At 40.7% G+C, this 576,716-nt stretch overlaps 3 protein-coding genes across 11 annotated transcripts; 2 read left to right on the forward strand and 1 right to left on the reverse strand.

The window, feature by feature from the left end:
• The first annotated feature begins 68,134 nt into the window (after window positions 1–68,134).
• Window positions 68,135–357,057, forward strand: KIAA1217 (KIAA1217 ortholog). 4 transcript variants are annotated; one of them, XM_087825511.1, is made up of 21 exons: window positions 68,135–68,413; window positions 76,672–76,955; window positions 215,721–215,919; window positions 258,635–258,833; window positions 262,647–262,740; window positions 293,461–294,293; window positions 310,360–310,464; window positions 310,981–311,030; window positions 316,986–317,146; window positions 328,193–328,368; window positions 333,172–333,302; window positions 333,863–334,010; window positions 337,749–338,172; window positions 340,605–340,788; window positions 344,500–344,660; window positions 345,403–345,567; window positions 348,728–348,847; window positions 352,697–352,774; window positions 352,887–354,485; window positions 355,015–355,137; window positions 355,814–357,057. In XM_087825511.1, exons 1-21 carry the CDS (start codon window positions 68,344–68,346, stop codon window positions 356,306–356,308), a joined length of 5,799 nt encoding a protein of 1,932 aa, XP_087681637.1. In that variant the 5' UTR covers window positions 68,135–68,343; the 3' UTR covers window positions 356,309–357,057. The 4 variants fall into 4 exon arrangements, with proteins under 4 accessions (XP_087681637.1, XP_016080196.2, XP_087681640.1 ...); XM_016224710.2 differs by lacking the exon at window positions 310,360–310,464; XM_087825514.1 differs by lacking the exons at window positions 348,728–348,847; window positions 352,697–352,774; window positions 352,887–354,485.
• A 24,685-nt stretch (window positions 357,058–381,742) lies between these two features.
• On the reverse strand, window positions 381,743–504,104 carry ARHGAP21 (Rho GTPase activating protein 21). 6 transcript variants are annotated; one of them, XM_087825525.1, is made up of 26 exons: window positions 504,002–504,104; window positions 502,240–502,703; window positions 455,590–455,769; window positions 453,111–453,135; window positions 431,650–431,742; window positions 430,045–430,123; window positions 426,983–427,037; window positions 420,649–420,678; window positions 417,432–419,328; window positions 405,911–406,069; window positions 405,666–405,768; window positions 401,787–401,823; window positions 398,894–399,019; window positions 397,528–397,812; window positions 394,950–395,014; window positions 394,734–394,873; window positions 393,990–394,132; window positions 393,051–393,206; window positions 392,878–392,956; window positions 392,139–392,212; window positions 391,972–392,061; window positions 388,815–388,940; window positions 388,631–388,672; window positions 388,211–388,316; window positions 386,273–386,304; window positions 381,743–383,621 (listed from the first exon to the last, which is right to left on the reverse strand). In XM_087825525.1, the coding sequence occupies exons 2-26, from the start codon at window positions 502,315–502,317 to the stop codon at window positions 381,927–381,929; spliced, it is 5,895 nt and encodes a 1,964-aa protein (XP_087681651.1). In that variant the 5' UTR covers window positions 502,318–502,703; window positions 504,002–504,104; the 3' UTR covers window positions 381,743–381,926. The 6 variants fall into 6 exon arrangements, with proteins under 6 accessions (XP_087681651.1, XP_016080199.2, XP_016080198.2 ...); XM_016224713.2 differs by lacking the exon at window positions 504,002–504,104 and adding an exon at window positions 503,502–503,613; XM_016224712.2 differs by lacking the exon at window positions 504,002–504,104 and adding an exon at window positions 503,498–503,613.
• Window positions 503,734–505,363, forward strand: LOC148094380 (uncharacterized). The gene is given in 5 exon segments (XM_087825554.1): window positions 503,734–503,940; window positions 503,942–503,989; window positions 503,991–504,111; window positions 504,114–504,766; window positions 504,953–505,363. Coding segments are annotated over 4 exon segments (711 nt in total). The 3' UTR covers window positions 504,449–504,766; window positions 504,953–505,363.
• Window positions 505,364–576,716: the final 71,353 nt, after the last annotated feature.

Consider the following 576,716-nt stretch of genomic DNA (forward strand, 5'->3'; position numbering starts at 1 on the left):
TGTAAGTGGGCAGAGGTGGGAGCATAGAGGAGGTAAAAAAAAAAAAAAAAAAAAGGCCTTGGGAAACAGAAGGAACAATTTTTGGGTCAAAAATTGTCCCATTCAAAGTCTTGGGATTTCCATTGTTTTGAAGAATAATCCTGCTGCTTGATGCACAATACATAGGGGGAAGGTTTTTTGTTTCATTTTGTTTTGCTTTTTAAATATATCTTTATTGATTTCAGAGAGAGGAAAGAAGAGGGGGAGAGAGAGAGAGAAACATCAATGATGAGAGAGTCATTGATTGGCTGCCTCCTGCACGCCCCCGACTGGGGATCGAGTCTGCAGCCCAGGGCATGTGCCCTGACCGGGAATCAAACTGTGATCTCCTGGATCCTAGGTCGATGCTCAACCACTGAGCCAAGCCAGGCCAGGCTAGGGGGAAGGTTTTTGAAGGGAGAAAGGATGACTAAATGAAATGGAAAATCTTAAATTGAAATGAGTGGGGCTTCTGCCCTGATTATGTACTCAAGCCCTTCGGTGTTTAATGGGAAAGGTTGTTCCAAATCTCTGCTAAAGTGTGTTCTAGCTTGAAGGCTTGATTTGAGGGGGGACGTTTGTATTCTTCTGAGTTGTGGCTCTGGCACTGAGGCTCACGCCTCTGTGATCTGTGTTTAGGCTCTAGGGGCTTTTGTGACTTCGTGGCAGTCACTCTGAAAAATAGCAACTGGGAGATTGCTTTGAGGGGATGTTGAATCTTCAGGTATGCAATTTTGGCAAATGGGAAAACTTCAAATATCTCGATGAAAAATAAACTTTAGATGTATAGTGGACAAGAATGAAAATGCCTCTTTTTCCAGAACAAATGGGTAAACAAAAAGGAGGGTAGTTTGTTAGTGTTGATTTTGCTATAGCATTTAAATATCTGTGATGATTGGGTAAAGAGTTTATTAGCATTGTTCTTAACCCTCAGATTATTTGATTGGAGAGGGGCAGATAGTGACCCTGGAGTATTTCCACAGAATTCTGAGTCCAGTCACTGGAATGAACAGCTGTAGTCTAATTATTTCAGCCACTGTTCTTTAACAAATAACATATCTGGGGTTTATTGAACTTGTGTTGCCAAAAGACACAGATGATAAAAGCAAATTAAATCTGATCTCTACTTTTGATCATTAAGAAGGAGCCAAGATACATAGTACAAGCTTGCAGACCTGTTCTATTTATTTTTTTAATAAATTTTTTTAAAGCTTAGAACCAAGAAACCCATAACAATGATCTTAATATAAATAATGCTTAGATTCTTAGGCTATCCTTTGAGGGTCTATTTAATTCATAATATAGTTAGACCATGGAAACTTATCTCCACACACCACACAACCTAATTCTTAGAAAAGGAATTCTAATATTAGACACAAAATAGAAGGCATATATCTCTCCAACCAGGGAACTAGAGAAAATCCCCTTCACCCACTCACTGGATGATTCAGTGGGCAGACTACACATTTCCCAAAGGTATAAACAAAGCAGGAACAACAAAATCTTTGGTATGATCTGAATACTTGGGTCCCCCCAAAAAACCCACATGTTGAAAGCCTAACTCCCTAAGTGGTAATAATAGGAGGTGAGGCATTTGGATAGTAATTAGGTCATAAAGACAGAACCCTCGTGATTGAGATTAATGCCCTCATAAAATGGAGCCCAGAATGCTAGCCGATCCCTTCCATAATGTGAGGTTACAGCAAAAACTCAACAATCTACAACTGATAAGAGAGCCCTCACCAGGACCCAACTATGCAGTGCCCTGATCTTGTACTTACAGCTTCCAGAACTATGATAAATAAACTTCTGTTGTTTATAAGCCTCTCGGTCTCTGGTATTTTTGTTTAATCAGCCTGAGTAGACAAGCTTTCTAAAAAGTAATTTAATACAAAAATTTGATATAAAGGTTTGAGTTAGTATTACTTTTAGATTGAATCACTAGGGCCTCTGAAGGTTATAATCAAGCTTTCCATCCTGTCCTCCTATTTCTTCCTTCATCAATTCCGACAATGTTGGCTCCAGTTAAGGAATCTGAACTTGGTGGCTAGTTTCCTAAGGGGTTTCAACAAATAGTGAGGGCTGTAGCAGAGGTTAGTTTCATGACACAGAGTGGCAGGGTCTGAGGGTTTCCTTGCAGCTGTTCAGCTCCCTGGTATCTGTGGGAATTCCAACAGCAGTGGAGCCAGTGGGGCATCAGTAGCTCTCCATGAGCTTTCATGCTTTAGAAATTGAGTCCTGTCTTCCTGAATGTACTCCAGCAGAGTATGACCACCTCAGAAAGTAGGGGCTTATGAACTGCTTTGTTGTTTGTGTTTTACATTAATGATGATGATTCCATAATTGAAAAGGACTATCCTGTGGGAAGGCGAAATGATAGAGAGTAAGATTGGATGCAGGTGATCTTGAAAAGATTCAGGGAGCCCAGCCAGGCGTGGCTTAGCAGTTGAGTGTCAACCTAGGATCCAGGCAATCAGGGTTCGATTCCGGGTCAGGTTACATGCCCGGGTTGTGGGCTCGATCCCCAGTCAAGGACTTGCAGGTGGCAGCCGATCAATGACTCTCTCATCATTGATGTTTCTATCTCTCTCTCCCCCTCTCTTTTCCTCTCTCTGAAATCAATAAAGATATATTAAAAAAAAAAAAAAAAAAAGATTCAGGGAGCAGGAACCTGAGAGAAACTACATGAGTCTAAGGAAGGAGAAGTAATCTGTGTTCAAGATTTTGAATTTGCAGTAGCAAATCATAAATAACACATTTTAAAAAATGTGTAAAGGACCTGAACAAACATTACCCCAAAGAAGATATACAAATGCCAGCACATTATTAAAATGTGTTCAACATCACTAATCATTAGGGAAATGCAAATCTAAATCACAATGAGATATCATCCTTCAGCTTATTAGGATTATCATTAAAAAAAACAAGAGTTAACAAGTGTTGTTGAAAGAAAATGGAACTCTGTTGAGAAGAAAATGGAACTCTGATACACTGTAGAGAATGTAAAATTGATGCAGCCACTGTGGAAAACAGTTCCTCAAAAAATTAAAAATTGAACTACCAGATTCTGGTCAAGATGACAGTATTTGAATCCTCACACAACCACATCAAAATTGCAACTGAACTACAGAACAACCGTCATTCAGAACCACCTGAAATCTAACTGAACAGAAGTCCTATAACTAAGGATATAAAGAAGATTCCACATTGTGACTGGTGGGAGGGTTGGAGATGCAGAATGGGTTGGTCTCACTCCCACTTGTGGCAATTAAAAATCTGGAGGTCCCCCCTAAAGTGCAAGGGGTCCCAGACCCACACCAGGTTCCCAAGCCTCAGATTCCAGTGTCAGGAAGAGAAATCCCCAAAACTTATGGCTGTGAAAACTAGTGTAGTATGTGGCTGAGTGAGACCAAGGAGCACTCGAGATCCAGGCATTTCTCTTAAAGGGCCAGCACAGACTTACTCAAACTCACTACCACTGAACTCCAGCCCTGAGGCAGCAGCTTGAAAAGTACCAGGGACATACAAGAGGAAGTGAGTTGCCTGGCTGGGTGTAGCTCAGTGGTTGAGCATCGGCCTAGGAACCAGGAGGTCACAGTTTGATTCCCAGTCAGGGTACATGCCAAGGTTGTGGGCTCAGTCCCCAGTTGGGGGCATGCAGGTGGAAGCTGACCAGTGATGACTCTCTCATCACTGATGTTTCCATCTCTCCCTCTCTCTCTCACTCGCCCTTCCACTACTGAAATCAATAAAAAGTATATTTAAAAAAAGAAAAAAGAGGCACTGGGTTGTCTGGCATCAGGACAAGGGCTGGAGAGGCAGCTTTCTCCCAGACGGAAGTATTGACTAAAGCCATTGTTCCTTTACTGAGATTTCCCCTCCACAGAGCTGGGAGGAGGGTGCCAAATCTGAGTCTCCATCTCCCTAGCTAACAGTGTTTTCCCCACCCTGAAGATTCCCTGAGACCCTGACCCACCCAACCTGCAGACCCAACCAAGCTGTTTGCAGTGGCTTTTTCATACAAACTATCTGTCTTGAATCATGTGCAGACTTTCTTAAAATCTCTCAAAGGTTCACAAAGGACAAATAAGCAGCATCTGGCTTTTGCATGCCCAAAGTTCAGCTGACTCCAGATAGGACCACCACCTTCAAGGCTCTGTGATTTGCTCATGGCCATGGAGTCTGCACTGAGCACATGCTGCTGTGCAAGTCCAGGTGAAAAAGAGGAGTAACTAGTACTAGATCACAGCTCTAACCATCTTTCTGCCCCACCTGGAGGGCGGCCCATCCTAGGGGCAGCCCTGGTATTACCTCTTACTAAGTGGCCCCTCCTGGCACTAGCTGCAGCGGACCTTGGTTCAAGCATGGCCTCACCTGGGCACCTCCAAGACCAGCACAAGTAGCAGCCATCTTCAGATCGCTTTGTAGTTCATGCCAGGTGAACTACAAAGCAGCAGCTGATCTGGCAGGGTACAAGCAGCGGCTGATCTTTGCCTGCACCTCCTAAGAGGCCCAGAGCCAACACATCCAGTAGACACATCCAGATTGTGTGGAAGCACCATCCAACCACCTTCATGATTGACCCACTAAACAGGAGGATTCAGCAGGCACCAGAGTCTTGCTGAAGCAAGTCCTGCTCTACAGGGCCAGCCCCTGCACAGCAGATCCTCTGCTAAGGTCACTGCCAGTTCTCACAGCCTAGTGGCCTGGGGATCAATCTTTTTCATTAACAGCAATCAAGGCTCAACTACAAAAAGAGGTTGCACACAGTCCACCTATGGGGTTCCCGGAGCACCCCGCTCAGTTAACTGAGGAGGTTGCACTATGGGGTCCTACAGGAAACTTATTACACAAGGTCACTCTACCAAGATGGGGAAATGTAGCAGCTCTACCTAATGCACAGAACTGAACACAGGAGGCAGCCAAAACGAGGAGACAAAGAAACATGTCCCAAATGAAAGAACAGAACAAAACTCCAGGAAAAGAATTAAACAAAATGGAGTGAAGCAATCTCCCAGATGGAGAGTTCAAACACTGGTTATAAAGATGCTCAATGAACTTAGGAGAAATGTAGAGAAACTTAGTGAGAACTTCAACAAAAAAATAGGAAAGATAAAAATAGAGATAGAAAACATGAAAAACAAGCAGTCATAAGGGAATCAACAGTGGAGTAGATGAAGCAAAGGATCAAATCAGTGATCTGGAAGATAAGAAAGCAGAAAACGCCCAATCAGAATAGCAAAAAGAAAAAATAATCCAAAAAAAATGAGAATAGTATAAGAGCCTCTGGGACAACTTCAAGTGTACCAACATTTGCATCATAGGGGTACCTACAGGAGAAGAGAGAGAGCAAGGGATTGAAAATCTATTTGAAAAAATAATGACAGAAAACTCCCCAAACCTGGTGAAGTAAATAGACATACAAGTCCAGGAAGTACAGAGAGTCCCAAAAAAGATGAACCCAAGGAGGCCCACACCAAAACATATCATCATTAAAATGCCAAAGGGGAAAGACAGAGAGAATTTTAAAAGCAAGAGAAAAGCTGTTAGTTATCTACAAGGGAGCTCCCATAAGACAGTCAGTTGATTTCTCAACAGAAACTTTGCAGGCCAGAAGGGATTGGCAAGAAATATTCAAAATGATGAAAAGGAAGGACCTACAACCACTATTACTCTAAAAGCTATCAATCAGAGTCAAAGGACAGAGAAGAGATTCCCAGACAAGAAAAAACTAAAGGAGTTCAATACCACCAAACCAGTATTACAAGAAATGTTAGAGTCTTCTTTAATAATAAGGGAAAAAAGATAAAAATATGAATAATAAAATGGCAATAAATACACATCTATCAACAATTACCATACATGCAGACATATATATAGAGGCTGAATTGATAATATAACAAAACCCTTACATATACTGTCTGCAAGAAACTCAATTCAGAACCAAAGACACACACATAAACTGAAAGTAAAGGGATGAAAAAAGATATTTCATGAAAATGGAAACAAGCAAAAAAACAAACAAAAACAGGTGTAGTGATACTTATATGAGGCAAAACAGACTTTAAACAAGGCTATATTACAAGAAACATAAAAGGACCCAGCAATTCCACTTCTGAGAAACCAAAAACACTAAATCCAAAAGACATATACATTCACCTGTTTATTGCAGCATTATTTACAATAGCCAAGATATAGATATGGAAGTAATCTAAGTGTCCACCAGTAGTTGAATGGATAAAGAAGTGGTGCATATGTACAATGGAATATGACTCAGCCATAAAAAAGGATGAAATCTTGCCATCTAAAAAAACATGGACGGACCTACAGGGTATTGTGCTGAATGAAACAAATGCCATAGAGGAAAACAAATGCCATATGATTTTACTTATATGTAGAATCTAAAAAATAAATAAATAAATAAATAAATAATAAATAAATAAATAAATAAATAAGCAGAACAGAAACAGACTCGTAGATACAGAGAATTTTTTGACAGTTGACAGATGGGAGAGGTATTGAGGGATGGGTGAAAAAGGTAAAGGGATTAAGAAGTACAAATTGGTAGTTACAGAATAGCCACAGGGATGAAATGTACAGCATAGGGAATACTGTGAATAATATTATAATAACACTATGTATGGTGTCAAGTGGGTGCTAGGTTTATCAGGGTGATCACTTAGTAGGTTATATAATGTTTAATCACTGGGTTGTATACCTGAAACTAATATAATACTGTATGTAAACTGTAATTGAAAAATAAAATATGATTTAAAGTAATAATCAATTAATTAATTAATTAAAAAATAAAACAACTACCATATGATTTAGGATTCCCATTTCTAGGTGTTTAATCCAAAGGAACTAAAATCAGGATCTTGAAGAGCTATCTGCACTCCCATGCCCACTGCAGAGTTATTCACAACAGCCAAGATATGGAAACAAGTAATGAATGGGTAAAGAAAATTATATACATATATAATTGAATCTTAATCACCCTTAAAAAAGAAGGAAAAAACACTTCGAAAATTTGTATGGAACCAAAAAACACCCCGAATAGCCATGGGAATCCTGAGAAAGAAGAACAAAGTTGGAGGGATCACAATACCAAATGTCAAGTTACACAACAAAGCCACTGTAATCAAAACAGCCTGGTACTGGCACAAGAACAGACATATCGATCAGCGGAACAGAACAAAGAACCCAGAAATTGACCCATGCCATTATGGTCAATTAATATTTGATAAAGGAGGCAAGAACATACAATGGAGTAAAGATAGTCTCTTCAATAAATGGTGTTGGAAAAATTGGACAGATACATGCAAAAAAATGAAACTAGACCACCAACTTACACCATACACAAAAGTAAATTCAAAATGGATAAAAGACTTAAATGTAAGGCATGAAACCATAAAAATTCTAGAGGAAAACATAGGCAGTAAAATCTCAGACATCTCTCATAGCATTGTGTTTGCTGATACATTTCCTAGCGCAAGAGAAACTAAGGAGAAAATAAACAAATGGGACTGCATCAAAATAAAAAGCTTCTGTACAGCAAAAGAAAACATCAACAAAATGAAAAGGGAGCCCACTGTATGGAAGAACATATTTGCCAACAACACATTGGATAAAGGGTTAATATCCAAAATTTATAAGGAACTTATACAACTTAACAAAAGGAAGACAAACAATCCAGTTATAAAATGGACAATGGATCTGAACAGACACTTCTCCAAAGAGGACATACAAATGGCTAAGAGACATGAAAAAATGCTCAAGGTCGTTAATCATCAGAGAGATGCAAATTAAAACCACAATGAGGTATCACTTCACACCTGTCAGAATGGCTCCATCGACAAGTCAACAAACTACAAGTGCTGGCGAGGATGTGGAGAAAAGGACCCTAGTACACTGCTGGTGGGAATGCAGACTGGGGCAGCCAGTATGGAAAGAGTATGGAGGTTCCTCAAAAGATTAAAAATTGACCTGCCATTTGATGCCACTTCTAGGAATATATCCTAAGGAATCCCAAACACCACTTGCGAAGAACTTATGCACCTCTATGTTCATAGCAGCGCAATTTGCAATCGCTAAGATCTGGAAACAGCCCAAGTGCCCATCAGTAGATGAGTGGATAAAAAAAAACTGTGGCACATTTACACCATGGAGTACTATGCGGCTGTGAAGAGGAAGGACCTTTTGGCCTTTGGCACAGCATGGAGGGAACTAGAGAGTATTATGCTAAGTGAAATGAGCCAGTCGTAGAAGGACAAGTACCAAATGATCTCACTTATATGTGGAATGTAATAAACAAAATAAACCGATGAACAAAGTGGATCCAGAGGCATAGAAGTCTGGAACAAACTGAGGAATCTCAGAGGGAAGGTGGGGAGGGGGTTGTGGGTGGGGAGAGATTAATCAGGGAACTTGTACGTTTATGGGCATGGCTCATGGATGCGTACATTGGCGTGGTGAGGGCCTAGGGATGGGATGGATGTGGTGTGGGGGGATAAGTGGGGTTAAAAGGGGGACATCTGTATTGGTCTCAACAATAAAGATAATGAAACATTTTTTTAAAAAAAAAGAAATTCTGCCATTTGTGACAACATGAATTGACATGAAGATCATGGTGTTAAATGAAATAAGTCAGACACAGAAAGACAAATACTGCATGATCTCACTTATATGTGGAATCTAAAATAAGCAAACTTATAGAAACAGAAAATAATGATGGTTACCAGAGACTGGGGGGTGGAGTATGGGAATGAGTAGGTGATGGTCAAAGGATATGTATTAGTCACACTTCTTAGAGAAATAGAACCAAGAGTGTCCATAGAGCTATTCATAAGAGGAGGTTTATTATAGAAACTGGCTCATGTGATTATAGAGGCCAAGAAGTCCCTCAATCTGCCATCTGCAAGCTAGAGAACCTGGAAAGCCAGTAGTATAATTCAGTCTGAGTCTGAAGGCCTGAGACTTAGGAACACTTATGTTCAAGGACAGGAGAAGGTGGATGCCGCAGCTCAAGCAATGAATTTGCCCTTCCTCAGACTTTTTGTTCTATTTAGGCACTCGATGATTTGGATGATACCCTCTCACATTGGCAAGGTCAATCTTCTTTACTCAGCTTACTAATTCCAGAAATAATGTTTTCACAGCTATTTGGGCATCCTCCTTAGTCAGTGAAGTTAACACAAAAAATTAACCACAGGGTACAAAGTTTCAGTTATGCAGCATAAATAAGTTCTGGGAATCTATATAGCAAAGTGCTTATAGCTAACAATACTATATTCTATATATACTTACAATTGGCTTCTGTTAAGTGTTCCTATCACGCACTCCCCAAAAAAGTAATTATAAAAAAAGGGGTGGGAGAATGCCCAGCTGGTGTGTCTAAGTGGTTGAGCATCGACCTATGAACCAGGAGGTCACAGTTTGATTCCCTGTCAGGGCACATGATTGGGTTGCCAGCTCAATCCCCAGTAGGGATTGAGCCGATCCATGATTCTCTCTCATTATTGATGTTTCTCTCTCTCTCTCTCTCTCTCTTCCTCTCTCTGAAATCAATAAAAACATATTTTTTAAGAAAAGGGGGGTGGGAGAAAATTTTGGGAGGCAATGGATATGTTTATGGCCTTGATGGTAAGGACAATTTCACAGAAGTATACTTATCCCCAAACTCATTGAGTTGTATACATTAAATATGTACAGCTTTTTACATATCAATAACACCTCAATAAAATGGTTTATTGAGTTTGAACTAGAAATTGACCAGGAGCAAAAGTTTGATCTAGTTATTGAGAACCAAATTTAGATTTGGGGAGTGTTCAGAAACTAGGCTATCAAAGATTACAGTGATTGGGTTAGGAGGGGAAAAGTTACACAATTTATTTATGTTGAAGTTTTAAATTTTGTTTATAGTGAATATTCCTCCATTTCTCATGACTTGAGTCAGTATACCTGCCAAACAGGAAATTTCCACTTAGGACCAGGTAGATCCTGTGTGTCTACACCAACTCTCCTAGTCTACCTAAACAGTGCTGTCTAGTAGGAGTATAATGTGAGCCACATATATAATTTTAACTTTTCTAGTAGCCACATTAAAAAAAGTAACAAGAAACTGGTAAACTTAATTTTAATAATATATTTTATTTAACCTAACATAATCAAACTATTAGCTTAGCATGCAATCCCTATTTTAAAATGTTAATGAAAAATGTGATTAAAAATGTTAATGAGATATTTTTTGCCCTTTTCTTTTCAAAATCCAGTGTGTATTTTGCCCTTCCAGCACAGCTCAATTCAGGCATTAAACGTTCATCAGAAATACTTGATTCATACTTAGATCTCATAAAATTTACAATTGAAAATGTAGATTTACATATTCAAGTTGTTCCAAACATACTTAAAATTTTTCTGGTAAGTGAATTGAGTATCAGTTTTCAAATTTAAGTTTATAAATTAAGGGGCCCAGACTACGTGGTCTCTTTCTGATCTAGTAATCTGAGGATCTATATTTTGCTAAGTTATATGATTCAACATTCTTAGGCGTGGGCTTCATATGGGTAAGGCAGTGTTAAGGCATTGTCTTGATGTAGATAAGGTTTCCCGGTGTCTAGAAAAATAAGAACAGGAACAAATGAGACACAGAGAAGAGAAGAAGAAAGAATGAAAACTCTGCAAATGAGATGCTAAGATATATTATTAGAAAGAAAGATGAAAAAGAAAAATACTACTGAAGGCAGGAGGACAGAGAAGCTGTCAACCTTGAACTCTTGAGGAGAATTTGTCAAGGATAAATCAGTATGGCCTCTCATGGTATCATGTAACCAAGAACTGTTACTGAAAAGCACAGTTTTTCTTGTGGGTTTATTACCAAAAAAAAAAAAAAAAGGCTGAAAAAACATCTGATACTAAAAAATGGGTATACACACAGAAAGAGAAAAAGAATTTATTACTAATGTCAAAGACCAAAACTACAATAATTCCACTTCAGGGGAAAGGCATTAATCTATACCGTGCTGGAACGGTTTTTTTACACCATTAATAAGCAGAAGGACAAAGAGGAGACATAGCAGCAAGCAATGTACTGGTTGTCTCAGGTAGATTCCTTAGGGCTGGGAAGAGCAGAGAGAAGAGCAGTTTACCTTAGTTGAAGAAAGTTTAAAGTTAAATGGAGAAATGAGGAGGGAAGCGTCTCTGTAGCTGTATAGAAACGCTTTCTGGAGCAAGACAGCGTGCAGGATGCAGCTGGAGCGTGGGGGCCCTCTGGACAGCACAGCTCTAGTGACCTGGTTGTCTTGTCCCCTGCTCAGCAGCAGGCATTCATTTCTCCTAAGTCTGTGCTCCACCATTTTGGGGACTCAATTACCCTCTGTTTCTGCTTGTTTTACTGCTATAGTTCACTAACTACCCTCCCTGGGTGTCCCATATTCAGCATCACTGAGACCCAGGATTTGCATTGGCTCAGCCAGTCACCACTGAGATGGAGCCTGTGGACATAGCTGGCCTCCTCCTTTGCCAGCAGCGAGCCTTTGGATCAGGGGCTGACTTCTGATAAAAACAGCTCTGGCTAGGATCTCAGGATCACGTGTCACAGAGCATCTGACTCTTCATAAAGACGAGTTTCATCAGATGTGGGCTCTGGGCATGGCAGACATTCAACAGCTCATAACATCTCAAGGGACTTAGGTCAAGTTTGTAATCCAACTCCGTAATAATGAATGCCTACATTGGCTATCTGCATGATTAGATTAGACCTAAATCTACATAATCTGCCTAGAAAAGTGAGAAAACAAAGGATCCAGCAATAAATAACTAGAATTGAAATTATCAGGAAAAATTTATTAAATAAATGCTTTTATTTTTATTTATGCATATATTCAAATCTTAAAGTACTTTTTAACATTCAATGAGGGACTAAATTTTCAAAGTTTGCATTTTATTTTGTCAATCATTTAGGACACGTCAGTAATTCAGAAGCCTTTAGTTGATTGATATTAGGAAACTGAACAAATGAACGTTTATATAGCATCTCTTATAAAGCAAAAGGCAAAGGGAAATAATGGAGAAGATGCTAAGCAAAAATTAATGTAGAGAGAGCTCTGCTAAGAGCAAAGGGATGCACATTTTAAAATGTGTTTGCAAGTCTTACATCTCACACATCCATGGTTGGTTGCCAAGATGAGAGGGACAACTGTTATTGACTCAATTTTGTGACTTGTGTAAATTCACAAAGAGAAAGCAATGTACCATGTAACTGACCTTTTAAAGTAAGAAATTAAGAAATCTTGATGTATGGACCAGCAGCACAAAGCAGGATGTGTAATCACTATCCTTACTGAATAGATAGGAAGGAGATGATGCATTATTAAAAGATGTCTTTTTATAGGTCTGAGTTGAAATGGCAGGATTTGGAGTACAATGGCAGATCAAATATCTTTAGGACCATTTCCTACAGTCCTGATATTTTTAGGTGTTTTGTGCTTACTTCTTCCTTAGGTCCTCCTGGCCCTCCTTTTAATGTCCTCCAAGTTACTGGGTGTATCTGTTTTTCTCTTTTTGGCCCCACCTCTCTCCTTCCCTGCTCATGTCCTTTATAATTTATATATCCTGCTTCTTGAGTTTTCCAATCCTAGACAAAGAGCTATTTACAGCTGCCAAATGGTCACAATGGTTCCGTAAACAGGGAACTTACTTGAGTTAACAATTATCATCTAATTTGGGTTTTCATACAGATCAAAGGAGGCTTTGGAATTTGATTTCATATGAGGTTGGACATTTCAGAGGCTCTATTTTGGAGCTGCAGAGATAAAAGAATGCCAGCAAAGTCCCCCCACGTGACCAGCTCAGGCCCCAGGAGCCTACCTCTGCGTCTCCTATTTATTTTATCTCTGACCCACCTCCAGCAGTTACCCAAATAGATCCTAAATTGTTAGAAAATCGGATAACAATTTTAAACAATTTGGTCAAGGATAACTGTTATGTTCTTCTTTATCTACTTCACTGTGACTTTGAAGCTTTGCTCAAAAACTTGTCCAGGGGTTTATTATCTGAGATTAATCAGGGCTTAAGGACTGCACACAGCCACACACATGAGACCCCCACAAGAGCTATTCTGGCAATTAGTTGTTACAAAAGAATCACATAAACAAGACTTCAAGAAAGGCAAAGCCAGGAAATAAGTGTTTACTGAGTAACTAGCACGTGAATCCTGTTTTTGCTTTTTTTTTTGTCTGATAAAAAGAGACAAGCATCTACTTGTAGTAAGAATCAACTATTATGTTTTGCAATTATAACACCTGTCAGGAAACATACAATGATGAGGTAACATAAATGTTCCCCCTGCACGTAATTTTTATTTATTTTTTATTTTTTTGGCACCTCTAAAAGTATTTGGTAGTTTTTAAAAAAATTCAGAAGCTGCCCATTCTCATTTACAGGCTCTGTTTCTAAGTTATATGAGGTATATAGAGAAATAGTCTCTTTTTAGAACTTGTTATCTAGAAGATCCAGGCACTTCAACTTGATCTAAAGAGGAGTTAAGTCCTTAATTGGGCACAATCTGATCATTATCAAATATTTCTTAATTCCCTGGTTGAGATATCAAACAAGGGGAATGCAAATGCCCCAACCGTTGTCTGCTAAGCCTGATGGGAGGAGATTGGCCACAATCACTTAGGGAGCTTGTTAGAAAAAAAAAAAATGTCCCGGGAGATTCTGATTCTAATTCAAAAGATTAAGTGAGGCCCAGGACCTGCAGTTTTAATTATCCTTTCTCTGCAGTTCTGGAATGGTCTGAATGACAGCTTCTGCTGATTGATAAATGTGGAACATCTTGTTCTTTATTACCCATGTTTTCATTGTGGAGAGCAAACAAGCACTGTTGTTTCCTTCTGACAGTTTGCAAATTTAATATTCTTATTTTTGTAACTCAGTGGAATGAGGGGACAAAGAGTGGCTTGTCTCTATTTCCCTAAACACATTTTGTTCTGTAGGCAAAGAAAGACTCTTCATAGTGATCCACACTGCCAATTCTTTAGAGAGCCTCTCCTAACCTTGAGAGCACCACTTTGAGAATTCTTGGAAGGGTCCAGTTAATATAGCTGAGCTTTGGAGAGTAGGCTGTCCAACAGATGTCCTGTGTCTAAACATTGGTAAAATAAATAGTCATAATGTTGGAGATGACTATTGAGCAAAATCAATATCACTAGTCATAGGAAAACAGAACTTTCTACACCATGCCTGGATTCATTTTTCAATTATGTATTTTAGAAAATGCCAAGTAAAAGCTATTAAATTTAGTATATGTATCACCAAAACACTGGTTTTTAAAATATAAGCTTAAAATATTGTTTTAAATATAAATAGTCACTTTTGAGCATATAAGTCCAAAAGAGCTAAAGGTTTTCTTTTCCCCAGTTTTCTAAAAATAAGTTGCCTTTGAATAAAAACCATATATGGAATACTTATCCCTTAAAAGAGACTTTTTTTTCTTTTTTTGGTTTTAAATTACTAAAACTATTTTGCATTCTTAACTACAGTATTCATTACTATGAATAGATTTAAATTTTTTCTTGCACATATTTGAGCTGAGTTTTCTAGAACACTTGTGTAGAAATAAGTAGCAGAATTGCTATTTCTGATGCTAATCTTTTACATGTAAATAGAGATAGGCTTCTAAAGCTAAAAAGAAAGAAAGCTAAAGTTAAACTTAGTGTTTTTCCAATTTATTTCTATTGAACTGTACTGAGAAAAGTTGCATACTATTTTTTATCTGAATATATGTTTCCATTTCTATAAAATGTTCATTCCTGACCTCAGACCTTAATTTATTTCATGTGCCTTAAAATAATATGCAAACTGCAGTGAGTTTTTATTTTTGTTGACAAAAGATAAACCCATTGTGTGCTGAAGTGAGAACCTTGGGGTTTTGTATACACCCTGCTTACTGCCTGGCATTGTGTTTCCCCACACAGGCAGAGTTAAAGCCTCCCCAATTTTATAGATGTGGTGTTGAAAGATTCGATAGAAGTGACAGTCTATAAAAGATATAATATCAACAACAGTTTTTCCTCCTCAAGAACAATACTTTTTCCATGTAAGAATATGAAAGCAGCTTGTGTATAACAGATATTGGATTTTGTGTGTGTGAGTTTGAAGCGTCCAGAGGTAAGAAAAAAATTAGGGACAGATTTTCCTTTTACATACAACTGCAGGGTACTCTGTATTTTTCTAAAACACTCATAAACGCTTTTTAGAAGGCAGTAAGACCGTGTTCACCATGTGTCCCTACTTAAGCAAAGAGCCACCTTTGAGGCTTTCATATCTCCAGGGCCTGGTCTGATTCTACTTCCACTGGGGACTGTGGGTCAGACAAGGACAGATCTTTGGGGACAGAAGGGCTTGTCCTGGAGGTTCCACTGATTTTCAGTCCTACTTTCCCTCCCTCTCTTTCACTATCATTCATGCAATCTTTCAATTATCTGGATGGAACTCAGATCTGAGGGCTGTCACTTGCAATGAGCAGGAATCAACATACATTGTTCTAGGGGTGGGATAAGCTGGGGACTGTTTATACAATGAAACGACTAGGGATAGATCAGCATCAGGCATGGCTGCACCCAGGGACGCTGTCATCCAGAATCTCTTCCCCTCCCTCCATCTCTAGGCTCTTCGTGCCTTCCTGGTGGTTTTAGTCTCAATAACTGAATAATCTGATAGAGCAGATAGCCTAAAAAGGGCATGAAGTTCTCGATAATTGGGACTGGAGATTGTTATCCCTCCCAAAAGACACAGAGACAAGACTGGCCTAGGTGACAGCCTCACAAATTCTGGGTTCCAGTTCACACTTGAGATAGAAAAACAAGTTATCTAAAGAAGCCAGGAATAAGATGAACCAGAGAGTGAGGCTGGAGGACTGGAGAAGCTCAGGTCAGCCCTCCAGGTTCTGGGAACTAAGGCCAGGGGTCAGATGCCAGGTGTGCTTGGAGCTGAGCTGCAGGAAAGAAGGAGGGAGAGAAGGGAGGCACATCTGAGGCTGGACCTAGATACAGGAACGCCCCAGGTCTTGTGTCTGTTGTTTCCTTATGTTTTAGTTGTGGAGAGTGGGCGAAGAGGTTACTAAAGGCAGACACCACATATTTTACAATTTCACACTGATCTGCGCTACCCAGACTGAATTTTACATATTTAGCCTCATTGAATAAAAGCCTCCTGTTAAAGATAAGGAGACTGAAGCTTTTATAAGAGACTGAGAAAGTTGCCCAAGGTTACTTGCCCCAGGCAGGGCTAGAATCTGGCCAGCGGAGTGATTTTCCTGGAGTGCATTCATTGAACATCTAGTATATGCCTAGCATGCTTCAATGTTCTCCAACAGAAGATGGAAGAAGTACGGCCCGGCAATCCAAGGCCTTGTGATACCTGTCAACAGAGGTGCACGGTGCTTAGGGAGTGGTGCCGTCTGGATGTGACTGCTTCATGAGAACGTAAAGTCTCTCTGGAGAGAGAATGCTCTCTTATCTCAGGAAGGAATATGTCTCCTTTCCTCCCTGCTTGAATTCCTTCCTAAATTTTGCTCAGTATAGACTGAAGGTTCTTTGCTAGATGTGCTGCTAGCTTTTCATGTCTGTTTACCAGAGAATCATAGCTTTATAGTGCTACATAGACCCAAGGGAAGGATTTAAGCCAATTTCCTCTCCTTATAGGTTAGGGAACGTAGGGCCAGAGAGGACTGCTGGATTGATTACTGGAGGTCACACATGGGTTAGTGGCAGTGCTAAGACTTTAAACTAATTCCAAATCCTATGTTCTTTGCATATTAACACCAACCATTTAGATTTCATATTTAAATATCCTAATAGAAGTCCCTTGTTGTTAAAATAGTTAAGGTTTTATAGCTAGGTCAGATCTATCATTTTAGCTTAGAATAGCTTTCCTTCCTTCCTGTCTTCCTCCCTCTCTCTTTCTTCTTAGGGTCTACTGTCTCAGGAATGCTTTGGTTCTTGGATATGAACAATAAACTCTTTCTTACTCTCTCAATCTCTGGCTCTCTCAGCATTTAGTGTATCATGCAATGGGTGTATGATTTTCTTCTGATGTGGTTTTATATACTTTAAACCCTGTTTTGTCGAGTGTACATTTGCTATAAATGCCCAGATTGCAAATGGTAGCAAAGTGCTATAAAAGGAAAATGTTATTATTGCAGTAAATACCCACAGATAGAGAATGAACACCCATTCTCACCTCCATTTCATTTCCCTCTCATTTACTGGGTAAGTTTTTGGCCTTTTAAAAACCTTTCCATGCGAATCAGTATGTAAAGTATTTGCTGTACATGCCTAAACTGAAAGGTAATGAATTATAAAAAATTCTTACTTCGTGAAGTAACATTTTCTATCTTTTTAGGCATGAAGTACACAGAAATAGGCAGTGGCTTTAAGGGTAATGATGGTCTTTACAAAGGAGAGATTATGTTAGTCTTGTGAGACTTCCAAATACCCCTCACATCCAGGAAATCTCCTTCTGGACTAAATAAGGCAGAACATATTACGCCTTTTTCATCTATTGTCTAACACTTAAATAAACTTTACTGTCTTGTACTTCCTATTCCCTTAAAAAAAAGTAAACATTCTCTTGGTAAAGGAAGATTGTACTGCCTTGTTTTAAAAGCAATGCCAAATCTTTTAGTAAGAAGGCAAGACTCTAAGGTTGGAATTTTTTTCTTATTAAAAACAATCTGTTCCTAGAAATTGTGGAATGCTTGCAAGATTTTTTAATAATGAATAAATAAGTCTCAAATGACCAGAATAGTAAAGGAAAGACATTCACTCATTCTGGAGTTAAAAATAAACCTGAGAACAGTATGGTTTGAAAAAAATAAATCCCTGAATGTCTACAAGACTGACTTAAAACGGCGCCTGCTGGGTGCAAATCCAGTCTTCTTGGGTTTAGGGCCTTCTGTTGCAATCATGAACGGTTCCCCTTAGTCAGTTGGCTCATCACAGGCCCCTTTATTCTTTCCACCATGAAGTCTGGCTGTGGGGGTGTCTGGTTCACCCTGGGGTTGATTGACTACAGCTGGTCTTGGAAGCAAATGTCCCTTCATATAACATGAAGAATTGTAAATTCCTATACCCCAGGATTCCCCAACAGCTGAAACAGCAGCCGGGAAAGACTTAGTTTATGTTTTTGAGGGTAAGAGTACCACTTGTGGTTGTGTCTGTCTGGAGTCTTATTCTGTGTTTTCTAGAAACATTGAACTTTAAACATTGGAGGTAATAAAAATATATGCCCTGGTTACATGCTACTATACTTCTTTCAGAAGGAGATTGGGGCTTTACACATTTTTATTTTACCTTGGTTTAGAAATAAAGTAATATAAACAAACACACATAATTTATAGAGATGGGGAGACTGAGCCAGTAAGGTTATAATTGGCCAATTATAATCTAATCAAGACTGGGAGTTACATGAATTCCACTGACCTGTACATTGTTCTTGAACTTCTGTCCTCCCGTTGCTAGATCACTGCCTTTTCACTGAATGTTTTATTATCTGATTACAGTCATGGAAGGGTTGGGGCTTTGGAACTAGCTGATTGATGTTTCAGTGCTGGCCCAGTGATATAGAGCTCCCTACTCAAAGCCCTAGTTTGCTCTTTTTTTTTTTTTAAGGATAATTCCTACTCCTCTGGCTTACTGGGGAGATTAAATGAGATAATATACGGACAATTAGTGCTCTATGATGCCACTTATATGAGGCACTTAAAGTAGTCAAATTCTCAGAGACAGAAAATAGAATGGTGGTTACCAGGGTGCACAACGTGAATGTACTTAATGCTACTGAATTGCACACTTAAAAATGGTTAAGATGGTATTTTTCATGTTATGTGTATTTTCCAAAATAAAAATAAAAAAGCACTTTGCACATTGCCAGGCAACTTATGTTAACCTGCCACTTCTGCCTTCTTTCTTAGTCTTTATACCCTTGACAATGGGCTGACAGTCACTGGGATCTGATCAGGGGACATTTGGAACTCTGCGCGGGACTGTTTGGGTAAATCCACATAAGTAGTGAGGCTAGGTCCACTGCTCAGAAGCACAGAATCACAGATTGTCAGGCATACATGAGTTGAGAGAATATCTAAGTCCCACATTTCCATATTAAACATAAAAAAACTGAGGTCTGGAGAAATTGGGGTTTGGTCTAAAATGACACAGCAAATCTAGTGGTAGAGCTGGAGCCAAAACCCAAGGTCATGAACTCTTAGGTTTGCTTCCCCAAAAATCTGGGATCTGCAGACATCTCTGGGCATCATTTGGGCCACTTTGTAACCTCAAATGGCACTAAGGGTTTTCTATTTTCTGATTAGATAGCCTCAGAGACTGGGATATGAAACACTCCCTTGAGAGGCAGTTGTTTAACACAGCTTTATTGAGGTATAAATGACTTATAGTAACTGCATAGATTTAAATCGCACTATTTGAGGACATGTAGAATATTCAACTCTTTATACAGTTAAACTCATCAACCTTTGCGTAGTGATTTGTTCTCCCACTTTGAAGTTCAAAGTCTTTCTCTACCAGAGTTTATTAAACATTTACTTTATCTTCAAAAAAAATAAATTGTAAAATTTGATAAGCCTTGACATATGTGTGTGTGTGAAACCATCATCACTATCAAGATAATGACATTTCCATCATCCATCAAACTTTCCTTGTTCCCATTTTCAATGTCACTCTATATTCTACCTCATCACCAGGCAGCCACTGATCTGTGTTCGTTCTGTCACTATAAATTAGTTGGCATTTTGTAGAATAAATGGAATCATACATATTCCATTTTGTGTCCTTTTACCCAGCATAATTATTTTGAGATTCATCTGTGTTATTGCATATATCCATAGTTCATTACTTTTTATTCCTAATAGTCCATTGTTTGGACTATGTATATGGCACAATCTGTTTATCCATTTAGCTGTTGACATATATTTGGATTGTTTTCAGTTTGAGGCTATTAGAAATAACAATGATATGGACATTTATGTAAAGTCTTTGTATGGACATGTGTTTTCTGTATTAACCATGTGTTTCTGATGTGGCAAGTGGGTGATCCCGGGTCGGCTGCCCCTCCTCACAAGCACTCCTTTCATATGCAAACTAACCAGTTTAGAGCACGCACTCCACCCCCTCCCAACCACCTCTTTTATGTGCTCTGGGTCACACTATTCCTCTGACCCAATCAGACCAGGACCAGGCACGCCCTGGAGCCTGCTAGTCATTCAAACTCCAATTCTGCTTAGCCTATTTACCCTGACTCATCTCTCCCTTCTTATATATATAAACACACACACACACACACACACACACACACACACACACACATACACACAGTAAAGTCTCTTGCCCACATTTTCCCCTCAGTCCTTCTGCCTCTTGACTGCTGACCCTGGCGTTCCCTGTGTGGCACCCTTGCATGGCGTGCCAGGCCTCTTGCTTCTAGGGAACTGTAAGTAAAACTTCTTTCCTGGCAGTCATTTCTATGTCTATGTCTATGTCTAAATGTACTTGAATAACAGTATTCCAAGTACATTTTAATATACTTTCATTGCTCTTGAGTAAATCTAGTGGTGGAATGGCTGAATCACATGGTAGATATGTTTAACTCTTCAAGAAACTACCAAATTGTTGTCCAAAGTGTACCATTTTACAGTATCAGCAGCAGATGTGAGTTTCTGTAATTTCACTTCCTCACCAACACTTGGCCAGATCAGTCTTTTTAATTTTAGCCATTCTAAGAGCTATGTAACTCTTTGTGGTTTTAATTGATTACCCTTAATGAAAATTTATGTTGAATGTTTTTATTGGGTTGTTTGTTTTCTTATAGTTGAGTTTTAAGAGCCCTTTAAATACAAATCCTTTACCAGATATATGGTTTGCCAAGATTCCGCCTGGCCTCTGGCTTATCTTGTTGTTCTCCTAATAGAATTTTTTGAAGAGCAAAAATTTTAAATTTTGATGAAATCAATTTTGCCAGTTGGTTCTTTTATGGACCTTGTTTATGATGTCAGATCTAATAAATCTTTGCTAAGTTGTTCTGGCCATTCTAGGTCTTCTCCATTTGATATGCATTTAGAATTATTTTGTCAATTTCTACAAAAAAATAAACAATAAAAACTTTCTGGAATGTTGATCAGAATACATCAATTTAGGGAAAACTGACATCTTCACAATATTAAATCTTCCAACCCACCACGGTATATATCTCTCCACTCGCATAGTTCTTCTTTAACTTTTCTAAGCAGTATTTTATAGTTTTCAGTGTACATGTATTGCACACCTTTTGTGAAATTTATCCCTGAGTATTTCAGTTTTTTGATTCTATGTGAATGGTGTTCCTTTTTTAATTTTAATTTCCAACTGGACAAACTCTTGTTACGTCAAATTTGAATGCTCTGTTTCAATAGAGAAAAGTGAAACAATGGTTTTCCTATTCTATGTTGGACCCTATCTCTTTCAAGAAGTTTCTACAAATGGATTTTGCTCTCAGCCTTTCAAACTAAATGCCAGCAGTCCTACAATGAGGCTGAAAATGTAACCATGTTACCCAGAAGGAGCTAACTGTGCTGTCCTCTTTTACAAAAGCAGCTCAGCAAACTGAGTATATTAGAGACCCAATTTTCTAGGGCTTCTAAGAATCCTGTCAAGAATGTGTAATGGAGATGAATTACTTTTGCATTAAGAACTTCAACTTTTCCTCTTCCCTACTTTACTATGGCTAAGCTTGAAATACTAACCTGGTAGTCCCCAAAGTCCTTGAATTTAACAGTATTCATTATTAGGCCCCCACAAGTCTATAAATTCTTATTTGAAAATCCAACTCCTCTATTTGTAATTCTTAGGCATGCTTAACTTTTAGTTTCTTACCAGTAAGCTTTTCAAAAAGCAAACAACCTCACCTCTGACATCAAGACCTTATAAAGAGTAAGTGAGCAGCTCTATCATTTCAAAGAAATAACTGTCTTCAGGAGGTGTTTCATGGTCTAAATTTAGCTGGACCTTATCTCCTTCTCTTCCATAAAACTATTATTCTCTCAGAGCCCTGAGGAGACCCCTTCAGCATAAAATATTAAGAACAGAGAGCACTTAACACTCCTATGAGTATTTGCATTTCAAAAGACTATAACTCTAATGCAGAGACATATTTCGTAATGATAGATTTTAGGCATGTGGGAGGAAAGGACAGAGAGTGGCAAGAAAGTTTGCCAATATCCCCTCAGATCTCATTGTTAGTTGTAGCTTTTGGGAGTTCTAATCTAACCTTCACCTCTGGCATATATGAAGGCTGAGCTCTAACTCCTGAAAGGCATTACTAATACACAAAGAGTTTTCTGTCCCTATATCCCCAACTATGTAACAGTAAATCATGGATTTCTTTCCTTCCCTCCCTCCCTTCCTTCCATTTTCTCTCCTTTCTTCTCTCACAGGAAAGTTGAGAAGGTAGCATATGCTGTGCATGCAGTTACACTAAAGAAAGTTTCCATCCAGGTTGAGTTGGTATTATTATTATTATCATTACCATTATCTAGCTCCTGCCTTACCATGCCAGCCTCTCAGGCACTGGCATTATTTGGTGACATTTATTAAGCACCTACTATTTAAAGTCTCAATGTTCTTTCATTCGGGAGTTAATGTGGAGAACCAGGTAAGACCCCCACAGAGACAAGGGGAGCACAGACCCTAGTGCAGCTCTATTCATGCATGAGGACTAATAGTGAGAAGGAGATGAGTAATAAATCATACTAACCAGATAGCATCACTTTCGGAAAGCTTTATAAATCTAGTGAGCTCAAACTGAACTCTGAAGATGGAAGGAGACATAGTCTAGCAGAAAAACAAAGTTAGGATGACTCAGGAGCCCTTAAGACATAAGGCTTATCAGTATAAGAATATCCCATGCCCTAAATTGCAAATATTTTTAAAGTGTCCATATGCCTGAAACTGGTTAAGAAAATATGAAATCTGAGATCTCTGACATCTTCGACAAACTTTTCACCAAATCCAGGGCACTAAAAGAGTAGCCTCTGGAAATTTCCAGTTCTCCTAAAGCATTAACATAGCAGCAAAAGATTTTGCATGTTTAAAGAAAATTTACCTAAAGTCATGCTTTGTGTTCACTCTTCTCTGTGAACATCAGACTACTGCCATGCCTTCATTCCAGGTCTGCCAGCAGAAGTTGTCACGAGTTGCCCTTGAGGTGGTGATGTTGGCTTTTGGCAGGGCCAGCCTCCCACCTCTTTATCCTGTTGGCAGAGACTGAGCTGAGGCAGGTCCTTAAGCAGAGCAAGTGCCTTATCTGCCTCTCCCCTGTGTGAGAAGGAGCGGGAAGGTGGAGTTGTCACTGTGTCATACAGCCTATCATGTGGTACTAAGGGTGACTTAGAAGAATTAAAGCACTGTGCTTGTATCAGTTATCTATAGCTGCACAAAAGACTACCTCCAAAAATATTAGCCTAAATAGTAATTATTATCTCACAGTTTTTCTGTATTAAATCTGGGAGCCGTTTAGTGGGGTGGTTCAGGCTCACCGTTTCTTGTGAGGTTTGCAGTCAAGCTGTCTGCCGGGGCTGTAGTCACATGAGGCTGGAGGATCTCCTTCCAAGCTCATTCATGTGCTTGTTGGCAAGACTCAGTCTCTTGCTAGATGTTGGTTGAGCATCTCACTTCCTCACCATGTAGGCCTTTCAAAGGCTGCCTAAGCATCCTCACACCAAGGCAGCTGGTTTTACCCAGAGCAAATGACCCAAGAAAGAGAAACCAAGATGGCAGCCAAAGTCTTTTATAACTTAATCTTGGAAGTGACACACCATCACTTCTGCCATATTCAATTGGTCCTGTAGACCATCCCTGGTATAATGTAGAAGGTGACAACACAAGAGTGTGAATATCAGGAGGTGAAAATCATTGAGGGCCATCTCGGAGGCTGCATCCCACAACACCTCTAATCTGTGCTGAGAACACAGTTGGCCCTGGTCTTTGATATAATGTATGTCAGGTAACATGTCTTAGCTTAGAGGTCTTGCAATATAGTTGCAAGACTAGTGGACTGCGAGTAAAGAGGTTTGGACTCAAGTTCAATTTCACAGTTATAAATACCATGTGTTTTTGGAATGATGCTTAACCTTTTTGTCTATCTTTTATCTCATGTGCAAAATTAGAGGGTTGTCATTAATGGTCTCAAAGATATCTTTCAGCTCTAAAATTCCATGTCACTGAGAAATATGTCATTTTGGACATTAATGTGATGGGTTGATTTTGTTTAATAAAATGGCCGATTCCAATGAGATTTCTCTTACTTCAAAGCAATAAACCAAGTGGAGAAATGGTGCCCTTGAGCTTTCTTGGAACTTATTTCTTTCCTCTTCATAATCTATACTTAATTCTAGTAAGCCTCACAATAATGTAATTTTATTTGTATACTGCTCTAAGATGTAACACACATTTAGTATTCATATGGATGCATTCATAAACCCCATGGAGAAGGTACTGGGTATGTGAAGCTTCCAGCTCTTTTCTTCCTTTGCCTGGTGGCTGATGTTGACATGGGTGGCTGTTTGGCCACAGCTACAATACCCTTCAGATGAAGATACTCCCCGGCACATGACTCAAATGAATGAAAGTGCTCCTTCGTCTCTAAAATCTCTAAGTCTAAAGAGACAGCTGTAAAGTCTAACATATACAGGGTGGACCAGCAACAAAATGAACAGTGGAGCCCTTTATCTCATGTACTAGCCTGGAGCAAGAAGAGGACAGGTAGAAGCCTCTTGGGAGGTTTATCTCTGAGATGCGAATGAGAAAATGACCCATTCACTTACCTGGAATTCCTGGGGCATGCTAAAGAGGCTCCCACTCCAGGGTCTTCACATTGGCGCTTCCTGGGAATCGTTTAGTCCAGTTCAGTGATCTTCCCTTCAGATAATCCTTTTCCAGACATCAATCTTAAGTGGTGACCTTCCTCTGCAGTGGTTCCACACTGCATTTTACTCTCTCGGAGCGCTTCGCAGTATCTTAAATCATCTTGCTAGCATGCTTATTTAAGGTGTTCACTCCACTAAAATGTAAGCTCTTTGAGAGAGGTAACCCCTCTGTCCTGCTTGATGTCATATCTCCTGTGCCTACAGCAGGTTTCCTTGCAGAGTTAAATATTTCTTTAACAAGAAATATTTGTTAAAGGAATGAATGAGTTAGTTCAAAAAGACTTCTGGTTTGATAAAGGTAAGTTTCAAGAGATACTCAGATAGCAGTATAAAAAATATTAACTGGGCCTTTGCCTATTCCCTTGTAATTGGCAACTAAGGACTGACTCTAAGAACACAGACACTTCAGGCATCCCACAGAGAACCCCCAACAATGGGAGCAGACACCTATCCCAGGCCTTTGACGGGAACAGGCCCTGCTACCAGAGCCAACAACAGTGCCCCAGGAGCGGGAGAAGAGGTGAGAGTTATTTCCTGAAGTATTTGGAACCACTCCATGAATGAAGTGCTGGTTATAAAAGGGATTCCCTCTCTGGGGACAGGGGTGGTGCTCTCTCCTTCTTGAAGCCAAGGAAAGATTGCCTTGAAGAAAAGGGTTCTGGCAAGAGGGGAAGGCTATTCTTTCCCTCTGGATATCTACGTAGGTTGCAGGCCAACCAGTCAGCTCCTGTGCCTTGTTGACCTGAGGAAAGGAAATGGGAGAAAGACGGTGGAGCAAAGCAGAGAAACTAACTGGCCACGAAACCGACGGTACTTACGGTGTGTGGGGTGGCAAGGATGGATGAGATTTTTAGCTGGACCAAGGGCAGACTGGCACCATCCAAGTCTCTAAGAGGATGCATTTATGAAGGGGAGAAGAGGTGCTGCTGTTAATGGGAGATGTGGAGTGGGCCCCCATCTCCCACCTCTGGGAATTGTGTAGACTCTAGAAAACCAGCCAGAAACGTAAGTCAGGTACCCAAGGGCCAAATTTTGGATCTTGTCACAGAGTAGATGTTTAGAATTTACCATTGCTTGTCCAAGAAGCAAAAAAAAAAAAAACACCCAGAGAGGATTTCCTCAATCCCTTCTCACTGCCCCAAATCCACTAAGGAGCAAGATTTTTTTTCAGGGGGGTATGCCCTGAGCCAGATCATGTCATTTCCCCATCAGTGTTCATACAGAAGTGCACCAGGGATGGAAGGAGATGGAGATTTAAACTGGATACAAGGTTGGAGTTTTAAGTTGGCCTCGACTTTTTATTAAGGAAAAGTGACAGAAGCCTATAGACTTTAGCTGAGATGTTATGAAGGGTCAGGAAAAAAGGTATTTCACGTGGTTGAAAGCAAGAGCTGGAAAAATATAAATGAATTAAACCATTCTGTGTTTTCAACACTGAGTTCAAACTACCCAGTCACCCAGGTACAGCAGGAAAAGGCAATTTGTGGACTTTAGTAAGCGAGTTTCTCAGGAATCGGCTTTTTCTTTGGGTGAGCTATTACTGGTTTTTGTCAGAGGGTAAGGTGACAAGAGGATTTATAAAATCCATGATTCAAGACACATCCTTAGCACTGCAGACTCAGTTGCCCTTTCTTCTCCCATGTACTCTCTCCCTGGGAGAACACGGAAAACTAATTTTGTGAAAATCAGTTTCTTGTAGCTTCAAAGGGTTTTTTTAGACCTTTGGGCAAATCATTTTTAAAATTTCAAAGATACTTTTTACTAAAACCGAGTGGCTAGATTGAGAGAAAACCATCACCCTCATCCCCTCCTTTCTTGATAAATAAGTCACCAACAAAGCCTGTGAGACTATAGGGGTGGGGGGAGGGTGGGATGCAGCCCAAAGCTGGTTCTGGGGAAGACTGCCTGAGATCCACATTCAGCATGGCTTGATAGCCAGAGAAGAAAGCTTTATTGTAAAGGACTGATAGTTGAATAAGTTAAGACTTCAGTAGCTAACTTTGGGTTTTATGTAATCAATTTTGAAAAGGGAAATGTATTTCTTGAATGGTAAAAAAACAAACAGAGAACACTTAGTTTGAAGGAAAAAGAGATATCTAATGCCCGTAAACTGGTGAAACTGAGCTTTGCTTGGATCTCTCTAGCCTTTATTTTATGGTGGCCCTGCTCCCAAGAACCCCTTTCAGCTTCCAGATAAGAAGCACTGAATAACAGAGTAACACCTACCAGACATTAGAATGGGGGGGGGGGGTAGGTCCCTGCGCACAGGTGTTACTGTAGATGTGAAAAAATATAAAGCAAACAATGCCTGGTATGTGTTTTTTTTCAGAATTTTGTGGAATTCGAAAACCTTGTCATGGCATTTGTGAAGTCATATGTTGGTTAGCAGCCAAGACTCTAGGCGTCTTTCTCTTTCCCTCAGTTCTATGCCATCTACGCCAAGCCTGATCTGAGATGGAAAGGCCTGCTGACCGTGCCTGGCAGTCACAGGCAGGCAATCTTGTCAGGGCCCAGCCCAGGCCCTGTTGCTTCCCAGAGCCCGAGGCTTCTTCCATCTTTGTTCAACACTGACAGCTGTGAAGGGCTCACTGGCCTGTCATACATGATTCTATTGTTGACAAGTCCCTTTCCTCATTGAGCCTTCTTCCCCACTCACACAAATATTTTCTAGTCATAATTTAGAACAGCCATTTTCAACCGGTGCCCCACAAGAATTTTTAAAATATGCAATACCTGACTATTTAATCAGGGGCATGGACCTCTTTTTCCTTAGATTGTCAAATTTAAAAAAAAAAGAAAGAAAGAAATGACACCAGCCAACACAACAATAGCTGTCTGATGTGAATGAATCAAAATTATGCCATTTTGTGTGTCAGATCGGCAAAAATATATATTTTGGGTGTGCCACAGAATTTTAGTCATTGGTTTATGCATGCCAGGAGATGAAAAAGGTTGAAAATCACTGATTTAGACCAAGTGTAGGAATTAGGCCTTACCTCCTTTGACAGTTGCCATCTATTGTTAGGGGATGCTTGGTATTGTGCTGAGAAGGAGTCTGGCAGAATTCTGGCCAGGACTCAGTGGGAAGGAGGACTGTGATGGATGGCAAAGTCCTGGAGCAAGAGTGGTGACATGGTTACAAAGCCTTTGTCTTCCCAGATGTCGGCACTATCTCTTCCCTTAAAACCCTACCCCCTACCTTAGTTAATGGATGGATCGTTGGGATCCTAATTCTGGCAGATTCTTCACTCTCAGGCTGCTGCCGAAATTGAACCCATTGGGGTGTCTAGGGGCCTATGACACAGGGACCTAGGAATTGTAAGATTTGAATTATTATTAATAATAGTAATAGAAATGGTGCCCATCAATAATTAGATTTTGACTAGATGCTAGGTAATATGCAGATATAGGCACAGGTATATATAATTTCCAATCCTTAAAGCCTACTTATGAAGAAGGCATTATTTTTTCAGATGAGGAAATTGAGGCTGGAAGAAAGTGTGTAACTTGCCCAAGGACACACACGAGTAAGTCGATAAGCTGGGATTTAATCCTGAGTTTGTCTGACTAGAGCATGGCCTCCTTCCAAAGAAAACTTTTAAGCAGAAGCTGAAACACTGCAGGCCATTTCCTTTGTGCTGTGGAGACCTTTGCAGAGAGGAGGGATGGGGAGCATCCTCTCCCTATATGGAATCCCTGGATTTTCTTTTTTAAGAAAAACATGCAGACTGAATAGCTGGTTAGCAAAGAATGAGGTTGTTTTCTGTATGATAAAGTGACTCTGGAAGAAAGAGCAGACTGGCCCATATATCAGAGGATTTCCTGACATTCCCCTGCAGCAGCCGGAGGGGCTGCCCCTGTGTAGTGCACTCACTGAAGCCAGTCTGGGCTCTCCCGGGCCACCGTTGGACATTATCAATGTTCACATGTGTCAGCCTCAAAAGACACCCTGCATTCCAGTGCACCTGGCCCCTCAGTTCCTGGAGATAGAGTTTTTCTTCTTTTAAGCTGAGGAGAAAACCTCACAGTCTAAAGAGGACATTTGTCATCTGGATCATCACGCAGCAGCTCTGAAAGTGTGTTTAAGTCCATGGTACCCAGATGTGCTTGCCAGGCACACAATCCAGGGGCTGGAGGGGCTCCTTCTGGGGCATGTTCACGGGAGTCCAAGCACGGGTGGGGCCTGATGAACCAGGCAGGAAGGGTGGCTGTCTTAATGAGCTCTGTTCACGCTTCAGGAGCATGAGATGAGGCATCAGTTCTAAAAATCTTCTACACTTTGAATTTTTTGTGCTGTGCCCAGTATTATCTTTATTTATTTATCTTTAAATTGCCAAGGGCATTAAAACTCAAAACATTGGGTGGAAGGCTCTCAGTAAATGTGCTATTACTTCTCATCACACTTGGCAAAAAATTTACAAAACACTAATGGTTTATCCCATTTCCTGACCATGTTCTACCACTCTCTGCTTTATTCTCTGCTTCTGTCTCCTAGAGACTTACTTGGTGCTTTGCATATTTATTGAACATGTTTTGCCTTTTACCGGGAACATTTTTCCTCTAGGTAGCTGCATGGCTCTTTTAGGAACCTAGAGCATTAATGTTACCTCATCAGAGAGGCAGTCTGTAATCACCATCCCCCAGACTCCAAATAGCAAAACCATCATCCTTACCCTGCTTTGTTTTTCTTCACGGCACTAATCAGCCTTTGTTTACCTGTTCTGGGTTCACTGTGAGAAGGTCGGGCATCCTAAGTGGCCAGGACTCTTCCAAGCGAAAGGGTGCTTCTCTTAGGCGGTATACATTTCTCTTCTTGTTTCAGTTACCATACAGGGCACATCTTGCTTTGGGCAATTTATGGGAAATTAAGTATCCTACAGTCATAAAACAGTAAAAATCTAAAATCATTACATTACTATTTTGGAAGATAATTTACTAATATTCAAAAAGTTTAAGAGATTTTTTTCCCCCAGAAACAGGTTATATTTAATAGCAATTGTTGACTATATTATGCCAGTCCATTTCTCTGCTAGCCACGAAAAATGTACAGATCTCATCCTCATATAGGAACTATTGGGCCTGACTATCTAACATACCCATGCTTTATACAAAACCCCAAACAAATTCTATTTGCCAGTGCTAGTCTGTTTCTTTCCTAAATACAGCAGCATTAGAAGACTTTATTTCATGTTCAATATTTTGCACAATTTGCTGCTCTTTGCCTGGTGGCAAGTTGAAACTTCAGAACAGAGAAATAGAGTTACTCCTGAAAGCAAGCGAGGAAGGTGGGAATCCCGGGGGGGGGGCGGGCTTTTGTGTTAAATGAATGAATCTTTTTCAGGAATCTCTGTTCTTTGGTGTTTAAAAAGAACAGAGACACTCTACTACCTACCCCCAAGTCCATTGTGTGAAATTTGCTTCATTTGGGGATTCCATTATTTTCCTGGCTGTGAAATGGAGAGTCAGTGGCGTTTGCAGGAATGCACTGTCTGGAGCCAATCCCTGGGGGCTCTTCTTTGGCAACTTTCCTCATACTCCAGTGTGGGGAGGAGTACTTGGTCAATAAGTCCAAGTTCATCGCAGAGAAAGGACAAAGGCAGCAGTGAATGGATCTAATGGTCAAAAGACCCTCAACACTTTGGACTTTTTGTTCATATCTCTACCACCTACACTGCCTAGGTAACAAAAGATGGAAGTTGGCACCTTCCATTTCTATGCTGAATTGACTGGAGTTGTGTAATATAAAAGATGCCCTATAAACTTGAAGAAAAGCCTGCATGGGATGAAAGTTAGTATGGTGTGTAGCTGCAAGATAGCCTCCCTGGAACTACACATACTGTGAGTAAAGAGGCTCTTGTCTGGTGGGTGCTCTGGCTCTAACATCCCTTAAAGAAAACTCCAGAGGGAACTTGACTTTTTCAGGGTAGTATTCTGCTCAGTAATGATTTGTGTAAGAGCAGAAGTTACAATGTAGTTTTTTAAACACTTTTTTCTCTGAACTGCATCAGCAAAACTGAGCTTCACCAACCGATGCGGGATAGCTAAAAACTGAGATTGACAGGACTCATCTGCCAAGAACAAACAAAGCGCAAAGCACTGCATTCGCACAGACTTCACTTCATTCCATCAGAATTACCCTCGGCCAGATTAGGAACTGTTCAGATGTGAATGCTCAAAGTGGAAAGGTTTGTCATTGGCATCATCATTATTGTCACCCTCATCATCATCATTTAATAGTGAATTTATAAAACGAAAATATACATCCCCGATAAGAAAAATTCCAAGAAACATTTTCATTGAAAAGATCTCCTGAATAGAGAACATAGCATAACTGGAAGGGATTTCACTGGACTAGTGATTTACAAAGATCTCATGAAATGTTTTTTAAATAAATGATCTTATAAAAGCCTTAATAAAAATCATTTAACCTATTTAAAACAAAATATTGGTTTTTAAAAATAATAATGATGATTAACATCACAATCCAAATTACAGCATATAGCTAGGCATTATCAAAACCTTCCTGCAAGCCAAGACCTATGGGGAGCAATTTACATGCATTGTTTTAATTTAATCCTCATGACATCCTCTGAAGTTTGGTGCCATGATCCCCATTTTACCAAAGAGGAAACTGAGGCTTAGAAAGGGCAAATGACTTGACAAAGATCATAGAGTTGGTATGTGATGGAACCAGAATTTAAACCCAAAACTTGGTTAGTAATTGTACAAGTGTATAATTCGCCCAGGGAGATATAGAAAAAAATTGAATACATTTGAAATTCTGGATTTCAATTGAGATAGCAGCCATTTGAATGGGAGCTAAGGGTTTGCTGTAACTTTCCCTGAAGTGGTGAAAAAGGAGAAAAGTGTTAAAGGAAAAGCTGTCAAATAATTTGTCATTCCTAGAGGAACCAGTGTCCACCACTATGCCAAGAAGGTATTATCTTCACTTCCAAATTCAGGGACAGGGTGAATAGCCTGCTCCAGGATTCTGAAAGAAGACAGCTCAGTCAAAAATTTAAGAGGCACCCTGCCCAGTGTGGCTTGGTCGGAGCGTCTTCCATGCACTGAAAGGTTGCTGCTTCCATTCCGTCAGGACACATACCTAGGTTGTGGGTTCGATCCCCTGTGGGGTTTCATGTGGAAGGCAACCCATCAATGTTTTTCTCTCTCTTCTTTTTTCTCTCTCTAAAATCAGTAAAACATAACCTAGGGTGAGAATTAAGAAAAAAAAAAACAAAAAAACTTTTAAGAGGCATCTTGTGTGGTTCTTTTTTAAAATCCTCACCTGAGGATATGTTTATTGATTTTTTTAAAGAGAGGAAGGGAGAAAGAGAGAGAAACATCAATGGGTTGCCTCCCATACACGCCCTGACCGGGGATCAAGCCCACAACCTAAGTATGTGCCCTGACTGGGAATCGAGTCTGCCACGTTTTGGTGTACCAGATGACACTCCAGCCACCTGAACCACCCGGCCAGGGCTGTGTGGTTCTTAAGAGCACAAACCCTGGAGCCAAACTCTCAGAGTTCAGTTTCTGTGATCTTGGGAAAGTTAATAAGCCTCTCTGGACCTCTGTTTTCTCAGCTGTAGAATTGAGAAAATAACACCCATTTCATTGAGCCATGGTGAGAATTAAACAAGTCACTAGTTGTCCAGTGGTTGAAGCATACTTGTCACATAATAAGTACTTTATAAGTGTTGGCTATTACTAGTCCACATAGTAACCCTTTGTTTAAGACCCAACAGTTGACCAAAGAGGTCAGTGCTTTTCATGATTTCCTGTCTGTCCACAAGTTCAAACTCAGGCTGTCGTGCACATTTGTCTAAATGTGTTTAAGGTGTATTTATTCACTTCTGTTTTCTCCCTTTGACATGATGTTTTAGTCCTACTCTCACTTCGTTGCTCATTCTTAAATGAGCTGGGAATTTTTCCTTTGTTCTGCACCCAAAGAGTAAACTTCAATGAAGATAATTCAAAGGAGTATAATAATTAAAACTTACTAAGAACTTAGATAATATTGTAATAAGTACAGTATCTAAGACTTCAACTTCTAAAGGGATCAGTTTAATCCTCTATCTGAAGGATGATTCAACTTTGTCATGTTAAAATGTTTTATAGACACCCAAAGTGGAAACTGACTCTAAAAATGAAATTTTTCCTAGATAATTATAGAATTTAAAAAGCTTAAAATATTGCCTGGTCCATAGGAAATGGTTAAAAAATATCAACCGTATGATTAATATTAGTGTTAGTCTTAGCTTGAGTAACTCCAGTCTTCTGTTTCCCAAGCATGTAGCATAAAAGGTCCTATCACATTTTGTATTTCCAGCTATAAAACCTGAACTGCATCTATGTGCCATGATTTTACCAAGTTTCATATGTTCCTCAGGCATTTCTGAACATCCCACTGGGGCTTTCTTGCACCCTCAGGAACATATCCATTGGAACACCTGTCATATTCTCCTTATTGTGGCCACCATGACCTGAGCTTTAGTAACCCACCTTGGAAATGTCCCATCCCTGAGCCCAGTTGTTCTCTGCAAGGTCGCCATCAAGTCCACCACTACCATACCTCTTCAGAAAGGACTCAGAGCTCAGAAGATGCAGGACCTCACCGTAAATGGAAACAAATTTCTTGAACAGTCCATGGAAAAAAGAAGGGCAGTGTGGCATGGAGCATGTGGCGGTATTATTACTATTCTTGCTTTGATCCCACAAACACAGGCCTTCCAGGTCTGCCTAGCGCTGGCCTGTTGCCCTGTGACCTGGCCAGCTTGCCCCTCCACCCCTCATCACAGGGTGTGTTCCAGGCATCTCTACATCTCAAAGTCCACACCAAACCACCACCAGATCCTAAGGGAGAAGAGGGCACCCTCTATCCCCACACCACCACCTCCACCATAATAATGCATGTGCATGCACACCTACACACCCAGGACTAAAGCTATACCTGGAAACCCAACTCCCTATCACAGAAGAAAATTCTTACAGGAGATTGAAAAGAAAGAAATCTATTACTTTCTTTTTAAATAATTTTTTTTAATTTTCAATTACAACCTATGTACAATATTATATTAGTTTCAGGTGTACAACCCAGTAATTAGACATTTATATAACTTACAAACTGATCACCCTGATAAATCTGGTACCCATCTGACCCTATACATAGTTATTACAATATTATTGGCAATGCTGTACTTTACATCCCTACAACTATTCTGTAACTACCAATTTGTACTTCTTAATCCCTTCACCTTTTTGACCCACCACCCTAATACCCCTTCCATCTGGTAACCATCAAAATGTTCTCTGTATCTATCAGCCTGTTTCTGTTTTGCTTGTTTGTATATTTTGTTTTTTGGATTCCATATATAAGTCAAATCATATGGCATTTGTCTTTATCTGCCTTATACGATATTCATATTTCTGGATTTTTTTTTCTTTTTGTCTTCTGGTTGGATGTTTTTTGTTTCCTCATGTTCCAAATTGCTGATTTGATTCTCAGCGTCCTCTACTCTACTGTTGATTCCCTGTAAATTATTCTTCATTTCAGTTCCTATAGCCTTCATTTCAAATTGGTACTTTATGTTATCGATTTTCTCAGTTATTTCCCTAAGCATCTGCTTAAACATCCTTATAACCAAAATTCTGAACTCTCTATCTGTTAGCTTGCTTGGATCTATTTCATTTAGTTCCTCTCTAGAGATTTCTTCTGTTCTTTCCTTTGTGACATGTTTCTTTGCCTCCACATTTTGGCTGCTTCCAGGTGTTTGTTTCTATGTATTAGGTAGGGCTGCTGTGTCTCCTGGAATTTGTAGAGTGGCTTTGTGTAGTAGGTGTCCTGTAGGGTCCAGTGGCTCAGCCTCCCCAGTTATCTGAGCTGGGCCTTCTAGGTACTCCCCTGTGTGGGCTGTGTGCACTGTCCTGTTGTAGTTGAGCCTTGGTTGCTGTTAGCATCACTGGGAGGAACTGACCCCCAGGCCAATCGGCTGTGAGGACCAGCTGCAGCTACAGCCAAAGAGCTGCTGTGCTGGAGACACCCCTATGGAGCAGGATTTACTTCAGTGGAGCTTTGGTTCACCAAGTGTGCCCCTTGAGTGTGTCGCTCGTGGCTGTGGTAGGGTTGTAATCCAGCGTGTTGAGTCTGAGCACCAGGTGCACTGTCTCTGGGGCCTCCCGGGAGGTGCAAAGTCAGCCTCTGCCAGTGCCTTGCCCAGGGCCCCCCAGCATGAGCTACACAGCAAACCACAGTTGGCTGCTCCTTGTGCTGGACTTGGAGGTATCCAGGAGAGGCCAAGCTATGAGCCAATGCAGCTACCGCTAGTGCCAGGCCTGGGGCCGCTTATCAAGCCGTATGGGGCCCACTGCTGCTTGTTTGAGAGATTTTAGGAAAGTCCTAAGCATGAGGCTCGAGAGGCCACTTGCATAGAAAAGCCCCTGGAAATGGCCTGGATGAGCTGCAGGTGGGGAGGGGCGGGGCCTCCGGGAATCACGGGGCGGGGCCAAGGGCGTGAGTCAGGTGCTGGCGATTCAAACATGGCGCCTGCCTGCTGGCTGTGTGGGGAGGACTCGCCAAAGGAGCAACGGCCTCTGCCAGCTCTTCTGCCTGGGAGGAAGCTGCCCCTCTGCCTCTTGCCCGGATTCCAGGCAGGTTAGTTCCTCCCCGAGTGTCCCGGGTCCTTTCAGGCTGCTGCCCGGTGCTGGGCTCAGAGGGAGCGTCCGAGTGAGTCCGTGCCGGGCCCTTTGAGAGGAGCTGCTGGGGCTCCCGCAGCCTCCGCAACCCTCAGGGACAGTCCCCGCTGGTTTCATAGCCCGGAGTTGTGGGGACGTCTCTTCCCGGCCTGGAGCCCTGGGCCGGGGGCCTGCTGTGGGGCTGGGACCCCTCCCTCCTCTGGGAAAACTCTGCCACTGAGATTCCCTCCCGGGTTTCAACCTGGGCACCGGGTGTGGGCCCGCGGCCGCATCTCTGCGATTCAGCCCGATCCGCCCGCGTCTGCGCCCCTCCTACCGGTCTCGATGCTTCTTCAGCTCCCTGGTTTTGGGGCTTCTGTGCAGCCAGATCTCCGGAGGCTCTGAGGGATGGTGGTTCTGTATTTTAGTTGTAATTTTGATGTGGTTGCGGGAGGCGGCGGGTGCAGCTGTTACCTACGGCGCCATCTTGTTTTTTTCATCTACTTTATTGTTTATTTCCTGTAATATGTTCCTTGTTTCAGTTAGTGTATTCTTCATTTCTGACTGGTTCTTCTTTATGTTTTCTATCTCCATTTTTATGTTTCCTATCTCTTTGTTGAAATTCTCACTGAGATCATTGAGCATCCTTATAATCAGTGTTTTAAACTTTGCACCTGGTAGATTGTTTGTCTCCATTTTGTTTAATTCTTCTGGAGTTTTGTTCTGTTCTTTCATTTGTGACATGTTTCTTTGTCTCCTCATTTTTGATGTCTCCCTGTTTTTGTTTCTATGTATCAGATAGAGTTGCTATGTCTCCTGGTCTTGGTAGAGTGGCCTTATATAGTAAGTATCCTGTAGGATCCAGTGGAAAAGCCTCCCCAGTCATCTGAGCTGGGTGCACCAGGTTCACCCCCACACCAGGTGGACTGTGTACACCCTCCTGTTGTAGTTGAGCCTTGATTTCTGTCAATGGGAGGGATTTACCCCCAGGCCAATCAGCAGCGAGAACTGGCAGTGACCACAGTAGAAGATCTGCTGTACAGGGGCCTACCCCAATGAGCAAGACTCACTTCAACCGGGCTCTGGTACATGCTGAGTCCGCCCCTTTAGTGTTTCAGTGGTGGAGGTGGTTGGGTGGTGGTCCAGCATGGTCTGAAGCTGTCCACCAGGTGCACTAACTGGGTTTTCCAGGAGATGCTGGCCAAGTTTAGCTGCTGTTTGTGCCCTGCCCAGGGCCACCCAGCCTGAGCTACAAAGTGATCTTCAGATGGCTTCTACCTATGCCTAGATTGAAGGTGCCCTGATGAGGACAAGCTGTGAATCAAACTGGTTGCAGCTAGTGCCAGGATTGGGAACACGTAACAAGAGGTACGAGGTACATAAGGGCCAAATGCTGCTTGTTTGTGGTTTTTGAAACTCTGAGAGATTTTAGGAAAGTCTGCAACATGAGCGGAGACAGGCCATTTGTATGGAAAAGCCACTGGACATGTCTTGGTGAACCCACAAGTTGGGGAGTGGGGCAGGGTCTCAGGGAATCCCAGGGCAGGACAAACAGTGATAGCCTGGTTGATGGAGACTCAGATATGGTGTCTGCCTGCCCACTCTGTGTGGGGAGGGCTCAGCAAAGGAACAGTGGCCTCTGCCAACAATTCTTTCTGGGGAAAAACCCCCTCTAGTCCTCATAATGATGCCAGACAACTCAGTTCCTACCGTATGTCCCTGGCACCTTTCATCCTGCTACCCCAGCCCTGGAACTCAGAGGGAGTGAGTCTGAGTAAGTCCGTGTGTGGGCCCTTTAAGAGGAACGCCTGGGACTCAAGCTACCTTGGTCTCACGCAGCCACAATCCCCACTGGTTTTTACAGCCAGAAATTATGGGAACTTCTCTTTCCAGCCCTGGAACCCTGGCTTGGGGAACCTGGTGTGAAGCTGGGAACTTTTGCTCCTTAAAGAGGACCTCTACAGCCAAAATAACCTTCCAGATTTTTAACTGCCACACATGGGTGTGGGGCCAGCTCATTCTCTGTCTCTACTTCTCCTACCAGTCTTGATGTGGCTTCTTCTTTATATTCTTAGTTATAGGAATTCTGTTCAGCTAGATTTCAGGTGAATCTGAATGGTGATTGTTCTGTAGTTTAGTTGTAAGTTTGATGTGATTGTGAGAGCTTCCAAGTAGTGTTTATCTATATCATCATCTTGACCAGAGCCTTCTATTTCCTTCTTAAATAAACCACATTCTTCTAACAAGAGGATGTTCTTGTTTCTTGGCCCACAAAGAAACAATTTACATGAGAACATACTGTTTCGACATGGTACATCTGGGGTCTCAGCTCTGCTGAAATATTCATGTTACATAATCAGACCACTGAAAAGCTCAGTCTGAAATATCTGCATTCAGGCACTACTTTAGTACATTTTTGTCATTTTCCTGCTTACATTTAACTGATTAAAAAGCCCATTATCTGCCCTCTAAGTTAAATTCAATTCTCCACTCTAAGGATCTGTAAACTGCTTATAATTTTATTGATTAAATTAATTTTAAAGCTTAAGGTATGGTCTCAGGGAATTTCTTTAAAAAGGACAAACAAATATGTACCAATCCACAAGCACACATGCACATGTGGAATGAGTAAATTAGGGAAAGAATATTGATAATTTGACATGAAACCCTTTAAAAAAATCACTATAAACCTTTTAGCAAGGAGACAGATTGGCAGGCTTTCTAACAGTTTACATAGGAGGAGAAGGAAATGGTGACTTTGACAAGGAGGGAGCAGTGGAAGTGGGAGAAGGAGTCAAATCTGGGATATACTTTTAAGGTAGAATCAAAATATCTTACTATATAAATTGGATATGAGATGTTAGGAAGAGTGATTTTTATGTGGAATATATTTAGCCATAAACAAAAGGAAATCCTGCCATTTGCATCAATATGGATGGACCTTAAAGACATTATGCTAAGTGAAATAAATCAGAAAGACAAGTACTGCATGATCTCACTTATACGTGGAATCTAAAATATCTCAGCTCATATTAACAGAGAGGAGATGGGGGATGGGAGAAATGAGGGGTTGTTGGTCAAGGGTACAAACTCCAAGTTATAAGATGAATAAGTTCTTGGAAACCTAATGTACAGCTTGGTGACTGAAGTTAACCATACTGTGTCATATACTTGAAAGTTGTGAAGAGAAATCTTAAATGTTCTCACCACCAAAAACAACAACAAAATGCTAATCTTGTGAGGTAATGGATGTTAACTAACTTTATTGTGGTAATCATTTCACAATATATACATGTATCAAATCATCACATTGTATACCTTAAACTTACTCATTGCTATGTGTCAATTATATCTCAATAAAGCTGGAAAATGTTTTTTAAAAAGTAATTTTGGGCCTGGACAGGCTTGTGATGGGTGGCACCATGGACCGAGGCAGGCTCACCAGGGGAAGATCGGATTTGGAAGAGGCTGGGAGTGATAGATTAAGAGTTTTGTTTGGGGCATGTTAAGTTTGAGAAGTCTATTAGATAGCCAAGTGAAGGTGTTGAAGAGACAGATGTACAAGTTTGAGTCTCAAAGGAGAAGTAGAGGATTGAGCAAAGGAGACTGAGAAAGGCTACCCGTGAGGAGGAAGACCAGGAGAGATGGTAGCCCAGAAGCCAAGCACAGAAAGTGTTTCAGGAGGGTGGAGGTGATCAGTTTTCTCAAATGCTGTGAAAGCCCAAGTAAGACCAGGATGTGAAGGTGATTGTTGGCTCTGTCAAAGAGAGGTTGGTCATGCTGACCTCAGTGAGAGGGGCTTCAGGGAAGGGGGTACAGAGATGAAAAACTGAAGAAGAAAGATTGCTAAGAGACCTACAGGGTTTTCTTAGTGGAAGGCTCTGAGTATGAATCAGATTTGCGAATTCACACAGTCTTCCTTGTCTTTCCATATTCCTAATCGTATTTAATAGAGGTATAGCTTTTTGACATCTTGTAGAGGAGATACTTTTGTTGTTACTAAAGCACACAAAATATATAAGTTTTGGCCTGACTGGAGTGGCTTCGTGCACCCATCGAGCGTGGTTCAGTGCACCGAAAGGTTTCAGGTTTGATTCCTGGTCAAGGCACATACCTGGGTTGCAGGTTTGATCCCCAGTCAGGACACGTACAGAAGGCAACTGATCTGTTTGTCACATCGATGTCTCTCTCTCTCTCCTTCCCTTCCTCTCTCTAAGCACGTCCTCAGGTGAGGATTAAGTAAATAAATAATGAGCTCAAAACATTAGCTAGCTGGGCCTGTTTAAAGGGACCCAAATAAGATGGTCACCTATAATACAGTAGTCCCACTTATTCCAGGGAGATATGTTCCAAGACCCCCAGTGGATGCCTGAAACTACAGATACTATCGAACCCTATATATACGGGGGGGGGGGGGGGGGTTCTATACATACAAGCCTTTTCACTTAACAGAAGGTCTTTATAGCTTCACTTTGGCATATCCAATTGACAGTATCAGTATTCTTATGCTTTGGAGCCATTATTAAGTAAATAAGAGTTATTTGAACACAAACATTGCAATACCGAACAGTCGAACTCATCACCAAGACAACTACTGAGTGACTAATGGGTAGGAAGTGTCTACAGGGTGGAGATGGTGGGACAGCTCGAGATTTCATCACACTACTCAGAATGGCATGCAACTTAAAATTTATGAATTGTTTATTTCTGGAGCTTTCTTTTCTGGACTGTGGTAACTGAAACTGTGGAAAGCAAAGCCATGAATGAGGGTGAACTATTGTAATAGTCTTGGGAGATAAGGCTCACAGTTGCCTTATGGATCATCTCATAGGATGAAATTTGTGCTGTTTGGAACTGCTATGGGTTGTGTTAAGTACCTAAAAACAATATATTGAAGACATAACCTGATCCATGCCTGTGAATGCGACCTTGTCTGGATTAGGGTCTTTGTAGGTGTGATCAGGTTAACATGTGGTCATACTGGAACACTGTTGTCCTTATAATAAAAGTAAAATTCAGACACAGACACATACAGAGGGAAGATGGCCATGGAAAGGTGAGGCAGAGATTGGACTTATGTGCCACGTGCCAAGACAGGCGTGGGACAAGCAGAAGCTGGAAGAGGTAAGAAAGGATTTTCATGAAGAGGCTTTGGAGGGAGCCTGGCCCTGGCAACAACCTGGTTTCAGACTCCTAGCCCCAAAAGTGTGAACAAATAAATTTACCATTTTATAAGCCACCCAGTTTGTGGCACTTGATAAGGACAGTCTTAGAAAACTAACACAGGAACTACAGACATTGTGACATATGTAAATCTGTAATAAAGGCATTCTACTACTTTGATAAATATCTGAAGGATGACATTTTTAAAAAATTTCAACTCAGAAATAAAAGCAGAAAATCCATATCAATGCCTATATTTATTTTCCTCCAAGTAATTAGACCAATTTAAGGTGGTGGCGGAGGCTAGCTTCACTTGATTTCCAGTGAATAGTGTTGATGAGTCAGGACCATTACATCCCTCAGAAAATGATCTGTAAAAAGCAAAATCTGAGCGTTGTGTTTACTAAAGTGATGCCATATGTTGGTTGATTAACAAGTTGTCAGACTATTAGAAGTTCTTAGCTGATTGCAAGAAAGAGCATCTGTTTGCTGAATCTTTTATCTAATGTGTGTACAGATATCTCCAGGTTTGGCATTTTTCCTAAATATCAGATATAAATTCCTGCAGTATTTAGCCTTCAGAGAGTAACAGTGATGTACTGCTGGGGTTTAAGATGTTTATTCTCAGGAAAGCAAATGAAGTGAGGCCAAAGAGATGACGTATATACATAAGAGTATTATGTGTCATTCAGAAAATTTTTAACCATTATATCTTATATCATCTACTACAACTGATGTTTACTTGAATGTCACTTGCATAAGTAATTTAAGAAAAAAAAGATGAAATCTCCTTGGGAGCTATTTATTGCTTCACCTATTTATAGAGTTTAATAATGCCTTTTACTTATAAAGTGACTTACAGGTTACATATGCTTTCATATTGGGTTCTCGCACCCTGTAAAGACGGCAAGAAACTGCATCCCCATTTTACAGGTGAAGAATCTGTAGTTGAGTTGTAAATCCATCTGGCTTAGAAGTGGTGCATATAACACCCAGGCTTTTGAGCTCCATCCCTGCACTCTGTGCAGATTCTATACACAGCAGTTCAGGAGCTGGTTGTGGGTACTGTGATGGCATCTAGTGTGGATGACATTCTGGAGTTTTCCTTTATACCTTTTCACAACAGTCAGCCACCATATATTGGACTGTGCTGTTCTAATTTCCGCAAGTAGATTCTTTTGGGAAGGAAAAGCTTTTCCTCTGCTCTCTTAGGTTTAGTGTATGGGGGACTGCGAATTTAGCTGATAAAAAAACACACAAAATAAACAAAAAACCAGATTAACAGGAGAAAAGGAATACACATATTATTAATATTTTACGTGCATCGGAGTTCTCAGAATGGAAGTAAAGCTCAAAGAAGTGGTTAGACTCAGGGGCTTATATCCCATTTAACAAAGGCTTTCCTTTGTTTGGGCTTCAAGGGACAATAAATTGTGGGGAAATAAATAGGGAATAGATAAAAGGAACTCGTGAAAGGTAAGTGTTGTTTTAGTAAGGTGTGTTTATGCAGACTCGTTTTGGTGCTGACTCTGTCTCTGGTGATGAGTTGCTCTCCTCTCCCTTGTACAAGAGCAGGGGACACTTTCACCAAGGGAGGTGGATGCCTTGCTTTTAGGTAGAATGGGGGACAGCAGAGAGTCCTCCTGTGTCTGCTGTTTCTTAATTGCTTGCAGCTCAAAATGATCCTTATGCCAAAGTAGCATATTCTGAAGTGGCTTTTCCTGATCCCCTCCAGTTCCTTTCCGCCACTCATCAAAGCCGACACGAAATAAGCGAGGTGGGAAAAGGCACTGTTCTCATATCAACTGAGTTCAAAGTTAGACTTAGATTTCAGTTGTTCCATTTTGTTTGAAATTTCTCAGCACTCCTTATCTTAGAACTAAATGCTTCCGTGACATGACGTACATGTCTCCTTTTTCTTTAACCTCAATTTTTTGTCCTATATTTTTATAACATATATGAAGGCTACATTATGGGGAAGCCTTTTAGTGCTTCAGGAAAAAAGAGTATTTTCTTTTAAATATCCCAAGTTTTCACCCTTTATTTGAATTGCAAGTCCAGTGTTACTTTGGGGAGTTTTTCTTGTCATACCTTTGCATAATGTAGGGGAAGAAAACAAACTTTTACTCTACCCTTTTGTGTTCAGTGACAGGGGCTTGTGAATTAAAATGACAGAGGATTAGCAGAAGAAAAGCTTTATTTCGCATGCACACAAGGAACCTCACGTAAAAGAATTGAAAACTCCTGAAAGTGGTTAGGACTGGAAGCTTATGTGGCATTTTATCACAAGGTGATAGGACAAAGGAAAAGAGGTGCGGGCTTCTAGGGGGGATTAATTGTGGGAAGGTAAATATATGGGAGAAACTAATGGAAGATAAAGATTTAGCAAAGTTTATTATGCTGACTCAAGTCGGTGCCATATCCAGTGACAAGAGTCATCACCAATTCCTGGTATAAGCGAGGGGTGGAGGAAACCCTCACAAAAAGGACTTTATGCCCAGCTGTAGGCAGGAAGGGGGCAGGCAGAGAGCCCCTTCTACATCTATTTCTCAATTGCCTTCAGCTCAAATAATCCTTATGCCCAAGTGGCATGTTTTGAGGTAGCCTATTCTGATCCCCTTCATTAACTTCGAAGACCTCTACAGTCAGACCCTTCCCTTTATTTCTAATCATCTCCCCAACCACTCAATTTCTGAGCCTTCTTTTCAGCAAAGTGCTTCACTTCTTGCCCTCTGCCTCCTTTCCTCTGGACTCATGCCCCTACTTGTCTGTCTGTCTATAATACTATTTCCCTTCCTCTTCTTCTTTCTAACAGGACTCATCCTTCAGCACAAGCGTGCACTTATTTTCTTGTTTTAATGTCTCCTCACACCTGCAGCCACGTCAGGTGGCTTCTTCTAACCATTTTGGGCTAGCCTTTTGAGGAGCTAATTGGACAATCTACCATTTAGTCCTTCAGATTTTCAGTGGTGGTTTGAACAGTTACATAAATCTTCTATTGTTACTTAACTTTTCACATTTTGCTCCCTTTTGTCTCTTTAACCTCAATTCTGCTTATCTCCCTTGCTCTGTGTATCCTGGAGTACTGCCTTCCAAAGTGTGAGCCAAGGACAATCTGCGTCAAAATCCCCCACAGCTCTTGTTGAAAAGATGGATTCCTGGGGCTGATCATGGATCTGCTAAACTGGCTTCCTAAGTGATTCTTCTGCATAGTGAAGCTCATGAATGATTCATTTAGATGGCACCTATCATTCATCAGTGTATTCATTCAACAACTATTTTAGCACAAATCAGATGCTAGGCACCAGGGATACTGCAGTGGTTGAGGCGGATACGGTTTCTGCTATCCTGGAATTTCTAACTTAGTTTTGGAAATGACAAAGATGTAAAAGTATCATGTGGCTTAAGAAGAGATGTGAAGAGCTGTGGGAACATTCAAGAGGGGGACCTAATCTGACAGGGCAGGTGTTAGGGAATGCTTCCTTGACAATGGGCTGTTGTGACCTGGAGGGAAATAGGACTTGGCTAGGTGATGGGAGAGGGAAAGAGATGGATGGGCAGAGGAGTAGCAGGTATAAAGTTCTGAGGTGGGAAGAGCATGGCCTCTTCTTTGCAGTGACAGGGAGCATGACTTGAGCCCTCAGGCAGAGGGAGAGGGTGATAAGAGGGCAGCTAGAGAGTTGAGGAGTGGCCAGATCATGCAGGTCCATGAGGCCAAGCTAAAGAGCCAGGATTTATCCTAAGCTGGAAGTAGCGTGATCAGTGTTGTCTCCCAGATCATTTTGGCTCTGGAATGGATCATAAGTGTACCTGGAGAGACTAACGAGGAAGCTTTTGCAATTGTCCAAGAGAGAGGAGACTGGTTTTGTCCAGGACGGTGGTGGTAGGATGGGTTCGAATGGTACTTAGAAGATAGAGTAGGTGGGATTGAGTTACATTCATTGCATGCTGGGTGAGAGAAAGGGAAGCGTCAAGGCTGTCTTTCAGTTTTGTTTCGAGAACAGTCATTACAGCCAAGAAACACTGTGAGAAGACCAGGCTGGGAAGACAAAATTGCAAGTTCAGTCCCAGGTGCAGATTTGAAGTCCCTATGAAGCATTCCGGAGGAATCTGCCATGTGCTTTTTCATATTTCCTGTGAACGAGGTGGAATTTAAGTGGGCTTTGAGGGAATTGTGGAATTCAGATGAACACCAATAGAGATCCAGTTAGAAGACCAGAAATATGTTTGTTTATCTATCGATGGGGTTCCTTTGTGTCTTTTCTCTTGATATTTGATGATCTGCTGATTTCACAGTTCTTATCTTTACAGGCGACTCTTTTCTCCAAGCAGGTGATAATGGCTTTGTTTGTTTTAATTTTGTTTTGTTTAGGAAGTGGGTTGGGTCAATAGTGCTCTTTGCCTGTATTTGTTCCTGTGGCTGGGGGTGGGCAGGCTTAGTAGAAGTGTGTATGTTCTTTAAAGTTAATTTCTAAACACAGCCTGTGTTTTTCTTAATGTGCTATATTAACTAGTTATGAGTGAACACGGCTATACGAAAGATGTGAGAGACCTTCCATGAAGAAACAAAAACAAGACCCATTTGTTTTGTTCCAACATTGTAGTGCTGCTAGTGAAAATGTATGTCCAGTGAGAAATTTTAGGAGACTCTTTGCAAGTATGAGTTGGCCTTTGATGAACTAGCACTCCAGTCAACCAGTGGTTTACATTCGAAAGGGCTGTTCAAATATAGCCTAATTTCCAAGAAACAGCAGACAAAGGAAAGCTATGGGCTCTCATCCCCCTTCCTGATTTCCCTCCCCTCTTCTGTCCATCATCTGCTTCTCATTCATCCTCACAAAAGAGAGTAATGAATAAAGAAGCAATGGGTCTAATTGCTGTGTCTTCAAAATAATTACCCACAAATCATTATTCTCTTAGCTTTAAAAATTACATGAAAGGCCTTATAACTAAGCATGAATGATAAAAAGTAAAAATAGGCATTGGGTAGGTCCTACATCCCCTTAAGAGAAACCTCTCCCCAGATTCCTGAATAATGCTTAACTCGATTCTACTTAGTTATTCCTAGCATCAGGGAGCTCCCTCTCTATTTCAGGAATCAACCAATATAGCTACTAAATCCAATTAGAATATTGTTTCTATAATGAATCGAAATAAGAGGAGCCCACTCACTGACACTGGTTCTACACTTCACAGCAACACAGAATAAATCTATTCTACATGCCGGGCGACAGCCTTTTAAACACATTAAGACAACTGCCATGTCTCCTCAAGCCTTCTCCTCTGCAAACTATGTATCTCCAGTTCCCTCAAATACATTTCATCAGGCGCTGTTTCTATGTTCTTTGTCACCTTTATGAAAATGTGTCTCCTTTGGGCCCTCTCAAATGGCAGACACCTACTTCTGAGTGACACCTGCACTGACCAGGGCCACGTACAGCAAGACAGCTGCCTTTCAGTTATTCTTGTACTTATGTTTAATGACAAACACTTTCGTTTTAAACAGAAGACAAGGAGCAGAGAGTGAGGGACTTGTGGATGTGCATTGTTTTTAGAGCTCTGGGACTTTCCAAGGCAGGTGGAATATTTATGTTTGGTTTATACTGAATGGATTTTCATTTGTGGAACTTGAAATGTGCTGAATCCCGGTGGAATTACTAGGTAATAAATGGGAGGGGTTCCAAATCCCATCATAGTAAAATGGGAAGATACTTCCTTTTTTTATTCTTTATGTGGCAGTTGTACCTTAACCTGAGTTTAGGAACAGCTGTCGTAACAGATGTTCCTTTTAGATGGTATTGTTTGGTTTTTTTGTTGTTGTTTTTTTTTAGTATACTAGCAGTTCTTTTCATGAAGAGATGTTTATGAAAGCCCAGGTCTTTTTTCTAATGCAAATAACTTCCATTTGTACAGAACCTTCAGACTGTTACCCCTGCCCCCATACTGACTAAGCACCTTCCAAGGGCACAGTCCTCTACTCCAGTTTTTGGAGGGTTTAGCATGAAGCTGACACCCCTTCATCACCTCAACAAACTCAATGCACTGACTGCTGTCTAGGGCAGGCTTCCAGCAAACTGGGGAGGGGGGGGGTCCCTTGTCAAAAGAGTTGGACTAATGGAAACAGGAAAGTTGTCCCCATAACTGGGAGTATTAGACTCAAACCAGGAGCAGCACAAGATTTCCCATTTTCCTATTTATCTTCTTTACTAAGTTTTGAGCCCTAGCCTCACAGATAGTCATTAAAACAAGCAGTAAATCACAGACATGCTGGTGAATCCCTCTCTTGGTTGGTGCAAGGGCAAAGAACATATTATCTCAGAAAAACATTATTTCTTTTATTACCTATAGAATGTAGTACTGCAAAAATATGTGTAAAATATTTACAAAAATAGGTAATTCTGTTTGGAAAAAAGAGAAAAAGACGCAGTGCTGAAATGTTTTTCAAATCACTGACCTAAAAGCTTAACCTAAAATGAGAGGAGACCCTCAAATAGAAGTTCCTCTCCCAGTTTCTGTTCTCCATTTATCTCTGACCCAAAAGAGGAAAGTCTTTGCTAAAGAGTGAACTCTTGGGCCCAGCCGGGCTTGGCTCAGCAGTTGAGCATCGACCTAGGATCCAGGCGATCAGGGTTCGATTCCCGGTCAGGGCACATGCCCGGATTGTGGGCTAGCCGATCAGTGATCCTCATCATTGATGTTTCTATCTCTGTCTCTCCCTCTCCTCTCCTCTCAAATCAATAAATATATTTAAAAAAAAAAAAAAAAAAGAGTGAACCCTTGGGATCATTTACCTACGTGTCATTGTTGCAGAAGTTGTCACACTTTCACTGCGTACCCTGTAAAACCATAGGTAACATTCTAAAATTTGAGTAATAGTCATACTCCAAGAAGATATGTCACGTGTTAATGCTGTAGTAGAAGGGATTCCAGTTGAAGTCAGTTACGGAACCAGGACACAACTCAGTTCCACAGTTTGGCTGGAAAATCAGCAGGCACCTTGCAAGTCCTCTTCCTTTGTTGTGACTTATCTTATTATTCATAATTTATTATTCATAATTTATTTTAGTAAGTTGTTATCTTATTATTCATAATTTATTTTAGTAAGTTGCCTGTACACAGGAACCTGATTAAAAACATCAGAGTACTAATTCACACTGCTGTTACCTGATTTACCAGCTTTAAGGAATGCCTTTTAACCCTCCATTTGAAAAACTAGGAAATCAACATACTCTAACTTTTCTCTTTTCCTTTCTACTTCCAGTTGTGTTAGCAATATTGTTATTTGTTCTCTTAGTTTTTTGTACTAACTGGGTTCTATACTCAAGGCAGTCCTTTTACTCCAACTTTTCCAGTCCTCTCCTGGATTACTGGGGTTTAGTCTTCAATATTTCTTCAAATGATTTCACGAGAAGTATTTTCCTGACTTCTTAACACTGAATATCTTTTGCCTTTATACTTGAATGACAGCGCTGTGTGTAAAATTCTTGAGTCACACTTAGCATCTCTGAAGCCTTTGTACTATTACCTACTGCCTTCCAAAGTTGACTTTTTTCTTTTTATGATTTGACCTGTATCCATTTTTTCTTGGTTTGTATTTCAATCTGTAGATTCAAATCTTTTTACTTCAGAAAAGTTTCTTGAATTATCTTTGGATATAATTATACTTTTTTCTCCTACTTGGTCTACTCCAGAGATGCCTATTATTTAGAAGTTGGATCTCCTTTGTTTTCTTCAGCTTTAAGTTTTTATCTATTCACATTTCACTCTTTTTTCCCCAGTTCATTTTCAGCTTCCTCAAGTCTACACTCTGAGATTCAGCTTCCAGCATCATCTCTCCTCCTCTTTTTCTGTTCTAACGTTGCCTCAGTTCTTTATTTTTGTGGCTTTAACACTTTACTCACAACCTCGATTTGCCAACCCAGCCAGTATCTATAGGATCTGTTCATAAACAATTTCTGAAAACCTAATCCCATGTTCCACTGTTTTTCCTAGCCTGAGCTTCCTCCCTTGACAAACACTATGGATTCACTGAGCCCCTTTCTCTCTTTCTTTGTTCTTTTATATTTGCTCACATAACTTTTGTAGCTGATTGAGCTAACCATAATTAAGCTCCTCACAGTTTCTCCCTTTCCCCTACTTCCCAAGTCATCTATTTCCTTTCTCAGTGTGGAAGGTACAGCTTCTAGAAAATATCACTGTCTGTGTGTGCCTATCTCCCTTCACTAATTAATACATTCTGTACTTTTCGAATGTTTCCACCTAGTTATGAAGTAACCCCTGTCAGCAGAGAAAAGAGAACAAGTACTCTTGGGAATTCAAGTGTGGGACTGAGGTGGGTGACTTCAAGCAATTTTTTTGAAGCCCAGCATTTTATCTTAAAAATAAGGCTACATTTTTATTCAACTTCATAATATCGGTGTTTGTTTTAACAGTTAAAGTGTTTTAAATTATCTATTAAATTACTTAATTTCCCCACCCTACCTCCCCTCTTGAGAAAAATAGAAGCCTTGAAGCGATAAGCCGTAATAATAATGAGGTTTCAAGTACTTCCTAGCATGCCACTGGGGATTCTCATGGGTATAAATAACTCACATGTTAAACAGGGTCCCGAATTTGCATATCTGAGTCTCTGGCCTCTAGCATAGTAGCAGGTGCATATTTGGCATTCAGTAATTGTATGTGGAATTTACTGCAATTGAGGTTGTAAGATTTCTTTGCTACATTCAAAAGGCTGCTGCCTATTTTAGCTTATTTTTAATGCATTCCAACTAAAACGCAATTGTTTTTTGTACTGAAAGATGGAGGTGAGGCCTTAAAGCAGGGGTGGAGAACCTTTTTTCTGCCAAGGGCCATTTGGATATTTATAATATCATTTGCGGACCATACAAGATTATCAACTTAAAAATTAGCCTGCTATATTTGGTCAAACTTTTAATTAACTCACTCCTAATGTGATGGCTGGAACTGCTTCTCTTGGGTGAAGCCTTGGCAGGGCCAGACCAAATGATTTTGCAGGCCGCGTATGGACGTTCTCCACCTCTGCCCTAAAGAGTCGGCTGTAATGTGTGTTTATACTGTGATGTCTGGAGTCAGCTATTGAAACAGGTTTTCTGGTCATCCCTTCCAGCCTCAAGGAGACCAGACACTTATTCTGAGCTCCAACAAAGGAGTACAGCAGACTGGGAGCAGGGGCTCTGCAATTGAACTGCCTGGTTGCAAACCCTGGGATCACCCCTGTTGCCTGTGAGCCTGCAGGCTTATTTGAGCTGTGGTCTCATTTCCTCATCTGTAACATGGGGATGATAATTATACCTACCTCGGCAGGTTGTGGAGAGGAATAAATGATGCCGTCTATGAGAATGTTCGACATAAATCCTGAAACAAAGTACCCACCTATTAAATGACAGCTGTTCCTACTACTAAATGGTGGAATGAAAGGGTAAAGAGATCATAGGATGAGCCCAGATCATTTCAAATACTTTGAAAATGTGACCCAGACACTAGGGGGCAGCTCCAGACAATAATTCACTGCCTTGGTGTAAAATTCCATAATTCCTACAATGAATATAATTATTAAAAACCTTCCCCCCACCCCCACCCACACCCACACATGCACATATACTCTTACCCAGAGATAGTAAAATAGTTAGTGGAGGAAGATTTTGCCTATAGGCCTTGTATTGCAGCCACTTCCCATCCTTACTTCTAAAGCCTGAACTTCCCAAACAGCTTGGTGTGCATGGGTACTGAACCACCTACTCTAGGTAAAAAGCTAGCAGCATTGGATTCCCACAGAGCTTTAGAAGTTAGCTTTAGGGCCTTCCACAGCAAGGTTGACCAGAAGTTTCCTCTACCTCTCCCCTCCATGCATCCTGGGAGAGCCTGGCGCTATCTAGGGTTTCCAGACTTAGAACAAGCCTTTGAAGATGTCATGTTTAAGGGTAGGCAGGCTGCTGACTAGTTATTTTCTTAATATCATCCCATCTTTTGGCATCTACTCCAGGAAACACCAGCCAGAACTCTACAATTAGCTACCATATAAGTAGAACCCATAAGAAAGCAATGTATAATCTATATAAGTGAAGTGCTCTGAAGAGTTGATTTCATGGAGATGACAGGATAACAGGGATGTTGGTTTGCCATGCTGTCTTCTTAAAGAGTTATCAGGAAACCTTGCATCACAGAGTCTATTTTTTCATAGCACAGTTTTATTCTGTTTAATGTGATTTAAAGACTGGCATTTTTACCCAATTGATTTGGTCAGGAGTAAAAAACATTTAATGGGCAGAATAGGAGAGTTCTCCATTCAGGAGAGGTAGTTATGGTTTTGAAATTCCCGCAAAAGAAATCCAGATGAGGATCACAGACCCAGGCACTGAAGTAATATTGTGACCTTATTTCCAATGCCATCCCCACAGGTTAAGTGCCCAGGCTTCTAAGAGAAGCACATGAGACAGATGACATGGGGCTCTGCTAGGGTTCTCCAACCAGAGCTAAAAGTCACCCCCAGATGAGGATTAGCATTATCTCTAGTAGACTGGAAAAAAGCATAGGGCCCAATGAATTCACTCTGTGTTTGTGACCAGAAGTAGTATTAACAGTGGCTGGGGTAGTGTTTAGAGCAAGGCCTGAGGAAGCTTACACTGCCAATAGCTAAAAAGCTCTGGATTCACGTGGCCAAGACATGGAGACAACCAAAGTGTCCTTCGATAGAGGACTGGATAAAGAAGATGTGTTACATATATACTATGGAATACTACTCAGCCATAAGAAAAGACGAAATACTGCCATTTGTGACAGTATGGATGGACCTTGAAAATATTATGCTAAGCAAAGTAAGTCAGAAAAGCTAAGAACCATATGATTTCACTCATATTTGGGATATAAAACTGAAACTCATAAACACAGACAACAGTGTGTTGGTTGCCAGAGGGAAGGGGCAGGTATTAAAGGGTCAAGGGGTCCAAATATATGGTGATGGAAGATGATTTGACTTTGGGTGGTGAGCACACGATGCAATATACAGATCATGTATCATAGAAACGTACACTTGAAACCTATATGACCCTATTAACCCATGTCACTCCAATAAATTTAATAATAAAACAATTTAAATCCAAAAAATAAAAATAAAATCCCCTCAGGTAACTTTTTACTTGTCTCAGACAAATCTTGCAGCTCTGGTTTGAAAGGAATCCTGTGGGTTTATCTGGAGAGAATATTTGCCGTGAAGCAGTAGATGTCTGACAACACATTTTATGCCAGTGTCCAATTTAAATAGCTGCTTAGCAGTGTCCCTCATGGTCCAGATGCTGAGTCCTGTGCAGACAGGAGTAGGACTCACCACCTGTCTTGCTGAGTTATAAAGACAGCGCTAGAGACTTTATCTTCTCCACGGTCAGGTCGCATAATACTTACCTTCCTTTAGTGATAGGGGAGAATTCTCTAAACTGTTGCTATCTAACCTGAACCGAAACGATGGCTTACCTTGTCTCTCCTTGAGGAAATAAGTGAGCTGCTAGATGCGCTGATCCAGATAGCTTTATGTCAACAGTTGGTGAGAAAAAGGGTTTAAGTCCTAACATTTGAGGTGTTAGAGCAGATCTCAGCTCTCAACAAACACATTTGTATTGTCTTGGTGTTTTCTTCCAATTCAACATTTTCTTAACCAAAAGAATAGTCACATGCATGCACTTTGCTTGTTGAATTAAAGAGAATTTAAAATACCTTGGTTTAAAAAAATGTGAGAGGATTATACCACATAAGAAATTCTAGCAGAGGCAACATAGTCTGGAGGTACTTTCCATGCTCTACAGTCTGTGAGTTTGAATCCCAGCTCCTCCCCTCCCTAAGCGTGTGACTTTGTCCTGTTAATGAATGTCTTGTTTCTTCATTTGCAAAATAATAATGATAATAATGATGATAATGATGATAGCAGCACCTTCTTCCTAGGGTTGTAGTGAGAATTAAATATGAAAGCACGTGTAAAGAATTTAGAACAATGACTAACACATACTAGGCGGTGGTTTCTGGTTTCAGAAGGTTCCATATATAATATTATTTTTCCTACCCAAATTCTGAGCACATTAAGAGGTAAACAAAAGAGTAAGAAAGAAAGACACTAAAATAACAGCCTGTTTACTGATAAACCCAATGCTGAAATACTTAGGGTTAGGGCAACAGTGGGCTGCACCCCAGAATTAAGCTCACTTTCTCACCAATGCCAGACACCCATGGACCACTGCAGCCTCTCTCCCAAATGGGGTCCCAAAGAGGGAGAGAAGAGGGGGAATGGGAATTGCACTGGGCCTACCATTCCTCTCTTGGAAAGGGTAAGGGGTAGGGCAGAGGGTTGGGGAAAAATCTTCCTTCTGGAAAATCAAAGGAAGAAGTGCTTTCCTGACAAAGCGATTGCTCTTTGAGAGCAGTTATAATTAAACTGTGGGCACTTCATGCTTAACCCACATCATTACGTAGTTGACCTGGAGCACAGGAGGCCCTCCACAAATGCTTCTGAAGGAAGGAGTTCGATATATTTTGCTGTTTGTTTTCATTAAAAATCACCTCCAAGGAGACTATAACTTGCCAACCTTTCTATGACACTTGTCTGCCAATCTCGGCCTTTATTTTCACTCTCTACTCAACTCCCAACCCAGGTGTCCATAGAGCTCACATCCTTTGCACAGAAAAACTGTCCTGATTTTATACACCTGTTCATTCTCTCCAGGCATCTCATCCTTCCATGCTCCTCAGTGCCCTCTGCATTGTGGGCTTCACACCATTTTTCCAGACTTTGCAACATTCCTCAGACTTTGCAGAGGGCAGAAGGCGGCACTGGGTGTCTCAGGGAGACCAGAGCAGAAGTGGGGACTGATCAATGGGTCTCTCTGGATCACACCCTCTCCACTCTTCACAAAAGAGTGCTTCTACCCCAAAATGGGTGAATTTACTATTTAATTCAATTCAACAAACAATTAACAAAACTAGAGGCTAAGGAGAATGATGTGGGTCCTCCCCCTCACTCCTCCCTGCTGAGTCACCCTGGGTGGGCTGAAGACCTCTGGGCAGGCACTTCCCAGGAGCATTCTCTCCAGGTTGGGTGAGTGCTCCTTCCTCTTGCTCCTTCAGGCATCAGGAAAGTAAGAATCCTAGCCCCACTGCAGCCTCCACTGTGACATGTTCTGAACCCCGCCCACCCCTATGGGAACACTCAGCTCCCTTTATTAAACTCCCTTCAATTGTTAGTTCAGGGTGCCATCTCTTCTTACCCTGGGTCCTGCCTGAACATTAGGCAGATGGCCCAGAAGCATTTGTCCCTGTTTTTATTTGTTTATTTTTTTTTAATATTTATTGGTTTCAGAGAGAGGAAGGGAGAGGAGAGAGATAGAAACATCAATGATGAGAGAGTTGTCATTGATTGGCTGCCTCCAGGATCAAGCCTGCAACCTGGCCAGGTGCCCTGACCCGGAATGGAACTGCAATCTCCTGGATCCTAGGTCTATGCTCAACTGCTGGACCACGCCCGGCCGGGTGTCCCTGTTTAAACTGAAGCTCGAGTTGTCCTTGGATGAAGGCTCTGGGCCTGTGAGCTGCCCAGTCCAAGGCCCCTGGCACACAGGCCTTTATACAGGAGCCAGCCAGTGAATCTGCCCTCTGAAGGCCCTCTGGGTATTCACCATTGGAATGAGGGATAAAGGTTTTATTCTGGGGCATCCACCAACCAGAAAGCCAGTAAAACCAGAAGGGAGGGTGGAGTCAGGGAGTGGCAGAGCCAGTAAGGTGATGAGTGAAATGCTCCCAGGGAAGTAGGCACTTTAGAAAGTCTGATGGTAGCTTATCACCAAGTGAGTGTTCTCCTTCCTGGGTAGGTCAGGAGGAGTGCGGGAGGAGAGGGAGACGGTGATAAATGTGCCAGGAAGAGAACAATGGGAGATTGTTTTTTCAATAAAGAACTAGACCTTTGCTGGCTATTATTTTTAAATATATATGTGTTGTGTTTCTGCTAGGAGCTAGTCTGTGCTAACCATAGAGGACACAGAGGTAAGTAACAGGATCTAGTGCCCGCCCTCAGGGGCTGGAAATCTAGTGCAGTAGTTTCCAACCTTGTCTTCACTCTCCTATAATGACCCCTCCTCCCAGGTGCTCCAAATATGTCCCCTCCCTCTGGCCCCCACTGAGAATCATCCATCCCAATGAGTGTACACACTTACTAGCAGTGCTAAACAGGCCTGATAAATGCCACGCCACACAGGTCCACGGGGCCCCACAGGCCCTGAAGAGGAAGCAAGAGATAACATTCACCCAGGACCTTGAATAGAGAGTGTGATACGGGTGGAGAAGGGAATAGAGGAGGAGCAATCCAGATGGGGAGGTGACATGAGCAAAGGCAGAAAAGTGACTGTCACCTGAAAGACAAGTGTCTCCATGCCCCATGCAGGAGGGCTGCCAGACTTAGCAAATAAAAATAAATTTTCTTCCAAATTGGGGCAGACTTATATTAAAAAATTATTCATTGTTTATCTGAAACTCAAATTTTACTGGGCTTCCTTCATTTTACCTGCCTCTCCTACTTGCAGCACAGGGCCTCTGAGCACACTGGCTGCTCTAAGGAGCATGTCCAGCCTCACAGCTTCTTATGAAGGTCTGGTTAGCCAGTCTTGGGAAATTTTCCTGATTGTTTTCTGTTCTGATTTTTAAATGATTATTAGCTAAAAAGGAAAGTATTACCAAAAGTGGATATTTCAAATTGCTCCGGGGTGAAATTCTCCCATCATACCAAGATTGGGGCTATTAGTATATAAATGCCTACTCACGAGTTGTACACCAGAAACTAATATAATATTGGAAGTCAATTGTAATTTAATAAATTAATTGATTTAATTAAATCACATCCACACACAAAATAATAATGCTGAGGATGCTACATAGGAAGCATGGGAGTTTCCACCCTGGGAAGGGCCAGGCAGACATCCAGGAGCAGGCTTTTGACTCTCTTGCCCTCTAGTGGCTGAATGCCTGAACAAGGGTTTGAGTTCCTACTGGTTATAGTCTCTCATCCCCATGGAGTCCTCCACTGCTCTAACTCTGCAGTAAATGACATAATTAAGAAAGAGGTAGGAATGTTCAGGTACAGACAGATCATAAGCTCCAAAGCCAGTTTGAGAGGTGCTGGGATCCAAGGGAGAGAGGTAGGATGCTGTGCTTCTCTCTTGTAGCCTCCTGTTTCCTCCTGGGGGAGGCTTCAGACTCTGGGGATTGAATCTGTCCAAGGGTACCTTTCCTTTCATTCATTTATCCAACAGATATTTCTGGAGTGTCTACTAAGGGCCAGACACTGTGCTTAGCACTAGGCATAACATCTGACATATTTCACTATGATTTGGAGTTAAACCAAAACGTTTGCACAGAGTTCTAGAGATTGTACCCAAGGTGAACTGAATACACTGCTAGGCACAGGAATTTTAGAATTGTAAAAGGATCTACCTGAGTAACACATTTTTAGCTGAACTCTAATCTTTCTGCCACATCCTTTCTTTATAACTTATACATACAGCATCTTTTTGATCAATGGCCAGTAGACTTCTTGACAATCATTTCTAATTTGGCACACAGTAATCAATCAAATCGCATATAATACAAAACTAATGCTATGTGAAGTGCCTAGAGCTATTCCTAACTTTATGAAAAAAGAGGGTCTTGGCACAATGTTGACTCTTTTTCTTTGCCTGGAACATATGATGCTGAGTTACTGGCACTGAGGGAATGTACCAGCAGAATTCTATTAGAGCAATGAAGCTGTTCTGGAAATAGCCGGGTCTATTTGTGGTGGTTCTGAACAAACTAAATCAATGTAAAAACCTAGGTGGGATATGATATGTCACCTGAGTTTGTCCAGCTGTACAGGGTCATCTGCCCAATTTATGCTACCCCTCATTCAACTCATCTCTACACCATGCCAATTTTATTTCTTAATTTTTCTCAACTCTGTGTAGTCTTTTTTAAAAAACTTACTACCTCTTTAGTTTAGATTCTGACACCTTTGTTCCTGAACTATTGTAATAGGCAGTTTAGTGTAGTCCCCTTTCCTGCTTCTGCCAAATTCATTCTCCGCACAGATTTATCTAAAACACAAATATGATAATGTCACAGCTGCTTCTATCCTCTGCATGGCTCCACAATGCTTACAGGAAAAGGTCAAGCTTTCTGTAACTGAATGCATGGGACCGCCACCTGTCCAGCTGCATTCACCGTCAATCCATCATTCCGCATTCCGCACAACATGTCCCTGCTAGGGCCTTGCGGGCGCCCTGAATTGGTTTGTAGACCTGTTAAATGAGTATCTAAATATCTAAATCTACTTTTGTGCAGGTAGCCCTGAGGTGACGAAATCTCATTCTAGACATGTTATGAATCTGTGCTGACTGGGTTTTAGGAGTCCCATTAGCAGTGAGTAATGCGTTTATCAGATTGAAGAGGCTTCCTACCCTTTCACCCTCCACCCTCCCGCTGTGCAGGATTCTCTAGCTAATTCTCTTTGTGTGCCCAGGGTTGTGTTCCCTGGATTTTGATGTTAACATAGAGTAGAAATGCTTTGGTTACAAAGGTCTGTTCTTTTCTTTCCTTATTTTTTTTGGAAAGGTTACTAATGAGGTAGGGTGGGTATCCCCAGTCTTTCTAACTGCGGAGCAAGATCTTCCGCAGCAGATGCTTCCTACAGTGTCTAAAATTTCTGCGTGTTCTAATTTTCCAACCAGTCTTGCAAACCTAATACAACTGGGCATGCCTCATTCAAATCTATTCTTGCTATTTCTATTATGTTTAGATTACTGAGGTCACTGCATTTTATTTTCTTTCAGAGCACTGCAAGCATGGAAGAAAAGTGCCCAAATAAATTCCTTGTGAAGTAGAGAGGGAATAGTTACCCTGATGAACACTAAGGGATTTTGCTGCTCTGTACAACAATGTCATTTTCTATTTAGGCCCAGCAGCTTTAGTCACATGTCCAGGTTGCTCGGGATCGTGACTCCCTTGGGGACGATAAAGGTCGGTTTATCAAGTTATAACCAAGATTGATAGAACTATTGCATTCTACTTATTCACTTACCACACTTATATGCACTTCCAATGTGCCAGGCACTGTTCTCTTATCTTCACAACAACCCTATAAGATAGACGCTATTATTGTTTCCAGTTTATAAGTAGGAAACTAAAGTACCTTGCTGAAGTTTGCACAGCAGGCAAAAAGGTGGAGCAGAGACTCGGGCTGGGATGCAGAGCCTATGCTCTCTCCAGCTGACAGAAACGGTAGGAGCTCAAGGTGGCTGCTACCATGTGGTTCCCCTGCCTTGGAGCTCAGTCTGCTCTCCGCTCAGCCTCTGTGTAAAGGTGAGGCCTCAAAATCCACAATCTGTAGCCTTGTATGTGTAGTCAGCAGTCACACGAAGGAGGAAGACCAAGAGTAAAGCATAGCTCGCGCTCTACTCCCTCCCATTAGCACAGCTGGGGCAGCACGTGGAAGAGCCGCTCAGGGGAGGAAGAGGCCCCGGCACGTGTTACCTGGCCTTACTAGTGTGAGCCTGGATTGTCTGGAAAAGCTGTTGTAGGAGGGCTAGAATATCGTGTTATAGTTGAGAGAGGTTCAGAGTGTAGCCTGAAGTCTTCATTTTACAGATGAGAAACCCCAGGGCTCAGAGAGGTTAATAACCACTCGTCCCAGATCGCACAGCTCAAAAGTGAGCGTGTGGTTGCATCCGTGTAAACTGAGAACTTGAATAAAACAGCACTTTGTGAATTACTGTCTTCCCTCCTCTGTTCGGTTATCTTTGGATTTCTTGTTCACCAGGCCACATTTGTTGGTTTTTATTTTATTTTATTATTTTATTTTATTATGTTTTAATCTTCACCTGAGGATCTGTTTCACTGTTTGGGGGGAAAGAGAGAGAGAGGTGAGAGAGGAACATCAGTCAGTTGCCTTCCTTACATGCCCCAACTGGGGATCGAACCTGCAACCTTTCGGTGTACAGGAGGACGCTCCAACCAACTGAGCCACCCAGCCGGGCTGTTGTCTATTTTATTGGATAAACGTAGATACTAATGTGATCATCCACATAATTCCTGTAGGATGGTGACTCAAATTTGTGCGTAATGAGTGAGCTTTAACTTGCGAGAACATTTAAGCCAGGGTGGGAGGTGGCAGGCCCCTGCTCCTGTGAGCACAGACCGAGAAGAGGAAGGGCCAATGGGGGGAGCTTTCCCCGACTGCAGTAGCTTAGGCACAGCGCCTCACGGCCCTGCTGCTCACCTCCCTCACCCCCCTCCCCACCACCATTCAGTTTTGAGCCAACAGAGTCACTTTCCCAAAGCACAGGTCTTGGCCCACTCATTCCTTGTTGCTTACCAGATCCAATTTAAACTCATTTGAAATACCAGAATCCTCAAAATTGGCCCTTCTTTATTTTATCAACCCGCCAATCCTCATCACCACCATAACTTTTTAAAAATGTTTTTACTTTCTGCTGTTATTTCCCATCCCCGTCCTCCACTCCTACCCCACAGTCCCCACCACACACACCACACACACTCTCTCCAGGCACTGGCTATTGTGCTTGGGGTTCCCTGGGTTGAAATGCTCTTTGCCCAGTGAATCACCTGGTGAAACTCTATTCACTCTTTGAGAGCACATGTTACCTTCTCTCCCAAGCCTTTCTTGTTCTTGATAAATGCGCTGGCTCAATCTTCCTTGCTCTTTGTTTATAACTCCATTAGAACTCTTCTTTCTCTAAGTGAACATAGATAGTATCTACCTAATCCATCGTTTCATCAGTTTTTCATTAATCCCACCAAGCAAAAACATTCACTCAGCATCCTGGCATGTCAAGGGCTGTGATAGGAGCCTGGGATTCAAAGATGACTAAAGCTATTCTTGCTCATCGGAGAGCTCATAATCTAACGACAGGCCCGCATATAAGCAAAAAAGTACTGTGCTGGCGTGATACCTGTTCACACACCTATGGCTTGTCTTATCAATTCCAACATTAGGAGCATCCACCAATGGCAAATTAGTGCTCAATAATTTTCTGAACAAATGAAGGTGTGCATTAATGATGGGACAGGCGGATTAGTCATTTTTAGTTTAAGCCAGTATTCCAGACTGCAGCTTCTTATGAGGCAATTTTAAGAGTTACATGAACAAAACATTTAATTTTTAAAAAAGTTTTGTATTTACTATATTGTATGTAAGAAAACATATAATTATTTATCAAACCCATACTTTTTTGTTGTTGTTTTTTTGTTTTTTCTTGCTTGTTAACCCTTACTGGAGGATTTTTCCATTGATTTTTATTTTTATTTTTTATTATTTATTTATTTATTTGTTTAATATATCTTTATTGATTTCAGAGAGAGGAAAGGAGAGGGAGAGATAGAAACATCAATGATGAGAGAGTCATTGATCAGCTGCCCCCTGCATGCCCCTGACTGGGGATCGAGCCCGCAACCCGGGCATGTGCCCTGACCGGGAATTGAACCCCGATCTCCTGGATCCTATGTTGACGTTCAACTGCTGAGTGTCGCCTGGCTAGGCTCCATTGATTTTTAGAGAAAGTGGAAGGGGGGGAGGGAGGGAGGAAGAGAGAGAGAGAAAAAAAAAAGTCTGAGAGACACACACTGACTGGTTGCCTCCCTCAGGGGCTCCCACAGGAGCCCCACCAGGGTGGGGGAGTGAACCTACAACCCAAGCCCATGCCCTTGACAGGGAATCTAACCCACGACCCTTTGGTGTTGGGGCCGATGCTCTAACCAGTCAGGCACACCTGCCAGGGCATCAAACCCTTACTTTTGACAATATTATGGATATGAAGTCAATAGACCCACATAGGCTGAGTTGTTGTTTATATGAGGAAGTAGAGAGAAGAGGAAATGGCTTTCCCAGGCCTCCTGAGCAGCTGGACTTGGTTCTTTGACATATAGGAAAGAGCACTGGCTGCATGAGGATGACAGCAACTCTGGGACACCAGCAGGGATCTGTCCTCGTCCCTCATTCCGCTGTGCCACAGCCGCCTGCTTCTTCCTCGGCCTGCTGCTGCCCTCGCTCTCCCTGCCTCATGCATTTGCTTGCTGTCTCTGTGAGTATCAGCTTTTCCCTACCATACTGCCTGTGTTTGGAGTGACAAACTGAGCCCAGTTTTCCCAGGACTTTCCTGGTTTTAGCACCAAAATTTCTGCATCCTGGGAACACCCAAAGTCCTAAGCAAACGGATCTGTTGGTCACCCCTACTCGCATCATTTTCCCATACATCTCATTCAGATCCTGTGAGAAAGAAGAGGGAAGATCTGACTGGGTCTCTTAGCCTGTCCAGCCCAGAGCACCTGCGCTCTCCCTCCCACCTTCAAGCTGATCCCTGCAGACAGGACCAAGGTGAGGCTTGGGGTGGCACAGAGCAGCTTCTCCAGCACTTTCCTAAGAAGGGGCCTGTGAGCAGGGCAAATCTGGAAATATTACCAATTCCTCTCTGGTCCTCTGTCACTTTGTACACTGGCTTGTCACTGACCAAGGTCCTGGGGTTCTTATGCACACTGGATGGGGTGTATGTGGAATGGGGAATGTGTTTATGTGGGAAGCCGGTTGAAGCTATTCTTTAGCATGTCCCCCTTTTCACTTTTATGAATTCAGTCACGTACACAGATTACACTCCTAATATTGTGTTAGGGACACGTTGGCCCAACCTCTAATCAAACTTTATCTCATTCAACCTTGCCCGGTCAAGAAACTATTACCTTTGCAAAAGGGGGTAAAGAAAGATAGCGTAATTTGGGAAATGATGAGTGTTAAGATCTAGTAGCACGTGGACAAATACAAAATTCTATGTGGCTAAAAGTCAGAGAAGCTGAGCCATAGAAGAGTTGGTCAATGCCGGGGAGGGCGGGGTGTCTTCTTCTACCTGCCCAGCTTCAGCACCCACCCTCCCTCTTGGCTCCATCAGTAAAGATGTTTTTCCCATCTGCAAGGAACAGAAGTTCTCCCCTCCCCTTAAATTCTGTGGACTGGAGTCGGGAGAGAAAAATGAACTCACTGCAAAAATACTTAAGTTCAGAAGCACATGATTGGTTTTCAAGAACTGACGATAAAACTAGAGGGTGCGTGGATGTGATAGAGAAGCTGGAGAGCAGAGGTTCCAGGTGGGACGGTGCTGCTGTTACCCCCACACATGCAGAGCCTCCGCGCCCTTGGTGCCATCTGCCCCCATCCCCACCTAAGGAGCCCCAGCACCCTAAGAGCCCCCCACCCATGCACTCAGAACCTCCAGTGCCCAAGGAACCCCCAGCCCTTGCGGCGCCCACAGAGTACGCTCCCGGTGCGGGGTGACACGGCCTGCACGGCCCCTTCTGCTAGGCCCTGCTCACAGCCTCCTGCGGGTGAAAGGGGAGGCAGTGAGCTTCAAACGACCCTCCCATTCGCTGTTGTCTGTGTCCCCCTTAAAAATAAAGTAAGTACGAGGCTATTACTCACTAAGGCTAAGAACTGAAAAAAAAGTGAAAAAACAAACAAAAAAAAACCTAGATGAATTATTGAAACAAAGTCTATTTTAGAGTTTGTCAGAGAAGCGTATAGAGGCCATCAGTCCAGTTTCAAATGAGTTTCCCCTGCCCTGGTAGGGAAGGTGAGGAGCTCTGAGTTCTAGAGCTGGGGCTGGAGGTGAGCAAAGGCTCTGGAGGAAGCAATAACACCCCCTCACACACCTTCCACCCCTCCGGACCCCAGGAGGCATGACAAAGACCTCCCTTTCTGCTGGATCAAGGTCACCTCCAGGGCCCATTTCTCAGAGCACGCAGCTCCCACCCCTGTGCTGCACCAGCACCACCACATCCAGCCTTCATGCCTGCACCCTGGCTCACCTCCCAGGCTCTTCCCCTCACTGACCATGTCCAGGTTCCTCTCCAGCATCAGTGACGGCGAATCACAGCCTCCTCTCCTCAGGGAAGCCCTGCCCACCTGGGAGGTTCATGGCATTACAGAACCAGCGCACAGGCCAGCACACACCACACACAGCACACACCACGTCTCACTGAACAGAGAAGCGCTGATGCCTGAAGCCGCACAGCTTGTACAGCAATGCCCCCCAAATAGTACTAGACCCAATTCTGTGGTTGAGAAGAGAGGGATTTTAGAAAATAGGCATACCCTTTCCTTAACCTTCCCTGACTTTGTTCTGCATTTCAGCATAGCAAAGGGAATTAGAATAATTGAGGGGTCCCCTAGACAGTTGTGAGAAAAGAAGATAAAAGATCCTAAGTAGTCAACGAGTGTAACAGAGTGAAGGCTGATTGACTAGGAGATGGTAGAGATGGAAGCGTGACTCGAATTAACTCTCTAGACCTCAGTTTGCTCATCTGCAAAATGCGGGCAGGAAATTGGAAGATGTGAACCACATGGTCCCAATTTCATGGCTCTGCAATTTGTTCTCCTTGGTTCTTGGGGCCCCTGCACAGCTCCCTGCAGCTTTGAGGGAGGGCATGTGGAGAAGGGCATGGGCAGAATAAAAGGCCAGGGAAATCCCTTCTGGCAAGGCTTCATCAAATACTCTCTTCCAAGGGTTCAGCGAGGGTGCAAACAGGGTGCTCGTGTCTGTGGAAGTTCTCACATTTTCGTGCATTCTACTCTGGGCCTTTAGGAACTCTGTGAAACATGTCATGGTTTAGCTCGCTCTGAGATATATAAGTTGCAATTTTTACTTATATGTCACCCCCTGGCCCTGGCCGGTTTGGCTTAGTGTTTAGAGCTTCAGCCAGTGGACTGAAGGGTCCTGGGTTTAATTCCTGCCAAGGGCATGTACCTCAGTTGCAGGCTCCATCCTGGTCCTGGTAGCAAGCATGCAGGAGGCAACCATTTGATGTGTCTCTCTCACATTTGTGCCTCTCTCTCTCCCCCTGCCCCCCTTCACTCTCTCTGAAAAGCAATGGAAAAAATGTCCTCGGGTAAGGATTTTAAAAAAAAAATCGCCACCTGGAATCCAGACTTGGTCTGTGGTGACCAGGAAGCAGAGCTGAGCATGGATTTCTCCCTGACGTGCCGCACACACGGCAGCTCCAGCTCCAGTGTTTTGCAGGCGTGGTCTTTGCTCTCTAGCACCTTCTAACTTAAAGGAGATAAAAAGAAACCCAGATAAAAATGAACATCAATGGATTCTCTTGAAAAGAAAGCAGATATGCTTAAAGTATTAACACATTGGCTCTAAATGTAGTTCATATTTATAACTGCATGAGGAATTTGTATGGGGTGTGGGAAGAAAGTTCCAAGACTTCAGAATGGAGAGACTTGAGCGGTGGGGGCTCGGGTTCACCTCACTTCTCTTGGCTGGGCGGCTTTCCTTGGAGCAGCTGGGATTTTAAGGACTGCAAGTAAGAGCAGGAAGATTGGTTACCTTCTGGAGAGAACGCTCGAGATAGAAATGGTGGCTTGGTTCCCTCCTGGTCCCACAGAAAGGAAAATTCTGTTTTGATGGATGAATCATACAGAATATCATACTGTGGAATTTGTGTTTTCTGATATGAAATTGTTGGTGAGGCTTGTCATGCAGCTCTAATGAGGTTCACACCTTTAATTCATGCTTATATTCCTCGATGAGGTCTGCGTCGGGAAACTCAGACAGCACTGTTATGCTCATTTCACATTTGGAAACTTGAGGAGCGCCGGGGCTTATCTTGGACTACACATAGGTGGCCATCTGTGCTGGTCTGCCAGGAACAGCCATGGTTTCTGCATCTTCTTACTGTAATTATGAATAGTATCCCCGTTCTCTGTCACTAGTCCTTTGGTTTACATTTAAGTATAAGGTCACCCTAGCCAGCTGACACACTGCTGGCAGAACTAGGACTGAAGACACTCCAATTCAATCACCAGATCATCCATTTAAGCAAATGTTTTCCCAGTTGTCAAAAGTCTTTAATTAGTGACTTGCAGGGTGACATACAGCAGCGTGTCCCTTAGAAAGGAGACATGGAACACATCAGTCCTGAGGCCTCTGAGTGAAACATTTTGCTTTTGTTAGTTTTTTACTTTATTTTGCTTTGTTTTTATTTCACGATTATCAGTGCCTTTGGAAATCACATTTTATGACTTCGGCAAGCATTGATTATTTCTTTTGTGTCCTGATGGCAAGTCATTTTTAAGCTCTCTTGTCCTTAAGGATTTAAAATAAAAAAAGCTGATACATATCAGGGTAATTCCACATATGTTTGGTTCTAGCAATGATTTCTCTCTTGAAAAACATACAAAAATGAGGTCGACATGCTTTCCACAGCCCTGTAATTAAACTGACCTGCTGAGAAGTCATACGTAATAGTTTATGATTCTTGTGATTAAGGCCCATCATGACTGATGCCCCCTTAAGATTTGTTATCAAAACCAACAGGGACCCAGTCCTGTAATAGGTTAGCTCTGGCGGCAAAATCACCATCTTTCATCCCATCACTTGTCTTTCCTTTTAAATGACACTTTTTTGGTGTGTCAGTTCATTTTGAGTCATGAATTGCCAACATATGGAGCCATTAACCAAGAAATAGCCTTGCACATTCCCTGGGTAACAGAAATGGGGTTGAGAATTTAGCCCCCAGTATTGTTATTGTAGCTCTCTGTATAACTGGAGGAAAACAAAATTTCAAGTTCTTCCCTCTTCCCTTATGCCTCTCACAGCAAATTTCAAAAGATAGCAGTAGTCAGATTGTTTGTAATGGCATTTTTTAAACCCAGAAATTACATTAAACCAAAAAGCATGGTGTACTTCAAATAGTGTTTCTTCCAGAAAACATCTCCACAGTAACAGCAAGACAGTAGGATTTTTCATGAAGATCTGAGTGGACTGCAGAGTTCAGTTACTGTTTTCCAGAGACCCTTCTCAAAGAAACTGACATTCAGCAAAAAGTGTGCTTTGGGGAGAGATGTATGGTCAGTGTGTCAACGGCATTAATACAGAGCCTTCTGAAATTGTTTTCAGTTCCTGTACGCAAGGAGGAAGAACAAAGGGCTAGTAACTAGTCCAAAAGAAACTTTCCCCCATAGAATGGTCAGGAAGTTGAACTATTCAAGAGAACATGTTGTACTGTAATATATGTCTCGATTTCATGGTCCTTGATGATTTATGTCAGTTAGCTTCACTGGGAGTGCCTTTCTCTTTTGTGCATTCCACACAGAATTCGGCTTGGAGGAATGTCTACAGAGGAGGCAGCCTGCTTTGCCCCTGGGGGAGGAGAGGGTCCCAGCAGTTTGAACACATGGGCCACTGAGAGTGGCTTGGGCTGCCTAGAAACTAAACGGAGTTCAGAACTAATGGGATAGCTGACCCCATTATGCCCATATGGGGATCAGCAGGGCCCCTGAAGGGCTGCCTTCACACTTTCCAGACAGCCCCAAGAAGGTATAATGTGCTTCTAAAAATGGATTGAGCTGGTTAGGAACAGCCCTTCCCCTTGGGGTCAGGGCAGGGTGCTATCTGTTGTAGGTGCACTCTTATCGCTTTTATTCTGGAGGTTTTGTCTCTGTACTGTGTCAAGTGACAGGTAGCTGCTGCTAGGAGCAGGCTGTTCACACACCTAAGCAAATCGGGTTGGTGTTGAGCCCCAAGCCCAGGAACATCTGGTTTAGACTGACACTCTGGGGTTGCAACTTTCTCTCTCTCTCTCTCTCTCTCATCAGACCCCCATCCTTTCAGACATTAATAATTTGAAGACAAATAACAACAGCTATACAAGGATCAGAATAATCTGGACCTGGGGACCTGAACACAGATCCTGCCTGAACCCGAGGACATAGTAAGATTAAAACAAGTTTCATCTGGCGTTTGCCTGTGGGCCACCAGCACAGAAACTGTGAAAGATTAGTTCCTCTTTAAAGCAAAGATTACCTACTAATTTCATTGTAAAATCATGGAGACCTTGAGTTATCTGCCCTGTCAACCCAGCTGAATGTATGCATTCAAGCTGCCAGGCGTGGCTGTAACTTTCTGGAAAATTCACCGCATCTTAGCTTTCAAGGGAAGTCCTGTTAGCAGTTGGGGGGGGGGGGTGTCTCTTCTTCCCTTCCCAATGTGAGTTTAGCTCACTCCACTTTCCTTTTGGTCTATATCCTTTGCCCTTTAGGGGCTTCTGCATCTTTTTGTCCTAAATGGCCAAAATATGTCCCCCACAGTGCCAAACCCACAGGGACTCAAGGTCAGAATCTGGAGGATAGGTCAGCCATTGTTCTACAAGAATTCTTTATCTAAATTAATCTAAAACCTTGCCTGATTGGCCTGTAAACTGGGTCAAGGTATGATCAGCAGGCTAACCATTGTCCTCCTTTCTCCCTCAAATGAAGGGGCCCACTACACATTAAAATATCACACCCTTCCTACTAGTGGCTGTGCTCCTTTCAGATAGCTGAAATAGCAGAGCTGATGTTGCTTAGATTATTTTCCCATCTTTTTTGGTGAACATTGTGCTTATTTTCGCTATCTGGGAAATTTGCCAGTTTTTCAAGGACTGGGTAAAAAAAAAACAACACACCAAAAACCAAAATAAATATTTGTAGGTAGTTTAAAAGGAGAAAGTAAGTTGGCAGTACCTCTGCCCATCCAAAGTAAAGCATTTTAGTTGCCTTTCAGATATCAAAGTAATTAACTTGAGAGATTCAGAGGCTGATTTTACTAGTTTACTTTTCAGATCTGTGATTCATGGGTGTGTGTGTGTGTGTGTGTGTGTGTATGGGGTGTGTGTGTGTGTATGGGGTGTGTGTGTGTGTGTGTGTGTGTGTGTGTGTGTTGGGGAAAGGGGAGGCGTCAAAGTGCAGTCAAACGAGTACAGACTCTTTTTAAAGCCTAAATGATTGGAATGGACTGTGTCAAAGGTAAACAACCCCCGTGTATGTTCCTCAGGCTCCAGGTAGTGCCAGAAAGTGTTTACTCAACAACATCCAGCTTAGGCTCTTTCTTCCTAAAACATTCTTCAGGGATTTCACTGAAATCTGGTAGGTCCAGCAGCCGGCTGTTTCTGACTATGTGTACCAGCCCACTCGGGAGGCTGACTCAGTGTCCGAGATTAAAGAGCCCAGAAGGCTCACGCCGGTGATCCCGTGCGAAACGTTTCCCACCCCCTCCGGCTGCGAAGTCTCAGCAGTTTGGCGAAGTGGAAACACTCGGCCTGCGCCCGGGGAGGAAGGCCCGTCACCTGTTGGGGCGTCGGGAGCGCGCGGCGCGGCGCGGGGCGGCGCTCGCAGCACAGCCCCCCTCGCTCCGGGACCGTCCGGCGGCGGGAGCTCGGGCGCGGGACGCGGCGCGGAGACTCGGGGAGGCCCGGCGCTGGGATGCACTTTTCTCCAGCCAGAGAGACTTCGCACGGGAGTGGAGAATAGTTTGGGGTGGGGTTTCGCACCGTCTCCTCCTCCCCGCCCCCGACCCCCTTCCAGGCGCTTTCTGCGAGCTTCCAGAAGTGCGCTGGGAAGTTTAAAGAGCGGAGGGGCGCCGGCGCTGTAGGCAGGGACAATGGAAGAAAATGAAAGCCAGAAATGTGAGCCGTGCCTTCCTCACCCGGCGGACAGCAGACACACGCGGGGTAAGGAGCAGACTCATTCAAAGATGGAGTTACGGTTACGCGTGGCCCTCGCCGCCGGCTGCGTTGTATAACCTGAGACGCGGCGCAGGGCGAAGAAAAGGCGTATTTCTTGGGGGGGGGGGGGGGTGCGTTTTCGAAACTGAGTGCAGAGCTGTGATTTCTTGGGTTTGACTTTCTCTCGGGCAGGATTTTCCGAAGTGGCGTGGCGATGTCCCATTTGCAGCCCGGTCAGCAGTCGGTGGCTGTTGATTCTCTAGTCTGGGCAATGACAAATAGATCGCCCCAAGCAGCTTTTCACACTCAGGGCTCCAGCGCGGGAGAACGCGGTTGTTTCTATGGAGCTCGCCCTGGGATGGCAGCCTTTCCATTCATTGGCTGGGGGATTCCATGAGGCAAATGCACGGTGGATGCAAGTTTTGTAGTGTTTTCGAGTTAAATGGAGTTTGGGGATGTTTCATTTTACACATCAGAACAGCAGGGGAGCAATGTACATCTGCATGATCGATGGGACTCTGAATCTTCTGTGTGTTTTAATTCAAAAGTTGCGAGTTGTTAAAACAGTTTTGGTGGATTTTCTCTGGGCAGTTTCCCTTTAATTGTCTTTATAATAGACTTGTCTTTTCCGTAGGGAATTTCCAGAAGCTTATGTTGTTCCAAAGAAATTTCACAGAGGGGTTGGGTAGAGAAAGGACTTATCTGCTCTGCGGTGGCTGACGTCTCTGGTGCCAGAGCCTATCCTGTAGCATCGCCCAGGCAGCCTGTTTAAAGGACCCCTACCCACGGACCCCAGCTTCATCTGGGCCCAGTTAATAACTAAAAGACTTGCCTCTGGGGCTGCAGTGCCGTGCGTGGGAGTAGGGATTATGCACAGGGGAAAAGGTGTGTGCTTTTTTAAAAGACTGAAGGGAAGTAACAAATGACTCATCCACACTGAAAATGCAAAAATAAGCCAGACAAAAGAAATTGCAATTACAAGAGATAACCCCCATCCCCTCCCCCCAGCCCCCCAGTGAAATGCAGGAAACTTTAAGCTTAGTAAGCCCTGGAAAATCCCCGAGTCTTATATTCATCAGTCCAGGCGTCTGTTTGCACTTCCAAAGCAGAGCATTCTCCTTGAAGGCGCCTGGTCGGTGGGGTCCAGCAGGAGATAAGGCTCCCTCCTCTCCCTTCCCCCCCTTATTTGATAGGACAGAATCCTGTCAGGAATTCAGCTTCTGGGCCTTTGCTGAAACAAATGACTCGGAATCTAGACGGGCAATTAGAATGGCACCAATTTAAGAAATAACTTTCAAACAAGCACAGCAATTCAAAGATGCTTAAGAGACTGGAGATGGTCACGGTGAGAGGGCATGATCACTTGATTCGTTTATTCATTTGTTCAGTGAATATTGAACACTTGTTATGTAGTAGTCACTGTTTTAGTTAATGGGGATCTAGCAGCAAACAGACTAATAGTACTTGCCTTCACTGAATTTATATTCTGAGGGCTAAGTTTGGGCAGATGGGGGCGGTAGAGACAGATAATGAGACATAATGAGCAAATAAGTAAAATATATATAGCATCCTAGATGACAGGGTTGCTAGATTTTGCAAATAAAAATACATCATGCCCAGTTAAATTTTAATTTCAGGTAAATAATGAATATGTATATTTTTAACTGTAAGTATATTCCATACAAGATTTGGGACATACTTATGTTAAAAATTATTTATTATTTATCTGAAATTCAGATTTAACTGGGCACCCTGTATTTTATCTAGCAACCCTCTTAGGTGGAAATAAGTCTGGGGGGCGAAATAAGGCAGGGAATATAGGGAGTACGGTGGGGGGGGTAGGGAATGGAACTACACATAGGATTATTAAGGAGAGCCTCACTGGTGTGATATTTGAACAAACATCTGAAAAAGGTGAGTGAGGGAACAGCAAGGACACGTTCAAAGAATAGCAAGAACATGAAAGACAAATGGGGGGAAAGAGGGTCAGAGGTAATCCCAGGCCAGCGCGCAGGGACTGTGACAGTGTGGTAAGGACTTGGGCTTTTACTTAAAGGGAGGTGGGGAGCTGCTGGCAGGTCTAACTTGTCTTATAAAGGGTAATACCGAGTGCTGTACTGAGAGTCACCCAAGTGGGGGTGGGGGTAGGGCAGAGAGGCCCCTTGGGAGGCTTCTGGAGTAAAACAGCAAGAAACTGCACTAGCTTGGACCAGCAGGTAGTAGAGCATCAGCTGGTGACAAGAAAACAGAGTCTCGATGTATGTTGAAGGTAAAGCCAGAAGAATTTGCTCAGGGATTGGACGTGGGACATCAGAGAAACAGGAGTCAAAGACAACTTCAAAAATGTTTGTCCGCACAGTCGGACAAATGGAGTTGCCAATTACTTAAACCAGAAGGCATTTGAGGGGCATAGATGAGAAGGTGTTTATAGTTTGAAAGCCGGTGACGTGAAGAAAACCTTTTGGATCTGTTAGGATTGAGAAGTTTATCAGGGTGAGATGTTGATGACGATTTTGTACTCCTGGCTGGAATTGAGAGAGGACTGGGGACTGAGATATGCTAGGATGGGGTCTGTGTGCAGAAGGAAAGGTCTAGGAGATGCGTGCTGGAGCACGGCAGCAGTTATAGGTCAGGGAGATGGGAAGGGGTGGCTGGAGAGGTAGCGAAAGGGGCGTATGAATCCAGGTTAGATATTTAAGATCCCGTTGAGTTCTGGGTAACGATGATGCTGTAAAGGAGTGTGGCTTCATTTCCAGTTCTTTGGTCAGCACAAGGACCACACAAGGGAGGCCAAGCCACTGATGCCCACATCACCCATTACACCTTATCTCCATACCTGTCACTGCACTGTCTATTGCATTTGTTTATGTACTGTATATGTTCAACCAGTTACAATGTAGTATTCCAGGGCACAGAACATGCCTTCATCTTTCCATTCCCAGGACCTAATAGCATCTGACATGCAGAAGGCACTGGATAAATACTTGTGGAACAAAGGCTAATTATACCACCCTAGAGCTTTGAGTTTATCAATCTACTATAGATCAGGACCCCTTGGGTGATCATGTAACTTATTGTCTATACTGAGACACTTTTGAGAGTGAAAGGGAGCCCTATAAATAATTTCTCTGAGACAACAGTTGTGGCCCAGATCTGTTTTGGCAAACCCGGGGCATATGGGTGCCTCAAGAATAGCTCTAAGCAATGAGATTTCCATGGCTGAATAGGCAGGCTACTAGTTAAATGATAGGATGGAAATGTCACCAAGTGCATTGTGCAGAGCAGGCCCTCAATAATTATTGGTTGAATTTGAATCTAACTATATCATGTTCCCTTTGCAGGCTGTGGGCTTCTCAGAGTAGTCCTTGGGGGTTCTTTGGGAGGCATGTATCTGCCCACAGCAGCCTTGAGGTGTCTACTTTTGCTCTGGCCGGTAAGATCTTGAAACCCCAATGCTGGTGAAGTGCTGCCAGCCACCTGCTTGCCTCCCCCATCTCCTGATTGACAGTGTTGTAAGATATTTAGTATTCACTATAGTGTAACAAATTTATATATTGTACACCTTCAACTCAGACAATATTATATCAGTTACATCTCAATGAAGCTGACAAAAAAAATAGTATTGGCAGACCCATAGGGTGCAAGCCTGGGGAGTCCCATACATTCAGGTCTCCTCACCTCTAAAATGTCCCCATCAGTCTCTCTTCCTCCTCCTGTTTTATTCCTTATAGCACTTAGGTTGTGACATTTTTATTTCATATTATTTGTTATCTGCCTTCCCAATTATAATGTCGACTCCACTATAAAGGAAGGGAATTAAGTCTATCTTGATCACCCCTTCACTCTATTTTCTAATTCCTTTCAGTGTACAGAGCAGGCGCTCAGTAAATATTTTTGTGAATGAATGAATTCACTAATCAACTAACCAACAGTTGAGATAAAATGTTTTTCTGGGTGAGGAAAGGACTGTACCTGTTTCGCCTAAAATCTATGCCAAAAGCCCTCTTCCTCACTTACTTAATTTTAAAGGTTTTTTTTAGAGGAATATAATGGCCTGGTTTCAGTTGTACCTTCTTTGCCAATTTGTATATGGTGATCTTTATGACACTAACAAGGGAGCTAGAAAACTGGTGAGTCCTGTGGGCCCCCAACAGAATACATGATATATATTAGTTAGATAGGCTGATTGCTGTAACAACAGTCTTTGCAGTTTAATATAATCAAGGTTAATTTCTCAAACACAGTAGAATGTGAATGTTCCCAGCCGGGTGGATTTCTTGGACGGCCCACCTCCAGGCTGACTCTGGGACCCAGGCACCTTCTATCTAGTCACGATGACATTCCCCCAGGCCTAGGAGGCTCTCCCTGGAGCTTTTGTAGTCAACTGGCCAAAGAGGAAAGAGAAAGAACATGGAAGATAATTCAGGAGGTCCAGGGGCCAGGACTAAAGGTAGCCCACGGCACTTCTGCCCACATTGAATCAATTGGAATTGGTACAAGGCCCCGACTAGGTGAGGGAGACTGGAACATGCAGTTTTCCTATGTGTGCGCTGGGAGGATGTTATGATTTGAACACACAGACAGATAAAACACTGCCACGACAAGCCCGGATAGGTTGTACAGCCAGACAAAACAGCAGCTCCCCACGATGTTTCCTATGACAAGAGAGCCTCTAGAAACAATTTAAAAGGCTACATCTTAGAGACAGCTAACCAGGAGCCCCTATAAAGAAGTGAGGGACTCCTTTCCTAAGAGTCTGTGGCCTACCTAATCTTGACCCAGGAAAAAAAATCTCAGGGAAGCCGTCAATCCTGTTGCTGGCTCTCAGAAAGACAGCAGGCGTGTAATGCCTGAGTAATGTACAAGGCCCCAATTCCTTGTTGCAGGTCAGCTGAAACAACTGGAGTTGTTGCCAGGAAGCCAGCCTGGGCAGCTCCTAAGGTCGCCTGCCTGCTGGACAGCTTGCTGTGTGGATGACCCATCTTCCCTAATCCTCTGTTTGGTATCCACCCCATTCCTCACTTTCTACTCGTACCTTCTGGAATGTGTACATCCCAGCCAGAAAGCCCCGTGAAACTCAGAAGAGCGTCCCTCTAACACTCCTGACTTCACTCACGGTCCCCACTCCGCTCCAGGGAATGTAGGAGGGACTGTTGTCTGCCCAGAGCTCCTGCTGTGCTGTTTGCTCTGATGTGAGCTACTAGGCAGTTTCTCTGGGCTGTGCAGAGGCTGGGAGGGGCAGGAAGGGGAAACTGGAAGCCTTGTCTTCTTACTACAGCCTCCTTATTTGTTTCAGATGGATTCCCAGAATAGCAAACAACTAGACACACCCACATTTAAATGTTAGCACCAAAGCATTCTGGACAAGAAATAAAACTATTTCTGTTTGGATGGCTTGGATCATCTATTCATGTGGATAATGGGGAACTGGCAGGACTAGAGTCTTGACTCCATGGCTGTGGAATTGTGACAAAACGTCGTCTGCCTGCTCCCTCTCTTGTCTCTCTTGTTTGTTTCTATCCCTGTTCAGTTTTTCCCCCCAGTTGAAAGACCGCTTTCTCTCCAAATGACTGGGGTGGTAGAGTGACACTACTCCCTCAAGCATGGGGTTGGCAGCTTCCACCAGCTAAGCCTTGCTGAGGAAACGCTTTGTGTGGAAAGTGGTGTGGGGTTGCTGTGGGTGCTGGTGACTGTGGAGCAGGTCCTGGTGGTGGGATGGAGGCAGATGGGGCTGACCGAGAGCTGGATGGAAGCACAAGGCAGGAAAGGAGGGACCGGAGGAAGGAGTGGGCTTTGAAGGTGATTAGACATGGACTGTCTCTTAGCCATCGGTGCATGAACCGTCGATGCCATTTGCTGCTTTCCTCCAAATCACATTAAACCTTGTTTAGCAACTGGAGACATTTTAGAGGAATCTATAAGAAAGAGAAAATACGGAAAAGTAACGAAAGGTTGATGTGACCTTCCCAGTGCAAAGTGTTTGCAAAGAGTGGGGTTTAGAGAGTCAGTAAGTTGGGTCTGCTGAGAGGTGAGTGCTGGCAGAAGATTGACGCTGACTCCACACTGCCCCCTCCTCGCTCCTTTCCCGATTTATTTCAAAGGGGAAAGTGGAAAACCTTCTTCAGTCTCCAAGGGGCTGCTGTTCTGGCTCTCTCAGCCTCTTCTGAGGAGCCTTGGATGAAACAGAATAGTTCTTGTGAGTCTACATGACAAAGCAGGGTGGAAGGGGACTTTCTGCTCCTGTTGGTATTTCAGGCGCAAATATGGGTGCATGTGGATGCAATGCCCATGTAAAGAAATCACCTTCCTTGAGATTCAGTCCTGCTGTCCTGGATAATTTTAAAAAATATATTGTTTTAATGAAGTTAAAAGTAATCTTAAACTGCACTTAAAAGTTGACAGTGTTAGGTCAAACACACAACTTTAGGTAATAGAAAACTCATGTTCACACGCATACTCAAAGGATAAAGCTAAATCTTTCAGATTGCACACGCCTTTGCCAGCCTGAGATACGGCATTTTCTGGATCTAGATTCATTCCATAGTTTCTGTTACTTCTGTCTTATCAAAGAGGATACCACAAAAAAGGTAGCCATCATGTGAGTCCGTGTAATGAGCAGGTAAGCAAAGTCAATGAAATTACCGTTTATCTCCCAATGTCTTTTAAACCAATAGTTCCATCTTCTTCCCTTCTAAATTTACTGCTGAGACTAATGAAAAGTGGGAGAATGAACTAATTGGGCTGTTTTTTCCCCTCCCTTTTCTCGTCAGTGTCTGATGGAGATGCTGTAATTAGCAATGTAATGAGAAGTGAAGGGTAGCCAAGAATTATTCCCAGAACATGCATTTAGGGGTGGAAGACCGGAACGGGAAAGCCAGCCTGAGGTTAAAGTATTCTCTATGCCTGACCAAAGGCGGCCGTGCCTAGAGCTCCGTGCACAGGTGTTTCTAGGCAGCGAAGGAGGAAACGTGGTGGCATTGCCTTCAGAGGAGCTGGCGTGTACCTAAGTCCGGACACCTGTCGCTTTACCTCTCTGGCGTGGGGGTTTGGTTCCCTGTTTATCTGAGACTCACATCTAGACCTCTTAAATATTGGATCTCTTTTTCTACACATACCTTTTAAAGATAAGTAATTGGCAAAGAAGCTCGGATTGGAAATTTATTAAAAAATAATAATTTAGAGTAGATTTAAAGGCTTTAGAGCTAGAAGGCTCTTTGCATGTCTAATGCTAGTCCAGCATCCTCCTTTTGTAGATGAAGAGAGTGAGGCTGAGAGAGGTCAAATTCTCTGTTCCAGGCCTAGGATTAAAGGCAGGACTCCTGAGACCCAGCCCCGTGCTTTTTCCAGGGGATTCAGTGGACAAGGACATTTTCCTGCCACATCTGTAATATTGTTTAAGAATGGCTCCCGTGATAGAACCTGGCGAGTTCCTGAAGTGCCTCCGAATGGTCATTACTTTCTCTCCCTATTCTGGTTCTTAAAGGAGTAACTCTCTTTTCTCAGTTAACTGGAATATTCCAACCTGACACCCCATTTGCCAACTACCGAGAAGGAATGGAGAGGCCCCATGCAAGTCCTGCACTCAGAGCCTTGCCATTGGCTGCCTCCGGTCTAAGTAGAAATCCACTTGTCTCAGGCCAGGTTGAGGCCTTCGACATGTATTGTGTGTTTTAGATAAAAGTCCACTTCCAGTAAAATGTGTCCAGGCCTTTATTTTACATCCTCTCAGTTATCACCTATAATAATATTCTTATGCTTGCTTGGTTTATGCTAATAAGGGGAAATCGAACTTGCAAGTGGTTCACATGTCAGTTATTATAAGAGCTATTTTTGGTCTTGGAGATGAAACAAATGTTTCAGAAACCATCTTCAGATATAAAAATATAAAAATCCTGTTACCAGGATGATGGAATTAAAAATAAAGAAATAATCAGAATCACTGGAGTTCTTTTCTCCAATTACAGGTAAAGGTAAGGGCTAACCCAATTGCTTACAAACTCATCTGACCAAGTGTCTCGTTTTGAATAACCTCAGAGAAAGAGTCAGAAAGAGCAGAGTTTTTGCTGCAACATCTTTATTTCTAAAGTGTGATTTTTCATATTTCTCGATTGTTGACATTTTTGCTTCTTGACAAACACAAACACAAAATCTGCTAAGTTATATTCATACATTAACAGCTGCCACAAACCCTTTCATTGTTCTGTAAATGAGATTTCTAGTGTGAAATCATTAATTGTAAACTGTATTTTTTTTTTATCTTTCAGAACAAGGAAAAAGCAATCTGCATGTAACTTCGTTAGAAGATGCAGAATGTCGCAGAACCAAGGAACGCCTTTCTAATGGGAACAGTCGAGTTTCGGTTTCCAAGGCTTCCCGAAATATCCCAAGGAGACACACCCTAGGTGGGCCCCGAAGTTCCAAAGAAATACTGGGAATGCAAACATCTGAGATGGATAGGAAGAGAGAAGCTTTCCTGGAACATCTAAAGCAGAAATACCCCCATCATGCCACAGCAATCATGGGCCACCAGGAGAGGCTGAGAGACCAGGTATGAATGTGCTGCCACTTCACTCTGCAAAGCTCATTCTTTAATGAACACGAGGGGAAGCAAAGGGACCTTCGGTTTAAAAGGGGAAAAATAGTTAAGGGGACTGTGCCCATCACTGAGCTGTTCCAGATCTCAAGAAGAGAGATCCAGAGAGTGGGCAGTTCCCCCAAAAGAGGGTTCCCATGGTCAACCACAAGTACATCTGAAGTGCAGGCAATGAAGTGGTATGGGATCAACTACTGTGCACCCTGTTAGCACTGAGTGCTTGGCACAGTGAAGGAATAAATGTATAAATGCTTTTTCGGGGTAAAACAGAGCACGGAGGGAAAAACTTGTGATAAAATGCTTTTCCTTAAGAAGCTGACATTAGGGTTTTGTTTCTGTTCACTTTTTTTTCTTTGAAATCACAGATGATTTCCTTTTGCATGCTTGGCTTTCTGCTGTCTTCAGCTACCTGTTTTTTCAGGTTATCTTGACAGCCAGTCAGATATCACCCAACTGGGGCTCGGGTGTTTCTGTTTCTTTGCTGTGTGCAATTACTTTTTGGCCTACAGGAGATGGGAGACCTCCTCTGTGGACCTCACAGGCATGTTATCAGATTGACCTTTCAGGATGGGCAACATATAAAGGACCCAGAGCACTTAGTGATTTGGGTGGTCAGGGAGGAGAGCAGGCTGTTATTGATTTCCACACTCCAGGTAGAGAGGCACGAGCTGTGTTTTAAGTTGGCTGTCTTGCCAGTTAGTTACAAAAGTGATGTCTAAGTCACTCAGCTTTTGAGTATCCATGGAAGTGGAGATTATCATCAGCCTGAATAATTTAAACCTATGCTTTTCCTTCAACTTCATTTTTTCCCTTAAATTCAACCTTCTATTCTATGATATCTTTATCAGTGTGCCTAAAGCTGACATGTGCTTTGCAGACTGTGTGTTTGCTTTTTGTTCAAGTTGCCAAAAGGCAATTGACCTAGAGAGGAGAAAAGAAACAGGAGTCCTGCTTGATGTAGAGATGTGCAGATTACTTCTTTGGTAATTAAGGAAAGGAAGGCTATCTTTTCATTTCAAGCATACAGGCATACCTTGGAGCTATTGTGGGCTGGATTCCAGACCACTGTAATAAATCGAGTCATAATCTTTTTGTTGGTAGAAGGTCTTGTCTTCCATTTGTAAACAGCACATCTGTCAAGGGCAATAAAGTCAAGCATAGTAAAACGAGGTGTGCCTGTATATAGAAAATACCCCTGTTTTTTATATTTAAATTGTACTTATTTATTTTTTACTTTTTCCAGTTTTATTGAGATATAATTGACATATAACAAAAATACCCCAGTTTTCTATTGATGGTAGAGTCACTTTCCATTTAAGTAATGGAATCCGTACTTCTCCCTGTGTCATTTTTGTGTGAGGCACCGTATTTTATACAAAGCAGTTCTGATTGAGGAAACTCAAACTCAGAGTAGTTACGATGACATGATTTGCTCAGGAGAAGTTGGAATTTGAATCCAGATAAGTCTGAGCTCAGAATCCTTGTATATCCTACTATTCTGTAAGTTGAAGATCACTGATTATAGATAAGGTAGTATGGTCTGTACCTGGGATGTAAGGGTCATGGTGTGTGTGTGTGCATGCGCATGTGAGACTACGGGGGCAGGGGGCAGGGTGAAGGAGGCTAGAAAACTGATTATGTGTTGAGTAAGGAGGGAAAATATTTTTTAAACTTAAAATATATTAATTTTGCTGTGAAATACAGAAATTAGTCTGTAAAAATGGTGTGTTTTCCATGTCAAAAGATTTCAGTTATTATCATTACTGTTATTTTTTGTGATGTTATAATTACTGCTACTACTGTGATGATGGCGGTTTTAGTTAAAACAATTACATGGGAAGCCTAAATAGAACTAGAAGGTTGTAAAGGTCACATGGTGTCAGATGACAGGCTCAAGCTCTGCTCTCTTGTCAAATGCATCTCTGCCCTAAGTGTAGATGAGCCACGGCTGGTCAGCTGTACCTTTGCTGGTAATTCAGGATGAATTTTTGTGTATTCCAAGGTGACCATCCAAAAGGGGAAAGATTTTGATGCCTTGATCTATGTATACATTTTTTATTCCACTGCTTTGTTATAAATGAACCCTAATTGGCCTTGTAAACATCGGAGAGAAGCTGAAGCCTAGGAACAGCACTTTTTCTAATGCCTTTTCCATTCTTTTTCTCCTGCCACTCATTTCCTTCCTCTATTCTTTCCTCTTCTTCATGACACCCTTTGTTTCTCCCTGACCTCTGACAATGGGTTATTCCAGGTTTCCTTTGCGGGAAAATACACCAGCAGCCATCAGGAGGAATTCAAATAACACAAGTCTGATGCACTTCTCCAGATTCTACTAAATACCGTGTTCTCTTCTGGAGGCTGTTTTCTTGCGAGCCTCCCAGAGAAGTGGCCTTAGTGAGAAGAATGCCACTAGGGAAGATCAGGAATAAGACGTTGAAAGTGCTATACCTAGCACCTTACACAAAATATTTTTAAAAATTTTTATTGAATTCATCAGGGTGACATTGGTTAACAAAATTATATAGGTTTCAAGTGTACAATTCTATAATGCCTCATCTGTATATCGTATTGTGTGTTCACCACCCAAAGTCAAGTCTCTTTCCATCACCATTTATGCTCCCTTCACTCCCTTCTATCTCCCTCTGTTATTGGTGGGGTGACCTCTAAGTCCCCACTTATTGCCAGTGGAAGTGGAATTCTTGGGATGTCACAAAGAGAGGAATTTTTTGAGACTCGCGTAGGTGGATGAGTGATATTTATTTCCGTGGAATTAAACCCCTGGGTTTTCAAAGTCCCATAACCTTCCATCCTGCCATGGGAAAAATCCAATCTTGTCTTTAGCAGTGCTGGGATTAAAGCCACTGCCCAGAGTTTTGGCTCCATGTTAAACACAGTCCAGTCCAGCATCTGGCTAGCTTAGCTTGTGTTTCCCACTGCAGTCCATTACGTGTGGACTGGGCAAGTACAGGTCATGGAGCAAGAGAGTACAATGGACCAGGAGCCCAAGAGAGAGAGAATTCTTTGTCTCAGGGTTATAACAAGGAACTTAATCAATTAATCCTTCAGGATTTCACATGCTTGAAGTGGCTGCACCCTTCTAGCCAATCATCTTTTCCCCAAGTTAGACTGACAGGCAAGCACCTTCCCTATGTCACCTGACTTCACTGCTCATGGGCCCATCTTCTCCTTTGTTAGACCCCTTCTTCCAGTGATCTGCAGGGAATGGGCAGATGGTTCCTTAGGGAATGTGAAGTTGCAGCTTCCTGTGAAGCTGCCCAGATGACCATGCTTATAATGCTTGGTCTCCCCTTTGCTCTTTTCCTATTATTAATATTGATAATTAGCTAATTATGACAATAACACCCCACCCTCCTTTCTCATATTGTGGTCTGTGTCTCAGTTTTTTGCTTAATTCCTTTCACCTTTTTCACCCAGTATGAAATATTTTGATAGTAAGGGTATCTAGGTTCTAATTCCTTGGTATTATACATAAGGAGAATTAAAGCACACCTTATATTTCAGAATTTGAATTTAAACACTGGAAGATTCATGTTTGAAAACTTATATTTGAGTCTTTGAAATTAAATCAAGAATTTTCTGAGGTCTAAAGTATTGAAAAGCAAACGGGTTTCCTTCCACTATCTTAAAACAATGCAGATGACCATTATTGCAGCATAGTGCTTGTCTGCATAATAGTAGCTGTCATTATCACTGATTCCCCCAACATTCTTGTGCAGGACAATCGGACTGTGATGCTGTATCACCTGGCAGCTAAGGCTTTGGCTCTGGAGTCAGGCAGGACTGAGATGGAGTCCAGCCACCATTCATGTGCTAATTGTGTGATTTGGAGCTAATGACTTAATCTTCTCTGTCTCAGTTCCCTCATTTGCCAAAAGACAATAATAACTATATCGTTGAGTACTGAGGAAGAAAATATTGGATCCTCTTATTGTTACAATGACAGCTCTTAGCGTTACAATATTCTGGCTTATGGTGTCCAAAAGAAGAGTCTCAGAGGCTCTATTTTCAAATTAGTATTTAAATTCATTTTATTTTTTTATTAACATGTATTTAAATTACCTGAAGAAGTTATTTTTCCTACCAACAGAACAAAATTGTATTATATTTCTGAAACTGACTTGTATTTTTCCTTCATGAAAAGCTTAAAATTTGGATTTCTTTTACTTATCCTATATATATTTATTTGGCATTTACAATAATAAAGGCATTGTGAGGGATACAATGAGGCCTCTGCCTTCAAATCAATAAAATAAATGAGATATTCATGTATCCAGACTAATCTTTCAAGATCCAGCCCAAATGTCCCACCTTGTGAACTTTTCATAACATCTTGCAGTACCTGTACTGTGGCATATAATCATGCTTTCATTGTATGTTTTTTTATGTTTCTTTCTTCCATCTAGAATATGCTTTTAGAGCACAAAAACCTTGTCTTAATCATCTTTGTAAATGCAGCTTTTAAGGGAGTATACAACCTAAACTAGGCATGATCAGTTTTTGTTGAATGAATGACTGAATGAGCCAATACAATTAGATACACTCTTAATACAATTAGAGTGTGACAGATACCATTTGAGTGGTACAGATAGAGAAGGGTAGGGAGTCTAAGAATTGAGATTGGTTGCAGTTTGGGTGATCAGAGGAGACTGAGGTTAAGAAGCTAAGAAAGGCTAACTAATTTCCTCAAGTCAAGAAGCCAGGATTTGAACCAAGGTTAAAATTTCTAGTCTGCGGTCTTTCCTTTTGTTATTGACCTTGGTGTTTGCTCCCTCCACCTTACATTTTTCTAATGTTTTGGCAACAGATTACATATATCACAGTGGGTCAAGTAATAGAGACATGTCAATGTCATTTCTTTAAAAAGATAAATCTTACTCAGTTGCAGAGCACCTGAGATAACCATAGAAAATAGATTCCTGCACATATTTTACATTGAAAGTTACTTTTCTGAAATAGCTGTGAGTTCAGAAAGGTCTGTGGGTCAGCAGTCTCTCACAGTCATGGGCACTGTCTAACTGTACAATTTGGAAATGCTATTTATTTATCTATTTATCTATTTATTTAATTTTAATCTTCATCCAAGGATATGTTTTTACTGATTTTAGAGAGAGAAACATCGATGTGAGAGAGATTCATAGATCGTTTGCCTCCCATACTGGCCCTGACCAGCAATGGAACCCATAACCTAGTATGTGCCCTGACTGAGAATCAAACCTACAGCCTTCTTGGTGTACGGGGTGATGCTCCAACCAACTTAGCCACCCGACTAGGGAGAAAATGCTCTTCTTTTATTTCTTTACTAACAAAGAAACAGGTGTCCAGCTGGCCTCTCTCCTGCACGAACAAGATTCTCACTCCTAGACTCAGAAATCCTTCTGAAAATAATTTTTCAATCTTTATTCTCAGTTACACACAGAATTTCTATTTAACCAACTAGGTATATAGTACCTGCTTTGCAGTTATAATTAGTTTATGTGTATTCTTATATCTAATGTGGTCGAGTCTTCGAAGGAAAGATAATGTGTTTTAACTTAAAAGTCTGATCTCTCATTCAACACAAAAAGTAAGAAAGATACAAAGGAGAATTTTCCTTTAACATGAATATCACTAAAATAAGGAGATAAGACCATGAGCGACAAGATTATCTGAAATGGTGTCACTAGTGCCAGGAAGCCTCTGTTCCAGCTCCTTCCCTCAGGCCGGGTCCTGCTGCTGTCGGAGTGCCCGGGAGGCCACCCATTGTGTTTGCATGGAAATAGCACCAGAGCTCTTTTCTCTGTGCCTGGTTAGTTTGGCACCACTCACCATTGTCTACTGTAGTCTGTGGCATCTACTCAGAAGTGTAACTATGCTACCGAATGTGAAAATGAAAATCAGGAAACTATGTCAGTCTGCTTTTTCATAAACATCCCAAGTTCTAATTTATTCTACTCTGTTTAAACAACCTCTAAAGAACTTTATTCGTTGGTGAAGAGCTGTTCTATGGAGTTTGGAGCTGGAGGCTTTGGTCATAATCAACATTATTCATTCATTTGACTGACCTCTCCCTTTCAGAAGGTACATACTTGATTTTGTCAGAATCATGGAAAATGACAGTTAAAAACAGAACAAGAGAAGTCTTAGCTGTATTTGAGTCAGAAGGCCAGGTCTCAAGAAACAAACAGTACTTCAAGTTGGTAGAATACAGGCATTTTTACTTCTGTTCATCAAAACTCACTGAAAACAATTAAGGGTATTAATAATGGAAATAGAAAGGAAAAAAACTCCATCTTTAATAAAAGAAGGAAATGATCAGGACCCTTTGGGAGGCTAGGGAGTGTCTTGGTGGAGACCCCATATACACGGAATGTAGAAAGAAAAGTAGAGTTACAGGAGGAAAGTAAGCTACTAACAATATTATGATCGTGACCTCTTCTTCCCTAGAGGGAGCTTTATCGATGCAAAGCAAGGTTAATGGAAGAGAGGAGGAAGCATTACCAGATCACAGCACATCCAATCCTAGAATGCCTGTGATTTAAGAGTTTCACTGTGAGCCTCATAAACATTGAATACTACAAAATGAGGAGTGAGGGTGACATGGGTTTAGAACAAAGCAAGTAACATTTTTGTGGAAAGTTTAGTTGATGTCACAAACCAGAGAGGAGGGTGCCGGCTGCCTCAGCTGACTCCTCTCTTTTGCATGCTGGTTTTTAGTTGCTATTCATTCAAATGTGAGGTAGAATAAGAAAGGAGCCAATAGGAGACATATACCTTAACACTGATACATTAATCAGGATAGTCTTGATTATGCTGCATAACAAATAAACCCTGTGGATTGTGGTGCTTTTCTGTGTGTGTGTGTGTGTGTGTGTGTGTGTGTGTGTGTGTGTGTGTGTGTGTGTGTGTGTGTTTATGATACGAACACATTTTAGAGAAGCTGTCCCTGCAATGACTTAGTGATTCAGGCTACTTTCATTTTGTAATGATGCCAACTTAACACATGGATTACAAGTCACATGACAGAAAAAGAGAGAGAGCTAATGGGTTGTACACAAGCTCTCAAATATATTAGCCCAGAAGTGGCATGTGTCACTCTCCTTCATTGTGGTTCTTGCTTCTAGCGTCTGCTGGGATGTTTGGTTTATCCAGATTTTAGCTGTGGAATCTAGTTTAAGAAGGAGATGCCCCGTTTACTTATATCAACTCTCCCAAATATAAGTATTGGTTTCATCAGCTTTGTTGTATATTGCACTCTGTGCCTATCTGTACAAGAATATAATCACATTTATGTATAACATTTATATAATATAAAATTTAACATATATTTATATCTTTATGTAATGGCATCTTTATGACTCTTTTTGATGAGTTTAACTATATCACAGCAGAACTCCTACCACACTGGATTACTCCTCAAGCTGTAGATCTCAGTATCAGTTTATACCTTGGGGAATAAACATAGTCCCTCCTACATGTACGGAAAACTCCAGATTAATCAGGTGTTTGTCCATCACATTGCCTTTAACCTTAGTCAACTTATATATATTTGAAATTCACAAATATTCATCTATATTCATGGATATATGTATCTGTGAAGCCTAGAAGGTGAGACTAATAGAACAAAGATCCACTAGGAGCACAGACCATTCAGTTAGTGGAGGACTTTGGCCATGTGAAGGTCTGGGTAAAAGGCTATTGTGGTAGAAAGGGTAGGTTTTAAAAATGTATACGTGTTTTGTAAGTAACTGCATACATAAATTAAAAGTTTACAAATTATATTAAAGGAAATAGACTCAGTTAAGAATTTTCTCTTTAGAGCTACTAATTTATTCTAATCCAAAGGGGAAAATGATGGAAGAATAGCCATGTTTAGTATCAGAAACCATTTAGCTGCGTGAAGTAATGATCGAATACAGTTTTACAGACCAGTCTTTTGCCCAATCCTGAAGGGAAAAGGGAACTTCTTGGCAATTAAGAAATCTAATACAACGTATGCAAAACAAACAACAATAGGAAGAGGGAAAAAATACCCTGCTCAGAATACCATGTACACAGATAATGCTAGATAAATATTTAGCATTCCTTTAGCACTGTTTTCTCAGCTACTATTTATAGTGGTGAAAAAGAGGAGAAAAATACAAGAACATATTATTGGCATCAGCTAAAATTGTGGCACTATTGCTTTTTAGACATATTATTCTATTTTCCCAACAGCGCTGTGGGGTAGGCACTGTTATTGACTCTCCTTAACAAAATGGGAAACTGAGCACAGAGCATGTAGGTCTTGTCCTGTTATCTGGCTGTGGGGCCTCTGCTCTCAACCTACAGATTATACCATCTCTCTAATGCATGACAGAATCGAAAGACATTCTGAAATGCTAAGGAAACAGAAGGAACAGAATGGGGGACCAGTTGCCCATTGTCAGTCAGTATAGGATTTTGTGGTGATCCTAGAATGGCTGAAGTGCCAGCCTCTTAATTATACTGGCCTTCAATAATTCGGGGAAGAAAAGGAATTCGGCACTAAAGAAGCAGTGGCATAAATAGTGGTGAGTCCCTGAGACAGTGAAAGTTGAGAAAATATTACTCTTGCCAGAGCAACACCTCCATACAGAAGGACCATAGTGTCATAATAAAGTTACAAATTGTATTTAGAAACTTTACATTAGTGTAAATGTGAGTGTTTAATGAAATACTAAAGACCCCTGAATAAAGAACATGATAGGAATGAAAGAATCAGTAAAAAAAAATGTCTTGTCTTTGGAAATTCCAAATAATCTTGGCTATGTCTAAGGGCAATCAGAATGTCATCAGAAACAATAACCATCTAAACTTGGATATGATGAGAAACAATAGTAAAAAAAAATAAGCAGGAGGAGCAGTCTAATGCTTAACAGATGATGCTATTCAAGGGACCAGATGAAGGAGTTAGCTTGGAAATGTTTCCCAGAGGACCGATATTTTGAAATGCAACTTAAAGGGTGTTAGAAGTACATTTTAGAAGATTTGGAATATTACATAATAGGACATGTTGTGCTAGGGACTCAGCAATCAACAGGACTAAATTCAAGGGGTTGCAATTTTACTTGCAAAATTGACTTCAAGTTGACATTAATCATACAAGACAGAGAAAAAGAGAAGAATCCTAAATGGGGATCATTCATAACACATGGCTCTTGATCCATGTTTAATTGGGTGCCACCAACCACTGCGACAGCTTTCATTTTAATTAGCGTTGTGGAAGAGCAAGACAACACATTTTGAGAATGGTGCTATATTAAGAAGAGTTTTGCAAAAAAATCAAAATAAGATTCTCTTGGAAAACCTCCTAAGGAGTGCCTGGGTGTAGGTGGGAAAGTAAAGGGGAGTCAGGAACTGAAGTATAGCTACGCAGAGGCAGGAGACACCTGGAAAATAGTAATCAGCAAAACCTAGAGGAAATTGTCACCAAATGAGATGGAAATTTCCGTATTGAGGAATCCAAAAAAGACCAGTGTGATTTGATTCGGTCCAGCACATTGATGCAGAACTCATATTGCAAATGTCTAAATTGCCCTTCCTCTCCTCACTCATCAAGCTCACTTCTTTGCTATTCATCCTTTCTCCTGCAGGTGTTTTCTTGGACTGATTTAATCAAATGGTTATTTATCAGGGGTCTACACTATGAGCTCGGCATTGGGCAGGGTACAAAATACCCTGCCAAGGATACCTGTCTTGAGTGGAGAGAGTAGTAACTTTGGGGTTCGATATAAATGAGTCTATATATGCTAGGACACGCAGCTGTGTGATTATAGGCAAGTCAGTCCATTTCTCTGAGGCTTTTTCTTAACCGTAGAAATGAGACAGACAGTACTGTCTTTCTGAGGACTGGATGCAGTATGTCTCCGCTGTGATAGATGCTGAATGCGTGCTAAAACTCTTCTCGTCAAGGGGAAGACATTCTAATCGGAAAGTCAGATTCAGTACCTGTTAGGGCAGCATGAAACAGTGTACATTCTAAACTGGGATAATCTAGACCACAATCTTGTAAAAGTGTGTTCTGTGGAATCCTAGATCCCCAGACTGTTAATAGCTCTTTGGGAGAGTAGGGAGAAAGTTTCTACTTTGGAGACATTCTTGGTCAACCCAAGTTAAATGCATTTCTACATTAAAATACCTGACCAGGACAGGTCAGGTAGTTAAACATGCTCAAAGGCATTGTAAGTCTCAGGTGGAGACTGGGAGTAGGTGGATGAGGAATGAACTATGCAGTGTTTCCCCAAACCTATTTGAACAGAGAATATTGTTTTGGGGACTCTAGTGTTATGGGACACATTAGGCAATGGTGAGCAGGAAGGGAAGATTTCACACAGGAGATCCGAATTTGAATGGAATCTCTTTGAAAGATAGGAGACTTGTCCTAGTTATCTCTGCTTCCTCAGTGCCTGGTACATAATAGGCACTCAACAAATATCTACGACAAAGACATTGACAGGTTATGATTTGAATAAATAGTATGAAGGCATGGAAGCATTCAGGTGGAGAAGAGAGGACAGCAGAGACCACGATGAGACGAAACTGGAGGTGGCGCCCCTGTGAATGAACAGGTGGGCTGGTCTAAGAGAAGCAGAGTGTCGCCCGGCCGGGCGTGGCTCAGCGGTTGAGCGTCGACCTAGGATCCAGGCGATCGGGGTTCGATTCTCGGTCAGGGCACATGCCCGGGTTGCGGGCTCGATCAGTGACTCTCTCATCATTGATGTTTCTCTCTCTCTCCCTCTCCTTTCCTCTCCCTGAAATCAATAAAGATATATTATAAATAAATAAATAAAATAAAATAAAAAAAAAGAAAAAGAAGCAGAGTGTCATTTGGAGAAGTGGGAAGTCAGTGGGGTTGAGTAGAGGGAAGCCGTGTGGTGCTGGATCTTGAAAGCCAAGCGCAAAGCTCGGGCTGACGAACACAGTGCACCTTCGTAGCCTTGAGTCTGCAAGTGGAGTAAAGCGAAGTGTAAAGGTCAGCTTTTCAGTGCTAGGTAGGCGGGGCTCTGAAAGCTGGGGTGCTGGCCTGGGAACAACTGCAGTGTCCAGGACTCGGGGGTAAGGCCCAAGGGCTGGAGGAACGGAGCTCAGCTAGGAGTGAAGGATTTTCACATCAGATTTTCAGGAGAAAAATGGGAATCAACTAACTTGGTGACTGGCCACAGGACGATGAAGGTCCAAAGGGCTGCAGCACAAATAGCAGAAAAGGCAAGAACACCCAACCGGGTACCCCGGGACCTGGATTCTGGTTCTCACTCCGCTCCTACTTGTGCTAGGACCTTGAGCAAATCACCGGGCTCTGGGCCGTGTGTCCACATTGTGTGGATCTACTGAAGGACTAGAGGGCTGCTATTGAAGTAGCATTAGCCGTCGTTACGAGAGGAATGGGTGCAAAGGACACCACAGTGGTTAATGGAAGGTGCAAGGACTTTGCTTCGCGAGTGCTGACTGAGATTACAGCCGGGGTGGTCGTGGGTTCCACTCAGCACCGAGATGCTGGAGAGAGCAGGTTGCTGGTGTGGTGCTATGGATAGTGCTGTACATGAAAAACGAATGGGGTGTGTGAGCTGGAATTACTGGTGACTGATTTTATATTTTGGGTTCTTGGTCCTGTCTCTGTCCCTCTTTTCCCCTTCCTTTGTTCCTTCTTGCTTTCCTTTTGGTTTTTAAACCTTTCAACTGCACCAGAACAATCTCCTATACAAAAGTGTGAGGACCACTGCACTTCCAAGTCCAGCTTGTACATGTCCCATTTCCATGACTCTTTCTCCAGTTTCTTTCTTTCTGTTTTTTGTTTTTCTGTTAATCCTCACCTGAGAATATTTTTTCCATTTATTTTTATTTTTTTAGAGAGAGCGGAGGGAGGTGGGGAGGGAAGGAGGGAGTAGAAGAAAGAGAGAGAGAGAGAGAGAAGCATTGAGGTGAGAGATACACATCAATTGGTTGCCTCCTGCGTGAACCCTGACCAGGGTGGGAATGAACCTGCAACCGAGGTATGTGCTCTGACCAGGAATTGAACCCTCAACCCTTCAGTGCGTGGCCCAGCTCTCTAACCACTGAGCCACACCAGCCTGAGCATCTTCCTCCAGTTTCTTCTACAACATCTGTTTTACTTCTGTTTTTCTTGGTTTAAGTACCAAGCAGTTTAGTGCCCACCTAAGCTTCCAGAGAGCAAATTATTTTTTTGCGCTCTCTCAGGTTTATCTTTTTTATTAAGTTTTTCAGAGAATCAGTTTACCTTTATCTTTTTCAGATTATCGTTTGCTTTGATCTTAGTTAATTGCCTTTCTCTAGTTTTTAAAGTTATCTTTACTGTCTTTTATAATTTTTAAATGAGTAGTATGTTTATTTTTAATAATGAAGGCATTTAAGTTGGGCTGTGCCCTTCAGTTTTGTATGAAATATTTCCTGTTTCTTTGCTTTAAAGAAAGTTGAAATTTTCCTGCTTTGATTTTTCTTTTAGATTTCAGGGGTGCTCAGGAATATTTCATTTCCAAGCAGTTGAGATTATCATTATTTATTTATAATTTTGTTGGATTGTGATCAGAGTGAAGTTTGTATAATCCCTACTTTCCAATTTGTGTAAGGATTTGTTTAAAAGCTTTCCCTATGAATTGTCAAATACAAAATTGATGTTTGTAAGTTGCCATGAATATTCATAAGAATTATCTATTTTATATGTATTATATATACATATCAGGTTTGTTGTTTGTATCACTTCTTTCTTCTTAGTCCTGATTTTATTCTTCTAGTGCTATTCAGTTCTAAGCAAAGTATAATAAAGTCTATCACTATAATCATATTTTTACCCTGTTCTTGCATTCCTAAGAATTTTTGCTTTACGGTTTTTTTAGTTGCTTTGCTGTTTGTTGCAAACAATTTTATGGCTGATCATTCCTTCTTCGTAAATTATGTTTTTTACATTGCTAAATGGTCTCTTTATTTTATTTAATGTTTGCTAACTTTTAAAATATTAGTATTACCACTCTTGCTTTACTTTTTTAAAAATATATCTTTATTGATTTCAGAGAAAGAAAGGAGAGGGAGAGAGAGAGATAGAAACATCAATGATGAGAGAGTCATTGATCGAGCCCGCAACCCGGGCATGTGCCCTGACTGGGAATCGAACCCTGATCGCCTGGATCCCAGGTTGACGCTCAACCGCTGAGCCACGCCCGGCTGGGCTCTTGCTTTACTTTTGATTGCATTTGTCTGGTACATCTTACCCATCTATTTTCAACTTTTCTTTATTAATAATGGGTATGCTTTTATTAGAAACTTCCTATAACTTGGTTTTGCCCTTTTAGGCCAATCTATTTGTCTTTGTTTTTTAATGGGCGAATTCATCCATTGATATCTAATGTAATAACTGATGAATTTGATTATATTCCTTCATCTTAATTTGACAGCAAATATGTCTATTTTTCTTTATTAAACACAGTCATGCTCAGGAAATACTAAACAGTTACTTGAGTTTCAGTCTTGACAAGCTGTATTTGAAAGGACAGTAGGTCCTCCAAGTGAAAATGACTGCTAGAAAGTTGGATATAAAAGAGGACTGGAACCTAAGCCAAGAAACAAGACTGGACAAGTTACATTTTGGCATTATCTGTGCTCTTAGGGTTCTCCAGAGAAACAGAACCAATACGTTAGAGAGAGAGCAAGAGTGAGAATGAATGAGAGAGAGATTGATTTAGTTTAAGGAACTGGCTCACACAGTTGTAGGGACTGGGAAGTCTGAAACCTGCAAAGCAGACTGGCAGCCTAGAAATTCAGGCAGGAGTTGATGTTGCAGCCTTGAGTCCAAGATCTGCAGGCTGGAAACTTGGGCAGGGTTTGTATGTTACAGTCTTGAGGTAGAATTTTTTCTTTGAGAGCCCCTAAGGTTTTGCTCGTAAGGCCTTCGACTTATTGAACAAGGCTTACCAACACTGTGGAGGGTAATCTGCTTGACTTAGTATCAGCTGGTTTCAATATTAATCACATCTAACAAACACCTTCACACCGCATCCAAACTGGTGTTTGACACGTAAAATTAACCATTACCGCAGCACCATAGAAAAAGGTAAGGTGACTGGATGTGAAGGGATAATTTCTAAAAGGAACAACAGCTGCAAACAAAAACAGAGCCAAAGTTCAAGGACTTAGCATTAGGCAATTAATTACCACAGTTGGTTTCCATTACTTCACTCAGAAATCCAAGTGTCCCCATTCTTTTGGTGATTTTAAAGTGTGTTCTTGACATACAATATGTATACTGGTTTTTGTTCTTTTTAGTGTTTGTCAGTTTTTCTTTAGACCAGAATTTCAGGTTGCAGACATTTCTTGAGTGTCTGCCATTTCATTAGTGTCCTTTGCATCCTAGTGGTCTGTTTGTCTTGGGGTTGAGTGGTAATATATTAATCCTACCCTGTGCAGTCCTTACAGGCCTCCATACAGTTTAAAGCTAAACAAATACCACTGCTCTCCTGTTGCTGCTGTGCTGATAGACTATCCTGGTCTGAACTGTTCCAGACTCCGTCCCATCTGTTGACTTGGTATATCTGGGAGGATCTGCAGAAGGTCTCTGTTTACCCTTTGTAACCTAATATGTACTTTCAGGTTAGTTTACTAAATAAATCCTTCCAGCATGGCTTAGCTTAGTTAAGATTTTAGTAACTCCAGTGACATGCAGTTTTATTAAACTAGGAATCAACAGTGCCTCATGGTTAAGCACATGTGTTTTGGGTTGAATCTTGGGTCTGCCTGGGTTCAAATCAATACTCCAACACTTAGTAGCCATGTAAACTTACTCAAATTACCTAACCTCTCTGAGGCTCACTTTCTCCCTCTGTACCATGCGGGATATTAAATGTTCTTGAATCATACCACTGTAGTGAGGCTTAAATGAGATAAGGATTGGTTATTTTAATATAAAAGTATTGCTTTTTTTTCTACATGACAATTTCTAACTCATGTTTATTTAAGAAACAAAAATTCATGCCATAAATGGTTAACTCCAACCTCTTTCACCAATTATCTGTATTCTTATATTTTCATGGGCTTTTTCAATGAGCAGTTTTCTATGTCTGTTATAAACTAGGTTTGATGAAACAAATTCAAGAGAAAGAATCTTACTGACTATCCAAGTCAAACACAGATACCTCTGATGTTGCTAAATTTAGAAATAAAATACTCTACCTACACGGTTTCTTGCTCTCTGATTTGGTTACTGTGGTGCTCAGTTGCTGTCGGGGAAGTTGCAATGCTATTGAAACCAAGTCCTTCTTGATAATTTCTTTTAGGGACTTTAGGAAAAGCCATTACTGGACTGTTCATCTCTAAGCAAGTCTTGGCATTTCTGCCCAGCCCCCATATATGATGTCCTTCTTACTGAGATTGTTGTTGTCCAAACTTTCCCCACTCTAAATATTTCAAGATCCTCACACCACCATAACAGTGTCATAACTGGTTATAAATTATTCTGTAAGTCTTTACCTCTGCCTGCCTGCCATAAATGGGTTAATCAGGTTGCTGTCACATTTGAGTTATCTCCGTGACTATCTCCATTTGCCTGGCATTCAGATTTTTACTCTTACTCTCTTTTCCAAGCTTGAATTCAGCAAGTAAAAGCTAAGATATTGTAGTTTCCTAAGTAACCCAGAGAAAAGATCATCATAATTGATAACCACTCTGACTGCTGAATCAACTTTTGCAGGCTGCTCTCTCTAATGGAACTTTGAGGAATAACTGTATTTGAATAGTGCTCTGCCCTATTTTCAGATTTCAACAGAATAAAGCCTAGGTTTGGTTATAGCTTGTTTTTGTTTCTGGTTGTGTTTGTGTCCCACTGGGTAGAGCACAAGTGTGGGCTTCATCTGGATGTATTTTCATCTCACAGAGGCAGTAATTGAATCTCTGACAATAGTCTTGCCTCTGAGGAGTGTTTCAACTCAGGGCTGCTGTATTAAACCAGGCTAGTTCTTGGTTCCCTTTGAAGGTAATATCCCATCTGTTGACTGTGAACTGTGGCAATACAAAACTCCCAGAACAGTCAGAGGAGGGGATCTGAAGCACTTAAAATTTCTTCTATGGGAAGAGCCATTCTTTTTTTACCTAGGATTGCTCTCTCTGCACGCACCTGGGCAGGCTCGGCAAAGTGTGGACGTTTATCTTTGCTCTCAAACCTTTGAGGTTTGCAGCTGATCTGTGGCAAGTTCAAGCAGCTTCCAGGACTGCAATGTTGTAGCAGATTCTGCTGGAGGCTGCCTTCAAGTCCTTCCCAGCTCCCTGCTCTCTGGAGAACTTTCTGCTACAGCTTTTGACAGCCATTTGATAACTCATTATAAACTCCCATGGGTTTGGAGCAGATCCCATTCAAACCTTTCTGGTACTTCCAGGTGAGCAATCTTGGGCTTGGGCATGTCTGCAGTAAATTTGGAGGTGAGAGGAAGGAAGAAGGCTGAGCCCAGGGTCACCAAGAGGGATTGGGCACAAGTTGGGCAGAAATCTGTCCAAAGCTTTATGCAGACATCAGGGATTCTATCACATTTGGGATAGTGAAAAGTGAATGAATGAGTGAAGGACTGAATATCTTAGAGCCTAGTGACCATTCCCAAGAAAAGCCAACTACACTGTATTCGATGTTATTCTGGTAATGTATGCAAGCTAGGACAAACATACCAAAGATATATGTTAGGAAAGAGTTAAAAAATTCGCAACACCTTCTCCTACCTCTGCTAGCCTGAGGCCAAGGGAAAATGCACACACACACACACACACACACACACACACACACACACACACACACACACACACATTTCAGCAAGGAACCTGTTTTGCAAGTTTTACTGGTAAAAAGTAGGAAGGGGAGAGCAGAGTGGAAAGCCTTAGGAGTATTGATTGAAGGTTTTTTAAAACCTACATTTTCAACGTAACTTTATCCTTCAGAGAGAGGCACATGTGCCACTGTAGGTTTTTCTTCAGCCGATTAAGTGCATTGTTAGACAGGGAGGGGCAGATTAACGAATGCCTATAATTTGGATCATTGTTTTCTACAAAACAGCTCAGGCTTTGAAAATGAAGCCATCGTTCTTGGCTAAGTTTTTGCCGACAGCACAAATTATACTGTGCAGAGATCCAAAGCCCCTGAAAAGGTTTCATTAATGAACAATTTCAGACGATTGTTTAAGTCTTTGCCTGACAGGTAATGTTGGCATGTAGAAAAGTGGGGTTAGGGTTTCCATGGAGATTTATGATGTCATGCTTGAAAGAGCATGTCAAGACAGCCAATTTAACAAGTAGCTACTCAAAAAGTCCTATAGGCTAGAAGTAGGTTTTATGCAAATGACAAGAGTTTCACTGGGAAAAAACGGCGAAAGAAAACAGTAGAGAGACATGGAGGGGGGTTTACCTGACAGCTCGGAAGGATGACCCTGGAGTCCATTAGAGACGAAACTTCCAGAGAAGAATTAGCTTTTCTGCTTTAACTGCTGCCTCACCTGTGGAGCTCTGAGTACAGGTAAATATGCATTTTTTTTCTTCCGAGTTACTGCCTAAAATTGTTTGGAACACTGAGGTCTGTTTCTCTGCATTGTTCTCTTGGCAGGAAGAACTGAATCAATAAAGCACAGCTTTCCCACACAGAACGGTTGTGCTTCAGGGCTGTGTTTTTCAGGACTGTTTTTTTTTTTGTTTTTTTATTGAAAGTACCGAGATTTTTGAATAGAGCTGGAAAACAAGTGGCGCATTATGCATTATGCTGATTATGCCCTGTAAATAATGCTATATAGAAAGACATCTGAGGGAGATACTCTATGTATTTGTTGATTATTCTTAGATGGCTTTTTTTTTTTAAAAAACAACAACTCTGAACAGACCTGAATTGGGACTACATGTATTTCCGCATTTTCAAGTTCTAAAATGCTAAAGATAAAGCCCATGGAATATTATAAAAACAGTCAGGTTTATGACCGCTGCTCTTTTCTGGGGTGTGTCTGCATACTTTTCTCAGAGAGGCATTTTATACCAAAAGAAAATACCTTGTTTGAGACATCAGAGGTTTTAGACTTGGAAATAGTACTTATAAATTCTAAGAAGGCAGATACAGGTTTCAAGGGTGGGGGCAATGGCTGATAAAGGTAGTTTTGAAAGCGTTGCCGTAGAAAGGGAACCTCGCTTTGGTGGTGGTATGGGTTTTGTTTGCATCAGTTACTAGTAAGACTGAGTAAACAGTCTTGCCAGCGATATGGATGCGATAAAAATCACTCAAGGCAGCTGCACACCTGCGTCGTTCACTTAAAGGGGTTATTTTGGGGACATCAGTTCGTGATGCGAGTAGTTAAGCCCACCAAGCTTACAAAGAAATGAAAAGCATATTTGGTTCTTTTCACACACTGGGTAAGGCTTTAAAGCTCATGGTTAGGAAGCATTTAAAGAGACCTGTGAAATGGGAAGTTGGGCTTCTGAAACCAGAACTACTTAGGAGCAAATGGGCAGGCAGTCACCGATTTTTAAAACTTTCTAATATGTAAGACTGTGAACCCCCCAAAGTTTGTAGTCAGATAATGTGGATTAATTGATACTTGTATTAGATTGTTGTGTTGCCACAGTGATTGAAGAACAGTTAGTTGAGTGACAAAAGAACTGCCCCCCCTCACGTCAGAATGCCTGGGTTTTGAGTCCTGGCTTCACCACTTATTACCTGTGTAACTTTGGGAAAGTAAAATAATGTCCTTAAGCCTCGGTTTTCTCCTCAATAAAATAGGGGTGATGATAGTGGTGTTGTGAGGATGAAATGTTAAAATCTTTGTAGCATAAGTCTCAGCATTCATGCTCCACGTGTTAGACGTTGTTTTTATTTACTACTTGTGTCACTGGACTGTTTACGAAGTGTTTTCACAGCCTTTACTTTATCTTATCATTGCCAGAGCCCAGGAAAACTAGCAGAATCTTTTTATTCCCCCTTTACAGACAAAGAAACTGTGGCTCAGAGAGACACTGAAATATACAACACAGTACACGGCCCTTCTACATTTCTTGCTATTTTTTTCTCATTTTAAAGGTCTAGAAAAAAAAAAATCAATGTGTTACTGAAATAACTCCCAGCAGCAATGATTATTTCTATAAATTAATTAAAATGCAAAATGTTAAGTGTGTCAAAGGAGCTAGGAGAGTCATGGTTTTACATTAATTATGTCTGCGGCACTTTCTCTAGGTAGGCTATGGAAGTGGGATTAATTTACTTTTTGCTGGCACCTATTGATAAGAGCTCAAGTAACTTTACAGATGTACAATTTTAACTCTTACCTGCCTCTGGTGTTTCTTGGTTCTGCAAGAAGAGTCAGGTTTACCTGTTACAGGGATCCCGAGCAGGAAACCGAGTCACGAAGAGCCGTGGGAATCACCACAGGAAGCAAGGGGTTGGACACACTGCCTTTTTTCCTTTTATGTTCTAGACCTTGACACCTCCCCTTCTTGTCTATATCCTGGACCCTACCAGCCCGTAATTATAGTCTATGTCCATTGTATGTAAGAGACAAATATGTTTTTCATTGTGTTATTTTTAGCAGCAGTGTTTCTAGCCAGAGAAAAGCACTCTGTTAGTTCCAGGATTTTCCTGATGACTTTTTCAATTTTTCCAAGTTTTCTACATCAGACTGTATCATTCAGATTTCACACTCCTGGAAGAAGGCTTTTAGCAGGAGTATTGGATGGGCTCATTGAGTGGGATTCTGAAGGCGTCCTGATCTCCGAGCTGCTGAGGCTGAACTCGTTCTGTCCCGGACACTGTATGAATTAATGAAATGTGATATGAATGGCATCAGGCTGTGGTGGAGACTCCAGTTCCCAGCACTGGTTTGGGGCACTGGAAAACACTAATTATCTCAAGGGCAAAATCTGTGAGTCTGAAAGCAAATATTTATTTCATTCAAAGTTTCTATTCCAAATATGAACCACAAAGCAGCAAGTTTAAAGTAGGAAAGAGTCATAAAATCAAACAGCCGTAGGGTGCCAAAATTCCTGATAGGTTCAGAAATGCTAATGAATGTTCTTACACAGTTTTTTTTACCCACAGACCCTGTTTTAGAAGTTCATTAAAGCTTTTCATTATACTTAATTGTTGTATTGCTCAGAGATGATCTGTTGATTAATGAGTGGTGATTGCATTTGTGCCTATCGGAGGTCAGTGAAGGTCTGTTGTGTCAAAAGCTCTGGGCGCACAGTGACTCAAGGCCAGGTTTTCTGGATTCAAGTCCTGCCTCCATTACTTACTAGTAGCACAGATTTCCCATTGAAGAATATATGTAGGTCTATTCATATTCCAAATAAAATGTAGCATCGAAATTTAAAAGCCTTCAAGCAAAAAATTAGTGATCTCTAAATATTACATTTTTTTCTTTTAAAAATGTTGGAATTTCCATGGAAATTATTTTTTCAGAAAGAAAGGCACTAAAATCTCTTAGTCTCCTGGGCAGGCAATGCCGAGTTCCTCTGAGTGGGAGGGAAACTCTTTCTAGAAGTTGTTCACAATTCGGCTTTATCATTGTTATTCATCAAGTTAACATAATTGGAAACACTCCTGATTTGAAACTGAGGTGGAGTTGTTCACAAAAATCTATTAAAAAAAAAAGTCATCCTGGAAAATGGTGTCCCCAGGCCACCTTGCTCTTCTCTTCAGATGTGTGGCCTCTGAGGGGTGAGCAGGCGGAGTCGGAAGGGGCTTTCCTCCTCTAGCAATCAAGCGTGACATCACCTCCCCCAACCTATTTTTAACCAGGAAAAACCAGAATAGAGTGGAAGCTAACATTCCTCAGGTGCCAAGTTGAGGACTTGCTTTTGCTACAAACTGTGAAGCACCCTGACCCGACATGCCTGTAGGTCTGGTCATTTCGTACTTGAGGGCGGAATTTCCTCGGGAGTCATGCCAATATCGGTTACCTTTTCATAAACTTCCAGGCTTTGCTTTTAACTTGCAACCGTTCACGAGAGAAAATGTGGGGAAAAGGATTTTTGTTTTTTCTGGAGGGATATCAAGGTAGGCAGGATTCTGAGGTTGCTAAGTCTATCTCCTATAAAACTGAATTGACAAATTCTCCTTGATCCGTGATGACAGTTGTGACATCTGGGCAGCTGGAGGCCTTGGGACCTCTGGGCTGTGGTGGAAAGAGTGGAATACAGGACAGACTGTCAGGAAAGGACAAGGGAAGGACAAAGGATAGGGACAGGATGAGCTTTATCCTAATGGCAGGAGCTCTCTTGATTTTGCATCGGACAACAGACTTACAGGCAGCAGAAAGAATTCTGAACTGCTTGTTTGTATGACTGACAAGTGCAAAGGTAAAATATTACCCATTCGGAGAAGTTCTTCTGTAGAGATCTCACACACACAAAGGGGAGTCCCGCTGACTGTGTGACTGTCAGTCCAGTAAAAGCGGGTGACGCCGTTAGTGGCCTCTAACAGCCCTGGTTCTCGATGGTGATGTCACTTCCCACCCTGAGCGCCACTGCACGGCACTCTTCACTTCCGCTCCTGCCCACTGCTCATTAAGCAACAGAAAGGATAATGGTGTTTCCCATGAACGGTTTTTCTAGGTTAGTAAATGCAGATGATCACGTCGGCCCCCACAAACCTGATAGTGAGACTGTCCTCGGAACTGTGGGCGCCCCCTGCCTGGTTGCCCTGCTCTGTGCTCTGCTGGCATCTCACAAGAAGGAGCAAGCAAAGACCCATCTCAGAGATGTTGTCCTTGGTCTGTCCAGTGGCACTGTAATTGTAAGTTGTCCAGATGGGACTTTCTTTGGGCTTACTACTTGCCACCAAGAAACAAAGCAGGCTGCTGCCTCACACGTGATTGGAATGGCCTAGGAAACAGAGATTCAGATGGACCTTTGGGCATTTTCGGTCTTCGACACTAAGGATGTTTGTAAATACCCCCGAGAATGTCACATGGATGTCAGCACACGTGTTTGTAGCAGTCATTAGTAAGGTACACGTGTTCTGTTCAGGAGGGAAAACTTTTTTTAAATCATCTGTTTGAATTTTGCTCAAGGAAAGGTTGCATGGGCTCTGTCCATCTTTAACTGTAACTTCGAATCCTTTTTCCGTTTTAAGACTGCAGAAGAAAGCTCCAGTGAATTGCCTCATTAAGGATAATTTTCTTTCTCCTTTGTGGAGCGTGTGTGTTTGTAATGGCGAGAACAGCACAAACTGATTTAAAACTCTTCTCCTTTCAGAGCAATTATAATAGTGGCCCCATAATATATTAACTGGACCCCTTTTAATGGCTGCTTCAATTGCTTCTTTTTTCTCCCTGTTATGAACTCAACTGCAATGACCTTTGTAACTGAGCGTGCCAGCAAATCTGAAGGAGAGATTCCTAGATGTCAAATTACTAGTCTATTACTACTAGTTTACTAGGATTACTAGTGTTGAAAGGTAGTGCTGATTTTCTCTCAAAAAGACTTAGCAATTTATTCTGTCACTGTGAATGTTTGAGAGTGTATTATGGCACATTCAGGCGATACAGTTCACTGCAGTTATGACAGTGTATGGAATAGACCCTACGTGCAGGTATGGACACATAACTAAATTATATTAAATAAGCGATACAATGTAGATAGCAGTATAGATAGTATGATCCTTTTTATTTAAAAAAAAAAGCTGAATCCTATTTGTATGAAAAGCGCATCCATTATTTTCCATGTCCTCATCTGTACATTAAACATTTCTAGAATGATGCCTAATAAACGAGGGAGGGATTAATGAGCTAGTGAGGGCAAAAAGCATTTATTTTTTGTACTTCTGGACTTCCCCACTCCTTATATGTTTATCATATGTATAGAATACTTTAAAATTCAAAAACTAGTTGCAACAAAACAGTTGCCCTGGAATGTAATGTGTGTTCTTACAAGGGAGGCCAGCAGTTTCCAGGAAGGCTGCGAAAGTGACTTTCTTTATCTCACACACCAATCTGGCTCCGGAAGAAAGGGATTCTCTTTTCTTATCTATCTTTCCTGAAGCAGTCACTTCTGATGGCTTTGGCAGTCTCCTTTCCTGCTGTGGAATCTTCCTTAAACTAGTTTATTCCAGTAAGGATCCCGCTTTTCTAAATAAATGCTGTTGGGGGTTCTGAGTGTCAGGCATGTTTTGATCAAATATATTTAAGCTGCCTGAAGTTTTCAACAAAAGCAGTAAATTCACCTTCCCAGGTGGGTCATCTTCTTAGCTTTTGTATAAAACATTCACTTCAAGTTCAAGCTTATAACTAAACGTCATCCTTTGCGAAGTTATAGGGACCAGTTTTGGATAAAGGGCACTTAGGCTTTCATGTAAAGTCTATAATATATAACTCTGATTCTGTTTCCTAAATGAATAAAAAACTTTTTAATATACAGAATATTTCTATTTGAAAAGACTTTTTTCTACAAGACAAGTAATGAATGGAATCATAGGATGCCTTTTGAAAGAAAATACTTTCGTACTTCAGAATCACCGAAGAAAGCTTCAGACATTATTTTAAACTCCAACTACTTTTAAATTCATATGCACAGAATGCATTAAAACCACAAGTGTGGTAGATTTGATATATACATTTCTTTTGCACCAATCAGTACATATTTTTACTGTAATTAGACTTTTCTTCCTTTCTCCTTCTCAACAGCTACTTTTGAAACTTCACGTTTTCCCCACATACATTCTTTTTCTACTTCATAAAATATCTCAGTTCTGCAGTTAATTGCAAATATTTGCAAAAAGAAACAAATGTAAAGTAAATGCCTCTGAATGTGGTATTTTGTGAATAAACATATGCTTGACATTAGTTGGTAAACCTAAAAAATAATGAGGAATAACTATGCTTAGAGGAAAAAGGTAGAGTAGTGGCTGTGATGTATAAAAGAAGGAAAGCCATGATTTAAGCAATCCCACTCAAGAGAATATAATTACCAGAGTCTTGGGATGGTGGCAGGTCACTTTAAGTCTAACTGAAGTTTTTCGATATCGTTAGAAAAATGAACCAAGCTTCCTGTGTCATAGAGTAAATTCAATATTTTCTTCCTCAAATATTAAATATCACTAGCTTTTTAAGACATATACATCCAAATCTCCAATGCCTTAATGTATGACTACACAACACAATAAAAAAATTTCCCTGTATGCATTCAAACCACTGCAACAAGTACTAGACTGCCCACAAATATTATTACTTACTATATGCCGGAAACGTTCACACAAATTTCCTCATGTAGTCCTCTAATAAAACTGCACAAACAGATCCATATAAATAAGGAACCTAAGGCTCAGAAGTCTCTAGAGACTTGATTCTTTGGGCAACAAGGGAATTTGAAACCCAGTAATTCTGACGCAAGTCTGGAGCATTTTGGTGGGATCCCTGAGGTGTTCCCTTTGAAAACTTCTTCATTTTATGAAAGTGGATTTCCAAACAATTTAATTACTCAGGGAATGGTTTTCTTCTTGCCTCTGTAGCCTCCCACTCTTTTCTACAATGCCTACTGTTTTTGCCATTTCAATGTTACCCCAAAGGGTGGACTTGAAGAAACTGAGGAGGTTGGAACAGTGATTGGTTTTGCTACGTGTCGGCGGTACCTCTGAAGTCAAGCCTGGAACCGGCTGGTCAGGAATGTGCTTATTAAGCAACCCTCTTCCTGGCATTAGAGGAGGAAAGCTGCGCACCTCAGTCAAATTCCTTCCCCGAAGCCTGCACTCCGTGAGCAGACCTTTAGAATGCATCCCAGAGAAGGAATGCACGGCTGCTCACAGATCTGTGGTTCACAATCTCCGCTCACAAATGGTGTTGCTCACACGTTTTGCATAGTAACCCCTAAACACACTCACTGCCTTACTGCTGCGGCCAGTATTTGTTGCCAGTATTTTTATGTGTGGTTGTGAAAGTTCTCACTGTAATTGAAGGGACAGATTGGGCAACTTTCAAAGGTAAACTCTTTGTGCCAGAAAAGTAGAGATCAAAGTTACCAGGCCTGGGGCCTGGTTTTCCAGAAAGCCCTGCACAATTGCTTCTACAAATTTTGATAAGCCACCAAAACCTTGTAGAATTTAGAGTATTACATAAAAATCTAATTTTTTACGTTATGAGGGGGGAAATCAGATGATCAGGAAAAACTGGGCTCAAATTCCTTTGTTAAAACTTGTGTTAGAGCAGCTGCCCCATTAAAATGGGGAGTACAAGGTTCTCAGGTTCACCACAGACTCCCCCACCCCATCTCACACCTGTCTCTCTTACCTGCCTGACTCCTATCCTAGCTAGCCCTACTGTCTTTGATAGACTTGCTTCTGTGAAGTGCTGTGATGAGGTGGGAGGAATCCGGCCTTTGTTGTTGGACAGATACAATTTCAGGAACTCATTCTACCACTTACTCTTTGTGTGGCCTTGGGCAAGTCACTTGATCTAAGGGAGCTTCCATTTCTGCAGCCAGGTGGTTTACAGATGGATGAGAGTGTGAATGGTACCTAACCTGGTACCTGGCATGTAGCAGATGCTCCAAACATGGAAGGAACTATAGTGGGCCCTTGAACAGCACAGGGGTTAGAGGCACCAACCCCCTGTACACTAGAAAAGTCCATGTGTAACCTTTGACTTCCCCAAACTTAACTACTAATAACCTACTGTTGACTGGAGGCCTTATAGGTAACAGTTGATTAACACATATTTTATATGTTATATGTATTACATACTGTATTCTTACTAAAGTAAGCTAAAGAAAAGGATATGCTATTAAGGAAATCATAAAGAAGATAAAATACATTTACAATATTTATTGAAAAAAATTACATATAAGTGGACCCGCACAGTTCAAACCTGTGTTTTTCAAGGGTCAACTGTACAATGGAAACATTTCACAAAACATTTTGTGAGAAAGAATCAGCATCTACCAAGAAGAGTCTTAACCATTCATAGGTTGTTTAAGGTGGAAGGGACCTTACAGTTGCTACAGAAAACATTCTAGCTTTAGTAGGGGGAAGAACTCTAAAGCCAGGGGCGTTCACTAGTCCAAGATTACTCACTCCAGGACAAACTGGCCCAGAGCCTGTGATTTTCAAATAACCCACAAAAAGGCCTCAGAGTGTAGTTTGGAGAATTAAGTAGGTGAAAGTGCTTCTTGAATTATTAAAATTGAGAACAAGGTAATTTCTATGAGCATGAAGATGGATTTAGAAAGAAAGAACTATCATTCATTCATTTATTCAGTTTTTGATTTGGACAAGTCCAGCACATGGTGCTGGGAGTATAGCACTGGGCAAGACTGACAAGGTCATTGCCTTCAGAGAGCTTAGCATCTAATGTGGGAGGCAGAGGAGAAAACAGATACTCAGATGACTTCAGGATGAGGTAAGTGCCATGAAAGAGGATGACATGAGAGTGAGCCAGTCCCCTGATACACAGCCAGGTGAAGCATGGAAGTGCAGGACCCCAAGACAGGAAGGAGCTTGTCTGTTTAAGGACCCAGGTGACCTAGGAAAGGTGGCTGGTGGAGTAGTAAGCCACAATAAGGAGTTTGGATTTTTTTTTTTTAGTGTAGTGCAAAGGATTTTAGAAGAGTGATAGAATGTTTTTAGCTTTTGTTTAAACACTAATTTTATGCAGAAGCTTCTTTTGGATGGGGTGGGGGACTTTTAACTAAGCTGTCCTCTCTCTCCATCTCTGTGACTGTCCTCATAGGGCCTGTGACAGACCCCAAATGCAGGAAATTTACAGACTCCTGAGGATCTGTGACTTACCCACCCAGGGTCTCAAGCCTGTTATCCAGAAATACAATCCTGTTTCTTGTTATTAACCCAAAGGCTGAAAGCTGGTATTTCTTTCCTTACTTATTTGTTTCCCAGTTCTCAACACTACCATTAGGTCTCATGTATTCAGAGTGTCTACTCTCAGGTCACTGAAATGTTTACTTCCAACCACAATAAGAGGCATAAATTGACGCAATAATATCTGAAATGGGATACACGTGTCATTATCCCTGAATTGGGGTTTTCCCAATGATGTTATGAGAAATCTAACCTTTGCCTTTTCATCTGCTCTCAACTCAAAAAAGAAATCACTAATTTATATTTGAATCCAACTCACTTTTTTTTTCGTTTTGTGGTAATCCATTTGAGGTATGATATTATCAACAGTCGAATCGATCAGCTCCCACACACAGAGCCCAGTGGAAGCTCCTGGCTGCTCCTCACTCAGGCCAGGCCCTCAGATCGCACCCAGCTCAGGTTGGCTGAACACCGCAGTGTAGATCATGCAAGTCCCACTAGCACCTTTAATACTGGGTATTGTTCGGTTTGAGCTTATTTGTAAAAACTATGGAAAATTATGGAAATGCTAGAAAGGCCAGTAGATAGCAGTCCACCAGCCCATTTTACAGTTGAGGAAACTGAGACTCAGAGAACTGATATGGCTTGGGTCAACCTCATTGGTTGTGTTTGAGGGGCAGAGTGAGTCTGGGATCCAAGTTTCTAACCCCTAGTGACCCTTGCACACCAGCAGGTGTTCTTTGGCGATGGCCCTGATTCTGGTCGGGTGGGGTAAGAGGCATAGGTCATGCTGTCAGGAAATGGGAGCATGTCCTTTAAGGTGGCACTCAAGCATCTGGATGCCACAGCCTCTTTCTTTATTCAGTTGTTCTAGAACTTCCGGCCTAGTGGATTTTGAGGCAGATATGGCCACAGATGCAACATAAATGACTGCACTGCCTTTCTGAATGAAGCAATTTTACTAAACACGGATGTTGAGACTGTTGGCAATTTGGGCTTTGCCTCATGATTGTAGAGATGCAATAGATAAATTCTTGTAAGAACTAAGTAAAGATCTGCCTCTTTTAAATATGAAACTGCACGTGAATATTAATTGCCCAGATGTGTGCTGATGAACTTTAGATAGCCCGGTCCCACTCCGTTTGACTTGAATTTTCTTTAATGAGTGGTCTGTATGCTGAGGCCATTTGGCCAAGTGAGCTATATGGGAAAGAGGCCTATTCTTGCCCTTCTTTTTAGTGTCCACATCCGGATTTAGCTAAACCCCACCCTGGTTCATTTGCATAGCAATGAAAAACCGGTACTTTCTACCATGAATCACACTTCAAATCCTGGGCCTCTGTCTGACAGGGGTGTGCCAGGCCAGTTTGAGGAAGAATGGGCTCAGCTGGAGGCGAGCTGAGCCAGAGGGAGGCAGGTCCGGCAGCCTGTGGGTCAGGCGGGTGACGGCTGATGTCCGCTTGTGGATCTGCACATGGAGCTGTCTGCGCGTCCTCCTGTAGAGCGGCCAAGAAAGGAAGGTGGCTTCCTGAGTTTCTGCTGTCAGGGGCCCTGCAGTGCAGCAGACAAGAGCGAGGTACAGAAGTGGGGTGATCAGGGGGTTGCTGCCCCTCCTTGGGTCTCTCATCCGCTGTGCAATGCCTTCTTGACTACCTGGGCAGCTCACCTAGACTGAGCTGTTCCTGGCCGTTTATTGCCAAGTGAGAGCAGGAGAGGGCCCTGGGTCAAGTGGTTTCTTTTAAGTTAAATTGTGCTTCAGTGCTCACAGCAGTTAAACCTTGTTTAATGATAATTAAGTTGTTTGTTTGTTTTTTTAACTCTGAAAAATCTCTTTATTTTCTGTACAAAGACAGGAAGCATTTTTTAAAATCCTCACCGGAGAATATGTTTATTGATTTTAGAGAGAGAGGAAGGGAGGGAGGGAGATGGAAAGAGAAAGAAGCATCAGTGTGAGAGAGAAACATCAACTGGTTGGTTGCCTCCAGTGCGGGCCCCAACCAGGGTTGAACCTGCAGCCTTTTTGGTGCACTGGACAACGCTCCAACCAACTGAGCTGCCGGGCCGGGGCAGAAGCATTTTTCTGTGATTATACAGAATGTCTCCAGGTAAAGTGTAATATATCTTACCTGACTGTGAATTAAGCTGTTTGTAGGATTCTGATTTGCAAATGCCACAAAGATTAGAATCTGAGTGCTTCCAGTTAAGAACTTTCTCAGAAACAAACAAACAAAAAAACAAACAACAGCTGCTTTCCCTCCTTTGCGGGGTGGGGAAGCTCCCTCTCTCTTTGGTTCTGCCATAGCACTTTGTTTAAGAGTCTCTTAAAACATACTCGGCCGCTTCTGAACCAGTCCAGGTCACCTTTTCAAAGCAGGGAGGAGGTCTGGCATGTTCCAGCTTGTTCCTTCCTGACTTAATCCCACTCACAGCACTGCTGATCTGCCTCAGGAGCCCGCATGGCTTGGACTGTAGAAACCGCAGCTCTTCCCAGTGCCTGAGAAGTAGACCAGCTCTCTTCTCATGAGAACATTTTCAGATAGTGGAGGCCAAGGTTCATGAAAAGACAAGAGAAAAGCTTCAAAAATGAAAGGCCTCGATAGGGGGAATTCATTCGATGAGCTCTGTATCTGTGCCTGACTTCCCACTGCCAGAATTAAGATGTTCTGAAAAGAAACCTTAGGAAACATATCATAGTTACAAGTTTGATGTGGGGACAGAATGGGGCGGGGGGCGGGGGGGGTGAATTTTCCAGAAGGAACTGAAACAATGGTGCTTTATAAAGGCCTGAGATTTAAATTTTAATATAAATGATTGGCAGTATGAAGATTTGGATTGTGTGTGTGTTTTGTGTGTGTGTGTGTTTTGTTGTGTGTTTGAGCACTGGAACATCTCCGTTCATGCTGCTGCTGCTCTCAGCCAGAGCTTGGCCCTGTGAGCCTCCTTCAGACATCTTTGGGCTGAGGTGATACCAAGCTGGCAGCAGGACTAGGAGTTGAGGGATGGGAGTTGTGTCAGTGGAGAATAGCTACAGGCCATAGGTAAGAGAAAACAGATGCTAGTCCTTTATTTTATTGTTTTATTTTTTAATTTATTGATTTGAAAGAGAGAGAGGAAGGGAGAGAGGGAGCGAAACAAGTATATCGATTTGTTGTGCCACTTACTAATGCATTCATTGGTTGATTCTGGTATGTGCCCGAACCAGGGATCGAACCCCCAACCTTGTTGTATGGGGATGATGTTCTAACCAACTGAACTACTGGGCCAGGGATGATCGTCTTTTATATAGAGAAGAGGAGAGAGGCCCAGGGACCAAGGATTGTAGAATTTGGACTGGGCAGAGCAAAGGGGTTTGGGTACACGTAAATGTATTTAACCAAGATGGTCAGAAAAAGTGTTTTTCAAAGATGATATAAGTGGATGAGGTAACAGAATCATCCATAGTCACGGTATTGGTGGCAGGTTAAAGGAGGACAGGGTAATGACTTCTCCTTGGAGACTTTAGTTCTGCCACAATAGAGGATTTAAGAGCATTCCATTTTGGAGAGGCTCCTTCGGTTTCTGTTTTTCTAATAGCTTTTTGAAAGTTGGGTCAGTGAGGAAATGAAAAGGAAGCTCTCGTTTATTAGAAAAGTGGCTGGCAAGAAGCAACAAGCATGTTTTCAAGGGAAGATGGCCCTCACGGACGGGAGGGGCCTTGGAACCACACTCTGAATTCCCGGGAGCTGGTCAGGACGGGTTTGCGCAGATCCCCCAGACACAGGAGTGTAGCGCAGGCAGGATACAGGACCCTCTCCTTTCTCATTTTCTTCCTTTCCCTTCAAACCTGGATCAAACAGGGCCTCTGATTCTCTCACACAGTCCCAAGACCCTTGTCTCTTGAGTTCCCACCTACTATGTCTTCTCTGTTTTAATCTAACAAAACTAACTTAGATCAAAATCTAACAAGAGAATCAAAGAACATAGGAGCTGAGATATATATCTAATCACCCCCAAATGACAGATGAGGTCAGGGAGGCTGGAAAGGTTAGGTGACTTACGTTAGGCTTCCTGAGAATAGCCCCTTCCCCCACCTCTAGTTTACGACCTTTCTTGAGGAAGGGCAGATAACAGGAGCCCCAGGTGGCGTGGGCACATGCCCTGATGTCTCCTCTGTGCCCCAGCGTCCTGATTTCTGGTACACCCTGACCTGCTTCTGGTTCCGCTTCCTGACCCCTTGCTGTCCCTTCAGGGCACCCCACAAGGCAGCATAGAGAAGCTGAGTGGTGGTCCCGCCCGGGGAGCATGCTTCCCAGTGTTGGGGCATCACTCGGTTAAAAACTCAGATGGTGAGTTAGTAGTCCTTCCCTTATCCGAGGATTTGCTTTCTGTGGTTTCAATTACCACTATCAACCGCAGTGTGAAAATATTAAATGAAAAACAAGCAATTTATATGTTTGAAATTGTGCCCCGTTCTGAGTCAGTCCCATCCAGGACTGAATAGTCCCTTGGTCTAGTGTATCCACCTGTAGACACTCTCCACCCGTTAGTCACTCACTAGCTGTCCCTGTTATCAGATCAACTGCTGAGGTATCACCGTGCTTGTGTTCAGGTCACCCTTATTTTACTTAATAATGACCCCAAAACCATTTACATAACTTATTACATTATAGTGTTATAATTGTTTTATTATTAGTTATTGTTTTTTAATCTACTGCACCTAATTTATAAATTTATAACTTTATCGTAGGTGTGTAATACAGGAAAAAAACATAAGTATATACAGGGTTCAGTACTATCAGTGGTTTCAGGCACCCACAGATAAGAGGGACTTACTGGATTATCTATGACAAGTGCTGTTAGCCACACAAATTCTGCATGGGGAAAGAATTGTAGGTAAAAGGGAGAATATCATACAGGATTATTTATTGTGTTCTCCAAACTCCGAGTGTAGAAATACACATACATACATAGACATACAGTGGGGTAGGATATTTGAAACCCTGATTGGCTTTGAAAATCTGGGGCTACCAGTTGTACTCTGTGAAAGATGAACATGAAAAAACAAATTTGTGAAGGTCCAGGCTAAGAATGGGCGCCTGTGACTCGGGGTACAGTCTGTGGAAGTTAAGTATTAGGGGGACTAATACTAGGGCCACCACAGGGTGTGAACAGAGCTTAAGAGCAATTCCTGTCATCCAGGGGCTTATGCTTGAGCCAATAGATGCCTGTCAGCCCCGTGTCATCAGGACGATGATAGCTTTTTCCACCAGGCTATTTTCCTCTAAAGCCCAGGGCTCAGGGGCAGCTCTTCCAAGACAACTACTGTTTGATTCTAGCAGATGCACATGGGGGGAAGTTAAGCTCCTTTTCCCCTGTTCAACTGTGATGAGATTCTAACTAAAGTCAGAAATCAAGGGGCTGTGTTTGCAGGGGACTCTGGTAATTCTTAAAACAGAGTGATCTGTCTCTGTGTCTGTGTTGGTGAACATTTCTGCAAATAGGAAAAGAAGGGTGCATGTTTCTCACAAATTAAATGTTGGCAGTTACCCATAGTCTTTCCTCACTGAAAGCTGGAATTCCTTGGAATTACCCTAATAAGAACTTTGTTAAAATACTCGGTGCTGAAAATGGGCCCTAAGTGGGGGTCCCTCCTGGAAAGCCTTGGAGTCTGGAACTAAACTCTGTGTTTCCCCCACTCCCTCCTTCAGGGATCCCTGGAAGGTGGCAGACTCACAGGGTAGCTCAGTGATGGGCCCGTTGCTGGGGTCACTTGCAGGCTGATTTTGAATCTATTCTTTCTCAGTGCTTCCCACTCCCCTTGCCCTTTCTTTCTCAAAAGGAGAAAGAGAATGGAGGGTGTGAGAGGTAAAGCAAACAAACTTCTACTTCCTTCACTGCCCTCCAGGCCCAGCTCCCAACACACACACACACACACCCACCCACCCCTGGAGTTGAGATTCTCCCGTGAAACTGGATTCAGGAAGGCCAAACCATTCCATCTGTGTTTTGGCTCAGTTGCTCAAAAGATGTCAGGTGTCTGAATTTAGAATTTCCCCCATGGTTTTAAGGTTTGGTCTTGCAGATCTCTCTGCTGTAGGAAGATAGGGGCCTTTCTTGGGTGTGTTTTTCTCACCCTGTAAAGAAACAAAGGTTTAGGCCTCACTGTGAGGGCCTAAGTAGGAAAAAAAGAGCATTTAAATCAAAGTATTCTCATTGTCGAATCATAACCTGGATTTCTTGTGTGTGTGGCGCCAGCTGGAAAAACTGAAAAAGAGAGTCAGATCTCTTAGGAATTTAGGAAGAGCATGCAGAAACAAGTGGTTGTGCTTCAGGCCCCATTTTCATGCCTGCTCTTTAGAACGGCTCTCTAAAACTGCTTAGGGAAGCTTCGACTCGGCGAGACACCGTGAAAAACAAAATGAAGTATTTGTTAACCCGTGTTGTATTCATTAATGCCACGATCAACATTTGAATTGTGTAGTTGTTACACTATGAAAGGCACCAGAGTGTTTAAAAACACTCTTGTCTTGAGTCTCTTTGTGTTTGTACTTTAATAGCTGAACATGTCTAGCTTCCTGCAAATTCTGACGTGTTAATAACATCAGATATTGTTACTGATGTTTTTCTGATCTTCTGTGGACTTCTGCCTTATCACGTCCCACAATTATGTAAAGCCTAATTCCTATAATAAAACTAATATTTTATAAAGTAATAAATAAATAAATATTTTAAATATAAAATAGTCCACTAATAGCTTTATCTAGACTATAACCTTTTCTCTAGACTTGACAGAAATTTTTATAAAGAGAATGTTATATTATTTCCCTCCCTTACCTGTTAAGTGAACAGAGATGTCCATTCTTTTTGTAGTCTGCGAGACTATCATGAGGAAAGGTGAAGTAATAATCTAGTCACAGTATTGGAATTGGAGGGTCAAATTCCTCTTCATAAAGAGATCTAGTTACAGAGCAATATGACGTAAGTGATTAACATCAGTTCTAGGTAGTGGTCCTCAATTTCATGGAAACATGTATCAATACCTCTCTGCATTTGTACATGCCATCCCCTAAATGGCTGCTGCTATAAAAGTTAATCTTTTAAGCTGGTTGTATGGACTTTGGCACCTCCCTTCCAAATTGTCCTACAGAAGTGCATTGAATGTGCAGTTTAGCTGATCTACTGAGCTGTAATTTTTCTGATTTTTAAAAAAATGAGAAATTGATCTTGAGCCCTAATTCTGTATTTGGGACATAGTGAGCACTTCTCTCCCAGGCTATGACAGTGGTGAGTGGCTGACTGGGGGGATGGTATGTGAGAGGCAACCTGATCCCCTGTGCTGTGAGTAGAGAGAGGCTGTGTTATTAATGAGGGACTTCCTGGGGTACATGTATAACAGGGTTGGGAAGAAGAAACCTCTTCGGTGGTTGTCTCAAGGGGTTGAGGGGGAGGGGGAGGAGACTCTATATTTGAAGAGGGATGGGTGGAGTTGAAGAGCCAAGTGGGGTTACTGTGTAGAGATTGGGGATGGAGTAGTGTCAGCTTGGTTGCTTTAGTCGGATAGACCCTGCAGATAGACTTGGGGCTGTCGATGACTGGGAAGAGTTGCAGGGCCTGTTGCCATGTGTATTGCCTGGGAAGAACATTTGCCTGAGCTAAGCCATGGGAAAATCTAAATTTAGAGACCTGAGCTCTTTCCAGCCACTGAGCCCAGACACAGTAGACAGAATGGTTTGGCCTTTGAGAATTCAGTTTCTGACATACAAAGATCCAGTTTCACAGGAGAAAGGATCTCCTCAACTCTGTGTGTGTATATGGAATAAAAGTTGACATTAAAAGGATCATTTTAATGTATTGGATCCATATTTCAGCAGTTCATCCAATTTAGTTATCTCAGAGGATTATTAGAAGGGAAAGGGAGCAAATGGTGAAAGAATGGAAAGACAAAAGGAATTGGCGATGAATTTGTCTGGTGGTTTATGAAGGCTTGCTCTGAAGGGGATTCAGATATCATTTCACATGTCCATAGTGAGCCACACGGGAGGAAAGGCTTTAAGGCAAAATATTGCTGGATCAAATTGTGAGAGTCAATGTGATAAAACATTGGCTTATGTTACCAAGTGGAGTAGGTAGGTTACTGGCCATTTTAAAGGCTGAATGATTGATGATCTGTTTTAAATATTTGTGGGAGTTCCAATTTAAGGTGCTAGAGAAAGTGACAGTTCCTCCTGAGGTTTCCTTAAGAATAAAATCCCTTACTGAAGTACTGTTGAGTAACCTTAGTATCATGGATGACAGCCAAGGTCCACTCACATATAACATGCGCCCGATGGGAAAGCTCTTCTCTCTGTGTCTTGGCACCTCCTTGTGCTGAGGTCATCCCTTCCCGTCTTCTTGCTTCTCTGTCCCAGACATATATGATACATGAGTGTGTATGCATTCCAGGGCTTCACCCAGAGCCTGGCATGCTCAGTCAACCTCCCTCTTTCTCTCTCTCCTCCCTTTCTATATATAAATACACAAGAAGATTAGCATCTATTTATAAGTTTTCCAGTTGTACTTCTTTAATAACAATTCACTGCAACTCCTGTTTGTGGGCATCCGTGAGGGAGGTGTCTGGAAGAAGGTAGCTTAGAATTGAAGGTGTGCAAATGCTAGGGCATTTTTGGGGGGTGGGGGGAAAAGGGCTTAAAAATAAAGGCTTGGGTCCTTCCATTGCGCTTAGCTCTTGCAGAAAATGCTTGCCATGCCATGCTGTTGTGCTACCCAATGCCTGCCTCTGCAGGAGCATGTGAATGCTGTCTCTGAGGTCTTACAGAAGAGACTCTGGGTCTTTGAAAGCCCAACCTCGCTTTTCCCTTCTGCCACTTCTGCCACCACTGACTTGTCCTGACTCCCCAAAGGTGTTTTAACCTCTCAATACCAAGCAAAGAGAAATGAGCTGTCTCCCAAGTGTGTTTGGCAGACTAACCACTAAGCATTTAGTTTTTTAAGTTTGAGGAGCAGTTTCTTTGTTACTGACTAGCCTTACCCAAATGAGTGCAGTTATGTTTATATTTCATCTTGCAGGGAGCCTCTAAAATTTTTATTAGGAAAATAATTTTTTTGTGTCCATTGAATAGTAGGTTTGGGAGTATTTAAGCATTTGCAGGGAATTGTAGATTTAGTACTCGATACACTATCAATTATACACCCCAAATCCGTGTAATAAGCACAGGGTGATTTTGCGTTCTCTGTTCTCTGCTCTGAGGAGAGTGGACTAGGTAGAACATATATAATAAACGTCAAAATTGTTTTAGAGTGCTTGAAGTTCAGTCTTTCCTTGTTTCTGGTATGTTTCTGAGACATGGAGAGGGACAGGAAAAAGATGCCTTTTCCAAAGATCTAGTAAACACATACCCAAATGGTCGTTTGGGAAGATGGTGGGCAAGATGAAACAGAAGCAGACAGGTTCCAGCTTTATTGGGTTGATGCAGTTGTGTAAGGAGATGAAAGGTGAAGTCTGTGATAATGTGTTGAACTGGTCATACCAGCTCTAGAGTTTAAAAAGAGAAGAAAAGGAAAGCACACACACAAAGGGAGTTAGCTGCGCAGAACATTCCAGGAAATCATTGACCTGTGGATGATAACATGTTTCCTCCTTTTCCTTCAAAGTTTTGTTTCAGTGAATTGCTAGGGTAGGAACTGCATTATAAAACAATATGGGGAATTTGTAAAGAGCAGGCAACGGAACTGTCTGACACGGCATTTATTATCACCAAAGTTGTGTTGGTCTTGATAATGCGGACATTGGCCCTGGTCTTTATAATTTACCTGGATTTGAAGACTTTGTACCTGCATAAATAATGCTTAAATTGGTCTTATACATGGTTTCAAATCCACCAACATCTCGCTCAATCAAATAATCATCCTCTTGGTAATGCCAGCATGTATGTGTGTGGTCCTTTAGAAAATGATAAAGAAATTTTTTGTAACTGACAACTCTGTGGCCTTACTCCTCATATTAGTGCACATTCCTTCATCCCACAACAACATGCCTGTCCCATACTCAACCTTCCTCTTAGCTTCCTTTCTTAAGCCAGTGTTTTTATCCCAAAACAGTGTCTGAACAAACACTCTTCTTTCTTGAAGCAGCAGACAGTTGGAAGAATGGAGGGTGAAGAGACTCCCCCCTCCAGGCATAGGTTCTGCTCTCCATCTCAGCGCCTTTATCTGTCCTATCTTCATGGGAAAGTTTTCCTTTCCCTTTCTTTTCCTTTTCCCTCCATATTCACTAGATAAAGAGATTGGGTGTCTGTTTTTCTGGGCATTGTGCTAAGCAATGGACGGACCACAGTGACCAATGTGGACTAGGGTTTCCTCTTCTTGGGGGGGAGCGGGAAACATTAAATTATTACAAGGATGGTGAGTCTTAAGAGAAGACAAGGAGTGTTGTTAGTGGGGGAACTGACATTGCCTATGGGTGGGATGAAGAGTAAAGAGTAAATAAGTAAATAAGTAAAGCCAGCAAGGAAGTCAAAGAACTCTAGGATTTATCTTTAGAGGAGAGGAAGGAGAAAGAAGTACAATTCCAAAGGGAAAGGGGGAAAAGATGCTTTGCTTTATACAGGACATTGGAGTCCACATTATGTTCTACTCCACATCTGTGGATTTGTGAAGACGGATCATTTTTTATTGGTTGTCCAAATACTTCATCTTTTCTCTTTCTTTTGACAATTGTCCTGTCCCTGTGACCGGATGACAGGAATCAAAAGAAGTCTGCTTGTATACTGTTGTGACCATGTGACTAGCTGTATGGGAGGTGAGCAGTTTGGAGTAGAAATCTGTCAGTTTTAATGATGACGAGATTGAGTTATTTATAACTTTATGTTTGTCCGCTTCTCCATAAATACAATTAAAGAAGTCCTCATTAAGCATCCACTAAGAGCCAGGAATTCACATATCTGATGGGAACATCAAGATTAATAAAGACGAGGAGTGTTCCCAAGGATCTTCAGGCCAGTGGTGGAGACTCATATACATAGAATTGATGGAATAAAACTTCTTCAGGGAGTATGAGTGAGGCATTACAGGAACTCCAAAGAGGAGAGTTATTCCCATGTAAGGGAAACTGAAAGGACTGCAGAAAGAAGGGGATATCTGAACTGATTTTAAAAGAATGATAAACTGTTAATACAGCTAAATAGCTTTTTCCAAGAATCAAGTTATTTTTGTAGTTAATGCTTAATGCCTTAGGAAAAAATCACCACTTGAAGCAAACCTGTTTTCTTTACATCTAGGCATCGTACTTGGTATTGTTGGTCTAGAGACGACTGGATATTCTGCTCACACTGCTGCATGGTCTGCCTAACATTATGCGGTTAATGGAGGCTTGGAATTTGGGTGTGGGTTGAATTTTCATAGATCAAATCGCATTTACCATTATCTTACATTTAATTAAGAAAATGGTATGCTTTCTGATTACTCTGCAATTGGCAGTGGTAGCTCACCCTTTAGCTCTGTTTTCGTGCCCTAAAGCTCCCTTCTCCAGCAGTTAGTTAATCATCAGTGCACTTAGACTAACAGCAAGTTACTAGGGGAGATGCTGTTAAAAAAATGCTGTCAATGGACAGAAAAAGATTCTGGTGCAAATCACTGCTTCCTAGTTCATTTGGGTAGAAAGGTCAGATTTCTTACATTGGATTTTCATAAAACTGGGAAAACTAATAGTTCCCCATGTACAGTATGTCAGCAACCTGTTATACAGTATTTTAAATTACTCTTAACGTGATGTGTAAAACTGTGCTATACTTTCCCCCTGTCAATTAATTGACTGGCTAACCTCCTGCTAAGATTTGTCCATTTTAATCAGGATTGCTTTAAACATTCATCAAAAAGCATAAAGAAATGTCAACATTAAAAATTTTTAATAAAAATATAGAAAATTAAACTTTGGCAGAAACACGAAGGCTAATATTTGGATCTGAACACCTGGGTTGGTTTTCTCTCTGAGAAATACTGTTTTGGGACAAGAGGCCTTTGTCCCTTGTCCTATGCAACCCAGGAGCATAGACGAGGCTTGGTTATCTCAGGAAGTTCTGTGATGTGTTCAAACAATGCAGATATTTTTCAAGAGGCACTTTTAGAAGGATCAGAGTGCCAAACCATCTCCCACACACACCTAAAGACTGGGACTCCATACCATCTAAAACACTAAATAAATCTCAATTCTGTGTTCTAAGACAACATAAAGATTAAAAGACCACGAGAAGGCCTTTAATCTCTTCTCTCCGTCTCATCCCCTGCTGTAAGCCCATACATACTTCATTTTAATTACACAAATGAGTCTCCATAAGTAAAAACAGGTAAACTAATTTGTCAATTTTTTAACATATGCATTCAGAAAACCTACTTTATTATATAGCGGACTTTCAGCTTTAACAGACATCCTCTCATCCGAATTAGTGCTTTATGTGGAGGTTTTACTGTATTTACACAGGTAGGGAAGAGTCCCTCCCACCGCAGGAGAGAGCGGTGGATGGTGGAAACGGAACTCAAGTCAGATTGCTGAGTACTGGGTTTAGGTCTACCCGAGTCACTGGTCTGGTCTATGTCCCCAACAAAGGTGTTGGCAATGGACTTGATTTCCAAAAGAGATCAATTGATTTTCATCATCTTTCTTAGTAAATCTTCTAAGTTTTAAACAATTATACTGGACAAATACCCTAGGTTGTTTTTGACGTAAAGAGGAAGTTTGGTCACCAAACACTGTCTCATCTAGCTGTGACACTCAAGTCAATTCTACCCTCCGCTCACCCACTTACCAGGTTCTGATGACCCTCTTCTCCTTGTCATGTAGGCTGTTAGATAAAATACTTGCAAGCTATCCCTCCATCATCATAAAGGCAATTCATGTTCACACACGCCGCTGAAACAGCTCATTACATGAAGAATGGCATCTTTTGTTATTTTCAACTTTTTTTCCAGTTAGCAAGCATGAAAAATAAAGGTGATGAATTAAACTACTGCATTGTGAAGTGTAGCTTAGATTTCTTTCTTTTGATGATACTCAAGAGTAGTCTTGGCATGTGTCCCCTGTCCCAACTTCCATTTTAAAGCAATGTTTCTTTGAAGTGCAAAACACAGCATATAGTTCTCTATTCTGCTGAGAGGAAATGGGTCAGATTGCCAGATTTCTATGAGAATTATAGGGTTTTCAAATCATCGTGGAGAAAATTGTTGAGGTTCAGTGTCATCAGAAAAAGGATATTCTTAATTTGCCTGTAATTTTTAAAAAATTGGTACTTGGGTGCCACTTTCCAAGCACTTTTGCGTCTTTCTTTTCCAATTTGGCATCAAAATTATTTTTTTAATGATCTTTACTTTTAGTATTATTTTTTATTTTGATTGCCATAAAATATATTCTGAAGGGAAAAATATTAACACATTTTGGGGTAAGGAACTCAGTTAAATTGAGCTTTGTAATTACATCTCTCATAATGAACTTTAGTGGCCACAGATATTGGGGAAATCTCGCAATATAAACAACATGCTGAACTGTGGTTGAGATTTTAGATTATACGCGCTAATTTTGGTTCTAACAATAACCACTTCATTAGTTAATAGTTGCTTTTCACAGAAGGAATCGAAAATAGGAATAATGAAATTGTACACGCACAGGCGTTTTAACAGACTTTTCCTCTGTGCGTAGCTCATTCTTTTATATCCTTGGAACTTCCCCCCAACCTCTTCACATAAAAATTGTTTCATTCAAAAGTATGACCCAGCCTCGTGCAAGATAAAATAGCGATCGTTATCAGGTTCATGCAGAACTCACCTTCATTTTAGGCTGGTCACAAAAAGCACAGAGACCAAAGCCCTTGGGGATGGCCACAGGAGAGAGAAGTGTGGTGGGATGGGCCCTGGGCTGCAGAGGCAACCTGGCAATCCTGTACCCTCTACCTGGCAATGACATGAGAAGGTACCTCAGGCTTCCTTCCTTCTTTCCTCATGATCACCGTCCCACTCCTGTAACAGATGGCAGTGTGTTTAGGCAGTAAAATTAGATAAGGGAGAACTACCAGGAAAATCATTACTCACTGAGGGATGGCAGTGATGCTCCCCAGGGATCCAGGTTGGAGGCGGCAGCCCCAGACTAGGAGGCAGGACTCCTATTTCTTTCTTTTTTAATTTATTGATTTCAGAGGGAGATAGAGAGATAGAAACATCAATGATGAGTCGTCACTGATCAGCTGCCTCCCACACGCCCCCAGCCGAGGATCTAGCCTGCAACCGGGCCATGTGTCCTGACCGGGAGTAGAACCTCGATCTCCTGGATCATAGGTTGATGTTCAACCACTGAGCCATGCTGGCCAGGCTAGAATTCCTATTTCTAATTGATGTGTGACCCCCAGTCACTTACTTTTTTTGGCCTCAGTAATCTTATCTATTGAAAAAAGCATTCAGGTTCCATAGACGATTAAATGATATCTGAGCTTTCTTCTTTCACCTCTAAAATTCCTCTGAGTGACTCACTGAAAGATTTTGAATTCCTTTAGCCCCCCTCTAGGAAACCGTACTTTCACCAAGCCACTCCATCATTGTTGAGTATAGATAGAATCATGTGGTTGACTGTCAAATTCTAGTCAAAATGAATATACACCCACAAATCTAGCCACATTCCAGCCCAATTGAGATAGCTGGTAAAATAGTAACCAATTTATTTAATAATTGTCTTTGATTTTTTCTTTTTACTTATTTCTTCCACGGTAACCATTAACAGCCATCCTGGAATTTCAGCTGAGATCTGTTTCCATTCACTCTTCAATGATCCCTGTGAAATAAATCATGTTGAAGGATTTTTTTTTCCTCTTATGAATTATTTGCCTGGAGAAAGAATTCTTAACTTTCTTTTCCTTCTAAATGCATGTTAGAATAAAGTCTTCTTTGAAAAGTTTCAATGAAAAGAGCATACATGGGAATAGCTTTCACCCCAATTCATTCTCTGGTGTCCAGGCTCTGAGAATGAAGGCTCTGACTGCCGGAGGAATGCCAGGAGACTCCCACTGTGTAAAAGGGTGTACCCTTCTGCCTCTTAGACAGTTAAGCTGTTGATTATTCATGGAGATCAGCCTTTGGGAAGAGGAAATATTAAAAACTAGTTCATTTTCTATGAGTTCTTTTAGCTACACTAAATATATAAGCCAGAGAAGCTGGCATTTTCTATGTGAGAAGTCTCTTCACTTTGCCCAACTCAGGGGAGTAAGAGAATTATGTTTAGAGACTGATTAATTTCCTTATGGTTACTATCAAGAGATCAAACTCTTATTAACTTTTGCAAGTGTGAACAGGGAAGAACCCTTGAAAAATAATTACCAAATTAAGTATTACTCTTGCCTTCATTCCCCTTTCTCTAGAGACATTTTTAGAGAGTTCATGCTAGACGTGAACAGTCTTCTTTGAATCAAAATATGCCCTTGCAACTTTGATTTCAGTTAATTTTAAGTTCTCCCTTTTTAGAGTACTTGAGGCAAATAACATGGCAGAATCTCTCACATCCAGCTCACTCTCCCAACCCAATGAGGATCCCACATGAAGGCTCCTAGCCTTTCTCTGTACAGCTGCCCCACACCACATCCTTAATTAAGATCCAGATTATCTTGGAGAGGGACATGGGGCAGCCCTTTTCCTACCTTAATTCAAGAACATGAGTAATCCTGCCAAACATGCAAATGTTAGATCTGGAGCCCAACCAGAACAGATATTTAGTGTAGCAAATTTTTCAAGACAGCACCAATGAATTAGAAATACATACCTTAAACCAAAAAAACCTGAAATCTCATAAATAATAAGGTAATGGTTTGTGTCCTACATATTACCACAGTCATTCTAACAACACATATATATATTAATTGATTTTATACATATAGCTAGAAACTTTTGAGTTAGGAGAAGACTTATCTTCAGATTGGTCCAATATTATTGGATAATTTGGGGGAATGACGAATGTTTTCAAAGAATTGGAGGTAAGAAAATCCAACTATCGCTTACATTAAAAAATTTGGAAATAGACTTCATAAAGTGACACCCAAATGAGACAAAAGTAAATGGTTACAAAGATATTAACACTGTGTTAAGTGACTTTACTCAGTCTATATTAAGAGGATTTGTCTGTTTTTATTCAAGGCCACCTACTTGTTGAAATGTAGCTTTCTATAAAAAATAGGTCTTGGAGAGCAGTGGCAATGTGACCAAAACTGAATAACCACACCGCTCCCACGTTGTCGTAGTGACCTAGTATTTCATATTGCTTTAAGGACACCTGTGAAATTCTCATTTTCAGGAAGCCCATTTTGCAGGTAGTTAAGATGTGCAACCTTTTCAAAAATTTTTTATTGTTTATTTATTTTAAAAAATATATCTTTATTGATTTCAGAGAGAGGAAGGGAGAGGCAGAGAGAGAGATAGAAACATCAATGATGAGAGAGTCATTGATCAGTTGCCTAGCCCGCAACCTGGGCATGTGCCCTGACCTGGAATCGAACCTCGATCGCCTGGATCCTAGGTCGATGCTTAACTGTTGAGCCACGCCTGGCCAGGCTGCAACCTTTTTTTTAAAGGTGAAAATATACATTATGTTTTGGAGTTAATCATGATAATTATGACTAATTTTTATTTTATTTATTTATTTTTAAATATATCTTTATTGATTTCAGAGAAAGGAAAGAAGAGGGAGAGAGAGAGATAGAAACATCAATGATGAGAGAGTCATTGATCAGCTGCAGCCCGCAACCCAGGCATGTGCCCTGACCGGGAATCGAACCCCGACCGCCTGGATCCAGGTTGACGCTCAACCGCTGAGCCACGCCTGGCCGGGCATGACTAATTTTTAATGCAATATCACAATGTATAGAGGACCATGTGAATACCAGCTGGCTATGCTCTCCAATGCAAGCTGGTGATCAGAAATTGTCATAGTTCTGCAAAAAGTAAAAATGACAAACATACTACACTTCAGTATCCTTTGCTTTTTCTCCCCTCCATTTCCTGTTTCACATATTTATGACATGTTTGCTCTAGTTTGAAAACACAGACAATACCTGTTATTTACTGCAGTGATGTTCTGTAAAGTTGTTGCAAACACTGAATTAGTGAAGACCGAATTTCTTGATGAATCCTGAATTTCCTAGGTGAAACACGGGGTTAAGTGCCTGTAAGCCTCTGGTTACATTTTTGTCAACCAGTCAACACAAAGCCTTGTTTTATGTGTGTTTCTGTTAAAAACACCGTATATAATATATATTGTTGATTCTTAAGCATTGAGCTCATGGCTAACAGCTATAACTCATGCTTGAAGGAAGTTTATCTAAGACACATATTTTGTACGTAAAGCACATCACAGCCTTCTTGTGTTGAGGAACAGTGGACAGTCTTCAGCACACTTGGGGGCCATTTTAAATAGTGAAATCACACACACAAAGTAGAAAAAATGCAAAAAATGTGGCACTGAGTAGCCTGTTAAAGGACACTTTTTTACTATATGAGAGCTGAAACAAGAAGGCAGAGCATCACCTTGTCGGACTTCAGCTGAGTACATGCTCATCCACGAACTTGAATTGTTCGCTGCTCTGCATGTCAGTAAATAACTGCAAAAGTGCTGGGAATATTAATTAGGGTGTTGCAAATAAATGTTAGCAAGTAGGCAGAGTACAAATACAAAGTTTGTGAATAACGAGGATTGATTGTGTAATAATAATACAATAGTTTCTAGTGTTTTTTCCCTTTAAGCCTTTGCTTAAGATGCAGATGAGATCAATGCTACTGGCTTTGTTGATTTTTAGCATCAGTGTAATTTGGTTCTTGATAGAATTTTCCAAAGTAGAGTCTACTCGCCATTATAACATGGCAGGAATGACTGCAGCAGGAGGCCTGGCCATCAGCTCTATCTTCTTGGCTTCTTTGATATTTTTTTTGAATCTGTCCTTTCAGACTCAACCCTCTGGTGAACTTGGCAGTGTTGTCATGAATATTGTAGGGGAGGCAAGCTGCTGCTCGAGTCCTGCTCAGATTGTGGGGAAAAAGTTGAATTTAATTCATAAATTCAACAGCTTGAGTACCGTTGATCTTGCTCTTATTAAGTGAAACTGCGATTGAATTGGGCTACAAGGTCATTCATATAATTTTACATGTTATTCTAATAATAGTATGAATGGAATTAGATGCTATTTGCCAGTCATCTGTCTTATTGATGTCACTGAACAGAGAGCAGACCCACAGAGGGAATTATGTGGCATATCAGCTTTGATGCCCTTTGAAAAAGGAAGGTCTTTTCAGAAATATCAAAGACAAAAGGACTTACAGTTTCATCTAGTTCTGCCTGGTTAAGAGCACCCCTTACAATTCCTGAGGTAGCTACTAAAGCCTGTGGAAATCTGGGTTTGAATTTTTCAAAAACTTTTAAACCAAGTCAAATGCTTTAGCTCTTACAATCCCATCCCTAGTTTTAGAGATTGGAAATACTTGCTATGTTCAAACCGTGCCTTAACTCTCACCTGTTTAAAAGGGGGTGACTTTAAATACAGGCCGTGTCAGCTCTCAGCCTGGATTTGTTACTTCCAGAGAACAGCTTTCTCTGGATTGTTGACATAGGCCCTGGAGTGGCTCCCGCATGCAGGGGAGCCAGCTGGTCCAGAGCAGGTCTCCCTTCTAAAGGGAGCCTCACAGGCAGAGTAGGGAGGTACTGCGTGGCCTTTGGATAGGAAGACACTGCCTACTAGGGTTTTCCTGTGTTGCCCGAGGCAGACAAGAGCCGCAGGAGAGCAGCAGCACTTCCAGCTACCAGACACCTTGAGTTGAGTGTGCCCTGTACAAAGCGGTTTGTGCTGGCCTTTCTTTGAGATGCTTCTGGGTGGCAGCTGTGCGATTTTCCCCTTTGTCCTGTGGATGCATGGTCTTGGCAGCTCAAGGAAGCCGTCATGGGTGAGGTGCTTCAAGGTGTGGTGACGCTGGCTCCCAGGCTCTGTGTGATAACAGTGAGGGGAAAGGGGCCCTGATGAGTCACTGTGGGAAGGGCTTTAGGCACCAGGAGGGGAGCATTCAAGCACAGTGGGGTGCAAAGGGTCAGCCTAACCACAGGCTTTTGGAAAGTGTTCATTTTTGAAAGACTGTTGGGTAGAAGATGGATTAGAATGCTCTGTGAGGCCCTGACACATAGAACTCGGCATTGTGCACAGGCCACAGGGAGAGCAGTGTTTTCAGTGAGATAAACAGGAATTTTGAAGCTACACAGACCTAGTCTTCCATTCATTTAGGTGCTGTGTGACTTGGAGAAAGCTGTTTAATCCCACTGACCTTCATCTGTAAAATGTCCAAAAATAAAGCTGAGCTGGTGGAGTTGTGTGGAGAAGAGATAGTGCACTCAAAGTATCAGGCAGGGTGCCACCGTTCAGTGGGCATTAGGTAAGTGGCAGCTCCCTTATACTGAGCCATGTTCACCAGTTAGTGAATGTCCAGTGCCGACTCTGGTCTGGGTATTACGTTAGGCACTAGAGAGACAGAAGGAGTAAGAGAGACAGCAAGCAAGCAGGTAGCTAAAACAAACTGTGAGAAGTTCCATGATAAAAGAAGCTAGTGACTTGAGAATGCACTGAAGGGGCTACTCACTCACAGTTGTGGGGGTAGGAAGTTTCCACAAGGAAGAAATATCTACATTGAGCTGTGAAAGATGAGTTTGCCAGGCAAGCAGAGGGCGGGCTGGGCTTCCAGACACACGGGAGCATATGCAAAGGCACTGAGGAAAGAGAACATGGGTCTTTAGTGCACCTGGGTAGAGGTTAAGGCACCTGAGCTCAGGTGTAATGGGATGTGTCAGGTGTCAGGGCGTGGTTGGAAGGGGGCAGAGAAAGGATTGGCAGAGCCAGGAGACCATGCCGAAGAGTCTAGATTTTATGTTAAGGAAAATAGAGAACCATTGAAGGGATGTAGGCACAGGTTTGCTTTTAGAAGGGCCATCAGCTGCAAGGTGGAGATGGGTTGGGAGTCCCGAGGAGGCGGTTGTAATACAGCAGGCGGGGACGCTTGGTATTAGGCTTTGCAGCAGGCCCTGCGACATATGAATACAGGCTGATTCAGGGTAGAGGTGGCGGCAGGAAGGATGGAGAGAGCAGACAGATTTATCTCTGAGATGTAGGGCTTGAACTCTCCTAGCCATGTCCTGCCTGTATCTCTCACTTTGCATACAAAGTAGAACAAAAAGAGTTTCTATTCTGCAGGTAAATGCAGTCCTTCTTAATTGTATGAGTGGTCCCTTCACTAATGTGGCAGACAATTTAATTTAAACCTCTGGAGCTCTCCAGGTTCATAGATAAGGTGCAGGAATAGAAATTAGCACTTGGGGTACTTGGCATTTATGTTCACCTGCCTGTCTCGTGAAGATTTTCTGTCTGATTAGCAGTGAGCACAATTCTCTGTGTGCACGAAAGGAGACTTAGTGTTCGCTGGTGTCCAGTTTAGCAACATCTTTAAAAATGTGAGCTGCAGATCCTGGCCCAGGAAAGGCTACACAAAAACCATCGAGAATGCATACTGGGAAAACTGTGTTTGGTCTTCAAAAATCTTGCTCTTCTCTTATTATCTCTAAATTGCATTTCTGTTTGAGACATTTTATTTAAAGTAGTTTCTGCAGAGGAAATTGGCAGAGTTAATGATCTAGATCTTATGGAAAGCTAAGAATATAAAGTGAATGCCGTGTCCAATAGACACTTTAATTTCTTAGCAAGGTAACTCAGACTAGAAGGGCCTGTCCATACCCTGAGCCAGAACCCCCTACAGGGCTTCAAGTTACAGGTTGATGGCACCATAACATGTTGGGATTTCACATCTTTCTAATGTACAATGACTGTGTCGGTTATATAATTAGAGATTAATAAACAGGTTGGAGATGAGGTTGTACTATGTTCCTCATTTATGTTTGAGGTTCTGGTGCCTAGAAAAGCCATGGGAACTCTTTCTTTTTCAAAAATTAAATTTATTGCGGTAGCATTGGTTAAATAACTTTATACAGGTTTCAGGTGTACAACATTAAAATTTGATATCTGTATACTCTGAGTGTTCACCGCCAAGTCTAGTTTCCTTTGCAAACTCTTTCTTGAGTCTTAGGCAGCTTCATTCTCCCTCCTATGGAGTTTAGGTTGTTTCAGGCAGTTTCTTGGACTTTTCTACAAAATTTTATGCCCATACATTATAGATGGGAGCAATTCCCCAGTTAGTCTGTTTGGGCAATATACTGAAATGCAACTGGTTTTTCCCAAAGCCATCAGTCATCTTGCCCAGCGTCTGCCTGCCACATGGACGCAATGGTTTGCATTTTGACTCTCCCCACATTCTCCATACCTAAGGCGTGCCTTCTAGCGCTATATCCTTTCTATTGCGACCTGTCCTGCCCAACATAATATGCATTTCAGAGGGAATTAGTCTAAATTCCAAGATTCAGTTTTGTTAGGGTGGGCATCACTAGGTTTTGTGGAGTGGCATTAGTGCTAATTTTTAAGTTTTTCTTTATTCTGGATTAAAACATTGGAAAAACATAAGAAATACTCCCTCATAGTCGCCCCCAAGAAGTAATGCTTGTTCACATTTTGTTCATAATTTTCAGTATTATATCTATGCATAGGTATTTTTAGACAAAAGTGGGATCTTTTGGAATACTCTAATCTTTTAAAATTGTCCACATCTCATGAGTATGTTCTCAAGTCCTCAAAATAAGGAATATAAATTTTCAACTTCATTCATAGCTCTTAAAACTGAAAATTCATCCTACTTCAGTTCTCTGATTCCTTTGCTGCTGCTCAGCAAACCCCAAACTTAGAGACTGTCTTCAAGTTATAAATGTAAAATTACCTTGTCGTAATACCTTTAAGAATAATTATAATTCTTTTTTCTCACTTACGCCAGGGATGTCAGGTTAATATGTGATGGACAACTAGATTCCATTATTTATTTAATTCACTTGTAGAAAATCGCAGCTGGATATGCAGCATGTCATAACTGTCACAGTCTCTATTGGAAAGGATTAATTAATCATGTAATTTACAAAGTATCTTCCCCAACCAATGGAAAACTACACTACACAATCCCTACTTTCAGGATTACCACTGCAGGTGAATGAACTCGTTTTAGTCCCTCATATATGGCTTTGGCATAAAAGGAGCCAGTATTGCCCCTGACTCTATCACACACAGGTGGCGATTGGCTAATGTAAACCACCGATGCTGGCTCAAGCCATGAGGTATGTTCTAGAAAATCAGAATTGAACCCAAGCACAATAGTTTTGAGTCCACTAATTCCAACGGCCAGATACATTTTGTAAATAAATGGGGTGTGGTGCCACTAGCATGCTTTACAATGTCATGCTAGATAGAAATTTACCTCTGTCGTGTGGCCACCTCTCTTCATTTTTATATAAAGAAGTTGAAGATTTGAAGATTGCTGATGGTAAAGGTGTCACTAAGGAAGGGCTGAAGCTGTTGAATTTGCTGGAGGTGAGCTGAAATTAATGGGGCTGATTGGACATAAGACATGGTAGGAATAAAGACATATGCTTTCCCCTTCTGGTCCCTTAGATCTGAGGTTTGTAGATGTGCCAAAAAAGAAAAAAAGATTCACAGGATCCATCATATGCTTCTCTAGAACCAAGAGCATAGTAGCATCCTTGATTTCAAAGTCTTTAGCATGATAGAATGTGACTCAGCCATAACTGTCTTTAATACATCATTGGGAAATCTACAATATTACTGAAGTGGAGGTATTACCATTAGACCAGGGGATATTACTGATTAATGAGTATGTGCAAAATTTATCTAGAAAGTGAAGTCTCTGAAAAGGAAAGAAGGATTTTGGCAAACTAGCATATGAGAAAGATATTATAAACCAAAGATTTATGAGTTCTGCAAATTAAATATAAATTGCTATTAAAATATTTTATTACAATTAAAAAGACTAACTAAATTAGAACCTATCATTAAGAACCCAGAATTTATATAAAAACTTATAAAACTAAAATGTATTAAATCTCAAATAGAAAATGTCACCGATGAACTCCAGTTAAAGCTTTCTGCTTCTCTTTTGCAGTGCCAGAGGGGGGAAATACATGCTAAAATGTATTTTGCAGTGCCAGAGGGGAATACATGTTATTGTGGTAAAAAAGTGAAAATAACATTGCTAGTGGACAGAAAAAATAGTGAGAGGTATTGAGAGGATTCGGGTTCATCCTATCGTTGCAGCTCTGATGTTCTCAGGTGGTTCTCTGCCATCTGGTTCTCTAAGTTTAATGTTTGACTTTTTAAAAACTACTTTGAAAAGTTACGGTGTAGAGGGCTCAGTGAAGAGTCATCCTGTTGAAGAAATGACTTCCTGAGTGGAATGAACACATGGGCCACTACTGGTTTTCATATGATGGGCTGCTTGGGTTCCTGAGGGTGGATTATAGCCATGGATGTTCTTCTGATTATCACTGACCCTTTTCTAGAATGGAACATTGAAGTCTTTTCGATGAAACCATACCTGAAGTTAACATTTAAATACATCAAAAACAGTTCAGCAATTGCAGTTTCATGTGATTCATGCTAATGAATTCTAATAATAATAATGGGTTGCTTGTTTTCTTATTGTTTAATTTTAAGTTCCCTGTATGATTTTACTTATTTTTTACAGCCAAAATATTCTACATATTGTAAGAGACATTAACTTCATTTTAGAGAATTTTTTATTGATTCGGAATAAGGTTTACCCACCCTCCATTAATAAAGGTTAGAAGATTTATTAATTTAGCTTCAACAACTATGTAAATATATTTGCACACTTCAAATGGGCCAGCCAAGGACCCTACTTTTAGAAGTTTACATTTCAGGAATGAAGAGTCAGTCAATGGGAGGTGTTATTGTCGATTTAATTTGATGGGAAACTAGGCAGAAAGTTTCAAGGACATTATCCCCTTAATATCCACTTCACCCTTTGCTGATTCCAGCTTTAGCGACTTTAGAAATCTTCTGGAGGCTCTTTTGCATTCTCTGAAGGAATGTTAAAAATCTTAATTTTGGGTAATTTTGTTTTACTCAAGACTGAGTACTAAGATTCTCTTTTGCAGTTTCTCACCAAAGCGTTCTGTCCCCTCCAGGAAGAAAAGCATTGATGAAAAAATACCACCCATGTCCTCTTACTTCTACCCAGCACTAGTTGGAAGGGCCGCCTGAACAGCCCAGTTATTTCACTTTAAATCATAAGTAGGGGAATTACAATCATATTTGATTCAAATAATGCAGACTCCCCCAGTCCATGCCTGTGGATTAGGATTTATGGCATCTTGCCCTTTAATTTTCAGAAGCTTTTCTCGCTTGTTTTCAGTTAGGGTGCTTAGGTCAGGGAGAACTTCTGTGAGTCAAAATGACCACATACATATTTGAGAAGACTTAATTCAAGTTTGTAATTACAGGAAGTAATCACAAACTACTGTAGATGCAATTAAAGGCATTTTTCTTTAGGGGAAGCTTGTTTGTCCTTTATATCCCCCCCAACTCATTATAAAAATACTATTTTCTTTCACAGTTACAGCCTGAACTTTATAACTTCATGCTGTGAATATGGAAATGAATTTTGTCGAAATCAAAGAATAGTTAATAGGATTTTTAAGCCTGTTAGTAGAAGCAATTTAACATTTTTAAAGAAAATAGTTGCTTTGCTTACAATTTAACTGAACTAGATATCTGACCTCTGATATTTAAAAAGTCCCATACTCCTCTTTCTATGACCAAGGAATTGCTTAAATTGTATGTGTTGAGCATTGATGAAATAAAACCATAATTTGATTCTCCAAGCTGGTTAGAATTTTAATGTGTATCTCACTTAATAACATGAGAGGTTTTTTGTTTTATTTTTAAAGTTCACTCTGGCATTTGGTAGCCACAGAGAAGCACGTGGGTTTGGAAGGACATCTTAGGTCAATCCTAAAAGCCTGGAGAAGAACTGAGTTGGCAGAATATAATCCTGCCAGTTGAAATTCAGCCAGCCTTTGAAATTTATTCTCATCTGAAAAGTACTACAGGACATTTTCATAATGTGGTAAACATGCTTCTTGGGAGCCCACTCCCTAATGTTCCTCTAATTATTCATTTGCCAAGATCACTTGTTTACTTTAAAGATTGTGATAGGGCTTGGACTACATGTATTATAATCTCTTTTCTTTCTGTGTATTATTTTAATTTGAAAATGTCCAAGTATATTATATAGTGTTTTCTTATTTCACAGATTAGTAAACTGAGAGACATGATTCTGGTGGGTTTAAGCTCCTGGGTCTAGGTGTCCATTTAACTTTATCTTCCATTCACTGCAGTCCATACAAGGCTCCATACACTATAGAGCACTTTCTCTGAGTCCTAGTTCTGTTTGCCATTCATTCAATAAATGTATATTGGACAGCAACCACATGCCAGGTGATGCAACTGCAAGTGTGGACAGCGCTCAGCCCTCAGTCTAGTGGGAGATATGGCACAGGATTGCTCTCTATAGGATGTAGGTGCTGACCCAAGGGACAGAAAACATGCAATGGGACCTGAGGGGTGGGGCACCTAACCCTGGAGGGAGCAAGGAGATGAGAGACTCTCTGGATCAGGGAAGATTGCCCAGAGGAGCTGACCCTGAAACTGATTCTTGAAGAATGTGTCAGTTTGTCAGGCACAAAAAAGTCTGTTGGAAGCAGGGAGATTATGGTATGTCTAAGAAGTGGTCTGCAAAGAGTTTAATGAGCCTGCAGCACAGCATGTGTGCATGGGGGTAGGTGAAGGTTGAGCATGCTGGGAAGAGAGGAAGCTGGCAGGTTACTGAAGTACCTGGTATGTCGGGTTAAGAAGTCTGGACTTCATCCTATGGACTATGGGAAGCGCCTGAAAGATGAAAGGAGGTGACATGATCACAAGTCCAGTGAGGGGTTTGAGCTGTATCTTTTTATGAAGCTGCTTCTAGATGTCCTTCATGCTTATATAGCTGCCATGTGTTAGAGCCCTACTATGTGCCTAGGCACTCCCATGCACTTTTTCCTATACTCTTTACGCCTTTCTCTCCATTGTTTTTCTCTGCCTTATTCCATTCCAAGTCTATAAACATGAATGACTAAGTCCAATATTATAAATAAATAATAATACTAAGACATTAAATATATTGCCATCTCGGTTGTATTCAGCAACTGAGAGGCCATTCAAACTTGGAAAGAGCCATTTCAACTGAGGGACAAGGGCAGTGGGTCAGGAACCCATTGGGAGGTCAGAAAGGTTGAGGAAGAGGGGTGTGATACAGATGCTCTTTCTGGAAGCCTTATTGTGAAAGGAAAGAGTTAACCACAAAAGATTGTGAGAAGTGTGCAGTCCCTAAGGAAGCATGAGAAAAGAAAATCTGAAGGCATGGAGAGAGTTGGTGGGCATATTTGCTTTCCATAGGGACAAGAATGAGAGGAGGGATGGAAAGATCTTTTCTGCTGTTGAAGGAAAACTGGAGGCTGGGGCTGAATGTCGATGTGATTGTGGCAGTGTAGGAAGTTGGAGAAGGCTTGTGGCAGGTCTTTGATCTTCCAATGAAGATCTCCTACTGGTAATGGTAGAAGGAACTGGTGAGGAAGGAACCTGAGGGAAAAGACAAGGTTTAAGGAAGTATTTGTGTGGGAAGGAGATGGGAATATTGAGAAGGATTCTCCCCAAGACCTTGTGAGAGCCCAGCAGGGTTAGATTCCACGAGTAGGTAATGACACCAAGCAAGGAAAGCTGGGCGATTTTATTCAGCAATGCACAGAGCAGGTTGATGATGCTGGGACTGAATGGAGATTGGAGTTTGGTTGTGCGGGTGTGGGAGAGGATAAGTGGTTAAAAGAGTTGAAGGTTTTGAGAGAAGTGTGGGAAGTGATAGACAATGATATCCAATCTGTTTAGGAATAGATATGAAACAGTGAGGAGACTGAAAGAAGACAAGATGAGGTCAGAGTAGGGGATTGTGAGAACAGAAAGGCTGTGAGCAGAAGCAGGATAACAGAATTAGAGTTGAAGACTTCAGACATGGAGCTGCAGTGTGGCAATACTAAGCTTCAAGGGATGTCCCTTAATGTGGGTGGGGTGCAAGCAAGGACCCTTTAAAGTAGGAATGACAGACAACCTGGAGGTAAGGTGAGAAAGCCGTGTCCTAAGGACACTGAATCCAGCAGGATGTTGACAGAAGTTAGCACTAAGAAGAGAGTGGGAGTAGGGAACCAAAGTCATCAGTGAGCAATGGAGTTATTACCCAAATGGGAGTGAAGGTTAATTAACTGGAATGTGCTCCGCTGTAGGAGAAAGCTTCTTGCCTACATTAAAAATATGAAATGTAATTATTAAAATCTGATTTTAATCACAGTTTCTCACACTGGATCCCTGGGTTTCGGAAAACTTTAAGTAGGAATCTTGGAATTCTGGAAGGGTCTTGAAAATGATGCCTGTAAATATTCTCTGTCATTCATCTCTCAGGTGGTTTTATAGTTTGCAAAAAGAGGCAGTTCTTCCTCCTTTGCTGAGTTCAACTTACTACAGTAATAAAACAGGAAGAAGGCTTTCTTTAACAGAACATCATATAAAAGATATCTCTCTGAAGACTTTTTATTTTGGGAGGATTAAAATATATCTAGTAGGGGACTTCTGGCCAAGATGGTGGTAGAGGTGCTCGCTTCCTCCTACAGACACATCAACACTACAACTGAACTACAGAACGACCATCATTCAGAACCGCCTGAAATCCAGCTGCGCAGAAGTCCTACAACTGGGGATTTAAAGAAGAAGCCACATTGAGACCGATAGGAAGGGTGGAGACATGGAACAGGCTGCGCCCACACCCACATGTGTCTGCAGACGTCCTCCCTGAGGAGCAAGAGGTCCCAGCCCCACACCAAGGCCCCCCAGCCCAGGATTCCAGTGCTGAGAAGAGAAATCCCCATAACTTCTGCCATAAAAACCAGCAGGAATTGAGACTGAGACTGAGGGCTGCCAGAGTCCCAGGCAGTTCCTCTTACTTGGATTCCCTCCCTCTGAGCTTCAGTGCTGGGATGACAGTTCAGAAGGCACCATACGGGGAAGAACATACGAGAAGAACTGAATTGTCTGGCATCAGGGTGAAAACTGGAGGGGCAGCTTTCTTCCCCACAGAAGCACTGGCAGAGGCCATTGTTCCTTTTCTAAGCCCTCCTCTAAACAGAGCCAGCAGGCGGGTGCCAGATCTGAGTCCCCATCAACCTGGCTATTACTGTTTGCCTTGCCCTGGTGGTTCCCTCAGACCCCGTCCCACCCAACATGCTGGCCCACTGAAGCTGTTTCCAGTGGCTTTTCCATAGGAATGGCCTGTCTTGTCTCACACTTCAGACTTTCCTAAAATCTCTCAAACAAGCAGCAGCTGGCCTCAGCATGCCCTATACTTCTCACTAAGGGGCCCCAGGCCCTGCACTAGCAGCAGCCAGCCGTGGTTCACAGCTTGGCCTCTCCTGGGCACCTCTAAGCCCAGCCCAAGTAGCAGCCATCTGCAGATCACTGTAGCTCAAGTCAGGTGGCCCCAGGCAGAACACAGGTGGTGGTTGACTGTGGCCTGTACCTCCCAGGAGGCCCCAGAACCAGCACACCTAGTGCACAGCCTCAGACCTTGTTGCAGAACCACCAAACCACCTCCACAGCGACACACTCAAGGGGCAAACTCAGCAGGCACCAGAGCCCTGCTGAAGTAAGTCCTACTCTGTGGGGTGGTTCCCTGCATAGTTGACCCTCCACAGTGTTCAGTGTGCTCACAGCCAGTCCTTGCAGCCCATCGGCCTGGGGGTAAATCCCTCTCATTGATGTGCCAGCAGCAAGCTGATTTAAATTAAAGAATAAATAAATTTTAAAAATAAAAACACAGACATGGGAAACCATAATAAAATTAAATATATTTAGTAGGGGTAGCAAGCTGTCCTCTCTTTTCAAAGCTTGCTTTCTATCTATCACCTATGTAGGTGGTTCTGTTTTATATTAAATTTTACAGTGCCTCTATTCCCATTGTTTATAATGGTTGTTGGGATAAAAAGTGCAGCCCCTGAGCTTGTCCTGTGGGCAGTGAGAGCCAAACTACCCTTTCTTGCCGTACACCCATGGCCTGTCCCGAATCCTGATGCCCCAAGGGAAATTCCCACCAGCTTTGATCCTAGAAAACTTTAATCAATCATTCCACCACTCCTTCTCTCCTTTCTTAGCATGTGGAGACACCTCTAAGGCAGCCTGTGGAGACAGCAATTTATGTTCCTATTTACGTATGAGCTTCTATCAGAAATATGTTTTTGGTCAAACTGCACCATTTATTTCTATGTACTACCATGGAGTTGGCAAACAGAATTAACCATTTTCTACCCCAATTTGAAAAATAATCCTACTAAAGATTATGTTTTCTTTGCAGGTTTTTTAAAACAAGAGCTATTACTTTAGGGATCCCAAAAGTCTAAGACTTTGAAGACTTTAGGTTCATTTATTACATGTTAAATTCTCATAGATGATAGATATATAGGTAGATGATTGATAGATATAGATATAATATATATAGCTTTAGCTAAAATGTAGTTATATGTTGTCCCTAACTCTGTAGCACTCATAGGGAATCTCATCCTGAAATCAGATGAAACAATATTAGAGGATTTCTGTTTATTGGCTTAAAAATTGAATAATACTCACCGTTTTGTCCAGGTCGCTGACAGAGATGTTTGGATGTGTTCTCTGCCTCTTTTCTAATCAGGAAAGGATTGCTGGGACAATTAAAGTGGAGAGAGACATGAGTGAGAAAATAAAAGTCAAAACAATGCAAAATTGTTTGAGATTATTATGATGGTATGTAAAAAAAAAGGATCCTTCCCCTCCCCTCCCAAAATTAAGTTGATAGAGTTTGGAGTTAGATATAAGTTGTCACAACAGTTTGCTGTGGAAGTTGTGTAACTGATGGAAAACTCCAGGAGATGGGCACTGGAACTGAATTGGACCGATCTGGACCAATAACGTGGAGCTCAGTATCACTCATTTTATTCTTCAAGTCACAAACTCAGCCCGTCCAAATACCCATTCCTGTGCCCTGGCAGCTCAAGTTGGTTGCACAAACTTTCCTGAAGACCCTGTGGTTCTGGCTGTAAAGGAAGTCCACTTGCCTCACTGGCCAGAAGCAAAAGGGGCTTATTCTGTATAACTGTAAACGGATTAGGGAGAAGGGTGGGGAGGCAGTGGGTGTTTTCACATTCCACTAGAGTTAAATGTATCTTATTAACCTCTTAAAATTCTGACAGAATTTGCCCTAGACTGTTTATGGTACATTTTTCATATCTACTAGAATTTGATTCATAGCTTATGTACTGACTCCAAAATTGGGAAAACCCATTGCACTGTTCTGTTTTCTTGATAAGAAAAAAACTACCAGGTTGTGGTTGAGGGAAACTGTTTCAAGAGGTCAAGGTCTGAGTTAAGCTAAATAGTTAGGATATTGCAGCTTGAATGTGAGACACGCCCAGTCCTCCATTTCTGGGAGATCTTTGTGGTGGGTGGAGAGGAGATTACAGAACACTTCCTTTGTTTTTTTTTTAAAGATGGTCTATAATATTCTTGTTTAAGGAATCTCTGGAAATGTACAGACATTTAGGACTTTTGCTGTAGCATCCTGTGAACCAGAAATCAGCCTTCTACTTGCTGCACTTCAAAATGCAACTAACTATGCTCAGGAAGCCTCGTTTGATGTCAGTAACTAAGTGGGCGCTGTCTTGCCTTTGCTGCACCTGAACTCCCTGCCTCCCTCCACCCTTTCCCTTTATCTTCTCTCCCACTCGTCAGAGGAAACACCTGGCATTTTGCATCTTTCACTCTACACCCAGGAAAGAACATGTGCTCAGGGACTTTCTCGCTTATAACCAGGCACGTTGGGCTTGGCAGCATCAGGATTAGAGGGGCTCAGCGTAAAAGCATCTGTGTTGATCTCCGCTCCGAGCATGCAGCATGGGTCTTGGAGGTCCAGGCTGTCTTCTGTATGCGCTTCAACCTTTGAAGCCCCTGTTGTCTGTTCCTCAGGTAGACTGATTCATCAACAGTGCCTTTAATTAATGGCTTCTCTCTACTGGCAATTCACCTTCCAGAGCTGACATGGGCTTGCTTAGTCCTGAGTGCCCGTTAATGAAACTAACACCTGGGACACAGAAATCCATGCAGGGTCTGTGTTGTCAGCCTTGCTGGCATCCTGGCTTGAAGAGTTCCCCTTAGCTGCCCCGTTGTAGTCGCCTTCCCTCAAAGGGATGGGGGTGGAGGGTGGCCACTTTGGGACCCCACCTTTATCACCTTGGTTCAGATAGTTTCCTCCTATTTCATGTACATTTCACCCTTTCCCTCCACTAGATTCCCTCAGTTCAATTCTTAATGTAATTGCCTTCTCAGATATATACTTCTTTTAGTGGTCAATCATCTAAAACAGAGGCGGGGAACGTCCGGCCCTAGGGCCGTATACAACCTGAGAAATCATTTGATCTGGCCCTGCCAAGGCCTCACCAAAGAAAAGCAGTTCCAGCCATTACACAAGGGCTGAGTTAATTAAATGTTTCAGCAAATATAGCAGGCTAATTTTTAAGTTGATAATTTTGTATGGCCCACACGTGATGTTATAAATATCCATATGACCCTTGGCAGAAAAAAGGTTCCCCACCTCTGATCTGAAGACTCCAATGTGTCATTGAGATGGAGACAGAACAACGGGCATGGCGCATTTCCCATCCATCGGGGGGCGTGCCGTTTGCTGTGCCTGGCGCTGTTCCATTAGGTAAGGCAATGGCAGTTACATGCACTCACACCCACGAGAAAACAGACTACTGAATATGGATTTTGTAAACAGAAATGTATGTGGTGCATCTGTTTCCTTAACAGAACATGGCTCTGCCGCACTGTACAATTCGACAAACTGCTTCAGAGCGAAATTATTCCTTAGAAGAATTTTCACTGAATTGGGATTTAGAAAGGAACACTGCAGCTTTAAGATCTGTTTGGTCCTCTGCATGCTTCAGGGCCTTCTGTGTTCTCCTGCTGAGAGGGGAAAAGTCAGTGGTTTGAAACTTGAGGCATCATTTGAACACTGTCCACATTATGAGGATATTAAATCACGTGCACTCGGCCTGTTAATGTGAGAATTGGGAATTTAAAATTATAATATTCCCCACCTTGCAACACCTTGCATTCTCCCACTCTATAAACTAGTCTTTTGGAGGCAGCCTCTCTCACTCTGTTTCAGAGTCAGATGCTTTATTCTAGAAATACATCTGTTTCTGGGGTGACCTAAAGCAACACAGACCCAGATATTGGAGTAAGAGGAAACGTGGGGAATGCCACCGAGACCCTGCTTCTGAGGATGGAAACTGGCCGAGTTAGGTGGAGCACTATTCATTAACAGCGAACCGAAGCTTAAGTCTGTAAAAAATTCACATTTTTTAGTTATTTCCAATATAACGCAGGAGTGCTCCAGGAGTGTCATCTTATAACTTTTAATGAACATATCAGTTTTCCCCAAGCCCTTTTAAAAATGCTTGTAACTTTGTTTGTCTAACTAGGGGAAAGTAGATCACTATTCAAAGTAAGACCCAATATAGGAAATTCAGGTATAAATGGTTCAACATTTTTTTTTTTCTTATAAAAGATTTCTGACTGTCTCTATTTCAGGCCTTCTTTGTCTCCCTCCTGTACTATTTCAGTAGCCTCTTCATTGGTCTGTCAGCCGATTTCTCTTCCTCTGACCTCTCTCTCTGTCCTCGAGCTGCTCTGGAGAGAGCTCCCATAAGCTCTGTTCTGGTTTTCCTGCCTGGATGTCCCGGTGCTTCCCAAGCTCCTCTGGCGACTTTCCAACGCCATGTGCCACCATTTTAGTCACACCTCCTAGAGACATCACCTCCAAATGGAACTTCTCTCTCTTCACCTGAGCACGTCATACTTTTCAATTCTGTCCCTTTGCTGACATTGGTCCCTCTGCCAGGCCACATTCTCCAAGCCATGTAACCTCCCTGTGGTTACTGCCCAATCATAAGAAACCAACCTAAATGCCACTGTCTTCATCATATCTTCCCAGACCCAGGCACCCCGAGCCAATGTCATCCTCTGTCCTTGACAGCACCTTAACTGTCGTGTTGCTCTTTATAGCACGGAGCTCTTCTGCTTGTTTGGGAGGTATAGCTCCTTATCTAAACTGTAAGTTCTTCAAAAGCAGGCTTCATGTTTAATTTAATTATTTGATTCAATAAAGTGCCTTATTACTCAAAATTTGGACTGCTTGTCACTGGAAAGGGACCAGGACTGGAGCGGGTCTGCCTCCGGCTGGCTGGTAGTGTGCGGGTTCTTGACTCTGTGCTGGAAATAGTTCACAACATGAGTCCAGGTGATTTGGAGCGTGTTTATTAAAGCTGGGGACAGTGAAACGAAGGACTTAGGGTAGAAGAAGAAACAGGAGAGAGCCTAGACGGTCTTCTTCTTTGGCTCCCTGGAAACATTATGGGAAAGAAGTGAGCCAAGGTGGAGCTGCTGTTAGCTCACTGGAAAGTCAAAGTGAATGGGGCCTTAGAGACAGGTTCATGGGGACCCTTAGAACTTAGGGAGAAATGGTAAAACATGTGCTGGGCATGCTCCAAAAAGTGACCATCCTGGGTCTTTATCTTGAGGGTTCTTATCTGTTTCCTAAAGATGGGAATTTTAGGGGGCATCTCAATAGAACATTCATCAGCTTCATGCTGATGCACTAAAATAAGAGATTTATTGCCCTGACTTCATCAGTGTGGTTGGCACAAATTGGATTTTGTTATCTATCTCCCTGAGTAGGGTGATTTTAGCTATTTACCCTCTGGTTGGGGAGCAGAGTTAACCTTTTACTCTTAAGTGTCCTTGGTTAGGGAAGATAGAGTTTTGCGATTTACTAGATGCCTATAAGCTGCTTGGCTGTTTAACTATCTGTCTCAGTTTCCCTATTCCACTTGTCTTAGCTTACTGGCCTGTCTCATGCTGACCAACATTATCAACATCAGCCGGTTAGAAATTTAGAATCTCAGTTCCCACCTCAAATCTGGTGAATCAGAACCCATATTATAACAAGGCCCCCAGGTATTTACAATGTACATGAAAAGTCGAGAGGCTCTGCTGTTAGAGCGCACAGAACCTCATATGTAGCAGATCCCCATGGATAGCTGTTGAATGACTAATGAATGAATAACATTCAAAGCTGAGACTGTTTTCATTGACTTATGGGAAGATTATTTCATAATCAAGCAGAAAATGTGACCCAGCATATATCATTTTTCTGTGACCATTTTCAGTCTTAAATAATGGAGACCGATGTCTCCCTTTAAAGTCTTTGATTTGTTACTTTCAGGTCAGCTTTGGTAGTTGTTTGTTTTTTTGTTTTGGGGTTGTTATTTTTTTCCTCATTTTTTTTTTTTTTTTTTTTTTAATGCCCTTCCAGGACAGTATTGGCCTTAGGTGAATAAGTATAGAGAGAGAGCTTGCTAATTGGGTCTAAATATAGGTTATGTGCAAAAAACATTTTCTAGTCTGGCATGTATTGTTTTTCACCTTAGCAGCTATGTTCTTCAGGATCAAGGGAATGGCAGCTAAAGGCTAGGAGGATGTTCTCTGTCACTGTGTCAGAAGCTGAGCGATCCAGTTCGAGAGTACTTGCTAACAGCCAGAAGGCGATGACAATATACTGTGATATTTAAAGCACTGAAGAATTTGATATTAAAGTGTTTTCAGCTGTGTGGGAATAGAAGGAAAGTTGGAAGAAATATGTAAAGTAAGAAGGAGTATTGGCTATAGATTATAGCAGACAAAACAACCACTCACCGTGGTGTACTGTGGAACTTGTGGGGCCATGTTTGCCTAATTGGGGGGTGACATTTTCATGGGAACCCTACAATGTGTAAGATTCTCTCACACTGTGAGGAATTGTCCCATATGAGGCCATAACATGAGAACATCTGGCCAGACACTTTTCCAGTGAAAAGTGTTTTTATTACTACTATATATATGTGTGTATATGGTGTGTGTATGTGTGTGTATACACATACAAAGAGCATTTTAAATACATGCTGAATTTTCCAGGAATGCAATTACCATATTATTTGAGAGGATATTGTTCTTTGTTTTGATTAGAACTTTATTATATGCTTATTTCAGAAAAATAACATCACTGTTCCTATCAGTCTACATGTGTAGCGCCAAGCCTTCTTATGTCCTCTGTTGTAACTGTACCTGAGCCTTTATTTATCGAAGCACATCTTATTTGTTGTAAATTTCTCTTTTATTTCTCCTTTAGGTTAATAGGACATTATATTGATTTTTTTTAAATGTATGTGACTAGGCAAGGTTTTTCTTAATTACATCTCAGGCTATAAAAAGAGGTGTTGGATCTGATAGGTCTGAGTCTCTCTGGCACAGACAGCCTCATTAGTTCTTGTCTAAGAGAGTAACAGTAAAGGCTCAGGCTCAGAGGGTACTAATAGGAACAGTCACATCCTGTTATCGGTGGGGGGCCTCTGTGTCCCCACCTGTTATTGGTGCAAGTGGAGCTCTTGGGGTGCCACTGGAAGAATTTCCTGAGGCCCCCATGGGAGGATGAGGTATTATGGAAAACTTTATTGATGATGTAACATTAAGGGAGGTCCTCTCCAAGGTGCCATCTCCCGCTGTCCCACCCTGGAAGAAGTCCATGTCTTCAGCAGGGCAAGGATCAAAGCCACTGCCCAGAGTCTTTGCTCCACATTAAAGCACAGTCCAGTCCAGTGTCTGGCTAGCTTAGCTTGTGTTCCCAGCTGCAGTCTGTTGCATGTGGGGCCTGCATGGCCATGGGTCATATGGCTGCCAAGGCCACATGGCGGGCTAGCACCAGTTACCAAGCAAGCGAGTGCAAGGAAGCAGGAAGGAAGCAAGAGGAACAAGGGAGCGAGAATTCCTTGTCTCTGGGTTATAACTAGGAGCTTAACCAATCAGCCTCTCAGGTTTTGCATACTTGCAGTGGCTCTACCCTGCTAGCCAATGATTTCTGTTCCCAGGTTAGACTGACAGGCAAGTACTTTCCCTACTTCACTGCTTGTGTGCCTATCTCCTTTCTTTGATCCCTTCCCCCAGTGATCTGCAGGGACTCAATAGGCGGTTCCCTGGGGAGTGTGAAGTTTGCGGCTTCCTGGTGAAGCTGCCCAGATGACCATGCTTATCATGTCTGGCCTTCCCTTTGCTCTTTCCCTATTATTATTAGCTAGCTAATTATGATGATAACAATACCACATGAGAGAAGCTGAGAGAAGCATGGTATGGGGTTGCTGTGGTTGGGATGCATGTACTGGGCATAAGAGACAGAGCTTGAGCTCAGAGGTTACCACACTTGAGTGCCATGCTCTCCCCTGCCACTTACTAGTGGGTGACCTTGGTCAGCCTCCTGAGTTCTGGCTTTTGGGGATCCTTGCAGGGTCAAAGGGAATATTAGTGATAATGATCTTAAAACACTTGTCACATATGTGCAAAAAGTATTACAAATTGTACATAATATATATGACAACTTATCATATGACTCTTTGAAAATGGAAAATAAAGAAGCTATATACTGGCTTCCAGAGAAACGGATCACGTTTTCTATTATTCCTCAGGGAGACTAGGTTGAGGATACAAATTCCAGGTTCTTTAGATTATTATGACACTAACACCCAGCTGCAGGTAAAGCTACTGACTTGAACCACTCCCCCTCTAAAATCCCCTAGACTCTTGTTTTGCCTGTATGGGACTCTTCCATCAAATTACGCCAACATCATAGAATCACTACAAGCCCTCAAGCAAACCTGTGGCTTTCTCCTGGCAACTTAAGTGTCTTAGGCATATGTTAGTTGTTTTTCTTATATAGTCACTACAATTTTATGAAGGAAGAATGGATAAAGAAAAAAGTATTTCCCCTGGTGCTGTCTTATCTCCTTCAATCATATGAGAACCCCCTGGGTACCTGCAGCTCCAGGAGCTTTCTCTCTGGATTCCTCCTCAGCTCTGTATGAGATTTAACTGGCAGGTGTCTCTCTCTCCTCCAAGTTCCCTCCCCCACCAAGCCATTTCTGTTTTCCTTCTCTTTATGTTTCCAGAATCTATGCAAGCCTTGAATCCAGCAACAACTTTCCTTACAGGTTCTTTACTAGTTTCTTTAACTTAAAATACAAGAAGGATGGACTTCAAAGTATTTCAGATCTTTTTAAGAATGGTTTCACTTTCACCGTGGGGGAGCGTCACCAACCCTTTACTTTAATTCTGATGCTAAAGATATGCAAATAATTTGCTCTGCTGCCATTTCCCATTCTTCCCAGGGACTTCCAGGCAGATTCCTGAGAATCTTTGTAAGACAATGTGACTTATATCTTGCATTAAAACTCTTTTTAAATGATAAAGAAATGAATCCTTGCTTTGTAGTGCAAAGAAATCAACTACTTAGTCAGTGTACTCCAAGGGGGATTATTTTAGATTTCTTTTGAAAGTTAAATGCTAGTCATTAGAAAAGTGACCATGTGGCCACTTGAGTCTATTCTGACTTTTTTGTCCCTTCCCTTCCTCCACGTCTTCACCTCTTGTCACTTGTCACAACAAGTTCTCAGAGGTTCCTTCTGTCTTCCTTCTGGGTGGATGGAAGTCTTGTTTTTGGCAAGATTGTCTTTAATTAAGTGTGGTATAAACATATCCCTCTCCTGTCTTATTATAAAGGCTTCTCTCTTAGCATTTCATGAGTGGTTCCTTTAAGCTGTTGTGTGCATTTGAAGTGGCATCTGCCCTTCCTAATGCTGCCACTAAGCTTTGGCATCTCGGTAAAACCCTGTGCATCTGGGTGGATAATGCCCTCTGCTCCGACATTTTCCTCTGGTCCTAGTGTGTTAAAGTTGGGCCCAGGTCATTATTTTGTATCAGTAACATTTCCATAATGCACTCAATAAAGAAGGGTTAAGAACGCCAAAAGAAAAAAGCCTTAAAAATGACTAGAATATTTTCTGAAGCATTTAATATTAAGGGTATTAACCTTTCACATCTTTCTTTAAATATAAGTGGGTTATTAAGCATATTGAGTGACTTCAAACCAAAGTAGTAAGTATCTGGAAAATTGAAATTTAATTGCAGTCTGCACCATATCACCACAGTCCCGTGTCCAGATTAGCCCTCAGTGCTTCAAGCACCATCTACTTCTATTCCCTAAATAGTACTGGGTCTTCTCTCCCCTTCTTGCCCCAAAGCTCAGTCCTCTCCACCTGCTGAATATAAGGCCAGGTCCACAAATGCCCGAGCTGGAAGTGATTTGCAATTTTCTGAATTCCAAAAAGACTTTTATTTGCAAAAAAGACAATGAAAGTTTCACATTTCAGTTTTTATATTCCTTCTTTATTTTCCTCAGTATAATACAATATAGACTTCTTGAAGGCAGGTGATGACTAGTTGAGCTTTCACTCTAAAGTGTGCCCAAAACCGTGGCTGCCTGTCACAGTTACTACACAACATGTTTCAAATGAGTAATCAGACATCACTTCCCCACTAACTATATGTAAAGTTGCATGTCAGTTGACTTTTTAAAACAGAATCCTATGAGGGAGTAGCTCATTGTTTAAAAGAAACTTTCAGGGAAAGCAAAATATTCTTTTTTTAACATGAATGTTATGAGTGGAAGTGGGGGATCCCTTTCCCCACTGGGTGCTTGGGGTCAGGCTCTTACAATATCTTGAGAAAAAGAATTTTCTAAAACTCGCATGGGAAAATGAGTGATTTTTATTTGCATGGAGTTATATCCCTCAGTTTCAAAAGCCCCATTTCCCTTAAACCAATCCGGGAAATGGTGCATCTGGGGATTCAGCAGTGTCCAAAGCAAAGCCAGTGTCCAAAGTTTCTGCTTCATGGTGGAGTTAAATCCAGCACAGCATCAGGCTAGTCGCAGTCCATTAGTCAATTGCGTGGGGGTTCCACATGGCTATGGGCCACGCGGGCAAGTGCACAGCATGAGAGGCCCTCAAGCCAGGAGTCAGACACGAGCAGCAAAAGAGAAAGGGTGGGAACTCCTTTTTTCAGGAGTTTATGTAACTCAGATTTTGCGCCCTTGCAATGGCCACACCTCTTCTGGCCAGTGACCTGTTCCCAGGTGCAACTGCCTTTCCTATATCATTTAGGCCTTACTGGGCATGCATCTCTTCTTTCTTTGCCCATTCCCTTCCCCCAGGATCTGCGGAAAACAGACTTGGAGGGTGTTAAACTGCATCTTTCTGGCACAAATGGAATGCTTATATTATCTGGCTTTCCCTTTTCTCCTTTCCTGTTAATTAATTAATAACTGGATTAATTACAATGGTATCAAATAGTCCCTACATAAATGAATGACCTTTGATCTGGCACTATAGTTCTTCTATGCAGATCTCTCTTCTCTCTCATCCTTTCTTTTATTCAGTGTATTTTAATAAGGACATGTTACGTACCACTGTCTAGGTGTGGGCAGTTGTGAACACAACAGTGTGCCTGCCCTCTTAGCACTAACATTTCTGTGAAGAAAGGCAGGTGATAAACAAACAGAAGAAATAACATGTGATGTGAGAGCTATGAAGAAAATAATGGAGGGAAATGGGGTGCAACTTACAGAGAAGGCTTTTCAAATGAAAGGACAGAGCAGAGAGCAAGTGAGGGAAGGAGGAGACTCTGTGGCTATCCGGCTACAGGAAGAGCCTGCAGAGGTCTGGAGGACTAACTTCCCCTGGGTGTCTGAGGAACAGGGCACCAGGAGGCAGTGTGACTGGAGTGGACTGAGGACTGGTGTGGAGGCAGGTCTGGGGACATAGCTGGGCAAGGTCAGGTTGTACTAGTAGACCTGGGCTTTACTTTGAGTGAAAAGGGAAGTCATTTGAGGGTTTTGAAGACCTATGTACTTTTTATAAAAGAATGGCTTGGGCTGCTGTGAAGAGTAGTCTGCAGTGGGATAGGTCTGTTGGTGGTGGCAGGAATGGCACCAGGTGTTGGACAAGTGGGGCAGACCAGACCTGGGTTAGCAACCTTAGTACCTGGGTTCTGGCTAGGAAAGAATCAGAACCAAGACTCAAACTATAGGAGAACAGTTATTTGGAAAATCACAGAGGTAGAAAAAGTAATTTGTAGAAGAACTGGGCTTAGGAAACAAGTTGTAGAAGCAAAGGAAGGGTCCTTGGAGCCTTAGAAGTGAGGAATGTAAAGGTGATGAGCCTGAGAGGAGGGGGAGAGAGAGCTGCTGGGTTTTAAGGGTGGAGATTTTAGTCGAGGTCCCAGGGGAAGATCTCAATAGAATATTCAGCAGCTTTCCAGGTGCTGGGTCTCTACTGATTGATTGATCAGCACTAGGGCCAAGGGTCAGTATTTAATGCAATTGGTCCTGAGGTCAGCCATGGCATCTCTTTGGTTTTGCTGCTTTTCTGGACCTGGAGCTGAAAACATAACTAAGGCCTAGCTGTTATCTCTAGAGAAGAAGGGCCAGGGAGTCCAAACTACATGACCAGGACATGCTAAGGGAGGAAAGGTCACCCTGGGAACAAGTTTCCACCCTCCAATTGTCCGTTGCTAGGCTTTCCACCATGGTGACCTTCTGTACCTGGCCCATCGTCTTTGCTCTGCTCATGTCTGTCTCACTGCCTACCACAGGTCAAGCCTGGAAGCAGGAAGACTCATGAGGAGGCTCCTGAATAGCCTAGTGATTAGCAACAGGGGCCATGCCCAGCGTGGTGGCCCGAGGTGTGAGAAGTTGTCAGATCCTGGTTCAGAGAGTTGAAATGGTTTGCTGCTGTTCTGAGCGTGGAGGCCCGTGAGAGAAAGGGGAGAATCAGGAATGATTATAAACTAAGTTTGTGGGCTCAGAAGATGGAAAATTCATGATGACATTGACTGAGATGGGAAGGTCTGGGGGAGGATCTAGTGTGGGAGACAAACTCCAGTTGGGTTTTGCACATGAGACATTTGAAGCGCCTGTTGGGCATCAGAGGCTGTCGCCTGTGAGTCTCCTTTCCAGAACTGAGTCCTTGGATTCAAGGTCGTATTTTGGTCATCTTTGTATTCTCCGTTTAATTTGCAGAAATTCTTGCTCACAAGACACCTGACACTTGTGATCTAGTTAGTGGGATTCAGGTTTGTGCACACAAAGTTTTCTGAAAGTTGCCTGCAGTTGCACTTGCATCTCCATGTTCTTTCTCATCATAATTTGTAAAAGCAGAGAAAAAACAATTGGCAAAAAGTGCTGTATGAAACTTGCTGAAAATGGGTAGAGCCACAAATGATGCTGACAGGAGGCTTAGAAGTGCAAAATAGAGAGTATGGAGACCAAATATAAGTAAATTAGCATAAATCATCATTCTTTGATTTTCATGCCGGTCTTACCCGAGTTGGCCGAATCAACAGCTGCCTCTGTGACTACAGCTGCACGATTCCTTCACATTTTCGTTTTGCGTGGAAAAAGTGTTCCAGTTTGTCTTGCTTCATCATGTGCAATATTATATTAGGTTCTTTTTTTTTTTTTGGCTTGACCATATGGTTAAGAAAAGTATTGCAACTGACCCTTGTTCTTTTGAACCAACTGCTGCATCTGTTTTCGGTTGGGGTTTTGTTTTAGATCCACTTGGAGTTTTTTACTATTTGCCTTTGGGGTCCTCTAGGAAGCTCTTCTTAGAAGTTTGAAACTGTTTCTCTCAAGAAATTTCCTTATACCTGGTTGAGCCTTGTAGGATGGTGGGGGTTCCAGGTGGAGAAAGACTTCACATGCACTGGGAAGAACAAGTAGGTAGGTGCCTAGTTTGGTGTGGCTGCAACATGAGTTTCATGGGGAGTGTGAAGAAGACTGAGACAGAAAGAACAGGTGACAGGAAGGTAATAAAGGTCATTATGGGCTATGCTAAGTAGTATAGAAAGTGGGGAGTGTCAGAAGTTCAGGGTCAGAAGTACTATGATGAGATAGGTGTTTGTAGGCAAAGCTACTATGACTGCCATAGGTAGAACAGATGGGAGGTGAGGGAGACTGGTAAGAAGGTTCTCGGTGATGAAGGCAAAAGACAATGAAAGTCTTACAAATTTCTTGGAATAGTAATTGGCACACATTCAGTGCTATATAAGTGTTTATAAAATAAAATAAATGAAAGCAGAAACATTTATAATGGGGAGGAGAACACCAAATTAGAGAAATGTCTTAAATGTAGAATTTCAACATCTACTTGGATGAGCGATGATGTCATTCCAGGACTTGGAGCAGGTGGAGTTAGGTGGAGGTTGACGAGGGGCCATGGTTCTGTCTGGACACGTCCTCTGTGTGGAGCCCACAGATCATTCATTAGGCAGCTGGAGATATAGCTCTGAGGCTCAGCTGAGACCTTAGCCTGGAAGAACATGTTTGGAACATGTTTAGAAGTGCTCAACATCTAGATAGGAAAAAAAGAGATCACCCAAGAAAGCAATAAAGCAAGGGGAGAAAGTGGTCAAAGAGAAGAGTCCTGGGGAAACCATACATGTGGGATTGAGTCTCTGTGGTACAAATGGCCCTACCACAGACATTGGAATTAAAAAAGAGGAGCAAGTTATGTACAAATTTTGGTTGATTTAATATTTTATTAAGATTTTCTGGCTGACCAACTGGTAAATGCTATATTATTATTGTTTTCTTTTTAAAGAATATAAACTATTTGATCCCCCTGCAGGCAGAACCAGGTGGTGTCAATAAAAACATCTTAATAAGGTGCCCTTTTTACCTTGAATACCCATCTCAACCAACTTTGAACTTTAGTTTTCATAGAGGATAGCAGCATGTTCTGGCTTCCCCAAAGCACCAGTAATTTTAACTTTGGGCATAGCTGTTCTCTTCTTGATATTGTACAACACTCAGTGGTAATTGAGACTTCAGGAATCTTAAGAACTTGAAGTAGAACATTGTTTGGCCCAACAGTAAAAATCCAGCCTCCTCTTACCAGCAATATGGATTTCTGAAAAATATCATGGAATAGTAAATTCCCACGTTTTGAATTCACTCCAAAACTCCAGATCCTTAGCAATGTACTTAAAGCAGTCTCTTTGGCCACTTGGTGTGTCTTAGTGACTTGCAGGCAGCTGTCGGCCTCTGAAGTCATAGATTGCATGAGGAAAGGCTAGTTGTGTATCACATACAGGCGTGGGAAATAGTGCTTTCAGCCGCAGCATTTTCCAAGTGATAAAAATAACTCCGCTTTAGTCAGTAGCCCCAAAGCCAGGTGTCCCCTTTCATTTCCTGTTCTCTGTTGATATCCTGCAAAGGAACATCTTGTCTTCCACAGCTTGGATGGGATGGGATGGGATGTTTCTGGTCTCGCTAATTTAACCGGCTAATACCTGTCTGCTTCTCCTTTTGTCTAATATTGTGAGGGTTTTCACCCCTTGAACACTCGCATTTTACATTCTGCATGTCTGTCCTTCACTCATACAGCAGGAGTTTGACAGCGACCTGCCAGGCACTAGCTCCCGTAGATGTTCATACTTTTATTTCTGTTGTTTCCCTGCCTTTTTAGGCCTACACTTTCATTACCAGGCAACAGCTTTCATGTCAGTGATTCTCGTCTTTATTTTATTCCCCCATCACTGAAGGTTCTTCTAGGTCTTACTTTCTGAATATAGATGTATATATTTCTTGCAAAATATCAGATCAGCTTTTAGATTTTGAAATTCATTGTAAGTCCTCTTTTGGAAATCTTAATTGACTAGTGGATATAATTTCTCCTTCTCAAGAGCTCTTAACGTTAGAAAACCTACATCCGTGAGCACGGAGGGATGGATGGCGGGTGTTATTAATCATTGAAAGATGTGGCTGCCCTTGGTGTTCTTTCCTCTGTCAAGCTTCCTATTGTCGCACCTGGCAAAGAGCTCAAGCGCTGCTGAGACCACCTTTGTGTAAACACTGCTTGACCCCACAGTCTCTCCTTTCCGTGGTGACAGAATGGTGTACATCTCCCTCTGGCACACTGGAGCAGGCAGGCTTTCTCTCTCACTGTAGAGAAACACCTCCCATGTGCCTGCTAAAATAACTGCTCAGTGGTTTATCTTTGAGGCAAACGAAATGTAAGTCACTGCCTGAGTCATAGGATCACTCCTTGATTTCGGCAGCCAATTACATGTAAAATTGTAAGAGAAAAATCTAGCCTAAGATAATTATATACAATAAACCAATTTTATTTTACCTGTTAATACATATAAAGATTGTTGGTTGGGGGCTGTGTTCATTATTGCTAAGCCGTGAGAGGGCCTTCCTTTTGAATTATCTTGGTTCTTTCTCCCCAACATTTCCTCAGCCATGTCCCTCCTCAGCCTCCTGTGCTAACTGATAGCACATGTGTTTCAGAAGAGAACCTGGAAAAGGAATGTGTATGGCCCGCGTATGGAAATACCTTTCCAAATTCCATACACCATTAGATAATACACTGGCGAGACCGTCAGAAGTCACCCTAGAAAGGGGGAATTTGGGTTGGAAAGGAATCAAAGGAATTGCAGAGCTCATATAATTGACTGCAGTTAAGCAGTAATAGGGTGGTCTGGACAACTGGACGAAGGCCAAATTCAAAATCACAAGCAATTCCCCCTACCCTTTTAGAATGAGGTGAGTTATAGTGAATGGAGAACAGAATAAGTCATCAACTTTTGTAGGTTTAATCCAAACATGGCCCTGAGCTTTGTCTTTTGTTCTCTGAAAGGGACAAAGATATCGAATCCAACCAGAAGATCCATCATAACTATCCACACAGTTACTTGTTTTATCCCTCTGTCCTTCTCTCTCAAGAACAGACAGAGACCTGAAATAAAACCTTGGTTGTGTCTGATAAATATCAGTCAATGTCCATGACTCCTTCATTTCCTTTGTCTCTGGCATAATGTCTAGTATAACATATTTGTTGAATGAATGAATGAATGAATGAATGAATGAATGAATGAATGAATGAATGCTTTTCTCCCAACATATTTGACCATCAAACTCTGGTTTATATCTATTTATATCCAGAATCCACTGAGCACACTTTGGGCAACACTGGTAGAAATTTACAAAATTATCATAGACTTGAGTCCTGCTGACCTGAATCTTCGTTTCATAGACTTGAATCCTGGTTTACCACTTACTGCGTAATCCTGAGTCAAATTAAGTAAACTCTGTTTCCCTCATCTGTAAGATGAAGATAATCCATTTCTTAAAATATGAGAATTAAACCAGGTAATGCAGGTAATCCATCTTCTGTGCAACTAGCACAGGGTAGAGCCCCCTGGTTATTTATTTCCACACTGATGAACTGCATTTCTCTGTACCATACTGGTACCCACAAATAGGGCCTTTCTTACGATACAGTTTATTGTCCTTAATCTCTATGCCAGTAGCAGACAATTGTTATTTGCATTTGTAAAATGTGAATAATTACAGCAGGTCCTCCAATAATGTCTTTTCATTCAGTGTTCATTCGTTGTAACTTTGATGAGATGCCCTAGGAACTTAACTCTTGTTTATGTCAATTAGTCTGTGGTAAAATTGTTTTTTTTATAGTTGTTTCCCTTAAACTCGCAGAATCTATCCATGATGTTACTGTAGTCTTTTAAAAACTATTTGCTTTCCCAAAGGAAAGCAATGGCAAACGGCTCATAGTTATTTTGCATTTGTTGGTGCTATTGCCTTCTAACTTTTGGCAACATTATTTCCCTGTTTTTTTCTTTGACTCCCTTAAGTTCTAAATTGGATATTAAAAAAGAAAAGTCTTTCTGGAAATGTCTTTTATTAACCTACCAAATAAAGGGCTGTCTCAAAACTGTACATAACAAGAAAAGCAGCCATGAACACTTATTTTGCTTTTACCGTGGACCAGGCACTGCTCTAAGCTCATTATGTGTATAACTCAGTTAATCCTCACAACAACCCAATGAGTGTCCACTGTATTTGAGTTTTGCAGATGAGGAAACTGAAGCTTTAGGAGCCTAGGATCACCCAGCTAGTGAACGATGACTATAACTTTCAGTGAAAAGAGCTCATGCAGATTAGCACATACAAGGATGAGCTGAAGATTGGAAAGTCACCTGCCTGGTGGAGAACCTTAAGGTTTTTGTTTTCTTGCCAGATCTAGGTGAAAACTTTTTATTTTTCAGGAAATATATATAAATTTATTATAGGGAATTGACTCACATAGTAATGGAGGCTGAGAAATCCCAAGACTTGCAGTTAGCAAGCTAGAGATACAGAAGAACCAATGGTATAAGTTTGAAAGCTGGCAGGCTCAAGACCAAGGAAGAGCTGATGTTTCAGTTCAACTCCTAAGGCAAGAAAAACTGATGCCCCAGCTCCAGCAGGCAGGCAGGAAGAGTTCCCTCTTACACCTGTGTGGGAGAGTGAGCTTTTATATTCTATTCAGACCTTCAACTGATTGGATGAGGCCCACCCACATTAAGGAGGGCAATCTGCTTTACTCAGTACACTGATTCAGATGATAACCTCATTCAGAAAACAACCTTGCAGATACACTCAAAATAATGTTTGATGAAATGTCTGGGTACCTGTGGCTCAGTCATATTGACACATAAAATTAACCATCATATGTTGCAAAGTTTTAAATCACAAATTATGTATCTTTCTCTCTAGCATCTGTGGTTTTAAGCAAGAGCAACAGACTCCAATGGGGCCCTACTGAGTTCAGGGACCTCACTCCAAAGGTTCCTGCAAAACTTAGCCTTTTCATGAGATAGAGCATATATAATTGAATATGGGCAAATATTCAAAGGGCAATTACTTAGTTAAAGTTTGAGCAGTTAGTTATAGTTAAAGTTTGAGCAGGGGTCTCCTTGAAATAAAAAATGACTATTTTCCCTGTGCCAGCAATCCAGAGATACTGGGTTCTCTGGAGTGATCTGTAGTGACCCCAAATCCAGAGCCTGTGCCCTGTGACAACTGGGAGAGTGAGTGAGACTGGTTTATATCTGGAAAGGTGAGAGAGGAACCTTTCTTTTCCCAACTACTCTACTGTTGTCTAAACATCTTGAGGGAAGTGAGAGGGTCTTAGTTGAACTGGTCTCTGAGCTTCAGACCCTGCCTTGCACACAGGAGTCAAGTAGTAAATATTGGCTGAAGGACTCAGCAGATGTTTGGATACCTACTGTGCTCTCTTATGTTTGCTGGGGAAACAGTGATAAAAGGAGGAAGTACCCAAGGAGTGATGGGGAGCTGCTCTCTAAGTGAATCAAAGATGCTGACCACTTTACCTTTCTTAGTCCACGGTTTCAGCACTGTGTAGCTATTTCTACCTTATTACCTATAACTGATCCCATACTGGGTGATCCTGCAATGTTGACCTTTAGGGTTCCTTATATCTCATAAGAGACACCTGGAGTCTAGGGTCAGGGTGTTACAAATCATTTGGGGAATTTAAAAAAATTTTTTTTGGGCACCTGGATAAGAAAAGATCTTCCAGGGGACAAAAGGCTCCTTTCACCCACTGAAGGGTAGGTGGACTCCTTATAGACCAGAAAAGAGAAGGACTTGACAGGTGACACCTGAGCTTTGTTCAGCAGCAAAGGCAGGAGGTATTGGGCCAGGAACACAGCCGAGTTTTAAGACTCACTGACCCTATGGCCCACACAGTGTACACTCCTTGCAGTGGAATTTTATTTTCCAACCTGGGCCAGTGTGTGAGATTCTCTGGATACATAAGGTGACACGAGAAGAAGCAGATGCTATCAACATCACAGGTTATTTGTGGAATCTGGGCCTCCTGCTTCAGGGCAATGCTTTTCCTCCAAGGGAGGGAGCATGTACTGACGCTCAACATGCCTGCTAGCTCTCCGAGCTTTTCAATTCAGAGGCAAGAACGAGAGGAGTCCAGCTAATAGGGACCAGTCCTCAAGTATTTCAGGGAAAATGGATATAAATAGAAATGCCTGGAGGGCTGAATATGTTTTCTGCTGTGGGAAAGTTCAAGTGGAACCCTAAATCATAGGTTTTCTGAAAATTGTATTTAAGACTACACTAAGCGTGGAAACTGGAGGAAGATACTTTGGTTGAACAACATACAAAGGGAAATTTATCATCACTAGTGCTCTCCTTCTGTCTCCCTGCTGTGATCTCCAATTAACTCTTGATGAAAATCAACAGGAGAGTGGGACATATTTTGCAGTTCTGTTGTTGATTTTTAGGAAACCTGGAGGGTAGCCTTATAAATGTTTCTTTGAAGACAGTGACAGGAGCCTGGTTGTCCACAGAGCTAACAATGAAGTTGTAGTTGTTTGTTGATAAGCACTGACATGAATGCAGGACAACATGCTCTCGTTTGTAGGCTTGAGAAGAGTAGCCTGGTGATTAAAAGTTCTTATTTCCGAGTGAGCAAAGGAGCCCATTATATTAAGCACAGGCCCATCAGCAGTCTAATTAAGAGGAAAGGGAGGAAAGAAGGGAGGGTGTCTGTGGAAATATCAGTGGGTTGTGTTGTTAAAGCCATTTGGGTTTAGAGCCTCCTACAAAGGGGGCTGGTTTTAGATAATGATTGTTTTGCTTCTTCAGGATACCACCTGCAGAAATGTGTTTGTTTTGACTGTTTTGAGATCCTGAAAGCTGGTGAAAGCGCCTTGTCGACAAGAGAGCATTCTCTGGATAGGTGTTTTCCCATCCGGTGACAGTGCACGGCTTGGAATTGCTGACAGGCTAAAGGTTATAGACCATGGCATTGAGTGGAGTGTTGATTTTTAGAACTGCTGGTCATGGTTTTGGTGTGTGTCCTTGGGAACGAGAGAGCCAACCTTACTCACTTCTGAAAGACAACTAATCCTCTTCAAGAGAGCTTTCAAGACACCCATTTATTTCATTAAAAAATAAACCCTTATTGCCTTGATAGCCTTTATGCAATTCCTACCTAGTTCTATTTACATATTATAATGAAGAGAACTGATTGCGTGGCTTTGCAGAGGACTAGCCCTGTTAGTCTGTGGTAACATTTCTGCCAAAAATCTAAGCATTTCGCTAACATGGTGAAGACTCAGGTGGGATGGCTAAGGACCATTTTGCAAAGGAATAACCCTCTGCTCAGCAAAGTTGTGTAAATCTGTCCAGGGCAGCACTTGAGCAGGTGCTGTGAGCACAGATATGTGCCTGTTTGTGGCATGAGGAACCATCTTACAGCTCCATTTAGGTCCCTTGGTTGTTGATGGAGCTTCAGATGTGATATTTGATGATCTCTACTAGCTTCAAAATAAAGCCATTGTTCACCCAGGAACCCACGCCTTCCTTTTGGGTGGCTCTGCATCTAGTCTTGGTGCTGACAGTCTCTAGCACAGCATGTCTTCCATGGGACCCAGCAGTGCCCAGAGGCATCACTGGACAGCTAAGTAGAGAAAGGGGGGCAGTAGAAAAGAGGGTGGTATACAGGAAACTTAAGAGGGGAAGGCAGTGCAGAGCAACCAGCAGCACCTCAGGTACTGATGCTGAAGATAACTGCAGAAAATCAGTGCTACTACCTTGAAAGAAAGGGAGATGAAATTGGAGGCCCAGAGTGTGTTTTTTCTTTTTTTTTTTTCTTTTTAAAAATATGTCTTTATTGATTTCAGAGAGAGGAAAGGAGAGGGAGAGAGAGAGACAGAAACATCAATGATGAGAGAGTCACCTCACCGATGAGCTGCAGCCCGCAACCCGGGCATGTGCCCTGACCGGGAATCGAACCCTGATCGCCTGGACCCTAGGTTGACACTCAACCGCTGAGCCATGCCCGGCCGGGCCAGAGTGTGTTTTTTCAAAGGTGAAAACTAGTCCAAGAGTTTCACAGGATATCAGGACAAATAGGATTGTTCTCTGTCTTTGCTATATCTTCTGCTTGCTAGTTATAGGAGATAGAAACTCAGGACAAACTGTACGCTTCTCTGTGAGAGTGATTCTGAGCGCTGGAGACCATCTGAAAGGAAGGTGGTGGAGCTTTGTCTACTCATGAAAGCAGCACTTTCCTGTTTTCAAAGGCAGACTCACTCCTGTGCCCAGGAGGCCTCTTTGGCACAGCGGATCAGCCAGATCTGCCACTGGGCTCTGAGCCTTAGAAATGATTGTAATTTTGTCTGTTGTTAGAATGGAAGCTAAATATTTTAAAAATGTGAACGGTGAGGCGGTATCCGCTGATACTTCCCACGTTTTGTTATTTATGATGATTTTAACATGATCATTTAAACAGTAACTGGAAGGAAGTTTATCTTGATATTATCTAATAGTGGGGGGGATAAAAGCTTATTGAAAGAGATCGGATATAATGAAGATTATAAAAAGAATAGTTACCTGCTGAGCTGAAAGCTGTTTCTTTAAACATTTCGGGTATCCCTTTCTAAGGACAAGTCCTGAGCACCTCCAGCTGGCCTTTTCATAAGTTCAGTGTACATCCTGATGGTGTGGGAGAAGCCAGGTTTCTGTCCCCTGCTGGGGTGCTGTGCTATCCCGTAAGTACTCCTCAAACTTCACTCTTCAGCCGTTGCTGGGTTACTGTGGTTTGAGTCCCATCAGAGGGAGATCAGCTGCCAGCAGGAGCTGTTTTGTAGCTTTGTGTGGAGGGGAGGGCAACTCATTGTCCTGTCCCTGTTTGGCAGCACAGAGGGAGCTCCGGGGCATGGGACTTTCAGGTTTTAAAATGGGAAAGTCCTGGACAAACCAGATTGAGTTCTCACCCTGTGTGAGGTAATGGATTTGACCATAAACCTCAGGATTGCATTTCAAAATATTAAGCTGTTCACATTCAAAATGTTCTTGAACCTACTTTACAGTGCAGAGTAGACTCATTCCCCAAACACCCTGTTTCCATGCCTAGCACTCTACACCTGCTCTTGATAGAAAGGAACTCTCAGATGGCTTTGGAATGTGTCTCATTGGCCTTGGTGGCTCTGTCTTCTTACAGACTGGTGCAGAGAGTAAGCTCAGGCCCCAGAATACCCCACCCGTCCCTGTCCCCCAGCCTCCCACCTCTCCTTCAGCCAAAGTGTCACCACTTCCATCTATCAGGAGAAAGGTTTCACAGCTCAAAAAATTAAAAACAATGTCTTTCCAAGCCAGTGATAGATGTCTGCATATCTCTTCTGGCTCCAGCATTCTGTGGTCTTCCAGGGAGAATGGCTAATTTTCCTAAGGCTTTTGAATGGAATGAATTTAAAGAAGGCTGCCCGTTCACATGGTTTCTGTGATAGGGAGAGGTACTCACTGTGTGGTCCTTTTATTTTTAGTAATAGTGTTGGAAAAATCAGGTTATGTTTATTCTGAGTGTCTCGGGGGGCTGGTATGACTGTGTAGTCTAGAAAATGCAGGAATTATAAATTATTATAAACGTCAACCGGGTGGGGAAATTCATAATACCAAAAATAGTCGATATATAAGTCAGCCTATAGGTTTTCCACTTGTTCATTGCCCAAAAATGTATACATTGGCTGAAGAGAATAAACTGAGAAAGCACTTTCGCAGAGAAATATAAATACATTTAACAATGCTGTACTCTTGTCAAATGTGTTTTATATCACATTTCTTGCTTGTCCCCAAAGCCCCAATATTGAGTTTATTTCCTTTTTGCCACCTTCATTGTAAATCTCATAGTGTGGACTTGTTTTTCAGTTAGAAAAATACATTCAAATTGTAATACTTCCTAGTTTTCAGTATTAAGCAAATACCTCATGGACTTTCTCTGAGCTGCCAATTATTTTCAGCCTTTCGCTGTTTGTTTTCAGTAGAATACTGAGTTTTCTGCGGGCTGCAGACATCTCTAGGTATGTTAAGGGCTGGTGATAGCATTTCCTCAGCTGGCCCTAAGCCCCATTGGAATGAGCCCCATTTGGCTTCTTTTTATGTCAAATCAGCTGCTCTGTGAGCAACAGCTCCCTGCTTTGAGAGAGAAATCACATTGCCTTGGTATCTTAGGAGTGCAGCGCTATAAATATTATTATGCGTGGTGAAACAACATCTTTATTCAATAGAGATATAGCCAACAAAAAAATGAAATAGTAGAGGAAATAACTTCTAGTGGTTACCAGCTTTAATTATGAGAGATAAGTGAAAAAGAGAGTTTGCAAAGTTTTTTGCACAGTGGTAGTTGGTGGCTGTCTTTTACTCTAAGGTGCATATGCTCTCAGGAGAAAACAGATAAAATGAATGTTTTTGGTTTTTCCCCCCACATTTTCTGCCTTTAGTTTTTACTTTACAAGGGCATATGTTACACTTGCCTTTTGGGTGAGGCTGAACTCATCACTCCTTGGGACAGAGACTGGCTCAAGTTTACGATTATGGGATGGCCTTGCCAGATGAAGATGCATTTTAATGAAATTTCTGCCAACAAAATATTTCATTGGAGGCAATGTTTGAAAGTGTTTAGGGAAAAACACCTTTACCACCAGGCTGGGTACTTTTCCTACCCTATCTCAACTGCATTTTCTAAATGTGGAGCCATGAAAGAAGTTAAAAATAAACATTTTGCTGTGAAAAATTATAAACCCATAATTTGTGTCAAAGGCCTTAATCTGTCTGTATTTGATTTTATTTGTCTAATAAAATATGACAGGTAAAAGTCATTTCATTATGCTTCAAGGGAGTTTCATGAAGGGGGTGGATGGGATGGAGGGGTGGTGAAGATTGAAAACTGCATTGCTAGAAGTCAGATTGACAATAGGTTTGGTGGAGGAAATAAATTAAGTTTTGGAACATTGGAGGTGAGGCAACTTAACTGAGAATTCTCTTTGGAATGTACATGTATACTGACAAGCATTTAGGATATGTATGTCTGGAATTTGTGGACTATCTAAGCTGCAGCCATAATGGGGAGGGCCTTAGAACAGCACAGGTGAATCCAGCAGGGAAGAACTTCTGGAATGAGCCTTAGCACAGCACTTGGACATGATCCCAGCCACTGGTCCTCCAAAGGGGCCTCAGCTGATGGTGGGTAGCTTGCTTTAATTCAGAGCCATAGTTTTCCCAACCAACATTAAAACCACAAGTCTTTGTCAAAGCACTTTAAGTCTCTTGGCATTTACTGAAATTAATTTACCTGCGAGAAGGGTCATATATCCAGCTTTGTTAACTCTGCATTCAGGTAAAATGTTTCTGTGAGATAGCTAAAGCCCATATTTTGATACAGAAAGGTGACAAAATGAAAGGGTAGCGTAATTAAGTATATAAAACTCTAGATTTCTTGCAATTACTATCATCTTGTAACTAATTATTGCATCAGGTAAAAGCAGTGATTCTGAGAACCATGTGGCTGGAACCAGTGGGCTTATTAGAATATGATATAAAACACTATTTGGCCTCTATTTTTATTTTGAGGAAAAAATAAAGGACAAGAAAGCATTCTACTTCAAGCCTACAGGAAGGTTATGTTTTTAATTCTGCACCACAGCAAATGCAAACAAATTTGTAATTACACTCTATGCATGGAGATCTGCAAAGGAAAAATAAATTGGTACCCATCTTACCCAAAAGCCATAAATCAGACATAGAATGGCTAATCACAGGTACAAATTGCATGCTCCATGCTGATTACTTTCTCCTCAGTCTATTGTGTGCAATTAAGAATGTAGATCTTAGGCTGTTTTTGAAGTATGACTCAGAAGCATAAAGTTAATTTTTAAATTTTCCTAATCCTGATTTATACTTTTTGGTTTTTTTTGGTTAAAGTATTATCTTCAGGAGCCTCGTATTAAACTATAAGTACAGCCTCAGGGCAGTTTTCATTGCGCCACAGCACTGAAGCATTTATCAGAATAACCAGAGCTGCCTGATGACTGAGAAAATACAACCATTTTTTACTGTGTATAAACAAAACAGCTTTCTGCAGCAGTCATTAATTGATTTAATGGGATGGAAGATGGTTCTAATGGGCTCAGCATTGGTTATTTACCTTCTATCCTCATCAGAGTCACCTAGGCTCATCTTAAAAACTATGGAGTAAATGGTGCAGCCTTTACTAGAAAACAGGTAACTGTTGCTCAGAAAGTTAAAAATTGAATTGTCCTATGACACAGCAATTTCTCAGTTTACAGGAAAAATAATTGAAAGCAGGGATTCAGACCAGCTGGCATGGCTTAGTGGTTGAGCGTCAACCCATGAACCTGGAGATCATTGTTCGATAGGAAGCAGCCTATCAATGACTCTCTCTCATCATTGATGTTTCTGTCTTTCTCTCTGAAATCAATAAAAACATATTTTAAAAAGAAAGAAAAAGAGAGAGAGAGAGAGAAAGAAAAGAAAGAAAGAAAGAAAGAGAGAGAAAGAGAGAGAAAGAAAAGAAAGAAAGAAAGAAAGAAAGAAAGAAAGAAAGAAAGAAAGAAAGAAAGAAAGAAAGAAAGAAAGCAGGGATTCAAGGACATATTTGTACATTCATGTTCATGGCAGGGCTATTCATGATAGCCAAGAGACGGGCAAGCTATCCATGGGTCTATCGATGGAAAAATATATATACACAGGTGATGATATATCCATATAATGGAATAGTATTCAACCTTAAGAAGGAAGGAAATCTTGTCACATGCTACAACATGGATGAACCTTGAGTACATTACTCAAAGTGTTTTAAGCCAGTCACAAAAGGACAAAAATAATGCAGGATTCCACTTACCTGAGGTACCTAGAGTGGTCGGATTCATAGACATAGAAAGTAGAATGGTGACCACCAGGGGCTTGGGGGTGGGGGAGTAATTATTTAATGGGTATAGAATTTCAGTTTTGCAACATGGAAAGAGTCCTGGAGATGGATGGTTGTGACAGTTGCACAACAGTGTGAATGTACTTTATGCCACTGACCTGTGCACTTAAAAATGGTTAAGACAGTAATTTGATATAATGTTTTTACTTTAATTTAAAAAAATGACAGAGGAGTGGGCTGCACCACAGACATTCCGTTCCAGTTAGTATGCAGCAGGGGCTAAGCTGCAGTGATTCTGGTCTAGTCTAGTCACCAGGGGTGACCTCTGGGGAGCTTGGACCCCGGTGGTGCAGCCAGCAGTGGGGGGCGCATGCTGCCAAGTGGAGAGCTGAGCACCAGGAAAGAAAGAGGATGGCAGATGGACCCCCTCTAGCAGGAAATAAGGCCCTGACCACTGCCTTGGCCAAGGAATTCCTACAGTGAGGGGTTTCAGGCATTGTGAATCATTTGTGCATGTGGTCCGGAAGGGTCTTTCAATCACATCTGGGTTACTGTCCTTCTAAACACACAGAGGGGATGGGTGATGCCTGTCCTGGAAACAAGATGGGAAATAAGCACCGTCTCTGTCTTGAGTCTCACCTTGCTGGTTGCTCAAGAGAATCTTGAAGACAGTGGACATGCATTTGCTTTCTGTTGACCGTGAAGGGGAGGTAGAAGGGCAGCTCAGAATGAACAGACCATACTACTTTTTATCCCAGTGATTTGTGACTGAATACAACAACGTTTTTAGATGCTTATGAGGGCTGCTTGGTGATGTGGCCTACAGGTGATTCTTCGTCTTTATTTGTGAGGAAGACGCCAACCCTTCTGTTTCCCCATGAGCCTGGACTTCTCTTGGCCCAGAAGCACCTTACTGAACATTAGACGAATGGAGTAGCCTTTGTTTCAGTTCAGGTTATACACAGGCACAGCGAGTTTTATGCATGCTTCAGTGGCTCACCTAATAGGACAAGCCCAACCCAGTTGAGTCAATCCGTCTGTGCCAAGAGAAACCCCTGACAGTGCTGCAGGTCTCCTTTACCAGATAATTCTATGGAATCAATAACGGCTAGCCCTGGTGTCTCTACCCATGCTCTTTATTGAATGCAATTCATTTCGAGTGACCTTTACTTTTCTGTAATAGTTCTTTATTTGTGAAGTGCAGATTGCAAACAATCTAATCAGCCCCCTGGCTTTTGGTTGTTAGCGCTCCATCTGCTTTATAACACCACTGTAAAAGCCAGCTGTGCTGGAAAGGAAAAAGAATTGACCGAATCTTTTCTTATTGAAGAAACATTCGTGTGGCATTAAGATCGTCAAATGGCAATGTCTTTGTTTGGTTGTGTGTGTGTATTTGACTGTCATATTTCTTCCTTAGTTCCTGAGAGTTCATATGCCTTAGTTAATGTTAGAATTATGAACAAAAAAATTATCAAAACTGGAGAAGGAATAATGATTTTAATAATGAAATGTTGTAAATAATTTTTTTAGAAATAATAAAATGCTACAAAGTTAAGCATTAGATCTGAGACTCAGGGGCCACCATAAATATGAAGAAAATGTGAATAGAGTGTTGAGCTCAGGGTGGAAGTACTGTATTAGTAAGAATTCTTGGATTTTTCTTCCCACATCATGGCTCATTAGTTGTTTATTTTGTAGTTAGGCTTCTTCAGTAACCTTTACTCCATGTCTTAGACCCTACTTTTTAAAGAGGTGATGTCAATACTTGTTTGCATGCAGGTCTTGTCAAGTCTTGCAAACTTGTCCTGCTATAGTGCTGATTTCTTGAATAGGTACCGAAGATTTTCATGCATTGATAATAATGTTTATACTTGTTTTTATTCAGAGACTGATTGAAAGAGTTTGTTTTCTGTGTTGACCATACACTTGACCCCTCAGATACTGGCGGTGAAGAACTTGTGTTGGAGAAGGTGTAAGCAGGTGACCATCGAGGTGCTGGTCTGTGGCTACCTTCTCAATGTGAAATCTTGCTAGGAATTCTCATTTCCATTTATCAAAGAGCAATGCCAAAGCCACCTGGCAATAAGCAGTACATTTAAACGGAAGCTCAGCTTTCTGACTTGTCTTCATTTTTCAACATTTCCTCTTTAGAGGTGTGTGGGGCAGTGATTTTGCAAGTTCTTCGGAGGCAGTGTTGTATATTTGGGATTTTCCTTTTCCTTCAAATTTGGGGCTTAGCTCTTTGATTTCAAGGAGGAAAGCTCGGGCAGGCTATGGCAGTTCAGCTTTCTCTGCTGGCAGCAGTTCTTGGAGTTATTATGGATAAATTGGGAATTTTTAAGGGGAATATGTGGATGCCAGATCTGATGAGAACAAAGGGTGTGTGGTTCCTGGGTGGGCACCTAAGAGTGAGAGCAGAAAGGTCATCTTGGTCTCAGCCCTTCGTGCTATAGATGAGGCCCCAGAAAGAACACAGGGCTCCCAACACCTCATATGTTCAACGACAACTCAGCCTCCAGCCCCCTTATCAACTGACTTTTACACCACAGTATGGATGGATTCTCTTAAACCTCTTAAACCTTGTGATTAGAAAAGACTAATCACAAGGAGCCAGTTGATCCTGTAATTCACTGGTTTGTTTGGTCTGGCTATAAGATTGAAGAAAATTACACTCTTGATGCAGAGTGAGGAAAACAGAGTAGTAGGTAATGGGGTGAAAGTTTTGCTTTGCACATGGGTACCCGTGGACATACATGTAACATTGGCAGAGTGATAAAGAGAAGAAAATGAAGAAATATGCCAATTTGCCAGTTTGTCTCCTAAATTCAGTTTCAGTATCTTGTAGTCTTTCTACCCTGTACCATTTTCTTGTATGAGTTTATGTTATTTGGCTTAAATTCTATAGGACTAAATTGAAGGTTCTCATTTCTGAAATCTAGTTCATAGAACTATTTACACTTACAAGTGGGAAAATGTGGCCTGGTTAAATCACTTGCCCACTCTGGTTGGTTGCCTTGCTGGATTTACAATGATGGCTTTCAGTGACAAAGGTAGGTTGCCCAGCACGTTCCTTGACACACTCTTTTGGGTCATTCATTGGTACATTGCTTGAGAAAACCCTAGAAATATAAGTGGGTAAATAACAGGTTATTTGTTATACAAATAACAAATTTGTATAATTTGTTATACAAAATTTACATGTTACTGAAAAATTGACTCTAAATTTTAGTGATCCTTTTAACAAAAGGAATTTATCTTGGCAATGAACATATTCCCAAATTGGAATTCAGAGGAGACTGTGTAAGAATGAATCTGAACTTCTTTCCCTTATTCCCTGTATAGAGTGCTGGTCTTTGATTCTTTCACTCATAAGTCATGGGCTATAGCCTCTAGTCTTCTTTTTATGCACACTATGTGTGCTAGCATCTTTCAGGATTGTCTCTCTCCCAGGCAACCCAGGAGGGCTGACAGGTACTGCTCCCAGGCCTGCTTAAGAGATTTCTAAGAAAACACCATTGTTCCTTCTCTCTGGACTCATCTCCTCTGATGAGCAGAGGGCACCATTCCCAACCATCCCAGTGACTTATCCTGCCTCCTTCTCAGAAGATGTACCCTTCATGGCATCCATGCATTTGAGAGAGAAGCTACTCTCTCAAAATGATCATGCCAATGAATTTGTAAGGAAAAGCCTCCTTTGGGAATACCAAATAAGTAGACTCACATTTTGTTTTAAACTTTGTTCATACTACATGCAGTCTTATTCCATTTATGTGTTACTTTGTTAATGACATAGCATATTCTCCAGCTAAGTAATTGCCTGAAAATTGCTTGTTTTTCATGTACTTAGAACTACTCAGTTAAAGGAGCTAAAGGATAGGTCATCTTCATAACAGCTAACATTTCTTGGCTTTACTTCATCTATTATATATAGTTAAAGGGAAATGTGAACAGAAAACTATCGTTTTTGTTTTTAAGATGAGCAATATTAAGGCAAGCTGGTATGCTTGTGAGAATGATCTAGAGGAAAGGATGAGTGTAGGAGAGAAGACATTAAACAAGTCAAAGCACTGGGATTTACACACAGTGGAAGGGGCCTCTGGAGCAGAGACAACTTTTCCATCTTAAGAGCAGGAAAGGCATATGTGGGCACGTAAGTTTGGTGGATTTGAGGGTGAGGGGATGAGGTAGTTCTTGTGTGTCGGTGGCAAATGAAGGTCATCAGCAGAGAGTAAGAAGAAAGAGGAAGTTGGAAGAGAGAGGAAAAACTGAAATAGATTGTCATTCCGGAAAATTTAAAAAGTGAAATAATGAGGAAAGTGTAGAAGAATCCTTTAGCAGAGTTGAGTGCTAGCTTGAGGTTCATGGTAACAAATTTCAGGTAAGGCTATTAAGCAAAGTTGTGTAAGTTTTTTTCCTTCTTAACAGTTTTAGCTGCTCATTGCAAATGGCTAGTTAGGTTGAACCTATATTGATTACCAGGCTGGTACAATGGCAGAAGAGAAGAGCAAGGCTGATGGGAATATTTGCAAGGAATTGATTATAAAGTTGGACACAGAATCTGAGCTGGGTGTGGAGGACAGTGAGCACATGACATGGACAGTGGATTGGGAACGAAGCATAAAATCCCATGGGGTCAAGGACTCATTGGAAAGGGGTGCTGGGTAAGTGCTTTTGACTGGTTTACTCTTTATGCCTTCAATTTGACTGTGACTGTGCATTGATTAAGCTGTGTCCTCTATAGTCAACTGCCCTGAGTGCACATGGGGTGGGGGAGGGGAGCGTGGATGTCTGTAGGTCTGATAGCCAAATTCTCCTATCAGGGGAAAACTTGGGAGCAGGGTTTTTATTTAAGAGACTCTGTTAGAACTTAAAAGATTATAAAAGGGTTTTTTTGTTGTTGTTTATTAGCCTTTATTAAATTTGGGGTTAATATAGTTTTCTAAAGCTCAGCTGTTTTTTAATAGATTTTTTCCAAAAAAAATTGTCCCGTTTTAAAATTTTATTTTTTTACTGAATAAAAGGAAATCACAAGTAAAGGTAAATATTAATATTTCGTCTTCTAGAAATAATTTTTTAAAAAAGTAAATCACAACCATTATGGAAGACTCAGAAAGTTCAAAAGCATTTTTTAAAAAATCTAATCCCCAGTAGATGAGTGGATAAAAAGGCTGTGGTACATTTATACCATGGAATACTATGCAGCTGTAAAAAAGAAGGATCTTGTATCCTTTGGGACAGAATGGAGGGACCTGGAGAGTATTATGCTATGTGAAATAAGCCAGTCAGTCAAAGACAAACAACACATGATCTCACTTATATGTGGAATGTAATAAACAAAGTAAACTGATGAACAAAATGGACCCAGAGAGACACAGAAGCATGGAATAGACTGAGGGATCTCAGAGGGAAGGTGGGGATGGGGGAGTTGGGTGGGGAGAGATTAACCAAAGAACTTATGTGTTTATAAGCATAACCCATGGACACAGATATTGGTCTGGGGAAGGCCTGGGGGTAGGGTGGATGCTGGGTGGAGGGGATCAATGGGGGTAGAAAGGGGACATCTCTAATATTTTCAACAATAAAGATAAAGAAACTTTAAAAAATCTAATCCTACAGATAGACTGAAATGTCTTTCCATTTTTGGCATATCTTAAAATAGTTTCTGTTTCTTAATGCCTTGCCATTTTATTTTTTAATGTCCATAAGGTATTTGTGCTAATTTTTAAAATATATAAAATTATTGTTATTAGACATTAAAATCTTTTCACATTTATGATATTATGAATAACTCAGCCATGAGCCCCAGCAGGAGACTATTTTAAGTGGTAGGTATGCCGATCGAGGGGACCGTGACCTGTCCTGTTAAGTCCTTGCTGGCATCAGTGTTTCTATTTCAGCAAGTTCCAGGACTGTCTGGGAGAAAGTATCGTTATGAGGACTTTAGGGACCTGGGAAAGTACAAGAACCTTACTTTATATTCAGTTTTTACTTCTTTACCTTTTTCATCAAGTTCTTTCATCACTGGAGTACCTGTGTCGATGCTGTTGCTTGTTCTAAGTTGTAAAGGTTCCTGCAGGCTATCATATCTCCTAGGATCACCAAGAGCTTAAAATTAACATCTTATAGGAGAAAGCTTTAAATTACAAAAAAGTATACTTCCTCCTTTACCCCCTCACCTCATAAGAATTTAAAAGAGTGCTATTATTAAATTTTGATCACAGAATACTTTGGCCTAGCTCGTAAAATACAAATATCTGTGGTAGCCTAGTTTGAGAAAAATGGACAAAAGCTCCTTATAACACAGGCGTTTTGTAATTCGTTTCTTTCCAGTGTGTTCTAACATTTCTCGAATCGAAAGGTGTGAAGGACATGGTCACCAAAAACAAATAGATGTGAACGGCACTGTGTTATTAAATGTCATGCTCCTTGATTTGTCAGTCATGTACTATCTCAAACTGAAATAGATTTTTCTACTTTATTGCTTTTGCATTTTCTCAACTGGGCTATCCACTGAAAGGTTTGAGGCAGTTTTATTTTCCAATGAAAAATGGAAATCTAAATTGCTTTTGGACCCTTTCATAATTATGTGAATTAATATAGGCCCTTAAAGCTATTATACATAAGAAAGATACAGTTGAGGTAGACTGGTGTTTTGATGGTAACTAAGAAAGAGATTGATATAAAACAGCTGATGGTTTATAAATGATGCTTAATAACTTAAGCAGAGAAAGGTGGTAAATTGTTGCCTGTGTTGGAAATGTTTTGTGCTTGCCACTTTTAGTTTTCCTTTCATTGGAATACACTTGCTTCTTGATATTTTAAAAGGACAGCATGAAGTGTTTGTTTTTGATCTGTATTTTGGAAGATAAGATGAAAAAGCACACTCATCACATTTTATTGGAATGGATGCAAGTTAGTCGCTGTCTTCCAAATTGGTATAGCTTCTCTTTTGGTAAGAACTAGCCCAGGAATTGTCAGCATTTTATAAAACTCTTCCATGGGGTCTGTCTTCACAAGGCATGGTGAGACACCAAATGCAAATATTTCAGGAATGTTCTTTAACATGCTAGCATCACTGTAGTATCCAGACCAATCCTGGCATATCACGTAAGTGAGGTGCTTAAAAATCTCTCCCAAAATGTGGTTAGCTGTGTGATTTTAAGTGTTTTTATTATTTTATTAGTTGATATAAACTCCCCTTTCTGTGTAAATTTAAGAAATTGCTCATTGAGCCTGGTCGGGTGTGGCTCAGCGGTTGAGCATTGGCCTAGGATCCAGGGGATCGCGGTTCGATTCCTGGTCAGGGCACATGCCCAGGTTGTGGGCTCGATCCCCAGCAGGGGGCGTGCAGGAGGCAGCCGATCAATGACTCTCTCATCATTGATGTTTCTATCCCTCTCCCCCTCTCCCTTCCTCTCTCTGAAATCAATGAAGATATATTAAAAAAAAGAATTTGCTCATTGAGTCCTATGTGCTTTACATGTACTAATGCCTCTCAAATACCCTTTGAGATGTGTAATGTTGTTTTTATTCTCATTTTGCTGATGAGGGAGCAGAGACACACAGGATTTATATTACTTGCCCAGATCACAGCTAACAAATGGCAGAGCCAAGATTCAAACTCTAGCTCTAGAAAGTGTAGTCATAAATCTCTATGTCGTTAATCCCTTCAGTCCCAGGCTTCTGGGACCTGATGGTCTTCATCTGCTACCTGTTACCATGGTGCACCCTATTCTGAAGGCTAAACGGTAGTGTCATCTCTGCATGCAACCTTGTGATTCCCTAATTGGTACCTAGACTGGACCAATGAGCAGTCAAACAACCCTATTAGCAGAGATGCCAATGCTTTTATTTTTTATATACTAGGAAAAATTACTTATTAATGTTATGTTTTGATCATTAGTAGATTGCCATAAGGAACTTGACCAGCTTTGGAGACTCTACCATTAACAAAGACATCAATGTCAGGAGGCTGTGCACATGCCCTAAGCAAGTACTGTTTTAAGGGTTTGCCTAAAATATCATAAATAAGGGAAAATGGGGGCAAAGATTTCTCTTCCTGACTTAGACCTTGCTGGGCATGTCTAAGGTGTTTTACCCAAGAATTTTAAAGTGTGGCCTGTTTAAGAATAGGTAGGGGCTTGAAAAGTAAGACTGTTACCTTTTGCACAATTCTTTTTGTGATTTCAGAGGACATAAAAGGAGATCATCAGACAGAAAGTTTATAATTTCAGATATAAAACTTTAGGAAAAGCAGATGGAGTCTTTTCAAGGAACTTTGGCGTAGACCCTCATTTAAGAGAAGCTGTGTGCAGGCTTTCTGAGCATCGGACCAGGTTGAAGACCGGATAGTGTCATGGATCTCCTTGCCCTCTTTTGCCTTATAAACCAAATAAACCTGTAGAGAAACAGCAAGATCACTTAGGAGAAGAAAGCAGAAGGACCAATGATGATGGCTGCTGTGTTTGAAGTTAACTATTCCAAATGCAGAACTTAGATCAGTATGTAATTGTGAAAGATGCTAGTATTTCTTAGGATCTTCACTGGCTAAAAATCAGCAATAATATTAAAGTTGAATTTGTGAAAGTGAGTTTCAGATATTTAAGAGGAAATCATCACTACAGCGATTGAATAGAAGAAGACCTGAGAGTCCAGCAGTGTTGACTATTGCTCTAATGAAATTCGGTTAAAGGAAACAATGGGAGGCCATTCTAAGGTAGGGAAGGTAGGGGGAAACTCAGCAGGATGAACAAAGGACTGCTTGAATAGCTGAGACCTGAACCAAGAATGCTAGGACTAAGTAGGGGGGTGGCAGAGGGCCAAGGAGGTGTACAGAGAAAGAGCTGCCGAGCAAAGTCAGGAAAGCTCAAGCAGGAAATGAGAGGCAACTTTCAAAACACAGCAAGGGAAATATTCTTTAAATACATCAGACTCAACAGGACAGGGAAATGTCCTTTCTCTGGTAGAACAGGGAGTTAGTTTTAAATGACAGCAATAGGTCAAGCTGTCTTTTTCTTTCCAAAAGCAAATCTTTGTTTTAAGAGTCTGGCAGTTTTGACTGGGAGTAGGGGAAGGAAGCAAGATTATTGGAAAAGCTGGAGAAAGGCTGTTTTAGTAGAATGCTTGTATTAACATGTGTAGGCCCCAATGGACACTGAAATACAAGTGACCCTTGAACAACAAGGGTTTGAACTGCACGTGCCCACTTATATGTGGATTTTTTTTTCAATAAATACTATAAATGTATTTTCCTTAAGATTTTCTTAATAACATTTTCTTTTCTCTAGCTTGCTTTATTATAAAATACAATATAAAATCCATATCATAGGAAAGGTATGTGTGTTTTCAGTAAGGCCTCCTGTCAACAGCAGGCTAACAGTAAAGTTTTCAGGGAGTCAAAAGTTATACCTTGTACAGGGAGGGATTTTCGACTGTGCAAGAGTTGGTGCCGCTAACGCCCACATTGTTCAAGGGTCAGTAGGAGTTGTTTAGAATGAGCCTCACACCAATTGTGCAAAGGCTATGGAGCTGGAAGCGAAGCAGCATGCCGTGTCTATGTAGCATGGAGGCAGAGTGACCTTGAAATGACAAACTGAAAGTTTTTGTACCTGAAGGGAAATGAAATGGTGTGGGGGAGAAGTAGCTGCTATCATCACAAAATCAACCTGAAAACAACTTCAGGCTGAAAGGAGCAGGTACCCAGGTGTGGTTTGAAAACGCAGGCTCTGCCAGACTGAGCAGTCTCTCTGTGGCCCGGGGCAGCCCAGTAGGTCAGGGGAAAGTGGAAGAAGTGGGCTAAAGAAGTGGGCTTGTTTGATTTCAGGAAAGCTGACAGTGTTTCTCCACAGGTCACACTGTGGGAACTCAAAGAAGTAATTATTTTTCACTGTTCTGCTCTTCAAGGGGTTACCTCACTGGAGCACACTGAAGTGTGTTAAATTAGAAATTAATGTTCATAGTAGAGTGAGTAAAATGGACCATAGTAAGAAATGTTCTAAAGTGATCAGTGCTAGACCCAGTGCTTCTTCAAAATGTTCCTGTAAGATGTGCAGGGAACATGGAAAATGACAGGGATGGAAAGGAGGGAGGGATTTAGGTCAGAATAATTGTGGCCATTTGGAGGTTCGGTTGGATGGCAGAAAGGTAGCGGATAAGAGAACACTTACATTTTTATATGTAAGGATCATGATCATAATATGAATTCATGCTCAGAAGACATACGTTTTGAGCTTATTTGATGATAGTATTTTTCTCCAAAAGCACTGTTGAGATGGTTTCTTTCTGAGCCACATAAGCTGGACCTTTCTGGACCAACTGCCCTCTGAATAGAGTTAAGAGAAGGCCTTGTGGGTATAAAGCTCAAAATCAACAGACCAACCTACAAGGTCAAGCAGCAAAGTAACTTGTATTTTTTCAGGTCTTTGCCTTAGGTAACCAAGAGTCTAGTCTTAGCCGCACAAATAAAAGTGTGGCTAGAGACACTGAAAAGAGTCATAAAGTTGGTTAATAGGTTGGGAAAAATAAGGCTTCCAGGCACAACAGAAGTTGAATTCAGGGTGGAAAATGTGTGATAAGTTATTAATGTTAAGTGTCTGAACGACTCCCAAAAGCTCATCCATATTTCTCTTTATGACAAACTAAGAGGGCAGATACTTACCTGAATAAAGGATTTGGAATAGACTTAAAAGAAAATAGTGTGACCTTTATTAAATACTGCAGTAAGGTAGAGAAGAAGGATGTATGTTGCTTCCCTAGAGATCTTTAAAATGACAAGCAATTCTGTTTTAGAGAGGAGTACCTTTCAGACATTTACTGAGTGCTTGAGTTTGGACTTGAAGTAGACAGTGAAGGAGATGTGTCTTCTGACCTCTTTAAACTCTATGTCACATTTAATTTGTTTTAAAGGACTTAGTCTTTAGTAAAAAAGTTTTAATTGGCATTTTCCTGTTCCCATGGCAACTGTATGGTTTGGTCTCTTCTAATTACTATGTAATTCCTTTATGGTTGTGCTTTTAAGATTTTTTTAATATTTGCTTCCTTAGTCTCCTTGGTGCCTTTCAGCTCTGTGAATGGACCATGGCCGTCTTGTACATTCAGTTCTAGCACATTATCTGACACACAGTTGTGATATTTGTAGAATGAATAAAAATGTTGAAAGAACTAAGACATAGAAGGTTGCAGGCTTAGAAGGTTGGCATTTTTAGAATGATTTGTTGGAGGCTGGAATGAGGTTAAAATGTATTTCCCAATCTTGGGTACTTGGTTGAAGTCTCACTACTGCAATTGTGTGTCATTTGAATCTAAGATCTTTCTCTCTAATCATCTTCTCTTAAAATGCAAATGGAATCCACCCAAAAACTTGTGTATGAGTTTTCATAGCAACATTATTCATAGTAGCTAAGAGATGGAAGCAACCCAGGTGTTCACCTCTGGGTGAATGGGTAAATAAAAGGTGATATGTACATATAAGGGACTATTATTCAGCCTTAAAAAGGAAAGAAATTCGGAAACATGCTACGATATGAAGAACCTTGAAGACATTATTGCTAAGTGAAATAAGCTAGTCGCAAAAGGACAAATATGGCATGATTTCACTTATGTGAGGTTTCTAGAGCAGTCAAATTCATAGATGCAGAAAGTAGAATGGTAGTTGTCAGGGACAAGGGGGAGATGGGAATGGGGAATTATTGTTTAAGGGGTATAGAATTTCATTTGGAAAAGATTAAAAAGATGGTGGTTACGGTTATACAATAAGGTGAATGTACTTTATGTCAGAACTATATAGTGAAAAATGATTAAAATGGTAAATTTTTTGTTATGTATTTTTACCACAATATAAAATTATTATTTTTAAATGATGGTGTTTACTTATATAGACAGAAGTCTGCCATAGAAGTCCCACAGCACCAGTCCCAGCATAGGTATCCTCAGTTTATGTACTACTTCACCTGGATTCTTTTCCAGCTTTTACTTGAGGATTGCTGAGTGACCAAGCAGTAATTGGGAACATTTTCAAGAGTGCGTAGTACACTGTTGAAAAACCTGAGACTTGTTGGTCTTTAGCTCTGGACCAAACTCCGGGAGACTTCATAGTGTTGTTTTTGTTGTTGGTGGTGGTGTTCTAATAATTTTTTATATTAATTTATTTGATTTGGTAATTTGAAAATATATTTACAAATAATGTATTTTTGAAAGATACTACTATGATTTATGAGATATTTCTTCGTGGAAACCAAGGACTTCCTAATAATGATGGAATGCAATGTTGATGCTTAAAAGGGTCTGGAAAATTGACACTGTGGACACTTTATTTCTCTCGTGGCCTGTGGCTTAGCACCTTGGAGTGGACTGCCCATGTGCACCTCACTTTGTGAGAGCATGACAGATAGCAGTCTGTTAATCTGCAGACAACGTTTTTGCTTTTGCCTTTTCCTAGACTTTTTGCCAGTTTCAGCAATAGATGGCACATTGTAATCTCTCAAAATGTTTTCTAAATTTAGCTTAAATGAATTTGTAGTCTAGAAGGCAACCAGCGAACGCCCTGTCCTTTATAAGAGTCTCAGTGTCCTACCAGCCTCACTCAGTTCCCCTCAAGTCCTTTTGTCACCAGAAGTCAGGAGTGGTTTGTCCCAGTGTGTGTAATTTTTGGTCAAGGCTTCCTTCGGGGTACCTTTCAGGCTATTCTAGTGTTTGAAGTACAGAGTCTTTGTCTGTACCTCTCGGAATACTTAACATCCCATTCTAGGGAATCTGGACCTTAAGCAAACTCCTCAGCCCTAGTCCCCAGTCCTGAGAGGTCACACCTAAGTGGCCCTGAAACAAATTACTTCAACGGCCCTTGCCTTTCAGAGAACTGGCAGATACTCTTCAAGTCCTACAGAATGTGGACATGCTGGAAAACCCTTGTGAAATTATTCATGCTTTTGAGCTGGGCTGAGTGCAATCCTTCAAAGAGAGGCAGCTGTCAAGTGTTTGAGATGTTGAGCGTATTTTATAATTTTGACCTTGATGCTCAAGATATTCTTCTCTATCTAACATAAAATTTGTTTGAAATGGGTTTTCTTTTCATATAATATAAATTTATATGTTTTCCCCTGATTCTAAAAGTAGTATGTATTTTTTTAAGTGCCAATTTAAGTCATTTTAAGTTTATTTTCTTTGCTCTTTTCCTGTGGCTATGAAATTTAAACAGTAGTACAGATGACTTTTAAGAAAAAGTAATTTCATCTTAACAGAATCATGTTGAAACTATCTTATAGAAGAACATATAGAAGAATATAAACTAATGTTTCTAGAATAAATTCCATTTACATAGAGAAGGAAAACTTTGCGTCCATGTGACTCACATTTAGATCCAGGTTTATGTCTGAACAAGCCTTTTTTTTTTTTTTTTTAATATATCTTTATTGATTTCAGAGAGAGGAAGGAGAAGGAGAGAGGGAGACAGAAACATCAATGATGAGAGAGTCATTGATCAGCTGCCTCCTGCACACCCCCAACTGGGGATCGAGCCCGCAACCCGGGCATGTGCCCTGACCGGGAATCGAACCCCAGTCGCCTGGATCTTAGGTCGATGCTCAACCACTGAGCCATGCCTGGCCAGACAGCCTTTTTTTTTTAATGTTATTTTTTAAATTTATTTTTATTATTTATTAACTTTAGGGAGAGAGAGAGAAACATTGATAGGAGAGAGAAACACCAATCGGTTGCCTCCTACGCATGCCCCAGTTGGGGATTGAACCCACAACCTGGGAATGTGCCCTGACCGCCAGTGGAACTGGCCACCTTTTGGTGTACAGGACGGGGCTCCAACCAACTGAGCTACACCCGCCAGAGCTGAACCAGCTTTTTAAAGCAGGTTTTTGAAGCTTGGTTTTCTTACCTGTAAAAATGAAGATAGCATATTTTTCTTAGTGTTAATATGTGGGTTGAATAAACTACTGCATGTGAAAGACCCTGATAGGAATCTGGTAAACATAGTAGCTTCTCAATAATCATCTCCCCCGTTCTTTCTTCCTATCTCTACTTAACCTCTTTTTCTTACATATGATCTTTTTTTTTTGAATCGCTTTATTAGCACAGAAAATATATTGCTGTCATGTAATCATGGCATCACATATTTTTCCCTCCTTTTGGACATTGTCACCCAGTTTTTGGCCATTCAAATAAGTCCTCATTTATAATTCATTAGTTTCTACCTACTTTCTGTGTAAAGAAAATTAGCCTTCACAAAGGAGGGAAATCTCATCCCATCTTTGCTAAACTATTTGCTTTCTTAGTGACAAAGTAGCATGTTTGGGACTTGGCCTCAACCTTACATGGACTTAGAGAATTACTAGATTAGAAGCTGGTAGCCTCAAAAGTGAGATGACAGGCAGTCAGGAATCTTGGTACTTTTTGTTTAGTAACTACTATGGACCAGTAATAGGGTAGGTGCTTCACATACTATCACTATTTTACAGGAGAGGAAATTAAGACCCGCGGGTTTGGTTTAACTTCCTCAGGATGGCACACTAAGAAAGTTCTGGACCCATGTTGCGCCAGGCCTGTCTGCGACTTTTACCATTTTCCACATTTTAATTGTATTTAGGGATCATGGTTATGGGAAGACATCTTTTAACATATGGGACTTTAGTATCCCACCGACGCCAATGTTAAATTATGTCTCACAGCACAGATTCTCCCCTTCCCTCTGACTCCGTCTTCTCTCCCCCTCTCCCTTGCTTCCACAAAAGCAGGTTCATTGACTAGTTCCAAGGGTTCATCGTGTCATGATGTGAGGAAAGTAAACCTACTACAGATTGTGCAGTTACACGGGGCAGGAAAGGAGAATCTCATCAGGGCTTGATCTCAGGCCCTTTGGGATGGGTAGGAAGGGGCCCTGCCTGGCTTGGCCTTCGTCCTGGAGGAGCGTGGATCCAGCACGGCCACAGTTACTGCCCTCTTCTAACCAGCGCGGCTGCGGGCCCCTCCAGGCCCCCGCTCCTACCTCCCATTCCTGCAGCGCCCATCCCAGGGCTGAGGCCAGGCAAGGCTCCCCAGGCCCAAGCAGACTGACTCCTTGTGAAGTTTAATCCTGGGAGCATTCTTTGGCGTTAAACTGCCACTGAAGGAACTGGACAGCCTCTTTTGTGGTTGACTACATCACATTTAGTGGAATGCTATTTTCCTGTGAGATATCAACCTCACAAGGAATCACAGAATTCACTTGCAAATTATTTTCAAGTAAGAAATACCTCAGCTTCAATTCAACTTTCTAGTGGTGGGAATATTCTTTAAGTGTGTGTGTGTGTGTGTGTGTGTGTGTGTCTATGAGTGCATGACATGTTATGCAAATTCTTTTCTCTGATTATAGACATTGTGTTATGCTCAACAAGCTGCCAGATCCATGTGGATTAGAGCTGCTTGTCTTCCTTCTACTATATCTGTTAAAATAATCAACCATCACGATGCGAAAGGAAAACCAAGAAATGCATTCTTCCTGGGCTAAAGTGAGACCTACGGCCCCAGCTTGCTAATGAATTCTTCTTTTAAAAATTTCTTTCTAGAAGCATTCTGCAGTTATATGTAATAGGATCCCCTTTTTCATGACTTCGGCATGGTTGAGACGGTGATCAGGAGATCATTTGGAAGATTGTCTCGCCAAGATGATTCCTCCTCCTTCATTCCTAAAAAAGAGACCTCACAAATATGTTTGTTAATTGCTACCAGGAGTTGAGTTTTCCTTTTGCTTTCCTTTTCAGTGGAGGCTTGATGTTTATTTTATTATCTTCACTTCTACATAAGTATAGTATCTCCCATATCAGAACCCAGTACTCCTGGGAAAAGTATATGAAATTAAATCAAGAAAACAGTGTATTTCCTTTCATACTCTATGCCATATCCTATGGATCCTTTAATATTTTTTATGAGCTGAGGTTGTAGTTTAGATTTCCTCAATATGGTTTTTAGAGGAAAAATCATGAAAGTGGTATGCAGGAGATCTAGGAATTCCTGCTGGCTCTGCCACTTGCTAACTGGTGACCTTAGACAAGGCCTTAAACTTTGCCTAGTTCCAATCTCTCTCTCTCATTTTTAAAAATATGTCTTTATTGATTTCAGAGAGAGGAAGGGAGAGGGAGAGAGAGAGAGAGAAACATCAATGATGAGTCATTGATTGGCTGCCTCCTGCATGCCCCCTACTGGGGTTTGAGCCCACAACCTAGGCATGTGCCCTGACTGGGAATCAAACCTCGATCTCCTGGATCGTAGGTCGATGCTCAACCACTTAGCCACACTGGCCAGGCTAGTTCAGATCTCTTAAATGTGGAGGTTGAACTGGATGGCCCCAAAGGTTTCTTTTCTTATCAACATTCTGGGTTTCTGAAAATAAGATAGATGTATAGAATACAACTATCTTTACTGGTTTCTAAAAGATTGTTCTTTATGATAATTGATATTTGAAAGGAGTACTGATAACACATTTTGGACAAGTAATTAAAATTTAAGGAAGCATAGCAGTCCAGTCTCTAGCATGAAATTAAGCTTCAAGGTATATCACTGTGGTCTTTTCAGGAAGTCAGCTTGTTTTTGAGAAGCACCATCCACTGTAGACATCAGAGTAGCCAGTGAGATGTGGGTACAAATTCGTGCACAGGATCACAGAGAGACAGCCACAAACATCTGGAATGTAGCCATAAATTCAGATGGGGGGGGGACAATTGAGAAAATAATGATTGTCATTAAACCTAAGCATTTTAATTAAAGAGATGACACCTACCCTACATACTTGACCAATTTCATAGAAAACTACGACAAGAGAAAACATGGCAGCTAACAGCAGGACTAATTTTTTAATAAAAAATTAAATATAACACATGAACATGGCAAGATCTTCAAATCATACAGTAGTAACCGTGCATACACCCATGCAATTAAAAGCTTCTACCCCCAGTTCTGTCTTTCTAAAAGTAACCATTACAGTTTCTTATTAGATCCTTTCCCCAAAGACGGTATATGCATATCCCAGTAGATATATCATAACTTCCATTTATAATTATATTTATATTTATATAAATCATCATAATGTACAATTGTTCTATACCTTGACTTTTCCTTTATGGTGCATCTTCAAGAAACCCTGCATCGGGTCATACAGATACAACTCATTGTTTAATGACTACATTGTTTACCATTGTATAGGTTATCAATATTAGATGATCGTGTTTTGCCAACTAAATGATCATTTCTCTTGTTTCTATCTTTCTCAACCTGCAAAACCTGTGTTTCAGTCATTGTTCTTTCTTAGGAAGGCAAAGCTTCACTGCACGTGCTCTTCCTATGTCTCCCCACCCCAGCTCTTCTATAGGGTAAATTTCTAAAAGTGGAATTGATTGTTCAAAATGTTTATAAATTTTACCAGAAAGGTTGTTGCAACATGTAAGAATGCTATTTTCTCTATTGTTGTTACCCTGGATATCAAATTTAAAAAATTTTTGCAAATCTAAATGAAAAAAGACATTTTATTTAAAAAAATAAATGATGTTAAGGTATATATTTTTATTAGTTTATTTTTTGCCTCTATAAGGTTCTAATTTGTGTTTTTTGACTATTGTTAATTAGGTGATTACTCTTTTTTGTATTGATTTGCAAGACTGTGTCATAAATTAAGTAATTGCCCAGGCCAGGTGATGGTTACGGGTTCTGTTGCAGTCAGGGCACATACCTAGGTTTCTGGTTCGATCCCCAGTCAGAGTGGGTACAGGAGGCAGCCAATTGAACATGGCAAGATATTCAAATCATACAGTAACCATGCATACACCCATGTAATTAAAAGCTGCTACCCCCAGTTCTCAGTCTTTCTAAAAGTAACCATTAGAGTTTCTTATTAGATCCTTTTCTCTCTCACATCTCTCATTCTTTCCCTCCCTCCCTCCCTCCCTCCCTCCCTGCCTCCCTCCCCCCTCTCTAAAAATCAGTTTAAAAAACACACATATCCTCGGGTGGAGATTTTTAAAAGAGCTATAATTTTTTTAAAATTTTTTTATTTTAAAGACTTAAGGAATTAACTTCCTCTCATATTTGTTACAAATATTTTTCCAGTATGTCTTTGGATTTTGTTTGTGGACATTTTTTTTTCACTAGAAATTTAAATTTTTCATGTAATCAAGTTTAGAATCTTTCTTTTCATATCTGCCTTTAGAGTTGTGTTTCTAGGAAAGGTTTCCCCTTTTGAAATTACATACTAAAAGGTTGCTGGTGTTTTATTCTAATACTTTTAGAGTTTAACTTGCTTAGGTTGTAATATGTGATCCATCTGAAGTTTATTTTGAAGTTTAGTTTAATAGGGATCCAGCTTTATTTCTTCTTCCAAGTGGCTCGTCAATGGTGCCACTATCACTGACTGAATAATCTTTTCCCCACTGACCGTTAAATCCAAATTTCCACTTGTATTTGAATTTATTTCTGAACTCCATGTTTGGTTCCATTGAGTCCAACGTGTTTGAGTTACTGTATTTTTAGATATGAGTCAAGCAAGGGAACATTAGCCATTGTTCTGCTCAGTTCATAGGCACACTATTTTGAGGCTACTAACTGGACCTCTGTTTTCCATATTTCTCTGTTAACATTAGAACTAATGTTCATGATGACATTGTATCTTCTAAAAAGAATTAACCTTTGCCATTATCCTAAGCTTTAAAGATTGAATGTATGCCAAATTAAAATTAAATACGATAGTTAAAAAAATAGCATCTAAAATATATTTTTAAAATTTCTCTGGAAATCTCACTTCTGTGACAATGTTCCATAAATAAGACATTACAGACACTGCAGGTTTGGTTCCAGACTACAGCAATAGAGTGGATATCACAATAAGGCAAGTCATGTGAACTTTTTGTTTCCAGGGTACATAAAAGTAATGCTTATCCTATACTGTAGCCTATTAAGTGTGCAATAGCATTATGTCTAAAAAAATGTACATACCTTAATTTTAAAATACTTTATTTCTAAAATTGCTAACCATCACTTAAGCCTTCAGTGAGCCATAGTCATTTTGCTGGTGAATGATTTTGCCTCACTGGTGACGGCTGCTGACTGATCAGTGTGGCGGTTGCTGAAGTTTGGGGTGGCAATTTCTTTTTTATTTTTAAAAAATACATCGTTATTGATTTCAGAGAAAGGAAGGGAGAGGGGGAGAGAGAGATAGAAAGAAACATCAATGATGAGAGAGTCGTCATTAATCGGCTGCCTCCTGCATGCCCCCGACTGGGGATCGAGCCCACAACCCTGGCATGGGCCCTGACTGGGAATCAAACCTTGATGTCCTGGATCTTAGGTCGATGCTCAAGCACTGAGCCATGCCTGGCCAGGCTGGGTGGCAGTTTCTTAAAATAAGATAACATTAAAGTTGCTGCATCAAATGACTCTTCCTTTCAGGAGTGATTTCCCTGTAGCATGCGATACTGTTTGATAGCATTTTACCCACAGGACATCTTTGCAAATTGGAATCAATCTTCTCAAAACATGTATCTACTTTATCAACTAAGTTTATGTAATATTCTAAACCTTTTGTTGTCATTTCAACCATCTTCACAGCATCTTCACCAGGAGTAAATCCATCTCAAAAAAATCACTTTTTTACTCATCCATAAATAGCAACTCCTCATCTGTTTAACTTTTATTATGAAATTACAGCAGTTCAGTCACAACTTCACTCTTTGTTTCTAGTTCTAGATCTCTTGCTATGTCTACCACATCTGCAGTTACTTCCTCCCCTGAAGCCTGGAACCCCTCAAAGTCATCCATGAGGGTTGGAATCATTAAGGGTTGGCTTAATGTTGATATTTTGATCTACTGCCAGGAATCACAAATGTTCTTAATGGTATCTAGAATGGTGAAACCTTTCCAGAAGGTTTTCAATTTATTTTGCCCAGGTCCATCAGAGGAGCCACTATCTATTGCAGCGATAGCCTTACAAAATGTATTTCTTAAATAGTAAGGCTTAAGAATCAAAATTACCCCTTGATTCATAGGATGCAGAATGGATGTTGTGTTAATGGGCATGAAAACAACATTAGCCTCATACATCTCTATCAGAGCTCTTGGGTGACCAGGGGTGTTGTCAGTGAACAGTAATCTTATGAAAGGAATCTTTTTTTCTGAGCAGTAGGTCTCAACAGTAGATTTAAAATATTCAGTAAAACATGTTATAAACAGATGTGCTCTCATTCAGGCTTTGCTGTTCCATTTATAGAGCACAGGCAGAGTAGATTTAGCATAATTCTTAAGGGCCCTAGGACTTTCAGAATGGTCAATGAGCATTGGCTGCAACTTAAAGTTACCAGCTGCATTAGCCTCTAACAGGAGAGTCAGCCTGTTTTTTGAAGCTAGGAAGCCAGACACTGACTTCTCTCTAGCTATGAAAATCCTAGATGCCATCTTGTTCCAATGTAAGACTGTTTCATCCACATTGAAAATCTGTTGTTCAGTGCAGCCACCTTCACTAATTATCTTAGCTGATCTTCTGGATAACTTGCTGCAGCTTCTACACCAGCACTTGCTGCCTCACCTTGCACTTTTGTTATAGAGACACCATCTTTCCTTAAACCGCAGCAACCACTTCTGCTAGCTTAAACTTTTCTTCTGCAGCTTCCTTACTTCTCTCAGCCTTTATAGAATTGAAGAGAGTTAGGGCCTTATTCTGAATTAGGCTTTGGCTTAGGGGAATCTTATGGCTAGTTTGATCTTCTATCCAGAGCAGTAAAACTTTCACCATCTCAGCAATAAGGCTGTTTCACTTTCTTATCACTTGTATGTTCACTAGAGTAGCACTTTTAATTTCCTTCAAGAACTTTTCCTTTGCATTCACAATTCGGCTAACTGTTTGGCACAAGAGGCCTGACTTTTGGGCTATCTCAGCTTTCAACATGCCTCCTCATTAAGCTTAATCATTTCTAGTGTTTGATTTAAAGCTAGAGACTTGCGACTCTTCCTTCCACTTGAACACTTAGAGGCCACTGTAGAGTTATTAATTGGCCTATTTAATATCATTGTGTCTCAGAATAGGGAGGCCTGAGGAGAGGGAGAGAGATGGGAATGGCTGGTTGATGGAACAATTAGAACACATACAACATTTATGGAGCAAATGTGTTGTCCTATGTGGATGCTGTTCGTGGCACCCCCAAACAATTACAATAGTAACATCAAAGATCATTCATCACAGATCACCATATGTAATATAGTATAATAATGTAATAATAATGAAATGTAATAATAATGAAAAAGTTTGAAATATTTTGAGAATTACAAAAATGTGAGACAGAGACATGAAGTCAGCAAATGTTGGAAAAAGGACACCAGTAGACTTGCTTGATAGAGGGTTGCCACAAACCTTAAATTTGTAAAAAAAAAAAAAAACCCAAAACCCCAGTATCTACAAAGAGCAATAAAATGAGGTATGTCTGTTCTGAGTGCATTTGTAGGAGATCAGCCAGAAAAGTATTAATATTTCTTGTGTTGCATCTTTTACTATGTGGCACATCAAATAGAGTTATGGGTTGCCCAGATCTGATTGATTTCATATAAAGGCCTTTGCTTTGGCAGCAGTTGCGACCTATTTACTCTCTGAGGTAAATCTTCTTACAGAGCAGGAAATTGAGGTTTTGGGGTGGGTTCCAAGAGTCAGTTTTTATCTTAACTGTCAGGAATGTGAAAACCTAAAGCCTTCCTTTAGTTAATAACGTGAATAGTAAAGGATCTTTTCACCCATGCTAATTAAGTATTTTCTAACAAGAGGAAATAATTTTACACAGATCTGTGCTTTAACATGGTCAGAGAACAGTCCCTGGTTTAAAATTTCCTTATTTGTACAAGTTAGAGTTCAAAGGAAAGACCGTACTATTTATGTGGAGAGAAAAGAAATGAGATTTCTTTCTATCTGTCTTCCACCTACTTAATGGTGGGATTGTGTTTTGGATCGTATTTTGAGCTAAAACAGACTGTGCGCATTCAATGAGTTGCTATAGTTAATAACAGAATCAACTCTGCAGACTCTCAGAGAATTGAATATCAACTGTCCAGGTGGATATCATCTTAAGCTACTTGAGCAGTTTGACTGTTTCCTTTCAATTGAAAAAAACATAGGTCCTCATTAGTCCCTGACCCCAGTCAGAGAAGCAATGTGGGTGTGTGCTAAAAAGTATATATAATCTCTTGTCTTGTCTTTGAATATGAAAAACCTCTTTGCAGTCCAACCAACTTGAGACACCAAGCATAGTGATTTCGTGAGCAACGGTGTCTTCCAATACTTATATAAGAGGCTGTGAAAAGTTTTAACACATGGCACTCGGGGGGCAGTTGCAGTGTTTGGTTTCAGCTCTCTTCAGTATCCAGCATGAAGCTGCCCAAGTGGTATGAATGCTGCAGGATTTGCCTCACAGAGCCCTCTCCCCAGGTAAGAAGGGCAGCGTAAACTAACTGCAGCCTGCCTCCGAGAGCCTACCCAAAGGGCATTCGCATAGAGTCCAGCTTTTGAGGTAAGAGCATGGCGAAATACCTCAAGGAATCAAAAGATTGAGAAAATACCAAAAAAGGGCGTTAGGTGAAATGAAATAGTGCTGAAATCTTTATTCAAACTTGACTGAGCACAGAGCCATTCCCCTCTGGAGAGAGCCATTAAAATAAGACTTAGTTTTGACTAAATACACAAGCAAGAAGTTGCCCCGGCATCATCACAAATGATGTCCTAAGACTGCCATTTGAGCCCTCTTTGTATTTTTAGATACTATGTAGAGAATCCAGGCTAGAAGTTCTTTCTTGTTCACTTTTCCCCCCTCTCTTCTTGAATTTATTTATTTTGACCATCAATAATATTTTTTTACATTTTTAATTGTGGTAAAATGCACATAACACACCAATTTACCACCTTAACTGTTTTTAAGTGTACAGTTCAATAGGGTTAAGTATATTTATACTGTTCAACAACTAATCTCCAGAACTTTTTCATCTTGTAACTGAGAGTCTATCCCCATTAAACAACAGCTCCCCAATTCTCCTTCTGCCTCAGCACTGGCATCCACCATTCTACTTTCTGTCTATGAAGTGACTGCTCTAAGTGTCTCACATAAGTGGAATCATACAAGGATATTTGTCCTTTTGTGACTGCCTTATTATTTCACTTAGCATAGTGTCCTCAGGTTCACCCATGTTGCAGCATGCGTCAGAATTTCCTTTCTTTTTAAGGTTGAATAGTATTTCATTGTGTGTATATACCACATTTTGTTTGTCCGTTTATCTGCATTTGGGTTTTGCTCGCTTTGAATCAATAAAATATACACACGCTACCATCATCCATGCGACTATGTCTCAACAAAACAGAACTGAAGTTACTTCCTGGTTAGTTTTTTACTGTTGTCAGGAACTGTGAGTCAGCTTAGTGAGCCTTAAGGCACACCTTAGTTGTCCACATGTTTTCTTAAAAATAAATTATAGCAATTGATCACTAGCCCTGAGACCTCAACGCTTTCCTGCTTCAAGTTCAGGCAGCCACAGGATCCATGGAAGAAGCCAAAGGACAAAGGTGGCAGCCACTTGGTGAGAGAGGTGTTTGCTTTCTGGAATTGAGTTCTCTCTACCCAGCATCCAGAAAGGTGTGTTTTTCATGGACATGTTCAGACCTTTAAGCTTGAGATGTGGGTTTATTTCCTCAAAGACATAGTACGTGATCTTTCTCACCAGACTCTCTAAGGCTCCACTAGGTCAACACTCAAAGGTCTGGAAAATGCACCTGGGGGAGCCATTTAGATTATTTCACATCCTCTTGCCCTGGAGTACTTTCCTTACTCAACACTTTCCTCTCATTTCTCAGAGGAAGAAAGAAATGGAAACTCATTCCATTTATTTTTCACATGCGTGCCAGATTTGACCACTTTTGGCACTGGGTGAGCAGGAGATTAATGATTGGGGTTATGCCATGAAACAAGCCATAAGGCTTTATATCACAATTTTTGTTTTTAAAATATTTTGTTTTCATAGCTGGGGATTACACTATTGGCATGAGGGGGAGGGAGAATGAAAAAAATATGGAGAATGAAAAAAAAAAAAAAGAGAATACTGATTTAAAAAAAAATTAAAAGCACACATAAAAAGACAAATTGCAATGCCAGTTTTGTGAAGAAATGCTTTGAGTTTTGAAGGCAGTAAGCAAGATAGTATCTCTGTGCATTTGCATATCATTTCTTGCCTTAAGAAAATTGCACTATAAGAGGTAATTACTGACCCATTGAATTTAGGGTAGGATTATTCTTATCCTGAAAGGATTACCAATAAATTTACTTCTAAAATAAAAGTTATCCTAGTTCATTCCAACATTCACATAATAGAATCAACTTACTTTACAGCTGTACATTAAATGATAAAAATTTAATTGAATAAAATTATAAATGAAAATAAAAGCATTGGTAAATCCTCATATTTAACCAATTAAGAAGTGAAACATATAATTCCATTAAAGTTTGTTTGACTTATATGCATCTTTGGGAACATACTTGCTGTGTAACGTGATACACAAATAGCTAGAAATGTGTAACATTCCCATTCATATTGTTAGTGGATATAGTGGCTTTAGAATAGTGTATTTAGTATAGTGGAGCAAATGGACACAATTATTGGCTCTTAATGTATACACAGCAAATATTCCTTTCCTTTTTGCTCTATATTTATGGTAGGATATCTTTTAAAAATTATTTTGCATTTTTGAAAAAGTTACCCCAAGATAAAGGGAAGTTATTAATTTTTAAAATTAGAAATTAGTGATAAACAATATTTTATACATATTTTAAAAAGCCACCTCCCATACATCCTGTAAGATCTTGTAGATAATGGAAACCAGAAAAATCTAAGCTAAGAGCAGATCTCTAGAGTAAGCAGATTAGATTCTCATACCTGTTCCCTGAGCAGTGAGTTCAGTGAAAAGCAGTGACTTTGGATAGAAGTATGGGGCCCCAGCAAAGAGTAGATATTGCTCTGAGCAAGTTGCTAATCACATTGTGTAGACCTAAGAATGCAAAGTAAGCTGGGATCTACTGTTTTTATAATAGGTTACTTTGATTATCTATAGATGCATATTAACTTAATGATTTTATGAAGGACATGTAACCTTGGTCATTTGAAAGGCAAAAAAATGACCGCCAAAATCAGCCAATGTGTACTATAGAAAACAACTCCCTTCACCTGGTGATCCCCTAACATCTGTGTATTTTAGCAAGATTTTTGAAGAGAGGCTGGAAAATGGGCAAAGGGAAAGTGCTTATCGAGTATGGGCTGTGTGACAGATGTGGAAGTTATCTCACTTAGTCCTCACTGAAACTTTGGATCATCTACATGATGGTATTCCCATTTGACAGACAAGAAGACTGAGGCTCAGTCAGGCTAACTCATTTGGTAGAGTATATCTAGGACAGTCTGATTCCAAGCCTGTGCCTCCTGCTCCTGGCCAGCTTGTTCTACCAGACACATTTACATGGCACCTCCCTCATATAATCATGTATAACCTTGGATAACATATAACCTCATCTTATCTTTTCTGCTTTGGGTGATGGAAATGTAAATGGTGGGATGTCACACCAGTATCTGAAAGCCATTAAGGAAAATGAGTCACCTGCTGGATGCACTGAACATCTTTGCATTATGAGCGCTGCGTGGAGAAATAGAGTACCCAATGATTTTTCTTCTTAAAAGGAATTGAATCTCTCTCCTGAGTAGAGATTGTTGGCAAGTTGATGTGCAAGCATGGTCGGCAAAGAAGAAATTTAAGCAATAATGAAAAGTGTGTGTACTCGGAATGCCTGTAGCTCCAGAGCCGGAGAGTGGGCCTTTGGATAATGGTGCTAACATGAGGTTGATTTTGAGCATGAAACAAATTCTGGTCCTGGAAGAAAAGACAGGTAACAAAAAATTAGGAGATTAAAAGCAGGCATGATAGGGACTTACTCTTCGACTCTGGGTAAAAGGGTGTAAATTGCTTTTGTTTCACCCTCTACCCCCAAATAAAGAAAGAGAATATTTCTGAGGTAACTCAGAAGTTGAAAGTAATTTCATGTGCTGCAGATGCTTCCTGGTTTCAGAGCTGGAACCTGACTCCCAAACAATGGTGACATCAACGCCGTCATGTAACTCCAGCAGCACTGTGGGTTAGGGGGAGGGAAAGCAGTCTGATTTATATTGTGAACTAACCAGAGGAAGGTTATTTAGTGTGACTTCTCTTATATGTAAAGATTTTTTTATTGTGTTCTAGTTCTGAGATAATAGTAGATAAACCTGTCTTGCCTGTTTGTGTTTTTAAAAGGTCCTTGTATTGATTACATGCTTTTGAGGCATCTTCATGGTCAGTTTGGACTCTCCAGGCCATAATATACCAGTGATTAAGAAAAACTGTCCTTCACAGGAGAGTCAAGGAAACTCTGTTTCTGTTATTTAATTTTTGACATCTCTAAAGGGACACAGCAAACTCTTTTTACCCAGTAGCAGTTGACCTTGAAATAGGATATGTATTTTCTCTGTTTTGTGCTACTGAGTCTCAGTTTTATTCCTGTTAGCATGAGGTTAAGTAACAGAACCATAAAAACTTCATTAAACAGATTGTGCCCAAATCCTGTCCACCTACACTCTTTGAAGCTAGCTGACAGTAGATTTGTGATTTTTATGGTTGATCATACCTAATGGGCCATAAAGTTCAAATGTTACTCTTTGTAAAAGAACCTATCTATTCAAAAATTTCTATTTGGCTTCCTTTCTTGCCCTCTGTCTTTATTTTCTTCTCTGGCCTGAGCTTCATTCTTTTCTAGAGCCACTGCCAGTCTCTATGGCCATGCTCTTCACAGCACAGTCCAAGGTCAGCACTCATTCATGTCTTCATTTGGTCATCGACAGTGTAGGTGGGTGTAGCTGTGCCTCCCCACCATTGGCAGGAGACAGATACTGAAAGTCTCAACCGTAGTCTGGCCCTGTTGCCCACTGTAAAATGGAGAGGTTGATCCTATAAGAGATGAGAAGCTGGAAAGCCACTTAGAATACAGGACTTTTCCCCACTTTGTGTCTAGGCAGAACTCATGAAAAACAATGAAGTAAGGAATAGTTGCCTTTGCAACAGTTATTTCATTTCTGTACCTCCTTTCCTACATCTTATCAAAATCTGTCAAGAAAGACTCTACTAAACTTACTAAGTCTAACTACCTGATAAGGCTGCTGTTGTATTCTCCCAGTGGTGTCTGCACTTTTAATAATGGTATCCAGAGAGCCCGCTTGGAGCACAAAGGAGCTGTGGATTTGTAGGGGTGAGCTAGCAGGTTGGTGAGGCATTCCTGAAACACAGTGGCTTCTCAGTTCCCATTAAATCACCCTCCATGCCCCACAACCCATCCGCAAGCTACTACCCTGCCTGTCACGGATCTGATCCTGCCCTTGTGGTTGACAGACAAGACAAGAGTGTACACAGGACGGTTGGTAACACAATGGGGAAGCACTGCCTTATGCTGCCTGGGGTTGTAACACCTCAGGGCCAGCAATAGGCTTTCTGGACACCCTCGGGACAGATCACTTGCCCAGCTGGACTCCTTTCCCTTATCCCTGGTTAGTGAGGGCTGGCCATCAGGGTGGCCTGCCTTCCCCCTCTGCCCCACCGTCTGCTCCACTGGAGTGGGACAGAGATAGCAAACAAATCCACAACAGAGGTAAACACTGGATGATACTTTCACCATAATTCTTCTCAGCCAACCTGAGACCTGCATTATGAATGGGGAGGAGGGGTGACTCACTTTAAAGAGAGATTAAGCCCATAGAAAGTCTGCCTCCTCCCAGTGTTACACATGGACAACCATGGGCCACATAATTTGCATTTCTATGCAATTAATTGCAAGGTATGTGTGTATACTTTACATGTAAATTTAAAAAACAACAACAGTTTTACCCTTCTCAGAAAACAGGCTCTGATCTGCCCATTGTAGATTATGGTGCCCAGAGCAACACCGTTCCAATGAAAATATATTCTTGTTTCATGCCAACAAATGAAGTACTCTATTTCAACTGTCCTCTTCTCCGGATTGTAAAGCTCTTCAGTTTCACCTCAAAGTCAGCCCTATATTGAGGTCAGTGTCAAATTAGGAGTAGATGGAGAGTCAAGGTTATTCTTGCTCAGCAATCTGGCCTTGAAAGAATGAGTTTTTGTTCCCAGAGGCAAAGGAACTGTTGCTCTGCTTTAGTTGATGATATGTAAGTGGATTTATTAACATTGTGCAGGAAGTAGAAGGTCGTCATGATTCTTGGTAAATTATGAAAGGGGCCAGAGGTTAAAAGAGAGAGATTCCATGTCAGACATCCTGGCTAAAAGTTGAAATACAATGAAGCAAATAGTTTAAAAATTATGAGTGACCTTCTCAACTTTGTCCTAAACCTTCATGTCTGGGGGTGCAAACCAAAGGAGGGAATGTGGCTTCGCAGGGATTTGGGGGTGGGGGATGGTGGTGGCACCTGGCCATTTTCTTATGGGGTTCTCTAAATTGTGCTAGAGTGTGAATGGTGCTGAGATCTCCCCTAGAAACCCAGAATGACCCTGGATGTCTACACTACAGCCTCAGACCCACAGCAGCCTCCTGGGTCTTCCAGGCAGAAGAAGGGGAGGGAGAGGTGTTTCCTGCAGGATGTGTTCAGACCAGCAAGGTTCAGATCACCTATCTCAGTGATGTCATTTCCTCTTTACTTCCTTACTGCAGGTCTCCCTGCCCCTCATTCCACCCCAATGCTGCTGACCTAGACCTCCTTTAAAGGAAGGGAAAGAAAGCCATTTCACCCCATAGTGTTAATTCAAAGTGACGCCTTCCCGATGTTCTGAAGGACAGGAGATGAGGCAACCCAGGCAGATGGTCCTGATGGAAATGCCCGTGAAATAATAATAGTGTCACTCCAACACCCATTTGGTAAAAACAAACAAAAAAAACAAACAAAAAAAAATAAAAAACCCCAAATGCTTTTACAATAACAATGTTTTGTTAAAAACAGAAAAACAATTTCTGTTTTTATTTCTCATAAACATATGTCTCATTAGATTTGTTCTATTGGACATTTTCAACTTATTTCTGTGTTTTGAGGGAAGGAGTGGCAAGGAAGTTCTCGATTAACTTTTTAGTGCCCTCCTCTGGGAAGGGCAGTTGGTAATCTTCTTAAATGTGCTTTTGAAAGCCTTTTAATGGCACCACCCAGAGTCCTGATGATCATTTGTGAACTGTGGTTGCCCCCCCCAGGTCCAAAAGTTCCATAGTTAGGATGATAAACAGTTCCTTAGGACTTCTAATTTTGCTAAGGGGCTATTTTCTCTCTCATCTCATTCTCTCAGCTTTTCAGTGTAGGGCCAGAGGCTGTTTGTGTTCTCACAGACTGCTTTCAACTTTTTGTTCCTGCTATTTCCAGGCAATTAGCAAAGTCTGTTTAGAATTGAATTGTTATGTGCAGACATTCTATTTTAATTCATTGTAATTAGAGGGACACGCGTTAAACTTCTCCAAGAACTACTAGAATCCAAACTTCCGATTCCAGAACATTGGAACCTTTACCTAGTTTATGAACAGAAAGTTAGACTGGGTATTAAAAAATGACAATTTATAGTATCCATCCAGCTAGGAGAATGTATGGCCTCTGCAGTAACTTCGAAATCATGCTAGAGAGCTAGAGCTCTTCCCCGCCCCCCCCCTTTCTTCTTCAGAGATTATTTTCCTTAATTGCAATGTTAAAAACACTAATTTTTAAGTAGGGCCCCAGTTAGGTTGTATTTATTATAGTGATAATGTTTGCTCATCACAAACTAGCCATTGATGTTTTTTCTTTGTCTGCTTAAATAACATCAATGCATCTTTGAGTCTAAGGAATGGCATTGCTCTCTTATTTGATTACTATTAACAGTGAAATGGGATTGTCAAAGATAGTATTTGTATAAGAAGGCATTTTTATCCCAACAAAGCTTTTCCAATAATTTTTAGTTCCAAAGTAATGTGGCTGTTTCTCGAGATTAATAGGCCAGAAGCTGGGAAATGAGGCCAGGGCCCAGCCTTGAGGGGCTCTCCTTCCTATTACAACTGTTACCATTGGTTGGGTCTCAAGTGTGAGAAGGCTGCTTCTTGAAGCAAGACCTGGTCAGGTCATGGCTAGGCAGGTGTTAACTGGCACCTCTTGTCCTTCCAGGAAGGCAATTCCCCTGAGCAGCTCACCCACAGGCAGCGATTGGAGCAAGGAAGGAATATATTTCAAAGCTTTTGTAATAATGAGGGAAGAAAGAAACTTGGATTTTTGAAGATCTTTTTTTTTCTTGAAGGGTTTTGAGTAATTTTTGTTTTACTTGAGTTTAGGGCTCCAGAGGAGTGTTTTGGTGAAAACTGAAGAGAAACTTTGCCCAACAGAAATTTGTTTTTCTCTTCAAAGAGGTTGTGAAGCAGCCAAGAAGTACTACAGTGAGAGGGAGCAAGGATGATAGATGGGAATGCTCTCCACGGAGAGCCCCGAGGGGTGGCTGGAGGGGCGTCTGCAGGTTGGCTGGGGAGGCCATGTGAGTGTTGGTGAGCTTGCTGGTTGGCTACAAGCATAAGCTCAGCTGTCTGCAGCACAAGTCTGAACTCATCAGACCCAACAGGTAGTAGATGGTCAAGAGGTAAACCCTCAAATCAAGCAGCTGACAAAGCCGAGGCTCCCCCAAACCAACGCCTCCTTCCAGCCTTTCATTGATTCTAGAAGTGAAATCTGAGCACTGGAGAGATTCCTGCATTCCTGGTGCTTACATGGAGGGTGGGGTGGGTGGGGGGAGACAAGAAACAAGCAAGTAAGCAAAATATCTCATGTGTCCGGTAATGTTAAGTGCTATGGGAAAAATAATGAGTTCTTAGGGAATTGGTCATCCTGATGTCCATAGGCTGCTCATGGCTGGGGCAGTTCTGCGAATATGTCACCCTTGTGGAGATGACCCGGGTTAACTCTTCTATGTTTTATAAAACACTGGGCAGGGACATTTCTAAGTCAGCTCACTTTCATTTCCCTCTTTGTTAAGCAAGAATATGGAGGTTCAGGAAAGAACTCTGAGGCTGTTAGTGAGATATCAGTCATCTTATAAATGGTTATATAACCTGTAGCCAAGGCATTTGTTTATCTTAATGCCACCTTTTAGTTGCATGGATCTAACTTTTTCAAATCTCTCATATATCTACTTATTGCATCATTTTAGTCTCATACTCTATGAGGTAGGAAAGGTGGATATTGAAACATAGAACTTAAGCTTAATAACCAGGGTTAATATTGCAGTATTTAGCAGGTGCTATGGTGAGGGCTGCCCACTGTTATGGCCCAGTGGTCATGTACAGTGGTGTGGCTATAGGGAGAACTGGCTGAATGTCCATCTTGCATATGCTAGGTTTACTTGCTTACTTTGCAATCTGTTTTTCGCAGACATTGGTAAGGTGATAGAAATAATTGCATAACTCTGCCCCCCCCCCATAAGTAAACAAAGTTATTTGCTTTTTATTTTTTCAAAAATCAGACTCCTTACCTCCATTTGAGTCATGAGAACACAAGAACAGAGGGTTAGGACACTTTGCTCAGCCACATACTGGCATAGGGTCTGTGGCAGCTCTAGTATTTATTGGGCTTTTCTTAAGCAATGAACTGTTATTGTATGCTAGGCACTGGGTTTGGCATTTTTCATAAGCTATCTCATTTCATACAACAAACTGTAATATAAACAGTATTATTACTATATTTATTATCTTATTGATGAGGAAATTGCACATGAAACATGACCAAGTCAACATTTCCAAGGTAACATGCTCAAGATCTCACAGATACTGTGTTGAAATGGGGGCTCAAGCCCATTTCTGTCTCTTTCCAAAAGTTATACCACTCAATCACCATCATAAATTCACTATAAGATTACTTGGGATTCCTAGGGAATTAGAACTTATTCAGATTTCTGCCCCGAACTCTTTTTGTTAGATGTTGCAGTCTTTTTTTGTTGTTTATTACCTTAGAGAGTCCCTCAAACTTGATTAGATTTAATCCTTGCCTGAGGATATGTTTTTACTGATTTTAGAGAGAGGGGGAGGGAGAGACAGAGAGAGACAGAGAGAGACAGAGACAGAGAGAAACATTGTTCGGTTGCCTCCATATGTGCCCTGACCAGAAATCCAACTGTGACCCTTCAATGCACAGGACAATGCTCCAACCAACTGAGCCACATTGGCCAGGGCTTGATCCTATATTTTAAGATTATTGTTATGTTATTTATAAATCTTAGCATGACTTACAAAGTCTCACAAGGCTACCCAATTTTATCCCATCTTTAATATTTTGAACATTTTTAGAAATTAATTTATATTACAGTTGGGTTTCTCAATGGAAAACCTTCTTTTTCCCCCCCTAATAACCTGAAATTGCTTTAGTCCCCAAGTCACTGATAAAATTGTGTCTTTAGGATAGAATTAATTCTAAGACTATTTTCCCCATATTTGCTTTTGTTGTATTGTTTAGTTTTACGCCACAGGGGCTATTAATTTTTGTTTCTTCTGTGGCAAATTTATTAAATGTATTAGACTTGCCAAAATCAATGCTCTTCCTTCTATCATTGGCATTAGCTACGCAAGTGGTGTAGTTTTCCCCAGACTGGTTACATACAGCCAGAGCGAGTTAGTACAAGGCACACTGAGGCATATTGAAGAGGAAGCTTGACAGAGTGATCAATGTGGAATGTATTTTGCTTCCTAAATTTGGGATTTCAGCAGCTTCCTTCCATCATGCTAGATTGTACAGGGTGAGGCAAAAGGTTTACAGTTGTCCGTATGGAAAATCATTATTAATAAATAATAGTGCAAGAATAAACTTTCTCGCACTCACAATTGTAAACCTGCTTTTGCCCCACCCTGTATTGCTTGCTGGATTCAAGGCTCCCCCTGGTGGTGCAACTAATACATAATCAATGTGAGAAAAAATAATGGCAGAATTACAGGTATAAAGAGGCTATGAATCTAGATATGATCTTCTTATTCCCATTTGTAAGTCTCTCAAACGGATAAAATCTTGTTTTCGCCTTTTGTTTTAAATTCATCTGTAGCTGTTTATATCATATTTGGGGAAAACAAGCATAAATAATTTGGTACCAAACTCCAAGTGACTCTCAAAAATTATTTTTTATGACAAAAGTAATATATATATATTCTAGAAATGCTAGAAAGAATGTGTAAAGAGTAAGAGCATCATTTATAATCTCTTGACCCACATAGATTAACATTTTGGTGTACCACCTATTTTCTTGTCTATATGTATAGACTGAAAGAAAACCTAACACATGCCGTTTTCTCTAACATGATTTTTTCCACTTAATTATATGTGTGAATTTTATTTTATGTTGTTAGAGTTGAAGCCGTCATTGTTAGTGGCTGTTTAGTTTGGTTAGTTCCATTGTGTACATCCTTGTGGATCATTGTAGATGATTTTTCTAATTGCTAGAAATACAGTGGCTGAATCAAAAGGGTATGCAGAACTTTAAGGCATTTGATATGTATTGCTTGATTATTTGTTAAAGTAAAGCATCTTTTTGAGTAGGCAAATTTTTTTTTAAGCTTGGAGCTCCTGACATTTGCATTCTTAGTCTGTGCCAGGAATTGTGCATTGTGTTTCACATGCCTCACTCTCATTTAATCCTCACAACAATCTCGTGAAGTAAATACTATTATTGTCCTCACTTTACAGGGAAGGAAAGTCAGGCTTTAAAAAATTAAATAGCTGTTATGTGATTTCAAAAGCAGGGAAATGGTATGTTTTAAGAAATTTGGTAAAAATAGTGCTTTGTGTTCTTTGAATTTGAACTAAGTGGAAACTAATACTGACGCTTCTCCATAGAACAAAAAAGTTGACAGTGTCAATCGATAGTTATCTGTACCAACTAAGACGCCAACAGGAACCCCCCATTTGGGGTGCAATGAAGAAGTAAACTTTATTTAGGGCCAACAGCTCAACTGTAATACTTTGTGGCTGTGAAAACAGCACTGCTGTGGAACAGCTTAAAAGTGCTTCAGAAGGGCCTTTTCACTGCTGTGAGGCTGCCCCAGAGCCAGGCAGCTCTAAGCCTGAGAACCACCTTCCAGATTAAGTGGGGGTGGGGGGGATACACAGGGCCAGGGCAGTCTTTGGTGGAAAGTGCAAATGGCATGCAGGGGGGAGCTGGATTATGTAGACAGAAGTCCCCACATCTGTTCCCTCAGTGGTCAGAATAGAGCAGATCTGCTTGGTCAGAGCTGCTGCAGCTCAGCTCCGATTGGATGGGGGAGGCCTCAGTCCTACTGGTTGAAATAGGAGCCCAGGAACCTCTTCTTCTTTTTTTTTTTTTACTTTTTAAATTTATCTTTATTGTTGAGAGTATTACAGGTATACCATTCCCCCCCCCCAATTGATCTCCTCCACTTCCCTCCCACCCCCTTCCCAGGCCTTCACCCCATTATTAACTGTGTCCATGGGTTATACATATAACTTCTTTGGTTAATCTCTTCCCACCCTCCACCCCCTTTCCCTCTTTCCTCTGAAATATGATTGTCTGTTACATGTGTCAGTGTCTCTGGATCTATTTAGTTCATCAGATTCTTTTGTTCATTAGCTTCTTCTTAAAGAAGACCCTTCAACATTTCCTGTAGTGCTGGTTTGGTGGTGATGAACTCCTTTAGCTTTTCCTTGTCTGAGAAGCTCTTTATTTGACCTTCAATTCTAAATGATAGCTTTGCTGGGTAGAGTAATCTTGGTTGTAGTTCCATGTTTTTCATCACTTTGAATATTTCTTGCCACTCCCTTGTGGCCTGCAATGTTTCTGTTGAGAAATCAGCTGACAGTCATATGGGGGCTCCCTTGTAGGTAACTAACTGCTTTTCTCTTGCTGCTTTAAGATTCTCTCTTGGTCTTTAACCTTTGGCATTTTAATGATGATGTGTCTTGCTGTGGGCCTCTTTGGGTTCCTCTTCTTTGGGAACCTCTGTGCTTCCTGGACTTGTAAGTCGATTTCAAATAGGTTTTCAATTCCTTGGTCTCTTTCTTCCCCTTCTGGCACCCCAATAATACCAATGTTGGGCCTCTTGAAGTTGTCCCAGAGGCTCCTTATACTATTTTCATATTTCTGGATTCTTTTTTCTTTTTGCTCTTCTGGTTGGGTGTTTTGTTTTTTAAACATATCTTTACTGATTTCAGAGAGAGGAAAGGAGAGGGAGAGGGAGAGAGAGATAGAAACATCAATGATGAGAAAGTCATAGATCGAGCCCGCAACCCGGGCATGTGCCCTGACCGGGAATCGAACCCCGATCGCCTGGATCCTAGGTCGACGCTCAACCGCTGAGCCACGCCTGGCCGGGCTGGTTGGGTGTTTTTTGTTTCCTCATGTTCCAAATTGCTGATTTGATTCTCAGCGTCCTCTACTCTGCTGTTGATTCCCTGTAAATTATTCTTCATTTCAGCTTCTGTAGCCTTCATTTCAAATTGGTACTTTATTATGTTATCGATTTTCTCAGTTATTTCCCTAACAGTCTGCTTAAACATCCTTATAACCAAAATTCTGAACTCTCTGTTAGCTTGCTTGGATCTATTTCATTTAGTTCCTCTTCTAGAGATTTCTTCTGTTCTTCCATTTGTGATATCTTTCTTTGCCTCTACATTTTGACTGCTATCAGGTGTTTGTTTCTATGTAGTATGTAGAGCTGCTATGTCTCCTGGAATTGGTAGAGTGGCTTTGTGTAGTAGGTGTCCTGTAGCGACCAGTGGCTCAGCCTCCCCAGTCACCTGAGCTGGGCCTTCTAGGTGCTCCCGTGTGTGGGCTGTGTGCACTGTCCTGTTGTAGTTGAGCCTTGGTTGCTGTTGGCGTCCCTGGGAGGAACTGACCCCCAGGCCAATCAACTGTGAGGACCAGCTGCAACTACAGCCAGAGAGCTGCTGTGCTGGAGACACTCTTATGGATCAGGATTTACTTCAGTGGAGCTTTGGTTCACCAAGTGCACCCCTTGAGTGTCACTTGTGGATGTGGTAGGGTTGTAATCCAGCATGGAAGAGTCTGATCACCAGGTGCACTGTCTCTGGGGCCTCCCAGGAGGTACAAAGTCAGCCTCTGCCAGTGCCTTGCCCAGCCTGAGCTACACAGCAAACCATAGTTGGCTGCTACTTGTGCTGGGCTTGGAGGTGTCCAGGAGAGGCCAAGCTATGAGCCAATGCAGCTGCCACTAGTGCCAGGCCTGGGGCCACCTATCAAGCTGTATGGGGCCCACTGCTGCTTGTTTGAGAGATTTTAGGAAAGTCCTAAGCATGAGGCTCAAGAGGCCACTTGCACAGAAAAGCCCTGGAAATGGCCTGGATGAGCCTGCAGGTGGGGAGGGGCGGGGCCTCCGGGAATCACGGGGCGGGGCCAAAGGTGTGGGTCAGGTGCTGGCGATTCAAATATGGCGCCTGCCGGCCGTGTGTGGGAAGGACTCGCCAAAGGAGCAACGGCTTCTGCCAGCTCTTCTGCCTGGGGGGAAGCCGCCCCTCCACCTCTCGCCCCGACTTCAGGCAGGTTAGTTCCTCCCCGAGTGTCCCGGGTCCTTTCAGGCTGCTGCCCGGCGCTGGGCTCAGAGGGAGCGTCCGAGTGAGTCCGTGCCGGGCCCTTTGAGAGGAGCTGCTGGAGCTCCCCCAGCCTCCGCGACCCTCAGGGACAGTCCCCGCTGGTTTCACGGCCTGGAGTTGTGGGGACGTCTCTTCCCGGCCTGGAGCCCTAGGCTGGGGGCCTGCAGTGGGGTTGGGACCCCTCCCTCCTCCGGGAAACCTCCGCTGCCGAGATTCCCTCCCGGGTTTCAACAGCGGCACGTCTCCGTGATTCAGCTCCGATCCGCCCGCGTCTGCGCCCCTCCTACCGGTCTCAGTGCTTCTCCAGGTCCCTGGTTGTGGGGCTTCTGTTCAGCCGGATCTCAGAAGGCTCTGAGGGATGGTGCTTCTGTATTTTAGTTGTAAATTTGATGTGGTTGCGGGAGGCGGCAGGTGCAGCTGTCCCCTACGCGCCATCTTGTTCCTCCCCAGGAACCTCTTCTTAGGGGCTGGCTCAGGTGGCAGCTCAGTGCAGGCGGGCAGCTTAGCACAGACGCTTCTCTGTGAAGCGCAGTTTGCCTGAGAGTCCCCTGTACAGAAATGGCAGGCTTCTGCTTTTTTTTTTTGTAAAAAAAACTTTGAGCCCAGTTAGCCCCCAAGGTCCCTTCTTAGTGTCTTTTTTTTTTTTTTTTTTTAGGGTTCACAACAGTAATAAAGGAGAAAAAAGAAATAGATTTGGAAACATGAATAAAAATCTAAGTTAAGGCTCTGTCAATTAGATCTTCATGTTAGAAGAAGAAGTGCTAGACAATTCAGTAATTGTGTACTTACAAACTTTAGGGGGCTTCTAAATATTGACATGATTTCACTAGATCTTGTAATAGTTTTCATGAATGTTTTCTTTAACCACAATTAGTCTCCTACCTGGTTAAATTGCTCTCAAGTAGTCAAAAGTTGACTAGAAGTCAGGTGATATCTGAAAACCTTCAATCTGTGAACAAAACCAAAACTTTGGGTGAGTTTTTAAATTTTAGCAACCTCCAACATTCCTTAAAGTTGATCTCTCATCGTTTCTCACCCGAGACCTACACCTCACTTTTGCCACCTTTACTGACGCTCTCCTTCTATATTCCTATATAATTATTTTTATTATTTAAAATTCAGAAATAAATGTAGCAAAAGAAAGAAAATAAGTCTCGCTCATCATTCACTGTTATAAATACTGTATGTTTGTTGTTCATTTTTACTTCTCTCTGTCTCATCTGTGCAATAAGCATTTGCCCCATATTTGCTGTTTCTGATCAGCTCTTCTGAGGCTCATCATCATTGTCTTTATTCTTAGGAAAGAAACTTAGCCTTTCAAAAAAATCTCAAGTATGCCTGGCTGGGCGTGGCTCAGCGGTTGAGTGTCAACCTGGGATCTAAGCGATCAGGGTTCGATTCCCGGTTAGGGCACATGCCCGGGTTGTGGGCTCGATCCCCAGTCGGGGGCATGCAGGAGGCAGCCGATCAATGACTCTCTCATCATTGGTGTTTCTCTCTCTCTCTCCCTTTCCCTTCCTCTCCCTGTAATCAATAAAAGATATATATATATATATATATATATATATATATATATATATATATATAAAATCTCAAGTAACCTTCAGTATAATCACAGCATCTGCAGTTTCTCTTTGCCATTTTCCTCTTCTGATAGTCATTGGATTTATTAGGAGTCTTTGAAATAATCAGTGCCCTTCTGCTTAATTTTTATGGCATTATTATTTCTCACACTCCAGCCGTTTCCTTGAGGTGGTGAGTCTTGTGTTTTCCCTTAATCTTGATGTAACCTTGTTATGTTGATAAAGTACTTGGTTATCATTATAATTCTCTGAAATGGCTTGAAGATGCTCAGCTCCTTTTCCACCCATTCTTTTTTTTTTTTTTAAGGAACAATTTTCTATTTTATAGTCAAACCCGTAAATCAGGCTTCTAAGTTCTACACACTTGATTTAACAGGAGTATGTGAGTGGCCTGAAAAATTACAGTTTTCTTTCTCTGCTTTCTTACTCTAGAGCTCAAACCTACAGGGCTCAAAACATTTCCATGCAGATGAAGCCTGCTGAGAAGTGGAAAGATTTTTCTGTGAGTTTAATTTTGTAATCCCCAGAAAATTTATCTGTCATTATAGAGGCTAACACTCCAGTGGCCTCGGGTTCTGGAGCTTTCTCTCCATTGCATCTTCTGAGGATTGCCAGCCTCTTGCCAGCACCCCTGGGTCCTTGCTGCTCTGAAGCTGGGAGACTGCCCCTGCTTCTCTTTCCCTTGACCTCAGTCAGTGAAAGGTAAGAAAAGACACAACCAGTGGAGCTGGGGTTTGCTCCAAAGTTTGAAGCCTTTGCCATTTGTGTTTCTCTCTTACCCCTACTTTCTTGAATCTCGGATGATTCTGGCCTGAACTGCTCCAGTGACTTTCCTTGCCCCCTTAGTCCAGGTATTCTGTTCTTGCAGATTCCTCTGCTGAGAGTCCCCGGCAGAAGGAGGTTGGGGTTTCTGGCCCTCTTGTCACCAGGGCGTTGGCCCCTTCCACTCACCCCCATTCTCAGCATCTCTGTGCTGGGCTGCAACTCTCCTGGATTCTCTCCCCTCAGCCCATTTTATTCCCCATCTCCTTGTGATGGAAACCCTGTGATTTTTTCAGAACCGTTTTTTTCCCCTTGTTAGTCCATAGTGGCTCTTCAAATCTATCATCCTGTTTTTATCTTGCACTTTTATTTATCATGTACCCAACACCGGGCTTTTATTATTTGTGGTGTATTCTAGGATATTTCTTTCATAGTTGATGAAGCCTGTAAACTGTGGGGTAGGAGATCCAGAGGGCCCTACAGCAACCCTCACCTTTCTCTTAAGAATATATTCACCTTGAAAAGGGCTTTTCTGAGGTCAGTTTAGCTAATAATTCTTCTAATGGAGTCAATCCCCTCTTCCCTTAAAAGTTCCTTTGGGTCATTTTCCTTTTTTTAACTTTTTAAGTACATTCTGGGTAGATCATTTTAGAACAGTTCTTGTCTGGAGACCTGTCTTTGGGCTTTCTGTCTTTTGGATATAGCCATTTTTATTCAGATGTTCTTTTTCTCATGCTAGTTGTGCCTAATACGTGTGAGATTAGGTTCTAAATAATATAAAATTATTCAGAAATAACACATATTATATATGTACATGCATATATTCATGGAAAGGGCCATGGATATTATATAATTCAATTAAAATGGTATTTAGAGGCTCTGTATATGCTGGGTATCCGTATGGATACAGGTGTGCCTCATTTTAGTGTGCTTTGTTTTATTGCACTTCGCAGATACTGTCTTTTTTGCAAATTCAAGGTTTATGACAGCCCTGTGACTTTTAGCATTTACGTTACAATGTTAGCATTTCTACCAATAAAGTACTTTCTAATTAAGGTATTCTGTTTTTTAGACATAACATTACTGCACACATTGTATAAACATAACATTTATATGCACTAAAAAAAACAAAAAAATGTGTGTGAGTTGCTTTATTGCAATATTTGCTTTATCGTGATGGTCTGGAACCAAACCCGCAGTATCTCCAAGGCCTGCCTGTATATCTATGTGCATATACAGTAATATATGAAGTGAGCTGCCAAACCCTGACACCTCATTGGCTTGTCGTTTTACCTCTTATTAATTGTGGTAAAATACAGGGTATCCCCCCAAAATATATACACACTTTTTTTCTGATAGCTCAATTGATCTTTCTTTTGAGATTTAACCCATTAGAATTAATAATTATTCAAAATGCGTATGAATTTTGTTGGAACACCCTATATACCTGACATAATATTTACCATCTTAACAATTTTTAAGTGCGCACAGTTCACTTACATTGTTGTGCAACCAATCTCCAGAACTCTTTATTTTGCTAAACTGAAACTCTATGCACAGTAAACATCAACTCCCCATTCCCCTCTGCTCCCCACTCCTGGCAGCCACCATTCTTCTTTCTGTCACTATGAGTTGGCTACTCTAGGTACCTCATGTCATGAATGGGCTCATTCAGTAGTTGTCTTTTTTTGACTGCTTATTTCACTTCATGTAACATTCATTCTCAGGGTTTATCCATGTTGTAACGTGACAGGATTCCTTTTTAAGGAATTCCTTTTCAAGGATTTTTTTAAGGCTGAATCGCCCTCCGTTATGTATGTATATGCCATATTTTGTTTATGCTCTCGTCTGCTGAGCTATTGTGAATAATGCTGTGAACATGGATGCACAGATATCTCTTTGAGACCCTGCTTTCAATTCTCATTCGCTGATTTTGGATGCACGAGCCAGTCATCCTTGCATGAGGATTATAGAAATTTTCATTTTTTCAAACACAAAAATACTTTTCCTCCATGATATCTTTAAAAAAATAAAGTTCAAAAATTAGTCTGTGGATCAGCGAGAATTGAAATATTTAAATACTGGCGCAGTAAACGTGGTAAGCTGCTGGCACATGCCAGGGCCAACCAGGTTCAGATGTCAGAATACATGCCCTGAATTCTAATGCTGATCCCTGTTCCTGTAAATATTTGCATTGGGTCTAATCATGAAAAAGTCTTATCATCCTGCGTGGCAAAGGACGAGCACGGACTGCTGCACTCGTAGGTCAGTCTTTGTAGAGCAGCCCAGTAGCCAGTGTCCCAGTGACCAGTGCCAATTAAGCTGGCAGGCTGGGGCTCGCCACCAGACTGCGTTAGGCCTGGTATTTCATTCTGGCTCTGGCTCTGGTAATTCCCCTGCAGCCTTGGGACAACCTCAGGACAATAGGCCAATCATGTGGCATGTTCTTAAATGACAAGGTGAACTGAGATGGGCTTGTGGCAGGATATTTTAGGGAAAACTCACTGCCAGTCAGGCCTTTCACCATTTCTCTGTAAAACCTAAAGATGGACTGTCACCATTCTTTCTTTCTTTAGGGGAGGAGAGGGGTTAACTGGGCTACATTTTCATCAGGAACAAATAGATGGTCCATTTGGTCAACCTGTTCCTTTTCATGTTTTCACCCTTTCTCTTTTCTATGTTTTTCTCTTTCTCCTGATACACAGGCTTTGCAGTGCATGCTGATCTCTCTTCAGGCAGAACTTGACATTCAAAGGTACTTGATGAAAATTGAATCATCTCAGCGAGTTAGTACTCTACCTTTTCTTTTTTCTGCATCGAGCTGCACCTCACCTCCTGCCTTTTTACTCATCTGCGTGTGGCATTCTAATCAGTGTCGGCCACTAAACAGAGCGCGTGCACTTTGCCCGGTCTGCCCCGAGCCCAGACTTAAACCTCTCAAAGCTTACAGCATTCTGAAATGTGCATTTTTAAAATTGTGAGAGTTATTATTGAAATGAGCACTAACTGCATGCTTGCTTCGAAATAGTGGGTTTATTTTCCACACGTTGAGTTGTGTAACCAGCAGTAATGCAACAGCAGGTCTGAGATCTGGGCATGGTCAGCTGAAAAGTGGGCTCTCTAACAGGAGGCTCCATCGTCGCCAGCTATCAAGGCAACGCAGCCGTGGAAGTAAAGCAGAAACCTGCATCCTGATAACAGTCTCGAGCTCTGTGACTCTTCCTTTGCTCAGCTCCCGTACATTCAATTTCAGGTCCAGCTCATGTTACTGACATACATTTTAATAATAAAAATGACAGGAACAGACACATTTATATAGAAATTACTATGTGCCAGGCACTGTACCAAGTACTTTACAAGCATCAACTTCTCACAGCAACTCCATGAGGTAGACATACTGTGATCCCCATTTTACAAGGGAGGAAACTGAGGCACAGATAAGTTACGTAATTTACCCAAGGCCACAAAGCTCTGGTAAGTAACAGAATTTGGATTTGACTCTAGGCACTCCAGCCCCATATTTTTTCAACATATTATTTATTTCCTCAAAGTCCTCAATGTTCTCTATTGCATCCTAGGTGAATTTGGAATGTTAAAACTGGAATGCAGTGGGGGGAGTTTCCAAAACCTGGGTACCTGGTTTGGTATTGGATACCTGTGTCAACTTTGCACAGAGCCACCCACATGCTTTTTGTCCCCCAGACATGGGCTGTTTCTTTATTGTCTCCTGAGCACACACAAGGCAGAACCATTTGGTCTGTACCGTGAAGCCTGAAACACGCTGTGCTTAGGAAAATTCCAGCAGTCTGGCTTATGTACAAAGGTGAACCCCTTCCTACTCAGTCAGTCTTCAGTGACCACACTGACCTTTTTTCCTTCCCTTTTATTTTTATATTTCTTTTTATTATTGACTTTTTAAAAAAATTTATCTTTTTTGTTGAAAGTATTACAGATATCCCCCTTTTTCCCCCCATTAACCCCCTCCACCGCACTCCTGCCGCCTTCCCAGGCCTTCCCCACACTATTGTCTGTGTCCATGGATTATGCGTGTATGCATATAAATTCTTTGGTTAATCTCTTTTCGCCTCCCCTTCCCTCTGAGATCCGTCAGTCTGTTGCATGCTTCCATGTTCCTTCTCTTAATAATCAGTGTCTCTGTGGGGGTTTTTAGGGTAACAAACTCAAATTAGAAAGCCCCTACTCAAACAAATAGACATAGAAGTAAAAGTTGGGCTAGCCGAAATACAGAGATAGTCATACCCCACACCATCTCAGCTCTGATGGGTCTGTTACCTTTTACGTTTCCCACCATTCTTAATTGTTTTTCCATTTCCATAATTCATGCACAATAGAAGCACCTTTATGATGGCCCTGAACGCACATTGCGCACTAAGTAGAAATGCAGAAGAGGAAACGAAGCCATGGTGCACTCTTCTCTACAACTGTACACACTGCCATTCATTCTTCCTTTCTGCTGTCAGAACAGACATTTGACATCACGATGTGGGATTTCCCATCATAAGAAATAAACAGCTTGGGGTCCCCCTCATTATTGTTTTCTTATGCTTAAAACAAATAAATTCTCAGTGCTGACTTTATTTTTTGACGATAAATTTGACAGCAAATTTAGCAGTAAAGAAGTTATTGGAGAATTTTTTCAAGGTTTTTTAAAGCATTTACACACAAGCTACAATTAGCACCATGTATTATTATTTTGCTAACACCTAGTATTTTTATTTCATATTTACTGAGAAAGTATTTTTAACTTACTTTCACATAAACATTTATCAAATCACTCTTGTGATTCCATAACATAAGTAGAATGAAAGGGTGAAGTCGTTCTTAATACTTGGAGGAGTGGGAAGAAAGTTAAGAGTGGAAACTGAAGGAATTCTTCCTCCCCTCTGGTAAAGGAGTAACTCTCAGAGCCTCTCCCATGTCAAATTCTCTATTTTGAAGTTGAAAGTAACCATTTACCTACTTCACAAGACCAAGAAAAAGGCAAGGTGAACACAGTGAGAGATTAGCTGGTATCCTGTCCTCTCACATAGGACCCTATAAACCATGGGACCCCCAGCTCGAATAAAGTAGAGAGCAGAGCCATCTAGAACCACCTGCAGAGTGGTGTTACTTAGGGGAGCTAAATGTCAATTTATAGTTGACAAATTCCTGTACATTTTTTTAGTTACCTCTCACAGCTATTCAAGTAAATACTATGATTCTTTTGTAAAAGTTAGAACTGAGTTCAAAATTAAGCTTCTACGTGGGTCTACACTGACAGCGCATGTCAGGATTGGAGTCTGCATCTTGTAAGCATAGTGTGACCTCCCAGCTGGCGTGGCTCAGCGCTTAAGCATCGATCTATGATCCAGGAGATTGCAGTTCGATTCCTGGTCAGGGCACATGCCCGGGTTGCGGATTCGATCTCTGGTGGGGAGTGTGCAGGAGAGATCCGATCAGTGACTCTCTCTGATAATTGATGTTTCTATCTCTCTCTCTCTCCCTCTCCCTTCCTCTCTCTGAAATCAATAAAGATATATGAAAAACAAAGAACAGTGTGACCAAGAGTCAAGTCCTCTCATTTTAAATCTTGTCTTCCTTCCATCTCTCCAAACAATGATATTCTTTCCTCTAGCAGGACTAGAGGAAAAAAGAACCCTTACCTGATAAAGCTAGTCAGAGCTTTCACCAGGTGATTTTTCATTGTAGAATCATTCCAGTGAATTGGGGAGAGCAGTTGGGGGGGGGGGGGGGGCGTTTGGAAAAGTGCGTTAGAAAGTAACAGCAAACTCTACTCCCGAGATGTCTGGAGAGGGTCTGGCCACAAGCACTTCGTAGCCTCAGCTTGGTGACCTCGGACACCAAGTATCTACTCTGACCAGCTCCTGTGGCCTCACTGTGGAGGTAGTGCAGACATCTTCAGATCTCCCGTGACAGGCTGAGGGAGGTGGCCTTTGCTATCAGGAAAAAACTCTGGCTTCACAGCAAGGCAGTTAAGCTCTAAGGGCACTACCCCTGGCCCTGGGGCCCCCAAAAGAACTGAAGCCTGGGCTGCAGGGATGAGCTTAATGATGGCTTTGGTCAGGAGGCCCTCTAAGGTGCATATTTTGCACCACGTATTATGTTGGTTGTATTTGCCTTGAAATTTCAAAGCCTGCAAGCAGGTCGCTTTCCTTTCATCACTGTAATAACAGCAATCCTCACAAGGCCACCTTTTATCCTGAAGCCTTTTAAGTGCATTCCTAGCTCTCTGAATGGCAGAGGCATATGCTGCTTTGCTCAGGCTTCTTCCAATGAGCACTGTGGGGGCCAAAGCCTGTGAAACTGTCCTTTGTTTATAAAGCACACCTTCTTGTTTCAAAAATAAACAGAGACTGAGTCAAGGCAGCTGGCCATAAAGAGACTCTACCTGAGGGTGGATAAACTAAACACCAAGAGGCCGAGGAGGCAAATTGTAAATACAGCAAACGGTGATCGGCTTGAAGTTAAATTTAGCTTCAGCCTTTCCAATATATGTGATATTTTATATATATCTTATACACTTTTCATAGTTCAAAGTAGTACTTATTATGCCTTCATGAGGCAAAATTATTTTCCTGTTTCATGTTCTGAAAGAAGGATAGTTTGCATGGTTTCATGCCTTCATGAAAGGGACATTGATGTATTGACATAGTAGGTCAACAAGAAAATAGCCATACTCTTCATCTGGTCTTTTATTTTGTTCCTTCAAGAGGAAAACACAGCATTAAATAATAAATGCAGGGACGTGTGTCTGAAAGGGCTGAGGGCCGAGTTAACGAGATTCCTGTTTGGAATCTGCTGATGGTGTGACTTTCTAACTGGATGGAAGGAGGCTAAATAGAGATGAGGGTGGGCTAGGCCTTCTTTATCTTCTTTAAATAGATTTTATCTTATGGCTTTAGAGGAAAGTCAGAGAGCAGCCAAATTCATGGTGCCGTTTCAGAAGAAAGTCTGTGTCATGTTACAGGTAGGACACCAGGTGGGCAGGTAGCAGGTTGACCTCTAATCCTGAGAGTGGAAGAAGCTCCCCCACCTGCTGACCTGGTGAAGAGCCCGCGCCCCATCTGCAGGGCAGCGGGCTTTAGCTGCTTCTCCAAGCACAGCCAAACCTCTTGAAGGAAAATAAGGAGAATCATATCATCGACACACTATGAAGGGGTTGGAAATTTGAAAATATTCAGGGGATTATAGAAAAATGTTAAAATCCCAAATTTACCTGGAGTGAAATTTTAAGAGCCTTGCTGCAATGGTGTCACTACTACAGATGTGGGGGTCTGTCTTTTTTTTTTTTTAATATATCTTTATTGATTTCAGAGAGAGGAAAGGAGAGGGAGAGAGATAGAAACATCAATGATGAGAAAGCCATTGATTGAGCCCGCAACCCGGGCATGTGCCCTGATCGGGAGTCGAACCCCGATCGCCTGGATCCTAGGTTGACGCTCTACCGCTGAGCCACGCCCGGCTGGGCGAGGGTCTGTCTTTTTAAAAGGTGACATTACCTGAATGTCCAAAATTTATCTGATGGCTTTTGGCTCTTCTCTTTTAACTGTATCTTTTTGGAAATTAGAAGTCCATACAATTCTGGATTCCTACAAAATTTTGTATGGAATGGAAATGAAAATGTGTCTTTATGTTGGTCTTTTTCCCATAAATGTGTGTCCTCTTTTCAGGGGCCATCTATATGGAGGTGTCCTTTTAACTGGAACCTAATTACACACACCACACAGAACAAGACAAGACCGGCGTGAGTACCTTCGGGTCACCACAGACAAGAATCCTTCTGGATTCTCCATGCTCCCCTGATCCACTCTTTAAAAATATCATGCCTACTCAGTAATTCTCTGATTTACCAAAGCAATATATTCTCACTTTGGAGAAATAAAGAAAAAAGTATATTTCCCAGAACACCGTCATATAAAGAAACCAGTGCTAATATTTGGTGGTTCCATTTCTTGTTATTTAAAAACATCCTTAAAAGCACCTTGATTGTGACTTCATAGTATTCCATAGTATGTCTGTACACATTGTAATTTGTTAACCAGTCTTCTAAGTTATTTCTATATTTATTTATTCTGTTGAAGATGTAATACGTACAGATTTTCTCCCTGACACTCTAGTATGGAAAGTATCACTTTTCTTAATTTTTGCAAATATAATTAAACTGGCTTGTCTTCAGCAATTATTGAAAAATTTATTCATATCACATTGGGTCATGAAGAAATCTTAGGGAGCACATCTAGCCCAATAAAACCGGGTAAGGCCTCTGAGTCTCCTGGAACTTACAGCGCATGGCTTCCCATGCAGTCTGTTTGGCAAGTGGGCTTGGGGGGCTCCCTGCAATGCATCCTAAGCTTGGGTGCCCGGTGTCATTCACTCTAAGCATGCCACACATCCTTCCTCCCAGTTGGGGTCACTCCTCGTAAGTAGAATCCAGGTCTCCAGAAGTTGAAGCACCATCAAAACTAGTATCCCCTTCCTGGCCCTGGAAGGTCATTCATCCCCCACCCCTTTCCTACTCGACTAGCAGCCTTCCTCCTTTCCCATTCTGGGGGGCAGCTCCAGGTTCATCTTCCAAATGCCTTTACTTTCTAAGCCCAGTCTGAGGAGAGGGTCTTCAGGGTAGCCCTGTAGCATAGAGACACTGAACAGCCCTTCCCCCTGGGAGGACCTTGGAACACAAAGACTTGGCAGTTTTCCCAGGAACTTGGGGAGAAGCATAGATGTTTTATAATTTTGTTTGTTGCTGACAACTACAAGGACAAACTAAATTAAGAATATCTCCGAAGATTAATCTGACATACAACATGAAAGAGTATCTGTGCAGTGTGGCACTACTTTAAATAATGAGTAAGCATCCTTTTCTGCACAAAGGTGTCCTTGTCATTTGTTCTTTGGCAAGTGTAGGAGGGGGTTTTGCATGGCAGCAGTGGGTTGGCAGAGGGTCCCGCTTGGCTCATGCAGTGCCTGCCTTGCCGCATGGATGCCTGTGGCCAGCTCTAGACAGGAAGGCAATGGGCAGTGACTACTTGGCATCACTGCCTTTCCATCGTTCTGATCTGATAATGAAGTAATAGACAGACATGGTGAAGGAGATGTGGAAACAAAAGACACAGTTGTACTTTGCTCAACTGCTGAATCGTCTGATTTTACTCCAGACCAAACATCTTTCTGTTTTCACAGGTGAAAATCGTGAAAAATGTCTGGGTACTCTTTTAGTGGAAGGAGGGAGGAAGGAGTTGAAATATTACCCTTGTAGAAACAAGGTTTAAACTGAGTTTATCAAGAATAATTTATCAGAATAAATCTTGGAGAAAATGCTTCCCGTTTGTCCAAGTTAGGGAAGGGAAATCACGCATTGTCAGAGCTAAATTTAAGATAGGAGAGATGTGTGAGAAACTCAGGTATGCCCAGTTGGATGTTGGCTTTGAGGTGGGGTTTGTGCAGATGTGTGCTCTCAGTGTCAGGCCCAGGACTTCCAAGTTCCCAGTCAACCTGGCCCATTCCCACAGACTGCTTCCATGAAGTGCCCAGATATACCCCAAACACTCAATTGTGTGTGTTTATCCTACTAGCAGGACCCTATATTGCTTGCACCAAGTTTTCTACTAAAAACAAAAGCTTATTTCTTCTCTAAGTCTCCAATGCCAGGTCCACCCCAAAGTTTCATAATTGTGCTACAACTAAGTACGGGTCTCTCTTACATTTGTATTGTCACTCTCACATACCCCTGTCATATTCTAGAACCTCAGACGTCCTCAGTCTATTCCTCAGGTCGGCCACCAGCTTGAGACTGGCACTGAGGAGATACTGGCTCGGGTTGTGTTTTTCTGGCCATCGCCATAGAAGTTGTAGGAAGTAGCCAAAGAGCCACGAGGAGACTGGGGCCCATTGCTTCAGAAGTGCACCTGGCTCTGGGTCCCAAGACACACCTGAGAATGGCAGGTGGCCGGCCTGAAGGGAGAGGCTCTCAGCTGATTCACCTACCTGTGCTGGCTTGTGTAAGGTGGAGGGGACAGGAGGCAGGTTGGAAGCCAGATATGGCTTATGGGAGCTCTTTATCTTTCTTCCCATCTCTAGACCCAAACCCACCAGAGGCCTTAGACTTCGAAAACAAGGAGAGGCAAAGCAGGGGGGGAAATGACTGCTCTGTGGTTCTAGAAAGGACTCTGTGAGCAAATTTAGCAGCTGAAACCTGCCATCGTGACAATTTGTTCATTCTCTTAAGACTAGAGGACTGTGGAGCAGGGATGGTGGAGAAAACTGAAGTCTGGGATGATCCATAGTTTGTTAACTCCTAATATTCTGCTCCTTGAATCTTCCATGAGAGTACCTAACAGCTAGAAAGTTCTCTTAATTGAACTCAGGATTTTGACTAGGTTTGAGCTGAAAGCTTCAGAAGTGCAAGCAATGGGGCGAAGGTGTCTGAATGTCACAATTAAATTAACCATGTGAGTTGATGAGTGTTAGGATGAGTCATCCCTGAATACATTTCCATGTGGGACGCTTCATTATATTTCCTAATACTCTGTGGCAAATTGGGCATTAATTAGGATGAAGTGAAACTTCGGGAAGGCATTTTTGAGTTTTCTCCTCAAAATACAACGTAATCTGAAGCGAAGTAGGCTATCCAGACACCCCACTGTCCCCACAGTTAACGTATTACATAAAGCTTTGTTTGCAGGTTTCATTTTCTGGACCTCAGTATTTCAATTTAAAGTTTAAGAGATCTGGAAAATGGAAATGAAAGAAACGCCATGAATGCTTCGAGCTCTAACTTTCTTCAATACTGCAAAGAGCAAGAATAAATTTGATCTAGCGTAGCATAACGCTCATGGTGAACAACTCAGCAAATATTTGTTCATGGTGATAAAAAGGCTGGAAGGCCCTGGTGTTGCTCAATGGTTAGAGTGTCAACCTGCACATTGAAAGGTTGTGGATTCGATTCCTGGTCAAGGGCATGTACCTGGGTTGCAGGTTCGATCTCCAGCCCCTGACCAGAGGCATCCAAGAGGCAACAAATTGATGTGTCCTCTCGCATCGATGTTTCTCTCTCTTACCTCCCCTTCTACTCTATCTAAAAAATCAATGGAAAAAATATCCTCGCATGAGGATTAACAAAAGAACGAAATGCAAGGAAGGCAGTCCTTTAAAAAGGAATGCTGTGCAACTGTGTTGCATGCACTTGAAGCAAATGCAGAAACTAGATCCTAGCGCTAGCTCTTTGCATATTTCTATAGTGCAAAAGCTGTAGGGTAAACAGTTGGAAGAAAATCTCAGCAAACTAAAGTTTTCTGGGTGACATGATTTCTTCTTCTTTGTGTGGTATGTATCTTCGAGTTGGAAAATTTTAGCCATGAAAGGACTAAATTCCAATTAATTCAACCTTGACTTACAGATGAGGTTATATGTTGCTCAGTTTTTGTAGAAACTTAGTGAGGTTATATGTTGCTCAGTTTTTGTAGAAACTGAACTAGAGCCAGCATCTTCAGACTCCTGGTTAAATGACCTGGTTAAGTGTCAGCTCTGGAATTCTACAGATTTGATCCCAGTTCTTACACTTGCTAGAATTTCAGGCTTAACCTCTGTTTTCTCAATGAAGTTGCAGTGAGGGTTAAATGAGATTACCACATGTCAGTCAACTAGCACAGTGCAGCACGTACTCCGTTTGTTCGTTCCTTCCTCTCTTCCCTCAGCCCTTCAGTAAGCAGAGAATATCCTTAGAGCGTCTGCACATGCTACAGGTGAAGCAGAGGGGAGATCTGCGTGCAGCCTGCTACCCAGCGTCTCTTGGTGATAGAAAGTCGCCTTTGTATAAGAGAACAGAAGGGATGAGTGGGGTTCAGGCGGCCTGGTTACACAGACCACACTTTTCTGCATGACCCCAAATGACTTCTCATTTGGGTTTATAGGTTTAAGGTTGCCTGATGATTTGGGGACAACTTTAGATGATTGTAATGGAAGCAGAAGATTGGTTGGTGCCATGGGTCCCCATGAAGCACAGAGGAAAACCCAGCCTTACCCTTAAGGCCTGCTCTGGTGACTCGGAGAGCATTTCTGCCATCTGCTGCTTTACAGGACCCCCACGCAGGGGCAGCTCTGCGCTCAGCAGCTCAGGGTGGACGCTCCATATGCTGCGCTGTAGATGACGCACGACCAAGACAAGTCTCCACCTGAACCACAATGGGAACGGTAACTCCCAACACAAGGACTTTTCAATTAGGCCAAATCTGAAATTATGTGAATGTCCTGTCCTCCCTTTTTTGGAGTAAAAATAGTTTTCTTTTATTATGGTAGTAATGAAACCATGCAGAGTGTTACTTTCAATAGAGCATTTTTGGGTGTCCCTAACTGCAAAATAAAAATCTTGTACCCACCCATATATTTTTAAAGTAAGTTTAATCCTTGAAATACAATATAATGGGAATTATTGCTCCAGTTTTGCTTTCTTTGTGGTTACTACTAATATTATAAATGTGTTAGCATCATGGCAGCCTGGACAGGGAAGCTGTTAGAATTGGTCTCTGTCAGTGATGGCTTGTTTGCAAGCCACAGGGTCATCTTCAGGAGGCAGGAGCATACCATGGAGTAAAGACAGTCTCTTCAATAAATGATGTTGGGAAAATTGGACAGGTACATGAAAAAATGAAACTACACCGCCAACTTATACCATACACAAGAATAATCGCAAAATGGATAAAAGACTTAAATGTAAGATGTGAAACCATAAAAATCCCGGAAGAAACCATAAGCAGCAAAATCTCAGACATCTCTCGTAGCAGAATTTTTTCTGATACATCTCCTAGGGCAAGAGAAGCAAAGGAACAAATAAACAAATGGCACTACATCAAACAAAAAGCTTCAGCACAGCAAAAGAAACCATCAACAAAATGAAAAGGTAACTCACTGCTTGGGAGAACATATTTGCCAGTGACACATCTGATAAGGGGCTAATTTCAAAAAATGTATAAAGAACTCATGCAACTCAACAAAAGGAAGACAAACGATCCAGTTAAAAAATGGACAAAGGACCTGAATACTTCTCCAAAGAGTACATAGAGATCACCAAGAGACATGAAAAAAATGCTCAATGTCACTAATCATCAGAGAGATGCAAATTAAAATGACAATGAGGTACCACCTCACACCTGTCAGAATGGCTGCCATCAACAAACAACAAGTGCTGGCAAGGGTGCGGAGAAAAGGGCACCCTAGTACACTGCTGGTGGGAACGCAGACTGGTGCAGCCACTGTGGAGAACAGTTTGGAATTGCCTCAAAAATTTAAAAATGGAACTGCCATTTGACCCAATGATCCCACTTCTAGGAATATATCCTAAAATCCTGAAACACTAATCAGAAAGAATATATGCACTCCTATGTTCATAGCAGCGCAATTTACAATAGCTAAGATCTGGAAACAGCCCAAGTGCCCATCAGTAGATGAGTGGATAAAAAAGCTGTGGGACATTTCACCATGGAATACTATGCAGCTGTAAAGAAGAAGGATCTCTTACCTTTTGAGACAGCATGGAGGGACCTAGAGAATATTATGCTAGGTGAAATAAGCCAGTCAGAGAAAGACAAGTATCACATGATCTCACTCATATGTGGACTCTAATGAACAAAATAAACTGATGAATAAAATATATCTAGAAGCATGGAAGCATGGAACAGACTGACAGATCTCAGAGGAAATGGGGGTGCGGGAAGAGATTAACCAAAGAACTTATATGCATAATCCATGGACACAGACAATAGTGCAGTGAAGGCCTGGGGTGGGGCAGGAGTCCGGTAGAGGGGAGCAAAGGGGGGAAATGGGGGACATTTGTAATATTCTCAACAATAAATTTAAAAATATATACATTGTTTTGTAAAAAAAACCCAAAAAACTAGTTTAAGAACAACAAATGGACTTAATTGGAAGGGCCTCACAGCATACTGGATTCAGGAACTGCAACACCTGGGGGCCCCACACAGCTCTTCTTTTATCTTTCAGGCTTTTCCACTGGGGCTATGGGCATCTCTCAGCTCCATTTTTGTATACAGATCTGCTTCATCCTTTCTCTCCTTTCTCTGTTTCATATTCCCTGCCAATTTCAGCCACAGCTTCACATGACTTCACATTTGAAGTTCTTGATAGACACTAATATCTGCTCTGTTCCAGGTCTGCATTTATAAGGTCTGCATTTATAAGGGAGAGAAAATTATTGATCTAAGCAAGATCAGGTGACCACTGCTTGGTCCAGTCAGCTGAGATGCAACTGGGACTGGTGACCATACACTTTTATTGCTCAAACCAGTGTATGTTTGAAAGCAAAAGAGGATTAGTACTAACAATTACATTAGAACAACAGGTGCAAAGCAGAACTGTCTGAGGAAGCGGCAATATATATTGACTACGCGTGAAACATTGGGCTTCAAGGGCTTATTCATGTGGGCAAGGAGGGATTCCTTAGAGAAGGGGAACATTGTTTGGGGGCAGGAACCCTTTCAAAAATGGCTAAGTGTCAAGTCAACAGTAAAAGTGGAACTTTTTCATGTATTCAGTATTACTGAAGAGGGTCGAAGGAGGCATAATGCTGCCAGGAGGTTGCCTGTGGAAAGAGACAACTTGGTACTCACCTGCTGTTGGATGATGTATATTGATTGGTTAGCTTAGTTGAGAGCAGAGAAAGGCATCAGGCTCCCATTCCTCAGAGTGTGCATGGTGGGGAAAAATTTAATTGCCCCAGCTTCTCCTCTTGTTTTCCATTTGAGTGCATGAAGACGTGAGAACACAAGCAGGTGACCTAGCTCAGGGTGCCCCTTAGCACTTCCTCACCCATGTTCTTCCTCCTCTCCCAATCCACCCTTTAACGTCAGCAGTTACTCCCCCAAACCCCTTCTGCACTCAGTGACCCACCTCTTAGCTCTTCTTGTCCAGCTGTTATGTGTACATTGTCCTTGGCCCCAAACTATACATTAAATGCATTATGAGCTCAAGACCCATATGCAACACTTCTGACCCCTGGAGCCTAGCTCTGTGCTGAGTATTGAGCCCCTGTTCCAAATGCTTTTTGACTTTTCAAAAATCACAGGGTATTTGACACTAGTGTCAGCAATTTTCATTGTCTTTTCTCTGTACTAAGTGATGTCTCAGCAGTGAGCTGGCATCAGAGGGGAGGATTCCATGTGAGGAGATTGCCAATATGCAAGATAGTTTGCAGTGAGAAAGCGAATGACATAAAACCAAGAGAAGGAGTTTATATTTGGAACTGAGTAACTATGTACAGGAAGTTAAAAATAAAAATTTAGCTCTTACATCTTTATTTTTATACATACTACCACCATGATGACCCTGAATAAGAAATGAAACTTAATTCTGATGTTCTTCAAGGATTATTGCCTTTTGCAATGGAAAGCGACAACTCGCCAATGTTTGCCGTTGGCTTCAAAGATGACCAAGCAGAGGTTGTAAACAAAGGCGTGCTGCTTCAAGTAATATCATTCCTTAGCTATTTTGCTAAACTGCATGTCTTTTTTTTTTTTAAAGTCAGGGCTGAGGACATCTGAACTCAATATTCTGCTGAGCATAGTAACCAGGTTCATTGCCCAGCATACTTCATTGAAGACCATATGAATTTATGCAAATTTTGGTGAGCCGTGCAGTGATGTAAGGTTGGTTTTTCTAGTCAAATAATACTTTTAAAGAGTGCCAAAGCCAGATCTTAATCCCCATAGCAGAAGCAAACTTTATAAGAAATAAATCTGGGAATAAACCACTTCGGAGGCTTGCACAGAAAAATTAACCCAAAGACACAATTTAACTGTTAATGGGTGTCCTTTCTGGCCCTGTTAGGGGCATGTAATCTGAGCTGAGTTTGCTGTGGAACACCCAAGTTGGCCACCTCCTCTGGCCGCATCCTACACTTAAGGGGAGCGGGTGACATGTGCTGACCTATTCCTGTTTCCCCCATGGAAAGGTCCTGAGAGGTGCAGCAAGGTGAGGGATTTAGATAATGCAACAGCACACCTGCCAAGAGGAGTGCCCTTGTACTTTTAGGAAGAAAGATAGGAAAGAATCTGATCATTGACCCTCAAAGGGTTCCCCTAGATTATCAGACACATCTGGGCACCCCTGAAAGAGCTCTGTAGCCGAAGCCTTGAGGCAGCTGCAGGTACGTCATCATCAGTGTACCTTGTTGCAAAAATCCTTCCAAACCTCAAGACAGCTAGAGAAGAGCATGAAACCAATCGCAGACCCCTTTCGAGGACCGGGCCCTGTGTGACTGCACAGGCTGTACACCCAAAAGCTGGTTCTGCCTTGAGAGCTAAGTGCCTAATTTCAAAATGCATTGACATCCTCAGGAAGACTTAAAGGAAATTAAGGAATGCAAACAAACCAACAAATTGGCTGCCAGGGACACTGACAGTGTATGTATGTATGTGTGTGTATGTGTGTGTGTGTGTGTGTAATGCCTAGATCCCACCACCAGCCCTTCAGTACCTTTGGCATCTTCGGAGGTGAAAACTCACCCACCTGATTAGCACAGATCAGTCTGCCTCCCAGGAGGTGCCTGGGATCATGTAATTCAAGTCAGGGGCAGGTGGGGGGGAAGCCACGGTAAACCAGCCTCGTCCCCCGTTTCACTGACTCCCTTTCTCTGACTTCCTACATGTATAATCTGCCACCTCTGCACAACAGCAGAGCGATCTTCTAAAAAGAGTATCTATCCTGGCCCCCTGCCCTCTTTCCCTGCCGAAAATACCCAAATGATGTTCTGGTACCTTAGAGTCCAGGTGAGAATCCTCACCTTGACGCCAGGGCTGTGTGTGTGCTCGTCTCTTGCGGACTCTAACCACACCCAGCCTCCAGTGCTCTCCACTTCTTTCTGCCTCAGGTGTTTTGTACACACTTTTCCCTCCACCTGGAATGGCTTTCCTGCTTTTCATCCCTCCCCTGTGGTTTTCCTCTTCCTCCCACCTTCCCTCTTTCTTGAGATCACAGTTTACATGCTTTTCCAACCCTCCACTCATGCATTCCCCACCCCCCCACCACCAGCAGTTTAGGTTATGCAGACTCGTTGCACCTTTAATTTGTTTTAACGTCTGTCATCTGACTAGACTGTAAGCACCATGAGGGTGGAATCATGTCCATTCTGTGCATCATTCTGTCCCCAGACCTAGTATAGTACCTGGAACATGATGGGTGCTCAATAGGTGTCTGTTGAAAGTATGAATGGATGTTCCACACAGTTTGCAGTTTACACTTAATTATACAATAGCTTATATTTCTTGTCCTTTGCTCATTTCACCGGTTAGTTTTGAAACTCTGACATCAGGCCACATTTCTGTTTTTCTGCATCTTCCACAGTGCTCAACGGGTAGGTAATACGTAGTCAAGGAATGTTATTGACTAATAGCTTGTAAGCATTTTACACATTCAGCTTCCTACCATTCCAGCATAGAGAACTAAGAGAGAAAATCAATTATGCATTTTGTGTGTGTAAGTTGTTATACATACTTTTTTGCTGATTGGTGAGGTAATAAGCAAAGCTAGACATAAGCTTATTTATAGGATTTGTGCCTCTAAAGGAAAATTCAACTCTGATGTAAATCTCTCCCTCACAATCTTAGGTTATTGATTTTGGAAATGGTCTCGATATAAGACGTTAAAGGACTGGTTGTGTTCAGTGTACTCTGAGGTAAATGCATCATCTGTTTAGGCGTATAGTCACGCGCCTCTTAGTGACAAGGATTTGTTCTGAGAAATGCGTCCCTAGGCGGTTTTGTCCTGTGCGAGTATCACAGAGAGCACTTACACAAACCTGGATAGCGTAGCCTACCACACACCCATGCTGTGTATAATCCTACGGGCCCGCCACAGCGTATGCGGTCCAGCATTGACCAAAACGTCGTTGTAGGGCGTGTGCTGAATATAAATGTGCACAGTCCCTTGTGTGATGGTAACAACTGTTAGAATTTGCCTGGCAAAAGGGATTAATGTGCTGTCATTCTTTCCTATAAGATCGCTTGTCCTCAACTCCTTGTTCAAAACGGAATTTGTAAGGTGGATGTTCAGTGATACAAATCTTAATGAAATGCTCAGGGGCAGTATGTTTTCCTGGGTAACTTTTACAACTGGAACTTTGACCCACTGGGCGTCTAGTTCTATCCAGTCTTTCTGACTCACTTCTTCCTCTTGCTGTGTTGTTTTTATAGATTGAAGACCTTGATAGCATTGAAAATATTTTCAGTGTAATTAATAATAGTTTATTTTCTCACTTTTTTTTCAAATGCCTTTTGCAGACAAGAAGTCCCAAACTGTCTCACAGTCCTCAGCCTCCCAGTTTGGGCGACCCTGTGGAGCATTTATCCGAGACCTCTGGAGACTCTTTGGAAGCCATGTCTGAGGGAGAAGCTCCAAGTCCGTTTTCCAGAGGCAGCCGAACTCGAGCGAGCCTCCCGGTGGTGAGGTCAACCAACCAGACAAAAGAAAGATCTCTGGGTGAGCCTCACAAAGTAGTTTCTGATGTCCCTTTATTAGTGCATGTGTCCATTTTTATACTTCTGAACGCACACTCCTGTAACGGGACGTTAATTTGATCTAGATTTGTCAAAACACGAATCCTGAGAACCTTGATTGATTGAACAGCAAGCATGGAGATTTGCCTGCTGGGGAAGCAGCAAGTCTAAGATGTTGTTGGGACTGGGCACATTCAGACCTGCAGGGGTTAGCTACTCGAGCCAAAACGCTAGCTGCACTTGCCTGTGTTCTTGGTATAGGGAATAGTGGGGGACAGACTGCAGAATGAGCCTTGTTTCTCAGGAACCTCCTTTCCCGTCTCAGAAGCCTAGACAGTTGGGGTGTGGGTCCTGGGATGTGGGTTTGCACCAGCCCCACGCTGCTGTCTCGCAGTCCCAAAGAGGATGTGAGTGGCTCCAGGAAAAAGAGGTGCAATGTGGCCGAAACTCCCATGACTGTGAGTGAAAGCTGCAAACTCAGGGCCATTCATCCCACCACCACAGGAAAGGATGGAGGGGCTTGGCGTGCATTTGGCGAAGCTTTTCCTTTCAACGAGCTTTTAAGAACAATAGTAGGTTTCGTTCCTCCCTTCCTTCCTTCCTTCCTTCCTTCCTTCCTTCCTTCCTTCCTTCCTTCCTTCCTTCCTTCCTTCCTTCCTCCCTCCCTCCCTCCCTCCCTCCCTCCCTCCCTCCCTCCCTATAGTTTGCTTTTTATTATTGGATATTCACTTTCTATCTTGCTCTGCTATTTTTTTCTGATCCTTTAACAAAATGTTCAGGTTATGAGAAATAAGCCAGTTGTGCTGGTGTTTCATATGCTTAACCTGCCGTTTCAAATTTTCCACTCAGTACCTGTGCTTGCAGACAGATGGGGTCGGGAAAGGGGGGACAGGAATTGGCTCAACTAGAAAAAAGCTTCGTGGTTTTCCCCATGTACAAAACAGCTAAATTCTGCCTTGTAAAACCTAGCAAATGCTTTGTTTGAAGAAGAAGAGAGAAGAAAGATGTGAGGAAGTATCCTGAATTTGTCCCCCACTTGCAGATGAAGAGAGCAGATCAGGGTCAGACATTGTCCTAGCTGTCCCCCAAAAAATCTCACAAAAAGCTATTATTATTTGCATTGTCCATATTAATTTTTAACATTACATTTGTATATTTCTTTTTAGCTTATAATCCAGGTTCCTCATTTCATAAATGAGAAAAAAACACACACAGAAAATCTGCTTTATTAAAATGTTTTGGGGGCTCACATAGTTAATTAAATCGCAAAAGCAGTTAGTCTAGGCTTCCAGGTCCTATTGCCTCATTTATAAATGAAGGCAAGGGACACGAAGGGGTTTGAAACACCCAAGGAGCATAGTGGCCCAGGGCAGTGTCAGGCTGACAGGGGTTCCCACACTGGTACCAGGCTGGGGCTTTCCGGCTGGATTACGGAGCCTCGTGCTCTCTTAAACTCACTCACGCTTGAGGCAAGAGCACCAGGAGCCAGCTAAGGAGTGGAATTTCTCCTTTGTGCTTAGCAGGAAATAAGTGAAATTCAGTTCTCTGTAGTTAGCCTGTGCTTTTCAAAATAAAATGAAGATAAGAATAAATGCCTCTGTGCCTTCCCCCATACCTGGGGAACAGTGAACCTGTTGAATAATGGACCCTTTGTCTTGCAGGCCAGTGCAGGTAGATACTGGCTTTGGGAAGCAAGCCTGGGGTGGAGAGGCTGCAGGAGCACAGGGCAGCCTTGCCCTAGGAATTGCTGAGGGTGGCTGGTGTTTTCTCTTGCCTTTCTGCGGAACGCTGATTTTACTCTGAGCACACCTTACTGGAAAGTTCCTGCGAGTGCAGTCACAGCTGATTAAAAAGTGCATCTGAGATGTTTATTCTTCCAGCTCTATGAGGGGTTTAGATCTGTAATTTTTACAACTCCTGGATAGAAACAAAGGAACGCAGTGAGAGGAGAGGAATGAGGAGTTTGCCCAAGCTAGGGGGCCTGTGGTTCCAGAAAGTGAGTTGGCATTGGGCCAGCAAAGTTGGCGCTGCCCTGATCTCCTCCTGGTGGTCTGTTTGGGAGTGTCCTCCCAGCCGCACCTGCCCTTGTGGAGTCATCCCGTTGAGCCTGGATGGGAAATAAACAGGAAAGTGAGTCAAAGAGAAGCTAAACACAGTTTCCCTGCCAGGGGCCTCACTCAACTTTGTGTTCAGGAAAACCCACGTGCCTGGCTTGATTGAACGCTCAGACGCAGGCTCCTGGGAAGAGCAGGCTCCCCAGAGAGCTGGGGCAAGGAGCAGCGGTGTTTCCCAGCCCTTGGTGACTCCAGGTCTCAGAGGCTGCAGATACTGAGCTGGGACCTCCTGCAAACCCACCGTTGGTGCCATTTGGACACCCGGGTATCTTTTAGAATCTGTACATTATCATTTACCTTAATACACAGAATTTTAAGCTCTCTCCCAAAGCCCTGTTGATCGTGCCTTTATTTAAAACTTTCATAGTTTGTTCATCGTGGATTTTTGCATTAAATTTGTGCTTTTATAGATCATATTAAATTATTACTGATCTTGATTACTGTTTCGGGCCCTCTTAAATTTTGCACTGGTCTGGAGAGGGCCTCACTCTCCTCACTCCAGTGGCTGCCCCTTGTGTCACCCCAGGAACAACACATACCATTGCTGTGGCCTCAGAGCCACAGAACCTGGAAGGAGGCTGAGTCAAGCCCGGTTCCCAGGCTACTCTTCTGCGCACCCGCAGTGTGTCACTCAGGCAGCGCATGGGGAGCCTGTGCACCCTGAGGGTGGAGCCAGGACTAGACAGATCCCCCCCAGTCTCCGGGGATGAAACTTCCCCTCACTTCAGGCAGCCTGTGCCCAGAGATAAACCTGCCTGCTTAATCATTTTCCCACTGGACTGATTCCTCCTTTCTGTTACTTGAGCATATTGAGGGGATGGGAGGGGCGCAGGGAGGTGGGGTGCATTTCACAGAGGCTTTAAGCAGACATGGAAGAGCCAGAAGGGACAGAGGCCTTAGTCCTCGCTCCTGTCTGTTGAATCTCCTCCCTCGGACGCGTCCTGAAGGCAGCATGTGAGCTGCTCTTTTGGAAGCTGCACTCTGGGGCTGCAGGCAGGACCAAGTGGCAGCACAGCACCCAGACCTTTCTGATGCTGAGGGCAAGCTAGTCATGCTTGGAGATTTACCAAACAGAAAAGCAAAGAAAGCAATGTGCTCAGCTGCTCTGATTTATAACCTGACCAGGTTCCCGTGACCCACACCTCTAAATCTTTACTTCTGCAGGGTGCTGCTGGGTTCCCTGCCCGCTCCACCCATCGGAGCCTGAACATGATTTTTCTCGGTGGCATTTTTACCATTTCTCCTCCCCTCTCTCTTCAGTGAAAATGGAAAAGGCGAGGAGGAAGGAAGTCTACAAAATAAAGTAAAAACCCGCTTTGCAGTAGAGTTTGGTTTTAGAAATAATTTCCACGAAAAACTGCCCCGCTGGTATTAGGCCTGGGTCTCAGTGATGGGGTCCTTGGTTGCCTTTTAATGATCGCCGCCTTATGAATGTCTGTCTGGAATGTGACCGTAGCGGGGCTGGTGTCTGGCCGCCCCGCAGTCGGCCACCGGGGAAGGAGAGGGCAGCCGCAAGACGTTCCCACCCTCTCGTGTGCACTCAGGAATTTGAAAATAAAACTCATGTGAAAACAAGAAGAGCAGCAGTGCTTCCTTCTCGCTGCAGCCAGATGCCTGTGTTGACCATATCCTGAATGGTTAACTTGTCTTTTCGTCTTTTGAAAGTGGTCTTTTTTGGATGAGATCCATTGGATCAGTTTTTCCTTTCATGGGTTATGTTTTGGGCATTATGTCAAAGAACTCTTCACAAAGGGCAAGGTCCCAAATAATATCTCCTTTTTTCTGTAAGTTTTATATTTATGTATTGTGCGTTTAAGTCCATGCTCTATTTTGAGTTCGTTTTTGTATAAGGTGTGACCCTTACCAGCCTGGCAGCCAGAAGTGTTGCCCTTTCTGTAACAAATTGTCTCTTGAACACTCAGACTCAACAAGCAAGAATGATTTTAAATGGCTCGAGGAGATTTTAGACTAACTGAGGAGAATTTTTTTCCATGCATGTGAATTGTTGAGTGTCTATGCGGCTGTATTTTTATTCCAACATGGTAACAATGATGGTGACCATTCCCCTGGGGGTGAGGGGGGTGGATATAAGGAACAGGAGGTTCATAGTTGCCAGAATTTCCCCTCCTGTGCACAAGAGTAGGTAGGAGGTTAGAGCAAAGGATTGAGGAAACCTCCACCTACCAACTAGGAAGCCAAGAAGGGTTATGACCAAAAACTATAAGATTCAAATTCAGTGTGAAGATTATCCCTTGCATAGTTAAAATAGAAATGAATTTTAGACAATTGAAAAGTAGTGTTGCTGTATAGAATAAGTGAAACATTTATGAAATTTGTCATTCTAAGTGCTGGTAATGATTGAAATGTAATATTATAAAAATAAAAATGAACAGAACAGAGTTTCAAAGCAGGTCAATAGGCTTGGGGCACATTCCTGACCTTTTTGAGGTGCTATCAAAGAAAAGGTCCAATATTTTCCCTAGTATGGGAGCTAAGTTGATGGGGGTAGGTGAATATGGCAACCTGCTGGCATGCCCCCCCCCCCCCCAGCCTCGTCCTGGTTTGCCTTCCTTTACTTTAGAGGCAGGAAGCAGACTCATTCTGGAATATCCAATGCCCTGAGTTCCAGAAGTAGGAACCAAGGTGTTTGCGGAGGCTTTGGGGTTTTCTTCAGCATCATTTGCCAAGGTCCCAGGGCAGTGCTCCTTGACTACATTGAAAGTCAGGGTGCAAAGCATCCATTTTTCTAGTACTGAGGGCATAGGTGTGTCCTGGCTTTCCAGTACCTACTGGCAGCTTCCTGCTCAAGGCAGTGTGGCTTTGGAGTCACAGTTGTTCGGGTGGTGGGAAGCCTCCTCTTTATCAAATAGGTTCTGCAGTGTCCTAGTGCTGTACTTAAAATCAGCCTAATGATTCTGCAAACTATATAATAACTCGGTATTTGCTTAAACTAGCTCAGTTCTCTGCAACTGAACCATGACTGATATAAGGAGTATGATTTGTAGAAATCATAGTGCTGCCTATTCTGGGTGTTTCAGAAAATATGACAAGTACCAGTAGATTCAGACAAACGAATTCTAGAGACTTGGCAGTGAATTGGACAATGAACCGGAGGTGTGGTTTTCAAATTGTATTCTTGGAGAGTTTTCTCTGCTATAAACATTATAGTTTAAAATAAGATTTCATTGAAAAAATAAGCTATGCCAAACTAACACACACATAGTAAAAGCATATAGACCTGGGGTATGGGGGAAGAAAAGGAGGGAGGGAGGGAGGGAGGGAGGGAGGGGAGGGGAGGGGAGGAGAAAGAGAGGAAGAGGGAGGGGAGGGTAGGGAGAGAGGGAGGTGGGGAAGGAAGAAGGAAGTTCTGAATAAATTTTCTCTATACAACAGGAGGTATTTAGGATTAATTTGGTTAAACTTGGTAAGTCAAAAAGATTATCTCTTAGCTTTCTTGCACTTGACATAATGAATGTCTTGAAAAGTAGTTTTTATAAACTGAACCAATCTGTAAACTAAGTAAACAAGTGGATTTGGGACTGGGAGTTAACCACCAAAAGGAATTTTTCAAGAAATCTTTTAGTATATGAAACAGTTGTGATCAAAGTAATCGCCCCTAATTTTCCTTTATGAGTTGCAATTTTTATATATGAGGTTTTCTGAGAGAAGGGAGTACTTATTCAAGTTTACCCACTTGGCACTCAGTTCTGCCATAAAAAGAATGTTCTTGTAAAAGATTGTGGAGACACATGACGTGTTTGCGCTTCCGTTAAAAAATAAAGTTAGTCAGACGTCTTTTGAAATCTCTCCCTGTTACAATTCCTGGGTTGAAACTCTGGAATATTTCTCAGACTTTGTGGAAATCGTTTAGCTGTAATAAGGTGCCTGAGAAGGTCAATGGCCTTTCCCACTATCTCTAGGGTTACTTTGTAGACAGGATGCAGGTAGGAAAAGCCTCAACAGAGGTGAGTAGAAGATTTGATTGGTTTCAAGGGCTGGAGCCCTCCTGGAGTCGCCTTTATTTTACAGGCTCTGTCATTGGCTAGGTGGTAACAGTGAGGAGTCTTGGAGAAGACATAGGATCTGCTGTTTCTCTTTCCTTTTTTACATCTGGGGTGTTCCTAAACCTGGACCACAGGTCACCTTTTCATAAAGTTAATGTTAAACGTTTCAATAATGCAGGTGGAGCTATGAGGTTAAATAGCTGGTTATGGGGTTATGGAGTTTAATTTCCACAGCCATTTCAGAAAATCCTTCTGCCAATAAGCCAGTGTAAAACACTTCTTCCTCTCTCTAGCACACAGTTAGGATACCCATCCTAACCCGGACACCTAGGTAACTTGCTTTGTTTTTTTTTCTGATGTAAAAAAATACCCTTAAAAAAAGAACTCTTCGCCAAGTTTCATAAGATAACAGAGAAGATAAGGCAAGTTTTATCTGTTATTTATACCTCTCTACATCCCAAATAGATTTAACTTGGCTTATTAAAAAACAATAAAGGTATATAAGATCCATTAAAACAAGAATTAATACAATAGCAGTTGGGCACAGAATGTGTGCCAGAGAAATTAAGATAAGGATAATTGCTGTAATTGCAGCCAAGACACAAAAAGGGGGGAGATAAATGGAGAAATATAATGAATCAAGTAGATTTCATTATTTAAGAAGAGGTTCATATTAGCTCATTAGGGGGAAAAATGTCTTAAAGAATTATAATCCAAAAACTCCTGTAGCTTAATGTTGTTGACATTGGATTATGTAATATAACAGTTCTTTTATGAAAAGGTTTTTCATATACTCACATCTTTATATAAACCTCAAAATCCAAGGGCATAGTATGAAGCCATGTCTTTTGAACTCAACAGATTTCTGGTGATCTAATCTGATACATGTAAAATGTTGATGTAGTCTTGATGATTCACATGGTCCTCAGATGATTGGCCTTGGATATTCTTGACATTAGCAAGGTGGTTAATTTCAGACCAACAAGAAAATTTGAGGAGCAGGCCATTGTGGAAGGCTTTGCACAGCAAAAAAGAGTCAGAGAAGGAATCTCATGATTACAAAATTTCAAATATTTTATATGTTCTAATAATGCCAGCTGTTACTCTACACTCTCTCCAGGAATGGGATGGGAAGTGCCTGGATTCAGATGACATACTCTGATGTGCTCTGCTATGGTTTGTTTGGAACAAGAGACATGAACAAAAGGTGCTACTTACAGGGAAAAGACTTAGTTTGTCAGTCTTGTTTTCCTTTGCTATGAAAACTCTAAAATATCTTGACTAACTCTTGCTATTTTTTTGGCAAATGCAAGATTCATTGCACACTTAAAAGTTTTTTGCCAAGTTCATTTGTTCTTTAAAAACTGACTTTAAAACATAGCCTTTTATGTTCACCTAATTCTGTAAGAGTTCCCACACATTTTTCATACCAGCTTTAAAGAATATCCTAATAAACAATAAAAATAATATTAGGAAGCAAGCCAGTGTTATATCATACACTCAAGTACAACTCCATCCTTGATTCACTCATCCTAGCAGTGACCTCCAGACCTCTGACCTCTGGAAACTGAAATTTGGGACAGCTTCTTATATTTGGGAGGAGAGAACACAGTCTGCATTGTTAGAGGGTAAATGCATATCTTCTGAGATGAAGGGTCCAGGTCACTTCTCGATCAGATTGCTCAAGCTAGTTCTGGGATATAGGATTGCAGTTACGCTGCCTTGGGGTCTGAACATGAGGTCCTGTCTAGACCACCATCCAAAAGCTGCTCTAAAGCAGGATAGCAGACAAGCCTCCAAGGTACCGCCTTGATGGTGGTGCCTCAGTTCTTGTCAGCATGAACCACTCCTTTAGGGGCTTATACTGGCTGAATTGCACCCCCAAATTTATAAGTTGAAGACCTAACCCCCAGTACCTCAGATTGTGACTGTATGTAGAAATAGGGCCTTTAAAGAGGTAATTACTTTAAAATGAGGTCACTAGGGGGGGCCCTAATCCAATATGACTGGTATCCTCATGAGAAGAGATTGGGACACAGACACACACAGAGAAGACCATGTGAAGACACAAGGAATAGATGGCCATCTATAGGTCGAGGAAAAAGGCCTCAAAAGGAACCAATCCTGCTGACACCTTGATCTCACATTTCTAGCCTCCAGGACCGTGAGGAAATAGGTGTCTGTTGTAAGCCACCTGGTCTGTGGCCCCAGCAGACACACAGGGCTCCGGTCATGTTTCTCGTCGCTCCTTCTTTTCTCATTTGAGGGGACAGTCAGGCTTATGGCAGTTGTCACAAACTTAAAGTGTTTCTTCAAGACAATAAGATCAGGTTTGTCAGGTTTTCTGTTTATTTAATTTGGTTTCATTCCAGCCTCTTCAACCTTCGCACAGTGTATCCACCTGGTTTCGTAGCCCTGCGAGGGGAAATTGAAACCCCCTGGTACAGATTCAGCTTCCATTACTACCCTTCACTTTGGCATCTCCCAAGCCCCATCCTCAGATTTAGCAAATGGAAGTTGTTTGGCATCTAACTGGTTTAACTGTATCCCATCAAGAAAAGCTCCTATTTCATCCTGCTGAGTTGGAGTTCTCCAAGGTTTGGTAATGTCATGAAAAATGATATTCCCGCCAACTTTTCACTTTCAGAATTTTTCCAAGGTGTTAATTGGCTTTCAGACATCTCTGGCTAAGTGTCTCCCAGTAACGTAAAGCTAAACATGATAAAAATAAATCCTTCATTTCCACTCTTCCCCACACACACCAGTTTTGCCCACATCTCAGTTTTTTTCTCCATTCATGTATTTATGCATTTATTAAGAATCTGTTCCATTTCTGGTACTGTTAACAGTGCCATGATGAGTTATTTTAAAAATATATGAAATCTGGTTCTTGTATTTAAGGAATTTTCAGTATAACTAAAGGCACATGGTAACCATGTAAGGATTTTAAAATATACATAAATCAAAGACTACAAAGAAGAAGCTGCGCACACAGCCAGACGTGCTGGCCTCCTGGCTGCTCCAGCAGGCTCCCCGTCAGGAACTATGCGCTGCTCTCCCTGCCTGGGTTCACCTCCCCCACACGGTTCTCGGCCCCCCCATTTCTGCATGGGCCCCTCTTCACTTCATTCATACCTCTGCTTATATGGCTCTGCCAGAGAGCCCTCTGTTGAGTGAGATAGCACCCACCCTGCCAGTCTCTATTGAGTTAACCCTGCTGTATTCTTACAATGACACTTATTTAGGAATGTGGTTCTCAAACTTTTTCCAGCTCTACTTCTTGAATTCTGGTTCAGTAGATTTGGGGTGAGACCCCAGAATTTGTGTCTCTAATGAGTTTCCAGGTGATGCAGATGCTACTGGTCTGGGGACTCCGGGATTTCGGGTAGTCTTATGCCCTGGAAAAGATTTAAGGTGCTATTACAGGGCAGCACCACATGAGGGCATTTTACTCAGCTCTCAGCCGGGGAGGGAGAGTAGTCATACTTTGGCAGGAGAGCAAAGAGGGCTAAAGAATCTGGCCCTCATCATGTCCTTGAACTAGTGTTTAATCCCAGCACACATGACTAGCAGGGCCCTCACAAGAAGCGTGGGGATATGCACCCTTTCCACAGCCACCCTGCTCACCTCGGTCTGTCTCACCTTCTCCTTTGTGCTGTTCTTACTTTTACTCTCAGTTTGATTCAACTGCTTTTATCTGCCACCTCAGCCCCAGCCTGACACACTTAGTAACAGGCACATTCAACAATAAAAAGGTGGCTGATCTTTCCTTATGACTCCATGCCTCTCTACACACACATCCCAATTTCCCAGATTCAAAGGATTTCCCCTGTCAGCATCCCACCCCTGCCTGCCCAGGGAACTCTGCCCCATTCCTGGCCAGTTAGCGCCAGATGTTGATATTCCTCCTGGTGTTGACCAGGCAGAGGCAGATGCAGATGCACGAGGACAGTGGAGCTGAAGATTTTCCTGGGGAATGTTCACTTGGGACAAGATGCTTTGATTTAGTAATTGGTTTTGTATGATTCTAGGGTTATGTACTTTCCTAGGCTTCCATGTGCCTTCATAAGACACAAATGATGTAGGGACCTTTTTAAGAGTAGGAGAGTTCAATTTAACAAATACGTATTAAATACCTGTAATGTACATGGTGCTATATCAGGTGGGAACAAAAAATCATTTTTTTCACAAATACTGAGTTTCTATTACAACACTCTTGGGTTCAATCAGAAAAAGAGTCACAACCTTCTGATCTTCTGGAACTTCTATTCTGTTTGGGTGGCAGATGATAAAATATATGATAGATGGTATGAGTGCAGTGGAGAAAAAATAAGTAGGGGGAGGGTGAAGAGATGAAGGTAGGAGAGTTGTCATTTTAAAGAGAATGGAGAGCATCACTGAGAAAGTGGCACTTATGCCACAATCTGGGGCATGTGAAGACATAAGCCACCAGATATCTGGGAGAATTCCAGGCAGAGGGAACAGCCAGTGAAAAGTCTCTGAGCAAGAGCATACCTGGAGTATTCAGGGAATGGCAAGGAGGCCACTGTGAGTGGAGTCACACAGTAACAGAAAAGTAAGGACTGAGGTTGGAGAGGCAATGGGGACTGAATAATGTAGGGCTATTACAACAACAAAGACTTGGGGTACACCAGCCACGTCAGAATGGCAATGGCTCTATGGCACAGTTATAAGCAGTGACATCACTTCAATTATGAAGATTTTATCTTGGTTGCTAGGTTTGGCATAGACTAAAGGCATGGGCAGAAGTCAGGAGGCCAGTAAGGAGTCTTGAGATAATCTAGGGAGATGAAGGTGTTAGCAGTGGACACAGAGAGAAGAATTTGGATTCTGTAGATATTTTGAAATTAGAGTAAGATTGGCCCTTGCCATCAGGAGTTTGTGTTATAATGGAGGAGACATATATATAAGAAATAAAAGCAAATGTGGTCATAATAACTAACATTTACTAAACACTTACCTTATGCCAAGAAGTACCTAATACACTAAGTAGCAAAGGCAGGATTTGAACACCGACAGTCTGTCTCCAGAGCCCATGTGCTTTACTCCACTGTATTGAACAGTAAAAGAAAGAAATTCCAATTTGGAAAGCTTGGAAAATTTTTAATAAAAGTAGCATTTGGCCCAGCTGGCATGTCTCAGTGGTTGAGCATCAACCCAGGAACCAAGAGTTCACCAGTTCGATTCCGGGTCAGGGCACATGTCTGGGTTTTAGGCTCCACCCCCAGTGCGGGGGTGTGCAGGAGGCAGCCAATCAATGTTTCTCTCACATTGGTGTTTCTATCTCTCTCTCCCTTTCCTTTCCTCTCTCTAAAAATCAATAAAAACTTTTAATTAGCATTTGAATTGGATTTTGAAGTATGAATGGCAGTTTCACAGTTTGTAAAGGGGGCAGATCTTTTATAAGGGCAGAACCAGAATAATAGCCCCATATTGATCTCTAGAGCTCCTCCAGAAACTGATCCAGAGGTACAGTGGTGCACTTCTCTCTACAGTAGTTATTCATACCTATCCCATGCTGTTCATACCTGTAGCTACAGTGCCTCTCCTCCCCCCACAAAAAGGGCACTGAGTGTAACAGAAACAGCAGTGTAGTGATTAAGGTCACCTCATCTGGACTCCATTACTTACCTGCTGTGTGACTTTGGGAAATTATTCATGAATACCTCCCTCCACACTATTTGTAAAGAACAATTGAGATCATATAGGTAATGTTCTTAATATGGTTGCTGGTATATAGTAACTATTCTATCAATTAACTGATGTTCACAATGATGACCTGAGTTATAAATAAATGTGTCAATTACATTTTATTTTCTAAGATAGGACATTATGAATTTCATTTATAAATATTTGCATCAAAAGTTAAAATCAAAACATTTCTCATTTGAGATTTATTAGCTTGTAATTCACCCTATTTACCTGTAAAGTTAATTCAAAGGTATCACCTCAATTTTCTCCTAATTCAGAATAAATTTCCTGTCATTGACCATTCACATTATTATATTTTATTTGCTAAGTTTATAGTTATTTTAAAGTAATTACATTTTAGGCTGGCTGATTTCTGATTGTCTTTACCTTCTTCAGTCACTTGCCTTTAAATTACATTTTAAGCTAAATTTTTTCTGGAAGTTTCCCTGTAAGGAAACCCATCCCATCTATGACATTCACTCTCTAATTGACTGTTAGACATTGTCTCTAAATTTTAACACCCCTTCCACCTTCCATTGTGTTTATCGGCCCTAAGAGAGTGACCCTGGCAACCCAGATTGTAGAGAGCCAGTGTTACATTGAGTGTGGATAACACTTCAGAAAGAGTCCAGAAAATATAGAAATTATGCTTCTATGGAAGAGTGATCTTAGGGAGATTACTAGCAATATGTCAGAGTGATGAAGCTTAGAATCCCAACAGTCCCCTCCTTACTGCACAGACATAGAAACAAAGGACGAAATATAACAACAACAACAAATGAATATATGGCTGAGCTTGAAAGAAAGGAAAGGAAATCTCCAGGTTCCAGAAGGAAAGAAGGATATGGCAGTAAAAATGACAATGAACGTGGATATTTCAGAAGTGAATATTGGTCCCAGGCCTTTGAGCTAGGACTCTGATACTTATATAGCAACAGGAAAATGAACAGAAAGACTAACTGTGCTCTGCAAAAATGGACCACAGGTTCAAATAGCTGGTCATTTAATAAAATGGGATGGGAAACAGAGGAACTTACTTGCAGACAAGGAAAGCAGCAAATATGTTTGCTTCTGACTCAGGAGTTAGGTGGAAAAGAAAAAAAAAAATCATCTGGAAGAAACAAAAGCTCTAGACACAAGCCATGGACAGGGATGGGGCCTGAACTTACAATACTTGAACTTACAATACCTGCCCTTTTGCGGTGATACCAAAGTATATCAGTCAGCATAGGCCGAGTAATGCTTCAATAATAAACAATCCCCAAATCTCAGTGGCACTTATTACATCCAACCTCTGTTTCTTGCTCAAATTGCATGTCCAGTGCATCTTGGCAGGTATGTCTGCCTATCATACCCATTCAGGAGCCCGTGCTGATAAAGGCTCCATTTCAATATGCCACTGAAGCTGGATAAAGGGAGCACGACAAATTGTGCTCTGGCTCTTAAAGCTTCTGCAAGCAGTGATATTTCAGTTAAAAGAAGTCACAAGGCCATGCCCCACTTCAAAGGAGATGAGGAAGTGCAAGCCAATGTGCCTAGAGAAAAAAATAGAATATTTGTGGACCAATACTAGTGACAGCCATACCAAGCCCTTACATTTACATAGACTTGGCCAGGATCACCGACACTGCTAGAATAGGTTATTCAACTGAAGAGAGAAATAATCAATGAGAATATAAATCTTAGGAAATCTCACAATCTGAGGGGAGATTTAAAAAAAATTGGCCATGGCCGAGTTGCTCAGTTGGTTGGAGCACCATCCCATACACCAAAAGGTTGGGGGGTTGATTCTCAGTCAAGGCACATACCTAGGTTTCAGGTTCGATCCTCAGTTGATGTGAATGGCGGGGGGGCAACCGATTGTTGTTTCTCTTCACGTCAATGTTCCTCTTGCACATCTATGTCCTTCTCTTTCTCTCTTTCTCCCACCTCCCTCTCTCTAAACATATCCTCAGGCAAGGAGAGCAAAACACATGAAAGGGCAATTCAGAGACAGGATAAAATGACCAAGACCACCTATGTCTAGTAGGAATTCCAGAAGACAAAACTAAAAATAACTGGGGAAAGACAATAGTAGAAGATAATTGATGAAACTTTGTCTAGAACTGGAGACAGACCTGAGTCTTAAGACTGTAACACAGCACAAAATCCCAAGCAAAATTTTAAAATATCATCCACACAGGCCCACTGTGGGCAAACTTCAAAAATGAAATATCAAGAAAACACACACCTTAAAAGCAGCCAGAGAGAAAAGACAGGTTATCTATAAAGAAAAGAAAACTTGACAACAGCATACTTTTCTAACAAAGTCAGAAAACAATGGAATAATATCTTCTAAATTCTGGGGAGGAAATCAGTTTCAACTAACACTTCTTTAACCATCAAAATTATTACTTAAGAGTGAGGACAAAAAGAAGACATTTCAAATAAACAAGATTAAGAGTGTTCAGCATTCACAGACTCCAGCTGGAAGAACTGGTATCATATGTATTTCTCACAGTCCTCAATAGAATATTAGAACAAATTCAGCAGTGTATGAAAGGAATATTACATTACAACCAACTGATTTATCCCAGGTATGCAAGGCTGGTTCAATATTTGAAATTCAATCAATGCAATCCATATGGATTGCATTGATTGAATTTCAAATATTGAACCAGCCTTGCATACCTGGGATAGAAAACTCATATGATCATATTAGTTGACACAGAAAGAAAACTCATATGATCATATTAGTTGACACATAAAAAGCATTTGAAAGCATTTTTTCAGAAAGAAAACTCATATGATCATATTAGTTGACACATAAAAAGCATTTGAAAAAATCCAACACCCATTTATGATTAAGAAAAACACTCCTAGTAAACAAGGAATAGAGGGGAACTGCTTTACCACATAAAGAGCATCTACAAAAACCTACAGCCAACATAATACTTAACTGTGAGAGACTGAATGCTTTGCCACTAAGACTGGGAACAAAGCGGGAATGTCCAGTATCACCACTCTTATTCAACATAATTCTGGAAGTTCTAGTCAGTAAAATAAACAAGAAAAGGAAAATAAAAGTCATGCCATTTGAAAAGGAAGAAAATTTTCTGTTTTCTGATGACATTATCTATACAGAAAATCTCAAAGAAAGTACAAAAGACCCTTCATAGAAGTAGTGGATCTGAGATCAACACATAAAATCAATGGTTTTTCTATATACTAACAGTGCACAACTGGAAACCAAAAATAAAAATAAAAACTAAAAACAGTGCCATATAAAATTGTTTCAAAGAACATGAAATACTTAGGTATAAATCTAACAGAACATGTATAGTACCTGTGTGCCGAAAATTACACAATGTTGATGAAAGAAATCAGAGACCTATAAATTGAAGAGAAGTTCTGTTTTCATAGATAGAACTACTCAACAAAGTAGAAATGTTATTTCCCTCTAAAATGTTACTTCTCTCCATAGGCTTAAAACAAATCTTTTCAAAATCAGAGCAAGGATTTTTATAAACATTAACAAGCTTATTCTAAAATGTATGTAAATAGGCAAAGGAGCTAGAAGAGCCAAAATAATTTTTTACAAAGAAGACTAAAGTGGGATGAATCAGTCTACCTGATTTCAAGATCTACTATAGAGCTACAGTCATCAAGACAGTGTGGTACAGACAGAAGGATAGACACATAGGTCAATGAACAGAATAGAGATTCCAGAAACACACCCTCACAATTATGCCCAACAGGTTTTTGACAACATCTCAAAGCAGTTCAGTGGAAGAGAGAGAGCTTTTTGAATAAATGATGCTCCAAAGACAAAAACCAGAACTTTAACCTAAGAAACTTAACCCAAAATAAATTATAGACTTAAAGGAAAAATAAAAACTATAAAACTTTTAGAAAAAATAGAAGATATTTTTCAGGTCCTTGACCTTTATAAAGAGTTTTTAGACCTGACACCAGAAGCATGACCCATAAAATGAAAAATGTATAAACTGGACCTCATCCCAAGAATACCTTATTAGGAAAAGACAAGTTATAGCCTGGGAGAAAATTATTTGTAGTCACAAAACCATCAAAGGACTAGTATCTAGAGTAGATAAATAACTCTCAAAACCCAATAGTAAAATATCAGACAATCTAATTAGCAAATGGACAAAACACAGGAGGAGACATATCACTGAAGTGGTTGTACAGAGAGTAAGTAAGCAAATGAAAATATGTTCGTCATTAGCCTTTTGAAAAATGCAGGTTTAAACTGCAGTGAGATATCACTACATACATCAAGATAGTTAAGGTAGAAAATAATTATACGGCCAGTTCTGGCAAAGATGCCGAGAAGCAGGTCACTCATACATTGCTTGTGGGAATGTAAAATGGCACAGCCACTATAAAAAATAGTTTTATAAGTGTGTTTTTAACTAAAAAATGGACTTACCATATGACTCAGCAATTGCACTCTGGCATTTATCTCAGGAAAATAAAAACTTATATTCACTCAGGCACTTGTACAGGAAAGTTCATAGCTGCTTTGTATTAGCCCAAAGCTGGAAACTCCCCAAATGGCCTTCAGTGGATGAACAGTTAAGTAAAATGTGGTACATTCATATCATGGAATACTACTGCAATAAAAAGGGACAAATTATTGATACGGCAACTTAGATGTACCCAAAGGGATTATGCAGAGTGAACAAAAAGCACCAAAGGTACTATTCCATTTATAGAAAACATTATTAAAATTAAATTAAAGAAACAGAGAACAGATGAGAAGTTAACAGGAATTGTGTGAGGGTGTTGACGACAAAGGGGCAGCATGAGGGAGCCTTGTTATGATGGTTCAATTACATATTGTGATTGGATAGTAGTTACACAGCATTAAATTTCATAGAAGTACACACACAGACACACACACGCAGACACGAGTGCATGTGTAAATCTGAATAAGCTCTGTGGGTTGTATCAATTTCAGTGACCTGGTTTTGTTATTGTAGGTAGTTAGTCAAGATGTCAACATTGGTGAAAGCAGGGTGAAGGGTGTGTGGGACCCCCTGTAGATGTCTTTGCAACTATCTATGAATGTATAATTATTTCAAAATAAAAGTGAAAAATATATATATTATTAAGAAGTGCAACAAACCTAGGAGGGAGAAGTGAAGTGTGTGAAGTGATGGTGATAAAATGAATGTTTTTTGGAAAATCTAAATAAGCATCAATCATAATGAATCATTGGAGGGAATTAAAAGCAAGATAAAATAAAAATATCAGGTAGTAGCCGGGCCGGGCGTGGCTCAGTGGTTGAGCATCGACCTAGGATCCAGACAATCGGGGTTCAATTCCTGGTCAGGGCACATGCCCGGTTGCGGGCTTGATCAATGACTCTCTCATCATTGATATTTCTATCTCTCTCCTTTCCTCTCTCTGAAGTCAATAAAGATATATTTTTTTTAAAAAATTTTAAAAAAAAAGAAAAGAAAAGATGCAAAAATATCAGGTAATTACAATGTAAGACCAGAGAATATGACCAGAGTAAAAGCTAAGATTCACCCGTTGTCTAGGAGGGGGATAGAAAACCATGTGTTTGAGATATCTTTATGATAAAAAGGTAAAATTCCATCTAAACCAACCAGTATTACTTTAATCCATACTAAAATCATACACAAGCATCTGCTTTGTGTCTCGAAACCTATTGACATCACAAATTCCTATCAAAATCCTGAAAGAAGGTGGTTTTATCTCCTTTTCATTAATGAAGAAACAGAGGCCAAATGGGGGTGAATAACATTAACGGTTGTAGCAGCAAGTGGTGAAGGCAGGATTTGAACCCAGGATGCTTTGACACCTAAGCCTGTGTGTGTGCTTTTAACTCCACTATGCCCTTCTGGGCATAATTAATATTTAAATAAATTAATTTTCTAAGTGGAATGGCTGCAGTGTTTTGAAGGTGAAATATTTTCATCTTTTAGAAATAAAATATGAATCATCGTCAAACTATGGGTAAAACAAAAGGCTTTCATATCTATGCTTTGCATTTTATTTCATTGGCCAAACAAGGGCAAAACTTACTCCAATACGGAAAGCTTTCATAGATTCCTTTTCCTTTATCAGCTGTAAGCCATCATTGTGAAGCTCTTGTGTTCCCTAGAAGAATGAAGAGGATCAGTTAACATTCAAATTTAGTGTTTATTCAGTAAAGCAATGAGCATAGGAATAAAATTTTTGATCTTACCTTGTGTGGAGAAAAGGGAGGTGATATTTGGAACATGGAAAAAAACAACCACAAGCCTGTTGAACTATTGGTTAATTTCCCATTCGTAAATCTGTTCCTCCTAATTTTAAAATGATCTGAAACCCAAATATGTTAAGACACATTTTCACACACACATATTCACAGAGCTTGCGGAGAATTCACACACACTGATAATGGGTCCGAAGGAAAGAGGTGTTATGGCTTAGTTGCTCATGTTTGTTGACATGTTGGAGTTAAACCTGAAGATTCATCTCTGGTTTGTCAGGCTTTATCTCCTTTTAGCCTGGAACAAATGACTAAAGCTTTCCATTTTATAGGATTGAAAAGAAGGAGTACTTTTATCTTGAAACATGGTGGGGCAGAAGCTTCTGTTTACTGGCTCATAAAAGATTTTATGCCTCATCTGTTGTACTTAGGGTGACTGTAGCAAATGTACTAGAAAAAGATTTGAAATATGTTGCCTCCTGAAGTTAGAATTATAATCAGGTGTACTATTGAACAATCCAAGTTTCCTTAATGTGTAGAGATTTCTGCATTGGCAGGAAGTATTGAAGTGCACCCAAACAGAGCATTCAGCAAAATGTAGCCTCAAACTCTACACACACGTGTGATTGCCCACCCCTTTGTGGGCAGACTGAAGAATTTGTTTGCCCAGCTCTTTCCCAATAGTTTCATATGATGAAACAACAAAAGCACCTGTCACAGGCTGAGCTCACAGCCTTCTACAAAAGCATCAGGAACATTTTGATCCTTGTGTTACCATCCTAGATCTGTCCTGATGTAATGTGGAGACCCTGGGAAATTTTCTTATTTTTCCTAGGCCTCGGTTTCCTCATCCATAAAATCCTGACCCAATTCCCAGGAAATGCGAAAGACTGACATTAGAGAAATGGTGATGAAAAGTAAGCTGTCTTCCAGAAATTCTTTTTTAAAATATTTTTAAAATTTTTAAATTACAGTCAATGTACAATATTGTATTAGTTTCAGGTGTACAACATAGTGATGAGACATTTATGTAACTTACAAAGTATTCACCTTGATAAATCTAGTACCAATCTGACACCATACATAGTTATTATAATGTTATTGACTATATTCCCTGTGCTGGACTTTACATTCCATGACTATTCTGTGACTACCAATTTGTACTTTCTAATACCATCCTCTTTTCACTCATCCCCTCCCATCTGGCAACGGCTAAGTGTTCTCTGCATTTATGAATCTGTTTCTGTTCTGCTTGTTCATTTATTTTGTGTGTTTTTTTTCAGATTCCACATATAAGCAAAATCACATGACATTTATCTTTCCCTGTTTCACTTATTTCACTTAGCACAACACACTCTAGGTCCATTCATGTTGTTAAAGATGGCACGATTTCATTCTTTTTTACGGCTAAGTCATATTCCATTGTACATATGCACCACTTCTTTATCCATTCACCTATTGATGGACATTTAGGTTGCTTCCATATCTTGACTATTGTAAATAATGCTGCAGTGAACATATGGATGTGTATGTCTTTTCAATTTAGTGTTTTGGGTTTCTTCAAATAAATGCCCAGAAGTGGAATTGCTGGGTCTGTCTTTGTCCTTGTTATACAGCCTTTGTTTTAAAGTCTATTTTGCCTGGTATAAGTATTTTTATTCCAGATTTTTTTATTGTTTCCATTTCCATGAAATATCTTTTTTCATCCTTTCCCTTTCAGTGCGTGTGTCTTTTGATCTGAAGTGAGTCTCTTGTAGACAGAATACAGAGGTGGACAAAAGTAGGATTACAGTTGTAAAACAAATAAATAATATAATAATTAATAAATAATAACACAAGAATAAACTGTGTTTCACGTGCTCACAACTGTAAACCTACTGTTGCCAATGCCTGTATGTAAGGGTCTTGTTTTGTTATCTATTCAGCCACCATATGTCTTTTGGTTGGAGCATTTAATCCATCTGCATTTGAAGCAATTGTTGATAGATATGCATTTATTGCCATTTTATAATTTACGTTTTTATCTTCTTATTCTTTTGCTTCTTAAAAAAGACCCTTTAACATTTATTGTAATACTGGTTTGGTGGCGATGAACGTCTTCGGTTTTTCTTAGGAAGCTTTTTATCTGTCCTTTGATTCTAAATGATAGCTTTCTGGATAGAGCAATATTGGTTGTAGGTCCTTGCTTTTCATCACTTTGAATATTTTTTGCCAATTCCTTTTGACCTGCAAAGTTTCTGTCGATATCTCAACTGACAGTCTTATGGGAGCTCCCTCGTAGATAGCTAACTGCTTTTCTCTTGCTGCTTTTGAGATTCTCTCTTTGTCCTTGACCTTTTGCATTTTAATTATGATGTATCTTGGTGTGGACTTCTTTGGGTTCATCTTGTTTGAGACTCTCTGCACTTTCTGGAGTTGTATGTCTATTTCCTTCACCAGGTTAGGGAAGCTTTCCATCATTATTTTTTCAAATAGATTTTCAATTTCTTGCTCTCCCTTTTCCTCCCAGCACTCCCATGATATGAATGTTGGTACCCTTGAAGTTGTCCCAGAGGCTCCTTAAACTATCCCCTTTTGTTTTTCTGTTCTGATAGGGTGATTTCTGCTTCCTTATATTCCAGATCACTGATTTGAACCTCTGCTTTATCTGCTGTACTATGGATTCCCTGTAATGTATTCTTCATTTCTGACGGCTTCTTTTTATGTTTTCTATTTCCATGTTTATCTGTCCTCTCTGTTCATTGAAGTCCTCACTGAGTGTCTCTATACTTCCCCTAAGTTCATCGAGCATCCTTATAACCAGTGCTTTGAACTCTCCATGTGGGAGATTGCTTCACTCCATTTTGTTTAGTTCTTTTTCTGGAGTTTTGTTCTGTTCTTTCATTTGGGACCTGTTTCTTTGTCTTCTCATCTTGGCTGCCTCTCTATGTTTGTTTCTATATATTAGGTAGGGCTGCTACGTCTGCCATTCTTGGTAGAATGGCCTTATATAGTAAGTGTCCTATTCGGCCCAGTGGTGCAGCCTCCCTGGTCACCAGAGCTGGGCGCTTCAGGTGCACCTCCCCATGTGCACTGTGTGTACCCTCTTACTGTAGTTGACCCTTGATTGCTGTCTGCACATCAGCAGGAGGGATTTAACCTCAGGCCAATCAGCTGCAAGGACTGGCCGCAACAACCGTGGAGGATCTGCTGTGCAGGGGCCAACCCCAGGGAGCAGGACTTGCTTCAGTGAAGCTCTGGTACCCTCTGAATTTGCCTCTTGAGTGTATCACTGATGGAGGTCATTGGGTGGTGCTTAGACATGGTCTGAAGCTGACCACCAGGTGTGCTGGCTCTGGAACCTCCCAGGAAGTGCTGACCAAGATCCACTTCCACCTGTGCTCTGCCCAGGGCCACCCAGCATGAGCTGCAGAGCAATCTGCAGGTGGCTGCTACTGGTGCTGGGCTTAGAGGTGCCCAGGAGAGCCCAAGCTGTGAACCGAGGATGGCTGCCATTAATGCTAGGCCTGAGGCCACTTAGCAAAAGCTAAGAGGTACAGAGGCCAGACGCTGCTTGTTTGAGAGATTTTAGGAAAGTCAAAGTAAAGCCAAGACATGCCGTTTGTATGGAAAAGCCCCTGGAAATGGTTTGGGTAGGTTCACAAGTTGAGTGGGGCAGGGTCTCAGGGAACCACCAGGGCAGGGCAAACAGCGTTAGCCAGGTTGATGGAGTCTCAGATATAGCACCCACCTGATGGCTCTATGAGGAGAGGGCTCAGCAAAAAAACAATGGCCTCTGTCATCCTTTTGGTCTGGGGAAAAACTGCCCCTCCAGCTCTTGCTTTGATGCCCAACTACTCAGTTCTTCCCCTTATGTCCCTGGTGCCCAGCTCTGGATTTAAAGTGAGTGAGTTTAGGTCCATGCACGGGCCCTTTAAGAGGAATGCCTAGGACTCCAGCAGCCACAATCCCCACTGGTTTTCATAGCCAGAAGTTATGGGACTTCTGTTCCTGGCACTGGAACCCTAGGCTGGAGGGTCTGGTGTGGTGCTGGGACCCCTCATTCCTCAGAGGGGACCTACACAGCTGAGATATCCCTCCCAATTTTTAACTGCCACAAGTTGGAAGGGTCCAGCCCATTCTGTGTTGCCACCCCTCCTACCTGTCTCGATGGGGCTTTTTCTTTATATCCTTAGTTATAAGACCCTGTTTAGGTAGATTTTTGGTGGTTCTCAATGATGGTTATTCTTTGATTTCGTTGTAATCTTGATGTGGTTGTAGTAGGATACAAGTACCGCATTTACCTGCTCTGCCATTGTAACTGAAGCTTTCAGAAATTCTTAGTGACAGTATAATAGGGAACCATTGATTTGTTTGTACCCTTAATAATGAGAAGATAGCTACTTTTTTAACAAGGAAAACCAAAAGGAAAGTGCCAGAAAGAAAGAATTCACCAGCAGGCAGGCAATTGTGGCCATACTGCTCTAAATTCTTCATGCCTCACCCTGTGTTGGAGTCAGCGTGTTTCCAGGGTCATCTTCACTACATCTTTAACAGCACTCACCATTAATATGGTAATGATTGTGAATAGTGGTCAGGTAGTAGACCTATGAAAATGGATTTCACTGAAATTTGGTTTAATAAAAGACAAAAAATGATTATTTCTGAGATTTTTGTTTGAAACTCTAAGTTTCCAATGAAATGGTCACTATAACATTTGTTTCTCAATTTTTGATTGGCTGAGGTTTACTTGGATCAAAATAGTTATTATTTCTCTTATACATTAACTTTGAGAAGCCATATAGCATATGGTTAAAGCATAAACTTTGAACCCAGACACTCTGGGTGGGATCACAGCTCTATCACCTATCACTATGTGATGTTGGTCAAATTACTTAACTACCCTTTGCCTCAACTCCCCCATCTGTAAGTGGGTATAAAAGTAGAACCTACTTCATAGTGTCTTGAGTATTAAATTAGTTAATTTATGTTAATTGTTCAGTATAGTGCTCGAACCATAGCAAGCACTACTTAAGTTGTAGTATTATGATTAAACATTTTGAAAACACCACTGTGGAAAAATAAATCATGAGCTATCAGCTCACCTGCAAAATGTATCTAGAACCTGACCACTTCTTACCTCTTCCACTTCTGTTCCACTATCACCTCATGCTGGGACTATTGCAGTGGCCTCCTAACTGTTCCCCTGCTTCCCCTCTTGCAACCAGTAGTCTCCACAGAGCAGCCTGAATGGTTGTTTCAGCCACTAAATCACATCACACCGGTCTTCTGTTCCAAATGTTTCATGACCCATCAACTCATTCAAAGTACAGGGCAGAGGTACAAGCCCATCTGCCATCTGGCCTCACCTCCTGTTGCCCTTCCCTCAGCCCTCTGCTCTAGCTACTGGCATCTTGGTAGGTCCTCTAACAGCTTAACTTATTGCTACTCAAAATCATTATACTTTCTGCTCTGTTTGCCTGGAAACTTCTTTTCCTAGACATCTGTGAGAAGGGTGGCTTCTCCTTCATTCAGCCTTTATTCAAATATCATCTTACTTGAAGTGGACTTCTCTGAAATAGCTTTTCCTTTCCTGCTAGGCTTACCCTAACCTGCTTGATTTCCATACAGTGGACTAATTATCACCTGACATAGTGTACGCTCATTTGTTTATAGACATATCTCTGTCTCTTCCCAAGTAACATAAAAGGTCCATGAGAAAAGGTATCTTGTTTTATTCACTGCTGTTTACAAGCTCTTACTATGGTGCCTACATATAGTAGGTGCTCAATAAGTGTGTTAAATCAACTAACAAAAACTGGAGTAGATGATATAGTGGTTTATATTTGTCAAAACATTTCTATGTGCACTAATTTATTGAATCCATGAAGTAGATTTCATGGGGGCAAATTTCTTGCACTCACACTTGCAAAGAATGAGTCAGATCCTCCCAAAACGTTGGTAGTGACCGAAAAGAGATCATTACTTCCATTTTGGTGATAGTTTTATGGGTATATGCATATATCAAATTTGTACATTTTAAACATGTAGAACTTATTGTATGTTATTTTATCTCAATAAAGCTGTTTTGGAAAAAAGGAAAGTTAAATAGCTTGCCCAAGGTCACACAACATTTTTGTGGCAAAGTTTGACTAGAGCCCACTTCAACACACTCTTATTTTCTCCCAGCTCCCTATGTTGCCTGCCAAAGCTTGAGTATGTAACAGTAACTACCCCCAGTTTACAATAGCATTTATGTGCATATTCTTCTGTGTTGAAAAGGGAACTTTGATTTTACCATTTGGAATTCTATAGCACTTACGTTAGGTTCTGTCCTTTAAATTAAGTGAAAATCAGATAGCCAAAAGGAATTGGATAGTATTTGAGGAGTTGTGGGTTTATAGAACTTTTAGAAGAGCAAATTGAGAGAATTAAATTATTTGACAGAGGTCATCTAGAACAGCAGCTTTGGCACAGGGATTAGAAATTGGATAACCCTGAATTTTGTTTTTCAGCATAAAAGCCACATCTCTCTTCCTTGTGCTCTTTTTCTAAGATACTGAAATATGTTTCTCAAGTCCTTTGTGCACGTTTTCTTTTCCTCTCTTGTGAATGAGACACTCTAAATGTCTTCTGGCATATACACAACTCACTATTATGCTCTCTTTTTTTAAAATTTACCATTTAAGAGAGGAACCATCTATTGAAAACAATATCAATAGAACTGAAGTCAGTTAAAACATCAGCAAGATGTGCATGTCAGATTAAGTTAAGGCTGAAATTCCACCGATTTTGGTAAAATGGGCCACACTTCTGTCAAAACGGTTACTGTCAAATGGATCAATGTATTTTCATTCAAACAGACACATTTTAAACTTTTTTCCTGCTGTGTACCAGGGAGTACTGAATTAATGCTCTTTGACGCAGAGACACAAAGAGAGACAAGATAGAACAAATATGCAAGTATTTTGTAATACAAGGAAAACATACTGTTTTTGAGATCTTTAAGATTATTTGTTTTTGTGTTATGAAGTATTACAGAATCTATGCCTTTTAACTTTAAATTTATTGGTTTATCCCCTTTATTGCACTTACATTCCCAAGACCCTTGGTCAAGTAATTTATAATTGTGATTTTAAGTGTATTTGGATACTAACAACCAAAGGATGTGTTTGGTCAATTCTTTCACAGTGGTAATAATTACTCCTTGGTTTATCTATTATGAGAAGTTGTGTGTGTGTGTGTGTACACATATATGTGTGTGTATATACATATACACATGCATACACCTATAAAAATTACATGCATATATACATACACACATATGCCTTTCTTAGATTTGGACACAGTTTTCCATTATATTTGCAAACATCACTAAGTGATCTAAGACAAGCATGTTCTGGCAGAGAGGAAAGAAACAATGGAAAATTACAACTCCACTGTGATTTTTTTTTATTTCCATCATGTCTCCACCTCTAAACAGACACTAGTATTTTTTTGTTTTGGGAGGGTTTTTTTGAGCCTAGCTGTGAACACTGAAAATTTTGAGTTTTTCTTTGGAATTTGGAGACTAGATACTATCAGTAGAAAGTTGCTAATGAAAATTGATGCTTTTGCTTCTGGCCAAGCATATCACAAAGATCTTACTATAACCCCACTTTGTGTGCAAAACATGCCTTATAAAACCAGAGAAATTGTTGCCCAGGGCGGTTAGTAATATCTACGCAGGAAAAAGCTCTTGCTGGATTGCCAGATATCACTGTGACCAAATGTTGTTTGTGCCTACAAAATTCTAAAAGAGATATCCTGTGCAAAATTTATGTTTGTTACAATTTTCCATTATGATTGTAATAATACCACAAAAATTATTTGATTAAAATAAGAAATCTGAATCTTATGAAAATATTTCTACTATTACTGATGGCATTTGAGTAGTGTCTCATCTGACTTGCTTGTCAGTCTTCAGCAATCATTTGGAACTATTTTGATACCGGACTACCCAGCACTTTAGTTTAGGCTCCACACATTTTATGAAATCCCCTTCCAGCTACTGTCACATTAGGACAAAATGACTTGAAAGAGTTTCCTCTCCTATTGTTTTTCTGGAACCTATCCTTTCAGACCTTCTATCCTACCACACCATAGAAACAGCTCTGGTCAAGGTCACTGATGACCTCCACACGTTAATCAGCCCGTATTGTACTTGACCTGCCAACACTTAACTCACTAGACCACTTCCTGTCCTTAAGTCATGTATTTCTCTTGGCTTCCTGGACATCTCTGCCTCTCAGTTCTCTTCCTACAGTACTGACCATTCCTCCTTGATCACCTTTGTTGGTTTCTTCTCTTTTTCTCACCTATAAACATTGGCCTCAGCCCCAGACCTCATCTGTTCTTAAGTATACCAGCATCCTAGATGATCTAATCTAGCCCCATGGCACTTATATGATTGTATTAGTGTGGGCAGTAATAACAAAATACCATAGACTTGGTAGCTTAAACAACAGAAATTTAACTCCTTATAATTCTGGAGGTTCAAAGTCCAAGGTCAGGGTGTCAGGATGATCGGGTACTCATGAGGCCTCTCTTCCTGGCTTGCAGATGGCCACTTCTCACTGTGTCCTCACATGGCCTTTCCTTGGTGTGTGCTCATGAAGAAGGAAAGAGAGCAAAGTGTCTGGTGTGTCTTCTTATAAGGGCAGTAATCTCATCGTCAGGGCTCTACCCATAAGACCTCATCTAAACCTAATCACCTCCCAAGGCCGTACCTCCAAATACCATTACATTGGGAGTTGGTACTTCAGCATATGAATTTGGTGGGGGAGAGACAAGCATTCAGTCTATAATAATGATGATGATCCCTCTAGCTGGGACCTCCCCTCCGAAGTCCATGTTAATATCTCAGATTACATTCTTGACATCTCACCCTTAAAAGATCCAAAAATGAACTTCTAATTCCCCCACCAAAATCTATTCCTCCCAGTGTCTTCCCCATCTCAGGCGACTGCAACCCCACTCCTGCCAGTTGCTCATCCCAAAACCTCGCCATTCCCCTGACTCCTCTTTTGAGGTCATTTCACATCCAGTCTGTCAGGAAGTCCTATTCATTCTGCTTTCAGATATATCCCAAAATCTAACCGCCCCTCATCATCTCCAGCACTCTTCCCAGGTCCAGCCCTCCATACTCTCTCCCCTGGATTATTGCCTTAGGTTCCTGAGGTCTTCCAATTTTAGTCCTGCCCCCTAAGGTCAGTTCTTAACCAAGTAGGCCTGGTAAATAGGTCTCGTTTTGTGGCACCTCCGCTCACCATCCTCTGTCAGCTTCCCAGCTCCTCAGGAGCACAAGAAACTACAGTGTGACCACTTGCTAACGTGACCCCGTCCACCATCTCACTCATTTTCCTCCAAACACACGAGCCCTTTGCTGTTCCTGGAACACAACAGGCACACTCCTGCCTCAAGAAAACTTGCCACTCCCTCTCCCTCTCCCTGGATTGTTCCTCACCCAGATATCAGTTAGCCTTGTTCCCACACTTCTTTCAAATATCTTATCAGCAGGACACCCAACAAAGCAAATAAAATAGCAATCCACCCACTCCCACCCCATGTTGTCCACCCCGCACACCCTGCTTTATTTTGCTCCCTATTATTTGGCACGCTCTTGCACTTTCTTGTCTGTGAGTTTATTGTCTATTGTACATCAGTAGAAGCGAAGATTTATGAGCTTACCATTGTATCCCCAGCCTTTAGAAGACTGTGTGGCACAGGCAGGTACTCAGTAAATATTTTTAGAATGAATGAATTCATCTTTTATGGTACTAGTTCTTCGTAAGTGAATGCAGGATTGCTGCTCTATAGATCTAAGACAGCCCTGAGTTTCAGCAACGTTTCTCTTTTCCTATGGCTTTCACTTAAGGATCAAAATAACAGTTCAATCTGCTTTACTTTTAGTTGGTTTAGCTTGCACGAGCACACCATGGAGGCTGAATGACTTGTCCTATGAAAAAGGGTCATACTTCACTATTGTCCCTTTTATTGTGCTTGTCATAAAGCACAAAGCTTGTCGATCAGTTGGATCGATATTATAGAAGATAAAGCCAAGAGAATGCACAGATGCTTCTAAGTCATAGTAATTTGTGTTTATTCCTGGTTCTCCAGGTGTCTTCTAGCCTGGAGTAGCTGCCCAACCTGTTCAGTGGGTAAGATGCCAGGGGGCACCCAAGACAGCCACTTTGCTTGCTTTATGCCGCAGCTCACAAAGCAGCAAGACACTACGGTGCTTACTGCTCCTTTCCCAGTGCTTTTAGTAGGAATGCTAACAATTGTCATTTTGATCTTGAGGCATTTAGAGGGGACTCTTGCCTATGTATCGAGAAAGGTTATTTATGGTGAATCTGGACGCAGGAGCTGTCTTTTACAGGCTGTGATAGAGGAGACCTGAGGACATGGGTCTCAGCAGGGACACTTTGTCATTGCAGTCCCTCCCCATCCACAACTCCTAGAGCTGCTTTAGTCACCCTCAGACGTTTGTTTTTGATCGTGATCTCGTGGTTAAGAACAGAAGCTACTCGTGAAAGGCAGCACCGAACCTTCAAAGGGAAACGGGGAGGAGGCAGCAGCCATGTCTGATGTCTCTTAACTGCTACTTCACAAAGTACCAGACTCGAACAGAAAGTGAAGAAGGTCCAATGAAAGGTCTTTCCGGGTCTTTTGAGGCAGATTAGAAAGTTCAGTTTGTCAAGTCCAGCCCTTCGTTAGAGCCCCTGGATGCTGGCGCTGGGCAGTTGGGGGAGAGACCATGGGCCTGATCACTTGTTACCTGCCTGCACTGGAGTTCCACTAGCAGCAGCCCTCTCCTTTCCCACTTGCTCTTAAAGCAAGAAATGGCATACAAGGATAAGTTTTCCAAAAATAGATAAAGTCCCCTTCCCCATCAGGACAACTACCACCAAATGACCCAAATCAGAAAACTTAACCCACAGATTGGTCTCAACCACCGTTCTCTCTTCTCTCCTGCTCACACAGAACTGTGACCCTGAGCACCCATTGGGGCCTTAGAGAACTGGGACACTTTTCACTGCCTTCTCTCTGGATTCTCCTAGACAATAGCTGTCTTGGGGACCCCTTTATTCTTCTGGCCAGGGCTAAAAGGGAGGGCATTCCTGTTCTCTCCACAGGGGCAGGGTGTGAGAGAGGCAAAGGCAGGAGACAGAAGCTCCACACCCTCTGGCACGGGCCCGAGGACACGGGAGGAGAGACACTGGAGCAGCAGGGAAGACACAAGGAGGGGAAGTAGGCAGGAAGCCAGGGACAAGCCTCAGAACAGACTCACTTTGCCTCATGCTCTGTCACTGCCCACTTTGGACTGGAGTCTGGGTGGATTTGCCCAGGAGTGTCCGCTTGGCAGCGACGGCCTGCCACGGAGGAGTGAATTTTTATAACCACTTCAAGAAAGTCTCTTGATAGCTCCAAGGAATCAGATCATGAACAAATAACAATAATTAGCACATAATAGTAATAGGAACATTTTTAAGTTTAAATTAGTACCAAAAGCAGCTCTCCATTATATAAAATGTGGAGACACTAAAAGCAGCTCAGCATGACTCAGCCTTTCTCACTAACAGAAAACCAAAAATAAAGTAACCAAATCTCTGGAGAAGCAGAGGACACCCGGGTACCCGCCTCCATTAGCACTACTCAAAAATAGACATAAAGTCACCTGTTGATGAGTGGCCATCGCACCAGCTCGGGTACAAGAGGCGCAGAAGGTTCTATTCCTGGCTGTGACGCCGGTGTTCGGGAGACACCCCTCGTTCTGCATCTCACACAAGCTTGCCTGGGGCAGGAGCACAGAGACTCATCTTCTTTCTGTCTAAATAGTTTTCAAGCTATACATCAAGCTGACAAACTCTTAGGTAAAATATGTTCTGTCCTCATACTTTGACAAATACACCTTTATCAAGTGACCTAGAGAGACAGGTTTGATTTCAAAATTCTCAAAACTTCTCACAGAGTTGTGTGCTGGATGCTGACATGAATAAGGGCCTCCTCGTGCCCAGCCTGCAGCAGCCACTCCCCCTCCTCGCTCTGTCTCCACACGCGAGTGATGGCCCACCCACAGGGGCAGGCACCCCCACACGCCCTGCAAGCAGCCATGCCTTGACCGCCCTCAGTACTTGGGGTGCATGCACTGGTGTTGGGGGTGGGGGCTCTCAGGTGTAGTGCCTGAGGCAGGGTCCTTCACCACACTCCCCCTGCATCCCACAATTTGACCTTGATGCCATCGGGACTTACGCTCGGAAGCCCTGCCCTTCTGTCAAGTTAAATCACAGAGATTTGCTGTCAGGCTTATGCTAAGTGAGATAAGCCAGGCAGAGAAAGACAAACATCACAGGATCTCGCTTATACGTGGAATTTAAAGAACTTAATAAACTGATAACAGAATAGATTCAGTGACATAGAAGCATAGATGAGACTGACGAGTGTCAGAGGGATGGAGGAGGGCGGGTGGGTGGAGGGGGAGAGAGTAACCAAAGAATTTATATGCGTATATGCACAACCCGAGGACACGGGCAATGGTGGGGAGAGGGACTGGGGAGGGGGAGGGGATGGGTGGGATGGGTCATTGGGGAGCAAAAGGGACATCTGTAATATTTTAAACAAAAATAAAATTTTATTTTTTTTTAAATTTTAAAAAAATATATATATATCTTTATTGATTTCAGAGAGAGGAAAGGAGAGGGAGAGAGAGAGATAGAAACATCAATGAGGAGAGAGTCATTGATCAAGCCCGCAACCCGGGCATATGCCCTGACCGGGAATCGAACCCCGATTGCCTAGATCCCAGGTCGACGCTCAACCGCTGAGCCACGCCCGGCCGGGCAACAAAAATAAAATTTTTAAAAAAACACACAAAAAAAACCCCCACAGAGATTAAGAGGTGCTGATGGTTCCTATGAGCACCACATAGGATGGATCAGGTGACTGTGTTTTTGGGTCACATAGGAGATAACAGCAAGTCTATACTTTTAAAGTCTAGGGAGATATGTATTCCCCGAACTTCCCACACGCTCTTTCTCACCACTCTCTAGAAAAAGTCCTGAGCCTCCCCCTCAGACACCTAAGAAGGAGCTGAGAAAATTCAGCCCAGAAGAGGAACAGCTGCTGGTCAGCACGTGCCTCGCCCTCCCAGTCAGCCACATTGCTCTCTATGGCCTTCTCCTTTGGGGAACAGAAAAGTAAGGAGTAAAATTTGCGTGTGCCTGAAATACCCCTCAGTGGTCACCTGTGGCCAGAGTATCACCGCTTCTACTGAAGCGCCCCCATCTCAGGCCCCATAACACGAGTGGGTGAACCTCCAGGCCTAAGGGTGACAAAGACCAATTGTTCACAGACTGATGGTCATTTTCCCCAAAAAATATTTCCCTGAGGTACTAGAGAGTGGATGAGTTCCATGAGAGTTACAGACTGAGAGGAACAAGAATTGCTGGGGACAAGGGGCCCTGCGAAAGGCAGGATACGGAGGCAGGAGACCAGGGGTGGCCCCCAGGAATGAGAGGGCAGAGCTGCACCATGGGCAAAGCTCTTTGCAGTCCAAGCATCCCACAGTTACTACTTTTTAAACATGAGCTTGAAAAAGTGGGGATTCTTGCCCTATAAAATGGAATCCCACAGATACGGGTCTATGATGTTTATCATCAAGGATGGCTTTTATTTTTTTGTCATTAGAATGACCTAAGGTATAAAAATAAAAAGAAGAAGAATCAATGTTCCTATTTACCTGGAGGTTTCCTCTGGAAATTCTCGGTGATCCTGAAGTTTGTCTACTAGAGGAGAAAGGAGGTTCCTCCTATGGCCACTTCCCTGTGTCTTTTTCTTCAAGCTTGAGAACCAAACAGGTACCTTTTCAAGTAGAATAATTTCTACATAATCATAGCAAATAAAAGAAATTCTGAACAATAAAATTCATAACACTATATATTGGTGTGTTGTTTAAAATCTCCATGTAATTATATAAAAACTAGCATTTCATACTGAAAACTTTTCTAAAGATGTATTCATTCATCCATAATAATTACTAATTATTATGTAATATACTAATAATTTAGCAGAAAATAAAATAAATTTCAGATTAACTCAGACAGTTTCTCACTAATATCTATAATCTCTGATCCTAAATCTGCTAATCAGTGTGATTGAAGAAAATACAGGATATATAATCTCCTAGTTGGTGTGGTTATAGACTTTGATTTAGAGCCAGTCTTTCTGATACTTTGAAAACATGCATTGAAAACTGTAAAAGTTGTGCTTTTCATATCCTTAAAAGGCCAGTTAAATTTTTTTTCTGGAATCGTGATCATTGTACTTTTGTTCTTATCTTTAAGAAAATCTTTCTTTTGTGCCCTTTACTCTTTGCTTTGTATGATAGAATTTCTATACCCACTCTTTTATCAAAAGCCAAGGAAAAACTTCCAAACTTCCATAACTACATCCAGTTTAAGCTCCTGGGAAAGAGCTGGGTGCTCTGTGGAAAGGGTATTATGTAGACAGCATTATTTTGGCATTCTTTCTTTTAAAATGATTTGTTTTTCAATTTTTTAAATGAAAAAATTATAGAAAACCTAACAATATAACAGACATTACGAAAATTAAACAGATATTTTCATCTGTTTAGCACCTGAGAGGCAGCAAAGCACAATAGTTCACATCATTAACTGGGTACGTCACACAAATTACTTCTCTTTGCCTCAGTGTTCCTCATCTGCAAAATGGGGATAATTATAGTAGCAACTTCATAAAGAAGATTAAATGAGTTCGTATTTTGAAAGGGTTTAGATCAGTGCCTGACACGTAGCAAGTACTATATAAGTTGTCAACATTTAAAAAATATGTCTCTAATTGCTTCAGGCCTCTTATATTTTTAAAGAAAGAAAATGTTATAAAACCCTATCTCTCTTCCTTCCGTCTCTTTCTTTCTCAGAGCTAAACAAATGCTGAAGTGAAGTTGGAGGGTATGATTGTCATGAGAATGTTGGTGCATCTGCTATGTTTGCTGTATTCGTAAAGAATATATATCACTGTCTTGTGTGTCATAAAACTTTACATAAATGGGATCATACTGCATATATCCTTTTGTAACTTTCTGGTTTTGCTCAACTTTAGTGTTTGAGGTTTGTCCATGTTGATGGATGTGGTTCTCCTCCATTCATTAGAACTGCTGTTTACTATTTCAATATGTGGATAAACCACTGAGAACAAATCGATGAGAAATGGAGTTTCAGCGAGCATCCTGGGACAAGTGCCCACATATGAGATTTTTAACTGTGATGGATAATTTAAAAGAAGTAGCCAGGTTATAAAATGCACATCTTCAGCTGAACTGGGTTTCCCAAAGTGACTGTGCAAATTTACACTCTTACCAGGAAGGAATAACAGACTCCATTATTCTAAGACCACATCAATACTTGAGTACATTAGATTTACACACATTTGCCTATCTGGTGGATATAAAATTGTATGTCACTGTTTCCTTTTTTATTCCCATAATTACTAGTGAAGTTGAGCATTCTAATGTTTATTGGCTGCTGGGATTTCTTTCTTGTATAAATTGTCTATTTATATTCATTTTTTGTTATTCATTATTGCTCATATTCTATTTTCTTATTGATTTATACAAGGTCCTTTCATTATTCTGAAAACTAATCCTTGATAGAGCATGCGAGCTGTAAATATCTTCTTCAAACTGTAGTTTGTCTTCTTTACTTTGTTTACAATGCCTTTTATAGTACAAAATATTCATTTCAATGTGGTAAAATTAAGAAATATTTTTCTATGGTTTATGATTTTTGTTTCTTTTAAAAGCCTTTCCCTGTACCAATATGCCAGGAGACAACATCATGTTTTGTTTTGTTTTTGTTTTTAAAGTTTCATAATTTAGCTTATGACATATAGGTCTTCAGCCCATCGGGAATTTATTTTAGTTATGGTGTAAGGAAAGGATATATTTTTTACTCTTTTCATATGGAGAACCAGTTTTCCTGGCACTATTTATTGGACAGTCATTCTCCAAGGATTTGTACTGCCACTTCTGTCATATATCAAGCTTTCATAAAACCTGTCTTTTTTCTGGGCTCTCTGTTTTGTTTCATAGTCCTGTTTGTTTCACTCCTTTGCCAAACCCATACTCTTTTAATAGTGTTGCTATTTGGTAGAGCAAGTACTCCCTTCTACTGTTGTTCTTCCAAAATTACCACATTGTTGTTATAAGTGGTATATTTTTATTAAACTATATTTTCTTACTTTTTTCTACTAGTTGGGATTACTGTTGATTCTATATATTAATTTTATATCATTCAGTCATATTGAATCCTTATTAGTTCTAATAGTGTGTCTGTTGGTTTCCTTGGATTCTCTGTTATAGCATCAGAGAATAATCATTTCTTTGATTATCCCTTCTAATCCTTTTATTTCTTTTTCTTGTATTAACTGTGCCAACCAGGACTTCAGCTGCAGTAATAGCAAAAATTCTGAGTTTAAGGAGAATGCTTCTAACATTGAATCATTTAGCATTATGCTTTTTTGAGACTTTTGATGGATTCAAGTTAAGGAAGTTCTCTTTAATTCTTAAATGATTTTTTTTTTTTTAATTTTGAATGTGTTTTGGGTTTTTCTTAACATTTTTCTGACACTATCAAGATTATTATATAGTTTCATTGATTATTGGAGATTGTATTGGGACTGGACTTTTCAGTGTTAAACCATCCTTGCATTCCCGAGGTAAACTCTTATTGTCATTATGTATTCTTTCATACATTCCTAGATTTGCTTTACTAATATTTTATTCAGGAGTCTGCATTTAAATTTGAAGTCCTTTCTATTTCTACCTTTCTAATATTCGGCATTATAAAGCGAGTTCATGTTGTAATGCTTAATTTAACCAACAGTTCACCTTATGTGTTAAGAGAGAATTCAATTACAGTTGTAGTATACCCATAATCAGCTATAGTGCTTCTCACAACATTGTCATAGCATTTTCTGCCTTAACTGTTGAGTAACCTTTAAGACTAATTATTGACTCAGTTGATGTTATTGCAAGTTCTGTAGTGACTTTGCATCATAGATTCTTTATAGACAAGTTTCTAACAACCCATGTAAAAGGGCAGCAGGAGCTGTTGGAATGAATAGGATCACGGCACCAGAATTCAACACCTTTGACACTCAAGTCTTCAACTCTTCAAGACATTTATTAAGGAAATGCCTTGGGATGCTCACTTCAATGATATTACCATTTCATTTGACTAAACCAAGCAAGGTTCAGACCCCTATAAATAAATAATTAACTTTCATACTGAATTTTATGTTTCTAATTTTATATTCTGATTTTTAAAGAGGTCCCTCAAAACTGTATAAGCTTTAGGCCCCACAAAACCTGGGTTCATCACTGCCATCAAAGTGATTAATTTTTAAAAATCTAGTCTCTTTTTGTTTTATAACATACTTTGTCACTTAACAAAATATACATTTTTTTATTGCCATATTTTTAGAATTCCTTTTAATAGCAACGATGTGCTCTAATGAATAAGTTTATGAAAATAATTAATTTATTAAATGAATCTCCTAGTATTGAAACTCCCCCATATTATTCTTATAAATGATGCTTTATTAAGCATCCTAGTAAGTACATCTTTGTGCATAAATGTGTAGAAGTAGAATTACTGGCTCAAGCCATATGTACATTTTGGGAGCTTTTGACACATACTGACAAATAGCCCTTCAGAGAAATGGTATCAATTTACTTTCCCAACAATGGTATGTGGGAGAACTCATTTTCCCAACCCTTGTCAGCACTGTGTATTTTATTGTAAAAACATTTGCCAATTTCATAGGTGTAAAAAGCTATCTTATTTTAATATTTATGTTTTTCTTATTAAGTTAAAAACTGTTAGTTTCCATCAGAAAGTATAAGAGTTCTTTATATTTTTAAAACATTAGCCATTTGCCATAGTTGTAATACAAATGTTGATTTACATAATCTTACATTGGATTTGGAGAAACTGAGGAATTTAGGTCATTTGGAATTGTCACCGTCATCTGCCTATGGAAATTGCTGTTTAGGGGAGTTATAAAAGGCATCCCAGAAGGCAAGCACACATTGATTAACATGGCTGCATTACAGGGAGAATTGAATTCATTTCAAGGAAAAGATATGTGAGCCCCTACTATGTACCCAATACTCTACTATATATTACCATCTGATGAGTACAACTAATAATAATGTAGAATTAAAAATCATACTTTTAATTTCAGTAAAACACAATGTAAGCACATATGTGAGAAAAATTAATTCCTCAAATCCTTTTTTTTTTAATTTTCACTAGAAGATATTTTTTCCATTGCTTTTCAGAGAGACTGGAAGGGGGAGAGAGAGAGGGAGAGAGAGAGAAACACCAATGTGAGAGAGGCACATCAATTGGTTGCCTCCCACATGTGCCCGGACCAGGGTCAGGGATCAAACCTGGGACCCTTCAGTCCACAGGCTGACGCTCCAACCACTGAGCCAAACTGGTCAGGGCTAATTCCTCAGATCTTAAGAAAAAGTAATGAAGGAATGGTTGGGGAAATTCACTCAGAGGAGGTAATGTGGGTACCAAGCAAAAGAGTGGTGGGAAAGCCACTGGAGCCAGTGAGTGGTAAGTTCTCAGAGCAGTGAGTGTTCTGGAAGAGCTATAGTGCTCTGTAGTTCAGGCATGATGTGGATAATAAGGTTGGAACAGGAGGGTGAGGTCTGTATTAGTCTGTTCAGGCTGCTAGAACATTAGCATAGACTGGGTGTCTTAAACAACAATGAATTGCTCATAGTTCCAGAGGCTGGAAAGATCAGCATCAAGGTGCCAGCAGACCTGGTACCTGGAGAGAGCATGGTTTGCAAAAGGCTACCTTCTGATTGTATCCCAGATTGAGAGAGAGATTAGCCCTCTGGCACTAATCCCATCACAGGGGCTCCACCCTCATGACCTAATCACCTCCTAGGGCCCCACCTCAAAATACAAACACATTGGGAATTCAGGTTTTAACATGAGTTTTTGGAGAAACAAAAATATTCAGTCCACAGCAAGGTCACACTGTGAAAATCCTTGCATGTCTTATTAAGATAAAGAATATTTTGGAAGATGTCCCACATTCTGGAACTATTCTGAGATTCAAAAGATTATGGGGATGTGTGGTGCAAGTGACCTGCCAAGTGCACTTTGTTTTTTGTAAAATTATGACCAAGCGCTCTTGGTAAGAAAATGCACGTTGCCTGTGCAGGGCCATTGAGGTGGGAGCACCCTTGAGTGTTCAGGCTTCTCAGGCAGCCTCCAAGTGTTGTGAGGTTCATTTCAACTCTCTTGTTTTCCAAGCTCTGTACTTTCCCCACTTCTCCCAGCATGTCCATTGTTTCGAACTGTGTGTCAGCATTTACTTTAGTTGACTTAAAACAGGAATCTTTGTTCCAGGCTGCCCTCATCGTGCCTCAACATCTTTAAGCAGATGGCCAGACTAAAGTGTGAGGACAGCTAAGATCGTCCAGACTGGAGGGGTAGAGGAAATGGAAGTGACCAAATGCAGAAATTTATTTAGGCTGTATGCTTCAAGAGAGAGATCATGGTCCTAACCTAAACATAAAAAGGCCCTTCAAAGTGAGAGGCAAACAAGCATTTACTTGAGATCAGTAAGAATAGCTATCCTGGAATTATTAATTCAGGCAGAAGTCCAAATAATGTTCTGATAAGAGGGCAAAGGCAGTGGATATTTATGAGAAAGGGCAGGGGAATAATTAGATCAATAGAAGGAAGGCATGTCTATTGGTGTAGATAACATAACATATGATGTTAATTCTAAACAGTGTTTTCAATTTTCAGTCCAGTAGTTGTTTTCAGTCCAGGAGTCATAGCAACTGCTTTGTTATTATCTTTGCAAATAGTTCTTGGGACACGATGTGGCCCTAGGTCCAGAACAAAGGTTATTTTGTCCTTTTGTAACATTCCAAGAGTTGAGGTGTAAGACATTCAAGGCAGCTCCTCTGGCATGGCAGCTCCGGCTTCATTTTAAAATGGCTCCATTTCTATTATTGTTTACAGTGGGTTCTGTGGATGGATGGAATTGGATATATAAATTAGTTAAGCCATTTGCTAGCTGTAATTTTAAGTAAGTTACTGGGACCTTCTGAGCTTCCTTTTTCCAATCTGTGAAATGGGGCCTAACACCCAGCTGGCAAGAGAAGCTGCGCTCTTTAAATGAAATACAGTAAGTCCTCGCTTAATATCATTCATAGGTTCTGCAACTCCAAGTGGAACAACATGTAATGAAACCAGTTTTACCCTCGGCTAATTGATAGAAACAAGAGTTAAGTTCCTAGGGCATCTCATCAACGTTAGAACAATGTTATTGAGGACCTGGTGTGCATGCGTGCTGTTTCTGACACATAGCAGACATCCTATAAATGCATTTCCCTGTCCTCTTTCCTTCTTCATAAAGAAAGAGTTTATGATTCTGAGCCCTTCAGACTTCCTCTGTGAGTCTGGAGCAGCCAGCACGAACTCAGAGCCGGGGAAGTATGCCAGCGGGTGCTGACTCTCATCACCGTGCCAATAAAACGCCATCGTATATTAAGAGCATTCCTTCTGAGTTCAAGCATTTCTAAATACCTTTCCTGAATTGAGAAACCAAACTGAATCAAGTGTAAAAAGACTATTCTCTGTTTATAAAGGCATCTTTCCCACCCTTTCCGGATTGTCATGATCTGTAACTGGACTTGTGTACCCAGCTGGCAGCTGCACCAGCCAGACCCTGAGGTAACCTTAGTTTAGGCCCAATTTTTTTTTTTTTTTACTCGGAGCCTGAGTGAAAAATTCTATTTAAAGCACACACGTACAGAATGCAGATGTGGGAATGAAAACCAGGCCCTTGGGGGAGTGAGGCCATGATATTTGACTGCAGTGAGGCCACAAGTGGCCCATTGGCAAGAGCCTCACCCAGGCATGGTTGGGGCCCTGACCTCAGGAGTGGTTTTAGCCTTTTGATATGACACTGGCAATCACAGGGGCAGTCACCACAGCCCCTGGTTAGGGCAAAAACATTGCACGATCTGAGACAGACAGGCTTGAAAGTTTTTTTTCTGCACTCTGAAGAACTTGTAACAGCATGGATATTCTGGAAAACTAACTCCATGGAGAAGCTGAGGATGGAAACTGTGATGGACGGAGAGGGGAAGCTGAGCTGCTTATGCTGAATGCAAAAGGACTGCTCCAGCCAAGGAAACAGCCACTTCAGAATGTAGCCTAATGTGTATACAAAGCAGGAAGGAGATCACGGGGCTGTTTACATCGTGTAGCAAAAGCTCTTATATTCAGACAGACCCAAAATGAACATTCCTTTTGGATGACTAATAAATCATTCATTCGACACTTACTGAGAACCTACTATGTAACAGGTCGTATAACAGGTACCAAGGATACCATGGTGAACAACATAAAGCACTATTAAAAATCCTTCACTTGATGAAGCTTACATTTTAGAGGGAAAGACTGACGATAAACAATAACAATAATTAAAATACGAATTATACAGTTGACCCTTTAACAGCACAGTTTGAATTGTGAATCCGCTTATACACAGATTTTTTTCAATAAATTCTGTAAATGTGTTTCCTTTTCCGTGTGGTTTTCTTAATAACATTTTCTTTTCCCTAGCTTACTTAGCATAAGAATACAGTATATAAATTTTATAACATACAAAATATATGTTAATTGTTTATACAGGGTGAGGCAAAAGTAGGTTTACAGCTGTTCATATGGAAAATAATACTTTAAATAATAATACAAGAATAAACTCTGTGTTTCGTGTACTCGCAACTGTGAAACTACTGTTGCCCACTCTGTGTTATCGGTAAGGCTTCTGGTCAACAGTAGGCTATCAGTAGTTACACTTTGAGGGAGTCAAAAGTTATGCTTGGATTTTCAGCCATGCAGGGATCAACCCCTAACCCCTGTGCTGTTCAGGCTTCAACTGTATAGTGAAAACTGTTCAAGAATGAAAATAAAGCAAGGGTGGGAGCATGAAATATTCTGGACAGTGGGTGCGGAAGTAACAAAGAAGGTGGTCAGGAGAGGCCTCACTGAGAAGCTGACTTTAATAAATACCTTATTGATGGCTTGGGTGGATAGGAACCTAATCAAAAGTATTTCCTCCCAGATTTTCAAGGCCGTTTCTCCATTTTCTTTGGTTTCTGGGTTGCTGTTGAGAAAGCTAATGCCTTTCTGAGTCCTGATACTTCCTTTGTGACTTTACTCCCCACCCTCTGGGCTGGTGGGAACCTCTGTTTGCCCTGCCACCTGGAATATCTCAGTGACAAGCCTGAGTGTGTTGAGCATTTCATGAATATTTTCAATCTGCAGTCTTGTGTCTTTCAGTTTGGGAGGGGGGAAATTTTCTTATAACACTTTTTGTAAAACTTCCCTGTTTTTCCTGATGTCTTTTTATCGAAATCTCCCCTATTAGGCATTGGGATGCTCTGAAGTAATTCTCTATTTTTCTTATTGGTTTTCACCCTTTTCCCATCCCTTACTTTTTTTACTCCACTTTTAAGATTTTATCAACTTTTTCTTTTTCACTGAATTTTTAGTCTCTGCTCTCATGGTTCCCAGAGCTCACTCTTGCTCTCCAAATATCCCCCTTTTCTTGGACTGTCTCACTTCTGAGTTTCAGTTTTCTGTTTATTTCGGTCTTTTGTTTCGCATTAGAGGCCTTTACAAAATGTCTCTTAATCCTAGGTAGTCTGCTAATGTATGAGCAAGGCATGGGTGTACCAATGAGAAGCTTTTATATAGGGGCCAGGCTGCCCAATGCTGGGGTGACCAAACAGGACCTGAACAATTACCCTCACCATTCTGCTGCTCCCTTCCTGTGGGCCAGTCAGCTTTCCTAGAGGGGTTCCTCTGGCCTCCTGACTGAGATGTCATCCCTTTGCCAGCATTCTGTCAGAGGGGACATACATCCGCCCGCCGCTGTGCCCCGTGAGCAGAATCTGGTATGTTGGTTCAACGTCTTCGGTCTTCTATGGATACAGGGAGTCTCTTGGTCAAGTGGAATAAAAAGGGAGATGTGGGCAGGTTGCTGTACCATTAAAAAAAAAAGAAGTTCAATCAGGACTCATGTGTCCCATTCACTCTGCATTCCTGCCTTCAAAGGGTCTGCTGCCTCATTTCCAGAGATTCCCTGGGCCTGCACGTTTTATGTGGAGTTGTCTCCTTGAAGACCTAGGTGTCAGCTTTCTTTTGTTTGCTATTGTTTCCTCTCACGTTCCCTTAATCCTTTAATGTACGATTTTTAATTCCTCATTGTCATTTTAATGGAATTTCATGAGGAGGTAGAGATAAAAATGTTACAGGAACTGCCATATTTAACCAGAAGTCATATTCTATTCTCTTTTTAAGTCTCTCCTGCCAAAGATCTCTCTAGTGGTAGTGGTCCTTCCTCAGTAGATTCTCACAGTAGGATCCAACTTAAATGTCAGGATCTTCGATTCCCTAGTTCAGTTATCTATTTCTGAGTAACAAATGACCCTAAACATAATGACTTAAAACAACCACAGTTATTTATTTGCTCATGATTCTGCAACTTGGAGGAGGCATCTCCATTCTGCTGCATGTGACTTCAGCGAGGCAGCTCTCCCAGGGGTGGGGGTGCCCCTACCAACATGGCTCACCCTCATGACTGGCCAGTCATCCTGGCTGTGGAATGGGTGCTTAGTGGGGCCACCAGTCAGGGCTTCCAGTCTTCTCCATATGTCTTCCACAAGTTGTTTGGCTGGACTCCACAGAAGCGTAGTTCTATGAGGGAGAATCCATGACCACACTCACCAAGAGGACAAGCTCTAGTGTGCAAACGCTTATCTAGCCTCCGTTCTGCATCATACTTGCTAATGTCCCATTAGCCAAAGAGAGTCAGTCACATGGCAAAGCTCAGACTTGATCTTGGGAGAAACCACATGGTTCATTGGGAGCCACATATCCCCTGGAACTCTGAAATTCTGTCATCTTGTGCTTCTTCTTTGTGTAACTGGCTTATTCCAGTTTCTTTCTGAGACATCAGGGTGCCCCTCTTTTCTTACAGATAGTTTCATATGGTATAAACATTAAATAAGTATGTGTTAGACCACAGAAATATTATAGCATTGCCACTTTAAAATGTTTCTGAATGGACTATAAAGACTTAAACTATATATCTTACACATGGCTATAGTGAATGTGTTTTTAGTTAGTGAAAGGCATGGGGGGGAAAAATCACCCTATGGGCTTAAATTTCTAAATATACCTTTCAAGGGAATTAAGTATTGGCTTTTGCTTTAGGCTACCAGAGGTTAGCTTTTTGTTCTTTGGGTTTTTTTAAAAAAGTTGAAAATTAGCCTCTTTAACACCTTCCTAGACTCCAAAGAATAAAACTAGGTACTTTTGCGATAACCAGAGAGTGCATTCCTTGGAAATTCCAAACATATATTTCTTGTTACATGCTTTTAAGCTTGTCCAGGACATTCCTGCATGTGGTCAGACAGAAGTGGCTTAGCTTGTGCTGCATGTCCTGAGAGTCTTGGTCTGCGATTGATCACTGTGTTCATTTTGCACACAGGGGTTCTCTATCTCCAGTACGGAGATGAAACCAAGCAGCTCAGGATGCCCAATGAAATCACAAGTGCGGACACGATCCGGGCTCTCTTCGTAAGTGCCTTTCCACAACAGCTCACCATGAAGATGCTGGAGTCACCCAGTGTTGCCATTTACATCAAAGATGAAAGCAGAAATGTATATTATGAATTAAATGATGTAAGGTACGTACTGACACCGTGTGTGTGTGTGTGTGTGTGTGTGTGTACCATATTGCATTTTGCATCGCTACAGTTTGTATTGAGTCCTAATCTCTTTGTGTCCCAGTAAAGAAAGTATTGCTCTTACCCTGACTGGCAGGCTTATCTCACCCAGGTGTGAATTCACTGTCTGGTTTTCTAGAATTCACTTACAAGGCGTGATTTACAAAGCTGAGGACAGGCTTCTCCCACAGAGGCCTTTGCATGTTACATCTGAAAAGAACTTAGGAAACGACCTAGTCCACTAGTCATCTGTGAGTTGTGGAAACCAAGGCCCAGGTCGACAGACTTGATCAAGATCATAAGAGTTGAAGACACTACTGATGACTGGAGCTTTCCGCAGCTTCTTCTCAAGTGCTCTGTCCCTCATAGACGGAGCCTGTAGACATCTTAGGTAGTGATCCCACTGAGTCATTCATTACATGAGCCAGATAGAATAAAAGCAGTGGACTCTGTTCCTGTCCACAAGAAAAGAGGCTGAGAAGCATTCTTCCTTTCCAGTTGCTTCTTAAATAGTTGCCCTTTACCAAAGGATCTCACTTTCCAGATGGGCTTTCTCCAGGGCCCCCACTAGAATGTATTCTAAAGTGAGGCTAACTGGACTCCTGCTACTGCAGGTGGCACGGAGATAGAAGCATCTTTATCGACTGCAGTGGTTGTATATAGAGCAGAAGGGACCCATCTGATCTGTCCCAGCCAAACAGCCTGAGAAACAGGATTTAAATCAACACCAAACAGGTGCTAGTATAGCCTCTAAACATTTAAAAAATTTTAAAAATTATTTTGTGACTAATCTACCCTTTATGTTATGGTACCAGACATTCAGATGCATAAAAGTTAATGGACTTATTCAGGATCACACAGACAATTCATTACAGCACCTAGCTCAAACCTGACTGTCCACATTCTTGGTCAAGAATTTTTTATTCCCTCAGAATGTTCCCTCCTCAACTCACCTGGGCCACAACTTGGATTTCTGAGTACTTGCCCTGTGGGGATAGCAGGCTGGCCTGGTTGGAAACCACTTTTTAAAAATATGCCTTCAATTCATAATAAATATAAACTGATAGATATCTATAACAATGATCACAATGACATATTTAGGCAAGTGCCAAGGTGTATGAGCAATTTAGAGCTTTCAAAGTTTGACACATGCCCTAAGGTAGAGGGTGCTGCGTCCATTGCACAACCTGCCTTTCCTGCTTTTTAAAAACATGTTTAAATATTCATGGGTATCAGGAAATTCATGTTTGTTTTTTGAAATAAATTATTAATCAGGCTGTCACCCAAAAAGAGGGGGGGACTTACAAAACATAAACCAAACATGAAGTAATCACATTATGTTTAAAGAGTATGTTTGCAATAATATAATCCCATGTAGAGTTTTTATGTGGATGTGGCATTTTGCAACAATCCTCTGGAATTTCGGCATTTTGCAGTTAGAGGAATTGAGGCATAGGGTAATAATAAATAAGCGTGAAGCTAGGCGAAGTCACTTTTGACTATGGAGCTCAAGACTGATGAGGGTATTATGAACAGCTGGACCCACTGCCTTGCAGGCGTGCAAGAATTTTTACATTATAGTGAGTAACAATATTCTAGACCCTTCCCCAAGCCTCAGAGTATTACTGGTACTTCCTTTATGCATTCTGAGGGAGTGTCATTTCATAGTCACAAAGAGGAAAGTGAGAAAGGTCCCCCCTCCCCCCAACTTCCAAATTAAGATGATCCCTTTTCATGCACATTCAGTTGATGAAGTAGATGAAAGGAGTGCTTGAGAGACGTGATCACTTTTAACATCAATAATTTTCAGTTAATATGTTTATATTTGCAAAAGTGATGATCTTGTTGGTCCTCACACTGCTGCAGTACTGAGAGCCTGGTTTTTTAAAAATCTCATTTAAAATGTTTAAGCGGAAAGTCATTGATTTATAAATTTTGTCTAGAATTTTACTTTTTAGTGTTTTGATTTACTTATGAAAATGGAACTAAAAAATTTAAGTGGAGAAAATGTTTTTATTTGGTGGTGAATATAATGTTTATGTAGATAACCACATGTATGTCCTTTCCAAAGAATTATTCTATTTCTTTGTTTTAATGCATAAAATGTTTTATCTATATCTTGTTTGAATGGTCAGATATATTCTCAACATAACCATTATATGGAACCTCCCTCCCCTCCCCCCCAAAAAATGTACCATGTGGATTTTAACTAAAGACAATGGCTTTCATCTAAACCCAGAGACAAATTTCATTTTACATCCTTCAGTGTTTTTGAAGTGAGAATATACTTGCTAAACTTTTGGCAACCTCATCATTGAATTGGGTTCTCCATATTTTCCTTAAGAGAGTTCAGGTTGAAATGCTGTCTTGTAAATGTTGCCATGGTAAATGCAATCTGGGCCTTTACTGTTGGTTCGTCTTGGACGAACATGTTTCTAAATTAATCATAAACCAACCTCATGTATTTTAGATACCTTTAGAATCACACCAGGTGTTTTTTTTTTGTGGGGCTCAAGTATGGTTTCAGTCTCTTCACATCATTACTGTGACTTTGCCCCGCCACGGGGTGAGTTCATTTAGTGAATCCCCACATTCTTCCTTTCTGTGAACTTTCCCCTTCATAGTAACCTAGCCCCTTCTAATAACAGGACTGCACACTCCCCCCTAAGCCGACTTCTAATGAGCTCCTTGAAATCGGGAGCAATCGTGCAAGCTTGGGCTAGTCACTGCTTCAAAGCAATTACTGACGAATATTTAAAGGAGGGAAGCAAAGCTAGTCCAAGAATTCTCCACTTCGTTTAAAACAAAAACATAAGCCAGTAATCCCAGTGATTGCGATCAGCCCACAAAACGTGTGGCTGCACCTGGAGGAAAGGAATGCGTCCTCCTGCGCACATTGCCCTCAGCTCCTGCAGGGGATCGCAGTGCAGACCGGCTGAGAGTGCCTTGGGTGGCCCTCCTGCTGGTGAAATCTGAATATGAAGGGAAAAGAAAGGACTTCGTAGATGCTCAGGAGCCCTTAAATAATGTCAAGGTAGGAACTGAGTAAGATGTGGGACTTCTGCTCTTTGCTGCAGTGTGATTGACTCCCCAGCTCTAAACTGGGTTCCGAAGGAGAGACAGGCAGGTGGAAGAACTTATCGGGGGCTGTTCTTTCTAAATACACCACACATCCGTTAATTCAATTTGATGCAGAAAAGTATTTTTTAAATCCCACTGTGGAAGGAAAAAAAGGCATTGTAAAGATACTATTTTTGATCTTTGTGGTACTTTTTTTTCTGGGCTGCAAATAGATGTTCTTTTCCTTGCCGAAACCGTTTAAAGGAAAAAAGCATTTTTCATCTGTGTGCATTCATGCGATAAGCAGAAAACTGGGTGTTTGGGTAACGTAAGCAATTAAATATTTAAATACTAACCAAATTTCTTTGAACATATTTTTGATATTGGAGCTTTATTGTTTCTTAAAGTGTTGTTCCCTTTCCTTGCTCAGAATCTTAAAAGAAAGCTCATGCCACCCGATATCTATGGGTGGAGAACTTCACAGAAAGACTGATATTACCAGGGGAATAAAAAAAAAGGAAAGAAAAGCTGAAGTCATTTTTCTTTGCCGTATTTATTTTTGCCTATTCTATGGTAAATGAACTTTTGTCTAGTTGCTTGTGGACAACGGCTGAATTGTCTGCTGCTTTTACCTGATTCTTATAGACAGAAAAAGAAAATGCCCAAAGTAAGGCTCCTTTCGTCTGCCATAGTTACTGATGTTTTTGATTCCAGGAACATTCAGGACAGATCGCTCCTCAAAGTGTACAACAAGGATCCGGCACATGCGTTCAATCACACACCCAAAACTGTGAACGGTGACATCAGGGTAAGTGTTCCTGTTCTATTTTTAATTTTATTTGGTGTGTTAAACCATCTCTTCTTCTGGTCTGTGCTCCTTGATGAAATCACACCCCACCACCAGGTTTTGGGTGTTCTCACCACTCAGCTCTTCTGATGACTCATTTGTTTCTTGGTGGAGAAAGATGAGCTGGTCATTTGGGGCAAAAGGAATGAAATCGGGCCTCACACAGCTTCCTTCATCTCCAGCATGGACTTTAGTTATGTCCTCGCTCCAAGGGGATCCTGAAAAATCTTTACATAAATGGGCTCTTGGTCCATAGTACATTAACTTACTCAGAGTACCTCTTACTACTTTTTCTCCAGTTAAAACAAAAGTAGCACAACAAACAGCAATGAAAAAATAAATAAATAATTGCATGTAAAGTCTATTAATGTTCTTACATCAACTATTCCAAGTCTTTGTACTCCAGATTATTCACCTTCTAATTCAGAACTATTTGCTGTTGTAGTGTATAAAAATATTATCAAATCTTATCTGAATTGTGTTGAGGGCGTAGTACAAAAATCTGCATGATTCAGAAGCTAAAATTCTCTCAATTTAGATCATCTCAGATTATCCAAACATTCAAAGCACACAGAGATATCTTGGAGAGAAAAAGAGCAGAGAAACTGAAAAGGCTGATTTTCAAACCACATTAATGCAGGTCCACTAGAAAGGAATTGTGTTTCTAACAATAGTGCTACATCCCTCTGAAGGAAAATGGGAGGAAAAAAGAAAGATTAACTTCTCCAACTGTACCTCCCCGCCCCTACACTCAAATTTAGAAGATGCTGTGCTATTTTATATCTTCTCTTCTGAGGATTCGCACTCTGCTGGATGCTGGACTTTAACTAGAAAATAAGTAAATGAATTGGTTTTATTGCCAAAGAAACCAGGTACCGTCTGTCCTAGAGCTGGGACAGTAGGGTGCCCGAGGTGAAGCCATCTCCCCTTCCTGACAGTCTTACTTGTTTTCTGCTGCTTCCCTGAGAGTTATCACACATTGAGTTGCTTAAAACAACACAGATTTATTATTTTACGAATCTATAGGTCAGACATCCAGTATGGTGGACTAAAATCTAGGGGCCATCAGCAGGATGTTGGCTTTCCTTTCCTTTATTTCCTCAGCTTTTAGGGGCCTCCCACATGCCTCAGCTTGCAGCCCCCTTTCCCCATCGGCAAGCCCAACGAAATAACATCTCTCTGGCCCTGCTACCATCATCACATCTCTAACCCTGGACACTTGTGGTTGCATCAGGCCTACCTGATACTCCAGAATAGTCTCCCTAAAATAGTCTCCCTTATTTTAAAGTCAGATGAATAGCAGCCTTAATCCCCCTTTCCCACATAGTCACGGTCCAGGGCTTAGGATGTAGGCGTCATTGTTTTCTCTACCGAGCAGGGTATGCGAGTTTAGGACCAAGAGGCTAGGAGGTCTAACGGAAAGTTCTGAAAGGATTTTTATGTAATTCTGGCCTGGAATATGAGTGATGACATTATGGGGTCAGAGCCTACACTCTTGGAGGAAGGAGCCTCTAACATACTCAACTGCTGTGTTTTTTATGTCCGAAATGATGTGTGATTGGAAGTGAAAGCTGTGTGGCTACTTCAGACAATCTAGGATTTTGAGGGTTGTTTTTACCAGTCAGGAAGCGTGGACTGAAGACTGCGAAAACCCTTTGCCTTTTATTACTTCGTCATTCTCTTTCTTGATGACATTTTTAAGAATCTTCGCTCCCTTGGAAATCTTTGTGTTTGATATGTCTGGCCTTTGAACTGGAGTTTCATGGTGCTCAGAGTTCTGTTTCCATTACACAGAGCCCACACAGGGGTCCCAGAATCGCCTCTGAAAATCTTGTTTATGGCTGGGGAGGACACTTGTTTTAACGTAAGCAGATGTGGTACCTACATAAGGGGCCAGCAGTGAGCGGGGAGAGAACCAAATATTAACCATATGGACAAAGCCTATTAGAATTCAGAACTTTTGCTGTGGATTTTGATGAAGTCGTTCTGTTTTTACTTTTAGACACGACCCTAGCAATCACTTTCTGAGTTGCCCACAGCCTACTTGAGACAGCAATTTTGTGTGTGAGTAAACTAACTGTTGTCCCCAGCTGAGGAGACAACAAATGTTCACCATCCAACCCACTGAAAAGCGTTTAGGTTTCAGTGAAGATGACTTAGAAATGAGAAACAGATCGCAGTTTAAAACCCAACGAGGTGTGATTGTGCCTGCAGTTTGTAACGGGGCCTCATCACAGATTCCAGAAATTAAAAGGAATGGAATTCCTTCGGCCTCACCTTTTGGCTCTAGAGGTTGGAACTCTCTCACCCTCCTGATGAATGTAGCTGCCTTTCCATTAAAGGAAAGAAAGCTTTGTTGAGCCCTGTCTGGAGCGCAGCTGCAGAACCCCATTGTCCATGAGAACAGAGCAAGGATGAATTGCTGTAGACTAAACTGAGCTGCACGGTGGGTTGAGGGGAGCTTCATTCTCCCGTATGTTTGCAACGTGCACATGGCCATGGAGGAATTTGATAACTGCTCTCAGGCATCAGCGACACAGCCCTGCGTGGCCTGTCATTCACCTTCCAGAGGCAGCCTCCCAGAGGCCGCCTGGGACAGACCTCCAGCGGCCCACTTATTACCAATACACATGCTTATCACGAAAAGCATTGGGAGGACCACGCAGAGACACAACAACAGCAATGCCAGAACTTGGCAGTGGTCTCTGAAACTTCCCTTACACATTGAATTGAATATCTTGCCTGTGAAAGGAAGGCTGTAAGACTCTGAATCTAACACAGTCAGTTCTCCAGAGCAGGGCTAGGATGGTAGCAGTGTTACTCAGCAAGCACCTTAAAGTATTAGCTCTGAGGTTATGAGCATACACGGAATATATGCTTGGTGAGGAAGACAAGTCTAGTTTTTTATTCAGTACCAACTGAGCATTTTTGAGGCTAGTCTGTTTAATGAGACTTGTGGTTCTCTGCTGGAACTGAGCTCACCCGTCTCCTGATTTTTTCCGTTGCTTGGCTTTTGTTTTGTTACATTAGATAGTAACTTTGATAACTCAGTTCCCATGGTACTGTACTTGCCATGTGGAACAGGCCTTTTTGCGAAAAATTATATGTGTACTCACAGGTCTGTAACTCACAAACGTACAACTCGAAGATGAGCCGTTCCATTCGGTGGCTCTCGGTGGGTACCACCACTGACTTCCTGCCCACCAAACTCAGTGGCTTTTTCACAGTTTTCGGGCTTTTCCACTTTCTCATGTAACTTGATAATACTTCCCAACATTCTCTGCTCCTATCACTCACTTCTCTCCCTCTTGTATGTCTTTAATTTTTACTTGTGTGTAGATAGTTTCCAGATTTGCATTTAGAACGCAATCCCCAGTATTGGCCCCACATCTTAAATTACTTCCTAATACCCGATTCAGCCCCCACCTCCCAGACCTCTTCTATTTGCGCCCTGCATTTGACACCGACGGGCACTCTCCTTAGAAACCTTGGCTTCCATTACACTGCCATTTCTAAATCCCTGCCTACATTCAGACACACTCTTTTACCCACTGACTCCCTCGTGCCCTCTGTGGTCTTCAATGTGTTCAGGTGGACTTCACCAGTTTGTGTGTATGTGTGGTTTTTAATTTGCTTTTTAAAAATCTGCTCCTTTTCGCTTGTGATTTTTATCTTACTACCGATTTAATCATTATGTCAGTGTGGATGATCCTTGAAACTATATCCCTAGCTCTGCCGTTTCTTAAGAGTTCAAGACCCAAATGTTCAGCTTCCCAATGGTTGTCTCTACATGGATAGTCTTCCAGTGTTTCCAGTGTATCCTATTGAAGACAAAAAAAACAACAAACCATAATATTTTCTTTTTTTCTTCCTGTTTCTCTGTCTTGGTGAGTGTTGATGATGATGATGTGTGTGTATGTGTATGTGTTTGTGTGTTTTGAGAGGTGAGGAGAAGAGATTTAAAAGTTGAGTGATGAGTGAGTCTTCAGTTGCCTAACTCCTGTTTCTCAGCACATCCCACAGTCACTGGAACCACTCACAGATGACCCTTCTGCCATTGCCTGCACCGCTACTCTTACAACAGCTAACATATTTGAGCATTTACTAACCACTTTTCTGGGTAATTTTATTTAATCTTCAAGACAACATTTTGAGGCAGGTATTGCATCATATTTATAACTCAGGAAACAGTTGCTTAGGTATGTTAAGAAATTTGCCCAAGACCACACAGCTAGAGCATGGTGGAGCCGAGATATGAACCCAGGCATCTGGGCTCCACATTCCAGGCCGTTAGCAACACTGCTGTCCTGCTGTAGCTGCAGCCTTTGACCAGTCTCCCCAACTCTTCTTACTCCACTCTAACAACTGCTTCCCAAGTCCTCTCCCTAAGCCCAACTTCCCATGTGCAAAGAATAGCACAGGCCAATGGTCAGTATCATCTCTGCCCCCAACACCCAACAAAGCTGCTTCACAGTTCTTGCTACAATATATGAAATGCACTCTCCCCCCTCACTTATCTGCCTTGCAAAATTCCATCCAACATGCTACAGGACAATTGCCTGATTCTACTGATAAATTGCTGGCATGAAAAAAGGGTGGGAGGGGACACTCTTATGTGTCTAGGTCTCTCCTATACTATAACACCAAATGCCATGGGTGTACTAGATTTGAATACTCGTTAGAGTAAACCAACTGTAAAAGATATCTTAGAAACTCTTTGGAAAATTTGAACATGTTTTGGGAATCAGATGATATTAAGGGATAACTGATGATTCTGTTGGATATAATTATGGCTTGGTGGTTGTATTTTTAAAAATGAGATATACTAAAGGATTTACAGGTCAAATAGCACAATTAATGGCTCAGTTTGCCTTAAAATACTCCAGAAAAGCAAAATTAAAAAGTGGAAATATGTGAAACAAAATTGGTAAAATGTTGAAAAATGTCAAAGCTGGATGATGGTAGTCTGTTATATTATTTTCTCTACTTTTTATGGTTGAAAATGCCTATAATAAAATGTAAAAAAATAAGCACATGCTTTTAGAGGCCAAATCAAAGACTGCTTACTCCACGAAGCTTTTCCTGATGCTCTGCCAGAATTAATCTTTCTTTTGGGGGCACATTTTGCACATACTCTTGGTGTTATAATCATTTAAATGCATGTTCATCTCACCCCTAAGACTGTAAGTTCTCCTAAGACACAAACTTTCTCATGTTCATTTTTGAATCCCTTCAAGAGCCAGTTGCAGTGTCTTACGAGTGGAGAGTGTAAACTCTTGTTAAACACGATGCACTGAGTAGTGTAATGGTAGTGCTACAAATGCTGTATTATTCATTTTCTGTCATTAATGACAACCCACTGTTAAAATATCTCCCTGTCCTCATCACCAGAAATAGTTGTGCTTCTCCTGGTTTATTTTTATCATATGGACACCCTGAATTCTCTAAGTGATCATTTTCCCTCTTTGTGCTGCTACTCTAAAGCTTAGAATTAAATTTGTGGCCCACCCACAACAAGTGTACAAGCACTCGGCAGTGTGTATTTTGTGTGTTGGCTTTGTTCCTGGCCTCTCTTTTTAATTTTCCTCCTCTCATGATCTTTTTGTCCTACGTTCCACTTTGAAGTTTTTTGGCAAAATTGTAATAATTTATATGAACTCTATTAAATTTCTGTGGAATCAGGATATAAGTAATATTCATTCTATACTATCGATTTTCTGGGTTTTGGATAGTAGACTTTTTTGTGTTAAATACTTTACCTATTATTTAAATTAGTCAACAGCTCTGCAAAGTAGGTATTCTGACTCCATGTTACTGATGATACAACTGAGGCAATGATGTCTCTCCCAGGCCCACGCAACTGGTAAATGTCAGATGTCAGATTTGAATCCAGTTCTTTCTGACTCTGGATTCAGCCCACAGTCTCCCTTCCTTGGTATTTCCATGTGAGTTTTGCATGTTTTGAAATGATGCTCTTAGTAAGATTTTAGAACATATTTAGAAATATTCTTTTAAAATATTTGTTTCACTTCTTAATTCTTTTATGGTTTCCTTTTATTTTTTACTTTGTTTCGTTCTGTTCTCTTCCGATAAGGTTAAAAAAAATATCCCACAAAAAAAAAAAAAAAAAAAAAAAAAGAAAAGAAAGAAAATCAAAGACATAGAAAAGAAGAAGTATGTGCCCATTTCCTCCTGCAATAGAACTCATTTTTGTCCACAAGCCACTGTTCCAGTTGAGAAGGGTTTGGGACTTGGGGAGAACAGTGGTGAATGAGAGAATCTTACAGAAATGGAAGAGAAGAGAATCCCATAGAAATGGAAGTTTCAGAAACACTCTTAACTAATTTGCATTCATTCAAGGTCCTCCTTGACCCAACCATCACAGCATTCCCTTCACTCATACAGTGACAGTGGTATTCGTAACTGACATTCATAATACACTCTGGGCAGGGTACTATGCCGAGAATTTTGCTCATTTGATTTTCAAAACAACCCAGTGTGAAAGGAATTCTTATTATCCCCCCGTTTCAGATGTGGAAGCTGAGGATCAGGGCGGTTAGGGAACTTCCTCAAAGCCACACAGCTTCTCAGAAGTGGAGCTGGATTCAGAGCCAGGCAGGTCAACTCCAGAACTGGCCTTATTAACAACTCCAGTGGTCACTGCTGTCTTCAGCAGCAGCATCTGTGTGCCACCCATTTTTGAAGACCTAACTTGAAAGCCACTGGCATCATCTAACCTCCCTTTACCCCTCTCTTCTCCAAGCCTCGCTCTCCACTGTTTCTTCTCTGACTTCCACAGACCTTCACCTGTCTGCCCCCTCTCATAGCACATTCGCCTTTTCCTGCGTGCATTGTTGATATTGATGCACACATCTTAAGTTCTTTTCTAAATTCTAAGCTTCTTAGGGGAAAGTCCCTGTGTTTCCCTTGGACGATGTCCTGCTTTGAGAAAATTCTCATTAAATGTCTGGGTGAAAGGGGGCCTCACTTCACATTTCCTATCACAAACTTCCAGTTAATGCCTTCTTTCCTAAGATCAGTACAATAATGGAAACGTCTGAGGTTTACAACATATTCTCTAGTTTATCTCAGGAGTAGTTCCTGACCAAAATGAGAAATACGAATGCCTATCTAGTCTAACAAAATTTCCTATCAATATAATTTTATAGCAGTGAATAGCCCTAAGTTTAAGATGAGAACAACAGATTTGTCAGATTAAATTAAGTGATTGTCAGAAATGCACACATATCTGCATTTTATTTTCAGGAGTTAAGTTCCCTTCTAGTAGAAAGTAAACAAATCTCCAGATAGAAAATTAAATAAGACAGATCTTGTCTCACTGTATTTATAACTCAGTAGGACAAATCTTGCCTCTACTTTGGGTAGTCAGTATTTTAAATACCTCCAAACTTATAAAGTATAAGTGATTATTTCAGAACAGTTAATCTGACTCCTTTGTTGTGAAGTTTCACTGATTCACTCACCCAACCACAATGCATCAAACCACTTCTGTGGTTCAGGCTTTTGTGCAAGATTCTGAAGATACACAATTGACCCTTGAACGACACAGGTTTGAACTGTGTGGGTCTACTTATATGCAAAATTTTTTTTTCATTTACAGTGCAGTATCATAAATGTATTTTCTCTTTTTTTTTTTTAGATATATCTTTATTGATTTCAGAGAGAGGAAGGGAGAGGGAGAGAGAGATAGAAACACCAATGATGAGAGTCATTGATCTGCTGCCTCCTGCACGCCCCCTACTGGGGATCGAGCCCACAACCTGGGCATGTGCCCTGACCAGGAATCAAACCTCCATCTCCTGGATCGTAGGTGGATGCTGGCCAGACTATTTTCTCTTCTTGATGGCTTTTTAAAATTTTTTTAATTAAATTTATTGGGGTGACATTGGTTAATAAAACTATGTAGGTCTCAAGTGTACAGTTCTGTTATGCATCATCTGTATATTTTGTTGTGTGTTTACCACCCACAGTCAAGTCTCCTTCCATCACCATAAATTTGACCCCCTTTCCTACCCTCTTACACCCTTTTCCCTCTGGTAACCACCATACTGTTGCCTGTGTCTATGAGTTTTTGTCTGTCTGTCTTGTTTGTTCATTCGTTGTTTTCAGTTTTATATCTCACATATGAGTGAAATAATATGGTTCTGGACATTTTCCATCTGACTTATTTCGCTTAGCATGATAGTCTCAAGATCAATCCATGTTGTCACAAATGGGAGTTGCTCACCTTTTCTTATGGCTGAGTAGTATTCCATTGTACAGAGGAGCCAAAAACACACAATGGAGAAAAGAAAGCCTCTTCAATAAGTGGTGCTGGGACATTGGAAAGCTACATGCAGAGGATGAAATGACTGCTATTTGTCACCGTACACAAAAATTAACTCAACGTAGATCAAAGACCTAAATATAAGATCTGAAACAATAAACTACATAGAAGAAAACATAGGTACTAAACTTATGGACCTTGCTCTTAGAGAAGATTTTATGAACTTGAATCCAAAGGCAAGGGAAGTACAGTAAAGGCAAAAATACATGAATAGGATTATATCAAACCAATGGCTTAATATTTTTTTTCTCTAGCTTACTTTCCTGTAAGGATATAGTATATGACGCCTATACATAATATGTGTTAATCGGCTATTTATATCATCAGTAAGGCTTCCAGTCAACAGTTAGGCTGGTAGTAGTTAAGTTTTGGGGAAGTTAAAAGTAAACATGGGTTTTTGACTGTGCAGAGGGTCGGAGCCCCTACCCCCAACATTGTTCAAGAGTCAGCTGTAGTAGTGACCAAGTATGGTAACTCCCCTCACAAATCTTACAATGTAATAGAAGATCAAAAGGTCAGTAATCAGCAATGATACAGACATCTCTAATTTTCGCAATGCTTCCAGGCTATGTGAAATCCTTGCCTTTACTCTGCTATTTGCTTGAGTTAACACCACAGATCATGCTCGCTTATGCATGGTGGGTGGGTGTAATTACATCCCCTTTCTGTCAGGCACAAAGATTTCTATTGCAATGGTGAGGAATTACTCTTATTGAGACAATTAGCTAGGCAAACCCATTTTGAGGTGGCGAAGATCCAGGACAAGGTAGCTATTCCTCCCTGGCTACTTGCAGTTACACTTTATTTTATTTTGAAGAAGCAAGAAAGGGTAATATATGCGCATCTGATAGGCAGCTTCCAAGTGATACAAATCTCATCTCTCCTGCTGTGTGGCTGCTTGCTTTTCCGTCCACTTATTTTTCCTTTTTGTCATTGAGAGGTTATGACAACACGAGCCATATTGTATTTATAAACATCACGTGTTTCCTCGATATGGCTTCAGTTTCTGCCAGACGGGACACATGGCAGAAACATTTCTCGTCAGCTCAGCATTGGTTTTACTTATGCCGATTTCCGGGACAGGAAAAATGCCTTCCTACTCAGATTTAACTTTCATAGAGTAGAAACAAAACCTCTGAATGCCCGTGAAATAGTTTTAACAAGGGTGGATACTGCTCCTTTAAACCACATATTTTGACTAAAAGCTTCCTTCTGTAAAAAAAGAAAAAAAAAGAAAAAGAAAACCTCAAGCCTTGCATTCAGTCACCATAAAGACAGGCAGCGCTGGAAGCATTCGGGAGATGGGTGGTTTCAAGGTCTCTGCAAGTCTAGAAAGTTTCTTCTAGGAGGGAAAGGTTCACAGAAGATGTAAGGTAAGAACTGTGCTTTTATAACAAAATAGAATTTGCAGAAATGTTTGTCGTGCTGTGGCACGTTTCCTTGAGTTGAGTCAGGTCTTCTGTGTTCAAGTTGATTCAATGAGGAATTGGAATTTTAGGTTTTTATTTTTACTGCTTAGAAGGGCACTTCTTTGTTTTGGACATTAGTCTTTTTAAAAAAAAAAAAAAAAAATCCACTTAAATTGCATTGGGCTGTCTTCAGTCTGTGAGTCTTGTGATCCAGTTTCTGTTGAAGCTTATGATTTAGAAAAGATGAAACTGTCAACCTTGTTTGCTAGTACAGATCTCATCCAGTTATGTGTTTTGTGATAGTTTCCAGTGTTTTCACAAAGGTGCTCACTCGCATTTAGTTTCTGAGGCAAATGTAGAGAATTTGAAGGTGTGGCACAAATGGGGGGTGGAGGTTAGTGTGTGTCCTTTAACAGTCTTAGGGAAAATTTCTTGTTCTCTCCTTGTGAAAAACACTTTAAATTTTAAAATAAAAATGGCTCTTTTATTGTGATTTTGACATTTTTAAAAGAAATATCAATTTAAGCTTTACGAATAACATTAAAACCTTCTACAGTTTTAATATAACATATATTGTAACACAGAGATATTTCTATCAGGTTTAACGATTGAAAAAAGTCTTTGGCAGAAATTATATTTACTTGAGAATAACTATTCTGTCTTAGTCTTGCACTAATTCAGTCACAATGTTTTGCATTTATTTCTTTTAAAGGAGTTTAATAAGAACAATGCCATATTAAATCAATCTGTTTCCTTTTCAAGGTACATGTGCGCATGGATCTGCTTATCCATAACTCCGTGCATCTTTATCCCAGTTTAGAGATGAGTCCATATGCATGAGAAGTTGTTTTCCAATGTGGTCTAAATAATATGTGTTATTTTATGCAGTCATCGTAATAATCTTTTGGTGTAGATGCTATCATACCCACCTTAAGATTGGAAAACCAAGGCTAAGAGAGATAAATAACATGATCACACACTAGTGAGTAGTAAAGTTTGATTCAAACCCCAGCTGACTGTCTCTGCAGGTTTTGTTTTAGAGCCTACAATGCACAGCTCAGAGCTCCAAGTCGCAGTCAGGTACAGATAACTCAGCTTGAAAGTAATGATTATAAATAAATAAGTCATGTTCAATTGTCTTCAAGATAAATTATTTTGTACAATTTGGGGTTTTTTTTTAGATCTGTAGCATCCAAGACCTAGTATCAGACTGGTTGTTATTCAGGGACCTGGTTACAACTTAGAGTGAAATGAAAACAGTGAACATCAGATGGTGTGGGATAGCAAACAGCGCCATGGATAAAGGACTGTTTCCTCCTTACCGCTCCCCTCTTTGCTTCATGTGCTGTGCATTCATAAAACTTTTTCATGGGACGGGACAGGGAGCTGATTCCTGAGCTTGATTTGGAAGTGAGGAAGTGTCTTTGAATGGAGACTGCCTACATGTGCCTGCCTGCTGTCCTTTCAGGCTTCTAAAGCAAGGTGGACGGGAAGAGTGTTAAAGAACATTGAAGGTGGGGGGCTCTGGAGTCAGGACAGCTAGCTGAGCCATCTCAGAGGCAGGGACTTTTGCTTTTCTCATCTCCTCCTGAAGACTGAGACATACACTCAGCTGCAAAAGTCTCCTTCTCCTGGTGACTTGTGCTGTGAAGTAATGCCTGCCAGCAGCATCCACAGGGGATACAGCTGCTCATCACAGCACTGCACTCGGGCTTCAGGATCTAAGCAGCTTGCTTCCAACCTGACTTCTGCATAAAACCTGGGGCTGACTAAGCAACCAACACAATTGGAAGTAGACTGGAACAGGACCAGTTCCTCCTACTTCAGCAGCTACTGGGGTGAGCTCCTGAGAGCTCTGTGCCTTACTACAAAGTTCTGAAAAGGTTTATGCCAGACCCTCAGCTTTTTGATATCCAAGCCACCTGCCTTTTCTTGGCTCTTATAAATATAGATGTTAGCAGAAATTGCCTTCGATTGTGATCATGTGTCCTGGTATTTTCAGGTTGCATCCCTTGTATATACACATTGTTTTCTTCCTGGGGTTTTGTTTTAGTCTCCCCTGGGGGTCCCCATCAGGGCAGTTTGGACTATAGGAGTTTTTTTCATATTATATCAGCACAGGCTCCCTTGGGTCCAAGATCTTACCCTGCAGAGGGCTTCCAGGTGACCATTCTTTTCTTCATGTTTTTCTAAAATTCCTCAGGTGAGCTTGTTACTTTTATGTAAATTAGGGGGAAAACACACATTCATTTTTTAAAAATATATATTTTTATTAATTTCAGAGAGAGGGAGGGGGAGAGATAGGAACACCAATGATGAGAGTCATTGATCTGCTGCCTCCTGCACGCCCCCTGCTGGGAATCAAGCCCACAACCTGGGCATGTGCCCTGACCCAGAATTGAACCTCAGTCTCCTAGATCATGGGTCAGTGTTCAACCACTGGGCAACATCAGCCAGGCCACATTCATTTTTTGAAGGGGAAAAGAAATGTTTTTAAGATATATATTGCCTGGCGGTAAACCCTGCTTTTTTCCCATGGGATTGAGACCCCTTTGCTTGCATGTAATTTGCAGATGTGACATTGTCTGCTCCTGAAGAATTGGAGCTGGCTACTGTAGGTTTGTGACTAGGAAATGCACCTGACCTGTGGCATCGGCGCTCCCTCAGAGACAGGCCTGGCTTATTCGGAATCAGGATTTTAGAGGTGAAAGAAGGTCTTATGCATCATCTCTTATAACCCTTTAACCACCAGTTGTGACTCAGGGGCCTAGCATGGTTGATGTAACTTGGTTAAGACTACAAAATAAGGAAATGACAAAAATAGGGCTGGAGCCCAGACCCACCAGCCCCTCATATCAGCCTTTTGTCCATTTCCAGGGCTCCCCTGTTTTTTTCCTCACCCTCTCAAGGTTAGTTTTCTTGACTAATTTAGGCAGACGCTGTACGTTTGATCTTTCAGCCATCCACTGTCGAGTACAGCCAGCTTTCACTTACCGTCAGATAGCAGCACAGCACTGTTGTATGGCCAGAGCTCATTCATTAGAAATGCATGGGCCTCGACCAAAAATAAATGGATTTTTGAACTAACCAGATTTATATCATTCAATATTTTATTGAAGGAGAGCAAGCCATCAAGTCAACTGAAAAACAGCAGCTGCTTCAAATTATGAGATACTTTGAATAAAACAACATTGGCATAAAAGGGTTGTATAGTGTTATAGTGTTATTTTCAAAAGTCAGCTTCTTTTGCTAAGGCAAATAGCTCCTACAATAACTCTATCTGCAACTTTTATGTATTACTATTCAAACTACTTTCAAAACTGTTTTTCACTTGGAGCCGGTGGTTTTAAGTGACACAGAGAAACAGGTTTTTATATTTTAAGAATTATATAGTGATATTTTAATGAGTATTGGAAAGATAAGTAGTGTCAAAACTTGAAAGTTAATGAATATTATTGCTTTGTCGCACTAAGTAAAATAAGTGACCATTTAAAATTGACTTAAAGCATAATAGTACACTTGGTGTGAACGTCCGGCAGAAATAGAGACAATATCTTATTATTGAGTGAAGTGTAGAAACCCAGGCTTTCTGACACAGCCCAAGTTGTATGTTCATAGAGGGGCAGAGTAAAACATCATTAAAGATCATACCACTGAAGCCCAGCCAGGTGTGGCTCAGCGGTTGAGCATCGACCTAGGATCCAGGCGATCGGGGTTCGATTCCCGGTCAGGGCACATGCCCGGGTTGCGGGCTCGATCCCCAGTCGGGGGCGTGCAGGAGGCAGCCGGTCAGTGACTCTCTCATCATTGATGTTTCTATCTCTCTCTCCCTCTCCCTTCCTCTCTCTGAAATCAATAAAGATATGTTTTTTTAAAAAAGAAGAAAAAAAAAAGATCATACCGCTGAAAAAATGAATCATCTTGATGTCAGGGTCAAATTGAATCCTTGCTTAAGTGTTCTCAAGACCTGCATTGTCTTGGTATTTGGCACAAAAGAGGAGCTGTTCACTCAGTCACTTTTGTGCAGATTTATTTATTTAAGGCCTCTCCTGATAAAAAGTGTGACTGCCAGTGTGTCATTTAAGCTGGAGGATGCTCCTCCTTGTTGAGGAAGCACTAGCATACTCCCTATTCCTGAAACACACAAAATATGTTTCACTCGGTTGATTGACTCATGTGCCTGATTTTTTTCTTTGGATTTTTTTCTTTCCCTGTGAAATCAAAGGCCATGCTTTCCCTTGTTCCGATTTAACTCTGAACCTGTTCCTTTTCATTTGCCCTTGACATTGTAGGAAGAGCTGCCAAAGAAAAACCCTAACAACAATAAGAAAATCGTAACCATATCAGTGACGAGGTAATTCAGAAATAGCAGGGACCTGACCTGCGGGGCTGCAGCTCCGGTGCATGTTTTTTCTGAAACATGCCTCTGGAGTGTGAGGTGTCACAGCCGGGCTCTGAGAGCTGCACGAGGCTGAGTGTCTAGGCCATTCTTTGTGCTCACTGCTAAGGAGGAAGGCGGCTCAATAGAACATTCAGTAGATGCTTGACCCATAACTTTAGGGACTGAGGGAACATTCTAGATGCATATCCACAAAGGGGATGCCATTTTTGCTTGCTTTAAAAGCAAATCTAAATATATATTTCCTAGCAGCTGTCTCACTGCAAAAACAAAACAAAACAAAAAAATCTGCTCTGCTGCAGCGCAAATCACTCACTAGCTATCTCCAGGGTTCAGATCTTAATGCTGTAGAAATTTGCTGCCGATTTTACTGTATATATTTAGACCAAGGAGACTATTAGCTTGAGATCTGGGAGAACCTCTGCATTCTCATGAAAATGAGAAATGTGCCACTATTGGCACCTAAGGCTATAATTATGTTAATCTGACCATTTTAAGGCTGAAATATGTTGTTTTAAAATGTGTCTGTATTTTTATTACTTGTAACAATGACCTGAAGAAATTTAGTGAAATGCTAATAAGTTTCTATTCAGTATCACTTTGTGACTACAGCATAGCAATGAGTCAGAGGTGGTATTTTGATATTTTTAATTTTGGCATAGAATTTTGATCTATAGAATTATCCTCATATACATAGCACATCTTAATATAAAAACTACCAGAGCATATTTTCATGTTTTAAAGTAGATACAGTGAACATATGTGCAAGTCCGTCTTGGCATACATGTTCAATAACAAACATTTCTTCATTTCCATTAAATCACTACACTTTGCTATACACCTGTGCTCCCATCCCTCCAAAACACACACACACACACCAAAAAAAAACACAAAAAAACCCCAAGAAATTATTTTTTGAACAATACTACAATTAAATGTTTTTCTATCCTGAACTATAAGGCACACATATAACTGTTTTTAATACAAATATGGGACAACACTAGAATGGACAATATAGTTGAAATTCTGAGAGCATAAAAAAACTTGTCTTTAGCTAATTGGTTTTGCCTCTCCCTCACCAACCAGAACTTTTATTCTGTCCACAGGCAAGCGATGACACAGATTCTCTTCTCATTCCCGAAGACAGGTTCTCCCAGGCAATAAGTTGGGAAGGGAAAGAGATGTGGGTAATTGCCCATCATAATTTTTATAAATAATCACTATTAGAGCTTACTTATCATACGAGCATAGAGTGGATGGGAAGTCTTTTATCCAACCTGAGCTGGGTTCAGAGTTACCAGTTCATGTGGGAGTGGGAAAGGGTAAAAGCACCTTCCTGAATATGAGTCCATGGCATAGGATTGGGCTTTTTTCTCAAGGATGATGCTTTGGAGTCCGCCACAGCACGGCACTCCCGTGCTGGCTGTATTCGCACGAGCTCTTGTATCTCAAAAAGAGAGTGTGCCGTCCCCTGTATCCTGTGACTATATTAAAGTGGGTATTGTCCATTCTTTCCTTTTTGCTCTCACAGTCCATTGAACGAGCCCATGAATGTTTGTCGGTGATTTTAATAATAACACATGTTGATCACACTTTTCTGCGGTGATTTTAACAATAACACATGTTGATCACACACAAGTCCTATAAGAATAAGTTCGCTCGTGTGATGTCCACGGCACCAGGAGGGTAAGGACAGAAGGTATTGCTGAACCAGCTTAGCAGCAGCACCAGAGCCTCCATAAAGTTCAGTGGTTGGACCACAGTCACAGCAGAAGACCGTGGCCAAGGAGGTCCTTGGGGGAGAACCCAAACCTTGTCATGTGTAATCTAGCCCTCATCCCACCACACCCTTCCTTGGGCATCAAGGTGGAGAGGAGTACTGATGGGAGAGGATGACTGGACCCTTTTAAAAACTTGGAAACCGATCTATAGACCTCAGGACGTTGAAGGGGAACTTGAGAGTTGAGCGTCATTGGAATCAAGCCATCGTCTTCTGGCCTTAATTTTAAGAAACTCCCTTTGTCTGTTTATTGACCCCTATCTTCCTGTCCTCTCCTGGAGAAACTCTGCCTCAATGTTCCTTTTCAAAGAGGGGAAGAAAAGTAAGAGAAAGGTTAATATAAAGAAGAAGAAAAAACATTGGAAGTTGGATTGGGCAGTGGGGGGAAGATATGCTACTTTGGGGTCAGTCAGGAGCTTGTTTCTCTTTGCAGTGAGTTGAAAGCTCTTGTTACTGATCATGAACTTCCAAAGGCGCTTCCCAGATTCCAAAGCATTTCTTCACATGCCTCCCCTCCTATGTGGCAGGGGATTTGCCCCTGTCCGGGCAGTGTTTGGGGAGAGCAACCAGACCACGTCTGCCCCCTTGCTTCATGTGGGCATGTTGTTATATGGAGTGTGACTTTCCTGCATGGAGTCACTGGACCGGCAGCTATCTTGTTTTTTCTCATGAGCGCCTCAGTTTCAGGAGTGCTCAAAGGCCTGGCAGTTTGTCTTTGGGACCCTGGGAAGCCGATCTTGTCTCTTGAGGAGGAGACTCCTGACAGCATTGCAACCTGTGGGAAGCAGTGACTGGCTGAGAATGGCTGGGCTGCCCAGCTGTCTGCCCAGCACAGCATGGCACAGCAGGGCGGCCCAGAAGCTTGCCTCACCAGGCCTGGAGGAGGCATGACTCCCAGACTGGCTGTGTTTGAGGCTGTTATTTATCCAAATAAGGAGAAACAGTGGTTTTGCTGACCAGCTCAGATTTCCAAGCCATGTCCGCTGGCTGGCTGGCTGGCTGGCTGACTTGATATTTGAACTGAAAACACAAAGGTATTCCTTTGAAATGGAGCATTCTTGTGGGGCTCATGGGTATCCTGGAGACATCGTTTGGAAGGCAGTTTCTCCCCACATTTGTAGATAACAGTAATATGGTCTGGTCTACTTTACTCTTTTCTTGTACCTCTTGCAACATTCAATACAGATGACTTTACTTTGTTCAGGTATTTCTGGACCTGATTTTAGACGGAAATAATACCGATCTTAGTGATCGCTGAACCATTGCCTTCCTTTGAAGAGTGTTCAGGGAAGATCAGGCCTCTGCCCTGACCTCTTAACGCTAGAGTGCAGGGTTGTTCTGGCTGTTCATGGATCCCTGCCCTGGTCTTTGACTTTGGGTAAGACACTTGAAGTTTCTGGGCCCCTGTTTCTTTTCTCTTTTTTTTAATCCTCACTTGAGGATATGTTTTTATTGATTTTAGAGAGACAGGAAGGGAAAGAGAGAGAGAAATACTGATGTGAGAGAGAAACATCGATCGGTTGCCTCCCATACGTGCCCCGACCTGGGATGGAACCAGCAACCTAGGTATGTACCCTGACCAGGAATCAAACCCGCAACCTTTTTGGTGTACAGGATGACGCTCCAACCAACTGAGCCACCTGGCCAGGGCTAGGTCCCAGTTTTTTTATCTGTAAAGTGGGGATTATAACGTTTATCTGATGGGAATGAGCTGGGAATTAAATGAGGGAATTCTGGAGAGCATTTGGTAAACAAAAAGTTTCCAATAATATGAGTTTCCTTTCCCTATATCCATCTTCTCCTAGCAGATATAGTGGAAAATATTTACAGATAAAGAAATTCTAGATTACTTGTGATTGCCACCCAAAGTTTAATAAGGTTTGCTTTCTGAAATAGGATTTAACCAAGCCCACAGTTGAATAGAGATTTTTTTTTTTTTTTAATATATCTTTATTGATTTCAGAGAGAGGAAAGGAGAGGGAGAGAGAGAGATAGAAACATCAATGATGAGAGAGTCATTGATCTGCTGCAGCCCACAACCCGGGCATGTGCCCTGACCGGGAATCGAACCCTGATCGCCTGGATCCTAGATCAACGCTTAACCGCTGAGCCACACCCGGCCGGGCTGAATAGAGATCTTGATGTGAGCTTCCCACCTCCCTGTAGTTCCTAGAGAAGTGGTTCTCAAAGAGTGGTCCCCGAACCAGCAGGTTAGCAGCACCGGGGAATTTGTTAAAAATAGAGATTCTCAGGCCCCACCCAGACCTGCTAAGTCAGACACTGTGGAAGTGGAGCCCATAATCTGTGTTTTAGCAAACCCTCCAGGTGATTCTGATATACGCTGAAGTTGGAGAACCATTGTCCTAGAGTAACTTGCTTGTTGGGTCAGAAGTCAACTCATCTCCCCAGGATACTTGGCACCCCCAACCTCTTGTCTCTGACCATGCCTTCCTTCCTGCCTTGAATACCTAAGAAAGGAAACTCTTTCTTACCCACTGAAATTCTGCTCATTATTTATGGACTCACTTAAACCTCTACCTCTTCAGAGAAGTGCTCCTCAACTCTCCTAGCCAGAAGAATGTAGATCCCAAGAGTGTTTGCACTCATTTGATAATTGCCAGTTATTCTCGCTTTGTCTTATTTTGAATATTCATGTATATGCCTCATTTTTTATCTACTAGATGTAAGTTCTTCAAAGGTATGAATTAAGTCTTATAGATCTTTTTTTCATCAGCAGCCTTAATCTTGGGCTACTCAATAAATATTTTCACAGACTTCAGCCAAACTCAAGCAAAACAGATGGAGTTTCAAGGGTATATTCATTTAATTTATAAACATGGAACCCTTTAAATTCTTTCATAACTAGTGAGAACTGGGAAAGTTCATGAGCCTATATAGTTATATAACAAATGACATCTATTCCCAGTCTTACACGAGAGACTTTTCCCAGTTCACTAATTTAGTATACCCGAGATACTCATGGAACTTTTGGCTTTGAAAGTTGCTGCTAAGAAGAGAGCAAGTGGCTCTTCTGAACCCAGGAAGAGTTGGCACAAGGACTGTTTGGATCTGGATTTCCATCATTGTTTTTTCATGTTGATTTTGAGGGGAAATTGAACTTGGTGGGTTTGTTGAGTTATTGCCCTTCAGTGCTGTCCTCCAGGGCTCTTCCCTCACATAACCCTTTCTTTTTTTTGACAGATTGGCTAATATTGTTCAGCCAAGGATCAAAATAATGGCACAACTGAAAAACCTTTCATCAGAAGCCATCCATAAAATTCCCTTTAAAATGGGCTCTTCTGACAGAGCTCACAGAGTGTTGTGTGTTTGTTCTATTATTTGGTAATGGGACCAGCACATATTCCATTCAATATAAAAACGGAGCAGAATGCCGGGAATGGCGTGATTCTGGCAGAAGGGCCACTGTTATAACCCAGGTCCACAGAGTTGGTTTCAGAAAAGCTGTACTTTTCTGAAAGGAGGAGGAGACATGCAGGGAAGACAGAAGCCCTCCTGAAGGGTTAGGCCTCCCTGGGACACTTAGTGTTAAGAAGCTGAGGCTGCTTGAAGCATGAGAAAGGGTTTGACGAGAGGAACCCACAGAAGTCTTGAGATTTGAGTAGCTACATTGTGAGAGGACAGTGACAGGCCAAGAATAAAGAACCATTTGTTCTCCAACTTGGCATCTACCATTCATCAATTTGTTTACCACTATTTTCTCTGAAAAAAATCTCTGAAAAACAGCCTCTGAAAAAAATCTATTTTTTTTTAAGCTGCAGCTGTAGAGCATAAAATTCTATTTATTGCTAAAGTTTAGATATATTGAAGATGTGCTATATCATCAAACTGACATATATTTTTTTTATTCTTCCATTGTGGTGATTATCCTAAGGCTATGTAATGTTGTATCAGCTTTTTTCATTTGCAACATAATTAACTTGATCCAGTTTCCCTAGTGAAAGGTAAGAGGGACAAAGGGCACAGTGACAGGAGTGGATGCCTCTGTTAGTGATTCAGCATCTCTGACAGGTGTGGTCCCAGGAGTGTCCGCCAGTAGCAGGATTGGGGTCATAATGGCAACAGTATTAATCACATGAGGCCAAGATATTTTATCCCATAGGTAATTTGATGTCTGTGACTAACAAAAACACCTATGTGTAGATATACATATATACACATGTATGTATATACATACTTACGCACATATCACTAGTGATGAAATGATATCTAAATAGTCATAATTACTGATACATAACATGTAAGCATAATATATATTAACGTGTATACTAATTAAATAGAATGTATAATTAATATAACTAATTTTGAGGCAAGAAGATAAAACCTACCAGTAAGTCAAGAGAGTACCTGGGTGATGGGATCCTAAGCCCACTGATATGCCCCAGTTATTCTTTCCTTTGCAGTGAAAACCTCAGCCTGTGAGAGAAAGCAAATGAGGTAATTCTCCAACAGAGTTTGCCATACTGCACACAGAAGGTTAAAACTCAAACAAACCCTCAGTAATCCCAGTAGGGAAGGCCTTGGGAACATGATTTGTCCCAGAGCAGCTCCCAGTGTCCTGGAGGACACATGATGTCACACTTAAGCAGCGGACGAAGCAGTGGCTCAGTGGCCGGGCTGAAGATGGGCATTCTTGCTGCTTCACTCCGCAGGAGCAATGGGAAGTTGAGTAGGGTTCTCAACTCCTTATATGTCCATTTATAGGGCCTTGGTAATACCTAACCTGTGTATTTCTGAGGCCATGAAATGAAATCACAATTGAAAGCACTGTGTAAGCTGCAAAGTGCTGGATGATTATCATGCGTGGTGTGTGTGTGTGTGTGTGTGTGTGTGTGTGTGTGTGTGTGACCAAGTAAATCCTTTGTAGAATAGGAAATGTTATAAATAAATAAAGCAATATATTATATATTGCAGAATGTATGTTGACAAGTTAAATAGGAGTTTAAAGAACTGTCATAAAAAGAAAAATACAGTCTAAGGAACTGAAACTTATATTTGGGTGGCAGAGATGACTTACTACTAGCAACACGTCTGGAAACACCAAAAGGGATTCCTGTATATAAAAGAACAGTGTCAGTCCAGGAAACGGGTGATGTGCGGAGATGGAGATAACTAAGGAGAAGCAGTTATTTGCACCATCTGTTGCAAGTGATAGAAAGAAGGTATCATTTTACAAACTGTAACTATTTTAGGTACAAAAGGAGGTTGTCCTTGGCCTGAATAATACAGGAGTATCCCAACAAAGATTGAGTATCAGTGAGAGAAGAACATTTTTCTTTTATCTGTCCTGCAGCTCGACACACTTACTGATTGTGGCTTGGAAGTTGACTGATTTATTTAACATTACTCCTTTACTCTGTTCCGGACTGAAGTCTTGAATCACCACTGGGCACAATGCTAAGGCAGCCAGGTTTGGTACTGGAGGGCTCAGCAGAGTTTCCTGTGTCAAAATATTTGCAGAAATGCGTTTATCTTAAATATAGCCATAAGCTAACTACTGACGGGGCCATTTCTTTCCTGAGAATTAAATAATTTTGATAACAGTCTGTCTCATATGTGGGAGACATTCCATTATGATCAAATGAAATATTAAAAGGTTCACTAAGACCTCACAAATGATCATCTTTCCAATTATAAGAGCGTAAGCAAGATGAATTTGACTTTTCTTTTTTTAACACCACAATCACTTCCCTTCACAATATGGTCTTCATGTTGATAAGCACATTTTAGATTTTCCTTTGACATATGTAACTTTGTTAAAGCCAGTAAAGAAATGAACAAGAAAAGGGAAATAGGAATAAATGTCTCAAGACTCTTGGCCTTTCCAGAGCGTAAAAAATATTTCCTGTTGAGGTAATGCCGAATTCACTAGCCTGTCCCTTCTTAATAGTTACTCAGAAGAAGTACATTGCTTCCACTTTGCTCGGGTGCCAGGCAGTCAGTGAAAGGAAGACAGAGGGTGAAAGCAGGACCCTGCCCCCGCTGGGAAACAAACGCAGCAGCATCCCCAGGAGGGCCCTGCTGGAGAGGGGCTGGTGAAGTAAGGAAACCAGAGTGGGGGGTGTTAGCGGTTGGATGATGGTGACTTAGCCTGAAAGGCCCCTTCTCTGGAGAGCGCAAGCCACTGGGGTGGAATCAAGCCCTGTGTGGCACCAAGATGCTATTTAGGAAATCAGTTTGCCTGGTTCCTCGGGCAGCACTTAGGACCCTGAGCTCCTCCTCTTTCTCTGGGGTGAGCTGCGTGCTTCTTACGAGAGAGCATTTAACTCATCCTAATTTACCTCAGGCTGGGCGAGCTTGCAAGCTCCTGACCGTGAATTACTGCTCTGCTCGGACCGAGCCACGTGTGTGCCCTGCAGACGGCGCCCTGAGCGTTGTGAAAGTGAAAGGAGATTGTTGGGAACCTGGAAGGAAGGCAGAGACGGGAGAGGTGAACCGGACAGTCCCTCAAGCGCACCCACCGACGTGCGTGGCAACGGGGTCAATCAAGAAGCCACCTGTCTCTAAAAGAGCCCTCACACGGACCGATGTGCTGAGCGTGGCATCATTCACTTAACCGAACAGCAGCGAGCTGAGCGCTTCTGTTTCCTGGGGAGGGGGCCGGGACCCCTACTATTCGCACGTGTTCCCTCTTACAAGCAGCCCTGCACACACAGGCGGTGGGGAAATTAGGACAAGAGCCCTGATGGCCAGGAGGTCTTCTGCCAAAAACAGACTCTTTAGGGATGGGATGGGGTGGAATTGTGGCTTCATCAGACAAGGGACAGCAGCCCCTGCCTCCCCTTCCTGGAAAGCTCACGTCGGACTGAGGAAACCAAACCTGCAGATGTAGACCAGATGCGTCGGGGGCTGATCGCGGGCACTTCCCACTCTGGCGAGGAATAACAAACTCCTGCTGATTAGATTAAAAATCAAAACAAGGCTTTTCACATTCCTTCTCCTCTTTTCCGACCTCTTAGGTGGCATCTGTTACAACCGCTTCATCCAAATATTGTTTCTAATGAGACATCTTAGGAGGGTGGCGATGTCATGTGCTCCGTTTTCTCCCTCTCTAATAACCACAGAGCGTCTCGATGGCAGTAAACAGTTTTTTAAGAAAGCCTCCAGTGCTGACTGAAAATGAACTTGAGAGATGTCATGGAATTCTTTTGGTCAGCAAGAACAACCTCTAAAAGCCTTAAAACGTTCGAAAAATGTGCAGGCTGCCCAGAGTGTGGTCATGGGGTGTGGCCTGAGGCCGGGGGAGCTTCCAGCCCAGCATGCTGAGCGACTTTTCCTCTGGATTCCCACTTGGATAGCTTTGCCTGCCCCTCAGTCCCTGAGGGCCCAGAGTGTGCAGGTGACTAACAGGGCCTACCTGTGAGCTAAGGAAATGCCTTCTTCCTCCCTCATCTTTCGTTAGCAATGTGTTAATACCTGTCCTCCGCTGAGCACTGCACAAGCCACTTCTTGTTGGGAACACAGGCCCCTGGGCCCGTTCACCTGGAAGAGAACAGCTGCCTCGATTGCGCTGCCCACGGAGGCCTCTGAAGACGACCCTGGCCTCCTCCGTCCCGTGGAGGGTGGGGCCGAAAGGCCCTGGTTTCCTTTCTCCAGGCCCCTCTTTGCTTAAGCGTTGGCTGGCCCCGTCCATCGTTTCCTCTCCTCTCAGGTAGGTTTTTCAGAATGATTTCAGTTGCCTGCCTGGCACCGCGTAGGGCTGATTAATGGCTGCTACCCAAAGTTCAGCTTAGTGAACCAGGCTGGTTAATGAACAGACAGACAGACTCCTCCCTCATGTTTTCCCTCCGGTGTTATAAACCAGGGGAATTGGCTCACGTTTCCTTCCGTTGCCAATCCAGAGACTTCAAAAGTCTGGCAGCAGGACAGGTGTGGGTGCCGGTCTATCTAGGTTTCCCGAGCAGCACCCTCCCTCCGCAGAGCACTGACCTGAGAGCTGGTCCCGAGGGTAATTAGCATGTTGGGGTTTCTGGTGGTTTCTGTTGGTGGTGGCTGGTTGTTTGCTGGTTTTAATGAACATGTTTGCTTTAGGAAATGCATTCTGTAATGTTTCCTTCATTGTTAACCCACTTACCTGGGCCTCTCAGGAGTTCGCTTGCTGGTGTGTGTTTTCCATGTAAGCAGTTGTTCAAGGGCTGAGTCACCGGGCCGTAGCCTGTGGTTGGACGTGGGCTGAGGTTATTTAGTGACTAATTTCCAAGGGGAGGAGAAACTGGCTTATCATGGGGAGGGTGACTTTTTATCCATGCCTGCAGCAGCTTCTTTCAGAAGACTGCGTAGAACGAGATGGTCTTTACTGGTTACAAACAGCCCAGCCGGCATCTGTGTGTCCTTCGTGGTTTCTCCTCTGAAGAGAAAACTCTAACATGTCCAACTGTGGGACTGAGGATTTAGATGAAGCCGGCAAACAAAGGAGTCGTGTACTTGGGAGCTGAGCCCGTGTGATTTCTCACGGCGTTAGTTGTACAGGTGATTGTTTTAAGAAAAAGTAAGTGGCTTTAATTCTTCGTCGGTGAAAGTCTCATAAGAATCCTCTTCGGCTGTGTCCAGTTACTTCATTGTGTAGTCTGACTGAGCGGGTTGTTTGTAAATTCTATACTTGAAAGGGCGGGGTTTGAAATGAAATAAAATGTACATCATATTCTCTTTCTGCAATCAATATATGTATTTAAATTCTCCACAAAAAGGCATGATTACATGAGACAGTTCCCAAAACGATTTGAAATAAACATTTTTTAGGCTAGATTTTTTTTTCCCCCCCAGAAATAATTTAAAGATGTTTCCTCCTCTTATCCTACATTCAAGAAATTTCTCAATGAGTAATATTTGATTTAACTTACAGTGTTTGGGGCAAATAAAATTTGGATATATGTTAAGTGTTCTCACTCAAACTTTAGGCAATTCATTTGATACTGCCCCAGATTTTTTTCTGGTCTTTAGGAAGTTCTGCGCAAACAGGGTATTGAGCTGGGAGCTGTGGTCAGGAACAGCAGCCTCAGCTGGGGCCCTGGTGCTGGGCTCTGGAAGAAACTATGCTGTTTACAAGAACTGGAAGGACTCAACCCAGAGACAGCAGTGGTTTGGGCAGTAATAGAAAGAGGGAGAGACAATGCCCGATGCAGTAGATGATGATGGAGAACCGCCTTGTCATACATTGCTAATATGCAGAGAAGTGAACATTTTCTTTGTCTGGGCTGAGGTGCAGGCAAAGGAATAGCTGTGTTGTATTCTGGTAAGGTGTTAAAAGAACCTTTGCTTTTGTGCGTAGGTCATCTCTTTCCCTATGTAAAATGAAATTCTTTAAAGCTCACATAAAGGCGTTACTATTGAAGTCTTGTGGGGCAGAAGTGTCAATAACATATCCAGATATGTTTAACTTACTAAGAGAAGTGCGATGATAGAGTAGTTTAGTGACATCAGAGAGGTTGGTGGGAAAACAAGGGGTTCAGGTAAATTAAGGTGCATAGCAATTGTGTCTGTATGTGTGAGTTTTGCTTATTTATTTTACCTTTAAAGTTTATTATGATTTTCTCCTAAAAGGACTGACTTTGAGTACTAGTGCCAGAAAACCCAGTATGTATTTAATTCCATTTCTTTATTCATTCACCAAAAATACAGTTGAAAAATAAAACAAGCCCTAGCCGGTTTGGCTCAGTCGTTAGAGTGTGGGCCTGCGGACTGAAAGGTCCTGGGTTTGATTCTGGTCAAGGGCATAAAGGTGAGTTGCAGGCTTGATTCCAGGCCCCGGTCGAGGTGCGTGCGGGAGGCAACCAATTGATGTGTCTCTCTCACATCAATGCTTTTCTCTTTCTCTCTCTCTTCCTCTCCCCCTTCCACTCTCTCTGAAAAAGCAATAGAAAAAATATCCTCAGGTGAGGATCAAATTTAAAAAACACACAAACTGTGTACATGCCTGATTCTACGAAGAGATATCCAAGGAAAGAACACGAGCACAAAAGGCTTGGATTTTTTAAAACTGTGAATTATAGAATCTTAATCATCATCCCATTTCAGTCAGTCAGACAGTGAGTATCTCCTGGAGTAAATAAAGTCCTCTTTTTATGAGAATAGCAAATAGTCTCTATGGGTGACTTGAAAAAGATTCTCTCTTCCCATCTCTCCATCCATAACCTCCGCCTCATCCTAAGAGTCAGTTGCCTTTGGTCGATCGATATCCTTTAGTGTATGAACTCAAGTTGTCCAGTTTTAAGGGTTCATTCTAGTTGTAGGTTTAAAACATTTCCCACTACATAATGGGAACATCATGTCATTCTCTCCTTGGCCTCCATGTAGAGCCAAGGATGAAATTATCAGGGTTATTTTTTAGAACTCAGTCTTGGAAAGTCAGTCATAGCTTGGCAAACCAACATAAGAATTCTGCCAAAGGCTTTCGACCTCTAAGTCTCTCGTGCTGATGGAGACATTCAATAGATCGCCTCTTCTGCCACAGCCGAGTGCCGTGTTCACCTCCACTGTGCATAACTCAGGTGGACAGCGATTTTTTTTCCATTGGCCCTGTTGGGTGATGGCAAGGTTATTTTAAAGTAGACAAGGCGGGGGTGGCACACAGCGTTACCATCAGGTACATGAGACTGATTGCTTGTGGCCAGGATCCATCCTCATTGACCGAGGTTCTGTTCTAGTTGTTTGGTATCCATGTGATTCTGGCTACTGGATATTAACTATTTTGACTAATCACCCACATTCCCAGTACAAATGCACTGCGTATTAGAATTATTGTTGTTATGTTTCTTTCTGAATTCTTCTACGTATGACATCAAGAGCGTCTGAGATTTTTTTATATGTTTTATTTTAAAAGTTAGTTGTATAATGTACCTCCTAGCCATTTCTTTTCACATTACCAAACATGTTTTTAAAATACCTATATAGAAAAAAATAAAATAAAATACCTATGTAGGTACCCTGTTGTTTTAAAATAAATTTACTCAACTTTTCAGGAAATAAAGTTAATTTTATTTTTTCCCCATTAATATTCTCTATCATTCTAGACAGTTCTGTACCCCCCAGAATCTTGATGTCTCTTTTTATTCTCTTGCTAGAAAAAGGGGGGTGTCTCATGTGTATTAATTGGGGTCAGGATCCCCCAAATCAAGATGTAATCTGGAGGAAAGAGAACAAGAAGTAGTGGCTAAGCCAGTTAGGATTATTGTTCGTCTTAAGTGGGTTCTAGACATCTGAAACCCCCTTTAATTTCTGGAATTAAGAATAAAGATAATAGTGCCTACCATTTAGTGCACCTGATTCACCTTGAGCACTGCATTACAGTTTATACACAGTGGCATGTTTGAATCCATGTGATAGATGTATCTTTGTGTTTATTTGGGTTGGTTATTATGTTGTATGGTCTGATTGCCTGGGGAATTTGGCCGGACACGCCCTGCTGGCTGAGCCAGTCCCTCTTGTATTTGATGACCTGTGAAGGTCTGCTTTGCTCCCCACTGAGCCAGACCTTTCTTCTTTTTTTTCCTCCAACATGTTTGAAGACTTTATTTCAACAGCTGTTACAGCTTATTAGTCATCAAAGTCATCAGTGGATGTGTTATCATTTCTAGGACAAAAAGCCACTTAAGTTGTTGAGTTACTGCCATCAGACTCACCCCAGAAGGCTTTAGACTTTAAGTCGGTAGTTTCTTTTTGCTGAGCCCTGCCTTGTGGCAGATAGAGTAGGAGAGGTATTTATAGAGGATCCATGTTGCTCTGTTGCAACACCTCTGTCCCGTGGCTGCTCCAGCCATTCTGGGATGAGAATTGGGTACATTATCACAAAGCGATAATATCACACTTTGGGAATGCCCACCCTTGAACAACTGAGTCAAGTGAGTGAACAGAGAGAGAACCAGCTGGGCCTTGTGGCGCTGACACACCAAAAGCCCAACGTTGAGCCTCAGCCTCTGTTTGGATCCAGGAGGGCTGGGAAATGGGGAGAGAGTTCCCAGGGTAAGGATATGCCAAGTTCAGTTTAGAGGGGGAGCCGAAGGGCCTATTGCATTGGGACTTTGTGTGTGTGTGTGTGTGTGTGTGTGTGTGTGTGTGTGTGTGTGTGTGTGTTGGGGGGTAGAAGGGGTGGAAATAAAGTTGTAATTGCCACTGAGGAGCCTGCATACTCTGGGCTCCCCGGAAACAGTCATGCCTCCCCCCCCCCCCCGCCTCCCACAAGAGGGCTGAGAAGCAAAGTCAGTGGTGCTCAGATAAGGTAGCCTGAAAGGGCTCCTTGTGGTTGCTATATATTTGCACCTTGCTTGCATTTTTTATTGGTCATTCCCATTATGAAATCCTTCATAACATGTAAAACTCCCAGGGGTTCTGCACTGTTGGATCTTTCCAGAGACAAAATAAGGAAGCACAGGAGTCCCCCAGCATGTTCCCCCTGCATGCTCATCTCAGAGAATACACAAGAGCGCCCTCTTAGGGTAGGAACTGGGGGCTTAGAGCTGTATGCTAGAAGAATGCCCGGTTCTAAGCAAGTGCTTGGTAAATACCATTTACTAAATGAATGAATTTGTAAGATAAGAGATCGGTATGTATTCAGGGCACTGGGCTCTGCTTCATTTTCAACCTTCTTCTCTTGCCTCTGCTTTTTCTCCTCTCTTTCCCCAGCATCCACACTATGGGTCTCAGCTGCTCATCTTAGTTCTGATCAACTTGGGCCCACCTCCTCTCTCCTCAGCCCCCTACCTCACCCCCCCCCCAACCATGTATGCCCTCCTTGTCTGTCACACCTCCCAGGAGTCTGGATGGGAACGTGGGCTCCTGTGACAACACAAATAGAATTTGAAGGGTGGACTTGGGAGGTGCCAACGCTGTTTGTCCCTTATATCCATTTGGGAAAATCTCAGTGGCCATCACCCTCCTGAGCTTTGACCAAAACAGAAAGTATCAAATATTCATATCCTGAATTAATTTGTGTTTTTTATTCTGCCCTTTGCTAAACATAGCAGTGCAATTGCAAATTAGTTTTCCCTTTTCCCGTTAATTCCTTTTTTAATTGGGATATAATTGATATATAACATTATATTATTTTCAGAAGGATATAATGATTCTACATATGTGACTATTGAGAAAGGATCACCACAATAAGTCTAGTTAACATCCATCACCGATATAGTTATAATTTTTCTTTCTTGTGACGAGAACTTTTAAAATCACTCTCTTGGCAACTTGCAAATATACAAACTTTTAAAATCACTCTCTTGGCAACTTGCAAATATACGATACAGTATTAACTATAGTCACTGTGCTGTACATTACACCCCCATGACTTCCTTATTGTATTTGTTATTATAACTGCAAGCTTATATCTTTTGACCGCCTTCACCCACCCCTCACCTCCTGCTTCTGGTAACCACAAGTCTGCTATCTGTATCTATGATTCTTTAGTCATTGTTTCTTCTAAAGGAGAGCTAATGGAAGACCCTGCAGGAGTCCCTGCTTTCCTAAACTGATGGTAATGACACAGCCCAGAAGTCACTGCTGCTTGAACAAGAAGTACCAGGCTCACTCCAGCAGACTTCTTGTCATCACATGGCAGCCCAGGGAATGCCCTGTTAGGATTCCCTCTCCCCACCTGGGATTCCCTTCCCTCTTCTCTCCCTTGCCTCCAGTTGCACTCTTATCTTCGGAATTGTTATTTCCTCCCGACCTGCAGAGCCCGGTTTCTCTCAGGCTCAAGTTAGGAGGCAGTAAGTCAGTGAAACGTCCCTTCAGGTTTTCCCCATGCATGTCTTTTTCTCTTCTGGCCATGTCTCTAGATTGAACCATCTGGGAAAGATGCTTACTAACTGTTTTCCAGGGCTAATACTAGAAAATGTGCCCAGAACAAGTTTTAGAAAACATAATTTCAGCGCTTCGGATATATTAGACCCACATTTATTAAGTGTCTCTAAGAAGCTATGACCTCAAAATTTACACTACTGCACTATTTTCTCCCCAAACCCCACAATGTTGATTTTTATATCAGGTGCATTTGGTTTCGGTGGCGGCTATCACAAATTACCACAAACTTAGTTGGCTTAAAACACCACAGATGCATCATCCTACAGCCGTGGAGATCAGAAGTCCAGAATGGGTCTCACGGGCCAGTATCAAGGTGTTGGCAGTGCCAGACTCCCTGGGGGGGGTTCTAGGGAGAATCCACTTCCTTGCCTTTTCCAGCTTCTAGAAGCTGCCTGCGTTCTTTGGTTCACAGCCCCTCCTCCATTTCCAAAGCCAGCGGTGCAGCAGCTTCTGGTGTCTCCTTCCCTGACTCTGACACATATAAGGACCCTTGTATCTGCATTAAGCCCACCTGGATAATCCAGGATAATCTCCCCATCTCAACATTTTTATTTTTTTTATTTTTTTTAAACATATCTTAATTGACTTCAGAGAGAGGAAAGGAAGGGGAGAGAGAGAGATAGAAACATCAATGATGAGAGAGTCATTGATCGGCCGCCTAGCCCGCAACCGGGGCATGTGCCCTGACTGGGAATGGAGCCCCGATCCCCTGGATCCTAGGTCGATGCTCAACCACTGAGCCACCCCAGCCGGGCATCTCAACATTTTTAAAGGGGGACATCTGCAAAGTCCCTATGCCATGCAAGCGAACACAGTTACAGGGCCCAGAGATTGGGGCGTGCGCATCCTACAGGGGCCATTATTCAGCCCATTCAGGCTTCTCTAAAAACGTGGCTATCCAAGTACATTTTCTGATTTCTTGTTTCCTTTGCAGATGCAGAGAGAAATCGTGTATGCAAGAGGAGATGGCCCTGGCGCCTGTCGACCTGGATCCGCGGCTCACCCGGCCCACGCCATCCCAAACTCCCCGCCGTCCACTCCGGTGCCCCATTCCATGCCTCCGTCCCCATCCAGAATTCCTTACGGGGGCGCGCGCCCGCTCGTGGCCCCCGGCAACGCCACCATCCCCAGGGACAGGCTCTCCAGCCTGCCGGTCTCCAGATCCATCTCCCCCAGCCCGAGTGCCATCCTGGAGAGAAGAGACGTCAAGCCGGACGAAGACCTGGGCGGCAAGAACATGGCTCTGTACCGCAGCGAGGGCTTCTATGCCGACCCTTACCTGTACCACGAGGGGCGCATGAGCATCGCCTCGTCCCACGGCGGGCACCCGCTGGACGTCCCCGACCACATCGTGGCGTATCACCGCACGGCGGTCCGCTCGGCCAGCGCCTACTGCAGCCCGGCCCTGCAGGCGGAGATGCACATGGAGCAGTCGCTCTACAGGCAGAAGTCCAGGAAATACCCAGACAGCCACTTGCCCACGCTGGGCTCCAAAACGCCCCCCGCCTCCCCTCACCGAGTCAGCGACATGAGAATGGTGGACATGCACCCCCATCACAACGCCCACGGGCCCCCTCACCCGCTGCAGGCGGACCGGGCCTCGCCCAGCCGCCAGGCCTTCAAAAAGGAGCCGGGCACCTTGGTGTATATTGAAAAGCCACGGACCTCCCCGGGCTTAGCCGGCCTCGTGGACCTCGGCCCTCCTCTAGTGGAGAAGCAAGTGTTCGCTTACAGCACCGCCACGATCCCCAAGGACCGAGAGACCAGGTAAGGCGGGGCGCGCGCCCCCGAGGGGTCCGTGCCGCGCGCAGAGGTCACGCCGGGAGCGCAGGGGTCCCTGGGGACCAGCCCGCGCAGAGGGGCGGAGGGAGCAGGGCAGGAGCGCAGGCCACCCTTGTCTGCGGTTTCTAAATCCCCAGGGGGTCAAGTGAGGCAGGCCCATGGCGGTGCTAAAGGGGCGCAGACGCACCAAGAGCGGTCAGTGCGCCTCCCGAGCCCCCCCCCCCCCACACACACACCCCCTGGGGCCAGGCGGCAGCATCCTTACCTACATCTGAATAATCCGCAAGAAAATTGTGGGTAGCAGAAACCATTCAGACAAATAAATCAAGAGTTCATAAGAGTCCATCTGCCACAGAAAATGAAGAGTGAGTGTTCCAAGGTGTAGCTGTTTGAAATGGCCATTTGTGTTTTTCCTGGTGTAGTGAAACTTTGTTTTCTCATCTGGTTTAGAGAAATGGGGGAAATGTGTTACTGGCTGCCATCTAGAGTGATAAAACGTGAATTTGCATAAAAAGAGGATGGTTTCGATTTGATACTCATTCCAGAGTGATACTGAGATAGATTAGCAAAAGTATCTGGTGAATGACACACGCTGGGCATTTTAATTTCTTTTCAAATGTACACATTGTTGTAATTTGCCACTCTAGAACCTTCCTCCTACATCTTAAAAACTCTCCAAAGTTCATATAGTAATGGAAAAGCTAATTTTGTTGGGGGGAATTTCTCTAGCCTGAATTGGTTAAAGGAAATCAACATAATAATTATAATCATAAAAAATTTAGTCGAAGAAGTTGAGTCCAAAAGAGGTTAAGCCTTTTACCAGAGAAGTTTGAAAAATTAGAGCTAAATATTTCATCATTCAGCACCTTATAAGAACCAGTGTTACATTCTCCTCACTAAAAATGGTAATACCACTTATTGCTATTGCATAACCTCATAAATAGAAGGCCAGAGTTGTGGCTGGAATATGAATGGTCTATCTCACTTTTTCACACACCAATCAGAAAGCCCTGTCCTCATTAGCAAACCTTTGTCACGAAATGACTGTCTCCTTATCTGTTCAGTCACAGCAGAAAGAGTCCTGAAGGATGGAAAGGGAATGAACATGGAAGTTTGGATATCATTGACACACTACAAATTCTAATCCTCTCATACAACTGGGAAAAAAAAACCCACAACCCAGCAGTGGTGACTGGCTTGATTATGTAGGACTAAGAAAAATTAAGGATTGGAAAACTATGTTTATTCTCTCCTTTCCAAAGGCCTTAGGAAGTGAAATTCTAAGAATCAAAGAAAGGGATGCCTCTCAGGACCACAGATAGCTGAGGAGTGTGTGATACATACTGAGGCTTATTGGAACAGACTGATGTTACAACTAGAGGGAAGTCTACCAAGAGGTGCCTTGAAGCTCAGAAGCTTGTGCCCTGTGCTTCTAAGAAAGGTGATACGTCCTCTGTGGTGGGCTGGCAGGAGCTGGTGGGGGAAAATGAGTCTTTTAGGGGATGGGACTTAGAGTCCTAAGAATTTAGTACAGGAAACAATAAAAACTATTCATCTCCAGAATATCATGTGAAGACCAAAATTCATCTTCCCAACCCCCATGCTGACCCACCTTGTGGGTCCAAGAGGATGGGGAACTTGATGCCACCATGGATCATATTAAGCTATTTCCACCCTGCTGGGCTGTGGGCATGTTTTGGTCGATGATGGTGTCTGACTTCTTCCCCAGTGCCTAGTTCAGTGCCATGCATGCAGTTACCACGTGGATATAACTTAAGGAGCATCGCTGAGCCAGTTTTTTATAGGACTTAGTTCTGGGAGGGAACAAAATGAAGGAACCCTCTGCCAGTATGTGGAGTGTCCTCTATATTGGATCAAAGTCATGCAGTACTGCTGGGCACTACATTTATAAGCACTGCTATTTTAAGAAGAATGCTGGTGGTAGGTAGCTTTTATTGAAAGCCTTTTATGGGCCAAACACTGTGTTAAGTAGTTTCTAATCATCGTGACCCAGTCAGGTATGTACTGTCCTCATCCCAATTTTACAAATGCAGAAACTGAGCTCAGAGAGGTTAAGTAGCTTGCCAAGGTCACAGAGCCACTAAGTGGCATAGAATGTTCAGGTCCATTAAAGAATCTATACCTTTTACCAATGTGCAATATTCTTCCTAGTGAGTAAGAACTATGAGCCTCACCTTCACCCAGAAGAAAACTGAATTTAGGAGTGAATTCTGAGCATTTCTACCAGAATTTTCCAAAAGTGGTTTCAGGACTAGATGCTAAGTGACTGCTCCTAAGGGATATTTACAATCATAATCATGGTAGAATTTGCATAATTATGCTGCTAAATATATGCATGCCATTTAAAATATAACTGTCCTAGCTAATACATTAGCACAATTATGCAGAAATAAGGAAAGAATATAGAGAACATTCTTGGTAGATTTTATTTTCAATGAATGTGAGTACTTACTATGTCAATAAAATGTTTTAAAAACAAGAACATGAAACAATTACTGAAGCACAAAATTATAGTCCATTGTTTCACCTGTACCGTGATGTTATTTTTAGATATATTTAATCTGTGGAAGTATTTTTAAAGAGTCTTCAACCCCTAAACGTCTAACTTGATGAGTATAGGGTCTTATAAAGTGCCAAACCAATCTCTGTTGCAGTTTTGTGATGTTAAAAAGCAAATAAGTCTGAGGGTACTTTTTATATAAAACTCTGAAGTGAACTTTTACATCTAAGATGTGCAGCTACAAAAACACAGGAGGGAGACTGAGAACTCTGCTTTTGGCCATGGCTGGATTCAGATGCTGTTCAGAAGAGCACTCTATGAAATAGCCCACATAACTGCAAGATGTTTGAAATCACAGAGAAAAAAATCCTTTCCCATCTGTACTCGGGAAACTTCCCATGGTAACTTTTTTTTTTTAAGGGCACATGATTTTATAACAGCCCGATTGACTTGAAAATGAGTTTAAAGTAATTTCATATGCCTTGATTTAATAAATTTGGCATCTCTTTTCTTATAAAGATGTTTCCACAAAGCACTGAGAAATGACAAATTATACATAGAAGATCTGGAAAAAATAGTTTATATAGGAGAACATATATGTTGGTGGGGTTCTCCTCCCAAGATGGTCATGGTCTTTGGGGTAGAGGAGCAGATTAAAACTGCTTTGACCTTCAGGATAGCAATTCTTGTGTCTGAGCTTCTAGAAAGAAAAGAAAATGATCTTAGGTGATGAGGTGGCTTTATTCAGATGACTTCCCTTCAGCTGGGGCTCCAAGAAGACAGGGTCCCTGTGCCTGTTGGGGAGTGCCGAGGGAGACGATGCGTGACATGACTTAGTGCACGAGGCTCTCCCTTCCCTTGGTTATAAAATTACTTCACTAAATAGCATCATTATTTCTATTCATGGCACATAAAACAGCCCTTAAGAATTATAAAATTCTAGGACATTTATGTTTTGCTATCTTCTCTTTATAGTTTGGATCACATAATGTGCAATATCTTTATTGAAATAACACTCAAAATTCAAGGGTGCTCATTTCAAAGTGACTGGTAGCTCTCCTTCCAAATGTATAATAGATTCCTCCCAATGTAATATTTTTCAAAACATGGTAAACTTGAACTAAGATCATATCTGGCTGTTCTGCACCTATGGTAGCTAAATTCAACAAACTAGTCAAGAATCCACAGAGGAGCAAATTCTTGCCCTGTCTGGACATGTATATCTGGAGAAAGAAAAGCCACAGGAGATCCCACTGTGATTTCTGAAACATCGCACATTTAAAGAAACAGAATCTCTTGCCTTGGGCCAATTAGAAAGAAGGGAAAAGAAAAATTCTGTGTACAGAAGGAAGCCTGCGTACTAACTGGTAGCTTGTATCTGTTCTTAATCGTTTTACATCATTTTCTTGTTTTACGAGGATTAAGTGTTACTGCGTTGGTAGCCTTGAGGAGTGGGATGCACCCTTGGTTTAGCAGTTGATTGAGTGAAAGTCTAAATTCAGATTTATGTCATTTAAACATGCTCACAGTGACTGACAGACATTTGAAGATTTTCTAAACTGTGCTTTGGCCTGCTACAGAGGTGAGTCTGAATGATGAAAATAGAATGATTGATTTTGTCTTTTTCCTGCGGGTGTCGTCAGAAGTGAGCCACATCAGAGATGTCCCAAGTTGTGAGACTTGGCATCTTTCTAAAGCAAGGTTTTCTTAACTTGTTCACTTGATATTTTGTGGCCTGATCATTTGAGGGGGGCTCTCTTGTGCATTGTGAGGTGTTTAGCAGCATCTCCAGTCTCTACCCCACTAGTTGCCTGTAGTAAACTGCCCCCCTAACCAACCATGCCGGGTCACGACAATCCAGAGTGTCTGCAGACCTAGTCACATGCCCCTGGGGCATAACATGCCCCTGGTTGAGAAGCACTGCCCTAAAGGAAACCCAGACTTTTTCTACTTAATGCAGTGGACCAATGGAAGAATGCCTCACACTTCCCGAATGTAAACCATGACATTCGTAAAACACAGATCTTGACAATTTTTTTACAGTCCTGTTCTTACCTCTTGGTAAAGCAACTTCTTTATTGTTAGAACTTGCTATTACTGCCTACAGTTCAATCAAGCTGCTATCAACCATTTACTGAGAGGCAGTAACAAGCAGTGTTTACGCACGTGGACTCCAAAGCCAGAGTGCCTGGGTTCAAATCCGAATTCTACAACGAGCTTGCAGTTGGGACCTGTGACACGTTTCTGAATCTTGCTCTGCCCTCTTTTGTTCATCTGCAACATAAGGAAAATAATAACACGACTTCACAGGATGGAAGGAGATATTACAATGAGTGCCTGCGCCATGCCTGCCCTATCGTAGGTGCTCAGAGTGCCTGCTTTGAGCCAAGCTCCCTGTTCCGTATTATCGAACAGAGAGCTTCATACACAGAGCTGGCTACGACAAAGGACTATTTGTGAGTATAATACCAAGAAGGACATAAAGCAGGGGAGGGGACCGTAGGAAACAGCAAAACTAAGTGTGAACAGAGAATGGAATCAGCTGGGCTTCAGGATCCAAATGAGAATGTTTAGAATATCGGGCATTTTAAAATCCATTTCAGGAGGATAGGCAGGGTGGCACATCTTGGGTCCAGGAGCAGTAAGACAAGCCAGGGTTCGGACATCCTTTTAAAAGGGCACCTGAGCTGTGTGACTGAAGACGAAGACACCTAATCAGGTGCAATCGAGTTTATTAGGTTATCTGTTTTGATGCCTAATAGTGCCTGACTGATTCGGCTCTTGTCTCAATTGCTTTTCCATGCAGCTCTAATTATGGATCAATAAATGTTTATTGAACTTCTCTAAGGTGCTTAGCTGTGGGCTGGATGCTTTGCAGGACACAAAGAAACTTCTATGTGGTCCCCGAGCACAAGGAAAATAAACTGTGATGACCAGATAAGCATTATAAAACATCAAACATCAAAACTGTAATAAAAACATCAAACATCAAAATTGTAATATACACGTGTAAGCTATGCCACAGCCAAGTACAGGAAGCTTCTGAACTCTGAATGCCTACCAAGTAACTGTTACAACCACAAGAATAGGATTTCATTATGGGTGCTGCTCAGGGATTCTCTTCCTGTCACTTTGGCAGTGACAGTGTCTCGTTGTGAAGCGCAGAGAAGGGAGGAGGCCGTGTTGAGTCACTACAGGGGTAAATGGCTCTCCCAGAGTCTGCAGCTTCATTCAGGAGGAGTTCTGTTCCCAACGTCGCCAAGTCCAGCTGGAAAGTCAGGCCACGTTGTCCTCGAAAACAATGAGGAACAATGATAAAACTAATAATACATTGTAGGTTATAGAGGCTTCCGTGGACCAGCTGGCAATTCAACCACTATTTATTCCAAGTTCTAAACAATGAAAGTACAAGTAAACTTTTAATTACAAGCCTAATTTGGCGACTGCTTGTACATAATTAATTCCAAAGAAGTGATACAGACAGTAATGGCCATGAATTCAGACAAGGGAGTGCTTTCCTGAACTTAGGCTGGTCTGGGAGCCTTCAGTGAATGTTGAGATGAGCTAGAATTTCAGGGATATATATATAACAGAATGAAAGGATATTATTTGGGAAGTCAGACTGATCTTTATCCACAATTTGCTGTATTTCTACCATTATGGTGCCTATAAAAATGACATCTGGATATGATGTTTTGCCAGTCTCAGAAATCAAGTAAGGGCCGATAAATTGAATTATTACTTCAGCCTCAGGAATATAAACTTCATGGTTAAGTAATGTTTGCTAGTCATTTCTTAACTGCTGAGTTCAGGCAACAGCTGTCTGATAAACATGGTACTTAACTACCTGACAAGTTTTGAAGATAGCCCTCCTCTTACACAAGGAATATTCTATCAAAAATACCAGCAGCATAACTGTTACAAAATCTGTGTTACTTCAAATCAGTTTCTTGAAAGGAAGAGCCCTCATCTGTCACTAATTAGATGAAATTTAAATACATCCTTGTATTTCCTTTGAATATTCATGAGTTGCTGTCAGTCAGGTGCCTTGGGTCTGAAACCAGAAGCTAAGCTAGAGGAACATAAATACTGTGAGATTTAGATAAGCCCCTTTCCTTGCCGACTGGAACCTCTATTTTCAAAGAGGAGACGAGTAAACGTTTAGGTGCCGGTTCAGCCTCCTTGAAGGACTCAATGCGGACTCAACTTGGGTTCAACACGGCCTGAGGATGGGGCTCATCTAAGTCCAAGAGCCCAGCACGGGGTGATCCTGGGCTCTTGTGATGTCCAAGCTACATGTTAAACTCTTGTGGTTGTCCTTCCGTCTGTTGAAAATCATAGAGATTGCACTTGTTGGGATTTTGGACTTTATTTTTCATGAATGAAGTGATTCAAAAACATAGGTCTAAGCATGAATTTGAACTTCCAAAAACTGCAAGTCTTAAAAAGTCTGTATTACCCACAAAAAGTCTGTACTACCTACACTCTCGTAGGACCAACTTGCATTGCCAGGAAATTCCTCCTCTCTCTCCCTGTCCATGTCCAGAGCTGAGGGGTCTTAGAGACCACTCTCCTAATCGGTCACTTTACAGAGGGGAAACAGGAGGCTTCCCAAAGGTCCAGCGACTGGAGCCACTAGTCAAATGATGTTTTCACTCTCATGCTGTCTCAATATTTATTGTCTTTTTAATAAATGCAGTGTATCCTAACTCCTCCAACAAGCACAGTATCCAAGAAAACAAAATTAAAAAACAAACAAAAAACACAAGAGAAGCCAAGTATAGGAAATGTGGGTGTTTTTTTTCTTTTTCCTTAAGTCATTATCTTACTTCTTTTGAGTTCATGCTGAGATTTTGCAGATCAGAGCAGCTGGGAGTGGCAATTTAGTGCCACAGCTCCCCCGGGACCACTCAAGAGACCACCTCCCCTGGCTTCTGACACCGCCTTTCATTGGAAGGTAAATTACAGACTCATGTTCAGGTTGCCAGAACCTGAACAAACAGCTATTCATACTAGTTTGTACCTGTAAAAAAAAAAAATGAGCTGTCACTTCTAGAGCATGAATATTAAAAATTACCCTCAGGGAAGAGAAAGAAAATGCAAAGTGGGTGATTTTAGCAAGCAGGGTGTGGGCTTGCCCTGGGAGTGAAGGCTCCCATCACCCGGGAAGTGGAGGCCTCGCCCCAGCCCGTGAGTCACTAGGCGCAGCTCAGGGCCCTGCAGGGAGCACTGGGTGTGCAGGTGTCTCTGCAGGTAAACTAGCTGTTTCCTTAGGGGAGCCCACCTCCCTAAGCCTCAGTGTTCTTTGCCAAAATGGGAAGCTAACCATCACCTCCTAAGGGTTCTATGCAGTTTAAATGAAAATGGGTATAAAATCTTTTTGTTCTCTATAGTAAGAGTTCTCTGTAATAAGAGTCCTAATTGACATAAAATTGTGAAGCCATAGTCCTTCGCACAAAGGAGCCATAGTGTGTTGGCCATTTGGTTCTGAGAGTCTGTGTGTCCTCCTGCCCAACTTGGGACTGTATTCTGGTCCCAGACAGAGCAGCCTGCCAGAAAGTAAGTTGTGAAATAGAGTAAAGGATACCTGGAGCATTCCCAGGAGCGTTTGCTGTGCTGCGCGGAGCGCTGTCAGAATGCTGGAAATCAGTGACTGTGCACGTTGGGAGCACAGGCCTGGCTGTGGCTCAGCTTTGCCAGGCCTGCTGAGCCTGCCATGCTTTTTTTTTTTTTTTTTTTTTTTTTTTTTTTGCTTCAGTCAAGATCACTGAATTAGAATGGAAAGAACACTATGGGACCTAAATAAGTTCCCTCCAACTAGAAAATTTGTGATTCTAGAAGTCTAAGTCTGGCAGGGTTTCAGACATGGTATTCTCCGGGTGTTGGGCATTAGAGAATGGGCGCCTCTATTTAATAAGGGGTGGGAGCCTTGGAGGCCTTGTTTCCTCTGCATGTGGAGAATTCATTCAACCTTTCACACACCCTGTCACGAGCTCCACTCCACAGACACTAGCTTCCTGTGTTTGAACTTGGGACTTTCCTACCTCTGGGACTTTGCATTTGTTCTGCTCTTCTGTCTACTTGACTAGCTTCTTGCTAATGTCAGGGCTTGACTGAAACACCATCTGTTCAGGGAGGCCTTTTCCAACCGATCATCGCATACACATACGCACACACTCACAATGATATGATTACATAAGTAATATAGAGGGTGTTCCAAAAAAATGTATACACAGATTTTGAATAATTATAAAGGCAGTGTTTATTAAAATACATTTCATTTTCAGAATTGAGCTATCAGCTGTTAAAGTATGTATACATCTTTTGGGGACACCCTGTATGTATATTTATATGCAAGTATATACTTTTATATTTAAATAGATATATTTCTCTACATAATTAGCTTGCTGTACCATTACCCTCACCCCTAAAATGTAAATTCCATGACGGTAAGAAGTCTTTTGTTTTATTTACAGCTATAGCCCAAGCATCTGCCACTGTACCTGGTACATGGTCCATGCCAGAAAAATATTTGCTGAATTAATAAAGTTGAAGTGACAAAGGAAAGCCTCCCACATCCATAACGTATTGCAAGTTATAAAGTGCTTGCACGTACATTTTCTCACTTGCCCTCATTTCCCATGTCTCTGTAGGATGGCAGCCCTGTGGGACAGGGAAGACAGTTGTTACCTAGTTGGACAGTTGAGGAAACTGAGACTCGGAGGTATTGAGTGATTTATGAGTGGAGATTTGTATCTCCCCCTGGATATCTGTTGGTCAAGTCAAACTCAGCATGTCCAAAAATGAACGCCTATCTTCCCATCTCATACATGATCATTTCATCCATTACTTAGGCCAAAAGCCTTGGTGTCATCTTGATTACTGTCTCTCACACTCCACATCTGGGCAACCAGAGACAGTTGTATATTGAAAGATGCTCTGGCTCCAGCCATCGCTGTCTATCTCACTCCACCACTCTGGTCTAAGCCACTGTCACCTGATCTGCCTCAACGGCCTCCTACCTGATCCCTCCACCCTGTCCCTGCCCACTTCTGGAGTCAGAGCACAAATCTAGGTTAATTCCTAGTCCATTGTTTTTGCTGCCATCAAATTTTATGAGTCTAATGCTTCTGCTTTGGCCTGGACCTCTCCTTACATAGAACACTCTACTCTACCCTCTTCTCCTCCTGGCTAAATCCCGCTGTCCTTTTTGGCTTCCTCCACATGTTTCCTCTCAGGAGGAGTAATTGTTCCCCAGCTGACCACTCCGACTCTGCCACCCAGCACCATTTGACCACTGAGAGTACACACCACACACACCCTGCAGAATCCAGCCACCTGTGCCCACCCAGCTGGGTCATCTGAAGCCTGGGTCAAAAAGAAAGACTCCCCCGGGCTATCACAGTGCTCACACTCAACAGCAGTTACTGAATTGGTAATCAAACGTCACCTGAGGCATCCAGGGTACATAGCAGTTACAATATATTTATTAGTGGGAGTACCATCATCGCCACAGCATTTCTCTTCGCATCTCATTGTACACTCTCATTCTCTCAGTGCCTCAGTAAATTTATGAAGATTAGAAATAGCTTTTTCTTCCCAGATCCTCATAAACGGGGCTCCATATTTTGGCTATTTCTTTACAGTTGTCATGCAATGTGTGTCTGCATGGGTCATGAGTAAAATGTGAGCCCTCCAGATGAACACCTCTGCTTTGGTCATTGTCTTCCCCCACTTGGGGAAAACCTGGTTTTCTGATGGGAGGATTCTACTCTCTCCTTGAACTCTCACCAAGAGGAGGTGACATAAGAAATAGAGGGACGCAGAGGGGCCCTTCCCTCTCGTTCATTTCCCTCCTCGGTCAGCCAGCACAGGAATGGCGAGGCTGAGAGAGGCCGGCCTCGGGTAATCCGGTCAGGACAGGGGGGAGAGTGCTTGTGGTCCCCCAGGATGTGGAGCAGGGAAATTAAAACGAATTTTGGCTGAGGAGGAAGGAGGTAAGGATACAGGTAAAGAGCTGGTTTGTTTGTAAATAAGGGAACTGAAGACAACTAAAGACTGCTACACTTAGAAAGGATTTTGGAGTTTCTGATGTGGACGGGAAAACTTACCTAGTAAGAATGTAGGGTCAGAGTATGACTGTGAGGAAGAGTTTGGGGATCTATGATGCCAAACTTTTGAAAGGGTCATCGGCACGGATATTGAAGCTGCGAAGGATGATGGACTGCGGTGTGACAGACAGGAGGCCTTCTTCCCAGATGAAGCCATCTGAGGATGTGAGGGAATTTTCTAGATGCAGGTAGGGACCTTGTGTGTGTTACATGCCACTTAGTCAGCTCCGAGTTCTGGAGACCCTATGAATGAGCGATGTCCACAGTGTCTTGTCCTCAGCAGCCCTGCCCAGCTCCTGTAGGCGCATGCCTGTGGCTTCTCTTATGGAGTCAATCCATCTCATATTTGGTCTTTCTCATATCCTGCTGACTTTTATGTTTCCCAGCATTACTGTCTTTTGCCAAGAACCCTGCCTTCTCGTGATGTCCCCAAGTAGGGCAGCTTCAGGTCTGTCATTTTTGCCTCCAGTGATATTTCTGACTTATTTTGCTCTAGGACCCACTTGTTCATCTTTCCAGTGGTCCTGGGTATCCGTAGAGCTCTCCTCCAACATATTTCAAATGAATCAGTATTTTTCTCATCAGTCTTCTTCACTATGCAACTTTTGCATCTGTAAGTAGTGACTGGGAACACAAGGGTATGGATGACCTTAGCCTTGGTCTCTAATGTCACTAGGGAATGTACAGGTGAGTAATTCAGAATTCAGAAGACGTGGCAATAGGGGACATAGAGCATGCCCACTTTTCCTTCTCCATGAGCAGGGGGACAAACAGCAGCCTTCAAGGCCAGGGTTATAAACTACATTTCTGAATGACCCTCTGTATACTCGGTCCTCATCTAGGGACTGTAAATGCAGGAAAAGTGCAAGATATGGTCATTGTCTTTAAGGAAGGCAAGATTAATACACACAAAACATTGTAGCCCCATTGCAGTCACCACCAACTCCATCAATATCTCCTCAATAAATCTGGATGTTTTAATGAGAAAGTTACATTTGCTGGGAGTTTCTGGAAGAATGTCTTTAGTATATAGTTCTTTCACCAATAGTTAAAGTGGGGCAGAAATAGAAAATTTGCTGCTCAGAGTCTTATTTGAAGCTGTATCGCAAGCTCAGATCGTTTGAATTCCAGTGTTCTGTTGAACTCATCTGAAAACAGTGTCTTCAATTACTTTGTTTTTTTTCTCTCTCATACCAGAGAGTCAGGGCATGAGCAAACAAGGGCATAGCCTAGCTTTAAGCCTGTTCACTATTCAGTTCTGGAAAATGCCTTTGTCACTGCCAAGACTACAGCACTTCAGTTCACTTAGATTTCTCCCAGGGGGAAACAAGTGATTTTGTGAAAGGAAGGTACTGCCTAATGATGATACTGTATTCACCGCTGTGTCCGCAGCAGCTTGCACTGTGTCTGGCACAACTAAAGTACTCAAAAACATTTGCTGGTGACTCATTGACTGTCACTTTCTGTGGGGCGGAGAAATGAGAGGGAATGAGCAGAAGCGAAAAAACAAACCACAAAATATTAGAAAGAGAAGTGAATTCATGAACCACCTAGAAAGTACTCTCAGAATGCCAGCCCTGCTTACAATCATTGTTACTGACTCTCCTGCACCACTGGGTTTCAAGTTAGTAACTGGTTAGGAAGGTGAGTGCCTCTGACTGGAGGTCTAACTAATCCTACCAGCTCGGTTGGCTGGTTTCAGCCAGCTCCCCAGCACTTGTTTTGGATATTTAAAAACATAGCCTAAGGGCTTCATTATAGGGGAATTACCAGTCTCATACTTGTTACAGCCTTGACTTGGTTTTTAATAGCCATTAATTTACTCAGATGGGCAATGATAAGGATTTAATTCAGGCTTAATGAGGCCTCGGTCAGAACAAAGACAAGTCCATGGTCAAAAAATGTTGGAGGTGAAAACTTGAATCAAAAAAGTTGTGTAAATGGAGTTACTGGCTAAAAATATTCTCTCAAATGCACTTTTTTTTTTTTTTTCTTTCTCTCTCTCTACTCTGAGGACAGAGAGCAGACTACAAATAGTCTGGCCTTTGTTTCATTTTCATAGACAGGTGCTTGCAAGAAAGCCCATTGTAGCAGCAGGAATGTAAATACTGGGATCAGCATTTTCCCTGGATTTGAACTTGAATTTTTATTAATATTATGCTTGGGCCCCGAGAAGATTCATTCATCCAGGCGGACTTATGGCGCTAAATGACTAGTTAACCGTACATGCTAATCCCATAACTATGGTTTATGGAATGACAGAGAATGGTTTATGAAATCACTTTTAAACCATCTTTTCAACAGGAATTATACCAGTCCTGTAATAACTTAAACCAAGCAATACTGGCAAGAATTAGCTTAAACATCTTCAATATTTTGACGATTATTATACAAAATTGCCCCTGCAATAAAATGGCAGGGTCGTATATAATTTCCCTCCTTCCACTGCATTTCCCTTTCTTCCCCTTTCACATTGAAACGTACTTCATAACATTTCATCAGGAGCAAAGGCTGCACAAGTTTCCAGTTGCTGTAATTTAGTTAAACCATAAAATTGTTTCCAGATTACCAACCATGAAATGGAAAGACAACCTTATTTATGAATTTATAAATCAGATAATCTCCCTCAAATGAATCCTGAAACCAGGAACACTTTGATGATTAAATAGGAGGGAGAAAGTTTTCTTATTCCCATGTGTCAAAGAATTGTATTTTCATAAAGTGGTTTTGGCCAAGACAGTGGAACACGCATGTGCAGTCAGTGCGCTCAGTGCCTCGGCCAGTGCAGGACCCACCGTTTCCTGGGCAGTGGGAGAGGATTGCTCCCCTCAACTGTCAAGCTCAAGTGTTCTGAGCAATCGAGGCTCTGCGAGAACGTGTCTCCTTCCTGGTGGCCCAACCAATGACATAGGCTGGAGGAGGCCACCCAGGGAGCACTTACTTCCATCCTCACACATACAAAAAGAAAAACCAAGGATGTGAATACCTAACGTGAATATAAGGCCTTTCCTTCACAGCATCCAGACTCTCATCCCATGAAATTCAGTAACTATGTTGGCATGATTCCTGAGGAGTAAGGAGAGTGGGGTATGATTTGGGGGTTGTCTTTCCCTGCATCCTAAAACCGTTGTCTGGAGAAGTGCCACAAAAAGCCAAGTACCCACTGAGCCAAGGAAATGCCACCCTCTGGATGCCCACGTGGAGACAACCCAACCTGTGCTATAGCATAGTGCAATTCTAACCACGGTGGTGGGTCAGGTGCAGATCAATGTCCTGAATCTGGGGTGATCCAGATGCTTTGTTTTGGTTTTTAATGCTACTGCTCTCCTTTCTTAGACAAGGTAATGAAACCTGTTGGCCAGAGACAGATCAGAAAGAACACTGGTTTAGCCTCCTCGGGGTTGTGCCTAGAGCCAGTGTTGGAACCCCTTCTACCATTTCCCTCTTACCAGATTCTCACTTATTCTGCACAGTCGTAGACTTACCTGTTTCTTACATTTCTTAGTAGTACTGTCATCTCTGTGTAGTTAGGTTGTGAAAATGCCTTCCTGTCCCACATTCCAGCTTCATGAAACCCACGAAGCTACTTCCTGACCAAAGCTGTCTAGACCCTAAAAATGTCATGGTGCTTTTTTTAAAAAAGAAAGAAAGAAGAAAGCAATCCTTTGTATTTGCCTAGGGTTGGATAAGAGCAGTCAACTAGATACATCTTGAGGTAGCTCTGAACACACCTCGACTCCGGGTCCCGAGTTTGACTTTTCAGCATTCTCGTGGGAAGAACGGGGCGCTGGACAACCTTTACCCAATACTCAGCTGGCCCCTGTGGAAACCACTCATTTCCCAGGAGCCCATTTGTGTGAGTCCGTGTCTCCCACTATCTAACCATTTCTGAGATGCCATAGTGACTTGGGTCTGATGAACCTGGGATATCCATTGGGTATTTACTAACCTGCTTTCTTGAGTGTAGTTTCTTACTAATTTTTCTCTCTGGCACATGCATTGTGTTATGGCAGAGAGGAGACCAGGAGCACAGGTGTGACTGAAAATGCTTTGCAGCTGAGGGGTTCAGCATTCACTGCTACACCTGGAAAGTCGCTGTGTGGAAATGGAGATGCATTTCCACTCTCACTGCTTGAGATTTCTCCTTCCCACACTACTAGAGCAAAGAGATTGTACTATTCATACTTAAATTATTTATTTTTCCATAACAGGTTTACAACCATTAACTGTCTAGACTGCGTGACTTACATCCAGGAAGCTCAGTGTTGTGACAGGACCATCATTTTAAACTAAAGAAAATGCTTGGAATTCTGAAGTCGGAAGCTTGTAATTGTGAAATTAAGCTCAGTGTTTCATACGGCACTAAGGGTTATATTCCAAGGGCAAAACACAAGGCCAAAAAGTTGTGTATGGACAAAATTACCCTTGTAGGTCCACTTGATTGCCGTGAAGTTTAAGATACAGATATAGCATCTCTCAATAAATCCAGCTTAGCCAGTTACTGTTTTCCAGGGAAAGAACAGACCATCACGATTTCTTTCCATTGGGTACCAGATAAAATAGCTGGCTTGTATGAAAAAGCCACAGTATGTGAATATGCTGTTCGTAGCACAGGAATCGCCATCATTTACACTATGCGAGGTTGGTGGGACTGAGACCCGCAGTGGAGAGTGGGGTCCCTTCTCTGTCTCAAGCTCACACTAGGACACCTGCTCACGGGGCACAAAGGCAGGTGAGGTGCCCACACTATTCAAACTTTCCTCCCCTGCCTTGCTTTATTATTTTAAACTTCCAAATAAATGTGACTGAATTCACATGCAGTCACGTGTGTGCTGCCGTCTGCACCTAGAGGGAGGTCACTTGTGATGTTTGTATAACATGTTGAAAATAATGGTGACAGCTCTGGGAAACTGCTGCTGTCTGAGGTACAGAAATGTGAGCCAAATGAATTGTGATAAAGCATTAGAGAGCCCTGAACAGAAAGGTGCAGCATCTGGGCACAGTAAATAATTGGGATTATTCATTCATGTCTTGAGATGACCAGCTTGTTAAGGACAATTGTTTTTCTGCTCGATCCCGTAAAAGCCCCAGGTTGAAGTCCCTGTGCCATTAGATTGAGCGCCATTCATCCCCGAGTCAGACATTGATTTCAATCGTATTTTTCCGTGCTCTTAAAAGACATTCGTTGCTGTTGCTCTCAGATGATAAAACAAGTTTTATCTCACACACAACAAACATCCCCATCATTTGCACCGAAACCAGTCATCAACCCCCCAGCTGAGGAGTACAGCTTAGAGGCCTGAGGGCACTTTGCTGGCCTACTAGGTGGTACCTTTTATGACCCTCAGATGGTCATTCCCCTGGACAAACCAGTCTGAAAGTCAATAAAGCTTTAACAAACAATTCTCTTGTTTTACAGAGAGAGGATGCAAGCCATGGAGAGACAGATCGCCAGTTTAACTGGCCTTGTTCAGTCTGCGCTTTTTAAAGGGCCCCTTACAAGTAGTAGCAAAGATGCATCTAGGTAAAAAGAAGAAAGCAAACCAACGAAATAATTCATTCTGTTTCTCTCTAATCATTAAGACAACTCATTCATTCAAATCCGTTTTCTTGTAATCATCTCAAGGCTGAAAATATTTACATCTCTCTGAATCATGGCTGGTTGGTTTGTTTGTTTTCCTTCTGGTAATTCTTGGTCGAAGGTAACGCTTTGGCCCAAGAAGGGTAAACGGGCTTCCCAGTGCATGTGGCTTCATGGACCACTGCGCAGTGCCTGCAGCCACCATCCACGTGTCTCCACATCCGCCATCATCTGAAAGTCATTCGTGGCCACCTGCTGTATCCCACCTGCAGTGTCATTGCGCCCCTGGGAAGCCTTTTCGTCCCGGCCGATAGTGGTGCTGATGCTGAAATACCCTTATTGCTTGATGCCATCTCTACCTGCTGCTCATCGCTTAGAATAATGAATGGAGGGGGCAAAAACAAAAAACAAAAGGCATTTTGGAAACTGGATAGCTGACTCTCTTTTTCTTTTATTCAGTGAGAAAATGATGAAAACAACAGCCAATAAGAACCACACAGATAGTGCAGGTAAGTGTTCTTGGGGCTCCCGGAGGCCTGCAGGCTGCCTTGGATGGACTCTGCTTGTTGCAGAAGTAAATGACCCTTTCCCTAAGTCGTCGACATGGCGTGATTTCAGAGGCTTCCCAGTTAATGCCCTGCACCATCACACCTTCCCTCCTTAATGCTGAAATCCCAGATTCGTCATTAGTCTGGGGGTGCCTAAGCCCTTCAGCCTTTATTCATTCACTCACTGTTCATTATATCACCAAACATCCAACAAATATAGATGTGCCTAGTACTGGGCAAGGACAATGGGCATGATTCAGACACGGCTGCCTGCCTAGAATTCCTAACCCTGTGGGGAAAATGGATGTGGGACAAGTAATTATATGAGTGTTGAGTGTTAAGCGAAAGGGAAGGATGAATGTTTAACTGGCAGTTCTAGACTAGGTCGGGGACATTTCCCTGAGGAAGTGACATAAACTGAGACCTGAAAAATGAATAGGACTTAGGTAAGTGAAGGCAGAAGGGAAGAGCCATCCAGGATGAGGGAGAAGTACGTGCAAATGCCATGGAAAGGAATTGAGATAATATTCTAAGTGCAAAGCGAAGCCATTGGAAGGCTCTGCATTGGGGAAGGACCTCAGCCCAGCTGCAGCATGGTCATGGGTGAGAAGGGACGCAAGCTGACAGGGAGCCACCAGTGATCGAGGCGGGAGAAGAAGGTATCCTTGGACCAGGGCCTGCTTTTTAAATGCCAGCATCTTCCCCTCCCCCCGAAAGGCCCCCATTAAATTCCACGTGGACTCCCTAGTATCCAGGTATATTTGATGTACATCTTATCCTGCAGGCTCAAGGCAGGCCTCTCTCAAGAATATGAGGTCTTCCTCCCCACTGTTTTAGAAATAGAAATCATTACCAGGAACATGTTTGGCTACTGAATTACACAGGAAGCCTGTGGTAAGTTGGGTGAAACCCCTAATTTGGAGAAGGCACAGAATTTGGGACTTCAGCTGGGACCTGTGTTAGCCCTGGGGCCGCACTGGCTGAGTGCAGGCAGTTCAGCTGCAGAGCCAGCAGGGCTGGTCTTCCAGCCCTCCCAGTCCTCGTGGGACCTGTTAGTTTACTTAGAAGTTAATCAGTGACCTTGGCTGCAGCCAGAGAATTATTTCACAGAAACCATTAAATTTGTCTTCAGAGCAAGTGTCCGTTTGTTTTGGAAATACTTATTCCCTCATTTATTTTTTGATCTATTAGGAACTTTAGGACAAAAGGAACCTATGGAACTCATAGAAAGAGAGTGGACTGGTGGTTCCTGGGGCATGGGGAAATGGGGAGGTGTTGGTCCAAAAGTACAAACTTCCAGTTGGAAGATGAATAAGTTCTGGAGACCTAATGCACAGCATTGTGATTATAGATAATAATATGTCAGAAAAAGACAAGTACCATATGATTCACTTATATGTGGAATCTAATGAACAAGATAAACTAACAAAATAGAAACAGACTCATAGATACAGAGAACAAACTGATAGCTGGGGGGGGGGGGTGGAGGTGCTGGCTGAAAAATGTGAAGGGATTAAGAAAAAAACAGACAACAGAGAACAGTGAGGTGATTAGCATAGGGAAAGGGGTGGGGGAGGGAGAAGAGGGTAGAAGGGGATAAATAGTGATGGAGGAGACCTGACTTGGGTGGTGAACACACAATACAATATACACATGATGTATTCTAGAATTGTACACCTGAAACCTATATAATCTTATTCACCAACGTCACCCCAATAAATTCAATAAAAAAGAAAAATACCAAACTATGTACTTGAAAGTTGCCAAGAGAGTAGATCTTAAATGCTCTCAGCACAAAAAAGAAATGGTAATTATGTGACATGAGGGGCGCCTTAGCTGACACCACAGGGGTAATCATGTTGCAGTAGATAAGTGTATCAAATCAACATGCTCCACACTTTAAAGTTGCACAACGGTATGTGTCAGCTGCATCTCAATAAAGTGGAGGGAATAGAAGGAAACCACTGAGCACTAACACCTTCCATTCCTCTGGATTCTAGTCCAGCAGTGATTAGTACCTGATACCATTATTTAATCAATATGTACATGCTGCTTTGTATTCTTTTATTCCTGTCACTTTTGGTGGCATCATCACCATCATTATAATGAGAAACGGTGAGTGTTTCCACTGTGCCAGGCACTGTTCTGGGTGCTCTTCATACATGAGCTCATTAACTCCTGGCACATCCTCATTATTACCATGTTCCAGAGAAGACTGAACACACCTCCACACATGTGACACATCCACATGCTCCACCCACCTGTTATTTTTTTCTCCTATTTTTGTGGTAAGGTGCTCCAGTCCCTTTAAAGATACATAGGTTTTTCACTCCTTTGTTTTAAATAATTTTGTAAATGTCTTTTTTGGAGCATGGGGGAAGGAGCAGGTGTAATTTCCTTGGGATGCATTTCCCAAAGTGGAATCAATAAGTCCAAAGGGACGAAGAGTTGAGTATCTCTGGCAACACACCGCCAGTTTTCTCTTCTGAGAGGCTGAGCCAATTTACAGTGCCACCGGCAACAGGCATGTGTGTTTGCTCTCCCATGTCTCTGCTGAGTTTGGTCTTTTTCATTCTAATGTGTCAGGGCTAGATATGGTCCACAGGGCTTTCGTTGCCATAGCAGCCTTGTACAGTGCACAAAACATATTAATTCTTCCAGAACCCAAGGAAGTAAGCTGTAAGACAAGAAATATTTTGTCTGTTCTGTAGACAAGTACATGAAATTATATAGAAGTCAAGGAGTTCATTTGTCCAGGGGTAAATGAAAAGGAAAACCCAGACTTCCTGTCACTTTAGGAATATTTGATTCTGTGGATATAAGTGAACAAGGAACCACCATTGCAAAGGCATGCCATGTATTTTATACTGTGTATTATATCATTTAACACACACAACCCTGTAAGGAAGATGTTGCTTACAGCCAGCAAGAGTCACAGCCAGTCTGGCCAAACCCATGTTCTTTCTATCACAACAGAATACATTAAGTTTGCATCACATTTGCATGTAATAAATTTCATAGTGAGATACACTCGACTGAAGTAAATTACCCAACAGTGATTTGCTAGGAGAAAGAGAGGCCATAGTTTGGAAAGGGTGAAGTGCACAGAAAAGAGTGACTCATTCATTGTGCATGTTGGGAGCAGAATGTGACCACCTGCGTGTGGGTGTGGAGAGCAGATCCCAGGTCCTCTGAACCTAATCTGAAGGGGAACTTGTTTATCACTTGGGGTCCCTACTGATCAGGTCCAGCCTCATGCATGGATTTCAGGGCACCTGCCTATAGATCTCAGCCTACTGCTACCATCCCCAGCCTTCTGCACCTGCTGACACTCCAGGTGAGGAGGGGACGCTGGCAGAGGCTCCTCCTGCCTACTCTGCTCAAAGAAATAATAACCACAGCTGATTGCAGTGGGGGCCCCCTCTGTGCCAGACACCAAGCTAAGCAGTTTACACATGTAAATGCCATTATCTCCCTCAATAATCCTTACACCCATTTTACAGATGAGGAAACTGAGAGTGAGAGAGGTTGTTATTCTGCCAAGGTCACACAACTAGGAAGTGGATACTAAGAATGATTTCCAGGCTTCTGATTTAAATAATTGAGTATATAATAGTGCCAGTGGCTAAGAACAGACCTACAGAGACAAAAAGAGGCCTGGGAAGATGAAAAGTCCTGTAGCAACATGAAGGTACTAGTATGTGGCTCTGAAGAGAGTTGTATGCTGGAGACAGACATGCAGGGGACCTCAGCAGGTGGTGGTGGTGAAAGTGGCCTCCCTGGAAAGCATGTCCAGTGAGAGAACAGGCCAGGGTTTTTAAAGTTGGCCAAGGAAGAAATTAGAAAAGAAATTGACCAAGATGGAGTAGCAGAGAGATAAGAAGACAAGGGACAGGAAAATTCAAATTGACTGACAAGGGAAGAAGTGACTAACAGTGCCCAGCGTCGCAGCGAGGAGATGCGTATCGGGGGGACAGCTGACCATTGCCTGCCTTATAAAGAGCCATTTCAATGAGTGATGGAGTTAGGAACCAATTTAGTGGATTAAAAAGTTATAGATGAAGAAATTTTTAGGGATGAGTATAGATTCCATGAAGGAATTTTATTGGGAAAGATATTTTTTAAACCAGTTATCAGCTTCAATTTTAACAGACGGTATGTACATTCAGGCCTCTCTACACAGGAGGTCAGTGAGGCCCCCGGTGCCCTCAGAATATAAAGAGAAGGAGGGATTTAGTGATGACAAAGTAGCTTGACTGATTCTAAAGGGAAAACTTCCTATTTATTATGATTCCCTCTGAATACTTGATCTTGAAGGTACTGTTAATTCTGACATGCTGTTGTTATTGGAAGTGTTACGGGATGTCTTACTGAAACCCTTTACCGTCGGAGGATAGTCATTGGAACAGTTACAGATGTGGCAAATGTTGCTTTTACGGGGGTGATTTTGATTAGGGGCCGGGAGACTGCCAAAAGTTGGTCAGAGCCACAGTGATGGTGGTAGCGGCTTGTTAGGCTCATAAAAGAACAAAAACTCACTGTCTGCTCCGCTGGCTTCCTATGGAAATCCTTAAAATGCTTTCTGGTCTGCTCCCCTGCCTTCCCGAAGGGGCCCATGAGAGGCCCAGAGACGATTCTATCAGGGTGTGTGCAGTCAGCTCCCCACTGGTGTTGCTGAGGCCAAGCATGAAGCGGACAGCGTGAGGCCCTCCCTCGCTCACTGGCACCCCACCTGTCGCCCATGGCAGCAGCCCTGCGGGCGCTGGGAAAGGAAAGGTTCCCCTGGGTGCTGAGCGGAGATGGGAAGAGAGACCACCACCCTGTAACCACTCCAGGGTATGCGAGGCCAGCCCAGCCCGCTGCACACCCTCCACTGTGAGCTTCACGGGAAAGAGTTCAACAGCCCCTTCGGAAGTGGGGAGGGGCGGGGAGGGGGGCGGGATTTTACTCTGGTGGCTTGTTCCATACAACTGGGTTGTTCTAAAAAAAATAGCACTTCCTTTTGATTCCTGTATCTTGATCATCCTGTAAGTGCTACCTCGGATCCTTTTTAAGCAAACTTGATCAAAGCAGGCCCTTCCCAGATGAACTTGTAAAATGAATGAGGCTTATTTAAGTTGGACTCAAGGAGCCAGAGTATGGCAGCTAGAAACTATTTAGGAAGGGTTTCTTTCTGCTGCCTGGATTCCTCTCCTAAAGAATTCTCACTTCACACCTGGTTTTCTCACTAAAGGAGATGGAGCAGAGGTCCTGCTTCTTTTGGTCTGGAAAGCTAAGATTCAGGAGAAACTCGGTTCTTATTAGTTTCCTGTGGTGATCAGCCCAACCTGTGCCCAGAACCAAGTGCGTGTTCTTGGGGTACATCTGCCTGCAGGAAATAGCCATGGAATCACCTGTGTTAGGTCCCAGAATTTAAAAATTATTTTTCTGTTATAAAATCACAGATATTCACTATGCAGATTTAAAAATAGAAAAGGTAATAATACAAAAAATGTATAAAACACATCGAATACCAACAGTCAGAGACAGACACTGTTGATACTTTGTTATAGATACATCTGACTTTTCTCTGCAAACCTGTGTACATCTAAAGGAGATATGTAGACAGACAGACAGGTTCCTTAATTAGCATCCTGCTTCACACACTGCACTGACCTGCCTCCCTTTGGCACTAAACTTCTAGAACATGATTTTTACAAACTGCATGCTGCAATGTTGCGTGATGGTTCCTTAATTTATTTAAACTTGATTCCATATTTTTGCCTGTAGAGAACTAGCATAATTTTTTTTTTTTTAATTTTCACAATGAAGGAAATGGGCATGTTTAGAGTTACCAAGTCATCTATGTTGGGGTGGGACTTAACTTAGACTTTCCTTTCTGGCTTTCTTAGGTTCTTTGCTGCTCTTTTCTCATAGGAACTCCCCTTGTTTCTGGTGGGAAGACTCTCAGCGCCCTGGAGGGGCCACCCAGCCAGCCCCTCCCTGCCAGCACCTCGGCCATCCACATGAGCCTGCTCGACATGAGGCGGAATGTGGCCGAGCTCAGGCTCCAGCTGCAGCAGATGCGACAGCTCCAGGTACACACGGTGTTGCGTCCCGACGATGTCTTCTGTCTTATTTGCCCAAAGTCAGCTTTCTCCTCTCCCACACCCCTAGCCCCACAGCACCTTCCCAGGGTTCTCCCCACCATCCTTTCCTAAGCGTGAACTGACACCTGGCTAGCAGAGCCTTAAGGGCATGGTTTCCTCCCTCACACACATAATCTGGGTCTAGAGCCTTCCACTGCAGCCGTGATCCATGTAGAACCACTTCTTTAAGCTATGCGTGCCTTTACACATGAAAAACCCATTAAACATCTGTTTTTCCAAGGAGAGCTGAAAGCAAAGGAGCCCCGTGGAGCATAGTAAGAGCCAGTTAAGGCTTCCTGTTTAGTGTTTCGGCCGCTTGCTTCCCCCCAGCGAGCAGGCACAATGGTGGGACAGCCAGCTAAGCTTTTGTTTTTTACAAGTAACTACAGTATATTTAGAAATATGAGTTTAAACTAGATGACTAATTCATAAGGAAAAGAAGCCATCGTGGATGATTTTGTTGAGGAAAACATCTGCATTCTATCTGGATAGTATGTTCCTTAATATTTTCCTTCCCTTTTTCCATTGTTAAGAAATATATGCACTATATGGGAACCAAAAGGGAGGGAAAATGACCCTTTGTGTCACGAATCTTGGTGAGCCAATCCCATAAATCCAACGAAGGGAATAATGTATCTCCTGGTGGTGGGGACTGAGGAGCTGGGGAGGGGCCTCTCTTAGTGAGATCAGGTGTCTGCTTTGTGTATCACCCTCAGGCCTCCTGCCTTTTGTAGGAGGTTGATCACTGAGGCTAGAGGGCAGCCTCCTTAACTTTGAGGAGCTCATAGTTCAACATTGGTAAAAGGCAGGCCCACCCAGGAGCCTAGAGCAGCCACACAGGTGTAGCATCCACGGCAGCCAGTGGGGTGTCACCTTTTCAGCCAGGGAGGTCCAATAAGGAAAAAACTTAAGACCTCAGCCCTTTCTTCCCTCAGCTCGCCAATGCACAAGCCCTACATTTTTCACCGCTTCATTAAGCCAAGAAGACAATCTCCCCTTACTCTACCTGCCAGAGAATAAACCAAAAGGCAGCTGCCTTGAGAGACCCTGTCGTGGATTTTAAGGTGTGATACACCTGAAAACATGGCCCATGGCTCAGTGCTCAGGTCTCCAAGGCGACTCTGTCCCTCAGGCAACGTCCCAGGCACCTTGGATGTCCCATGCAAATTCATTTACGTACTTTTATGAGTTTTGTCATCTGTGAAGTTCCCCATCCTTTGCATTAGCTTGTCCTTGTTTTACAATTTTTAAAGACACTTTGCAGTGAAATGAAGTGTATGGGTTGGGCTGAGGGTGTGTGCCGAATGGCAAAGTCCATTGCCCACAGTGTCCAGGTGGTAATTTAACAAGTGAAGTGGAGGAGGGACAATGGCAAGGTGACCCCTCTAAAGAGCAGTCAGCAGTCAATTCTAGCCAGCTCTTAACCTGAAGGCCATTACAGTCAGTGTTCCTAGACATTTCAGCATTTCAAGAGAATCAGGAAATACAGGTTTTTATGAAATATCTATATTCATTTTTAAAATGTTGGAAAATAATTAAAAGCCAATTATTTAGTGCTCTGCAAGCCAAGCAACACATGTGCAGGACAGAGGGTCTTCCCTCTCCCAGGTGCTTATGGAGGGCAAGCCCCTCTCACACTGCTCCTTCCTTTTAGCACCACCTGCTGGCCATTTGGAAATTGTCTCTCCTCAGCGGACACACAAGAAAAAAGGTCCTAAATGTATTGTTTGTATGGTAATATCTACTGCTTTCAAAAGTGAATATTTGTTGGTTTGAGGGCAGGGGTGGAATTGCTGTAGCATAAACATCGCTGAAGTATGGCAAATTTGATACCAAGATTGTGATGTGTGTGGCTGTGACATCACCCTGTTGGTGGCTGGCATTGTTTGGTCCTCTGGCTGGCTGGGAGGAGTCTCCCACAGTTTGCCACTCCTTGCAACCCTTGAACTGTGGAAGCTCAATTGCAGAATTACAGTTTCTCAAACAAAGCAGCCCTCCAGTCAAGGTCTGGGAATGCGGTCTTAACCACACGAGTTCCTTTACTGCCCAGAACTGCTCAGCCTTTCTGGCTTTGGGCGTGTAAGGAACAGTGAGCAGACATGCTCTTGAGCTTAGAAGTGTTTGCAGTTCTAAAGAGCAGACATATGAGGAGAGATAAGCACTTTATCTCCTAACCTGGCTGCTGTTGCTTCTACCTCGGTTTTTGTATCCTCTGTGTGTCCGTCAGCTTTCCTTCCCGTCCAACCTCTGTCTTTTCAGTCAGGGGAGTCTATGTAAAGCAAAAAGAGTTCAGAATAATTAAGCCGTCCCGACACCAGGTCTCCTTCAGCGTATGTGTTCTATACTCCAAAAATGAAGTACAGCCCCAAAGTGATTATAAGTCCAATAATGGAGCTATCATTAGAGATACATGAAACTCTATAGAATAGTCTCAAAAGAACAAAAATTGAATTAGAAATTCAAGTGTTCTTTGAACTGTGTTATAAAATAGTGAAGCTGAATGAAATCTTTTGTGCTTGGCAGCTGGTTCCAGTAATTAGATAATTAAATCACTGGAAAGTCCTAGACTATAGATCATGTCCTGTTTGAGCATTTCGTTTCCAGAACTGATGGATTATTCTCAAGAAAAGAAATTTGATACAGACACAGCGTGTTGGGTAGATTTTAATAGGGCAAAAACAATGCCAAGAGAGGCAAAAGGATCCTAAGCAGAGGGTCAAGAAAACCCTTTATGTCCTCTGCTGTCCAGTTTCACATCAACTGTAGGTATTAAGAGAATGGTCCTTAGTCATAGCTACCTAATAGAATCACTTGAGGCCTTTAACAAATATATAGATAGCCAAGCACCAACCTCTGTCATAGTCTGGCTTCATTGGTATGGGCCAGAGGCATGCACTGATAATTCTAGACTGTTCCAGGGTGAGATTCTAGAGTGTTCCAGACACTTGATTTTAGAATGTTCCACGGTGAGAATTGCTCTCATGTATTATGACTGCTCAGTTCATTGTGCTAACTCTTAGAAATGTTGAGATCTTAGGCAGCTGTCACAGGGTGAAGCAGAAACAAATGGGGGATCTGCACCCTGAAAGTGTGAAGGACATACCCAATGACTTTAAAGCCCCACCTTTAAACAGTGCCCTTCATTCCCAGGGGCTAAACATGTGTGTTCTCTACTTAGTTATAATTGTTATGAGAGCTACCGGAGCTTTATATTGTTATGTTCCCATTCTCAGGTAACAGTTGGGTCTGCCATTAGCTGGCAGTAATGGTAAAAGGGACAGGTGAAGGTCTTGTGCCTAACAAATGCTCCCTTCAAAAGATGATTACCTCGCCCGGCGGGGCGTGGCTCAGCAGTTGAGCATCAACCTCGGATCCAGGAGAGCGCGGTTCGATTCCCGGTCAGGGCACAGGCCCGGGTTGCGGGCTCGATCCCCGGTGGGGGGCATGCAGGAGGCAGCCGATCAATGACTCTCTAATCATTGATGTTTCTATCTCTCTCTCCCTCTTCTTTGTCTCTCTGAAATCAATAAAGATATATTTAAAAGAAAACAAAAGATGATTATCTATTACCTTTTCTGATATGAATTAGAAAAAAAATTATGAGCTACATCCATTTTCTAAAATGCCACAGAACTTGGGTTTTTCCAAATTAATCCTGTATCCACAGAAGTGACCGCAGCTCTGCCCCTTTCTGGTGGCCTCTGGAAGAGATGGTACAAGTTCAGTGGGGGCCAGGTGAGGCTTGGCTAAAGAAAGAATGGATGCATCCTTCCTTCTCTCATTCCCACGATTTTTTTCCTGGTCCCTAACTCCTTATTCTGATAAGTAAAGAACGGGGTTATTCTGAACTTAGTGCTCCATTTTTAAAACTATCAAGAATTTACTGCGTCTTCCTAAGAGAGGGAGGAGTTAACACAGTAATATTAAAAAAAAGCATAGGAGTATACAGAGCCCTGATGTTTGAAATGTTATAATTCAGTACAGTTATCTTAAGGTGTCTTTTCATAAGAGTGCCTAACAGAAATGTGTCGGAGCACTACCATTTATCCTCTGACGTCCAAAACAATGGTCATGGAAATGTGTATCCCTGAGAAAAGCACATAGAGGTAGGCCCATGCTGAGCAGACCCAATAAACAGAACTAGTGCGGGATTTGACAGTTAGGCAGGCTGGCATACGGTGTGCCAGGCCCTAGTCATGCCTTCCCACAGAGGCCGGCTAAGATGAGGAGACTTCTCCCAGATATCATGTCGTTGTGACCAGGTTTCCTTTACCTTGTCCTGACAGCCTGGGGAACTTTCCAGGTGGTCAAGAGTCATTCTGGGGTCTGACTGTCATGAAATTTCCTGAGTTTTAGTAGGACCACTGTTCAGTGTCACTGCTAGGCAGCAAAATTAGTTCAGATATACTACTGATCAGTTTAACTATATGGTTGACAAGACCAATACTATTAGATTTTACCTAAGAAATTATGATTGAGTATATGAGGTAAATGTCTATTTTGAGGTGGGTGGAATTGGGTTTGGGCAGTTTCCTACTTTCTTGAGAGAGTTGATATGGATAGCTTATTTGGCCCAATTTAATTTTTAATAGCCAAGTGCATAATTTCTGTTGAAGTATTTTTTATCAAAATGTCAAGGCACGGCATTTACAATAAACATATGTTTCCAGCGATGAGGGATACTGCAACTGTGCTTGCCTTGCCACTGTTGACAACCAGAAAACTGAAAAATAAATGTGTAAAACAACTGTTTTTAAATTTTGGACAACAAGCAATGCGGGATTGTGATCCTTAGGAGAATGGAAACAAAGGATCTATACCTACAATTGACTCAGCTTCCTCCCGGGGGCACCTTTCAGATCATAATGCAGAAAAGGGTAACCCAAGCATAGCACTGACACTTAATAGAAGAGGTACTATCAAAGTGTAGAGGGTTGAAGCAGCTAGAATTTGTGGAGTGGAGTACCAAACGAGGGATCTCTGCAGAGAAAGAACTATATAAATCTGTGGGTCTGTTACTGAACAATAATAAGCCCCGTGCATGTATCGTGAAGGACCACTAAGCCAGGCAAAAACAAAATGCAGGCTGTAAGATAACAAATTCCCAGAGCTCACAAAGGGCTGGGAGATGTTCAGGAGTCTTGATTAGTCATCTGGGACATTCAGTAGAGACCAGAGAAGAGCCATGCTTCAGTCTTAGGACTACACTAGACCCAGAGTAAAAAGTACCCCAGATTCTCCCTAACAAAGATGAAAACCAAGCCTCTAGAGATAAAAAAGTATCCACAAGTCACTGAAACAATAGCAAGAGAAAGTTCTCTGTAAAGGAAAACAGCAAAATCCAGAACTGTGTGCCCAGCATCCAATAAAAAATTACTAGATGTGTGATGATTCTGGGGAATGTGACTCATAACTTTAAGAGAAATCCATCAGTGGGTATCTGCCAGAAGTGACAGGAATAATACGATCAGCAACAAGGGCTTTGAAATTGCTATTATAATCTCAAGGATTTAAAGGAAAACCTGAACACAATGGTACAAGAAATGGATGATATAAAAAATATCTAAGTGGAACTTTCAAGAACTGAAAAACACAATATCTGAATAGACTTAATAGAAGACCAATCACTGCTGAAACAAAATATCAGTCAACATGAAAACAAATAGAAAGTATAAAGAGAAAAAGGACCAACGAAAATGAACCAAAACTTAGTGATTTGTGGAACAATGTTAAGTAGTTAATGGGAAAGAGAAAAACATTAGAAGAAATCGTGCTTGAAACTTTTCCAAATCTGATGAACACTGTAAACCCACAGACCAAAAAAGCTCAATAAACTGTGGCAGGACAAGCACAAATGAAACTACACTAACACATATTGGAATCAAATTTGCTAAAAACCAGGAGTAAACAGAAAAAATCTTACAAGCAGCCAGAGGGTGGGGAGGGAAAGACACACTGCATAAAGAATTAACACTGAATTCTCATCAGAGACAGAAGTTAAATCAGAAGATAATGGAAAGACATCTTTAAAGTACTGAAAGGGAAAAAACTCTCTCAGAAAATAGAAGACACTTCCCAGCTCATTTTATGAAGCTAGCATTACCCTAAGATGAAAACCTCTCATTTTTACTTAAAGAAAAACAAACACCCACAGACTGATATCTCTCAAGAAAATATGTTTAACAAAATGATAGCAGTTGAATGCAGCAATATCTTAAAAAGATAATACAGCATATTTGGCTTTATCCCAAGAATGCAACATTGTTTTAATATGAAAAAATGAATCAATGTATTTGACCTTATTAACAGAATAAAGGAGAAAAATCATATTTTAATAAATGCTCACAAAGAAAGACAGAATTCAATACTAATGATAAAAACACTCATGACTCAAGGGCAAGAAAGAAACTTCCTTAACCTGATAAAGGATGTCTGAAAAAAACTATAGAACCTATAGTTAGTGGCAAAACACTAAACACGTTCCCCATAAAATCAAGACCACGGCCCTGGAAGGCTGCTCTCACTTCTGTTGAAGCTGTACTGAAGATCCTGGCACGTACAATAAGGCTAGAAAAAGAAAGAATAAGTGTACAGAGAGGAAAGTAAAAAGTCTACTTGGTTTTACTCGCAAATGACCGGATTGTATACATATAAAATCAAATAGAATTTATTTTTTAAATATTATCAAGAAAAGTGAATTTTGATAAAATCACCAGCGTCAAGTCAGTAAGTAAAATATAAAAATTTTAGTACACACAAGGTACAAAATCATACACTGGATTTCCCCATACAATGAAAGAACTCCACATTGAAAAGAATGAACGGCTAAAACAACTACGTGGCTGGATCTCAAAAACAATATACTTAAGGAAAGAAGCCAGACACAAAAGATTTCATATCATATAATTCTATTTCTGTGACGTTCTAGAACAGGAAGAACTAAATCCATAGGGACAGAAAACAGATTGGTGGTTTCCTTGGGCTGGAGGTTATGGGATTGTTTGCAAAGAGTCATGAAGGAATTTTCTAGGGTGATAAAAAAAAAAGTTATTTCTCTTTTTAGTAGTGGTTACTTTGGTGTATATGTTTGTCAAAACTCATTGACGGTGCTCTTAAAATGGCCATACAGATGATCCCCCACTTAGCACGGTTCAGCTTACAATTTTTCAACTTTACCATGGTGTACAAGCGGTACACATTCAGTAGAAACTGTACTTCAGATTTTGAATTTTGATCTTTACTAGGCTAGTGATATTTGGTCTGATCCTCTCGTGATGCTGGGCAAGCGATCACAAGGGTAAACAACTGGTAATCTACAGCATAACCGTAGTGTTACATGATTTTGCCCAACTGTCGGCCAATGCGCGTGTTCTAAACACCTTTTAGGTAGACTAGGCTAAGCTACGACGTTCAGTGCTCTAGGTGCATTAAATGCATTTTCAACTTACGATGGGTTTACGAGGCCCTAACCCAGTCGGTAAGTTGAGGAGCATCTGTATTTTACTGTTTGTAAACTATACCTTAAATGAGTTTGTTTTTTTAAGTTAATTGAAATGTTGATATCACTGCTAAGCCAAAATAAACGTAATGACGTGAAGTGCTGATGACTAATTTATTTGAAGCATTTAGAGAGAGGTGCTGCCTTCGGCACCTTTTCACACGCTGCTGGGGTGGAGGCCTGGAGACCTTGGCGAGAAGACGCCAGCGGGGTGGGGTGGGGTGGGCACGACTAGGGGAGGGTGTGCTCCTTCGTGACTCGCTCATTGTTGCCCACGTGCCAGCCAAGGTGCTGCTGAAAACTCCGGGTCGTCCCTCTAGCTGGCTCCATAAACCGCTTTTTCTGGGAAGGAGGGTCATGCAGCCTTCCGTCCTCTTCGAGTGGTATATTTGAATATGATCTGACCGTGTTACCAGTTGAAAAATTTGAATATTACATGCATTTGTGTTCTGATATGTCTGCAGGCTTCTCGGAAACATTGAGAGTCAGTCATGTAGCAAATATGCGTTGGGCTCGTACCGTGTGCCGGAAACTGCTTGTGCCTGGGAATGAAACAGACCCGCCCCCTGCCATGCTGCCTGGCGCCTCTGCCTAGTGGATGATGGCTGAAAGATTACTGCTTTGAATTCAAAAATCCCAGTTCTCATCCTGATTCTGCCTTGCGGTTGCCCCCACGTGATTCTGAATAACTTTTAACCTCTCAGAGCTTCACTTTTCCCATCTTTCCAGTTTCGGCCTTAAGAATGTTGAATAGTCTTTCCGTAATGTCCAGCTTGATAGCCGCTGCTGCTGTCCGCTGCCAACTAGACCGTAACTTTACTGGAACTCGCCTGTAAGATTTATGCAAGAGGGGCAGAGGACTGCGCCACCCAGCTCACGGCGCAGTGACATCATCTATTCATTCAAGGGCCCTTTTCTCAGACCACGGTGCTCACCCTTGATGGCACATCAGAATCATCTAAGGAGTTTTAAAAATTCTCATTGCCGAGCTGCACCTCAGACCAGAATCTCTCAGGGGTGGACCCAGGCGTCAGTCACTTTTTGACACAATTAATCATCTACTTATTTGTCCCTTTACGTGCCCATTTTCATTTATTCCCCAGACCCAATGGAAATAGCTCTGGGATTTGACACATGGCATTGAATTTGAGTATACCATTTTGATAGTAGTATTGCTGTGTGTATTTAACAACCACGGCAAGGCAGGGCATTAAAACTGAGCCCACACCACGTCTGAGCCATGGGTCCCTCTATATTTCTTTCATCTAAGAGTTTTTAGATCTTCGTTGTCCGTTAAGCAACATTGCTGTCAACTCAATTCATGCATTCAACCCGTAGTTATTGAATGCCTGCTATGTGCATGCACTGTGTCCTGCAGACTCTGTGGAGAGCAAAAATTAACCGGCTGGAAGGAATATCACGTGCAAAGTCCCTGTGGCAGAAAGGAGCTTGGCCACCCAGAAAAACTGAAAGGATGTTTACGTGGCTAGAGCAGAGAGGGTGCCAGCTATATGCAGCGTGAGGCGGTCGGCGTATTAGAAAGGGCCTTCCTGCCCAGCACCTTGGGGCAGAGCTGTAGCTGCAGAGATTACGGGAGGAAGTTGCCCTCTGTGCGTTGTCTCCAAACATGGTGACTTTCAGCAGTGTACTGGCTGACTGTTTTTAATACCACAATAAAAAGACATTATTAGCCAAAGCAGTAGGAGAGCATGATCATGATTCATACAGGGGAGGTAGCCCAAGAGTGGCACATTTTTATCTGATCCCTTCCCAGACAAAACCGCAGGACCTGCCCCAGGGTTATGCTCCCTGATAACAGTAGCTGGTATGTACTGAGAGCTAGGGTTGTGCCAGGCACTACTGTGAGCACTGTATTGCCTCTCTGAATGTGCATTACCAGCCTATGAGATGAAAGCTATTACTAGCCCTTTTTTTTTTTTTTTTTTAACCCTCACTTAAGAATAGTTTTTCCATTGCTTTTCAGAGAGAGTGGAAGGGGGAGAGAGAGAGAGAGACATCGATTGGTTGCCTCCCGCATGTGCCCCAGCCGGGGCTAGGGATCGAGCCTACAACCAAGGTTCGTGCCCTTGGCTGGAATCGAACCTGGGACTCCTCAGTCCGTAGGCCGACGCTCTAACCACTGAGCCAAACCGGCTAGGGCACTACTCCTTTTTATGGATGGACATAGAGAGGTTAATAACTTGGCTGTGGTCCCACTGCTGCTAAGTGCTAAGACTAGAAATTGAACCCAAGCATCTCTCTGGACAGCCAGTTGATCACAGGGCTGTGCTGATGCTGGGATGTGGTGGTGGCTCTGCTTACATGGCTCATGTTGACATGTTTTCTCTTTATTCAGAGAAAATGGAAGCCACGATGAGATTTCAAGCAGGTGGTAACATGGTCAGGTGGCATTTCCCTCAATTTGCAGATAATGGACAGTTGACAAAGACACCATCACTCCTATGAGGTGATATACAGTAGTCGTAGGACAGTCCGCAAGACCAGAAAACAGAAGAAACAGTAGAAGCTCACTGACATTTCAGGGGAACTTTAGGTATAATATAATTACTGTTTTTGAGGCTGGTTGAATTAATTCACTTGCCGGATGAGCTGTCAGAAAATTGTCCTGCCTGGGGGAACACTTAGCACCTTCTTAGAAATAGGTCTCAAGTGTTATAACTAGATTCTTGCAGAAGCCTGGATGCAAACTCACACATCCTACACTCTTCAGTGAGAAACAAGAGTGCTCCAGAAAGTATATGGAAAATTATATGTAAATTGTGGTTTTATGCATGCAAGCAGCCTGTTGTATCATTCAGGGAAATAAGTAAATTGCCAGGAGCCTTCGGTTGACCTGGAATCATTGTCATTGTCACCATCAATATCAACACCATGTTTTAATGATCTGGGACTACCCTGTATTTGGTACATGATCCCATATAAAAAAGAGGCACCTGATTTTCTTTTAACAGATATCCTGAACTATTTCGTAGCTATACCTGTTCTAGTCTAAGCAGTATCTCATTTAATCCTCAGAATAACCCTGCCAAGGGAAGTGAATCCCCATCCTTAGAGATAAGGCAACAGAGACCAAGACAGGCCAATTAACATGCCCAGAATCTCACATAGCCGGGGTTTAGGGTTTGATCCAAAATCTGTTTGGCTCCAAACCTGGTGCTCTTGGCTGCTCCCTATAAAAACATGTCAATGAGAGTTTATGTCCATTATCCATGATGCATTGACCAGAGTAAGGAAAGGATCCTCTTTTTTGCAGATTCAGATGTGGAAGTCTGGGTGTCAGTTGGCTGCTAAAATTCAGATGTTGGCTGAAGAAGCAATATTATATACAGTCTTTGGTCCTTCCCTTTTTCATGGAAATAAAAAAAGAAAGACTCAGCTGCGGCTGTTTAGCCTAACCCTCCTCTGAAGGCTGCCAGGCACTCTCTGCAGTGTGAGGCAGGCAGAGCCAATTGAGGGTGATTTCCTTTGTTCAACAGCTGCAGAACCAGGAGCTGCTGAGGGCCATGATGAAGAAGGCTGAGCTGGAAATCAGTGGCAAAGTGATTGAAACGTTGAAGAGACTGGAGGATCCTGTACAACGACAGCGTGTCCTCGTGGAGCAAGAGAGACAGAAATACCTGCACGAAGAGGAGAAGATCGTCAAGAAGCTATGGTGAGTACCAGTCACTTGTTACGTCTTTAACTCTTTAACCAGAAAAGGAAACCTGACTTTGCCAAGGAAGAGGCCCTTACTAGATGGTGTTCTCTCCCTCCCCCTTTATTGAGCACCTGCTATGTACAAGTTAGAGTTCTGCTGGTTCTGAGTATCCATGGACACCTAACGCCCCTCCACCCAGGCCCAAGAAATTCAGCAATCCTCAGGTAACTGAGCTGGTCTCTTTAAAAGTGGAAGCATCGCACTCTTTTGTAGGGCTCAGCAACACGGAATTAAAAGGAGCAAATGGCAAAACCCAATGATGAATGGGAAGCCTGCCTTTAATCTCAATAAATTAAAACTAATAGTCAAAATAACACAGCTAAAATTATCTTCCTATTATTCAGCTGTAGTTAAAATCACAAAAGAAGAATTTAAACATAAAGTATGCCTGATTCTGAATGAGAGACACTTCCTTGAACGTCCCCAGTCTTCTGTGAGGTTCTTATTGAAAACATCTATCAAGTCCTTCCATTGAAACAAGCGGAGTTTTATTACTCCGATGTCACTAGGGCAAGCACATTTTTTATGTTAATATGTGTTTTGTTATGCAATGGAGATATATTATAGAACTATTTCACCTTTTAGTGTAATGAATAGTAATTATTGCGGTTCTTCTAGTGTTGGCAATTCTCTTGTTTCTTGGAAAGTTTAACCTTCCAAACTGGGATTGTAAGGGAGCAACTTCCAAATTATTTTCATGACCTGAATCCCCAGAAGCCTCCATGATGGAAAATACTTCTCTCTGTCACCTATTTGGTATTTGGGCTATAGCTTAGCTCACCCCAGATGCCAACCCAGTGGGTCTGATTAAAAATAGAATCACCCGGCTGGGCGTGGCTCAGTGATTGGGCATCGACCTAGGATCCAGGAGATGGCGATTCAATTCCCGGTGAGGGCACATGCCTGGGTTACGGGCTCAATCCCCAGTTGGGGGTGTGCAGGAGGCAGCTGATCAATGATGACTCTCTCATCACTGATGTTTCTGTCTCTCTCTCTCCCTCTCCCTTTCTCTCTCCAAAATCAATAAAGATATATTTTTTTAAAAAATAGAATGTTCCTCACAGTAGCAGTCTAGAGAAAAAAATCAGTTTTAGTTATTACTTTCCAAAAAATTAATTTGACCACTTTTTATTGATACCTCAAAATATTTTAATTAGTTCATGCATTTATAGATAGTTAATCTCCCACCAGAAGGCAATCAGGTTATTATTTGTTTGAATGTTCTTGTAACAGCCCAGTTGTTTAAAACTAGGTCTCAGGATTTTTCTTTTAAAATATATAGCCTTTTATTACATAGCCTTTAAATAATATTTTATACATTTTCCAAATAAATTATGAAAAAGTAAATTTCCTCCTTTTAAAATTTATATTTATTGGTAAGCTGATATAACTCTCGCTTCTTGACTAAAATAAGACATCTTTAATCTCAATATTATCCTGAGACTAGTAGGCCAGCATTGGAATGAGATGTGAGGGGGAGTGAAACAAACGTATCGTGAGAGAACTTCACCTGTGGCTTTGTGGGACAGACATACATGAATAGGTTGTGCACAGGGCACTAGAGGAACTTCAGTCTGGCAAAGCAGAACATAGGAGTATGCACATAGGACAAAACAGGTGATTCACAGGTTCCAGGTTAACCTATACAAAGGAGAGGTTGCTTCAAGCCCCAGGAACCAGAAAGACTTAACCTGCAATAAGTTATTCTTCTTCATATGCCAGGCCAAGCGCAGTACCATGTGCATAGTAGGGCCTCACAAAGATTTGTTAAACTGAACTGAAATGATTTAGAAGACAGGTGGGATTTCATCAGTGGAAGCTAGACAGGGGGTCCTCCCAGGTAGAGGAACCCTGCGAACCAACAAGTCTTGGAACCAGGAAAGCACAGGACACCCTTGGAAAATTGGAGTAGTCCTTGTTGGGAGAGGGTGGGTACAAGATACCAATCATGTGTCATATTTGGACTGGGCTGTTCCTGTGTGCATGGTGCCTGCCCATATCAGACCATGCTCACGCCCAGCATGCCTGTTCGTTCTGTGTTTACTGAGATTGGAAGGTCACATAACTGGATCTCTGGCTTTCCATGAAAGTTCCTGGGTTCGACCCCAGGTTCCGAATTTCTCTGGATGGAGCTTAGGAATGTGCATTTTACAAAGATACAGGGGAGATTTTGAAGCATCTTCACAGTTGAGAGTTTCTGCCTGATGAGATCGCTGAAGCTTTTTTGATCAAGGAAGTAACAGATGCAGAGCCATATTTCAGAGAGATCCCTCTGGCCGTCATGTACAGGGCTGAGGGAGGGAGAAAGAAATCGGCACCTAAGAAATCATATTGGGGCTGACTTGAACGGCCCAGACAAAAGTCAATAAGACCTGAATCAAGCCATAGAAATAGGAATGAAAAAATCAATCAAATGCAAAAGGGACTGATTGGATGGATCAGAGTGGTGAGAAAGGGCAGGTTACAAAAGACGGCTGGAAATCTCAACTCTGGAACATTAGGAAAACAATTATATCCCCCTTCCCCCTTTCCCTTCCTTGCCCCTCCTACTCTCCTCCTCTCCCTGACCCCCCTTCTCCCCCGCCTCCCTCCTTACACACACACACACACACACACACACACACACACACACAAATAAGTTCCCTTGGGGATCATGTTAGGGTAAGTTGCTGGTGAGCCATTCAGATGGCAGAAAAATAAAATTTGGGTCTAGAACTATGAAGAGAAATTGGATCAAGAGAATTTATCTTTGGTGGGTTTCTATGTGGAAATAATAATTGGCCTTCTAATAACAGTCAAATAAAATATATTTCAACAAATTAATGCTTATTTTAACCAAGGCAGAATGAAAAGCAACTTTAACAAATAGAATGGACTTGCCTATAAACCATAGCATCTGTGAACACCTGACATTCTTTTGAGCGGAGTTTACATCTCAGAAGTCATATTGATTACTATAATATTAAAAAATATATTTCCAGCATTCATTTTAGCTCCCTGGTCTCTTTTTACATTTTAAATGAACAAATTTTATCAGCATGCTTTATCTATAATAGAAGTAGATAAAGAGAAGTGACACTTGTGTACAATAATATCAGTACATATCTGTGTGTGTTCCATGATCAACACGGGGAAACTGTGACATCTAAGGGTCTCCTGTATGCAAAGTTATGAAATCTAATAGTCACATGTGGAAGAGATTCAGATAGGATTTTAGGCTGACTGACTTTGGGTCAGATGACAGCGCCTTAGAGTATTAATTGCAACCTGGCCGGCTGGAGGATTGTTAATGGAACCATGACAACATTTGGGTCTGAGCTCTTCCATCAAAGCTTAGAAGGACTGGACAGTATGTCCAGACTACACATAAAAATAATTATGTTTGGTTATGACGTGGAAAAGAACTTTTCCACACATACTTAGAACTCTTACGAGAGGTGGCCTCGGACGCAGGAGCTGTAGGAACATTCCAGCTGGTCCACATTAACTGGGTACCTGTCCATAGTCTGCATATGTGGACAGTGAGAAAATGGCTTTGCATTTCGGTCCTGAAGTTGCATCATTTTATCGAAAGGGATCATAGTCCCCTTTGGTCCATTTTCCATAATAGAATGAAAGATATCAGCAAAAACTTCACCCCACTTCTCAGAGGTGGCTGAATTGTTTGCCCTGTGGTCCTTGTTGAACGGATGCGACATCCTGTGTGAATCGCTGTCGCAGCTGCCATGCCATCCATAACCTCACCCACTTGCCGCCTGGCGGGAAGGGTCTTAGCAGGCCGTCTGCGGACACTGCCGGCCTTTCCCTGCTGCTGCAGCTCCAGACTCAGGACTCCGGCCTGGGAACAGCTGTGCACTCACTGCCGCCTAGTGGCTCTTCGTCTCTCAAAGTTCTTTCCTCATTTCTTTAGAGGGCTTTTTCTGTCCGACTTACAGGCAAAACTGAAATGATAGAAACGTGTGTTTAGGATGGAGTTAGTTATGTTCCCAGGTGACAGGAGGTTTGTGTGGTCGTTTGTTTGTGAAAAACCTTAACTTAATTCTTTTGGAGCTGGCAGTACCCTAAGGGGTGTGTGCATGCAAGCGTGTGTGAGTGTGAGTGTGTGTATGTGTGTGTAATCAGATCTCTGATCGTTTCTTCTCTCTGTAGCTTAGAAAGGAAAGTCAATCCTTATTGATGGGACAATCAGCATAAACCAGAGGTTCCATCAGGAGCAGGTTCGCTTCCCCTCGCCTGGGGACATTTAATAATGCCTGGAGACATTCTTGTTTGTCACAAGGTGGGGGGAAGTGCTACTGGCAGTTAGTGCACAGAAACAGGGGTGCTGCCAAACACCCCCAGTGCACAGCACAGGCTCCACTACAGAGAATTATCTGGTCCGAAAGGTCAAGTGCCAAGGTTGAGAAACCTGGTCTGGGGCTCATTTTGCTCCACCGCAGCATATCCCAAAGTGCATCAGCGCCACTAAAAATAAAGAGTGGGTCCTTTGTCAGCCAGCTGCCATCTTCCCTGTGGCCACCCTGGGCCACTCCGCAGACAGGCCCTAGGTAAACTCGCTCACACCTGCTTCACACCTCAGCGGAGTATTTTCAAGCCAAACTAAGCTACTGCTCTAAAATGTGCTCCCACCATCCTGGTGGAAGCGAAGTGGGCCGGGACACAGTACACAGGGGAGGCCCAGGGGAGCCCTGTGCCCCTGCACCTGTCCTTGTCCCCACTCGGTGTTCACGCCCGTCTGTGGTCTGCTCGCTCCCCCAGTGAGCTGGAGGACCTTGTTGAAGACCTGAAGAAGGACTCCGCGTCGGCTGGCCGAGTGGTTACCCTGAAAGATGTGGAAGATGGGGCTTTCCTCCTGCGGCAAGTGGGAGAAGCTGTAGCTTCCCTGAAAGGTGAGCTTCCCCCTTGAAGGGACAAGTCTGAAGCATGTTTCCCTGGGTTAGCAAAAGTGTCAAATGGCGAGGGCTTCGTGCACTCGTTCATGTCCTCATGCACCCAAGTATTCACCAGATACCCACGTGGGTCAGGCACTGCTCTGGGCGCTTGGGACCCAGCACTGAACCAAATAGGCAGACGTGCCTGGCTTCCTGGAGCTTGTATTATAATAGTAGGTGCTGTAAGATTCAGGACTAAGTGATAATAACAGTTCCTCCTCACTGGACTCTTACAATGCTCCAGGCACCTGTGCCAAATTCATTAAGGACAACCCTAAGGGATAGCTGACCGGATCCCACGTATACAGACAGGAAAGGGGGCCCAGAGGAGCTCTGCCCTCACCCACGGTCATTCTGAACCCATCTGTGTCTGACCCGCTTCTGCCACCTGAAGATGTGTGAACGGAGCTGTGGCTGGTGAACCCCACCCGCTGTATCCTATCCGGTGTCGGGTGCGGGATGGGGGCATGCTGTTCTGACTTTTTCTCCTGCAACTCACCCACTGCTCTTGGCTGCAGGAGAATTCCCTACCTTACAAAACAAGATGCGAGCCATCCTGCGCATAGAGGTGGAGGCCGTGCGGTTTCTGAAGGAGGAGCCACACCGGCTGGACAGTCTCCTGCAGAGAGTGCGGAGCATGACCGACATCCTGACCATGCTGCGCAGGTGACTAAGCGTCCTGCGGGCGCCCAGAGTGCAGGGACAGGGACCGGGGGGGGGGGAGGGGGAACAGTGCTGGGAAGGTTGGGGGTCTACGTTTTGGACTCCAGGCTTGGTCCGTGCTCCTGGGACCTGTCCCCATTGCTGTGACACAGCATATCTTACTTCCCGTGTCCTGAGAAGCCTGTTTCTTCCCACCTGCAACTGTGGTTGCACATGTGGCTCCTGGCCCTGGTTCTCCAACACAGGCTGACCGCATTCGGCGTGTGCTTGGGCGCCAACTTTACTAGGAAACACGGTACACGTTTTTTAAAAATCATTTGAAGGTGGTTCCTTTCTGTAACATTTTGAAGTTGAAGAATGGGTCAAACTATATGATTAGTCTCCTTCACTTCAGGGGGCATAGATGATTTCCACTAAAAGAAAACGAGTAGAAATAAATACTTTCTTGAGTTACCTACTGAAGAAGCATCTGAGAGGTTGCTGATCCCACCTAGAAAAGAGAAACAAACCCCCTTGAGTGGCACAGCCAGTCACCCTTACCTGCCCGTAAAAGAGGGCCACAGCGGAAGAAAGACTAAAATCACTGAGTTACCTGTGACTTGCATGGGAAATACCTGAACTTTGTACCCACACAGAAAGTGCTAACACATGCATGCAGGATTGTGTTGCCAGGAACACCTTTATAAGTGACATCTCATGTACCATTATATACCCTATGTTCAGGTGACAATTAGATTGCTTTCTTCTCAACACAATCATAACAACAGCTTATATCTGTGAGCACTTCCTAAGTGTCAGGCACTGAACTAAGCCCTTTATAAGTATTAGTTCACTTGGAACTCATTTATACAGCAGGCTTTCTCATTCCCCTTGTACAGGCAGAACCTGAGCTTCGAGGAAGTTCACTTGAGGCCAGAGGTGGGGCTGGGATAGGAACTGATAGTTTGACTCCAGAGATCAGAGTTCGTCCTGATTTCACGGCCAGGCAGTCAGTAATGTTTGGACATTCTGCCTGGTCCAGCCCCGGTATTGGGTGTTAAAAATATGATAATAAAGGCAAATAGGAATCCTGCTTTTATGAAACTTCCTCTCTCCCATGGGAAATAGACGCAACTACCAAAAATAAACCAGCTTCTAACACTGGCAGTCCCTGAGTTTTCCTTCTTTTAATAGAACTAGGAAATTGCAGACATTACCCTTTAGATCTTAGACCAGATTTGAGAGCAGGTCACAAACAGAAGTAACAAGTTAACGTATAAGACAGCTTCTTGGGAGAATTTTTATCACTAACTGTAATCATTTGATGAGATTTATAAGAGAAATATATTAAAGGTGCAGTTGACTTTCAGATGAATTATTGACCATAGGAACAAATGAGATTTTTCTAGAAACAATGACCTCAAGAAAGAGCCTCCTTTGAGATGCAAACATGATAAGCAGCTGTATTGTATCATCACCTGAGTAAGTTCCAGGATGCCCCAGGGATTCTAAATTCAAACAGCGGCCTCCTCCTGCAGAGACCACATCTGACTGAGTACAGGAAGAAATTGTCCCTGAGTTACATTTTCTCATAGGTTCACTCATTTTAAATCGCCAGAGTGAACTTTTTCTTCCAGCAGGATAAAAATCTGGTAAAAGAATTCTTCATTAAGCTCTTGCCTGCATGTGGTGACCCATCCGTGAAGCCTAGAACAAGCCACCCTTGTTAGGTGGAAATAGATAGCAGGCTGGCAGACAAAACTGCCCGTTCTCCCTTCTCTCCCCTCAAAAACAATTAAAAGAACATTTTAGAGCCAGCACAGAGTGATGAAGCTCCGTGTTTGCCTTATCTCCAGGGAATCAAGTTCTTAAAAAAGATGTGATTGTGTGTTTTGAATGTTATAGGACTTTTTGTCCCATAAATGCTCAGTGGTCAAAATGACAAACCCAGGTAAGTAACTTTTAAAAATAAAAATGAAAGAAATTTTAGCTGCCGTGAGGCTGCCCTTCAGAAGCCTTTATATTATTAATACTTGTTTGTATCTGTTATGTGTACTGTGCTGTATTCAGCACTGTGGAGACACAGTGAAGAAGACTGGAATATGCATGGCCCCCGAGGACACACATATGTCCTGATGCTATGACGGGAGATAACGCAGTTGACAGTCACAGTCCAGAGGAGAGATAGCATAGGTGACAGTCACAGTCGGCGCCACTTAGCAGCTTGGGAAGATGCTGAAATGCTTTGATATGTGTTGAATTTGAGGTGCTGGAAGGATAACCAGACACAACTGCCCACTAGGCACTTAGAAATGTGGACTGAAGTTGAAGAGATAGAGACAGAGGGGTGTGCCTAACTAGGAGGGAATGAAGGAGGAGGGAGGGAGGAGACTTATAATCAGAAGTTGCCTTCATGAAGATGATTATTAAAAATAGAAGAGGTGGACGGCTATGGTAGAATGAGAGGGAAAGGAGGGAAGTGATCTTTGGGCATCCTTGGGGACTGAAGGGACAGGGTAGGGAAAGTAAACAGCAAAAGGAACAGAAACATGAGTAGCAGAAGAGACTCAGAATACAGTGTCTTTTTTCAAATCAAAAATTGAGAGCACTTTGCCTGGCCAGCATAGCTCAGTGGTTGAGCATCAACCTATGATCCAGGAGATCCCAGTTCCATTCCCAGTCAGGGCTCATGCCTGGGTTGCAGGCTCGATCCTCAGTGGGGAGCGTGCAGGAGGCAGCCGATTAATGACTCTTACCATTGATGTTTCTGTCTCTCTCTCCCTCTCCCTTCCTCTCTCTGAAATCAATAAAAAAAAAATATATATATATATATATATATATATATATATATTTTTTTTTTTAAAGCATTTTAATAAGAAGGGAAAGAGACTAATTAAAAGTTATAGGTCAGGTACCATGTGTCACATTGTCTTACATATATAACTTTACACTGATCCTTACAACCACCCCAGAGGAAGACATCAACTGTTGCAATCACCATCATTATTGTAGTCTATAGAAAAGGACCTGAGACTCAAAAAGGTGACGTTCCTGACGTTCTGTCAGTAGAACGTGGCAGAACTGATGTTCAGACGCAGGTCGGTCTGACCCCAGGCCACGTCTCTTTCTCTGCCCTGTGGGTGGGGGTGGGCAGAGAGCACCAAATGACCCCAGAAGCAGAGGAAAATGAGAACTAACCCAGCTGTTCGAGTTGGGGTCACTGTTGGCCTTGCAGAAAGTATGGTTAAGTGCAGGTGGGGAAGCCGGGTCGCCCCAGGAAGAGCAAGCAGAAGGAATTCGAACATAAACCGCCCTCCGAAGGTGTTTGGCAGTGAAGGAGCAGAGTGTGGGGTGTCAGGAAGCTCTGAGGGTCGGCGCCGAGTCTGTGAGAGCGCTCCAGGCCGGGGTCAGGTGGAGGAGGCAGGTTAGAATCATGGGACCACTTCATCCTGCCACCTGCACCCAAAACGGTGATGGGACTGTGTCAGGCAGGGCACAGCAGCGCTGGGCAGAGAAAAGCAGGCCACCTCCCGAGGAGATGACAGAAAGCAGCTGCTGGATAACTAGGAGGCAATTTGCCCACACTGGGAAGTGGCTATGGAAACCCTCAACCCTCAGAGGCTACCCTGAGTTCTAGAATGTTCTAATTTTGCAACAAAATCTGCCTGGCTTCCGGATGGCACCGCATTCACGTGTACCATAATAATGAAATATAAGTCACCTATCTGAATAGTTAATGCTGCTGTGCATGCTTTCTCCTAGACATGTCACCGATGGGCTCTTGAAAGGTACAGATGCAGCCCAGGCTGCTCAGTATGTCGCTATGGAAAAGGCCACTGCTGCAGAAGTCCTAAAGAACCAGGAGGAGGCGTCCCACACCCCGGGCCAGCCCCTCCATGGCTCAGGAGTCCCTCGAGATGTGAAGTCGGAAGTGGTGCCCTTGACAGTTCACCACGCACAGAGCTCTCCTGTGGTCATCCAGCCCTCCCAGCTCTCCTCTGCCCCGCTGAACCCTGCCCAACACCCAGCCAGCCCCCAAGCCGTCACACAGGAAGTGACCTCAGCTCTGCAGTCATCACAGGCAACTCAGTCCCCACAGACGCCCGTGAATGGTTCCTCCATGCAGAGCTTGTTCATTGAAGAAATCCACAGTGTGAGCGCCAGGAACAGGGCCGTGTCTATTGAGGTAGAGTCCTACTTCCATTCTTTGTAAAGGAGTGTAACTCATGGTCCTTTCCCTCAAAGAATTTACAGTCTGGCTGTAGAGATAATACATATATGTATCAATTATGTTTTTATAAATTTGTGTATATATACATATATATATGTATATATATGAAAGATAGGTTTTTAAAACTAAGTGGGTTTCAATGGCCAGATTAAGAGGAAGGTCATCAGATTTCAGAGAAGTGTAAGATACCTAACCTAGAGGAAGGTGAGGCAGTGGTGTGATGGTAAGAGTTTAACAACTAGCTCTCCGGTGGGAAAAATTCCGACTGTGGCCTTTGCCAAGTTCTGTGATGTAAAGACTCCCCCATCACCAATTTCGAGTTGAGACGTGACGCCACAGGGCATGCAGTTGGGAAGACTTGGGAGTCAGCTCTCCTGAGCCTAGGGGAGCCGACTCAAGTGCTCACTATGAATGCAGGCCTGGGGAGGGCTTGCCACTGGCCTTCAAAAATAGGTAGAATCTGGGTAAGCAGAGAAGGGAGGCAAGGGCATTCTAGGATAGGAGTGCTGGAGCAAAGGCTGGGACCATGATAATCGTTTAACTCAAACAAGAAAGAGAAGATAAGACAGGCAGAATAGGCCAGAACCTGATCTGAGGGAGCTTGGAAACCAGCCCAAGATATCTGAAGTTTACTGTGTAGGTGTCAGAGAAATGCTGTGCTTTAGCCAGCGATAAAAATGGTATCTTCAGAAAAATTCACCTGGACACTATACAGAACTGATTGAGGTGTGGGCCTGGGATTAAGGGAGATGGATGGGAAGTTATTACAGGAGTCTCAGAATAGAAGACAGTGGCAGTCAAAATGAAAAAAGAAAGCTAGGCCTTAAGGTCCCATGATATAGAGAAAAATACATGCTATGTTTTTAAATATTCTTTTATCAGTGCTCAAATAATGCATTTTGCTTCCCTAGCACTCTCCTTCCTCTTTCCCACATTTTCGTGAAGCATTGTTGTACCCCCAGCAACCTGGCTTCTCTTGCAAGTCAGCAGGGGATAGCCTGGGTTTCAAGAGGAGATGGCCTCTTGTAACTGCTAAGGCCACGGTCATGGCAACTGCATCTCTAAACACTAGGTGGCTGCTCTCTGCTCCAAAGTCCCAGGCTGTGCCTCTGATCTAAGTCAGCATTTACAGAGTGCAGTGGCTGACAATGCTCCAGCGGATGTCTGTTGGATGGGGTAGAGAACTGAAAACACATTTCTTCCTGACAGTGAGTGGACTTGCCACTTGAAACATGCTCATATCTAAAGCATGTCAGTGGGACAGCTATTATGAGAACCCACTGGGCCCAGTTTTGATTGTTATGGGTGTATGTTATGAGTCATCTCTGACAATGCCCTAACCTGCAGTAAGGAGGCCTGGGCCTTTCTGCCAGCTGTGCCAGGGACAAATGGGGTGAGCTCTAGTCACTCAGTAAACACCACGGAGCCCCACTGCACCAGGCCCTCACAGACTCTGAGGGAGGCAGGGAACAGAGGAGACAAAGTCCATGCCCTCAAGAAACTTACCTGCTTGTAGGGAGAGGCAGAGAACAAGCATGTGCCAGGTGATAATAAATGCTAGGAATTAAAAAATAAAGGATGGTGATGGTGATGGCCAGTATTTATATATAAAGTATCTCGAGAAATTCCCTCACCTCACTGAGCTCACGGTGTTCACTTTTAATTTTAACATTGTGGGGTTCCACTCATCCTGATGCTAATTTCCATACTGCCCTCCTGGAATGATCTGTGTGCCATCTCAGAATCATAGGCAAATGTTCCTTTAAAAATGCACAAATATTTTAAAATACATTTTATGTATTTCTCCCTATTGTAGAGCTTGATGGAGCTTACAGGTCATCTAAATAACCTCACTCCCCCCCACCCCCCTTTTCTAAGTAAGAAAATATGGCCCAGTGGCCACAGAGCATGTCTTTGACAGAAGTGGAACCAAAACATGGGATTCTTTGCTCCTAGTGAGTGTTTTGTTCTTTGTTTCTGTTTGTTTGAACATCTCTACAATGAAAACTCAGTTTAGAAAACAAAAACTTGGTTGTGGATACTTACCTTGGAAAGCATATCTATTTCCCTTTTTATTTACTGTTGGTACAAGTATGTGGTTAAGTACTCAGTCAGCATTTAATGAATGAATTTGATTTCTGAGCTTGCTTCTCCATGAATGAGTGTCATGAGCTTAAATGCAGCCTATTTAGCTATAAAAGATGCAGCAGACAGCACAAGGGTCAGGTATGTCTGATGTGCCAGGTGTCCCTAGGCTCAGAACCCAGAGCATTATTTTACCAACACTTTAACTGTGTTACACCTCCTCCTTCCCAACAGGAAATCTCTAAACAATTAATTAGCTTTTCCCTCTGGTTTTTAAAACTTCAACTGCTGTTTTCCTTCAGAAAGCAGAAAGGAAATGGGAAGAGAAAAGACAAAATCTGGACCACTATAATGGGAAAGAGTTTGAGAAGCTCCTAGAGGAAGCTCAGGCCAATATCATGAAGTCAATTCCAAACCTGGAGATGCCCCCAGCCTCTGGCCCACAGTCAAAGGGCGATGCTCCCATGGACAAGCTGGAACTTTCAGGTAAAGTAAGGACAGAGCTGTGTACCTGACTGCCCTCGGGTCAGTGTGGAGCCACCCACTTAAGCATGTGCTGGCCAAACTTGTGAAATTGAAAAATTGAGAGAACAAATCACTCAGGTGACCCTGGAGCCTCACCACTGCTTTCAAACTATAACCATAGTAGGAAACTGGTCTATATTAGGATACTAGAACAATGCCCAATAAGGAATATTTTAGATTTCCCAGCTTCTGCATTTCCTGTGAATTTATGATACTTTACAGCACCAGCTGGGAGAATATGAGGCCTGCATTTAAAGTAAGAGCTTTTCATATGCTGCGGAAAGAAAATGCCAGCTTTTATGAGCTCCCAGGGGGAGAGTAGGTTATAAGATGAAATCGGATTTTTTACATCAAAATTATTAAGTTGTATATTTAACCAACTAAACCTTGAAAGCTGAGCATCAATATGTCAGTAGTAATATAAAATAACTTTTTTAAAAACTCAGCCTAATAAGTCTCTACCCAATTACAAACCTTGTGCTTTATTTTGATATTAAAATTATATGACATCATGCTCTGGCTGGTGTAGCTCAGTTGGTTGGAGCATCATCCTGGGCACCAAAAGGTTGAAGGTTTGATCCCCAGTCAGGGCGAGTACGGGAGGCAACTGATCGATGTTTCTCTCTCATATCAATGTTTCCCTCTCTCTCTCTTTCTCTGTCTCTCTTCCTTTCTCTCTCTCTCAAAAAAATCAGTAAAAACATATCCTCAGGTAAGGGTTAAAAAAAATTATGTCACATCTTTGTTTACTTGTGGCCCAATGAGTCTCAGAGTCCCATCTAATGAGGCCGCGTCCAGCAACTAAAATTAATTTGAAAAGGAGTCTACGTCTTGACTCGCATGTCAAGGAACACGAATGTGGATACCATTTGTAACCACAGTGTAGCCGCTGTAATACTCTCCAGGCCTGCAGTCCACAAAACTGCTGAAACTCCGCTCACTGAAACTCTCCCCCTCAGTCTGTGCTAAGAGGTGTCTTTCACCCCCTGTCCTACCTGCCAGCTGTGTGAGGCCTGTCTAGGCCCCCGGAGGGTCAGGCACCAAGACCCGGAGGAGAGGCCCTGGGGGGGGGGAGCTCTGCTCTCATGATGGCTTTTCTCCCAAAGTTCCCATGGAGAATTTCTAATGGATAAAATGACCTACCTCATTGCATCTCTCTCTTTCCTAATTCAGTTTCCCCCGTTATTAATTTTTGTCATAGAGTATCCTTTGATGTTTCAGAATTACAAATAAGTTATAAATTTAGAATGAGCTGTCAGAGAGGAAGGGGGAAAGGGGCGACTGGATAAAAGAAGGTGAAGGGATTAGACAAAGAACATAGGTGCATAACCCATGGACACGGACAATAGGGTGGTGATGGCCAGAGGGAAGTGGGGGCAGGGGCTGGGAGGAGGTGGGCAAAGGGGGGGATAATGGGGACACTGTAATAGTGTCAACAATAAAAATAAAATTAAAAAAAGTAAAAAAATTATAAATTTAGAATAATAAATAAATTACAATGGTTCCTTTTCCCAATTGTACAACAAAAGTAATAACAAACATTTTGTTAACCTCATTTGGAATTTTTATTCTTTAAAATTTTTTTAAAAGTTTGCATAAATTATATTTTAAATTACTCCCCAAAGTATTTTTACTCAGTTAATATGTTCATATGTTGGGGTTTTTTCTTTCTTTTCTTTTTTCTTTTTTTAGATATGTCTTTATTGATTTCAGAGAGAGGGAGGGAGAGGGAGAGGAGGGAGAGGGAGAGGGAGAGAAGGGAGAGGGAGAGGGAGAGGGAGAGGGAGAGGGAGAGGAGGGAGAGGGGGAGGGAGAGGGAGAAATATCAATGATGAGAGAGAGCCATTGATCGGCTGCCTCCTGCACACCCTGACCCGGGCATGTGTCCTGACTGGGAATCGAACCTCGATCTCCTGGATCATAGGTCAATGCTCAGCTGCTAAGCCACGCCAGCTGGGCGTTTTCTTTCTTTTTTAACACCTGGCCTGGTTTCTCGTCAGAAAGAATACACTAACAGGCCACTAGAAATGTGTAAGTGCATCATCTATTCTCTATAAACTTTGATTTCTATTATTTTTATTTATTTTTCAAGGATGTTATTGTTTTTACTTTTGTCTACTAATGAGGTAAAATTCTAAGCTTGGGGTTTTAAAACATTATTTGTATTTCCTTTTGTGTGAATTGTCTGACTACCAGGGAAGGATAGATAGCTCCTAAAATCATTAATGGAAAATTTGGGGGATTGTAGTCTCAGTCAGTGTTAAAGCAAAAGTATTCACAAAGACCAATGTTAAAAAAACCATCAAGGACGACTTTATTCAAGACTGTTACAAAAGAGGAGAGAAACTGACTCAGCTCTGAATGCAGCATATGGAGGGTAGGGGATTCCTGGGAAAGGCAGGCCAAGGACTTAGATATCAGGGTAGGGAATGAAGAACTTATCAGATATCTAGAATGGGGAAGTGTTGCTAAACTGGATTCTTTGCTGAAACTTGGCTCAGCAGATCAAGGTCAAGGCTTAGTGAGAAGAGAACTGAGAAGGTCAGCCTGTGTTGGTCCCTAGAGGGACCTGAAGTGGAGCTGACCATCCGGAGGCCAGGCTGCTGGTGTAGGAAGCAGCTTAGGGCCCAGTGCTCCTGGAGCCCCGTAACCCAGCACCCTCATGCATGAGACAGGAACTGTTCATGGATAATCGCTGGCATGTTACCCTGATGATCTTCCCAAGTCTGTCACTTTAAATGGGAACGCCTCAAGCATCTACCAAGAACTCTGTCTCTCTGCTCAGAAAAGACAAACATTCCAGTCCCTAGAGCTGGGGAAAGCCCAGCTGCAGGAGCTGACCCTGAATTTCTGGTTCTACAACTTCAGTGAGCTGTTGGGTTGAGTTTGTAAAGGGCTGAGGTAGGAAGGTTGGTAAAGGGCAGCAATGAGGCTCGTTGAGTTTTGATCAAGAAATGCCTTTTTCTGAGCATTTTCCTGGGGAAAGCTGAGGAGATACCTTCATTGCCTACTCTATGGTGTCAGTACTAATTTATAATTCTCTCTTTACTGCATTTGCTGTCTCCTTTCCTTAGCAGAGAGCCTTTTCCAAACCCATGACCAAAAAACCCACTTTTTCCCTGATTTTGTTCTCTGTTCCCATTTGCTTCCCAATTTCTCTCTGGCTGTCCCTTGGCCATATTCTACTGTAACAGGCCCCTGTACAAATCCCTCCTCCGAAGGCTGTTTTGAGAGTGGGGAGTGAGGGTTTGGATGCCATGCAGTGGGCTCTGCATTTGCTGTTAGGTCTGATCTCTCGTCTCTCCAAGTAGCACTCTGCTTTTTTGTTTAATAATCACCCCAATACTTGCATAACATTTATTATAAGCCAATAAACACTGTGCTTTTTGTATATTAAGTCGTTTCATTCTCACGACACCCCAGTGGAGAGTATATTGTTATGATACTCGTTTAACAGATGAGAAAACCAAGTCAGAGAGGTGAATTAACTTGTGAAAGGCCTTTCTGGCATTTCAAGCCAGTTATTCTGCAGGATTTATACTATTAGTTTTTGCACTATAGAGAGAATAAAGAAAATTTTACATCAGAATGAATCAAGTGTATAGAAATGCACTGGGCTTTCTGGGCGTCATCTTGAAAGGAATGATTGTGCAGTGGCTCACTGTTTTCCAGAAGACTCTTCAAACTCAGAACAGGACTTGGACAAGCTGGGGGGCAAGTCCCCACCCCCTCCTCCCCCGCCCCCAAGACGGAGCTACCTGCCGGGATCAGGGCTCACCACCACCAGGTCCGGCGACGTGGTCTACACCAGCAGGAAGGAGACCGCCACTAAGGTCAGATGGGTTAGGCCCTGGTGAACGGGTCCCTGGGTTCAGATGACACCCTTAGACAGGGTCATCTCTGTCCTCACTTAGAACATAGGAAGTAGTGAGGCAGAGAGGAGAAGCGGAGCATCAGGTAAACTAGATGGGCAGAAAGTACCACCATGGAAACCGTCAGCCAGTGCTGCCGCCCTAGACACAGCACCACAAGTTTTATCCTTACTCGACTTTTAGCTGCATTTACGTGAAATGCAAACCACAAGCTACTTCCCAGCAGGTCATCGTGAGACTGAAAATCAGTGTAGCAGAGGGAAGCAAAGGGAAGACCGCCTGACAAAGGTAACTGAGACTAGCTACCACGGGTGTGGGCGTCCATACAGAAAGATGCTCACTGAGCTTTAGCTTGCACGTAATTTGGCATGTTTTGTCTTCTATAGTCAGTGTAAAATTCAAGTTTCAAGGAGAAGTAGTATGCAAGGGCCTTTCTTAAAGGCACTGAAGGTTGAGGAATTAGTTTTATTGTAACCATTCAGTCCCTTCACCAAAATGGTAGCTTGCATAAACCAAAACCCGAACTAAATGCAGGTGGACAGAATATTCCTTCAGCTCAGTTTGAAGAGATAGGAAGGCAGTTTACTAGGCAGTAAGAGAACATTAGGCAGTAAGAGAACATAAGTTCTTCCAGTGATTGCTTCCTCTCTTTGCCAGCGCCTGGGGGTGTTTAGCCAATATCTGTGGTTTGAATCTCCCATAGGCAAGCAGTGAAGATGCTGGACCCAGCCCGCAGGCCAGAGCCATAAAATGCCCAACAGAGGAGCCTGCTTCAGCCTGGACCCCATCCCCACCACCAGTCACTACCTGCTCCTCCAAGGATGAAGAGGAGGAAGAAGAGGGAGACAAAATCATGGCAGAGCTCCAGGTATGTGGATGCGGTGACCGACCGCGGCTCCTTGCCGTCCCATCAGGGACTCTCCGACTACGTCTCGCACAAACGCATTGGCTAGAGAAGGCTGGCAAAGAGCCCCGAGCCCTGTAAACATCTCCTGGCCTTGGCCTTGGCCTTCACTGGGCTCTCGGGGCACCTTTAGGGTGTGTGTAAGGAATGAGCATTTCACAAAACAACTCAGGAAGTTCACACAAAAAATCAACTGCAGGCTTTCCTAGCTCTGGCTGGTAGAATTTACTTTTCTTTCTTTTCGTGTTAATAGTCTCTGTTTCGTTTCAAAAACAATTAAAAGGAAATCAGAAACACTGGCCATTCTCTTTTCTTAGTAAGGACTGATGAAATCCCACTTCAAGCGGGGTCCTGTTATTTGGCTTCAATATTTAGAATGACGGAACTTGAGTCATGTGGCCTCCTTTACTCCATACCAGGCTCCCATTCAGTGTCAATTTCATCTTTTCAGATATTCCGAAAAGCTGAATAGTCTTATTTCCCATTTTCCTTGCCTATCTAAGAAATTATTGTTTATTTTTATATTTTTATTTTTAACTAATTGCCACAGTCCACTCAAAGGATTAAGGATAGGGTGCAGGGACTATACCCAAAACCGATCCCACATTCAAATCGTGGATGTGAATCTGCCCTGGATATACATTCTAAGAACTTGACTAATCAAAGACATATGCACAATTCTTAGACCAAAGTCTGTTCATAGAGTATTTTCATTTTGACCCATGCTTATTATACAATTTTTTTTTTTGCCCTTCAGATGGTAAGACTACAACTTTCTTAGGGCTCCAAAACATGTTACCTTTTCACCATGGTTTTGTGCAGGCCCAAGGATCTGCATCCTGCATTTGGAATGGGCAGAGCTTTCAAACCATGTCATTTCCACTGCTGCTGTCCTATTCTGCTTTCCATGGTAATGCCTGCCAAAGAGGAGCTGCTGCTTGGATTTTATAGGGAACATGGCGCTGCTGGTTGATGTTTACATGCATGAGCCTTTTAAGCCTCACTAAAACTGGGACATCCCCTCCACCAGTCAAATTATTTACAGGTTTTTAGAATGGCTGGAGAATTTCTTTCATAGGAATCACAGATTTATAAAGTTAGGGACTCATGAATCAGTGGAGAGCATGGAGGCATCCATCACTCAGTTATCCAATGAGGACCCCCTGGCTATTGACACTGGCATGTCAAGGCTACTTATTGCTGGGATTGGTGCATGTCCTGAAATGTATATGCAGATTCTGGGGCTGATCATTGTAGCATCTGTCCCCAAATTAGGGTGTGAATTGATCATGGCCCAGTTTGGTTCAAACGGATGACGGAGCACTAGATAATTTTAAATCTGTGCAAGGTGAACAATTACTAATAAGCAAAGAAGCAGAGACTTTTATTCTTGTGAATAATCCTGCACTAGCCTCCTAAGAAAAGTAATTTATTTGTTCTAGCCACTTAGAGTTCATCACTGAGAATATTTCCCTCCATTGAAGCCTGAGTATCTTTGATGCTTTCTTTAACTGAAAGCTTTACAAAAGCAGTGTATCTGGCTTCTTGTTTTATTATTGGTGGGTAGGTAATAGTGGTAAATGAAGTGCTGTAACCCTAATGTGACCAAACCCCATTAGCCATCCTGCTGGAGTAGGGACCCAACCTGCTACGTCAGAAAGTTGGCCAATGTCTCTAGTTAGCCCCCAACCCCAAGGAAGGACAAAGAAACAGCCTCAGCCCCTTGAGTGTAATTGTGGAACAGCTTTCCTGCTCCCTGTCAACAGGCATCATCAGGAGCCACAGGCTCCAAGTCCAGGGTCTAACAGCCCAGCAGAGATGGGAGTGGTCTTAGTGAGAGGAGCCCCGGGCATCTTGGGGTGCCTGGAACAGGGAGCCAGCAGAGAGTGGAAAGGCAGGCTGGGGAAAGTCCCAGGCATCAGCTCCATTCTTATTTTAGGACCAGTGCTGAAAAGTTCACTTGGGGAGGGCATGGGTTATTCTTTCTGCCTACAGTTATTTCCAGATGACAATATTTGACATTAAGGAAATACGAAAGAATTATTTGAGATGATTCATTTAAATACTTAATTTTTAATCCTGGCTGCACATTAGAATCCTGCTTACATAGGGAGTTTTTATTTTTTAAAGTCCTGCAGCCCAGAGATTCTGATTTAATTATTCTCTGGGTGAGCCCTGGGTAATAGTATTTTTTAAAACCAGGTGATATGTTGAAAACCTCTGATTTCAAGAAACTTGGGTTCTTAGGTTGCCGTCTCTCCGGCTCTTACTGTCATACTGTCGATCCCTGGTCCCCTGTGGACATAGCCTGTGCTTTCGCTCTGAGAACTGGCCATCCTGGCTCCGCGCTCAGGGGCTGCGGTGGCTCCTAGAACTGTGACGGTTTTAAGAGACAAGCCTAGGGCTCAGGCAGCTCCAAGGCCACTCGGAACCACATGTTCCTAAAGAGCATCACTTTATTCTAAACGAGCCTCAGAACACCTCAGAGCGCGGAGAGCACAACATACAACAGTGTGTGCAAAACTGAGGCATTCTCTTCACAAACTAAGGAATATGCACCCTTCAAGGTTTCCTAGAAAACCTGTCATTATTTCAAACAATGAATTGGTAAGGATTACTTTTATTTTAAGGTTTAAAGGTTTCTACTATCTTGTCACCTTTTCCTATAGCTTCAATAAAAAAAAAAAAAATGGAGTCTGGTAAAAAAAATAATAAGAAAAAAGAAAGAAAAGGTGGTTTCTTGTTTTGTTTTAATTCATTTACATATTAAATGTTTTTGAAACGTCAAAACAAGAAGCCCTACTAAGCACAAACCAAGTTCACCCTGGACAGGAAGAAAGGGCGTTCGTTTCATTTCAAGGGCTGTGTCCTTTTATCTTGGTGTGGCCCAGAAATCGGGACGCCTTTGCTCCAGGCACCCCCCCTCCCGCCCCCCACCTTTTTGGACCTGAGGCCAGAAGGGGAGCAGGTTTTCCAGGCGCTGCCTCCATGGCTCTGGTGTGACCCGCAGGCAGGGCCGGGGCGGGGATCCCCAGGCCTCTGGATTGATTCCCTGCCTGCCTGTCTCTTCCTTCCTCCTCGCTACCCTTGGCATCCTGTTAACCTCAGTATTTTAATTCCATAGGCATTCCAGAAGTGTTCCTTTATGGATGTAAATTCAAACAGTCATGCTGAGCAGTCCCGGGCTGACAGTCACGTTAAAGACACTAGGCCGGGGGCCACAGTCTCACCCAAGGAGAAGAAGGTAACGTGGCAACTACACGCTTGCCACGCGGTCGGACAGCCCTTCTTTCCTTGCTCTGACACTAACCGCTCCTGCGCCTGTCCTGTGCCCTCTCCTTTTTCTCTCGCCTTTAAAAAACGAATGGAGACACAGCTTTGAGTTTAGCTCAGAGATAACTGGCTGAGGTTTTCCGAGCAGACACATCATTCCTGTGCACAACATACAACAGTATGTGCAAAACTGAGGCATTATCTTCACAAACTAAAGAATATACACCTTTCCAGATTTTCTAGAATGACTCTTACCAGAAAGAGAGAGAGAGAGGGAGGGAGGGAGGGAGGGAGGGAGGGAGGGAGGGAGGGAGGGAGGGAAGGAAGGAAGGAAGGAAGGAAGGAAGGAAGGAAGGAAGGAAGGAAGGAAGGAAGGAAGGAAGGAAGGAAGGAGCATCCAAATATGTAGCACCTTTTCTAATTTTTAACATGTCTCCTGGACCAAAACATCTGTATTAAAAATAGGTGAAAGCTGTAGATTCCAGGAAGAAAGCGTAGGGCAGAGCTGCACACCTGCCCCATCCACAGGTGGATCCTCATGGAAACCCACATGCATGTGTCTGCACATATGTTTAAAGATGCCAAACAGAATTTTCTTAGGTATTACCAGTTCTCAAAGTATACCTTCCAGAAGAATAAGTTCAGTATAGTTTTGGTGCTAATATGCTTTGTGGCATTCGAGTGGCTTCAGAACAGATGTCCGGGCTCTGGAACCAAGTGCACTGTCATTACTTGTGTACTTTAGGGGAAGGACATGAGCCTGAATGTTTGAACTTCAATGTTAAATTAGACCTAAAGCTTTTATGATTTTTTGGATGTGGAGCCATCTTATTTGAATGAAGCCAACTGTCTAAATTTCAGGATAGAAAGCATGTCATGACCAACTCAAGTCCTAACATTTTCTGCCAGAAGTTATATTTCAGAATTCAGAGTTTCTAGCTGCCTTCAAATGAAGTCAAACATGTCTGCTAGCCCATTGCTACTCCAAGTAGGCACCTCAGTCCATGTATATGTACGCTCAGTGAGGGAGCTAAAGGATCACAAAACCTGGAAGCTGTTCTAATACAACCCTTCAAGAGAAGCAGCTCCCAGCCAGGAGGTCATGCCAAGGAGGCCAACCTGCTCCTCCCTGGCTCACAGCCACCAGAGAGTACTGTGTAAAGTGAGTCTGCCACATGAAGCATTAACCAGGCGACCTGGGATCTCTTGGCACACCACGGGAGATTATGAGATTGTTGTTCACAAATCTTTCTCATGAAGAAAACCTCCTACTAATTTGGATTGAATCCATGACATCACATTGGAAAGATATTGCTTTTTCAGTCTCTGGAATTTCCTATGTGGCCTTATTAAAACCAGATCATGGGAGGCCCTAGCACATTTGAGTTACACAGCATATTTGGGCCAGTGTGACTATTTTTGTCTAAAACACTGGGAACTGGGAACTTCTTGAAGATTCCTCTGGCGACAATTATTGTCTCATTGTAGAATTTTGCTAATTGGCTCAAAAGTTGCATGAGATGTTTTGCCCAGCGATTAGAAATCCACATCTATCTGGTCAATCTCTTTTATCTCAGTCAAGGGTCCATCGGATAATAGCAAGCAGGTCTGTATTGAGTGCCCGACACTGGGTTTAATCACAGGTGCTTGTTCTGGATAATTATACTCAGTAGGTTGATCTACTCCATAATATCTGTATCAGACCTATATTTGAGTATTATATGCAATATGTCTCCAAATTGGTGTCATTATTAACCTCCTCCTGGACTATTCATCTCTTTTCTATACTTCAAATGTTTTCTTAAAATGGTGCTCCTGTCATCATGAAGCATTGGCCTAGTACTTGGCTTTTATTCAGTTTTCCTATAACTGTGTCTCTAATTTTGGTTTATTGCCCGTATGTGTATTGAGCCTGCCCCACCATGGTCTGAACAATCCAAACCTCAGGGCCCATAAAGAGATATTAATGAGGCTTAATTCCCTTTCATGCAGTCTTGACTGTCTAAGAAATCATTGTGAGATACATGACATTTGTGACCAAGTTACTCTGAATAAAGTTAATGCACTTGCTTTGATACATCCATTCCTTTTTCTAGCCCAGTGATAAAAATGGTAGCTCCTGTGAAACCTAAACTTGACATTTGATCTTTGTGACCTTTCATTGGAGTATTCCTGCTACTAGCCCTGTCTCACATGTGGCATTCCAGATATTTAATGATGGCTATGACACGGGCCCCGACCAATCAGAACAGATGGCAGGCCCACCCTCAGCACAGGGGGCCGGCAGGACATCTTCCTTACATCACATGCTGGTTCCTTCCTTGAATCCAGGGTCAATTCTCACTCAGGTCCTCACATCTGACTTCATAATTAGAATGGAAACCTTAGGCCCAAACCTCATTTCTTTTTCTTCTTAAAATCTTTTACTTGGTGTGTTAGTTGGTTGACAATCTAAATGGAAAATCCCACAAAAGATATTATGTTGTTCGACTGCACCGGCTGAATCATCCGTTGCACCTGTTTGGGGGCCTCATGGGGGTGAGGGGAAGTGAAACTGGCTGACGCACCTGGTACCTTGTGAGACCCTTCCGTGTAGTTAATAGCGACTCTGTTGTTTGTGTGCTTTTCCTTAAATGTGGATGAACATTCTTTCCATTTTTAACCAGCGTGGTAGGGTGCTCTGGGTTGACTTTGGCGGGGCCTGGGTTATTGTGCTTTGTTACGTTGGCGTTGCTATAACCAAACCTCCTTCTTGGGATTGTGTCCCATCCTGCTAAATTCACCTCTTCCTCTTGGGCTTCTGCGGCTAGAAGAAAGGACAGCAGTGCCCTGGAAATGACAGGGCATGGCTAGTGTTAGTGTTGTGACAGGTCCCCCAGCTACTGGTAAAGCTATGCAGGAAAGGGCGTGCTTCCCTGGGGAGCCCTCTCCACCCCTGGTCCTGCCTGCTGGGCTCTCATATTCTGAATCTCGGTGAAAGCCTCGGAAATGCATCTTTGCTCTGCGTCAGAGAATACAGAGAATAAAATCTTAATCGTGATGTTCCAGTTGCCATTCTAGCCTCAGATATCTGTTTTGTAAATGTTTAGATGATATTTTAGCAGCATTATCACACTGAATTTGGATTTGATCTTCTTGGTGTGATTAGTTTGAAGGGTATTTGACACTTTCCTTGGCAAGTGCAAGTACAAACTGCGAGTACTTTTCAATCTGTCATTTGAAAAAGAATGTTTTTTTAATCTCAAAGTACCACACCCAACCAATACAGATGTCCTTGTAGGACGCTTTCCATAAACGAAACTGAAGGACTGAAATAACTAGCTGGAAAAAATCTCCCGGTCTAGTGCCTCCGTTTATAAGCAAGATCACTGAGGCCCAGAAAAGTGGAATGACTTGCCTAAAGTCACACAGTTAAGTGGCAGATCTGGATTAGAATCGAAATCTCCTGCCTGCTGATGTATTGTGCTTTTGCAATGCCACACCATTCTGGTTTCAGCTCTGTTAAGCTATCAGATGTTGAAAAGAGGACATGTTCATACAGAATCAGTCCCTTTAACCTCTTAATTGCTCCCCCACCAAATTTGAAATTCTTGAAATATTTCGCTAATTGAGATTTTCATCTTGTGCAAACACAGGGCATTTTTGGAAGTTGGCGAACAAAACAGCCCAAGGTAAACAGAGCTATAGGCTTTGGACTGGTGTGTAACAAATGTGGTTGGCCCGCATGCTTTGGAAGTGTAATTAAAGGAACAATTTAGCTATAGTCCACTTTGGGGGGATGTGGTTTTGTGGAGTAACATGTCCTACACTGTTCTACCAGAATTTGGAATTTTTCCATGAAGACGTACGGAAATCTGATGTTGAATATGAAAGTGGCCCCCAAATGGAATCCCAAAAGGTGAGTTCGCCAGATCTGTGTTCCAGGTGATACCATGCAGATTAATTAGCTTCCTTTGCAGACCCAGGCCTGATTAATGTGTGTCGTTTCCTTCCTCCTCTCTCCCTCTCAGGTCACCACAGGTGCTCTTACACATAGTGACCATCCTAAGTGGGAAAGAGGAATGGAGAATAGTATTTCTGATGCATCAAGAACATCAGAATATAAAATTGACATCTTAATGAAGGAAAACTCTGTATCCAATAAGAGTTCACTTAGAGACAGTAGAAACTATTCCCAGAAAAGTGTGTCTAAGGTCAATTCCAGTTTCCCTGGCACTAGTTCCTTAGAAGATGAAATAAGCAAAGGGCCTCCAGTCTCAGGACTGCAGGACCCTCTGTCGGACACCGAGAATCAGAAGATGAATTATGGAAAGACAACAGAGATGAGTCAGCAAGATCAAGAAAATACCGATAGGTGTCGCCTACTGTCTCCCACTAGATCAACTGAAATGAGTATTTGTGATGTCAAAACTCAAGATCAAGGGGTTCCTGTGACAGAGTTTGGCCAAGTTGTGCTAAGACCCAAGGGCGCTTGGCCTGCTAATAACATGAAGCCTAATGAGGACAGAGAATCCACCCCGAGTTCCCCCACTGAAGAAAGCACACCCCCAGACAACATCGCCTTCATGATCACCAGGACCGCGGTGCAGGTCCTCTCCAGCGGGGAGGTGCGCGACATCGTGAGCAGAAAGGGAGAGGAGGTGCAGACGGTGAACATTGACGCCAGGAAGGAGAAGCCTTCCCAGCCGGAGGGGACTGAGCACGAGGAGCCGGTCGTGTGCCTGGACAAGAAACCGGTCATCATCATTTTCGACGAACCCATGGACATCCGGTCGGCCTATAAGAGACTCTCAACCATATTTGAGGAGTGCGACGAGGAACTGGAGAGAATGCTGACGGAGGGGAAGATAGAGGAGGAAGACGAGGAGGAGAGCGGCGACGCGGGGGCCCAGGGGCACGCCTCGCAGAAGGTGCTCAGGGCTGCGCCGTGCAGCCCCGGGCCAGGCCCGCAGGCTGGGAGGCCCCTGCCGCCGCACCTCCTCTCGGGCGACACCGGGGCACCGGGACAGGAAAGGAGTCAGGCCGAGCCCACCGCCTGCGGCCAAGCACACTCTCCAAGTTCAGAAAGCAAGTGCGACGGGCCGTGCGACCAGTCGGAAAGCCCCAAGAAGAAGTTCAAGTTCAAATTCCCTAAGAAGCAGCTGGCCGCCCTCACCCAGGCCATCCGCACGGGAACCAAAACGGGCAAGAAGACCCTGCAGGTGGTGGTCTACGAGGAGGAAGAGGAGGACGGGGCGCTGAAGCAGCACAGGGAAGCCGGCCGGTTCGAAATCACCCGGCCTCAGCCCGAGGACACCCTCCCGGGCAGGCTCCGGAGGCGAGAGCCGCCCGGCCTGGACAGCACGTCTCCCGTCTCCAGAACGGATGAAATTCGGAATAACACCTACAGAACGCTCGACAGCCTGGAGCAGACCATCAAACAGCTGGAAAACACAATCAGTGAAATGAGCCCCAAAGCCCTAGTTGAGACCACATGTTCCTCCAACAGAGATTCTGTTGCAAGCTCATGCCACGTAGCCCGGGAGGCCTCTCCCCAATCCTTGCTAGTTCTGGAAGAAGTTCCCACTGCCCTAGAGCCCCCCTCATCAATACCTTCAGCTTCACGTAAGGTATCTTGGTCTGATGGAAAATTAAAAGACCCAGCTGCTTTCTTAAATCTGCCATAATCACATTAGCAAAAGGTGTCTTGTGATTTACTTGCTTCCTTTCAGGTGGCTCTTTTTTTTTTTTTTTTTTTTTTTTTGGTCTCTTGGCCTTGATACTTTTTTCTCTCACACTTTCTCCTTCCCTTCAAAACAACAACAACTGGGTGTCTAACAGCTAATTGATTCTGTTTTTACCCCTGTTGCTGATTGGTGTTGGGTAAATGCAAGGATGCTGGGTCATCCATTTGCCGTTGAAATGATTGCTCTGATACTCACATTAAAATCCGTTTGATCAGTAGTGGAGCAGTTTATTCTGTCTGATTCTTGGAATTAACCCCAGTGGTGTCCTCTGATGTCCGTGTCCTAGATCTGTTCTGCATGTAGGGCTGTGGCTTCTCATGTTGAGCTTCTCTGCACACAGCGGGGCGGCCTCAGTGATAACCCACTCATGCGATTCCCCTTCTCTCCCCCCTCCTGCTGTTCCCCCCCGCAGGCCTCCAGTGGGGCCCCACAGACGAGCAGGATGCCAGTCCCCATGAGCTCCAAGAACAGACCCGGCAGCCTGGACAAACCCGGCAAGCAGACCAAACTGCAGGATCCCCGACAATATCGTCAGGTAGTTTTACCTTAAACCCAATTTTGGATGGACACTCTTACAGTTGAGAAGCAAGTCACTGACTTAGTTCATACCAAACATTGCATTTCCTTTGTGACCTATGGTTTATGTAGATTTCCTGGATCTGGGGCATGAAGAAAGTCTAAAATCCTTTGTTGAACTTTTCACCACGCTTTTGCATGCTTGCAGTAAAACACCTTTTACTTTGTGAGTCCAAAGTTTAACCATTAACACAAGCTGCCACACCAGTTGGCTTTTCTTTGGTGAATGTAGTGGTTCCTCAGAACACCTTGAGAAATGAGCCAGATAAACCTGTGACTGAACTGTCCTGAAGACACCCATACTAACATACATGTTGACCGCATCGCGTTAGAGGCACATTAACGCTCCGTGGCCATGCCCCACCCCGCCCTGGCAATCACCCAGATGCATGGCTGCCCAGCACCCAGAAATGGTCTTCCTTTTTTCCTGTTCCGCACATCCTCTGCTCTGTACTTTGGGGGTTTCTACCAGGTCCAGTACAGCACATCGAGACTTAGCTCAGGCCCTGAACTGGTTTGGTTTGGTTTGATGTCTTTTATTTAATTATTCTCAGAAGGGCTGTGTTGCCAGACCCTGTGGAATGATCGTGTTACCAGCTTTCTGACGAACTGTCTCCCACCGTCTTTATTTGCAGGCTAATGGAAGTGCTAAGAAAGCTGGTGGGGACTGTAAGCCTACTTTCCCCTCCTTACCTGCTTCTAAGATTCCAGCCCTTTCTCCCAGCTCTGGGAAAAGCGGTTCCCTGCCCTCTTCTAGCGGTGACAGCTCTAACTTCCCTAATCCAACTGCTTCTAAACCATCGGTTACTTCTAACCCTCTCAGCCCCCAAACAGGACGATCTGCTTCCTCTGCCTCCCTCATCCCCTCTGTCTCTAATGGCTCCTTAAAGTTTCAGAGCCCCACTCACGCAGGTAAAGGTCACCATCTTTCATTCTCACTGCAGACTCCAAATGGCCGAGCAGCCCCTCCTGCCTGTCCCTCCTCCCCGCCCTCCCCCGCCTCCCCCATTTCACTGAATCAGGGTGCCAAGAGCATCAGGACCATCCATACCCCTAGCCTCACCAGCTACAAGGCACAGAATGGAAGTTCAAGCAAAGCCACCCCATCCGCAGCAAAGGAAACCTCTTAAAGGCCAGATCCAATTAGGCACAAGTTGGAGTTGCATTTAAAAAATTTTTTTAAAAAATTCTGACAGTCTTTAACAACTGTTTTCACAAGAGAATGTAATATTGCTGTACTGTTTGAGGCTTAATGCTAAGTATGTGCTAAATACTGGATTAATAGATTTCAGTAAAGCTTGTTTTTTGCATTTGTTTTTTTTTTTTACTTTGTCGCTGTTGTAATTACACGATGTTAACTGTCTATATTCAACACCTGTTAAATGAAGTAAGCATGTGTTACAGAAAGAGAGTATGGCGAGAGAGAAGGGTGTGTGAGAGACAGGAAAAATGTATTCAGCATGTAAAACATGTATGATTCCAGAATTTTAGTATGTTTTGTATAAAAATATTTTTCACTACGGAGACTTAGAAGTGAACAGAGAAATACGCAAGTGTGACTATACAAATTGTAAAACAGATAGTATAATATTTCCTTTTATTTTAGTGTTATTTAGCTTTATTACAGATTTCTATTTTTGTCAAAACTTCATGGTTCCTTTCAAGATCTTTTTTGCCAAAACATTTTGATACTATAGCATTGTACATTTGAAAGTAGTGTCTAGACAATAAGACAATGAACTTCTGCACAGACCAACCCAGGGGCAAATGTAGAAAGCAATTTATCAAACCAATTGCACTGCCACAAAAATTATGTATAATAATTTGCCAGCCCAAGCAAGCAAATTTTCTTTGCCTTTCTCTCTTTCTTCTTCTTCTTTTTTTTTTTCTTTCTTTTTTTTTTTTTTTTATCATATTGGGATTCTCTAGTTGTTTTCTTTGCAGTATCTAACCCCTTCCTTTGTTTTCTGAGACCTGGCAACCCACACTATTACATTGTAGATTTTAAAGTGTACACTTCTGTACTGTTCTATAAACTGATAAACTTTTGTAAATATATAAATAGACATAAACATACTGTATGTGACAGCACATAGAGTAGTTTTCCCACACCAAAGTTAATTTTTATGCATGCTTTAAAAATATATATTGGGATGGGCAGAAATGGGACTATCCATACATTTTTAAAAAGCAACAAGTTTGCACAGCTGGAGTGTTTTTGTAAATAACTGTATTTGTATAACACAGTCATGTAATATACAGAACTATAAGCAGAGACTTTGCAAAACTAAATAAAGGGCTGCATGCTTACTATTTTTTGTACCTTGTTCCTATAGCGATGTCCTAGTCAAAGAACAAAATGTAACTATAACCAGGTTAAATGGTTGGGGCTTTGAGGGCATTGTAAATTACAGGTAACCAGCTACAAACTTGTATTCTGAAAGCTGTGTTTCTCTGAAAACTCTGGTGGTAACTCAGGATGAGTCCTCAATGAATTCACTGCAAGTGCGGTGCCTTCCCATGGGACCTGCTGACTGTTCTCTGTGGCTCATCAGGGTTTGGCTAACAGAAAGCAAACCTGGGCACAGGGTCTCCACCCTCGTTTACCAGAGGGGCTCTTCCTACCTTCTCTTTCCTGTTCCAATTCCAGTAGAAGTAAAGCAGAAATAAAATGTCTCTCTCACTAGGACTTTTTTTTTTTTTTTTGAGTTCTCAATTTAAAAAAAAAAATTATTGGTCTAAAGGGAAATATGCCAACATTACACTTTGTTTTCCTTTAAAAAATAGGGGTAAAGTTTAGTGAAAAGAATACCAAGATTGCGAATGGACTACAAGAACAATCTCAGGAACTCGCTTATCATTTTTTGCCTCCAAAATATTTAACTTGGTGGTTTCAAGTAAAGTGCAAATTTTCTTATTACCTTAGCACCCGGTTGCTGGTGTTTGCAACCTTTGGGCTCACTGAGCTGGCACGCCTTCACCAGAAATATTTTATCCTGTCTCTCCTCATTATAGTAATTATAATCACATGTTTTAAGGAGCACTCGGGAAAGTTATCTTACACCTTTTAGGTATAAAAGGTTCCAACACTTCAATCATGTCCCATAATCGACTCAACAGCTACATACATTAAAATAAAGGTAATAGCCAGCTGGCACATGCCAGCTTATTTGCTCCTGTTTATGAACAGCTGAGGCTTCTTGGTAAGGAGCTAAACACCAGACTGTGGCTCATGCTTTCAGTGTCACTTCAGACTTCCCAGAGCCCTGGCAGGACATACTGGTGACGGTCCATTTCAGCCCGTGTACTGAAGGAAAGAGCAGGCCCACCAGGTGAGGGGAAGCTCAGCGTGGCCGCTGGCGGAGACCTGGCAGTGCTGCTTTCCTCCTCAGGGAACGAGGGGAAACCAAACCATCGCAGTGGAGGAGCCGAATCGGGGGCCCACGGTAACACTTAAAAAGGCACGTCAGTTCCTTCAACAGCTCAAGTGGGTGATATTAGACAGGATGAGCTGCTGGGGTTTTAGATTTTGTTAAAATACTATTAGCAGACTTTCACTACATTATCTTTTAAGCTCATCGTTCAACTAACAAATGATTATATCTGGAAAAGATTCTTAGAAATAAACCGTTAGGGCTTCTCAAACCCACTCAACAGACCGTAACCGTTGCTGTGCAACCTGTGGCTGTGCAACCTTGGGCATGACTCCGTTTTCTCACCAGTTTATGGAGAACCGTAACGGAACCTCCCTCATAGGTTAAATGAGATGTATAGAAATTCCCAAGACAGAGCCTGACACATACCGAACACTCCGTAAAGGTTGGTTAGGACTGTTGTTGCCATTGTCACTGCTGCAATGGTGACGGACACTTCCTACACTTCAGAGGCCCTAGTGGGAGGGGGTGGCACAAACACTCGCGGGCAGAGGAGGCAGACCGGGAGGTGGGTCCTGGAGGTGACGGCATTCGGCCCTTGCAGATGCGATACAGAATTTCAGTGTTGCAGCATTGAAGAGGCTGTTTTTCTTTCAATGCTGCCTGTGAACTGGTACTTTCCAGAGTAAAACAAAGACTTACATAGACTTGGGGCAAATCCAAGGCTCTGGAACCACAGCTACAGAAGGGTGGTCCTTTCATGAGGTGGTGGTTTCAGGCTCGGGGGAAGGTGCACCCAAATCACCCCAAGCCAGACCCCTCTGGTGGTGAGGGGTGGAGCTGGTGCCCATCCCTGAGCCAGTGCCAGGGGCAAGACCTTGACAAAAAGTAGATACTCCACTGGGCACTGAAAGTAGCTTTGGCTACTCTCCCCACTCCCCAGCCAGATTCATGACAAACCCAGGGGCTTCCGGCGGCCTGCCCTGTCGTCGGGACAAGCTTCCTGCCTTCTCCATGCTACCAGGAGTGTTCTGGAGGCAGTAGAGGAATGAAGACTGCTTCTCCTGAATATTCAAAAGGTAATTTTGCAAAAGTAACCAGATGACCTTGTCCTGGGAAATACACCACGGGCCACAGGCAGCCGTGCACGCTCTGATCTACTCTCCTGAGGAGATAATGTCCGGAGGGAATAAAGTGATTACAAGAGCACTTTTGAGGAGAGAACCCCAGACCCTGTCAGGGCTCATGCCATCCAGCTCCAGAGCCACATTAAAGGCAAAGGTTCACCTTAATGACCTGGAGCAAGAGGGTCACCGAGAGTGGGCCCCACCCCTGAAATGGCTCCCTCTAGTGGCAACAATGCCTCCCTATTGCTACACACACTGCACATTTTTCAGTCCCCATCTAAGGCTTTACCTCTAAAGATTCCATATTAAATGAGACTAAGTCCCGTTCCTATTGATGAAGGACAACAGGAACCGATCTTGCACCTTTACCAGCCAACATACCTCTGCAGGGGGTCGGGGCACAGAGGATCCCAAACGGAGTAGCAGTCCTGCGCTCTGGGGAGGGCGGCATTAGATCGGACCTAAGATTAGATACAGACTAGAGACCTAAGTGAGATTCCTTGGGTTTATAAGGAAAGGAAAGTTCGTCTTTGACCTGTTCAGTCCCCTTTCTTGGGTCTTTCCCCCTTTCTGATTTTGTGCTCACTGGACTACACACACCTGTGCCTGAGTCTGGGGCCTCAGTGCCTCCTTCCTCCATGTCCCTGGTCTCCTCTCAGCCAGAAAAGGGCATTCCTGGCACAGAGCCTGCTCTTTCTGAAGCAGATGGGTCTGTCCACCTCCTGAACCACGAGAAGCGCCTCTTGCCCTGACATCAGCTCCAGTAAATCCAGCCAAGAGGTTGTGTTTTACTCACCAGAAAGAATTCACTCACCTAGAAATGAAGTCAGGGAAGGAAACGTTCAGGAATAAATGGCCCATTGTGTGGTGATTGCAATCGACATTCTTTATTTCCACAGGTGAGCAGGCAGTGGAAGGGTCCTTGCCAGGTCTGACACACCTCACATGACCTGGACAAAGAATATCCTTTCACTCAGTGACCCCAGAGAAAGGGCATGACCTCTTTCTGCCCTCCTTTCCCTTCTGAATAAAATTCCTCAAAGGAGGTGCTCCCAGGGGAAAGCAGGCATTCCTGCCCTGTGGCATCCAGCTGCCCCCTGCCCTTGGTCTTAGCCCAAACCACCTGCCCCATCGTTCCCTCCTCTCAAGCCCAAGCCACAGGGGTTCCCTCTGCCTCGAATATTCTCTCCAGGAAGCCTGGATCAGGACCCCTGCTATGAGCGCCTTCTCTTTCTTAGTGCTTAGGGGAATCTGAAGTATATAATAAGTTCAGGAATTAATATCTATACATACGCCCAAGGGGCCCCTAGCAGAACCTGCTACAAATCATGAAGGACTGTGCGCTTCTGTGGAGACACAGGTGGGTGGAGGGGACCTGGGGGCTCACACTGTCCCTACCGCTCATGCCATCCAGAACTGAACGATTAAGCAGACTCCCTTAAGATTCTGCAGGGTTTTAGCAACAACTGTTCACTTGCTGCCCCTCGGTGGTCATTTCTGGAATTTCCTCCAGGAGACTACTGGAAGCCCTGCTCTCCACTAAATCCCTCAACTTCCTTCATTTCCGTTGTGCGGAGGCTGTAAACTTGCACAGCCCGCCCGCGGCTGCGGCCCTGGATGGAAGCGTGAGGCAGGTGGCATTTTCCTCATCTCAAGGCCTGATTTCAGAATTACTACCTCCCATCATTCCCATTTGGGGGAAAGTGATGATACACTAAGGCACTAAAAAATTAATGTTCCCTTCCAAGCATTTTAGGGCTATAGGAAGACGATAGCATTTACTCAGATGGCCACACATCCAGCGGCGGGATTCCAAATATCAGAGGGCAGAACTTCATGGGCTGAATGTTAATGTGACCCCCCCATACCCCCCCATTCACATAATGAGGCCCTAATCCCCAATGTGATGGTATCTGGAGGGGGGGCCTGAAGCTCAGATGAGGTTGTGACAAGCAGGCCCTCGTGATGAGATTAATGCCCTCATAAGAGGGATGCCTGAGGAGGTGGCATCTGCAACCCAGAAGAGCGCTCTCACCAGCACCCAGCCAGGCTGGCACCCTTATCTCAGATTTCCAGCCCCCAGAACTCTGAGAAATCGATGTCTGTTGTTTAAGCCCCCAGCCTATGGCATTTGTTCCATAGCCCCCGCTAAGACAAGAAGCAAGGTAGAATGCCCTGGGAAGTAAATTCCATGGGCAGGAATTCCAGTCCGTGCAGGCAGCCCTTCCCCTGCCTACCATACATTTCGCTCTGGTCCCCGTGCATCTGCTGTTGTTTCATCTCTACTTGTGGAGTTTCTGGAGGACTATTGCCATGCACCGCAGGGATGAAGGAGCTAGAAGCTGTAAACACATGGTACAGAGAAAAGCCACGTGGTCCCTGCCCTGTCCTTGTGCAATTGATATTTTGGATCCAACAATGAATTTATACGTATCCGAGTTACAGTTTCACCTGTTAGATTCAGCAGATCATTCAGGTGCATTTAAACAAAATCCAAATCCAAACCCTGTACTGGGGCCTGCAGGGCTCTGCTGTGCAGCTCCTGCCAACACCTCCAGCTGGACCTCCTATTGCTCTGCAGACACTTTTTGCCTGAGGAGTGAATGAAGAGACATTACCTCAGCTGTGGGTAACCCTCCCTGCCCCCCAAGGTCGTATTAGAATGGTGTGCGGACTTTTCACCTGTAACGAAGGGGAAGGGTTAAATGCTAGCAGAGAAGGCGGAGATGTTCTGCCTTGGCATCTCTGAAGAGCTGCTGTCAGTATTCCTACCCTGGCTCGCAGCTGCCAGCAATGCAAGAAAGGCCCGGACCACGCAGAGCCTGAGGCGTTCTCACTTCTGACGCACTGAGCCCCCTGTTCTCTCCACCAGCTTCCCCTGGCAGAGCTGATTCCTCCACCTCCTGGTGGCCAATAAACTTGTCTCAGCCGTTCTCAATCACAGGCCATTTGTCCCCAGCAGCCATTTAGCAATGCCTGGAGACACTTCTGGCTGTCACAAGTAGGAGCAGTGGGGATGCTGCTGGCACCTAGTGGGCAGAGGCCAGGGGTGCTGCTAACCACCCTACATTGCACAGGACAGGCCCCCACAACCAAGAATGACCCGGCCCAAACATCAGCAGTGCCAAGAGGCCTGCTGGTTGTATTACATTTTATATGCAAAAGCCATTCCCTCTGAGGGAAACCCCTGTACCGACAGTTGGCTGTGACACAGGGTGGCCTCCAGTGGCAGAGAAGGAAAAGGTGCCTCCCACCCCCCACAATACACAGGCCACCTTCTCTCCCCCTCAAGCTCCTGCTCCCTCTTTTTGTTCCCATAATATAGCCTTTTCAAACTTTTGCCCTATTGTGTTTATGTTAAGTTCCCCTGTTACAAATAGGGTTTGGAAGGGACAGAGAAGGCCACGTAAATTCTCTCAGGAATCACAGGGTCCAAGTCAGGTCTTCTCACAGCCACTGAGCATGGGAGCAGCAGGCCAGCTGGTGTTCTCAAGCGTGACCACCCACGAGAAGCAGCTGTGGGGCTCGGAAAAGCCACAGGCCTGGGGTGAGGCCCGGCACCTGTGTGTGGGAAAAGCTCACCAGGTAATTCTGAAGCTCAGCCAAGTAGCAAGGGCTTTGGTAACAAGGGCAGCCCTACCTCGAAGGTCCACCAGGTGGCTCCGCACCCCTCTGCCAGGCGCTCAGCCGCCGCCAGGCCAGGCAGGAGTGATAACCAGAACCTCTGTGGCCCCCTCAGCAGCTCAGGGTGCTCTGCGACCTGCTCTTCTGAATCCTGTATGGCTGGGGTTGGGGGTTGGCCTGAGAACATTCCGGCAGCAGCGGGGCACTAGACAAAGAGAAGGAGTCGCCTCCTAGTTGGCCTGGAGCTGCAGTGAAGAGGAGGAGAGGGGGAGGGGAGGGAGGCGCGCAGTGGATATGCCCAGTGAAGCCGAGAAGTCCGGGTAGAGAAGCCGTGGAGCCCCGGGAGGAGGTGGGGGACATGGGTGGGTTAGCCTCCATTCCTGGCTGCTCTCCAGGCCCAGTGCCAGTTCTGAGACGCCATCAGCCTTTTTCTTGGGAGAATGAAGGGTTTCCTGCTCTTGAGTAGCACACGCTGCAAGGGGCCATTCTCTAAGGGCCCCCGCAAAGGAAGTCCTGTCTGACCTGTCCACTGTGAAAACATCACACGTGTGAGTCACACGCGTGACTTCCAGAGGCCCTGCTCCCTGAAAAGTGGGGTGTCAGCCTGGAGTGACATGCTATCTTAAGATCTTTCACCCCTACAAGAATAAAGGGCCCCCCAAAATGCTGTAGGAACCCCAAGATAGAGAAACTGTGCTCTTGGGGGAGGGGCAGCTAGGAAAACCTCATAGAAGAGCTGTCATCTGAGCCTCCATGCCACCTGAGTTTTGATGGGTGCGAGCAGGAGGTAAGGAGGCAGGAGGCGGATAAAGTATCCAACGCAGACGATGCTGCGTGTGGGACACAGGGTGCCAAGCGGGGCCACGCTGGGCGCTAACCCTGAGAGGGCTGGTGGGGGCACGCGGAGCAGCCTGCACGGTGCAGGGGAGCTGGGCTCCTGAAGTCTGTGCTCACGGGTTTTAGCAAGTGATTAGTCTACCTCCACCGACCCCAGTTATTCTGGCCCTTTGCCCATGAGGAGGCCATGCCCACCTTTAATCACCCGGCTTTCTACTGCTGTCCTGCCTCGAGGGCACAAAACCCGCGAGCCACCCTATCTATTGTGTGCCTCATTATGGGGCAACTGTGTAGGTGCCAGGCAAACTCAACCCCTGTACTCAAAGAACTCAGAGCCCAGCAGGAAAGGCAGGACAGCAGAGAGACACCAACCCCTGCAGCGCCGGGCAGGTGGGACAAGGCAGGACGGCGCTCCCTCGCCCTCACTCCGGACGGGACCAGAGCGAAGGTCCACTCGGAAAAGCAAGGCAAGGACAATGGGTGTTTGGCTGGGCCAGTGCCTGAGGGGAAGAGCAGCGGCAAGGTAGGTTGGAACGAAAATAAGAAGGGCCTTGCATGCTAAGCAACACAATTAGGAATTTTCTTTGTAGGCAAGAGAAAAAATATTAGATTTTAAGGAGAAAAGTGACACAATTTGTATCATGAAAACCATTTTGGAAGAGGGTAGGGAATGAGGAAAGAGAGGTAGAGGGTCTGAGTTGAGAGGGCTCATGAGTGACAGATTGCGGAGGCTGACAAGTGACTCCATCCGGGGCCTAATTGGATGTTTGGGGCTGTGTGATTCCACTTGGCCCAGAGCCTCACGTCTCCTGAACCTTCTTTCCACCTCTGCCTTCTGCAAAATTAAATGACCCTGCTTGCCCGGGGATGACACTGAGAAGAGGAAACTCTCGGATTCCATCAACACTAACCGCTGCGTGCACAGCCGCCCACACTGTCCTCTGCCGCCGGAGCGATGCCAGACGCTGCTGGCAAGACGGGGGCACTAAGAAAAATTGACAATATTTTAAAAAACTTTTAGTTTTAGTTTAGTTTTGTTTTATAATCCTCACCCAAGGACATGTTTTATTGATTTTAGAGAGAGAAGAGAGGAGACGGAGAGAGAGAAAAAAAAATCACTGTGAGAGAGAAACATCCGCTGGTTGCCTCCCATACTCTCCCCAACCAGGGATTGAACCTGCAGCCCAGGCATGTTCCCTGAACAGGAATTGAACCTGCAACCCTTCAGTGCACAGAATGATGCTCCAACCAACTGTGTCACACCGGCTGTGTCAAAGCTTTTAGGTTTTTAATTGGAAATCAGAGTTTTGAAAAATTAGCTTGATTACTGTCTCAAGTTCAATCACTCCAAAGCCTGAGAGGGGACAGACCTCCCAGCAAAAGCCTCAATACTCCCAGCTCTGGGTACAGCCTCGCCATCTACCACCCCTGGGCTCTAACTGCCCCCTCTCGGTCAGGGCCAGAACTGTCCTTTCTTACTTGCTTCCAAAGAGAATGTCACCCCACTCTGGTCCCCGCTGAGGTGGTGACAGCCAGCTTGTTCTGGCCAGAAGAGCTCAGTTCCCTCAGATAAAGACCTGCGTGGCCTGAGCCCGGCTGTCAAGCAAGCTTGCACATATGGGAAGTCAGCCCCAGGCCGACCTGGAGCTCAGGTCGCCTCCCCTCCCCTCAGCGACAACCACTGGAGCACCAGGAAGAAGTGGCATTCTGCCAGGCTGTCTTCCTGCCACAAAATTAGGGAAGACCAGCCGTTGCTTTGAGTCAGTGACCCAATCAGCTTACGTATCCCCAAACTTTTCTGCGTATTTTTCCAGTGGAAACCAGGCCTGGGAAATGGCACCTGAGGAAAGGTGGCCATTATTCCAAGGATGCGGGAAGAGGAAAGAGGGAAGGGGCTGAGGGTGACAGACACGTTGCGGGTAATATAATGATAGTGAGCATGGCTCCAAAGTCAGGAAGAGCAGCAGTGATGTCAGCGATGGCATCCAGAAGCTGAGGCAGAGATGTTGAATCAAGAAAGAATCCAGGTGACATCCGCAAAGTCAGAGTATTGCCAATGAGAAAACTCCAAGAAGATCCAAGATGGCAGAGTAGGTGGAAGGTACACTCACCTCCTCCTAGGTCCAAGCTGGAATTACAACTAACATATAGAACAATCAGCCTGAATAAGCAGCTGAAAACTAGCTGAACAGAGGTCTTATAACCAAGGATTTACAGAAGCTGCAATGAAACTGGTAGGAAGGGCAGAGACACAAAAAGGGCTGGCCCCATTCCCATGGGCTGTGGCTGAGATCCTGGAAGGATATCTCAACTGCAAAGGTTCCCCCTAAGGAGTGTGGGGTCTCAACCTCATGCCAGGCTCCTCAGAGCCCCGAAGAGGCACTCATATAATATCTGGCTGTGAAAATCATCGAGGATTCTATCTACAAGGGAGAGATACAAGTTAATCAGAGACACAGGCACCCTCTTAATGTGCCAACACACAAAATCTCATTTGCCACCACTCACCCTGGGCTCCAGCACGGAGTGAACTAAAGTCATGTGAGGATAGCCTGGGGTTTGTGGCTCTGGGAGAGAGCTGAAGGGACAGCCACCAGGATCCCTGTACTGAGTCCCTCTCCCACACCAAAGATGCCATCTTTCTTGAGTGGAACACTTCCTTCCTTACTGCATCAGCCTGGGTGACCGCAATAGTCCAACTCTCTGGACTCTCTGTCTCCCTCCCCCTGCAAACCTCACGCCCTGCAGAGGAGTCCAGCTGCTTGGAACAGGGTATAGAAGTCTGGGCAGACTCAGGGGGTATCAGTAACTGAGTTGTGTGACTTTGGGGTGGAGGCCATTACCCCCACTTCCTGGTGAAGCAGGCCAGCCCTACCCCTTCATGGGTGATCCTCAAGCCCCACCCTCTGGGATCCCTATAGCCCCACCCTCCCAACTCCTGGTGGCACTGCCCTGCTGAGTGTGGGCTTTCCAGGAAGTCGGAGCAGAATCCCAGGCAGACTGAGTTGTGTGGCTCTGGAGCAGGGGCCACTCTCCTCTATTTCCTGCAAGACTGACTGGTGCCTCCCCCTCACAGGAGATCCACTAAACCTACCTTCCCAACTCCCAGCAGCCTTGCTCTGCTGAGCTTGGGCTTCTGGCAGAATCTGGGACAGACTGTGTTGAGTGGCACTAGGACAGGGGCCTTTTCCCCTTTGCATGCCAACTGGTGCAGAGCCTTCCCTTTACACGGCCAAATCTTAATTAGTTTGGGCCTGATAAAAACTGATGACCTCACCCTGATGATTCTCTGAGACCCTGCCCCACCACAAAGGCATGCAAGCACTCAGCGGTGGCAGCTAGGACATTTGCTGAGTGGTCTCAGACCCAGCACTGGCACCAAATTTGAACCTGTATCAACCTAGTGTACACCACTCACCCCTACCTGGTGACTCACTGAGAACCTACCTCATGCAACTCAAGTACTAACAGGCAGCCAGCAGGCAAAGGCAGGTAGAGGCAAATCTTGGGGTGTCTTGGGCCTTTTGCTGACCAGCTTCCAGGTACGGTGTTAATGGAAGCTGGCCATGGTACATAGGTTGGTCTTTCCCACACACACCCAGGCCCAATAGAGGCAGCCACAAAAGGCTGATTGCTTTGTAGCTTCAAACAGGTTGCCTCGGGCGAGTTACAGGCAGCCTCTGACATTGCCTGCACCACAGTCCCTTCCAAGAGACCTCAGAACCAACGCACCCAGCTGCAAGCTTCAGACAACAGAGCAGGATCCAATTAGCTTCACAAGCAGCAAGTCCAAAAAGAGATATCAGCAGGCACTAGATACTACTGAAGCAAATTCTGCTTCATGTGGTCAGCACCTGCACAGAAGCTCAAACTGTGGTCAGGGTCAGTCCTCACAGTCAACCAGGGTGAAGGTTGAACACACAAACAAACAGGCTAATAGCAATCAAGACTCAATTACAGCAAGAGGGCTCACATAACTCACACAAGATACATTCCTGGAGCACCCAGCTCAGGTGATCAAGAAGACTGCACCATAGGGTCCTATGGGACACCTACTACATAATGACTGGGAGACATAGCAGATCAATCTAATACATAGAAACAAACACAAAGAGGCAGTCAAAATGGGAAGACAAAGAAGCATGCCCCAAATGAAAGAACAGGAGAAATCTCCACAAAAAGAGCTAAATAAAATGGAGGCAGGCAATTTACCAGATATAGAGTTTTAAAAAATGGTTATAAGGATGCTCAAGAAACTTAGAACTTCAACAGCATGAAAAAGGACATTGAAACCATAAAAAAGAACCAGTCAGAAATGAAGCATACACTAGAAAGAAAAAATAATAGGTTAGATGAAGCAGAAGTATGAATCAGTGATTTGGAAGACAAGGTAGCAGAATCAGAGCAGCAAATAAAAAAAGAATTTTAAAAATGAGAATAGTTTAAGAAACCTTTGGGAGAACATGAAGCATAGCAACACTTGCCTTATAGGAGTACCAAAAGAAGAGAGAAAGCAAGATATCAAGAATCTAGTTGAAGAAATAATGAGGGGAAAATTCCCAAACCTGGTGAAGGAAAAAGACACACAAGCCCAGGAAGGGCACAGAATTCCAAACAAGCTGAACCCCAAGAGGCCCATACTCAGTCACATCATAATTAAAATGGCAAATGTTAAAGACAAATAGAGAATCCTTAAAAGCAGCAAGAGAAAGACAGTTACCCACAAGGGAGCTCCCATAAGACTGTCAGCTGATTTCTCAACAGAGACATTTCACACCAGAAGGGAACGGCATGAAATATTTAAAGTAATGAAAAGCAAGCACCTATAAACAAGACTATTTTACCCAGCAGTGCTATCATTTAATTTTTTTTTTTTTACTCCTCACCTGAGGATATGTTTTCCATTGCTTTTCAGAGAGAGTGGAAGGGAGAGAGAGAAACATCGATGTGAGAGAGACACATAGATTGGTTGCTTCTAGCATGCACCCCAACCAGGGAACAGGGATTGAGCCTGCAACACGCCCTTGGCCAGAATTGAACCCAGGACCTTTCAGTCCACAGGCCAATGATCTAACCACTGAGCCAAACCAGCTAGAGCACTATCATTTAAAATTAAAGGAGAAATAAAGAGCTTCCAAGTAAAGAAAAAGCTAAGAGTTTATTACCACCAAAACAGTATTACAAAAATATTAAAGGGCCTGCTTTAAGAAGAAGAGAAAAACAAAACCACAGGAACATAGTTAAAAGAATAAAATGGCAATAAATATGTACCTATCAATAATCACTTTAAATGTAAATGGCTTAAATGCTCCAATCACACAGGGTAGTTGAATGGATAAGAAAACAAGACCCATATATATGCTGTCCACAAGAGGCCCATTTCAGGATAAAAGATACACACAAACTAAAAATAAAGGGATGGAAAAAGATATTTTATGCAAATGAAAATTTTTAAAAAGCTGGGGTAGAAATACTTACATCAGACAAAATAGACTTTAAAACAAAGGCTATAATAAGAGACAAAGAAGGACACTACAAAATGATAAAGGGAGCAAGCCAACAAGAGGATATAACCCTTGTAAACATTTATGAACCCTAATAAACATAGGATATATATATAAAGCAAACTTTATATACATATATATATATACACACGTGTGTGTGTGTGTGTGTGTATGTAATCTGGATGTTCATAAAGGGAGAGATTGACAGTAATAGAGTCATAGTAGGGGATTTTAACACCCCATTGACATTAATGGAAAAATGTTCCAGAAAGAAAATCAATAGGAAAACAGTGGTCTTAAATGACATACTAGATTAGATGGATTTAATTCATATCTTCAGAGCGTTTCACTACAAAGCAGCAGAATATACATTATTTTTAAGTGTACATGGAACATTTTCTAGGATAGACCACATGTTAGGACACAAAACAAGTCTCAGTAAATTTAAGAAGACTAAAATCATATCAAGCATCTTCTCTGACCATAATGGTATGAAACTAAAAATCAATCACAAGAAAAAACAACAGAAAAACACATGATGAGCACATGGAGGCTAAATGACATGTTACTAAATAATGAATGGGTTAACAATTAGATCAAGGAAGAAGTCAAAAGATACCCCTTGAGACAAAGAAAAATGGGAGCACAACCACCCCAAATCTAAAGGACACAGTGAAAGCAATCCTAAGAGAGAAATTCATAGAATTGCAGGCCTACCTCAAGAAACAAGAACAATCTCAAATAAACAATCTAAGTTCACACTTAAAGGAAATAGAAAAAAGAATAACAAATAAACCCTAAAGTGAGTAGAGGAATGGAAATAATAAAGATCAGGGCAGAAATAAATGAATAGAGTCTGAGAAGTTAACACAAAATATCAATGAAACCAAGAGTTGGTTCTTTGAAAAAATAAAGAAGATTAACAAACCTTTAACCAAACTCATCAAGAAAAATGAGAGAGAACCCAAATAAATAAAATCAGAAATGAAAGAGGAGAAGACAACTGACACTAAATAAATACAAAAGATTGTAAGAAAATATTGTAAACAGCATATAGCTGTTTGGACAATTGTTCCAAATTGGACAATCTGGAAGAAATGGATAAATTCCTAGAAACATGAAATCTTCCAAAATTGAATCAGGAAGAATCAGAGAATCTGAATAGACAGACTACAACTAGTGAAACTGAAGCAGTAATTATAATAATTTAAAAACCTCCTAATAAATGGAAGTCCTCTACTGGATGGCTTCACAGGTGAATTTTACCAAACATTCAAAGAAGAACTAACACATATCCTTCTCAAACTATTCCAGAAAATTCACATGGAGGGAAGACCCCAAGCTCATTTGATGAGGCCTACATTATTCTAATTTCAAAGCCAGATAATGACACTATAAATAAAGAAAACTAAGGCAATATTTCTGATGAACAAAGATGCTAAAATCCTCAACAAAATATTAGCAAACCAGTAACACATTAAAAAGGTCTTACACCACGGTCAAGTGGGATTTATCCTGGAGGTGCAAGGTTGGTACAATATTCACATAACAATAAATGTGATACACTACATTAAAAAAATGAAAGATAAAAATAATAATTACATGATCATATGAATCAATATAGAAAAAGCATTCGATATAATCCAGCTCCCATTTTTTCATAAAAACTCTCAGCACAATGGTAATAGAGGGAACATACCTCAACATAATAAAGGCCATATATGACAAACACACAGCCAACATCACACTCAATGGGCAAAACCTAAAAGCACTTCCCTTAAGCTCAATAACAAGACAGGGATGTCTGCTTTCACCACTCTTATTCAACATAGTGCTGGAAGTCCCAACCACAGCAATCTGGCAGGAAGAAGAAATAAAAGGCATCCAAACTGGAAAGGAAGAACTAAAACTGTCATTATTTGCAGATGATGATACTGTTTATAGAACCCAAAGATTCCACCGAAAAAAGAAATAGAAGATACAAATTAGTGGAAGCATATACCATGTTCATAGATAGGAAGAATTAACATCATTAAAATGTCCATCCTACCCAAAGTAATCTATAGATTCAACACAATTCTTATCAAGAAATCAGTGGTGCATTTCACAGAACTAGAACAAATATTCCAAAAATTTATATGGAACCACAAAAGACCCAGAATAACCACAGTAATCCTGAGAAAACAATAAAGTTGGAGGACTCACACTACCTGATATCAAATTATACTACAAGGCCATAGTAATCAAAACAGCATCGTACTGGCATAAAAACATACATATAGCCCAGTTGGGTGTGGCTCAGCAGTTAAGCATTTACCTAGGATCCACGTGATTGGGATTCAATTCCTGTTCAGGGCACATGTCCTGGTTGCAGGCTCGATCCCCAGTCGGGGGCGTGCAGGAGGCAGCCGATCAATGACTCTCTCATCATTGATGTTTCTATCTCTCTCTCTCCCTCTCCTTTCCTCTCTCTGAAATCAATAAAGATATATTAAAAAAACAAAAACATACATATAGATCAACAGAATAGAATAGAGGGCCAAGATAATAACCCACACCATTATGGTCAATTAATATTTGACAAAGGAGGCAAAAACAAAGATGGGGTGAAGATAGTCTATTCAATAAATGATGTTGGAGAAATTGGACTGATACATGCAAAAGGGTGAAACTAGACCACCTTCTTACACCATATACAAGAATAAATTCAAAGTAGATTAAAGACTTGAAACTATAAAAATCCTAGAAGAAAACATAAGCAGTAAAATCTCAGATATTTCTCATAGTAATATTTTTTCTGATATATCTCCTCAAGCAAGGGAAACAAAAGAAAAAAAGATGGGATTACATCAAACTAAAATGTTTTTGCACAGCAAAGGAAATCATCAACAAAATGAAAAGACAATCCACTGAATGGGAGAATATATTCGCCAATGATACATCTGATAAGGGGTTAATATCCAAAATTTATAAAACTCAACACCAAAAAACCAATCCAATTAAAAAATGGGTAAAGGACCTACACAGACACTTCTCCAAAGATGCTCAGATGGCCATTAGATACATGAAAAGATGCGCAATGTCGCTAACCATCAGAGAGATGCAAATTAAAACCACAATGAGGTCTCACCTCACACCTGTCAGAATGGCTCCATCAATAAATCAACAAACTTCCAAGTGTTGGCGAGGGCGTGGAGAAAAGGAGCCCTTGTGCCCTGCTGGTGGGAATGCAGACTGGTGCAGCCACTAGGGAAAGCAGTATGCAGTTTCCTCAAAAGATTAAAAATGGACTTTCCTTATGACCCAGCAATTCCACTTCTGGGTACATATCTTAAGAAACCCAAAATACTAATTCAAAAGAATATATGCACCCCTGTGTTCACTGCAGCATTATTTACAACAGCCGAGATCTGGAAGCAGCCCAGGTGCCTGTCAGGAGACGAGTGGATGAAAAAGCTGTGGCACATTTACACCATGGAATACTCTTCGGCGGTAAATACCTTTTGTGACAGCCTGGATGGGTCTGGAGAGTGTTATGCTACGTGAAATAAGCCAGCCAGAGAAAGACAAATACCTTATTATTTTACTTATATGTGGAATCTAATGAACAAAATAAACTAGCAAGCAAAATAGAAACAGATTCATAGATATAGAGAACAGGCTGACAGCTGTCAGTGGGCAGCAGGTAGGGGGGCTGGGTGAAAAAGGTGATGGAGATAAAGAAAAAAAAAGAAACTCATAGACAGGCTCCAGTGTGGGGATTAGCAGATGGAAGAGGGTAGAGGGAGGAAGACTGGTGGTGGAAGGAGACTTGACCTGGGGTGGTGATCACAACGCAATACAACGAGGCGCTGTGGAACTGCACACCTGAAAGCTATATAGTTTTATTAACCAATGTCACCCCAATAAATTCAAAGAAAAAGAAAAATTTTAAAAAGAAAAAGGCAATTCAACAGATAACAGAACGTAATGTATAAGCCCTGTCCATATATAAATACTAATCATGAAAGTTAAATGTTACCGTTTGTCAGACTAATGGGGAAAAAAACAAGATAGAGGGAAGGAAATGCAGCAGCCATGTGCTATTTATAAGGACAAACTCAGTACACAGAGATGTAGAAAGGTTAAAGGGGAAGGGGTGGGCAAATATACTAAGCAGAAACAACCTAAACAAAGCTCATGTAGCTATATTAACACGACAGAATACAAAATAGGCTTTAAAGGAAAAAAAGATGAATCACAGAAAATGATGAAAGTGTAACCATTGTATAATCGCAAGTGTGCTGATAAGAGAGCGGCAGGAAGTTATGGCAATTCCAAATCTGTAAGATAGACTCAAAAAGTCTCAAAAAGCAAAACAATAAAATGATAAAACAACAAAGAGAAAGTGAAACATCCATCATCCAAAAATCAGGAAGGGTATGGATTTGAAACTCTCCATGGACCTGCATAGCGTGCTGTGTGCCTTGTGACTGGCGAGTACATATCTTTTCCAGACACACATAGAGCAGTAATCAGAGAGCTAGGATCACACAAACCACAAACTTACTCCCCCACAATGTAATTAAGTTTTTTTTTTAAGTTACAAAAAGCTAGAAAAATCCCATATTTGGGGGAAATTTAAAACACACTTCCAAACAACCCGTGTGTCAAGAAGGAATCATAATGGAAATTTAAAAATACTTAGCATTAAACCTTGTTTGATATAGCATATATCACTTAGAGGGAAATGCACAACCTTAAATGATTATGTTACAAAGGACGAAAGACTGAGAATGAGTCAAGCTCCCCTGCCTAAGCATTCAACTTACAAAATTAAAAAAGAGAGTAATTCCCCAATAGAAAGAAAAATTAAAGACATCATATTGAATTATAAGATTCATGCAGCATTTCATAGGACCTAGAATAGTCTGGATAAGAAGAATCGGGAAGGGAACTTTTCCTATCAAGCTTCGTAAAGCCTGTATTAAGACCGATGGACTGGAGGAGACCAATGGAACAGAACAGCGAGCTCCGCACAGTCCTGCACATATATGGGAATGTGACACATGGCAGAGCTGGTGGGGAAACAGGGCACTCTTCAGTCCATGGTATTGGGGCCAAGGCATTAAAAAAATATAGATTGTCATCTCACAACATGCACAAAAATCAGTGCCACAGGGGTCAAGATCCTTTACTTTCCGAAGTGTCTCCAGTTTTGTACAATAAATTATATGGCAACCTGATTTCTAATCATATGATTTTGTCCCCCTCAATCTAGATTTTCAACAAGATCTTCATTCATTCATTCATCAAGTATTTTCTGTGCCATGTTCCTACCACTGTTCCCATCACTTTGGAATACAAAAGCAAACTGAACAAGATCCCCACCCTTGTAGATACTAATGTATATGGCACTTGCTATGTATCAGGAACTTTCTAAGCCTAAACATTAACCCATTGAATCCTTGATACATGCTAGTGTTATTATTTGTAAGTGGCAGAGCTAGGATTTGAAATCAGCCTTTCAGCCCTCAGAATCCCTGCTAGCGACTGTCTACTGCTCCTTCATTTTTATTGCTTGGGTGGAGTGTGTGCTATGTGATATTTTTGCTTAAATAAACAAGTGTGATGGTCCTAAGACACCCATTGTGTGTAATAAACTAACTTCCTTCCTATGAATCTTGAATCTTGAACCATTTAACCTTGGAAGAATTGAGATAATAGCTAACTCAAGTCATTTTCCGTGTTGTGCAGCTCAGATAAGAAATCCTGGTTGAGAAAGGCTGCTAAGATGATCTTCTGGGGCTAGAGAGTGCTGAAGAAAAGCACTAATGAGTTGAAAATATATTCTGATGCTGCTCATTAAGTTCTTTCAAAATATATATATATAATGCTTGTTGCCATAGTAGCAGCTGTCAGAAATTAAGCTTCTTAAGCATCAAGGAGAAAATAAGACCTAGTCAAGTTCTTGGCCCCTGCCTCCTTCTGTTGGGTATATGTAATCACCTATTGTAGAAAAAAAATTATGTCATTAGAGTAATTTAAATACTTTTGGCAGACCACAGTTGTGGTAGGCTGAATAAATGGTCCCAAAGATAAACATGTCCTAGTCCCCCAATCCCTAGGATCCATGAATATTTAAACAGCTCATTTTGTGTGTGTGTGCTGTTTTTATTTATTTTCATTGTTGAAAGTATTACAGATGTCCCCTTTTTATCTCCCATCAATCCCCCCCACTCCTCTCTCACCCTCTTCCCCAAACAGTTCATTTTTAAACATCGAGAACTGGATAGAATTCTCTCCCTCATTTGGAGATAAAACCCACCTCCTTGTAACTTTTGTCCACTCTTCCACATCAAGCAACTTAGAATGCTTAAAGTGGAAAAAGATAAGATTTGGGAAACATGATAAAATATCTTCAAATATTTGTTGGGTGATTCTGTAGAAAAAGTAGCTGGTTAAATTTTCATTGACTTCAATATATAAATTTAAAAACCCACCATGAAACTATGAACGCCATTATAAGAATCTTTGTTTATATAGTGCAGTGAAGGACTGAAGCGTCATAATTTCACCGACTGGGGAAACTGATCCGCGCCCCCAAGTCGAATGCTGGCTGGTCCCTGTGAAATGCAGCACACAGCACATGAGCACCTGGTGTTTGGCTTAATTCTTTTAGACTTTTTGTAACCATCATCTTTATTCTATTCTCAAAAAGGTTTCAAGGCATCTTTTTTTGTTTTCTGAATCTGTAAGAAAGCATCTTCGAGACCCACAATCAATTTGACGATCGATAAATCTCTCTCCCCAATATTTTCCTTTGGCAACAGCTCTAGGATTGGAAAGTTTAGGCGTATCTTATAAAGTCTCAGTCTTGCCCTTGGCTGGACAGAACTAAGATTCCTTTTTGTACTTCTTTTTGCTCTTCTAAGTTGCTGTCTGGCTCTCATTCCAGCTCTCCCAGCAGGGGTGCGGCGAGGCCCACGCAGCAGATGTTTATCCCCGGGTGCAGCTCCGCTCGCTGCTTCCCTTCTGCGCAGCCGGCTGAGAGCCTGTAGTGCAACCAGCCCCCTGGGTTCTCTTTCTGCAAAGCACAGCAGCCAGCGCCTCCCTGCTGGGCCGGGTGGTGGGATCATTTCTTCACCTTGCAGTGAAGGGATAACAGGGGCATTTTATTGTCTTGCTTAAGAAATCCTGGATCTGAAGTTTTATAGCCAAAGCCTTAGCAATAACTACCATAGGGGGGAAATGCTGTCATCCTACCTCACATCATTCACAAAATAAATCTCAGATTTATAAACACCCAAAAGTGAAAACCACACATTAAATCTATTAGAAAACAAATACAGTTTATGCCTGTGGATATGAATATATTTCTTAAGCGAGACTCAAAATGTGTATACAAAAGCTGGTAACTCTGATTGAGTAAAAAATTAAAAACCTATACAATTAAATACCTTAAACAAAGTTTAAAGACTACAGACTGAAAGAAGGTATTTGAAATCTGCACAGCAGGCAAAAGATCAGCATCCAGATTATGTATAGATCTCTGAAAAAAGCCAACAACAGAAAACAAAAGTCTTGACTAATAATGTAGGAAATGCAACAGTGAGGTACCACCCATTGGTTTTGTTGTAAAAACAAAATTCAAGACCCCTAAAGTATCTAGTGTCCAAGAGGATGCGAATAAAAACTCATACACTGCCGATGGAGTCTCAAGTGATACAGCTTTGGAGATTAATTGAACAAAACCTAGTCAAGTTGAAAATGTGCACATTTCAGAGGCTTATAAGACGGCATTTGTGTGCGCAAGGAGGCATTACAAAGAAACTTCTAACCATGACCATCCCTGACAAAGTGGGAAAATGGAGCTACATGTATCAATCTAAATCTCAAAATGATTGTGTGACAAAAGCAAGTTAGATACTATACTGCGATATGACAAATAAATATGTAACACTAATAACTATGGCTATGTATATAATAAAAGTAAATGTGGACTGGAAGAATATACTCATGATGTCTGTGAGGAGAGAAGGAAGGGAATGGGAGAGAAAAGGCTAACAGTAAAACTTATCAGAAATATTTGTTTTGTTAAAAAAGATCTGATGTAAATATCACAGAATGTTAATGTTTGTTAATCCTGGGTGATGTAAGTCCTGGGTGATGTCATATTATCCTTCTATGTTTTTAATTTTTACTTTAAAAAGAAAAAATGTTGCCATCTCTAGAGAGTTCTAGTATGATAGTCTACAGGAGAATCAGAACAGTGGAGTTGAAATTACTTTAGGATCAGCTATTCTGACTGACTTATTTTTACAGAAGGGAAAACTAAGGCCCAGAGAAGTAAAGTAACTTGGGTAAAGTCACACAGCTGGTCAGCGACCAGGTCGTGGCTATGATCTGTTCTTTTGCACATCCTGTGCAGCATTCCAGGTAGATTTGAAGTAAGGCTTAAAGACTACGATCTTATGAAAAATTCAAGAAGTAGGGATTTTAAACATCTCATATATTTTAAACATCTCATATATTTTCATAAATTCCTTCAGGGGTAGGAACTGCATCTCAGCAAGCACTTCATAGAAGTTTCAGTGACTGAACCCAATACGAATGCTGGTCGTCTTTGAGTAAAGCAGCAGTGTAAGCTACTTTATTATTATTTTAGATCCTCATCAAAGGATATTTTTTCCATTGACTTTTACGGAGTGGAAGGGAGCGGGGGAGAGAGACAGAAATATCGATGTAATACAGACACATCGATTGGCTGCCTCCCACACATGCCCTGACCAGTGCTGGGGATCGAACCCATGATCCTTCGGTGTGTGACTGATGCTCTAACCACTGAGCGACACCGGCCAGGGCTATAAGCTAATTTTAAAATGAGACTAAAGGATCCTTAAAACATTTTCATTAAAAAGTAGAAATAAAACTGAGACATAGTTTCTATGGGATAAGCTATTTTAACCATTACATCTTTACTGAAGTGAGACCAGAGTAACTTAAAGACACTGAGGGCAGTTTGAATGACTGTAAATCGCTGAATTCTGCAGGTAATATCAGATTACTTAAGAGGGACTACCTGCCTATCTGGGTGCTTTTAGGGAATCCATTGTTTTTAAGATTAGAAAATACTTTAATATTTAAATGTATTACTTTAATATTTAAATGTATTACATACTCCTTTTTTTTGTTACAATAAACATATTTTCCTAGAAGCTCCAGTGTGACAAATGTCAAAACATGCGAATGGTAAAGAATCTCATCTCCCACACATTTTTTAAATGTCTCACATTCTTGTAGGTAAAAAGTCTATTTATAATTATCTGAGTTTAGGGGACATCTATTTCCAACCACAATGGAATACCTCATAACAGACCAACACTCCTACTGAGAATAATTAGAAAAGCTGGATAAAACACATACAATCAGTAAATAAACAAAAAAACAAATGAACTGGAGAGTTGTCAAGGCAGCTGAGGAGCTAAAATCAAAGTCAGGCACTGGGAGAGAGGGGTCCACTGAGAAGCAGGCTTTCATCAATTTTCCTGGGCTGGGGTGGACTGGGGGAGTAAATAAGTAAGAGATGTGCAGGATGCCAAGCCAGCTGAGGCTTGAAACAAAATCCCTGAAAACTGCAGCCAAAGAATGCTATACTTCACGGTTTTCCCTTTGGGTCTGACAGGGTTGCGTACCACTGGATTTAATGATTAAAAAAAAAAAAGTTTTTATTGACTTTAGAGAAAGATGAAGAGAGGGAGGAAGAGAGAGAAATATATGGATCGGACTGGGGATCGAACCCACCACCTGGGAATATGCCCTGAACGGGAATCCAACTGGCAACATTTTGGTGCACGGGACAATACTCAACCACTGAGCGACACTAGCCAGGGCTGGATTTAATGATTTTTAAGGCTCTCTCAGTCTTAACATTCTAAGATTTTTAAGTACCCATTATTTCTAACAATAACTTTGATATATTTTGCAAGTAGCGTGTGGCGGGCACTGTCTGGAACAGTATCTCATTTAAATCTACTAACCCTGAAAAACAGATATTGTTGTCATTGTTTGTATGAGGGAACAAATTCAGAGAAGTTAAATAACTTGTCTGAGTTTACATATCTAGCAAGTATAGAACTGGTTTGACTCCCAAATTCATGTTCTTTTCACACAGTTATTTCCCTAACCCGTATTCCCCATTACATTACCTGTGGTTTCAGTAGCCTATAGTCAAGTAACTAAAGCCTGAAATATTAAATAGAAAAATTCAGAAATAAACTAATAAGTTTTAAATCACTCACTGTTTGAGTAGTGCGATAAAATCTCTCGCTGTTCCACGCCATCCCTCCTGGGGTCTGAGTCATCCCTTGGCCCAGCGTCTCCACCCTGTAGATGCTCCCTGCCCTAGTCCCTCCGTAGCCACAGGCTTGATTATCCAATCAGCTGTCACAGTATCACAGTGTTTGTGCCCAGAATACTACAGTAACGATGCTGGCAATTTGGATATGACAAAGAGAAACCAAAAAGTGTTTCCTTTAAGTGAAAAGGTGAACGTTCTCAACTAATAGAGAAAGAAAAAAAATCATTTGCTGAGGTTGCTAAGCTCTGTGGTAAGAACAAATCTTCTGTCCATGAAATTATGAAGGAAAAAGAAATTCATGCTAGTTTTGCCGTCACACTTCAAACTGCAAATGTTACTGCCACACTGTGATTTGATAAGTTAAAATGGAAAAGGCATTAAATTTGTGGGTGGAAGACATGAACCAAAATGTGTTAGGTTAATGGCAATGTGTTGCACCAGAAAACAGAGTCTGTAGAAAGAGCTCAGCAGGGATCCCCTAAAACAAGTGACAGCAAGCCATTGACTACAAGTAAGGGGTCGTTACACAGATTCAGGAGTGGGCCTGAACTGAAAGACATAAGAGAGGTGGTCTACTGCCCAGCCAGGCGTGGCTCAGCGCTTGAGCATCGGCCTAGGATACAGATCACGGTTCGATTCCCGGTCAGGGCACATGCCCGGGTTGCGGGCTCGATCCCCAGTTGGGGGCGTGCAGGAGGCAGCCGATCAATGACTCTCTCATCATTGATGTTTCTATCTCCCTCTCCCTTCCTCTCTCTGAAATCAATAAAGATATATTAAAAAAAAAAAAAAAAGAGGCTGTCTACTGCTGAAGAAGCTGCTGCTGCCACATTTCCCGCAGAGGTGAAGAAGTTGATTAGGGTTTGGTACTATCTGCCAGGGGTCTTGGAACATATCTTCCACAGATAAGCAGAGACTACTATATTACTTTAGCTAGGAGGTTAAATATTATCTGTGTACAAAAGTGAGGTTAGGCCAATGTAAACAGTTATAAGAGATCCCTGCCAACGACAGAGAAAAAAAAAAAAGAGGAGAGAGAGAATATATAGAGTAGGTAATTTTTTAAAGTCAGGACCAATTAAGGTAGTTATAAATGGATCACATTAAAAAATATATTAAGTTTCAAGCCATGCAAAGTTCACCAAAACAATCTTTATTTCCAGTGTTTAATTGGGTATGCACACAGGCATGACACGGTTTGGATCATTAAGTCCTCATGCAGAATTATATTCTCAATAAAGAAGCCAGTTCCACCCAGGCCACTATCTACACACCTATGTTACAACATTTATATCAAATCTGGTATCTGAAGAAAAGATACACATATAATATGTTCATTTAAGTTACGTATTTTACAGAAAGATTAAAAATTCAAGTCACACAAAACTCAAAAACTGTATTAAAAGTTTGAATATAAAACTCAGAGATCCACCTGGAATGACTAAAGAATGGAAGTTCTGTATCCACCTGTGTTAAAACTGGTAAATGTAATGAAATCTGTTACCCATAAAACTCATTGATTTAGTCAATGTAAGTTATCTAGTTTTAACAGTATGGCACCCTAAAACCAACTGGATTTTTATGATGAGGCACTTTTGTTAGTGATGAAACCAAAAGAACAAGTTTGCTGCACACTAATGCCAGCTATTTTCTTCAGTAATCTTGAGTATACACTATGCAGTAAGTTGCGACAAATACCTTACTCATTTGTATACATCTATCCAATATATTTTTAAATATATATATATATGTATATATATATATATATATATATGTTCTTCTGGCTGTAGTAATGCACTGTAAAACTATTTCACAGTGCAAAATGATAAAACCAGCCCAAATGAGGGCTGCATAATAACAATTCTGGTACAAGAAAATATTTACAGAGTTACTGGAACATGTAACAGTAGCTTTTTATTTGCTATAGTGGACATACCCCCAGTTTAAAGACAGGGATGAAGCTGTGCTTTGTTGCCTGGGGACTCAGACAGTTTATGAGGTTGGGTAACAGCTGCAGAACTAGCATTTTGGCTCATGTTCTGGAAGCTTCCTCCATTTATTTGGTCAGGTGACTGTACTGCTATTGAAAGAAGGGGCCTGTTAGTTGAAGCCAATGGACTGGGAGAACCACCTGCATCAGAGTGAAAAGACACAGGTGTGTCCGTCACGGAAATTTCTAATGTGCCCGAACTCTCAGGTTGGGGGCCCCCCGTTTCTGCTCTGCTGAGGTCGGACGTACTGGTGCGCACGCGCTCCCTGGCAAGCCAGTCAGAGATGGACAAGTCCTGGGCTGAGCATTTGGGCTTTAATCGAGTCACAGCCGAAAGTTCAGACTCTCTCTCCCCACTCTGCTCCGGCGCTCTCCAAAAATTCAAAACACTGATTTCAGAAGCATCCCTGTGGCCTCCGAGTGTGTGTCGGCGCCTGATGTTTTTCCTTTTAGCGGTCTCGGCATTCGTTTTTTGATTTCCTACTCCAAACATGTCATCGGCTGGGGCTCTGGGCCTCAGTTTTAATCGATCTGCTATTTTCATTTTCCAAGTGGGTTCCTGTTTATCCGATTCGCTCTTGGCTGGTGTTAGTAAACTCCCTGTTGATTTTCCTTTCTTCATAACGTCAAACACTTTAGCTATTGAAGGTGTTTCTTTCTCATTCTTGGCCTCTCCCAGGCTCCCGCTGTCTGACTTGAATCTGGCAGACTTTTTTCTGGACAGCGTGTCACATTCAATCAGCTTGTGGGAACTGAAGAGCTGTCTTCTGCTATCCAAGCTGGGCGTTAAACTGCCCTCCGTGCAGCTTGCTTCACTTCCTTCCGAATTTCTCCGGCTCGCCTTAGTGGCTTCTTGCAGTTTTCCTCGGAAAAGCCTCTCGGAGGTCAGGGCGGCTGGAAAGACAGGGAAATCGGTCTCGCTATCTGTCTCCACGGGCCGCCCTTCACTGATCAGCTCGCTTCTCTCGTCGTCAGCTTCATCTCCCTTGCTTTCTGCGACGGACTGCACCTCGGGGCTGAGCCGGCTCGAGTCGAGGCTGGTCAAGTACGTAGCAGAGGATGTGGTTGAATAATCTGAGGTGATGGTGCTGACATTGGCCAAAAACTCATCATGTTTTGTTTCCGGACTGGTGGATTTCTTAGTGGAAAACCTCGCCAGAGAAGCCTGGGAGGAAGTGCTCAGCAAAGTGCCGGAGTCGGACCCTGTCTCTTCAAAATGGGAGGACTTCTGTGTCACAAGGGACCTGGGGCTCTCCTTCAGCATGGCGAGGCGGCAGCTCAGAGTGGGTGACTTGCTGTGTCTGGAATTGTGGGGGGTTGAGAGTTCTTCGGATGGTGTACTCTCTTTCTGTAGCGATGTCTTTTCATTTTTTATGGCACTGCTGTCTTTCTTAGCACTATTTTCTTTGGAAATGACGCTCCTCTGTTTCCTGCCCGATGTCTCACTCTCTTTTTTGGGTTCCGCTTTAGTGTCGTTCTGACACTGTTCTGCATTTTCTTTCTTAAAAAACACATTGTCCAATTCGTCTTCGGAGCTGCTGGGCTGTGCCTTCTCCTTCGGCTTCTTCCTCTTGCGACTGGCAGCGGCGAAGATGGAAGATACAAGCAGTTCCCTGCTGTACTGATCTTTTCCAGATCCCCAGGAACCCTGAGAAGCAACCAGAAATGAGACTGAGCATAGGAACATCATCGAGTTCATTTTCTGAAAGGGTTTTTCCCCAAATATTTTTTACTGAATTATCCCTGCTAAAACTCTACAAGCACTAACAAAATGTAATTCTTTTTTTATACTTCCTTTTAAGATAAACTTTTATTTATCTATATATAAAGATAATTTAAGATACATTTTACTTTTTATTTAACGAGTCCCACTTCTTGTCTGGTGGTGTTTAACTGCCAAGTCACAGCTCACAGACATCTATCACTAAAAGAGGTATTTTGTGCTCAGTGTCATCCAGCTCTCCCATTCTTGTTAATTCCCCCGTACCTACTCACTTTCCCTGCTTCTGCAGTGCTCAGGCACTCTTCAGGTTCTTTCAGGTGTCAGAGTTAAAATTCCGACATAGTTGAATATCGTATTCTGAAACAGGTTACTAAAACCTTATGACTGACTTCAATTTTCTAATTATAGACAGCATATTATATAGACACTGCATCCAATCAGCTCATTAAGATAAGGGACCTCCTTGGTCTTCCATTAGTTCAGCCAGGCTAGACTTCAGGAACTTGTCTGAGGTAAGTCAGGTTGGTGATGTCATTTATCTCAAGGTAACAACAAAATGAGAAAATTCAAATAACATAAGGTCAATGAAAGACCTTGAGTTTTTACCAAAGAAACACTTCAGTGCATTGTTACTGGTAAAGCTGTGGTGCCGATTACTGGCTTTGTTACCTGTGCATAACTGGTTCCTGATGACAATTATTCAATTAATTTGTTCACAATGCCTACGTGCCTAGTTAGGGGCGGTGGTAGCTGGGGTCAATGAACACGTGTTGGTTTACACACACCACTTAACACAAGCAGCCAGGCAGGAGGCATGCTGAGCAACAGAAAGTGTATTTCTCTACAGTCATAAAAAGCTTAGACAAGCCAAAACTACTATACTGAAGTCTCTGAAAATAAAGTAAAAATTTAGGCTGTCGTATTGAAAATAATTCACCAAAATGAAATCACAGATCAACAGAACTTTGTTTTTGTTAAGTTATAAAGAATTTTGTAATTATCCTATACATTTCTAATGGTCATTCACATTTTAACATATTCTGCTAAAGATCATGGCGATGGATAATGGTGTGACAGGGCTCTGAATGAGAAGACCCGACCTTCCTTCAGGTAGCTTGTGTGACAATGGGCAAGTGATTCACTTTAAACACTGCAATTTCATCATTTAGGTGAGAAGATATTAGATATGTTTTCTTTAAGACTTACTAGGATTCCCTTTAAAATTCTATGATTCTGTGATCATATATATGTTGGGGAAAATGACTATTTTACAAGTGAGACACTGTTACAAAGAGTTATACCATTTAGATGTCCATTATTTTACAGGCCTAGTATAAACACCACCATGATTAAGATAAAGAGACGGCTATCACAACAGGTTAAATAATGTGCATTTAATAAGAGGCAAAGTGGGAATTTCAAAGAGGTCTGAAATCTAAAAGCTTATATAATCAGAAAAAAAAAGATGGGAAACTGTTCTAAAGAAGTCTGAAGAGACATGACAACTCAATGCAAGGTGTTATCCTTGATTGCATCCTATATAAAGAAATAAAAAATAAACAAAGAACATTACTGGGACAACTGGGAAAATATTTAGGGGTAAGGTGTTATCATGTCTATTAAGTAAATGTTTGTGTGTTTTTTCCCCTGATGAGTCTAGAGTAAAAGGTTTGGGTGCTAACCATTTTTCTAGTAACTTTTCTATAGGTTTAAAATTCTCCAAAATAAAAGGTTGGTGCAAAAACATGGTGAAAATAACAATATAAGTGACAGTGAATAATATATGATTTAAATGCTTTGTAACATTTTCTATAAAAATTATAATTTAATCGTATACAGTCCCGTTTTGATAAGTAAAATTCGTGTCTCATTTCCAAATAGAAAAATGTTTTTAAAAATGTATTGACAATTCTGGTTGCTACTGTCTCAGCAAAACAAAGTTGGATAAATTGAATTAATAAAATACTTCCTAAGAACTATAAAAACTTCCCAAAAACTACTAAAAAAATTGTGTAATTTGGTGGTGTCGTCAATGGAACACAAATTATGTTAAAAATATTGATCATAAAAAGAAAATGATTTTGCTGAAAATATATATTTTCTATAAAAATATATAATAACAAAAAAGTCTGTATTACTACTGAAATATTTACAGATATGAGGATATGATGTTTAAGATTTGCCTCAAAATAGTCCCAGAGGAGGAAAGTGCACAGAATGCAGATGAAATAAACTTGGTTATGAGTCAGTTGTTGAAAATGGATAATGGGGGATGGAGACTCATTATACTATTTTCTCTACTTTTGTATTTTGGAAATTTTTCACGTTACAGAGTAAGAAAATAAAGCCTACTTCTTTGTATTATGCTAAATACGCTGAGGGGAAACCCAGCATTCCAACTCACAGTCCAGTATTCTTCTATCTCATTCTGTTCTAAGAGTTAATTTTTCCCTTTGTGAGACCTTGTTGGTCAGTGTCACCAGACATAGACAGGGATGCATTTGTATACTAATCAAAACAATCAGCCAAAGAGCAATTCCCCCTAAAATATTTCACAATTGTACAAAACAATTTACCTTAGATTTTGTTGAGTCACTAGTAGCTGAATCTGTGGGAAGTTAAATAAGCCATGGTCAGTATTAGTCCATCTTTACCTCTTTCAACAAACAATGCAAAACTATGGAAAAGACAGGCACAGAACAAAATGGGAAAGCAAAACTCAAACAGAACCATTGAACACAGTGGATAGTCAGAGCTCACAAAGATGCAAGCTGCACCACAGAAAGCCACCGCCATGAAAGGATGCTGTGAATTGTAGGCAGAATCAGCTCAATGATAGGAATGGCAAAGGAGCCCTGTGCTAAAAATGAACAGAAATACTAGTGTTTATTCAATTTTCTAAGTATTACATCTAGCAATAAAGAAGCTGGAAGACCTTTTTAAGAATTGTACTATGTACCACATCCTGTATCTGAAACTGATACACAATGTAGAACGTTTGAGATTCTTAGCTGCCCTAGCTACAAATTGAGATCATACTCAGTGTATTTATGTTGATTTTTGTCAGACTGTCAAACTTAAATTTTATAAGCACATACTCTATGTGCGTGGATGCAAAAGCGGCATCAGGATAACGCTGCTTCCAGGTCACTTTGGTTTTATATTAAATCATGCTGATCTTTGTGCTTTAGACCCCAGTTACATATCTGTGCAGTCAGGGATCCTTTTGACTAGTTTGTTTAAACTGCTACCAGTTTTGCAATTATCTATTAACAAATGCTATTATGGAAATGGAAAAAAATGGAGACCATAATTTTACTGTCTGGCAAAAACTCAGATTATACAATTATAAAGAGGGTAGGAAGGGGCTAGCACTATTCTGGATCACACCAATTTTGAAATCTTATGTTTTGATTTTCGGGAAACTGATTTTCAAAATTAATGAGCTGAGCCCCGTGCCACGCCCCTTTTAACACATGGCTAAATGCTTTATGACTTTAAGAACTGGTAGACCATACCATGCTATTTCTCCTCACGGTCTGCTTCAGAAATAACAAGAAACAGCAGAAAAACTTTTAAGAAAGTAGTATTGATCTGTTTACAAGAATCTTAAGAGAAAATTTACACCACAGATCAACGATGTTTGCATTTACAAGAATCGGGGGTTTCTGCAGACAAGGCAGCTACAGTGTGGACAGCAGTCCTCCTTCTTCCTACAGTTCCAGCTGTCCATCAGGGACACCACAGAATCCACTAGCGACATTACCGTGTGATAGACTCCTCCCACTTCGCCTGTTCAACATCAGTATAGATTTGCCTGTGTCAGTAAGTGCTGAAAAAACCCTTTAGGACTAGAACAAGAACTAGAGACAAAGGGAGAACATTGTGTCAAAACAACATGCTCGGTTAGTGCAACAGTTTGGCAGGAGAAAATTTTCATCAAAAGAGCCTACAAGAGCTAGTACTTAACCAAACATTAGAGTGGCAAGAGAAAACAGGAAATGTCAGGTAGACGGACTCTTACTGTGACATCTACAGTGACAAATAATATACTGTATTTCTGAAAATGATGCCCATTAGCATTTCAACATATTTTACTTGCTGCTTTTAAACAGAAGGTCTAACTCAAGAATACGAGCTACGTATACAGTCTAGATCATTCTTTCTGCCATCACAGCAACCACATATTCAGTAGCATTTATCTGTTTTACCTTGTGATGACTATTACATGGAAACTGTGAATTAAAAAAAAAGAACAAAACAGTGGTTCGCATGCTCATTTCCCTCATATTTCCATTCTGACAAGCATTAGAACTCCATGCACTGCCAATGGCATTAAAGTCACTGGAAGATAATGAAGATCAATCAGAAAAGGAAGATTAAGTTTCTTATTAGAAAGGAAAAAGGAGAAAGGGGGGAAAAATCATAGTGAATGTTACTCATGATCGACTTGCTCTTTCACGTTATAAGAATTTAGATTTTACCCGAGAGATCGATACTGCCCGGCAAGTTACCTGATACATCTCCAGGGGACGCTCCGGTCCTCCCAATGTTGGTGAGTAAGTGATCTATGTTTGGCACTGGCTGGGAGTCCACTGTGTTTTCCTCCTGCACTGTTGTCTATGGTTAATAAACAAAGATCTCTTCATCATCTCTTCAAAGATACTTTCTTTAAAATTCAAGCAACATTTAATAGAAGACACATTACTGAAAGGAGCACATGGGCTTCATTTTTTACCTTCTTTACATGTAATTAACTATAAAATGAGCATCATACTTGAATTTTCTTTAGATTAGAAACTGAGGAGCTAGAGACCTGCTTCCAGGGCGCAAAGCGGGTAAGAGCATACAGGGCAGGAAGTTGACATTGCTGTAGCGCCAGGATCTCCGTCCCAAATGAAAACAAGAGGACAAACGCTGACGGACATACTTACAAGAGGTTCTTCAGCACCTTCTTCTGTGAAAAACCAGTCATGCTAAAATTTAAAATAACAAAGGTGAAAAGAGAAATTAAATAACCCCCTAAATTTTCTCAAAAAAAAAAAAAATCCAACAAATTCTGTCCTACCAGTAGCTCAGGGAAACAGAATGTTCTTGACAAGGCTAAGCCTGACTTACGTGCTGGATAAGTGTCTCCACGATCTTGTACTGGTCCGGCATGTGGGTGACCATGTGAGTCATGTTATCTTCCGATGTTCTCACCAGAGTTGGGCCAAAAACTATTGCTAGGTTTCTTGGTTCCATCTGAAATAAAGGACAATGTTGGAAAATATCACATTTTGTCTTAAGGAAATAGGTTTAAAGTCCTGTTGCATGTTTGGCATTTTTTTTCTGACCGGTAAAAAAAGAATTCAAAGAAGAATGGTTGATTGATGCGTGTGTTAAAAAAAAAAAAAAAAAAAAGGGTGGGGGCTGGGAAGACATCTGCAATAGAGTCGACAATAAAAAATGAAAATTAAAAAAAGCTTCCTATTTAGGCTTTCCATAAGCTAATATCTATATAACTTCTTTTTCCTGCTTTGATGAAAATGTAAAATGCTTAACTGGCATTCCTTTCTTCCAAAGAGTCCTTGATAGAAAGCAATTGATTTGGTTCAAAACTAGTATTACTGGAGCTAGATTAACTGACAAAATATTAATATTAAAGGGAAAAAACTCAGAAAAGAACATGGAAAGCCTCTCCCTTCAAAAACTAACAAGTAGAAAAGTGCTTAAAAATCCATACAATTTTCCAAATTGCCCCACTAATATAGCTAAATCCCTAATATGTAAAAACCAAATGTCTGGAAGTATTCCTTCTGAATCAATTTTTCCTTCAACCAAATGTTCTGAAGTTCTTTTCATATCCTTGAGCCAATCTGAATGCCTCAACATTATAGGCTTATATGTTTGTATATTCATTCCCATGATACTTAAATTCCTTTTTAAATTATATAGTTATCAAAGGTGTGGATCTTTGTTTTCCTTTGTTATATCTTATAGTGTCTGCTGTAATATTTTGAATTTAGGATTTGATTAAAATGTTAAATAACTTTAATCAACCCTGAAAACATACCAAGGGGTTAAAAATGACCACAGAACTCAAAAGACATACTGGGGGGGCGGCTGTTTAAGGAAATACACTACTATACTATTTTGTGAGAGGCATACAGACACGCACGTGCACACATGCCTTTCAGATATGGTACAAAGTGGAAAACCCACAGGTCTTTTCCAATTTTGAGGCAATTGTTATACATCTAATACGTTAACTACCATAATACATGCATTATCACACCACGCTTACTGCAGGGAAATAAGGAGAAATTGTGACTGAAGTCAGTATTTCCACAGAATGCTGACTTAGTGAAAAGAAAATCTGACTGCAGGAGGGGTTTACTTAAACTGGGCACAAAATATGTTTCTAATTTTCCCTCTAGAAGGTATAGTCATCTCCCATCCTTCCATCAAAAAAACAAAAGTTCCTGCATCTCAAAGGTGTTGTGTAAAACTTTTACTAGACTCTTGTCAATTTCATTATGTTTTTAGACTAACGATAACATGCACTATTACTTTATTTGTACAGTAATATTTATTATGTGGGTATAGTTTTAGCTGGTTTCCATATAAAACTAATAACGTAAGTAGTACACAGTTTATTTATTCATTAATTACTTAAAACAAATTCTGTATTTTTTGAAAGATGTTCCACAATGTATAGTTAAATAAGTCTGGGGAATGAAATGCCTTATATCAATTATTCAAGACTCAGAGTGTTAATTAATATATTAAATATTCTAAAAAAATCTGTACTAAAGAAATCAGTTAAATTTTGTTTACTTCAGTGCTTTCTAAACTAATTAGACCAATAACTCCTACTATTTTCCCAGTAACTCCTACTAACATTCAGCAAAACTGACAAATGATGTACTTACTTTGAGAAATGCTAAAATAATTAGAAAATATTTCAACTATAATTATACTGAGAACTTTTCAGCTCTTACTGTATGCACTTCTACAATCAATATAGGCTTTCTTTCCCTTACCCCCCTCTCTCCCTTCTTCTCACCTTCCCTCTTTTATGGCCCTATCATTTGAGGAAACTGAATGTCTAAAAGAAATTATAACACTGTAATCTTCTCAATTTATAGGTGTTAGGGGTTGACACTGTTCTCACAATCCAGCCTTACTACAAACTGTGAGCAACTGTCTTTCAGAACATGCAGAGCATTTTTCTCTGCCTTAAGCAGGTACTGCCCTTAGGAAAAGGAGTAACAGCAGTATTCCTGAGCTTGTGGTATACTGGGCTTTACTCCTTCTCCAGAAACCCCAATACCTCTGTTTAAGCATTTTAAGAAGTAATGCCTGAGAGTCAGAAAATCATCATTTTTGTCACCTCTAATGATATAACGGATTGAGGCAACAATCACCAATGAGTGATGAGAAAGGTAAAAAATTAAGACTATAACGTGTCAATCACAATTCGTGGACCTTGTTTGGATAATGGATTTGAAGATTTAAAGGAATGTCTTTATAGTTGTTTGTTTAAATCAATATCCAAACAAGGTCCACATATCAATCAGGAAAAACTAAACATGAACTGAGTATTAGATAATATTAAGGAATCACAAATTTGGATATGCTTAATAAAAGTAATGTGATAGTGTTTAAAACAACAACAAAAAAGGCCTTATCTGCTTAAAACTAAACAAAATGAAAGAAAAAGTGTCTGTTATTTTTCACTATATACCACTTGATACATTTTAATTGTTGTATCATGATGCAACTGTTGCCTATTCAAAATATTGATATACAGTTGAAAAATAAAAGAAATCAAATTTCTGGCCTTTTCATTTTTCTTGCTGGATAAATGAAAACAGAAATGTCTTTTAAAAATGGTGATAACTAATATTTTGGGGTCTTTTGCCTTTTAAAAAAATTTTATTTATTGCCAAGAGAGAAAGAGAAAAAGAGAGAGAGAGAGAGGGAAACACTGATTTTGTTGTTCCACTTCTTTATGCATTCATTGGTTGATTCTTGTAATGTGCCCTGATAGGGGATCAAACTCACAACCCTGGCATGTTGGGACGATGCTCTAACCAACTGAGCTACCTGGCCAGGGCTATCTTTTGCTTTTAAGAGTGATCTTTATAGGGAGTGATCAGCCAATATGATGCATTCTAGAGCTCTCATTGAATTATAACCCTATTTTTGATCAGTTGGCATGAAGCAATAAAGCCTATCCTTTCACCTAAAGCCACTGGAGGTACATCGCTTCAATACGCACTTTACATACCTTATTCTTTTCTGAATTTTCTGCCACTGTCTTCAGATGAGCCGAAAGAAACTTAAGTGTTTCATAATGATGTTCCGGCAAATCATGAATCTGAAACATATTATTTTTACGATAGATTTAGATGCTGAATTTTAGGTACACCTCCAGAAGTAGAAAATAATACCTACTAGTCTTTTTAACGTTTTCAGACGATCTAGAGGATCTTCTTTACGATTGGCTTCAATAAAGTCGGCATATTTATCTGACAACAAAAATAAGAATAAAGCAAATTTATCTTAAATTGCTGAGGTGAGTCGTAATCTACTTTTCCTTTAAGGTTCAATTTCAAGCCACAATTTAAAAACTGTAGGGAAGACTCCAAATAGCCTTTGAGATACAAGACTCTAAAACTGCTATAGTTTTTAATGAGCCTCCAACCCTTATCATCAAATAAAAGACGTGAGCTCTCTGAGGGTGCCATCCTGTGCTTAGACACTTTGTTCATTCTGTTCTATCCTCCACTGAGCATCTAGTACAGTGTCTTATGTAGGTCAAACATTTGGCTTGACTGAAAAAATATTTTTCCACTTTTTGTATCTTATTAGTTCTGAGGACTTTTGACTGAAAACAGTAACAATATCACTTTAACTTGACTACAAACGTGGGTGAACCAGATAATATATATTTTACTGAGACAAAACAAATTTTTTGAAACTGTATTTTCCATTAATATTTATCAGGAGGGAAAAAATCCAAATGACAAAAAAGAGCACATACTTATGCCTTATATATAAATAAGAACGAAACAAAACCTCCTGTTTCCTTTGACAAATGCATTTTCTCCTGCTTCAATTTCATATTCTATGGTTTTCCACCGATGCAATTTTTCATTCTTTCGTCTGGTCTCTTCTGTGGGTGTTCACTCACCATTTGTGAAGAGAGGTTCAGGGAGCTTTCTGAAGAAGGATTTTAGTAAGCTGCTTATCACATTCAAATCTCGCCATTTCTAGGTATGCAAAATAGAAACACAGTAGCTTTGTAGTCAATACAACCAAAGGGAAAACCACAGGTCAGTATTCAGGTAGAAATGAACAACTTACATCATCCTGCGTGTCAATATCCGCCATTCCCCTGTTGAGCTCTTCCTGCATACTTGAGATGGCTGCATTATTTCCAGGGACTCTATAAATACCTGTATATTCAAGACCTCTTTCTTCAACTAATTTGCAACATATGTCAACTATTAAGGGGATATACTGCAAAACAAAAAATAAATACTTTATTTAATACAGTACCGATGTTTACTGTATTTAGTTAGTAGACATATGCTGTAGCTAAAAGGTCCTTTTCTTCCAAAAGAAAATATATAAATTACTGCTTTTTGATAGAGAAAATAAAGAAGAGAGAGAATGCAGAATTGGGAACTGATAAAACCAGCAAGAGATATTTGAGACAGTGGGAAGAGAAAATAGGTTAAAACAGAAAGGGAAGGGTCCACAGGGAGACAACAGTCTAAACAGGAAACGAGGGCAAGTAAGAATGTGGGAACAGCTCAGCTGAATAAAGAGGAACGAAGTCAGAAAAAGAAGGGGTGGAGAAAAGCAACCCACTCATGATATGAATCCTAAGGTGGGTGTTGTCCACGTGCGTGCGCGCACACACACACACACACACGCACACACACAGCTACATTTATTATACTTTCTTAATCAGGTCCTTGTTCTCACCCTTCCATTACGATGCTAAAAGCAGAAACACACATGATTTGAAATTCTTACTGACCATTTCAGAGACATTCTTAATGGCTGAATAATTATTCTATTTCAGAATTAATACATTAGAAAAAAGCATGACAGATAAAATTACTCAACACACCCTCAGAGATCTAAGGGGAAACTAAGGTCAGCTATGAAGAGGAAAATGCTCAATAAATCAACAAGTACTGTGCTCTGTTATCTAAATGGCTGTGTACATGGGTCCTATTGTAACTACAACTGAATTCACGACTTTAGATAATCCAGCTGACCAATGTCTCCTACCCGATTTGTATGAGCTGGCGGGCAATCGTCCAATCTGACCCCGAACGTTCCTGTAGCAGTAGGCTTTTTTTCAAATGTCTTTCTCATAATACTCGGGATCCCTTTTCTCCATGTGCCTTTGTCTTTTGGGGGACTGGTGTCATCTTTTGATTGTTATTCAAAATAAAACAACATAAGAGAGAAAATGAAAACATGAGTTTAAATCATGATGTAAAAAATCCTGTATTGATTTTTACGTAAATCAGAGTCCTGCAGTATAAGTAATAAATTTAACCTATATTTATTAAAAATATTATATTATCGTCTCTTCCTAATATACCACTCCTTTTAACCTTCCTTTGTAATTTAGTGGCTATTAATTACATTTCTTTACCTTTCTGCAACCTGTACCATGATTTTCTTTAAATCAGTCAAGAAAATGGAAACAACGTGCCAACTTCATAGTGAGATTTTTGCAAAAAGGAAACAATTTATCTCGAAATGACAGCATCTGATCCTCTGCATTAATCAAATTCGCTGTGTAGATACATGTGTCGTACTTTCCTTCACTTTGGATTTATTATGAGAACTGGCACCTTAATAGGAAAGGCCCCAAATGGCCTAGACCAGCCCACACTGGTCCTTAAGAGCTCACAGTAGGCTGAGGCGAGCAAAAATGGTACAGAAAATAATGAAAATATCTTTAAAACCCCAATTTTAAATCATTTCATCTGCTAACTCTATCGAGAATGCCACCATCAGTACCTTTACTGAGAAGTCTCCTCTCTGACTCTTCCTTTGGAGAATGTGGACTTTGAGTCTTTGGCTCTGACTTAGCACCAAGCAAAGTCTGCCTGATGCTGAGACTCTGGCGAGGCGTTTTTGGCAACTGTTCTGCTTTGCTGCTGAAAGAAATGAATGTTTCTTAACAATTACGTATTTTATATCCAAATTAACTTATGTGCATGGTGGAATTCTCACCTCATCAGACTGTTATATTCTTTTATTCTTCGACTAATTAGATCCCTGTTAGTAACACCAGTGTCCTACAGAATAAAGAGAAGGTAAAATTAGAGAGTCAGTTCTAAACAAAAATAGGAATCCCTACTTATTTTGAGCCTATTGTCCTACTCTGCTTTTTCAGTAAAGACACTATGCCTTCCTCTCAGTGGTCGTGTCAAGTTTCTGGTACACATCACCACCCACCATCACTATGTGACAAATGTTCCAGTGCCTCCCTCACTGTGAGAGTTTTCTGTTTATTTTCCCCACCGCAGCAATCCTTTGAATACTGCCAGCGAGTAGCAAGTGTTCAAACTTATTGATCTGTCATTTTAAATTAATGACGGGGAAGCAGAAAGCCAGGTTTTTCTCTCACTAATACCAGAAAGATCAGCATTTCAAAATAATACAGCTGTATAAAAGATGAAAAAATGCTGCCAAAATCTGGTAATAATTAACTTGTAGGAGTAGTGAGATTAAGGGTCAATTAGTGTCAGAACTGACAGATTATCAGAAGAGAAAAGCTCAAAACAGGGTTTGTTTTTAACCTCAAAAGGTTAGCTTTTAGAATATGCTACAAGGCGAGTTACAGTGATCACAGAGTGATGATACTTTTCTATTGATTCCAATCATACACTGGCATGTGTTCTTGAAAAAAATTTTCAGTTGTCTCATTTTGATTATAATAAACAATATAATTTACAAAAACTATACGCTTTGGAGTCAAACAATCTTCTTGAGTTCAAAATGACTCTTCCACTTACCAACAGAGAGCTCCTATGGCTAAGATCTAGGAGAAGACGCCTGGTGTAAGTCCTAGCCCTGATGCTTATGAGCTATTTGACCTTGGGGAAACTACTTGATCTCTGTTTACCACATGGTTTCCTTGTTTGTGAAATGGTGATGATGATAATAATAGGACATATTCGTATGGTTGCTGAGATTAATTCATGTAAAATGCTTAAAAGAGTGCCTGCCATATGGTATATGCTCAGTGAATTATTACTTTACCTATAAAATGGGGGAAAATACCTGTGTCTTAACATTAGATGATGATGATGATAATGGCTGGCATTAAGTAACTGCTTATTACCTACCAGGCAGCATGCTGCTTTCTTCATACGTACTATCTCATTAAATCCTTAAAAGAGCCCCCTGTGTTTCACAGGCAAAGTCATCTGAAGGAACCTTCACAAGGACACTCGCCTGCCTTGCAGAATAACTAGCACACAGCAGGTGCTTCTTCAACAGGAACTCCCTGAACTGCTACTTAAAGCTGAAATCTGCATCCATGTTCTTATTCTCCCTGTTCCTCTGCAAAAATTCAGGTCTCATGCTCTCTGTAGTAGTGGTTGTAGAACAAAGGTTGTACTGATACAATCCAGGGTTAACTTTTAACCACAAACCAGGGAGGGTGCAAATTATCAGAGAAAAAAGCAAAGGCATTTTACCTATAGCGTAAGTTTTCATAATTTGAACTGAAAAGAATGGGAATGACTAAACTAAAGAAGATCAATTGCATAACCTTACAGTTATTGTACGTGCTCCTGGGTACTGCAGAAAAAGCATGGAAAACAAATATTGCTTTCTTTTTTGTCCTAACAATGGGCACAAAAAGTGAGAACAGTGCATTAGAAAAACTGTGTCAGTGACATGAAAAAGGGACTCAGTAGTTATAACACTTAAAAAAAAACTACCTTTGCTACTGAAATTCACATTGTAAAAATATCTTGATTATAAGCCAGAAACTCTTTAAGTCCCTATACATTATTCCTTATTAAAAAGAAAAACTGGCTTATAACATGATTTCTGATAATTCGAGTTTTCTTTTTTTAAAAAATAGGTTTTTATTGATTTTAGAGAGATAGAGGAAGGGAGAGGGAGAGGGAGAGAGAAACATCAATGAGCAAGAACCACGAATGGGTTGCCTCCTGCATGCCCCCTACTAGGGATCAGCCTGCAACCTGCGTATGTGTCCTGACTGGGAATCGAACCAGCAACCTCCTGGTACATGGGATGACGCTCAGCCAACTGAGCCACACTGGCCAGAGCTCAAGCTTTCTTAAAAACCAATTACTGTATTATAATAGGTTATATTATGTTCTTGACTGTATAATTCCACTAACAAAAAAAAAACCCATATCATAATCTCTTTGCATTTACAGAGTAATTTGTTTTGATAAGCACTGTCACTATAACTTAAGCCACACAACAATCCTGTTTTAGAGATAAGAAGACAGATCTGGAATTATCTAGTCATAAAGGTAATGAGCTGGGACTAGGAACCAAGGTCTCCTGATCTGTGGTTCATTCCTTCTGAGAATGCATGCAGAATATATGAATAATCTATTTTTCTAGTTCAGTAAGGATGATTTTCCAGTAAGTAAAAATAATATAACTGGTACAGTTGAATTTTCCTTTTGACCAACTATTTTTAAGCATATTATTATATTTGTTTAAAATAATGTATCAGATTCTTTCAGTCTTCTAAAAGTAAAAAAGAAAAAAGAAAAATGTGAATGTGTCTGATTTTATCAACATCATTTTGAACACATACCTCTTCATTTAGGTTGCTACTTTCCTGGATGGTCTTGATCCAGGCTAGCATATCATCTCTGTCTTCAGCCTGAAAGAGGCACTCACAGTCTGACGTGGTGAGTCGGAACACATTTTTCCTCTTGGTCTCACTGTACGAGATGTCTATTAAGCAAGCATTAACACTGATGGGTTGTTCTTCGTCAGAGGGAGTCAGCTGTTCTCGTTTATCTTTGTACAAGTAAAGTGAATGGCCCCGAAGTACAACATACATCTGCTTCCATGGGCGAATACTTCCCCCAACTCTCTAGAAAACATGAAACAGTTCAGGCATACTTAATATTTGGCTAAATTCAGTGACAGGATAAACACATTAAGCAACACTGTTAACAAGCATCAATGTATACCAAATGTAGCAGGTGTCTGATTTACGTCAATATGTACTTGTTAGGAGAGGAAGGGCAAAAATTGTGGAGTATAAACCAAGTTAGGCAATGTATTCATAGCAAAATCAAGCATAGTGAAATCTCAACTTTAATTTGGTTAGGGAAATAAGCAAAGTAATTAAGATAAAAATAGGCATAGCAAAATATGTTAAAAATGCTAAAGGAACAGAAAATAAGAAAAATATCAGCCAGAAAATTTTTTTGAGTGAAAGTTAGGCTTAAGACAGTCACAGATCATGAAAATGACAAATACTACATAAGGAGATCCCAAAACAGTAAATATAAGTAATGAATTAACAAAACTGATTAACTTTTATATGGTCAAGTATTAAAAGCCACATCCAAAGTGAGTTGTCTTAAAATTTTAAACTCTTGTAATAATATTAAAATTTTGTTATAAATATGCTGCACAAATATTATAGGAAATTTTATGGCCAAGTTTTTATTGTATTGAGATCTACTTAATGAAGTATATGCTGATATTGTGATATTCATTTATACAACTCAGTATTTCTAAAATAAAGTGAAATAAGGGAATTACAAAGGCAATTTAAAATAATGAACTGGGAAAAGTTAAATAAAAATTTTAACATTATGAATATGAAGATGTGCTACTCCCTAAAGGACTACTCAGTGATAATTTAGTAATAAAAGCCGAGTTTCTTCTTAAATACTGATTTCTCTTTTAAATTACCAAAATATGACCATATATTCCATACATAATTGATACTCAAAATGAAAAAAGTAAAAAATTAAATAGGTGATAGGATTACTTTTTAATAATTTTTCCTTCATATAGAAAAAGATATTTATAAAATATGTTTTCCACTCTTTATTCTGGATATTTTGTCATTTTGTGTATACATTTATGTCATTTTATGTTTACGCTTTACTTTTCAGGGCCTGCCTTTAATGCGCTTAGTAGCTCAAAAAATGCACTACCTTGCCCTTATCGGTGACAAGTGGCCGGTAATGGAGCCACCCCTCCTTTGCAGCATCACTGAAAACCTCTGAGGAAGAATCTTTTCTGGATCCAGAGTCTTCGGATGACTTTTGGCTGTCTGTGGTCTACAGAAAAGGAAGAAAACAAAACAAAACAAAACAAACAAAAAATCATAGTAAAATGTCAGCTTTTTTCCTTATAACTATTTGCGTGATTAAATTGCTTTGCTGAAAATGTCTTTTATTTAATGTTCCAAGTGAAGGGCTATTTTTGAAAAATCCTAACTTTATCAATTACATTAGAAAAATTTCTAGTCTTGTTTAAAAAATGTACACTGACCACCATCATTTTTAAAAAATCATCTGAAGGAGTTTTTTACCATTAAAGAATAGTAAATATAATGTAATTTTCCTGATCTCAAGAGGTCACATTTTAGTGCAAAAAGATAAAGGATAAATAAAAAAAGAAAATGATCAGATGGTGCTAAGTGCCACCTGAAGAATGAAAACAGTGCCATGCAATAATGAATGACAGCAGCAGCTGAAAATGGGTGGTGCCGAGGCAATGCCTATCTGAAGAAAGAACATTTAAGTTTAAATCTGGAGGGAAAACTTTTAAAATGAAAGGTCAGGGAAAGAAAAGTTCAGGGAGAATGTACAGCTAATGAATGTATATATTGATCAATATAATTTTAAATATTCACTATTCAGGTGAGTAAGAGAAATGGAAAATTATAGATGGTTTGGGGTATTTTAGGCCAGAGTGATGGTTTAGGGTCTTTCAGGACTTGGCAGGAAGTGTGAAGGGAGCCACTAAAGACTGAATCAGGGGAGTGACATTATCTAATGAATGCAAGTCACTCTGCTTGCTACGTGGAGAATGGATTCTAAACAACAACCATGACAAAAGCTATACCTGGAGGAACAGAGGTGAGGGACGGTGACATCTTGGACTAAAGTAGCAGAAGTGAAGACAGGGAGAAGAATGAAGATTCAGGAGGTAGCAATGACAGGACTTGACATGGGAGAGGGTGAGAATGAAGAGACAAGGCCAATTCCTAGACTTCTGCCTTCAACAACTGGGTGAATGAAGTGGACTTAGTGAGATGGGGAAAACTGGGGGATAAATATGTCTGGGGTGATGAAGGCCTATTTGGCATATAAACCTTGTACTGCTTAATAAACATCCAAATGAAGATGTTATGTAGGCAGAAGCCTCCGTGAGCTGCCGTTCGGAGAAGAGGTCAAAGTTAGCAACGTAAACTTTGGGAGACCTCTGTGTAAGGCTGTCAGGGACACCAAGCTACACAGAGAGGAAAGTGGGGTCAGACCACGTCTAAACATTCCAAAATTTGAAATATCAGACAGAGAAACCAACAGAAGAAAATGTTTCAGAAATGGAGGGGAAATTGTGTTGAATGTTACTGGAAGGCCAAATAAGTTAAGAATCTAAGTAACCATTAGTTATTGTTGTTGTCTTATCCTCATCTGAGGATATGTTTTTATTTATTTTAGAGAGAGAGAGAAAGAGAAACATTGATGTGAGAGAGAAGCATCAATTGGTTACCTCCCATAAGTGCCCCAATCTGGGATCAAACCTGTAAACTAGGTATGAGACCTCACCAGGAATGGAACCTGCAACATTTTGGTGTGAGGGGTGACACTCCACCTGAGCTACCCAGCCAGGGCTAAGTAACCATTAGGTTTGGAAGCCAAATGCCACTGGTAGCCTTGGCTTGAGCAGGGTCACTCTGATGAATGTGGGTTGAGAAAGGTGTGACATGAGGAAGTGGAAACCATGGACAATTTTTTTTCAAGGAGTTTTGCTGTGAAAAGTGAAAATTAAGAGTAGTAAAAATAGAAGAAATGTGGATTCAAGTAAGATTTTAAGAATGTGCTTATAGAGAATGTTCTTATATATGATGGTAAGTGAGCCACTGGAGAGCGATTTTGCAGAAGAGAAAGGGGTCCTGAGAGTGAAAAGCAATGAAATCCAAAGAAGAAATATGGGTGTTGGTTCTTAATAGGATAACAGTCAGAGTAAAGAGATAAGAGTAGCCCAGCCGGTGTGGATCAGCGGTGGAGCATCGACCTATGATCCAGGAGATCGTGCTTCGATTCCTGGTCAGGGCACATGCCTGGGTTTCCGGCTCGATCCCCAGCAGGGGGCGTGCAGGAGGCAGCCGATCAGTGACTCTCATCATTGATGTTTCTATCTCTCTCTTTCCCTTCCTCTCTGTGAAATCAATAAAGATACATTTAAAAGAGATAAGAGTAAAGCAGGCAACAAGTGTGGGTATAAATGAAGGTAGTTAATATTTTTGGAGAAGATCAAGTAAGGAAATTCCTAAAAGTTTTTATTTTTCCAATGAAGTAAGAGAGAAAGGTAGATGAGAGAGAACAGGAGTAGACGGGGGGGGGGGGGGGGGGGGCGGACAGAAGGAAAGCATGAAATAATTATTTTGAGGCTAGAAAAACAAATATACAACAAAATATAGGATTGCTAGGCAGTTCGATTTGGGGTCGTGAACTGATAAAGTGAGAGAAACCAGCTTAATGTGTGTATAGTATTACACAGCATGGGACAAAAGTAGGTTTACAGTTGTTCGTATGGAAAAATAATACAACAATTAATAAAAAAATACAATAATAAACTCACAAACTCACAACTATAAACCTAATTTTGCCCCATCCTGTATAATGTTTAGAAATTAGAAAATACTTTATATATAATATTTTCCAAATGCACATGAAACTTACAGAATAAGAGCATGACATTTATGAAATGTATCTCATGGATAAAAGAATTAATTCTCTGTGAAGAGCTAAAGTAAACTAAGGTAAATAGAAACATTTATCATTTGCTAATATTTAAAAAATATTCCATACTAACCTTGATTCCCTTCAGGGTCGATATGTGCTTAAAAGACCTGTTGGGAAAAAAAGCATATAAATACCTTAAAGATGTTAAGAATAGTTTGAATATTACAACTAATTTTTCATTAGTGAGTTGACATTTCATCATTACCAAATTAAATGTTCACTATTCAATACAAGTGAGAAAAACAGCTAATTTTATAATTAAACTTTTGATACAATGATAGATGCTTTCTTAGTTGATTTGGTACACGAAAGCTGTTTCGGCATAAAGTGTGCGATTTTCTCATGGTTTTTTTAGATCAAAGAAAAGCTACTCAGGTTAAACACTGGGCTTTCTATTATTAGACAACCAGAGTTGCAATGCTCTATTGAGGATTTCCACAGTGTTAATAATTGATTAGTTGCCATCCACAGTCACACACAGAAAGAACAGCATGTCTATACTCGTCCAGCTTGTGGACACTCGGAACCACATACGTGGCAGGAAGAGTGCTGTCAGGGCTAGTCCTGGCCAACCACTCTACCCTCCAAACACATTCCGGATAATTTCAATAAGAACAACTGTTGCCACTAAGGAGGTTTAGGGCGGCTTCAGAAGACAGATTCACATTAGTTACTCAAAATTATTTAACTTTAGGGAACAAAATTGTTTCTTTGTTATTTTTAAATTCCAAATTCATTTAAGGAACCTAACATTTTAAGATGTGAATGAAGATGACACTGTCCTCTCTTCTCAGAAACCATCGCAAACAAGGTAACCAGAAACAAATATACAAACTCAATCTGCAACAATATCAGGAGACATCTGTAGCTTTGAATTACAATATATGAAGAAAGGCGGTTAAATGCAATGAAGGAAAAATTTAATACAGGAAGAGAGGATGCCAATGGTTGCATATCTCAAACAAAACTGCAGTGCACTGTTCTCTGAGAGATCAAACCAACCTTCCCTGGTTTGAAACATGGGCAGGAGGGTGCTTTTGCTGGTGACAGGAGCCTCATTTATCACCATGAATATCAGAGGAGGTGAGAATTAAGGAACAAACATACAGTCCTGCCATCTTTGCAGGAAGCAGTGTGTAGGCTGAAGCAAACTCTGAATTGTGGCGATTACTGATACTTTTCAGTGAGGAAGAAGAAAATGTTTAAAGTGTGCACAAATCACTGCATCATTAGAAAAGTTCCTGCTAGTCCACACCTCTGCACTGGCCACACCTCACACAAACTTCCCTCAAACTGTTGGTGGGCACACAATGCAATATACAGATTATGTATAATAGAAATGTACATTTGAAACCTATATAATCTTATTAAGCAATATCACCCCAATAAATTTAATAAATAAATAAAAAATTGCTGGTTTATTGGAATATAAATAATTGTCAGGTGGAAGCCTCATAGAATCCACACAAAAATACTATAATAAAAAAGACCAAATCCTGGTCAGGCAGCTCAGTAGGTTGGAGCACCATTCCCTGCACCAAAAGGTTGTGGGTTCAATTTCCACTCAGGGTACATACCCAGACTGCAGTTCGATCACCTGTCGAGGCATGTATGTTTCCCTCTCTCTCTCCCTTTCTCTCTAAATCAATAAAAACACACCCTTGGGTGAGGATTTAAAAAAATAAAAATAAACAGTGTTCCTTGACAGAAGTTTCAATACCATAAAGATTTCACTATTTCCTAAATTAATCTATAAATTAAATACTGTGTCAATGAAAATATTCATAAGAATTTAAGGGGGGTGGGGGAGGTAGAAGGAGGTAATAGGGGGATAAATGGTGACGGAAGGAGGCTTGACTTGGGGTGGTGAGCACACAATACAAATACAGATGATGTATTATAGAATTGTACACCTGAAACCTATATAATTTTATTAACCAATGTCACCCCAGTAAATTCAATAAAAAAAAGAAAAAATATATATTTTTTAAATTTAAGAAGTAGAATATAGATTTTCAAGTTCAAATAGTAAAATAAAAATAGCCAGGAGAATTTGGAAATGACGAAATAGTGAGGGAGAATAGCCCCATACAATAAAACATTATAAAATCACTATAATTAACAGAATCTGTTATACATGAATAAAAAGATGAATCAACTGAACAGAATAGAGTTTAAAAATAAAACCAAATACATATAAAAATTTAGTATATAATAAAAATGAGATATCAGTAGAAAAAGTATAACACTCAAGTATAACATTCAATAGATGTTTTGGGGACAACTGAGAGACACTGGAAAATATAATGTTGGCTCTTGATCTCAAAAATTAGAATAAAATAAATTTCGGATGAATCAAAGTTATAAATATACAAAAAGAAAAAGAGAAACAAATTTAAGAAGTAAACACTAAAGAATTTTGTTCTAATTATGGAGGAGAGAAAGGCTTTTTCAGTATGACTCAAAAATCCAAAAGCCATTTTAAAAATTCCTAAAGTTGACTGGGGAAAAAACAAAAACAAAAAACACATCAAAAAGGTTTAACCTTTTTTCACAGTGAAAAAAAAATTAAGAAAACCAAATGAAAAATACTGAATTGAGAAAAGACTTGCAAGTTATCTTAGAAAAGAGCTAGTTTCTTTTATATAGAGTCCTCAGAAGTCAATAAGAAAAATACCAGTAGGAAACATGAAAAAGCAGTTCACAGAAAAAAGAAATATAAATATCTCGTAACTATACATGAAATGATGTTTAATTATTAATAAGAAATTTTCAAATTTCTTATTGACAGCATTAGAGTTACAAAATAATCAAAAGTTGAATAATATGCTGTGTTGGTAAGGGGAACAGCAGAGACTTTTGTACACTGTTGGTGGGAATGTGATTTGGTATAATCTTTATGGAGAGCAACTGACAGTGGATATTAAAGTAAAACATCCACATACCCCTTCATATAATAATCCTTTTCCAACCAGACTCACTCACATGCTAAATGAACTATGTACAAATATAGCCACTGAAGCACTGTTTGTGGTAACATAAGATTCAATCAATCTAAATGTCTCCTAACAGAATATAGAACACTGGTTGAATATAGAACACTGGTTGAATATATTACGGTACAACTATTCAATGGAAAATTAAACAATCATTAAACTATTCAATGGAAAATTAAACAATCATGAAAAAGAATGAGTCAAGGATATATGCAAGGAATTTTCTCTAAGAACAGTGTGTACAGCACCTATCATTTGTTTATAAAAATAATTAGAATACACACACACATTAAGCATATGTAAATTGTGAATGTGGTTTTAGGTATAGCATAACTCTGGAAACATACAAAAGAAAACAAAAACATAGTTATATGTACGCAGCGAAAGACAAACATCACATGATCTCGCTTATACATGGAATCTAAAGAACTTAATAAACTGATGAACAGAATAGATTCAATGACATGGAAGCATAGATGAGACTGACAAATGTCAGAGGGATGGAGGAGGGCGGGTGGGGGCAAGGGGGAGAGAGTAACCAAAGAATTTATATGCATATATGCACAACCCAAGGACATGGACAATGGTGGGGAGAGGGACTGGGGAGAGTGATGGGACAGGGTGGAATGGGTCACTGGGGAGAAAAAGGGACATCTGTAATATTTTAAACAAAAAAAAAAAACACCAAAAAAAACATAGTTATATGTAAAAGTAGAACTGGGTGGCTGAAGGCCTAGAGTGGCAGGTGATTACTTAATATACATATTTTTGTATGCTTGTGTACTACTGATTTTTAAATATTAATTTAAAGATTCAATTAGTATATAGTATTTGCTTTTCTAATGTCATAAAGTTAGAAAATATAAAAGACATCATTAAATTCAATATTTATATGTCAAAGTCATGCTGAACAGCCACAAATAAATATTTAAAATAATATGCTTGAGACTTACAATTTTGCATCTTCTCTGTAATCATCTAGGCCCTCATCATATGATTTTGATCTTTCTGTCTTTGAGTTGGGCTGGGCATCCAAGCTGGAAGGTCCAACAGATTCTGGAATTAAAATCCAACATTTAGACATTTGCAAGTAATTTGTAGATTCTTTTTCTGGTGATAAGATCGCAGTGTGTCATAGTATTCTAAATAGAAAATGGAGAATGAGAGATGGTTCACATAAGCACTCACTGAAACGTACCCTGGTCATGGGAGAGCTGACGTCGAATTAAAGGAGCTGAAGTTGTAAGGCTGGGAGGGACTGTTGCGATAGAGGGTGCTTGAGAGGTAGAGGCTGAGATGACAGCAGAAGCGGGGATATGCGCAATATCATGATCAATGCTAGGGCTAGTTGGTTCATCTATTAGATAAAATAAAAATTGAAATGTTGAATGACCTAATTGTTATTAATAAATAACAATAACAGAACAAATAATCAATTATCATTATTAGAAGAACCAGATAAAGATTTTAACAATCACCAAAGAATCAATAAATAACATATTCAACCTATTAAAAATATATAGTTATTATTCGAGTAATTCCAAGTAATTCCAAAGATACAGTATTAGAAATTAAATGAGTTGCTTCTTTTACTTCTACCAATCAACCAATACCTTCACTAACTGATCATCAAGATACCAAAGTTTATAGGTATTAAGAACCTAAACCTACTAAAGCAGAGTAATCAGATACTACCCTAAAATTTTTTTCCAAATTTTAAATTCACTGCACATTATCATTTCAGGCAGCTAAGCAAGGTGATAGGCTTAGGTTTATCTTTCAAAGTATCAATTCCTAAAACCATACCTTCTCCCCATTCCTCCACTCAATTGTGAATCTTCAATTTTTGTAGAAAAATAAGTAAGTACAGTATGTAGCTGCTAGACAAGGCCAGTGCTATGGATGGAATATTTGTGTGTGTGTGCGTGTGTCCCCGCCCTCATCTCATATCTTGAAACCTAACCCCTATGTGATGGTATCTGGAGGTGGAGCCTTTAGGAAGTGATTAGGCGATGAGGCTCCACCCACATGAATGAGATTAGACCCCTTATAAAAGAGACCCCAGAAAGCTCGCTTGCTTCTTCTACCATAAGAGAGCATGCCTATGAGCCAGGAAGCAGGCCTCAACTGGCATGGAGTCTGCTGGTGCCTTCATCTTGGACTTCCCAGTCTCCAGAACTGTTGCTTAAGCCACCCAGTCTGTTGTATTTTTGTTAGAGCAGCCCAAATGGACTAAGACAGCCACTGCTAGTTAATTTGGCACTTTAGTGCAAATCAGAAAAAGGACCCTCTCCCCAGGGAGTTGTAGGCCCTCATTCAGGAGAAATCTCCACTTGCTCCCTTGTACCCTTATAAAAAATATAATGGTGAAACAGGGTTTTGATTCTGTGATCTAAAAGGTCCAATATTTTAACTTTAAACAAGTCCTAAGAATGCTCTATCATCTTAATGATCAGCATTACAATCAAGACAATAATGTTACGTTATTTTTCAAGAAAGAATGAAAAAAGCCCTAAAAAAAGCATTAAAAAGTATATTAGAAGCCCTAATATACACTGAGAGCTTCTATCTGGCTTATGCAGTCTTCATTGTTTGAAGAGATTTCTGTAGTAAAAACATTCACTGGAGTGGTTCAGATGAGATCTATTGCATAAATCCATATAGAGAAAATATTTAGAAAGGCATTTTAAAAAACCGAGATGATGGGCATAAAACAAAGTTTCTCAAAGCAGAGAACCATCCCTCTGGGAATACGTGGTTATCATATGTGTCAAAGAATGTCTACAAAATGCTGTGGAAAAATCTTTCAAGAGAATCAATTTACACCTTGCAGAGTAAAGTATTTTGAAATTTATGTAAAATCAAATATCATAGAATGAAATTCAAATTGTGCATGGATTAAGCATTAAACAAAATTTCAAAAGCAACCTTTTTATGACTCTGGACTTCCCTGGAGGTATGCATTCAACATTTTTTGACTTACTACATTTTAGAGGAAATTTCTGAAACATACTGGATATGACATAATCTCTGCTTCAAGTATGTAAGTGCAAAGAGGAACGGAACGATAGACACACACCTGTTCTAGGAGTAAGAGTTAACAGAGGAGATATAGGCAGGAGACTAGCACATTGCCTTACATGCTCAGTACTGTTTGCATCCTTTAGAATATATTTACTACTAAATCCAATCTTAATTCCTGTAAAAATGTGAAAATCTTTCTACTGTTTTATTACCAATGAGTGGATTATGTAAAAACAAGAAAATTCAGGCCTATCTCATTTTCCAGTGTAAGAAAATAGATCTTTAGTTGATCAAAGGGAAAACAGAAAATTTTTATTTTCATATACCAATATATTCAAAACCAGTGTGCTATCAGATCTTTTTTTCTGTCAGATTTTCAACAAATTTCTAAATTTTTAATAAACTTAAGTATTCTATCAGGTGAAAATAGCTGATTATCTTTCTCCTATGATGTCACATGCTACATTAAGATACCAAATAATGCATGCAAAACATGTTATGAACTATTAGGGCTGTACTTGCTATTAGTAAGTGGCATAATCATTCATAATAAACTGAATTATGTAATCAAAGAATTAAGAAATGTGAGGCCTTAATTTACTTTGTTCACATAAGTAAACAAATTTTAAAAAGGTAGAGGAGGATGTCGAAGTTGTTATATTTTCAAATTTAAAGTGATCATTATTTCTTAACCCTGAAAAAATGCACTTATGTCCAAAATTTTGTTTTATTTTTGGAAAACAGTGTTTTCCAAAGATAGAATAACTAATTCTCACAGATAATGTATATTCGATAATTCAATCTGGATTTCTCCAAATGGAGACTACTACAAGTTATTCTATTTAAATGATTATTCATACCTAAATAAGAAACTTTTGTACTACTGTTATTTCTTACCAAGTGACATTCTAGAACACCTAAAAGATTTCACAAGTCAAGAAAAGTCTAGATACGTACAAAATCAAGGAAGCATATTGTGAAACTTATATATAACTGTTAAGAGTTATTTTTCAAGCAACAAAGCATGAAAAAATAGTAGAAGCCCTACTATACACTGAGAGCTCTTATAAATAAGAACCACTAAAATCACAACAGAAAAAAGAGAAAGCACATGAAAAGACAATTCATGGAAGTAATACAAAAGCCTAATAAAAATGAGAGGAAAAACTTGTGAAAATCTGACAGCTAATGAAATAACCAAAAAGAAGCAAAACAGTGATAACATTGCTGTTTTTCATCTAAGAGCATCATTCACTTCGTGATGTTCTTATTCTAATAGTTCCTCTTCATAGTCTGCAAGGTGACCACAGAGACCAGATGCTGTTTAGCTGCCCGTCTATCTCTGTCTCTGAGGTTCAGTGGAATTCACCCGAGTCGCTCACCTTCCTGTGGGTGGGCATGTGATTTAGGCCTAGCCCATCACAGGGCCCTGTCCTTCTGAGTCCACAGTGACTGGCCAAGGGGTGAGAACATGAGCCGGTCAGGACTAATTACAGTATCTTCATCTTAGGTTTGATATGTGGACACTGACAAAGTTACGGTCTTTCTCTTCCCTTTCTCAGGAAATCAGAACTGTAAAAATTCATAAATTGAGAATTGCCAATGGAGAAAAGGTACCTGATAATAAAGAAACCAAAACTGAGAAAAAAGACCCAATCTTGATGTCAAATCACTTCAGTATCCAGATTCAGGTCCATCCCAGAACTTACAGCATTCCTTTCAGCACTGAGCTAATGTGAAGTAAGTTTCTATCATGTGTAACCAGGAGAATTATGACCAATACGAAAGTAGAAAACAATGTGTTTCTAGCTCCCTTTCACAAACAAGCATTGTAACAGCCAAAGTCTAATGCTGCAGGTTAGAGCAGAGAGCGAAAAAGGCCCTTCTAAAGTGAGCTGGGCTAGGAAGAATTTCTCTCACAGTCACATAATTACCCAAAAAGAACACATCATCATCAACGTAGTTTATACTTTATAATTATAGTTGAGAATACTTTTATACAACTCAGTGAAGTTATCAGAATTTTTGGCATAAACTGTGGCAGAATAATTAGTTCCTTGACAGAATTTTGCTTTTTATTTCACCTCTGCTAGAAAAAGGTGATCCTACTGCTCCCCTAATTACAGCATAACTAAACTTAAGGAATGTTAAGACCATAATACTCAGTGATGGAGTAAACTATGCAGCGCATGGAGAGGAGTCAATTTGTTTAAGTTGGAAGAAATGGTAACATATAAAAGTAAGTACGTATTTCCAAAACAGCAAGAAAATATACTTTTTTTTTTTTTTTACCAAAAATATGAACTGAATAAACCGTTTCTTTTCCAAGTCCTGCAAGAAGGGACATTCACTGCAAATGACCTAAAAAGTCAACCTATACCTCAAGCAAAACACATTTAAAAAAATCTTTGAGATTTGTTTCCTGTCCTTATGGAAAAGGAGAATAAATGCTACTAATGGATTTTTTTCTCTTAAAAAGAAATTCAATGGCACAACTATCCTTTCTTGTTACTTGTGTTCTGATATATTATGTACATAGTCAGCTTAAATCAAGGGAGATGAAAACAGCAGCTATATAAGGTGGAATTACCTTTTCAATCGGCAAATATGAGCTCTTTCTTTACAAGCCACAACTTATTAATCTTTGATAATACTGCAGGTTTTTTCAATATAATTTAAATTTAAACCCAGTGAAATAAAGTTATCCTAAAAAATGAATTCCCTAGGCAAATTTTACTTAACCCCATTAACACTAAATGGGGAAAAGCAGGTAAGAAAAGTCTGGGGCTGCCCTGGCCCGGTGGCTCAGTTGGTTGGAGCGTCATCCCTTCATCCCGTACACCAAACAAGGTTTTGGGTTCCATTCCCGGTCAGAGCGCATACCTAGGTTTCAGGTTCAATCCCAATCGGGCGTGTATGGGAGGCAACCAATCCATTTTTCTCTCTCCCTTCCTTTCTCTCTAAAGTCAATTTTTAAAAAAGTTTTGGGAAAGAATGTTTAAAAAATAAGCCACTAATATATTAACATATGCTTCTAATCTTTGATCAAGTGACAGACCTCTGCAGACTCATTGAAACTTTTACACTAATTATAGAGCTCTTGAAGCAGTAAGTTCTGTTAACTTTTTTTTTTTTTTTTAATATATCTTTATTGACTTCAGGGAGAGGAAAGGAGACGGAGAGAGAGATAGAAACATCAATGATGAGAGAGTCATTGATCGGCTCCAGCCCACAACCTGGGCATGTGCCCTGACCGGGAATTGAACACTGATCACCTGGATCCTAGGTCGACGCTCAACTGCTGAGCCACGCCCAACCGGGAAGTCCTGTTAACTTTTATGCAAACTGGTAAGGGGGTGTCAACACCAAGTTCAAATATCCTCATTCTTTATAGTAATAATTCAACTCATCATCATAACTGGAATAAAGGTTTTTAATTAAGACCGAGCATCTTTAATAGTCAGCTCAATAAACACACATTTAAATTAACATTTGGCTTTTTGAAAGCCATTTTGGGATTTGGTTATCTTCACCAAAAAATTCAATGCTGTATCTTCTTACTAGGTAGATGATTTTTTAAAAGGTTAGGAAGGGGAAAGAATGTTGACTATTCATATTTAGCATGACCATAAGGCAGTTGGTACTGAAGGGAGAGGAGTTGTAAGAAGAACTGCTGTTATAGAAGGAATTTAAAAGGCAGCTAAGATAACATCAAAAGCCAGATGTGTGCAAGGCCATGGTCAATACTGGGTCTAACAGCTCATCCACAAGGTAGGATGCGCCACATTAACACAGCAAGTGCTCTAAGTTTTAAAAGGCCAAGTAGAAGTATTGCTTTTAGATTTGTCACAGATGATGGGTTAGAATTACTCTGCTGAGTTTCTGCAATCCCACAGATCAGAGAAGGTAACTTAAGATTTCATGAGTTTGTGTGTATGGGAGGGGGCATGTGTATATGAAAAATGACCCAGCTTCCCAGCTGACAAATGCTACAAGTATTCATTTCAATGCTGAATCTTCTTACTAGGTAGATGATTATCCTAAAAGTTATCCTAAAAAAAGGAACTCCCTAGGCAAATTTTACCCAACATTTACTTAAAAAAGAATTTAATGCACCAATTTCATCAATCAATCTGTAGAATGATTTTCATACATAAAATAAGAAAGCTACTGGGAATGGGGAAGACAGCAGGAAATCAAGAGGCTCAGATTCTGTCTTGTTTGACTTTGTGAAGTCACTTAATTTTTCTGGGTATTAAATTCCTTAACTATAAAATTAAGAAGTTGGACTAGGATTACCAGAAGGATCAATTCTAGTTCAAAAGGGTGATAATAATAAATCCACTAAAGGAGTAAATTAATCAGTTATTTTATGTAACAATATAAAATCCTTCTAGGTTTTTCTAACCAAGGGATTTGTTAGGAGGCTTTCGTGGTTTGGATCTACTTTAAACACTGACAGATGGAGCGGAGAGTGTAGTTAATACTGGATCTATTTTCAACATTAAAGAAATAGCTAAAAATCCAGAAAATCTACTTTAGGGAAATAATTCTATATTTTTTATAAATGCAAAGTTTAAAAAATTATTTCCCTAAATAAATAAGCATAGTATTCTACAAAGTGTGCTACAGATAAATTTGAAATATTTTAGGATAAAAGCTAATGCTACTATCAAAAGGAAGACAAATGAGCATCTAAAATCATTCTGTGGTGTATAGTTTAGTTAACAATCTTGGAACAAATTAATTTATTTAGTGAAAAGATGCCAATTCAAGCTTGGGAAATCTGAGCTAAGAATGGTGAATATTAAATTCAGAATTATTTTTTAGGCTAAGATTTAAAAGAATAAAAAGGCAAGATTTAAATTTAACACAGTTTTAGGGCACTGTCAAAAGAATATGTGATCTGGAACCAGCAGGCCACCAACTCTGTCAGCTACCTGCTGGGAGACCTTAAACAAAATACTTAACTTTCCTTATCCATAAAATGTGTTTATTCCTGACCTAAATTTCCTACCAGGTTACCATAAGGATTGGTAAGTGAAATACTTAGTAGGTTATAAAGTACTACAGAAATTTTGATTTTTTTTTTTTATTATATTAAAAATTACCTCACATCATCACTCAAATAATAAAAGCAAAAATCTCTAATAACTATGTATGGTGTGAGATGGGTACTAGATTTATTGGGTTGATTATATGTTTAATCACTGGGTTGTACATCTGAAACTAATACAGTATTATATGTGAACTTTAATTAAAAAATAAATATTTAAAGTAAAAAAAAGCTAAAAAAAGAACCAATGAAGTCACAATTTTGGGAAAAGCTGATATATGAAAAAGATTATAAGATGATAGAGTGCGATTTTTCTCTTTATAGATTTGTTTTGCAAAAAGACTCAGAATGTAGGCTTGGGGTGCTCACTGCATACTCCTACAATATCACTGTTGACATTAAAGACTAGAGCTCCCAAAGGGAGAAGTTGTATATAAAGTGATAGTCACCCATTTCCATTTCTTTTGGGCAAATTTCAGATAGCTAAGCTAACCTGAATAGACACTGTCACTTATAAGCTTTAAAACTTATAAATTGGTCTAAAATGGCAGTGCAATAAGGCTACACCAATCTAATTCAATTTTAGTTAGGCTAACACAAGCACACATTGGCTAACACATTGGCCAACTTTGGGGTGAGAAGAACAGAGTATCAGAAATATGACCAAAAAAAGGGGGGAAAATAAAATTGAGGTGAATTCTAGGTATAACTAAAACAGCTATATTTTCTTCACATTTAATAGTTAAGAGTAGTATAAATTAATGTTCAAAGTCAAGATTGTAGAATATATCTTAAATACTTGCAACTAAATGTCAAATTACTCATGAACTCTATTCATTTTGTTTTGTGTTTACTTGCAAAAGAAATTGAAATTTATTTTCAGAACTTACTATGAAGCTTTAAAAAGGGTATGTGTGAGTGAGTGGGGGTAAACAAAATACTGTAGGTGAATGATATTCCTAATTTAAAACAAATAAAATGGTTTATTTTCTAAATTTTCCTAAATCTTTGTGACATAGGAAAAAAATTAGATGTTAAATGTGTAAACATGTTGGAAAATTTTCTTTCTATAAACATAGCCTTAGCTCTTATTATAGATAAGATAAATTAGTTCCATTATCTGATATTTTGGGAATAAAGCCAAGTCACTTATCATTATTTTTTGCATTAGCGTATAATGTTTTCAACTAACAAAAATAATTATTAAAATTATAGAATATGATATTCTGGAGTGTGATGATACAAAAGGAAACCTTAATTTCTTTTTTCCTTTGAATTTAAATATTTCATTTCTCTAAATAAAAGGATTCATGGTCAAACACTTCTGAGAAAAATTGTATTGCATGCTACCAAGAAAGTTCACAATATATAATACATTAATGATTGTGAGAGTCTTATGGTAAAGATATACAAAATTTGTTTATATTTATTTTTAATATATCTTTATTGATTTCAGAGAGAGGAAGGGAGAGGGAGAGGGAGAGAGCTGAAACATCAATGATGAGAAAGTCGTCATTGATCGGCTGCCTCCTGCATGCCCCGGACCAGGGAACAAGCCTGCAACCCGGCCATGTGCCCTGAACCAGGAATCAAACCTCGATCTCCTCCATCCTAGGTCGACGAGCAACCACTGAGCCACGCCTGGATGGGCTTGTTTAACTATTTAAACCCAGCATTTCTCAATTTATTTGATCACTGGTCATTTTTTTACCCTTTTACCAAATGGAATCAGTGTTTCTGGAAAACACTTTGGGAAACTGCAAATAGTCTCTTTTATTCCATTTCAATGCTGGCATCTGTCCCACTAAAATATGTATTTTTTTAAAATAACTTGATTGAAAAGAGAAACACCTATGGGTCAGATAAAACTTTAAAGCTGAGCAAGAAAAGGATTTCAATAGTTAAGTTTGGAATTTATATTTAATGAAATGCTGAAAGTTCTTTTATTGATTAGTTATTTATATAGTTTACACAGTCACTAGAGCAGACTAATAAATACAGGTTGGAGCAAAAGCAAGTTTACAGTTGAGAGTACATGAAACAGTTTATTCTTGTATTATTTATTAATTATGGTATCATTTATTATTATTATAAACCTACTTGTGCCCACTCTTGTATTTTTTTGGACTTAAAGGTTACAGTAAAAGATTTTTAGTTAATTAAAGAGTTAAAAGATTTTCACAGTAAAAAGGAAAGTACATTATGCAAAAGAAATCCACTTTTGATAATATGCTCTAAAATTTAGATAAATTCTAAAACTAAATTTTTTCCCACACTTTTATTTCAAACAGCACTCAATTTTCTAAAAGCCATGAAAATGCTATAAAAACCTAGAAGGCATTGGTGTTGTTCAACCTTAGGGCCTAAAAATTTTTAAGAATGCTTATATCCATGGACAACATTCACATATACAAACACAGTGAAACAAATTCTATTCCTATTTCAGTTCTTTATTCTAACCTATTCCACTGGTGCTGTAAACTGCTATACCATAGTAATCACATGCTATATATTAAGGTTCTGGGAGGCTCACAGGAAATAAATGGACTATATAAACATTTCTGTGCAGGGTGACTTTTAAGTCATGATTCATTAAACAAGATATTCACTAGGAACTATGAAGGAGACTCTCATAAGTACTTAAAGTAGAATCTGATAAAATCTAAACATGGGCATTTTCATTTTTAATACAGAAAATGATTTATTTTAATAATTTTCCTAAATCTATATGTATATAGAACTATACAGATTTTTATTTTATATTTTAGCTAAAGTTCTCTTTAATAACATAACTGACTTTTTGATATTTATTCCTGAACTTAGTAATAAGTAGGAAGAAATATTAACATCTATAACTAGAACATTTTTTATTACTCCAATATAATCCGATTAATTATTCTTATTAAGTAGGAAATTATGATGCTCGTATTCTGATAAGCTCTCATAGGCCTATGAAATACAGCCACAGGTTGTAGGGCATTTTATGTTTTTAAAAAATCATAAAACAATCATTAGTCCTCAGTTACTGTCTATGAAATACCTAGACAATGTATAAGGTTCCACCTATAGTAAAGTTCTATTATTCTCGAGCTTGGCCTTAAGGGAATACATAGGAATATGAGTACAATATAGGCTGAGATGCCCCACAATATGTACAACTTGAATATATCATACTTATAAAAAATAAATTATACAGAACTTTTAAAAAAGCTGGTTCTGATAGTATCACCTGACAGTTTAATAGTTTCTCTAGAAAAGAAAAACTGAAATGTTATTCAAAGAGAAGCATAATATATTGTCAAATTGTGGAGGACTCTTCATGAACTTATGCGGTAAGAGAGTAACAGTATGCGCCTTGGCCTCAAAGCAATGCCCCTGCATCACACAGCTCCAGGGGGCGCTCTTCACAATGCATTCTATACAAATGGTGCTCTGTGTTGTGGCTGAAACAGGGAATCCTCCAATCCCTGTCTCTACCACTTACTGTGTGACTTTAGGGAAGTGATTTAAAAACAGAACTGAACAAAAGATCTAAAATCCTGGCTCTCATGTCGCTTATGTTTTAGCCCAGCAAAGAAAAACGTAATAAACAAAAAATGCAAAACATGTCAAGTGGAAATAAGTGATGTGAACATAAGTAGCTTAAGAGGATAGAGAATTGCCAGGTTCCATGTATGTGTGTTGGGTACAAATTTTAGATAGGCTGGTCAGGAAAGGCTGCTTTGATAATATTTATGCAGAGACTCATGTAGTGAGAGTGGAGGAGCCTGGAAGTATCCCCTGGGAACTGGCAGTGCCGGGGCCCTGAAGCAGGACATGCTTGGCACGTCCCAGGCTGCAAGGCTGGCACGGCTGAAGATGGGAAGCACACACGGAAGACAGGACATGGGGTCAGAGGCAGAGTGGTGTTGGGGGGACAGATCATGGAATGCCTTACAGGCCGCTGTAGAATTTGAGAATCTATTTTGGCTAACATAGGAAGTAAACAGAGGGTTCTGGTCAGCGGAGTGACATGATCTGATTTACATTCTGAAACATTACAATGGCTGCTTTGTGAAGAATATACCCAGGGTGTGTGAGAGCTGGCTGAAGACTCGAGACATGTGATAGGTGTTCTAGATTGGGGCATGAGCTTGTAATTTAGGTAATTTTTCCAAATCTATTCCAGGAGTTATTCTAGGATAGTAATTTGACAACAAAGAGGTCTCTCCTTTCAGCTCAATTTAAATTTACAAACAAGCTTTAGAAAGTGAATAGCACTGTTTATGTGAAGGATTGAATACTAATTACCAAAAACTGTTCTGCCTGGCTTTGATTCAGATAATCATCAACTAGGTACAATTTGATTTGCTGAGTCCCTTGGCCCCAGAGAGTGGGAATTTATTTCATGTAAATAAAAATAAAAAATAGGGACTGAATATGTAAAGTCTAAAACTAAAATAAATAAAATAAAATAAAATATAAAATAAAAGAAGGGGAATCGCTTATGGCTCTGGTTTTACGCACAACTTAGGAAATTCAGAAAAATGTTTTAAAATCACAGTGTAAAATGTCTGTGCTTGCCAAACTAGAAATACTACTTTGCTAAAAAGATGTGTTAAATATTGGACATACAGCCAATGACTGTAAGTGAGCTCACCTATGAATGGGATGGAAGCCAAGGAGTCGGCTGGAGGGCTGGTAGCGGAGGCCTTCCTTTCCTCAATCCTTTTTATATGGACCTCTCGGCGCGCATCGTTAGGCAGCCAGCAGGTTGTATCGGATGCGGTCTCCTGATCATTTACTGCCAAGATGTAAGACTGATGCCTTAATGGCTGCGGTGTTTGGCGTCCAGAGGGAGGTTTTTCTCTTAGGATGACAGTTTCTTTATTATCTAAAGTATCTGATTGCTGAATTTCAGCCGCTTGTAAATTTAAATCTTGGTTCCTTTGAGTGACAGGTAATTCTACTTCTGAAGTGCCAGAGTTCTCATTCACCTGAAGGGCAGGCTTACCAGAAGCTCCAGACAGACAGGGAGTTTTCCCAGCGTCCACCTGGTGATTGGGGGCACTTTCAGCTCTTAGCCGAGTCTGCTGATTCAACAGACTGTTTTGATGCAAGTGATTTACTGGTCTTTGGTCTTTGATAGAAACAAATGAGTTCTGGCTGAATGATGGTTTTGTGACATGCACGGAAGGTGCTTTCAGAGAATTACTTCTGACTTTCACAAGAGGTGACCTGTCTTGTGCAACACCTTGAGGCAGTGACATTCCACAAGTAGTTTGAAAACTTCTGTTTGACTGCAGTGCTTTCAGATCTGGTGGAATTTTTATAAACTGAGATACAGATCCCAGTCCTCTGCCAGTCGTTCGCCTATGATCAGAATTAACGACACTCGGAGCCACAGTAAAATTGGAACCTCGGAAAGATTTATGGACTTCTTGTGGTCTAGGTCTTTCATAAATACCTCGTCTATCGTCCTGCTCAGTAAACCCACTCCACTTGTAAGTCTGTTTTCGTTCTCCAGTGGAATCTGGCATTTGACTTTCAGAAGTGACATTTCCTAAGGTTTCACCTTGTCCTTCGATATAATCCCATGAACGAGTTCTGTGATTGCTAAAACTAACAGGTGGGGCTGTCAGCGCTCCTTGGGATGCGCTGCGTGGACAATACTTCATTAACACAGAGTCCTCCAGCCTCTCCTGGGACACGCTGCGCTGTCGGATCTGAGCAGACTGGGGCACTCGGTCGTGAGAGGTGCTGCGGCGTCGTACCTGCAAAGTCGTGCGGCTCGGAGCCACCTGGTTATAATCTGCTGTGCTCTGAGATGCTGCCCTCAAACTATCTAATCTTTCTTGAATTGTCCGACAACCCATGTGCAGTCGTCTGTTATCAATATACTCTTTGTAAGTTTTATAGTTTTTCCAGTCTATGTGCTGATGGGAATTTGGAGAATAATGATTAACAGACAAGGAAGGAGAATCCACTGCTTGAGATCTACTGCTTGAGAGTCCTTCTGAATGTCCACTGTAATTGCCAGATTTGAGCAAAATTCCAGAAGGTTCCAACAATCTGGAGCCCGGAGCCTGGTGAATCAGATGGGCAGAGGGAATGGATGATGGTGGTGATGTGGTTCTTGATGCTGCTTTTAAAGAGGGCTGCTCATTTGTGCCATACCTCACTTCCTCAGTTCTGTGTGAAGGAGCTGTATGGTTGTTTCTATTAGTTAACAAATCTACAACCTTCTCAGAAGGTACAAGGACAGTCCTCACACTCTCATTGCAAACACACACTGCTGTGTTTGACTTTGCAACGTCTGTTGGTGATGGAGGCACTTGTATTTCCATTCTATAGGCCCTGCCAGGTTGGGTCAGTACTGGAGTACCGGTCTGCTGTTTGCTGGAGGATGAGTCTGGAGGAGATACCTCAGCGGGCGCTGGCATGGCTGAAGGGGCAGACGGCAGCCAGGGATAGCAAACTGGTGGAGGTTCAGGGATATTGCGGGCATTGCCACTGTAGGCTTCATTGCCTTTCAGGTAGGCATCTTGAGAATATGCCTACATGGAAATGAGAAAAAAGCGTCATTAAAAATTCATTAAAAGAGCAATAAAAGTCCATTCTAACAATGCACTATTTTATTTTATGGTGCCCCACCTTGTTCCTGAATGACATTCACTAAAGCATGCATGCAAACACAACGTAAGGGTGCGCCACGAATTCAGAAAGGGCTAGCCTCTCAGAAATCAAATAAATTGTAGAATGTGCAAAAAAAAAAAAAAAAAATTACAACTGCCTATTTTCTCAAAGGATCGGAAACACACCAAAAATTTTCCCCTACCAATCAGACACAGCCAGATTGCTTCTAAAATTTTCCCCATTCAAGTTTTGTGATTTTTCAGCAGTCGACAGGTTAAATGGCTGCCTAATAAATCTCAGCAAAAGAAGATTCTGATCTTTTGCCAGAATAGAGGTGAAAATATTGAAAATCTTAACCAAACACATTTCTATTTTAAGCACTACTGCTATCATAAATTAGATATCTTGATTAATGATTACCAAGTCCCAAAAAATAATCAATTTGGATAAATCAGGTCTTTCAACAGCCATGCTAAATATTTTAATAGTTAAAATGAGAAGAATAGGCATGTTTAAGAAAGTAAGCACACATATTAAAGGCATAAAAATGTGAAAATAAAGGTAATTCACCTTTCTGTATATAATTCTTATTTTTTATTTTAAGCTAATGCAACATTATATTGTACAAATTTATTTGGTCTCTTTTACTTGTTATTAGAAGATGTTTTTCTATTACTAACAGGCAGGCATGCAGCTCAAATTATTTTTTATCAACTCTTTGTAAAATTATCTAGCAATATTTTTTAAGACTTAAAGAAAACTGAAATTAAATACAAAGCCTACAGAACAGAGCTAATGGATGCACCTCGGGACTATTTAGCATCTGAGACAGTTAGGTGTGGTATCCATATCACACATCCTCCCCTAATCAAAGCAAGCTGAATTCAAGACTATCATCACACCCTGTCTTTGCATTAGAGAACTTGCAAAGCTTAAGCGCAGCCACAAACATAACATCACAGCAAAGTACTAAGGAGAGAGAGAGGGTGAGATACTTAAAAAATACAGATGCAGGTAAATATCATGTTTTAACACCAGTTACACACAGGATACAAAAAAAACCCCACAGACAATAAAAAATAAAGAAAACCATTTTCACAAACACATTCTGCAAATTAGTAAGATTAACACTATGGAGGGATTTCTCTAAGCAAACTTACAGTTTTAATAGATTGGCTTATTACAAATCTCTACCAAACATGACTTAACAAGCAAGGAAATGGCTTCTGTGCATTTCTTACCAGAGCTGTGACATCCTTTGTAAACTGTAGCTAGCAGAAAATAGGAAAACATAGTAGAAGCTGCTTACTGATATAAAGACAGAATCATGTTGTCACATTGATGCTGGAAACAGCAAGCTAAAAATACATCTATACTGATTTCTCCGGAAGGTACCAAGAGAGGTAAAGGGCAGTGAAGCATAAAGAATAACTTCAGCATCCTTCTGAGCATCTTTTTCTCAGGCGTTTATCTGGTTCTCATTTGATTTGTCTAGCATTCTTAAAAGCAAAATACGTCTGGTGACATGCATTCCTAACGGATATTTTCTTCGATATGCACTGCTGTCTGACAGTGTGCTACAAAGCTTCCCTTCCACAGGAGCAACATTGATGTCTCTCATTTCCCCTGAGCTTCTTCCATCTCTGCTTCCAGATGACGAAACGAATGCTCTATTATGCATTTAAAATAGTACAACCTCCTCCTTCCCCTGCAAATCACAGCATAACCACAAGCAGTCGGCTGACTGCAGCTGCCTTTACACTCTGATTTGGAAAAAAAGAATGACTTTTATTAAATAGGTTTCACTCAGAAATGAAGATCTTTCAACACTGCACCTTTTGCCCTGTTTTATTATGGAAATAACTACTGAATAGACAAAAATTTTACTTCCAGGGTAATCCTTTTTATAATGAATATTCTAAAACATGAATTTGACTGCAGTGAGAAAGTAAAGCTAAGTAGATTAAAGAAAACATGCAAGCCATCATATTTTTAATGCATGAATACAGTCAATGAAAACATACATTCTGGATATGTGTGCTAACGTAATGAACCTATCTTTTTACTGCTGATTATATTCACACCAATACTATGCCATGAAAGGAAAGCTGTGGCTGGATGAGTGAACTCTCTGAAACAGTGTTTGCCACAGTGTGTTTGTGCAATTTTGTTAGGTATGACCTGAAAGGGGGTGGTGGGGAGTGTTCTCTGTGGTCAATGATGTAGGGAAAGGTTGATTGGTAAGTTTCTTGACTTCTCAAGACCTCTACTACGTTAATGTACAATGTAAAACTTGAAAGAGAAATTACAAACTTCTTTGGCCATGGAACCCATTTTTTCTAGGGTTTTTAACATAATTTGAATTTCTGCTAGAAAATGCTGTTCTAGAACTAATAATTTAAAGATACCTCCTTTATTCAAATTTGGGGAGGAATATTATCTTTTAATAAGAGAAGTGTATGACTGGTATTACCAAATAGTTGAAAAAATTATTTGGCATACTTTAGACATTGCTAAGATTCCTATATAACAACGCTAAGCATGAAATAATCTATATTTGTGGGTCCCCATTTCTAGGTAAAGTTAAATACATCCAAATGGGCCATGAATTAACAGAGGACTGAGTAAAGAGAATGTCTTACACCCAGAACTAATGTCTAATGTAAGCAGACATAGTTGCAATTAATAAAATATAATTCATTCAAGAGCATATTCTCTCAGTTCATAAACACTAAAAAACCTTGTTTATCTATCTATCTGTCTATCTATCTATCTATCTATCTATCTATCTATCTATCTATCTATCTATCTATCATCTCTCATCTATCTATCTCTCATCTATCTATCTATCATCTATCAATCTATTTAAAAGTTCTTCATTCTCATAAAGTTTGGCAACCAATACCATTCAATTAATATCCCAGGGGAAATTAGCAGTGCCCTAAGGCCACTAAAGATTAGTATGTGTTCTAAGTGGGTCATGGACATACCTGGGAATAACGGGAAACTTCTATAGTTATTCTGAGAGGTACAGTACAGACACAAATTGGCTTCAAATAAACTTAGGGAAGTAAATTAGGAATAGACCTATGCATTTTAAGCAATCCTCTTCTCCCATGATGCCTTTAAGTGCTCCACCAGAAAAAAAACACCTACTACGGAATACTTGAGACTCCTTCAAGAAGGAGTGTTCATCAGGGCTTGGGCAAATACTGGGTGGATCATCTGGAATGAATTACAATATGCAACTCATTGAGGTGAACATGGAACACATTTATAAGGTTTTATATTCTGGGAACAGAACTGAAAACTCTGTACCTTGCTCATAGCCATGACTGTGGAACACTTTCCCTTGAGAGCTTGGTCAAAAAGTGCCAGATCTTTCATTGAGATGTCATGGTCTAACATTATCAATGTTTTAATAATTAAAAATGTATTATTTAATATTAGCAATTTGGATCCTTATTACATGTATAGTGCCTAACAGTAACTAAATAATCCTAAAATAATCTTTCAGTTCAGTTTTAGGGGAGTTGCATCAAAATCACTATTACCATATCTATGGTACTTATGCTATCTGGTAAATGGTAAAAACAAACAACAAAACCCCTGCAGAATACATAAGCTGGTAAGAGTAAAATTCCTGCCTATCATTTCACTTCAACAGGCTGACATATTAATTTAATGCTATTACCTATGACAAAAGCAAAAATAACCACGTGTCTATATCTGTGCAGTAAAATACAGGCCAACACCATGCCACAGTGAGGTGTGGGAGAAGGAGATGGTGTGGATATTTTATACCTTTTAAATTATTTGAAACTTTTCTAATAAGCATGTATTATTCTTACATTATGTAAAAATAGATTTTTAAAAGAACAAGTAACTGCTACAAACTTGCCAAATGTGAAAGACTCCCTCCAGAATTTTACTCCTGTTTCTCACTCTAGGCAGGACCATCTAGATCCACTTGACCAATGGATATCTTATTTTAGGTAGAATATGCTACTGATTATAAAACATATTAAATGATTATTTTGAAAGTATTTCTTTTCTTTCAATTACAGTTTACATTCATTGTTATTTTGTATTAGTTTCAGGGGTACAGCATAGTGGTTAGACACTCGTAAACTGCACAAAGTGTTCCTCCTGCTATTTCCAGTACCTACATAGTTCAAACAAACCTAAAGAAAAACGTAGGTGAAATTACATTTTTCAGTTTATATCACATCTTCATACAGTGGCAAACAGAGCACTGGACTCAGAGCCCAGAGATGTAAGAATAATAGCTCTGAACTAACTAGCAGCGTGACGGTGGTAAGCCACCCTAGCTCCTCATCAGTACCCAATAGCAGCATAAGACTGTGGTTTAGGTTAGAGGTCAAGCTTTTGTTTCTGACCAGCCGAGGCTCAAATCCTAGCACCATCACTTTCTGCCCTGTTACACTAGAAAAAGTGTTTCACATTGCTGTGTTTAACCCAGACCCAGCACCAAGTAGGCTCAAAACGCCCAGGTCAAACATCGGACATACCCGAGAATCTCCACAGCTATCAGATCTGATCAGCCTAAAATTTGAGTCCACTGAGCCAAATGCTTAACAAAATATATTGAGGCATCCACTGAAAAGAACACTGAGACTGAGTTCTCCTATCATCAGTCTACTCAAGAAAGTGTCTTATCCAGCTGGCAGCACTGTGTAGATCATTTGATGGGCAGTGGCTACTTCATTCATGCACAGATTTGAAGAAGGTAATGAAACCACTTTGTTTTTCTTGAAAATGAAACAGGAAATGACTTTTATTTTATAATAATACCTTATAAATATGAACCTAAGATATCACAGTCTAAAATATCATTATAAAATACTATCAAAGTGAGTAACATGAATGTAATAGTATTTGTACTGTTAATCTAGAAAACATATGTTGGTTTAAAAAATGAGGCTGCCAGTACAGGAGTACTATGACCAGCACTCATTAATAACATAATGGATTATTCCTAATTTTACTTCATGTGTTTCAACATTCTATCACTGTTATCTGTAAATTATGAAATTTATTATTATACACCTGTCCTTATGTGAATCAAGTTTTAAACCAAACCACTTCTTCTGTCACCTTTCAAGTATAAGTTGGGCACCCCTAGACCAGTGTGGTCCATATATCACTTCAAGAACAAAATTCTTGCCATTGCCCAAGCAAACATATACAAATTATGATAGGCTTTCTTCCCTCGGGTAAATAACTTTTACAGTGGCTGTAAAAATGTTCAAGCTTACTGTTTCTTTACAATAAATATTCAGCCTCACAGGGACAAATACATCTTTAAAGCATCTATTTTGGGTATCAGATTTAAGACCAACATAAATACTTCTGAAGGCCCCTTACAGAACTTTTTATCTCTAGAATCTGTTAGAAGTATTTGGACATGCAGCTTTTTAAATCCCAGGTTTTTGTGTGTGTTGTATAATAGCTTTCAAAAATGACACTTGTAGACATTCCAGTTAAAAACATTTATGCAGAAAAGAAGTTGCCGTGTCCTAACGCCCTTTATGGAACAATGCATAGTGTGCATTAATTATATACACTCCTTCAATTTCCTAGAGAATTTTAGTACATCCAAATGTGAATAAAGGCTGGGTTTTAAAGTGAGGTTTTCTTTTATTATGGTGGGTATCTGCTTTTAATTTCCTATAATTCAAATATTCCAAATAACATGTTTTAAAAATGAATTTTCTGTTACAATATACTAGAACCCTTTAGTGATGAACCTTGAAGATCTGTATACTCATGTCACTCTAGTGAACCAATTTTTCCCTTTGTTTGCAACCCTTTGTATTTTACCTTTATTTTAAGTGTATTTATCTTAAATATAATGTAACAAGACAGACTAATTAACCTAATTTTCCACTGATTGCATCATGAGAAATTATTCCTTCCACTGCTGCTGCTCTTCGTCAGCCACACAGCAGGTGGGGGGAGGGGGGGTAATCCCATTTGCTTCCTTCCCTGGGCGTTTAGGACAATGCCAGCCATTCTGTGCAATGTGCACTGTTCAAAACCACATCCAACCAGTGCCTTCACTTTGGCAAGGAAAGGGAGATGAGAAACCAGTTCTGTTTTGGGAGTGCATTCTGTCTTTGAGGCATTAGACTGCAAGGAGGATTCAAGGTAAAGCCTTCCCTACCATCTGTCTATCATCTCCCAGTCCTCTGTTGAAGGGGAGCACTAGAGGAAGCCCGTATTTATTTCTTACCTAGTGACTTCCATTGCCTTCAATGGTTACGTCTGCTACCCTTTCACTCTGCAGAATCATCATGGTAGGAACTCTGCCACTAGCTCTATACGCCTAGGAAAATAACCTGGATAGTTGCACTTTCCTTGCTGAGGCCCCAACCCCAAATGAACTGTGTACTTACGATGGGTAATCTGTTATCAGTAAAAAGCCATCCCCAAATAAAATCAACATGCACTGAAAACACAAGGTTGGGCTCCATGGGTTTCAGTTAATTATATTCACGTCAGTAAGCTGAATCACTAGAATCAGCTTTAGTGACATTTTCGTAAAAACAAAAGTTTACAGAAGATTATTTAGGACTTTTGTTGAGCTAAGTTCAAACTAATGCCTTACAAATGGAAGATACTACTTCACTATGTCCATTCTCACCACAAAGATTCTGTAAGTTCCCTATTTTTCTTGAATAAGAAAACAAATCAACTATTCACTAAAAGAAATTAAAGAGAAAAAACAAACACATGAAAAAACTTCAAAGGCTACTGCCATTTCCTAGACCTAATTGCTAGCTTTGCCGTGTGACCTAAACATTTGCTCATACTGTTTTATTATACAGAACTGCAAAGTTAATTGAGGGAAAGTATTAGCTTCTTAAATAAAATTTATATATTTTATCATCTTTTTACTTTCAGCAGTATTTAAGCTTACTAAAGAAGAAAAGTATTTCATTCCATTTATTTTCTTTCTAAAAATGAGAAAAATACTTTAAACTAAATGCTGAAGTTTTCAATAATACTTTCATTTCCTCTCTAAGACCTTAATATACGTTTCCCTTAAGTTGTAGATTCATTTAATGTGAATATTACTAATAGAATGAATTGATACTGTTAAACAAAATTGCTTGCTAAGTTAATTTACAAACAGTAACACTTAACGGAAAATTAAGAAATGGCTTTCACATAAAATTCCTCATATTAGAAAAAAACGATTCTAATTCCTGGGGATATGTGTTTGTACCCTAAGGTTTGGCTTTTGGTCAAATGACTACCTAGAAAGCAACACTGGAGTAAACTCTAAGGATCTCATTCCAAATGACAACAGTAAGAAGAGTTCACTGTGGAATCAATAACACATTTTCACGTCACTTAACTGCAAAATATTGACAATGGTCTTTTTCTTTTTGTAAAATGTGGAGACTTCCAGACTCTGCTAATTGAATGAGAGAGTTTGGGTTTTTTTTCTGGAATTTTTAAAAATCAATCTACCTCCTCTTTAAAATCTTAAAGATTTTTAACACTCATGACTAAAAAACAATTCATATTTGAATAAATAGAACTTACCACTTGGAGAATGTCTTCATCTTTTGGCATAACACTAAGTTCCAATGTTGTATCACTGAAATTGAAAACATACAAATACTATTTTAGGGGAGGTGGGAATGTATAAGAAAGACATAAAGGAAAAATAGTTAAGTCAGAAGTATTTCTTAAATTGCTTCAGATTTTAAGTTTTGTTTTTTAAATCCAAAGCATTAAAATGAAATGAAGTCACTTTAAGTGACTTTAAGTATGAAAAAAAAACACTCTGACATATGTCTGAGCTATTCATAATCAGTCAAGACTTCTTTATAATTTAGAAACACTTTAATTTAGAAACAAAGTGTATTACTTATATTAAATAGTCCATCAGTATATAATTTGTTGTTATTATTTTACTTCAAGTAACAGAACAAATCATATATTAGCACATATTCTCACTATTTATCAAATTAAAACTACATTAACATAAAAATAACCCAAGAACGCTCACATGTAACGTTCTCAGCAATATTAAGCCCTCTCATTTTCAAATATTCCCTTTTGGCTTCAGAGGTGAAGAAAATCAGTTTACCATCACAACTTTTACTTACTTAATTTTTTTAATGATTTTAGAAAGAGAGGAATGGGGGAGGGGGGAGGGAGAGGTCAATTTACAATTTATTTTTTAAAACTATATAGCATTTCAACTACTGTATCTGCTTTCTTCTTTATGATTGAATTTCAAAGTCTTTACAAGGACACTCAAAGTCTCATTTTATTTTGATACTGTAGATTTCCTGTTCAGAATGATAGTTTCTCTACATTTGAAAAAGTTCAAAGGGAATTGCATTTAGATAAGGCAAGGGGAGTGGTGCTGTCCCCATCAAGTGCTTCAATATCTAACCGAACACTATCAGACAGAATTTTCCCCAATTCAATCAAGAGATTAAGAAATAAATAACAACAAAAGAAAAGAAAATCAACTAATTTACTGGTGTCTCTTTTTGATAGCTTTGAATCCTTATTTGGGGGTTCATAAATGCTAAAAGAATAGAAAATCAATAAGAACCATAGGTTCAAATAAATGTAATTAGTAAAATATGTAGGTACTTGTATTTCAATATTTAGAGTAGGTAGAAAATACATACTGATGTTTAGATAAATTCTTCTGCAAGGGTACACTGTTACATTAATACACTATAGAATCTCTATGGCTTTGTGCTGCATTTTCCATTTGCTACCAACTGCAGATAAAAGAACACAATTTTTAAAAAGAAAATAGGATCATGAAAAAAAAGTAGTTCTCTATTTTTCAAATTGCCTTACTGGTTGAAAATTAAGAATGTCATCTCATCTGAAAGATGAACTGCATCAATAACAAAAAAAATTAATGTGGATTTTGAGGAAAACAAAGATTATGTTATGGTCACTCGGAAAATACTATTTTTAAAGAAGAGATGTTAACAAATATACTATAAAAGTCCTCAAATTAGAGGCTGAAAAAATATTTTGGTATATTTACAATTACCTAAATTATTTTAAGGAGCCCTGCAGGCATGGCTCAGTGGTTGAACGTCGACCTATGAACCAGCAGGTCAGGGCATATGCCCAGGTTGTAGGCTCAATCCCCAGTAGGGGGTGTGCAGGAAGCAGCTGATCGATCAATGACTCTCTCTCATCATTGATGTTTCTATCTCTCTCTCCCTCCCCCTTCCTCTCTCTGAAATCAATAAAAACATATTTTAAAGTAATAATAATAATAAATTATTTTAAGAAAAAGAAATTTGGGGTGGCTCTCCCCATTGCCTCTGGAGAGACTTTAAATGCTTCACCATCACCAAGACTCCTCAGTACTTTAAGACCAATTAGTGTATCACTGTAAGAAACACCTAGAATTCAACACTGAAGGCTAGATTTAAGATTTGCTTTCTTTAAGAATGTCATTATATGTTAAAACAGTAAGAATACTCTGAGATCAATAAATCATGATTACATTATCTAACTGCAAAAATGACAATGTATTAGGGCATTTGTGTAAGTAACAGATTATAGCTTTAGACATGGTTAGAGGAGCTTGATAAACATCTTTGTAAAATAAAAAACTTCAATTTAATTACAGACAGGTGGGTATGGCTAACATAAAGCAATATGTAACCCAAAAGTCACTATATTTGAATCTGGGAAAAACCTCCTACAATAGTGAAAATCTAGAAATTGGACCCAATTCATGCCTACTCTTGATAGAAATTCAATATGGTAACCTCTTTGGCTTTCAATTTCTTTATTTGTAATTTAAAAATTTTTTCTAGGTGTGTGGCAGAGAGAAAGAGCGCAGAACTAAATTATCTTTGAGGTCCCATAGATAGTCACTCTACAAATATTTATATACCTTTAGAACTCAAAATTCTATCATTCTGTATAGTACAGGCAAACAAATGGATTAAAAGATAATTTCCTGCTCTCTTGGATATAACAAATGAATAAATTTGTGCCAAGAATATCATTCAATAATCTATTTAAAGATAACTTATCTTAGTAAGAGAATTTTTGTTTTTTTGTTTTTTATATATGTTTTTATTGATTTCAGAGGGAGAGGGAGAGAGAAACATCAATCAGCTGCCTCCTGCATGCCCCCTACTGGGGATCAAGCCCAAAACCTGGGTATGTGCCCTAAAACTGGGAATCAAACCACTGACCTTATGGTGCATGGGTGACAACCAACTGAGACACACCAGCCATAATTAAAAGCAATCATGTATGCATTTATTTATATATTTATTATAAACAAATTACATTTGTCACTTGAAATAAAAGTGGGAAACTTACAGAAAATCTAAAGTGTGTGCCTCTTAAGACTCTAAAGAATTTTAATCACAAATTTGATAAAACTGTGAAAGCAAAGCTACTAACTGAGCTATCCCCAGGAGTTTCTCCCCAGCAATTCTCAAGTGCATTTTCCACTTTAAGAGAAAGTTCCACATCTCTACATCACACCAGTTCCCTACAGAAGTACAATGTTGTATTCAATCTACTTGCTCCATTGATTTATAAAACCCTTCTAAAACCCATCTTTGGCAAAATTAACCATATTTCAAGAATCTTACCTGTTCTGAATTAAAGCAATTACTTGGGAATAGGTCTTTCCAATGACACTTTCTCCATTGACTTTTATAATTCGGTCACCTTCAAAGAAGATTAAAAAAATTGCATGAGGAATTCCTAAAGAAAGTCACTTTGAATACTTTTGAAATATGTCTTGAGTACACACTTATTTTTTAATGCAACCTTGCTCATTAAAAATAAATCTAAATTTTAATATATCTGGCTTCTTATGAAATACAGCCATGTTTTAAATAAGAGTTCCAGTCATTGATTAATTTAGACACCTCACAAGATATAGTCACCGAGTGACCATAGCTCTACTACATTATTTATGCCCCTAGTGACTGTTTTCTGAGTTGTAGTTTTCCTGTCATTTTGACACAGAAACATTATTCAGTAGACTTAAACGATTGATTGTTTTAGTACCTCAGTGTCCCTAATTCTATCCAGCTGATTTACTTGTATTCTCCCAATCTATTTAGTTTATTGATTATCGCTGTGTGACAGAACTTAAATAAGGGTATGCACATGTTTTGATTTTTATACATATTAATTTGTTCTTCATTTAAACAGGGAAATAGACATTTGGATTACTCGGAAAAACCCAGGGGAGTGGGAAGGGAAAGACTGGGAGAGAAAGGACAGGCAAAAGAGGAATACACGAAAAAATGCCCTGTGTATGTGCTTATCACAGTATCTCCATTTCATCTTCTCACCCTTGTGAGGCTTAGAATGTGATAGGTGAAACCTTTTAGGAAATGGAACCCCACATGTACACTGACACGCACATTATACATATTAATGATATTGAAATTAGGCTCACTTTAAGTGTGATGAAAGAGAGAATTAAGTAAGGTAGATAAGATCCTAATAAATCTTAGCAATGACACTCACTACTGATATTTGATAATATCTGTAGCTGAAAAGACAACATATTGTAGCTAAAAAGACATTTTATTCGAAAGGCAATAAAAGATAGTTTTGTACTAATGCCTTAAGTTATTTCATGGTCAAAAACAAGAGAAAATAATAACTATTTTAGAGTGTGCATTAATGTCAATACAATCTCCTATTAGTTTTTTATGAAAATCACAAATCACAAAACATTTCAGAACAAACAGCTATCAGACTATACCCACAGATACCTACAGATGAAGCTAAGCTTGCACTGCATTAGAGATTTAAGCTACTTTTTGTAGTGCAAATTAATTAATTCAGATCAGGTACTTTCAGAACCTGGAGATCCAAGAAGATTATTTCAACTATGTCAACCAATATCTTCATCATTTTCCTATTCTGTAACCCTTTGTCAGTATGAAATTGTGCAAAACAGGTTCTTTGAAGGGGCCTCTGCGAGTCCAGTATCCGAGTGGTGACCAAAACTGCCCACAATTTATAATTTACATTGTTATTTCTGTTCAAACCCATCCTTTTGGGTACCAAGAAACAACCAATTTGGTCTCAAAAAATAGTAACCACCGATATGAAGCAAAAAGGAAGAAATGTACAAAAGGATAACTAAGGAAAAATACGAAAATGAAATATGGAAGAAAAAAATGGAGTAAAAAAGAAATTAAAAGGTGTTGCTTAAAGAAGAATCTCAGCACCTGTACATAATCCGGCTTCAAAAGCAGGTCCTCCCTCTTTCACCTGTTTAACGAATATGGTATCCATGGGTTCCAAGCGGTTTCTTTGTTTTCCTGTGGGAGGGGAAAAGAAAACCCAAGGCACAGTTTTACTTCACAATACTTTATTAAAATGCCAAAATGTAAAATGAAATTTAATTGAAACAATTAAAGCAAAGATTTTGAATGAAGTATTAAATACATACCCTGAATTTGGATGCTAAAATCATAATTTAGGGGTTTTCATTAATTCAAACATTTATTTTGCTTCTTCCATAGGACAACCACAACAATAGTAACAGTTTCAGTTTACTGGGTACACACTTGAGATCTAATTTCCATAGCAAGTGTTACTATCACCAGTGTATACAAGGGGGACTCTGAGGCTCAGAGGGATGCCATAAACTCTCCAAGGCCACAGTTAGACCGCACAGGCAGTACTCACTATACCGCCTTTTAACCCTGCATCGTGCTAAGCTTTAAGTTGCAGTAAGAAGGCACAGTCCTTCACTTTTAGGGCTTCTGGTAGGAGAGAAACATACAAAGAATGGCACTATAATGTAAAAAACACAGTCGACAATGAGGAGCACACGGCCACCTCTGTGAGTCACGTATTTCACAAATTGCTGTCCACGAACCATCGGCAGTAACACCTAAGATGCTTGCTAAAAACCATGTTCCAGGACCCAATCAGAAATCTGCCGTGCTAACGAGTTTACCAGATCATCCTTACACACTAACACAGAGAGCCACTAACAGTTTCAGTAAAATAGGAGCCAAGGAAAAATTCACAGAAAAAAGGACGTTTGAGCCAAACAATAAGCACTGTGGTAAGTGGTGTGGGGAACAAAAAGGGAGACAGTGGTTCTCAAAGAGTGGTCCCAGCCCAGCAGCATTACTGTCACAGGGAAAGAGGCAGAAGGGCAAGCTTGTGGACCCCACCCAGAGCTACTGAATCAGAAACTCTGAGGTGGCTGGGAAACACTCCAGGTTGAGGACCACAGCCCTGACCTGAAAGAAGAATGTAACAGACGCATGCATGGAGTAATATAATGATACTTGTTAAATAGCAATGACGGGCGGAAAGTGACTGCGTGTCTAATACAAAGAATTCATAATGATGGCCATATAAAACTGAGTTTTTATCATGGTGTGTCACAAAGGTGGCTCTCAAGAAGTTTCCCAGGAAAGGGATATTGATCAGTAGTTCCCCTTTCATATTTAGCTATTTACTCTGAAAGAAGTCCTCTAATTAGTGAACAAATAACTCAACTACTAAAAAAGCAACAGGGGCCCGACAGCATGTGGCTCAGTGGCTGGGCGGCAGCCTAGGATACAGGAGATCGAGGTTCGACTCCCAGTCGGGGCACATGCCCAGGTTGTGGGCTCTGTCCCCGGCTGGGGGCTGCAGGAGGCGGCCAATCGATGACCCTCTCTCACCATTGATGTTTCTATCTCTCTCTCTCTCCCTCTCCCATCCTCTCTCTGAAATCAACAGATATTTAAAAAGCAACAACAAAAAAAGCAACAGGGTTTAGTGAAAATTGCTTGTGTTTTAGAAGCCAGTAGACACGGATTCAAATCCTTACTTTGTCACTCAATAAATAGTCCAGCTGCAATTAAGTAAACTTTTTTACTTCAAGAAATTATTACTTTTTCTCTTATAATACAAATAATTCTATGTTTTTATACTCCTCAAGGGTTTCTATGAAGACTACATGAGATAACATGAACGCACTCAGTATGGAACATAACTGGAGTAATTCCTCAGTAAACATTTATTTCCACTCTTCTTTGCTTAAATGAGGATGAGTGTCATATTTTTATGTTCTCAATAATTAAAATTTGAATAGCTATAAAAACACACTTGTAAAATATCGCATCTAATTTTAAATACAATAAGTCCACATTAAATGTATCAGATATCTCCCCAAAGAAACTTCATATAGCCTTCTCTCTATATTCAAATAACATGAAAATATTGTGAATCCTTCTGTCACTTCTGATTAGCTATGACAGCTATGACAGACAGCCATGACTGCTCTCTCCAGGAGGTTTAGGAGGAAAAAGAGAACTAATATTAGTTAAATTCCTACTACATAGAAGAATGTCCTAATTCTTAAAATACTTAGTGACTAATACTATCTGCAACTTCATTTTCAAATGGTTTGGGGAAAAATAAATCAAGATACCCACACACCCAGATGCACACATGGATAAAGCAAACATAGCAACATGTTAATTGCTGAATCAAGACAGACACCATTTATTTGCTGTATTTTTGAAGTTTTTAAAAAAATGTGGGGGAATTTCTCTGTATATGCCATGCTTTACTTTCCTTCATAGAAGTTATCACTCACTACCTAAAATTACATTTTTATTTGTTTACATATTGGTTGTATGGCTCTCCCATTAAATTGAAGAACAGGGATTTTGTCATGTCCCCGGATATCCATGACACCTATGACAGAACCTAACATGAAGCAGGCATTCCATAAGTAATTATTTAATTAATGAATAAATTTATTATCTAGTTTAATTCTCATAAATCTTCAAGATGGGAATTATGATCCTAATATCACCACTGTACTAAGGAAGAAGGAGAGATGGGCTACTTGCAAAGAGACTGAGCAGGAATTTGAACCCAGGCTGGAATCCAAACATGGTGCTCCATGCTGCTTCAAAAGGAATTGAACTACTTATTCATTTTCAAGCTTTATAGAATACAAGTAGACAGTAGACAGTACACTTACAATTAATTTGAAACGATGCAAATACTTAATTCTAATCAAATTGGTAATCAGGCTAGGTCCCTCTGTGGCCAACTCATCATTTACAACTGCTGGCATCAGGTAAACCATGTATTTTCTCTTGGCTAGAGATACGAGGGTTTAGTAGGTTTTGTCGTATCAAGTCATTGCTTTCATAAAAAGATTTATATAATAAAAGAGAAGAAACATTTTTCTTATGAATGTCTTCTAGTCTACTGTGTCCAAAGGTGATAACATCAGACTTATATTTAAAAATAAAAAAAATGTCAAAGACCATTAATTCTACAAAATAATAGAAAGTTGGCTGAGTAGCAATGTAGTGACTTTTGAAAATTTTGATAGAAAATTTCACTTATACAGAATAGAGTCCAAAATAATTTGGTTCTAAATTCAATAAAGGAAATACTAATTTTGCAATGATTGCTTGTGTAAAAAATGGCACTTTGCCATTGACAAATCTCTCAATACACTACGCCTGAAAACATATGAGTAATAAGTAGACTAAATAAAATATGGAATAGACTAAAAAAAGAGGCGAATCCTATAGCAAGCCCTATTATATCTCCTGAGAGTTATACTTTTGATTCTTGTTTTTGGGCTTTCCTTTCTGGACTTTCTCCAAAATTCTGACTTGCTATTACTACCTAGGTATTCTTTCTGTACCTCAGAAAAATTTCCCATAGTTATCTCTTATTTATAAGCAGGTTCACTAAGAAATAGACTTCTCTTCAATTTCTGTATTCTTTGACTCTAAGTCTTGAGGTAAACATTTGGCTCATTAATTTGAACAGTGTCTTCTTGTTAATATTTGCTATCTGTAATTCTGCTGGAACTAGGATGAATGGTATCAAATTTAAAATGATTGTTATTCAATCTCTTGAGGCTTTATTTTTTGTAAGTCAGTTTCTACATATGCAAAACTAAAAGCGTGATCCTGAATCCTGGCAATTCACCAGGAAAAATGACTCCTCACCTCCCAGTGTGGTCATTTGGTGGAGTCAGATGGCTTCCCTGGCAAATCTCAGCAAAAGCCTCTTTCAATTCTACATCTGTATTTTATAATTTCTCATTTTTTTGAGAACACAGAGGACATGTTAAATACCTTATTCATGTGTCATTTCCTTGACCTTATCAAAAGAAAAGGAAAATGTTTCCTTTTAGCACCCACATGCAATTAAATCTTTCTATATTTGAGAAAAGGAAGTAAAAATAGACCAAATTAAAAGAACACTAAAGAAAAGAAGGCAGAAAAGTAAGAAAGACTGTACTAAAAAATTTCCAGTAGCTGACAGGAACTACACAACCATCTTCAAAGAGACTGGGGTCTAAAAGAAGAGTGCTTCATCTCTAGGCTTCGTCAGTTAGAAAAATGATTTAAATCACTAATGCCCCTCGACCCTCTTTAAAGAGTGCTCAAGTCAAAATCACCTGCAACATTTATTTCAAAATTGAAATATTAAGTATACAAAGCAAACAGATGAAAGCAATTCGATTATTTTAAGAAGTAACAAAATTTGAGCTATGCCAATTATAAAAAGGGCCCTTAATGAAGATTCACAGAAAAATAGATAAGCACAGGTCAGGGACTCCTACAGTTCTGGGGACAAGAGAAATATATTTTGTAACAGATTGAAAAAATATATCCGTTCCACAAAGAAATACCCATATTTTAACCAAAAGTAAAGCAGTAGAAAATAATGGCCATCACTAAGATTAAGCTTTCACCTTGTCTCTCAGAGTTCTCAAACACGCTATTAAATTTTTTCAATGGAACCAAATTTTCTCTGCTTTTATTATGACAGCTATTTTTTAAGTATTCTATTTATTAATTTCTTTTCTGTAAAAAAACCCAACTCTATCTCTATACAAGAGAAGGCAGTTGAAATTAAACTGTGCTACAATGTGAAAGTTATAAATTAGCCTTGGAAAAAGTATACTCTCCACAAAGGTGGGAAGCTGAAGAAGCAGAGGCATACCACATAATAGAATGTTAGAGCTCCAGGCATCAAATATTTAAAGAAAATCAATTAAATAGCTTAATGAAATTAACATCTATTTTCAGGCCAAAAATAATTGGAACTGTAATAGAGATTAAAATAATATCAAAATTAAGTCTGAATAATAAAAAAATGATCTTTACTTCTCTATGAGGGATAATAAATTGCCACAGGACAGGGAGGCATGTAGAAGAATTTACAGAGCAAAAGTTAGGAATTATGGATCTACTAAGGCAAAAAACAAACAGAAGGAGTAATGAACACAGAATTTAGGCCCATGATGACCTCTGAGGGAAAAAAATAAGGGAGACTGGTATAAAATATATACTGACAATCATTTATGTCTAGGAGCAAGTGGGGGAAGACATGTGTGAGAGGTACGGGGGAGAGAGGCTGAAATGTTAAGATAACAAAGACAGATGGCAAGCATTTAGAAGTTACATTTCCCCCTATGTTTTGTTTGCCTGAAATATTTCATAATGATTCTTTTTTTATTGTTAAAAACAGGCTTCTATTTTTTACTCTAGGGGTTGGGTTTGCTGATGGTGCATAACATTATCTTAGCCTAATAGACACATTGCCTAACATAAAAAATCCCTAAGTATCATATGATAAATACATTCTAGATGATAAAGAATTAAGCAGAATCCATTTTCAGAAGACTAGTATGGCACATTATTAGGTACTTTTTTCCTTTAATAAAAGGCAGAAACACTGAGGAGGGAAAATATATATATATGTGCCAGCTTATTAAATCTAGGTGCTCCCCAAATTTCCACTTAAGAAGCTCCCATTTCCAGGATGATGGCTAGTATTTTAAATATCCCAAGTTCCCAATCTGCAGCTCTAACAATTATCAGAAGCTTCAGACCTAAAATTCTAATAGTCTCTGGACACTGTTAGTAGAATGTCACCTGTCAAGTCTCAATCACATTATATCTATTATAAGCAAAAACATACTATCTCTCTACTCAGCCTGATTTTCAAGTTATACAAAATAGGACAAAATGAAATTTAAAAATCTGTTAAATATTTAAAAGCAGACCATGTTCTAACTTAATCACAATAAACTTTCTTTCAACCCACACCCATCTAATTTTTTTTTTTACTTTTTACTGTGGAAAATGCCCAATTCACAAAAGTAGAGAAAACAGCAGACTAAACCACCATGAATGCAACTAATTACTAAAAATACGCCAATTTGTTTCATTTACACTACTCTTCATTTTCCTAGAAAAATGTTAAAGCAAATCCCAGATATCACATGTATCACATTCACAAATACTTTAAGTATTCAGTATGCACCACTAACAAATAAGAACTTTACATTTCTTAAAGGAAAGACAATGAAATCTTCTCATGGTTCTCCAGAGTATGCAGTATTCTGCTCAGGGTGGATAATATAAGGTGAAAACAAACCCAATCCTACTTTCATCTTCCTAAATGCTGACTTAACATTAAGGAAAAGCAGTAAGTCAAGACATAGAGATGACAACGATAGCACCACAAGCTAATAAATAAATTTAGAAAGGTTTCACATGTAAAATGACAACAGTACCCTAAATGAAGTTCCCAATGGAATGCTCAGGCTTTGTATTCAAATTCAGTGAGTTCAAATATGCAGGAGAACATACCCTCCTGCAAGTCTCCAACACGCAGAATAGTGTCTGGCATATAGTAGATACTCAATAAATATTTACTGCTGACTGGTTCAAATTACAGCCCTGGAAAATGCTAGCAGTAAGCTGCTGCTCAAAACTCCGACATTTGTTTCAGAAACAAAGCCACTGTCTACAACTGATCTGTACAATTTCCTTCACTTGGAAGAAAAATGCTGCCACCTAACTGTAATTTGAGTATCAAACCACTAGGTGTCAGACGTGAACCAAAAAATTTCTGGCAGTATAAACTACCTGGACAACAAAGACTCTGGAAGGGTGTTATTCATTCAACAAATATTCACCGAGCTCTGACCACATGCCAGGTGCCGATATCCTACAATGAACAAAACAGTCCTGGGATCTGCCTTCTGGAGTATTTCAAGTTTCTCTCTCTCTAAAGTTTCAGGAATTTCACAAACTATGTGTCACACCTAGATTCATAGCCCTGTTATTCCTGTTGTGTTAGGTTTAATTTCTCTACAAACACAGAAAAATCTGTTACAGTAATCTAAATACCAGCAACTATCTTTGCATCTCAGACTTTACCATCCTTCCACCCCTTAACCTGTTACACTTGCTCCTCGACTCTCTCAAGACCTTCCTATCCCTTTGGCCCCCTCTATTCCCTAGGACTACCAGTCTCACTCCAGAAAGAATTACTTTCTTTCTTACTAAGATTACCCACGGATCAATACTTCAACAAAAACTCACCAGTAACCCTAACTTCCTGCTGCCCTTGCCCTTTCAAAGCATTCGGTTTGCCAGTCTCTGACTGCTCTTGCGCTCAGCCTGCTACTGCAGCCGAGTAAAGCTGCATGGCCCGTCGACAGAGGGTTTCCCAGTCGGCTCAGGTCTTGGAACTGCTCACTGAAGTCTCTTGCTTATATTTTAATTCCCATTCCTTCAAGGTATGCCTTCTTGAACTTGCTATTCCATTCTGATTTTCTCACAGTATTTAGATAACCTTGTCTCTTACTTCACTGTATCTCAATTGTGTGTCTTTTTTCCCCCCCAATTTTTGCCCATCCTTACTTCCTCTTGTCCTAGCTCAGGTGAGGACTTGGTTACCAGCCTTCTTCAGGACCTTGCTCCCCTAAATCATTTCTTCTTATGTTTAAAACCTCAGTCAATCTCTATTGCTCTCTCCAGATCTCACGGACATACAAGTTTCCAAAGTTTAAAAGAACAAAACTTCTCCCTATCCTTCTACATAGCTGTCACCTGGCCTTCTCCAACCCTTCAATTTCACATTCTTGCAAGAATAGTCTATACTCACTTAGCCTCATTTTCTTCCCTTCTAACTCAGGGTTTCTCAGGCACTGACAAATGTCCCCAGGGGTAGTGGTGGCAAAATTGCCCCCCACTCCGCTCCCATCCTCACCGGGTTCACTGCTCTACTTTATGTCCCAAGCCACTAATACTCAGTTTCTTCATCCCTTCTGTCCTACAGGCTGTACTCAACTCTTCTCAGTAACTCAACAAATATGCTACTTGTCAGGTCAAGTCCAACAGTACCTTTTTAGTTCCCATCCTAATGAATTCTCAATAGTAAATGACAAGTTATACACTCACTTCTTAAAATTATCACCTCTTAATTAGCAAGTCACCAACTCCTCCTGGTTGTCCTCATACCTTCCCAAACTTCCTCTCAGATTTCCTTTCTGATTCTTCCTGGCCATCTATCTCCCAGATGTTGCTTCACTAGGGTCTTATCTTTATCCTATATATCATCATTTTCTCTGTATATGGCTGCATTTATGCCTAGGACTTAATTATAACTTATATAATGATGACTTCCAGATATACTTTCAACCCCTATGAGTTTCACACCCAAATTTTGAAGTATTGAACATTCTACAAGCATCAGAAATGCAACTTATCCCAAGTTAAACTCATTTTTCCTTTTTAAAAAATTTATTTATTTTTAATTTACCTTTAAGGTTGAAAGTATTACAGATGTCCCCTTCCCCCCCCACTGATCCCCTCCACTCCCTATCAGCGCCCCCCCCCCCGCCTTCTCAACACTATTATCTGTGTCCATGGGTTATGAATATATGCATATAAGTTTTTTGATTAATCTCTCCCCACCCAACCCCCTGCCCCCGCCTTCCCTCTGAGTTATGACAGTCTGTTTGACAGTCTCTGGATCGATTGTGTTCATCAGTTTATTTTGTTCATTAGATTCCACATGTGAGTGCGGTCATGTGATGCTTAACTTTCTCTGACTGGCTTATTTCACTCAGCATAATACTCTCCAGTTCCATCCATGCTGTCCCAAAGGGTAAGGGATCCTTTTTTACAGCTGCATAATATTCCATGGTGTAAATGTCCCACAGCTTTTTTCTCCACTCATCTACTGATGGCCACTTGGGCTGTTTCCAGATCTTAGCTATTGTAAATAGCACTGCCAAGCACACAGGGGTGCATAAATCCTTTCTGACTGGTGTTCCAGGTTTCTTAGGATATATTCCTAGAAGTGGGATCACTGGGTCAAACGGCAGTTCCATATTTCATTTTTTGAGGAAACTCCGTACTGTTTTCCACAGTGGCTGCACCAGCCTGCATTCCCACCAGCAATCTACTAGGGTTCCCTTTAATCCACACCCTTGCCAGCACTTGACATTTGTTGATTTGTTGATGGCAGCCATTCTGACAGGTGTGAGGTAATACCTCACTGGATTTTAATTTGCATCTCTCTGATGATTACTGACTTTGAGCATTTTTTCATATGCCTCTTGGACATCTCTATGTCCTCTTTGGAGACATGTCTATTTAGGTCCTTTGCCCATTTTTTAATTGGTTTGTCTATCTTCTTCTTGTTCCAAGGGAAGGGGTGAGTAAGTTTCCCCTCCAGCAGCCCTCAGTTAATGGCACCTCCATCAACCCATTCATTCATGCCAGAAAAGCTGAGGATAATCCTCCACAAATCACCCTTAACTGGTGACACAGAGTCCATCCCCAAGTCCCACCTCCAAGTCTGGGTAACCGTAACTTCTAAATCTCTTTGACATCTGTTCTGGATACTGCTTTTCCTTCTTCCCCCAAAAATCCTATTCAACTGTCAACAGCACAAAGAATATCCTCCTGAGAACCCTTCCCTGGTGGTTAGACGGTTCCCTGTGCTGTGACCCTACAATTGTACATAAAGATTTTTGCACTTATGTAATTATTTTATACTTTCACCCTCCACCACAGTAGGAGCTTCTTGAAGCCCGAGTCTGTATCACGTACATTCGTGAAGTACACATGCCAGAAACTGTTCTGGGTTTTAAGAAAAAGGTAATGAACCAATGAACTTCCTGTTCTGCATTCCAACCGAGGCAGGCAATAAGTAGCGTAAGAGATGGTGATAAGTGTGGAGAACGGTAGGCAGAGTGAGGAGGAAGGAAGAGTGAAAGGCAGAGCTGCAAGACTATTTTTATGAAATGATCAGGTGACATCTGAACAACTATCTGAAGGAAGTGAGGTGACAGGCCACATTGCTCCCTTCCCAGCAATTAGTTTAGTGAATGGCACATGGCAGTGACTCAACAAATGCTTGCTAAGTGAATGAGTAAACAACCGGAAATATATTTCTAGACTTAATATATTTTGCATTCATACCCAAGTATTTCTATTCCGGTTTTACACCAAAGGCAAAAAGTTATCTGTTAAACTTCAGAAACAGGGACCATAACTATTATATTGTATTATAAAAAAATTAACTTTTTATTACATGGAAATATGAATCACATACTTTGAACGCAGACTAGTTGGAAAGCAATGAGGAGAAACAATGGGAATATCCAGCTAAGCAGTGTCTGTTCAAGGTCTTCAGTTACAGAGCAGCTAGGAAAAGACACCTCAAAATCACCAATTACAGGGTCACCCCTAGAACAACACTTCCTATGCAGAAGTTATTTCCAGATGACAGTCTAGAACATTAGTATTCCTACTAGGTACTTTCCTTGACTTTCTCATCTTCGTCACCCTATCTGTTCAGTACCTCCACTTGATTTTCTGAAATCGTAGATTTCCTATTTATTAAAGGTTTAGAACCCTTAAAGACATTTTTTAAAATCTCATTTATTTCCTTAACTCTGACAAAGTAAGCTCACTCGGTGTATCTTACAAAGTCTTAAATCTACTACAAAAAATTGGATTTCTGACAATGCCAACTTTAATCCAATCAAAGTGCCTTCATTTCAGATTATAAATATGGTTTCCTGGGACTCTTGAAGTCAAGTCAGAAATTATTTTTTGAGTCCCATTTAACTTGACACCTTACCAGTATATTTTCCAGAAATGATGCTCAAATTCCTACTGATGTCCAGAACTACCATGTTGTTGTGATGGTTATTCTAGCTTACACACTTAGCAGCTGTGTGAAATAAGATTTGTAAATTTAAAGTGTCCTGGACACTTTGTGTGAGAAGGTGACTGATAGGAGAAAAGTGAAAGAAAGGAAGAAGGCAGCAGAGATGAGGTTTTCCTCGACAGCAGACGCAGACATTAGTATGTGAGCCTTTTCGGCTTTAGAAACAGTGGTTTTGGAGTAGTGCCAAGTCAAGGTCCCTTTATTCAATACATTTACTAAACAAACATTTCAGCTCCTACTGTGTAACAGGTACTTACTAGGCACTGAAAATTCAACGATAAATAACAGTTTCCACCCTTAATGAACTTTGTTCTTCAAGTGCCACACAAAAACACTTTTTTCCATAAACATAATAAATAGTCTGGGTATGTAGGAAAACTGTACTTTGCATAGTCTAATGATCTCTGGACAAGAGATGTAATCACTCCCTTATTTCTCTGCTTTCCCACTGCTGCCGCCTCCCAGGATGGGTACTTGAGGAGGCAGAAAGTCTCCGCTTGTTTACTGCATAGCAGGAACAATCACTCAGATTAACTGTCTCCAAAAGAGGAGCAGGGATTTTCCAGTCGAGAATTAAGGAAAAGGTTTAGGCGCATCTTTCACTAATTGTAAAACATCGTCTTGTCTAAAGCATCATTTCAAATGTGAAAACAGCTATCCCTTTCCCCCCAAATATCTCTTTTTCAAGCAGTTTTGAGTTCTTTCAATCTTTTCAAAAAATTCATATCAGAGTTTCAAACTTTACACATATCCTTGCCATTACTGTCCTTACATTTGAGGCTCCCCAGTGTTTTAACCTTAATCAGAAGAAGACCCTAGAGTCCACCTTAATCAGAAGACGACCCGAGAGCCCACCTTAATCAGAAGAAGACCCTAGAGCCCACCTATCCAAATGAAGAGGAACAAATTAAGTATATTGAAGATAATTTGTTACTAGCAACATACAGATTCACTTAATTATCTTTGTGTGTGTATGTGTGTATGAATGTATGTGTATATGTACACTGGGTTAAAACACTGGGGAGCCCATGCATTTTTACATTAGGAAACACTGCCCACAATAGCAAATTACAAATAACTTGGTGATTTTATTGTAACTACTTTCATAGATTATTTAAAGGCATTTTAATAAGACATACATGAGCGGCAAATCATCCAATGAAGTACCAATGTACTAGCAAATTGAGCTAGTATAAAGAAATTCTTAATTTATATTTGAACCATAGTGCATACACACACATGCCTAACTACCAGAAAATTACACCCCAAAAAACTATTAATATCAATAATGTAACATATGTCCAGGCGAGTGAACATGAGCTTCCATTTTGAGGCTTCTCCACCCAGCAGGCAGAAGAAAAAGCCATGTCCTGTCCTGTTAGGAATTTATTAGGAGACTCTCCTCACACTTATGAGGGAACTGGAAATAATGCTCAGAGCTAACAAGGTGCTATGCAAAGTAGGGAGGGGAGGAAGAAAAAAACTAATCTCTAAGACATGGCTTTAGGCCAAACTTTACATAGATATGTAGGCCAAATCAAGTAATAGCCTGGCTCTGGATAAAAGCAAATACCAATCAACTTGAAGAACAGCTTTTTATCCTAGATCACAAAGAATTCCCAGTAATAATTTTTGAAGGTCAACAAACATAAAATGGTCAAATATATACAGCGAAAACCCCACTCCAAGCTAGAATAGGCAAAAAAACTGAAAAGAGAAACAAACCTACAAAGACTCCTGATAATGGAATTACCAGACAGATGATAAAACAATTCTGCTTACCATGTTTGAAGACATTTGAAAACTAAGTCTAAAAATAGTAAAGAGAAAACTATAAGAAGTGACTGAGCATGCTTGATGCAGTACCCTAAAGAACTTCTAACAATAACAATTTAAACTCAAACAGCTAAGAAGAAAATTATCAAAATATATTAGAAGAAATTATCAAAAATGTAGTCTAAAAAATAGAGAATTTCAGAGCCATGGGAGATAGAGTAAAAAAAAATCTAAAATAAGCTTTTGACCCCAGAAGCATTAAAGAGAGCACTGAGATATAGAGGGACACAATACATGAAGAAATGCTGGATGAGAATTTTCTAGAACTGGTGATTGACATCTACCCACAGACACAGAAGTTCAAATGAATCTCAAATAAGAAAAATAAAAATAAACTCTCATCTAGACTCATCATTACTAATGGCCAAACACCAAAGACATAAAGAAAATCTTACCAGCATATATTCTAAATCAAACTATGACTTCTTACTGAAAAGAACAGAAGCCAAAAGAGAGTGAAGTAGTATCTTCTTCAATATGCTGGAAGAAAGTATCAATCTAGAATTCTGTAGCAGCAACAATATATTTCAAAAATGAGGGTAAAATATAGACCTTTCAGGAAAAACAAAAGCTGAAAGAATAGCAATACAACATAAAGGTAACATACAGGTAGGAGGGAGACAAGTAAAGTTAATAAAATGTTCTAAGATCCTTATATTGTTTCAGAGGAGAATAAAATATTAATTAGCATTAAACTTTAATAAACTTGCATATTATAATTTCTAGGAAAACCATTAAATGAATGGCAATGTTATTTAATCTCAAAAGAGAGAGAATAGAGATATAAGAAATTCAAAATAAAATAGAAACAAATTTCAAAATAAATTAGGAGCTTAAACAATAAATACATAATTAACTATATTAAGTGTAAATAGAGAAAAATTTCTAAATCTAACTATGGAATAAAAGAAAATATATGTGAACCATAGATGTAAAAACAGTCTAGTATCAAGAACATTTACAACTCAAAAACAAAAGACAATCCCATTTTAAAAATGAGCAATGGATTTGATTAGACACAGCTCCAAAGAAAATATACAAATGGCCAACAATCACATGAAAAGATGCTCTCTCAACATCATCATTAGTTAGTAAGGAAATGGAAAGCAAAACCACAATGAGATACCACTTCATACTCACTAGGTTGTCTACAATAGAAAAACAAAACATAACAGGCATTGGGGAGGATGTGGCGAAATCAGGACCCTCAAGCACTGCTGGTGGAAATGTAAAATGGTGCAGCTGCTGTGGGAAAGTTTGGCAGTTTCTCAAAATGTTAAACATGGAATTACTGGATAATGCAGCAATTCCACTCCTAGATGTACACCCCAAAGATATGAAAACAGGAACTCAAACAAATGTTCACATGTTCACAGCAGCACTAATCACAAAATGTGGAAAAGCCCAAATGTCCATCAAGAGACGAATGGGTAAGCAAATTGTGGTACATACATGCAATGTATTTATTACGGAGCCGTAAAATGAAATAAAGTACTGATACACGGCATATTCATATCAACCTCAAAACATTACTCTAAGTCGAAGAAGCCATACAAAGGTTACTATTGTATGATTCCATTTATGTGAAATATCCAGACTAGGTTAAGTCCATAGGGACAGAAAACAGATTGGTGGTTGCCAAGGTCTTGGTGGGGGAGAACAGTGAATGACTGCTTAATGGATATGGCTTTCCTTTTGGGTTGATGAAATGTTTTGGAACTAGACAGAGGTGGTAGATGCACAACATTTCATACATGTCCTTTAATTTTGTACTATCTGCCATTGAATAATTCACTTTAAAATGGTAAGTTTTATGTTATGTGTATCTCACCAATAAAAGAAATGTTTCTGAGATTGGTCCATGATGCTATGCGTATTACACTGCATGGATAGACCTCAATTTGGTTATCTATTCATATGTTGATGAGTATTTAGGTTGAATCCAGTGTGTATTTATTATGAATAAAGCAGTCTGTATAAATATTTTTCTAGACAAATGTTTTATTTATCTTTGGTAAATTCCTATGAGTGCCCTTATCTTTTCATAAAAATAACTGAAAACAATACCCAAAAAGTTAGGTATCAAAAATATAACTGAATCAAAGATGGAAATCAATTACAAATAATAAAGCAATGATGCTTTATCCTTAAGCTCAACAGACTTAGGTCAATAGGATATGTTTAATTACCAAGATAAAGAAGAAAATCAAAGAACAAGTATTAAATGCTAATACTCTGTTAGCTAAATTGTATCTGAAAGTTGAATTAGGGATCTTTTAATACTCCTTACCTTACAAGGGAACAGAACCATCTTTCTTACATGTTTTCAAGAATGAATTATGTGAGAATAAAGAACTTTCTAAGACACCATGGTAGAAACTGAGAGGAAATTCTAGAACCAGGCTGCCTGAGTTTGTAGTCCAACGCTGCCACTTGCTAATTATGTAAAAACTTTGTGCCTCAGCTTCCTAATCTGAAAAATGGAAATGATAATAATATTAAGCCCAGAAAGTTGTTGAGAGGATTAAGTGAGTCCATCTATGAGAGATCGTAGAACACTGCCTGACACAGTGTAAGCAGCTGCTGACGCCACTACCATCACGACCACCAACCACACCACCACCGTCATCATTCCCACTTCCTAAAATATAGTCAAGACAATTTCAGACACCAATGGTTGTTCTACTGAAAAGTACTAAAAATTAATAAAAATATGCAACTACTGAGAATATTTACCTAACTATCCGAGGAACTCAAATAGTTTAAACCATCAATACAGTTAAAAATGGATCCTAAGGGGCTCAGTTAATGATCCTTCCCAAAGACATCAGGAGAGATCCATGGAGCTCAGTTAGTATTGCTGCATTTTAGAAGTAAAGAAGCATGCTTCTGACACCGTATCACACCACAAACCTTAAACGCACCCATAGTAAGAATATATTCTTACAACAAATCTTTATGTCCATATTTTAGTGTTATATTAATTTGAGAGGATAGATTTTTCAATCTGTTAATGGGAATTAACAGCTTAAAATACACCAAAATTTCACAGCTTAACAGAATTTCCTCTTCATTAAAATGAAGAACGTTTGACCTCTAGAGAGAGTAGCTACGGTACACCTGGTATAAAATGATAAAGTGGGCCAATCAGATTCCTCTCAGGAATTCAGAAATATGATAATGAGAGGAAGGAAAAAAAGATATAGTAAGAATTGTACCTTATACAGAAGGCAGCTCAGGAGAAAATCATGTATAATCAAAATTAACTGTGAAAGTCATTCAAATCATCCTGTAAATACCAGAGTTTGAGTTTTTGGAAGATCAAAAGCCAAGATTTTGTTGTTGTTACTCTGTATTTAGTATCTTTCCAGGTCCCAATTCTCGTGTCTGTGGCTCCTTGGGTCTCCTACAGCACTTGATTTTGAATTTGGAGATGCCCTGTTGGTTTTTAGAATTAACACATCTTTCCTGAGGTGGTTTGAGGGAGTTTCTATTTCCTGCCACTAAAGAGCCTTGGTTATTGGAAAACTCTAGCAGGCTACAGAGCTCTTCAGTCAGGAAAAGAATGCAATTACAAAATACACATTTTTACTACTGAGAGAATTTATAGAATCCCCAGCTACATTTTGTTTTTACTATTAACACATGTGAATATAAAATTTAAACTCCAAGTAGAAATCCAATGGTTATTTAAGCACCTAAAAATGATATAACATTTTAGAACAGCTATTTTCAACCAGTGTGCCACGCGAATTTTTAAAACATGAAATACTTGACTATCACCAGGGGCGTTGATCTCTTTTCTCTTAGATTGTCAAATAAAAAAATAACAACAACCAACACAACAATAGCCATCTGGTGTGAATTAATCAAAATTATACCTTTTTTTTGTTGTCAGATCAGCAAAAAACATAACATTTTTTTGGTGTGCTACATGCAGAATTTCAGTAATTAGTTTATCTGTGCCATGAGATAAAAAAGGTTGAAAATCACTGTTTTAGAACACTGGAAATATCCTTACAACTAAACTGAGAAAAAATTTTTACTCATGGAAGAAGAATAGTAATTACAAACTTTCAATTATTTCTATTTGACTATTTATGAATATCTGCTCCAGACATTTAAGGACAACAGGATGACAACAAAGATAGCAATTATCCACACACAACTATTACCACTGAAAAACACTTTTCTACCTTAATGGCCCTCCTTGTAAATGTTATTTTCATTACAGTACAAAAAACTAACCAACAAAAAAGAAAAATAAATTTAAAAAAACAAGAAAGTTATATAGGATATAAAAACCATAATAGAATGGAAAATTGGGTAAAGAGAATAATCCAGTGGCAAAGAGGTTCCACTCTGTTGCCAAAAGGAAAGAACACCAAAGCTAAGACTTCCAACTGTTTCACAGAAGTCTCGCACTGTAACAGGATCTCTTAGCAGTCTGAATAAAGTTCTGGCAATGACTTTCTCCCCAGTGGTTCTAGGCTTTGACTCGGAACGTTACACTGGACGCTGGGATTCTATTTAATTAAAACAAAATTCACATAAAAGGACTGTGTAATCTCAATATGCTTAAAAATAAATTTTAAAAGGAAGTGAGACTATAAAATAAACATCATAAAATTCAGTTCAATTAACATAATACATTATATGCAGTCTATCTCTAAATAGGTTGCATTCTTAAACTGATCTATTAAGAACTGTTCAGAAGTTTTTCTCACATAGAATATGTTGGTCAGTTTAGCTGGAATGGCATTATAAGTACTATACTTAAGCTAACTAGGTCTCTGTGCACTAGCGTCTGACCCCCCACTACCAACTGATACAAGAGCAAACCTGGCCATGGAGGGCAAAGGCAGGCAGAGCACTAGTGATCCCAAATCTCATTAAACTTCCTTCCCAGGTCCACTGCTAGCCAGATATTCTGAATTGAGGAACAAATGATAGTTGGTGCTATAAGATGTTCAGGGCCTCTAAACTTGGGATATCCCTAACTTTTATGTGACCTTAGGCATTCTTTGTCCTTAGGTATTCACAAATATGGATCAAGTTGCCTTGTTTTTAACTTTCGCAAATCAGAGATTTTAGAGTTAATTTCATAACATTCTAAATATACTCTATATTTCTTTACTAATTGTTGACCTTACATAAGTCAAACTACTTTTAAAGACATTTTAAAAACAAAATTTTTCCAGAGGGAATGTGGGGGTGGGGAAGTAGGCAGGGATAGATTAATCAAAGAACTTATATGCATATAAGCATACCTATGGACACAGACATGGTATGGGGAAAGCCTGGGGGTGGGGGAGATGTGGAGAGGAGGTCAATGGGGGGAAAAGGGGACGTCTGTAATACTTTCAACAATACACATAAATTAAAAATAATAATAATAAAATATATTTTTTAAAAATAATAAAAACAAAATTAAAGAAATGAAGGAGACAAAAATAAATCAACAAAGTAACATGGCAAAGTTATAAAAATATGGACTTCAAAGTTAGACACACCTGATTTGGGCACACACAGCTCTGTCACTTAACCATGTGGTCTTGCACAAGTTTTTTTTAAATCTTTCTCAGACTCATTTTCTTACCTACAAAATGGGAATACTGTTTCACATCTCACAGCATTACAGTGAGGACTAAATTCGATAATAACATATGTTACGAAGCTTATAGATTTAAAGTCACCAAAACAATTTCCTTACATACTCTCATGCCTTTTCAAGTATTATTCTTAGAAAGAAAACGTGTGATGTTCTGGACTATATAAGGATCTTACTTTGATGAGCCTTGCTTTGCCAGGAGGTAAGGTGCTTGAATTTGTATTATTCTTATCTTAACGCTTTAATTTTGCTGTGTTTAAGTCCTCTACTAGTCCTTTAAATTATTGATTTTATTTTTTTGTTAACCTAGCCTATAATTATTTTCTCTTTCAATCTGTTAGATCCCTGATGTTAACTTTCTATTGCATTTCAATTATCTTCTAACTGTTATTATATTAACTGCATCTTCTTCAAATGTAGCCTTTTTCTTACTCGTGATTATTCCTTCACCAACAACATGCCAGATAATATAACCCCAAACTATAGCAGTAACTCCATTCAAATCGAAATTCAGTTGTAGCAGATAATACTCATAAAAGATCACTGGAGGTGTGGTCTTGAACATCCATTCTTCTAAACGGTCTGAATGTTTTCATTGGGTCAAGACAGACTCTTGGAAGCCTGTACAGTTGGATTACATTGTTTTGGTGTCCATCATTATAATCCAGAGTTTCTCAAAGGCAGCACTATTCATATTTTGGGTCCAATAATTCTTTGTTGTGGGGTGCTGTCCTGTGCATTGTAGGATGCTCACCATCCCTGGCCTGCTAGATGCCAGCAGCACAGCACCCTTCCTCCAACTGTGAAAACCAAAAATGTCTACAGATGTTGTCAAGTATTCCCTCGGGAGCAAAACTGTCCCCAGTTCAGAAGCCCTTTAAACTGAATTTGACCTTGGGGTTCTGATATCTGCTTACATTGAGGTATCTGTTAAAACAAACAGCCATATGAAGGAATAGTGTTGTGAATACATCTACTGTATTCCTCTGTTTCCCAATATGAGGGCCCATAGGAGAAATCTGTCTCAGGCCACAGTGCAAACAGGATGTTGTTTTCTTATGGGCAATGTGAATCCTTAACGAATGATGTTTTCACTTTTTCTTCAGCCACTGGAAAAGCTCAAAAGCAAATTTAGAGTCCATCTTGGATAACATTTTAGAATCCACAGCATGCATTTACGTGTACTAAATCTCCCAAATATCTGTTTGATTCTTTTTTTTTTTACCATGAACTTATTTTCATCTTACTATAATACATATATTTCTGCATGCGAACACAAACCATTTTAAGAATGAGATTAGGTATACATTAATAAATAAAGTAGGTATAAAATTATAATACTCCCCAGCAGATCACCCCTTTTGGTCTCACTTTATCACACCTCTCCAAATCTCCTTGTATTAAACCTGGATCTTTTAGTGTTCCATTACAAATGTTTAAGCCTGTTCTCTCCAGTCAAACCATACAACTAAATCCACACACTTCAGTGAGCCATGTCAGATATAGAAGCATCTGTTTAAAGTTTTATAACTATGTCCTTCTACATTTATTAGAAGTATGTTCTTCCCGATGAAGACCAGCACACGACAGGCACGAAATTCTAGATGCTGTGTATCCAAGAGGTTGTCCAGGCATCAGCACATCACCCGGCAGGATGATGGGAAGACAGAGAACTCACGTCCCCTCTTCTGTTGCTGATGCTGGTTTTGCAAATTTTCCCTTTCCCCACTAGAGCCTACTTCTAAACCCATGCCAAGTAACATTTGGAACTCATCCTGAACCCTGGTGCATGACAGATGGTGACACAGGAGTGGCCCATCTTGCACAACAGAGACAACTATGAAGGGTCCTACCTGGCCCTACACTCTCAGATTACTTTTGATAGTGCTGAAAGAAACTATTTTCTCTCATTTTACCCTTAACATAACCATTCCTAGACTTTAAATCTGATATCAGTATTATAAAGGTTTGTCAACAGGTGGACAGATAAACAATTTGTGGTATATCCATACAAGGGAAAACTTTTCAGCAGTAAAAGATAGTATTGTTAGTACCTATACATAGGATGTAGTGAATACCCAAAATATTATGCCATGTGAAAGGCACAAAAAAGTATATACTGCATTATTTTATACAGAAGAAATTCTAGAAGAGGCAAAACTAACCTATAGTGATAGAATACAAATTAGTGATTGTCTAGGGCCAGCAGAGTGCTGACAGCAAAGGGGCACAGGGAACGTTATGGAATGATGGAAAGGTTCTTTTTGATATCATTATCTTGATTGGAAAGGTAGCTTCACAGTTTATGCCTTATCTAAATACTAAACGCTTAAAATAGGTGCAAAAGTATTCTTGCTAAAAATGTATACCTTCAAAATAATAATGAGAAAATATCAGACAAACCCAAATTGAAGGATATTCTACAAAAGTATCAAGGGCATGATATATAGGAAAGATGAGGCCCTGGGGAGTCTAAAGGACAAGACAAGTGAGTGCAATACAAAAATCCTGGAACAGAAAAAGGACACTAGTAGAAAACTGGTAAAAATCCAAATAAAGTCTGTAATTTAGGTAACAGTATCATACCAATGTTAATTTCTTAGTTTTGTTAATTGTACCATGGTTATATAAGTTTTTAACATTAGAGGAAGTTATATATGAAAATTCTCTGTACTTTTCTGGCAACATTTTTTATAGTCTAAAATTATCTAAAAATAAAAGTTTTTAAAATAGGTGCATTTTATTGTGTGTAAATTTTAACTCATTAAAGCTGATATAAAATTAAAATAAATGTAAATGGGAGTTATTAAGCAGTAAGACTAACTACAAGAAGCAAATTGCTCTATTCTTCAATATTTGAGTGAACAAATCTAGTAGATAAAACATACAGCATTTCTTACCTAAAAAAAAACCACTAAATTAAACATTACTAATGGAATAAGAATCTCAGAATTACTTTCCTCAGAATCATGATATATTCCTCCAAAGACTAACACATAATTAACAATAAAACCACTACTTGTTCAAATTATGAGACAATGAATTCATAACTTTGACATCTACAGTAAAAGTATTTAATTTCTATGACTCTCACGTCTAAGAATTGTTATACTTGAACTCCAATAACTGTATCATCTTATTTAATATTACTTAAAAAACAGAAATGAGTAGGAAAACATGCAGAGAAAAATTTAAACTTTTATAGCATACCTCCTCTGTTGCCATTTTCTTCATCCTACAAAATAAAAAAATATACGTATCCATGTATGAGCACATATTTATAAACCCTAGTGAAATCACAGCAAGGCTCAATCCAATTCAAACTGCCCTCCCCAAAATGTGCCAATTACAATCTCATAACAGTGCCTTTTGCCAGAAGGATGGAGCCTTCCTAAACAGAGACAGGAAGACTATGAGGGAAGACATCAGGAATTCAGTTTTTGACACTGAGTGTAGAGACCCCCACAACAGGTGTCAAAAGTAGGCAGCTGATGGATGAACCTAGAACTTGGGAAAGAGGGCCAGGCTGGCCACCACTTACTGTACTATATATAATTTAATAAAATGTGCCTTTAGGGACTATTACAGGAGCCAGAATTGTCTTTATATAAATTGAGTGGCTCCAAAATGCTATATATTTCATTTCTTGTATTCAATTTTGTGGTTTGTCTACTTGGTTTCATTCATCACTACCAGGCTGTCCTGCTGCTATTTATCCACCTCTAGCTGGGAAATCAGATAAGCAACTTTGAAAAACCAGTATAAAAAATACATTTATTCAAATATTTGTTGAGATGCTATACTATGAAAGCTACAATCTATAGTAAAACAAAAAAGACATTTAGTGGAGGGCTGATAATTTATTATATAACTTTTGACCTTTATTTTGGCTGCCTATATGTACTGTATGTATTTTTTCTGGTTATAAGCTCTGTTCTGAGGCTAGTAAGGTTGCCAGCTAAGTGGCATAATAAAGACGTTATATTAATTGCACATTTTCTAAAAGCTATAAATATTTTTAAATTCCTTTGAAGCGAATGGATAAAATTTCATAATTAAAAAGGAAAAGATTTCAATATATATTTTCCATGTAAAATTTACAAGGCAGACCTATTTGCAAGAACATCTGTGTTCAATAATAATAGCATTAACAGCTAAAGTTTACTGTGCAATTACTCTACACCAATTCCTGGACTGAGTGTCTTACATATATTATATCATTTAAGTAGCACAACAACCTGTGAGAAAGGTGCTGTTATTGTCTGGTAGGTGACTGACGCAAGATCACAGAGCTACCAAGGGGCAGAGATGGGACTCAAACCCAGGATATTTCGACTCCAGTGACTATGCTGTTAACAAGTATACTGTGTTACTAAAACTTCTAGAAGTATTTTCCAATAACAGAAATAACAACGATGATGATGCATTTTTAACCTGTGCTTCGTAAACTATCTTAAAAAATTATACTAACTATATATTCATCATGACCAAAAGCTCTTCTTCAAAACAAAACAAAACAAAAACAAAAGACAAAAATAGATTCAGTCTCAATATGTAATTAAAGGGGCTAATAATTACCAAGTGCTCTCACATGCAGCCTAACACATAAGTAATACTATGTTAGACATTTTAGGATAAAGTAGATTCTTAGAAAACCCAGTTTAGCAGTCTTAACAGACATTTCAGGAACCCCAAAGTGATAAATTTTAATTCCAAAAATAGAAATTATTCATGACTGTTAAAAACTACTCAGTACTTTAAAAAGCTTACTCTTTAAAACATTTTACTGGAAAGATATAATAAAAAGAGTATGGTCTCCAGAAGCAATTTCACACTATATTTTAAAAGACAGTCTCAGGGTAATAGAAATTTTGAACTAGAAAGGGTTTTCTAATCTTCAATTCCCTCAAATTAAAATGGAAATCTAGAAGTGAAAAAAAGTTAAGTGGCTTGGCCAAGGTCTCACAACTCTTCTAAATATCATATTTCCTTACACTGTTGTATAACAGTTAAGCATCAGGCATTCATGTTGGCCAGTTAAAATCCTAGGTCTACGACTTACTCATTATGTGACTCAGATCAGTTTCCAAATGTTATGTAGAGCTAATAAAGAAGTGAGATAATGCTCATAAAGAATAATAAAGAACACAGAGCAAGTACCCAGTGTGTCAGCTGCCATTATAATTCTTCCATGCTGCCCCTTATTAGACCATGTTACTACTATACACGGAAGCACATGAATGTAATTTACCCTGGTACAAAGCTGCGTTTTCAGACTCTCGCTTGCCATTATATTACATATCTGAAAGTCACATGTTATTGTAATCCCAATAACTTTTTATAACTGTTAGAATACTTTAACAAACTATTTCCTCTGCATTCTCTGCCTAGAAAACTCACCACCTTTCTAGATAGCAGAGAAACAGCTACCTATTAGAAAAAGGAGAATGACTTGGAATTAGAAGTCCTAGCAAAACAGATTTGGAGTTCATAATCAGTATAACCTTCCAGAGAAGATTAAAATTTTCTGTTCTAGAAGGTAGAAAAATGTCTAAAAGACATAAAAGAATAAAAATGAAAAGAAAACACTTCTAAGATAGAAAGAAGGTGGGAGTGGAGGATGAGAAGACAAGAAGGAGGCAGAAGTAGCTTTGTTTTTGTTTCGAGCTACTTTAATTATTTCTCTTACCTTATATGAAAGTTGAATTGCAGACTCTGGGGGATAGACAATAAAATGCCTTAACGTGAAGCCAAAGCCTTGAGATGTTCTTTTCAGCATCACTGTTTTGGGGCCCGGCCAGGAAAACGCTTCATCTTCGGATGGTGATACAGTTTCACTTTGTTCTTTTCCATCTTTACTTTTTGATACCTAAAATAAAAAGATATTGAAATGTTAACTACTAATACACTACTCTTCCTCACTTAGAAGAAATGATATTTAAAAATATGATACTTGCGTGCAGCTGTGATCTTAATAGTGAAAAAAGAACCATATTCGGATGCATGAACTGTATGTATGAGCACAAATCATGCATATCATCAAAAACTAAATTTTGTTCTAGAAAGGGATGCTATAAAATATTAATCAGAAGTAATAAAAAACTCTTGGAAATTAGAAATTTAACAGCTAAAATTTAAATTCAATAGAAGAAACGAAAGATAACACCAAGAAAATCCTGTAGAGCCATAAGGACTAAGAAACAGAAACTATGAAAAAAGAGACATGAACCTCTTACCAAGTAGGACTACTAAAGCTGTTATCAGATCGTCCCACAGCAACAACCAATATTAGAAAATAACAGATAAGGCCTTCAGGTTCTGAGCATAAATTCAGTATCCACATAGATATCCTTCCACTATCTTGGTCTTAAAATTCTTTTATCTCTTCTCCTCCACTCTTGGCTTTTATCTGGTCATGACTGAAACCCATTCACAATCTCAAATCAAGGTTCCATTCTTCATTCCCTGATACCCTAACCCTAATGATTCTTTAATCTGAGCTGACCCTACCACCTTTGCCCTGTCCCTTACCACCCCATGTACTCACTTTGCTCTTAAGCCAGCTTCAATTCACTCCTTTGCCTTTCTCTCACTTCCTCAAAATCACCTAACCCTAGATAAATCAGTAATGCCTACCCTGGGACTGACTGCACCTATGGAACTGAACACAGGTGGGGAAAACCAAATACTAAGCTGAATGTTTTCACTCCAAATTCATGACCTCTAACCTCAAGACAGCCTTTGTTTTTTTTCAAATCATCACCCAAAGATATGTTTCTATTGATTTTTAGGGAGAGAGGAATGGGGGGATGAAAAGGGGGGAGAAACATCAATCAGTTGCCTCCCATACATGCCCCAACTGGGGATGGAACCGGCAACCTAGGGTATGTGTCCTGACCAGGAATCAAACCTGCAACCTTTTTTAGTGCACAGGAGGATGCTCCAAACAGTTGAGCCACCTGGCCAGGGCAAGAGAGTCTTCAGTGTTGTCTGTCAATGATAATTCTCTCCAGTCCATTCATCCTCAATGACTAATTCATTCCTTCTCCCCAGTTTTCACTTGTAGCTAATGACCCTGTTTTCTATTACAATGAAAAAACATAAGCAATAAGATGACAACTTGCCCTGGCTGGGTGGCTCAGTTGGTTGGAGCATCTTCCTGTGCACCAAAAGGTTGCAGTTTTGATTCCTGGTCAGGGCACATACCCAGGTTGCAGGTTCAATCCCAGGTCGGGGAGGCAACCAATGGATGTTTCTCTCTCGCATCCACGTTTCTCTCTCTCTCTCTTTCTCTCTCTCTGTCAAAAGCAATTTAAAAAAACATATCCTGCCCGGCCAGCATGGCTCAGTGGTTGAGCATCGACCTATAATCCAGGAAATCTTGGTTCAATTCCTGGTCAGGGCACCTGCCAGGATTGCCGGCTCCATCCTCAGTAGGGGGCATGCAGGAGGCAGCCGATGACTTTCATCACTGATGTTTCTCTCTCTCCCCCTCTCTCCTCTCTCTGAAAGCAGTAAAGATATAAAAAAACAAAACCAAAAACCATATCCTCAGGTGAGGGTTAAAAAATAATAAAAATACTAAGATGACAATTTAATGGACTGTGCATTTACTCACCTACCTGCAGCTGTGCTCTTGTTCTCCTGTCCTCCCTCCCATTACAGTGCCGAACCGTCCATCCTTCTAAGACCCCACCACTTGTGTACTGGATCCCATTCCCTCTCACTATTTAAAGATACGATTCCAGCAACTCTCCACTCTCTCTTTTGCATCATCTATTTCCTCTGTATTATATCATTTCCATAAGCAAATACACATTTTGTAAGTTCTTTACTCTTTTTTTTTAAAATATACTTTTATTGATTTCAGAGAAAGGAAAGGAGGGAGAGAGAGAGAGAGAGAGAGAGAGAAACATCAATGATGAGAGAGTCATTGATCGGCCACCTCCTGCATGCCCCCGACTGGGGATCGAGCCCACAACCGGGGCATGTGCCCTGACTGGGAATCGAACCGCGAAAGCCTGGATCCTAGGTCGACGCTCAACCGCTGAGCCATGCCTGGCTGGGCTGTTCTTTACTCTTAAAACAACAAAAAATTCTCTCTTGACCACACCACTCCGTTGTGTTTGTCTGCCTTTCTTTAAAACAAACTCCCTGAAAGTTGTCTACAGTCGCTACCTCAAATTCTTTTCCTCTCATTTTCCCTTGAATCCCCTTAAATCAGGCTTTTGCCTCCATAACTCCCTGAAACTGCTTTTGGCAAGGTCACCTTTGCATGGCTAAACTGAATAGTCAATTCTCAGTTTTCATCTTTGATTTATATGTCGGCACAAGGATCACTCCCTCCTTGAAAGATTTTCTCCACTTGACTTCCCATACTGATTTTCCTCCTAACTCATGGGGTCCTTCTCAGTCTCCCTCACTAGGTCTTCCTCTGCTAAACTGATCTTGGGTGTACCCAGAACTCAGGTCTCTAGCCTGTGTTTTGGAGATTCAGTGTCACGCACTAAATACCATCTACAAAGAGATGACTCCTCAGTTTTTACCTCTAATCCAGACATCCACCCAGTCTAACAGGTATCTCAAACTTAACATGTTTGCACTGTTGCTAATATTTTTTTATTAAATTACAACCCCAAGTTCATCTCAGTAATTTTGAAATGTCACCTTTATCAAATGGCAAATACTTGTATATGCTTGATTCTGCTATATTTTTATTATGTTTCACTACTGAATCTACCTATTGCTCCACAATGATTTGCTTCATATGAAGGTGATAAAACTTAAAAATGCTCCTGAAAGCTATTTTTGCATGATTAAAATATATTACACTGTGAAGAAGGTAAATTCAAGAGACTTCTAAATCCTGAACATTTTCATCACATAGTCAGTATTTGGGCTGTTTGTTACTAGTTAGCTATTTATCAATTTCATTTTCTTTCTGGGAAGACAGCTTGATATTATTTCGAAAACAAATAGTGGAGGCAGCTCTGATTGAGTTCTAGTCAATGAAATGTGAATGGAAGTCACATGTGATAAACAAAAGCAACAGCACTTCTACCTAATAAGCAAGTGGAAATTGAAAACTTAAAAAATGTATACCATTTATTTAAAATATTAAGTACTTAGAGATAAATCTGCCAAAAGACCTGCAAGGCCTGTAAGCACTGCTGAGAGACATAAAGCATATCTGAATAAATGGTTCAGAAGACTCAGTACTGTTACAATCTCAACTCTCCCCAAACTGATATATATATGCAATAAAATTCCAATCAAAATCCTAGGAAACACTTGTGTAGAAATTGTCAAGCTCTTTCTATACTTCATTTTAAAACAAAAAGAACCTAAATAGCAAACAACTTTGAAAAGGAACAAAATTAGAGTTATTTATACCAGAAGACCTATAATCAAGACTCTTAAGCCATCTATGGGTATGGAGCCTCTGTACATTTGAAACCATTATGGCCCAGCTCGCGTGGATACAGGAGATCTGGTTTGATTCCCGGTCAGAGACCATGCCCGGGTTGCGGGCTCAATCCCCGGCAGGGGACTGGCAGGAGGCAGCTGATCAACAACTCTCTCTTATCACTGATGTTTCTATCTCTCTCTCCCTTCCTCTCTCTGAAATTAATGAAAATATATCTTTTAAAAAAGGAGAAACTATTACGAATGCATTTTAGTTTAGCCTCCCTTCTAGGATTTGAAGATTGGGGCAGGAGTGGGAGGGTAAGAGAGCACAACACCAAACATCAACATGGGATGTTCAGGCTGAGATCACTGCAACAGTGATCATACGATCAGACAGAATTTGTAGGATAAAGGTTATTATCTAGGCTTAGTTAACCCAATAGTTTAGTTAAGCTTTAAGTAGTGACTGGATGACTGAATCCTCCTTTTGTGATACAAATGAGAGAATCATTTTACATATGGGCGTTCTCCAGCGCACTCTCTCTCTCTCTCCCCATTCATTCAGCAAATAAATATTTATTGAGTACCTAGTAGGGACTCAACACAGTTTCACACAGTGGACATTCCTGAAAACAAGGGCGAATGAAATATGTACTGTTTATTTTGTTTTATTAATTAAGCTTATTATTTTGAGATAATTATAGATTCACAGGTAGTTGTAAGAAATAATACAGAGGGAGCCCATGTAATCTTTATACAGTTTCCCCAACAGTAACATCTTAGAAAACTATAGTACATCATAACCAGGATATTGACATAGATACAATCCATCCGTCTTATTCAGACTTCACCAGTTTTACTTGTGCTCATGGGTATGTTTATGTGTTTATGCTATGCAGTTTTTTGGGGGGGATTTGTTTTTGTTTGTTTTTTAGAGAGAGGACGGAGGGAAAAAGGAGCGAGAGAGAGAGAGAGATCAATGTGAGAAACACTGATCAGATGCCTCCTGTAAGCACCCCAACCGGGGATCAAACCCACAACCTAGGTATGTGCTCTGACAGGGAATCGAACCCGCAGCCTTCTGGTATACGGGACGATGCTCCAACCAGCTAAGCCACACTGGCCAGCGCTATGCTACGCAGTTTCTATCACATGGATAGATTTGTGTATCCACCACCAGTCAAGATACAAAAAAGTTCCATCACCACAATGATCTCTCCTGTTGCCCTTTGTAACCATACTTACTCTTTCCTTTCACCCCTCACCCAGTCCCTAACCCCAGGCAATCAACTAATCTATCCCATCTTTCTATCATTTTGTCATTTCAAGAATGTTATATAAGTGGAGTCAGTCAGTCAGTCAGTAATTTTAGAATTGTGCTTTTTTTTTTACTCAGCATAATTCTCTGGAGATTCATCCAAGTTATTATATGCATCATTCCTTTTTTATTGATGAATAGTATTCCATGGTACAAATCAGGGGTGGGTAATGACTGGCCTATGGGCCATATACGGCCAGTGAAATCATTTGGTCTAGCCTGCCAAGGCAACCGCAGGAGGGGTTGAAATTTAATAAATCTAGGAGCTTTTTTCATAGCTAATTTTTAAGTTGATAGTTTTGTTTGGCCCTCAAATGACATCTTAAGTATCCAAATGGCCCTTGGCAAAAAAAAGGTTCCCCACCCCTGGTATAAATGTACCAGTTTGTTTAAAAGACATCAGGGTTGTTTGCAGTTTTGGAGTATTGTGAATAAATGAGTTATAAACATTTATATACAGATTTCTGTGTGAACATAATTTCCATTTCTCAAGGATAAATGTTCAAGAGGGCAATTTAAGAGTTGTATAGTAATTGCACGTTTAGTTTTGTAAGAAACTGTCAACTTTTCCCAGAACAGTTGTGCAATTTTACATTCCCACCAGCAATGTATAGCTGATCCAATCTGTTTCTGTGCATCATCAAAAAAGCATTTGACACTGTCATTATTTTTTATTTTAGGTGTGACAGGTGTAGTGACTTCTTATTATGATTATAATTTGCATTTCCCTAACGGCTAAGGATAAACATCTTTTCATGTGCTTAGTTACGCATGAAATTGTAAATCACAAAGAATCTTTAGCATTTAATCAATATAAGTGAACCTTTCATGTTACAGCTGAGGAAACTGAAGCTCAGATTAGTTAAGTGATTTATTCAAGATTATTGGAGGCCAAGATCAGGGCAAGAATTAAAATCATGATTTTCTGAACCTGAAACTATTTCTCTGAGAATATTTCTCCCCTTTTTCCATCATCTATTCTGTAGTCTGCATAGATTCTTCCCCCAATTGCTTTTTGATATAACTTATATTTTTAATTTTTATTTTTCTGCAAGACTCAAATTTTAGCACTATAAAAATTTTACATGTGGAACAAGATGACAGCATAGATAACTGCGGTACCTGCTGCCTCCCACGATCACATCAAAATTACAACTAAAATACAGAACAACCATCACTCACAACCTTCTGAAATCTAGCTGAACAGAAGCCCTACAACCAGGGAACTGAAGAGGCACCAAGACCGGTAGGAGGGGTGGAGACATGGGTGAATTGGGGCTGAATCGGGGAGATGCCGCTGCTGTCCCACACCCAGTGTTCCAGGATAAAACAGGGAAGTTTCCTGAAGGAGTGAGGGGACCCAGCCCCACAACAGGCCCCCCAGCCCAGGGCTCCAGGGCCGGGAAGAGATGACCCCACAACTCCGGGCTGTGAAAACCAGCAGGGATTGTGGCTGAGGGATGAGGAGGCTTCGGGAGCCCCAGGCAGCTCCTCTTAAAGGGCCCGTGCATGGACTCACTCAGACACGCTCCCTCAGCCCCAGTGCTGGGGAGCAGCTGGAAAGGAGCCTGGGACACTTGGGGAGGAACTAACCTGCCTGAGATTGGAGCGAGAGGTGGAGGGGTAGCTTTCTCCCAGGCAGAAGAGCTGGCAGAGGCCACTGCTCCTTCAATGAGCCCTTCCCCCACAGAGACGACAGGCAGGTGTCCTATCTGAATCTCCAGCACCTGACTCACACCTTTGGCCCCACTCTGGAGACTCCAGAGACTCCTCCCCTCCCTACCTGCAAGCTCATCCAAGCCATTTCTAGTGGCTTTTCTGTGCAAGTGGCCTCTCTAGCCTCAGGCTTAGAACTTTCCTAAAATCTCTCAAAAAAGCAGCAGCTGGCCTCAGCATGCCCCATACATCTTGATAAATGGCCCCAGGCCTGGCACTAGCAGCAGCCTGCATTGGTTCATAGCTTGGCCTCTCCTGGACACCTCCAAGCCCAGCACAAGTAGCAGCCATCTACAGATTGCTGTGTAGCTCATGCTGGGTAGCCCTGGGCAAGGCACAGACAGAAGAGTAACTTTGCACCTCACAGGAGGCCCCAGAGACAATGCACTGGGTGGTCAGCTTCGACCATGCAGGGTTACAATCTTATGACATCCACAAGTGACACACAAAAGGAGCACACTCAATGAACACCAAAGTTCCACTGAAGTAAATCCTGCTTCATAAGGGCATCTCCTGCACATCAGTTCTTCGGCTGTAGTTGCAGCTGGTCCTCATAGCCAATTGGCCTGGGGGTCAATTCCTCCCTGTGATGCCAATAGCAACCAAGGCTAACTACAACAGGACAGTGCTCACAGTCCACACAGGGGAGCAACTAGAAGGCCCAGCTCAGGTGATTGGGGAGACTGAGTCACTGGACCTACAGGACACCTACTACACAGAGCCACTCTACCAATTCCAGGAGACATAGCAGCTCTACCTAATACATAGAAATAAACACCAGGAAGCAGCCAAATGTGGAGGCAAAGAAACATGTCACAAAGGAAAGAACAGAAGAAATCTCCAGAAAAACAACTAAATCAAATGGAGCCAAGCAAGCTACTAGGTAAAGAGTTCAAAACAATGATTATAAGGATGCTCAAGGATCTTAATAAGACTATTAAGGAAATGAATGAGATCATCAATAACATAATAAAGAACCAGTCAGAAATGAAGGCTACACTAACTGAAAGGAATAATTTATAGGGAATCAACAGTAGAGTAGAGGACGCTGAGAATCGAATCAGCAATTTGGAATATGAGGAAACAAAAAACACCCAATCAGAAGAGCAAAAAGAAAAAAGAATCCAGAAATATGAAAATAGTATAAGGAGCCTCTGGGACAACTTCAAGAGGCCCAACATTCGTATTATAGGAATACCAGAAGGAGAAGAAAGAGAGCAAGAAATTGAAAACCTATTTGAAAAAATGACAGAAAACTTCCTGTACCTGGTGAAAGAAATAGACTTACAAGTCCAGAAAGCACAGAGGGTCCCAAACAAGGGGAACTCAAAGAGGCTCACAGCAAGACACATCATAATTAAAATCCTAAAGGTTAAAGACAAAGAGAGAATCTTAAAAAGCAACAAGAGAAAAGCAATTAGTTACCTACAAGGGAGCACCCATACTACTGTCAGCTTATTTCTCAACAGAAACCCTGCAGGCCAGAAGGAAGTGGCAAGAAATATTCAAAGTGATGAAAAGCAAGAACCTAGGACCAAGATTACTCTACCCAGCAAAGCTATCATTTAGAACTGAAGGTCAGATAAAGAGCTTCACAGATAAGAAAAAGCTAAAGGAGTTCATCACCACTAAACCAGTACTACATGAAATGTTGAAGGGTCTTCCTTAAGAAGATGCTAATGAACAAAAGAAACTGACAAACAAAATAGACCCAAAGACACTGAAGCATGCAACAGACTGTCGTATCTCAGAGGAAGAGGGAACGGGGATGGGAGGGTCGGAAGAGATTAACCAAAGAAGTTATATGCATATATGCATAATCCATACACACAGACAATAATAGGGTGAAGGCCTTGGGAGGAAGTGGGAGGAAGTGGGAGCAAGGTGAAGGAGATAAATGGGGGTGGAAATGGGACACCTGTAATACTTTCAAAAATAAGGATAAATAAATAAATAATTTTACATGTATTAAATTTATTTCTAGTGTATTATGTCTTGGCCTCACGGCTCTGAAATACATTCACATTTCCTTTTCTATTCCTTTAAATCAGATAGATCACTCTCTTGGATCAGGGTTTCATGCTTCAAGTTTCTAAAATGAGCCTACTGTGTCCTGCTCTAGTAAGCTCTTTACAAAAATGGAGAAGATGGGATGAAGATTAAGCAATTTCTTTTTCTGTTCCCTGAAAACTAAGATTAAGATCTTTGGATGTAGCATATCTCGGTTCAGTTGTCCCAATTATTCTGTCCCCCTCCCCCCCCCCCCCCAGAGCATCACATTGAATCTTCTCTCATCTTCTTGCTTTTCCCTACAGGAAAGAAGGGAGTGTAATACTTCTTTCTACATGGAAAGAGAAGATGAAAAATATATACATATGTGCCTTTCACTCCTTCCACTTACCCACAGAGCATTTTGATCTACTGGATTTCTAACAAGGGCAAACTGCAGGGACACAGAAAGGGACGCTGCAGTCTGACTCTCTACTTGAGAAGAGCCCTTAACACATACTCTCTACACAGGGCTCTCTCCCCACCATGAGCCCCAATCCATGTACAACAGCATCAGAGTGCAAGAAGCCAAGAGTGATTGGAACAACAGCGGTTAAATTCCTGTGGACAGAACTGTCATTTGATTCCCTTAAAAGTCTTCATAACAAGGTCACTTGACTGAATAGTAACTCAAGGTTAAGAGAAACCAAAATAAAGGATAAAAACTAACTCCATAATAACTAGATAAAACAACTAGACAAAGCAACCTGAAAGAGGAGTGAGAGAACGTATAAGGGAAAAACACTAATCATATAACAATAAAAACCTCACAGAAGGGAATGCAAACTGGCATGAGGACCCTCCTGGGAATGTTCTAAAAGCAGATTGTAACGAAAGTTCCACAACTGTGTAAATTCTCTACGAACCACTCAAATATACACTTACAACGGGTGAATTTTACAGTGTGCAAATTATGCTTCAGTTAAGATGTTTAAAAAGGAAACTCTCATAGGTAAAAAGTACAATCTCTAAATGTTAGACAGAGGCAAAAGACACAGGCTGTCATGAAAGTAAACATCAGTTAGGAAAAAATGCCTGTATGTACAATAAATATGTAGCCTTTAAGCTATCTTTTGTAATTATTTATACTATAAACAGAATGGGCATAGATTCCTAGTATATTCCAGGAATGATTCATGAGGGAGCATAAGGAAGTATTATAGTGTATTCATCCTGAAAGATTTAATACTGATTCCACATTATATCTAAGGATATGAGCCCTATTCCTATGGGTTCTTTGAAAATACTGTTATATAATATTTATTATATAATATTAGTAGTGCCAGTTGCTTAAAGTAAGGTTTTCTTCCTTATTTTAGGGCCAGACTTTTTCTTAGTGACTCAAGACCTTTTAAAATGTCATTTCCTGAGAAAACACAACACAGGATCTGTGTGAGCCCTTAGGGATTCTTTCCTTTTGCATAGTTAAATTATTGAACTATCACAGTTATGCCTGTCATCTGGCTTGATGTTTTTCTTTTGCTACCTGGGGAGATGGCATGTAAACTACACGGGCCTGGATCTTTCATTTACCAGCTGTGGACCTTGGGTAAGTTCCTTAACACACCTGTGCCTCAGTTCCTCATCTTTACTATGAGGATGATAATAGTAGTACATATTTCATGTTTCCTATAAAGATTAAATGAATTAAAGATTGTAAAGTGTTTAAAATAGTACATTGCACCCAGCCAGGCGTGGCTCAGTGGTTGAGCATCGACCTAGGATCCAGGAGATTGAGGTTCGATTCCCAGTCAGGGCATACGCCTGGGTTGAGGCCTCGATCCACAGTCAGGGCGTGCAGGAGGCAGCCAATCAATGACTCTCTCACCATTGATGTTTCAGTCTCTCTCTCTCTCTCTTTCTCTCCCTCTCTGAAATCAGTAAAGATATATTTAAAACAAAAAACAGTAAGTCACACATAGTAAGCGCTGCATAAAATTAAATTTAAAAAAAACCCCACAGAGGTCACCAATACGTAAAGGCTTATTTCAAAAATAATTACAATAGCACTTTTTATATCTCAGACTAGTATATAAAATACAGTTTCATCTGAGGAAAGATAAAATCTTAAACATCCATAAGACTTTTTACTAGATTTTTAGGTACATTGTAAGTCTGAATGAGAAATGGGCTCACAGTAGTTGAGCAATTTGTCAAAAACATACAGCTAGTAAAGGATACAGCTAGCCTTGTTGATCTGTTCTATGTCATAAGGGGAAAGAAAATAGTGTGATTTTAAACCTTTACACATTGGTTATCTGTAAGCTACTTTCTCCACAGTCCTACCATCACAGAGAATTAATCTTATAGCAATTACTCCTGACATTTTCTTTAATGGGGATTTCTTTGCAAAATATTTCGGCACAAGTGGAAATCTAATGTTTTTAATTAAAAGGTTTGTTTGTTTGTTTGAATTAAAAGACTCTTGAATAAAGTCTTTTTATATACTAAGCAAGCCTGGCAATTCTTGACTTGCAGCTTCTGTTTATAAGGTCTCTAAAAGATTTGGTGGGGCTTTTTTGGGGGGAGGGGGCTACTATAAGTTGCTAACAATTGGAACTACTTTGATGTTGAATATCTAGATGTATTTTTCTAAGAATTAATTCTGGTTTTCAATGGATATTTTAATATTTATGGCATAAAAGATGACCAAAGAAATTCTAACATTGATGACCTGAAGTTGGAAAATCTAGATGACTTTAGTGCAAAATATTTCAAATTAAACACTTGAATCTAATTTTTAAAACTATAACCCTTAACTTTAAGCATATCATTGACTTGGACATTCATTTATAACATCTTCCATGTAAGTTGACTGTTGATATGGATCCTCCTGCTGCTGATGCCTACTTTTTTACATATTTTCTTGTAAAGAAACTCTATTACCAGATAGGATGATAGTTATTTTCAGAAGCTACCTTTTTTTGATATGAATAAAATCTTGTTTACTTTGAATCAGAAAACATTGTATTTCCAGTTAAAAATAATGATTTCCCTATCCTTTGGACAGACAGGAATCTCCAAATTAAGAGTCAAACATACATTCCAGTTCATTCTAGCTACCAATGAAGTAATGCAGTCCCCTCTGAGCAGACACGAGCAATACTGAGCTCGTGGGCTAGAGAAGGTATAGGTACAGGAGGTCAGGCCCATATCATGTGATTGTATCATTTTTTTAACCACTGTAATGATCTAGAATAACAGAGACTCATATAAATATATATACATATGTATACAAGTAAGTTTTCTGAATCTAAGTAAATTTTGGATTATCCATGACACTACACTGGCAACTGTTACTAGATCACTTAATTTCATTAGCCTATAGAGACTATGTATCTTTACAAGCATGTTAAGATGAAAATTGGTTCTTATTATTTTAATTTTGTTTCATTAGTGAGGCTAACCATCTTTGCATGGAACACTCAATTCCTAAAGACCTATAATACAGAAAAGAATATACAGATAGCTTGTTTGAGACTGAATTACAAAAGAACATGTTGTCTCTGGAATTCAGAACACGGTTCTCATACAAAATTGTAAATGAGGATTCACAGGAATATCTTAAAACAGTAACAGAAACCAAAGCAAAGTCCCTGGGAACTGGAAAAAGAACTTAAAATATAAGGAACTCAGAGGCGACCACCTGGGGAAGCCACCCCAAGATATTGGAGAACAGACAATAAACCCCCCAAAGAAGGAGGGTCAAACTGTCTCACATTCAGATTAGTATGGGCACCAGGATGCAACCTAACTTCAGGCAGAGGCACCAGAGTAGGTCCATGTCGCAAGACAAATGACATGAGGTGAGCTAACAACATCCACAGTCCCTGGGGAAGACAGAGCTTGGAGACAGAGCAACTCAGCTGCCATCCAGTTTCTAATGTGGCAACATACGTCCACTTACACCCTTCCAAATACACCACCGACTTTCGGTTGAACTCGATTGTGTTTTGTTTCAAAACCCCAGCTAAGTAAAAAATTCCCAATGTGGGAGGATCCTTACTTTATAATTTGTTATGATTAAATGTCAAAAAGTATTTTATACACATTTTAAAGGCATTGTCGTGCTTACTATCTAAAGAAACCCTGGGATAAAGCCTTTTGGAAAGCAATAAATTATTTTAATCAGTCCATAATTAATGCTCTATAAATACATTGCCTTTCAACATAAAGTATTTCTGGAAACTACATTATAAAATGGATCATTTTAATAAATAAAATTTTTACATAGGGAAAATGCTTTAATTAACACACAGAAATAATTCAAAGTATATCAGAAAAGCAAAGCTATAACAATTAGAAAACTCTAAAACCATTTACAAGTGCAAACTGTTATGGTTTCAATATAAGCATAAATACACCAGCTGAATATTATTATAAAGTATATATAATACTCATAAAAATACAAATTCAACACACCATAAATTTTACTAAAAATTTATAAGCTACAACTAAGAAACATTAATCGTTCCAATCAGACTGAACAGCCAAAGGATATTATATATTTTTTAAAAGAGTTTTTAATATTCCTTTAGTCTCCTTTGCTTTGGTTATAGTGCTAATGTTTATGGTTACATTGTATGTGATGGGCATTTCTTTAAACACTTGCTGGCTGGATCAACTCCCAAATCAATTTCCAGATTTTGTTGATAGTACTGATATTGTTGTTGTAGAAGTAATTCGAATTTTCATTAAATAATTATAATTTCCACAGGAAGAAACAAGAGTCTTATAAACTAGTCTTATTATTATAAACTAGTTCTTATAAACTAGTCTTATTTTTTTTGAAATTTGATTTTCCTATATCCATTTTAGCATAGCTATTCCACTCACTCTCTGGATCTTCTATCTTTAAAAATCTTTATCTTCAAGTAGATGTCATCAATGCAGAAAATATTTAATAAGTAGTTCTTAAGGACTTGTTCTTACAGCTACTGAATAATGGGCAAAAGATCTGAACAGATACTTCAAAAAAGAGGAGATGCAAATGGCCAAGAAGTATAAGAAAAGATGCTCAACCTCATTAGTCGTCAGGCAGATGCAAATTAAAACCATAAGATAAACGTTTATATACCAAAAGGGCTAATAAATTTTTTTTTAACAGGCAATCAATTATTGGCAAGGATGTAGAGTACCAAGAATTCTCTAATACTGTTGATGGGAGTGTAAATTGGCACAACCACTTTGTTTGGTGGTATCTGTTAAAGTTTGTCGATAAAAATGTGAATATCCTGTATCCCAGTAACTCCACAACTAGGTATAAACACAACAGAAATCAATACATTTTAAGCTATGTGCAAAATATTTATAGCAGCATTATTTGTAATGGCCAAAAGTTAGAAACAAGTCAAATGTCCATCAAGAGTAGGACTGATAAATTGTGGTATATTCAAAGAACTACCATAAATAAATTCTTACAGCTAATGCAACAACATGGATGAATTTCAAAGAGCATAGTGAAAAAAGTCAGATACAAAAGGATAGATAGAATGTGATAATATTTATAATACAATTCAAAGCAAGAGAATAATGGCTACATGGGGCATAACAGAGGCTACTGAGGAGCCCTATTAATACTCTAGATCTTGATCAGCCTTTGTAAAATTTACCAAGCTATATATTTATGATTTATATATGTTATATATTGCTATATTTCTATTTAAAGTATTTACGTGTCTGTCAAAACATGTGCATGTTCGTTTAAACATGAATCTGATTACACACTGTAACCAGAAAACCCTACAACAAAACCCTATAATAGGCTTCCTATCGCTGCTGGATAGGACTCAGACCTTATTCGCTACTCCTCCCCACTGTCCACAGGCTACAGACACGCAAATCTCCTGGATGCCTCCAACCAAGTTTTTCCCACCTCAGGGTTATTCTGTCTACCTGGAGAGCTGATATTTATATGGCTTGCTTCCATAATTCATTCGGACTCCGCTTAAGCATGATCTATTCAGAGGAGTGACTTCAGAGGAGCTTTTCCTGACTACTTATCTGGAGTAGTCTCCCCATAGCTCCATCCTGTTTTACTTTTTTCTCAAAGCACTCATCGTAATTTGAAAAAATATTATAAATTTACTTGTTTATTTGTCTGTCCCCATGCCTGCCCTAATTAAAATGTATGGTCAATAAGAGCAAACTTTATTTTGTTCACACAAGAACAGTAGCGCAAAGCAGGTACATAAAAAAAAAATTTAAAAATTGTATTGAATAAATAGAAAATGAATATTTTCTTTTCTAAAAGAAAATTTTATATTTGTAATTATATATTTATTTCTGTGTTTAATTGTTTAATATGTGTCTCCCCCACTAATATCCAGGAACACAGACATATGTACATGCTCACCATTTTATAGGTAATACCTAGCACGGTAGCCAGCAAAAACCAGGTGCTGAATAAATATTTGTGGAAGCAAAAGATATATATCAACACACCACTGAAACTTTATTTTTCCTAAGCTCTCTACAAATATGCATGGTAATACCCTAGTCAGGATCTAAACATTAGGATTAGGGCCTGAATTAAGCTTCTTTAATATCCAGGCCCTAAAAAGCACCATTTCCCTTCACCATGTGTAGGACCAGAATCACCCAATTAAAAAACTATTTTGACTGATCACTATTATTTGTGGTAAGCTTAACATAAATTCCCAGTCTCTCCTGTGCAGAAAGAGTTAAGATAGAGGGCCTAAGACTGCTATCGTTAGAAAGGTCTGCTTACAAGGTTGGTCCTTGGTTGGCATCTAGGAACTTGGATTTCTGGAGGGTTCTCCCCATTCCCCAACTGATCAAAGGGGCTCACTGTGCCTAAACTGTTATGCAAACAACGTGATTTATGCTGAACACCTGCTTTCCTCGTGGGAATTTGGGAATGTGCTAGTCAGAAGGTGCTTACATGACCAGCCCCCAATAAAAACCTTGTCTGAAATAAGCTTCGCTGGCAGACATTACAGTTGTTGTCATAATGTATTGCTGGAGGAATTAAGTGTATCAGAAGGTTGGTCATTACTTTTTCTGAGCTTTGTCCCATACTCCTTTTCCCTTCAGTGGTTCTGCTTCGTGTCCTTTGCTGTAATGAACCATACTTGTGAACACTACTGCTACAGGCTGAGTTCTATAAGTCCCTTACCAAATCGCTAAACAGGGGGTTGGTTGTTTGGGGGATCCCCAACACATCTCCCTATTCTGAAATGGACTATAATCCACCACAGCTGTAGAAAAACAAGAGGAAAGAGAACACTGATCTGGGCCTTCTGGTACTCAGCTCACGTACAGTCTCCTCCCCTAGAGTGTGGGCTGGGCCTGGTAATTCCCTTCTCATGAAGGGAATTCGGCAGATGTGATGGGATGTCACTTCCAATATTACATAACAAAAGACTGTGATGTCTATCTCGGCCACACGCTCTTCCTGGCTCTTCTCCCTGCTAGTCTTATGAAATAAGCTGCCATATTGTGAGCTGCCCTCTGGAGAGGCCCCTGTGACAAGAAAGTGAGGACAGCCTCAGCCAGCAAATAACTGAGCCCGTTGGCCCAACAGCCTCTGAGGAGCAAATCCCACCAGTAACCACATCAGTGAGCCGGGAAGCAGATCCTCCCCCAGGCAAGCCCTGCGATGACTGAAGCTGTGGCTGACCCCGGAGTGCGGCATGTGCGACCCTCTGAGACAGACGCCCCAGGGAAGCCACACCTGGATTTCTGACCCCTAGAAACTGAGAGACAATAAATGTTATTGTTTTAGGTCACTATTATTCTGCAATACATAACTAACACACTCTAGCACCTAAAACAACTAAAAAGGCCAGAAGACATATATGAAACAATGGTTTCCAGACATTAGACATCAGACAGCAAAGTGCAGTGAGCTGTGGGAAAGAAAAGAAAACAAGTAGAAACAAGCAGTTGGACTGCCCTAGCTTACTATGCAGTTTCAAGGCCATGGCACAGGGAGGGGAACTCAGGCAGGGCCCGGTGGTGTCCCTAAAGTTTAATAAGGCCAAGGTGGCTGGAGTTCACAGGGAAGAGTAGGGAAGAGCACTAGAGAGAAGGCAGTCCAGAAAGGGGCCTCCCCACTTGGACTTCAACTGATGACCCTAAGGGAAGGGAACCTCCAAAAGAATCATAGGACCAATCCCTCACACTCACACAGGCCAGGAACAGTGCCTGTTTTCTACCAGTCAGAGTGGGGAAAACCTCCTAATCTGTGGAGTACCAGGTAAAACACTCCAAAATATATTGCCTCACTAGTAGGGCAAATTAGCACTAGACTGAAGCTGCTCTGGTCTCATCCAATAAAGCTTAGAAATAAGACTCAAAAAATAGAGAAAGGAATTATATATCAAAGGAACTGAGGACCAACATACATACTGGTACATGGAGAGTACAGCAGGGAGTGTCTGTGGGTGTTAGATCCAGGGTAGAGAATAGAGCTGGAGAAAGGCTGAGATGGGCACTCACTTCCCACAGGACTGACCACTGAGGCAAGGCCTAAGACACACTACGAGGACAGCTCTAGGCAGCTTGGAGGAAGTGACTTCCATATTAAATGAAGTACAGATGCCAGAACTGCTATGGTAGACTGCGATGGAAGGGATAGATCTAACGGCTAAGAGAACTGAGCATGCTAGAATGGGTCTAACACATCAGACCAGAAATCCATCCAGCTATGGTCCTCGAGAGGGCCACGGACATCCCATTTACAGGGGCAATGCAGAAAGTACCAACACAGGTGGATCCACTCCTCTGAGAAGCATGATGCTGTCTGCTCCCTGCAGGCCGGTCGGTACTGACAACAGAAGATACTGCTATAGATCTGGGCTTCTTAAGGAGCACTGAGGATGTCAGCATCACACAACAGCAGAGGCCAGGTAGTAGCATTTAACATTCAAAGTCAAGGTGGCAAAATTGAGGAATGAGTATCAAAATGAGAATGGCTTCCAGGGCACCTGGCCAAGAATCTACAGAGATGGCCACTAAAATATGTTGTTCCTAGGGGCAGCCCATTATTGGTGCCCACCTGTCCCTGGGGAAGGCAGGTGTAATGTCCCAGGAAAGACATCTCATTAAGCCAAGGGAAACGGTCTAGAGAAGGGGGCAGCTGGAGAGCAGTGAAACGGCCTTGCAAAGGGGATCTGGGCAAAGGGGTGAGAGGGGGTATGGGGACAACTGGGGCAAATAAACTGATGGCTTCCAACAAGAGGAAAAGAAGAAAAAGACCCTACTTTAGCATTCTGTTTCTTTACTGTTTTGCTTAGTTGGCTCCTTCTCCCCACTTTCCTGTCCCACCTTTTCTTCTCTCCCTGCTCCTATGATTCCCTTCTCAGTCCACATTTTCTCCAGTATTCCCTAAGATGACCATCAATTAAAAGTAAGCTTACTTCACATTTTGAATACAGCTTTATAATTCCTATTTTAGAAGCTGATGAGTTGAACATTAAATTCTTCAACTAAGGGAGAGTATTGTTTGAGGGCAAAATGTATTACATTTTTGGAGGGAAAATTCTCAATATTTTGTTGATAGAATTAGTAAGTTCTGTAGCTCCTACATTTGTTTATGTTTGAACATTCTTGGAAAAATTAGGTACTGCATACTTCAGGGCACCTACTATAAAGTTTGTATTAAATGACAGATTTTTTCCACTCATCCTCTAGACAAAAGTCACTACGAATGGTACACTACACAAGCAATTTTCCCCATGAGACATGAATAAACATGGTAGAACACAGGAGTTAAAATGTGCTTCCTCAAGTATACAGTAGTATATAAGACAGAGCCTGCTTTCCTGAGAATCACTTTTTGTTAAGACCAGTAGAAAGAAGCCTGGAAATCACCTAATCAATTTATAGGTAAGAGCACTAAAACCCAGAGAATTCACAGAATTGTTCATAATCACACAACCTAGTAGTGACAGAACAGATGATTGTGCGAGGGTCTCTACTCTTAGTCAAGACTCTTTCCACCAAACAGACTTCTCAGGCAAACTGTTTTCCCCAAAGCTGGGAAAGAGGTAACATTCAAAAGCTACTATTTTAAGTGCTTTCCTCCTGGCAATCAAGTCCAATTGTCATCTAGATAGAGTGGGTCTGCCATTCCATTCATCCATATACCATTTAGTATGTCCTTTTGTGATCTGCCTTTTCTTTCAGGTATTTCCATTCTGTCTTTATCATTCATTTAAACCGATTTCACCAATCAACCATAGCCCCCAGCTAGAACACCAAAGCCAAACATGGGTATGATGAAAAGAGTCACTGGGCCCTAAGTTACAGATCCAGAAGCAGCTGGCTTGATGTAAACCATCAATAAGATGATTTAGTTTAGATATTAAAGATTAGTTTAGATATTAAACTAATTGCTTACCATTCAAATTAACCACTCTTCAGAACAAAAGCAATTACACATTATTAAACGACATTATTGATGCCACTTTTAAAAACCATTTCAATGTTAGAATAAATTAATTCAGTCACGTTGCCGGATACAAAATCAATATACAGAAATCTGTTGCATTTCTATATACTAATAATGAACTAATAATCAGTATTATTATTAGTATATATATTAGTATATGATTATTAGTATATATATTTCTATATACTAATAATCAGAAAGAGAAATTAAGAAAATTATCCCAATTACAATTGCATCAAGAAAAGTAAAATACCTAGGAATAAATTTAACCAAGAAAGTGAAAGACCCATACACTGAAAACTATAAGATACTGATAAAAGAAACTGAAGACACAAATAAATAGAAAGATACTCCATGCTCATGGATGAGAAGACTTTGTATTATTAAAATGTCCATAATACTCAAAGCAATCTACAGATTCAATGCAGTCCCTATCAAAATTCCAATGGCATTTTTTCACAGAAATAGGACAGACAATTCTAAAATGTGTATGAAATCACAGAAGATCCCCAAATTACCAAAACAATCTTGAGAAACAATAAAGCTGGAAGCATCATGATCTTTGATTTGAAACTATATTACAAAGCTATAGTAATGAAAGCAGTATGGTATCGGCATAAAAAGATTCAATGAAACAGAACAGAAAGCCCAGAAATAAACCCAAGGATATATGGTCAATCGATTTACAATGAAGAAGCCAAGAATATACAATGGGGGAAGAATAGTCTATTCAATAAATGGTGTTGGAAAAACTGGACAGCCACATGTAAAAGAATGAAACTGGACCAGCGTCATACACCACTCAAATATTAGCTTAAAATAGATTAAAGACTTAAATGTAAGACCTGAAACCATAAAACTCCTACAAGAAAACATAGGCTGTAAGCTCCTTGACATTAGTCTTAGAGGTTTTTTTTATATTTTACACCAAAAGCAAAGGCAACAAAGGCAAAAATAAACAAGCAGGACTATATCAACTAAAAAGCTTCTATACAGCAAAGGAAACAACCAACAAAATGAAAAGGCAACCTATTGAATGGGGAGAAAATATTTGCAAATAATATATCAAATAAAGGGTTAAAAATCCAAGATATATAAAGAACTCACATAACTTCACAGCAAAAAATAACAACCCAATTGAAAATGGACAGAAGATCTGAATAGACATTTTTCTAAAGACATATACAAATGGCCAACAGGTACATGAAAAGATGCTCAACATCACTAATCATCAGGGAAATACAAATCGAAGCCACAATGAGCTATTGCCCGGCCAGGCATGGCTCAGTGGTTGAACGTCGACCTAGGATCCAGGCGATAGGGGTTCGATTCCTGGTCAGGGCACAAGCCCAGGTTGCGGGCTCGATCCCCAGTAGGGGGAATGTAGGAGGTGGCCGATCAATGACTCTCTCATCACTGATGTTTCTATCCCTCTCTCTCCCCTCTCCTTTCCTCTCTCTGAAATCAATAAAGGTTTATTAAAAAAAAAAAAAAAAAAACAACAAAAAAACCACAATGAGCTATCTCCTCACACCTGTTAGAATGGCTATTTTTAAAAAGACAAGAGACAATAAACAATAAGTGTTGGTGAGGATGTGGAGAAAAGGGAATCCTTGTGCACTGTTGGTGGGAATGTAAATTGGTGCAGCCACTAAGGAGGTTCCTCAAAAAATTAAAAATAGAACTACCACATGATCCAGCAATTCCACTTCTAGGTATTTATCTGAAGAAAATAAAACACTAACTGAAAAAGATACATGCACCCCGAAGTTCACTGCAGCATTCCTTATAATAGCCAAGATACAGAAACAACCTAAGTGTCCATCAATAGAGTGGATAAAGAAGTGTTGCACACATAGAATAGAAGATTAGTCAGCCATAAAAAAAGAATGGAATCTTGATATCTGCAATAACATGAATGGACTTAGAGGGCACTATGCTAAATGAAGTAAGTCAGAGACAGACAAATATTGTATGATCTCACTTATATGTAGAACCTAAAAATAAAAATAAACAAAACACCAGCTCATAGATACAAAGAACAGATTGGTGGTTGCCGGGGGTGGGGGTGGGCAAAATAGATGGTGGTCAAAGGTATAGACTTCCAGTTATAAAATAAATGTCATAATGACTATAGTTAATAACACTGTATTGCATATTTAAAAGTTGCTAAGAGCAAATCTTAAAAGTTCTTATCACAAGAAAAAAATTCTATAACTACATATGGTTATGAAAGTTAATTATACTTATTGTGGTGATCATTTTGCAATATATGTAAATATCAAATCATTACGTTGTACATCTGAAAGTAATATAACTTTATATGTCAATTATAGTTCAATAAAAAAATATTTCAACATTTAACTCTGCTTACATAGGCTTAATATTTAGAATTACATTGCTTATATAACATGGTCACCAACTCACAATATATTCATACATATATCAGCAATACTAAAGGTTTCAATATCAGAACAAAGGAAGAGCTAAGAAAGTGACTCATTAACTAACCTACATTACAAAAGGTAGGTAAAAGTGACCAAGTTATTGCAAAACCTAATTCTCCCTCCTTCTGTTTTCTTAGCCTGCTCTTCAATCTTTTATCTTTCCTTCAGTACTACGGATCTACATTCCAGACATTCCTATCCCTTCTTCCCCTTTTCGGTCCATTTTTCTCTTATACTCCCTAAAGTGGCCATTGATTGGAAATAGACAATTTTTATCATTTACTCTACATTCTTAATACAGCTGTAAAACTACTAGTTTTAAAAGCTGCTGAACTGAGTAACACTATTATATCCTTCAGTATACTGTGGGCATTAAAGCCAAGGAGACTAGAGTTTCACTACCTGGGTTAGCAACATACTCCACAGCTTCTTAGCTATATAGCCCCAGGCAAGTGACTTAACCTCCGTTTCGTTTCATCTGTTTCCTTGACAATAAAATGGGAATGTGAAAATACAGGGTTGTTATAAGAATTACAGAAGGTTCAATATGCAAAGCATCTGGCACCTTATAAGAACTCACTTAATGTTACCTACTTTTATCTCTCGCAAAACAGGGAACTTAAAGCTCCTCGTGATGTTTTTCAGCATTTTAGTGCTTGGTGTTGTGGGGCTAGTCACAGGGCATGGTTTTTATCTCCTCTACCTAAAGGCAATAATTCTGACAGCTACGATTCTGTAGGTCAACAGTTCTCAAATACTACTGGTGAAATGCAGATGTGGCTACTTGGATTTCTCCTAACAATGACTAAGAGGCCTCTGTCCTTTCATTCTCAGCCTCCCCACTGCACTCCCATTTCACCTGCTAACTCTACCTGTGGAAAATGAGTCATCTGTGCATTCTGGCAATGTTAGCTGTATCCCTGCACACATAAGTGTTTCTGCTAATCTCACATGCACCCAGCCTACCATCACATTTCTCCTGTGCCACTCCCGGGATTTGCAGTACAAGACCATATGTATGGAAGTGAGCACTGACCTTATGAGAGAGGAGAGGACACTGCAAAGCTACACAGACAGTTGTCCTCAGGTTAAGCCAAGAAAAAAATCAATTTACACTATTCTACCTAGCAAAGCAAAATCCTGAGGGTCTTTAACCTCTTTATGTTCAAGTATTCTGGATTAATGGGTCTCTTATAAGAAAGAAAGAAGCATGCAACTATTTAGAATTTTTTATAAATGTGATCATTTAAAGAACCTAGTAAGTAAGTAATAACACTGTAGTACTGTGAATTTGCCTTAATTTTTAAAGGAAGATACAATGCAAATATTTTTTAAAAGAGTTAAATAAAACTCTTTTAAAGGTGGGGGGACCTTTAACTCTCCATCATTTAAGGCAGAGCTTTAATGTGCAGGAGAAGTACCTAAGAATCTTGTTAAAATGAAAATTCTAACATTTTCATAAGTCGGGGTTGGCACCTGAAAGTCTGCATTTCTTACAAGCTTCCAGGCGATGCAAATTCTGCTGGTCTGTGGACCATGCTTATTCCCAATTTCCTAGCTTATCAATTTAAAGCCTCCTTTTACGGTGTTAGAAGCAAGGGCCTGTTCTAACAGCTCTAAGGAACAAGATGAGCCCTAGGCTACGACTGCTTCTTACCAATAAAGGCAGGAGGAGAGGAGTTTCAAGGGGGAAGCAATAAAAAAAGAAAAAAAATTCTCTGCAGCCTCTTTCCGGCTTTCATTTGGTTTCCCCAGTGAAGAGAGGAAACACTGCCACCTGGGTCCTCAGTATGGTTATCTCCTGGTTTACAATTCAAGGAATGCAATCCAGGATTCCTCTGGCTCTTCTCCCCTAAAGTAGACAGGTCCAGAATGACTATCACTGTTAAACAATAAAGTTGCCTATCATTTTTATATCTTCTTTCAAAGGAAAAAAATGTATCTTCGTTAATGTATAATTATTTTCCCTTCACAACATTTGAAAACAAATTTGAGGAGAACAGTTCATGGAGAAGGGCCATGTGAAGCATTTCAGGAAGAGGGAACAGTAAGTGCAAAAGCCCTGGGATTGAAACAGCAGGGAATCCAGCGTCATCAGAGAAGAATGAGTAGGGAAAATGTATGTGGAAACAAGGTCACGGAGATGATGGAGGAAGGGAAACAACTCACATGAGGCCCTGGCTTTTATGCTCAGTGATACTGGCAGTCTGTGAGTGGCTGTAAGTGAAGTAACGTGTTCAGATGTTTAACAGGATCAGACTGGCTTACACGGCTAAAAACAGACTGTAGGCTGCATACAAATATATACAAAGAATGATAACAATTTATACAAGTGACCGTGCATTTTATTTACAATTTAAAAAATTAAAGGAACCTCTTTACTCCCATCTTTTTATTTCCAATATAAATCTCATTTAACAATATAGTCAATCCCTGGCTGGTGTGGCTCAGTTGGTTAGAGCATCATCCTGTGCACTGAAAGGTCACAAGTTTGAATACCAGTCAGGGCACATACCCAGGTTGTGGGTTCAATCCCCACTTGGGGAATGTATGAGAGATGACCAACTGATGTGCCTCTCTCACACTGATGTTTCTCTCCCTCTCCTCCCTTCCTCTATTCTCTAGAATCAATGAAAAACATGTCCTCAGGTGAGAATTAAAAAAAAAAAAAGTTGTCAATCAATATAGTCAATAATATTGTAATAACTATGCTTGGTGCCAGGTGGGTACTGGAAATACTGAGGGAGAGCACTTTGTAAAGCATATGGTTGTCTAATCACTATGCTGCACACCTGAAACTAATACAAATAATATTGAAAGTAAACTGTAATTGAAAAAAAATTGTTTAATTAAAACAAAAACAAAAAACAGATTTGGCTTGAAAAAAAAAAAAAAGCCTAAATTATTATGAAAAATGATCATGGGGGAAATCTCATATAACATATATATATATATATATATATACCGTATCAACCTTGAATATATTAGTAATAATAGTAAGCATGTATTAAGCACTTATCATGCCAGGCACTGTTAAAGTATCCAGGTGATCTCATTTAATCTTCACAAAAATCCATGGTGTAGGTACTACTGGAGATGGAGAGGCAGAGGTGAGTGGGCAATGCCAGATTCACCACAGAGCCAGGGGTAGCACATGCCCTGACGCCAGTTCATACGCACTAAAATCTCCATTCTTAACTGCAATGCTACACTGCCTCCGGACAACAATGTAGAGCTTTTAATAAACAAAACCTTCATCAGAATTCCCCAGCAGTATGCCAAAAAAGTGCCTGCTGAGACCTTTGCCAACTGTGGCACTCTCCTACTTCCCATCCTATCGTTACTTTGTCTCTTTCTTCAGTCTGCCTCCCTCGCTCTTCATCCTATCTTTTCATTTACTCCTCTTATTTCTCACTCACACTTCTTCCCTACCTATATATACCATAAATTTTCCAAAGATATCCAGCAGCATCCTTGGGCGCTGCTCAGCTTCAATAGTAAAATTCAACTAAAACCAGCTGCTACCCTAAGTCTTTCTACAAATCAGAAGTTACACACTGTAAGCCTAGAGCCACATCTGACCACAGTATTTTTAAAAACTGGAATTAGTCATCAACATTTAAACGTTAGATGAATTTATATTAAAAAATGCAAAAATTTAGTTTCTCCAGGAAATTAAATGATTTGACAACAGTAGGTCCAACACAGCGTAAATCTCCTGAAGCAGAATCTGCAATTAGCCACAGTCTCCACCAGCCCCTGCCGTTTTATACCCGATTCCTCATCTTTCTTCACTCTTGTATGGAAGCTGTCCTGCCCCCAAAATATTGAGTATGTCACCTCCACTAAATACTTTAAGGGACAGCATAAAAGCCACAGGCCATTTTTACTTAATGTTGAATTCTGCAAACTCTTCTTCTGAGAGATGCTAGCAACAAAATGACCTATTGTTGTATCTAAACCACAGCCAAAGTAGTAACAGCAATCCTGCAAAACCCAGGCGAAGGCATGTCCAAAACGACTTTCTGTTGCAGGCTGACTGTATCAACTCATCCCTATATTCTGTTGCAACCAAAATATTCCTTTAGAATTAGCCAGGATGTAGAAGCCTTCACAAGGTCCAGGACCAAAGTAGGAAGCTTTCTGATAATGAGGCTAACTAATGAGTTTAGTAATAGCTGCAAACTAGTTACAAAACACTAAATTTTTTTTGTTTCAGCTTTAGTAGGCTACTATTATTATGAATTTTACATGCTAAGATAATTGCAGTATCTCTCTTCTTTTGTTCTCTAAGTAGCCATTTGAAATCCATATTTTTACGGTAATGTAAATCCATTAGGGAGAGAACTAGAAAGTGCACTGAGGGATCAATCTTATGCTGGAAGAAATATAGACTAAATGACCTCCATCTCTAATTTCTCTGACACATTAGTCCACTGTGCCCAACCTAAACTATGAAAATATCTCTTCACCATTCCAGGACAGAGAGAATAGGACACAAAGGAAAGTACGGGAGACCCAAAAGTCCCATTGGAATTAAGTTCATGTTTCATAAATGTTTGTTCATTCATTGGCTATGGGAGAACTGAAAAATAAATGGCAGGATGTGTGTGTATGGGGAAGGAATGGTACATTTCATTTATCATTCACTGCTTTCAATATTTTGAATTTAGTTTTTCTTCTAAATTTCAAACCATACTAAAGAACTTTTTTAAATAAGGAAGATGAGTACCCACAAAGTGATAAATAACCCTACAAGGTAAATAATTCATAATTTTTAAGGATACACTGATAGCTGAAACAAAAAGCTATCATACAGGGTTCTTTCTATTCTAAAGAGAAGCCCACAATGCTGAGTATGTACAATATTAATTAAGACTTATAAAAGCTGTCTGCACCTGATGATAACCATGTTGACTGAAGGCTGAAGGAAAAAATAAAAGTTTTTGCTTCTTAGGGGAAAAAACTCAAAAACATGGTAACTATCATGAAAAATGTATCCAGCAAATTTTCTCTATTGCAAAATAACTACTTTCTCAAAAGACTGTCTAGTAACAGAATAAGTTCAAAAAAGAAGTTCCATTTAAGCCTTTAATGAAAGAAATTAAGAACCAAATTTCATTAAAAATGAAGAACCAACTAAAAAGTAACTCATTCCAAAATCTTATCTACCTTCTTATAAACACAGTAAATGTCTCACAAAATATGTAACATTTACCTTATCTTACAATTTTATTGTTTTAAATTTTGCTAGTTTCATTTCCCCCCTCCCCCACCATGTAAAGCTTTACAAATAAAGTCCCATCAATGCAGCTTAAGGGTTCATCTTTTAGAGAAATTCAGATCATCAGAATTGAGATATGTCATAGTACACAAGTATTTCAATAAAAAGTAAGTCTAAAAGATTACTTTTTCACTGTTACTGGACGACAGTGATTTCATATCCAGTATTTTCATTGATTTTTTTTGGTTCTATACCTTATAGCAGTTTTTAATTAAAAAGCAAAAATATATATTTATCAAACAAACCTGATCAGTCCACGCACAATACAGATTGCACAATAAACTCCAGTTGTGGTTGCTCATGCAGTCTAAAATCCTGAATTGGGCCATGACTGCCTAAAGCGCAGTCTGCTTCTCTTCTGTGACTCAGCTTTTGTCAGCACCGGGGCGCTGTTACCAGAGCTCTGCAGTGATGAGATCCACAAATAGGATCCTCCCCTCCCTTTCCTGTCTGGGCAGCAAGGGCTAACTGGCAGGACTACATCATCTCCTTAAACACTGGTACACTAACATTACTAGATCACAAAGGAATCGCTTTTCATAAAAGCCTTATTATTATTTTTTAAAGATGATTGCTTTTACCCTCCTTCTGGGTATTACAGGCTAGCACTTATTTATTCAATGCAAACACAACTTGGGAAGGTGGTATAATAAACCAGTCATGCCTACTGTCCCCACAACAAACCAGCTCTGAACACAAGGCCCTGGCAGCATCCCTGACCCCATACACTGTTCTCAACCCAAAGGGTACCTCCTTTCTCAGTCTTTCAGTAAATCTCATACTCCTTAAATGTCTCTCGCCCTGGGTACCATATTACCCCTCTCCTGGCTCTCTTCCTACTTCTCAAACCATCCCTCCTTTGCAAGAGGCAATGTAGCAAAGTGAGAAAGCCCAGACCTTAGTAAGACAGACGTCACTTCCTTACCTTCTACCTTTCAGATGTTTGACATGTCTGCCAGGGTGATAAGGGCTTAACTTTTGAGCTTCAACTCATTCACTTGTGAACAGCACCTGCCCTCATAGGGTTTTAGTACAAAATAACATCTATAACATGCCTAAAGCAGACTCCTAATAAATGAAGGTTATTAATACTCTTAAGATGGGTCTTCCTTCCTATATAAATTAGAATTCTATCTCTCATTTCTTACTCTAGTCCTAGAATAAGAAACCCCATGACTTTAATTTGTAATTACTTCTGAACCTCTCTTCAGCCCCACCCTTTCTCCCAAGATCCAAATTTGCATGTCTAGACTTTGGCTAAACACATACACCCAGATATCTTATACACATTACATGTCCAAACTGAATTCATTATCTTCCCTCTCACAACCTGCACCAGCTCTGCACACCCTCATCTGCACAAATGCAACACAATTCATCCCATTGATCACTCAAACAGAAGAAACCAGAGGCCCTAGATTCCCTCCCTCTTCCTTACCTTTCACATCTAGTTACCAAATCCTGTCACTTCAACCAAAATATATATTTAACCTGTCTCTTTTCTATGTCCACTGTCACTGCCTAAATTGATGGGGGTCTCCCAATCATCCTCCTCCAGACCTCCACAGGGGCCTCAGGTTGGTCAGCCAAACATACTCTCACTCCTTTCTGGAATCTTGGCTCCACAGGACTTCCAAAAGAATCTTTGAAGCCACAGCTAATTATGATTACCCTGCCTAAATCCCTTCCTTGCTCCTTTCTGCCTCCAGCAGTTTCCCGAGGTATGTTCCTACTTGTTCCATAGGATAAAGAACATGAATTAGTTAATGAGAAAAGTCCCCAATGGCAAAACAAATATGCAAAAAGCCAGGTTAAACAAACAAACAAAAAAGTTAAGTTGCAAGGTCATATTCAAAGGCCTCAAAATCTGAAAACTGAAGCTCCTAGGAGCTTGTTTCTAACTAGTCTTTGAAATCTTTAGCTGATTAGTCTTCCTCTATCTGTCCCTTAACGGTGCTGGTTCCCTTTTCTCGCCTCATCTCCCTCAGTGAGCTCATCTATTCCCAAAACTAGAATTATAGATGTCAGTTTAATTGACCACTGCCTAACTTGCCAGACAAACCAAAATCCTCAATTCCCACCCTGTGAATACTGGCTGATCCCATGGCAGGCACAACTCTTACATTTGGGAAGATATTCTGTAGCCACTTATGTCTGCTCCCACCAAGTGAGACCCTTAGCATAGTCAGTTTACTTTTGTACAAACCGCTTTGATTTGTGTTGTTATTATGTAACTTAGATGATATGGAAACTAATGAAATGAGTAAAAATGGGTTATTTCTATGAAAATGTGAATGCTTTGAAAAGACTCAGTGAAGGCTGTTGCTTACTTCCACATTTTTCCCCTTCCTTGTTGTCTTTTACTTTTTTCTCCAGTGAGATATTAGAAATTCTCTCTAGCTATAGCCATCAGATATATTGAGAAACTCATGTTGTTCCCTCTGCCAGAACATCCTTTTACCTAGCTCACTCCTACCTGACTTAGCTAAACACTATCTTCCCAGGATGTTTGTATTCCCAAGGCTTTCCCTGATGCCTACATTAGATGAGCTCTGCCTGCTGTGTTTCAGAGCAACCTACTCTTCTCCTAAAACAATATTCATTGCACTCTATTATAATCCAATTACTCAATTACATGGGTAATGAACTACCTATTATGCATGTATATCCATGATGACAGAGGCCAGACCATGTCTGTACCCTTTCACTTCTGTATCCTATGTCCGGCACTTAGAAGGTCCTCAATAAATATTTGTTGAATGAGTTAATAAATGTGGAAGGATAATTCTAAGTATGATAGGAATCTTTGGTACCAGAAGCATCAAATTTGAATCATTTAAGATAAAATAACTTTTATTTGGGGGACTAAGGGGTCATTATCACCAGTTGTGAGCAAATACAAACTGCTTCCTTCCTTAAATGATCCACTAAGCTGTTAGGGCAGATGGAATTCCAGCAAAACCCCTAAATACTTACACTGACACTATCCTATCCCCACCTGAGATTCTGAGCAACACCAGAAGAGGCGAGGGAAGGGTTTCAGGCATCTTCTATTCGAAAGTTCCCAGGTGACCAGAGAGATCTTTCTTAGCAGTTAAGAACCACTGAAATAAAGTTCATACCAAAGGGGGGAAAAAAGGACTTAGAGACTAAAGACACAACTATAATCTAGCTTTTATAAATCATTCCTAAACACAGTGTGTAATTGAATATTAATATTGTTGCAATACTTATTTCCTAGTTTAGATTACTGTACTATGGTTATTTAACATATGTTTACATTAGGGAAATGTGGATGAAGGGCACAAAGTATCTCCGTAGTAATAATATCTCTGTACTGCTTTGCAACTTTCCTGTGAGTCTAAAGTTATTTCAAAATAAAAAGTTAGGATGAAAAACACCATAAACAATTACAACTCAGTAACCATGAACATCTCTATCACTCAGATGTGATCCTGAAATATTATTCACCACTAAAAGAACGTGGGGCTTCTTGGGGGAAAAAAAGGCCAATTCCAGGTCTTGGGCAGGAAATATACATAAAAGATAAATTAGAAAATCATACTGGGCAAGAAGCTACCAAAGACAATTAGGCTCACGTCTAAAGAGCTCAGGAGAAAAACTGGAAGACTACCATTAGTCAAATATGGAACAACTGTAGCTACAATAAGCACTGAAGCATATGACATATGTTTACATTTACCAGTTAATACTACCAGATATAGATGATAGATAGATGATAGATAGATGATGATGATAGATAGATAGATAGATAGATGATAGATAGATGATAGATAGATAGATAGATAGATAGATAGATAGATAGATAGATAGATAGATAGATAGATGATAGATAATAGACAGATAAACAGACACACATAATACACACATAGGTCACCTTTTGAACTGATTTAGTTCTATAAATAAAGGGAAAGGATTAGAAAGGAAAATCATAAAGTGTCATATGATTACTAGATTTCTCCCCTAACATACACAGTTTATACTTCAAAAACACTGGGTAATATATATCTATAATCCTATATGGACACTTCAGAAATTCAAACAGGTCTGAAAGTCAAAACATGTTTCGTAACTTATTAATGGCAAAACTTGCCCTGCCCTGAGCTGACATGAAGCTCTTTCTAAGTCTCTTTATTCCCCTTATTCCCCGTAGTACAAATATTCATGAATTTAGAGCAGAAGTTACTCTAATAGCTGAGTGCTGTCACAGAACCTGAATCATCACACATTTCTAAAACCTGAAAACTTATGAATTCTGAAAAACCCAAGAATTTTGGTTAATGGATTATCGATCTACACAGACAGCATTAGAGAGAAGGGTAACCTGATGGCAGGAGTCCAGAAAAAAAGAAAGAATGAGGGGGGAAAACACAGGAAGCAAGATCATCTCTCCTGGGATGGGAACACCTTTTCTACCTCAGGTCACTAAGGTCAGAGAAAGCTTTACAAGCAGGTAAAATCTGAGCCAGACTTTGAAGGAAGTATGGGATTTACATAAATGAGAAGGCATTTCAGGCAAAATGGACAAGAACAAACATGAAAACACTTCAGACTTCATGTATCTTCAGGGACAATGGATCTGCCATTTGCTCTGAGTGAATGTTTTATGTTGGACAGTAAGACATTACAAGGAAGAAGTATGTGTATTTTATTTTTTAAAATCATTTTATTTTTCAATTACAGTTGATATATATGATTATATTAGTTTCAAGTGCACACCCCAGTGATTAGACATTACATAACTTACCAAGTGATCATCCTGATAAATCTCACACCCATCTGACACCATACATAGTTACTAGAATATTGACTATATTCCCTGTGCTGTCCTTTACATCCCCATGACTATTCTGTAACAACCAATTTGTATTTTAAATGTACTTTAAATCTTGTTACAGTTGCTCAGCTTTAAATGAACTGTAGGCTTTTCCAGAAAAACCTATAAAATATGTCAATCTAGCACTCTAGAGTAATAATAAGTAGAACCTTAAGATATTTATATAAAGTTATCTTCCAAACCAGACCAACTCTAAAGCAATGAACTCAGCATATGACTTTTGCTCAGTAATGTAACACTGTGAAGCAACAGATTTCACAGTCATCTTAGTACCATAAATTGGCACTTTAAAGACATCAAGTTTCCTAGTTTGCCAAAAGACAATACACGGTTGATAAAATTTTCAGGCTATTAATTTGCCATTGAACTGTTTACCACTTAAATAACTGAACACAAAAGATTTCCATCTATGTGAAACCAGTAAGTCTAGATCAAAGTCTACTTTTCTCCCTGAAGTTTTTTCTTCCTTTTAGTAAGGCTATTCTGATCAAGTTAACACTCTATCCACTGAATCACTATATTCCTCTTCTGGCTGAGTAGCCTTAAAAAAGCTCTCTGTACCTAAGTTTCCACATCTTTAAAATGGATATAATAATACATACCTCATGGGGTTGTTGTGAGAATAAAATGAGGTTAAGGTACTTAATAAGGGTTCAATGTTCTCTCTTAAAACCCCCCCAAAATTACCTAAAATCTAATTTCTCTCACTGTATGTTTACAGGAAACACATTACAGCCTAGCACTTACAAATAATTTATTAAGTACAGGTATTTTAATACAGAATATTAAAAGGCTGTGATACTCAAAACTGGAGACAGATAGATACATACTGCATGCCTGAAACCAAAAGACTACTAAATAACTTTTATATATTTCCAAGCACAAAAAGTACAAACTATACAGTTCTTTAGCAACCATATCACCTTTGCAAAGGCAGAGACAATCTTATATGGAAACTGATGTATAGATTAACAAGTATTTGTTGTAATATGTAACTTTTCTTCCTTAATTTGTTGGTTTTCCTTCTTAATCATTCTCACTCTTTGCCTTGGCCATACTGTCCTCTCTGCCTGCAACACCATCGACGGAGGCTTCGATGGTACAGTACTTAAGATTCATTCCCCTCAGGGGCTGTTCGTCTTGTTACTGAGTTGTAAGGGTTCTTTATATATTCTGGAAGTGTTTGATCATATAGGTTTTGCAAATATTATCTCCTCCATCTGTGGCTTCATTTTTCATTTTCTTAATGGTGTTTTACAAAGAGCAAGTTTTTAATTTTGGTAAGTCCAATTTATCATGGTTTGTTTTTTTGTTTGTGTTTGTTCTCTGGCTAGTGTTTCTTGTGTCCTGTCTCAGAAATCTTGGTCTGCCCCAGAGCCATGCATTTTTTGCTCTTGACTAGAAGTTTTATTGCCTTAGGTTTTACACTGACTTCATGTTCTATCTAGGGGTTAACTTTTCTGTGTGATGTAAGGTCAAGATGGAGGTTCATTTTTGTCCACAGAGATACTTACTTCTCCCAGCACCACCTGAATTCACCCCACTGAATTCAAATAATCATACTCTCCATTCTCTTGCACAGTTCTCTATATATATCTATCATTATACCAATTCCATACCATGTTGATTTTGTGCCTTTTTGAGTAACAATCATAAAATAGCAGTGAGTACTCCACTTTGTTCTTTTTCAAAATTGTTTTGACTACTCTATGTCCTCTGCCTTTCCATACAAACTTTAGAATCAGCTTATCTATTTCTAATAAAAAAATTTTAAAACTCTGCTGAAATTTTAATTGGGATTGAATTGAATTTACATAGCAATGTGTGGGCAACTCATACCTTAATAACAGTGAGTTTTCCAATCCATAAACATAGTATATCTCTTTTTAGGTTGTCTTTAAAATATTAAAACAATGTTATTATTTTTATTCCACTTTCTGTTCGTTGATAGTATATAGAAAATACTAATTTTTGTATAGTAACTTTGTATCTTTGTATCCTTGTATCCTGCAGCCTTGCAAAATCTACTAGTTCTAATAAGTTTCACTGGTAGATTCCTTACAATTTTCTATGTGCACAATCATGTTGTTTCTAAGAAAAGAGTTTTCTTTTTCTTCCCCCTTTCCTTCCTTGTATTTCTTTTTCTTGACTTACTGCACTAAGGAGAGTCTCCAATTTGATGTTTGACAGAAGTGTGGGCAGTAGACGTCCATGCTCTGTTCCCAATTTCATCAGTAATAAAGCACTCAATATTTCACCAAGTACAATAGCAGTAACGAGCCCCTTTCTCAAAGGGAGTATTTTTATATTCCCAGTTTTCTAAGACTTTTTATGAATGAGTCATAATGCTTCTTCGGCATCTACTGAGATGGTCGTATGAACTTCCCCCTTTATTCTGTTAATACGTTAAACTCTTAATATGTTAAAATTATAAACTAACCTCTCATTCCTGGGATAAGTCCAACTTAATTATGATATATTATCCTTTGCATACACTGCTAGACTTGATTTGCTAACATTTGTTAAGGATTTTTACATCTACAACCATGAGAGTTATTGGTCTGAATTCCTTTTCTTCTAATGTTCTCATCAGGCTGTTGCCAGGCTTATGCCATCTCATAAAAAGGAGAAGGGAAGTGTTTCCTCCACCTCTATTTTTTGAGTTTGTATAGAGTTGGTACAATTTCTTCCTTAAATGTGTTATAGAATGTATCAGTGCCACCATCTGAATCTAGAGTTTTCTTTCCAAACTCCATTACTTTAATCCCTATGGCACTAGTTAGAATTTTTTTTCTTCTTCTTGTGGCAGCTTTTGTAACTTGTATCTCCTAAGGTGTGATAGTATGATTTATAATAAATATATATTTGGTTTCCATCCCCACTTTCTGGCACAGAGCTCCTAAAACCCTTGGAATCTTAAGTGATGAGAGCATCAAATGTGTCTTGTTATGTTACTGAGGTGACTATGAAACTACACCAAAGGAGCACAGCATTTCCAGTGGCCACAAACTAAGAGGTTCTGTTAATATCCTCAGCTAGGGGTTCTCCCGCGGCTCATACCATCCACCACCTGAAGGAAGACTATAGTAGTACCTGGTCTCTACCACTGAGTCTACAGTGTCACTGTAACTACTCCTACTAGTATGATTTTTAATCAAAAATAAAGGTATCTAAAAACCCCCAAATAATCCAATTTAAAACTGGGCAAAGGACCTGAACGGACATTTCTACAAAGAGGACATACAGATGGCTGATATATGAAAAAATGTTCAACCTCACCAATCATCAGGGAACCACAATGAGATATCAGCTCACCCTCTTAGAATGGCTATGGTTAAAAACCAAAAGATAGCAGGTGCTACTGAAGATGTGGAGAAAAGGAAACCTTGGAGACACTGTAGGTGGGAATGTAAATTGGTACAGCCAGTATATGGAGGTTCCTCCAAAATTAAAAATAGAACTATCACATGATCCAGCAATCCCAATTCTGGGTACTTACACAAAGGAATCAAAATCAGTACCTTGAAAAAAATATTGTTCAGCTTAAAAAAGAAGAAAATCCTGCCATTTGCAACATGGATGGGCCTGGAGGACATTATGCTAAGTGAAATAAGCAGACATAGAAAGACAAAATACTGTATGATCTCACTTATATGTGTAATCTAGAATAGTTGAACTCATAGAAGCAGAGTAATTGCAGGAATTGGAGAACTGATGGTCAAAGGGTACAAAAGTTACTCAAAATAAGTAAGTTCTGGAGATCTACTATACAGTGTAGTGCCTATAGCTAACAATACCATATCATATACTTAAAATTTGCTAAGTATTACCTGCTTAGATCCTATGTTAAGTGTTCTTACTGATACTGCTGTAATAATCTGGTTATTATTTAACAGGAAAGAAGTAAAGGGGAAACTAGATAATATAGGCATGCCATTTACACAGCTTTGCTCATTTAACACTCTCCAAGTCTGTTCCCTGCCAATTGATGGTGGAAGGGACTGGACAAAGGCAGTTTAGAGGAATGCCCAAAAAGGTCTGAGTGACTGGGAAGGTACTTACCTGTCTGTCAATCACACCTGGGATCTAGTCTGTGGTCAGAATAGGCGTGGCCACTGCAAGGGTGGGAAATTTGAATATTTAAACTCCTAGACAAGCTCTCTTGGCTCTTGGCCCTCTCCCTTGCTGCTTGCGCCTGACCCCTATTTGCAGGGGCTCTCACGCCCTGCATGAGCCCACATGGCCCACAGCCATGTGGACTCCACACAATGGACTAAGGGACTTTAGCCTGATGCTCTGCCAGAAACAGCTACACCATGGAAAGGACAATTTAGACACTGGGCCTGCTTTTGACTCTACGGGAGCTACAGCTGTCCCTCTTACAGGACTGGGTTAAGAGGCATGGAACTTTACAACCCAAGGAAGGTAACTCCATACTTATAAATAAAGGCTTTTACATCCACAAATTCAGAGTTGTCTACATTAAATATGTACAGTTCTTCACATATCTCAATAAAGGGATTTTTAAAAGAAACAAAGTCATCTAAAATATTCAGAACTCTGAAATACTTGTGTATATAAGATCTATTATAAAAGTAGGACCTTTCATCCAGCAGCAGCAGCTCAGTTGGTTGAATGTCGATCTGTGAAACAACAGGTTCCTGGTTCAATTCCCGGTCAGGGCGCATATCTAGGTTGAGGGTTTGAACCCATCTGGGAGCTTGCAAAAAGCAGCCAATAGGTGTTTCTTTCTCTCTCTCTCTCAAAAAGTAGAACCTTTCAAGAAGCTACCCCTGGACCTGTGTTTAAACAGCTTTATTTCAAAGTCAACTAGACTAGCTAGTAATTTCTATTAACTCTCAGTGGCATTAGCACTGGGGTCTAAACTAAACATCACTTCCTAAAAGAAAAGAAATACATCCCCTTAGATGCAATCACATTCAAGGACATCAGTTTTCTCAAAGGCTTTTCTTAATCCTTCAAATTCAAATCATTCTCTTTTGAGATGCCTATCAACCTTGATTATGCTTTCTTCATTTGTTCACTGGTCTGGCTCTGCCAGATCCTCTTTGTTAGTGGCTCTGCTCCTTCTCCAACATCACTCTCACTGACGTCAAGAAATCCCGCTTCTATTGCAGAATTGGCAGTTGGACTCTATAATTAGTTTACATTGTATTTGCATTGTATTAGCCAGTGCATCCCACAATCAGTGAGACTAAAAACACAAGATTGATTCAATGGACAGACAGAATAACTACTGGTGTTAAAGGAGAAAAGGTGTGCAGATATTTTGTTAATGATTTATTATTATTTACATTAGAATGATTTCAGAAACCCTTCATAATGTATACTAAGGTAAAGAACAATATACATATACACACATATGTATCTTTATTCCATTGTAAGTTTTCCTATTCTTGATAGTTAATATAAACAAATAATTACAAGATACACCAAAGAAATTATTCTAACAGTTACTTGCATAAAGAAAATGACATGAAATAAGTTGCCTTTATAATATAGCTAAAAAGTAACAATAGCTTCACTGTAACCAAAGTCAGAGTTCTAGTACCTTAAAAATATTAACTTTTGATTCAAGTAGAACATACATACCAAAAAAAAAAATACACCTATCACTTGAATTTTAAAGTGCTCTTCTGACATAAAATTTATTTTATTTAAAAAGAATATTATTTTGGAAAACTAATGACATGTAGAAATATGTTTGATTACAAACAGTAAAAATAATTTTAATTTTGAAATTTGCACTGGTTCATAGTCACTTAAATTTTTTCTCCATATTTTTGCTTCTTTTCTTTATACTGATTTCAAAGTGGTCAGAAAAATTGCAAAATCAGGGTACTATAAGAACTTAGACTTTGAAAGTAGCTGTGAATGTCATTTGAAAGTAGCTGTTCTCACACTTGGAAGATCACCAGGGGACCTTTTTTATTTTTATTTTTACTTTTTTTTAAATATATCTTTATTGATTTCAGAGAGAGGAAGGGAGAGGGAGAGAGAGAGATAGAAACATCAATGATCGGCTGCAGCCCGCAATCCGGGCATGTGCCCTGACCAGGAATCGAACCCTGATCACCTGGATCCTAGGTCGACGCTTTAACCACTGAGCCACACCCGGCCGGGCACCAGGGGACCTTTTTTAAAGTTAAGGTTTTGGGGTCTCATTCCCAGGGATTGTTCTGATTCATTAGCTTAATTGTGGGACTAAAAATCTGTAGTTTTAAAAGTTGTCCAAGTGATTCTAATAATCATCCAGAATTACCTGATTTAAATTCCTACCAAAACAAGAATCCCCCTCAGTAATCTCCTAACTGAAGGTCATCCTACCTCTGCAAGAACACATTGGCCCATTTATTTACCTATCCGCTGGTCCTAGTTCTGCCCCTCACAGCCACACAAAATTAATCTCTTTTCCATATTATGATCCTTTTTTTAAGAGTTTCTTCTTTTCCACATTTACAAAATTGATTGACATATATCATCAATTTTGTAAATGGAGATAAACAGGTAAACAGAACTCGATCTCCATCCCCCTCCTTACGGGCAGAGAAGGGCATCTAAATATATTATTAAATGGCCAACAAAGTAAACTGAAAACAGTTTCCTAAAAGCATTATAATAAAGATCTGATTTAAACTGGGTGCCAAGACCAATTCCATTCACATTCACTAGACATGAAATATGTTTCCAGAAACTAACATGCAGAACCCAGAGGAGAAAGTGGGTCTTATCGATCACACTAATACAAGTTATTGTTAATAGTCTTTATTTATTAGGAATATACTGGGGATTAAGATGTCTAGATATCTCAAGTTAAAAAAAAAAAAGCCTATTAATCCCCAAGATCATAGTAGATAAGACATATCCAGAAGAAATGTAATCATTCTATCTACTGATATTTAAGATACTCTCCACATTGTAACTAAGGAGAAAATAAAAATGTTCTTAAGAATATAAGTCCTGTCAAGATATATTAAAGATTAATGCAGTGAACAAAAGAGAAGTCAAGAAACTGTCTTCATTAGGTTAGAAGGAAAAAGAAGGTTTGGGGTTATAAGCAACACTGCATGTATCTCATTACTCATAACTATGCCAGATGTCTCTTAGAACAGAGATAGACAACAAGGGGAAGGGCAATAAGTAACCAATTCTGAATCAAAAACATGCCCAATATCAAACAGAAAACTCAACAGCAGCTCGTCCGACTATGGAAAAGTAAATAAACTCAACTTGCTGTTTTTTGATAATAGTTTGTTCTGGTCTGTCTAAGAACTTTCCCAATATGTGAATATCAAATTTGGGTTCTAAATCTATTCTCTTATTCACAATCTACACGGTGGAATTTCTTACATATCAATAGGTAATTAGAAAAAAGAACTTATAAAAATAATTTTTATCACATTAAGTGTCTTCAACCTACAGTACAATATATCAATTGTCTTTCAGAATATCTTAGAGGTAAAAAAGGCGATCTTCCAGATTTTATTTCGAAACAAACTATTTGCACAGTACTCAGTTTTTTTAAAGAATATGACAATTTGCCATGGCCAGTGTGACTCAGTGGGTTAGAGTGTCTCCAGTGCACTGAAGGGTCGCAGGTTCGATTCCGGGTCCGGGCACATACCCAGGTTTCAGGTTCAATCCCTGGTCAGGGAGCATTTGGGAGGCAACCAATAGATGTTTCTCTCTCTCATCAATGTTTCTGTTTCTTTCTGTTTCTCTCTCTCTCTCTTTCTCTCTCTCTCTTTTTCCCTCTCTGTCTCCCTCTCCCTCCCTCTTCCTTTCCCTTCCTCTCTCTCTGGAATCAATGAAAAACATATCCTCAGATGAAGATTAAAAATTAAAAAAGAATATGACAACTTAAACGAAAAAAAAACTATTTGGGTAGAAGCAATCCAAAATTGAGTTTTTGAGTGAAGACGCTTTCCTACTTAAACCAATAGTATATATAGAAGGCTTATAATATCGTAACATATTTAATTCCTTATGGTCAATTACAATTAGATAAATACTGAGACAATCTTTAAGTCCCATAACCTTTCGTTTTACTAATCTAATCACATCGGCCAGAAAGAAAAACAAGTGCCTACCATATGGTCTTTCTGTAACAGAAAATAGCTGCTTTCAATAACAGCATCTGTGCATCTTTATCAACACTAGCGGTGGCCACACATAAATCAGCACATTATGTTAAATATAATAAGATGACAGGTCCCTTCACAAAGCAAAGAACAAAAGAAATCGAATATCACTTGTGTACTAGATTATTTGACCTGGTCATAACTAAAGCAATGATGGATCAGAGATTATGTAATCAAGGAACAAGGACTTCATAACATGTTTAACTTGGAAGAAATGAATGCTAAGGAACATTAACAATGTATGGGGAAATTTTCTTTAGACCTGGGTCCTCATTTTTTTGATGGCCCTTATCTAGTGATAGGTCCCACTACACACATTCAAATCCAGACTTCTGCTGAAATGCCACTTAATGACGCCTGCTGCTGGCCCTGCTGGCTTCTATTCTTAATTTCAACAGGCTTTGCCTTGAATCCAAACTTGCAGCATAAAGCTTCTGACATGCAATGGTATTCTGACAGGTTCAGGTGCATGAACAAACCTGTTCAAAATTAAATGATGTGTTATATTTTATTGTACTACAACTAGTCTAGAATAAATCCTAGGCTTCCAATTAGGAAAACATGGGCTTTTAAAACAATGTTGAGCCCGGCTGGGGGTGGCTCAGTGGTTGAGTATCGGCTAGGATACAGGAGATCCCGGTTCAATTCTCGGTCAGGGCACATGCCCAGGTTGTGAGCTCAATCCCCAATTGGGGGCAGGCAGGAGGCAGCGTATCAGTGACGACTCTCTCATCATTGATGTTTCTATCGCTCTCTCTCCCTCTCTTTGAAATCAATAAAGATATATTTTTTTAAAAAATGTTGAAATACTGTTTTTAGTAGTGTGTATGTATCTTTTTCAAAAGCATATTTTAAGCAGTTTAGGTTTTCTACAAACCACATTTTCACCAGACAGATAAAAAAATTACCTACTTTTAAAACCTATAAATGGTGTCTTTTTATCGTATTTTTGGAATTAAATAAAAAAGAGAAAATAGAAAAATAATATAATCCCAAAATTCTCATCATTCAGAATGAACAACTGCCAACATTTTGTAATAGTCAATGTTGTGATCATTTTTAGCTCATAATAAAATGCTTGACATTACAAAATAAAAAAAAAAATAAGCATTCCTATACTAGCCATTCATTCATTTTAAGAAAAAAATTTATCAATACAGACATACTTTCTTTCTATACTTTCTCCACCAGTCTGATCCCTGGTCCACTGGTCTGTTAATTACTACTATCTCACCTGTTAGTACAAATTATTTCATACATTTGTACTACACACTGCCTTGGTTACTGTTAATTGGTTACCAGCTTCCCAAAGATAAGAAAGATACAGAGAAAAAAGGCACCACAAATGTCAACAGCAGTCCTACTGGAAATACAGGTCTAAGGAAGAACATACACTTCATACCCTACATATTTTTGTATCGTCTATATTAAGTATTCACATATTACATACCTAGAAGGAAACTCAATGACACTTTGGAGTGTTTCTTAGTCCTCAATTCATTCATTCATTGGGGAAAAATCTGAGGTCCTACAATGTGCTAAGTACTCTTCTAGGCACAAGAAATACAATGTAAACAAAACAAATTGCACCCAACACATTCTAGATACAGTATCTGTCCAAATAAACAAGCAAAACAGGGATAAACATGTCAGATGGAGATTATGTGACAGGGAGAAAAATAAAGCAAGGAAGGAGGACAGGTGTTGCCATAGGAGCAGAGGAGAGGTGGTCAATAAACAGAATAACCAGGGAAGGCTTCACTCAGCAGATGACCTGAAAGCAGAAGCTGACAAGGAAGCCAGCTGTGAGGACACCTTGGGGGGGAGGGGGTATCACAAGGAGAGGATACAAGCGGGAAGGCTCTGGGGAATGGCATGTGCGGTGTGTGCAGGAGAGACAGAGTGCAGGACGGCCAGTACAGAGTGAGGAGGGTGAGCGCAACTGGAGGTGGGATTGGGGAAGGGGAGGGTAGACAGTGTAGGGCTCTGTGGGGCAGTCAGAACTTTGGCTTTTATCCTGGGGGAATGAGAAGCCATTAGAGGAGTATGAGCAAAGCAGTGACATGATCTGTTTTATAAAAGGTCCACTCTGATCACTGTGTGGAGAACAGACTCTAGCCTGGCAGGGGCTGAGGTTGAAAGGGCAGTCAACCAGATTTGCATGTTACACCTGAGAAAAAATGAGAGATCAAAGATCACTCCCAGATGCCTTACTATTGCTCAAGATGAGGAGGACCACAAAAAGAGCAAACTGGGAAGGTGCGCTGCGGGAGTGGACACAGAGGAGCAGGGATCTGGTTTTGGATATGCCCGTTTAATACCCCAGCGGAGTTTCTGAGTGCTCAGGGCAGTTGGATGGGAACCTGAACTCAAGGGATAGGTCAAGGTGGAGACACACACATAAATATATGTGTATACAAAGTTGTATGAATGAGCAGTTTATACTTGCTACTTAAAACCATGAAACTTAGTACAGCAAGATGGTAAAAGAGTATCAAACTGAGCCCTGAGGTATATGAAGATTTACCAGGTCAGGAAGTTGAAGGAACTTTAAAGAGACGGAGGAAGAGAAGACAATAAGGAAGGAGGGTAATCAAGAGAGTATAGTGTCCTGCAATCTAAGAACATTTAATAAAAATTAAGGCCTCTCCTACATATCCACTCATTCATTCAACAAATACTTAATAAGCACCTACTATGTAACGTACACTGTATAAACAAGCACAGTCCCCATTCTTATGGGGCCTGCAATCCGGGGGGATGTGGATAATAAAAGTTTCAGTGCTTTTCCTAAGTATGTTACAGGGTGTTTTGGGATAATGCACCAGTGGCAACTAATCCTACCTTGGCAGGTCAGGGAAAGCTTTTCCTGGGGAAGTAATATTGAAGGAAAAAACCAGAATGATGATTAAAAGTCAGCCAGGGAGGTGGAGGTAGAAGAGGGGAGACTGAAGGAAGGGTGAAGGAAAACTACTTTTGTAAGGACAACTTACAAGCACCCGAAGTGAAGGGACACTGATGCCCCAGGGGAGCTGAAAGCAGTTCATTGTGGGATGTGTAGAGAGAGGAAACAGATGAGATAGGTGATGGGCAGGTCAGACTACTGCTGTCCATTAAGACTTCTCAGGAGTTTGAACTTTATTCCCAAGGCAGTGGGGGAACCAGAAAATTGTTTTATGCAGAGGAATGCAATGACCAGCTTTCTGTCACTGGAGGAGCAGTCTATGGCAAGGACAGAACAAGAAAAGGAACCAACCTGGCCTGAGATGTGGCTGGCCTGAACTCAGGTAGTGACAGTGGGATTTGGAATGCAGGCTCAACAGGACTTTGGATAGGAGGCCGGGGGAGTAAGATGAGTCAGGGATGATAACCTAGTTTTTGACCTGGACAAATAAGGAGATAGTGGTGCTGCTCACTAAAAGAGGAAACACTGGTTGAAGGTAGGGGAACAATTTGTTGAGTTGAAATGCCTGTGGGCTATCCAAAAAAAAAAAAATGAATACCACACTGGTAAACAACAATTGGCCATACAGGTCTAAAGACAAACCATAAAATCTGCAATAGAGTTGTACATTTGGAATCATTGACAAAGACTAAATTAAAGCCATGGGAGAGTGTGAAATAAAACCCAGGGAATGAGAAAAGAGAATAGAGGAATTGGGAGGGCCTGGCTCTGGTTAAAACCAACATGAAAGGGGCAGGAGAGGAAGAAGAATCCTAAAAACAGGAGAAAGTGTGAGAGAGAAAGAGGAGAGAGTGAGCCTGAGAAGGAACAAGGGAATATGGGATAAAGGCAAAGTATATAGTGTGTATTCCAGAAAGAAGAGCAAAAGTATAAATTTTCATATGAACTCATGTACAGGAAAATGCCTTATTTTATTATTTATGCTACTCCAAAATCAACCAACAAATATTTTTCATCAGCTATAATACATTCTAGTAATAGGATAAACTTAGCCTAGGTGAAAAGGCAAAACATAAAATAAGTTAATTAGCATTACTAAATAAGTCTGTTTTAATAATAGATGGTAAAAGTGCTAAACACTTGGACAACACTATGAACTATGGATAAAAAGCGAAAATAATGTGTCTAGAAAGCTGAAAGCCAAAGTTTTCACCTTTGGAAAAAAGAAAAAGCAAGTTGAATCTCAACAGATAAATACTATATGATATAAAGGGGGAGAGAGTACCAGAGGATTCAGAGAGGCTACACAAAGGACTTTGTGAGCAAAGTTACTGAAGGCTAGGTGTCAGAATACTTTACAGATCAAAACTGTACACACACACACACACCAAAAAACACTTATCTGGCTCAGAATAAATGAAACCAATTTTTAAAAGTGCATCTTTGATGTGCAAAGTATGTAATTTTGTGTGAATACAATGTGTCATCCTCACGGTATACTGTCAATCTTGATATATTCTACTGGATTGTCACAATTCTTTATTACATAGGAGGATTGTCATTTGCTTTTCAACCTTCCAGTATATTCTTGAGGAAGAGGGGTGCCTACATTTATTCATATATTGACACAATTAGATTCTAATTCTTAAGATGAACAAGAAATTTCTGATTATTTTTCAACAAAGCAATAGACCTTACTCATAGAAGGTGGAGTCAGCTAATTAGATAAGGCATGAAACAGCGAGTCTTATTAACTCACTATATGGATTTCTTCTGTTCTACAAAGTTACATTTTTTGGCCGATCAAAAGCATTAATATTAAGAAATATATGCTCATTTCTTGGTTAGGTAAAAACACATAAATTTATTATTTAAACACACATTTAGAACACAGCTATTGGTTTTTAAACGTTTTTAAAGAATAACAATACTATTCTAGAATGTAATACTTCTGATAAAATTAAGCACCAAAATTAAGTGTAATGTTCAAAGACTTAAATATCTATCACCCAAAGTTGATACTCAAACTCAAGTATGTACATAGTCTTTAAATGAGCAAAATACAGACAATACAGTGCTTTCTTGGTTCCCAGACTAGAAATAATATGGTCATGCCAGCAGTAAGGGCCAAGTGAAAACAAATTTCACAGCCCTTAAAAAAATACATAACTGTCATTGTTAATAAAAGCCAACTTTGCAACTGGAAACACTGCCTTGTAAGCCAAGGACAAGATGTGTCTATTATAAATTCTTGGTTTCAGGAAATCCTTTAAATGAAGGGGGAAAAAAATTTCAAATAACTTTAGTTCTGGCACATAATGCAAATGAATGCTAATTAAAGTATTCATGAGACAATGACAAATAAGGCTCTGGGACCACAGTACATATTATTATGTAACTACAATACACATTAAGCAATCACCAGTTGTAGGCAGACCTTCCAAAAGGAGTGATTATGGTTTACCATGATCAGAGGATTGTGGTGTTCTACTTAATCATGTTTTTTTACCTGCAAGCAGGTGTTTACAGGTGTCAAAGAGTAAAACACTGATTCTAACTGTAAACTTATAGTCCTGTCCCTATTTTCTGCTTATACTTTCTAATCCAATATGAAGTAAGCTGCATGATGTAATCTTCTCTGCATGCTTCACAAACAAAAATTTAACTTCTGATTCATTTTTATTAAAATTCCAAAACTCACACACTTAGAACCAGACCTTGTTTCGATGACCACGAAGTTAAAATTTAACACTTACATAAGTACAAAATGAATGTTCCTGAAGGCTCATTTGGGAATGTTATTGCTATCTAAAGTAACTTTCAATCTTTCAATAAAAATATAGGCAGTTCAAAAGTAAAGTTTGTAAGAATAACACTACTCAGTACATTTAGCAAGCAAATTACAGAAACTATCAAGAGCAAACTAAACACAATATAGTCACTATAGAAGTAAACTCCAAATAGGATGTAAAAACGATATGAGGGGAAACAGGGCATATGGGCGTCATAAATCAATGGATTTTCTATGATTTCTGTCCTGCCTGCTCAAAAAATTTCAAGAAGCCTGGCAAAAAAATGTATCTTCTGTGCCCTTCCAAAGATGCTGGTGTGCAGGCAATGCAAGCCACCTGACACCCCAGAGCAGCTCACAGGTCTTGAGCAGTAAAAGGAAGGGCCTAAATAAAGAACAGTCAAGGCAGGAGATTTTTCAGGGAGGTGGAATTACAACTCTGTAAAGTAGTTTTCCAAGGCTGTGCCTTAACTGGCCATTAGAAAAGATTTGTTTTTCCACCCCAAACAGAGATCCACACCAACAGCAGCCAGGACACGCACTGGTATGAGAGGGGAGGCTTCAGGCGCAACAAGCACACCAGGGGCCACCACCTCAGAGAACCAACCTTGGATATGCACAAACAAAATTCTCAAAGCCCTCCCCTAACCAGCCCAACTCCAAAAGCACCGGAGGATAGGAGCTGAAGGAAAACGGAGAGTTTTGGTATTCCCAGACAACCGAAATGGGAGAATTCCCCGCTCAGAGGTGACTAAGATGGTGACATTTCAAAGGGAGGAAAACGTTCTTGCAAAGGAATCATTGGCAAATGAAATGGGTGAGGCTTCACCTTGCTAGTGGTCAGGCAGGGGTGCTCCCACCAACCAGCTCAAAGCCCCCCAGAGCCTCTCCTTAGGCCCAGAGGCAAGCACACACCCCTCCTAGGAGAGGACACCCCCACAAACACAGGGAACGGTGGGTCCGGGATGCCACCTGGGCACTTACCTCGCAGGCGGGGGACCCCTGGGCCTTCAGCGTGTCACCATCTCCCTCCGGCAGACCAGTCCGACGTGTGGCCATCATTTCATTTCAAATCACAAAGAAGGGACCACCCCTTTGGAGTACACATCGGGGGAGGGAAACGCCGCCACACAGCAAAAAAAAAAAAAAAAAGGGAATAATTCCACAGCAGACTCCGAGGAGGGGCAGGGCCGGTGAAACAAATACCGTGCCGGGGAAGGAATGTTTTTTCGAAGCCCCCGCAGGATGCCCCGATGATTTCTTCCGACTTCAGCTGACTGCACCGTCTCCGTCCATTTCTCGAGACTTCAAAAAAAAAACAACACAAAAGACAGGCTTCTCGGCAGCTAGCGAGGCCAGCGACAGAAAGCGGTCCCCTTCCTGCCGAGTGCAAGTGGGATCTGCGCGGGTGGCGCAGGCTCGGCCGTCAGCTCCCGACGAGCGCGCTCCTGGAACAGGAAAAAGTTAAAGGGCGTGAACTTTCTCCAGGCGCTGACCTTAGCCTTGCCCGCGGGTCTACCCCAAGTGCGCCTTCCCAGCACCTGGAAAGAGCGTCCGATCCGTGCAGACGAACCACACAAATGAAAGTTGAAATAAGCCTCCCGTTCCAGAGAGAGAGAGAGAGAAAGAGGGAAATTACAAATCAGGAGAAAGACGAAACATCAGAACGGCATGGTGGTTGCCACAAAGACGCCTGGCCGCGGTGCAGCCTTCAGGGAAAACCATTCCCTTTCCAAGTGCGTTTAATTCATGTGTTTTCGGTGCAGAAGAGAAGGAGTGTGTATGTCCTTCCGCATCGCCCAGAAAGGTGCACTTAAGGGAAGTTTTCTTTCCGCGAGACTAAAATGGGATAATACCTTCCGAAAACCCTCCTCGACCCCCTCCCACCCACCCCAAAATAAAAAAAAAAACAAAACCAAAAAGCCAGCCTGGGACGCGGCCAGCGCCGGCTGGGTGACCCGCGGCGGCCGCGGCTGCCCCTGCGCCCCGGCCAGTGTCCCCGAGGAGGCGGCTGTTTTCCTTGGCCCGCGGCGAGGCTGGGTGGGGACGGCGCGGGGCCGGGCGGGACTCGGGCGCAGCTCCCTCTCCGGGCCATGATTCCGGAGCTGCCTAGACGAAGCAGCCACCCAAGCAACTTCTAGGGAGTTGCGGCTCCCCAAACTACCCCTCGACATTATCTCTTCCTTTCCCCGCGGCCACCTAGGGGGGAAAAAAAAATAGGAAAACGAAAACCACCACCCACCTACCACGATTTCCTCCGCCCCTTCCAGAGGCGGGTCGGTGATCTCGATCTCCGGGGAAGGGCGGCCCAAATATGTACTTTGACAAAGGTGTGGGGAACCCGGGGGTAGGGGGGAGACAAAAAGCGAGGGGCTCACCCTTCCCGCCCGCTGGGCGCGGCGGCGAGCTGGAGCGCGGACGCGGGCCGGGCGCCGGGCCCGGCCGGGACGCGCTAGGCCGCAGGCTCGGTTAATATTCATGAGCGGCGGGGAGGCGCCCCTCCTCCACGGCCGCCGGCCGGACCCCAGCGCCCGCCGCCGGCCTTTGTGCCCTTCCCTCCTCCCGCCGGCTCGCCCTCGCCCCGCACACGCGGGCGCGGCCCCTCCGCCCCCGCCGGGCGCCCGCAGGCCGGGCGGGGTGGTCCGCGGTGGCGGGAAGGGAAGGAGCCCACGGCGAGCCGGGCTCTACACCCGCCCGCGGGCGCTGCTCCCTCTCGGCGAAGGCGGAAAACCAAACAGGGACGCACCGGAGGAAGCGGGCGAGTGGATCCGCACGGGGCTGCCCGGCCCCAGGAGAGCGCGCCTCGCCGGCCCAGCGCGAGCTGGTCCGAGCCGGACGACGATCCGGCGCTGCCCGCCGCGCGCTCCGAGGCCGCCGCCCCCGGCCGGCCGCTCCCAGGCACCGCCGCGACCTGTCCCGGCCGGCCCCGGGCTCTCGGCCGCCGCGGGAGGGCGTGGGGCGGGGCGGCGGCCGCCGGACTCTCCCCTCGCCTCGCCGGGCCGGGCCGGGGCCGCGCTGGAGCGCCGGCGATCGCCCAGTGACAGAAGTGCCTCGCGCCGCCGCCGCGCCGAGCTGCTTCCCGGGGGCGGATTTCTCGCTTCTTCCTCCCTGGATCCACCTCCTCCCACTCCACCTCCTTCCCCTCCCCTCCCCAGGGGAGGCTCTGGGGCTGAATATTTTCTGTCTTGAATAATACGGTCCCGGGAACCGACCCTGGGGAAGGGAGATTAGCCTGCGGTGGGGGTGGGGGTTGCTCGCCACCTCACGCCCAGTGTCTCGGGACCTACGAGCCCTCAGGCCCCCAACCCTTAACACCCCAAGTCCTGGCACCCACAAACCCTTCCCCGCCTTCTCGGATCTCCCGAAGGCTGCGCGGGAGCGGCCAGGAGCCGGGCTTTATACTAGCAGGAGACTCGGAGATCCGCGTCAGAGCCGGACGGGGGGACAGCGGTGAAGCCAGACGTGCACAACTGAGGAGTCGCAGGTCCCAGCCTGACGGGGACAAGTCTTGGTAAATTTTTTACCCCCTTTTTTTTTTTGCAGCGGGAGGGGAAAGAGGCAGCGAGGCGATGTGGGACTTTAAGATAAGGCAGTGTCTTTTCATGCCCAACGGCAAAATAGCTACTGGTAACGGGGGAAGAGGGTAGCAGCGGAGCGTTATTCATTCAGTTTTTCCCCCCCCTTTTAAAACCTTCAGAGCAACGGAACGAATTTGGCGCTGCAGGCGGAACGGAGGAAAGGCGGCCGCGCCGCTCCCACCACAGACCCGGGCGTCTGAGCGCCGCCGCCCTCGGCACCCAATTCCGGGGACTGGCCACGGACCCCTGACGGCTCAGCCCGCCCCGCCGGGCCTCAGAACATCTCCCGCTGCAAATGGGCCAATCGGGAGGCGCGTCGGGACGACACGAGCCAATCCGGAGCTGCTGACTCAGGCTTCCCTCCACCCTTCGTCCCGCCCCCACAGTAAACGCCACCGCCCCTCGGTGTCCCCTTCCCACCCCACCCCCCTCTCTGGGGAGGCGGCTCACCAGCTCCTGCCCTCACCGGGTGCAGGCGGAGTAGCCGGCGCGGCGGCCGCGTTGGTCACCTTGTTACCCTCATCGTCGCCCCCTTCCCTGCACACCCCTCCTCCCCTTGCCAGCCCCCCGGCTGGTGCTGTGGAGGGTCCTTTTGATCCTCACTCAGGCGGGGGGGCGGGGGGGGGACTGCCAGCTATTGTGTCTGATCCGCTGCCACCAATATCCTGAGGGGAAAAGGGGGGGACAAAACCAAGAAGCTATGGAGGCTGCCTACCCTTTCCTTCTCTCTTACCACACTCTCCCGGGAGATTATGGAGACACCTCCCCACCGCACCCCTCCCCTTCGCACCCCTCTCTGTGCCAGCCGCCTCAGGTCCTGTTTCTTGATGAGAAAAAACACTCACCTAAAAAACACTCCCTGGAGCCTGAATACCTGTGCCTTAGTTTTTGGTTCTTCCTAAGAGTGGAAGCTGCCAAACATTTAGAATGTGCAACTAAATTCTCAGCCTCAACTAGTGGAAATACTTTGACTAGGTCATTTTTATTTAAAAAATATATATATATTTTTTAAATGAACTAGTGGAAAGCCTGCCAGTCAGTTGGTAAATTGCTGAACAGCCCATTGGGCTATAGCAGTATCCAGTGCTAGATACTGTTGAGTAAATTAACAAGAAAAGAATAAAATGCAGGGTTCAAGCAGCGAACCTTTGGTGGGCTTATAGAATATCTCTGGACTTACAGTGTATGTCTAGAAAGGAAAAGCAATTTTAAGCACAAAACAGCACTTTACAAATGCCAGTGCACGTGGGTGGCATAAACTGAGTACCTAGCAACTGAGGACATCTAGGGTTAAGGTTTTTATAAGGGAAATTTTTATAAATGTTGATTTTAAAAAGGGTTTTCAGTTTGGTAAAAGAATAAATATAAATTTCATGACATGAAAATGAGGTAAAACACAGTTTAGGAATTGAGAAAAATTAACATAACCTAGAAAGACGTTTCTATAAGAGGTACATGGATCTAGACTGCAGTCGAGATAGGTTATTTAACATGTGACTTAGGGCAAATTATCACTTATATGTATATATACCAGAACTACGAAATAGTAGTGACTACTATCTATATAGTACTGCCTTTGTGCTACATATCCTTCAAAAAAGCTCATACACAACTTAGATTGGTGTGCAGAGCCAGGATTCAAGCCCAGGGGTTCAGCTGCAGTGTCCATGCTTTTCTTCACAACGCTATATTACCTCTAACATGGTTTTTAATGACAAAAACAGCTAATATTTACTTAGCATACTATGTACTAATTATTAGTACATAGTTTTGTGGGTACTAATTTTATCCTATCCCTGGGGTCAGTATGAATACGATGTTGCAGTTTTGGGGAATGTTTTTAAGAACCTTTATGATAAGTTATTAACGGAGGTATCTTGTGTGAATTAGGATAGGTATTGCTAGGTCAAGGGTCTCAAGGTCTGGATGGTTCTTACTAAATGCTATTCTTGCTAAATGTTAAAATGTAGCACAATATTTTGCAGAGGCAGCTGTAACCAAATGAGCTTGACTTGAACCCAACAGGGTAAGTTTTGCCAACTACAAAGAAGAAATCAACAGGTAATTAACCAAATAGTGTATATAAGCAATGACTAATCCTCCCTTTGGGGAGACACAACTTTGGATGTGAATCCCTTGGCTCCTTCATTTGCTGCAAGTAAAACTACCTGGCGACAGCCACATCTTGTTCTTGAATAGAACTCCCCAAGCGGGGAACCCTTTGAGTTCAGTAACAATATAGTTATTATGTTCCAAAATTTGGGAATGTTTTTAAAAACCTTTATGATAAGTTGCTATCCTATGTACCTTATGTATATTAAGCTATCTGAATAGAGAAAGACAAAAGCGCAGTATTAAGAGTTGGGAAACCTGGATCTTAGTTCTCTACTAGGACCTCAAAGTTTGACTATCTTGTTGGGCCTCTGAGAGCATCAAATGAGATAAAAGATGTAAAGGAGCTTTTAAAAAGGTAAAAACATTATTCTGGTGAAAATATTATTATGAAGCAGGAATTTGTCTTGTTTTCCCAATAGGATCCCTACTCTTTATAACATCTCTTTGATATTTATTAGGAACATATTAACCTAGTTGAAAATTAGGTCCATTCCTTTCTGAAGGCACAAGTAATAATAATGTTTTTATTATTATTATTAGTGATTTTAAAGAAAGAGGAAGGGGGAGAGAGAGAAACATTCATGTGATAGAAATATCGATCAGTTGCCTTATTTCTTGGACCAGGACAGAACCCACAACCTATGTATGTGACCAGGAATCAAACCAGCAACTTCCTGTGCACAGAATGACGCTCCAACAAATTGAATCACACTGATCAGGGCAATAGTAATGTTTCAATAACTGTGTGAGTTCTCATTTAGATGAATTCTGAGTTGATTCAAGTGGTTACCTTCTAGGCATCTGGAAAGGGGCAGCCCCCAGCCAGTCATTCTCCAGTCCAAAGGCTAATGGTGTTCTTGGTGAGGAACACTAATTCTTAGAGTTGTCTTCAGCTGCCCATCCTGGGCATTTCACTCATTAACACCTCCACCAGAGGGAGGGCAAGAGAAAGGAAAAAGGGCCAAACTTACATCGTGAGGCTGCTTGTTAACTGCTCCAACAAGAAACCTGGTGAAGCAACAGGTTTGGAGATCATTACAACTGAAAGAAGATTTGAAATTAATCATGGGTTTCACAGTTAATATCTTGATAGCTTTCTTTATCCCAAGTATCATAAGCAAGAGCTAACAATAATTCTAGCTTTGTTTACTTTGAAAGTGCTATTTTCCTCTTTTGAGCATAGTTAATATATGTGTAGATTTCCTATTATCTAACACTTAGAGTTTCCCTTGAAAGAGCCTCAAACATTACTACAGCTATATTAATAACAACTATAAGAAAACCTTGTACGCTATAATTCTCCCAATATAGGCAAGGCGTTTTTAAAGTTGGGAACTACATCCTCAAAATGTTATCGACTCGATAATATTGTTCTGGTGAACCATTATCAAGGAAAAATGTCAAAGCCAGAAATAGAACCAAAGTCTAATGTCATTGGTCTAATGTCATTCTGTGATAATCTATGGATGATTTCTACACCGAATATAGAAGCTGGCAATTCTAAGAGGCACAAGTGTTTGCCAGTGAATTCTACAAATGAAATGTGTGACTTGGGATGAAGCATTTGCAAAACTGTGTCTGAGGCAGTTAGAACAATGACTCTCAGAGGAGTAAGCATTTTTTGGTTTTAGGAACATACTGTAGGCTTTACTTCTTATTCACACAATACCAAAAAACACATTATCTACTAATACTTCTTTGAAAAAGGCTTGCATGTTGAATTGAATAGCTACAGAAAACCCACTTCTTGGTAAGGCGTTTAACTACTGTAATAAAGAGATGGGATTGATTTTCTTTCTTTTTTTCTTTTTTTAATTGTTGACACTACTACAGATGTCCCCATCCCCACCCCTTTGCCCACCTCCACCCAGCCCCCAGCCCCCCTTTCCTCTGGCCACCAGAGAAGGGATTGATTTTCCACAATAGACAATTTCTAAGATTCTTCTTCCTTCATCACCTTGTAAATTAATAATGTAAATGATTTACTAATTTAATGCTCTGCCTTTGCTAGATTTACATCTTATTATTTCTGTCCACATAATTACTATCTATCTTCAATTATTAATTTCTAATCTAGATGATAGTGACACTATTTAATTCAATGTAGACAGTCTCCAGCAAAGTGCCACACACAGTAGATACTCTTGAATAATTTCTCTGCTCTCTGCTCATTGTGGTTTTTTCCTCCACCGGACTAGTACTCTGCCTTAGTGCTTCTTTTTGTTTTGTTTGTTTGTTGCTACTAATTAGTTATTTGATCATAAAAAATATTAGTATTATTATTATTTTCATCCTCACCCAAGGATATTTTTTTCGTTGCTTTTCAGAGAGAGTGGAAGGGAAAGAGAGAGAGAGAGAAACATCGATGTGAGAGGGACACATAGATCAGTCGCCTCCCACACACAGCCCAGGGATCGAGCCTGCAACCCAGGTACGTGCCCTTGGCTGAAATCAAACCCAGGACCCTTCAGTCTGCGGACGTACACTCTAACCACTGAGCCAAACTGGCTAGGGCTATTTTTTAATTGAACACTATCTCCTTTTCTATCTAGAATGTAAATTTCTCTAGGACAAATTCTTAAGGCCTTACTTCTTTTCAAGCCCTGTAATACCTACCACAGCTTTAAACATAGAAATAACTATAAAATTACACAAGAAATGAATGATGTATGTGTCACTATGATTGGTAAATATTTATACCTCAAGAAATTCCTGGCTGACCAACAACTCTCCAGGTTGCAACAAGATATGCATACATGTCTGTGTGCACATGCCCAAAATGGATAGTATCAATTATAAGAGGTGTCCACAAAAAGAACACTTGGTGTGGTGTCAACTTCCAGAAATGCCACATTTTATCTCTTTACCTAACTTCACCTCTGATCTCCGAGGTGTTTTGTGGCCACAGCACCATGCCAAAAATTAATATCACTTGCATTTGGGCAGTAATTATAAAATTTCAGCCTACAGTTAATCCATAGTTATGTATCAAACATTTTCTTCTGGATTTAAATTATTTTTTTAGCACCAACATCTACATAATTAAAATTAAGTGGTATGGTAGTCATAGTCATCTACATTATTAAGAGTTTATTTCTACATTTTAAGAAAAATAAGAATAAAAATATTTTAAAATTGTTATCCTAAGAATTGTGACTTTCATTTATAAGCATTCCATTTTTTCTTAAAAACATGAAACCAGTTTTTTAAATGTTTCCACCCACCCGAATACATATAAATCAGAACATCTTGTGAAATTACTGTGCAATCTGGATAGAAACCCATATTACAACTGGAGAGCTGAAATATGTTTTTATCATCTTGGAATAGAATGCTAAATTCCAATCATTCTAACTAGGAACAGTGCTAGCAATTGATTTTTGATATTATAGGCTTAATCCAGAGCAACCAAATATTTTTCCTCATAATGAAAAAAATATACTAACTTTCCCTTTCATCTTCATGGGGGCAGAAGTGGAAGGGACATCTAATGACCTCTCAGTTCTCTGAGTCAGGGAAACTCTGGGAATCTTTAAATACTCTCTAGCTTGTAGATTCCATTCTTTCCTATAATTGCTTGCATTCTCTACTAATCCAAAGTCAACTAACCAAGGATTCTTCCTTCAGATAGGAAAGCACTGCAGAATAATATGTGGCAATTCACATATGGGCTTAAGTAGAATAGCTGCAGGCTCGCATAACTTTTTTCCTCAAATATATCTTTTCGATTAAATTTTAATATTTAAAAACTGCAACATAAAAAAAAAGACATTGAAAAAATGAAAGGGCCCAATTTCATTCCACAATTTATGAACCCATTCTCTTGCCCTCTTCCAGCCTCTTGTTTGTGGCTCCTCATTAGCTGGCTTCACATGAAGCCCAGGGCACTCAAAGATAATTTATCCACTCTGCTTTTCTATAAATAGGAAATCCAGATAATAAATCCAAATCAAGGACAAATAGGAAGAAAACTTTAAAAACTGATGTAAATATTTTAAATTGGGGGGGGGGGAGAAGAAGATGAAGCAAGGGAGCATATTCTAAAGAGAAGGAAGAATGTATTATAGAAGACAACTAACCCCAAAAAACAGACAAATAGAGACAAAAGTGAAATAACGAGAGAATGAATGAGGTATAAAATAAGTTGGAAAGGTTAAGGAAAGATATTGAGAAGAGAAAAAACCTCAAACCACTGCAGAAGTAATAAATGAATTAGAAATAAGCAAGAATAAGAAGAAATATCTGGCAGAAAGTAGAAAATATCTAGCAGGATGTATGACAGGCTTTTTAAAAGCACATCAAATACAAATGGAAAGGACAAAGAGATTAAAGTGATTAGACAGGAGATGAAAAATAGGGAAGACAAACAGAAATCAAATTTAGAGAAATTGATGTTTCTAACAAAGAGTTTAGAACTAATGAAACTAAAAATAATATTCAAAGATATAATGTTACTGACTACTAAATATCCGCCTACATCTGTTCTTTCCTCTTCCATAAGAATAGCATTTTAGCTGGACACATGGTCAACAGTCTAGACTTTATTTCCCAGTCCTCCTTCTAACTAGGTGTAGCCATATGACTAAATTCTAGGCAATAAAATGTGGGCAGAAATGTTTCTGCCACTCTGGAGGGTTTCCCTTAAAAGGATTCCACTTGTGCCTTCCATGACATGCCTTCTAGTCTCTTTCCTTCCCAGTGGTTGGACATAAGGATTGCTAGATTTAACAAATAAAAATATAGAATGCCCAGTTCAATTTGGATTTCAAATAAACAAATTTTTAGTACATTTCAATTACTGCGTGAGACACACTTTCTAAAAAAGTATCCATTGTTTATCTGAAACTTCAATTGAACTGGATGGCCTATATTTTGTCTGGGAATCCTCCTGGAGATAGCAAGGCGTGGAGCCTCCACCTTTGACTCAGAGATGGAAGGCGCCTGTGCAAGACGTCAGACACATTGCAGCAGGCCTGAATTGCCTACTTCTGGCTTGTTGCCTGAAAAAAACATAACTTTCTAAGTTTCCACTTCTATATATATAAGGACCATGATATTTTAAAGATCTTTTTATACAGGAGCTCAGCCTTTGTCCTAACTGATATGTGTAAATATTTTGCAATTCCAAAGATTAAAAGGACTTACCATGTTTCAGGAAGTTATTAAAAGAGAATAATTACTTAGGGGAAGTTATAAAACTTTGGGTATAAAGAATGGAATCCTACAAGCGAATCAAAGTGAACCACCTAAAGCGGAGGTTGGCAAACTATGGTGCACAGACTGAATCCAGTCTGCTGCCTGTTTTTATAAACAAAGTTTTATGGGAATACAGTCACCCTCATTTGTTTACATGTCTATGGCTGCTTTAGCACTGTAATAGCAGAGATAAGTAATTGCAAAAGAGACTGTGTAGCCTGCAAAGCCAAAAATATTTTCTATCTGGCCCTTTGCAGAAAAAGATTGCTGACTTCTGACCCACAGGAAAAATATTACAGGCCTCAGAACTCTTCTCAGCATTAATGGATGTGAGAAGAAATTTGAAAAAAAAAAAAAAGAATATGACTTAAAGATCATATACAGTCACGTAGTGATCCACATTTAGAAGCAGCAGAGAGACACTCTTAAATATGTAAAGATTCAAGAAATATATCTCCTTTCCCCACAATAATTACATGTGACAGTGTAACTGACTAAATGATGATTCAGGATAAGTATAAAAGAACTGAGAGTGAAACTGAAACAGCCACAATTATTATGATAATACAAAATGTGCGTGTTATAAATCTTGAAAGAAAAGTACTACGATGAAAAGTAATAAAACTATAATATACTACAACAAAAACAAGAATACACAAAAAATTAAGAGGTGGAAGGGGAAAGAGAGATGGAAAAAGTAATTGTTATAACTTCCTCATTGGTTATAGGGAGTTGTGAAAATTAACATTATGTTATTATTTAAGACATAATGGTTGAGTGAGTAATCAGTAATAAAGTAAAAAAAAAAGCCACAGACTGGCAGACATATGCCACTGATATAGCCCACCAAAGAGTTATACTGAGAGTTTATAAAAATCCCTTATAAACAAATAAATAAAATAGAAAAGATAAATAGACATTTCACAAAAGAGGACACACATGTGGTCACAAACCATAATAAAAAATGCTCAATATCACTGGAATCAGGATAATGCCAATTAAAATGATAATGAGACCATTTCAAACCCATCAGACCGGCAAAAATGAGTCTGAAAACATCAAGTGTTGAAGTGGTGGTGAAAACAGAAGCTCTCACACACTGCAGGTGGGAAATATAAATTCGTAAAACCAGTGAGTGGCAACTCTAGCTGAGCAGGCCCCAAACCAGGGATTGTCTTCAAAATCTGAAATGGCTATCTCCACCTCCATACCCAATAAAGGTCTCAAATTTAAGATGCCCTAATCTACTTTTCCCACATTAAGTGGCAATTCTGTTCATCCTGCAGCTTGACACCAAATCTTCAAGGGAGACTTGACTCTTCACTCTCTCTCCTACCCCACATGCAATTCATCAGAAAACCCTGTCAGCTCCCACATCAAGTTACAACCTCAAGAAAACTGGGCAAAAAAATTATATCTGGAATCTGTTCACCTCCACAACTGTCACTCAAAGCTAGGCCAAGTCATCTGTCACCTGGATTATGTCAACAGTCTAATCACTTTCCTAGCTTCTGCCCTTGCCTTCAGTAGTGTCTACACTCAACACTGGGGCCAGGATCACTGTTTTAGCACTTAAGTCAGATCATGTCACTTCATTGCTTAAAACCTTCTACTGGCTTCCCAGATACAGACAAAAAGAGGTCCCACCCCATTTAAAGCCTGTTCTCTCTAACCAAAGAACCAGAAAAGGGGCAGCATAGTAAAAAATAAAGCTTTTAAACAATAAACACTCCAGTAAAACACCTCAGAAAACATATATCATGCAAACATTAATAAAAAGAAAGCAAGAGTTTCTATATTAACATCAGATAAAGTAGTCTTCAGAGCAAAAAAATTAAGCAGAGACAGAGAAAGACATTAAATAATGACAAAAAGGTTGGTCCCCCAAAGAAGACCTAGCAATCCTAAATACATATGCACCAAACAACAGCGCTGCAAAATACGTGAAGCAAAATGAATAGAAATGAAAGAGAAATAGATAAATACACAACTTTTGTTGGAGACATCAATACACTTTCTCTCAACAACGGCTAAAACAACTATACATATAATAAAATAAAATAATAAAATAAAATAAAATATTGTTGATCCATACACTGCAATAATGCAGTGCAGCGGCTTAAAAACATATAGTCACATGTGTTTATATATTTATATGTGTAAATATATATCAGTCAAGATAGGGAAGGTTAATGCTGTGATAACAGAAGCTTCTCAAACCTCAAAGGCTTCTTTCTTGCTCACTTCACAAACCCATCATGAATCAACTCCACATCATTTTCTCTGCATCATCTTAACTCTAAAACTCAGATGGAATAGCTTCTTTCTAAATATTTTGGTCTCATGCAAGAGGAAGAAGAAAAGCATGACAAAGGTTTAAGCTGGCTTTCAAAGCTTTTGCCTCGAAATGATACGTATTTCTGTTCACACCTTAGAAAGGAGCACCAAATACAGATGAACCTAATATCTATCATAGTATTCATAATATATTATCAAGTAAAAATGAGCAAAACAGGTCATGGTGTTGGGAAGGATATTCACTATGAATATCTTTTTAAAATGAAATGAGTAGGATCAAAATACAACACGGCTACTATTTTGTGCTTTTTATGCTTTTGTAATGTTCCTGGGTTTTGCAAAAAATATGTATTAATTTTAGGTTAAAATAATATTTGATTAAATATTAAAAAATGAAAAAGGAGGAAATCTGATCTTAATCTCTTCTGCTCTCGTGGAAATACATGCATCTTCCCTCTGTCGTTAGTAGACTAGGAAAACGTGTGATCATTCACAGAACAATGCTTGAGACATTTACTAAATAAATCAGTAGTTTTTAAAAACAAATCTTGCTGGAAACACACACACAACTGGTTAAGTGAGAGGTTCTTCTATACACTGCATCAAACTCTAACAAAATTTAAATCTAGTCATAAAAGAAAACACCCACACATTGAACAACTTCAGAGCATGACCATATATGCAATACATTGCAGAATTTATTTACCCACCCTGAAAACAAAAAAAGAATAATGGTATTTCCTAGGAGATTTTGTTTTTGGACTTTCCTTCGTGTGGAGAAAGAGAAGATAAGGGTGGTGGTGGGCACGTCGCTGCCAGGCCTTCTACCCATTATAGATTGTCTTGGTTCTGTCATCAGGCAAGAGTGGCAGTCCCAGTGACCATTTTTAGGTGGGAGGCTGTGTGAGATGGGGGATGGGGTGAGGAGAGAGAAATCAGTAGGAAAGACAGAATGGCGATGAGGAAGAGACATTTTTTAGCATATTTCCATCAAAGTGAAACATTGGGGGTGAAGGAGGAACTGTCTAAACAGGATAAGAGTGTTCTCCTGTGTGGCATGCTATGCAAGACCTCAGGCTGGCCCCAGGAAGAAAGCCTTTTGTGAAGAGCTTAGCCATTTGTCTCAGAGTTAAGTATCCTCCTTATGTTCCTATAATATCAATATAGCAAGCCCTTGACATTCCCAAGAGATATCTACTAAGAGCTTAACCAATGCCCCGTCTCAGGTGTTACTGGAGAAACATGCTGCTATAGCCTCTAGGGGCTCACCATGGGTGGAGATGACGGTAGGAGAATACATGTCCTACAGTTCCTCTTCTCCAGAGACAAAGAGAGGGGGCACAGCCTTGTATGCAGTAAAATAAACCATAGTTTCAAAACCCAGGCAGCTGTCCTTTTAGCCAAGAGGTTGAGGGACCTCATTTCCTGTAGGCAGGTAGGCCCCTCGGCAGGGCCCAGAGGAAGAGAGTGAGGAAGGAAGTTTGGAGATGGCTCTGCGGTGCAATGCAGAATGTGCTCTCTGCTGTGAGCAGGATGCAATGCAGAATGTGCTCTCTGCTGTGAGCAGGATGCAATGCAGAATGTGCTCTCTGCTGTGAGCAGGGGCAGTGGTGCCAATTTGTCTCTTAGAAGAAATGGTCTCTTTCCCCTAATGTGGGTGTAGACTATTGTCTGTCTCTGAGGATTGTTCGTCCTTGGGAGAAGAGTATGTGAATGTGTGTGAGGGGACATAAGTGGGTGTATTTCTTAGGAGTGTGTTTGAGCCGTTTCTACAGAGTTACTCACAAGGAGGGCTAGCCTCAGGGGGAATGAGGACTTCCACGTCACTTTCGTACAAAGATCTCAAAGACTAGGCTCCTTGAAGTGCCAGACCAACCCTGGACAGTTCTGCCTGGCAGAGCTCACCTGGATAATTCTGTGGGGGCCTCTAACTTGCCTCTTACTGTGACATATTAGCTAAAGCAGGAGTTGGAAAGCTGGCCCACTGCCTGCTTTTGTAAATAAAATTTTATTGGAACAAACACAGCCATTGCCGTTTACTTACATATTGCCTATGGCTGCTTTCACGGTGGCAGACTTGAATAATTGTGACAGAGATCATGTAGCCCTCAAAGCCTGAAATATTTGCTATCTGGCCTTCTGCATGAAACATTTGTTGACCCCTGGTTTAAAGTCAGCACTTGCAAAGAGAAAATTGCTTATAAATGACATTACCCTTGAAAGTCCTTTAGGGAGTGAAGATGGAGATGTTGTCATCCAGTGTTTCCTCCAGCGATAGAGGACATTATTGTTTCTTCGACTGAAGGCGTAATGAAATTGTTGGCATATGTGTAGAGACTGTATTGTATGAAAAATGCAGATATCTAATAGCAGAATTACCCTTAGCCAAGGAAATGAGAAGCTTGGGGATATGCAGTCTCATGTTCCTCATCTCATTTTCACTTTCTGTCCAGAGCTTTTTAAAAAGAAGATAGGCGCATCACGTGCACTGTCACATGGTCATTGCTCACTGCTTTTTAAGGAGAAGTATATAGCTGAACTTGTGTAAGTTAAGTGGATGCATGCTGCCACTTCATTTTGGGAAATGTACTGTGAAAATCTGGGGTGCTATGGATTGCCCCTGTTGGAGGAGGGGGAGTGATTTCAAAGGGAGGGAAAGATTTTCCCAGCACTCTAAAGAATTGGAGAAAGGCCTTTCTGCAGAGAGAGGTAGGAAGGTAGATGTTGAACAGGGAAGACAGACTAGGAGCTGGCATGTGCCAGAAGGACCCTGTGAGAAGTACTTAATTTCTTTTCCTTTTGCCTTAGACTGAAAACAGCCATGTTTTGGGTCCTCTTTAAAGTTCCTTTGTCTGCATTGTAATTCTGTCCATTTAGTTGCAAATCTTCAGTAAATCTCATGTACTCAGGTTAGAGTAGTGTGAAGAACCAAAGGAGGGGGCAGTAAATGACGTTTGTGCTTCCCCAAACCACCTCTCTGCCCAGCATGACTGTAGAATGTGCTATTAAGGAAGGCTGGTAGCACCAAGGTTTTCAACTGCAACCAGCCGCAAACTGAACAGAGGCCTAACACAAAAGCTGAAAGCCTTGGGAGGGAACAGAGGATAGTGCAGATGCAGCTTCATGGTTGCATGATTCAGGGACACATATGAGATAAACTTGCTTTTCTTTCTCCTCAATTATACTATAGAAATGTGACTGACTCTTGAAGAGGCTGGAGAACACGAGGGCGTGTGTGTTGTGGTGGGAGTGGGGAGGTAAGTACATGAGTTCCATAGACAGGGAAATGTTTTACAATTGGATGTTTTTGACATATCTCTTTACAGCGAAAGTTAACTGCTCTTTTCACTTTCATCAGCATGTTCTTTCTCACTTGGAGGCCTTTTTTTTTTAACTCACTCCTTAAAAAAATTTTTCCTTTTAATCCCCACCTGAGAATATGTCTTTTGTTTTGTTTTGTTTTTGTTTGTTTGTTTTAGAGAGAGAGGAAGGGGAAGAAGGAGAGAGAGAAACATTGATGTGAGAGAGAAACATGGATTGGTTGCCTCCCGTACACACCCCAACCGGGAATCAAACCTGCAACCTTTGGGTGTAGGGACGAAGCTCCAACCAACTGAGCCACTGGGCCAAGGTTTGGAGGCCCTTTTTAACCAGAAGGCAAGGTGTTATGTGACAAACTTATCCATGACAAGTAGAACAGTGCTTTGAAAACTGAATTTAGATGTAGATGCTCAGCTCTCTAGCCTCCAAACACATCTCATCCCAATTTGTGCTTCAGCCAAAATTACAACTTCCTACATGTAAGGCACCTCCAGTTTGCTCATGAGCACCCAAGCCGCAAAATCCAAGTTACTAATTTTTTTACTTTAAAATCAGGCACATTTTATTACTTTATTTTATTTTTAACTTTATTCAGGAATAATTGACAAATACATATCATTGTTAATATTTAAAGTGCACAATGTGATGATTTTATGTACATCATGGAATGATTACCAAGATCAAGATAACTAAGTTACTGATTTAAAATTGAGCTGTTTAATTACTGAAGAGGGAACTTAGAATCTTGATGCAAAGTTTGATTTAGAATTCCAATTACATTTTTGCAAAATGCGGGCTCATTAAACTAAGAGTTGAGTTAATTCAGAAGGGTAAATTAAGCAGCCTCAGGATTGGATCAAATGTATAATGCTTTGTGCTTCTCAACCTGGGCTGCACATACGAAGCTTTTGTGAGATTTAAAAACTCCTAAGGCTTAGACCACATTGGAAACTGATCAGTTTAGCTCTCTGGGGTTGGGGCCCAGGCATGAGTGTTTTAAAAACTTCTCAGGTGATCTCCCCCTTCAGTCAAGACTAGGACCTACTGATCTAGATGCAAGAAGGGGGAGAACGGAGGGTTACATCACAGAAGCCTTCAGAAATGTGACACTTCAAGAAGTGTGGAAGGCCTGGTATCTCTGCTTTCTTGTATTCTTAGCAGAAGGCACTGTAGGAGTTCTGAGCTAGTCCAGAAATGTGGGCTGTTCTGTTTAGACTTTGTCAATGCACGTGCGGTTGATGGCGCCATGAAATCACTTCAACCATCTGGCAATGCAACAGGAAGTTATTCTGGTTTTGACTAAAGCAAAAAAAACCCAACGGGGTGAGGCAGCGATTAAAACTTATCAAAATAGCTTTGATTTTCTGAGTGGTACATAAGAATATTCACCCATTCCAAGGGGATTTTTTTCCCTTCTCCCTTATTTTCATAGAAAATATTTCTACAGCTAAGATTTAGTTTAATTTAATTGTGTCTACTATATCAAGAAATAAAATAAACTCTAATACTTCAAAGGCTTTAATAAAAACATAAAGCTCAAGTGCTTATTCTCGTGGAGAGAATGTGTGAATCCAATTAAGAGACATTAGAAGTGAATACTGAAGCACTATTGAAACTGTTTTGAAACAATTTAAAAATGTATGGCCCGGCTGGGCATGGTTGTGCGGTTAAGCATAGATCTAAGATCCAGGAGATTGCGGTTCAATTCCCGGTCGGGGCACATGCCGGGGCTGCGGGCTCGATCTCCAGGCGGGGGCGTGCAGGAGGCAGCCGATCAATGACTCTCTCATCATTGAGGTTTCTCTCTCTCTCTCTCTCCTTTTCCTTTCCTCTCTCTGAAATCAATAAAGATATATAAAAAAAAAAATAAAAATGTCTGAAGGACTTGACTGGTCCAGGACCGAGTTGGGAGATTAAGCATTATCCAGGTAGGTAAGGTGAGGGGAAATGGTCTCTATAATATGCTTTTATCATCACTTAGTGGGTGATGTGTTTTGAGATAATCACCACAGTATCAATTGTTTAGTCTTAACACTGCTTTGTTTATTTGATTAATTATGTTGTATCTTTTAATAGGCTTTTCATTTGCTTTCCTGAGTTCTCTTAACCTCTTCATCTGAAGAAGCTCTTTAAGCCCTGCTGTCACCCCACCCACGCCCCCCCTCAGCCCTAAAGGATACTAGAATGGCAAATCTGAACATGTCTTTTGCTGTCCTTGAACCTAAATATGGTTTTCTGTATTTGAGAACATTGTCTATGTCTTAACTCAACTTTCTATTTTGGGACAATTGTAGATTCACACCCAGAGGTAAGAAATAGTGCACAGAGACCCTGCATTTCCTCTCTTCAGTTTCTCCTGATGGTAACGTCATGTATACTCAGGATATTGACATGGGCACAGCCAAGATCAAGAACACTTCCATCACCTCAAGAATCCCTCAGGTTGCCCCTGTTTAGCAACCCCTACTATTCTCCTACTCCTAACTCCTTCTTAATTGTTGGCAACAATTAATCTGTCTTCCATTTTTATACTTTTGTCATTTCTAGAGTGTTATATGAATGGAATCATACACCCCTTGACCTGCAGGGAACACCTTTTTTTGCTCTGCATAATTCTCTGGAGATTTATCCAGGTTGTTTGCATGTATCATTGATTTGTTCCTTGTTATTGCTGAGTAGTATTCCATGTTATGAATAGATCATAGTTTGTTTTCTTATGCACCCAATGAGGACGTCTGGGTTGTTTCCACTTTGAGACTGTTGCATATAAGGCTGCTATAAAAACATTTGAGTACAGGTTTTTGAGTGAAGATGAGTTTTCATTTCTCTGGAATAAATATCCAGGAGTGCAATTGCTGGGTCTTATGATAGTTACTGGTTTAAGAAACTGCCAAAGTGTTTTCCAGAGTGACTCTACCACTTTACATCCCCTCCAGCCACGTGTGAGTGATTGAGATCAGGTTTCTCTGCATCCTTGCCAGCGTTTAAGTTATCATTATTTTTTATTGTAACCGTTGTGATAAGTGTGTAGCAATAGCTTATTGTGGTTTAAATTTGCATTTCCCCAAAGGCTACTGATATAGAATATTGTTTCCCATACTCTTCTGATGTTTATTTGATATATAATGTCTAGTGATTTAGTTGTATCTAGCAGCAGCAGGAAAGTACCACATTATCTGTTGTAGTAGATCAAAATAGAGTAGCAGTTAAGATGTCAAGTTCTGCTCTCATATGGCCAAAGTCCAAATCCTGGCTTTCCAAACTTGGGCAGTCTAGCTTTCCTTAGTTTTCCAATCTGCAAAATGGGGTAACACCTATCTTGTTTTGAGGGTTTAATGAGCTAATGCAAAGCATGTCAAACAGTATGTTCAATTGTTTTTAGTTATATAGAATTCGTATGCATTTTATAAAATTGATGATATGGTTTCACCAAATTTTAATATTCGCATCACTCTCTCCTGGTACTTAATACTGCAGAAAACTATTTTGATGCCAACCTATTTTTTCCTTTTTTAAGTAACCATTTCTGGGTGTGTCAGTACTGCTTGGGAGATTTTTCTTTTTTCCTTACAATCCCTAGCTGTCATCAGTCTATGTAGAGGGGGGGTACCTGTTCATGCTTGATGAATATTTGATAAGCTCTTTCTGTCTGAAGCAGCAAGTGCTTCCAAAACTCATGGGTAAATCTGGTCCAGATCCTCTGAATTTCTAAGCATATGTAAGACACACTTTCTTACTAACATTAAATTGTTTTAATCATTTCAGAAGTTGAGAAGAGAGGGCTCTACAGAGAGGAAGAGCATTTTGAATCTGATAATTCTATTCAAAACTCAAGATGTAAACAAGGTTTACTAAGATTTACTCTCCTAAGTTTCATAATAACATAATATTTTGAGTATTTAAAAATTTGCCTATTTCTTGAAGTGTAAAATATACATTTGAATTGTAAACAGGAAAGGTTCTTTTGTGAGTGACAGAGAAGGGATGTTCAAATTATTGGCAACATAATAATAATAATAATTTCATAGCACTTTCCAATCATTGTCTAATCCTTAAAGGATATCTACAAGTTATATAAGAAGTATCTTCATATTTTTTCATATTTATTTTACAACAAATAGAATACAGGATTCTAAAATGAGTATAATTAAATGCACAAAAGCTATCCCCATAGGGAACAGACATTTGGCTAAATGGCTTTAACCAATGGATTGGTTAAATAAACCATTGTACATCTCTAAAATGGTCTAGTATGTGGTTGTGAAAGTGAATTAGATAAATATGTGTGCACTGATGTGCAAAGTAGTAGTATATACAGAATTATTTCATATGAGGAAGATAGGTTAGATATATCTGTTCCTATAATTTAAATATCCAAAAACATACTATGGAAAGACGTCTAAATTGAATTAGAAGATTCATGCATAGGAGTCAGAAATATTAAGGAGGGATATGATTTTGTGACTGAGTAGATACCTCCATGGCTCAGAGCCCATTTCCTCATCTGTACTATAAAGAAAATGACAGCCACACCCTTGATTTGTTTTATGAATGTGTGTGTTGCAGGGAGGGGTTATACTGTGTGTAAAACTGCTTTGCACACTATAAATCCCATATATATTTTACACGTTTTGGTTGCTGTCATTATAATTCTCTGCCCCATGTGATAATCCACATTCAACATCTTTCTTTGACAAAGATTCCAACCACATATTTTATCCTGTCATTCCCAGAAGCAACAGTACAGTATTATACTCAATTTCTCTACCAGATTGAAGGGTCATGATCTCTTTGGCAGGGAGGGAGTTACTGTCAGGAAAATCTTGGATCTGGCACAAACCATTAAAAAGTTGCATAAGCCTCTGTCAGCTTTGAGTTGTTGTTCTGCAGGTGTTTTGCTTTGTTGACACAGCTCATGTTTGCCTGTTTTATTTATTGCTCTTTCTTTTGGAGGGAAATCATAGAGAAAACAGGGCTTAGACCACAAATGGAAACCTTTATCTATTTGCTGTTGAGCTCCTTGGGAAAGAAAGAAGCAATCAGTAAGAAATGTGTGAATGTATAAAAAATTCACCCTCAAAACATACTAAAAAAGAGCAATGAAGGTGCTAGATTGGGGAGACTTCTGCCAGGGAGACACTGGAGCTCCTGGAAATGCAGAGGAAAAAGTGAAAGGCAATTCAATTAATTTCAATAAAGTAAACAGTTGTTAATCTCCAGTCATGTTTAAGGTTCTGAAGGAAATACACAGATAAGGAAAATACAGTCCTTGTCCCCACATTGCTTATAGCTGAACAGAGAAAATAGAGCGAGCAACAAACTCTAATATAAAGCAGACAATAAAGAGGCTGTAGCCGGGTTGGCATCCCCCTTTCTAGTTATATTAGCAGGTCTTATTTCTCAAATGATATATTTTATTACAAACTCATATTAGAATCTTATTCTCAAGTACAGCACTTAATGAGTCTAGTGAACAAACTTTCAGAGAGTAATATGTAGTTGGCCGGGAAGAAATAAAGGTTTTAGAAAAGGTAAGTAGCTTCTGCCCAAATGCCTACTCCCGTGCCTGTCAATGGCCACTGGAAAGAGTGAGCATATAGGAAATAGTTCTCTTTCTAATATGAAAGGCACATTTATGTCGCATGGAATGAGAGGTATGCGTGCTATGAGAACAGGACCCAAGGTCATGGCAGGGCTCACAGTTGCACTGCATGTTTCCTGGGTTATGTTCTTCCAAATGGATCATTGCCTATTAGTTAGTCACATCCACTGTTTCTACTGGATTAATTCTAGGATGCTGAATGATTCTTGTGATTTTTAATCTTTCTTCCCTTTCTTCAGTGTTCTCTACATTTGTTATTGTGGAGTTTGCTTTCAGTCTTGATGTCCACCTCATCTCCAATGTTTCAGTGACCTTTGTTTCACAGTTTTGCAGTCTTTACACACGGTTTCTTAAAACTTTTAACTCCGGTGATGTAAAGGCTCAGAAATGGGCACAATTTTTAAAAACACATGCATTTTAAGTCTGTATCAAGATAGCATGTATTTACTATTTTACAGAGCAGAAATTTGAAGCCTACTTTTAAAAAATTAAATAAATTCTCAGAAATACAAACACACCTTATAAGCTGTCCATCATCACCTGTCGCCTAAAAAGGTTAATATTTGTCTAATTTTTAAAGCAAGATTTGTGTGGAATACAAAGCAGAGAGCTGAAGCATACTTTTTGATAAATTATGATAAATATATAGGCACCCATGAAAATAGTTGTATACTGTCTGGCCTTCGCTTTTGCCGCCTTCCTATCTTTAATAACTAGTTCATTACAAGGGTATAGTAGGGAAACCTGAGCTGTAATTGACAAGTTGCTAGAAGCTCCATGTGGACAACTCAGAGTGAAAATCTCCAGGGAAACTCAATCATTGGGGGTGGGGGGCACAATATAGTGAGGTTTACTTCCAGGATTCCAAAGAAAAATCCCCTGCACTTCCAAGAGAAGGAGGGAAAAGGGAACCAAGGAACCATTTTGAAATGGTCAAGAGGAGGGAAAACTCCCAAACTCCTTTTATGAGGCCAGCATCATCCTAATCCCCAAACCAGATAAAGATACTACAAAGAAAGAAAATTACAGGCCAATATCCCTGATGAACATAGATGCTAAAATCCTCACAAAGATACTAGCAAACCGGATCCAGCAATACATTAAAAAGGTTCTTAGCACTCTGTTCTCAGCAAGGCCTGCCCTCAGGCAAAACTAGACAAAAAAAAGTTCTCTCATACCTCCTTCCAGTTGATCTTCAACATTCACGGGCAACCACTCCCCTGACTCTTGTCTCCAAAAATTAGTTCGGCCTGTTCTTTAACTTTAGGTATAGAAAGATACAGTTCTCCCACTTTTGTGACTGTCTTTTTCAATCAGTAGACTGTTTCTGAGGTTGATCAATATTGTGTATATTGGTTGCTTTTTTATTGCTGAGTAATTATTACATTGTATGGGATATACCACAATTTGATTACCTGTTCAACTGCTGATGGATATTTGGGTTGTTTTCTAGTTTTTGGCTATTATCCGTATACATTTACAATTAATGCAAGTCCAATTTCAGACAATACCGTGCTCCTTCACTGGTAGTGCGGATACCTTATAATAGCAAAATAATCCTAATTTCTCTTCCTGTCCCTTGTATCATTGCTGTCACTGATTTTATTTATATATAAGCATGTGTATGTATATATAGGCACATATGGATAAGATATATGCATAAGCATACATAATTGAATGTGTTGTTGCTGTTATTATTTTCAAGAAACTGTTACCTGCTAAATCAATTAAGAATAAGACAAAGGTTTTATTTTACCTTCATCTTTTCTGAAGAACTTCCAACATTTCTTGCAAGGCAGGTCTACTGACAACAATTTTCTCAATTTTTTTCTGAAAAAGTCTTTATTCTTCTTTCCTTTTGAAGAATAATTTCTCAGGGTCCAGAATTATAACTGGATGGGTTTTCTTCTCTTAACACTTTAATTATTTCACTCCCCTCGCTTCTTACTTCTATGGTAAGTTAAATGGAATTTTTGTCTTTGTTCTTCTGTGGGTAGGGTGCTTTTTTTCTCTGTCTTCTTTTGGGGTTTTTACCTTATCTTCAATTTTTTATAGTTTGAAAATAATATGTCTAGATGTAGATTTTTTTGCATTTATACTGCTTGGTAGATGCTCAGTCCCTGGATCTATGGTTTGACATCAAAAACTGATTTGAGGAAATTCTTAGTCATTGTTTCAAATATTTCTTTATTCCTTTCTCTCTCTTTTCTCCTCATGTTCCCATTACACACAATACACCTTTTATAGTTCCCACAGTCCTTGGATACTCTGTTCTGTTTTTTTTACTCTTTGTTTTTGTTTTTCAATTTTGGAGGTTTCTGTTGATATTTCCTCAAACTTAGAGATTCTTTCTTCAGCCGTCTCCAGTCTACAAATAAGCCCATCAAAGGCAGTCTTCACATATGTTACAGTGTTTTTTATCTCAGGCATTTCTTTCTTGCTCTTCTTTAGGATTTCCATCTCTCTGCTTATATCGCTCATCTGTTCTTGCATGTTGTCTCCTTTATCTATTAGAGCCCTTAGCGTATTCATCATAGGTGTTTTAAATTCTTGGTATGATAATTTCAACATTTATGTCATGTCTGGTTTTCATGCTTACTCTGTTTCTTCAAATTGTTCTGTTCTGTTTTGTCTTTGTCTTTTGGTATGCTTTGTAATTTTTTCTTGATAATTGGACATGATGTACTGGGTAAAAGGAACTGCTATAAATAGGCCTTTAAAAACATGGTTGTGAGGTGTTCTGTAGTCCTATAATTAGGTCTCAGTCTTCAGTGAGCCTGTGAACTTTGGACTGTGAACTTTACAAGTGTTTTTCAGTTTTTGTGTGTGTGTTTTTGTCCCTCCGTAGGGGGCAGGATGGCTAGAGTGGGTTGGAGTTGGAGTTAGTATTTCCCTTCCCCTTGTCAGTTAGGCTCTGATAATACCTCCGTGGGTTAGACTTTCATTAACTAGTTTTGCCAGAGGGCAAGGCTTGCTAAGAACAGAGTGCTAAGAACCATTTCAGAATGGTTCCTTTCCCTCCTCCTGTTGGAAGCACAAGAGGATTTTTTCTTCAGTATTTACTGTGGGAACCAGGTTGGAATCCTGGAAGTAAATCTCACAGTATTGTGCCCTCCACCCCTTACAACTGAGTTTCCCTGGAGATTTTTATTCTCAGAGTTGTCCACATGGAGCTTCTAGCAATTTGTCAATTACAGTTCAGGTTTCCCTGCTGATACTGTTGTAATGAACTAGTTATTAAAGGTAAGAAGAAGGCAAAAGGGAAGGCCAGACATTATAAGCATGGACATTTGGGCAGCTTCACCAGGAAGCTAAAATTTCACACTCCCCAGGGAACCACCTGCCCATTCCCTGCACAACACTGAGGGAAGGGACTGAACAAAGGGGAGAATGGATGCATGCATAGTAAAGTTGGGGTGATGTAAGAAAGGTACTTGCCTGTCAATCTAGCCTGCAGAACAATGGATTGGTCAGAGGGGGTAGGGCCACTGCAAGTCCATGAAAATTTGGGAACACATAATCCCTCAATGAAGGATTTCTCTTTTACTTGGTGCTCTTGGCTCTTTCTTGGCTCTCTTAGCTCTCTGGTTCCTTTGGCTTTGCTCCTGCCCATGTTCCCTCCATAGTCATGTGGCCCTGCAGACCCCCCACACAATGGATTGATGGACTGCAATAAGGGACACAAACTAAGCCAGCCTGATGCTGGACTGGACACTGCTGCAGATATGAAACAGAAACTCTAGTCAATGGCTTTAATTCTAGCCCTACTGAAGTCAGCTACACTTCTCCCATGGTGGGACAAAGGGAAATGAGACCTTGGAAATTGAGGGGATTAATTCCATGGAAATAAAGTTTTCTACAATATTTCATCCTCTTGTGGGAGCCTCTGGAAATTTTTATTCCAGTGGCACCTCAAGAAGCCCAATCCTTCCAGCAACTGGTGGGGACAAGGAGCTCTCCCCACTGGTCACACTACCATGGCACTGGCTCCCGTAGTAGTTTCCACTTTCTGAGTCTGTTCTAAAGAGCTGCCACTCCCTGCATTTGTCTGTCTGTTTCTCAAATCTTGGGGCTGCGGTTTGTCCTGTGTCCTCTCTTTACTTATGAATCTAAGAACAGTTGATAATTTTTCAACATGTTCAGCTTTTTACTTGTTAGGATGGGTTGGTGACTTCCAAGCTTCTTACATGTGGAACTGGAAACCAAAATTCTGGCTATTATTAATAAAGCCAAATATATTCTTTTTTTCCTCACCCAAGGATATGTTTATTGATTTTAGAGAGAGAGGAGGTAGCGAGAGAGAAACATCAATGTGAAAAAGAAACAGTGATTGGTTACCTCCCATACATGCCCCAGCCTGGGATGAACCCGAAACCTAGGTATGTGCCCTGACCAGTAATGGAGCCCACAACTTTTTTGGTGTAGGCGACAATGCTCCAATCAACTGAACCACCCAGCCAGGGTGCCAAACATATTCTTGTACAAGTCTTTTGTGACCATGTTTAATTTCCTTTGGATAAATCCCTAGAAGAATTGCTAAATCAGAGTAGGTATATGTTTAGCTTTACTTAAAACTTACATTTTCCAAGTGGTTGTATCTATTTCTAGTCTTATGAGAGTTTCAGTAGTTTCACACCCCTGTCAAAATTTGGTTTTGTTAGTTTTAAATTTTTAATCATTCTTATGTGTATGAAATGGTATCTCATTGTGGTTTTAATTTGCATCTCCTTGATGACAAATAATGCTAGGCATCTTTGCATATGTTTATTTGCCATTACTAGACTTATTCTTTTGTAAAGTCTCTGTTCAAGACTTTTCCCATTTAAAAAAGAGGTGGTTTTTTTAATTGTTAATATGGATTTGTAGTTTTTCTTTATATATAGTATTTTGGATGCAAGTAATTTGTTTTACATATATATTTGTTATATGTTCAACAATATACACATGTATATATATTGATCTTTATACTGGCAGGATCCAAACAAGTGTTTTTTTATAGGTTTCCTAGAGAAATAAACAATAATGAGATTAATAAAACCAGAATGTAGATCTAAGAACAAATACATCTTTCTGAAGAATGTTATAAAGAGTAAGATGCAGTATGGTATTAGGAGACAATATCAGGGATGATATTGGGGTAAAGACCCAGTTCTGATGTTTCATGTCCATGTAGCCTCAAGAAAGCCACTAAACTCTACGAGACTCAGTTTCTTCATCTACAAAGCAAGAATAATAATGCCCCCCTTTTGCCTTAATGGATGATTCTAAGAATCAAATCAAGTAACTTGAGTTATCTTAAAGTGTGTCAGTTATCTAACAATCAAAGCCGATGGCCTTTCTTGTCTTTGTGCTACTCAAACTTTCTATACATTCAGTTAAGTAACCCCAAGCTCTTTCCTTTCATAACCTAACATTCTATCCTTTCTACTCCCACCTCTAGAACACTTTCCTTATCAGTATCGTTAGTTGACTTTCTTCCTCCTGCCTCCTAAAGTTAATGCTCCACAATTCCTCTTCCTCTTTTTCTTTCCTCCCTCTTCCTCCTCCTGCTCCTCCTTTCCCCTCCCTCTCTTTCTCTCCCCAAGCTCATTGCTCCCTGGGACTAAGCATCCCCTTTAGGTAGATGGTTCTCACTCAATGTCCCTAATTTACAGCTTTGTTCTGAGATCCAGGCTGATGTTTCCAATGGCCTGATCAATAGATCCACTTGAAGGCTCACAGGTAGTTGACACTCATGATGGACAGCTACCTCCCCAAACCAGCTTTTCTTATTTGACTCCTATTTCTATGAGTGGCATGATTTTTCTCCTAATTCCCCACTATTAAAACATCAGGCATATAATTTATTTCTCTGTTCCTTCTCATCCTTGATTTCCATATTTTGTTGGCTTTCCTTCCATAGAATCATTTGTATCTTTTTCCTTCCAATTCCTATGGCCTCACAATGGCTCAGGCTCCTCTTGCCTCATATCTAATCTAATACAGTAGCCTCCTCATCGCTCTCCTTATGCCATGCTTACCTCCCTCTAATTCATTCACTACATATTGCCAGAAAAATCTTCCTAAAGCACAACTCGATATAGCATTCTCCTAAAGCAAATGCTTTTAAAGACCTCCAATTAAATTCAGACTTCTTATTCTGATTCCATTTATTGATTCAATGAGTCTTTATCATTAAATACTGGAAATACAACAGTGAGCAAAACAGGCATGATTCTTGCCCTCAGGTAATTTTCAGTCTTATGTAAAAGACAAACATCACATGATTAGATTAAAAAATTAAGTAGAATTGTGAGCACTATTAAAAAGAAATAAATTTTATATCAGAAGATTGAACCTGGTCTGGAGGATCAGAGAAGGCTCTTCTACAGAAGTTTTATGTTTATATATCATATACGGAGATACTTTAGTGTTTTCAAATCACCTACTCATAATCAGCATTTCATTCAAGTTGAACTACTTAGAATCCTTCATTACGCCTTCTTCTGTGCTTTGTTCATGTTGTAGCTTTTATTTATATTCTATGTGTCTTTCAAATCCCATGTCCTCCATATTAGTAACTGTTGTCAATAACTTGGAGTAAAGGCTCAGAATCTTTGTTTGTTATTATAAGGTGTTGTTTGTTAAAATAACATAGGTAAATAAACATTATTAGGAGATTTCTCTTTCTATTAGAGCATTGGACACTAACTAAGATGTATGTCAAGTTTTCTTCAATTCTGTAAGTAAATTACACACACTCCATATTTCCTTAGGTTTAAATTTGATTAAAGACTCATATGTGTATTCATTGACTTCATCTAAGTAACTTACTATTACTATCTGAAAGTCATACAAGGATATTTAAATATTAGTAAAATTTTATGAATACACTATAGTCTGTAAGCCCAGAACAGTGTGCCTATTTTCCCCTAACAAATATTTATCCTGAAAGGCACAGGTGTGTGCTGAGGGGTGAAGAAAAGGCTCAGAGGATTGTGACTTACTAATTTACATTATTTTCACCTAAGAGAGAAAAAAGACACTGGAGATAGCTAAGCTGACAGGCTTGGTGCCTGACTTTAATAAGTAGCTAATATAAGACAATAATATGTTCTGTTGTAATCTCCACAAAACTTCTAAAACAAATAAATGGACAAGAAAATAACTGTCCTACCAGTAGAATCTATTGTTGGAATCTGCTGAGTAGAATATTGGTTCTGCTGATTTCTACGATGGACATTTGGCTGGTTCATTTAGTTCAGAGAAGAGTTGCAATTATTACCCTGAAAGGTTGATGTCCAGGCCTCACAAAAAGACAGTAGACACTTTGAGGGAAAAAGAGTTCACTATCATGCAGGTAATAAAGGTGAGAGCATGTTCTGAAATGTATGCTTAGTTGTCTAACTACTGCCTCAGAGCACAATGCCAACACTAGTTTTGGGTAGATTGATTCTTCTTTGAGAGTCTCTGTTTGGTGAGTTTGTTGACCCCTTTGACTGGATTAAAATTTAATTTAAAAATTGGTACCATTTTTCAGAAGAAAATAAGGACAATTGTAAGAGCATTCCCATGGATAGTCACTTTTCCCTTGCCAAAAAGTAATGAGACAGGCCTACAGGCTTGGTTCCATTTTGGTCAAATTGCAAATATGTGACATTTTAGGAATCTTGGGCTGTTTCACTCTTCACACCCATTTAATCACAGTTTGGTGACTGGGGTTTGATGGAATTAAGGAGTTCTGTAGATTCAGTGCAGTTCTGTTTCTGGAATTTTGTAGCAACTATGGTTTCAGAAGAGAATGGAAAAAATAAACACAGCAACTCAAAGGCCAGCTGCCTTAAAACTGGCTTGGACATTCTGGACTCATCACCATGACTTTTTCAATTTATTTTTTTGTTCTAAATTGTAAACAGACTTGTGCGGATTCTTCTTTTGTATATTTATATTTGGGGAAGGAGAATGTTTGAGTATTCCTCTTCTCTACATTTATATAACCTTTAGAAATTTAAAATAATTAGGCCCAGATTTCGTTTATTAATAACTAAGAGCAAAGACTGGAAAGAAATGTAATTGATGAGTATTGGCACCTTTTCCTTCCAATTTTTGTGAAACTGGACAACAGTATTCTTTTCCTAAATAACACTCTGTGGTCTAGAGTGTCAAAGAGACCTTTAGAAAACATTAATTTAGACTTAGAGACCTCTAGTGTGGGTGATGGCTATAGTACTGACTTGCATTATAGGGAATGCAAGAGAAGTGTGGTATAAAGCTTAACTAGTTGTGGTTAACTGAATGACTCAAGTTTATACAGTTGCATAGCTGAGAGCTTACCCATTCACCGAGCCTCTTTGCCTTATGTTTAGGCAAAGCTTTTAAAGCTGAATTTACTTTACTGTGGTGCATCTAATAATTTTAAACCTTCTATGATAATTAACCAAAGATGTATATATTCTATATATATGTCCTAATGAAGCACCCTCATGGTAAAGTGGAAAGTGTGCTGCCTAAGAGTATAAAAACCTAATCCAAGCTATATTGCCTGTGTTCCACGACCTCCAGGAGGGCATTTAAGTGCATCCCTATATAGCATTTTGGAAAAAAAGCAAAAATAAAGGGCATAATGGAAATTTTGAGGGTGACCCACCAAAATATATTTTTTTTTATTAAAGTACTCTGAGGGTTTTATTTTTGGGGGGAGATCTCTTTGTTATTTTGTAGCATACTAGTTATGAAATTACAGTAATTACAGTGGGATTGACCTAGGTGTAGGCTTGATTGGTTTAAACCATTCAGGACATTCCTATCTCTCTGATCATAAAAATTACTGAGATAAACATCTTCAGATTTGAGTCAGTGAGACAAAACTAGATATATAATGAGGCTTCTAAGAAGTTAGTTGCCTTACTCTTCTAACTACCTCAAAAGATAATTCTTCCTCTGGATGGGAAGGGAAGGCCTAGAACTACTAGATCCATTATCACCATGAATGGAGCTGGCCTGAAGACAAAGCATTGGGTTGAGAGAAGGAAGACATGAGATAAGCAGATGACAGGAGTAGGATCCCATATGGCCTCAAGAACCTGGACTATCCAATAATATGAGCCAATAAATTCCCCACTCTTTAATTCTTTGGTTAAGTCAGTCTTGGCCAGGTTTACTCCTATTTGGAACCAAAAGCATTCTAACTGGTACCCAGGGGTTGAATTAGAATGTAGTCACTAGAGCCACAGTGTTCAATAGAAATTTCTATGATGATGGAAGTGTTCTATAAATGCCACTGTCCAATATGGTAGCCACATGTGTCTATTGAGTTGTGGTGACTGAGGAAATAAGTTTTTAATGGAATTAATTAAAATTAAATTTAAACAGTCACATATTACTCATGACTACTATATTGGACAACATGTCACTACTATTTAAGATCCCTAAGAATTCTGATATTGTATAATTTTACAAATGTACTTAGTGCACATAATACCCATGAATGGATCCAAATGTTACCAAAACTAAAGTCTGTTTCCAATACACATAAGACATCTGATTTCCAATTAAGAATGGATATAATAGATTTATGTTTTCAGTCAAAGCTGCTATGGCAGTTAATTTATCAGCAGATGATAAACAGATCAATATTCACTACTTCTTTCCACATTAGTCTTTTTATAGTAGGTGGATTTAGGCAAATTACATAAAAATCTCTAACGATATTTTGAGGATTAAGTGAAATAAGGCATGTAAAGTACTCAGCATAGAATCTTGCCCACAGTAAATTTCAATGAATGGCAGTTGTGCCTATTGCTAATATTGCTACTAAAGAGTGACACAAGTGACCAAATGCTGCCACCCCTTAGTATCTGGAAATGCCTGTATCTGACTGAGTAGACCAGTGATAGATCACTGAGGTATGGGCATATTGAAGATGAGAATCACTTAGAGAGCAAGTCATCTAATAAGATATAGTTGTGGAGAGTTAAACTAAGTCCTGATCATCAAAATGACCAGGCAGTTAGTATAGAAGAGAAATTAAAACCAACATTATTAACTGGCTCAATGTTCAGGGCCCTGTTTACTCTCCTACACTGCATTTTGTTTCACCTTTTCCCAGATTTTTCAAACTGCCTGGCATTCTCTATTCAATTTAACAAATGGATTAAATACTAGCGACATATAGAAAATTCCACTTGTTGTCTAGGCAGTTTTATGATAAGATAATCTTCCCAAGACCATTTACCTCACAGTTGACTCTAGTTTCACTCTTTGAGAAGTGATGGGAACTTTTGCTATTAGTGTTATTAAATGTCTGGAGCATAGCTGTTTAAAAGATATCAAAAATTCAAACACTGTTTTGATCTCTTTCTTTATTTCCTTTTGTTTTTTCTTAGCAGGGGAAACATTTTTTTTTCTTGAGCTTATAATACTGTATTATTATGGTCAAAAGCAGAATCATATAAACTCCTTATTGGGTCAGAGATTTTCCTCTTTTTCCCTCTCTTGTTCATGGGCTGCCATCTTCTTGCTTTTAAAACAGAGCAAACAATGCCTAAAAACAAAATCCCTGCTGGTTCATCACTGAGATAGCTCATCTTTGGGTCAAGCTGGCAGGACACAGTCCACCTAAAATTTATCACTAAATAGATACTGTTTGTTCCCCATCATCCAAATTTAGCAGTTTCAAAGTCATTCCCAGTGTCTCTGTGACACTGTAGGCATGGGATGGTTGAAGAGTAAACTTTGCAGCTGCATTACCTCATTAAAAATATTGTTAGATTAATATTCCTATTAGATTGTGATCAATACCTCCTGGTTGGAAAAGGAGAATGAGAGGGTGAGACACCATTTGAGTTAATTTTGCATTATATTGCTTCTACAAGTATCTATACCTTTGAAGTTACTGTATGATATTAAGTATGAGTATTTTGAAAGAAATATCTTATTTAAAAAGTCCCCTTTGTCTCACCATCCATCTCAGGCCATACGAGACATTCTAAAGGTCTCACCTGAAGAGGGAGGAAAGTTCCTATATTCCCATACTCTTTTTTTTTAAGAAAACATATATCAGCAGACCCTAGTTTCCATGGCTTAAAGAAAGAAGAAAATGTATTCTCTTCTCATGAGAAAATTTAGGGGAACAAGCATTTTCTCCAGATAAATGTGTGCCTTTTTTGATGTCAAAGAATTGATTTTTCCCAAACATTGTTATATGGCGATAAGAGTTCTAAGATGATCTACACTCACCCCCCCCCCCCCCATAATGTATACTTCAATTACTTTAGAAGTTAAATTGACTTTGGGCGGCTGAGGTTTGAACTGATCGCATATTTCAAATTTCTTTCTGAGAAATTCCAACCTAGCTCAAAAAAGCAGACTTTAGAACATAGCCCATGTGAAAGTTGGAGTCTTTCTATATTTCAATTTGGTTTAAAGTCTGAATTATATTAACCCAAACATTTCCTAATAATATAGTTCAATTTATGAGCAACGGTGCAAAATCACATATAATAATGAATATGTTATATGAAAAACTTCAAAATGTAAATCATTCGTGCAAATGAAAGACCACCAGACATATTCAGGAAGGCATTCTAATACTAGTAGCCAAAAAAGTGTCTTACAGAAAAAATAAATGTTATGGTTGATGTATACATACCAAAGATGCAATAGGTCAATGTTAATCATATCATCCATTGCATTTTTTCGCTTTGAAAGCACTGAGAGATCCAGTAGTGAGTCATAACTGTTACTTCCAAACTAGATCAATTTTGAAGGAGACCTATTCCTGAGGCTAGCTGATAAATGTCATTTGTAATGGGAAACATTCGCTTTCTGGCTAGTTTAGTGCATTTAGGTAGACAATAATGACTTGCAGCTGTAGGGTGGAGATCCTTTAAAAAGAAGTATAATTTTTCTTGCCAAATATAATGAAAAAAGTCTGACTTCCAACGGCCCCATTATTGATATTCATTCAAGAAAGATTCTTGCAATGTGACTCTCACAGAAAAAAAAAGAAAACACTGGAAAATCAGAAGAGAGGATTATTACAGCTCAATAAACAGAATGGAGATGTAAGAAGAATAGTCAAGGATTTTCACTATAGAAACAAAGACACAAATTAAAACAAAAAATAAAGATGGCTTAAAATACAGGAAAATGCATGTATTATAAACCGCATATTAGGATAAGCTAGTTACTGTTTTAGGTACAAATAAATCCCAAATCTCAGGTGTCCAAAACAATAGTTTATTTTTCACATGCTATATGCCTGGCGTGGGTGTCTGCAAGAAGGCTTTGCTCAGCGTGGGCACTAGTATTTCCCTAATCAGTGTGGGAAGGGGGAGGCAGCACCCCCAGTATCTAACACTGGCAATTAAGTGCCTCCACGTAGAAATGACACGCATCACATTCAGTTTCATTTCATTGACCAGAGCAAGTTACATGGCCGTGACCAACTTCAGTAGTAAGAAGTGCAATTCTACCACATGTCTGCCTGGAAGAAGGAGAATCAGAATATGTATTTGTGAAAAACTTTAATGACTTTCACATTATTTTTGACATATTTGACATTTAAGAAAACTAGTTATAGACCAATGACTATTACACGTAAAAAGAGTTCACAGGAACTATTAGTACCAACAACTGGAAGGTGTTTGCTGATTTCAAAAGAACAGCTTTCACATGTATAGCTAATTAATACGTTAACATTAGAATCTAGAAAATGTATGTCTTAGGTTAACAGAAGGATACAAGCAGTGATGAGAAATGGTCCAAACAAAAACATCAGGCAAAACTTGACTGGTCTGCTATATAGTCTCTGTATGCTTACTTAACAAGTCAAAGACATTTTCTAATCAGTTTTACTAGGAAGTATAATCTTTGTCAGTACACTTCAACCTTTTCATTTTTTTAATCCAGAGGTAACCTCTGTCCCCATTGGACCTCCCAAATAAAATCTTATGTAGTAGCAACATTGTAAAACAGACAAGTGGAGGTGAGCTAACTGAACTGGGTTTGGAGACTCAGAGGCCCACAGTGGTCCTGAGTTACTTCAGAAAGTCTGGAATACCCTGCATTGCAGCTTCAAGAACACTTCTCAAAAGAAGGGAGTTGTCTAATTGTTCAACAATGGAAGTTTTCATTTTAAAAAGTCAAGAATTATAAGTGTGACAATGGGGTTTTCAGTTCATTTCTATGTTAATCTTTTTAGTATGTTTTTAAGAAATACAATATTTATTCTTTAATTTGATTATGTGATTCACCTGACAATATTATTTGTATCTACTGTGATTGTGCTACATAGGCCTTAATAGGATGTGGGTGTGTATGTGTACATGACCGAGACAAAAGCTTTACAACATATAATTTGCTTTTACTGCATGCAATAAACTCTGATGTTCTATTCTCTTCCACGCTGGTTTTTGTTTGTTTGTTTGTTTTAGGAGCAGTATTTTTATTTTTTATTTTTTTGTTGTTCAAAATATTGCAGATGTCCCTTTTTCTCCCCAATGACCCATTCCACCCCGTCCCACCCACCTCCCCAGTCCCTCTCCATACCATTGTCCGTGTCCTTGGGTTGTGCCTACATGCATGTAAGTTCTTTGGTTAATCTCTCCCCTTTCACTTGCCCACCCTCCTCTGCCCCTCTGAGATTCATCAGTCTGATCTATGCTTCCATGTCATTGAATCATTTCTGTTCATTAAGTTCTTTAGATTCCACATGTAAGTGAGATCATGTGATGTTTGTCTTTTGCTGCTTGGCTTATTTCGCTTAGCATAATATTCTCCAGGTCCTTCCATACTATCCCAAAGGGTACAAGATCCTTCTTCTTTGTAGCTGTATAGTATTCCATAGTGTATATGTCCCACAGCTTTTTTATCCACTCAATTACTGATGGGCACTTGGGCTGTTTCCAGATCTTAGCTATTATAAGTTACGCTGCTATGAACATAGGGATGCATATATCCTTTCTAATTAGTGTTTCAGGATTCTTAGGACATATTCCTAGAAGTGGGATCACTGGGTCAAATGGAAGCTCCATTTTTAATTTTTTTGAGGAACCTCCACACTGTTTTCCATAGTGGCTGCTCCAGTCTGCATTCCCACCAGCAGTGTACCAGGGTTCCCCTTTCTCTACACCCTCTCCAGCACGAGTTGTTTGTTGATTTGTTGATGGCAGCCATTCTGACAGGTGTGAAGTGATACCTCATTGTGGTTTTAATTTGCATCTCTCTGATGATTAGTGATGTTGAGCATTTTCTCATGTCTCTTGGCCCTGTGTATGTTCTCTTTGGAGAAGTGTCTGTTCAGGTCCTTTGCCCATTTCTTAATTGGATTGTTTGTCTTCCTCTTGCTGAGTAGTACAAGTTCTTTTTACACTTTGGAAATTAGCCCCTTATCAGATACATCCTTGGCAAATATGTTTTCCCAGACCGTGGGGTTCCTTTGTATTTTGAGGCTGTTTTCTTTTGCTGTGCAGAAGCTTTTTAGTTTGATGTAGTCCCATACTTTTATTTTTTCTTTTGTTTCTCTTGCCCTAGGAGATGTATCAGTGAAAATTCCACTATGTGAGATGTCTGTGACTTTACTGCCTATGTTTTCTTCCAGGATTTTTATAGTTTCCTGACTTACATTTAAGTCTTTTATCCATTTTGAGTTTATTTTTGTACCTGTCCAATTTTACCAGCATCATTTTTTGAAAAGGCTATCTTTTCTCCATTGTATGCTTTTGCCTCCTTTGTCAAATATTAACTGACCATAATGGCATGGGTCTATTTCTGGGGTCTCTTTTCTGTTCCATTGGTTTATATGTCTGGCGTACCAATACCAGGCTGTTTTGATTACAATGGCTTTGTAGTACAGTTCAATATCCAGTAAAGTGATCCCTCCCACTCTGTTCTTCTTTCTCAAGATGGCTGCAGCTATTTGGGGTCTTTTTTGGTTCCATATAAATTTTTGAAATGTTTGTTCTAGATCTGTGAACTCTGCTGTTGGTATTTTAATAAGAATTGCATTGAATCTATAAATTGCTTTGGGTGGTATGGACATTTTAATGATATTAATTCTTCCAATCTATGAGCATGGTGTATTCTTCCACTTGTTTATATCTTCCTCTATTTCTTTTTTCAGCGTCCTGTAGTTTTCCGAGTATAGGTCTTTTACATCTTTGGTTAAGTTTAATCCTAAGTCTCTTGTATTTTTAGTTGCAGTGGTAAATGGCACTGTTTTTTTAGTTTCTCTTTCTGAAAGTTAATTGCTGGTGTATAAGAATGCCATTGATTTCTGGATGTTGATTTTGTATCCAGCTACGTTGTTGAATTCATTTATCAAATCTAGTAGTACTTTGATGGAGTGTTTAGGGTTTTCTATGTACAATATCATATCATCTTGCAAATAATGACAGTTTTACTTCCTCTTTTCCAATTTGGATATCTTTTATGTTTTCTTCCTGTCTGATGGCTGTGGCAAGGACCTCCAGTACTATGTTGAATAAGAGTGGTGAAAGTGGACATCCTTGTCTTGTTCCTGTTTTTAAGGGAAATGGTTTTAGTTTTTCACCATTGAGTATGATGTTGGCTGTAGGTTTGTCATAAATAGCCTTTATTATGTTGAGGTATGATCCCTCTATTCCCACTTTGCTGAGAGTTTTTATCAGAAATGGGTACTGGATTTTGTCAAGTGCTTTTTCTGCATCTATTGATATGATCATATCATTTTTGTTCTTCATTTTGTTTATGTGATGTATCACGTTTATTGATTTGTGAATATTGTACCAGTCTTATATTCTCTGGATAAATCCCACTTGGTTGTGGTATATGATTTTTTTAATGTATTGCTGGATCCGGTTTGCTAGTATTTTGTTGAGGATTTTAACATCTATGTTCATCAAGGATATTGGCCTATAATTTTCTTTCTTTGTAGTGTCTTTATCTGGTCCATGCTGTTTTTTTAATGCTGACTTCAACCCACTAAATTGTTTCATGACCCACTAAAAGCTCAGCACCACAACTTGAAAAACATTAACCTGAAGGAAGTTTCTAGTTGGTATGCAGAGGGATCTAGTCTGTTGAACATATTTCTCCTGGTCATTTGAATTAGGCCATTGATTGAACACTGATCATATTTGCAGATGATATCAGACTGGAAGATGTAGCCACTATAGCTTTAATAGGCTGCAATGATGGGTCTAAGAAATCAAGTTAAGGTTTTAAAAAGCTAAATATATAACCTTACACTTGACTCAAAAATGTGTAAACCATATATATCAAGTAGGGAAAATATTTTAATAATTTATTTTATTGTAGAAGGAGATATAACTTAAAAGTCGAACACATGGAAAATATTTCTATAAGCACAATTTGGGTTGTCGGTGTTAAGTGATTGCTAAAATAACCAGAAGAAACTGAGTTGAAGGACAATCAGATGAAGACTCCCTGGAAGCCTTCTCTGAGATCAGAGCTCACTTGCATTTAGTTCTCAGGACCACATTTTAATGAGGGGGCAATGGCAAATGAAAACAAATTCAATAAGGACAGTTGGGGCCAACAGACATATGAAAAAATGTTCAACATCACTAATCATCAGAGAGATGCAAATTAAGACCACAATGGGGTATCACCTCACACCTGAGAGAATGGCTGCCATCAATAAATCAACAAGTACTGGCGAAGGTGTGGAGAAAAGCGAACCCTGGTACACTGCTGGTGGGAATGCAGAGTAGTGCAGCCACTATGGAAAACAGTGTGTTTTCTCAAAAAATTAAAAATGGAGCTGCCATTTGACCCAGCAATCCCACTTCTGGGAATATATCCTAAGAATCCTGAAACACCAATTAGAAAGAATATATGCACCCCTATGTTCAAAACAGTGTTATTTGCAACAGCCATGATCTGGAAATAGCCCAAATGCCCATCAGTAGATGAGTAGATAAAAAAATTGTGGTACATTTACACAATGGAATACTACATGGTCATAAAAAAAGAAGGAACTCTTACCTTTTGAGACTGTGTGAATGAACCTGGAGATTATTATGCTAAGTGATATAAGCCAGTCAGAGAAAGAGAAGTACCATATGATCTCACTTACATGTGGAATTTAATGAACAAAATTAACTGACAAACAAAATAAAAACAGAGGCATGGATACATGCAACAGACTGACAGCTATCAGAGGGGGTGGGGGAGGGGGAGACTGGATGAAAGAAGGTGAAGGGATTAGCCAAAGAACATAAATGCATAACCCACAGACACAGATGATAGTGTGGTGATGTCCAGAGGGCAGTGGGGGGACATCTGTAATAGTGTCAACAATAAAATTTAAAAAATAATTTTTCAAAAAAAATAAGGGCAGTTGGGCAGAATCATACCATGTGAGGGATAGTTGAAGGATCTAAGTATGTGGAGCCTGAGAACATAAGACTAAAGGATTGGTGGTCTTCAAGTAGCAGAAAGCGATATGAAATCCCATGAAAGAAAGATTAGTTCTGTTTCCCCTTCTCCCAGAGGGCAGAATCATTCATTTGTGTTAGGACCATAGGGCAATATAATCCTTAACTGCCATTTGTAAACTTCCCGCCAGAAGAGGACATGGACCAGGAAGACTTGCTGGACTCCAAGAATCAGACCATTATAAGGAATTAAAACTGTCCTAAAACACCTGATCACACATACGCACTCCAAGCCCACCAACCTAGCCCCAAGGCCCACTGATGACAAGAGCTTCCCGTCAGTGACTGCATGAAAGGACGAGACTCCAGCCCCTGGGGACCGCCATCATCAGCCCAACATCCCCTTGGCTCGGTGCCGTGTAGCCCTTCCCTTTGGATATTCTTCCCCCAATCCCCTTTCCATAAAGAAATTCCATTTTTCTTTATCCACCGTCTGAGTTGGCTACTTAGCCTGCCTGCCCACCACCACCATGTTAACCTTTCAATTCGTTCCTTCCTTCACTCATTCATTCAACAATCACCTGTTGAGCACCTACCACTATTTATAAGCCAGGTTAGAGAGGTGCAAGAGTATAAGCAACTCTGCCTGCCCCCAAGGACCATACAGCCTGGTGGCGATCAAGGTCAGGTGCCAGCTTTCTGAACCATGCATTTATGTCTGTCACCGCAGCACTGTTTCCCTGGGCTGGCGTGGCCCAGACAGAGTGGGGCCTCCTGTGTGGAATTGCTTCATTGTCCAGACTCATGGTCTGTGCACTGTACCTGATCACATCAGCATCCAGCAAAGAGCTTTCCAAAGCCCCCCGTTACCTTTAGAACGAAATATAAAATCCAGAGGGCACCCAAAGCTTGTTTTCAAAATTGTTCTCTTTCTATTTTCATTAATATTTCCTGCCACTCCGCCCATGTACACCTCACACTCCCTGATGTGCCCGCTTTCTCACCACCTTCACAACGCTGTGTGCCCTTCCTCCCTGTCACACCCTGACTGACTTCTGTTTGTCCACCAGGACGGTCACCACCTTCATTGTGAAGCCTCCTTGACTCCCACTGGCTGTGTTGCATGACTCTTCTTCTGGGCTCTCCTGGTCCCCAGTGCCCTTTTGTGACTTATCCCAGGGAACCGTCACGTGTCTATAAACTCCCTGAAGATGGGAGTGTCACTGCTTCAGCACCAGGCTCAGCGGGTGGCCCTCAGAAACTGCCCGTTAAACATGTCAATGCATGAATGGTGCAGAATCAACAGGTAAGTGTTTATAAAGATTGAGCTGTTCATTAACTTTCAACTTTTAAAAATGAATCTAAATTAAGAAAATGTGAGAGAGAGTCTTAGAAACTCCAGTTCTAAGCTCAGGGCCACTGCTGCCTCTGAGGCAGCGGGAGTCATGGATCAGCCAAGTAACAGGAAGTCTCCCCCAAACCCGCTTCCCTGGGGTATCAGAAGGGGGTGAACTGCTGAGTGTCATCAGCGGAAGCTCCATTTGCCGCTTTGTGAGTTGTCCTCGCATTGCAGGGGGCACCCAGCATTTCCCCTCTGCTGGCACCAGGCAGTCCGTGCGTCGGGGCAATAAACCAATCTTGCCCGAAGGACAGCGCGTTGTCCCCGGGCCGTGCCAGCCCAAGGAAACAGTGCTGCCTTTGAGAGACACAAAGAACCACTGTCCTTGCCTCTTTTTTTCTTCTTCAAAAGCTGTTAAGAGTCCAAAACTCACTATGGAGATAACAAAGGCTCCTCGCAGACTGAGCAGAAGGAGGCAGTCGTTTCACCTGTAGAATCCCAGCCAAAACCAGCCCGCAGGACACAGGCCACAAGATTAGTGCAGCCAGGCACCTTTTTCACCTGGACTGTAATATGAAAGAAAAATAAACTTCGGCAAAAACAGACTGTCTTCTCTCTCAGCGTCTGTTCTAGACTGCCCTGTCCTCGTCAGCAGAGTGGATCAGCTCCTGTGTGCCAGGATGCTTTCTTGGTAATGTTCACCCCACAGGCTGGCGTCTTCCAGGGTGCCTCCAGTATATCCACTTAATATAAAAGCCTTGGGAATTATTTCAGCACAGACTGAGTGGCCATCCATAAGGGCAGTCCTGCAATAAATGGGAGGTTGGACTGGCTGACCACGGCAATCCCTTCCCGGCTCTGTAATTAGGAAGCTGGGAGAGGGAAGGTGTAATTCATTCAAATATGTGGGCACCTGGTGGTCATATTAATACTCAAATGGCTCAAATGTGGACAGTGCTGCCATGGATTGAAGTGCAAAAGGCAAAAGTTCTTAGGAGAAGACGGAGGGACAAGAAAGGATAAAGAGTAGGGCTGCTGTGAAGAAGGAAACTGACTTAACTGACCTACACTGGGCACTTGCTATGTTCCTGGCAGAGGCTGGAGATACAGAGATAAAACTCAGGTTGCTTTTAGACAAGTAGAGGAAATTACAGTAAAATGGAAGCAGGGCCACTCAGGTAGCACAGAGAGGTGTGTCTGGAGGCAGCATAGAAGGAGACTCCTTGAATGAAGTGACAGGTGAGCTTAAGCTTAAGAATGAGTAACAGCTAGATTAGCTGGGAGGTGGGCATGTCCCTTCCAGGTAGGAGGGACAGCTCCTGCAAAGCGATCAAACATGAGACAATATGACAAACGTGGTGAGCTGCGGGTAGTTTCTTGCCATGGCTGGCAGAGCAGATACATGTAAAGAGATGACAGGAGATGTGTTGGAGAAATAGATGGAGGCCAGACAATGAATTTTCCTGCCATGTGTAACCGTAGAAAATTGACTGTAGTGATGAGAAGATCAGGATCTCAGTGCCATGGGGAAAAGGGTCTGCCAGTGACCTGTGGAGAGGGCAAGACTTCAGAGAGGGAAAGAGGCCATAGGCACTGGACTTCCCAGCCTAATCAAAGGTTCTCTTATCCCGAGCACGGCAGGAGAATGACCGTGAGGCCCGTGTGGGCCAAGGCAATAGACATCTCAAATGTAGACAATGACCCCTCACCCCACCTACACCCTGATACTGTGTAAGGCCCTGGAACTCTGTCTGGGGGTGTAGGTGAGAACATCCCAAGAAGGTCTGAGGGTAAATTTCTAGTAACCCAGAGGGTTAGGGCTCAGAGAATATATAATTTTAAAAATTTATATGTATACATGATTTCTTTTATATCAGACTTTGGCTTGAGATTTATCCCTCCTACAAATATTGTCTCATTTAAGCCTCACAATAACATATATGAGGTATTATAAAATGGAGGCTACATAAAGAATGAACACTTAAAAAGGAAATATTCTCATTCAAGCACCTCATTTTACTACCGAGGGAACAAAGATTTTGGAAAAGCTAAATAGGTCTTCAAGCTCAAAGTTCAAGCCCAGAGGAAAGGTTGGTTATATGGACTAGCATTAAAAAAAAATTAACATTGTTGTTATTGCTTCCCCCTTTCTAAGGTGGGCATATTTGAAAAGCAAATTTCCTAGATATTTTCTACTTTCGAAATATTAATTACAGCCTAAGATGACAGGAACGTGTTGTAGAGCACTAGAGTCCCAGGGTATCCCATCCCCAGTTTCCCTGAGAGAGGAAGGAGAGGGAAACTTCTGGAAAGGACTGTTGCCGTTCAGAGAGGGAACCGACAAGCCTCCCCATTGAGCAAAGCCAGCGAGCAACACTAGTCAGCTGCCAGAGGAAACTGAGCCAGCAAGGCTTCTGGCTTAGGGGCAGAGGTTCCAACCCTGCTGTCTACTGCTCTTGGCTTAGGGAAGAAACTACAATTTCTAAGAGCCTACTGTGTGCCAGGAACTCTTACCTGTGTTATCTGATTTAATTGTAGCAGGATACTATGAAAAAGGTATCTCCACTTAACAGGAGATGAAACTGAAGATCAAACAGGTTAGGGATCTTGCCAAAGTCAGAGCACTAGAAATGGAAAGGCTGAGATTCAAACCCAGGACTTTCTATCCCCAAACCCTTCTGCTTTAGTTTTTGTTCCCCCATCCCACCCCTCGTTCATTTCCATTCCACCCCCCCTCACTGTTTTTGTTTTTCATTTGTAAAAGGGGCTAGAAAGGGAACACTAAAACATTCCTTACCTTCATGAAAACTGAATCAGCGTGAAACATTTTGAAAGAGAAAGATGTAAAGTAAATGTAAAGGGTTCTTGTAGTAAAAACCTTGAAATTAGGTTTCTCATGACCGATAAGCATCAGCTTAAGTCCCCACGCTGAGTGTCAACATATGAAACCATTTGATTTCATTATTAGCACAGGAGAGACTGGGAGAGGGGAAAGCATGCTGTACTTTTCCCAGTGACTGTTGTTTTTTTTTTGGGGGGGGGGGGATCCTTGGTGAGCTAATCGTGACCGTGAGGCACAGCTCCTTTGTTGTCCAGCTGCTGCCTTCCAACCCTGTTTGTGTTACCGACAATTGCCGCGGAAGTGTTTCATTTCATTTATTTATTATTCATATCCCTCCAACTTCCAAAGATAAATGCAAGGCATGGAAGTAAAGCTTTTTTCCTTCTCCTACACTAGATTCCTATCTCAACCTCTTTGTTTTGCTGATAAGTCAGTTTAAATATTAGGAGGCAAGTCCAGCCCCCGTCAAGAGGGTTAGGCCACAGCAGTTACTCTAAAATTCAAATATTTGGGTTTGACACGGAGGCCTAAAGCCAAGGACATGCTGATCCGCAAATGAAGAGCTGAAACATGAAAGTCCCAATCACATTCTCTTCTCTCTTGATTATGTCGCAGGCATGCACAGCCCATAAGCTCTTGCGTCTGCCTTGCGGTTTCCAGCCCCGCAGTGCTTCTGAAACCACGCACCAGCCGCAGCGGAGGAGCAGCCCCCAGCCCACTGAGCGGGGACCACAGGCCCGGAGACTCTTTGTTCTGTCCGCGGAAAGGCAGCAGATTCTGTCGGTGGCCAGCTGAAGGCCTCTTCTTTGTGTCGTGATTGACAGGCATGAATTAAATATCAGCCCACTGGGCTCTCTGATTGGTGAATGACAATGGATTACAAGGCTGTCTTGGGAAAACGGCGTTTCAGGATAGGGGGCAGGACCAGAAAGTCCAGGTTTAAACAGATAATCCTGAACTTGACAACGGCAGAGACCTTCATTCTGTGTTTGTGTGTGTGTGTGTGTGTGTGTTGTTGGTTGGTTGTTTCTTTTTAGCTTGAGATGCCTTGTTCAGGTCGGAAAGGAACTGTCCTGGAATGGCCTAATGAAACCAAAGTTCAAAACTGGGGGAAGAGAAAGGATGGTTTTTCTTTAAAAGCGTGATGTTTCTGGAGATGAGCTTTGAGGATTGATTCTGTTCTAAAATGGGTCTGGCATTGTCCCTGAGGCATATTTTTCTTTCTCCATTTATCAGAGTTGCAATTAATGCTCCTTAGGGCAATGCTATGCATTTCAGAATCCACCCTATTCCCAGCATACAATGCAGCGCCCTGGGCATAAACAGCTCTGCGGACACAACCCTCCCGTTTCGAACAAGATAGTAGGGAGAAATGAAAGCAAAGAAGGCATCCAGAATTCCAGGGGACAGCATGAATTCTAGGGGACAGCTGCTAACTAGGAGAGGAGGGGGGAACTGGGGAGCAAGATGAGAGAAACAAACCTGTCATCTAGTCTCAGAGCCGGTGAGGGGTTTAGATGAGTGTTGATTTAAAAAAACGGGGGTTAAGCTGGTTCAGTTGATGACCCCCAAAACAGAAAGGGGTGATTGTAATGAGAGCTCTCCCAGCGGCAGGGAGCAGGGGTATCAGCCTTAGTTTATATTTTGTGAATGATTTTTCTGACCCGTCTAACATATATTCCTCTGGGAAAGCAGGCTGGGCTCTTAGGTTTGCCAGGCAGGTTTGCTGTCAGTAATACTGTCAGATGAGAGCATCAGGGAGGAATCTTTTGCCCAGCTTTCAATATATATCACAGTCGTTTTGCCATTAAATTGGGCACAAAGATTTCTTCTACAAAATGAGAAGGCGGAAGTATTTAGATGTTGGCCAGACTTCGGGCAGTTAAAAGGTGACACATGCAAAGAGTTTTTTGGCCTGGGAATTCTTCCTAGAACTGGAAAGGTAGTGTCAGTTTTAGATCAGACAATCAAGATCAGGCTCAGAACCCTCAGATAGGAATATTTATCGGCCTCTTCCAAGTGAGTAGATAAAAATTGGATGGGAATATCCAGGGGTCAGGAGAGCAGTCATGGACAAACCTGGAATGAAGGGTATCAGATTAAGAAGCATCCTGGATACAAGGCTCAGGAAAACCGTTCAAAATCCTGCCAAGGAAATTTGGGAAACAGGTAGAGTCCATAGCACCAAAAGTGTGGTCGAGCCAAAGAGTTGTCTCAGCTGGGATGCTGTAATGTTCCCTCAGAAGCAAAAGTGAATTTTGGCTCAGGAGAGACTGGGAGGAGGCATGTGGCCATATGGCTCCAGTGGGGTGAGCTGAAGTGGTGGTGAAGGGAGAAGCACAGGGCAGACATTTAAGAGTGCAAACCAAAGGAGCTAACCACCTGCATTCTCTGACTGCTGGACATGGCATCCTTCTTGGGGGATTAAAGTTTGAGAGCTTTTGTGTTCAAGTAAATTATAATCAAAGCAAGGTCCTTATTTTAGAGACTGCACAATTTGAATGAGCTCCTCGTGACAGTGCTAAACAGATGCCTGGGTGTTGAGCTATTAATACAACAATGCCAGCTTCGGGAAGCTTTCCTCTGCCCTACTCTGGGAGGAGATGTGAGTAATAACAAATATGCTTTTCTCACAGATCAACAGCTCACTGAGCTGTGGCATGGTACAGTCCCCCCCCCCCCCCCATGATTTTTCTTCCTAATGCACATTGTGTTTCTAGGAAGATACGTTAGCTGTGTGTTTCTTTAGCTCCTTCATGACTCTAAACAGTTCAGTCCTAATGTCTTGCATATGATATCACTGAACAGAATGGGATTATTAAGTAGTCAGAGAAATGGACTGGGCATGGATGGAGTGTATTATTGCTAGGGCTGCCACAGATTGGATGCTTCAGCAATAGAAATTTACTTTCTTATAATTCTGGAGGCTAGAAGCCCAGGATCACAGTGTCAGTAGGATTAGTTTCTCCTGAAGTCGTTCTCTTTGACTTGTAGATGGTTGTCTTTTCCCTGTATCTTCACATGGTCTTTTCCCTGTGTGTGTCTATGTTTTAATTTCTTCTTTTAAGGACACCAGACATATTGGATCAGGTCACACACTAATGATCTCATTTGACCTTAATTATTTCTTTAAGGCCTTATCGTTAAATATATTTTGAGATACTAGGGGTTAGTACTTGAGCTTATGAATTGGGGGGCAGGGCCACAATTCAGCCCATAGCATGCCACCAGTGGCCTTCCTATATACCCAGGAAACACATTGCTTTGGGGTCTGTAAGATTGCAGCGAAACAGTGTTCATATAAAAACAGAATGTTTATGAACTATAACCAGTGGATTTTTATTTAATCAATCACAGACCCATTTATTATCATAACCCTATTATTGTCAAATACCATATAATTATATCAATATCAATAAATATTTATTGAATGGATGAATAACTCTTCTTTCTTGAAAAAACAGGCTGTTTCTTGTAAGAAAGGTTTGACAGTTGAGAGGCAGGCCAAGGTCTCAGGTTACTCTGCTGATTGCCTCCCATTGAATAAGTTGTGGCCAGTCTCTAGTGGACGATAAAGCTTCATAAATAATTGAAATTAAATAACCCTTGTCAGAATAAATTAATAGAGTGCTCTTTATGACATAGCCACTTCAGTTTCTTTAAGTCTGTTGGCTTGATCACTGACTCGAAAACTCCAACAGCAGGTGCTGTGGCTGCTGGCCATGATGTGAGGTCCTCTACAGGGAATGGAGGAAGAAATGCGGGCAAAGAGCCTCCTTCAGAATGAGTTTCTGTAAAGAATGCCAGACTGTCAGGGATAGGAATGGGGAGGCTTCACTTAGTCTTAGTCCAGACTAGAGCCAAACTAGCTCATGGTTAATTCATGGGTCTACTCCATGCAGTTTTATGGGCAGATGGGCCTCTAAGTGGCATGTGAGTCTTCCCCCAGGAGATTCTAGCATGAGTTTGTTGGCTGTGGACCCTGAAGACACACCCCTGCTCTGGGTACATAGTTTTTCCTTAGCTAACATTTTGTCACAGCCCAGCAGCTATGAGACAGCCCTATGTCAGGAGTATCTCTATATCAGCACAGTACTTAGAAGGAAGGGCAAAGTTGTGGATCAGGGCCAGGAGAAGAGGTGAAGAATTGAATTCTACAATATCTAAAGGCCAAGAAGAGATTAGTTCTTTTATTATTATTATTGTGGTAAAATATGCATAGCATAAAACTTACTATTTTAAGTATATTTACACTGTTGTACAACCATTCCCACAATCTATGTCCAGAACTCTTTTCATCTTGCAAATCTGAAACTCTGTATCCATTAGACACTAACTCCCCACCCTCCCCTTCCTCCATCACCTGGAAACTACCATTTTACTTTCTGTTTCAATAAATTCGACTACTCTAGGTACCTCATGTATATGGACTTAAACAATATTTGCCCTTTTGTAACTGTCTTATTTTACTTAGCATAATGTCTTCGAGGTTCACTCATGTTGTAGGATATGTTAGAATTTCCTTCCTTTTTAAGGCTAAAAAGTATTCCATTGTGTGTATAGGCCACATTTTGTTTATTCATTCATCAATGGACACTTGGATTGCTTTCACCTTTTGGCTATTGTAAATAATGCTGCTATGAACATGGGTGTACATATATCTATTCTAGTTACTACTTTCCATATTTTGGGGCATTTACACAGAAGTGGGATAGTTGGATGGGCTGATTCTTAAAGCCAGGCCTCTCAGGCCACTTTCAATCCCAGGAGGGAGCAATAAAAAAAACACAGGGACACACACTGAGCACTGGAACTGAGGAGGAATCGGAAGAGACAGCAGGGCAAATCAAGGAACCTGGGCAGTAGGAACTCTATCCTCAGCCTCCTGAGATACTGCTTATCAGGAAGAATTTCTGATTTTAGATTATGTATCTCCTTTGGATCCCATACCTCTACATCTGTACTATTCTACCACTTTCTACAATGAAGCTTATTTATACTTATATCTTGAGTTTCCTACTAACTGTAAATTTTCTGAGGGCAGCGACTATGCTGTATTTATCTTTGAAGGCCAAATAGCACCTAGGACAAGTCTCTGGAGCACAGCTTGTAGTTAATAAATATTTACTAGATGAAACTAATATTAAACATTAGAGAAACAGACCTACTTACTCATTTTCTGGAGTTCTTTATGGAAAGTACCACAATCATGCCAGCTTAGATGTTATTAATAGTAGTTGAGTAACCAGAGGAAGTAATAATACCATTGTGGGAAAATTAGGCCACATCGGAAATATGAGGAATTCCAAGCCTGTCTTGAGTAGTTTTTATCGTGGGCGTAGGTGTTGGGAGAACCTGGAAAGAACTTGGGGGAAAGGTAAGCAGAAGATTAAAGGCTCTGGAAGCTGCCAAGTAAGAAACAGTTGAATGAATTGACTATTTAGCTTGGAGACAAGAAGACTAAAGAGAGAGACACAATAAGAGTTTAAAATATTTGAAAGGCTTCTTGTAGAAGAGGAAGCCGACTTAGTTTTGCTCCAGAGAAAGGTCCAGGACCATGGGTTTAAGAGCAAGGAGACAAGGTTCAATATGAGAGAACTCTTACATTGGAGCTCTCCAACAATGAAATAGACTGCTTGAAAAGATAGTGAGATCCCAACACAGAGATGGTTAGAAATGCAGCCGAAAGGGAAATACAGACTAGATATCCTGTAGATTATCATTTTGACCATCAAACATTTAATTTCCAAGCCTCTAATAGTTCCCTTTTAAAAAATGTTCTGTTCAGTTTCAGAGATGCAATATCTTCTCTTTTTTTCTGAAGATATTACCCTTGTATCTTCAGGAAAAAAGCTTTCAAGTGCTAAGTATGGCACCACTCTTTAGGATATTGGTTTTTCTCAAATAATTGGTCCTTCTTACTTGTGAGCTCCTTGCTGTACCTGGAATCTCCTGGTAGCACGTCTGGGAAGGCTTCCTCTGCTTCCTGGCCTTCTCAATGGGAGTGGCGGACTTACCTACACATCAGGTGGGATGTGCCAGTCCTTACTCATCTGGGTACAGGAATTCCCCATTATTTAGGATGTTTCCAAAGCTCCCATTCATTGCTCCGGCCTGTAGACAGACATCTCTACTTGGCAAGGAGGGGTCAGAGCTTGTCCCAGCTGACTGCTCCTTCTGTGCTAACCCCTAGGTTTGCCTCCAGGCTCCCCTCTTGTTCCTTGTAACCGCCACCTCCAAGCTTGTGGTTGGAGGCTTGGGAACATGCCAGGATGAGTTCTTCTTTCTACAACAGCCTTTTGCTTTTTGAAAAACACCTTCCTCTACTATCCCAATCCTGCCTGCCTTCTCTTCAGCCAGCCTTCAGTTGGTTATTCAGGTTGATTGTTCTGTATTTTAGTTCTATTTCTAGTTTGGTCCTGGGGGCGGTGGGTGTAGCTTCCACTTACTCTGCCCCTGCTTTCTCTTACTTAGGAATTCTTTCTTATTTTTTGCTTACCAAGAATATCTTGTCTTGGTTTCCAGTTATATTGTGGGTTTATTAATTTAAACATGTCATCTCTTTCTGTCATTTTTAGGCATCTGTGCTCAGCTAACCGTCTTAATTCAATCTCCTGTTCCTTCTGATTCTTAATGGTAAAATTTTATAAATGCAAAAGGAAAAGTAAACAGAAAACACACAGGCATTATAAAAAGAGCTCACTTAAAATTGTGTTTTTCCTGGAGCCCTTTTTCTGCAATCTGGGCCCAGCATAATGGCCCCCGCGGAGAAAGGAGGAAAGAAGAAGGGCTGTTCTGCCTGCAACCAGGCAGTGGCCAGAGAAACACCATCAGCATTCGCAAGCGCATCCATGGAGAGGTTTCCAGAAGTGTGCCCCTCCAGCAGGCGGAGAGACAGGGAGCCCGACGTGACGGTGACGGGCAGTCGGGGTGCGCGCACTGACACCCGGTCCACAAGGCTGCCGGGGCAGAAGGGATAAGGGGCGCCCCATGCAATGGCCTGGCACTGCTGGCCAGGACCAAGTCCTGAGGCCCGGGATTCGCCAGACAAGCTCTACATGCTTGTCACCACTTCAAAAATCTACAAGTAGTCAACGTGCCTGAGAACTAACTGCTGCCTAGCAAATAAAGTTATAAAACTGCCCCAAAATGTGTTTTTCCTTCAAATAAAAATAAAAAAAAATTATTATGCTAAGCAAAGTAAGCCAGTTAGAGAAAGACAAGTATCACATGATCTCACTCATATGTGGAATCTAATGAACAAAATTAACCGATGAACCAAATAGATCCAGAGACATAGGAGCATGGAACAGACTGAGGGATCTCAGAGGGAAGGTGGGGGGAGGGGAGATTAACCCCTGGACACAGACAACAGTGTGGGGGGGAGGGGGGAGGGGGGATGGAGTCATTGGGGGGGAAAAGGGACATCTCTAACACTTTTAACAATAAAGATAAATTTAAAAAAAAATTGAAACAAACTCATAGACACAGAGAATGCAGACTGTTGGTTGCCAGAGGAGAGCAGGGTTGGGGGCCTGAAAGAGGTGAAGGAATTAAGAAGTACAAATTGGAAGTTATGGGATAGTGATGGGGATGGAAATCACAGCATAGGGAATATAGTCAACGATAGCGTAATAACTAAGTATGGTGCTAGCTGGGTACTGGAAATATTGCAGGGAACACTTTGTAAAGTATATGATCATCTAACCACTAAGCTGTACACCTGAGGCCAATACATAATAATGTTGAAAGTAAACTGTAATTAAAAGTAAATAAATACATAAAGGTAAACCATTTTTTATAAAAAGAAAAAAAACTGTGTTTTTCTTAAGTATTACAAAACTAGCACAGAGATGAAATCCAAGGTCATTTACAATAACAATATCAATCACTATAATATCAATCACTGCTAATATTTTGGAACATATGTGAAATGTACATATATACATATATAACTGACTATAAATATATATGCATATATACACATATATACTGTACTATTTTTACATACATAGATATACCATATAGAATAAGAATAAACTCCAAGTTACCTTCGCTTTTTCTTGAATTCCCTTGCAAACTCCTATGTGATTATTTCAGTAATTAAGCCAAATATAAACTGCTGGTTATCTTTTCTCTGAACTCTGATTTTTCTCATTTTTGTGCATTTTGTTTTATAAATGTTACATTTTCACTGGCTAACTCCAAGAGACTTGTTTCTCCAACATCTTTGTTTTCACACTATGTATAGCAGTCTCTGCCAGGCTGAGCAAACATAAACATAGCACCTGCCATCCTAGATGCCTGGAATGGCATGCGCATGCTGTCTTTTAAGGTTAGTGAATTTTTGTTTTTATTAAAGTAAGTCATGAATATAGTTTTAGTAATCTAATAGTAATTCCCATTCTTCTTAATCCATGTCATAATTTTTGAGCAAACCAACATTCAGAGTTTACATTATTATGACTATGTAAATTTTTCTAGCTGAGCAAAGTAGAATAGCATGATTATATTCTTTCTTGTTCAAACTTTAAAAATATTCCTAGAGTTATTAATTCATTTAATTTTTTCTCAGTTTGTGCAATCATTAATTCTAAATACTCCAATAGCTCTGTAGTATGCCTCTCAGTTCTGTTTCCCACAATCAAGTACATTAGCCTTGTTTTTTTATCCAGAAGACCTTTTCCCTGGAGCCTTCCCTCCTCATGTTCCAGCCTAGGTCTCCTGCACAGCTGCCATTATGTCCTCTCTCCCTATAATTTCTGTTGCTTGGTTTTCTTTCTTATTTTTCTAAAGAACATCATTCAGTGTTTTTCTGATAAAGAGCATATAAAAGATAAAACATTTTAAAATTTATGTATCCAAAAATGCCTTTTAGTCTATATTTACACTTGGTCAATATTTTGGCTGGATACAGAACGCTTTTGTCAGAAAAAAATTCCTCAGATTTTTTTTTAGGGCAATGATCCATTGACCTATAGCTGCTATTAGTGTAACGAAGTTCAATGCTGTTTTGATTCCTGATACTTCTTATGTGAACTGTTTTTTAATTTTTCCTCTAGAAATGTTTAGGATCTCTTTATTTTTGACGTTCTACAATTTCCCAGTGATATTTGTGGTTTGGGTCTTTTGTGGTAGGTGCACAACATGCCCCTTTTAATCTGGAGACTCAGATCGAAAACAATTTGCTTTCTCCCTGTGTGTGTGCATGTGTGTGTGTGTGTGTGTGTGCGTGTGTGTGTGTGTGCGTGTGTGCGTGTAGGGAGAAAGGCAGTTTGTTTGGCTATATGGGGAAAAGGAGAGAAACTGCACTATGCATGCAGTCTTTCATCCACATCTTTAGTTTCATGCTTCATTCAACCTTGCATATTACTTGGTGATTCTAAAATCTGAGGCTCTGGGGGACAAACTCACTCGCCTCCCTTTGTCGCCTCTTTTGCAGGCATTTCAATGCCTGGGTTCTCCATTCTGCATAATGTCTCATCTGTTAATTTTTTTAAATCTAAAGAGATGTTAACATATCATTCATTCGGTCTTTTGGACTTTTTACTTTTTAAAATTCCCGATATCTTATTAATTAGGTTTGTTTTAAACCCACCATATTTAACCAGAAGTCTACAGAGCTTTCAGAGTAAGTTTTTGAAGCCAGAAATGCCATAGTTTGCTGTCAAAGGAGTTATTGGTTAAATGTTTCAGAACAGGGCAAAGAATAGGAACATAATGTTTCTCTTTAGTAAACTTAACTCCTTGCCTCCCACAAGCAAATGTTATAAATGACGTCAATCAACCCTACTCTTTCTTTCTTTCCTAACGTCTTATCTGTTGCTGACTTTACCAGCCCCTCCTTGGTTGCCAAAAGCAAGAAGGGTCTGTTGTTTTACACACTTGGACTCGCCAATGAATGTGGGGCTGGGAGTCACTGTGAGCGTTAGTCTACAAATCTGCCCCATATACAGAGATTGTTAAGAATCGTTAGTCACAGGGACCAGATGTTACCCACTTTATGTTAAGGGTACCTGACTCTGAATCCCATTTATTTATTTTTAAACAACTTCAGCAAAGGCAAGAAGAAAGTAAGATGCTTGTGATGCCACCACAGCTGGCTTATTTCTGATGATGCATTTGATATTCTTTCCATAACAGATGTTTTTCTCATTCAGAGCAGTATATCTTTCCTAGAGTTTCTAAGAATCCAGACTGGAACCAAATTGCCTAGATTTGAATCCTGGCTTGGTCACTTATTAGCCTTGTGACCTTGGGCAAGATCACATGCCTCAATTTCCCCATCTGTAAAATGGGGATACAGTGGTAACCAGCTCACAGGGTGATTGTGAGACTAAAATTAACATAATATCTCATGCATTTTAAGTATTCTATAAGTATTATGATTGTTGCTGTTATTTCAAATGATAGTATGTTGGGATTCTTACTTTGGTTTTAAAGAAAATTATTAGAGGAAAAACAAAACTCAGTGGTCTGGAGTCACAGCTGTTGATCAAATACAAGATGTGGAGCTAATTCCTTAGCAACCAAGACTCGAATGACATACAAGAGTCTCCTTTTTGAAGACCCAAGATATTCCTCTTTTATATTATTGGTTGTCAATATTTCCAAGGCAAACATTCAAGTTTGCCTAATAAAGCAAGTACTCCACATGTAAATAGAATGGGTCTAGGGGACTCCTCGTGTGCCTGCGTGACATCCCTAGATTTCCTTTTTCCTTCCCTTCAGGAAATCCCCTTTCTTATCTGATTCTTTGTCTATAAATGGATGCAGTACATTTGGAAGGCCATCACTAAATCTGGATTTGGAAGGGAGGCTTTTGTGAGAAGTGAGATACTTTGCTGGGGCTTATCTGCAGCCTTGAGCATTTGCTCTATGCTGAGGGAAGGTGAGGGGCCCGCAGGGAGCCAAAGGTGAGCAGGAGTGAACAGGCCTAAAGATGCCCTAACCTAAACTTTCTCCCTAAGAATTGTGTTGTGCTGAAAAGAGCCCAGGATCCAGAGTCTGTCAGATCCAAGTTCTGCTTTATCCCTGATTCGATTTCTCACAGCTTTATGACTTCTGGTTTTTTTGAAGGTAAAATGAATGCTTCTTGGTGTTGACACTGGGGTGAATCACATTTGTCTCAGACACCAGGCTGTGGACTCCTTCCACACTGAGCATGTTGAACCAAGCTGGTGAGAGCTTCCTGGGGATGCTTCAGCCCTCAAACCGTAAAATTATCTCCCAACCTCCTTCCATGTTCCAACCAGAAGCCATTTGTAAACCTATTTTGTTACAAGAAGCATGATAGCATGATTAATGAAAGACTTTCAAGGATAAAAATAAGTATCAGTAGCATAAAATTATGTGGGGAACTGGACTGAGTATAAGTGCGAGAGGAAAATGAGGAATACGTCATGTCCCAATATTAAATAAGAGTTTGCATGTGTCTTTTAATGAAAATCAGTATCAAATTGTCCAATATTTAGGTTCCATCAGACATTTGAAAGTAATCTTTACTTTTAGCTTAAAATATTAACATTTACAATCTACTGAGAATTATGCCCTTGCCAACTATTTAAACTCACATTGAAAAATTTTGGATGTTATCTTTAAAACAATAGAGAAAGTGCATAGCTTTTCAAAATTCTTTGCTTTTTGGGAAGGTCTGGGGGGCTGCAAGCAAAAATGTTTGAGGACCTCCAAGGCAGAGTGTTTTGGAAATATGTTCTGAATGACTGACTGATTTCTATGAATTTTATTTGACAGACCTTTTTCATTGAAATGTTTTATATTATGCTTGTTTAAATTTGTTTTTCGCTAGAAACCTCTAAGAACAATAATTATGTTAGAGAGGTACATTAATCGGTTTACCCTCCACCCCTGCTCAACCTACGGAAATCTAAACACTTGTTCAAAGCAAGTAGACCTCATACTACAGTGATCACTAGATGAAGGAACACACCTGGCAAGGAAACCATCGATTTTCTTAGAGGGAGAGGAAAGGAGAGTGAGAGAGAGGAAGAGAGAGTGAGAGAGAAACGTAGATGCGAGAGAGAAACATCGGTCAGTTGCCTCCCAAGGATCGAACCCGCAACCTAGGTATGTGCCCTGGCAGGGGAGGAATCAAACCTGCAACCTTTTGGTATATGGGATGATCCTCCAACCAATAGAGCCATTTGGCTAAGACAACACATCTATTTTAAAGCCTGATCTGTTCTTATTCTCTGCTGCCTCCTTCAGCTTTTTAATGTTCTACAAAATAAATAAATAAATCAATAAATAAGTGGCAAAACTGGAGATTGCTTTGCAAGGAGGATGAATGGGAAGGGACATAATTAGTGAGTAATCATTAGTCTTCTTTGTGAAGTTATTTTTATGGCCACTCCAAACCCCAAATATCAGTGGGAAGGGAAGAGTTGAGAATAAATCAGTATCTTCATTATAAAAGAACCCTGTCCTGATTGGGGGGAAAAAAAAATTGTCCCAGGAAAAACTGGCTTAAGGGGATGAGATGTCCATGAACACCTTTATATACTTCTCTGTTGGTGACAAGAGAGACAGCATTCAGGGGCTGGAAATGAAGAGAAACTTCTATCACCTGCCTTTGTTGTGGGTAGAGGGACAAGGATTTCCTTTAGTAAAGGAATTGCAGGGTATTGGGGTCCTTGAGATCAGTGGTCAAAGATAACATTCTTTCACTAGGGCAGTGAGTCAGCAGCAGGAAGAACAATCCAAAAGCTTGTGGGGGCTGAAAAAATATTAATATCTTTCCTCCCACATTCTGGCTGGGCTACTCATCATATTAGCAGAGACAAATTAACAGCCCCCCCCCCAAAAAAATCAAAGTTTTAATACATGCACATGGGAACTCACATATGCATGAAAATTTCAGACAGTGAGGTCAGTTTGGGTATTTAAGACAGGCACTTTTGGACAAAGGAGAAAGGAAGGGGGATTGGATGTTAGAGTTCAGAAGTGAGAATGAGCATTTTACAGCTAAGGTCTTTCCAGGTAAGGAATGAAGGTTGCTTTCCTGGGAGATGGTAAAAGAAGAACCTCAAGACATTTGGGGGGACTTCAGGAACCTGAGGAATTCACCCAAACCTATAGATATTGCAAGCAAAGTCTTATGGGAACTATGTGGCTTGGTTTCTTAGTCTCGAGAAGCTAAATAAAGTTTAATCTGGAAATTCCTTATGAAATTCCAGCAAAGCAGGTTTAAAAGAACCCATATGGTCAATTACCATTCTTGTGTTTATGCAAATAATCAGGCCAAATTGATTGAAACTAGATTTATGCAGTAAAATCGTCTTAATTTGGCTAAAAAGGAGGGTGATTTTAGAGAGAGAAATCGTGTTTCAATAGAAACTATAATGAACATTTATGGGCATTAGATTCTAGTTAAGTTCATTGTCTTAAAGTTTTATTTTTCACCTATTAACTGGACTGGATGCTGAATATTTCTAGTTTTCTTAAATATTTGGCTACAACTTTTTGAACTAATGTTTCATTTTTCTCCCATCCTTGACTTGGTTAAGCTGGACAAGAGTGGAATAAATATAATTAAGTAAATGAATATAAGTATCAAAAGTAAGCTAAGCCCAGCCAGTGTGGCTCAGCAGTTGTGCGTCGACCTATGATCCAGGAGATCTTGGTTCAATTCCTGGCCAGGGCACATGCCCAGGTTGTGGGCTCCATCCACAGTAAGGGGCATGCAGGGGGCAGCTGATCAATGACTCTCTCATCATTGATGTTTTTCTCTCTCTATCACTCTCCCTTACTTTCTCTCTGAAATCATTTTTTTTTAAAAAAAAGTAAGCTAATACAGAATCAGAGATCAGAGTTTGGTTCTTTTTTGGTTACGGGGACAAAGTATTTTTTGTATTATTATTCTGTCCCAGATATTATAAAAAGTTTTCTACATAGAAAACAAAAGTTTTATGCTTCACTAAAAGATTTCTGTGTTGTCCTAATCAGGTCCTTCATTACTTAAGAAAACTATTTTCTCAATCCTAAAAACTAAAGTTTTTGATAACCTGTATTTATTTTTGATACATTTTATTGTCACTTTAAGTAAACAGATAATTTAATATTGCTTCATAATGACATATGATCTTTTTGGTCAAGTATGGTTGGCAAACTTCCCAGGGTTCAAATTTAGGAGAGTTTTCTTAACCTGGAAATGGCTTTGGGTTATTTCAATGGGCCCCTGGGATATCTCAAATATTTTTTTCCTCTCTCTCTTTATAAAAAAAAAAATTGTTAAGCTAGTTAGGCCTATTTGACATGCTAAAATTACATGGGAAAATTTTTCAAACAAATAATGTTATTACTAAAATAAATGTTTTAGAGATTATATTAAAATCTCCAAGTCTACAAAGTTCTGATATATTTTTATTTGTAGTGCTAATTGTTATCTTAAAATGTTGTTACAGAAAAGCAAATTTATTTGTCAATTGCATTATAATCAGATGTATAACCATGTGTCATTTTAAATTTTATCATTAACAGACAGTCATTGTTTTACTCTGATGCTTTTGTAAATATTTTATCTTCAGAAAGAACCATGGAGAGGACTGACTTACTCTAAAATACAGGTTGTTGAGAATAAAATTTAAGATTATACCTTTAAACTGGATGAAGATTTTTTAAAACTCTCGGGAATAACTGGGTTCATAAAATATTGGCAAATGATCAGAATAAACAAGAATTTATTATATGGGGCTTAATGAACTGAGGATGATTATAATTTTTATGACTTTCTGTGTGAAATATTGCTGATATTTCAATTGTTTTATTTTCCAGATATTAAAAAAACCCTTGTTGCTAGAGCAGTTTGGTAAATTATACTTTTATAAGCAGTATTGAGACATATTTTTCTCCTGACCTGATCCCTCTAGAATTTGGAAACTCTTAATGAATACCATTTTCATAGCAATATGTCTGCTTGCATAAATTCAACAAGAATCTGTTCTTTTAATAACAGGACACCATAGGTAACTGGTTCTATTGCCAAGGCTGACTGGAATGTCATGTTTGAAAAAGGCATGCACAGACTCTGGGTGTCATCAGAAAGCTTGAAAGAATTAAGACTGCCGGTGGCTGGCACTGTGCTCTGGCCAGGAGGCTGTTAAGGAGCAGAGAGAGCAGGCGCTACCAAGATGGGCCTTGGTTAAGCTTTGATTATATTTTTGTGGGCTTGGGAGACAGCAGGCTTTCTTTCAAGCCATCTAACCCCTTTCCTGGATCTTCCCGGAGCTGGGCTGGTGCCTCCACCTATCCAACCCCTTTCCTGGATCTTCCCGGGTTTCGTGCCCTTATCCCATCTGATCCCTGTCCCAGATTTTCCCAGGCTAGGCTACTCCCCTTCGCGGTTGCCGTTTTGGCTCCTAATGTGCGTGCCTCATAGTTTTATCTCATCTGGCTCCTACTGGATATGCCGCAGCAGAGGAATTTCCCCTCACTGTTTATCCCTCCCCCTGGTAACCTGGGCGAAAGGACTGGCTGTTCCCTGGGGTAGTTGGAAAGCAGGTCTCTCCTCCCTACTCGAGGGATGGAGGGATGTAAATCCCCGTGGTGAGGCAATGTGGCTGCCCCTGGAGTGTCTGGGAAGCTGTCATTTCCTAGTTAATCAGGCTTAAGGTCTGATCCCATTTGCTCCCTTCCTTTGTTAATAACTGACAATTCATTTCTGGGAATATAGCTGAAGAAACCTGAAACAGTGATTGAAAAGAATATATGCACCCATATGTTCACTGCAGCATTATTTATAATAGTCAAGATCTGGAAGCAGCCCAAGTGCCCATCTGTAGATGAATGAATTAAAAAGCAGTGGTACATTTACACCATGGAGTACTATGCAGCCATAAAAAAGAAGGAAATCTTCCTCCTTGTGACACAGTATTGATGGATCTGGAGAGTATTATGGTAAGTGTAACAAGCCAGTCAGAGAAAGACAAGTACCATATGATTTCACTTATATGTGGAATCTAATGAACGAAATAAACTAATGAAGTAGAGACAGACTCATAGATACACAGAACAGACTGACAGCTGTCAGAGGGGAAGGGTGTTGGAGGAGGCTGGGTGAAAAAGGTGAAGGAATTAAGTAAAGAAAAAATAATTCATAGACACAGACAACAGTGTGGTCATTTCTAGAGAGAAAGGGGGGTAGGGAGGCAAAAGGGAGTAAAGGGGGGAATGGTGATGAAAATAGACTTGATGAGATGGTGAACACACAATACAATATACAGATGATGTATTATAGAATTGTACACCTGAAAACTATATAACTTTATTAACCAATGTCATCCCAATAAATTCTATAAAAATTTTAAAAAATTAAAAATTAAGTAGAACTGCAAAAAAAAAGATGCAGAGCAGTTCTGTATGGTATGTTATTGTTAATGTTATATATGATATATTTGAAAAGATGCAAAAGAAATTGGTAACAATGGTTGTCTTCTGGAAGAAAACTAGACCCCAAAAAGACATTTTTTCGACAAAGGAATAAAAAGGAGGGCTAGAGCATTCGATTTGAGAAGGAGAATGGATGATTTACAGGTGGTTGAGGAAGAGGAGATGTACATGCAGGAAAATTCTTGTGAGCCAACCCAGAGACAATGCACTCAGAGACAATGCACTCAGAGACAGTGCGACACAGTGTATATGGCTAACAGGCCGGCCTGAATTCCTCTTATTTACCAGACTTAATTCAAATTAGGCTAAGGTAAACATCCTAAGATCTTCCTGAAGCAGTGAGAGTGCAAGTTTCTGAGTCTGTTTCTTAATAAACAGTTTAAAATCAATATCCCAAAAAGCAGCTTCATGGTGGCAAACCTTCGGTGCCCTTCAAGCTTTTCATACCATAACTGCTGCACAGAAGCGAAGCATAGCACCAGAAGGCCCCAGACTCTGAAAGAAAAAGTCAAGAGCGAGTTAAGTTTGTTTCCTCTCATCCTGGTAATAAACACTAGAATCACAGTTAACAGTGAAAACGGGACATTTAGCCAGCAAGAAATTTAACTTACATTCAGGTAGTTGTATTTATTTATATGTCGTGTTCTAAATGACACCCAGTCTGAAATTTGTTGGCCAGCATTGATACATTGTGTTTGTTAGAAATTTATACTGGTAAGCTCACACATAGTTTTCTATTTCCATGTACATACATATCCATATACATGTATGTTTTATAAGAAATGTTTAACTTATGGCAGCTCCTTGCGCTAAATGTTCTGTCCATCAGTCCTATGAAAATCCCAGGTGGCTGGTTCACTTTACAAAACCTAGCCTTCAAACACCATCGTTTATCAACCAAAACTGCAGGCGCTGTGCCAAAGAGGAAAGGGTCAGTTTCTAGGCCGCCCTTGCCAGCGCAAGCCTCAAGGTGAGGGCAAAATGCTCTCGCTTCTAAACACTCAGAAGTGGTTGGTGCAAGTGCCGAGCCCTGAAATAAATGCCTGTCTTTGGACTCACTACCCCAGTCTTCCTTGACACTCATCTCTAGCCCCGAAGCCAATATTTCTCATTCTGATGATTTAAATACATGTCCTCTGGTAGGTGGGCCAAAAGAAACCTGAGAGAACCACACGGTTTCGTGGAGTCACAGGTTAGTCTATCATAGTGTTAAATGACCAGGTTGGACACCCCTTGACTTTGTTGACGGTGGGGACACAGAGCTTTGTAGTTATTCGACTCTTTGCCTTAGCGGAGAGCCAACCCCTGCAAAGACTTCACTCTTTCCTGCTCTGGGTCAGAAGTTGTGAATGGAGATTCCATACAGAGACTGGAAATACTTACCCCACAAGCCCAGAGGTACACACATCAAAGCCAGCCTCTATTTGCTTGTTTTTCTTAACCAAGTGGGAGGAGGAATGTGGGAGCGCTCAGGACATTCCCTTAGCGAAGCAGGGGCCTGACTTGGTCCGTGGTCCACAGTTCCTTTCTGAGTGAATTCCGCTGCAGATAAACTGGCTTGGGCACAAGTGTTCACAGCTGCATGAAGGATGTTGCAGGGACATAATGGCTGCTGTGTGTGCTGGAATACAAACAGTCCCACACAGGCCTGGGCCTGAGAAACAATGGGGTGACAAACAGCTTCAGTACAATGCATTCATTTCCTGTAATAACATCGGGCTAAACAAGGCCCAGTAGGCAGTTTCCACCTGACCAAGAGACGCTTCACTACATGCCATCACCTTAGAGGCCTGCTGCTCATTTAGAATGAGATACACATAAAAAGAAGAGAGATGGCAAGCATTTGGGTGGTTTTTTTTCTTCCCTTGCAGAGCAAGATAAAATTAAAACCATTTTTTGTTATGTCCAGATAAACACATTGTGGTAAAAATACTGGAGAGGTGTTAGAAGCTATTTCAATTTTAAGTCTTTCTGACATTAAATGCTTGTGATTCACTATCACTGCTAAAAATGTTATTGCAAGGCACCCCTGGCTTCTCTGCTTCCCAGCAAGCCAGCTGGCTCTAAAGTAAGCTCATATCTCTGCCCAGTCTGAGCTTCTATCCTCAGGCGGGTAAAAGCCCTGTTAGGAGTTGGTTTAAGATAGTGCCCTAATAATGATAATAATAATGATAGTTAACATCTACTGAAAATTTACTATGTAGCAGGCCCAATTCTAATTGCTTGAATCCTCATGAGAACCCTGTGAAGTGGGTGTCATTATTAGTCCCATTTTATAGATGAGGAAACTGAGCCAGAGGTTAGGCAGCTTACCCAAGCTCGTAACTTGTCTTTTCAAATACATGCTCATGGCCTCCCATGAACCTGCTTTGCCAGGCAGTGTTCTACTTGCGCAGATAATTGAGCCCTCCCCCCCCATATGTGATGAAATGGCACCAATAGCTCTTGCATGAGACAAGCATAACTTGAGCACACATGGAGAGGGTTTCCAGGGTAGGGAGTGTGTTGAAGAGATACAAGAGAGAAACAAGAAAAATGTTTATGTTGGTTTATGTTGGGGGCCCAGTGCTTCTTTGTGTGAGTCTGAGAAGAGAAAGCATTTGGAGCTGCAACCCCAACAAGACTGCTTATTTCCATGGCTGACAATTAATCAGACATGAAGAGATTCTCCACGGATCTTCTCAGAAAGCCAGGCCCTGCCCACAGAACACTCCTGATTGTTCAGGCTGGTCGGACTGTCATTGAACATCAAATGTGCCTCAAGACTCTTCAAGACTTTGGAAACGTCTCAGAGAGGTCAAATAGTGCCAGCAGGAAAGGACAGGGCAGGCTGGAGGGAACATCACCAAGACAGAAATATATACATAGAACTTCGGAACTGAAAGAGACTTGAGAGATCATTCAGACACCTCCTTATTTTATCATTGAGAGGCCGAGTGGCAGGGTGGTGAAGTGCCCCAGCTAATACCACTCAGGTGGTTCAAGACAGAGTCAGGAGAGAACCGAGGTCTGCTCTCTCTGTCTGCCTAAAAGAACACTCTTGGTTAGGACCATCTGTTAAGAACTTACTGTAAGCTGAAGGCTGTAGAAATGAATGTCTTGGCAAGGATGTGACAGAAAAGAAATAGAAGATATGACTCCTCGCCTCTCAAGGCTTACAGTTTCCTTGAGGATACACATGATACATCAGTTCAAGCTCTGATGGACTAATCTGGCCACTTACCCCATGAATCCAGCACACATGGAAGAACAGAGGAGATATGACCAAGGGACATCGGGGGGGAGGGATGGGTAAACCAAGAAGGATTTCTAGAAGTGTGTCCTGTTCTACATTGTCATAGATGAGAAGGGTTTGAATAGGTAGAGAGAAGTAAAAAGCATTCAATGTAGAAATAAATACCACTTGTGCCAAAGGACAAAGACAATGAGTGAGAGCCATGGACATAGGTGGAAAACTGGTTAGTTTGGCTGGTCAGGAGAGTACGGGAAATGATGTAATGAAGAGAAACCAACCTTAAAAACATTCCTGTCATACCTTGAGGCAGCTGGCTGTCTGACGTCTGAGAATCTGAAGAATCTGCCCTGGTTTGATAGCTAAGGAACAAAACCAGTTGTTGGCGAAACAGTGAAACTACACGCATTGCTCCCCAGCACACATTAACAACCATTCAGTGATCATCATGCGGCTGATGAGCTGCGTAAATCAGTCGAGGTTGGTGATGAGTTTCTTACTGTTCTAGCGGGATCCTGGGCTCCAGGGGTACCATGAGCAAGACAGACTCAGCTCTGCCCTGGGTGTGTGCTTTACAGGCGTGTTCTGTCACAACTATTCTAAGAGAAAACCAGCACTCTGCGTGTCATTCAAAAGCAAGGAGGCCGAGAGATTCTCAAAAGCAGTAAATAACCAATGCTTCATAGATGTTAAATGAGCGAAGAAAGCCACTGGGCCTATTCTGCCCCATCGCCGACTCCAGCAGAGAAACAGGCCTCCATGTATTCCTCTTCCAGCTCTGCAGGAATTACGGCCGCCTTCCACGCCTTCCCCAGTCCTAGGTGGGCTCTCCCTGAAGACATGCGGGATTACTCTTTGATTACTGGACTATCCTTATTGCGGACAGTCCTGGCTAACAATCTGTAAGACAGCATCAGGGGGTGGAACTCGCCTGGAGAAGTCACAGCAAAGGGCTCCAGAAGCAGAGGGAGGAACCCGGTGAGGACAGCCTTAGTTAATCTTCCCCATCGGCCCTCTCCTTTTGATCAGTCAGAGACTAAGGCATTTCCCTCGAGCTGTAAACTAGAACCAACAGGAAGGAGTAAGGTAGCTGACGGGAAGGGGTGATATGTGTGTGTGGGGGGGGTGAATTCTAATAAGGAAAACATCTTGTCTTTGTTGAAGGACAGTATTGACCTGACTCCCTCCTGTTGAGAGGGGGTCTGTGGTGGGGAAGGTATCTAGACTGTATCTAGATTACAACAGGCCAGACCATCAAGTCCGCTAATTTCAAGTCAACCAATTCAATTAAATAAATATTTCTTGGGTACTTAGCATGTGTCTAAACCATCTGTAATACGTCTGGGATACCTTATTGTTTTTTTTCTCCAAAAATGCATTTCTTACCATCATCAGACGCTTGAAGTTTAGAAACTTACATATTTAGAAACTGGTATATGCGTTGAGTCCTCTGGTTCTTTATTGTCTTTCTTTAGTTTTTCATTAACCCTGTTTTCTCCCAGGGAAAGCCAAGGAGCTTCGGTCAAAGGACATGCTCTGCGGCCTGCCTGGCCGGCAGCAGGAGCCCGTGGAGGGAGCGTTCAGGATGCTGTGCCAGCGAGGGTGTTGAAGGCCGCGGAGCAGCCAAGCCCCGGTCCTCCTCTCTCCACATTCCCTGTGGCAGTTTGCAGGTGCACAGCTGGGGGGTTGTGTTAATCTGGGCTCTCCCAGTTCCGAAAACTATTGCTTTCTAGGACCTGCGTGGATAATTCGGTATGGAGAGCTCTTGGTCCTAAGGGGATGATGGCAGGAGGGGACAGAGGAGGGGAAAAGGGAGTCATCAGAGTAACGGCCTCTCCCCCAAGGGAAGAAAGTGCTGTCAGGGCAATTCAATCAGTCCCAGCTTGAAAGGAGCTGAAGACAGCAAGGAGGACGGGCCGCCCACCCTGGGATACCCTAGCCCCAAATCTCTGTACCAAGAACTGCTCAACCGAGTATCAGGCTGGGGGGGGCGTCTAGTTACTACATTACACAAGGTTTCTGAACAGGTTTCAGACCAGAATCAGAAGGCTCTGGGCAAGTGGGGGAGGTGTGCTGTGGGAGTCAGAGAAAAATCTGTGCTCGTCAGCCGATGATGAATCCGTTTTGGCCTTGCCATTTATCAGCTGTCTGATAAATAATTTAACTTCTCTGAGCCTCAGTTTACTCCTCTGGATAGTGCGGAAAATACAGAGCAGGCTCTGGAGGCAGGTCAATTTTAAGTTTTTATCACTTTCTAGCAGTTTGACCTGAAAAATTATTTTCAACCTTCCTAAGTCTCAGTTCCCTCTTGTGTGAAATAGGGGAGACTAATTATTATCTATATCAAAGAGTTTAAGGATTATATATGATAATACATATTATGTGTTTGAGACAGTGTCTAGCACATGGTGTTTGATAAATATTAGCTATATATATAAAAGGATGAGTGGTGGGGATTAGAGAAATGCATGCAGAGCACTTAACATTCTTTTGTGACACACAGTGGGTGCTTAAAAACATTAAATATGAGATTGTGACCAACCAATAAATATTTGTTGAACAAATACCCAAAGGAAGAATGTGTCTCTTCACCTTTTCATCTCTGGCACTTAGCACTGGTATATAGCAAATGTATTAGTTTCATATGGTTGCTATAACAAAGTACCACTAATTTAATGACTTAAAACCAAGCAAATTATTACATCACAGTTCTGGAAGCCAGAAGTCCAAACCAGCTTTTGGTAGGCTAGAATCAAGTGTTGGCAGAGCTTCCTTTCAGAGGCGGATCCATGTCCTTGACTTTCCCAGTTTCTAGAGGCCCCGTGCATCTCCTGGCTGATGCCCCCTTCTCCGTCTTCACAGCCAGCAACGGAACACCTTCAAGTTTCTCCAACTCTGAGCCCCTACTTCTGCCATTGCATCTCCTTCTCTGAGCCTGACTCTCCTGCCCTTTTCTTATAAGGACGCTCATGATTATATTGAGCTCACCTGGACAATCCAGGATCCTCTCCCCATCTCATGAGCCTTAACTTAATCACAGCTGCAGAGTCCCTTTCACCATGTATAGCAACATAGGTGCATACTCTGGGGATTAGAGCACTGATCTCTTTGGGAGACCACTGATCTGTTGACCAGAGTAGGAATGAATGAACAGCATGTTGTCTGCACATCAGCACTTACTTTTAGGACCTCTGCTCACCGTGTGACCTTGCCCAATCTGTCTCTTATTGAATGACTATGCCCTGGACCTTCTATAAATTCAAGGATATGTGACATTTTCAAATGCTAGTAGTTTTGCAGCCTTGCCTCAGCGAGAAGGGCAGCTCCCGATGAAGGTAGGTATCTCAGCCTATCTCTTTTTCCCAAGTAAATTATAGCATCTTGATGTTTGTTATTGCCAATAGAGTTAACTTTCTCCTATCTATCAATTATTCATCATAGCTACACTATGAAGAGGCCTCTTGGTATCTCCTGGGCTTCTAGATGAGTAAAGCAAAGCCTAGAGAGAACCCACTGGGGCCCAGAATTAGAGCTCTGTGTTGTAGTATTTCACTTCTTTGCCTCTGACTGGAGACTGGAACCTGTTAAGTCTTAATTTTGAAGTTATAGCTTAGCGTCATGATAAGATCAAAACTCTCTTTGTTCCCCTCGCCATTGGCACACCTTCTTGAAGGCTGCTGTCTAGGGAGTGTTTATGAACTCATGACACTAAACTAGCAGGGAAGCAGCACCTCTCTGGTGGTTTCTCCCCAGTGTGGAAATGATTTGCCAAGATATTTTGGCTTCTTGATTAAAAAGTGGAACTTCTTTTAAAAGTTTTAACTACAGTCAGTTCGAAATGGCTGCCAAAATAATTTGTACTTTAAAAAAATAAAAGCTATCCTTTCAAGTTAGAACAGCACCACAATTATTTTTAAGCATAGTTTTGATTAAGGTAAGTTCAACAACTAAGATTTTTGTACCCTTGTAACAAAATTAAGGTTCAGGCAAATATTACTTGGCCATAGAAATATTTAGCAATTATTTTAAATATACTGTAGATGCAAGGACTGACATGGAGCTGCAGGGAATGCTCAGAATGGAATGACAAGAAAAATGTCAGCATTAACTATTCACATATGACCATGTATTTGTATATTATATGTAACTGTGTTAATACCAAGTGCTAAGAATTTTACATAGATTATATCATTTAATCATCACGACAATAGTAGGAGATAGATATTGTCTATTTGAGAGGTTAAGCCACTTGTCCATGGTTCACAGTAAGTAAATGGGAAATCTGAACTCAAACAGAGGCCCGCCTCTCTCCGAAGCCTGGGCTTTGACCCTCCTATTCTAGTTTTATACTCAGAGAGATGGGGGAGCAGGGTCAGTTCAGCTCCCTCATTTTAAGTGTGAGCTCCAGAGAGGTTAAAGGGCAGGCCGTGAAAGATGATTGAAACTGTAGAGCAGTTTCTAGTAAATTTGTTACCATTTGTTTCTAAGGAATATGAAGGAAACTTCTTTCTCTGTTGGCTTTGAGACTTCAGGAAGCAAACTCACAGTCTAGGGAAGCTCTGGGGTGCTGGGGCTGGAAAGAAAATGCCTTTGTTTGAGTAAGACAGGCTGGAATGAGGTCGATGGGAGATAGTCTTGGAGCTGAAAGGCTGACCTGCCCCCGATTAGTCACAACTGTCAAGCTTGGCATGGAGCAGCCGTGGACTATGGGGGCAGGGCACAAAGTCGGGAGCAGGCTGAAAATACCAGGAAGCCAAGGGGCCTGTCCTGTGGGCTGAGCTCAGGTCTGGAAGGCCCATGAGCAGACAGAGCCTCTGCAGGCCAAGGCCAGGTGGCCAGAAAGCAGCCTATCAGGCAGCAGCGACCTTGGCCCTGAGGCACCAGGGCCCAGCAGGCCCAGTCTGGACGCTCTGCGTGTTGCCCGTCTTGGGGCGTGTGCATGCCAGCCCTGGGCTAGAGCTGGGTCACAGGTGTCAGTGTTCAAGGCCAGGGTGGATTCCTGGGAGCAAGCTTGTACCAGTCCCTCCAAATGTATTTTGGGAAGTATCGCACTTGAAAGATAGCTGGTTTCTTTATTCTCAGAAATGAGTCAAGAATCTGTGTGATATTTTAAACATGCCTCATAATATATCTAGTATTGAGTTGCTGGGAAAGATCATTGTTTAGTTTAAATATAGAGAGTCGTTCTCAAGATACTTTCTTGATTTACAAAGGGCCATTATCTAGGATATTAAAGGGCCATATTAAATAGACATGTATTGTTAAGGGCCAATGCCTAGTATATATTAAATAATAAATATTTGTTAATTGAATGAATGAAACTGCATTGACTCAAAGAAAAGGCCTAGGCTGTTTGGAACTTTATGGGGAGGCCTACACAAACCCGCCAAAACTAGGAAGTAACCCATAGGTGAAATGCCCAGTATATTTGGAAAGTGGAGAAACCATCTCCCTTCTCACAAAAATGATATTTAGACTTAAGGAAGACCCTTGAGGAGGGTAACAGTGGAGTAAGGGTAGGAGAGCTTTGATGAAGGTCACATTCAACCTTCTTGCCTCTTACCTGCTTACAGACTGCAGGGCAGAAACGGATTTATTCAGCTGCCTAAAGCCTGTGTGTACCAGCAGCAGGTTAGGAAAAGAGTTGAATGTCAGGTTATTAAATGCTGCATGTGGAAGTGCCCGAAATTGAGATTTTAGTCACTTTGACTCTGCCTTAAACACCCACACAACAGAAGTGGCCCACAGTGCACTGGCTGAGCATGAGAGGAAAGCAGAGAAAGTAGACACTCGAATGTGCTCTGGTACTTGTCCCGTATACCATCCCTTCTTTCCAAGTCCTTTCCTCTTCATCTAAAAATGAATCACCCATCCCATTTCATGAACATTTACATTTCTCTGGGTGAGTGAGGATAGGAGCTAATTGCAAGCCTCCAAACCTTTTAAAGAAATACAGTGCACAATTCCTTTCAAATTTCAATTGTAAAAATCCTCCTGCCTGAAGTCTGGGAACATCTAAAACCCAATCCAATTTTGACAGGAAAAATCAGGTAACATCTCTGAAGCATGTAAAGAAGAAATAAAGACATCTGTCATTTTTTGGACACTCAGAGGCAACAGGTTTCCACTCCTCTCTCACCACAATGGGAAATTTGAAACTAGAATCAACTTTGGGAATTAGAAACCTTTCTGAGGAAATAATAATAACTTTTTATTTATTTATTAATAATTGCGGTAAAAACACATAACATAAAATTTGACCACTGTAACCATTTTTAAGTGCACAGGTCAGTGGCATTAAGCACATTCACGCTGTTGTGCAACTGTCACCACCATCCATCTCCAGGCCTTGTTTCATGTTGCAAAACTGAAACTCTGTACCCAGTAAATAATAACTCCTCATAACCCCCTCCCAGCGCCTCCCAACCACATGCTACTTTCTGTTTCTATGAATTTACTATTCTAAGTACTTGATATAAATGGAACCACACAATATTTGTCTTTTTGTGACCAGTTTATTTCCCTTAGCACAATGTTCTCAAGACTCATCCATGTTGTAGCATGTGACAGAATTTCCTTCCTTTTTAAGGCTGAATAATATTATTTTATTGTATGCATGTATCACATTTTGCTTATCCATTCATTCACCAGTAGACGGTTGGGTTGCTTCCACCACTCCACTATTGTGAATAATGCTGCTATGAACGTTGATGTGCAAGGAAATAGCAACTTCTTAACCTGGGGTAGGTACTATGTTGCCCAGAGAAAAATGAGTGGATTTAAGGTCTCAATGAAGGTGGAAATAAGGGAGTGGAGATACTGGTGACCATTTGAAACATCACCAACATTTGAAATGATGCCCAAACCTCAAAGCATTTTGCTATATTTCCCAGTGTATGTACTAGTTTCTCTTCAAACAAAAATTTAATTTCTTCTTGGGCTTGAGGACCATATTTAGTCTTTATTGAAATATTCAGGAATAAAAATTGAAAGAGGAAGTAGAAATATTATATTTATAAAAATCCTGCAAACTACCAAATGTTCAAGTGAACCATCCATTTATTTGGAAGGTAAGATAAATAGTTCCATGCAAAGAAAAGTATAAATTAACTTTTTTGAACAGTATCTTATTTATAATCAATATTAATCTATATTAGACATCAACATCTTTTTTTCTAAAAGTCACTTGATACTCTTAAGTATCTGGAGTCAATTATTATCTTGTTGTCTGTCCAGTTTGATCACAGTGCATTTTTAAACTCCTGGAGTATTTTTTCCCCAGCAAAATGCAAATGCAAACAGATGGAGAATAAATAACTGGAGCTAATGTTGTTCTTTTTCTGCCTGAAGAAACAATAGGAGAAAATTTTAAAAGGAACATATTTAAGTGAATGTAATTCCTGTTGCAGACAACAAGCCTATTTTCCCCACTTCCATTTCCAAGATGAAAAAAAGACCAGACTAAAGCTGGGATATTTAAAAACCCAGGGACATATTTCAAGAACCTTTAATAGTGTGAATATCATGCATACTTTATCTCTGTCTGAAGGACTGTGAGTCAGAAAGGATGTGAAAAACATCTGGGTAGAAAAAATAGTGTATCTAGAGATACATTTTACAACATCTGATCTTTATCGTCTTTTTAATGGTTGTCAAAGGCACTAAAAAGATTTCATAATGAAAATCCCCTAAAAGAAATACCGCTCTGTATGTGAAGTGCATATGACTGAAATTTTTGCTTTTTTCTAATTAATTTATAATTATTTCTTATTTTCCGTTTTTAAGGTTGGACCAACTCAGAACATATTAATAAAAGAGATTTAGAAACCAATCATTATAAAATTTATCGTGCAAGATTAGACCAAATTCCAACATGTGTTAATATAAAGGAAAAAAATTAAGATGTCTGTGTTAGACTACATGAAGAGAGCAACTCAGAGAAAAGTGGAAGTCTGCCAATCGCAGAAACACGTTGTCCAGAAAAATCACTGATTGTAAAGAACATCCTCTCTCCTTATATAAGCTACCAGATGTTCTTGAACTGAATTTAAAATAGAAAAAAATAAAAAGCTGATGAGTCATAGGGTGCAACCACAGTTAAGTAAAAGTTTAGCAGCTCTCTTAATTAAAGCATGTTGTGGTATGTGTAATAATGTTAAAAAATGAGAATATGTAGACTCTGAACTAAATAGAAACGTAAATTTATGTTAAAATACTATTTAAGTCATAATGATATTGAAAATAGATGCCATTTAAGCGAACATAGTGTGTGATTAAAAAACTACATTAGGGCCCAGCTGGGTGTGGCTGAGTAGTTGAGCATCGACCTAGGATCTAGGAGATCGGGGATTCGATTCCCAATCAGGGCGCATGCCTGGGTTGCGGGCTCGATCCCCAGTCAGGGGAGTGCAGGAGGCAGTCAATCAATCACTCTCTCATCATTGATGTTTCTATCTCTCCCTCTCCCTTCCTCTCTCTGAAATCAATAAATATGTATTAAAAACAAACAAACAAACAAAAACAGTACATTAGGAAAAACAGTATGGAGGCTCCTCAAAAACTAAAAGTAGAACTACCATAGGACCCAGCAGTTCCACTTCTGGGTACTTATCTGAAGAAGATGAAAACACTAATTCAAAAAGGCACCTGCACTCCCATGTTCATTGACACATTATTTACAATAGCCAAGACATGGAAACAATCTAAGTGCCCACTGATGGATGAGTGGATAAAAAGAGATGTGGTACTATATCCAATGGAACACTACTCAGCCATAAAAAGAGTGAAATCTTACCATTTGTGACAAAAGAGTATCATGCTAAGTGAAATAAGTCAGACAGAGGAAGACAAATATTGTACAATTTCACTTATATGTGGACTCTAAAAAACAAAATAAATGAACAAACGAAATAAAACTAATACAGGAACATATTGGTTGTTGCCAGCATGCTAACCATAGTTAACAATACCATATTGTCTTTTGAAATGTGTTAAAGAGAGTAAATCTTAAAAGTTATTGTCACAAGAAAAAATAAATTTGCAACTTGCATGGTGACAGACAGTAACTGTACCTATTATGGTGATCATTTTGCAATGTACACAAACAATCATTATGTTGTTCATCTGGAACTAATAGATGTTATATGCCAATTATACTTTTTAAAAAAACACCCTACATTAGGGCCAATCAATCTAAATATGTCTTGGGAGACACTTGGCTTTTGATAACCCTAAGGATTGCTTATCAGGTGTGTACTGATATAGAGAAATTCATCAGCATGCACATTTTAAACACAAGAGGAAAATGCCTTTTACACATGCCCATTTAGAAAATCTTAGTAGCTTCATATAGTTGAAAGGACTTCGAGAAGTTTGGACCATCACTTCTATGACCCTCCCCTTCCCTCTGCACCCAAAAAGCACATTTTGGAGAAATCTATTTTTTTTTATGTCAAAGTTTAGTATTATAGTGCCAGACCTGACAAAGAATTTAAAAAAATGTCCTCTTTATATCAAAATTAATCCAGGTGTCACTTTAGGGCATCCTTTTCTTTCATTCCAGATTAGGAACCCTTGGGCTTGATTTTCAAGGGTTGGGGTTTAGCCTGTCACCTCTTACACATTTGAATTAAGCTCTAACAGCCCAAACCTCTACCCTAGCCCTGGATTTCTCTCTAAGTTACTTTGTTCTGTCTTTAGAGATCTAATATCACTTACCTTCGCAATTTTCTGCTCTCTCCTTAACTTCTACATTTCTTTTTAAAATTTACTCCCAGAACTAGTGCTGGTACTCTAAAAAGAGTATTAGTTCTTAGGTCAACAGGACAAATAGTTTTATTAGCACCGTGCCATGCAATTAACAAATAGGGGTGGACAAAAGTTGGTTTACATTTGTAATACAAATAAATAATACAATAATTAATGAATGATAATAATACAAGAATAAACTCTGCGTTTTGCATACTCACAACTGTAAACCTACTTTTGCCCACCTCTGTATTTATCAAATGTCTATTGTGTGCTGTTGTGTAGGCACTGACAAAGATGAAAGGACACATTTCCTGCTCTATCATTTATGCAGGTGTCTCCAGAGCTGGATGTTCAAACCGCAACATGGATACACATGACTCATGAGGGTGGGCAGAAACTATTAAAACTTCTATTAATGTTTCTTAATTTAAGTCTAAAAATAAGAAACTAAGTCTTGCCCTAGCTGGTTTGGCTCAGTGGTTAGAGCGTCAGTCTGAGGCCTGGCCAAGGGCACGCACCTTGGTTGCAGGTTTGATCCCTGGCTCCGGTTGGGCTGCATGCTGGAGGCGACCAATCGATGCGTCTCTCACATTGATGTTTCTCTCTCTCTCTCTCCCCCTTCCTGAAAAGCAAAGGAAAAAATATCCTCACATGAGGATTAAAAAAAAAAAGAGGAAGAAACTAAATCTTACTGGCACTGAACATATGGACTGCCATGGGCGCCCTCAGCCCACATGTCAGGTGGCCCATGTTAGGTATAGTATTAAAAATAGTTGGAGCCGGTAATGTTGAAGGGTTGACAATACAATGTGCATGTCATGTATATGTTTCTGATTAGGTTGATTTTGGATTGCATTACCTAATTTTATTTTCTCTAAAAGCTTTGTTATTGAGATACAATTGATATGCAATAAACTGCCCATAGTTAAAGTATACAACCTGATCAGTTTTAACATATGTGTATACCCGTGAAACCATCACCAAAATCAATATAATTCAACACTGATAAAATTACTTCCTGCCCCTTTCTAATCCTCTCCTCTCACTCCCCCGCCCCGCCTTTGCTCTCCCATCCCGTCCCTAAGCAACCACTCACCTACTTTCTGTCGCTATACATTGGTTTACATTTCCTAGAATTTTATGTAAATAGAATCACACAGTATGTTCCCTTTTTTGTCTGGCTTTTTTCACTTAGCATAATTACTTTGATATTCATTTATGTTTTAACATGTATCAATATTTTTATTTTTTTATTGGTGAGTGGTATTCCATTGCATGGATATATCAAAATTTATTCACCTATTGAAGGGCATTTGTAATGTTTCCAGTTTGGGCTCTTACAAATAAAGTTGCTATGAACATTCACATGCCCTTTTTCTAAATATAAGTTTTATGTCTATGATAGGTTTCTTCTGAAAACAACTCTAAGATTTGTGCACTTACTCAGTAGCTATGTAGTGTGTCATTTTTTCAGGCTAATGAATATTCTTCACATGGCAGAACCAAAAGCCTTGTTAAAATAAAGACAATATTACATCAATTTCTTTTTCCAGTCAATGAATTCTATCAGTCAATATTAGGAAATTAGATAAATCAGAAAGAACAGTTTTTTATTGTAAAGCCCTGTTGGTTGATATTCAGTAATCTGTTGTTTTATTTTTTTAATTATTATTTTAAAAAATATGTCTTTATTGATTTCAAAGAGAAGGAGAGGGAGGGAGAGAGAGAGATTGAAACATCAATGATGAGAGTTATTAATTGGCTGCTTCCTGCGTGCCCCCTACTGGGGATCAAGCCCACAACCTGGGCATGTGTCCTGATGGGGAATTGAACCCACATCTCCTGGATCATAGGTTGATATTCAACCACTGAGCAACACCGGCCAGGCAGTAATCCGTTGTTTTAAAAATGTTTATTAATTGGTTTGACTACTGCTGCTTTCAGGTATAAGATTATAATATATGTATATATATGTATGATTCAGTTCATCCATTTTTTATGTTTTATTGTGTTTTAACTCATCCTTGTTGACTTTCTTGACAAAATTATTATGCAATTTCTTCCTATAAAAGTGGAACTATTTTTAAAATTTCAGTATGAATCTATATTTATGGAAAATTTGTCAAGCAAAAACTAACTATATTTTTTACATTTCAAACTTAACCATCTTAGTAGAAATAAAACTACTCTTTCAATGTCTTATTTTATTCCAAACACTATCAGTGTGCAACATGTATTTCTCTCTTTATAATCAAGGTGTGCTATTGTCTGGTGTTCTTTATATCACCTCATCTTTTCCCAAGTGACTAGATTGTAGTTTTAAAGAAGCTATGTAAGCAGGCATGTTTCCAGTGATGCACTATGACCACCAAATACTCAACTCCTTCACTAATCTTATTAGTAGAAAACATGCAGGGCTCA

This window comes from Miniopterus natalensis, chromosome 1 (assembly GCF_054644295.1).
Source record: "Miniopterus natalensis isolate mMinNat1 chromosome 1, mMinNat1.hap1, whole genome shotgun sequence".
NCBI lineage: Eukaryota > Metazoa > Chordata > Mammalia > Chiroptera > Miniopteridae > Miniopterus > Miniopterus natalensis.

Bases quoted from the DNA above. Each gene is read 5' to 3' on its own strand.
- KIAA1217 (XM_087825511.1), top strand. From the start codon at position 68,344: ATGGAAGAAAATGAAAGCCAGAAATGTGAGCCGTGCCTTCCTCACCCG. The intron at 348,848-352,696 runs GTAACGTGGCAA...CTGTTCTACCAG, and splicing joins TCTCACCCAAGGAGAAGAAG to AATTTGGAATTTTTCCATGA. The intron at 352,775-352,886 runs GTGAGTTCGCCA...TCTCCCTCTCAG, and splicing joins CCCAAATGGAATCCCAAAAG to GTCACCACAGGTGCTCTTAC.
- ARHGAP21 (XM_087825525.1), bottom strand. From the start codon at position 502,317: ATGATGGCCACACGTCGGACTGGTCTGCCGGAGGGAGATGGTGACACG. The intron at 392,213-392,877 runs GTGAGTGAACAC...TTTTGTTGTCAG, and splicing joins TGAACCTCTCTTCACAAATG to ATAAATATGCCGACTTTATT. The intron at 388,673-388,814 runs GTAAGTCAGGCT...TTTAAATTTTAG, and splicing joins TGGAGACACTTATCCAGCAC to CATGACTGGTTTTTCACAGA.